The 576716-nt window shown below is 37.5% G+C and overlaps 10 protein-coding genes and 1 long non-coding RNA gene across 24 annotated transcripts; 5 read left to right on the top strand and 6 right to left on the bottom strand.

Annotated features, from left to right (window-relative positions):
• Positions 1-140412: 140412 nt before the first annotated feature.
• On the top strand, positions 140413-325555 carry unc5a (unc-5 netrin receptor A). 4 transcript variants are annotated; one of them, XM_079891978.1, is made up of 16 exons: positions 140413-140978; positions 236505-236726; positions 262186-262329; positions 265897-266000; positions 267268-267448; positions 271552-271719; positions 282686-282850; positions 296813-297034; positions 297760-298059; positions 299545-299632; positions 300161-300329; positions 303427-303660; positions 312783-312932; positions 316488-316652; positions 318614-318792; positions 320832-325555. In XM_079891978.1, exons 1-16 carry the CDS (start codon positions 140888-140890, stop codon positions 320995-320997), a joined length of 2748 nt encoding a protein of 915 aa, XP_079748104.1. In that variant the 5' UTR covers positions 140413-140887; the 3' UTR covers positions 320998-325555. The 4 variants fall into 4 exon arrangements, with proteins under 4 accessions (XP_079748104.1, XP_079748105.1, XP_079748106.1 ...); XM_079891979.1 differs by having other exon boundaries at positions 140414-140978; positions 296813-297001; XM_079891980.1 differs by lacking the exon at positions 271552-271719 and having other exon boundaries at positions 140414-140978.
• Positions 324886-369123, bottom strand: pdlim7 (PDZ and LIM domain 7). Of its 3 annotated transcripts, XM_079891985.1 has the most exons (14): positions 368962-369113; positions 366306-366404; positions 355124-355275; positions 348527-348557; positions 343470-343486; positions 342982-343020; positions 338907-339061; positions 337927-337963; positions 332990-333051; positions 332303-332540; positions 331715-331895; positions 330097-330217; positions 327703-327818; positions 324886-325941 (listed from the first exon to the last, which is right to left on the bottom strand). In XM_079891985.1, the coding sequence occupies exons 1-14, from the start codon at positions 368980-368982 to the stop codon at positions 325855-325857; spliced, it is 1356 nt and encodes a 451-aa protein (XP_079748111.1). In that variant the 5' UTR covers positions 368983-369113; the 3' UTR covers positions 324886-325854. The 3 variants fall into 3 exon arrangements, with proteins under 3 accessions (XP_079748111.1, XP_079748109.1, XP_079748110.1); XM_079891983.1 differs by lacking the exons at positions 337927-337963; positions 338907-339061; positions 342982-343020; positions 343470-343486 and adding an exon at positions 346799-346992 and having other exon boundaries at positions 368962-369123; XM_079891984.1 differs by lacking the exons at positions 337927-337963; positions 338907-339061; positions 342982-343020; positions 343470-343486; positions 368962-369113 and adding exons at positions 346799-346992; positions 367590-367769.
• Positions 369124-369717: 594 nt separating this feature from the next.
• cltb (clathrin, light chain B) lies at positions 369718-376762 on the top strand. Of its 4 annotated transcripts, XM_079891987.1 has the most exons (7): positions 369718-369841; positions 369944-370193; positions 371322-371371; positions 371503-371620; positions 372691-372802; positions 374142-374195; positions 375386-376762. In XM_079891987.1, exons 2-7 carry the CDS (start codon positions 370004-370006, stop codon positions 375555-375557), a joined length of 696 nt encoding a protein of 231 aa, XP_079748113.1. In that variant the 5' UTR covers positions 369718-369841; positions 369944-370003; the 3' UTR covers positions 375558-376762. The 4 variants fall into 4 exon arrangements, with proteins under 4 accessions (XP_079748113.1, XP_079748114.1, XP_079748115.1 ...); XM_079891989.1 differs by lacking the exon at positions 374142-374195 and having other exon boundaries at positions 369726-369841; XM_079891986.1 differs by having other exon boundaries at positions 369751-370193.
• On the bottom strand, positions 376059-382037 carry higd2a (HIG1 hypoxia inducible domain family, member 2A). Its single transcript, XM_079891990.1, has 2 exons — positions 381815-382037; positions 376059-377663 (listed from the first exon to the last, which is right to left on the bottom strand). Exons 1-2 carry the CDS (start codon positions 381996-381998, stop codon positions 377497-377499), a joined length of 351 nt encoding a protein of 116 aa, XP_079748116.1. The 5' UTR covers positions 381999-382037; the 3' UTR covers positions 376059-377496.
• Positions 382038-383318: 1281 nt separating this feature from the next.
• On the top strand, positions 383319-389663 carry faf2 (Fas associated factor family member 2). Its single transcript, XM_079892633.1, has 11 exons — positions 383319-383426; positions 384323-384391; positions 384501-384635; positions 384884-384960; positions 385066-385204; positions 385364-385449; positions 385541-385632; positions 386151-386328; positions 386464-386635; positions 388077-388220; positions 388454-389663. Exons 1-11 carry the CDS (start codon positions 383364-383366, stop codon positions 388634-388636), a joined length of 1338 nt encoding a protein of 445 aa, XP_079748759.1. The 5' UTR covers positions 383319-383363; the 3' UTR covers positions 388637-389663.
• A 3333-nt stretch (positions 389664-392996) lies between these two features.
• rnf44 (ring finger protein 44) lies at positions 392997-407935 on the bottom strand. Of its 4 annotated transcripts, none has more exons than XM_079892501.1 (11): positions 407618-407935; positions 401889-402089; positions 401545-401764; positions 399981-400148; positions 399019-399192; positions 397317-397478; positions 396744-396859; positions 396116-396203; positions 395627-395748; positions 395445-395544; positions 392997-394792 (listed from the first exon to the last, which is right to left on the bottom strand). In XM_079892501.1, the coding sequence occupies exons 2-11, from the start codon at positions 401993-401995 to the stop codon at positions 394730-394732; spliced, it is 1320 nt and encodes a 439-aa protein (XP_079748627.1). In that variant the 5' UTR covers positions 401996-402089; positions 407618-407935; the 3' UTR covers positions 392997-394729. The 4 variants fall into 4 exon arrangements, with proteins under 4 accessions (XP_079748627.1, XP_079748629.1, XP_079748626.1 ...); XM_079892503.1 differs by having other exon boundaries at positions 400029-400148; positions 407618-407861; XM_079892500.1 differs by lacking the exon at positions 407618-407935 and adding an exon at positions 405031-405442.
• A 3785-nt stretch (positions 407936-411720) lies between these two features.
• cdhr2 (cadherin related family member 2) lies at positions 411721-427458 on the top strand. Its single transcript, XM_079891977.1, has 31 exons — positions 411721-411959; positions 412450-412515; positions 412758-412823; positions 412937-413076; positions 413225-413278; positions 413358-413447; positions 414843-414932; positions 415018-415137; positions 415350-415493; positions 415926-416001; positions 416190-416302; positions 416492-416710; positions 416837-416992; positions 417642-417800; positions 417883-417944; positions 418130-418373; positions 418528-418767; positions 419022-419094; positions 419231-419815; positions 420313-420384; positions 420514-420563; positions 420734-420891; positions 421178-421271; positions 421358-421446; positions 421553-421621; positions 422249-422396; positions 422578-422699; positions 423169-423282; positions 423389-423472; positions 425910-425973; positions 426590-427458. Exons 2-31 carry the CDS (start codon positions 412464-412466, stop codon positions 426746-426748), a joined length of 3906 nt encoding a protein of 1301 aa, XP_079748103.1. The 5' UTR covers positions 411721-411959; positions 412450-412463; the 3' UTR covers positions 426749-427458.
• A 23-nt stretch (positions 427459-427481) lies between these two features.
• On the bottom strand, positions 427482-430550 carry gprin1 (G protein regulated inducer of neurite outgrowth 1). The gene is made up of 2 exons (XM_079891976.1): positions 430367-430550; positions 427482-429933 (listed from the first exon to the last, which is right to left on the bottom strand). The coding sequence occupies exon 2, from the start codon at positions 429847-429849 to the stop codon at positions 428248-428250; it is 1602 nt and encodes a 533-aa protein (XP_079748102.1). The 5' UTR covers positions 429850-429933; positions 430367-430550; the 3' UTR covers positions 427482-428247.
• Positions 430551-433658: 3108 nt separating this feature from the next.
• Positions 433659-435249, bottom strand: adirf (adipogenesis regulatory factor). Its single transcript, XM_079892260.1, has 3 exons — positions 435145-435249; positions 434053-434115; positions 433659-433765 (listed from the first exon to the last, which is right to left on the bottom strand). The coding sequence occupies exons 1-3, from the start codon at positions 435221-435223 to the stop codon at positions 433662-433664; spliced, it is 246 nt and encodes an 81-aa protein (XP_079748386.1). The 5' UTR covers positions 435224-435249; the 3' UTR covers positions 433659-433661.
• Positions 435250-436309: 1060 nt separating this feature from the next.
• Positions 436310-451340, bottom strand: sncb (synuclein, beta). The gene is made up of 6 exons (XM_079893233.1): positions 451040-451340; positions 450113-450243; positions 446428-446457; positions 444408-444526; positions 438782-438868; positions 436310-437074 (listed from the first exon to the last, which is right to left on the bottom strand). Exons 2-6 carry the CDS (start codon positions 450231-450233, stop codon positions 437045-437047), a joined length of 387 nt encoding a protein of 128 aa, XP_079749359.1. The 5' UTR covers positions 450234-450243; positions 451040-451340; the 3' UTR covers positions 436310-437044.
• A 91676-nt stretch (positions 451341-543016) lies between these two features.
• On the top strand, positions 543017-545735 carry LOC307171441. 3 transcript variants are annotated; one of them, XR_013823553.1, is made up of 5 exons: positions 543017-543093; positions 543750-543851; positions 544563-544683; positions 544838-544937; positions 545598-545735. It is a non-coding gene; the product is annotated as an uncharacterized lncRNA (long non-coding RNA). The 3 variants fall into 3 exon arrangements; XR_013823554.1 differs by lacking the exon at positions 545598-545735 and having other exon boundaries at positions 544841-544947; XR_013823555.1 differs by lacking the exon at positions 545598-545735 and having other exon boundaries at positions 544838-544947.
• The last annotated feature ends 30981 nt before the right edge of the window (positions 545736-576716 follow it).

Below are 576716 nucleotides of genomic sequence, written 5' to 3'. Positions count from 1 at the left end.
CAAATCTGCTTAGCGATTAAGACTCTTATCGTTTCCTAATTTCGATTCAAATAAGGTAAAAAAACAAAACAAATGTAGATATCATTCACATTTATTCTAAGTCTTATTTTTAAATCATTTCATTATAGCTGAATACCATGAAAAAAAAAAACAGTCTACAGAACACTTACACAAGGAACTATTGCCTATGGTTTAAAAATACCATAGCAAATACAACTGGCCTAACGAATATACATTTCAATTTATTCAGGAACAGAAACTAATCAAATGTAAAATAAAACTGCACTTCATAAATAAAATATACATTACAAATATAGTTATAAAAGTTATTCAGTCAAGAACAGCCAGTGAATTTTATCTTTTTCTTTTGTTGTTTAATGAACGTTATTATAGAGACGGCAGCAGGGATATTAGGCTGCTGTCACTTTAAGAGCTGCACGGATCCAATATACTGTTACACATGCGTTTTCTTTGTCAAATGTTTACATTCACTTAAGACAAAAACGACTGTGTTTACGAGGATATTTTGAGATTTTTGTGTGCAAAAAGAGAACTCATTTCAGTATTGCACTCTATACAGCTTTCTGTGCGCACGCTTTGGATGTGTCGATTTTCGATTTCCAACTCTACATATGATGAAGAGCAAAATATGCACATTGTGTATGTAAATTTTTTTTTTTTTTTTGTATGTGTATTTTATCTTGTGCAAACTTTGCTTCTGCCATAATTGAAATGATATTAGATGAACTAACTAATTAATTAATTCAATGAATTAAGTCAAAAAAGCTCATTCACAAAATGTTCTTGTATTCAGGCATTTTAATGACTGCCAGGGGAATTATGTTAAGACAATAGATTGCATATGAAAAATAATAGCACATCTCTCCTAAACAAACTGCATAATTTGTCTGCCTTTCTAAAGTAGTACATTTCTAGTATGCCAGAGAAGTGGAGTCATAAATATTGTGTGTGCTTTGTGTAAAGCAGAGAGTGTATTTGTGGTTCAGAAGAAGGTGTAAAAGACTGGAAGGTATGGACTGAAGTGTGAAGTTTGTGACAAAGTAGACAGTTTTTTGAAAACATCAGAACAGCAATTTTGAGATTAAAACAGGCGCGCCACACTGTTGTGTCCTGCGGGGGGAACTCAGCTTTGATGTGCTCAAAAGGAACCATTGTTGGCTGGGAACGCACCTTTTTTTTTGAGTGACAAATCAATCTTGATGATGTGAACCAATTCATGTTCTGCTGCCTTCAGCTTTTTAAAGGCTTTTCATTCCTTTTAATTGAGAATGATGTTCAGTGAGGGGAACTGAAGCGCTTTCAAAAGAGAGTGAGGGAGGTCATGGACAATTTCACTCAAATTTCTTGCAAAGAAAATGATCATGCATATACCTAATGAGAAAATCTATAGGAAGCATAGATAGTGTACCACAAAATGGCATACGTTTCAACACAAGAGATGCTTTCTTTAGAAAATACATAAACATTCATAAAAAGAGTCTTAACTTGTTTTTAGATGAACAAATATTGTGGTTAAGCTGGTTATTGTTGCTGGTACATGGTGCTTCAAGAAGTTTTGTCAGGTTTGACGTCAGTGATGGCTTTAAAAAAAAAAAAAAAATTCGCAGAAGAATGAAAGCCATAGATGTTTTGACATGAGGGGAAAGTACATAAAATTGGGCGAACTATCCCTTTAACTGGCTAGAATACTTTTTTTAGCAAGTAAAAAGTAAACAACCAATTTCAACAGATGCTCAAACATGCTTAAATATGAATGTATTCATTATTAAGGCTTACTTTGCATGTATATGTTCTTGAATGTTGCTTGTTGGCTGTGGTAAATGTGTTTGTATTCGATTGATGGTTAGTTGTGAGGGATTAGCTGACGGTTTGATCGGTGCTTGGAGAGAAGATCTGGCTCACCGGACACCAATTTTATTCTTCTGAGCTAAAACTGCGCCCTCAGCGCCAACCTCCATTTTCTCATCCACTCCATCATCTCTCACACTGTTCCCAGGTGTGCACACATACACACTACACACTACACACATACATTTTCATGCCTCTCAAACCTTTATTTTTTCCCCCCTCTTTTTCTCTCTCTCACACTATTTCAGTACAACATATTTCAATAGTTTATTGTAGCACATGGAACTAGGATAATTTCTATGGAGCAACAAACTGTATGCGTCTATATTCTGTAAATTGAAATAAACTACATAATTAATTGTCCATCAATCCATTGCTTTCAGTGTTGTTGGTTGTTGCTGCTGTGTTCCTCGTGAAGTTCCATCTTATGATTTAACATGAAGTCAACTTTTTTTTTTTTTTACCACTTACGACATATAACGAACAGCCAAAAATAAATAAATAAATAAATTCGGTGTGAATTTTATTTTCTTGATGTATTTTATCTAGTTCTGTCACAGAGAATTAGGGGGAATGTAGTTTGTTTACACCTCTATCTGCTCATAAATGAGTACCAGTAATATTTCTGGCAAACATCCTTTCTTTAGTTTGTAAGTTTTTCTTTCGGTTTAGTTAGTTTTACATTTCCTTCCTTCCTTCCTTCCTTCCTTCCTTCCTTCCTTCCTTCCTTCCTTCCTTCCTTCCTTCCTTCCTTCCTTCCTTCCTTCCCTCCCTCCATTCCTTCCTTCCCTCCCTCCATTCCTTCCTTCCCTCCCTTCTCTCCCTCCCTCCCTCCCTCCCTCCCTTCCTTCCTCCCTTCCTCCCTTCCTTCCTTCCTCCCTTCCTTCCTTCCTTCCTTCCTTCCTCCCTTCCTTCCTTCCTTCCTCCCTCCCTCCCTCCCTCCCTTCCTTCCTTCCTTCCTTCCTTCCTTCCTTCCTTCCTTCCTTCCTTCCTTCCTCCCTCCCTCCCTCCTCCCTCCCTCCCTCCCTCCTCCCTCCCTCCTCCCTCCCTCCCTTCCTCCCTTCCTTCCTTCCTTCCTCCCTCCCTCCCTCCTTCCTTCCTTCTTCCTTCCTTCCTTCCTTCCTTCCTTCCTTCCTTCCTTCCTCCTTCCTCCTTCCATCCTTCCTCCCTCCCTCCTTCCTTCCTTCCTTCCTTCCTTCCTTCCTTCCTTCCTTCCTTCCTTCCTTCCTTCCTTCCTCCCTCCCTCCCTCATTCCTCCCTCCCTCCTTCCTCCCTCCCTCCTTCCTTCCTTCCTTCCTTCCTTCCTTCCTTCCTTCCTTCCTTCCTTCCTTCCTTCCTTCCTTCCTTCCTTCCTTCCTTCCTTCATCTATCCATCATTACAGGCCTTAACTCAAAAAATCCCATTCCCAAAACTTTCTAGGCTTTTTTTGTTGTTGTTGTTGTTGCTTCCAGGTGAAAATCATAAGTCTCAAATTTACACTAATAAAAAACAAGCCACATTATTTGAAGTATCGTTAATGTCTGTAGCACAGTGGTGCAGTGAGTTACGTTCCAAAGCATAACACTTGGGGTTAAAATCCCTAATTCCAAGAGTGAGCATAAGCAAGCACCACTAATAAGAGAGTTAACTGGTTTGAACTAGAGCCAGATGTCTGTGTGGCAGCTCTCAGAAACACAGTAAAAACCACAGTGCTGAAAATGGACAAGGAGCTGGTTTTAAAAGGACATAAGGGACGGAAATACTGCTGGTCAGCAAAGACAGACACAGAAGGTTGTGTTTTTGTGTTGCAGTTCCTGACAGTCTTGCACCAGACGTGTACTTATCTTCGACTGGGACTGCTGCTGAGTTACAATATGGGATCGACTTGTTTGGCCTCTTTCTTCCTGAGCTGTAGACCCACAGAGACTCAGTCTGCAGTGCTATCAGTAACTTGTATAGTCGTGCTATCATCTCGAAAGTGACTGCCACAAATATCAGGCGATCCGGATGAAACAGTTTATCACATTTCATTGCTTTTCAGATGTATTTTAAGACAAGGACAATGCGATTTATTATTTATGTTTGCATGGCCATCCTATACCTCTCTTCCAACAGGCTAAAAATACACTATTTATTTAGGATCTGAAACACTAATGATGGTTCGCATGTGGTGAAACAACACATTAGTGTGAAATAAATTGGCTTTGAAGATTGTTTTCATTGATGCACAGCCAAGCTCATGGGAAATGCAGCATGCTTTTGGTTCCCTCTCCCAACCCGACTGTTTGTCTAGACACCTCATTTGTTCAAACTGCCATTATAAAGCTGAATGAGGAATATCTGCTCTGGAAAATCCTCTTATGTAATCACAGAGGGAGGAAGTTGCACCGAATCATCTTTTGTGAAATAGGTTAATCAGAGATTTGTGTGTCAGCTACATTAGCCAAGACTTCAAATGTCGAATGACACATCAAACATCAGGGATGTGAGATAAAACTCTTTCTTGATGGCTTAAAATAGCGATCATTCTTTTTTGGGCTTCTCAAACTTGAAATTGTCAGCCGAGGGCCATTGTACAGTGGGTTATCTTGTTTCACGTTTTATACTTGGACCTGTAAGATAGTGGTTGGTCTGGTTTCAAGATTTTACACTAACCTAGGGTTTATAAATGTGTAATGTTCTTATTAGCATATTTATGAGGTCAAGGCAATTGAATGAAAACTGCTTTTGACAAATGCTGGGTAAATTTTAGAATTGAAGAACTGTTTCTCTCTTATCTGTCTATAGTATTGTTTATATATTATGGTATTTAGTCATATTTTAAATTAGCTTTTGTTTTTATATTTTCATTTTAGTTTGTCATTTTGTGCTTTTGTCATTTTTATTACTTTTTTAAAATAAAATATTTATATATAGCTTAATTCTTTTTTCAGTTTTAGTAATTTTAGTGCTTCAACTAATTTCACTTATTTCAGTTATTTGCCAAGACAAAAGAGGGCAACATTTCTAATTTTTGTTTAGGTTTTTTGTCATCGTAATTTCTTTTTAATTTTATTTCAGCTTTATTTAAATGAACAAAATTATTTTTAATAGTTTTAATTTTACTTAAAAATAATAACACTCTTTGAATTTCAATTAACTTTAATTCTGCTTTCTTAAATTTGAATTGAAATTTAGCATCCTGTTTGCTACTTTAATTCAAATTCATGAATTGAAAAGGAATTTGAAAATAATCCACAATTCAGCTCTGGTGGACATGTGACATTTTCTGAACCGATTTTCTACTACTAAAAATAGAATGCCATCAAAATCTACTCTGGCTGTTTTAAGTTTAATTAATACTCTACTTCTCTATGTATTTGCTGCTAACTCATTCAGAATTGCAAGTTTGAATGTTACTTTGCCCAGGGTTAAAAGTGGACTTAAAGTTTGGGATTTTAAAAGACCCAGGGTTAAGCACAGTTTGAAGTTAAAGATCTATAAAAGCTAAAGCTAGTTTTTGTAGTGTCATGTAACTATTGTCTTTTCGTGGGGAACTGTGATTTATTTTCTGTACCTCTCATTTGGAAGCACAGCGGCTCTCAGAAGCCCGTAATAGCCTGGGTTACCGGACAAGGTTACCTTGCCAAGCTGCTTATCATGGAGAAAGTGGCCTGCTAGGACAAAGCATTTCAGAATTTTATTATCATTCAAATTAGAACATATAGAGGGCTTCTCTCTGATTGGTGAAATAATGGTGGTCATTTATCTAGCTAACACCGACCTTTCATTTTCCATTCATGTCTTATTAGGTGGGCATACATCATCATCTTGGCATAATTAAAAAAAAAAAAAGCACAATTGATTCATAGTAGAAATGAGGAAAGGTAGTGCTGTGCTCGGCAGGTGCTGCTGGCTGTCATTAGTTTCAGAGTCTGGCCTTTTGCTGTTGACTTTTCCCATCGTTGCTGTTAGCGGTGGGAAAACGTGAGCCCAAGGCGACATGTATCCTTATCAGCCTGCCGAGTCGTTTATAACCCGCAGGTTAAAACATAACCAGCCCATGCCACAATGCATTAATGTGATTTTTATGTCTTGTGTGTTTATCAGTTTTTATGATAGATTTGTAGTAGATTTTGTCTCCCATTGCTCATAAAATGTCTTATAAACCCAGTAAAGGTGTGCTGTTAGACTGGCGGGATTTTACATTGCTATATTACGCATTTAGAAATATTGAGTGCATTACTGCCCGCCCAGTGTTTCAGTTGCGTTGTTTCCTTGGTTCATTAATTTTTCCAATAGGGATTTCTAAAAAGTCTTCATTAAAGTATTACAAGCCATGCACCGAACCAACCAGCTACAAGCTGAATCAAAACATTGCACATTGTGTTTCGAAGCAAAAAAGTATTTAAAATTGTACAAAAAGACAAAGGTACAAGACTGTGTATTTAACGGCGTTAATGAGGGAAAGAGCAATAATCCGATCAAGCATGGCAAACAACATAATCATATTAAAAAATATGGAGAGATCTGAAACGAGGCCCTATTAATTTAAAGTTGTTGATTTATATCTAAAAACAATATGTTTTATTGCGGAATATGCATATACACAAATTTAAATATTTTGAGAGTGTAGGGAGGCGGACTCAGTTGTAATTCGCAGTGCTTTATGGGAGTGGGCGTTCCCTGCAAGCTCTTATGGCGCAATTTGACTTTACTTTGAGTTTAATTGGTCGAATTTTCTGTACAGCTACAGCATTGTAGTTTTTCATCTTGAATTCAGCTGTTAAAGTCAAGTCAAGTCAAGTCAAGTTTATTTATATAGCGCTTTTCACAACATAGGTTGTATCAAAGCAGCTTCACAGTAATAAATTAAAACAATACATCAATGTTTGTTTCTAGTGGAACGTCCACGTTTGGTAATGCTGATCAATGGTATCGTTGATTGATTAATTCAATTAAATATCCCCAAATATCCCCAACTGAGCAAGCCAAAGGCAACAGTGGCAAGGAACCGAAAAACTCCATCAGGTGACCTAATGGAGAAAAAAAAAACCTTGGGAGAACCCGGGCTCAGTCGGGGGCCAGTTCTCCTCTGGCGTTTATGAACTAGAGACCGGATTTAACTGTAAGATTAAAAGTATTATATAAATGCGTCTTTAATCTAGTTTTAAACTGGGAGAGCGAGTCTGAGCAACGAACAGTATCCGGAAGACTATTCCAGAGTTTTGGAGCTAAATGTGAAAATGCTCTCCCTCCTTTGGTGGATCTGGATATCCTAGGTATGACCAAAAGCCTCGAATTTAGTGATCTTAAAGAGCGCGATGGATTATAGGGCGATAGAAGATCGGTTAAATAGACTGGAGCTAAGCCGTTTAGGGCTTTATAAGTCAGTAGCAATACCTTGTAATTAATACGTGACTTTATAGGTAACCAATGTAGAGATGATAAAATTGGTGTTATATGATCATATTTTCTTGATCTAGTAAGAACTCTAGCGGCGGCGTTTTAGACTAACTGTAGCTTGTTTATTGAGGATGCAGGACAACCAGCTAATAAAGCATTACAGTAATCTAGTCTCGAGGTCATGAATGCATGAACTAACTTTTCTGCATCAGAAACAGATAGCATATTACGTAGCTTAGCAATGTTTCTAAGGTGGAAAAAGGCTGTTTTTGTAACATATGAAATATGATTTTCAAAAGACAGGTTGCAGTCTAGTATAACACCCAGGTCTTTTACTGTAGAGGATGAAGTAACAGGACATCCTACTATGTTAAAGTTGTATTGTGAGAGGTTTTGTGGGTGGTTTTTTGAACCGATAAGTATTACCTCTGTCTTGTCTGGATTCAATAAAAGGAAATTGCGCGTCATCCAATCTTTTATATCTTTAACACACTCTGTCAATTTGGATAATTTAGCGTTTTCATCCGGCCGTGATGAAATATATATTTGAGTGTCATCAGCATAACAATGGAAACTAATTCCATGTTTCCTTATAATATTTCCAAGTGGCAGCATATATATTGAGAATAATAGAGGGCCCAACACAGATCCCTGCGGCACTCCATAGTTTACTGGAGTTATGATCGATTTTTCTCCATTTAAATAAACAAAATGGTAGCGGTCAGATAAATATGATCTAAACCAGCTTAATGCTTGTCCTTGAACACCAGTATAATTTTGTAGTCGATCTAAGAGTATTGTATGATCTATAGTATCGAACGCAGCACTAAGATCAAGTAAAACTAGTATTGAGATACAGCCTTGGTCAGAAGCTAAAAGTAAATCATTTGTGATTTTAACGAGCGCAGTTTCAGTGCTATGATGCGGCCTGAACCCAGACTGAAACTTTTCATAGATGTCATTTTCTTGCAAGAAAGAGCCCAGTTGAGAGGACACAACTTTTTCTAGTATTTTAGACATACAAGGTAGATTTGAAATGGGTCTATAATTTGCTAGATTATGTGGATCTAATTGTGGTTTCTTAATGAGAGGTTTTATAACTGCCAGTTTAAATGTTCTTGGAACATAACCTAATGATAAAGATGAGTTAATAATATTGAGGAGAGGCTCTTCCACTACAGGTAACACTTCTTTCAATAGTTTAGTTGGTATAGGATCTAATAAACATGTTGTTGTTTTAGATGAAATGATAAGTTTATTTAACTCTTTTTGTTCTATAGTTGTAAAGCACTGTAATTGTTCTTGCGGGGTGATAATTGAGGCCGAATTATAAGGCGCGATTGAGGATTGAACGTTTACAATTGTGGTTCTGATGTTTTCTATTTTCTCAGTGAAGAACTTCATGAAATCATTACTACTAAACTGTAACAGAATATTTTGTTCAGGAGACATCTGTTTATTTGTTAGTCTAGCGACGGTGTTAAATAAGAACCTAGGATTGTTATGGTTGTTTTCTATTAGATTGCGGAGATGCTCAACCCTGGCCTCTTTTAGGGCCTTTTTATAACGTGACATACTGTCTTTCCATGCGATTCTAAAGACCTCTAAGTTAGTTTTTTTCCATTTACGCTCTAAATTACGGGTTTCTCTCTTTAGAACATGCGTAGTATTGTTGTACCATGGTGCTTTACTTTTCTCTCTGACCTTTTTTAGTCTAATGGGTGCAACAATATCCAATGTACCAGAGAGAATGGTGCTCATAGTGCTAGTTAATTCCTCAAGTTCATCTGTTTGTTTGGGTTCACTGAGCAGCTGAGACAAATCAGATAAGCTATTTGAAAAATGATCTATGGTGGATGGAAGGATTGTTCTGCCTAATCGATAACGCGGCGCAGCATGATATATTACAGGTGTACGTAATATGCAAGTTACCATGTAATGGTCAGTGACATCTTCACTTTGTGGAATGATATCTATATCGGTTGGATCGGTTCCATGTGATATAATTAAATCGAGTGTATGATTAAAACGATGAGTTGGTCCGGTAACGTTTTGCTTAATCCCAAAGGAATTTAATAAATCTGTAAACGCAGCCCCTAGCGCATCATTTGAATTATCTACGTGGATATTAAAGTCTCCAACAATTAATGCTTTATCGAAATTAACTAATAGGTCTGAGAGAAAATCTGCAAACTCTTTTAGGAAATCAGCGTAAGGCCCAGGCGGTCTATATACGGTAGCCAAGGCTAGAGATAATAGGGATGTTTTTCTAACATCTAAGAGCGTAACATTTAGTACAAGTACTTCAAACGAAATAAACTTATAGCCCGTTTTCTGAGTAACATTGAGAATATCTCTATAGATTGTTGCAACACCGCCGCCACGACCAATCAGACGGGGTTCGTGCTTATAGGAGTATCCTGATGGAGTAGACTTATTTAGACCGAAATAATCATTTGGTTTAAGCCAGGTTTCAGTAAGGCAAAGTACATCGAAGCTATTATCTGTGACTATTTCATTTACAATAACTGCCTTAGGTGTGAGTGATCTAATGTTTAGAAGACCTAGCTTTAGAAATTGTTTTTGATTACTAATAGCAACATTTTCTGTTTTAATAACAATTAGATTTTTTCTAGATCCTGCAGTAGATTTATTATTTGATCTCACTAAACGAGGAATAGACACAGATTTTATGCAATGTTCAACACTATTTATATCAGTTAAATTGGTGCAGCAGAGACTATGATTTGGACTTTTGGTTACTAGTCAAAAGGTATTTAACGTTTTGGAGATGTTATCTGACAGAAGATCCGATCCGAATCTGCTTGGGTGTAAGCCATCAGCACGGTAAAGCCTAGGACGCTCCCAAAACAGATTCCAATTATTTACAAAGAGCAGTTTCTGCTCAGTGCACCATGACATTAACCATTCATTTAGCGCGAATAATCTACTAAACTTTTCATGACCTAGTCGGTACGTGGGAAGCGGTCCTGACACAATGATCGTTATATCAGGCGATGTGCTGCGTACCGTATCGATCAGATTCCTGAAGTCTTTCTTCAGAACTTCCGTCTGGCGCAGCCTGATGTCGTTCACCCCCGCGTGCAGGACAACAGTTCCGACGCGCTCGTTCAGAATCTCGGGAACGCGAGCGGCGATTTCAGAGACACGAGCACCAGGAAAGCAGTGACTATGCACCTTACTTTTATTTAACGTAGCGTGTACGTGTCGAACGATGGAATCGCCGATGATCACAGCATCGCGTTCTGTTTCGCGAAGAGGGGAGAAGCGATTTTGTGTTGATATCTCGAAAACCGGGAGTGTCGGAGAGAGTTTTCTTGGTCTAGACCTGACTCGCGTCTTCCGCTGCGGAACTATCCAGGCTTCGTGGTGGCATGTTGGAGCCGGAGTGAACGAGACCATGGCTGATCGCGACCTCGACGCTCGGGACCGATGTTGAGAAACGCACGGAGTAGACGAGGTCGGAGTCAGCGGGTTAGTAACGTTAATCTCTGATTTGTGTGCATCGGCGCGTGATGTTTCAAGAGCCAAACGCCGGTCTATCAGCTCGGCTTGTCTCACTAAAAGGTCGTGGATCTGTTTCTCAACAGCTTCCAGCTCAGACTGCACAGCGTGCAGCTCAAATGTGTCCTCACCTGCACCAAAAGGTAGGCTACTTACATCTGATATATTTGCCATTTTAACAGATGGACAGTACATTAAGTTAGCAACGACGCTACCAGTGATGCTATCAATATTAATACTAATTTATGGCTTAAGTCTTGGAAATAATCCGTCTTTTTAGTGGTACGGGTGTAGAGTAGACGCACGATAGGCGAAAAAAAGATGTTTGTTTGTAAATGAATGCGGAGAAGACGCGTTCAGCCGTGATCCACGGACGTAACCTATAAGAGTATCCAGCGTTGGATCACTAGGCTTGAGACGCGTCTGCTCAACAGTCCGCGTTGTAACTATGAGGTGAGGAAAAGTAGAAAATGTTCGTTGTAAGTGAGTTTAAAGAGAAATCAAGAATTATAAATCAATCGATGGAGCTCCAAAGACAACAACGCGTTCAGACGCGACGCATGCGCATTCGAACAGGAAGTGACAATACTTTTTAAAAAAAGTTAAACACACTTTTAAAAACAAGTTAAAATAATGTGGGCTGATGGCTTCAACAGAAGCAAATTATGTTCAATTGATAACCTTGTTGCTCACAATAGGGCTGTCTGTAATGGTTTGAAAGTTGGGTAATGTATTGTTAACAATCAACTTCCCTTTTTGGTAGCAAAATGTATTTGGATTTAAACCTGCATTGTCCATATGAGTACCATGGCTGAACACTTTCAGGACATTTCTGCTCTTTACTGACAGGTATGAAAGTGACCCGTGGAGGAAGACCTCCTTCATTAAGTCTGAAGATAATGCACACCTGGGTGGGCTGATGGGTGGAAATGAATGAATGAGAATTCCCCCTAAAGCTTTCCCTAATGAGAATACTGCATGAAACCAGTTCTTTTCATGTGGACTGATGGAAGGAAGCCATTCTCCCCATAGCCCTTTAAAGACTAATTGAATAGTAAAGCATTGCCTGGGGCATTTTGTTGTCAGCTCATTTGGCTCCCCATTCATCTCAATCCGTCATAGTGTTTTCATTTTTTCTTGGCAAAATTCTCAAGGAACAGCCCACTGAATGTGACTCTAATCTGATGATGTTGAAATAACATAAATGCCTAAGCACCTTCCTCAACCCAACCCAAACACGTCTCACTTTAACCGTTTCTAATCAATGACAGGGACGTGTGTCCCCATGAGTTGTGGTGCCGTTAGGCCCAGATTGAGATTTTCTCTTTCGTTTGACATTACTCAAGTGGAGCAAATGGATTCCCTGAAAAGATAACAAAGTCTTATCTCACTGGCGCACTAATAAAAATGATGGATAATGCGGGCCGGAAACAATTGAATTTCATGTACGTCTCAGTCATTCAGATGGTCTGTGAGAATAGACAGGTTTCTTTTTAGCTGTCGAAATAATCAAATTATTATTATATAGAAGGGTGTTTCTTCAACTACGGGTAGTTTTCTGCCCCATCTTATCATAACTAACAGATTTAAACTTTTTTCACTGTTATGTGAAGATTGCATTAAAGATTGCACACCCCTGTGGTGAAAATCAAATTTGTAATGTTGTTTATATGTCTCTGTGGTGTTTTTAATATGCTTTAAGACAAACCATGTGCATATAGTGGTATAGTGGTATAGTGTCCGCCAAGGCAGCACTTTACGTGTCTTGTGTCAACAGGCCCCACGGAAGAGAGGGGTGGTGTGAGCAGTTGCTCATTATCATTTAAAGAGACATGCACCAAAACAGGTTGCTGTGAACAGAGCTGTTTTTGAGGAGGTAAAAAGGCTATTGTTTTACACAATCATTGAGGAATTTTAACCAAAGTATGTTACAAACTTTACATGAAGACCCTAAAGAATCATACCAACTTGTGGAAAATGGGCATCCGATGACCCCTTTAAAGGATACAATGATTTACTATAGGGGGACTTTAATACTTTAAAGCTCGGGACACACTGTGCTGCCAAAAAGCTGTGCTTGAACACACCAAAAGGACTAAAGGTGACTGTCAGCTAGCATGTGTGTTCTGCGCCGGCATTTAAGTAAATATCTGTCTATATCAGCAGGTATCAATAGTCTATTTTCGTCATTCAAAAAGGGAATCCGAAACTAGGACTGCAGATATACAAACCGTAAAAGAAGCAGCGCTTGCTTACCATTTTGAATATCAATCACGCCGATCACTTTCTTTATTCCAGTCGGCTCATGTTATTATGAAAATATGTGTGCATTCGAATGCTCAGGTAAAATGATGTAAAATTATACCAGTCTTCTGATACCGTCTGGACTTCTTTGCTTGCTTTCATCACTTTCACTTTTATTCTTGTGCACTGACTCATTCGCTAAGCTAAACAGCCAATCAGAGTTCTTTCTCTCACAGATGACTCTATGCCAATTCAACATGCTGAATCAGCCCAAAAAACCCAGGCGGTGTCCGACAAGAGCCAACTATGCGGAACACCCAGAAAAAACGAAGCCGACTAACGCTCAAAAACGGCCTGACATTGTCCAATGGCCGATGGTCGGCTTGGTGTGTCCCGGCGTAATATATACAGCCTCTCAGTCATTAAAAGATGATTGTAAGAGTAGTTCTACCAACATCTGATGTTGAGAGTGCAGTAGAGCGTTTCTGTTGCAAATAGCAGTTGTTTGACCTTTAATAAATCCTGACATTCTCGACATCCTCATTACAGTAATGCATTGCCAAAGGCAGTAATGTGGTATCTTTAAACTTTGCACTAGTTGCCTGTGTGTGTAATTAACCCTGCATCCTCATCAGGATTCATATACTACATTTCCAGGGGCGTCATGCACCTATTTTTCTTCAGGGGGCACCAGTGGCAGTTCTGGCTCACTTGGTGCCCTTGGCAAGAGAAGAACAAAGGGGAAAAAGTTCCTAGTTTAAATGTCAGTTTAAAATTTTTGTGTACAAGGGGACCCATAATAGCAGATTTGACATTACACTAGGGCTGAAACTAACGAGTATTTTTGAGATTAACCCCCCCGCAGCAAACATTCAACAGTTATTAATTTTCATGTATATGATCCAACTCTTCTTTGTTGGAACGGTGCAATGTTTGATGTCGGATTTAGCTGTGTGATATGGCTCTGAATTCAAGATTAGGAAATAGAAATGTGTGATACCCTTTGATTTTTGCATTTGTTTTTTTTTTTGTTTTTTTGAGATACCGGCTCTGTTCAGTGACCTCACCTGGGGATTGAATTTATCTGAGATGCAATGGAGTTTGACTGCTGTCTTTTTGGCCAGTGGTGATTTCCTTATCATGTGTAATTAAATAAACAAGATCTGTTTTTCCTAGTGATTCACTGGAAGGTCAAGTGAATGGGTGATCGAGCTGATTTCTTCCAATCTAATGTTCTCCTGTCTGCCTCTCTCTGGCACGCGATAGGTCTGGAGCAGCTGCGAGTGAGTGGACGTGTGTGTAATGTGGATGGCTTTGTAAACATTAGTCCCATAGGCACAAACCAAGAGAAAAAAAAAAGCCGTGTTCAATATGTCGCCATAGGCACACTTTGCATGGTTAATACGATAGCAGGATGTGGCATAAAATAGCTATGCAGACTTGACACACGTATAGATCAGAGGACGTCAAAGAGGCACTTCCCACCCCGTTACAAAGAGAGACTATAATTATAACAGCCGTATGTCTTAATCTGCGCATGACTGTTTGCTGGCTGGCATTATCAACCATCCACAGCAAGGCGTGTGGAAGCCGTGTTGGGGAAAAGCATCTCTGTATCTGCAAACTTCTCTGATATTCCTTCAGCATGAGCCCACTAAGGAGACAGTGGATGCCAGACACCCCCCCCCACCCCCTTAATCTTCATATGTCACTGTCACTCCTCTGCAAAAGCAGTATATCTGCTGCTTGCAGAGCTATTTGGCTGGAGATGGAGTCGCAGGCCTGCCTAAACGGGTTGGATTAACGGCACTTTCAGTCCCTGTCTGTCTCGCACCTTTGCAGCACTGTGACCGAGTAAATAGCCTCCTTTCAGACGACTGGAAGGAAGTCCCCCAGGGAGAGATGCACATCCAATCATATATCATCCCTCATCCTTGGCCTGCACTCAGGCCTGATTCTGCCTACATCACCCATGTGTTTCTCTCAACCGCGTACCAAAAAGGCACAGTAATAGAATGCGTGACCGGCTACTTTTTAAGTCACCTTGGCTCCGCAAGTAATTTACTGTACATTTTCATTCAATTTCTTACGTTTATTTATTAGGTATCATTAACTAATAAAAAACACTTGGGTAAATTAGTATTAACAAAAATGTATTAATCTAAGTTAATGTTAATTATTTTTAGAGTCATTGTTAATTCGTGTTCATTCATAATACAATAAGGTTAATTTATACAAATAAATTAAGTCTTAATGTATTAACCAATTAATAAACGCAATAAAAAAAATATTTTTAGTTAATAAAATCCATCTCTGTAAGATACTACTTAAAGATTATTACAAAATAATCTTCCTATATATTATATTATATTATATTATATTATATTATATTATATTATATTATATTATATTATATTATATTATATTAATGTTTTCATATTATATTATATTATACATTTTTAACACTGATAATAACAGTGTTCTCGAACAGCAAATCAGCATATTAGAAGAGTTTCTGAAGGATCATGTAACACTGAAAACTGGAGTAATGATGCTGAAAATTCAGCTTTCCATCACAGGAATAATTTCCATTTTTAAAATATTTTAAAATAGAAAACGGTAATATTATTTCACAATATTGTTGTTTTTAATGTAAATATTTGATCAAATAAATGCAGCTTTGGGCATAAGAGACTTCTTTCAAAATAATTAAGGAAATCTTGTTGACCACAAACATTTGAATTTTGTTTTCTTATATTTTTGTATTTATTTTATTTTATCTCTTTAATGTTTTGCAATAAATATTAAATCATATCTTACAGAGATGGAAACTTGGAGGCTCTGAGCACACGGTAGGTCTATCTCGAATGTTTTTTGCACATTATTGCTAAAAATCTATTTCTTTCTAAGCAGAAAAATAATGGTATTTTTTACTTCTGGAACCCTGCTGTGGTTTATTACAGTAACACTGTTTAGATGACACCATTATTGCATTGTGGTCTGCTCCGTTGTGATGAACTTCTGTTGAAGCTGCTCTTAAACAAGGACTGATTATGGTCCTGCGAGGCCCCAGGGCCCCAGGTTCTCTGGAGGCTCTTGTTGCAATTAATGTCCAAATAACAAGAAATAACACTGAACCCTGAATGGGAGTAATATACTGCAAAAGAGGTGACAATGTATCATGACTAGTATACAGCATTATTCGATTTTTTTTCTTTGTTTATTTCACATTGTGGCTCTGGCTATTTGTTTATATATCAATTTTAAACGTGCAGTGGCTTGTTCCCAGGCGTCCGCTAGCCTCTCAGATTGTCCATTGGCTGGCTCCATAGTCCCTCCTTGATCTTCAAATGCAGAATGGAGTGCATCAGAAATTTTTGCACATTTCAAATAGTGAAGGATCTTTATGACCACAGACCAGGTAATATGAATATGGACAATATTATTGCTTAAAAATGAAAAAGAGAGAGCATTGTAGATCACGTTGAGGTGGTAGCAAGAAATTGTTCTTCTCTAACCCCTCATAAAGTTTAATGGAGTGGGTTATTATGGGCTCACAACAGCATAACTCATGAGAATCAAAGCGAGGTGCGTTCGCCACGTCTTCGCCTGTTTCACACCCTCGTACACGCCTTTATCACATCTGGAGAAGGAATGAGTCGCACCATTGACACCGTTAATTCATAGTTATCTCGAGTGGTTTCGAGACTCTCTGACTTTATTACAGTCTAAAAATGAACATCAAATCTTTATAAAACAGTTCCGAAACTGTGAAAAATCGTTGTGCACACTTTTTATTATCAGAACGAGTTGCACACACTTTAGTCGGACAGATGTAATTATTTCTTTTACGTCACGTTTATGGAAAGATCTGATAGCGCGTGAATGACTTTCACGCAAGTTGTAGAAGGACTTGCTGAAGTGTTTTAGAGCCTGCAGAATTTGGGGTCAAGCCATTACCCTCCCTAATGTGCTGTGAGATTGCATGCTAATTGATGCTGCATGCTAATTGATATTAGCTCTCGCCATATCTGTTTTACACATTTGCGCACAATGCAAAGGTGTCTTTTACAGCCAAGTTTTGGGATGAATCTCTCGCTCACATCTTGGAATAATCTGCCGTATCTGTGCTACATTACCTGCTAGCGGGCGGCTTGCTAAAAAAGGAAAATTCAGCTGGAATGGCACAAAACAAAAGGAGCAGGTAACTAGCAGGGGAGCTTTCCAGTCAGAGGTGTTGTTGTGTGATGAAGTGAAGGTTGGTGCGGTGCCCTCTCTCCTCCCCGACTCCCCTGTAGCGTAGCGCCCCGCGTCCTGGGGGAAATCTCGGCAGGCTGTCTCCAATAAGAACGTGCTGAGGGAGAACTCCGATAAACAATCCAGATCCTCCCTTGCTCTGTGTTTTTGCTGCACTTTGGGCGCCAGGTAACCTTCTGCCAGGAGCTGAGTGGCAGGTAGAGATGTTTCTCTCTATTTTAAGCAGTGTCTAACAAGCCTTGTCAGACAGACTGCAGGGGCCTTATACTCACTGCTGGCATAACTCAAACAGAGAAGCCAGCAGACTCACCGTCAGCCAAGCACCACCTGCCACCCAGCAGAGCTCTGCAGAAACCCGCACATACTGTATGAACACACACACATGCACCCACCCCTCGAGAGTCCGCTGATCAATATGAACCCCCCAGACAGAGTGCGGCTCCGCGGGGAGGATTCTTTCTGAGATGAGAAGGTTAATTTGGGGCCGGCGGCCTCAATCACTGCAAACTCCAAGTAAATATGCTCCTCAGATGAATAATGCAGATTCGACCGCAGCTGAAATCTCTCAAGTGGAGGGATTTGTGATGTGCTCGGGGATGTAAGATTTGGCGGTCGATGAAGGGGAGATGAGTCTGCGGTTCAGGTTGTGCGTCGTTTTTGTCACGCCGCGACTCTGTGGCGTGGCAAATGGTGTCTGTGCTCCAGAGGATAACTCCGTAAATGAAGACACTGCTTGTGCTAGTGAGGGTTCCTGGAAAAGATCTGAGAATTTCTCTGAACTTCTCTGAAAACATTTGAGTGCATGATGAAAGAAGATACCAGAAATACGTTTTCACTACTGTATATGCAGCCTTTTTTTTCTGGTAGTAAACAAAATGTACATGTCGTCTTGAGTTAAGTAGAGACTATTTCTTCAGAAAACATTATTCTTTTGGGAGAGTTCCTGCAGTAGGTGGCGGTGTGGGCACTTGTTGAAAATGACAGCTGTACCTTTAAGAGGAGCTCAGGGGGTAAAGGGAGGGCCGGGTTGTCAAGCTGATGACTGCTGGAGACAATTCGAACTATGCCAGGCTTGTTATAAGACTACAACGCACAGGTACGAGCACAGCGCATCATGATAGAGATGTGTTGGAGGAGGAAAATCAAGGCAATAAATATGTTCAGATCTGTTACCTGCCAGTACAGCTGTGGGGGTGTACTTTAATTAGGGACTGATCCATGTGATGTTTGCGGTTCAGCGAACACTGAGCTATCTGTGATAAGTTGTAGACATGCTCTGGTTTATGGTATAATCATCCTTAGATGCTTAGAAAGGCTTGATCCTTAAGCTCAGGGATCAAAGAAGCTCGCTTAGCTAGCGCACTCTCTGAATCGATCTCTGCTTGTTTAATACCATGTTACTTGTGGTAAGTTATGCTGAAATTGATTAAAAAAGGCAAGAAATAAAAATAGGCCATATGCTGTAGGCAACTGTCCAAAAAAATTACAATAATAACAGCTTCTCTTTTTGTCGAGTAGCTTATGTAGGATTTGACTGCGCTAATACTCCAAATCTAGGTTGCATTTTTTACTGGCAGAGGTTGGAGCGAGTTCACATACGCAACGGGGAGCGTCAGAGGACAGGGAGCGAATGTTGCACTCTCGCATGACGCCAGGCAGCCAGGGCACCAGGGGCCGGAGAATTGTCAGTCGGTGTCTGGGAGGTGTGACACGTGTGACATTCACGTCCTCCGCAATTATCACTGCTATGATGTGTGAGCATTAATGATGTATGAACGTTCAGCGGGGGGTGGGGGGGAGGCAAGGAGTCTGGAATCTCAAGACCTCGTTATCTAAGGAAACGAATCGAGGTGTAAACCTAGCCAGCTTTGTTGTATTTGAGGATGCAACATGTTTAGCAAGTTTAAAGTTAACGTGAAATCAAAATGATTTCTTAATACACATTTCTGGCCCTAATGTTATTCCAAAGTAAATGTCTTTTGTAATCCTCAAATATAACAATTTGCTTTACCTCTGAATTAGGGATGGATGATATAACTTATTTTCATTTTGATCTGATACCAAGTATTATCAAAGCTAATATTGCTGAAACTAATGCAAATAATTAATGTAATTTCTGAGGATAAAATGGGTAATTATAGGCATTTAACATAAAAAAAACCCCCATGTTTTTAATGTTAAATAGGCCGCACTTGCTAATTATCAGACTTTTTTTATTAACAATAATTATACAACATGCTCAATCATTGAGCAGCTTCTATGGTTACTTCTGTTATTAACTAAAATAGCCATAATGAACAACAATTAGCTTGGTTATTTACAGAAATTAAATATTGAAATATTACACTGCTGTCTGTGACTGTGTTCAGCATTTCTGTTTGAGTTCAGAAGAGCAGAAGTAGAAATACCTCATCCTTTTGATAAAGTTCTTTTTTATACTTCAAAACTAATGTATTATTCAAAAGCATTAGTAAATGCTTTAAAAAAATTGCATCAATATTTTTATGTGAGGATCAATCCTCTCAATATAGCATCAGTATCGGAAAAATCCAATATTTCAAGATTGATCTGCTCATCCCTACTCTGGAACGATGTCCAGATGGATCTCTTGTCAGATGATGTCTCCGAGGTAGTGCAGATTACGTGAGGATCTTAAGGGCAAGTTCACTCACGCTCTTGTGATTCAAAGCATTTCTTTCTTTTGTGAAAAGCATACATTTTTCAAAAATATTTTCTTTTGTGTTCCATAGAAAAAAGTAAGTCATGCAACAACAGGAGGGTAAGTAAATGATGACAACATTTTTATTTTTGCGTGAACTATCCTTTTAACTGATAGCCAAATGGTTTTAGTTTTAGTGGTAGAAATAAAAAAAGCCATTATTATATTTATATCCTAATAAATTATTTTATTATTATATTTAGTTTCACAAACATTGCAAACTTTGGAAAAAATTAAGAATATTAAATATGAATTTTATTTCAGAAATTATGCATGTGTTTTTTACTATGTTTAAATTAAATAGTGTGATGATATATGTATCAGCGTTATATCGGTCATTGGCCACCCCGCTCTCTCAAAAGCTGGGCTCAGACTGCAGGAGTTTTTAAATCTTAACCGATTGTGAATTCTGGTTGCATCACGCACATAAGGAGAGTCTTCACAGATTTTCTTCTTTCAAATCTTCTTTCAAACCTGCACACACTACAAGATTTGAAAATCGTGGCGCATCACACACTTCAAGATAGTTCCTCCATCTCCATTGTCCAACAAACCCTCACAGCTGTTTGTTGTTTCATGGTCGCCATTTCAAAAGTTCCATCATTTCACCAGATTATCTAGGCCAAACATCAGAACCAACCGATGCCCTGGACGCAATTATTATTATTCTTTTTTTTTTCTTTCTCAGAATGTCGGGAGGGGTAAATCTTCCATAAATAAGCCCGTCTTAAGATGTCGGCATTGGCATTGGCCATCAAATTAATCATTATCACATAATAGTCTACCACTATTTAGTTTGGCTGCATTTTAACATTAAATATTCTAGGGCTGTCAAAATGGCTGAAAACCTAAATTCCAATTTTTATTTGAATATTACTAATATTCAACTAATATTCAGAAAAAAACGCTTTTTGCTTGCCTACTGAGGCCACAAGAGGGCGCAATGAGCAAAATATGAATGCACCGCATTAAATTGTTTATTCAAAGCAATAAAATGACTAGGGATGCACCGATATAGGGCTGTCGCGATAACCGCAATATTGTAGTACTGACAACCCAACCGCAGAGGGATGCAAGTAACCGCAACAACCGCGATATCCGCGTGTTTTCTTTTTTTCATAAGGCTATACTGTTTTGAACTTCGTGCATGTGTATTGAATGTTAAATAAGTTAATAATGATAACATTACTGTTTTTATCATGGTGATTTGTACAGAGGCTTCGTGGATTTGCACTCAAGCCTAAACAGACAGTGAATGAGAGAGATCGACTGAGCGCGTGCAATGACCTGCGTCTGTTTTTGAGGTCAAGTCGCATACATATTCGTGAAAAGGTTGGCGTGTCCAAAGAAAGCGAAATATTTGTCGTATCATCCTTTTAACGTTTAAGGGTATTTATCATGAATGGCGTCAGTGGGCAGTATTCCACAGCGCGAAGAAGCCGCGGGAAAAAAAATCAGTGAGTTACGCCTTGAATCAATGCCATTGGTCTCTATTAAGTGAGCATCAGCTTCAGCGCTACCCATGCGACACATTGCTGGTCAGCTGAGCCTTGAAAAGTGGAGCTCAAAGTTAAAAACAATTAATACCTTGTTTCATTACATTTATATTTTAATGAATCAGCGTTTTTGAACGTGTTCATTGAATTAACGGTTTAATGACTCAAAGACAGTCCGTTGCCGTAACAATGTAACTGCGCGCTGAGTGATAGCCTTTCAATGCGCAGAGACGCTGTTTAGTTTCGGTTACATTGGTTACTGAAAATGTCCTCGTTTTTGTGCATGCTGACCACATCGTAACACATTTATATAGCAACAAATAAATCTAAATAAGCAAATAAATGGCGATAATACCGCATATCGCGCTATTGAGCCACTCAAAATTACTGCAAGGGAAATTCCTTCACCGTGACAGCCACTACTTTAAAATATGAAAATTTTGGCCAATACCGATAATTCTTTATATTTAAAAAGCCATTAACCGATATATTAGCCGATAAATCTAAATCCAAATTTTTATATAATTTTTGAGAAACTGATTATAAAAACAAAAGTCTTACCATTTAAAATGTTTACCAAGTACACAATTATAATGTTCTCATTATAATTTTATGTAGTAGATATGACAGAGAGCGCTGCACATGTTGCACTTTACCATATTTTCCTTTTTTTTTAAGTGATTACAATCATATTTCAAGCAATTCAAAATCATCATGGTGAAAAGTGCGCATCTGAAGTGTCTCAGCTGAAGGAAATAATCCATTATTTATCGGCTTTAATATTTCGGCCACATTTTCTTATTGGGCCGATAATGATAACATTAAAAATGATAATATATCGGCCGATACCGATATGTTGGCCGATATATCGTGCATCACTAGAAATAACAAGAAAAAATTCATAACAACATTTTTAAATGAAATATAATTTTGTAAATTGCATGAACCTTTATTAACAAAACAGCAATGTATTTATGCATGGTTTAATACAAAGAGCCAAAGCTCCTATCACACAGTAGGCCTATTTTTATTTATCAGAAAACATTAGATGCAGTGGAATTGGAAAGAAAACCCCACAAAGTTTAGAGATGTGTTTTTTATAGAAGTTGAACTTTTTAACTTTACATGGCTTTTTAAACATGCGGCTCTTTTGCGAGATGTGAGTGCAACGATCAAAGATGTTCGTCTAGCGCATTTTTACATAATGGAAAATCAGCACAGAAAATGCGTTCTATGTGAGCGGCTTGGTTACGGCTTGGTTTTAATGTAACCAATCTTGTAAACTAATCTTCTGCGCATTGAGCTTCCCTTTAAAACGGATTTGTAAAATTTGCATTTCATGTTTGTTTTTTTGTTGTTTTATGCCATTCACACTTGCTAAATATGATCGGATTCCAGTCAGAATAAAAACTGGATTTGGATTGAACAAGGCTAAATTTTGCAAAGTTGTGAATGAATAACGCAGCAGCACTGTATCTAGTTCAACTGGATAGGCAAACAAAAACATTCAAGCAGAACAACGACTCTTACATCATCATCTCGTGCACCAATGATAAGGCTGCCTGACGCACACCTTCAATTCGATTGGCATCGTTTTTGGATTTTAATGTGGATTTTTATTTTAAATTCGATTAATATTCGAAATTCTAATTTTAATTGTACAGCCCTAAAATACTCACTTTTCATGAGCACATCAGTTCAATTTCCTCCATTTTTACATGTGTTATGCTGTTTTAACCTCTCCGGTTCTACTCGCACCACTCAGAGCGTGATTCAAACTAGCATTTTGGTGTGTGAGGTGGGCACGCTAACAAGGACGCTAAAGACTCTTGAGGACAGAGAAATGAAAGCGTTAGCGAAAGTTCTACCAGAAAGACTTCTCTGCCACGTCATTAATTCACAATTCCACGCTACCAATCACAGCCTGACATCAAATATAAAAGACTGATCTTACCGTCCCATTTTGTTGCCTGCAGGTGTCGTAGCAAAGTTTTCCCCCATCCTCCCCACCACCACCAGAATGGCTCCCGTCCACTCGTCAGGGGGTAGGCTCCGCCCCTGCCTCTATCATCAGGCAGGACCTACAAGCTAACTTTCAGACCCAGACGGAGGACGGGGCCTACGCCAAAGAACTCTGAGATGGAGCTTGTCGGGCATCTACTTTTATTTTTGTCTGTAAAATCCTTTCATAAAATAAATTATTTTATTCGAGAATCCTCCTGAGTCTTTTTGGTAGAAGTGAGATTTACTCGCACAGCTTTTACTAGCATTTTTTTTAAAGTAAGCTGAGGTGTTTGTCTTTGTTTATGCTGGCTTTACACGATTACAGCATTATCCAATGGTAAAATATTCACACTCTTTTCCAGAAACCAGATCAAATTAATCGCAATTAAGCCGTTTGAATAGAAACTTGACCTAACAAGCCTGGATTGCAGCCTCTTTACCGAAATAGACAAGATGTCTGATTATCACTAATTAAAAATGATTAAGCACCTACTTACCTGCGTCAATAACCATTGATTGAGAGGAATGCTGATGCGGGGAAGGTTCTGGAAGAATTCCAAAACACTTTTAAATTTCTATGCTCAAACCAGAGAGGATGCTCATTGACCCAAACAACCAATCATTAAAGTCCTTTGCTTCATTCTCTCCTTCAGAAAGCTTGCGGATCCATTTGCTTCCTCAGCCGCTCACAGGTTGCATGCCATTAATTGAAAGCAGAGGGAAGTGTGACTGTAGTCTATTTTAGTCTTTCAGCATGCTGAAAAAGTAATTTGTCATATTTTATAATGCACTGAGAGCAATACTGCAGCCCTTAGCATAAAATGCAAGAGATGTCTGGTTTATAACTTGGAAAGTTTCTGTTTAAGGCTGAATAGAAGCACTTCATTTATGTGCTGGGTGTTTGTGGGCTCTGAATTCAAGCTCAGCTCATGGTGGCTTTATTTTCCCACCACGATAACAGGTTCATGATGCAGCATTGCAAATTGTTGAAGAGATAGTTCACCCAAAAATGAAAATTCTGTTCTCATTTACTCACCCTCAGGTTGATCCAAAATTGTATACTGAAAGTGAACGACTGAAAGTCGTTTTACAAAAGGGGACATTTTGAGTAATGTCCTTTTTTTAAGATATTCATGATAATCTTTCACTAGGGTTTGCTCTTAACTTCTCTGACCGGATCGGAGTCAGCGAGTTGAACTTGAGCACTGGATTAGTGAATGAATCATTCACTACCCTTTGTGAACCAACTGATTCATTAAAAAACATGACTCAAAGACATTCTCTGACCGGATCTGAGTCAGTGAGATAAACTTGAGCACTGGATTAGTGACTGAATCATTCAGACCCCTTTATGAACCAACTAATTCTTTAAAAAACATGACTCGAACCTTCTTTGATTGGATTGATGTCAGCAAATTGAACTTGAGCACTGGATAAGTGAATTAATCTGACCCTTTTCTGAATCATTTGATTAATTAAAAAAAAACATGACTCGCGGACCTTCTCCAACCAGACTGAAGTCAGAGAGTGACTTTGAGCACTGGATTAGTGAATGAATCATTCAGACCCCTTTGTGATTCAACTGATTAATCAAAAAATATGATGCAAAATAATGATTTGTTCACCACTCATACATGACTACTACTATCATTAACTCAAGGAGAGCAAAGGTGGATGTCAAGATTTGTAATTTGTAAAAAAAAAAAAAAAGTAAAGTAATTACTTTGCTCACACAAACCTGTCATATGAATTCCGAGGACTTGCACTACTCCTTTAAACAAATCACATAAAACAAATGAAACTAAAAAACAGGTCAATACAAATGAAACATGATTTTAGGTGCTAGTTACAATTACTCCATTCATCTTCACCTCTGACACAGATGTTTAAAATATAAAAAACTTAATATTTTATAGATTTGCTTTCTAACATGCGCACTTCTGTGTACTTGCTCTATAAAGTGAATACAAGGCTGTAACAGAAGCTTCTGTCTAACGGCAACCTCTGCACTGAAGGGAATTGTTGTTTGTTTTGCATTGGGTTAAGAGTCCTTTCAAAAACTATTTCTTCCAGAACTCATATCTATAATTAATAAAGGTTGGAGGTAAAAGAGCGTTAGCATAGTGGGAGAGTCTTGGCTCAAGCATCAAATATTTGATCATTGCATCTGATTAATAACGGCCCTGATACATTTCTGCTTGGCACACATGTAGTAATTATGATGTGATGAAGACAGCACCCTCATGGAAATGTGCAAGGAATGTACTTGTGTCAATTAATTGGTCTTGTCAAATTAAGATTCTTCTCTGGAGGATGTGTTTATGGGAAACAGTGGAAATAGTCTGGGTAGACTAAAAGGTTAATTCAGCTGATCTACAGTATGAGTATACAGCCAATGTCTTCGTGATGTGTTCAAGCAGGTGCAGTAACCATGGTAACAACAGAAACCGGATGATGTGTACAGTGCATTAGAGATGATAGCTCAAGGTGCTGTGATTGTACAACTTACATCCACACGTGACTATCTGTCATGTACTATATCTATCATTCGATCATTCTATCTATTGTTCTGATTTTTTTTTTAAGTGTAAAGAATGTCATAGCCACATTGCAAAACTCTTTTATTAGACTGAACTTGCTTCTGTTATCTCTGTCTATTGTTTGTTATATTTACATTTATATTTATTCATTTAGCAGACGCTTTTATCCAAAGCGACTTACAAATGAGAACAATAGAAGCAGTTACACTAACAATAGGACAACAATATGCAAGTGCTATGACGCTTCCCAGTTGAATCTAACGCAGTACCTGTTTTTGTTTTTTGTTTTTAAGATAATAGATATAGAATAGAAGATTAAGTGTTTGTACTAATGGATCAAGTGTTGCCAAAAAAGATGCGTCTTCAGCCGTTTCTTGAAAATGGCTACGGACTCAGCAGCTCTGGTTGAGTTAGGCAGATCATTCCACCAGCAGGGAACAGACCAGGAAAAGGTCAGAGAAAGAGATTTTGTGCCTCTTTGTGATAGCACCACAAGACAGCGTTCACTTGCTGAGCGCAAGTTTCTGGATGGCACGTAAGTCTGAAGTAGTGAATTTAGGTAAAAAGGAGCAGAGCCAGTGGTTGTTCTGTATGCAAAAGTCAGTGACTTGAATTTGATGAAAGCAGTAACTGGCAACCAGTGCAGTTTTGTGAGGAGAGGAGTGACGTGTGCTCTCTTCGGCTTGTTAAAGACCACTCTAGCTGCAGAATTTTGGATCAGTTGCAGAGGTTTGATAGTGCAAGCTGGAAGGCCTGCCAGGAGAGCATTACAATAGTCCAGTCTGGATAGAACAAGTGCTTGGGCAAGGAGTTGTGTAGCATGCTCTGATAGGAAGGGCCTGATCCTCCTGATGTTGTATAAGGACCGGGCAGTTCTAACAATGTGGTCTGTAAAGTTCAATTGTCACACCAGATGTGCTGGATTTAGAGTGGGTTTCTTAAGCAGTGGGGTTACCCGAGCCTGCTTAAATGCTGTGGGTAAAGTACCTGTGTGAAGAGAGGTGTTTATGATGTGCGTGAGTGCGGGCACAATTGAGGAAGAAATGGCTTGAAGTAGATTAGTGGGAATAGGATCAAGCGGACAGGTAGTAGGAGATTGGAAAGGAGGAGTTTGGAGACTTCTGCCTCTGAAAGCAGAGAGAAGGAGGGTAGAATGTGTGTGTTAGCTGGTAAGATGTGTGTGTCAGTTTGTGGTTTGGTAAATTGGCCGCTGATGGTGGTGGTTTTATTTTTGAAGAATCTGGCAAAATTGTGAACAAAAATACTGTTAGCATCTAGTGTTGAGAGCTGATCAGACGAGAGGGTGAGAGTGAGCGTAGGTTTCGCCGAAAGGTGACCTGTGGAGAAGTGTGTGTTGTGTTGTGTTCTGAGGCAGGTTGGGGTTGAGAGCGAGGAGGAAGTGATCTGAGGTGTGCAGCGGAGTGACCAGCGTATGGTCAGTGGAGTAGTAGTGCGTGTAAATAAGGTCTAATTGGTTACCTGATTTGTGAGTAGCCGCAGTAGATACTCGTTTGAGGTCGAATGAGGCAAGCAGAGTGTGGAAATCAGCAGCATGAGGCTTTTCTAGCTGGATGTTGAAGTCTTCAAGAACTACGAGAGGAGTACCATCCTCAGGGAAGGATGAGAGTAGCACATCAAGCTCCAAGAAACTGCCAAGCTGACCTGGTGGACGATAAACAACTACAAAATGGATTTTAATAGGACTAGTGATGGTAAATGCGATTCAAATGATCTGTTGTCACACAGAGGTGGTAAAGGATTTCCAATCGTTAGAGATGAGAAGACCAGTACCTCCACCCGGTCCGGTCAGGCGAGGGGTGTGTGAGAAAGTGAAGTTAGTGGAGAGGGCAGTAGGTGTGGCAGTGTCCTCTGGTCTGATCCAAGTCTCAGTCAGGGCCAATAGGCTGAGACCTGAATGACAAGAAATAGATGTAATGAAATCAGCTTTGTTTACAACGGACTGGCAATTCCAGAGACCGATGGGAAAAGAGAATAAAGTACTAGAAGACACCGGAGAGGTACGCAGGTTGCTAGGATTGTGCTGCCTCCTACGTGTGACATTTGATTTACGCTAGTGATGTGTCGTTCATGAACGATTCGTTTATTTTGAACGAATCTTTAATATGACTCGGGACTACCGAGTTTTCTCAGAGAGTGATTCGTTCATTTTGTGTTGACCGCGCAACATCCCATAGGTTCTGTACATGAAACAGAAAATGATTTGTTCATCTCTCGAGTCTTCGGGTTCGGCCAGGTCCGAGTCTTTCGTTCTTCCTGTCAGTCCAATAGAGACTATGCTGTCAGTACCGGAAAGACAAATGATTAGTTCATCTTTCGAGTCTTTTGGGTCTGAGTCCTTCGTTCTTTTGTCACGTGACCGCTGGTATCTCGCTACAAATACAACATTAGATTCGTATTATTGACTGCGTCTGAATGTATATTGTTTTATATATAGGAATTAACATAATCCCTATATATTATGTTTAGTATCATTTATATATATATTATATAAAATTATATAAAATCATTTAGTATATAATCATTTAGTAACTAAACATAATTTTATTAGGTTTAGTGACAACATGTTACAATGACTGGTACAGTAAGCTACTGTTTTTATTATTGCTTGACACAAATTTCATGATTTCAATTCAATTCTTGTGATTTGATTGCGATCTTGATTTAATAGCCTATTGATTCATTTGGATAAAGATTCTCAAGAAAAAATATATATATCTCTCACTTAATGCTGTAAACATACAAACATCTCAGCTGGTAGTATTATTAAAGGTTAAATGTTTATATAACAATAATGTATAAATATAATGCGTTTTTTAGTATAATAACAACGTTATTTAATGATATAAGTAAAAATATAATAAATATGTAATATAGTGCACATATCAAAATACTCCTCTAGCTATTTTTTCTAGCCAACTAATGTGCTATGATCATTAAATGGCTTTCCTGAGGTAAATGTAGTGTTATGTGACATAATTGTTTTCCAGCTGTTTTAATGCCCTCTTTCTGCGGTTGAAAAACACTGATTGATCGATATTATGTATGAGGGATATACATTTCGGTAAGTTGTACTGTAGATCTTTCAACATACATGTTCATTCGATACGTGCAATCTGTCACGTCACATTTACAAGCGCCAAAACGGTATTTATTGTTTGAATTTTGTAATAAAATTGACAGAATTTGAGAGGTGAGAATTTGTTTCATATCAAAAGTAACCTGCTCTGTCTTTTCTGTCGATGTCAGTGTCCTCTTTGCTTCGTGATTTTTCTCTGTGTGAGAAAATGGATGTGTGGCGTGAGAGGGTGTGAAAAGACTAGTCAATTGCTGAATGCGTGAGAGTTGGCAGCCCTGTTATAGTTCTGCATATTGTTCTGTATAACATTCTATCTATCTGTCCCTTGTTCTATCTAGTTTTTTTAAGTTTTAAGAATGTGATAGTCACATTACAAAAACCTTTATTTAGATGTAGGCCCTGCCCCTGTTTACACCTGGTATTGGATGCGTTGTGGTTGATCGGATCACAAGTAAGCAATGCCCAATACAGGTGTAAACGGGGTCTAAAACATTTTGAACTTGTCCACTTTTGACAACTTCCAGAAGTAGCTGAAAACATCCGACCGGATTGCTTTCATAGTGTGCTCTCACGTGGTCAAATGTGTTCGAACAGCCATAAAATACGCTCTCCGCTTACTGATTTAATGTGTAAACATTATTGGAAGCACTCTAGCCAGACGGGATTTAAACTTTGTCGGCTAAAGACCCAAATTTGGTTTGAAGATGAAATGCGTACCAAGCGCAATGTTCTCTCATCATTCCTGATTTCTCACTGCGTTCGGCGTGATCTTCCATCTATCACATCAGAAACAAAAAGCTGCTGCTCTTCGTATGTTTTTCCTTCATCTCCAGTCACGTTCATATGTAAATTGCACAAGCTTATTTTGTTCATTAGATCGAAAGATCTGAAAAAGCCCATACATTTACCCGCCCATAGACCCTCCCTCGAAGAAATCAGGACAGAAGTGGTCGAAAGTAGAAAAAAGAGACTGATTAAAACACCAGGTGTAAATGGGTATGTTTCCCTCATCTACTTGTGATCTGATTGACCAAAACGCATCTTAATATCAAGTGTAAATAGTGCCTTGGATCTATTGTCCTGTCTATCTGTCTAGTCTTTCTATATATATTGCTATACTGTTTTATCTATCATTCTCTATATCACTCTATCATTCTATCTATCTACAGTTCTATATATCGTTCTGTCTGTTGTTCAAAATATCGTCTATCATTCTATCTGTTGTTCAATATATTGTTCTATTGCTCTGTCTTATCAGTCTGTATATCGTTCTATCATTCAATATATCTTCCTATATACTATATTATATGCATCTGTCTATATTGTTTATCTGTCGTTCTATATCTAATCATTCTTCTGAGGTATTTTTGTTTTCTAATATTTCTACAATAATAGCAAATATTTGTAACAAAAATAAGAAAAAAGAGATCCGCACATGAATATAGGCCAAAAAGCCCGCGGGATTTTATTGTCCAGAGGCCACAAATAAAGTGCAAAAGCGCAAAAAAGTGCAAGAGTGCTAAACGCTTTCGGGTTCAACCCTTCATCAGTGTCATGTGTTACCAAGCGTACACCTGCGGTCATTTAAACACTTATTACCGTAATCCATGTAACATACCAGAATCTGATTTTATCCCATATACAAATATTTACATCAATAGTCTACACGATTATATATTCATATCACAACAATCCTCTATTCAAAAAAAAATTTGTTTAACATTTTTTTTTTAAATCTGACCATCAATATGAACATAAATATACTCATTCCCATTATTGAATCTCGCAAAAGATTATTCTCATCATCCCTACACGTCACATGATTAGACACTGCAATGCATAATGAAACAGCATTTATAGAAAACAACTGATAGTATATTCCTCATTCATGCCCAAAGGATATAGACATTTTTAGGTCAAAAATCCATTTCCATTCCCTCTGCAAAAGTCTCCGCTCCAAATTACCACCCCAACGCGACTGTGTTATATGTTCTATAACAACGAAATTTAATTCCGAGATCGAATGGGAATGGTCAGGGTGAAAGGGTTAGGGTTAGGGGGGATCAATGGGATCTCATTAAAATGTGAGATGCAACCGGAGATTTTTGGGCTTTCCTTCTGTTAGCGCTCATATGTTCAATGATACGTGTCTTAATTTGTCTTTTTGTCTTACCTACGTATTGTTTGTCACATGGACAAGATAATAGGTAAATCACACTGGTAGAAGCGCATGTAACAAATTGTTTAATCTTATATGTACGGTTTGTTATGCTACTGCGTTAGGAAGAACATCTTCTACGGATGTGTCTACATGCCGTGCACTTAAAACAGAGAAAGAAACCATAGTCTCTAATGTTTCTCGCTCTATAATGTGAAAAAAGAGGCGGATCCGCAAAAAGACTCTCGCCCACTGGATCACACTTAAGTATATACCAATATTTTTTAATCACATTCTTGATCTCTGTGTGCAGAATAAGTAGTGGTACAAACTACAGAGTGGGTCTTCTTTTGTTTGTCCGATATATAGGACGATTCGCACTTTCTCCAAAGCGATATCCAGCCATTTTTTTTTGGATAACCTCTAAGAATAAAACGCTTATACATTATCACCAATTGTTGTTCAAAATCTGATTCTACACTGCATATACGCTTCAGTAAAAGAAATTGGGTATAGGGTAGCCCTTTTTTAAATAAGATGGATGAGCGCTTGCTGCATGGAGAATATTTGTAACAAAAAATTGTAAGTAGCCTATTTGTATGTTGCAAAATAAGTTTTGGAGATCAAATGCCTTCAAATACTCTGAGTACGAATGTAGAATTGAAGAAGTTAAACGATGTATTTAATTTGTGCAGAAAAATGCAGTTACGACACCAGCACTAAAAGAGAAAAATGCTTTTTAAGTATTTTGATTGATTTGGTTGATCAGTTTCTTTCTACACCTTTTCTCTGAATCTGAGCATGATGGAGGCAAACTTATCTGTCACAGGACAGTGTGTGGTTGCTGTGTTTTGCCTTTCTAGTGCTCATAACAATGTAAAAATTCTACTCCCAATGTCTGTTTTTGTTAAAAAAACAATTTTTTATATAAGTTTGATGAGGAGCCTGTGCTGTACTAATGAAAGACTGGAAACTCCCCTTCATATAATTGCACAACAGAAAGCAGTTTGCTATCTAACTCAAAGAACTGCTTTTTCAGAACTCTGTTTGTGAAGTGAAAATGTTGAGCCAATACATTCTAACTTGTGACATTATGGTAAATTCAGTTATGATTATTGTATTCAACATGTTTTAAGAGGATTACCAAAGTCTCTATGTGTTTGTGTTTGCTTAAGCTTTCTTTGTGCACCTCACAGTCGAAAGCAGAGGAACGAGCCGAGCCGAGTCTCTCTAATGCAAAGCGTAATTACTACAGTGATCCTCTTGCTTACAGCTTGAGGAAAATGGAGGAATGGATAGACAAATGGTGTAATTAGAGGATTAGGAGGTCTTGGGTAATAGGGCAATAGCAGTACCCACAGCTAATTATCCTCTTTCCAATTTCCTGTTTTATTAGTCCTGGTGTGTGTGTATGTGTGTACACACACTACACTATTTTTAGGACAAACAAAGCAAGTATAACACATCCCAGTGCTTGAGGTTTGGTTGTTTACTGTAATAAACACCCTATCAGAGGAAAATAATGCTTTCATTTTTGCCGTTGGCATGATGTGCATGGCTGGTAGCATTGCACGGAGAAACACTCATTACTATATAATGTCACAACAATTTGTTTGTACTGTCAGTGTTTTCATATGTCAACCGCTAAAATACAAGGAACTAATAACTTAGACCTGAGAGAGAAGAAAGAACCTAAATTAAGATGACAACTGATTTTAAAGCAAACATTTTGTCGTCATCTTTTTTTTTCTCTGTCATTTTCCCTCTCTATAGGATGTAAAAAAAAAAAAAAAAAATTGTGTATATATATATATATATATATACAGCCAGCTTAATATTGAGCATTGCCCCAAATCACAGTCCTCTCACCTTTTAATTTTTTCCAGTTAACTTTCTCACCTGGAGACAATCCCTCGGAGAGAGAAACCTCATTCTGTCTGTCATATTTACTCTTCTTTTTCTTGTAAGATGAGCTTCACACCACCATGGCTCAACTCTGCTGAACCGCGAGCAGCACTGATGTAGCTTTCCATCACCCGTCACAGCCCGTATAAAAAAAAAAAAAAGTGTGAGAGAGAGAGGAAAATTAATTAAATTGTGCGGGGACAAAGGCCCAGGACATAAAGGTCTGCTGTTAGCATTTTTCTAGCCCATTGATTCCTTGTTACAACTGCACATTATGGCTCCCAGAATCCTCATAAATCAATTTGTACACCATTGTCCTTCTGAGAGAGCTCTCCCTAACACAGCACACTGCACTGTGGAGGTGACCATAATCTATTGTTTGAGTTTAAGAACTCTCAGACGGCACAAGACCCCCGAGACTCCAGAGGATGGCTACATGAATCGCCGGGCCTGGAGATTTTTCTAAGTTTGGTCAGCTTCCTGTGACACATGGGAAGACAACAGCGGATCTCCGGGAATCCAAACATATGGGAGCTGTATATTCCGCTCTATCTACCTTGACCCAGATATCGGCGAGTGCATTGTCCGTGTTTGCTTGTTTATCTGATGCTTTGTTCTGCGCCAGATGTGCCCGCTGCGTAACTGTGGAAAAGAATTCAAATTAGAGTGTGATTATTTAGGTAACTTAATGTGTGCTATTGTGAGTGATGTCTAAGGGATAAAGTAACTTTAGCTCTGTTCCCAAACATGCACTGCCCAGCCCAAAAAAAGTTGCTGTTTGGATTTAAATATAGGCAAATGTTTAAGAGTCTATGATTGGATCATTATTGCAGTGATTATTATGTTTCTAGCATGTTATCTGTTTGGCAACAGTTCTTCTAACCCTAATTTCTTAAACAACCATGTAGGAAGACACTTGATGAACATATTCCAGGATGACAATGTCAAGATTCATCATGCTCAAATTGTGAGAGAATGGTTGTGAGGGAGCATGAAGAATCATTTTCACACATGAATATTGGCACCTCTGAGGTCAGACCTTGAATTCATTGAAAGTGCTGAGACTTTACAGAGTGCTCGACTCTTGCATTGTCAATACAAGATCTTTCCCAAAATGGAAATAACATCACAACATTTATTTCTATCAAGATATGCATACATCTTTGGTCTAGATCTTGTCTCATTCTTTCACAGTTTGAGCCTGATGAATCTTGACATTGTCATCCTGGAATATGGCCATGATGTGTCTTCCTACACGGTTGTTTAAGAAATAAAAAGCTACACACTCCATTGATTAGGGAAGAACTGTTGCCAAACTTATAAGATGCTAGTAGAAACATAGACTCTTAAACATTTGCCTATTTAAATCCAAACAGCAACTTTTTTTTGGCTGGTCAGTGTAGTTGGCTCCCTTGTTTACTTCCTATAAAACTTAAATGAATCTGGATTTTATTCAAATATTTTACAAAACATTTTCTTTCTCTTTTTGTCTGCCTTTCACATCTGCCCTAGCTTGTGTGCTAGTTTAGTTAATACTTTTAACTTGGCATTGTGTATTACGAATATTGTCAGCTCTTTCGCTCATGATGTTCCTCATTTGTAAGTTGCTTTGTATAAAAGCATCTGTTATATGAGTAAATGTTAATGTTAAAAGTGACTGTTTTGAAATGTTCTACATAGGCAGCAACTTCAGAAGTGCATGTGAGACTCACTCGACTCCCAATTGATTCCAGCAGTAGTTTTGTTTTTTATTTAGTTGGAGTATTTTTAATTATGCTTTTCAGTGCTTAATACAATTTTTTTTTTTTTTTTTTTTTATTTCCTTGTTCGCCAACTTAGATATGTTCACTGAGCTTGGTGTTATTTTATTATTTATTTATAGCCTATACTATTATCATATTATTTTTTGAGTTAGCTTTTATTTTATATTTATTAAATATTTGTTTTAACCATTTTTCAGTGCCTTTGTCATTTCAGTGTATTTTTTTATAATATTATAATTTATTTTTTATAAATATTTCTACACTGTAAACTTTGTTGTTGTTGTAATTTTAGCACTTCAACTTGAACCTAGTGGCCAAAAAGGCAAGTTTTTGATAAAAAATTTACATTTTATTTTATTTCAGCTTTTTTTCAATGAAGAAATTTTAATTGTTTTAGTTAACAATAACAACACTGGCTGTACTGCACTTTAAGATTGTCTTTTCCATGAAGGATACATGTTATGCTACTTTTGAAATTGGCTTAAACAAGGTATCTGACTTCCTCGGGAAATGCTGTCTTGGCAGATGTAGCTTAGATGTAGCTTGTTGCATTGTAATCACATCTTCGCATTCTCTTACTCTGCAGCTGAAGGGATTTTCCCCTCTATGGAAATTTCTTCTGTGATTCCTAACTAAACATGTCACTGATGGAATAGGCACTGTTGAAGGAATTCATCCACTGCTTTATCCACCTTTCTCTCTTCACTCTGTTCATCATCATCATCATCTTGTTGTCCCGTCCTCGCACCAGAAAACACGTCATCAGAGAAGACGCTGAAGAAGATGTCGCTGCAAGAGGGAGGGGAAGTTATTTTGATTAAAGTTTACGAGGGCATGTGAATTAAAACATAAATCATTCATAAATACTGCAATATTCCATTAAAAAAACTGAATTGTCAATTTTGATTTCATGGTGACTTGAAAAACTGTGAGTTTAATATTTGATCCGGTATATTAAGACACATTTGCTGGGGACATGAAAATGTGCTGCATAGCAGGAATGACCCAACCCTTACTTCCAAGTCCCCCGACTGCCTTCCTGAATTCCTGATCCAGAGGAATTAAATTTGCGCTCGTGCACAGCTGCATGTTCTGTCCCCGAATCACAGAGCGTGTCAACAAAAGGTCAATGTCTCTCAGGAGCGGGTCATTTGCAGATCGTGTTCCAAGTGCAGCGAATTGCACTGAGAGAAAGTAAACAGACACAATTATTTCACAAGAGTTATTGAGCTCTGTCTGTGAGAGCTGGATTTTAGGGGGTGTGAATTATGCAAGCATTTTGCCTGAAAAATGTAAAATTATTTTACTTTTTTTTGTCATTCTCAAAACTGAAGTAGGTAATTGGTGCAAAGCGTCTGAAGATGAACTTGGTTTATATATACACTACAGTTCAAAAGTTTGGGGTCAGTAAGATTTTTTAATGTTTTTAAAAGAAGTGTCTTCTGCTCACCAAGGCTGCATTTATTTGATAAAAAAAATATGGTGAAATATTATGACAATTTAAAATGACTGTTTTCTATTTTAATATATTTTAAACTGTAATTTATTCCTGTGATCAAAGCTGAATTTTCAGCATCATTACTCCAGTCTTCAGTGTCACATGATCCTTCAGAAATCATTCTAATATGATGATTTGATGCTCAAGAAACATTCATTATTATTATCAATGTTGAAAACAGTTGTGTACAATTTTTTTTCAAAATTCTTTGATAATTAGAAAGTTCAAAAGAACAGCATTTATTTAAAATAGAATATTTTCTAACATTATAAATGTCTTTACTGTAACTTTTGATCAGTTTAACTCATCCTTGATGAATAAAAGTATTGATTTATTTTATTTCTTTCCCCCAAAAATAAAATAAAATTTCTTACTGACCCCAAACTTTTGAACGGTAGTATGTGTATATATATAGAGTGAGCAGTGAATTGGTTTAAGGGTTTCTTCAACGTTTGGCCTTGTTGTGACCCTCACATTCTCACTAGTTTATTTGATTTGCCTACTTGCGGTGTACAAACAGGAATCAGAAAGTATTCTTTGACCCCTTAATAAAAACAAAGAGACAAAAAAGTGTTTGTCATGCATGATCTGAAGCCAGAAGGGAAATTAGTGCAAACATCAATATAAATTCACACTATAAATATTGATATGATTTGTTTATTTAACACTTTGTTTCCCATTTTTAAAAATCTAATATTTTTACGATTTATTTTCAGTGTTGCAGTGTAAAATTCCCAATGGACAATATCCAGTCCCATCCTATTTTTTTTTTTCCTTGTTCAAGAAGCTCTTTCACTCGAATACGACAGAATGAGGAAGTCTGGATTTGAATTTGAATCAATCCATGGCACAAAAATGTACCTGTAGTTGAAGAAAGAGTCATTATCTGATAATTTATCAGCTGTGTTGAGAAGTAAAACTCGAAGACCTCTGACTTTGTGTAACTGTTCATTGTTGTAGATGAAAAATTAGGGAACATTGTGCTGGTTTAGACAGTTTTTCTGTGTGTAGACCCTGGGGAACGCTCTCCAGCTGGCAGGGAAGCGGTTGATGTGTTCATATGTGACGGTGAGGTTACAGAAAAGGCTCACCTTCTCTCTCTCTTTCTCTCAACTGCCTCCTTTAGCACATCATCAGCACAACTCTGTGTGCTGCTGTTATATAAAGAACGGAAGAAATGAGTGTGGCTGTATCTCCCATCATTACCCAGTTTAGATTCTTGCCAAGCTTGTTCTCTTCAGCTTCATCATCACCATTATTCCCGAAAGCGGCAGTGAGCTCACCTGTTACCGCCCAGCTTTTCCTGCACACCGAAGAAGAGAGTGTCATGGAGAGAGAATTTCAATCGAGGACACGGTGGGGTGTCGGGCTAATTTAAACAGTGGGGGTGTTTAAAGCCAGGGATGGGAAAGGACACGAGGTTAACTCTGTAATACGCAGCTGATATTAAGTGAAGTCGCACCTCCCTCGCTTATGGTTCCTCGTCTTTTGGCTTTTGAAAGGGCCACTCGTTTTTTTATTCCCTGCACAGTTTTGGGACATCATCCTTGTCTTGAGGCCCCTCGCAATGTTCTAGCTGTCTGCCGCAGCGGCCGTGAGATCAGGAGCCAAGGGCAGCGGCGGTCGCACAGGCCCCCCTCCCGTCAGCGCTAATGTATTCAGGGCAGAACTTCACGCCTTTCAGGTGCCCAGCATCGTGCCTCGTCAGCACTATCTAATCAAATCCAATCTGTTATTAAAAGATGCTCTTGACATTTGGCTCCATCAAAAGAAAAACAAAAACTTTGTGTAATGCGATTGGAGAGGAAGCGAAGTCCCCGATGACCACGGTGCGCGGCGAGGCGATGTGAATATTGCATCTTCAGCGTTCGCTCGCCACAGTCTGTTTTGCCCCGGCGACCGGCCTCTTTTGTGCTGCCGGAGAATTGCTTGTTCGTTCTTCAATACGATTTGAATGGTTTCTATTAAAATGAGAGTAGCACTGTGAGACCAGGATCGAAAACATATTTTCTCCTCTTGAGTTTCACATTCAGGTACCGCTGTGCTCTCTCAGCTATAGAAACACCCTCTGCATTGTTTATATGTTAGATGAAAAGTGTTAATAGTTTTTCTTGTGATGCAATCTCTTTTTTTTCCCCTCTTGGTTCTCAGAGAAGTCTGATCTCAAAGGAGTGTGTGTTGTATTGAAGTGAAGTCTTGTCACCTGTAAAACTATGAACTTAGACACACTTTCACAGAGTGCAATGGCCTTCTTCTGCATCTAACGTGCTGCTCTATACATGTGCTGTTGAGGAATATTTCACACATAATGGACATTACACAACTTAACACATTTTATATAATATATTAAGTGTTTTATAATTATTATATGTTTTAAATATACAGTATAATACAATATTATTATACATAGTATACATATAAATGTATTTACATGTCATTTAATTACACTACAGTTGTACAGTGCTATGCATAAGTTTAGACACCCATGCTAAAGTTGACTAAAAAGAGGAATAAAAAATCATCTTTTGGAAATTGAACTTAATGCCTTAATTTAAAAAATGAGGAAAAATCCAACCTTTAAGGACACCAATTTTCTTTGTGAATGAATAATGTATCGTACATAAATAAATGTTCTTCCTTAAAATACAGGGTGCATAAGTTTGGACACCCCTATGTTAAATTCCCATAGAGGCAGGCAGATTTTTATTTTTAAGTATTTTTTTTTTTTATTATTTTTTTAGGATACTATGCATCCTGATAAAGTTCCCTTGGCCTTTGGAATTAAAATAGCCCCACATCATCACATAGCCTTCACCATACCTAGAGATTGGCATGGTTTTATTTCAGTTATGAACCATGATTTGGTACTTGTTTATTATCAATGATGGAAACAGTTTTGCTGCTTAATGTTTTTGGAGCCTGTAATACTTTTTTCAAGATTCATTGATGAATAAAATGTTAAAAAGAACAGCCTTAATTCAAAATATAAATCTTTTCTAACAATATAAATATTTACTATCATAATAAATAAATCAGTAAAGATAATAAATCAGTATATTAGAATGATTTCTGAAGGATTACGTGACACTGAAGACTAGAGTAATGGCTGATGAAAGTTCAGCTTTGCATCACAGAAATAAATTATATTTTAAAATGTATAAAAATAGAAAGCCATTATTTTAAATTGTAATAATATTTCACAATATTGCTGTTTTTTCTGCTGTATTTCTGATCAAATAAATTGACCATATATTAGTATGTTGTGACATATATTTGTTAATTAACTAAGATAACACACCAGTTGAGATAAAGTATTAAAGGTAAAGGTGAGTTAATGAAGTGATAAATCATCATGATCATAAGCAATACCTCACATGCATCCACATTGGCATTATGACTGTTGCCATAGAAACAAGTAATTTTTTAGTTTGAGGACATGAACAGCTCAGAGTAGAATCAGTGTTTCTCTCTTGCGCTGTTAATGATTGTTTGTTTGATTATTGATATTTTTTTCATCATGTTACTTTCACCTTTGTTCATGTTAAAACACTTCTTGTTTGCCTAAGAACACCCCTTATGTGGTAATGCCATGTGGCTATTATGCTGTGTAGTCTCAGGTAATGAGAAATCATTAAATATGCATGCATAATAATTATAAAAGAATTATAAAAATGCTTCAGATGGAGTATAGCGTGTCACAGCTTGTGAAACTCTGGGTTTCTTTTTCCAGTGACTTTTACATTAATCTTCCATTTCTTAACCAGCTTGCTTTGCAAGCCTGAAAGCACTTCCACAGCAATATGTGACACGGTGGTAATTTTTATCTGTATTTTTAAATCGCTGTCACAGTATCCCAATACTCGATTCATCATATTAACCCGAGAGTGGTATACATGCATGCATGAATGTACGTAGAAATTAAGAGTGAACCAGAAAGTTCCAGGACTTCTTTTCAAAATAATAAAATGCATAAATAAAAACATGAGTGAGTATAAAACAACGAAACGCACCAATGACAGGCTGGGTCGGACAGTATCATCGATACAACTCAGCACCTGTCTTTATTTATTCATTCGTTCGTTTATTTATTTATTCATTCCCGTCGGTGTGTCACCTTAAAGGGAGAAACTAAATTGGGAGGAAAATCAATATGATAAACTGCTACTTGTTTTGTGTCCAAATTGTTTCGGTTTGGAAATCGATACCTGTGCCATGGCCATTCATCACGGCGTGAGAGAAGTGGGCGGGCCACACGAGATAACATAAAGCTGCAATGTGTTTTTTTTTTTTAAAAGCCCCATGGAGGTAAGGGGCGAGAGGGAGTGGGAGCGAGGCAAGGCGAAAGGGTTAGAAATAGCAAGCGGGGAGTGACGGAGGGGAGGCGAGCGTGCGTGAGAGGGTGGTGGAAAATAGAAAGTGAGAGCTACGGCGCTGATAGATGGATGGCAGCGAGCAGGTTTATCAGCCCCTGACAGACACAATAAAAAATAACCTTCGCAGTAAGGGCCCTGCTCAAATTAATATGGAGCAGCCAGGCGATGCCAGTGGACCGCCATTAGGTGCCCATTGACAGCATCATTAAGACAATGGGCAGATTATAGAGGTTACTGATGACACATCAGCGACAGGACAGGCAACATGTTAGTCACTTGACCTCTAGAGAACACTCGGGCTGCTCAGGCAAACGGCTCCTCCCTGCGTCCCGTTCTCAGGATCCCCACTGATTAATTCCTCTCGGAAGTCAGGCGCCCCCCCAGACTCGTTATTCCGCCATTTGTCACTGCCGTGTTACAGAGGGTTCTTTGTGTCTTGGGCACGGCAGATCTTCTCCATCACTTCCTGTCGGAGGAGGCGATGGGAGATGAACTCTGACTTCTGTGTTTCTCACAGTGTGAGGGGATCTAGAAGGCCTCTGGAATAAATTGATCTGCGCTGAGCTCATTACCAATTCCATGTCTGACATCTGTTTCTTAGATACCCAACTGTTTTTAGTGCATTTGGCTCAATTGCTTGCTCACTGGTTTATTTGCTTTCGAACTCTGTTAACATTTGGGAGGAAATTCAGTCTGAATGCTGGGAGAATTCCCAAATGAAATTGGCCAGTGGTTGAAATTAGGTCCTTTGAGATTCTACTGAGTTGAAATATACAAATACACATGGAAGCTTTCCTCTTAGGATTTGTTTTTGACAATGCCTGATAATAGTACTAGTCTATAGTATATATATATATTAGAGGTGGGCATAGATTAATTTTTTTAATCTAGATTAATCTAGATTAATTTTGAAATTAATCTAGATTAATCTAGATTAAAATGGCTCATTTGAATTCTGCCGAAGGCATTCAGAATATGTGTGCTACCCAAATAATGACTATAAAAGTAAGTCTTTGTGAACGGGTTTCTCAAGCCAGGTGGCGCATTAGACCAGGGGCTCATCTCCTGTTTCCAAAATGCATCACAAACTGCTTGAGAAAGCTGTTCTACTCATAGACTGTAAAAGGTTACTACTGTACTGTTACCGTCCATAGGCAACATTAGGTAGGCCTATGTTATTATCAACTACTATAGGCTATCAATTAGGGATGGGCGATATGGCCTAAAATCTATATTGTGATATACATTGCAGCCTCTTGCGATAACGATATACAGTATATTATAATAAAACCATTTCAGAACAGGTTACACAGACCCTGCTAAACAACTGCTAAATGTATTTTTTTTAAAGGGTATATGTAGTTTTGAGAACATATATTGTGCAAAACTGTGAGTATACAACATAATTTTGCAGATAAATAAAATTTAAGTACACTAGCTGCAGAGACTTAAGTAGGTCTAATGTTTATTATAGCTTTGAGCTTATGAAACCCCAAATTTAAAGTGATAATATTGTCTAACTGATGTCTTTTCAGTTAAAAAGAAACACAACAACGATTCTTAAAATCGGGCGTAGACAGAGATTATGTGTTAACGTTACACCACTAAGATATATTGGAATGAGAATAATACGCGCGCGCTGGTATTCAATGATATCATGTTTCGTTTTGAATTTGAGGTGGTAGAACGGATTAGTCGTGTGTTAACTTACCGAACCGTTACCCCACACACTCTGTCTATAGTTTGCTGCTGTTTGTCGGACGGCTTAAATCCGAACCAAGTCCAAATAATGGATGTTGCAGCTTTCACTTTCAGCCGTGTTTACTTAAGATGACGACGAATATGCGTTGCAGCCGGGTTTACCTCGCGGCCACGGGTAGATTGCGTCATCATCTCCCAACCCAACCTGGGGAATAGATTAACGGCGATATTTTTTTTATCGCGCGATAAGAGTCTCGCGTTAACGCAGCGCGTTAACGCCGATAACGGCCCACCACTAATATATATATATATATTATAGACTAGTATATATATATATATATATATATGAAGAGTGCAAAAGCCTCTAAGTGCCATCTGAAATTTTCTTCTAGATTGATCATTTTTATCAAGCTCGTTTATTTAAGTTCTACCAGAAAGACTCGGGAGAATTATTTCAATAAACCATACAGGTGGTCCGAGGGTATCGGATCTGCAATTCCTGCCTGAAGATGAAGGCAGGGGCGCAGCCGACCCCCCGGGAGGTATGGACAGGACCATCCTGGTGGTGGTGGGGAGGATGGGGGTAATCGTCGCTTCAGTATCTGCGAACTCATACATGTGTAAGTCCCGAGCTTTTATACAATGATCCTACGAATATGATTGGATAGAAGTGAAGGCAATAGGTGACGTAGTAATTGAGTCTTCCCGGCAGAACTTATGCTAAAGCTTTCATTTCAGTAATTTCACTTAAATGACAATTCATGGGTAATTTTCATTGCCATTTAAGTGAAATTACTGAACTTAAATATACGAGCCTGATCAAAATGATCAATCTAGAAGAAAATTTCAGATGGCACTTAGAGGCTTTTGCATCTATAATATATAAGATAACGTATACATTCCTTATTCATGTTATATTAATAACAAAATATGTTTTTAATGTTACTATATGTGACACATGCTCTGAAGAGTTTTTGACTCTACAACAAGTTTCTAACTAGTTTGAAGTGGCAGCTTGCTGCTGACTCCGGTTATGGCATGTTTTTCATTTTCCTGTTCCTTCAAGTCAGTGCGAAATTGAGTGCAAGCTCATTCTCCATGTTATTTGTTGAAATGTTGTCAAAAATAAACTGTAGCTATGCTATGTGTATGCGTTTGTGTGAGAATATATTCCAGGTTCATCGTTTCAGTCGGGGAGGAGAACGACCTTTTAATTGGCACAACTAGTCTGCGATGATATCAACATGACGGAAAACCGTGAGTTTTTACACGTGTGCAGGATAATGAGCGTCTATCTTGGAATGTGTGTTTTACCTAAATCTTTGCAACCGCACTGAACGTAAAAGAAAAAAGTTATTTAAAGATGACATCTACTTGCACGGAGAAACTGGTGTAAAGAACACATGAATTCTTTACTTGCAAATAGATCGATTTGCATTCTTTTATTTAGGTGAAAAAAAAAAAAAAAATGCTGCATCCCTCCGTCACGATATTTACACCTGAGCTGTTTCTTCAATCACTGTTTAAATTGCACTCATGTCATCTGTCACTGAACTTCTTCCCTGATTGAGGAGAAATTGACATTTCACTCATTTATACTCGAGGAGAATGTGTTTTTTAGGTAACACCTGAGCACAGCAGCAGAAGTGCCTTCCTGTCAGTCAAACCCTCCGCGGTTCACCAAAAATCACCTGCATCCGTTTTCACTGATGACTTGTCAGGAAGCTGCGTAAGCGAGAGTGGCTTTGTCGTACTCGTTGTCCTCTTGAGTAAATTAATAAAGAGAACAAGACAGGGTGAACAGTAACAGCCCTCTGTGATAATAAGACGCAGTGTGTGAATCTGAAAGTGAAGAGTGATCTCACTCTTAAAGTGAAGTCTTGGCTTTGATGTGAGTTGGCTGTGGGCGCAGGGGCTGAAGACAGGTGGGCATGCGGGGGTGGGGGGTGGGGGGGATCAAAGTCAACACAAACATACCTCAGCCTTCAATATTTCATGGCGCTCCTGACCACCACTGAAAATCCAAGGCCACGCAATGGCTGAATCTCTTTTGGCACTTATCGCTGTGTGTTGTTGATTACTTCACAGTCAGATTTTATTGTGTGCCCTGGGCGTTAGAAGTGCCTCTTATCTTTCAGATGTCTCTCTTTTCTTTTCTCACCTCAAAGTCTGCAGTTTTTATGTCTTTTTCTGTTGCTCTCTCTTTTTTTGTTGAGGATCTAAACTGATGCAATAAATTCTTCTTTATATAGAGGGCAACGGTGTATCTCTTGCTTCCTTCGCAGCTTCTACAGTACATTATCTAATAGACTGTGAAACATTCTTGAGTGGAATTCAATTAATAATTACTGTAATAATTACAACTGTAATAATAACGGCAATAATTCTGCAGCTGATGATAATAATAATTAAATGTTTATTTATTTAATTTATTAAATATTTCAACTTTAGTTATTTAAACTATACGTAACTTATTTAATTGTGATAATAATAATAATCACCACCAATAAATAATGTTTAAAATTATTCATTTCAAATTTAATACGTTTAAATATTGAATAATAATAATAAATTAAACATTTGTTTAAATTATTATATTTTTTTTTTTAAATGTGGCTATTATATATAAATATACTGCCATTTTACAACATTTTAAAAAGTGTATTTAGAGACGTTCGAGACAACATATACTATTGACCATGAACTACAGTAGTAGTTCATCAAACAATGATCAAATGATTGAGAAGTGCGTTATATCCAGGCATATATCCAAATAGGCTGCAGTCAAGCACACTCTCAGCATTTAAAAGAGTTAATTCAGGTGCTTAGATTGCAGTGGTGGAGAGTGATGCCCTGCAGTTTCTGTAACGCATGCCATATTGTGATAGACTTTAATGGAACTGCAGCATGCAGACTGAATTCAGCACATTGTTGGGTTGTATTTGCATCATTGAGTATCTTCTGGATCCCCTCACACTGTGAGAAACACAGTTTATTATATATTTTTCTATTTAATGTGATGGTGCATGCACTTAACTTAGTGAATTATTTCATTTGTGCGAAATGAATGAGTTTGAGAGACTTTTCTCTCTCTCTGTTTCGCTTTCTCATCTAAGTCAGACATGGTATTCGGAGGCATGACTGGCATTTAGCACATTCTCCATGTCTCTGACACTTGCTAAGGTAAGCGCATATCATGAACTACCAAATTTGTCATTTTAATTTGAAATGAACCCTGTCATTGCAGGGCCATCTGTGCATCGGCTGTGCAGTGTTTTGCAGTGCCAGTGACAGAACAGCACGTGTCAAAGGATTTGGAGGTGGGTGCTTTTATAAGTAAGAGTGATTCTGTCCCTCAGCAAAGCATGGAGCACTTTGCCGGTGACCTTCTTCGTGAGTGGGGCTGAAATTGGATGATTGCGTGCTGTGTTACTGGACAAGTGACAGGTGGCCGTATCTCCGAGCTCGAAGGCAATCTTACCTGCCCAGTCCATGTGTTCTGCTCCCAGTTCTCAGGTATTGGATACCCAGCTGAGATCAAAAGCAGTTTGAAGCTTTACAGCAACATCATTATATATTTATGCCCTTATCAGCTTTCATTTCCACGGAATGCATAAAATTTGGTCGCATGAGTGTTGATAGCACAGGTGCAAGTGGGCTACGTGCAACATATGCGTTGCAGCAAATGCATGCTGATTTATGTTTGTGAGATCTCGGCACAGAAGAGCGCAGCACCGTATGTTATTTGGTTTGCGCGAGATCATAAGCATGACTTTGATGTCACACGTCTGGCGTCTGTTTTAGAAAAAGGTGCGAAAATTGTACAGAGACATAGTATTAAAGTATGCCGAACTTTTACTCAAAGTATCTCACAAAAACACTTCAGTGAAAATACGATTACATTGTACTTAAGAAAAAAAAAAAAAGTAAACTTTTGATTAGCTTTAGGCGCATGAAAACAAGAGACAATGGAGGTTTTCCTCATTAAAGTGATGTGATGTACAAACTTTGTAAAGCAGCCTGTTTAATAGGTTTTCAATGTCTTGACTATGCAAGTCACTAGGACTCAGGGAAATGTGTTAGGCTACGTTAAATTATTAAATGTAAATTTAAACCACAACTGATTATATTGTTGTTTTAGGTTGGAGAATAGTTCTTTATTGACTAATCAACAGTTTTTACCTTTTAGTGGAGATCATCCATCTTGGTAAGAATTTAAACTAATTTAAGAGGTGCAAAAACTCTGTTGTAATGGCTGTTGAGGTGTTTCTTTTCTAGTGCTTGTCTATTCCCAAAATTATCAATTCTTATATTTTGAGAGACTGGGAGTCGATTACACTCAGGGAAGTACTACTCCACGCTCCATAAGAGCATTACGGATTTTGATTCATCCCATTGACTTGATTCAGATCATCAAAATAATTCATTCACTGTCACTGATCAATTCAGTGACTCTTTCTGTATGTTACATCATTGCACCAGTAGATGGTGATGAGTGAGCATCTTGTTTAAGAAAATGGGTGATTGTTTCAATCATTCACTTAATAGATTCAATCGCTCTTGGAATTGATTCCTTTGTTCCAGAATCGAACAGCCCTACTAATTAGTTGTATTTTTTTCTACTTTTTCTTCTTGAATTTTATAGGGAAATGGTTTGACTTGTGATTAGCTCAGTAAGACAAATAATACTATATTTTCTTCTGTTTTATTATAGTTTTATTAATTATATTATATAATTGATATTCATGTGATGGCAAAGTTGAATTCTCAGTCGTTTTCAGTCACACGATCTTTCAGAAATCATTCTAATATGTTAATTTGATGCTCAAGAAACATTATTACCAGTTAAAAATGTTAATGTTAATTGTTATTTATTTTTAATTTTTTTTGTGGGAAACGGGATATATATATATTTTTTATTTTCTTTATATTTTTTTATAAATGGAAAGTTCAAAAGAATAGGATATAGTAATCTAAAGTTTTTTCCGTGTGTAGTAATAATGTACCTTGCACTGTACCTTACACCTCTGATTTCGCAAATGTATTAGGCAGTCAGTGAGTGCATTAATGGCAGCACAACTTTCTGATTGTTCATTCCCTCCTTTTTTGTTGTGTTATCGCCACCCACAACACCCTCATCCCTCCCCTTTAAAACCTGTGCATTGCTGGTGTCACATCATTAAAACGAAGCCCTCTTTATGGCTGTTTTGCTAAATAATTGGTTCCTCTGCTCCCCCTCGCAGTGGCAGGGGGCCAGCATTCGCGCAAGCTGTTTGATGTGTTGGCCAATAATAGTTTCCCCGAGTTACAGTGTTTGGCAAAGATGCTTCAGAGATGTTTCCCACTGCCCCCCCACAGTAATAACACCAGCTCTGAAACAGCTGCTGTTAGTCTACAGCAGGCCTCACTGTACACAGCTAGAGACAATAAGCATCTCAACCCACACATCACATTGAGTGGGGTTTCCCTCTCTGTTAGACTAATGAATACAGAAGTGTTTTTGCTGGCTCTATGCTGTGTTGCGTAAATTGCTTTAAAACTGTAGCTTGGCAAGTAGCACATATAATTTAAAGCTGAAGTATGACATTTTTTTGTTAAATACGTTCTCCTATCACCGCTGTGGAGATGACTAAGTAAGCCATTCGTTAGATGATTTGCTTGGAGGTGCTTTCAAATCATTGCTCTGTTTGTTTTTTGCATCCTGACCAGCCAGACACATTGACTCAACCAATGCACTATGATATTCAAAGCAACAGTGTAGTGTTTTGTCATGTTACACCTTTACATGTTGGTTAACGTAGCTTGTTTTACTAGAGTACCTTTTGTAAATGGCCACTTTTATGGTACTGAAATGCAGTTAGTTGTGTTGCTACATTTAGCTAGGTATTACCTAACACTGATTTACGGATGTGTGTGGAGTGTGGTGACAGTCAAGGTCATAACGCGTCATAGTATACTGTGTTTGACCTCTACACATAACCCGTGCATGCTCACTGTGAGTAAATTGGTCCAAGGTTGCACCGATTGTTGAGTGTCACCAAGTGTCATGGTGATATCACAAACAGAAGTGACCTCAGGCTTGTACGCATTTTTATTGTTTGATTGTTCTTATGAAGAGAGATAAAAATGTATATACACTGCCCAGCCAAAAAAAAGTTTCACCGTTTGGATTTAAATAGGCAAATGCTTAAGAGTTCATGATTGGATCATTGTGGCAACAGTTCTTCTAACCATTATTGATGGAGTGTGTAGCTTTTCATTTCTTAAACAACCATGTAGGAAGACATATTCCAGGTTGACAATGTTAAGATTCATCAGGCTCAAATTGTGAAAGAATGGTTATAGCCATCTTCAGTCACAAATAATGACATTATATATGTATATATGAGTGATTGAATGATACCTGAAATAAAAATTTCTCTTAGCTCTTTATTTTGTAAATATACTACATAAAAAATAGTGAATTAATTTGAGACACGTTTGTTCTAACAAAAACAAACTACTGCAAATTCGACCCCTAGTATTTGTGTAGCTTTTTTTCTCTTCTATAAATTTGAAATGAAATGATCTCAGAAACCTGACTGTTTTGTTTTGGGGGGGTTAACCCCTGGGGCAGTTATTTTGAGCTTACCCACATTAAAGCCCGAGGAGAGAGGTAAAGCTGGTGCCGTGTGCAACCACTCCAGACGGATTGGAGTAATTTCCATTGACAAAGCTGTCAGAGGAGCTACAACCTCCTGAGCCGAGATGGATGCTGAGCTGGGGGGGGGGGGGGGGTGTCAGCCTCCCATGATGCACTCTGCTCCTTCGCATCGTCAACTCACTTCATAAATGACCAAAGAAAAGACAAAGAGGAAGAGTCTGAACTTTACACTTAGCATGTATGTACTTTCAAGTCAACATTAATTCAAAACGAACCCTATTTACTTTTTTAATACATTCCTGGTTGCATTTTGAATGATTCTTTGTCTTTGTGATCGTGTCAAAATATTGCTCCTCCTCTAAAACAGCTTTCCTTTTCGAAAGACATCATCAAGTCCTTTGATTTTTCGACCCCTCTCCACCAACCACCTGTTGTGCTCGTGTGATGTTGCTTATAGCGGTGAAATTTTGTGGTGACGGGTCAGTTTTAGAGAGTCGGATGCATAGCAACCGCATTGCAGACAGGAAAACGCACTGCATTTGTTGCTTTGTTCTCAGTATTGATGAAGCAAACGATGAAATCTAGATACCCTTACAACGTTACTGCAAAATGCAATGTGAGACACTGACCATATACATTTTTTATGCCCCTGCCTTGAGGGTCTAGGGTGAGACGATGAACTGATGTAGGTGGAGGGGGCGGTGGGGTGAAGGGGTAGATAAAGAACAATGAGAGAGAGAGAAAGAAGGGAAGAAAAAGGGAAATGCTGCTGAAGCAGCATGTTGTGTGCTGCAGGTGTGGGATTGTGGCGCTTGTTCCCCTGGGCTCGGAGCTCCAGGCCTGTCACCTCTGTTCACTCTCCTCAAATCAAAACCACCCTCATCCCTGCGACCCACTCACTGCATGTCACCTGTCCAGAGGGGAATGCAAGGTGACTTTGTCTCCAGGATTTCGAAATGACAGCTGGAGGTTCTTATTTTGAGACACTTGCCGGGTCTTCATTCTTTTGTGGATGCCCCCGTTACAGGCCTGTCCACGCGCCGTGGGTTGAAGGGAGCAGGATGAGCTTCTCTCAGTAATAATGCATAACCAGTCCCTCTGTCAGACCCTGTGTTAGGGATCACGTCCGTTATGTTTCTAGTTGTCTGAAGGGAAGTGACAGCTGTATTTGTCGCCTGAATGGCGGTCGCAAATTTAACAAAATATACGATTCACTGTTATAAAGCTTTGTCAGGTCAACGTTAAACTGGCGTTTTACGTCCACAACGTGATCTAATTCTGTATTTAAAAAAAACGTTATACAATATTTAATGTTGAAAAACTTCAAATTCATATTACACATCAGCATACTTAAAGAAAGTACACTTCAGATTAAAAGGTTGGGGTCAGTAAGATTAAATAAATAGCAAGGATACATTCAATTGATCAAAATTGAATGTAAAGACCTTTATAATGTTACAAAAGATTTTTATTTCAAATAAATGCTGTTCTTTTGAACATACCATTTATCAAAGAATCTTGAAAAAAAAGTATCAGTTTCCACAAAAATATTATCAATGTTAAAAACAGTTGTGCTGCTTAATAAAAAATTATTTTTGAGCAGCAAATCAGCTTATTAGAAAGATTTCTGAAGGATCATGTGACGCTGAAGACTGGAGTAATTTTGCTGAAAATTCAGCTTTGCATCACAGGAATAAATAACATTTTAAAATAGAAAATAGTTCATTTAAACTATAATAATATTACACAGTATTACTGTATTTTTTATCAAATAATTGCAGTCTTGTTACAATTCTTGCAAAAAAAAAAGAAAAAAAAGAATGGACGTTATGAATTTGATTTAAAATTTTGAATTGAAGTGTACTTAATTTACAGCCAAGAAGTACTTTCTTCATTGAAAGCAGTATGACTGTACGCAAAATGATGGATCGTGCACAATAAGACCAGGAACATTTATTAAAGGGGTCATCGGATGCCCATTTTTCACAAGTTGGTATGATTCTTTAGGGTCTTTCCATGTAAAGTTTGTAACATAATTGGATAAAATTCCTCAATGGTTGTGTAAGACAATAGCCTTTTTACCTCCTCAAAAACAGCTCTGACCTGTTTCGGTGCATGTCTCTTTAAATGATAATGAGCAACTGCTCACACCACCCCTCTCTTCCGTGGGGCCTGTCGACACAAGACACGTAAAGTGCTGCCTTGGCGGACACTATACCAACGGCTGAGGGCAGAAATATGCTAATACAGGACGGTCCGTCAGTGGTCGTGGGCGGAGCATGAGCAATATGACTCATATTGCAATATGACTCATAAATCATATTGCTCGGAAAATCCAAACGGCTTGATTATTGAGAGTGTTTAGACTTTTTGAGGATTAAAAAAAGGAGTGAATGTATTTTTTTCATTGTATGGTGGTTGTGTCCAAACACTGCAAAGACACATTTAATGCAAACACCATATAAAAGTGAATTTTGCATCCGATGACCCGGCTTGAAAGAATGTTTGCAATTTAAAAGATTTTTTTTTGTATACACACACATATACTTGATGAAAACACAATAGGACTTTTGACTATTTTGCAGATAGAAACTTTGATATTACCTTGCTCCACAGGAGGGTTTTCAGTCAGGCTGAGCTACTTAAACTAAAAACTAATGAAACCGAACAGTCTGTCATGCACAGAAATATATAAATAACAGGCAGTAGGAGAGAGAGAGAGAGAGAGAGAGAGAGAGAGAGAGAGAGAGAGAGAGAGAGAGAGAGAGAGAGAGAGAGAGAGAGAGAGAGAGAGAGAGAGAGAGTAACGAAGAAGAAAGATGTTTGTGTTTTGCTCCCCTGGGGCTTTCATGCGATGCCTTGCTTTGGCGGCGTACTGAGATAAAATGAGAGTAACGAGATATCAAACTAAGCCGTCCACCTGTCTGTTCCTCGCTGCCTTTATCCTCAGCCAAGCCGCCCAGTTGCATGGCTCCTTCTTAGGACGGTTATCAATATGAAACCCTGCAGTATTTCCACTGCAACACGACATGGGCCACACTGACCAACGCTTTTGGCATTTCATGTCCCCATCGAATATATTTTGACACCAGTTCCTCGGCTTTGTTTTTTTTAACGTTTCCCTCGCATGTCAGCTTGAACGTGTAGGTGGTGTGAGAGAGATCTGTCTGCGAGTCTCACGTTGACTCATATTGACATCTGCCACAGTGTTAAAGTCAAGTCTTCGCAGGCTAGCGGGAGTGCTAACCCGCTAGGCTAGGCTAGGTTACCTCTTTTCGAATGTTTACAGCATCCCTGAACAATGAGAAGGGATGGTAAAGTGTGAATGAATAATCTCAATGATAGCTCAAGATGGACAAGGCCATGAGACTGCGCTCATGTCCATGCATAATTTCTCACCTACGAAGGGAACGACGTGGCTTAGCACCCCGCACACATCTGAGGGGGTGTTTGCATTGTTGATCCTGTCAGGTCCCGCAAATGCTTCCTGTTTACTGACTGACATTTCCGACAAAACAGTAGAGAGGCTGGGATTAAACCCTGTCCACTCCAGGGAAAAGAAAGGCAGGAGATGAGCATCCCTCATTTGCATAATACAATCAAGATATCACTCAACACACACTTTCAGCCCCTCTGACCCTTGAATAAAACATTTCAATTCTACGTTTGTAGATTCTCAGTTGAGATGCACGTGTGAAAATATGTGCTCAGAAGCATAGAAATGTTATTGACTTTGACTTGGTTACACTGTTAATTTATTGTCACAGAGATGATTTATTGGCATCTATCACTGTAAAAAAACTATAATAAAAGTTATGACAACATATGTTTTTACATTACTTTAACTCATTAATGGAAGTTAAGCAATTCTCAACTCTTTTTTATGTTATACAAGTTTAACCTTATTTTTTATATTGGAAAAATATTCTTTAGATTATTAAAATGCTCTTCAAGCTTTATATAAATATAGTGAGAGAGAGAGAGAGAGAGAGAGAGAGAGAGAGAGAGATTTAATTGAACAGGTTTAGTATATTGTTGTGTTTTTGTCATTTTTATTGGTTAATGTTTTCTATAGATTTTATTCATTTTTATTTCAGTTTTAATTATTTTAAGTACATCAAGGTAAACTTAATGAAAAACCAAGTTTAATTATCTTTTCATTTTTATTTCAATGAACTTTTATTTCAAGTAACAAAAATGTGTTGTTTTTTAACATTTCTTTGTCAACTATAATGACCTTGCTTGGCTATCTAATTTATTTGAAGATTAGTATAAGTGAGATAAAAATTCAGAAAAGTCAGATGAAATGATCTTTTCTTATATATCATATATCACAGTTTTTTTGTTCCTCTCCAAGCTCTCCAGCAAATGAATTCTGCTTCTGTGAAGATGGGTCATGTTTTGACAAAACACTGCTGCGGTATTCAGCCATCTTCGTGTCATTCCCGATTCACGGTGAGAGATTTGCCCAGATTGCCCACCAGCTGGGAAGAAATGGCATGGCATTATGTGTTTCTGCAGTGCCTCATATTGCTTCAGTGTTTCGAGTCGAGTTTTCTCGCAATCAAAGCAATCTGTGAAACTTCCTACTGCTTCTTTAAGGAGGACTCTATATCAGATCATCTACATTATGATGTTGGAACCAGGAACAAACAGGAAGAGTAACAGGGGGTGGAATCTTGTTGTTCATTTGGTTTGTTTTGCTTGTGAATTCTGGCCTGTGGCACCTTTGTGGTTGATTCGACGCTTGTTTAAACATGTTTGTCAGTTATTCTAGAACTGCAAATGAAGCCACCCTGGTTTGATTCAAGTGTTAATTGGCTCCACACACAGATTGGCTGCCTCTTGTTGCATCTCACGAAAGCGTCATCATTACACAAATGCTCTCCCGCAGGGGTGCTCGAAAAGCGCATTGCACTTTGAATGCAGGTTTTAAAATGAAACACAAGGGTAAGCAAATTCCTTGCTATGAAAGCGGGCTTGCTATTTCCTTAATCACACCAGGAAACTCATTTTTGATACGGGTGGCAATCTATTTGTAGCGTGTGTTTTGTAGACTGTCAGGTAAGATTTCTTTCCCTGCTCTCCGAAAATAGCGTGCTTTTGACTGTGAGCCCTTTGTAGATTAAGCAAAATTCAGTTTGCTTGCTCAACGATGCGGGGGGAAGATGGATTTTTTGCATTATTTCATTTTCTATCATCATCCTTGCCACCTCAAATCCAACAAATGGGAGCCAAGCAGCTGAGGCTCATATGTCCGAAACCACCGCCACCAATTCTCAAGCCAGTTTCAATATAACTGAGCTATCGGTGCGTGACAAACATCCGAGGAAATGGGTTATTAGTTGTGCATGGCTTACAGAGTTTATAAATACTAAGTGTTATTGTAAAGATAAACTGGCCTGGCTGAAGAGATGCATGCGGAATCCGACTGAAAAATCTTTGTATGATATTGAATGTGAAGTACGTTGATTATTCTGTTATTGCGCTACAAGTACCTCTATTAAAGCACCATTTGGACAATTGAATGGACCGTATTGTGTGTGTGGCGAAAAAAAAGCAATTTTCTAGTCTTTTCTCTGCAACAATTGTTTTCCATCTGATAAATTGAAAGTATTGTGGAAAAAGTGGTCCCCTGAATGGCCTTCTGTGATTAAACTGTGTTTCAGACATTTTTGTGTTCCAACTCCATAATGTATTAGTGAAGTTTTGCCCAGATTTTCCTTTAGAGGGAGCAGTTTTGCTGACTTGTGGCCTTTGGTTCTTCTGGTCAGGAGAAATGTCATTTTATGTTAACATTTTTCAAAGATTTGTCCCTACCACTGTTGCAGAAGCTACAATGATACTAAACTACAAGCTTCTCATAATTTAAAGTAGTTCAATAATAACAAACAGTATCTCCACTCAAGCCAGAAGTCAAATTCTTTGTAAATACAGGCTACTATAATAAAATATTTTTTTTCCTGGAACAAATGCATATGCTTTTGAATGAATTAACAGTTTTAATAGGATGATAGAAATAAACTTTAAATGAACTGATAAGAGCTAAAAACAGGAATGAACAGCAGGCATTCATTTTATGTTTTTATTTTTAATTAACTTTACATGTTGCTATAACGAAGAAGAGCTGAGAATTTAGTCAGTGAATCAGTTTTTGAATTGGTTCATGTGTTATAATCTGAACAAACAGATTCAGAACGAATCAGGAGTAAACACTACGTATGAGGATGTAGCTGTTTGCACAGTACATAATCGATATTAAAAAACAGTGGCATTTAGTCATTTAGTTTATTCCCCAGCCATGTTCAAATAAGAGGGTTAGTTCATCTAAAAATGAAAATTAAATTTTGAATGAAAAGTCATCATTTACTCAACTCTTTGACTTTGTGGAACACTAAGGAAGAAATTGCTACTTACTCATGAAAATGCCTGGTTTTCAGTGAGTCAATTTTGATTTGCTCCTTATATAAACTGTATAGTTTCAGAAGACTCATAATAGTATACTTTATTATAGTGCATGAGTCAGATTGGAGCACTTTTATGATTTAGTCATTCGAGTTTGTAATAAATAATGATAGAATATATATTTTTTGCCACAGCAACCAATCAGCTGCGCTATGTACTGTAGATATCGATGTGATCGCAAACAAATTGAGTTAAGGACCTAACAGCCTGTGCCACCTTAATGAGTTTCATGAAAAAACATTGTATTTTGTAGTTTAGCAAGCTAATGTTTTGAAGTATAGTTTTCCCGACACTGACAGAACAATGAACTGCAGGTGTCAGTGCTATGTAAATCACCATCTCTTCTTGCTAGTTTCTTCCCAGATCTGTTCTTTGAGCCTTTGTGAGGGACCCCTCTTTTCTCTCCAAGGCCACCGTCTCCTTCCTCCTTCCTCTCTTTGTGGTGAGTCACGAGCGGCTGGCAGTCATACGGAAACATCCCACAACAGACTGCATGGTAATTACACAAAGGAAACTAATCAGCTGGAACATTGTTCTTTAATTAGCTGACCAAAATGATTGGAGAATGCGCCCAAGGGGTCATGTTCTGAAGAAGTCCCACAGCTCTTGGTTCGAATCCTTCCAGACGTGGCTCTTTAGCTTCGGTGCTCTTAAACCCGTGTGCGCTGCCGGACCGGATGAGGCATGAAGGACCAGCCGAGGAAAGTTCCATTGGATCTGTGGCAATCCCATTAGGGAGATTGAGATATTTTAAGGTTGGCTGCCGGTATGGCCGGGCGAGCACTTGGTCTTTCCTCTCCGAATGCAAATGGAGATGAGGAGAGGTCAGCTAATCCATTCTAATCAACTTTGCTGCAGCACTTTAGGAATTCATTAGTAAACACCTGGAGGGAAAAAGGCCTCTCAACAATGGCAAAATAGCCTTGATTACCATTCACAGGGATTTGCTCTGGACACTCGTGTTAGGTGTGAGATAAGAGGTTGATTAACAAATAGCCAAAAGGGCTCCTCTGTTTAAAAAAAATCTGTTCAACGAAGGAAACAGGAATTTTGCTGATTTCAGACCCATCAATAAAAAAACGTGTTATGTTCACTGGTTCCATCATAAATGTGTTTGCTGGCAAAATATTTGTTTTATCATTTTAAATGTAATTTAATGAAATGTCAATATATTTTCTGACACTTAAATTATATATATATATATATGAAGCAATAAAACATTATGCAAATATTTTGCTAAATATTGGCCAGATCGGACCTTCTTTCTGTTGCTGTGGATCATGTGAATTTGTGTCTTGCATTTCCAGAACATTCATATCATATTCTTGCAGATCTTGTCATTTAGGGTCACAATAAATCTATCTGCACCATGAATTAAAATGATTCTAGTCATCGAAATAACACACTTGGGATTTGGCATCTTACAAATGCCAATAAACTCTGTGATTATTATTAATGATTTTTTCCACCACATTGATTCGTTGCCATCTTGTTGTTCCATATAAGGTCGGAGACAAGCCTTGTTATATGTGACCCTGGAGAGCAAGCAAACTTTTCAAAGTTAAAGTCACAAGACTTCGAAAATTGAATAGGATTACCTGGCTGCCACATGTTGACAGCTCGTTGGGCTTAGGTTAACAGTTTCAGGAGAGAACGTGCTGCAAGCTCATGTCAGTGTTTTGACGCTGACCATGACGATTTGAAAGCTGTGCAATGGCACTCACATAACATGACCTTGTGCCACAGAACTTGTGCACTGTGTGCAGAAAACTGCAGAAACAGTAAATGATTGTGCTTTATTAAACTACACTGTGTATAAAGCAGAATCATTTTTATTAAACACCTTTGGGATGGTGCATGGGCTCACTCTGAATATTAAATCCTGCCTTCCCAGTGAAGCGCTTGGATATATTTTTTTAGGAGTGGATTCGCACTGACTAGAATAAATAGTTATATTCGTTTCTGAGTTTGAACTCCTAGCACAACATTCTATCGCAGAAGTGCTATATAATGGTTTGCAGTGATGGTGTAAAATAGGATAGGCATGGCCTTGGCACATGAATAGCGTAAGGATGGTATATATCAAAGTACTTTATAAGTATACCACAGTTTTACCACGGAACATGTCCAAAACATTAATAACATGGTATTTTAATGTAAATGATGGCATTGAATGCTTTTACAAAAAGTACTTTATTGGTACCACACCCTTAAACTCTTAAAAATAAATGTTCCAAAAGGGTGTTTTCAAAGTGATGCCATAGAAGAATAATTTTGGATTCCCCAAAGAACCTTTTGACTACTGCCAAAAATTTTCTCAATAATCTGAAAACCCTTTTTCCACTAAAAAAATCTTTTGTGGAATTGAAAGGTTCCATGGAAGTTAAAGGCTCTTCATGGAACCACTGATGCCAATAAAGAACCTTTATTTTTAAGAGTACGTGCTGCAGTGATATTTTAAAACTACGTGGTGCTGAAGAATTAGCTTGGCATTTACATTGCACTCTATGGTAGCATGTAAAAAAAACAAATTTTTTTTTTTTCAAAGTATGATATGATGTGGCAGCATTGAAACAGGTGAGATTAGTGTCAAACTATCACATGATATCTTGTGACAAACATATTAAGCTGTAATCTGTCCCTGTTGAGTCTCTGAAGGTTAGCTGTCATCTGGAATGGTGTGAGTCCAGGAGAGCAGGACTGCATGATGTTTGAGGACAACATCTCAGAAGCTGCCTCCTTCCGCCGCGTCATTTCACCGGTGGATCTGATGCCATTTTGATATTTCAGGTTCTGTTTCGTGACATTTGGCTGACTGAGTGGAGATGGCGGGGACAGGTAGTGGCAGGTGAGGCTGAGGGAGAAAAAGACCTGTCATCTCCCCGGTTATCACAGCGGTGTGCAGTTTTCCAAATGCCCTCTTCTCAAACAGCAGAGTATGTATTAACTGTAATGGTGTGACATGGCAGTTTGGAGCTGCAGGAGAGCTACTTCCCAGTGCTGCAGGCTCCTCGGCTCTCTTGTTTCCAGTAAGATCTCAAACAGGCGACTTGAAAGACAAATGGAATCTGACATTTAACATGAGAAACATAGAATGGTGTCAGAATTTTCTCCCCTGGGTGGCCGATGGGGAGATGCATTGGACCAGATTTTTATAAGTGCGCTTGGACATGTTGGAAAATTTCATTTCAAATTTATTTCATTTATTTAAGTGACTATTTTTCCAACCTTTCTATGACTTTTAGAATAAAACATGCTATTTGTTTCCATATGAAAATTACTTCTGTCATCTATGCATAAGCCTTCATAGTAATATAGATTTGCTTACACAACAATGTGATATTACAATGATTATAAATAGCTTTTTATTTGGTCAGTGTTTCTTAGACAAAGATGTTTTAGCAGTGTCTCGGAATCCAAATTTAGATTCATTTCACTGGATGAGTGTTTCAGTCAGTTCCTTTTTCAAAACTCTGATTCAATGATTCATTGATAACCTTTATTATTTTAACTACATTTTACAGGGTGTATTGGGATATTTGTACCATTGGATTTTGGACAGATTTATCGGTTGATATATTTAATTGTAGCTATTTTGACATATAGATTATTTCCCCCATTTTCTAATGCTCAACTAAAATTAAATTATTTTTGTAAAACAAATACAAATTTAACTCTGGTAATTGTTATCTTTATCCAATCTCAAAATGCTTGTCCATTTTCATTCATTTTTTTATATTATAATGTAGTGAAGCCAAATGATTATAATTTTCAGACAGAGTTTTAACATTAATGTGTCTAGTTTTGTTTTGCGATTTTGAATAGTTATAGTTTAATTGCTGCATGTGTCACTCAGCCTCGGTAGACATTAACAATGTAGATTTTGCCTTTTATCTTCCATATATTTTCTGGACTTACTAGAAAGGGTGCTTTGTGTTTGTATTTAACTCTTTTATTTCAAAGTAGCACTGAAAATCCTGTTTTCCATGATGATGCAAATTTTTAATTGTGCATGGCAGGAGCTGACACACTCATAATTTAATTATTGTGAAAGGTCATACCCAAAGTTACTTCATTGTTGACTTCAGCTTGAGACCTTTGAAATGTAGTGGGTGGTACCGCAGTCATGTCGCCATTGAACATATGGTACTATTTGATCTGACTGTGGCAAATAACCTCCTGAAAGGCTTCCTAGTGGCCGCACAATATTTGGCCTCCATATAGCTGCCACGAGTCATGATTTATTGATTCATTTTTGCCATGAGTTATGGAAACCTGTGCAGTGGCACTGAAAATGAATAGTATAGGATTAGATTCCCTAGATGGCGCCTGAATATTAATCAGATGCCTTATAATTTATAACCGTCAGCGTTCAGCTCTTTAACACTGTAAATTTGCCCTATTGTGACACTCTTGCTTCAGGATGATGGCATGAGCTGTTGCATTCATTTTATCAATATTTAAAACGCATATGATGTAAAAAAAAAAAAGAAGAAGAAATATGATGGGAAAAAATAACATTACTCGCTTTAATTTTCACCCTGACGGCAGGCTGTTTTACGCCACAGCCGTCAGCGCACGCAGGAGCAAGAATGTGTGAAGAGTGCAAACTGTCATTTTTGTCCTGATGAAAAAGAATTTCAAACTCCACTCAGCATATAAATTGTCTGGGCTCTCGTATGAAGCTCGTGGAGGTTGTGGAGAGGGAAATAAGTAAAATTGAGAGCAAAAGGGAAATTTTGCCTGTCTGCATGCTTTCTGTAGTCATTTGCCAGCGATTACCATCCAAGAATAGCAGCTGCCATTAGCATCCACGTCATTTCCACTGCTCGTAATCTTTTTGAAAGCCTGTCCCGTTCCACGTAACGCATGAATTCCTACTTTATCAACAACCATACATGTTTTATGAAATCTTTAAGTGGTTTTATGAAGATGATGAATGTAATTTCACATGATATCGGAGTCCGTTCTGCTCTGCCTTTGACATCCGATGACCTTTTTTTGCCATGTATGCTAAAAGACTCTAGAGATGAGATTGTGCGGCGTCAGTAAACAGTAGAAGACATCCTGGATGATACACACGCATTGCGTGTGTAAATATTTCAGAGCTCTTAACATTTTACCAGCGGCTCACTCTGAGATCTCGGAGGTGAACGTGTTCCCGCAATGTTTCCGCATCGGTGCTCCGTGACGCCGAAAGCGGGTGACCCGAGTGTCTCGCCACCTGACATGCGATGCAGATCGGCCCGGGCAGGTGCACCGTGTCAGAACCGGCATAGAGTCAAGGTCAAGCACACCTTGCACTACTGACCCATCTCTTTCAAACACAGGGCCCGGAGATCCACCTGTCCAGATTGATTTCCGCAGTGTAAAGGATCTTCTAGGCCTCGACAGGCCATCAGAAGCCAAACAGAAACCGGCTACATAAGCAGTTTTGAAGAGGTTCTTCATGTGCATTCAGACTCCATTAGGATATGTTTGTCCTTCTGAAGCTGACCTCATTTTTAAGCTTTAATTAAATGCTGCGGACTAACATGGGCCTTAATGACTTGACTGTCTTAGAATTGCTTTGCAGGTGTGTGTGTGTGTAAGAGAAATGAGGCTGTGATGCTCTCTCTCTCTCTCACACACACACACACACACACACACACACACAATACTATAATCTCCACCTTATTGTATTAACCCATACATCTATAATTGCGTTTCAGACAAGTTAAGTCTTCTCGTATTGCTTTGAGTCACTTCCATTGCAAGGCAATGAACGAAGGGACCTTAGCGTGAGCAGTCGGCGAGATGCTACCTAATGAGAAATTTATTCTGCTAATTTAATAACTTATGTAAACAAGAAGAAGTATTTAAATCACTAGGGAGCAACTCAAATTTGCTCAGTGTCCTTATGTACACCAACAAATGCGCTCCTCCTTCCCACCTGGGAACGGAATAGGCATCGGTGCACTTTCCCCCCCGAAACGCATCCTCCATCGCATTTAATTTATCAGCCAGAGCAGCGTTTCTTTGAACATTCAAAACAGGCAGTACAAGGGCTGCAGCCTGATCAATTACTCCATCCTCTTCGCCTCCTGCCTCGCTTTGTCGTCTCTGGAGTCTGGCAAACAGCGTTCTCATGTGCTAATATTTACAGCGGAATTTCCAATATCACGCTTTCCTGCTTCATTCCCTTTCCTGTGTCGAAATTGCTTCCCTGTAGAACAAAACAATTATTTATGGTCAAATGCACTAGTGCATATTTTATCATGGCATTGCATAATTGTTTCTTTCTCCTCGCTTCTGTCGGGATCTTTGCACCCGTGCTGTTTTTCCCTCGCGCATTATTTATTTAGCTGTCACTGTGCGACTTTTGCTTTGATGGACTGTGAAACGGCGATCAGCGACGCTTTGCTACCGCTGGAGTTTTATGTGCAAAACTCAGTTAATTCCCGTGTCGTCCTACGTAGGCACAGTCTTGGTGACGTGGCCTTTCCTGTATTGTCTCTCTCTGGCCTACATAATAGGCAGTCCTCTGTTCAGAAGAATCCTGAGGGGCAGGTTTAATAACCCAGATAGATAGTGCTGTTAGATTTCTATCTGCAGGTACTCTGTCTCTGCCTGCAAACGACCAGGTGCCTCACTCTAAGCATTCACAACGCTTCCTCTCACCATGTAAATAACATTTTTCACCAGAGAAACCGGTATTGAGAGAGAGAAAGAGAAGAAAAGGGGAGTTTGTGTGAGAGAAAGAGGGGGGTGGGGGGTTGAAGAAAGCCAGGTGAGAAGTATCACACTGCTGGTTCTATTTTTGATGTTGAAAATGAGCAATGTTTTTGTTTTGTGTTAAGTTTTGATTGTGCAAATGAGAGAAACCGTTAGGAATTGTGGATTGAGAGAGTTCGCACCGGTGTGTGTTGATACTGAAGCTGTGGCGTTTTGTACTTTGTTCTCTAGGCAAGGGTAAATGAGGTGGAGGTAAAAATAACATGCCTAATTATATTTTAGGGTGTTGAAATGAAATTAGAAAACTAACCTTCACGTTAGGTGTAAGCTGTGTCATGTCAAGGGGTAAGTTGAATAATTGTGTAATACGATTTGCATTTCAAAGTATTTTTATTTATTTTTTTACTAATGCACTATTCCATTTTCAAGTCTTATTTTGCTGCATATTAACATTTGCAGTAACCATTTAGAAGAATTTTTCATATTCAGAATGTTTTAGTGAAACAATTTTCAGCATTTATAGTATCTAATAGTGTTTCATTTGAGTACAAAGCTCAGTGTCAAAGTATAACTATAATTTGAGCCACTGGCACAGCTTACACCTAAGTATGTGTGACACGTTACTTCACAGCTATACATTTTCCTATAGAAATACATACTAAATATTTCCCTAGGTTTATATACCCTACTTTGACATTAGCTGTAATTTGTAGTAAGGTGAATTCAAGGTGAAATCAAGCTGTTCTTTCGTCTTCCTAGCTGTCATTATTTATTTTAACCATCATTCAGCATGTCTTGTCATCTTCCCCTGGGCTTCACTTGTCCCGTTTCCAGTATAACCCGGAGTTAATTTTGCATTTTAATATTAATAAGGTTTGTCAATGTTAAACAGTCATGTGGATGCAAAAAAAAAAAGAGTTGAGAACTTATTCACCAGGGTTTCACCCCTGAGGAACTGGAAAATATGAATTATTACACCCATTTAATCTACTAATGCAGCCTCAATAAAAATCACATTACTGTAATTTAAATCCAGCTCATTAAACTTTTCCACAGACTCTGAGAGATTATTAAAACAACTGTCAGAAAAAAGCTATATTGAGAACATTCTAATAAAGTTTGCGGGTAAATGATAAAAAGAGCAGGTTGCAGGATTTTTGGTAATTAAAACAGTGTTTCAAAGGCTCTGTGAGTTTTGGCAGGTGACGCATGCTGACCTGATTAACCTACAAATTGATATTAAATCTCAAGATGTCTTTCTTGGCACTCCGTTAATACAATCCGAAGCCTAATTAAGCAGTTAATACACCAAATTAGATGTAGTGCCTGTGTAGCATGGATATAATGAGGATAGCGGTTGAAATCTTGATGATTTCAGTAGTCGTGCATAGCTGGACTTTGGACTGCTAGTCTATGCTACTTTGCTGCGTAAAGGAATTCAGGCTTGTCAAATAAAATTTTTGTGATGATAAAAGCTTGAGTTCTTTGCAGGATTTAGAACATTTTTTGGGGCTTTTTTATTCAACACCCTTACAAGTGATTCAGGTGTGCGAGGCACTATATTTTCTATATCTCACCATTTGACTTTATATCTCACAATATGTCTTTATATTTCACAGTGATATTTTATGTCAAAAAATGTGGCATTATATCCCATTATTTGACTTTATATCTCACAATATGTCTTTATATTTCATAGTGGTATTTTATGTCTCACATTTCGCCTTTTATATCTCGCAATGTGACTTCATATCTCATGGTTTGACTTAATATCTCACTATTTGATTTTTATATCTCACAATTTGACTTAAATTCTCACAACGTGACTTCATATCTTGTTTTCACGTTTTGACTTAATATCTCACAATGTGACTTTATATCTCACAGTTTGACTGTAAGAATAGTTCACTTAAAAAGTTAAATTCTGTCATCATTTACTCACCCTCAAATTATTCCAAACCTGTATAAATTTCTTTCTTCTGCTGAACACAAATGAAGATATTTTGAAGAATGTCGGTAACCAGACAGTTGATGGGCCCCATTGACTTCCATAGTAGGAAAAAAAAAATACCATGGAAGTCAATGGGGTCCATCAAATGTTTGAGACAGACAGTGTCAAATATTACTCTAGCCTGGTAATGTTTGTCATCTGTTAGCAGTTTAAGTGGCGTCTCTGAGCTGTTCGCACCATGCTATGACAGATGAGTCCACAGTAGAAATAGGACATTGTCCTCCGGTGTCATTAATTAGTGAGGTTCTACAGGCCGTGGCTGAGGGATATGGGCTGACTCAGAGGCTGTAGATCAGTCACACAGGGCAGTGGCAGTCATTCAGCCTGACCAGCGCTGCTCCTGGACACAAGATCTTATCCGTCTGGGAAGAGACGTAGATATATCAAGTGCTTTCTAACACACCAGATGATTCACTATAGCCTTGGATGTAAACCCTAGATCGGTTAGCAGAGCACTGTAGCAAACAAAAATGGCAACATTTCATTTTTAAGAATAAACAAATACGTTTTGAGGATCAGTTTGCCACCATGGGTTTCTTTGTTACCGATCAAGCCTGTCACAGGATCAAGGGGATGCATCCTCTCTTTGTTGAAGGGTTTAGAGTTCAAGTGAATGCGCTGCGGGCTTCTCCACAATGCATGAGTGATTTGAATTCAGTTTATCTACCCGTATCTGTCCCAACTGTCTGATTGAGTGAAATAGGGCGAATCATTCTGTCACCTACAAGGGGATTGTGCTAATGCATCCACCTGCCCATCTTGTAATGTCAACATGTTGCTGGGATTGTTTGTTTGAGTGTGTGTGTGCATGCAATTGAATTCAGCTTGCTGTCCACAACGAGTTCAGTTTTAGGTCATTCACATTTGGAAGCAAACATGTCCCTTGACAGAAACCCCATATATGAGATATTCTAAGTTATTTGAAATTGTGCACATGTTGGGCTATATATATAGTTATTTTTGAACAATACCAGCAACACTTGTGACGTCAAGGGGTCAGAACAAACAAAAAGTGGAGCTGTAAAAGTAATACTGTTTTTATTTTACCAACGCGTCTCGGCGCACAAGCCTTCATCAGGGCTAAAAGGTTACAGGTGTACATATGTTCCTTTAATACAAACATGGACAAAATTCAAACTTGCAAACAACCAATAATACTGTATATCATCCACCAATCACAAAACTCATCAAGCAAATGATCACACATCATGCTTCCACTCAACACTGGTAAAAAAAAGAATTATACATTGAAGCATTTATATTATATATATATATATATATATATATATATATATATATATATATATATATATATATATGTATATATATGTATGTATGTGTGTGTGTGTGTGTGTATGTATATACACTCACCTAAAGGATTATTAGGAACACCATACTAATACTGTGTTTGACCCCCTTTCGCCTTCAGAACTGCCTTAATTCTACGTGGCATTGATTCAACAAGGTGCTGAAAGCATTCTTTAGAAATGTTGGCCCATATTGATAGGATAGCATCTTGCAGTTGATGGAGATTTGTGGGATGCACATCCAGGGCACGAAGCTCCCGTTCCACCACATCCCAAAGATGCTCTATTGGGTTGAGATCTGGTGACTGTGGGGGCCATTTTAGTACAGTGAACTCATTGTCATGTTCAAGAAACCAATTTGAAATGATTCGAGCTTTGTGACATGGTGCATTATCCTGCTGGAAGTAGCCATCAGAGGATGGGTACATGGTGGTCATAAAGGGATGGACATGGTCAGAAACAATGCTCAGGTAGGCCGTGGCATTTAAACGATGCCCAATTGGCACTAAGGGGCCTAAAGTGTGCCAAGAAAACATCCCCCACACCATTACACCACCACCACCAGCCTGCACAGTGGTAACAAGGCATGATGGATCCATGTTCTCATTCTGTTTACGCCAAATTCTGACTCTACCATCTGAATGTCTCAACAGAAATCGAGACTCATCAGACCAGGCAACATTTTTCCAGTCTTCAACTGTCCAATTTTGGTGAGCTCGTGCAAATTGTAGCCTCTTTTTCCTATTTGTAGTGGAGATGAGTGGTACCCGGTGGGGTCTTCTGCTGTTGTAGCCCATCCGCCTCAAGGTTGTGCGTGTTGTGGCTTCACAAATGCTTTGCTGCATACCTCGGTTGTAACGAGTTGTTATTTCAGTCAAAGTTGCTCTTCTATCAGCTTGAATCAGTCGGCCCATTCTCCTCTGACCTCTAGCATCAACAAGGCATTTTGGCCCACAGGACTGCCGCATACTGGATGTTTTTCCCTTTTCACACCATTCTTTGTAAACCCTAGAAATGGTTGTGCGTGAAAATCCCAGTAACTGAGCAGATTGTGAAATACTCAGACCGGCCCGTCTGGCACCAACAACCATGCCACGCTCAAAATTGCTTAAATCACCTTTCTTTCCCATTCTGACATTCAGTTTGGAGTTCAGGAGATTGTCTTGACCAGGACCACACCCCTAAATGCATTGAAGCAACTGCCATGTGATTGGTTGATTAGATAATTGCATTAATGAGAAATTGAACAGGTGTTCCTAATAATCCTTTAGGTGAGTGTATATATATATATATACACACATACAGTATAACATTTGAAAGACCATTTGTGCCTTTATTTCATGTCAGGTGTTGTCAGTGTTAGGCTTGTATTTTGAAAATGCAAAATGTAGTGGGAAAGTACAGGGGGGGGGGGGGGGGGGGTTATAGTTTTGTCTGATCAGTGATTTGTGTTTTAAGAAGCTCTCGACACCAATTTTTTTTGTTATACTACTTTCATGTGCTGGAACATCCTACTTTCCATTTCTGAAGCAAAGTTTCTTTGGGGTTGGAGAGAATACAAAACATGGAGGAAGACAGGTTCATTCTTGTATACTTGGTTAAAGCTATGTAAAAGGGTACATATGTGTAAAACTGTATATAGATGTAGATATGTATAAATATATATATGAGAAAAACTGCAACAGCTAGCAAGATACATTTTTGAAAAAATGACTTAAAAAATGAATTACCTACTATTTACTATTGATATTGTCCTCTTCTCCACCATGTTGAAAGGTTATGGGTCATCCCAAATTGGTAACATGAGGTAACAAAAATATCTCTGAAGTTCCCAGCATGTGAAGTCAGCATAAAGCTTCTCCCGTGTGGATGTGCTCATAGGAAAGAAAAAGCTCCTTTCCAGTGATTTTTTTTTTTCGTGTTCAGACGTCATGGCTTCTGGAAAGGATCTTAATATTTTATTAGGCTGCATCTTTAATGCACAAATCCAGAAATCTGAGCATTTCTGCGTGTAAAACAATAAGCCAGGAATTTGTGATTACGTAGACCCAAAACCCAACACAGCAAAAATGTTCCTTGAAGCATTACGTAACAAAAAACATCCTACTCTCTCAAATTGACTGTTGATTATATTACCAAGTTATTTTCTTGCATTTCCTTCTACTTCTTGTTTGCTGTCAGTTCAAATTATAGAATTTTAAAGTCATTCTCTATTCAATTATACATTTCACCACAACCCTGTTGTTGAGATATAATTTAGCCACGTCTTTCAAAATGTATTGTTCATTAATGTTCCTGGCGTATCTATCATAGTTACTCTCCTCTGCTCTCTCATCTGTCTCTGCCTGTTTTGCATGAGAGCAGTACTTGTCTCATTGGCATGCATCTATTTACCTCCAGGCTCTTGGTTATTTTAATACAACAATAGTACAGTAAGCACTTTGGAGAGAAGCTACTGTGTCACCAACAGTCACTGATGGAAAGCCACAGTGACAGAAATTTATCAGCGTAGCTAAATTTATGGGGTGCCAAGTGCTACACTCGACAAAAACAATTCTGACAACGCCCGACACGTCACCTGTGCTGTGCCAAAAAAAGCAAAAGAAAAAAAAGCGCGCACACACACACACACTTTTACACAAACCTTGACAGGTCTTAACCTATTGGGTAACAAACTACAAGAAATGAGAGAAGGATAAAGTTTATGTTTGGCAATCCAAGCTTGTAGAACTCGAATACAACATTTAAAACCCTTTGTTTGTTTGTTTGTTTGTTTGTTTTTTGATGATCTGAGGGAAACAATATATACAGTGAGGGAAAAAAGTACACTGCAAAAAAATGCAACTTCCATTATGTCAGTGTTACAGTTATTGACTGTTATTTTCCTTCCTGACTGTTATTACTTCCATTTTCTTTTGTTCCTGTTTCCTTGAGCTGTGTCCGAAATCATACCCTCGTTTACTATTCCCTTCATCACCCCACTAATATAGTCCACTTGAAGGTGCAAGTGAAATCGAGTGAGTGAATTCGGACACAGTGTGTGCCTGAAGCCTGAAACTTAGCAAACTAACAGCTCCAGTAATAATGAAAAAAATTATCTTGAACTCTGTCATGGAAACTAGTATAAAGCTATTTAAACAAATTAATAATCAATTGAAAAGGGATTTATACCTGTATGGTATTACGCTGTAGCCACATTGGACTAGCGGTTTGGAAAATGGATGGATGATTCAGCTGTCGGCGGTATAAGGGTATAGGGGTGATTTCGGACACAGCCGTGATTTCTGATAATGTCTCTGTTTCTGTGATTATCATCAACTGTATTTTATTTAGTTCCTGATTATCCCCTGCATATATAGGCCCTGCCCCAAATGGCAAACTTCAAGTTCATATGCACTTACGTTCTTGTGGACTTACAATGGCTGCCGCGTGCGCGTGTGTCCGTTAAGTCCATGTTTCAGAAGGGTGCTTGCGATTTTTTTCTATTTCAATGAGTATATACAACTTGTTTTGGTGTATAAAAGTAACTCTACATACAATTTGCTAAACAAACTGCAACAAGTTAAGCAAATTCTTCATAAATAATGTTAATGCTCAGCTTAACTTAAAATGCAAGCTTATTGAACTTGAATCGATTCACCTGTAAATACATTAGTTTTGAGTTTGACATATTGGGCCCTATTGGGCCCGATCTGAAATGCAAGTATCAAGCGCGAAACGCAAGTAACTTTGTGGGCTGGTCTTGGGCGCTGTTGCTATTATACCGGATGAATGACTAGTAAATGACTCTTGCGCCCGACGCAAATCTAAAATGGGTTGGTCTGAAGTAGCTTCATTATTCATAGGTGTGGTTTGGGCGTAACTTGAAATAAAGCAATCAGAGCGACATCTCACATTCCCTTTAAGAGCAGGCGCGTTTGATACATGGCGGATTGATATTATAACAGCGGATTTGCCAGGCACGCGCCAGGAGCGGTTCACAGCCGAGGAGACCGACGTTCTCGTCAGGGCAGTAAAACACAGAGAAGATACATTGGGGATGGGAGAAACCCACCCAAATTAGGTTCGGTTAAACAGGCGTATAATAATTTGGGTAAATGTGTAAGCTAGATTTATGCCTATTTTTTCACATCTTCATGGACACAACAATGATTTCCCTCGTGTGTTAATATTTTTCCTTGTAATAATGTATGGTTATGAGAACTGCTGCGTCTGTGTGTAGATGAGATAAGCAAAGTGTATGCGTGTTGTGCACATGCTACATTGATTATGGCCAAGTATGCGCCCTTAAAATAGCATATGAATAACTGACTTTAGACTAGGTTTTTCCTGGTCAGTGGCGGAATTGTTTTCTAAACCTGCAAAATAGCACCAGGGAACGTTTGCGCCGGAACACGCCTCCTCTTTGCGCTGAACCGCCCCCGGGAGCGCAAATGCATTTGCTAGTTTACCGACGTGCGTCTGTGGAGGGAAAAGTCCGCTGTGCGCGGGTGCAAAATAGGAATGATACATGCGTCGGTGTACAAAGTAAATTGCGCTGGGTGCAAGATAGGGCCCATTATGTTTGATAAAAGCACATACCAATTTTAGTTAAGTTGATACAACATATTTTTTCAGTATTCTCAATAAAAGTTGTGAAGCTGGTTGCTTCAAGTTTTTGAGTTTTCTCGACTTCTGATTATTTACAGTGTAAAGACCCATTTTTTTTATCCATTAGGAATTGATTGAATCTTGTGTTATAAGTTGAAAAATAAGGAATTGGTGTCAGAAGACAAGAAATGTTGTCAATTTTAGTGATTTTAAAACTTAATTTAAAAAAAGTTGATGCTTCACTTGTCTGCAACAATGTCATTTCATTGAATTGTCTTCATTTAGGGAGTTTTCTCTGAAAATGTTAATATTTGTGAATTGATTATTCAGAATTATAATTGAATTTTTCCATGAATTGTGAGCACTACTTTTCCACGGCAGCATATTAAACACACTGGGATTGCATATTCAGAAGACCTTAAAATATAGTATTTGTTTCTTCTATTATTTTAGCCTCTCTTAGTTCCTCTTTTGTAAAATGCACAGTGGCTAATGAATTCCTCTGAGAAAGTCCTTGTTAGTTTTAAATAGTTAATGACAACAGAAATCTCTGAAATTGTGAATACCCAAGCATAATATAAAGTCTAAATGGTAAAATTAATGTGCAGCTGCCTGAAGTTCTGGTTTTGTTCTTAGGATTATAAAAGTGAGATATGGGCCCCTGGAAGCTGGATTGCTGTCTTGAAGTTTGGAGCTGGACGAGGAGGATAACTGTATTATTAATAGCTTCACGTCCTTATGCAAAATCCTGTGTCAATATATTTATTTAACACAAAATGAAGCTCTCATGAGCCTCATCTCTGCCAAGCATAAAGAGGGAAATTAATGTTGAATCACCCGTGTGAATAATTTCATACACCATGTCAGAATGAGCCTCAGTTTCCTATTCTGAATATTTTCTGGATATTTTTTCCCCATTTAGATGAGAACGGGCTATTATAGGCTCCACCAGTCCACCTCAAGGAGATGTAGAACACTTGAAGAAAGCTATCCGTTAGCATTCCCGTTAATCACAATGTAGGTTGCTTGATGGGTGCAGGACACTTAATCTACATACTGTCATCTTTGCCTCTGATCCATGCAGCTTCTTAAAGGATTGATTGGTACAGACACCCACCTTCCATCCCCAAATTACCTAACTACTGTACATGGTAAATCACAGGTTTTTAAAGTACAGTTTTAGCACCCATACATTTTCATATCTTTGCATAGACATAGAAACATGCATTATGAACATACTGACAGCATCTAAACTAAACATATAGAAATTTAAAACTAAAGCATTTAAAATGTAAACACTGTTGGAAATATTTGGAATAATGTGAGTACACAAGTCAACAAAATATATAACATTGTTTTAATGTTTTTAATCCCAAAACCTTACGTATTGTGTCCTCAATTGCAAAGTTACTTATCGTTAGTAGAATGTCTAAAGTTGACTATCAAAATAAATTGTAACCATTATGGTTAATAGACATTTATCAACCTATTACATTTTCTTTTACATTGTTAAAAAGTGGCTATAGGTTTATAGGGAAGGAATTAGGAGCTCAAAAATATCTATATCATTGTAAAATGTACCTAAATATTTTTATATTATAAAAGATCTAAAGATTTTACGTTTTTAAAGCTGTACATTCGATGTATTTTTTTAAAATACATACATTAGATATTTTTTATATGATATCAATACATCTATTTTGTTTATTTCAGTGAATATATCTGAATTCTTATCAGATCAGGCTGGATTAATCAATGCTTTATTATGCTGCATCATACTCACCAGAAATATTATTCTGTGGTTTGGGCAATATTTACAAAATATGCGCAATGATTTTTTCTTTAATTAACCTAAGTAATCACTAGGTTATTTTCACAATTTTCTCCTTGAGGGCAATACCGTGTACACCACATAGCGAAAAGCATTAGTTGGGAAGATTTCTATCATCTTTCAATCCACATTTATTTCCAGCAGATAAACTACTGTAACTACTTTCTTTGAATCCTAAGCAGCTTGATGTATTCGTTCCCCAGGTCCAATATCTGTCATGTGACAGTGGAAGATTCATTAGTGATTGGAAACGTGCCTTTGAATATCTCTCACGCAGGATATTGGTGATTAGCTTTGTTGATTAAAAACATAATTTAAAGCTTTCGTTTAATATCTTCATATGCGAGACCAATATTTTAATATCTCCATTGAATGATAACCTCTCAACCGCTTATGGAAATCTAAGTAGTCATTCATCACAAGTAAATCTAATGAGACCGTAAGGAGGCTCATGCTCAGAAATGATTTTCTTCGTTCTCTATGTATTGAAGACATCGTGTCTCCGGCATGGCTTCCTTGATTTTATCATTAGTAAGATGGAAACCTGCTGACTAATATAGGGGACCAGTTATGAGTTTCATGTATTGTTAATGGGGAAGGAAGACATTGAAGACCTCCTAAGGCTTTCGTACGTAAGCTGTCTGTAACCATAGTGACGGGGGATGGATTTAATGCTTTGAGAAATGTGAGATATTCATAGGCGTCCTCAGGAGTAAAGACTGTGAAAGAGAGGAGAAGCTTTGAAATCCAAATCTGAGGACAACTAAACATCAATCAAGAGCCATAAGAACCGCCCCGCAGGATTTCCACATGCCTGATCTGTAAAATGCTTCTATTCTGAGGTTCTGTTGTATTTCTGAGTCTACTTTGGTTATTGGGAAATGACCCATCTTCAAATGCTTAAATCATTTTGCATTACCAGTACTTAAATCACCGGGGATATGTTGAAAGGAAAACTCTGGAAAATGCAATATATGGCCGAAAGTGTGCACGCTGAACATTTCATTTCAAAATCATTGGCATTTAATGGGAGTTGGTCCTACCTAAGTGCTTCCATGCTTCTGGGAATGCTTTCTACTAGACATTGAGCAATAGGGCTTGACTTACAGTTAGCGTCCAAATTCAAACGAAAGGTGTGCAGGTCAGTCAACTTCTTCCACATCAGAGTTAGTAAGCCATTTATTTATGGTCTTTCTGGATGAATTTGTGAACAGGAGCATTGCCTCCTTAAAAAAAAAAAAAAAGATCCCTTCGTTTCCACAAAGCTGTAAGCACACTACTTTTTAGAAGGTGTTTGTGTGGTATATGTAACGTCTGTTTTGGGTTTTGTTTCATGTTTTTTATTTTGAAGCTTTGTTCCTGGCTTCTTGTCATTTGACTTCCTTGCCCTCATGGCTATCCGAAATTGCATACTTCCCTACTATATAGTACGTGAAAAAACAGTAGTATGTCTGAATTCACAGTACTCATAAACGAGTAGGCAAAAAGTACCCAGATGACCTACTATTTCTAGCGAGATTCTGAAGTGTGCATGGACACTTTACTATCCCATGAGGCCACGGGAGAGGATTTATGAATGGCAGTGAAGCGACGCAACTGAACCTGGTAGGTCACATGATAATGACAACATGGCGAATGTAGTTTGCAATGTAGAATTCGAATGTAATACTATAAAACATATTTTATTGTGAAGTAATTACTTATTCAATAGAAGTACCTACTCAAGAGAGTATGCGATGTCAGACGCTGCCCATGTCTTGTGCTTCTCTAGTCTCATGTGTAATGTTCTGATTGGTTCTTGCTTCATCAGTTCTGTTTTTTCATTGGTTCATTGTGTTCAGGTGTTTCTTGTTAAGTCTTTAGTTTTTGTGTTTAAATAGTCCTCATGTTACCATTATCTCTTGTCTAGCTTTGTTTCATGTAACCACTGTTGGTGAGTCTAGTTCACAGTCAAGTACGTCAAGTACGTCAAGTTTATGGTTATGTTATGTTTATTGTCAAGTTTAGTTGAAGTCGTCGTTTTGTTTTAATGGATGTTTCAATAAGCAGCACATGGGTTTGCATTCGACTCTGATTACAGTACAGCATTAAGATTAGGCTCTACTTAAAGCCTTTATGTATAATGCATTATAAAGGTATTTGTAATGTCTGTTATATTATATATTTTCATAATAGGTTGTTAGTCATGTGTTTTAACGCATTATACTTTCTGAAAGTGTGTTCAGTGATTAGATAACTATAAAAATGTATAATAAATGTGGTTTCAATTATTCATGAGACAATACAATACATTATAAGCTGCATTACCATGAATAAATAATGCATTAAAATGCATTTTATTTTAATGCATTAAATAATGCAATATATGGCTTTATGTAAAGTGTTAACAAATAGCCGAACCGTTCAATTTGAAGAGGGTGTTAACATACTTTTGGCTATAATTTTATTTTCTTCTGAGTGTTGACATTTTTCTCAAGTGCAGATTCACATGTCGCCAGTGGCTGGCAGTGAGGTTTCTAGTGGGTGTTCCCACTATTGGTTGCCTAGTAACGTTTGTGAATGACATTCCCGGATGTGAACTCCATGTTGTAATTAGTTTTCTTGCCTCTACAAACAAACCTTTTGGAAGGAAAAGACTAAATGTAAATGGAATCAGTACATGAGATGCTTAAGATTAAAGACGAACGAGAAACAGCAAGTGCTCTTTGTCATCGAGGCTATTTATCTTCGGAGAAAGTCTATGTGGGTTCACGAAAGCATTTAGCATTCGCATAAGCATTCAGACTCAGAGTCAGCACGGCGAGTGCTACTGTATGCACACAGAGATATGTATTATAAATTATAGGAAAGTTGCTGACTGCTAAAATGAACTTCTCCATAAAGAACAAATGGATTTGTGGTCACTTTGTTGTGTCAAGTGTAGACGGCCTCAAGCTGTTGTAGCATGACAAATTTTTGTAGATGCGGTGTTAGGTGCATTAGATTAAATAACAATATAAACTAGAAAAATGTAAATCCTGCACACTACTCAAGTTAGCAAAATTTGATTTTTTTTTTTTTTTTTTGGACGTTTAGGTCAATCGACCTTCCTCAAGCTTACAAACATACAGGCTCAGAGAACACATCATTTAGAGTGAGTATACAGTCAGCTTTTAGTAGTAATAATTGTTAAATGAACATGCTCACAATAAAACAGAAGTATAGACAGATCATTTTTTCCCACATTGTGATGTATATTCGATTGAAACTGATTAATAAAGTGGGGCGGGGCTTGTTTCAGTCCATCGTTTGTTGATTGGATGCAGGTAGATCTGAATGCGAGCTTGCAGACGATTGTAAGAAATGGCCTGGATTTAAGTGGACTTAAATGAAGTCTGATGAACCAGAAATGAATGAACCTCATTGGTTCTTGTGGAAGCTCAAAATGCTGCGTAACACGAGAATGAACCTCATTGGTTCTTGTGGAAGCTCAAACGTGCTGTGTAACACAAGATTGAACGTCATTGGTTCTTGCATGTCAAGCAAACATGCTTGAGCTTCCGTTTACCACAACTGATGTGTGCAATGATGAATGTATTGTATATGTGAATAAAAGTTGTTGAAAAGAGTTGTTTAGTATACTTCAGGGGTCTTCAAAAAAGAGATCCTTCGTGTTAGCGATCGCCCTCGCGATCGGAGGCATAATAAGACCAATGCAACAGGAAATCCCAGTTGTGGTGAATTTATTGTGCCAACAGTGCAAATCCAACAGCAAAAAACAAAAGAGAAAATAATATAATTATTTACAAGTTTTTGTGGGAACGTAGCGACAACAGCAGTTGTATTGTTTGGTTAACAAACTTTCTGGAACACAAGCTTCTATTGTTTTGCTTCCACCCTCTACTCACCATGTACTAACTCTGGCAGCCATTAATAGTCTAGGCCACACCCCTGGAGTGTACCATTCTACAGGTAAGTTTTACTTTCTTACATATGCACTTCTTATCACCTTATGCATATAAAACTACATCTATCCATGGTTAAATTACACAATAAAACAATGCAACTAATGAATTAACAAATATAAACCTTGTTTTACAGGAATATTGGAAACCCCCAGTTACGTCATACATACCCGACATGGTTTCTCCCAATCAGACAGCGCGTCCACCCTGTTTAAATACTCTGCTTTTAAAACAATACAGGTTTGGTCACTGGTGTTTTACAAGCAAGTTATATTATTATACTGTGTAACCCAATCTTCAATAAAGATTTCAAATCAAACATATGTGTATTGTGGTTATTTATAACAATGAATGAACAATGTTAGCGTCTAATGCAACGCATTCTCATCCTTGGACGTCACATACTGACCCTTGTGACATTTCGTCTACATCGAACGCACATGGCACCCTTTAGCGTCAATATGACACGCACAGGATATGGGTAGGTTTAGTTCTGGGGTAGGTTTAGGGTTAGACCGCTAGGAGGCGCCTTCTGGCTCATTTCTATCTGCGTCTCATATTGACGATAAAGGGTGCCATGTGCGTTTGATGCAGACGAAATGTCAACAGCGTCAGTATTATGACGCCTTGGGATGAGAACGGGCTGTCTAATGATACCCAAACTCATTGTACATATCCACTACACATAACGAGCAAATACACATCGTACCCTCACAAATCTTAAACACATTATACACAATACCTTCAAACATTCACAAACATTGCACAAGTCCGAGTATGCATGATATCAGACTGTGTTAATGCTGCAACAATATGTGTGTGTGTCTGTACGTGCATACAGTCCATTCATGATCATGGGGTTGCTCATATGTACATGAGGGTACATATATCTACATTAGTTTTTGATTCGTTGCATTGAATGTAGTATTATATTCATACTTTATGTCTACATTGTAAAGCTATTACAACTTTAGCTTTTGTTAAAGTTAATTTAATATTGTATTTTATTTAACACAAAAATCAGTTTGAGATCAAGAAATAATTGGCGGACCCCCTGGTGAAGACTCCTGGTATACACTGTAAGAATCTACAAGCTTTAAGAAGCTTTATGGGTGCATAATTATCTTTATCTCAATGGAAATGTTTAAAGTAGAAAAATAACTGTAAAGTTAGTAGTGGCCTACTGAGTGACAAAATGTACATCAGAATTTGCAGTTGTGACAGATTGCTTGTGATGTTCCTCATTTGTGTGTCGCAAGCGTCTGCTAAGTAAATGTAATGTGTAAACAACTCTTGATTATAATGAGAGCAGTCTAGTTTTCTCACAGCACTGTGTGCCACTAGCTTCCAGTGTAGACATGTTCTCTTATTTTCTTTCCTCATATGTTTGTTTAATTTATGAATTCACAGTCCGAATGAAACCAATTCAAGGTCCGGATCTGGACCACGATCGGCTAATTGACCTCAGATGTACATGCTTGAGAAAGAAAAAAAAATCAATGAAATGTGTACACACTTCTACTACAATTTAATATAGTTCCTTAACCTTCAATACCTCTATGAATGCACACTAGAAGATGTAATAGTTGCCAACTGGGTTGACAGGGTTGTGCATCTTATACGATCTCTCTTTATGAGCATGAATGGTGACTCTCATAGATCATGAGAGCTGAATAGCAGCATGCCTCAGTGCACATGTTGAATCCCCAGAAGGTTGAAGGAATCGACTTCTGTCCTGCATGTCAGACATGTCAGTTTTCTCTCTGCTTTATTGAAATCACAGTGTATGTGCAGCCTCTTTATTAATGTGCGATTCTCACCGTCTTTATCCGAGCATGTGGTTGCCATGGAGGTTGGACCAGTGCTCGCTGCTTCCATTCGGTGCTGTATAGATCCGTGATGATCCCTCTGACATTCGCTTTGAGCCCTGAACTCACTAACCCATAGCCTGGTCTGCCAAACAAGGATGCTATTTTTACTTGTCTTTTTTCATTTCTTACTTTACTTTTGTTTTATATCCTTCAGTAGCCACATTTAAAAAAAAAAGAAGTATTTTTCCTTTATATCACACGAGAAAGACTGCTTACATATACTGTTTCTTTGTGTCTGCAGTTTAATTAAACTGGTGGTGTTCAATAGCGACAACAGCAGGGCTGAGAGTGTGATATTGCTTTCATGCAAGTTATATTTACAAAGCATCAAGCTATACCACTGGCATAACTTCTTTTCTTTAGGGCTTACTTTGGACATCAAGTAAGACATCAACATTTTATTAATTATTAAATTATTTGTAACAATAATATTAATTACAACAATAATAAAAATAGTAATATTATTTTTACTGTTGTTATTATTATTGTAATTTTTTTATATTATTATATAAAATATATCATTAAATTATATAACCCAATAATATGATACATTTAGTGCTTTTAATTGCAGTGGTTTCTGAATTTTCTCCTTTTTAAAAGTTGAAAAGTGTATTTATTTTACTGTCATACCAATGTATGATTATAGTGAATTGTGTTTTAATGGTTGCATTTAGTATTGCTAACATGAGATATGACCCACCAGTTGAGATCCACTGACCTTTGTGGCTTGTTGAGGAACAGACTTATTGTTTGCCAAGATCTGTTGAAAATTAACTATCATATCTCATTGATTTATACTGGCAGTATTTGTCCTTCCACGATTCTACATATGATGTATGCAGTAATGGCCTAACATGAAGACAGACTGTGTTTGTTCATCTGCTCTGTGCAAGTCTTGCCTCTTGACCTTTAGATGTCAAATGCAATGACATTTTCAGCTGGAAAGAACTCGTCTTCTTTTGTCATTAGTACACATTTCATGTTATACTAAAGTCTTATTCTTTTCAAGAATGTTCATCTTGCCAGTTCTAGTTGTCGTTGCAACCAAACACTGAGCGTCTACTTGTATTCCAGGAGGGGAAGCGTAAACCAAACCTCGGAAGGCGATGACCTGAACAAACTTCAGCTGATATCGACTATCTGACAGAGGAGAGAAAAATACTCTCTATTCAGACTTGAGTAACACCAATAAAAAAATAGGGAAGCACCATAAAGCTTTAACAACTCTCTACTAGCATGGACTGTGTTGACTTGCCTGCTCCAGCACATTTTTATGTATTTTCAAATGTTCAGATGCCCGTTTAGCTGAGTAGATTAATTTACACATGGGTTGTTGTAAAAAAATGCTGAATGCAATGAAAACTATGTACGGGGACCTCATACGGCTGGAGGAGCCATTCCGTTTCATTAGGAACTGGAGCAATGCCTCATTACCTCCATTAATCTATTTAAAAAAGCATTTGAAAATACAATATGCTTTCTAATGATAACTTTTCACAGGTTTATTATGAACATGTTTGTTCATGGAAAACATATTGTGTTTTTAATTGCTATTACACTAGGGTGTTGCTGTGCGTCTGCTAAGGTGTTGTTTCCCGGCCAAAGTCAAAATAGGCTATATTGTGGTCTAAAGATATGGTGTCACTGTCAATGAAAGTCTATGACATTTTTTTTTTTTTTATGATTTTTTTTTATTGTTGACAAATTGCTAATTGTTAAAATGACAAATAAATGCATCCTCTGAGAGCGCTCCACAAGATATGTTTGATTATACCATTTGGATGCTCAAAATTGATCGTGTGAATGCACATTTTAAACAGTTTATTGTACACGTAAGTTAATCGCCGATATAAACTAATGCGCTGCTGCATTGTAACACACATATAGACAGTAGCTCGCACATCACTTGCAGATCATTGCCACAGAAACATTCAGTTGCGCAGAAATGTATTGTCAACATTTAGATAGCTTAAAATAGCTTAGAAAATGAAAAATTCAAGCATATTTCTTAGTAACTAAAACCCACAGCTTCACTATTAGTAGAGAGACGCTGCACAGGTAGAATTAATTCACACTCAATTGCTTTCTCATTAAGGCATTCATATAAATGTAATCTTTACGGTGCTACTTTTTTCTGTATCTGATTTAGAACGAGCAGAAATCTGTGAGAAATTTAACAACCCAAAGACAAAAGAACTGATAAAAATAAGCTGTTATGTAGGAGCAATAGCCTTGGCAGCGCTGTTATATGTAGCTGTGCACAAGGCAACCCGCGTTCGAGTCTAGGCTCGAGGTTCAGGCTTACTTGTTCATTAATGAAGTCATCAGTGACTAGTCGACGTCGACTTGACTGTAATCACATAAATGTCGACTTAAAAAAATCCGAAGTCACCCTCCTAGCGCATACAACACCCTCTGCATTTACTCCCGATTTCTCTCAACATAGGGACAGGTGGGGTGTGAGTCAATAAATGGGAAAACATAACTTCCGTTACTTATTTGAAAAAGTAACTTAGATATTTTGTTGTAAATTTTAAATTAATTTGGTACTTTACTAGTTGTAAAGAGTAATCTGATTTCGTAACTCACATTACTTGTAATCCGTTAACACTGACCACTGACCAGTGTCAACACTGACCATCACCGCAAGTTTCAACACACTACTAATGCAACTCAACCAGGCCTTGCCCCTTTTTTCGCATATCCCTTAAGTGGGAATTACTTAAATGAGAAATATTGAGACATATGTTCCCGGTAAGAAAACAAGACTACAATCAAGGAGTTTCAGGGAGTTCAGAAACAGTACTTTCTGATATACAGAACAACTACAGAACAACTGTGCTTTGTAATTTTGCAGACCTTTTTAATTGCTCAAACAGCAACACACTAGAGAAAGTTGAAAATGTAAAAAAGCATAATACAGTAGGTCATCTTTGAATCTTGGGGTTAAGGGTTTGTTTAGAGGTAGGAAAGGTGTCTTTTTGACTCATGTAAGTCTGAAGGGTTGTTTCAACCACTGCCACATCATCTTTTGACCCAATTGGAATGTTTTCTTGACCCAAATTTGCTCTCCATCCCACAGGGTTGCCCTTTAACTTCTTTTAACTCTCCTCATTGACATATTCCTTTGATGTGTCCACATTGACTACACTGATACAACAGTATAGGTTAACCTACTGCATTGATCCCAGAAAGACTTGCTTTTTCATTCACTGCACTCTCCTCTGGCTCCAACTGGACTGCTATTTAAAGCCTTGCTTTTATAACACGCTCATTAAATTAACCTTAATGCCAAAGTGCTGATACAATTGTTTTTTCGAAGAATTCAAGGGTAGAAGAAACAAAATGTTCTCATTAATTATTGCCCGAGTGATGTTCAGCTGATGAAATGGCATTTGTGTTTATTTTCGGACATGTCGTGTTTGGACGGTAGCTAATAGCCTGAAATGAAAAGTGCAAGGTATAGCTAAATTTATCATCATGTTGATTTGTGATGAGTGAAGAGTATTGTTTAAAACACAGCTGCATATTATGATGACTTAATTTAGAATATACAAGGTGTTTCCTTGACAACATGTTATTATCTCGCTAGTCTCCCTTCATATATAATGTTTATGTTGGTGATGCATACATCGGAAAAATATTTCTTTGTGTGCAAAACCACACTGAGTTCAAGAGTAATGTAAAAACAATCATTTAGTTGGGAATGTGCACATTCATTTGCAATAAAAGCTAGTTTCTGTATATCGAAATGCATCTTAACTCCAAGTGCAAGAACTAAAATCTTGCTATATCACTTTCTAAAACCTTGGCCTAGAGGGAAAGCTCCCACTGTGCAAAAACTTCGATTCAAGCTGAGCTTCTGCCTGCACAGAGAATTCTTAATTCGCACATATCACCGGGAATATCATTGCAGCTCACGAATGTCATCCCATTTAGAGATATTATGATTTTCTAGCACTGCATGGAGTAGTATGTGACATACAGATCTGATCTGATTTTAGAAAGGTCACCTGTCCATTTCAGGTAGCAAAGTAATGGAGTTGACATCCCTCCACTTTCTTCTGCCCTTACAGCCATGAGTAATGCCACACTAGCTCAAGAAAAGAAAAAAAAAAGACACAGAATCTGCACTCTTACAGTCTTAACCAGGTATTGATGGCTTTTTTCATGATTTTCACATCCTAGTTTCATTTTGGAGTCGTGTTTGGCAAGAGTTGTTGCCCTGGACGTGATGATTGCAGTAAGACACATGCAGGTTAAATACATCCGCAGTCATTTTCTGAAACAATTTAACATGCGGCGAGCAAATGGACGCTGAATCAAAGGCATGATGTGAAAGCCGAATCAAAGGCATAATGTGAAATCCTGCGATTTGAGTCTTTTAAATGCGGAAGTGTGGATTAGCTTTGTGATTATAAGAAGGAAAAATGACTGAGTGATTTGATTAATCTTCAGAAGCCCTGAGCGCTCGAAGCTGACCAGCGGGGCCGTCATTTTAGGATAAAATTAGTGCACGTTTCCTGCGTATAATAATGCAGGTCTCTCAGCTGGCTGTGCTTTGTTGATGTCCAGCAGGTTTAAATAACCAATTAAAGCTCATTTCCCTTTTTCCCTCTTGCTCTCTTTCTCTCTCTCGTGTTCCTTCTCTTTCCTTCCTGCCTGCGGTTCGATAATTGTTAAGCACACAGCATGTAAAATTCTTGGGCTAAGTCGGCCGATTTTATTGATGATGTTGTTGCTCGGGCTGGTAGATGCTCTGATCTGTGGTGGCTCAGATGTGACGTGTCCTCCATATGCAACATGCCTTAAGAGAGGAAAATTCAAGAATTTTTGGGTGTGAGTTTCTGCCTGCACTCAAATCCAAATGCAGTCTAATTATCCTGACTATGTCTCGGATTTTAGCTGAACAAAATGGGTGACTTTGACTCTACTATCTCATCTACATTCAAATGAAACAATAAGCCTAGAGAGGAGATTGTATATTGATTCTATAATGTGTACATTTATTAAGCAAATATATTAACTTGCGCCTTTCTGGTAAAAAAAAAAAAAAAAGTATCCTTTTAAAGTCCTAGACTTTTGCATGGTTGGGGTGCTGTATCGACCATTCAGCAGGACCCAGGTTTTTTTGAGCCTGTGGCATTATGTGAGTTGGAGTTCCTAAAATCACACTAATCGTGGTAAAATCACCATACAGCATGGCCTTGAGTAGCTTCCTACTACTATAAAATGCATGCAACAGCAAAATAATAAAATACATTAATTTTTAATGTATTATTAGTACTATTGTGAGCTGCATAGAACCAATGATATGCAAAACGAATAATGTGTTTTCTAAATGTATTTTGAATTTCAATGGTTTCATGAATTTTCTTGAGAAGCCTGTTTATTTTGCTATCCTACCAATGCATTTGTGGTTATTTAATCATAGTTAAATGGTTACTTCATTACTTCTAGTATTGAAAATGACGGCAACAACAATATAATTGTAACCGTTGTGTTCCTGTTTAGTCTTATTAGTCACATGTCTTTTGTTTTCCCGCCACTTATCCATTGCCATGTCTACCATCATTAGTTCATCATCATCACCTGTGTCTTGTCAATCACCTTCATCTGTGTCACCTGGTTTATGTTCATCAGTGTCTGTATTTAGTTCCCTCTGTTCAGTCAGTCTTGGTCCGTTCTCGTCTATGTAACGGCGTGTGTGCGGCCATTTTGTATCGCTTGAGTTATATTTGTAAGTAAACACTTTGTATTGGAGCCTTCTGCCTTCCTCGTCTTCTGCCTGCACGCACCCTGACAATAATAAGATGCACCTAATTTTAATTGTGTACATTTTAGTTGCTGTACAAGTTACAACTGCTAATATGATCAACATTTGTCTGCCATGTAATATGTAGACAATATACCTTCAGATGTTAATTATTGCTAAATAAACCTCTGACAGGATTTAACAAGACCCCAAAGTGCTAAGAAAGTGTTTATTTTGTGATGAAATGCAGAAATGAAATATTGATTTGAGTCCCGATCAACCGTTCAGTGCTTTTCTTTTTCAATAATGGCTGTCTGACTGAATTATTACACAACTACTTGAAGTATAAATACGTATTTGGACATGAAATATTGATTTTAATTATTTTATTATTGTACTTGTAGAGACTGTGGAGAGACAGAGCACAGCTATAGGAAACAAAGGTTTGAATGTTGTAATTGACCAATCAGAGTCAAATATTCCTGAGATCCATGCAATAACGTTCATTAGTCTGTCAGCTGTTTGCAAATCAGCGTAGCAACTTGAGCATTAATATGATGTGCAGTCAGTAGTGTGTTTATCAGCATGGCACTATGATTTTGAAAATGCCTCCATCAAATCTGAATGTGGACTCTGTTTTATTGTGACGATTTTGATACGGACACTAGGTGTGGTTTCATGACCATTTTTAAATGTCTGTAGAAGTACACCCAGATCCCACGGCCTCATTTGTGGACGGGCTTTCCATCAGAGCCCATCTGGATTCGGGATGACAGAGAGGAAAGGGCAGCATCACTAAGCTGATTCATTCTACAATAAGAGGTATAGCTACTTTGTATCCCGTGACCTTTCCAGCTGTCTCACTCTACTCTCACACCCCCAGAGTCTGTCAGTTTTACTGATCAGCTACATTATACCACAGTGTTCTGGTCAGGTTCCACAGCCAGCAGATATCACCGCTGAGTGGGTTTCTGGGCATCTCTCTCTCCTTTGATTGTATCATGAAACTCTGATAGGGTGAAACGCTAGATTTATAGTCTCTGTTGCATTTTAGTTTGTTTTTTAAATGCTCATCAAGGTCGACCTCTCACATGTCTGAAGAGCACAGATGCTAATTTCAGTATGTCTCTTACCTGTGAAATCGGATCCAATAAGTTGAGGATTTTCACTTTAGATTGCATTCACGTTGCATTCGATGAGCTGCACAGTATATGTGGAAACTCACAGATTTTATGATAGCTTTCCTCATCATCATCCAATGAGAATTGCCAAGGAAACAGCTCTCTGAAACAGGCAACAGCACTCAGACAGAGGTGCAGTGGCGTAGTCTAACTGCAGGGTGTTTATATGACCCCGACAGTGAGCTGATGCTCCCAAAATATCTCAAATAGCTCAATTTTTGAGGGCTTTTGAAATGCAAAGATTATGTACTTTGTGATGAGCATACTAACATAGTACTCTTGCTATTTCTCCAGAGTATTATTTTAGTGTATAGTATGTATATGGTGCACATATTATATGCATGGACTGAGAAATTACATATGTCAATCTGAGCAGTATTCATATTCTTGACTCAGGATTAAAACAGGATTAAAAATCCAAAATAGCTTTCATAATAGATAATTTCCTGAAATACTGAATTAAACATTCAACATGACAAAATGTAGAAAACTAGCATTTAAAACATGTATCACTGCACGTTTAATTTCACATAATAAATACTACACTGTAAAAAATGATTTTTTGGTGAAGTAAATACTACTGAAAAAAAAACAATGTAATTTACATGAAAAAGTTAGTTCAGGCAAGAATAAAAAAAACGAAGTAAATTCCATATCAGTACTTAATTCAAGCGAGTAGAAATGAAAGCTTAAATATCAACTCAATAAAATTAAGTAAAAATTACTCTGCTTTTCTGGTACTGGGGTTCCCATCATGCACTGGACCTTGAATAATTAATGAGGTTAATTTTCACTGGTTTCCAGCTGTATTTACACTGTTTTATCATTGCTTTTGTTGTCAGGATTAGTAACTTGCCATTTTGTGACATTTCGAGTTAAATTTCTGCTCAAAATGACACATTCAAACACAAAAACGATCCATCAAATGTTACCGTCATTGTGTATTGTCTACCAAGTACTGAGGTCTTTGCATTCACATGAAGCTTAACATCTGACATGCTGTAGTATAAATTACTTATATAATCTAAGTAAAGCACATATTAGACTGGTATAATTCAATATTATTGTTTGAGTGAAATGTAATGCAAAGGAAATTTCAACTAAATCGATATTAATCAATCTTTTACTAGCCAAGTTAAAATTACTTATTTTCTGTGTTACTTTCACTTAACTAGGTTAAGTAGGCTAATGTTTACTTAATTCCATATTCCAAGTAAATTTAACTTAAAGATTTCTAATTAAAGCTACTGATGGATATGTTTAGGTTTTTACTTGGCAAATCTTTGTAAATTTACTAGCATTTTCTGAGTGAAAAAAGTTGCCTAGCTTTTTTCAAGTAAATCCTACTCCAAATTTTTTTCAGTGTACTTACTGAGTATATACTGCACATTACCTAATAGTGAGTAGTAAGCTAGTATTCCATTTTGAATGTTCAAAATAGCAAACTACCATACTACTCATAGTATGTATAATGCACACATTATGCCTTTTTTTGTATGCATGGAATGGATGACCTGCTGCTTTTGTCAAAATGTGCCTTATTCTGAGCACCAAACTGTGAGCATACTGGAATACTATATCCCACAATGCAGTTTGCTCAACTTGACCTTCCATTTTCAGTGTATCCAATGAACCAGAAGTAAAATCAGCCACAAATGATAACATCTTTTATACTTTTTTTTTTTTTTTTTTTTGAAGAAGATAATATTGGCTTTATTCAGTTCAAGTCATTTCAGTGTTGATTCAGTTCAGTTCAATAATTTTACATAAAACTGAACTAAAATACACAATAACCATGTCTCTTCCAAGATGATATCTGGACATCACAACAACGTAGCATTCTCTACTACTGTTTGAAATGTTTTAGCATTGTGCCTACTGTTTCACTTAAAAATAGTAGGCAGAGTATATACTCAGTACTGTATGTAGTAATTCCATTCTGAATGTGTACAATGTGTACAATACATTTTTTCTATATGCAAAGAACACCCGGATTACCTAAATAAATTAGCCAGAATTTGACTTTATTCAGTATTCATAATAGTACTCCATTCCTAACACAGCCCAAATGAAACTTTTTTCAATTACACAGCACGAAAGCAATAGGCTTAACTTTTGCTGAATATCTGCTTAAGTCAACTTCATCTATCTGAAATGCATGTTTGCAGAACAATTGTATCTCTCTTGTTGACATATACATTGTTTGTCAAGATGTCTGCTCAAATATCCCTTTTGCGATATCATATTGAATCACTCAAGCACACTGTAGTTTAGTGAATTATGTAAGTTGTGAGTTTGAAGTATTGGCTGAGAATAAGAAGGGTAAGCGCACATGCGCGTGTGGGTGAGAGTTAATGCGATATGTGCGGTATATTCTTCCGTGCAGCTGATGTGCAGGTGGCCTTTAAAAACAGCCTGAGCGAAGCGGCGTCTGGAGTTTCTCCCACTGAAGTCAGTCTTCAGAGCAGAACAGTGTGAAAAATCCAAACCCATCAGCCCAGATGGAGACTGTGAAAGTTGGGTTCTGTAGGCTGGATATGTGGGAAACCACCTGCAGAAAGTCAATTAACACAGGCCTGACATCCAGCATCACAACACAGGCCTACAAACAGCAGATTCAAATTCAGCAGACCTGCATGCCTGCCGATAAAGCCACACACTTTAGAAGCCGCACAACAATTTGCCGCCTAATACAGAGCGTGAAAGTGAATCCATCAGCAATATCCATTTGCAGCATGCTTTTCTTTTAATTTTTTTCCCCTTCTCCCTTTTCAATTTTGCAAAGATGCAAGCAAGTATTTATTTCGAGTGAGAAATAATGAGATCGCTGATCTCAAAGTGTTAAAGTCAATGTTGGTTAGTCCCTTTAGGTTATCTAAATTGACATTTTGTAGATAATACTAATCATAAAGCCCCTCAGCAGATTTAAGGCAGCTATATGAGTAGAACACTGCATATTTTTGGCTTTCCATTATGTTAGTTGATACTATTTCATGCTACTTTTTTTTCTTGCTATAAATAAGTAAATAAATATACACTGCCATTCAAAAGTTTAGGATCGTAAGATTTTTTAATGTTTTTAAAAGAAGTCTCTTATGATCATCAAGGCTGCATTCATTTGATTAAAAAAAAAAAACCATTGAAATATTATTACAATTTTAAATAACTGTTTTCTATTAGAATATATGGTAACACTTTATTTTACGGTGCCCTTGATACAGAGTAGTTACTTAATTAGGTACTTAGTAATAGACTTTGTAATAATTTGTAACAAAATGTACTTAACATGTAACTAAGTTATGGAACAGCCTGTACTTACAGATTGTAATTACACACATGTAATAGGCAGCTACTGTTACACATGTGTAACAAGCCGAGTTGGATAAGGTTTATAGATACACATGAAGTACACTTAAGTACATTCTTGATACACTTTATTTTACGTAGCTTATCCCTGTGTAATATTATGTAATTACAATGTAATTAGGAAACTACTGCATGCATTTAAGCTGTGAACTAGTGAGTAAAATCAAACTAAGGTTGAGATGGATAAGGTATGTATACATAAAGTACACTTAAGTACATTCTTGATGCACTTTATTTTACGTAGCTTATACCTGTGTAATTGCAATGTAATTGCAATGTAATTAAGAAACTACTGCATGCATTTAAGCTGTGAACTAGTGAGTTAAATCAAAGTAAGGCAGAGATGGATAAGGTATGTATACACAAAGTACATTCTTGATACACTTTATTTTACGTAGCTTATACCTGTGTAATATTTTGTAATTGCAATGTAATTAGGAAGCTAATGCATGTATTTAAGCTATGAACTAGTGGGTTAATTCAGATGGATAACATATGTAGATACACAGGAAGTGCACTTAAGTACAATCTTGATACACTTTATTTTATGTTACATACAAGTTATGCTACAGAACATACACATTTACCATGTGTAACTGCAGACCTTAGTAGCCTAACATATTTAAGTACTTGTTGTTACATTGTGTTATACTAAGTACTTTCTTACATAATTACAGTGTACCAAGTCCGTAACACGTATGTAACAGACTCGGCTTGTTACACATGTGTAACAGTAGCTGCCTATTACATGTGCGTAATTACAATCTGTAAGTATAGGCTGTTCCATAACTTAGTTACATGTTAAGTACATTTTGTTACATGTTATTACAAAGTCTATTACCGAATAGGGTATAAAATGTATTTTATTCCCGTGATCAAAGCTGAATTTTCAGTATCATTACTCCAGTCTTCATGATCATTCAGAAATCATTCTAAAATGCTGATTTGCTGCTCAAGAAACATTTATTATTATCATCAATGTTGAAAACAATTGATTTATTCCATTATATTAAAATGGACTAAAAACAGTAATATTGTGAAATATTATTAACATTTATAATAACTATTTCTATCAAATAAATGCAGCCTTGGTGAGCAGAAGAGACTTCTTTTTAAAAACATAAACTTTTAGAGTAGCATGTACACATGCAGATTTTAAGTTTTGTAATCATTTACTTTTTTTTTCCAAAATAATCTTTATTTTGATTCATTATATGATTTGACTGTTTGTAGTTTTAGCACAGATTAATTTAATACCCATCACTGAACATCATGTGAGTAGTCCATGCAGTCTTCTGATGCCTTAGGATAGCTTTGTGTAAGGAACAGACAGAATTTGTGTCAGCTTCTTTTGTGTTCCACAGAAGAAAGTCAGACACACAGCATAAGGGTTTGGAATGACATGTGGGCGAATAAGTGATCCTAATTTTCATTTGTGGGTGAACTATTCCTTCACCCAACCGAAACGTCAACTAAGGCATATCTGAAGAAAGCCTGGGTTACGGATCCAACAAATAGTTGCTTGTACAAGGGTCTGCCCATCCTCCTGCTGCATGGCACCTATTATGTCATTTTAACACATTTCCTGTTTCTTTCAGAGAGCTCTAGAAAGCACTCAGAAGTCATTGTGTCACCAGGAGGCCCTTTGTGGCTCCACAGGAAATGAGTTATAATGTTAACTGTTCTCCGTCATTGGAGAGCCCGCCCGTAGACGGCTCTCGCTGGGCTGGAGAATAAACTGCCGAGGCTTTCATTGATTCCCCTGACTGTCAATAACAACAGAATGTTTTCAATGGAGATGCATTTTGACAGAAGAAAGGGAGGCTGGGATGGACAGAAGGAGATTTTCTGGGTGGTAATGATGTGTATTTGGTCTTCGAACTGCAGGATTCATCTCTTTTCTTCCTCCGAGCCCGGCTCCAATCCGAGAGTTGGGCAGACTGTCGCCTAGCACAATGGTTAATTGTAATGCTCTTCTGTGAGTGAGATTGGAGAGTGATCACTGGCGTTTTTGAATCATCTATCTTGCAATTCTGAGCAATTTATTGGCAAGCCTTACACGTTGTGCTTACCAAAACAAACCATAGTGTCCATTAATGGCTTGAGGAACACCCAGAGTCTTATATACAGCCTTTTGGTTAGTTTTGTAGATATATTTAATGTCACAATATAACAACTCCTAATTTGAATCTTAATTTTTTATTATAATGTTTTCTCATTTTAAAATACCTGATAATTAAGATCCTAAATGAATGTTTTGCCATACCTTTCAAAGGAAGAAAATGTACAGGCATATATGAAACTGCAATTTGCAGGATTTATGTATAAATACTGCAATTTCACCAACCCTGCCCCTGGAGGGCTACCAGATATCAGTTCCAATCCTACTAAGACACAATTGGCTGTTGTTTTAAACTCCTGATGACCTTAAAGGTGAAGTATGTAATAAAGCATATTTTCAATTAACATTGAGGCTGTAAACATTATAAATATTAGAAACTGGGGTGTGCATGATCATGCTGTATTGTCAAGTATATTTGTATAGCGCTTTTCACAATACATATTGTATCAAAGCAGCTTCACAGTATTAAATTAAAATAATACAACAAGGTTTGTTTCTAGTGAAATTTATTGATTGATAAAATTAAATTAAATATTCCCAAAATATCCCCAATATATTGTATTGAAGTGTCCATTGTAGCGCGTTGCATCGCAATACTTCATTCGCTTTGACCTGTTTAAACTTTGAAGGTCTAAATGCAGTGCACTTTGCACTTCGGTAACAGAAGCAGAATGTCTTTTCCCCCAAACACCGTCTGGCTCCGCCTGCTACAGCTGCCACGCCCCAAACTCACGCTATAGGTTGAGCTGGAAAGTTATTGACGGATCTTAGTAGACCACTCTCAATGTTTTGATTGTGCCTGGGAGGCTCAGTGTTTACACTTTTGGGGGAGATAGCCTATGAATGGAACGCTTATAGTATGCAATGAACAATAAACTGGGTTAAGAAAATGTACTGTATTTAAACATTAAGGCCTGGTTTCACAGACAGGGCTTAGATTAAGCCAGGATTAGGCCATATTTCAATTAGGACATTTAAGTATAGCTTTTATAAACATGCCTTAGAAGAAAACATTACTGGTGTGCATCTTGACATAAAACAATGGCACTGACATATTTTAAGATATATTTTAAGCTTTAAAACAGCTCAGACATGCATTTTAGTTTGAGACTAGGCTTTAAGCCTTGTTTGTGAAACCGGGGGTAAAAATCGTACATACTTCACCTTTAATTAGGTGGTTCAGGTGTGTCTGATTACGTTTGAAGCTAAACTTCAGGATGGTAGCCCTCTTGGAGCAGAGTTAGCTATCCATGCTATAGACTTTAAGTATGTATTTTATATACGTGTGTGTGTGTGTATATATATATGTATATGTATATGTATGTATTACTGTGCAAAAGTCTTAGCACTTTTTGTGTCAGTAAGAAATGTCAATTTACATTTCCAAACATTCCTTTTGCCGTTAATTGTAAAAATCCAGTGAGATTTTCGTATGCACAAGGAGTCTTACAATTAATGACAAAATAAATGTTTGTAAATGTAAACTGATATTTCTTACTGACACAAAAAGTGCTAAGACTTTTGCACAGTAATATATATATATTATATATATCTTCAACTGGCACACTACAGCAACATATATATATATATATATGGTTTGTATTTCCACTACATGAAGGTAAGATCTATATATATATATATGTGACGGGTCTACAGCAGGCAACATTTGTTCCAGTGAATGGCAATGGTGGAAGAGAAAACCCACTATAATTTTAATAATACTGTTGTTGTGTCATGGAATGTAGTATTAAGAGTATTTAATAATTGTCATAGCAGTTGTATTTTTCAAATTCTTTGTGTGTCATTTTCTCACTTTTTCTTATATTGCATCAGATGTTAAGGGTGAAACGGTGAAACAGACCTTGTACAAACACCTTTTAAAAAGTGCTGTTCTCCCATGAGCAACACGTTTCATCTTTAGATGTCTCCTAAGCAGTTTTGGCATGTGTCCATGTGGCCAATACAAGCTGCGGTGTGAAAAATGTCTGTGGCATTTGCCCCCAACTGAGTTCCTGTAAAGATGATCACAGTTTTTTAATTTATTTATTATCTGTGTCACAATAGCAGGCATGTGTGCCTGCCAAGATAGGACACATCTAGGGTCTTCACCAAAGTGCCAAGATTAACAAGACTTTCAATGTGGTCCCAGTTTACACTCCACTGTACTTTTAGTTTATTAGAAAAAAAACAAAAAAAAAAACTGTTTATTCACACTAAGTGCAAATAGCCCGCTTTGTTGGCAGAGGCTATTTACACAAACTACTATTTATTTTCAATAAAAGTGAAGAAAATATTCGAAAAGTGGAAATAGTGTCTAACGTGGGGTTAATTAGAATTAGGTGGCATCCATTTAATAATTTTTATAAATTGAATCATGTACACTGTGTTATTATTGCATAACGTTTAATGTACAACAACACCGAGGTGCAAATAGTATCTGCTTCTATTTATAAGTATAAATAGCATCTAACTACTGTTATTTTAACAGTGTTAATAGAATCAATCGCTATTTTCGCTTAGTGTAAATAGCATATCGCTAAGAAAATGCTGTTACTTTCACTTAGTGTAAATAGAATTAACTGCTACTTGCGCTTAGTTTAAATAGCATCTATCACCAAGAAAAAAATGCTATTTTCACTTAGCGTAACTAGCATCGCTTAGTGTAAATAGCATCTATCGCTAGTGCAAATGGCCACTGCCAAAAAAAAATATTACAAAAATCTAGGGAAAGGGACAGTTTTGACATTTTATGTTTGCGTAAACTGATGCCGTTCCACAAGACCATGTGCACCAAGTGTAGCTTGTATGTTAGTCGACACTCTGTTTTAAGATTAATTTGACCCCAGTGAAAAGCCAAGCCCCTCTTATGCATTAATCAACTGAGGGACTTGCAATTCATTAAAATACCCATGTACATGTTAATGGAAACCCATCTTCGAGTTGGTAATGCATGTGGTACATGGTGTTAGGACAGAGGGAGTGAGAGAAAGAGTGAAAAAGAGAGGTGACTTGAACCCAAAGAGGATGAATCTGAGCCCCTGAGGAGTAAACATCCTGTAAAAGCAGCGCAGCCTAGATCTGATGTTCTGGGAAGCGGAGTGGAGCATGTTCTTTCTTAACAGGGCCAAGGTACACTGCCAGGGGATGTGAACCTGTAATTCCTTTTCCCTGTTGCTCTAGTCAGCACCGCGCATATACAGACATCTTCTCAGGATACAGGAGACTGAAAAGATAGGTCACATTTAGAGTAGCTTTGTTCAAGAATATTTTTTATAATTCCTGCAGGCAGCAATGTTTTCTCTTGTTGAGTCCAGACGTTTATCTATATGAGTCATGCAAATTTTGCCCATAGGAACTCATTAACTTGTATACAAGCTGTTAGAGGTGAAGTGTGTAATGTTTTCAGTGCCTTAACTCACGTTAATATGCAGAAGTGTAAGCGAGCCATTTGTGGGTCGATTTCTCTGAAACGTGTAAACACTGACTCTGTGGCGTTATTAAAACATTGATCTGTTTGTTTGAGCATCTTGGTCAGCCAAAAATAGCAAAACTGACTCACCCAATGGCATGGGTTTGTTCTTCCAGTGTTCAACAGTTATTGTTTTGCAAAATAGTGTGAAAACACCATTGTGCTGCAAAAGAGTGTATTTTATTAACGGTCGATCAAATGCAGTCTTTGAAATTCTTGCAAGCAACATGTCAATTGTAATTTTTATAGTATAGTAGATGTTTTTAAAAGTGTGACTTGGAAATATTGTTGAGGTGAAGGGGAAAGTAATGGATTGCTTTCTCCAGCTATTATTGACCTTGTAATTGACAAATTTCACCTTTAAGCATGCATTGCATTTGAGGTGATTATTTCTTGCACTATATACAGTTGTAAATTATAGATTAGAGATTGGAGTGTTATCGTTTAAATTTGTAAAAAATAAAATAAAATAAAAAAGCAGTTCACTGCAGGTGGATCTCTGTTCCTTCATTTGATATGTCTTCTTGATAGATCATTTTAAGCAACCGGTGATTGAAAAATAATTTTCACTTACCTAGTTTTATGATCGTAACAGGATCCGCAGAACAACAGAAAATCACTCACCAGCAGAGTACAGGAACACAATGGCAGTCACATAAGATGAAAGGATGTTATTCAGAATCATTTTATATTGAACAGTAGTGTTTATACTTAAGACCAGAGCATACTCTATGCAAGTACGTAGGCTACATAAAAATGTTAATGCTTGGTCGATGCATAGAAAGTATGCACTTCAATGGTACATATACATTCTTGAGTTTCTGCAATGGTAAAAACTCTGTTGTCTTTTTAATTGTTTGTGCTGTTTCAAGTGGATAAGCAGGCTATCTTGATCAGGAAGATTTAGTTCAAACTTTTTCTCCTACAGCTGTCATTATCTGTGTTCTAGTGTGCGTATTATGAAAAGAGTGTGACTTGCACATGCTGAATAGTGTTTAACTTCATTTAAGTTCACTTGTGCAGATGTATGTTGTAATATTATGTTCATGTTGTGTCCGATTAATCTCATATAGGATGCATTTGAATGAGTTAATCAGCCCCGTAGAAAAGTGCTTCATCTTGCGGTATTGTTTCCGATATTAATCAAGTATGTTTTAATTAAAGAGAACCAATATTTATGTATTCATTAATTCAGTTTTCTTTAGTGTTTAATGTTGCTCCAAAGGGAGTTATTCTCTGTATCAGTAAGCACCGTCTCTGGACACGTCACAATATTCCCAAAATATTTCCCACCCAAAGCATCCAAAAAACTGGTTGAGTTACGCTACCAGTGTGTTAAAAATCGTGGTTATGGTAAACTTCTCAAAGCGGTTGACCAATTGCAACAGGCTGTTCCAGCCGATCAATCACGTTGCACATTGCGATTTGAACTATTTGGCATTTCCCTAAACCATAGTTCCAATTAACATTCGCAAACAGCATTGCAAACTTGTGTGGTTAGAGCTACAGCTCTCAAGAAGTGGTTAGAAGCATACAGTAGTTTCTTGTTAAAATGACATGTGGACTTAAATAGATAGTGCTCTTGGGAACAATAAGAAAGCTAACATTTGGTACATTCTATATATTTAATCCCAGGCAAATATATGTATATACACACACATACATTTTAATCTATATATTTTAGCATGCCAAAACATCAAATAAAGCAAAATGACAAAAAAATTAACTAAATAAGTACTCATCAGTTTCAAAAATACGTTGAGGAGAAAGCTGCTGACTGAATGAACGCATGGATACGGGAGTACTGCGTGATTAAATAATTAACGGCTTTCTGTTGTTTATAGAATTTAACTATAATCATATTAAATGTATTAATTACAATCTCAAATCGATCAACAATCTGAGATCTGCACACAAAAACAATTGGTTTCACCAACCACTCAAAACCAAAACAAATAGTGTTCCAACCAATCACCAACAGGGGGAGGGTGTTGTGAGGTTTTGAGCCAGCTTCTTCTTCAGCTCCGACTTCGCGTGCAGCCGTGCATGAGCACAAAACCTCACAAAACCCACCCCTGTCGGTGATTGGTTGGAACACTATTTGTTTTGGTTTTGAGTGGTTGGTGAAACCAATTGTTTTTGTGTGCAGATCTCAGAGCCTAGGCTGCCTACAGAGATGCGTTTTTTTGACGGCATGCTTATGGGGCGGGCAGCTAGCGGATCGTTAGGAAAGATTAGATGAATGTGATCTTTTTTTGGGGGGGGGGCCTGAAATCACTGATACAACCTTTAACAGTATAGCCCTATATTATTAAACTAATGTAAACTAGGTGCGACCGGTTTTTGTGAAACAGTTGTGACTAACTTAGTTTTTACAAGGATTCATCGTATATGGTGGCAAGTTGTTGTACGGGAAACACACCCCAGAGCGTTACTGACAGACTGTGAAGAGAGGTGCTGCATTAATGTTTGTGAAAAATAATGTTTTTAAACATTCAAGCATGAAAACCTATTTAGTAGACCCCCAAATGCAAAATCAAGACTTTGTAAAAGTGCATAATAGGTCCCCTTTAAAATCATTTCATTATCGTTATTTTTTTCCGATATGTCTTATTGTTGACATTCAAAACAAACTTTTTCCCCAGTAATTTTGTTTGCGAGATTAATGCTGCATTTACACAAACCAAAACCAATTTCTTATCAAATGTATGATGTTGCATTGTTTAAAACTCAAAACAGTATCACTTCACACTCTAGTCTATAGTATCATATTTTATCTATTTTCTTAGTTGTATTTTCTTTATTTTCTCAGCGCAGTCCTGTCCACTGATAGCCATGTGGAGACTATCACCGCTTAGTCCTACAATCACACAAACCTGCACACCATGGTAAACATCAGGTTGAGGAGGGAAAGTGGGGCAGGGGGTGTCTGTTAGTGGCCTTTGTCTTCCCTGAGGTCGTGGAGCGACGAGGCATCAGCGAATGGCATCCCGCTGTCGCTGCCTCCAGCACGAATATAGGACAAACTGTTCTCGGCTCCGTTGGTCCTCCTCTGTTTGCGGGCTTTGGTGTGTGAATCGCAATCAATGGCCAAAAGAGGCAAAGAAACAAGATGGTGGGTGTCAGTCTGGTAATTTTGTTTACCTATGAAGTTGAGCGTACCTTGCTGAGATGATTACAGGGTTATGATTGTTGTTATCAATTCAGTCATTGTACTCAACCTGCTGTCGCTTTCAATTATCACCGTTCGTGTCTCTTAATTCAAACTGAGCTGCGGCGGCCCCCTGAGAGTCGTATTACCTTTAAAAGAAAATCCATATGAATCTTTGTGTCTTCATGAGCCAAGAAAGCCATTGTTCCTTTGTCTAGCAGGTTTAGTATGGGTTTTCCTTGTAAATTGAAATGGCCTTTTCCAGGGGTCCTTTGTGTACCCCGATCAGGGGCATGTGGGATTAGAGTTCAAGGACAGCCGTGGAGGTTCAACAGGCTTTTTCTTGTGGTCCTCAGTCTAAAAAAAACGCAACTGATATAGGCTACATCCACAATGTGTTCGTAAATGTCCTCTGTTCTGTTTTTACCGCAGGGGGTAGAAATCAGTGGCGCATTGTAATGTCGGTTCTGTTAGCTCATATTTCACATCATTATGACTCGTTCTTCGGCATGCAAATGGTTCTAGCGCTAATGAAGTCATCTTTGACATGACTGATTCTGCTGTCAATGAGCGTGGGTGTCGCGACGCTTATATAAATGGCACGAATCAATGCAGTTGTTCTGATCAATGATTTCTCAGTATGTAAATGATGAGTTCATAACTCTTCAGGCTGGGTGCACATGACAAATATTGGTGAAATTAATTAAGCGTAACAAGTTAGTTGCCCACAGAGACTGCGTTCAATATGCATTTTCCCGTCTTGTGTTTTGTTCAAATTTCTTTCTTAGCTCGTAATTTTTTTTTAAACATCCTGTTTTTTTTTTAAGAAAACTTTTTTAATAATGCAATGCTGTTGTCAACAATATGTGTAATAAAATTGATATCCTGGGGTGGGCAGGGAACTTGTTACACTTTGAAAATGAGGGAAAAATTTCAATTCTGTGGATCCAATTAAATATGAGCAACCAAGTGGCTGCCGTCCCATAGTCAGCTGCTCTGGTATATCATTAAAGAGCTTCAATCCTGAAACCTAGCTGACAGAATGTACAAGACGGAGACAAAACTGTCAGGCTTCCTGCTTTGCAGATCCTCAAATGCCATGTCACGCCAGCTTGTTATGTGCAGCATAACTGTTCAAGCAACATTCTGCAATATTCCGCTAAAGTTGCATGTGATTGCAATTTAGGTAACTAGTGTGTGACAACACTTGTTGACGCTCATATCTGGCCTGTGTGGGTGTGCAGCAACTGTAGACTCTGTGAAACAACCAGGGCTGTCAATTTAACATGTTAATTTAGTACATCTATTTATATAAAAAAAATCCAATTAAAAATTGAATGCATTTAATCATGCACCTTCTGACCGTAGGCAATGTGCCTTGCCAAAAAAAAGGACACACTTTGTTTTGTTATGTCTATTCAATGTTTTCATGCACCATGATAATATAATGTCTTTGAATCTACCTGGGGCTTTTCTCAGTAAATATTGATATAATAATATCTATAATATATTAACCCATAATAGGGGCACTTTAATGTTGATTCATTTGATCAATTCATCAGAATACCATATCATTAATCTGATTTAAAACATTTTAATAGATCAACAGCCCTGGGGAAAGCCCCTGCATGCAGTATCTCTTATGTTACACTATAGTCAAATTATGAATAATTAGCTCATTTGTTAAAAAACAGGTAAAACATTAAAAAAATAGATATTTAATCTTGTCATTTTTTTCCTCTGTGATCAAAAGCAGTAGCCTATGGTTACAGTGCTGTTCAAATAAGTAAACAGCAATTAGTTATTGTTGTATTGTACAAACAAACAGAGTAATAAGCTGAACAAACATCCAGAGCTGTGCATTTTATTTTGACAGGTAATAAACAGCTACTGGCACTTTCCATAGATATACTGGACTTTGGTGTCCCGTGACTGTTTTATAAGCATTAGAGTCACAAATTCCATGTTTTATTGAGATATGTAGATGAGATATGTTAAACGCATGATCATTAAAGTTGCTTGAGGGGAATTGTTCAGTGTAGAAAACTACTGCTAACTACTGTTTGTGCTGGAATTCAAGTTTCTGCTGCACTTTTAGCGAGACTTCAGGGGGTTGAAACTTAAAATGCTTCAACCCTTTTGACCACCTCAGAACTGGTTTGACTGAGAGCTAAATCATGTCATTTGTCATCTTGACAGGCAGGCCTGTAATAAAAGCTGTGCACCTGGAAGAGAAATTTACATTTCTGTGTAATCTGCATTTTAAATGTGATTTTCATATGTACATGCACTTCAACAACGAAAGCCCCATCTATAGGCCTGTCCTGGCCCTAATGAAAAAAGGGATGGGGAATTTCTGAACTTTTCACTACAGATTACTGATTTAAAAAAAGAAAAGAAAAAAAAATAGGGCATGATTTCAGCCTTTAAGTAAAGGACAAATAAAAGAAAAAGTGAAAAACTTTATCTATTGTAATTCTCTCGTGAATCATTTCAGTTTTGAGCACTTACAATATTCTGTAATTTTGGTTTTATTTCAAGTTATAGTTAAAAAAAAAAGTTATCATTTCTTTCTCATCCTCATATCAAGTCAAACCTGAATGCTTTTATTTTTCAACAGAACACAACATTTCTTTAAAGAATCTTCATGCACCTGTCTCGAGCTCCTAAAAGAACAAAAATAACACCACACCAAAGTCTGTTGCCTTTTCATTCATTTATTTATTTGTGTGCTTTTTGGAGCTTGACAGCAGAGATGGAAACTCCAGGTGGAAATAAATTGACTTATTTGGATTATTTCGAACTCATGAACAACACAGTCCAGGTACACAAAGAGAAATGTCTTCTATAAATATAAAAAGATTTCTGAGCACTCTTTGCAAAATGATGCGTTCATTTGCTGTGTGCACAGCGGCTTCAACATGATGCCATCGACCTGTTACCATAGTTACCTGTTAATTTACTATAGGGGAATCAAAGAGGACGAGTGACATTTACAGGAGGAAAAAAATACCTTGCCTAAAAGTTGTCCAATTCATCCAATACATTTTTAGGTGCGCATCCCTTCCTTGCCAGCTAAAAAACAAATGAGACTATTACCAAAAAGAATTTGAGAATTGTCTTGGACTTGTGACAAAAAACCTTCAGCCTTGTCTTACGGTGCGCATAAATCAGAGGCAATTTCGGCAAACTGCACTGTTTCATTTGTGATATGGGTAGACAGTTGCTCACCGTCTGTGCATGCAATAATTCATGAGAGAGAGAAAGTTATTAATGAATAACTGTAAACACACTAAGATTCAGAGCAAATGAACCCCCGAATGAATAAATTGCCAAAACTGTTACGGAAAACTGACCTTAGCAAGGCCATGAAGGTCCATGGAGGCAGAAATAGAAACTAACTCTAATACAAAACATTGTTTTTCTGTAGATGTTGCCTTGAGAGAAAGATTTGCTCTTTTATTTTATTAAAAAAATTGATCTGAAGTCCCATTGTGGTTGTGTTTTCAAGGTTCTGTGTGTGTGCGATTTAGATCTGAATGCAATGCGATCATAATTTCTAAGCTTCTTTTATCAGATGTCATGTGTAGTATCTAAATGTATTACATGGCTTGGTTGAATTCTAATGTAGAATGCGGTCTGTTATTTCTTGATAACAGACCGCTGCAAAGTATAACACACTGTTGCCATGAAAAACAGAGCGTTGCTATGGACGCAGGATTCTAACCGTAGAGACAGAACGGACTATTTTCTTTATATTAGCGGAAGCAATACAATCGTTTTAAAATCAATAAACTCCTTTTCAAATCAATATTTTGTGTCAAATTATTGATTTATTTGGTAGGTAGCCATGTAATAAGCGGGATAATGTAGAGCGAGGCGGTTGTTATAGCGAATACAACCCCTTCAGGCTGATTCAAGATCCCTCCGCTTCGCGTCGGGGTCCCGATCAGCCTGTCGGGGTTGTATTCGCTATAACAACCGCCTCACTCTACATTATCCCTTACTTAACATTCAAAGCTTGCTTGTGATTTCATCTTATTTCTGAAATCAATTCCTGGAAAAAAAATCTAGCATTATGTGCAATTGCCAAAAAAGAATAAAAAAAACAACATTTGTAAATATATATTCAAAATATAGTATTTATATATTATAGTTTGGATATTTAGTAGCTTTAATAGGTGAAACAAGTAGCCTACCCTTCATACATTATATTTAAAAACAAAAATGTTCTATTTCCACCAGTAGAGTGCTATTGGCATCCTTGAGAAATGCTGATCTGATCATATTTCTCTTATAGAGCGCAATAGCAGGGTTCCAGAAGTAAAAATCCCATTCATTGTCTCCATAGAGAAATTGATTTTAGTGCTGAAATATAAACCTTTCAAGACAGACCTAGCATGACCTCTGAGGTTGTTAATTGTTGGTATATGCCTCTGTCAAAGACACAAGCCAGTGTGATTCAACCTAAGTGACGTAATCGAGTCTGTCTCTGCACTCTCAAAAAACATAAATGTTCATATGCATCTGATTATTTGCAGTATTTTGTAAATGATCCATACATTTATTAAATATAAAGAAGTATATATAAAATAAATGTGCAGGGGCCCCCTTAAAGGCCCCAATATACTTACAGCAAAGTTCTTTTTCGTTCTTCGTTTAGGGGTAAATAGAAGTTGGAAATACCTTTTCCGCGATATACCGTTAATGCCGTTTAGATGAATATGTAAATATGTGCTGCTCTCTTTCCTCTCAATAACAAAATAAACACATAACAAACCTGACATCGGTGAGAAAACTCTCGCACAAGCCCTGCAATTAGTCACTGCAGTCAAGTAAAGTCACATTACGTTTATTTATATAGCACTGTATACAATAGATTGCTTTAAACCAAACAGCTTTACAGTATTAAACATGAAAAAAACAGTGTCAGTGATGAATTACTCTTCAATTTCTACTATAAAGCCACTCTCCAGTGTTTGTTTTCACTCGTGGACGTCTGACCTCGACGGACTCAACAGAAGAAATTAACTGGAGAAGAGTTCCACGTCAAAGAGGGCGGAGCCTCAGAGCCACGCCTACCTATTATGAAATAGCCACGGACCAATGGGAGTTCGAAGGTGTTTACCAGCCGGAGCAAACTTTTCCGGAAAGTTTCCATGTCATAATTGATGAACTTTACACAGTAATGAAACTGAATTAACATTGAACTGACTTCAACTGAATAATGACATGACATGGTCAGAATTTGAAATGGTCTCATATTTGATGACGTTTGCGTCACTGATTGCTGTTTTCCTGTCTATCACCATGAAGCTGCTTTGAAACAATCAGTAATGTTTATTGTATATAAAGCACTATAGAAATAAAGGTGATTTGACATGTTTTTTTTTGTCTGTACATTATAAATTATATAAACATCATTATTTTATATAATGATTTATATCATTATATAAAACCAAAGTTAAAATGCATTATTATACTTGCAGATTCCTTGTTAGATGTTAAATTGGTTGTTTTTCATGTGTTTTAATTATGTATTATTATGTATTATAACTGTGGTTATGAGACCATACAATTCATTATAAGTTGCATTACAAGGCATACATATTGTATTAAAATACATTTATAATGCATTATATATAAAGGTTACCATTTTTTTATTTGATGACACTTTTTGTATATTACAATTTTACTTGAAATTCCATTAATTTATTTCAATGAATTTCATTTCAATTCAAATATGAAAAACAAAATTGCATCTTGTTTGTTACCTCAATTACATACCTTTGTATTGTTGTGTTTCAATAAGCTGGTTGGTGTGGTTGCAACAAACTAACCTGAGTTAGTGGTCTACATCCATAGCAAGTATAACATATCTTTGTAACTCCATCCAGTTGTTTCCGCACTCAAGCAGGTTGCACATATTTTCTGGACACCTGTCATTCAAACTCATCAGAACAAAGAGTGCTCTCTAGCTGACTCACTCTGGGAAACATCCAAATTCTGCCTCTGTTTTTTTTTTATTTTAATTAATTTTTGCAATGTGGCAAAGCAGCTGAACGTATCTGGGGGAGGCAGTGAAAACATCTGCCCTGAAGATTTGTCAGGCGTGTAATCAGTAACTGTGTGCTGCCACTCAGTTCCTCATCCACTGAACCTTCAGCTTACGGAGTTTGTGAAGTCTTTTGAGGGATTTGCCAGCTGTAGATTTGTTGAACGCTTCCATACCTGCTGTCAGACCAAGTGCGATCGGAATAAGCTATATTTTGGTCAAGTTTCCTGTGAGCTTGTGGTGTTCATATACAAATTATGGGCTGATTTTAACTGTTATTTTGCAAGGCTCTTGTAGAAATGAGCTGTCCGTGGTGCTGAAAGAAAAATGGTGCTGGATCAACATCTTTTTTTGGGTCTTGTCAGACAAACAGTGTATCCGTTCAATACATCTAAATTCAGGGGGTACGTTGAAACCTAAACCTGAAATCTGATTAGTTGACAGGAATGTTGTTCCAAGACCAACAAGAATGTTGATCCATGAAATTTACCTCCTTAGAAAGCTTCTCTTCTCCTCGCTTCTCATTTCTCATACAGTTTATCTATTTAACATGTTTCCAGTGCATTTGTTCTTTTTTTTTATTTTTTTTTTTTTTTTTATTGAATCCACCAAACAGCCTAAAGGGTCTTTGGTTTTGCCATTGTTTATCTCCGAAGGGAAGTATGAAGGATTGGGTATATTGAAGGGGTTATGTATGGATTTTGTTTTATTTTGAACACATTGGGGAGCTGAAATGTGGGAGAGTTTAGATGTAAGCGGAAAAGTTCTCATGTTAAAATTTTATCCTGACCTTTCTTTATTTTGCTTCTCTCTCTCTCTCTCTTGCTCTCTAATGACAACATGATTTCACTTTCTGGACTGGTATAAGGGTGAATCTCATGAAAACCTAATGAAGCCTATTTTTAGGACCATTAAGATTTTTTTGCATTGTGACATTATTTTCTTAACAATTAAACACACCCCAAACACAAGTCTCATTACCATAATGGGGGAAAAAAAATCTCATTCTCATTAGTTTAATGTAAAAATAAGATAATGATGTTTAAATGTAAAAGTATTTATACATAATTGAAGTATTTGTTGTATTAATCATGCTGAATTAAATAAATGCATTGTTTTAAATAGTGTACTTTAATACTGCATTTTGCTAATGGTAATTACAATCAAGCAAACATCTATATGCTTTAGGGTAATGATAATTTAGTTGGAAAATGTGCACAAATGTAATTAAAATAATGTCACAGCTAAAAATATGCTTCCTTTTTATGCAAAATACAAATTTGTTTTGTGAGAATTACCCCAAAAGTTCTTCTGAGAGACTTTCAGTGTTAGGAAACAATCGTTAATATTTAACAGGCCAAAGAAACATGCTTTTAATCCTCCTAAATAGTGAGCTGTAGAAGGGTTCCAGTTTACAAACAAATCTAATTAACATTTATCCTTGATGGGGCATTAGAGTGTTCAAAGGAATTCTAATGCCGGCGAGAAGACTCAGACAGAGAAAGTGAGAGAGATTCAGAACGGGAAAAAGAGAACGAGTAAGGCATTACTCTGATTGGAGGAATTTTTGCTATGACAAACAGGAGAGAGCGTGCATCTATGGCCATAATCTTTCTTTACTGCTGGTCATCAAGCAAGATCATTCTCTCTCCACCTCTTTGAGACTCCTTGTTAAAAAGATGTAAGCTAAGATATATGGTTGTAAATTAAATCCATATGTGTTTTAGTGGGTTTATGAGTCTGGTGCGTCAGAGCAGTGCACATTCCATTAAAGATGTTTCCTTGTGCTAACCGACCGACAGCAGTGACTAAACTGAGGCCAGCAGTGCTGTTTATGCATGCACATCTCCTTTCAGCCTCTGATGACCCCCTTTTTCTTTGCTGTAAAGCTCTCAATCTATCAGCACTTTGATTCTGCTGAGCTCCTCACTGTTAGCGTTTAGCGCAGAGTCATGTAGTCTATACTGCGTGATTCACGCCTCTGCATCAACTAAGCAATTCCGTTCTCCAGCTCTGTCAGAGGAAAGGTTACGCCGCTGTCCATGGAAACAACATTTCGTTCATTTTAGATGAAACTGCCAATTTATATTGTTCAATCTGTTTATTGTTCTCCATATACTTTGAGTAAATTGTGATATGTATGTCTACTGGATGTTCTGTGATGATTTTTTGATTGGTGACTATTTGTACAAAAAATCCCCTAGACCAGGACAATACTCTAGGGAGATTGTCCTTGTAGTAAACTGTACGTATAGTGTTCGTATAGGGCTTTCTGGGTGTTCTGAGTGGCTTTTAATGTGCTACTATTGGTTGCTAAGTTTGGTCTCTTAAACTGTCCTCCGTCATATTCAACATTTGAGTGTCTGATTTATTTTAGTCAGTCAATTTGTTTGGATAATTCACAAAGCGATTCACTGATTCGATTTAGTCAGTTTTTGTTGCAGGGCTTGTGGTTACATGGTTTTAACTCACTTATTGGCTGAAGTCAAAAGTGCCCATCATCTTTACAATATTCTGGTCTCTACATATAATTTAACTCCTGCCTTCAATGTAAGTCAAGTCAAGTCAAGTCAAGTTTATTTATATAGCGCTTTTCACAACATAGGTTGTATCAAAGCAGCTTCACAGTAATAAAACAATACATCAATGTTTGTTTCTAGTGGAACGTCCACGTTTGGTAATGCTGATCAATAGTATCGTTGATTGATTAATTAAATTAAATATTCCCAAATATCCCCAACTGAGCAAGCCAAAGGCAACAGTGGCAAGGAACCGAAAAACTCCATCAGGTGACCTAATGGAGAAAAAAAAACCTTGGGAGAACCCGGGCTCAGTGTATGGTTTTTTGTACATTTCTGTTCAAAATTTTGGGGTCGATACATTTTTTTTATGTTTTTGATAGAAGTTTCTTATGGTCAGCAAGGCTGCATTTATTTGATCAAAAATACAGTAAAAAATGGAATATTATGAAAATGTAATTTATTCCTGTGATGCAAAACTGAACTTTCAGCATCATTACTCCAGTCCTCAGTGTCACATGATCCATCAGAAATCATTCTAATATGCTGATCTGCAAGTTGTTGTCAAGTAATATTTTCTTTTTATTAATATATTATTTGATTAATAGAACATTCAAAAGAACAGCATTTATTTAAAATGCAATTTTTTTTTTGGTAACAATGTAAAAGTAATTTCTGTCACTTTTGGTAAATTGATTGCATCCATGCTGAATAAACGTATTAATTTCTTTTAAAAAATAATAAAAAATAATAAAAAGAGATATAATGTCTAAAGGCTGTCTCACGCTAAAATATTTTGTTATAAATCTCATCAGATTTTCAACATGTGAGACCACGCTACAGGATTTCTGATCGTAAATATTTAACATGTTGGAGCAGATTCAGTCACTCTTAACACACCTCACACCACAGGAACATCTGAGAAGGTAATCTGTAGAACCATCAAGATAATCAGGACTTTACTTGTCGAAATGGGAGAATTGGGCCCAATATCGGCCTGTAGTGTGTGGGTGCCTTCCCTCAAGTTAAATACCATACCCAAACATGCTTGACTTAAAACTAAAAATGAAAATATAATCATTGTGTTGGCTCGTTAACTACGTCTTCTGAGTCTTGAGTAATTTCTTCTCATGTCACCATGGTGATAATTTGGTAAGAAGATAAATATGGATTTTCAAAAACACCTATTATAGCTCCTGAATGTGGCATGCATTTGCAAACATGTTGCAGTCCTGAAGAAGCCAGGTACAGCCTGGTCTGTCTCGATGCGTACCACTGTTGACTTTCAGGGTGTCATTGATCCAGGCTATTGATTGGCAGGCAGCTGTGTATGTATGGAGAATAGAAGTCACAGTATAGAGTGTGACTCAGAACTGAACAAGAGTCCTGGAGAACTGCCTCTCTGCTTGCCTAAATGAGATCCATTACAGTAGAGTTAACTGAGTATATCTTGAAAATAGGAGTATACATAGTAATGAGGTGAAATAATGGTGCACAGTCCATTTGGAGGGAGTTCTTGTTGTTTTGCTGCTGCTCTTGAACGCTAAGCTGTTTAGATGACTAATTGTTCACACTAACAAACTGCAGATCTGAATGCATCATTTCAGACTTTCCCTTCATAGTTTTCCGTGGCCATCAACGGAGAATGGATAACGCAATTTGGTCGTATGAAATCACTGCAGGGTGAACGGCAATTTGGCTCGTTTCAGTAGTGCAGTCAGTTGATATATTTGAAATGTGCGGAAACAATTAAACATATGCACTGATGGGCCCGGCCAGGAGAACAGACTTCACCAATGAGAAGAGAAGCCCCTCAGCTGGTAAATCACAGATTTAGGGGTGACCGTGAAGCACCGGCCACTTTATCACTGGGACGACGTGGTTTGACCTACGTTGGGAGAAGATGAGGTGATATGCTAGTTGGGCTCAACTTAACTGTTTTTGGCACCGTCTGAGCTCATTTACCTTGCGTAGACAAGCTGTCTTCCACAGAAGGCTCAACGAATGTGGCATGAGTATGTGCTAAAATATTTTGTACCCAGTTGAGAAGTGCTAACCACCCAACAAGCTTGTTTACAGTGCACTGTATTTCTTGAGGCATTCAATAAAATGACATTGGCTGCAATTTAAAGAAAACTTATTAATACTTTAAGATGCACAGAAGAGACCTTGAGGTTCTTAGTAAAATCAGAATTATCTGTATAATGACAGACTGATTACTATTATTATCTTTCTCCCTGTCACGCGTCCCTCTAAAACCCCTCCCCATCGATCTCCGTCGCCAGCTGTAGTTTGCCAAAGACAATTACACATCTAATTGTAATCACTGTTTCTGATCTGTGCTACTAAAGGGCATTAACAGACAAAGATGTTCATTGATTCCTCGCTTTTAATTCATCTTGCAAGAGAATAGAGAATTTTTAGCCAAAGCTAATTATCTCGGAGGGACTACCCATAAGTCAAATTCTGTTTCATGTGCTTAATCTTAATTTGAGACCATTTTGTTTGAGAGTTTGACTCTTGGACCATTTGGGTTTCTTTTTTGATGCATTTACTCTGATCGATTTTTTTCCCTGATTTTCTGATGTAAGAACTAATTAAATAAAAGTAGCATCGTTATTAACTTCATTTTCTGGTTTGGCACTCATTTGAACAGCAACGAAAACTGTCTAAAATCCATCCATCCATCCATCCATCCATCCATCCATCCATCCATCCATCCATCCATCCATCCATCCATCCATCCATCCATCCATCCATCCATCCATCCATCCATCCATCCATCCATCCATCCATCCATCCATCCATCCATCCATCCATCCATCCATCCATCCATCCATCCAGGGTGGCTTGACTCTCATTCAGAAAACCTTGTTGGAGAATAATATATAATTAGTTATCTAACTTCAAGCTAATTAAGTGGGCAATGTTTTTGTAAATATTACATGTATTGCTATTTATTAAGAAGTTGACCAATTACTTTTTCTTAGTACAGTAGATTTTAGTGTAGCTAACTACTTCTAAAGGATGGCTTGACTAGTTTAACTTACTACTACGAGTAGCTTGTAGCATGGCAAGTTCTAGTTTCCAACTAGCTTTCGTAACAGTGGTAGTCATATGCTAACTTTACATGCACGTTCACACACAGGCCTTTCCACAAAAACAAATCACACACACCAGGCAAAAGGTCGCTTGTTTCACCCGGGGCGAGACACGCGTGTAGGTGACAAGGGCTGAAATGCCGTATACATTCCAAAAAAAGGATTGTGTTTGCACCCTCATGAATATTAATACGCATCATCCTCTTTCATGTAATACTATGAAGCAGTTACAGTCCACAAGCTGCAAGGAACTAACACAGATTTCCCATTATATCTGTAGTGTTAGATCACACAGGGAAAAAGAGGCCCTAATTACATCCTCGTCTTTAGCCAAGAAGGTTGAAATGCCTCCTTGAATCAAGCACACAGGAAACAGCTTGTCCAAGGACTTGGGAAGGATTACAGCGTATCAGTGCTGTATCAATGTCACCTTTATAATCTTTCTGTATGTAAATGATGCTTGCGCATTTGCATTTTTTTGTGTTTTTTCCCCTTCTATAAAAGCTTCTTAGCTCATCATAGCAGGAGTGACCATGAGATATGCCCTAGAGAGAGGAAGGCAGAGTCTCTTGAGGAAGTGCCCTGTCACTGCTGAAAGGTATCAGACCAGGGGGCTTCTCATTAATCTAGAACCCGAAACGGGGGCCGAGGAGCCGCGCTTCATCTGCTGCGGAACAACGTGGAGAAATCCTTTAGCCGCCTATTATCTCCCATTTTTGATCTCCGTCTTATGGGGGCAGGTTTGGGAAAATGCCTTTATTTTTCATAATCCTCTCCCTGCCTTATCCATATTTCATGAAGAACATTGATGCAGGGGGTATGAGAACGTCTAAAACTAATCCACTGCATGATATTTAGTCCCAGATTAAAATCTCTCACTCCACTGCACTGTAATTCTGTTCTTATTGATTGTCTGCCTGCCTCCACAAAATGCAAGTCAAAGATGAACCATACATTTTTATCTCTGAGACTGCATTAATGCGCTCCTTTAGTGGTCCCATACTAATGTGGTAAGAGTGCGGGAATGTTAACGGGAGTGAAATATGAAATTCAGAGAGAGTGATTGATTCTCAGATGAGATGGTATGCGTTTAGCAAGTTGTTTAAGGCGAGAAAAAAGACGAGAGGCTAAGACATTTATTTCCCACATCTCATAAACAACACTAAACATCTGCATAAATTATACAGTGAGGTCTGAGACCACATAGAAAATCTTGGATTTGAATTCTGATTCTGAAACTGATGTATTATATATAGCATACACTACAATTTAAAAGTTTGAGGTTGGTAAGATTTTATAATGTTTTTGTGAAAGTATTTTATGCTCACCAATGCTGTATTTATTTGATCCAAAATACAGTAAAATAGTACTGTGAAATATAATAACAATTCAAATGAACTGTTTTCTATTTGAATATCTTTTAAAATGTAGGCTAATTTATTCATGTTATGGCAAATTGTCATCAGCCATTACTCCAGTGATCCTTCAGAAATCATTCCAATATGATCATTCTAATATCTAATAAGTTTTAGGACAAGGAACATTTCTTAGTATTATGAATGTTTAAAAAAAATGTGCTGTTTAACTTTTTTGTCAAAACCATAATACTTTTTTTCAGGATTTTTTGATGAATAGATCATTCAAAAGAACACCATTTATTTGAAATAATAACGTTTTTTTTGCACTCATATTAAAGTCTTGTCACTTTGATTAATGGAGTGCATTCTTTATGAATAAAAGTATTAATTTCTACCCCTAAACTGACCCAAAATGTTCACACCTCAAACTTTTGAAAGGTAGTGTACACTGTTATATATTTAAAAGACAATACTAGTACTGCTTTTTGTTAGTTGCTGGTAGTGTAACTAGCACTAGAGTAACTAGTTAAACTATGAATAGCTTTGGCTTGACAAGCTACAGTTTCAGACTAGCTTTCCCTATACTGGTGCTCATTATGATATAAATTGAACAATATTTATATATATATATAAAGAAATCATCAGGTTTTGCACAGATTTGTTCATTAAGTGTGGCAAAAGAAATATATTTGTATCTTACTTATTACATTTTTAGGTTTAAATCAGATCACAAATCCAAGCTTTTCAAAGAGTTACAGACCAAATAAGACTAAAATATTCCAAAATATTTTCACTCAAATTGTTATGCTGGTAATTTGTTGTTATCAGTAACATTTTGCATTCAGTTAGAGTATAATGCAAAACAGAAGCATTTGCACTCCTCTTCTCAGGCTTTTGGACCCTGCCATTTTATGTATGTATATGTAAATGATAAGTTCAGTAAACCAGATAAATCATTCAGCTTATCAAATCTTCTCAGTCTGCTCAGAAGACTGCTGGGCTTCATTTGCACATCTTCACAGCTGTCAGTTACAGATGGTGGGGAAAGTGTTTGAGCGGCACAGATCTATGAATTTTTCCCTCCAGTGTGCGAGTCAAGACATTTTTATTTTAATGGGACATGTCCTGCCCACTTCCCTGCTAGTTGAGAAAAAAATCAAATGGAAACTAATTACAAGTCTCTTTTTTCTAAAGGTATCAGTTTATTCCACTAAGGAAATCCTTATATTAGAATATAGAAGGACAGGCATTCCTTTAGTATTGCCTTTGATAGTGTAAAAACTAGTCAAATATTCTGTTTTCTTTCAGCATGAATGCAATTTTGTCTATTTTGAGCCGCAGTGAGACTGAAGTTGGAATAATATGCCACATTTTGCGTGTCATTTTTTGAAAGCATTCAACGTCTGGAAATATTCTGTTGTATCTGTTCTGTTCACTTGAGAAATTAGGCCTATTTCATTTGAAGAAATCTGTAATCTTCTTAGAAATTGGTTCTGCCATGTCAAGCACCCCGCTTGCTCGCGCACACACGCTCTGCTGTGATCAGCGTGCGAATGTGCTGTGACATATCAAAGCATGTGAAGTGAGTGCTTGTTTCCAGCATGCCGCAGTAATCTGGGTACAGACCGCACTCTCTGGCCGCTGATGTTTCATGTCTGTTGCTGCAAATGACCCAATACGCTCGCTGCTGAAGATTATGTCATTTATGAAGAGCTTGGCATGCACACAAAGAAGCGGATTGTTGGCTTTCGTGGAAGGGAAGAGATAAACTTCCAGGATGCAGGATTATTTGCTTGTGTTCTCCTTTTCTGCGCGTCCGACATGATGCAATCCAGCACTTGTTATTCCTGATTGTCAGGGTTGTAAAATGCCTCGCCCTTTTCCCTGATGAATACATTTAATTGGTCATTATTGATTCCTGTCCCAGAGCGAATCCGAGTTGAAACGTACGTAATTGCATACCAACAGATGCGGAATCGGGCAATAACCTGTTTCGATGATTGAAATTTCTCATAGATAGCTTTCCTGCTCTGCCATCCCTCCTTTCCAGTGAAAGTGATCACATTGACATTTAATGCACTTTTATTGAATTTTGAGATGATGAGCTCAGTGACTCAAAATACAACTAGCATTTGCAACCCTCAGTTAGTTGGTGTTTTTTAGTTGGCTTTTTCACGACTCATTTTACTTCCTTCATGTGATGTATACTACATGTTTATAAAATGCTTAGTAGACGCTTCCACAGACTAGTGGATATTTTCATGGCAGCAATGGAAGGGATCAATGCAAATTATTTTGAAATGAAATGCTCAGTCAGCACATCTAAATGTGGTAATACATTGTCCAGGGTTGTGCAAGATTCAAAATTAAACAGTTGGCTTCCTTTCAGCCACAAGTGTGAATTTGAATCAGTATGAAAAGAATAGGAATATATTGAATTGCACTTTAAAGAAACCGAATACATGAATTGCATTCTAGGAAATTAAGAGTTATTTCACCATGGTCCACAAAAATCCATACATATACTCTCAGAAAAAAAGGTACAAAAGCTGTCACTGGGACAGTACCCTTCAAAAGGGTTCTAATATGTACCATTTAGGTACTAATATGTACACGTTTGGTACCAATATGTACCTTTGAGGGACTTAAATGCACTCTTTAGGTACAAAGGTGTACCTTTTGAAATGGTACCGCCACAGTGACAGCTTTTGTACCTTTTTTTTCTGAGAGTGCATACATAAAAAGTGTACAAACAATTTCATTCAGAAATGTAGTACATTTCATAGACTGTTTCAAAACAGCAAGTTCAATTAATTAAATGTGAAATTTTAATGTAGAAAAACTGAAATAGTATTTTTTTTTAGACAAAGTGTAGACAAACTTTGCTTTTGTTTTGTTTTGTTTTTTAAGTTGTATGAATTTCTTTGAATTTTACTTTTAATTCTACTTACAGTCAAAGACAATTTGCATCCTGTTTTCTGTTTTCTCAGTTACAATTCAGGAATTGAATTGGAATTTAAAGGGGACCTAGTATTGCCTTTTTCAAAGTCTTGATGACAAAGTTTTAATGCATGAATATTCAAAAAACACATTATTTTTCACATATTTTACATTGTTGTAGAACCTCTCTTCCCAAATGTCAAATGTCACAACACACTACTACGCAACTCAATCCTGGCTTGTCCCCTTTATTTTGCATATGCTTTGGCCGTGAATTATTTAAATGAGAAATATTGTGATGTACGTTCCGGGAAGAAAACTCACGACTACAATCAAAGCGTTTCAGGGAGTTCAGAAACACCGAGAACTGAGAACTCCCTTTAAATTGGACTTTGTGCTTTGTAACTTTGCAGACCCTTTTCTTGCTCAAACAGCACCATTACACACTAAAGAATGTTGAAAATTTAAAATAGCCTAATAGGTCCCATTCATTATTAAACTCTGAATGGTGCACAACCAACCCTATCTCACGACGAATTCCTAACAATTTAACAATACATACTTTACATATTTTACGAATTGCCGAATTCGTATGAATTCATATGAATGACCTACCCCTGACCCCGCCCCTAAACCTACCCATCACGTGGGTTTAGACAAATCGTACAAATTCGTACGAGTGAGGTCGTACGAATTCATACGAATTAGACAACTTTTTATCATTCCTACGAATTGTTACGAATTGGTCATGAGATAGTGTTGGCACAACTCTGGTAGTGACCACATTTTATGACAACAATATTATGACTACATTTATCATAACATATTGGACACATTTTTTTCTTTATTTGCAATAAAGTACACAGAAGGATTGTTCACAATGAGCCAGACCTTGCATTAAGAGAGTAAATAGGGTCAATTCTGATTTCATGTGGACGTTAAATGTCAATTGGTGGATGTTCTATATTTTTTGCTGGTTTTTGTTTCTGGTTCATTGCAACAGTCCAGCAATAAGTGTAGCTTATTCTCCTTTGGGCTCAAGTCCTGTAATTTCACTTTGAAAGAAAAGAACAAACTCCCCACTCTTATACTGCAGTGCACAGGACTGTTGATTCCTTTGTGGTGCAGTGTTTTAATGAGGCTTATGGTGCAGGCTCTCAGATTCAAGTACAGTTCAGTGGGACTTCTCGTTTTTTAAGGGCGAGCACTTGCCTGAATATACCTGGAAATTCCCTTGATAACTGCCTCTTATCGTGTTCCTGGAGAAGAGAGAAAAAAAATAGTGGAAGATCATGCCGGAGACAGCACAATTCCCACATGATACATTCCGTCTACAGCAATTAATTCACTGACACACTTACGTTACGCACTTATTTCGTTTTGCAATCCAAAGTTAGATGATTTCTGATGTTTTTAGGGTGAGCGGAGGCTGTTTGGAAAAGAAAACACATCATTTATTCAGGATGATGATAGACTCTTTTGGATACAAATCTAGTGCATGGGTCATTTCAGTTATGCAGTACATTATCATATTCCTGTTTGTTTCAATATATGGATAAAATGAAAGAACTCACACTTTTTAGAGTTGGTAATCACAGTCTTCTGTTTTCACTATCACAGTTAAGTGAACAGAGCTCAATTTTAAATAAGCAAATGCTCAAACCATTTTTGTCATTATCTTTCTTAGGATTGTTTATACAGTAGCTTTTCTTGTGTCCTCAATATCACTTTCCATTCTGTTCATCTTTTTAAATATCCCTTTAACAAACGTCAGTTCCTTCCTGACATCATTTTGGAGGGACAGCAACTGTACAAACATCTGTTCTGTGATGTTTTGCATCCAGTTTGATTAAATTAGAAATAGTGATTAAAAATAACCAATTTGACATCACTGCAAACTAACTGTCAATCCCTTCTTAATGAACAACTTTAGTTCTTTATTTCCATCCGGTTCATTTTCTTGTCATTTAAGTGCTTGAGCTTGACCAGAGCATCTTTCTGAAAGTCTACTATAAATTCGACATAATTTACAACAGAAACATATTCCTTCAAGTTACAGAGATGAAAAGGTACTGCATAAGAGGAGTGACCCGCAGAGCAGTGACATATTGGTGTTCAAACACCACATTTTCATTGTATCAAATGAGTTTTAGGCTTTCGATTGGCCATTTGAGGTCTTTTAAAAGCCTTCCTCTTCTTTGATCATTGACTCAGTGACATTTTGCATTACAGTGAGTAGCAAGTCTTCTTTTGTTTTGTGTCTGACAGCGCTGTTTGACGAACTACAGGACTGGTTCATTACGATTCAATCCCAGTGCCTCTCGAGCCCGGAACAGCTGTTCTTGCCTCAAACAAACTTAGAGGAGGGGAAGTGTGCTCTCTGCGATCTGTCCCTATTAGTTGTGTTCTAACGAAGCCTAAGCACACAACCATCCAACAAGAATTGAACGTGTCAGTGACTTGACATAGATCCAAGTGTTGCAGTATATTGTAGGCCACATATCTTGTAGGCAGTTTTCATGGACTGTATAGAATCAGAATCAGAAATCAGAATCAGAATCAGAATCAGAATCAGAATCAGAATCAGAAAGAGCTTTATTGCCAAGTATGCTTGCGCATACAAGGAATTTGTCTTGGTGACAGTAGCTTCCAGTACACATACAATATAAAGTGACAAGACAAGTGACAAGTAACATAGGTATAAATAAATAAATAAATAAAAAAATTAAAAAAAAAAGAGAGACAAAGATCATTTTTCTATAAGGGTCACTTTTCTTTCTCCTTGTATGATTTTAAAGATTTTTTTATTTTACAAAACTATGATTATTATTATTATCATGAGAATTTATTATAAATTGGGATGAATTAAATTACTTTAATTACACAACACTTTAACAGAGTTGAAATATTAAAACTTGTCCCCCACTCATTTTCTTTAAGATCTTAAAGGTAAAGCATTTCATTATTTGTGCCACTAGCATTACCAAACAGAATTGCAAAAATGTTGACTGCTTTCAATCACTCTCCCTGCTGCGATTGGTCAGACAAACTACTTATGAACTCATGCAATTGGTGTGCCAGTGTTATTATGTCCAGTTGAGTCTGGCCACTCAAACAAACAGATTGCATTTCTGTTTGATTTTGCTAGTGGTGGAGATATTACACATTTCAGCTTTAAAAAAAATAATTTGCCATTTTGTTGTACAATTTATCTTTATAGTATATTGTATATTTGATCACTGTCCCCATACTGTTGTAATTATCAGCAGTTTTATGTGTTTTTCCAAAAGCGTTTCTATTTGATTAAGATGGAAATGAGAAGTGCACATCTCTGCCAGAGCACCAGTGACAGTTTGAAGATCAGAAATGATTTTTAATGTTTGCGTTTTATTTGGGGTATCACTGCAAAATGGGCCAGCTGGTGGTAAACTTATTCATTTAAATCCAGAAACAACTGATTCAAAGTTCAAAGTTAATTGCTAACTGGTTGCTAGCTAATTTATTGAATTAACAAATCCAAAGCTTATCCAATTTTTTTTCCCCTCCAAAATCTAAAAAAAAAATGTCATTAACATCATACATAATATAAAAAATAGATGTCACATTTTTTTTTTTTTTTTTTTTTTTTTGATAGTCCAAAGACACTGTACGAACTATAACTTTGCAAGTACAGGTCAAATACACTGTAAAAAATTTCTAACCCTCCAAAATCAAAAATTTCAAGTGACCGATAACATCTACATTTTCTGTAAATTATAAAATTAAATTTACAGATTTTCACTTGGGCCAATTGAAATTTACAGAATTTCACTTGGGCCAATTGAAAAATGTAGATGTTATCGGTCACTTGATATTTTAAATTTGGGAGGGTTAGAAATTTTTTACAGTGTACCATTTGTCGACTGTATGCTTAATATCTGTTAATATATTTTTTTTTTATTGATCCTTTAACATACATTCTACTGACTATAAGTAACATTGCAAGTACATGTCCACTACTAGTCATTAGATTAATAATAGACTGTGTGCTTAATATATGCTAACATTTTATTTTGATGGTCGCCCAACAGACATTCTACTGACTATAAGTAACTTTGCAAGTAAAAACTTTGAATGTCAACTTATTCTACTAACCCTAAAAGTCTACTAATACTCTAATGAGAGTTAGTTGACTTGTAGTTGCAAATTAATGAGAGTTAATGGCATGTAGTTGCATAGTTACTTATAGTTAGTATAAAGAATAAAGTAAACTATCGGAATAAAGTGTAACCTCAGATATTCCAGGAGACATAAATATTTTAACATAGGAAACCATTTTAAGAAGTTTGCCACTAAATGAAAAAACACCAAAGTAAATTGTTTGTCAATAAAAAGCATGCATGTTTTCTTTTAGCAATACTGTCACTCAAATAATTCAAATAAGCATTGGGTGCAGATTCATTCTTTTAATCCTGCTAAGCTAAGCATAAGCTCTTTCTTATGAAATTCATGATTGACATCCACTAGTTCTGAATATTGGCCTTTTTCTGTTCATTAAGATGAAATTACAGAGCCTGATGAGGATATGTTTCTCTGCAGGTGTATTGGGGGTGTGTGTGTGCGTTTGTTTTTTAAGGTCAAGCACAGCAGGGAAGTTTGCACACGTAAGCGTATAGGTGTGAACCGATTTCGTTGTGGTGCTGTGGATGGTGTCCGCTGGGACACACTCAGCCAGATTGTGGTGCCGATGGGAAGTGCAGAGCGCATCCTTCACAAGCTGTTCCTAAGCTTACACTTCTGCCAAATACAGCACAGCACTACCCGTAGCTACTGGGGATGTTTGTTTTTGCTGAACACTGTTTATTTTTTTCTCTTCTAGATTTATATATATATATTAATAACAAAGACACTATGCCTTGCAGTGATGTAATTTACAATACTCTTCCCAACAGTGTAATTCATAAAAATAAAAGTAAAAACATTTGTTTGAATTGCCACCATGGCTCTCGCTGGTGGAACCGGGTGGAGCGTCTCATATCAGAAGATGAAGGGCCTTTTGTAAGGAGATCTCCAAAAAAAAAAAAAAAAAAAAAAAAATTGCACTCTTTGTAATGTAGGTGCTGTGAATGAAAGATATTGCTCTTCAATACTTTTCAATTCTATTATATACATTAAAGTTTTGTGCTGTGCACAATCTGTGTTGCTAGGATGTTGTGAGTGGTTTCCTTGGCATTGCTATGTGGTTGCTAGGATGTTTTGTTGGTTGCAAAATCTCTTTGATAATCTTGTCTCTAGATTTGACTCTGGTTACTCCTCTACGGGCCTGTGGGATTTTTCAACCTTTATAATTGTCTACCAGGCAAAACTTGGCAATAACTATAAATATTTATATTTCCATTTGGCAGAGGCTTTTATCCAAAGTGACTTGCATTGCATTCAAGGTATGCATTTTATTATTTCATGCATTCCCTGGAAATTTAAACTATGACCTTGATGTTGCTATTGCTTGTTCTGCTGTTTGAGCTCCAGCTATATAGCAAAAATTGTAAGTTTGATAACTTAGAAAAGTAACAGCATGCCTACATGTTTTGAAGTATTGTTTGTGTCTGTAGAAAAAGTTAAAAAGTCAAAAGATAAATTTAGTTCTTAAATGGTCAAAAGGAGAAACAAAACTGCCAGAAAGAGATTATGTGAGAAGTGGAGATAAGTTAGTGAACTTCCAGTCCATGGACTCTAAAGTCAGTCAGATTAGCCCTCAGATGTCTCCAAAATTACTTTAAAAGTCGTTCAAAAAGAGCTGACCAAACTGCAATGCCACTTTCCTTTGTTCATTAAAAAGTGACCAAGTCTTTCAGCATCTCAGGGAAAATCTGAGGATCCAAATCCAAACATATTCATTCTTAATTATAAAAATCCTCTTTTGTGTTTTTCACTCTGCTGTTTTCATCTAAAAAGAGCCACAAGAGCTGCAAATGTATGTAGAGCAAATAACGGATCTCATAAAGTACAAAGTATATTCGTTTAGTTCTTTGAGAGAGTTGAGTCAATATTACTCAAATTTATTTAGTTGTCTTCTTAAACTTCTGATAAATAGCATATAAGAACTTATCTCATCAAAATAATTTAAGCAATTTCAACTTTTTTGAAGTTAAGATTCAACTCGTTTTTTTAAATCAGTATATATACACTCACCTAAAGGATTATTAGGAACACCATACTAATACTGTGTTTGACCCCCTTTCGCCTTCAGAACTGCCTTAATTCTACGTGGCATTGATTCAACAAGGTGCTGAAAGCATTCTTTAGAAATGTTGGCCCATATTGAAAGGATAGCATCTTGCAGTTGATGGAGATTTGTGGGATGCACATCCAGGGCACGAAGCTCCCGTTCCACCACATCCCAAAGATGCTCTATTGGGTTGAGATCTGGTGACTGTGGGGGCCATTTTAGTACAGTGAACTCATTGTCATGTTCAAGAAACCAATTTGAAATGATTCGAGCTTTGTGACATGGTGCATTATTCTGCTGGAAGTAGCCATCAGAGGATGGGTACATGGTGGTCATAAAGGGATGGACATGGTCAGAAACAATGCTCAGGTAGGCCGTGGCATTTAAACGATGCCCAATTGGCACTAAGGGGCCTAAAGTGTGCCAAGAAAACATCCCCCACACCATTACACCACCACCAGCCTGCACAGTGGTAACAAGGCATGATGGATCCATGTTCTCATTCTGTTTACGCCAAATTCTGACTCTACCATCTGAATGTCTCAACAGAAATCGAGACTCATCAGACCAGGCAACATTTTTCCAGTCTTCAACTGTCCAATTTTGGTGAGCTCGTGCAAATTGTAGCCTCTTTTTCCTATTTGTAGTGGAGATGAGTGGTACCCGGTGGGGTCTTCTGCTGTTGTAGCCCATCCGCCTTAAGGTTGTGCGTATTGTGGCTTCACAAATGCTTTGCTGCATACCTCGGTTGTAACGAGTGGTTATTTCAGTCAAAGTTGCTCTTCTATCAGCTTGAATCAGTCGGCCCATTCTCCTCTGACCTCTAGCATCAACAAGGCATTTTCGCCCACAGGACTGCCGCATACTGGATGTTTTTCCCTTTTCACACCATTCTTTGTAAACCCTAGAAATGGTTGTGCGTGAAAATCCCAGTAACTGAGCAGATTGTGAAATACTCAGAAAGGCCCGTCTGGCACCGACAATCATGCCACGCTCAAAATTGCTTAAATCACCTTTCTTTCCCATTCTGACATTCAGTTTGGAGTTCAGGAGATTGTCTTGACCAGGACCACACCCCTAAATGCATTGAAGCAACTGCCATGTGATTGGTTGATTAGATAATTGCATTAATGAGAAATTGAATAGGTGTTCCTAATAATCCTTTAGGTAAGTGTATTACAGCCAATTTGATTATACTTAAAAATTTGAGCTTAAGCATCTGAGCTTAAGTTTTTAAGTTGAAATTGTTTACAGTGTATGGATGGTAAATAAGAGACGCATAATAAAGCCCATTTAGCCACATAATGGGTTCTTTGTCTTTCGCTGTACAAATAAATATTAACGATAATTGCACCCAGTTTAAACATTAAGTTTACATGTCTTTAAAATGGCCTTTTACAATACTGTTTAGCATATATTTGTACTTATAAAATTAAGCAATTTGTCAAATGCAGGCCAGAATCCGTACGGTAAGATAGCGCGTTCGAGCCGTTTGTTAGCTTCATGCTTCATTTAGCTTTTCTTTTGAAGCAGACACTCTGTGGACAGAGTTAAAGCAGTTGAGGGGATTTTTCCTACATTTATAATTATTTTGAATCCCTCTTCATCAGGTTAAATTGTTTGTCTGCAGAGCCCAGTGGTTTATTTGCACCTCCCAGCATTTGTAGAGCTGAAAAAGGCAATGTAGGGTTTATTTTAAAGTTGCATGAGAGCAGGTTAACTTGCATTTCAACAGAAAACACCCTGAAATTTAGACTGTTTGAAGGTGTGAATAACAGGGAAGAGGTTTGAAGCGCATGTTTTATTGAGAGATTTAATTCTACTGTGTTTTACAGAGGAATAAGTTCACCTCATAACACTGGAAGTGCCCGTGGCATTTTGTGTTTTATCTGTTTGTGAATTTAAGCCAACGAATTCAAATGTGTGTCAGAGAACAGCTGTCATAACAATAAATATTGCATAGTCTGTAGAAATATGTAGAGAGAAGGAACATAAGCTTGGTTTAAAAACCTAGTAGTGAGCTTCCTTGCTGTCTACGTTGGCAGCTACCTTCAAAGACAGCATCCTAACCAAACATGGAACCTCACAAGTCACTGATTTGATTTGAAACACTCTACATAAGCAGAAACTCTATTGTGAGCCCATGATGATGCACCCTTAGAATGCTGTCTAGGTAGGCATGCAGCTCACAACTAGTTGTCTATCCAGCCACTAGACCTCACACTAGTGACCTCCAATATGTCTCTTTTCTGGTTTAATTAGCCTACAAAAGTGTATCTTCGGGTCTTTCCCAAGATTTGCTTGGTGGTTAGTGACACGGTTATGTAAATTTAAAAGGGTTTACATTTTAAAGGTGTATCAGTGGCATGTAGAACTAACACTGTGATTTATTAGGGCCTGAAAAGGTGACAAAGCAAATGCTTCACAGATGGACTGTAAATTAAGAGCTAAGTGGATCGTATTAGCTGTAATAGACAGAGAACTGTCCTTTGGAGTTGAGTTTCTCATTTAAAAGGCACTGTTGTTTTGCTGCAGTCTCAGGTGTTGCTTTTCTGACAGCGGCGGATGGTGGAAATGAAGTAAGTTTTTATAACCTTCCTGCTGCACTATGTCTTTAGGAGTGCTGTCTTTATATCCCTCTACAATCGCAGCTGTGAATCGAACACTGTCTGTCGTTCTTTTACTTAATACTCCATAAAGTGTTCATAAAAGTCAGCGTTCAGCTAGTTTATGTAAGGATCGACTGAAGTGCTCTGCACACCTGCGATGGCTTCATACAGTATACGTATAAAAGAACGAGGACTATAGCTGAAAACATGCCCATGTCTGACTGTTTTTTCAAGGTGAGAGTCATTCAATATCTATTGTAAAGATTTTATTTCATTGGAGAGTGTGATATTATTCAGTTTTTGTTTTATATTTGCGGTGGCATAAACCGTGTTTGAATATATTCCGTATAGATTTTGTCTGGGCAGGCGTTCAAGTCAAGTCACTCAAACTGAGGGTAACTCGAGAAAGCTGCTGTCTTGATATCCATACTCCATCGATACATATCAATCTTTAAAGCGATGCAGTAGCAGGTCACGAGAGGCCACGGGTCAAATTTGTTTTGCAGCATCTTCACTAAATACTATAAAAGGACACGGAGGGGAGAAAAATGAACTCCGTCAGGAAGCTGTATAAAATTTCTCTGACACACTCAACCTTCGCGCTTGTGAGTGTATTGCTGTTTCCTGTTGATATTTGATTCTCCCAGAATCTATCTGTGATGCCTTCTCTCAGTCAAATCTGAGCAGATCTTTTCTATATACATCATTAATCAACTTCATACCGTACGTGGAATCTGAATACCGGTGAACTTGATGGATGCTTGACATTCAGCTCAGTCGTGCAGGTCCGCCATGAAATACAGCGGTTAGCAACATTTCTCCATGATTGTAATGCAGGTCTTGTGCATCTGAGAGTGTAGCTTTATTTACAAGATGATCCATAGATAATTTTCATGACAAGAGCCTGAACAAAAACGAAACACGTTGTAACTGCTATTACAGCAATAGTTACATTTAAAACATTGGACTAAAATGACAACGATGGTCAATAATATATGTATAGAAGGCTGTTCAATAACATTCTCACCTCAAAGACAAAACACAAGTGAACAATCAAAGTATTTGATTGAATTTAATCAAAGTGAATTCAAAATTCAATTAGTTTATTATTTGTTTTATGCTCACCAAAACAGCATATAAATATATATAGAAAAAACAGTATGTTGTGAAATAATTTTAGATTTGTTTTAAAAAAATATTTTTTTCATGTAATATATTTGAATGTATTCCTGTGCTGGCAAAGCTGAATTTTCAGCATCATCCTTCAGAAATCATTTTAATATGGTAATTTTGTGCACAACATTTTTTTTATTATTATCAATGTTGAAAACAGTTGTGCTGCTTAATAATCTTTTTTTTTTTTTTTTTTTTTTTTGTAGAAACCATGATACATTTTTTCAGGATTCTTTGATGAATAAAGTTTAAAAAATATATATTTATTTTAAATAGAAATCTTTTGTAAAAATGTCTTTTCTGTCACTTATGATAATTGTAATGCACCTTGCTAAATAAAAATATTAATTTAAAAAAAAAAAAAAAATCTTACTGACCCCAAACTTTTTAATACCTGTATATACATTGTATATCAAATGATGAAGAATATTGTGCATAATTAAAAATGTAGCAAAAAAATTTAATAAAAATTTCAAGAAAAAATAAATAAAAAAATCAAGATCACTTTTGATTTCATGTTGACCAAAGTTTGCTATAAAGAATTATATGCAAAATATTACAGGATAGCACAGGAGTCACGATCCAATCAGTGATGGATGAAATTTATGTCCTGTCCTACATTTCTTCCTGGTAATATTTCCTGATTTACTATGAAATATATCATAATATGAAAGTTAATTGGGTTGCAAGGTTTCAAAGGACTTCTATTTCATTGTTTTTTGTTTTATGTTGAAAGTCTGTGTTAAATTCCAAGTCATTTTCCGATCCCATTTCCTTTTAATTTCACCTTTTCACTGTCCTCTAAGTATCAAGCGGAAGTGTTGGGGTTTGTTCACTCATTCATATACTCCACTAGAGATTTCAGCTAGGTTTAAAGCGCATTTCCGTGATATTATAATTGCAAGGTTGTGGGCAATTGTTCCGTCCAATGGTTAATGTATTTCAGGGCCTCATTTCTGAGTGAAGACAGATTGGGCGGATGTTTTGCTGATGGAGAGCTTCAGAAGATGAAAGATGAAAGGAACCTCTGAGTACCACGGCAATGGCTCCTTGAACTATTTTTACTGACTTGTTTTCAACAATTGCTGCAAAAAAAGAACAACTTGAGGATGAACGCTCTTTTAAAAAAAAATGCTGGGGGATGCAGTTTCCCCCGTCTGTTGTCAAGGTTTGAATCTGATTACTGTGTGATACTGCAGCTTTTACTGTACCATATAAACCAGTGCAAATTTTAAGGAAATGTACTAAATCTATTTAGAAGTGAAAGAGAGCCAAAGGAAATAAATTGCATCACTGAAATGTAATAACATAACTGCTGAAACAGCTCCACTTGGGGCCTCTTTGTGTCTTTAAACTTATTATCGGAGTCATTATAATTTACTATTTACTGTTTAGCACCTGTGACTGCTGTAACAATGAAAGCACGCTCTAAGGTTTTAGAGAGCTCAGCCGCCTTTATTTCCTCTCTCAACAACTGATGTAATGTATCTCCTTTATAAGATTTATCCAGCATGTTCATTAAAGACCGGCTTTTGATTTATGTGACAGGCATCTGGATAGCGACTCCCTGTGGCATGACATGCTCTTGTTTATCTGGATTAGGATGACTTCAAATGATGAAAAAGAGTAATAGACTTTATAATGGTTGCCTTGAAGGGTTTAGAGGGGGACAATGGCACTAGCATTGGCAAACTAATATTGACACCACCACATTGGGGTGGCTGCATGGCGTGATGTTTTTAGCAGATAATTTGTTTAATTCTCATAGGATGCATTTGGGTGAGTCAATAAACCCCTTACATGTGGGCCTTAATTTAAGATTAATGTATCCGAATTGCATATAAAATTTCCATCCATTTGGACTGCACAGTTTTCAACTTAATGTGATGCATGGAAACCGGTAAGATTTCTGCACTAAAAAATAAATAAAAATAAAAATCATGGCATAGTTTATTATTATTATTATGAATTATTATTAACTATTTCATTTTATTTTATTTTAATAATCATATAGTCAAAATGCATTTATTACAATTTCTTTGAATCAGCATAAATCTGTTAATTGTGAACACAATAAAATTAAACTGTGTAAAGCAAAAGGATGTGGACATTTTATATGTGATTCAAATACATAAATCTTAAATTTAGGCCTAAATCTTTTTTTTTTTTTCTTTTTTTTTTCTTTTTTTTTGAATACAACAAAGCTTAATTCACTCTTTAGCTGTTTATCTATGATTCACGAGTTCACACTTACATATAATTTGAAGGAGTAAAGTTTAATGCGTATTTGGCGTGCTGTCCGGAGGGAGGGCTCCGAGCTCGGAGTTCGGCCCGAACCCAGAGTACTCCCCCCGTATGTAAGTGCTTAGGACTAGAAGCGTGGAGAAGGGGTGGTGGAGGGATGCTGCAAAAACTGTCAATGGAATGAGGTGAGACTGCTGAGTATATATACACCTCTTACCATTGATTGCTGAGTGCTCTCCACCTGTGTTAATTATCTGAACGTGCTCCTCCCGAACCTTGTTAATAAAACATCATTTAGATTATTTAAAACACATTTTTCTAGATTTTTCTTCTTTAAAAAAATTGTTGGAGCATTTATTTATCTAATTTCTAGATATTTTATAATATTTATTATTTTGGTAACACTTAAAGGTAGGGTAGGCAGTTTTGGAGAGGCTAGCAATAGCTAGCTTTTGAAAGCATAAGATCCCACTGTGACGAGGCATGTTGATAAGGGAAGAAGTAGGCGGGAACTGGGGTTACATTTAACACTTTAACATATAAATTAAACAAAACGAAAGTAAAGCAGCAGCCCCTCACGGATGACTGCCGCACACACATAAACATATCATAAAGTCCAGGCCTGGTCCTCTCTCATCCTTCACTGTCGTCGCTCCTCCGTTTATGCTTCCGAAGCTCCTCCATCAGAGAGATACGAGGTCATTCTCTCGGCCCCTTCCTGCTTGCCACACCCACCCTCCCTTCAGAGCGTCTCCAAAGGCACGCCTCCTCCGAAACACATGAGTCTGCAAAGCATCTGCTGCTGTTTGTTTGCGGTGCTTTGTGAGTGTGCGAGCAGGGTGCGCGGAGGTATGCAAACACATATGTTGACAGGCAGGTATAACATTCTATCATTGCATTCGGACCACCCATGCAATGACTAAATTACAATGACAGAATTTTTTTTTGTTCCTTAGACTTTCACAGAAGATTTATGTAAAAAAAAGTTTTTTTTATATTTAAACCACTTCTATTATTGATTGCTATCAGGATGTGAAGAGTTTCAACCAATATAACATATACGGTTAATGAAAAACATTGCCTACCATACCTTTACATTTTCAATAGGTAACACTTAAGGTATACAATAAGGTTTAATTTATCAACATTAGTTATTTTAGTTAAAATGATAATTAAATGAATTTTTTTTATCAACCTACATTAACAAAGGTTAATACTGTAAATGCTGTAAAAATATATTGTTCATTGTTAGTTCATGTTGCATTAACTACTGTTTACAAATGAGACCTTATTGTAAAGTCTTACCATCATTTTCTAATATTTTCTTTGATTTATCTTTTTAAATAATTTCTTGCAGTGTTTTGTGATATTTTGACAATAATAATTAAAATATTTACATTTTCATCATAATGCACCTTTTTATCTAGTTTTCATTAGTTTTGGTGAAATGAAAGAAAATACATTTGTTAAGAAACATTTTTGTAAGTTGACGAGATGCACCAGCACCACCACTGAGATATGTGGGAATAACAAATAGCTTTCTCCAGGTATTAATTTAACATAAATCTAATAAAGAATCAAAGCAAACATAATGATTTAGAGGACAAACAGAGTTAGAGCGTCCAAACAATCGCACACAGAGGAAACTAACTGTACGATCATTCTGGGTAGATATAGTGAGCGCATGAGTCCAACCAGACAGGCCAATAACCTTCCTGTCCAACAGCACGGTCTCATGAGTTTTGATTTAAGACAATGACAACGATAAGGAAGTTTGAAAATAACTAACTCTGTGTCTGAAATATGATTCAAACCTAAATGGAGCCATAACATAAAACAAAGAAGCAAGGAAGAATTATGACCTCTCTATTTTGTATAGTACATACACAACTGAGATTAGAGATGTCCGCCAATAAAAAAAAAAAATATTTTCGAAACAAAAGAGGAACAACAAAACTGCCATGACTTCGCAGTAGTCTTTTTTCGTGCCGTTTGGCTGGTAGACTTGTTTGCTGGAAATGTCACTTGGGACAAGGCGTGACAAAATAATGACAGGCTTTTTTCAAAGAGACCAATTTCCCAGAATTGAATGAGCAGGATGTGTGGAGCGTACAATATCTGCACTTGCCACTAGATTGGGCTGTCTGTCGATATCCATCTGACATGTCTCTGGAAATGTGGTCAGATAAATGGACAGGGTCCAAGAAAAGAAAAAAAAAGATGAAAACTGCAGAAAAGAGATCAAACCAAAGTAGAGAGAAAGATAGCAATGTACAGAAGGTCGCCTTACTTTTGGTCTAGCACTGATCTTGTAATTTGTACATGCTGGTTAATTATTCCCTTTAGTTAGGAGATCATTGGCCTGCCATATTCATACACATTTTGGAGATCTCTTGACAGTAAAGCAGTTTGATTTAGATTGGGAAGCGTTCTTTGTGTTTTTATGACATCTCTGTTTTCATTAGGAGGTGCTGATGTGACAAGCTTTGAGTGGATATGACAGAATCTTTGAGTTTTTAATTAGTGGTTACCTTGACAAGCTTTTTGCTCCACATACACACTGGCACAATTTTGAAATCTGTCTTAAGCCTTATTCGGATGGGACTAGTTTTCTCTACAACATTTGAGTTACAATTCTTATCACTCAACATCTGTCATTTCATGTACCTATTCGGACAGGACTTACATCTCCGTGTTTATTACAGAAGTGGGAGTGTGTGTGACTGTGTGCCGTTACAGAAGGTTATGTGCTGTGCGTGCGTCATGTATATGTCTTTTAATTTATTATTTGTTGATATGATTTTAAATTTATTATAAACAAAACCATTTAAGTAAACTTAACAAGTTTATACCCAGACAGCAACATAGTGTCGGCCCACATCTGGTACTCATGGATTTCACATGGCCCAGATGTGGGCCGACATGTTGCTGTCTGGGTAGCAGTGGCTGATTATAATAAATAAGTGAGCAGAGAAATCTAGACAAGTAACTTATCTTACACTTAGTCTTCGCAGTTTTAGCGATTTGGCTCAATTTATTAATTGTACATGTTATTTTTCTGTCGGATACCATCCATTTTGAAATTAAATTAAAGCATGCCGAAGATTGGTGCGCAAACGGTAGCTCAAAAACACTTAGAATAATACAACATCAGCAATCACAGACATTCGCATTCGGACGGGATTAGATTTCTCACAGGACCGTTGAGTTGGCCGAAAAAACAGTAGGTAATTTGCCCCGGAATTTTTACAGAGGTTGTGTGAGAAAAACATAGACCTGGCAGATTCGGACGGGATTAAAATTGCAAAGTACGTCTGTGAAACACAAATTTCTCTAACGACCCCCTGGAAACCTAGTCCCATCCGAATAGGGCTTTATTTGAGATAAAGGAATAGTTCATCTAAAAAGAGTATTCTGTCATCATTTACTCACCCTTATGCCATTCAAAACCTATATGACTTCCTTTTTTTTTCTTCTGTGGAACGCAAAAAAGAATGTTTGATGAACATCTTGTAACATCTAAAGAAAGTAAAAACAGTCCACACAACTTGTAAACAATATTTCAAGTCTTCTGTAAAGCCATTATTCACTGAAAATATATACAGAATTATGAGAGAATCAAAATACTGACTGAAGCAGTGATGCCCGATTCTTGAATGAATCATTCTTTTGGATTGGATCTGTTCAATGAGCTATTTGAACTGGGTTGAATGTTTTATTTATGAATCTGACTCTTCTGGTTTTTGAGTCAATCACTGATGATCTGTTAGCAGCAGGAGAGAAAGATTTTTAAGTGAATAACAAGCTATCGTATTGCTTCAGAAGACTTGAAATATATTGTATGAGTAGTATGGGCCACTTTTTGTCTCTTTTATGGTGATTTGTGTCCTTTTTGAAGCTTGAATGCAGCAATTCCCATTCATTGTATTGTATGGAACAAAATAGCCATTATGTTCTTCAAAATTCTCCTTTTGTGTTCCACAGAAGAAAGAATGTCATATGGCTTTGGAACGACATAAGAAAAGGACGTCAGAATGTTTCATTTTTGAGTGAACTATGCCTTTAAGATCACAGTTCAAGCAAGAGAACTAGCACTCGAGAAGCCATTAAAAAGTGATGAAGCATCATTCTTGTCTTCAACTTTTTGAGTCATCTCTAGGATTCCGACAGTCACTGTGGAATCAATCTGACAGCAACCAATGTGAATTTGCTTATTCAGGACAACAGCCCTGTTTTCTTTCCACCAATGCCTTTAGACCATCATGGCTGGCTGATAAACCAGAACGGGAACCAAACACAAGTCCCTCTTTCACAAAGCTGGCAGGGAACTCTAGAAACTGTTTTTGCACAAGCACACATAACCATGACACCAGCGCCAAGGACGAAGTAAACAAACTCACCAGTGTGCCAGTGATTTTACATAAGCTAAAAGCATTCGCACATGACTTTGTTCAAAGAATCGAGGGCCTGCTGCTAAACTAAATGCGTTACTGTCTATTATAAGTTGCTTTTGTTTTATTCTCTGTCTTTCAACACACTTTATCATGCCGGTTCCTAAAGCCTTTCCTTCCCCAGTCAGTGGATGTGAATGTTGCAAACTCATAAAACATTCAACATCACTCAAGGTCTATGCCCGCACTTACACAATAGGATTGTTTAGAAAACAAAGGAACACTGTCTTAGGAAGTATAGAGCAGGAAATACATATTTTTTCAACCGGTGAGAGAGAATAGAATACAGAAATAAAGAGAAACAAACCACAAGCTTTTTTTCCACTGGAAATTTCAGGAACGCAAGCAAACTGAAACACAACAGTCTTCAGTGGAGTTTTGCTTATTAAAGCATATTCAGTTGTTTGAGAAACCTCCAGAAATAAAATACATCTCTCCTTTTTTCTTTTTTTTTTTTGTTCTATGCTTGCTCAAGAATTTGACTATTCTGCTGGTATATCCTTCTAGTATAAATCCAATACCTCGACCTATACAGAAACACATGATGAATACTAAAATGTTCTGTGGACTTCTTTGGTTTCTCCACAGTCTGATAGGTGAGGATGGTCTGGCTCAGGGAGGTTGACACAAACACCATAAATTCAGTATCAACTCATAAAGGTGTTTATGCCATCCTCCAAAAGACACTGTGTGTCATTACTGTAATCATATTGCAAAAACTCTATGAAGCACAGCGACTAGGCTCACACACATACACGTGTGTGTCTTTACTCACTGATTCTGGCAAAGAACTGTCACAAAATGCTGTTCCTGCTTAAGCGTTGACACGTTGTGTTACATTTTCTATGCGTTTTGATGTCACCGCTTGGAGTGGGAAAGATCCCAATGAAGTTCTTGCAGGCAACATGTCTTGAGCACTTGGCATTTTTATTCCGTCTTCCTCAGAAGTTACTGTCACAAATGAGCGTACTGTATGTGTTTCTGAGAAAGGCACCTTTTTTTATAATCACAACCTCCCCGTCGTTCACAGGTGATGCTTCTGTCTGCAACTGCAGAAAAAAAAATCACCCAAATGTAGAGAAAAATAAAGAAAAAAACGGAGGCGTATTTTTCCGTATTCTGCCCCATAATTGAAAATCTGATTAATCGAGTGATTCTCAAGCAGGCACGTGTACCCCAGGGGGTACTTACACAGAATCCAGGGGGTACTTGGAGAGATATCAGTTTTACTTTGTTAAACCTATAAAACAGAAATTATGACCTACAGTAAAAAAGTAGGGCTGTAATTTATTTTAAATTATTTAAATAAATTTAGTGATTTTTATTGTTAATGCTGTAATGCATACCAGTATTATTTTAGTGTCATTGATATACACTGCCAAGTCGCTATTACACATATTCCAGGATGACGAGATTTTGACCAAAAATGTATGGACCTCTTGACTGAAATAGCAGCACAACATTTATTTCCATCAAGAGTGCAATGCAATGCAACAATGCAAGAGTCGAGCACCCTGTAAAGTCTCCTCCAGCACATCCCAAAGACTTTCAATGAATTCAAGGTCTGACCTCAGAGGTGCCAATATTCATGTGTGAAAATGATTCTTCATGCTCTCTCCCAACTATTCTCTCACAATTTGAGCCTGATGAATCTTGACATTCCTGGAATATGGCTATGATGTGTCTTCTTACATGGTTGTTTAAGAAATGAAAAGCTACACACTCCATCAATTAGGGTTAGAACAGGGTTTGTCAAACTCGGTCCTGGAGGGCCGCTGTCCTGCACAGTTTAGCTCCAACCCTAATCAAACACACCTGAGCAAGCTAATCAATGTCTTCAGGATCACTAGAAACTCACAGCTAGGTGTGTTTGATCAGGGTTGGAGCTAAACTGTGCAGGACAGTGGCCCTCCAGGACCGAGTTTGAGAAACCCTGGGTTAGAAGAACTGTTGCCAAACATGTAACATGCATTTCTGTCAAAAGAAAATTCTATATAGTTGTAAATCTTAGTAAATTTAAACTAAACTAAAATAAGAAATGTTGCCTTGGTAAGTAGTAAGTTTAATTTTTTTATATTTTATTTTATATTTGTATTATTTTTATTTTATATATACTGTAGATTCTCACATGTCTGCACAACAATTAAATTATCTTGTGTTTAAAGGGAATCATTGTAATAATATTAATGATTATGCTCAGTATATAAATAATCAGTGTACACATTTCTGGTTTGGTGTCCCTCTAGTCTTCATCATACTTGAGCTGTACATGTGGAGCTGTGGGGGTACACACAGTCACACGTCACAAAAAAGCTTGGGAAACACTGTATTAATCTGTTTGTTCTTTCTCTGTTGTACAGCAGCACTCATTTCTAATGTCATTACTTGATCACTTATGCACTATCGGATATGTTAGAGCTGGGAAGTAGGACTATAGGAACATCATGAGCCCCCTGATGAGGTAACCTCTTGCTGAACTACGGCATCAACAGCGAAGTTGATAAATTCAGAGGAATTGGTCCTTCATTCTTCTTGCATGCAAATTTATTTACAATACTGCAGACTGGAAGAAAATTAAATCAGCATATCTTCTAAAACGACCCTCTGGTGTGTAATATTAAAGAAATCCATTTTGTGATAGATGAACATTTGCTGAATGGATTGTTTGTCCCGTTGTTCAAATAATGTGAATGGAGTTTATTAAAAAGAAAGAGAGAGTCGCAAAGGAGGTTAGTTCTCTTGTTTTGACTCCTTGAAACAAATTCAGTGAACCCCTAAAACAGGAAGTGATGTCATAGGGCCCTCAAAACTGCAGGCAGGCTAAACACTCTCTGAAGGTCAATGGCCTGAAGATTAGATAAAGTGGAACCAATTTAATAAGGTTTGTAAATTGAATTTCTAGTTCAATGGTTTAGGAAACAAATCTAAACAAAAATACAACCTCTTTTATTTATAAAATGTATTTATGAAATATGTTTCTTTCTTGCTAACTCTGGTTTTTAAAAGTGAAAAAAGATTCTTAACACAATGCATTTAAGGAAGAATATGCACTGTGTCTTGAGTTTAAAGCATGAAAGAAAACTTGAAATTGCTGATTTTTATGTTTAATTTTTAGGCCTTGCAGCTATAGAATCTAATTATAACTTATATATGGAATTTAAACCGTAGGGAGAGGTGGTGCTAAATTGATTCTGAAAATATTTTGAAGCTTTTAGGATGTAACATGATGCTATGACTCATCATTATGTGAACAGGGTCCAAAATTAACACATGAGTGTTAGTGATAAACACATGATTAAAACATGAGTAAAAGTTTGCTTTGATGACTTGGCAAGTAACTTTATTAGGAACTGCAATATAATACAAGGTTGTTAGACTGGTAGATTGCTGCTGGTGTACGTGACATGCACAATTGTCAAGTAAACATCTTTATTTTTTTATTGTTTTTTAAATACAATTTTCAGTTTCACTTTATTTTGATGGTCCCATTATCACATTCTGTTGACGTTGCACCTTCATGTCTACTGTAGCAAGACTGCTGTCACATATAACAAAACACAACATAAATCCAGGCCTGGCCTCTCTCCATCTCCACTGTCGTCGCTCCTCCTTTATGCTTCCGCTCCTCCGTGAGAGATACGAGACCGGTGCGTCGCGCAGGTGTCGCTCATTATCAATCACGCCACCAGCGTCGCGCCATCCTCTCACGGCCATCGGCCTCGTCCTGCTCGCCACATCCACTAACTCTCATTAGATTGTTAGTAGAGTATTAGTAGATAGGTAGGGTTAGGGTTAAAATAAGTTGACAAGTACTTGCAAAGTTATATAGTCAGTAGAATGTCTGCTGGGGGAGCATCACAACAAAGAGTTTGTAGATATTAACCCTTGTGTGGTGTTCATATTTTTGTTATTCAGCCAGTGTTCGTGGGTCTGTTGGACCTGCTGCATTTTGGGGTTTTTAATTCAACACAATCAAAAATCTTATGTTAAAATACTCAACAGATGTTTACTTCATCCCAATTACAAGCAATATAAACAGCATATATGGTTAATATTTTCTCTTTACCTTTGTTAGATCACATTTAAGAATTGCAACCCTGTGCGGGAACGGCAGGGGTAGAAACACAAAACTCACTCTTGCACTCACTCTCTCACACTTACACACAATCTCTCTCTCACAGGCATGCACGCACACACGCACACGCACGCACGCACACACACACAATAACAGCAAGCCCTGTAAAGGTACACAGGACCTACAATTTCCACACTTTTATTAGCCCCGGGTCCAGTGGACCCGAACATCCTGTGTGTAATATAAATGTATAGGAGGGGTGTACAGTGTGGGGTCATGCAAAATGTGTTCAGATATATATTCTTCACAGAAAATGAGCCAAGGCCAATGAGTCTGAGTTTGAAAAAACCTACAGACCCGAACACCATACAAAGGTTAAACAGGCTGTCTATACTTTACTGACAGTTAGTTACCATCGCACACAGACCCTACCTGAATAACAAGTTGAGCACAAAAAGCAATATAATACAAATTAACTGCACATCGCAATGTAGACATTTACAAAAACAAAGTGTTGGCTAGGTCTATGAGATTAAGATGAGATTAAGATAGCAGGGGAAACTAAAAAAAAAACCTAAAAACTAAAACTAAACATCGGCATGCTGCTGTGTGCTACAGACATATAATGGTGCAGTGCAGGGATTCATTCCGTCAATGGAGACAGCATCCAGCTAATTAAACATGCTCTAAAATGGGAAAACAAATTTTCTAATTTCTTTTTTATTGGAACCACAAAGGGAGTGTTTAATTCTTTCTAGTTTAATGATGTTTAATGCCAGGGTAAATATTGGTTAATTTACTTTTAGACCAGTGCACTCTGTGGACTATTTTACATTGTATAACCCCATGGCAAATGCTATCAGATGACATGTGAAGGCGTTTCAGAACCGACTGCCAAGTCTCAGTCTCTATCTCCATGTTAAGATCCTCAGCCCAGGTAGAGCACAGATTGTCAGAGACCAAGGGGTTGCATACAAATAAGGAAAACAACTTTTCTTTTTTCTTTTTTACTACAGTGGAAGGCTTATACTTGAAGTCGCATTATATTGCAGTTACAAATAAAGTTAGAGTTATTTAGTAATTAATCCAGAACATAGTTCATTGGTGGGCAATATTTATGGCCTGTAAATTTACACTTTACACATCAATTCTGGACCCTGTGTGAGCACCTCAAGTGATGGAAAATGTCAAATATCAGTATTGATTCTTCTGTATGTTGATCAGACAGGATTAGGGAACCACATAGTGAGACAAGAACCCACAAACAACAACTGAATTGTAATTTAGTATATAAACAAATCATTTAGTAATTTCTTAGCATGATCTTCCATTGATTGTTGTACACAGGTTCTTCCCTTTTGTGTATGTATGTCAAATTCTTCCATGTATATATCTGTGAAAGTGAGAAATTGCTGAAGCAGAGAATGATGGGACATTGGAAAGTGGTCTCATCAGCAATCTCCAGACTTCAAAAGTACTCTAGAGCAGCCATGATCAAGGCAATGCATGTTGGAGCACCACCGATCTCTTAGAGGTCTTTTGTTATTGGATACTGGGAAATTGCATGCCCTCTGAGATGTAATGGTGTTGAAACTTCTTCATAATGACAGCAATGAAGAAAATATTTATAGAATTGTATATATTAGCGCTTTGTTATTACTCTATGCAGGGCCATGCACAGACATTCTGGGGAGCAGGTGCTCCTGCGAAAAAAGGGCACCCTTCTTATAGCCTAATTATTTATGAAAAGTAAAGTTACATATTGTTGATCATCTTTTAATTACATAACATTATTTAACACTATAGACTATAGGGCTGTTATACCAATTCAATGAAATCAGTAACAACAAAATCTATCCAACGATTTATAAAAATCCATCTACAATTGTCTAAATAATGTTATGAGATTAATGTTCTAAATATAACATTTTTAAATATGAAGTGTTGGGAAACAATGAACTTGGGAATACATTAAACTAAATCCGCCAGGTTGGTGGCGGCAAGTCGTAATAAGTGAATCATTGAATCATTAATTAAACCGATTGGTTCAAACCGGCTGATTCATTCATGAAAGAAGCAAGTGTCCACTGACTTTATGAATGGGTCATTGAATCATTGACTCACCCAATTCATTCAAAAATGGTGAATCATTCAAGAACGAAACACTGCTGTGTGTTGCTGGGAGATGCAACTTTTTTGCTTTGTTTGGAACTAATTTTGATGGCAAAATAGAGCAAAAACAGTCAAAATTGACAACTTTGTAATTAAAAAGGGCCAGTTTATATAATCAACTTATATTATTTATGGAACCGTTGTATAAAATGTATATCACATTTTACAACCGTGCTGATATTCGATAAAATAGCACTTTTGCTCATGTTATATTGCTTAACTATATTATGTTATCGACAAAATACAAGAACTCATTACAAGGAAAATTCATACCTTGAATTTTGGGGCATTTCTTTTTATTTTAGCTGCATTTCTGACCTTGCACAATGCTATTTTACGTTGTTAAAGCAACACCGAAGATTCTTTTGTACCTTAATGTTTCCAAAATCATTTCAGTGGTTCAACTCGTAACAGAGTGAACGGCACTTCTGCATTCGCTTTGCAACCCTCTATCGGCTATAACCACACTATGCAAGTTTGCCAGATCAAGTAGCGGATCTGTAGTTCGATTGAGACATAAGAAACTACAAATTTGACTTACTTTATGGCAAGCGTTACAATAGCAAAAAAATAGCAAGCAATGTCATTATTTTGTTTTTCTTCATTTCTGATGTCGCAATACATCATACTTTCATAAAATCATACAACATACTCTAACTTGTCTGTGGACATCGTTATTTCCAAAGCTGGTGCTGGATAAACAAGAGTGCGTGCGTGCGAGGCTGCAGTAGGCTAATTTTTTTACGACAGCGGTAATGGACAATTCCGCTTCCAACCTGTAGGGCGACCGAAGAGGAAAAGTGCTTTGGTGTTGCTTTAAGCTATTAACATTAGTGACTATGTTAGGCTGGCTGTATTGAGATGTTTTAATAGTTGTTTAATGTCACAGTGGTGACAAACAGTGCTGAAGTTTAGGGCAAACACAATCATTGGCTGGCTGTCACCAATGAAGGAGGGTCTGGGAGACGTGGATGTGTCTCCCAGAACTTATAGTCAGAGGCTAAAAGGACAGTTGTGGTCTATCTGTGCATGTGGCTGACTCTATGCAAATAATGCTAATGTCCATGCAGCAATAATCTGTGTCAGGCTGCATATAAATCTACTATCTGGTGGTTGTATTCGCATCTCTGCTGCGTTCTTTTTTTGTTTTTTTATCTTTTGGAATTTAATCTAACACTGATATGCCATTACGCATGCTATGCTAATGTGCAGTTACACATTACCCATGCTAATTTGAGGATGGCACACAACGAGAGTAAAAGGGAAGTATGCAAATTCAAACCCATCATTTTCCTGCAGTCTGGTTAAGTGACTTTCACTACAATATGAAATCCACTGACTAGCTATTATGATCGCACAGTCTCTCAGCCGCTGCATCGTGGCGCTGAAATCTAATTTGATAAAACACAAGTTCAAACTGAGAGGCTGTGAGCACAGTGGAAGATGATATGATGCAGCTAATTTGCTTAAAGGTTTACTCTGTGCGCGCGCGCGTGTGTGTGTGTGTGTGTGTGTGTGTGTGTGTGTGTGTGAGTGTGTTTCAGGTAAACCCTATGGGGACAAGATTTCCCCACCAAGATGGCAATATCCAAATACATTTGGGGGCATTTTTGGTCATCATGAGGAAAACAGCTTATAAATCATAATAAGTGATGTTTTAGTGAAAATCTAAAAAATGCAGAAAGTTTTCTATGATGAGTATGTTTAGGGTTAGGGGAGAATAAACAATTTGTACAGTATAAAACTCATAATGTCTATGGAAATTTCCCATTAAACATGGAAACCCCTGTGTGTGTTACTGTGGGTGTTCTTTTTTGTTGAATATATATTCCTGCTTTAGCAAGGAAATGTTACATAGGCCCAAAGCTGTGGGTGTTTTCCCCTGGTACAGTAGTCTTTTTAGTGTAATTAAAGATTTTTTTTTAAACAATTTGTAAAACACTTTTTCAAATGTACTGAGTGGAAAACAAACACAGCTTCTTTATTGTGCTAAGACACTCAAAAATGCACTGAGAAAATGTTTTTTTAAAAAAAAATTTATGTAATGTATTCTGGGTCGATTTTGACTTTTTTTTAAGATGATGAAGCTATAGCAAGTAAAATGTAAATTTTTCTATTTTGCTATGCTGTATGGCTTTATTTGACGCATACCTTTGGCGTCAATAAAGAAATATTTTTTCTTTCTTTTGAAAACTTGGTAAGCCTATTTGTTTTGCAATCCTAACTATGCATGATTACATAGTTAATGGTATTTTATTATTTGTATTTAGCATTGTTTTTGTTCCTGTTCTCTGTGACTCTCAGAATAAATTTATAAATGTGTATGTTGGCACTAAAGAATAAGAAACAAAGACAGAATAACACATTTTAGATGTTTCTTCAATTTAATTGGGTGAGCAATGGCATGTCTATTAAATAGAGTACTATATTTAAGCAATTATGTAATTTTGTTTATCGAATGCTGCCCTAGTTACCGCAATGAAATATCTTAGGCAGAGGTTGGGCGAAAATTGGATTTGCAGCCACTGAATAGAAAGAGTCATCCTGACCGCTTCGTACCTTACAGCTAATTGCTTTGGGGAGCAGATAAATAATGCTAATTCAGAGAAGCCTATCTTGAAAAATATTGAAAAGTACATCAAGGCTGAAGTAACTTTTACTTTGATACAAACATCGACTGAATGGATGCAAAACACCTTAAAGAACAGGCTGCTGGCAAAGCATTGAATGCTGTTATTGATCAATGGCTATAGCTTCTGCGGCATGTACGATTCATTATGAATGTGGTGTCTCTAAATCTTTAATCATACTCATCTCAAAAGACCCAGATGTAGAAGTACAGTATTTGCTGCATGTTTGCCAACTTAACACAAGTGTTGTTTTCATTTCAGTCAATGAGCATGAGATCAATATGCAAACAATTCAGAGGCCCTTATTGATAATTAGCTATTTTGCTCTGAAGTCTCTAATTTGACACAAATTGAACTTGATCCAGAGGCATTGGGATGATAGTAAGGGGCTGTTTATTCGACACAGTTTTCGTTTAAAAACTAAAAACTTTTTAAGCGTTTTGGCCGTTCATTCACACAACAATAGCGTTTTGGTGGCCTGAAAACGCAAACTTTTAAAAATGAGTTTCAAAGTATTGAATATAAGTTTTTGAAAACGATACCGTTATCGTCTCAGTATAAACTACCAAAACGTGAGGCGCGTAGTTTTTCTTTACAAAAATGACATCGCCAATTACTTGTCTGGCTATATATATATATATATATATGATTGTGTTTGGAAAGTAATTTTTGGGTGAACTAAACCTTTGACAAGGCCTGCTGGTTAAGACTGAATCTAATTATGACGTGCAATAGAATGAAATTATTACATTCAGTGTCATAGCACTTACAATGGCCTCTTTAATCTGGAGAAATATCTCAAATTCATGATCCAGATATATGGAATAGGATAATGGTTGGATGGGTGGAAAGCGCTAAGCTCTTTTTGATTTAAATTTCATGTGTAATCATACAAAACACATAGAATTGGGGGCTAGGGACATTAAAACCTGAAGCCTTCTTAATCTGACAATGCCTATAACTACTAGCCATTGGCAATAATAGACAGATAGCATATTTGTAAATCTAAAATGTCACCTATAATGCACTTGGTATAGCCTAAAAAAAACATTTCATGAAGTGATAAAAAGGAGTTATGTTTTTTCAATGATTGTTCATTTGATGGGATAATATACTGTAAATATGCACAGGGAAGTTATCACAAGGGCCGTATGTCAGTAACTATAAGGTTTGATGTCAAACAACTAAAAGTATACAATGTTTAAAATATGATAGGGCTATACATCTATAGCCAACAAATTATTATTTTGTGGGCTAAAACAATGATTTAACATTTGTGCAGATCCTTCTTAAATATTTACTGTTTTGTGTATTTTGTGTTTGATCATTTTTGAGCTGACAAGCCTAGAATAGTTTCATGCTACTATTCTATTAGTAAAATCACACACAGCAGTGTGACAACATGCGCTGTTAAAAGGTTAGTTCACCCAAACATTTAAATTCTGTCATCATTTACTCACTCCAAGTTGTTCCAAACCTGTATGCATTTCTTTCTTCTGCTGAACACAAACAAAGATATTTAGAAGAATATGGGCAACCAAACCAGTTGATGGGCCCCATTGACTTCCATAGTATTTTTGTATACTATGGAAGTCAATGGGGTCCATCAACTGTCTGGTTACCAACATTCTTCAAAATATATTCTTTTGTGTTCAGCAGAAGAAAGAAATGCATACAGGTTTGGAACAACTTGGAGTGAGTAAATGATGACAGAATTTTCTTTTTTGAGTGAACTATCCATTTAACACAAAATGGCAACGTGTTTAATGAACTTTATTTATTTGTTTTGGCTTTACCACGATTTTTTGCAGCCACGACTAAACGTTATAAAACTTTCGTAAAAGTGTGACAAATTGCCCCGCTCTCGTCTGTTTAAAACACTAAGCGGTTTAAATCTCTTGTTCACTTACATGACGCGTCGTATCCAAGGCTCTCCACACTCCGTTCCAGTGAAGGGGCCGGACTCCGCTCCGGGTTTTGCTCCCTCACTGCTCTATACATCGCGTCTCCTCACTCCTGCATTGCTGTAGCAGCAGATGTTCGCGCGCTGAAGCCAATATACACCGTTCTCTTTACCGGAGCAAGTATTCTGCAGCGGAGAGTGAGAAGACGAATAAGAGTGAGGACGTTTGCGCTCTCTCTCTCTCTTCACACGTCTGGAGTGTGTATGTGGGTGAGTGAGCTGAAGAAATTAGAGTGGCGTCTTTATTTACCACACCTGTGATGCGCTGCTGTCTCTGAGCAACGAAGACGCACTGATGGCCAAGGTACAGGAAGAGGATACGTGTTGAAAAAGGACTTATAAATGCGCTGATCGGTGTAATATTGCAAAAACTAAACCCAGCCATAAAGCAGATACTCCTCGCAGCTCATTCAGTTGATATTACTGACTTAAACTTGAACAAGAAGGTGATAAAGATGCCGTTACACCTGGGTCCCTTTGTCCGCTGGAGATCCGGGCTTGTACTCACATGGATCTGCTTGTTTTCGTCCGGATTTACCTTCATTGGTGAGTTGAATTAATGTTTAAACGTATTCAGTTGCGACTGATAAAGCCATGTGTAAGCAGGGCGTAATTGCTTTACACCCAGCAGCCGGCTCCTTTTGTGATGTGGTTTCACGAATAACAACAATATAATATTTCACGGTGTTCACTTGTATGCGAAATATGTCATTTGATCCAAGTTGCGTTATTATTGCTACTTTTAATAACCAGACCTCGAAGAAACAGACGTGAAGAACCTATTTAAGAACTTGAACGTGCAGTAAGTTTGATTGACATGTTTCTGCGAGCACGAGACTCACGGCGCGAGCAAGACACTGTTCCAACAAATATGAAGGCTACAGAAAACCAAGGGTTTGTGTAATTCAAAATGACCAGAAATGTAAGCCATAGGCTTTAAACTAATAAATAAGGTTGAATATTGCACCCTGTATCGCATGTTACATTTCCGTGAGCATCAGCTTGAATGAAGTAGACACGCGCACATTTCCACGCGGCGACATTCATCCGTTCTTGCTGCATTGGCAGTGTTTCTGACAGCTTTGCGAAGTACAGTGAGCTCTGGCGATCATTGAACGGTGCAGGGCATATTTGTTGTGTGCAGATATATAAAATGAGATAAATCATGTAGTCGTGGTCAGCTCAGTTGGAAAGAACGTGCACAAATAATCGTGTTCTCCTCCCATCACACATCTTGCACTTGTCTTGGCTACCCATTGTAGCCATACAAAGAAAGAAGTACAGCTTTACTTGACGTTTAAAGCTTTAATAATTATGAAACGTTCTACATTTATGTTCATAATGAACACTTGTTTTATATATATATTTACAAGCCAGCAAAATGCCACATTGTCAGGTTCTTAAATAATCACTCTTTGTTAGGCTACTTCTCCCACAACAAAAATGAAGTCTTGAGCATTTCTTAAATACCCAGCTTATGTGTTTCTACATAAGAATCAGTGTGGATATGCATATAAAGATTTATTTGTTGCATCTTTTTAATGGGGGAAATTTATTGCAAACCTTTGTTTACTGTGTTGTCATTGTTTTTGAGCACATTCATACTGAAAAAGGAATGAAACAAAGAATGTTGCATATTATAATAACATCAAATAGCACATTAACCTGTTGTCAATGCCTGGACATAATTACAGTTACAGAATCACAATCGTCTAGTGCAGTGTTTCCCAACCAGGGATGCGTGCAGCCCAGGGGAACTTGGATTTTTTCCTTTACTGAACCTATAAAACAGAAATTCAAGGATGTAAGCTTATAGGTTTAAAAATAATGCATAATTGATTTGATGTACACATGATTTTAATAACCATTTTAATAATATTAGTAATGATGATAAATTATGTCCAGTGTAATATCAGTTGAAATTAACTCATTTTGGGCTGCATTTGGTATGGATGACCATAAAACAAAAAAGATTGGGAAACACTGACCTAGTCTACCCACAACACGTTTGCATTGACCAGTTTGGGCTTGCCGAGATTTGTATTACATTGTGTCAAGAGAGTAAGAGAAGGAAGGTAGGTCTTGGCTGTGGGAAACATGACTGTGGGAAAGTTGGGTTGCGCTTCTGGAGGTCTTAGAGTAATCATCACCATAGAGCCCAGCTGGGGACCGCTGATGATATCCTGAGAGCACCGTAAAAAAAATTCTCACTTGGCTAATATTGTTTTCCCTCCTCTTCTCTGTGGACTGAGCAGAGGGCTAACTTGTTAAATGTTGTGTTTTTAGTCCTGCTTTAGGAAACACTATGTTAGCGAACTGAATTAAGAAGGTATTTTCTTGTGAATTCATTAGAGAAGGATTTCACACAAATTAAGATGAGGTAAAGTGACAGAAATACAGTTCCATTTATTCAAACGTCCCTTCAAATGAAGCATTTTTTTTTTTTTTTACATCATGGCGTCATGAAAAATGCCCTGCACCATCTTTGCATGCTCTGTTTAATTTGTCAAGGACACTTATCCAGCTTCGCTTCCGAGTGAAAAAAGATCAGACAAGAACTTTCTCATTCTCCAGACTTGTAAAGATGAGGAAATGTAAATTGGATGGAGGGGAAATTATGGAAGCACATGTGCTCACAGACATTGTTAGTCCGAAGATCACACAAGGTGCTCTCGCCAGGGAGAAACATGCTGACTGTGAATTTTCCTATATATATATATAAAAAGCCAACTTGTCTTTCCCCTGAAACATAATCCGGTCAAAAATAAAGGTCGCCCTGTCAGTCTTCATCAGAGAGAACACAAGAGACAGAATATAGCTCTTCCATGAACAATGTGCTGCCTTCAGGGAGATCAGCTACCGTTGACCCGACAGGAGGGTTTTCATCAGTCTGTAGACAAAAGGAATCAGCACATTATGTTTGTTGTGTGTGTGTGTGTGTGTGTGTGTGTGTGTGTGTGTGTTTTATACTTTAGCCTGTGTTAGTGGCTCTATTGGTCTTGTTTCAGGATTTTATGTTGACCCAATACAGTACCAAAATTATTTATTGTAGCAAAGTAAACCAAAATATTCTTATTCTAATACTGTTTTTTTTATTTTTTTTAACACAGAAATACATACCGTCATACATGCTGTTAATATGCAACATTATTAAAGGAATAGTTCACTTAAAAACGAATTGGGTCGATCAACTGTTTGGTTACCGATATTCTCCAAAATGTCATCTTTTGTGTTCAGCAGAAGATAGAAATTCATACAGGTTTGAAACAACTCGAGTAAATTCAACAACCAAAGACATGAAATTGGAAACGGTTTCTTTATTTTAAATGTTGATAAGCCCACATTGATTTTGCTGTCCTAACTAAGCACTGTTACATAGTTTATTGCATTTTCTTATGTGCATTTAGCTTTGATGGCAAAAAAACCCCAATGATTTTATCAGAACAGACCTGCAATCCTAAAGTTGTTTATTTGTGGTTAAATTGTACTTAACAACAATTGTGGATAGTATATACAGGAATGTATTCATGTTACATACAGCATACTTCAGCTTCATCAAATTCAGTGCACAATCTGAAAGTACAGTAACCCAGTCATGCAGTCAACTCGCAGTAAAGTATGGTTTCTTGTTTGTTCCCAGCTCTTTGGAAAAAGAGATATGTAATGGGTTTGCTGTTTTTTCTTTCTGTGTGAGAAAGAGGCAGGGGATTTTTGTGGTTGAATTTTGTGGTGGGCTTGTCTCTGAGATTTTTGGCACTGGTGTGAGTGTGCTTGGTTGTTCACTGGAAGGGTTGGGTTCTGGGGTGCAGTAAACTGAGGCTTTCTTATGTGGGTAAGAAGCTTTTCACAGGCCTCTCAGACCCCAGAGATGTGATTTTACTCAAATTCTTTGGATTATTGCAATTAGGATGAAGCTAGCATTTTGGTGGTCTTGTCTTTTGTTAGGTTTAAATCAATTCAACTTTAATATTTAAAGTTGAATGTTATTTAAGCCTTGAACTGCATACCAGATTGTCACTATACGGTATTTGGACTATTTTCATGGTGATGTGCTAAAAAGGAAAAAGAAATGTGGAAAACGATGTTTGCCCTTTTACTTGAAAGATATCAAGTCAAATGATGGATGTAAAGAGAGGTCTCTGTTATACTAACCAATGACTTTTCATGATGTACAAGAACCAAAAAAATCAAGCAATAGAAAATTTCAGAGAAAAATGAAAGATTAGAACAGATTAATGTCTGAGAGCAGTGTTATTTTGGAGTCGCAACAAGCGCTCTGAAGCAGAATGTAATTAAATCCATTTTTGTTGTTTCATTTCACTCTTTGCCGGCCACATTGCAATTTTTACAACAGCCTTATCCTGTTTTCTTTTTTTTTTTTTTTTTTTTAAATAGAGGGTATATTTCTACCACTCACACAGTTTCTACACATATACTGTATATAGTATACGTTGAGCCGTATTTGATTTTGATGAATGGAGAGGCATGAAATGGTGTAACAGAGATGAGGAAAAGGCAAACAGTGTAAGTCAACAGCAGCTGGCTTTCCATAATCCAAGAGCATGTTCCATTTGATGACAAATGTGGTCTTTTCTTATCTCGCGGTGCTATATATGTCTTCTCCATAAGTGTCAAATGCAAATAGGGAAAGAAAGGCGAGGCAGAGAAAATGAGAAAGTGTGACACGAACCTTTGGGGTGGGGGAAGTCTCCCATCAGACTGCATCAGATCTCGGAAATGTGCCCTTTCGCTTCACTTAAACACTTGTAGACTTCTGTTAAAGGGGTGACGTGGTGGTTTTTGGGGCAGGGGCTCAAATGTAAAAAAGGGACATATATATATATATATATATATAATATATAAATATGTGTGTGTATATATTATATGTGTACCAGCCAAAAGTTTGGACACTACTATTTTTAATGTTTTTGACAGAAGCCCTTTATGCTCATCAAGGCTGCATTTATTTGATCTAAAATACAGAAGAAAAAAAACTGTAATATTGTGAAATGTTACTACAATTTTAAATGATGGTTTTCTATTATAATATACTTATAACCTTTGATACTTTTTTCAGGATTCGAAGTTAAAAAAAAGAACATTATTTAAAATAGAAATATGTTGTACCAATATACACTAGTTCAAAAGTTTGGGGTCAGTAATATTCTTTCTTTTTTTTTTTTTTTTTAAAGAAATTAGGCTATTTTTAATCAGCAAGGATGTGCTGCTAAATTTATCAAAAGTGACAGTAAAGACTTATAAAAGAATTTCTATTTTAATTAAATACTGTTCTTTTTAACTTTTTATTCATCAATGAATCCTGAAAAAAGTATCACAGGTTAAAAAAAAGCTGTTTCTAACATTGATAATAAATCAGAATATTAGAATGATTTCTGAAAAATCATGTGACACTGAAGATTGGAGTTATGGCTGTTGAAAATCCAGCTTTGCATCATAGAAATAAATTATATTTTTTAAAGTATATTAAAATAGAAAACCATTATTTTAAATTGTAATAATATTTTTCTGTATTTTTTGATTAAATAAATGCAGGCTTGATGCACATAAGAGACTACTATTATAGTAGGCTACTGTACTATTATACTATTGCTGCCTAATTATCAAAAATGTTAAAGTCCTTTCAGGTCACCATTTCACATGTTGTTGTCTGCCTACACTTCACATAATAGGCCTGTAGGCCTGGGCTTCATTTAACCAACTATGATAGTTTGATCAAACGGTAAACGGTGTATCAATATGCATAGACTAAATAAAAAGTGACTTTAATAGCCATGTACTTACCAAAATAACTATATATTTGGTTTGAGAGCATCGGTTCCTGAGCAGACTGTGGAATACATACGTTTAGTGCATTTTCATTTTAAAACACATAACTTTTGCTATGGTCACGCCTGCCGTGTACACACACTACTCCGGAGTTTTAGACCCTCGTCCGAAGCAAGACGCACAACTTGACATAAGTGACGTGACCTATAGCAACGCGTTGTGGCAAAGACACCGACCTCAGATTGACAGAAACGTAAAAATAAACGTGAATTTAGGCTACTTTAGTTTTGTACATTGTCATGTTAAATATAATCAAATGCATTTTGTTTTATTGACCACAATATTATCTTTGATATTTGTTTGAGAAGGGCACTATTGATTAATTTTGAAAAAGGGCAGGGCCCCCCCCTGCACGTGCCTGATTTCATTATACTATAGTAGATGTTTATGAGTGCTGTATTTATTTTTGGAATGTCTTAAAAGATGTGAAATGGATTTTTCCCCCTGTCTGTTGTCTTTCATCACAGGGCAGGATAGCAAAGATTGGGACAGACTGGGATGATGTGTTTCCACAGTTCCAAGTTTTTTTTTTAAATATGAACATTTATTCCAATATACTTTGTGTTGTATTACCTTTGCATTAAATTACAGAAAACTAGTTAACACTGCTGCACAAGTGTTTCAAGGGTGCTTTCATACTAGGTTCGATTGCTCCCTCCTCCTGGATTGTGTTCACATTATATTATTTGGATCCAAACCACGGTGCATTTGCATAATCAAAGCAGCAGCAGCTTGTTGCTTGGTAACAACGACGCAGGAGAAGGCGACAAAATGCATAGCGTTGCTCACCTCATTTTTATATTTTGATTTTTGAACCTTTTGGTTTCATTTTCAAAGTGTCAGCACATAACGCCACTTGTGTCTATCTGCCACTAAAGTACTGCAAATGCTCTAAAGAATGCAGGAGTCCATTTCTGCTAATGGCCACATTCTCTCTGCTTGCAGTGTCAGTCACACTTGTCAGGAAAGCGAGTGAGAACGCAATCAAACACAGTTTTAACAAATTGTACGTCATCAATAACAGTTCTCTTTCGCGATTTAGAAGGATGGCATATTAGCAATGAACCATACTGGAGTTCATACCTCAGACAACCTTTTTTATTCAGACTCGGGTACGGTTTGCTGAACTCTGAAAACAGCATTCACATCATTCAAAAGAACCGAACTCTGACGCCAATGAAACCTGGATGCTAGTGTGAAAGCACCCTAATACAACAGCTGATCTTTCTCTGTTCTGATCAATGTAATCAGTGACTCTATTTTTAGAAATAGGATGGAAACTCTATTGTGAATGTTTTCTTTTGCTGTTGGGGCAAATGGGAATGCAAAAGTTATTTGTTGTAGTTTCCGTTAACAATTATAGAAGTTTTCTCAACTATGATGACTTCCACTTCTGAGAAACCCAGAAATGTTAAAAGAGCATTTTTGAAATGAACGTGAATGCTAACGGATGCCTTCTCCAGAGCCCTTTGGTCCTATCCTGGGCTCCAACACCTGCTCCTTCCTGCAAGCGTTGCGACGCCCTTCAGAAAGGATGCGGTCAGCAGGAGGAACCAAAGATCAGCGCTGTCACCAGAGAGACTAATCGTGTTCTTCCCTGAGGTGCTGTCAGTGGCCAGAGAAAGCTGGAGTACTGTTGACCTTGAGAGCAGATGCCTTTAATGTGCAGACACTGCTTCTCAGCACATTGTGAGCACTAGAGTCTATGAAAGCCTTGGGTGAATGCCCCTCCCCGAAGAGATAAGAGTGCATTTCCCAAGGTGCTTTTGGCTTGACTCGCAGACTGCAAGATCTAAGTAAGATCTGTCCGCTTTAATGATGAACCATTTGCTTGAATACTCAATAGACTCGAGCACTTTGCCTCATACCGCAATAGTAATGCAACAAAAGCGTATTTTTTTCTCCAACTATTATTACTCCATAGGGTTTATTCAGTGGCAACGGCGAACATAAACATGAAAAATTTCCTGTGTCGCTCTGCTTGCTCTCAGCCCATCTGTGGTTCATCAAGCAGCATATTTAAGGTTGTTTGGGGATGCTCTTCATTCTCCTGTGATCAATAACTCTCTAACTGTTTAATTGGCCATCAATCAACGACAGAGTAGAGTTAAACACGGAGGTGCTCAATCCCCGCCTTTTTAAGTCCTCCGGGGCCTTTTGTAGCCGTTAAGTTTGTCCAAGTTGCTTCCAGAGCTTTGTTATTTGTATGCGCCGTGCAGCAGCAGCAGCACACGAGACTTCCAGAGGGCTTCCACGAGGGAGCGTTGTCTTGACTACTACCGTGATGTAGATAGAACGCTCCGCCAGCCCATAATACAAGTAAGGGTGGAGCTTTCTTTTGAACTGCATAACTGGTCCAGCATCAAAAGAAATGACAGAGCATCATATTGATATTTTGCCCACTTCAAGGCTAATGAAACTCTCGAGTTCAGCCTGTCTCTTACACAAACGGCTAATCTGGATGAGTTTTGTGCAGCTTAATGTACTCTTGACCATTGAGTTCTCCTCTGAGTTCAAAATGCAAAATTGTCTTTGCTGTTCTTGGCTAATTATAATCATGAAGGCAAACATGTTTTACTGGGATTCAATGTATTAGACCTATGGGTATTAAGGCAAAGCTTTTTTGGCACTAAGAGATATTGATATTGGAGGTGATTGAAGTTTCTTTGTGAACTTTGATTTTTGCATTTGGAAGGAGAGGAGGTTCAAGAATGTTTAAACTCTTAACTTTATAACTTTTTTTGCTCAGGATAATGGATAAAGCTGCACGATTAATCGTTAAAAGATCGCAATGTCGATTCAAACACCCACGCAATCTTATTCCTAAATGACATCGATCCGCCTGTGTTCATTAAACCTTTGACAAATACGATCACAACAAAAATTCAAATCTGCGCTGACCCAGAGAGAGCAGTTGTCATGTATGAAACAGCTTCACCAGTCTTTTCAACTACACAGTATTGTTATATTTGTTACAAAATTTCATATCACAGAAGAACTTGGATAAAAGTTTATAGTTTGAATATAAAAACTAATGTCTATGGAAGTGATCAAAATAGAGTAAATCAACTTTTGAAAGTAGCAGGGTGCTTTATTGTTACACCACCAGGTGGTGACAAGGGACTGAATGATTCAATGACAAATAATTTTTTTTAACATTCAAGAGATTCGTTCAGAAACGCTGATTCATCCAGTAATGAAACAAGTGAAGTATTTAGCTGCATCCTTTGAAGGACGCATACTTCAAAGGCCACGAAGCTCGAACCAGTAGTATTAAATAGGACAGCCTAGCCTATGAAGGTTTGTTCTTGTCACCTAGCAACTGTGACAGCTGCCATTGAGTGATGGTATCATTTGATATGGATTTTTTTGAAAGTTATATTAAACTCTGAAAACAAAACAGGGTTCACAAACTTTCTGAATATGTTCACCATGAATATGTTCTCCATTTCTGTGTTTAATAAAGAGTATAAACTATATCTTTAACCGCTTTAAAGGTGGTTTTTTTTTTTTTTGTTTTTTTTTTTTTACATTTGTATCATTTGATATTTGAGTAAGTTGAAACCCAATACTTCTGTCTTCTCAAAAAATCCTGTCATCACTGGCGCAGTTTCACGGGATACGAAGGATACATTTGGAAGGCCGTATTGAAAGAAGCCTTCGAATTGGAACAGCCTTCGTCGTGCTGCTGTGATGCAGTCGGCCTTCGAAGGATGCAGCCTCTGAATTGGGAGGCAGCTTTTATGAGAGTCATTGAACCATTCTTTCAAACCGTTTTTTTTTTTTTTTTTTTTTTTTTTTTAAATGATTCATTCAGATTCATTAATCATTTTAAATAGACTGCAGCAATTAACATTTGTCAGAGTAAATTGCATTTTCTTTAGTTGTCTGTTCAGAATCGTGGAAGAATCTTGATCTGTATCAAACAAAAAAAATCGTGATTTTTTTTCAATCTATCCAGAATTGTGCAACTCTAGTTATGGATTTGAAAAACAAAATAGTATTAAACTTCAGTTTGCAATATGTTCCGGCATTAATAATACCTAAAATAGTGAGTTGCTCTTTAAAGAAATCCCAAATGTATGCTAAATTATTAAATGTCGGACATATTTAGTTTTAAGACTTTATAAACAAATATTTTTTTCTCCATATCATTTTTTTGTGGTTATATCTGTGACATAAACCTGTAATAAAGTGATACATAATGACAGTACTTGTGATAACTGTTGTTATGGTTATCATCATAAAGAGGGTGGGGTCTGTGATCAACTACTCGAGCAACCACATAGCAACAGTCTTTAGAAACACTCAGAATGCTTTAGGAACTGCATAGCAGCAAGCCATGCCATTTTTTGTAGTTCATTTCTTTGTTGTTCATTTCTCAAAAGTGGTTCATTTCTTTGTTGTGTACGAAAGATTTCCATGTGGCATATGTAACATAATATAAACAACAGTATGTTGGCATATGTGTTTTAGCATTAGCGTGTGATTGTTCGAGCCTGGCTCAAGTCAATACAAAGTACCTCAGGCAGGCTGGAGGTGGTATGAACTCTCTAATGGCAAGGATATTTGAGGTCGGGTTGGCTGAGAGGCGGCCAAAACGTGTCCTCTTGAAGTGATGATGTTGACAGGGAAGACGACCTATTGACCTTTCCTCATTACGTTCATATTCCATGCAGTTGCGCCTCAGGCTGGCAATTTTAACTGAGTCAACACTGGCTGTAGCTCAGCCTTCACTCATCAAGGGAACTCAAAACATCTGCTCACCCTTTTCAGAGACAAGAAGGATATTTAAAATCTGAATATTTGATTTTTACACTTTGCTGACTTCTGTAACCCCACTCTATATTTTAGTATTGACATTTTGTGGTTTTAAAATAACATTCTTAAGAAATAGCCTTTCTGGAGGCTGTACCCTTACTATATGGTAACCACAGTACTGTATCTACCACTTTATTGTTAGTTTGCAGTAAAATGATGGAAATGTGGTATTAGCCACCACTGTCATGAATAAACCGATAAATAAAACCGAATCTAAAAGCTTCTTGCGGAGTGTCTTTTGTGCCAGCTCCAGATACCGTGTAAAAATGCAATGTCGCATAAAATTGAAGTTTGTCGATTTCTTGACAATCAGTGCCGCGTTGTTTCCTGTCAGCTTACTGAGCTGTTTGCCAGAATCAACAAGCAATAGCCCAAACGAATAGTTTCATAGCTCTGTTTGTTTTGACAAATGTCTAGCAGTGGGGGAAACAATTTTCATACTGTAAAAAACAAAACAAAAAACTTGTTTATTCAGTGTTTATTACGGACACAATGTTCATATTAAACAATTTAAATATATCAGTACATCATAAGGAAGAATTCGGTCACAAATGTAACATTTCAGTATGTTATTTGACGTGTTCACTGAATATTAACTTATAATTTTGTTTTAATAGTTTTATATTTCTGTATGTCACGTATCGGATGAATATAAGACGAGGATTCAAATGCAGAGGAATTTATTGATGACATGCAGACAGGGTAACAAACTCAAAAAAACCACAGAGCTCCAGGAAACGCAACAAGGACAACGAACCAGCACAAGACTACAAACACAAGGAGACTAAATAGAGGAACAAACAAAGGAGGGAAACGAGAAGGACAGGTGGGACAAATTAACCAATAATTAGATAACAAGATGGGAGGGGCTAGACAATAGACAGGAGAGCACATGGCACAAAACAACAAACACCCATGTGCAGCACAAGACAGGACAGACATGTGACATTGTATTTATAGGCCTGGTTTCACAGACAGGGCTTAAATTAAGCAATTAAGGATTAGGCCTTTGTTAAATGAGGACATTTAAGTAACTTTTATAAACACGCCTCATAAAAAAACATTACTGGTGTTCATCTTGAGGCAAAACAATGGCACTGACATATATTTAAGATGCTTTCAGTTAAGACAGCTTAAACATGCATTTTAGTCTGGGACTAGCCTTAAACCTTGTCTGTGAAACCAGGTATTTATTTCATTGTTTCATATTTTATTGAGATGCTTGTTTACCAAGCTTAAGGCTTTCACAGAAATAAATGTGACTTCTTTGGATACATATTTTAGTGATATCTGGGACTTTTCATGCATGGTACAGTAGTCCAAAAAAATATTTATAAAAGCTTTAATTTATTATGTTTTATCAGTAGAAAAATAACAGTAGTAACTGGTATTTTGGCAGAAGCTACCATGGTAATTATTTTCTGAGGGTAGATGTCAGCATCACACCTTAGTATTTGTAATGATAGTATATTCATTTGGAAAACTAGCATGCTTACTACTTCCTTTGGCAACCATTTTTATTAGCAACCTCTTGCTTGAGAAAAGTGTGTGGGTAAAACATTTCATTTTCTTCCCTTTACTTTAACAGAGAATAATATGATGCCAGCCCTCGCGTTAGGCTCGGTTTGTGTGTGAAATGTGGTCGCAGCGGACGAGATTTCAGATTTCAGAAAGACAAGGAAGTAGCATTTCTTGGCAAGGACATTAGGAGCAGTGAAGCCGTTGAAATAGATTTAAGACTCCATGCTTGTATAATTAATCATGACAGAATTGCTCATTCTGGGACTTTGCACTGCCTATGGAATTGAATGAATACTGTAAATGTGTCATTTACTTTTTCATTTAAGCCTATACTTTTTTTTAATCCCTGAAAGCACAGGATTTCAGTATGTTTCAAAGACCTTTAAAGGTAGTCCTCTCGTCGCTTTCTTTTGTTTATAATAACCCAGGGGGCTCATTAGTCTTACAGTCGTTCTTTAGAGACCTGACTGTTCGTGCCTCTGTGAAATGGCATATGGAGACAGTCAGTCCGTGTATTTACTGTAAATGTGTGTGTGTGTGGTGGTCTAAAAGGACTTTGATTGTATTATTTCAGCCATAAACATGTTTCTGGTTCATTTACAAAAAAGGATGAACTCAGGTTTGCGTTTTGTACTCATGCATTTTGAATGAGCTGTAGTGAAGGATGTGTCTTTTAGCACTTAGAGGAAAACAGTGAGATTCTTACAAATTCAACTCTTGAGACTGGCTAAATGTAATTTGAGTGCTACAACCTTTCTTGACCTCTCCTAAACAAAGCCAAACATATCAAATACATTTTCAGTGTAGATCTCACACATTTTCAGAAATGGCCTGCTGAGGTACTGCATGTTCAGCAAGAGTCTCTTGGGGCAAAAGGATCTGAGAGCTGGATCATATAAATTAACAAGGCCTTCTGTTAATTTCTGCTCTCACTGCAGAAGTGAACCTCTTTCAAGCTTTATGTGAGGTGTCTGAAACCCTTGGATATGATGTCACCGCAATAAAAGGCTGTACAGTGCCAAACTCCTTATATTATGTCACATCCTGTCCTTAGAGGACAGCATGCCATCTTGCTCTTCAAGTGATTGTCATACATCTTTAGCACATTTTAAATTATAATATTTAAGTGCAGTGCAGAAATGCAGTGTTAATAATGATTAATGCATACTGGAGAAAGTGAGGAAGTTTGCCAATGTAAATGGATTTTTGCTGTTTTTAATAACTTCAAAGCCTTAAAGGAATATTCCTGGTTATTTACAACTTAATGTTTATTTTAATCGTTGATTCGTGCCACTGTCAGCTTGCCTGCTAGGCTTCCAGTAAGTGCATTACATTGAAATGATTGCTTTGGTAATTGACAGCATGCCACAAATGCTGTCCTTAGACATTAAGTTGAAGTTAACCCTGAATGTTCCTTTCAGCTTCAGTCATGGTCTATAAACAAGATGTTGCCAGGCGGTTTACAAAAGACAGTTCTAAACAATTCTCAATTTATTCATATTTTTTTTTAGGTCTGTGAAACTATTTTCAACAAACCTTAGCAGGGTCAATCTTTATCAAAATTGTCATTCCAAACTTTTTTTTTTCTTTTGTGGGAACGCAAAAAGGGAATTTTGACGTTTCATAGTGACCATGTCAAACACCAAAAATAACAAACAAAAACCATAAAAGCGCTTTGAAAGTGGTTCATTTGTTATACAGTACTCCTGTCTTCACTTTTGTGTCAAGAACATAATAAAACATTTTCAACTCAAATTTTATTTTTGGCAAGCCACAATTTTTTTTTTTTTAATTTAAAATCCAACTTCAGACTTTTGGAACCTCACTCTTGATTTTAATTCTGACATTATGTAATTTTTAAATGATAAAAGTTTTGGCAGGAATTCTTTTTTTGGAGATTCTACCATGAGTTTGTCATGGTATAGCCTGAATAGAGAATAACATTTCAGAGCTGTGGCAGAGATAACTGTTTTTAGTGAATAAATGATATTTGCACATTTGTTGTATGGTTTCAGACGACTTGGAACATATGCCTCAAAAGTCACATTGACTACTGTTTTGTACGGAGCCCCTAAAGGGACCTTTGCAAAAATAAAAATATACTGACTTGCACATGCTCACAAGAAACGTATCTCGTGCTGCTTCGTATCTCGTACAATTTGCGTCACTGCCATCTTACTATGAAAACAAGAGCATGGATGTGGATGTGCATGAATTAATCAATCTATTTTAAACTTCAATACAAAGAATGACGCTATAACGCAAACTGGAAATTGTAACACATGAGCATGCGATTAGTTTCTTGCCGCAAAAATTTCTTGTGAGCACTCGAAAGCCTGTATATTTTTATTTTTGCAAAGGTCCCTTTAGGGGCTCTCTCGCTTTTTGGGTCTCTAAAGGAGGATTTTTTTTTGTCCTGGTCAGAGTTTGACAGTAGTGATTACTATGAACCAGTAAGTAAAGTTTCTTTAAAATGTATCATTGTGTTCCGTGGCAAAAATAGCATAGAGGTTTAGAACAACATTAGGATAAATAATGTCAGGATGTTCATTTTTGGGTGAGCTATTTCTTTACATGTCTCTCTTTCTCTGAGATGTCTAAAAATATCTGTAGAGTCCACCATGACCTATGTAGGCAGCCTTTAGTTTGTGGTTTGCTGCTATTTTGAAAACAATTCAAGTTTCAGCCCCAGACATTCACAGCTTCTGGTGTAAGAAACATTTCTGTCTTGCATTCTACGAAGAAGCGTCTTCATTGAGAGCTCTATGAATCATCTCCTTTCTTCTTTCCCTGACTCACTGTGGTTGCTGAAGACTTCACCATGCTGGGAAAAGTAGAGGTGTCCTGGCACTGTCTCAGTCTCAACGCAGGCCACCTAATTACCCAGCCGAAAGCATGCTGCTTCACCCCTCTGAATCATTACATTAAATCTTGCACCGTTAAATGCATACACATTCGTTTCTCCCAGTAGTCAAACACTCTGGATAGGTGTTTTGATGCCAAATCAGGTTATGTATAGCTCAGGTGATAACAATCTCAGCCTCTCATTCATGAATTAACCCAGAGTACAAAGAGCTTTGAGATTCACTGGTGCTTCACAAATGTTCTCTATTGTAGCTGTTTAGCTGACTTAGACATATGGTGAAAAGCCTTTTATTCAGCCTTATTCAGAGATTGTGTTAAGGGTTTTAATGTAGTTTAAGTGTAGCCTAACCGTTTCAAAAGCATACTTGGATACTTTTTACTTTTACTTGTACTAGAAATCTTGGCACTCAATGAAAGTCCCACCTTTCAGTTAAAATAGCTGGTCACCTTTTTATAGAGAAATAGATCAAATCGTTTTTTGTGTCATTTCAGCTAGATGTATGATACCATTATCATAAGATTTTTATTTTTCAAGACTCGCCTCTGTGTTTCTGATTGGCTAGAATATGAGTGCTGCATTCAGAAACCGATGAGCCAATGAGCGCCAAGCATTTTTTTTTTTTTTTTTTTTTGCAAGAATGCAACACGTGTTAAGTACATTTAAGCTGAATATTAGCATAAGAAAGATGGAGTTTTTGAAATGTTATCAGAAATACAGTGATTAGAAATCCAAATATTTAGTGCATAAAAATGAATGATGGGTGGTATGGGGGAAATAACACATTGAACATTTGTGCTGGGTAGGCTAATCATTGCCACAACCACAGCTTCGAGAACAACAACAGCAAAAAAGTCTGTCCAGAAAACCAAATAAAGTGTTCTGTTAAAATGTAGAAATAAAATCTAAAGGTCAGTAATACCTACATCTACTTTTTTATAAAATATTTGAAATCATATCATTCTATCGATCATATAAGCTGTAAATTATAATCCGTGTGAAATTGATTTTAAAAGTTTAAAACATACTGGTAATGTCAATAAAACCTTTGTTTCATTTACATAATTATAGTGCAAGGTTTACCAAAATCAATGTTTTCTGTGGTATTATTTCTTATTATAGCCCAAGTTGCCCATTTTGTATTTATTTTTTGTTTAATACATCTTGCACCTGGAGGTTGATGGGCTACTATTTAAATACACACTAAAATAATTTTACAGTGGAGCACATTTGATTGACATGGATTGAACACGGAGCAAGGTTTTTTCAAGGGTGTGTTCGCTTGTAGTTCGGTTCGCTTGGTTTGTTTGGTCCGAACCAAAAAAAAACAAAAAAAACATTTAGGCTTGGTCTGTTTAGCGTTCATATTGACATTTTAACACAGAGCCTAAAGATACTGAACCTAAAGGCATAAATATGTTCACAACCTGATTAGTCTGCTTTTATTACATGTATTTCATTAGTTGTATGTGCGTAGCCTACATATGATGGTATTTTGACCAGCTGAGAACTTATGAAGTGCTTATTAAATGTGTAAAGGAGTCAAAACAGCAGCAGGAATCCCTCCATCACACACACAAACAATCCTGTGAGGAGACGCGGTTCTGATGACTGTACTGAACTATGACGAGAAAAAACAGGTATGCTTGAGCATTCTGTCCTTTTAGGGTCGCATCTTGTGACATCATGTCCCGGTTTTGGTTCATTTAGATGTCTTTGGTCCGAGTTGCGTTCATATTTCATTCGAACCGCACCAGAGTTCGTTTGGAAGTGGACCAAGACACATGTTTTCAGTGGTGCACACCATGGGTTTGGATCATTCAAATTAACCGCACTAACTAACAGTACAATCGCACCAGGGTTCGTTTTTCATCAAACCAAACATTCCAAGTGTGAACACACCCTTACTAGTGATAGGGTGGAGAGAGAAATGGCCATCCAGTAAACTGGAAAATAAATCAATTTAAGAACAATGTGTTCTGATTGGGACTATTAAGAACCATGTGTTCTACTGCGCACTCGAAATCTGGGACATTTTCATTCCTAAAAAAATCTCTGCACTTTAGTGTTACTATGACAATCATTTGGACGTGCGCTCTTATTACTTCTTATAACATTTTATAGACTGCCATCATTATTGGTTTTTGCTTCATTAAAAAGAGCCACAATTCCTATTTATGTGGAGAATCTAAATGACATTTTTGAGAGGTGTGGTATGACTGATTCAGATTTGCTTCAGGAGTTTTGATGTTGTTTGGCTAAACACCACACTGCCAGCGATGATAAATTACATTCTTGATTAATTCTGCTTCTTTTTTTCTTCTTTTTGTCATTTACATGGGCCACTTTGTACCCTCAACAACTCTACTTGGATATACTAGAAAGTAGTAAAGGATTTGTCTCAACCAAACATGAGAGATTTGTTCTGGGTTTAAAGGATATGGAATTAAAAATTGGACTCTGAAACGAACAGGAATGAAACACAAACCCTGTCAGTTTTATAAATGATTTACGATTTCCCATAGGCCTCTGTCTTACCTACAAGCTTCAGTCTAAGTCTAACAAGCACATCTTACCTTTCAGATTCTATTAAGTTAATCAATGCCATACATTAGCTATCCTTTCGCATTAGATGAGACAGTGTCTCATACGGTGGGAGATGGATGTAGGATAGTTTGCTTTATCCTTCTTTTCTTGAGCCACTCTGTGCTCTTTTAATGAAAGAAGCTGCTTACAAAACATATCAGTGATTTTTATCAAAGGTATACAGCATCACTGTATAATGTTGATCAACCATTAAGATTTTGGCTACAAAATAACATTTTGCCATCACAGTAAGATTTCAGACTATATTAGAGCCAACTCTTTGAATGTGTTAGATGGCACCGATATAAACATCTGACTGTCTTCAGTCCTGTTATCTCCTGCCTGGTAATCTTATCTAGATATAAAAATACTGAGCTAATCATCACATTTCTAAGTATTGTGTAACTAGTTAAAAAGTTTAGATTTGTATGTCTTTGACTAATGTTGGAATTGATTTTAATGAGATCAGATTTTTGTCTTTTCTCAGTTGTTCTTGCCATGCTTCAGGCTAGGGATGCTATCGGATGATAATACCATCACACTTTGATTGTATAATTTGGTACTGTGTTATTACCATGGTATTTTAAAGAATATCATTGTATGAGGTATACATTTGTGTTTTTAGTATTTATGTTCCTCATTGGAATCTGCAACGGAATTAGAACTCAAAATCAAATCAAAACTGCCTAATGTTACAAAATGAAATGTCGACCCAGGATGAGGTATAGGACTGTGCAAGCTTTAGAGGTGTCGATGGAAGCGATCTGTACCATCTATGTTTTTATTATCGTTCTGAATCCGATCCAGAAGAAGTCTTTAACAAAAACGGCATTTAAAAAAAAAATAATTTATGGAACTTTTTGTTTTTTAAAGCAGAGTCTTTTCTTTCTTTTTATAAATTGCATGTTCAGATTTTCATACATCAAAATGTTCTGGGGGCCATGAAAATGATAAAAAATGTTGACGCTGGCTGGCAACTTTGTTCAAAAACGCTGGCGGGGAAAGAGTTAATTATTTTGGGGATTTTGATTTTGATCTCAGATACAGAGTTCAGTACTCCTCTCCATTATTTTTTTTTTTTGATGATTTATTTATATTTTTTATTATACATTCAGGGTGAAAAAAAAAAGTAAGTAATCAAATAAATAAACAGGCATAAATAAGTAATAACAACAAAAATAAAAGACATGACTTAACACATTTTACAATGTTGAAATCCATTTAGCAGAATTCAGTTTTTTTCACAAAAAAATTAACACAAAAAACATCTGCAGATTGCATCTGGGCCTGCTCATACTAAAACAGATTTTGATCTGCAGTTTGTTGAAGATCTTCAGACACAATCTAATTAAAACCAATGTTCTGCTTTAATGTGGGTTTATAAGAAAGTATTTGATTATACCTTTTTTTTTTTTTGTTAAACAGTGATTTTTATGTTGAGACATGTCATATGATCATTTGATTAGCGAGTGTTCCTGGAAACTGCTAATCTACTACTAAGACAGCCGTTTTTGGCAGAGGCACAATCAGTCAAGATTCGTGATCGCTTGATATTGAGAAAACCTCTTAAGACAACAAAAGAATAGTATAGCATTGTTCTGCCGTTCATATGTCATGCCTGTCTGCCTGGTTGAACAAAAACCAGTCATATTCCACTCCATTTCCTCCCATGTTTCCCTCCAGATCTCAGGACAGCAGGAGTCAATGTGATTCTTTCCCCCTAAAGAGCTGCTAAAACATGTCTATGGTGCGATATCCCTCAAATGCTGAGATATGCCATTTTTTCCTCACCCTAGAATTTTTCATTCTTGCAGATCACTCTGTGAAAAGGTGTTATTTGACAAAACATTAATCAACTCAAAGGTGTGTGATATATGCTGAGTCTTTGCTATCACCTCTTACCAGGCCTTGTAGAAGCCGTCTTATCATATTAGCCAGCCACTAGACAAAATTGCCTATGTGTTCCTTTCACATGGCATTAATTTTCCCGACAAAGGCTGTGTACAGAAATAAATAAATAAATAAAAATCCTGTCAATACAGAGAAAGGGTGCATGTCTCTAATTTCGCCCAAATTCCCTCAGTGTGTTTAACAAGTGAAGTTAACATTAAGCAAACTATGGGTCGTCTAGACCGCAACCCCTCCTTCCTTCACCCATCTTCTGTCCTCGACTTTTGGTCACACAATTAGCTGTCCTGTTTGAAGGAGCTAGAACAAAGGTGATCCCTGCGAGCCAAAGTCAGAGGCAGTGACATGTGAGAAGGCTGGTGACACACTTATGGCTGCAGGCTGCTCTCTTGACCAGAGAAGTCGCTGGCTGTCAGTACCCATCACTGTCTGGCACCGCACTAATGGCATTTCCTAATAGTGTTGTGTGGAACAAAGGGCGGATTTACAGGGGCGAAATCACAAAGATCCTCTCTATTAGACCATCCGCCTTTGTTTGTGCTCCCACACAAAGGTGTGGCCTCAGACATGGAGACGTGGTGGTGACCGAGAAAGGGGACGAGAGAGAAAAGGGCAGAAAATAAGGAGCATAGGCTCAAGCTCTAATTTTCAGTGGCAGTTTGCTCTCAGGCTGAATGTCTTTAAAGGCACAAGTGCAGAGATGCAGGTGCAACCAAGCCAGTGGTGTGGGTGTGGAGAAGAAAGATAAAAAGGATCATAACATTTTCTAAGACAAAGAGTTTTCTCTAAGTCAGACTTTATAGGTGAAGTGAGTTCTGCACCAATAGCGGCCAGTTCCCGTTATTTTCAATTGTTTAGACACCTCCAAACTTTTGTTTGACATTGGTTGAGACAGTTGTAAAATAAACAGATTGCAATTCCATTTGGTGCCTCAAGTGGTGTTGAAACTGCATTTGCAATGCATGAAACTTAATTCATTCTGATCGAAGCGAACTGTATTATTGTTATAAAAAAAGCAAAGATTAATTTTCACAGAAAATTTTAAATGTAATTTCGTTAATCAAGAATTATAGGCTGTACCTTGAGTGTGTGTGTGTGTGTATATATGATCATATTACATTGCTCAACTTTTTTGTTTTAGACATTTAAAATCACTGTTCAACTATAAAAACAGTATCTAATATATGTATAGTATACACACACACAGGGACTTTTATGGAGACTTCCCATAGACATAGTGATTTTTATACTGTACAAACTTTATATTACATATTAATGCTATCCCTAAACACAACCCTCACAGAAAACCTTCTGCATTTTTACATTTTCAAAACCTAATTTAGTATGATTTATGAGCTGTTTTTCTCATGGGGACCAGAAATGACTGTTATTACTATCTTAGGGACCAAATCTTGTCCCCACAACGTAGGGTTTACTGGGACACACACACACGTCTGGTTTTATTTACATTTTTCTCATTTATACCTCATGTATTCGTTAAGTAATGAGATATTCAGCATTTGTTGATTGAATTTCAAATCTGTAATGGTCTCACATAGTAAACATTTAATGCCTCTGTAGTGGACAATCATGTGACGCTCGCTCTCCACTCTTTTAATGATACCCTTTATGTTGATCCACAATAGATGTCACACTCAGTGCTAATTGGATGAAAAGATGAGCTCATTTGCTCAACATGTTACTGTTCTTGCACATTAATGGCTCTGTGTATTAGTCTGTTACAACTGGGATAATGAATCTTAATGGCTGGGTAAATGGTCTAGTGTGAGCGCATGTTGTCCATTACATTCCAACACACATTGGATCTCATGGTCTGATCTGATGCTGTTGAGTCATACTTGGTATTATAGAGCTTGCGGTTATAGAGCATTAGACAACAGAGATTCTAATTATTGGACCAAAAATCTCAACACATAATAACCTAGAACACTTGATGGCTTCTGTCAAGTCTTCGTCATCAATTAGGAACCTGGGTGTGCTCTTTGATACCTATCTTTGATTTGAAAGCCACTTTCTAGCATCTGTAAATCCGCATTCTTCCATCTTAAAAATATATCCAAGTTGCGACATATGCTCTCAATAAAAAATGCAGAACAGTTAGTTATGCGTTCATGACCTCAAGGCTATATTATTGTAATGCTCGTATGGGTGGTTGCCCTTCTGTCATGGGAAGTCAAAAAGGTGAAGCGAGGAATCAAGTGCAAAAGGAAATTTTTAATAAATATAAACAAAACAGACTGAAAACCAAAACTCCCTCGTGGGGGAAAAACAAGGCAGACAAAACCTCAAGACATAACACAGGGGGAAACAGAGACAACGATCCACACAGACTGCAAACAAGAGGGAACTAATAAAGGGCAACTAATCAGGGGGAACAGGTGGGAGAACTCAAACAATAATCAGATAACAAGTAGGGCGGGGCTAACAATGACACAAACACATGGCACAACAAAACAGACACCCAAGTGCAGAACAAGACTGGACAGACATGTGACATAACCCCCTCCTAAAGGAGTGGCTTCCAGACACTCCACTAGAACGGGGGGGACAGACCAGGGCGGGACGGAGGGACAGGCCAGGGCGGGACGGGAGGGACAGAACAGGGCGGGGCTGGAGAAACCGACCAGGGCGGGACGGGAGGGACAGAACAGGGCGGAACGGAAGACACAAACAGTCCATCAGGCGGCCAGGGCGGAGACTTCCCCTCGGGTGGCCAGTGCGGAGACTTTCCCTCGGGCGACCAGGGTGGAGAAGACCCCTCGGGCGGCCACGGTGGTGAAGAGCCCTCGGGCGGCCACGGCGGTGAAGACCCCTCGGGCGGCCAGGGCGGTGAAGACCCCTCGGGCGGCCAGGGCGGTGAAGACCCCTCGGGTGGCCACGGCGGTGAAGACCCCTCGGGCGGCCACGGCGGTGAAGACCCCTCGGGTGGCCACGGCGGTGAAGACCCCTCGGGCGGCCACGGCGGTGAAGACCCCTCGGGCGGCCAGGGCGGTGAAAACCCCTCGGGCGGCCAGGGCGGAGAAGACCCCTCGGGCGGCCAAGGCGGTGAAGACCCCTCGGGCGGCCAGGGCGGTGAAGACCCCTCGGGCGGCCAGGGCGCAGGAACTGGAACCAACACCACCGGCTCAGGCACTGGAACAAACACCACCGGCTCAGGCACTGGGACTGGCACCACCGGCTCAGGCCCTGGAACTGGCACCACCGGCTCAGGCACTGGAATAGGCACCACCGGCTCAGGCACTGGAACAGACACTGGAACAGACACTGGAACAGACACTGGAACAGACACAGGAACAGACACTGGAACAGACACTGGAACAGACACTGGCTCCTGTTCAGGAACAGACACTGGCCCCGGCTCAGGGACCGACACGGCCTCCGGCTCAGGGACCGACACGGGCTCCGGCTCAGGGACCGACACGGGCTCCGGCTCAGGGACCGACACGGGCTCCGGCTCAGGAACCGACACGGGCTCCGGCTCAGGGACCGACACGGGCTCCGGCTCAGGGACAGACACGGGCTCCGGCTCAGGGACAGACACGGGCTCCGGCTCAGGGACAGACACGGGCTCCGGCTCAGGGACAGACACGGGCTCCGACTCAAGGACAGACACGGGCTCCGACTCAAGGACAGACACGGGCTCCGGGACATACACTGGCTCCGACTCAGGAACAGGAACGGACATCACCGGCTCAGGAACAGACACCACCGGCTCAGGAACAGACACCACCGGCTCAAGTGTGTGTGTAGCCCACACACACCACATGGCTGTGGCCATAATGGCCAGTGTCGTGGTCACTGAGGGCTCAGGCTCAGGAACAGACACGGGCTCCGACTCAGGGACAGACACGGGATCCGGGACATACACTGGCTCTGGCTCAGGAACAGACACTGGCTCCGACTCAGGAACAGGAACAGACATTACCGGCTCAGGAACAGACACCACCGGCTCAGACACAGGCTCGACGGCAGCCATCTTGTCCGAAGACCCAGTCTTGGTAGTGACCTTCTTGTCCGAAGACACAGGCTCGACAGGCGTAACGTGAACAGGTTCAGTGGTGGCCATCTTGTCCGAAGACATAGGCTTGACAGACGTGACGGGAACACTCTCGGCGGCGGCCATCTTGTCCGAAGACACAGGCTCGACAGGCGTAACGTGAACAGGTTCAACGGTGACCATCTTGTCCGAAGACACAGGCTCAGCAGATGTGACGGGAACACCCTCGGCGGCGGCCATCCTGTCCGAAGACACCGGCTCGGCAGACTTGACATGAATAGTCTCTGACTGGGCAGACGTGACTGGAACAGTCTCTGACTGGGCAGACGTGACGTGAACAGTCTCTGACTGGGCAGACGTGACGTGAACAGTCTCTGGCTGCTCCGCAACGGAATCCTCCGGGACATTGGGGAGGCCGGAGTTCCTCCTCCTCCTCCGCCGTCTTCGATGGTGAGGTGCCGGTTCAGGTCTGGACGGAGTTAATGGTGGATGGAACTCTGGGCTGGGCAGCAGCGATGCATTCTCTGGGCTGGGCAGCGGCGATGCATTCTCTGGGCTGGGCAGCGGCGATGCATTCTCTGGGCTGGGCAGCGGCGATGCATTCTCTGGGCTGGGCAGCGGCGATGCATTCTCTGGGCTGGGCAGCGGCGATGCATTCTCTGGGCTGGGCAGCGGCGATGCATTCTCTGGGCTGGGCAGCGGCGATGCATTCTCTGGGCTGGGCAGCGGCGATGCATTCTCTGGGCTGGGCAGCGGCGATGCATTCTCTGGGCTGGGCAGCGGCGATGCATTCTCTGGGCTGGGCAGCGGCGATGCATTCTCTGGGCTGGGCAGCGGCGATGCATTCTCTGGGCTGGGCAGCGGCGATGCATTCTCTGGGCTGGGCAGCGGCGATGCATTCTCTGGGCTGGGCAGCGGCGATGCATTCTCTGGGCTGGGCAGCGGCGATGCATTCTCTGGGCTGGGCAGCGGCGATGCATTCTCTGGGCTGGGCAGCGGCGATGCCTTCTCTGGGCTGGGCAGCGGCGATGCCTTCTCTGGGCTGGGCAGCGGGGATGCAGGCGGGTCCCATGTATCCCACCGAGCACGATGGTGGAGATACTTAGCGAAACCCGGGAAATCTAAAATCTCCAGCCCCTTCATCTCCCACTGAGGCAAGGGAACATCCAAACAAAGATTTAATATGTCTTTAAGGACTACATCCCCAAGCCCGAGTCCCTCTGCTGCCGCGCTGAATCTCTGGGCGAATTCCTTCACCCTGGTCCCCTGCTGCCGGAGGGAAACCAGACTGCTGAGTCCCATGATTCGCTCCAGGTGAGGGCAGGAATCCCTTTGCTGACTCCTCATCTTGGTGGATCGTTCTGTCATGGGAAGTCAAAAAGGTGAAGCGAGGAATCAAGTGCAAAAGGAAATTTTTAATGAATATAAACAAAACAGACTGAAAACCAAAACTCCCTCGTGGGGGAAAAACAAGGCAGACAAAACCTCAAGACATAACACAGGGGGAAACAGAGACAACGATCCACACAGACTGCAAACAAGAGGGAACTAATAAAGGGCAACTAATCAGGGGGAACAGGTGGGAGAACTCAAACAATAATCAGATAACAAGTAGGGCGGGGCTAACAATGACACAAACACATGGCACAACAAAACAGACACCCAAGTGCAGAACAAGACTGGACAGACATGTGACACCTGCATGCTTAATAAACAAACTCCAGCTGGTCCAAAATGGAGCAGCTAGAGTTCTTACTAGAACCAGGAAGTATGACCATATTAGCCCGGTTCTGTCAACATTGCATTGGCTCCCTATTAAACATTTTATACATTTTAAAATCTTGCTAATTACTTACAAAGCATTAAATGGTTTAGCTCCCCAGTACTTTAGCGAGCTCTTACCGCATTATAGTCCTTCACGTCCACTGCGATCTCAACATTCTGGCCAGTTGATAATACATCAAAATCGACTGCAGGCGGTAGATCCTTTTCCTATTTAGTACCTAAACTCTGGAACAGTTTTCCTAGCATTGTTTGGGAAGCAAACACATTCTGTCAGTTTAAATCTAGACTAAAAACACATCTCTTTAACCTGGCATACACATAACAAATTATCAATTTCTATTGTTCAAATCATGTAAAATGATTGTTAGGCTGCATAAATTAGGTCAGCCGAAACCGGGAATACCATAACACCTGATGTACTCGTTACATTTTAAGAATGGCATCTCCAATATTATTAATATTGGCAATAATAATAATAATAATAATAATAATTATTATTATTATTATTATTATCCAATAATATTATTCTATCTGCTTATCCTGAGGTTTACTGTAGTCAGCTGGATCTGGGCCATATCCAGATCATATGAAGCCAGACCTGTGCCTAGACACAACCACAACGCAGCCCTGAAGTGTCAGCAGAGACCAGTGTCAACTAGACTATTGAATCCCATTGACACAACAAAAGTTTCTTTCTTTTTTTTTCACAACAAATGTTTTTTTTCCTCTGTACAGATGAATGTTATAAAAATTATTCCCGTTCACACGGATCCGCAGAAACGACTAAAACGCTGTATTATGCATGCCAGACAAGTTATTGGTGATGTCACTTTGTAAAGAGAGACTATGTGCCTGCGCACATATGCATTCTAACTAAACACATATGCCTATAGACTAAACATGTAATACGCATGTGCATGCCGTCACCTTTTTAACAGATTCATGTTTTGAAGTGTTGTTTTCAAAAAGCCTATTTCAATGTTTGCATTCTCAGCCCACCAAAACGCTGCTGTAGTGTAAATGAATGGACAGAACGCAATAAAAGTTTTCTGTTTTCTGTTGAAAACAGTGTCGTGTAAATGGCCACTAAGTTAATAGCATTCCATTTTTACATTGGAAATAAATCAATCAAAAACTAACTTAAGCTGGACAGTGACTTTCCCCCCCCTTTTTATCAGCAGCTCAAAAAAAAAAAAATCTTAGTTGCTGTAATTTCCTATTATCACTGTAAAGCTGCTTTGAAAAAAATCTGCCTTGTCTAAAGCGCTATATAAATGAAGGTGACTTGACTTGCTCATTTTTTTTTTTTTCTTCAACATTTTTTCTATCTGCATTCTCAAAATAGATGCACAAAATCTCAGTCCTTTTATGAAAAAACATTCAGAAACGTTTTCTGCCGCTGTTTTTAAGGGTGATTGGAGAGAATCCAGAGAAATGGCATAATGTTTGTTGCTAATTGGCTTCCGAATAATGATTGCATAAAAAAAGAAGTCTCACAAAAGTAATGAATCAACTTGTCTCATTTGTTTCTTTCTCGCTTCTCTGCATGACAATGAGAGCTCTGAATATTGTCACATTAATGCAGGTTTGTAAATGAGTTATAAACGAACCCCATTTGCATTATCTGCTCGTCATTTGATTTCAGTATCTGAAAAAGTCGGTAATCTCCATTTACGTATGAGTGGCTGATGGGATGGTGATGCCTAAGAGGACTTAAACATTTCTATTAATTTAGATAAAGAAATAGTTCACCCAACTGTAAGAATTATACTATTATTTACTTACCTTCATGCTTTATCCTGTTTTTTTTTTTTTACTTTTGTTTTAGAAAAACACCATGAAAATATTTTTAAAGTAGTTTAAATGACTCTATATACTGTAGACTATAGGAGAGCAAGATTATCATATGACTTCAGAAGAGTTAAAGGGATACTTCAGGATTTAGCATTAAGCTTTGTAACGCACACAAGTCTGGTCACTATGAACGGAGTTTGCGTTTGCATTCTTCAAAAATTTCTACTTTTTTCCTACAGAAAATAAAGTTGGTGAGGAGTTAATAATGATGCAATGTGGGATGGACATTTAATTTTTCATCCTTGTCCTCATTACATTAAATCCCAGAAATCCCAGTAAATGTATGATAAAAAAAAAAAAATTATGGATTTGATCATCCTCAACTTCTGCCCGCATTTGACTGCAACTACTGGCAGCTTTTTAGTCATGAAAGAACATATTAAGATGACAGAAAATATTTGTACCCATCAGCATCAAAGATATGCACAGATGTTATCAATCTCATAAAAAGGCCTGAAGTCAGCTGGTTTCGTGTTTGAAATCTGCTCTCAGTTCTCATAACCGACTTACACTGTAAGCAGATGCTAAGATTATTCACGTATTCTGAATTAATGCAACTGCCAATTTTTTGTGTGCCATTTTTACAGTTCATACGAAAGCTTTTGCTTCATTTCATAGTTAAAGTGCAGAGTGAGTTGAGGCATGAGCGCTCTAGATAAGAAATTCCATTTCCAGACTTCTCCATATCTTGTTTAATCCCAAGAACTCTAGAAACATAAAGCAGGTTTAGAAGTAAGGAACTATGTTTGGAATGAATGAGTATGCATGGAAAGGAATTGTGTTTAGCAATGGCCTAAAACTTCAAACCTGCTTTACTGAAGCGACATGAGATCTGCCCTTTAGATGAGTGTTGAGATTGTCAACTGTCGAACGGCAGCACATAAGCTTTGCATTGTGAGCACTTTTCTGGGGTTATACGCTTATAGCTTTTGCCACTCGAGTCACATCACATCCAAGTCACAATGACAAAGTGTGTCGCCTCTGTTCTGCCGGGACTATCGAGGCTAGGAATTATCATCCTACATCTACGCACCTGAATCTCTGCACAACCCTTCATGGAGCCGCCAATTTGCTGACCATCTGATGCATTTTGGACACAATACTTGTACTTTCCCAGTTTGTGAACTTTCAAATAGGAAAAACCTTGTACTTTCCCAATGTGAAAGTTTAAAAGGTACCAGGTTGGTACAAACACTTTGGAGGATTAAATGATCACTTAATTTTGTCTGGTTGGTGGCATCAAACTGTTTAGTTTTGTTTGAGGCAACGAGTTAGTAGATATTAATGATCAGTATAGGGTTGTGCCGATAGACGATAGTATCATGTATCATAGTTATCGCTGATGGCAGATGCCTTTGACGATATCAATACGATAATTGGCTCGTTTTCCATGTACTAAATTATTATTGTTGTTATTATTATTATTATTATTATTATTATAAAGCTAGTATTGTTATTAAAGGAGAACTCCGGTCAATTTTAACATTGAACTAATTTTTTTGTAAATTTGGAGTGCTGTCAGTACAGAGAACAACGACAAAAATCGGTGTTGCCTACACCGTGTTATCCTCTTTTTAAAATTTGCACCCTGTTGACTTCAATGGGGCAAGTTTTAAACCTGCTTTTAGCCTCTTAACATCCTTGATGTGTCATTACAAGTGCCCAGCCCTCTGAGTGATTCCTTCAGAGTGAACACGGGTGAATCTGACTGCAGTAGATGTGAAAGATATTAATAAAAGTGATGTTAATTCAGCCAGCGCACATACCTGTGTTTTCTTCCTGTTTTCGGTCGAAGTCCACAGTAATTGATTGCCGAGTTCACGCGCGTGATCATAGGTAACTAAACCAATGCGCGTGAACTCGACAATCTCCTTTAAATTGATAAGGAACTACAATTAATTTGCCTTGCCTAAATTCATAGCGACATCACCGACACATTTCACATATCGAACCGTAAGACACTTACCGAAAAAACACGATATGAATTCCTGTGCCGCCACACCCCTAATATATACTAATTATGCCATTTTATTTTTTTCTATTTTTTGTATAGCCATTTTCTTAGACTGCAGTATCATTGTTTACCTGTTTTATTCCTTTTTATTATTTATGCTTTTTTAATATATATATTTTTAATGTGGTTCTGTTTTTGTGCTATAATCTGTTTCAGATAACCCTGCCGCTAAAACAACACAAAACAAAAACTGTGGTTGATCGCTTTAACATGATCTAAGGGGGTGGATTCTTGGCAAGAAGAACCTCAATGTGGACCATGTTTTGTTTTGTTTTTTGGTTTAGTCAAAGGTCTGGCTACATGAGACTGCACATGTGCCAGTTCATCCCATTCGTACTGGTTTATGTTTAATATCCGAGTAATACCCTCAATAGCTGGAACATATCGTGTTATTTCAGGCCAGTGTGGTCCTGCTGTGCTCCTATGTCTGTATCAGCGTCTGGACTGTCTTTGATCGGTGGTGTTTCAGCATGTTTCTGAAGAGTGTTGGTCACATTCTCCTCCTTTTGCCTTTGTGGTCCATATGTCTGTATGTGAATCTCGTTTTTCACATTTTTATTGTTTGTGAATAACATACTGTGAGGGGAATTGTACTCCGTGCTTTTGGTCATGCATTCCCGGCTGCATCCTTGTGCTTTTGTGTTGTATTTTAAGATTCCACCTCAAATTATGCAATTTTACCATATCAAACAGAGCAAAAGCAGTAAGAGTGATTGTTCTTGGGGTATATGGCACTTAGGAGATTAAAGTTCTTGATGTGACTGTTGTAGGTTCTTTAGGTTTTTGAGTTTGAGACCCCTTAAACTTTGTGCATATATGCTACACTCTAAAATACATTGTCACACTTTAGATTAGGGTCCAATTCTCACTATTAACTTACTATTATTTTTTTTTGCCTCAAACACCTAATTACTGCTTACAAATAGTTAGTAAGGTAGCTGTTAAGTTTAGGAATTGGGTAGGATTAAGGGATGTAGAATATGGTCATGCAGACTAAGGCATTAATTATGTGCTTTAGAAGTACTAATAAACAGCCAATATCATAATAATATGCATGCTAATAAGCAACTAGTCAATAGTGAGAATTGGACCCTAAACTGTTACAATAAATTCTACAGCATCGCCGAAAAAAAGAAAAAGAAAAATGTTTTTGGTGTAGTGAACTCCTAAAAAAGTTTGCAGCATTTTTAGTGATTTATGCATTTGAATTATATAGTATGTATTGTAATTATATATTTTAAAAAAATTCTAAAGATTGAGAATACGCTCCCTCATCTAATACCTACTTCTGACTAACAATAGCAAATAAGACTTCATAGTTGTAATGTAAACTAAAACCTATTAGCTATTTAAAAAAGTGTGACTAGCCCTTTGATATACCCCATCTCAACTTCCTGTTTGAATAGAACAGGATTCAGTAGAAAACTAGTATTCAATAGAAATATGTCAACATGGGAAAGAAAGGCCTTTTTTGGCTAATTTATAGGGCGTTGCAGTGATGACGTCAAAATCCGGAAGACTAATTCGTTACTGGTTCTCTCAAGATTTTCCTATGGGGTTTTAATGGGGGAGTAAAATAAGGCAAGTAAAAATAACTTGATACTTGGACGTTTTGTTCTACAATGTAAACTGCTCACACCCCAAACATTCTTATCTAGTAACTTATTAGAAACATAAAACTTTTTTTTTTTTAAATAAACATACCAGTTTCGAAATTCACGATTTCGATATGGCTGTGTAATTTACCTTGTAGAGCAAAACGTTCAGGAATAGTCAAGTAATGTTTACCATAGATCTTTTTTTACTCATAAATTGAAAAACCCCATTATAAAATCCATAGCAAAATCTTGAGTGAACCATTGGCGAATCTGACTTCCGAGTTTTGACGACATCCCTGCGCCACTCTATTGACTGCAGACGGAAGGGTGGAGAACAGGGAAGAACAACATTGTGAAATGACATGCATTTATTCATGTGAGCACCACAGCTCAAAGAATAAGTACATTTGTGAGATACTATGAAAAAAAATTATAAAAATAATTAATAAAAAATAATCGCATTAGAAAACAATGTTGCTATAAATCTGGATGTAATCTAACGGGAGTGAATTTTTGTTTGTTTTTACCTACGATATGCTTTTAGATAATAAGAGTTCCCCTAAATACTCCATGTCTGTGCACCAATACAGAAGTAACAATCCAAACGGAATCGCTGTTAATCGTAGAGCTTGGCAACGGTAATTCTGCTGCTGGAAACACAGGCTGATAAAATGAGGCTGAGCGCTGGTAATAATGGAACAGCATTGCAGGAACCCTTGACCCCATGATAGAGGCCAGATGGGCTGATATACTAACCCCCTCTCCATCTCTCATTACTCGGTCCGATCACAGGGTTTCAAACACTCTCCCACTGCTGCTATCTCAACATCTTTAATTTAAAAATGCAGCAGGACCGCAAGAGAGGGAGATAAATATCAGGACCGACCGTCCGTCTTGTCTCAACATACATGTTGCTCAGTCTTGTCGAATGCCCTTTCACTTCCAACCCCTCTGCTTGAAATCAGTTCCAGCTTCTCTGCTGTTCCCATCTGATTGACTTCTGCTCATCGTATAAATGAAGAAAAGATGAAGAGTAATTGTTGGTTTGCAGACTCATTTCGCTTTGGAGCACAACCTTGGGACTCTAAACACCAGAAATACCATGAAAAAAATATAACTGGATCAGCATGAGATGCTTCGAGAATTTGTTTTCAGGGCTGGAGTGGACTTATTTATGAGGCTACTCAGCTTTTGATGTTTTGGCATCAGGATGAAGGGGTGAGTCTTAGGGAAGTGAAGTGTTTTTTTTTTTCTGACGTCAACTGCCAAAAGATTAACTTTCTAATTTCTCTTCCAATAGGTTAATTATAATAGTTTCAGCATATTAAAGGGATAGTTCACCTGAAAATGAAATTTGTCATAAGTTACTCATCCACATGTCATGACTTTTGTTCTTCTATGGAACACAAAAGAAGATATTTTGCACCTCAGTGTCATTTCAATTTAGTTTGGACCCCATTTACTTTTTACTGTATGTACAAAAACAGTTGAAACATTCTTCAAATCATCTTTTTTTGTGTTCTGTTGAAGATAGAAATGCATACAGATAATGAGGGTGAGTAAATGATGCAGGATTTAAATTTTTGGGTGAACTATCCCTTTAAGTTGGAATAAAAAGTATTATTTAAAAACTTTTTTTTATCCATTGAGCTCACATTGTCTAGCTTATTTAATGAAAGTAAGCAACTTTTTCACATCAATTCGTTTACAGAGAACTGAATTTTGTATAATATTTTTAGTTCATGAATAGATTATCACAAAAATAAGCAAGAAACAAACACATTGTGTCCTACATTTTGTAACAAAGGACTTGTGCAAGAACATGAATTAATTAAAACCATAATAAATCTTACAATAAAAGCAGCACTGTGCCGTCCTTAGATAAAAATAAAAAGTTGATCTGTCATTGAATAGGAAGAGCTAATGTGACGAGCAGAATTGTTCGGTAACGCCCTGAAGGTCAGACCTTTTGTTGAGTGGTAAAACCGCATCTGTTTGCATTCAGTATTGCCACTTGTCATTGTTGACCGTCAGTAAAGCTATTTCTAGGCGATGCAACAAATTTTTCCCCTCTAACAGCCTGGAGCTCGGAGGCAGAGTGCAATTTATGTAAGCAGAATCGACTGGAATCAATAGGATTTTCATCAGCGTTATGTTTTCATACTTCACAAGAGGCCCAGGATGCCGTGAGGATAAATGATGCACTATAAGTTCCATTGCACTCCTCTCTTTCTATCCCCCTCTCTTCTCTTATCCATCCTTTCACTTTGTGTTCTAATGACAAGATGAGTTTCAGCACCGGGAAATAATCCACTTTACCGCTTTTCCCCATGTCGACTGCTGTCCAGTTTGTTAAAGAACATTTTAAAGGATTCTTTTGTCTTTCGTTGGGCTTTCATGCGTGTTATAGCCAGTGATCTAGAAACTGCTGCTCAAATTTATACTATGTATTTATATATTTTCCAGTAGAGCTACAGTATCAGAAGGATATTTTTTTAGGTTTATGAAGGTTTTATGAATAGGTTTATGATTGTCTTTCTTAGTCAGGGCAGTGTTAATTTTTTGGAGAATGTTAATTGATATCAAACAAAGTCAACATAGATTTTCAAACTCAACTATCTGGTGGGTTGCTTGAACAATTTGTCAGTTATTCTGTTTTAAAGAAGCTCTAAAAGGAATAATTTTCAGTACAAGTTAATTTTAGTATTTGGGAATGAATGAAGGAATAAATGACTTGTTAAAAAGCAGAAATGGAGGTTAAAAAGCAGAAATGGAGGTTAAAAAGCAGAAATGGAGGTTATGGGATTTAATTGCAAAAATGTAAAGCTTATAATTTTATAAAAACAACCTAAAACTGTTATTTGAGTTTTAAAGTTGTTTAAATCAGCGTTTTTCTAGTCATTTTAGGGTTTATTGCATTGTGTGTTTGTGGCATGAATGTTGTAAAATTTAATAAAAGCTTCTTTTTTTCACAAATCATGGCTATCTTGTAGCTATAAAACATTTTATTAGATTGGCCTCTTGAAGAAGTCACTTCAACTGTATGTGCCTCATTGTAACCCACATGATTTAAAAAAAAAAAAAAATTATCAGGTAATAAAATAATGTGGGGGAAGAAAATAAAAGTTGAAATAATTTTTGTCAACATTATGCCACAAATGTTGTCAATTAAGCTTATCTTGTTCTGAAGCTGGAATGTTCCTTTAATAATTAAAAGCTGTTGCTGGTGTTACTGCAGCCAACTTCATTAATCACATCATGACCCACCCATGATCCGGTTTTATGATTCTTGTTCCTCATACATTGTTTTATGTTCATTTCATTTGTATTTGTTTTTCGCCACAATCAGATATTCAATTGAATTTATTTGTAAATCGCTTTTCACAATACACATAATTTCAAAGCAGCTTTACAGGAAATGCATGTGCATACATTACAATTTAGAGTGATCTGTTATCAGCGCTATTAGCTAACAATGTATTAATTTAAACACTGTATTAATTTAAGGCAGAAACAATGAGCTCCTTGAAGTAATGCAAATGTAGCATAGGTGCATGTTGATTCAGAGTTTGCTTCATCTGAAGGCCTCGCAGGAGTTGGAGCCATCTCTTCACAGGTTTTGGTGCATCTTAAGTCCTCATAAGAAGCTGGATCTATTCTGGAGCTGACGTACTCTCAGAAAATCAAATGGAAATAATTAGCCTAGCTGCTGTTCATAACATTAAGCAAAGATAATCATGTGAATTTGATCTGATATAACTGGATTACAAGGTTATGCGATGCATTATGTGAATACTTGGCTAAAGAGATGTCTTTATTCTATATTTAAACTGGGAGAGTGAGTCTGAGCCCCGAACATTATCAGGAAGGTTATTCCAGAGTTTAGGAGCCAAATGCCAAAACGCTCTCCCTCCTTTAGTGGACTTAGATATACTACCAGAAGCCCAGAATTTTGTGACCTTAAAGAGCGAGATGGATTGTCGGGTGATAGAAGATCAGTTGAATACACAGGAGCTAAACCGTTTACACAGGATACACAGGAGCTAAACAACAAAACTGTCAATAGCTTAAATCAAGTGAAATATGATCCAAGTAAACCACCGACTCCTCTTGACATGGCCTCATCGTCTAGTTTGTCATACTGTGAGTGTGTTAATGACAAAAAAAAAAAAATAGGCTAACGTTACTTACTTGGTGATTCCACGAGATAGTGGTAGATGTCTGAATAATAGTCCATATTTGGCCACTGCGTGGGGTCATTAATCCAGTTTTCGACCATTTCAAAGGGACACCTCTGTAACTCCCTATCCAGTAGCTTCTTTAAATACCGCTCACGGTCCTCGGCCGGCAAAGAGAGTGTATGTTTGTGCGATTTTTGCTATCAAGAAACTTTGCAGGTCTAGAGCGAGCGAGTTCTGTTCTTAGGGGAATCCGTTTGTTTTCCCCCAAAAAGGGGCGTTACCCTTCGATGACGCAAAAGTAGCGTTGGTCTATTCATCACCAATATATCATAGAAACATTCATCACTAATAAGCTGTGCATATAGAGAAAAGCCTTCATACTCTCCATATATATATATATATATATATATATATCATATCATATCTTATCATATATACCATATATATATATATCATTTAAAAGTGTCTACATGCACTCATGGAAGTGTAGAGGACTTTCATTGGCATCATAATCATCAAATCTATCTCTCTTCATGATGTCATGCAATTAAACCCAGAAGATAAAGATGCATGTCTTGATGTAGTGTGGTTCTCCCATGCAGGGAATTTCAGTAAACTAACCGTACACCCCCCAACGTGACGGAAGAGAAATGCACATAATGTGGTCTGTCATTTTAACTGGCCGATATAATTGGCGGCAGCAGCTCTGTTAGCAATGCATCATAATCATCTTATTTTAGCTCATCCATTGCGCTTCCTGCCAGAACCTCATTGTCCTCTGGAAATAACCTGATGCATCTGGTCTGACCGAGAAAACCGTCCATTCCTATTTCAGAAATTTGCATGCTCTTTTAAAGGAGAAACGTGATGGATAATTGTTGAAGGCCATGTCCGTTATGCACAAAGATGTGGCAGGGCTTATTTTGGTATGCCTGTACTGACTTATGATGCTTTATTTATTGTCAATAAAGTTGGAGCGGTGATTCTCTGCTAGTGATGGCTGTACACCAGGGTGTATTTAAGCAATTTCCAGGTGGTACTTGGAAAGATTTCAGTTTTTAAAATACTGTGTATTCACTCATGGGTGCCTAAGTGACTTTTCTTGTGTTAATGTGAATTTCATTTATAAATAAATTCTCTGTTACCGTAGGTATTTCTCAGAGAAAGTTTTAATGATTGCCCCCAAAATGCTAAAATATTTTTGCCAGCAGTATGAATTTACTTTTTTAAGACTTAACAGGATTAATAATGTTAATGATAATGCTATATGACATCCCATATAATACTGTTCAAGTTAAAAGAAACAGTTGTTGTTGTTGTTGAAGGGGATCACTGCTTGCAGTTCCTTCAAAGAATATTTGGTGCTGATAAGCCCAACTAGTACTTTATGTTGTATTGCTTTCAGCAGTTATTTGTGGTCCTTCACCAAGATGATTTATTTTCACTGTAGAGGAGGTATGTGGCAATGGGAGTGGACCCCCAGCTGCACGGATCAGAGGCATTACTCATATTTTCATTATCTTTGATTTCCTTTTTTTCTGCTGGAGTCTTGTCAAATCGATTTTTTTTTTTTTTTTTTTTTTTTTAATAAATCAGGCATTTCTCACTTTTTTCCCTTTTTCCCATGCATGCTTTATTTGACTTCCAAAATCTTCTCATGCATCTTCAAGGTAGAATTGTTGTTTTTCCATGACATTTTGTTGCAATTTTATTCCAATAATTTCTTTTATTTGCATTGCGGACTATTCCGTATAATGGCATGTTGATTGTGTGCTTTGAAATAACAGAACAGGAACAAAATGACTAAACATCCTTAAAAAAATATGCATTTACTTAAGAATCATATAAGTAATGAAAAATGCAATTCAAAAAGTATTATGTTAAAGGCCCACTGAAGTGCCTTGAAATGCACAGCATTATTCAATGTGTTGACTCAATTTCCACTCAAACAGAAAGACAGGGCGGGACATATCGAACAGCTCCTTCCCTTTTTTTTTAAATAGCCAATAGTGTATTGTAGTTCATATCACAGCTCGGTAAAGCCGCAGATTCCTTCTAATCTCTAACTGTTTCTCCTCCATATCGCTTTAAATCCGTATCGCAACGATACGTTCTGTGGCCTGCGCCGACTGGCACATATGATCCTCTCTGTGCTATCGTGTCTCTGGACCGGAGCAGACTGTGTGTGTGTGCGCGTTGCGGTGGTTCGCGTGACACTAACGTGTAACCAGACTTCATTCGCCCCAATGGAAAGCATATTTACATTGTCTGTATCTTGCCCTATCCCCTATATAGTGCCTATGTGCCATCAAAAATTTGATGAGAAGCTGAAGTGCAGAATGATCTCATCAAAATCATTGATCCATATTGGCGGAAGTGAAGTGAAGCACTAAGGTTTGAATGAAAGGAGATAATTAAATGATATCCGGTTGGGTGAATTCAGTACAGTTGCGGTACCAATATATACTAATAAAACAATACAGAGCAATGTACCTCAACATTAATGTATGTTCATTAAAAAAATCTTAATAAATTATAAATGCCATGCAGGGATCATTTTTGACTGCACCTCAAAATAATTCTTTATTTATAATTTTTTTATTTGAATTTTCAATTTGTCTTAGCTATTTTTTATTGAGAAAAAGAGAAAAAAGAGAAAAACAGTAATTAAGAAAAGGTTTTTTTTTTATTTTTTTAGTGCAGTAAACCAAGAACCACACAGACCTGTGCCTTTGTCCAAATTCAAAAGAGCATAAGTTGGAAAATCTAATTTCAAAACTATCCTCTCCTTCTAGCTGAGTGTCAGCTTACCAGCAGTCGCCCACAGTTGATGGACATGTTCCTGTTTGGCAAATATAACATCATTTGGATTGGTGTGCTGTCTCAGCGGTGAGTGAAGAACATCAACCTCTGGCTGTGAGTTCCGTCAGAGTTATCTGCCGCTGAGGCATGGGACGGACAGATAAAACAGTCCTGGAGGGGAAATGATTCTGCTCCTAATCAGATTTATGTACGCAGACCACAGAGGGAGATTGATGTCTTATCTGACGCTGAAGATTTCAAGTCTCTATGCTACAACACAGATAAACAATCAGCCTTCTGTCTGGAAAGCATTTCTTTAATTGTCTCTGTGTGTGTTTCTCGGTTCATGTTTTGTCTGGGCTTTGCTTTATTGTATGTATTATGTGCATAAGAGCTTGGCGACAATGAAGCATTTCTGTATTTTCCTTTTTTTTCGAGTTGTTCAGTATCTCTTTACAAATTATTTCAACAAAACAGCCATTGGAGCCAATTAGATTCAAAATGTTGAATGTAAGAGCTAAAACACTGTAAACATCTAGTTAAAAAATAACCGAGGCATGTTTTCCACGCCATTTTATACCAAATGAACATAAGAGAGAAAAGAATTACCATTTTTATTTACACTGACTAATACAACAATACATAGCAACAAACCTCAACATTAACATGCATGTATGTATGTTTATTAAAACATCTTAATAAATGAAGAAAAAAAAAATCATACTTTGAGTGAATCTCAAATGTATAATAAAGTATCAGTATCAGAATGGTTTAATCGGTTCACTGAAATGGACAATTTGAAATGATTCTTGGAAATAAACCTATTCAAATGCATGTATTCATTCATTTTAGGAGTTTAAATGAGAAAAACTGTCTAAACAGTTTTATAATCACAAATCATTTGACAGTCTTCTTGAAAATATTGTCAATATTGGACATATCGCCCAGCCCTAATGTGTATACACATGAATACGTGTTTCCATGTGTATGAACATTTGCATGAATCTTTGCCTGAAATGCATCTATAATAACTGCAAACAGCTAGGTTCGAGATACTCACTGTCTGTTTCCTAAGCTTTTCGTGGATATTTTCCATGGTTCTTAAATTCCAAACATCTGTTTCTGTCTCCCTTGACTAACGTCTGAAGACAAGAGCTCAAATAGAGATCAAACCAAAGCTTGCATGTCCCTCCATGTTTACCATATTCTAATCAGCGCATGAAGTACTAGCCACCATTTTGTACGAGAGTCAGTTGAATGCTCACATTTAACCTTGAAATGCCCCCGCTCTAAAGCTCACACTTAAAGACCACTATCAGACTGATTATATACGGCAGCCCTCCATCAAGACTGATTGGATGACTTGACTGAGATATCTTTAAGTGACTGCATTAAACAAATTAAAAGAGAACAAGAGAGAGAGAGAGAGAGAGAGAGAGGAAGACGACAGAGGAGAGTGAAGGGTTTTCTCATTTTACCACTCACTTTAAATGGCCAATTAATCAAAGAACAGAGTATAAAATGACCACAAGATAATGGTAAACAAATCTCGACAGTTAGGGAGGAGTGCAGTCTGCGGTTTTGGTCTCTTGATGCTCTCCTGATGTATTTTGAACTTGGATTACAGGACAGTGGCGATACTGTGATGGAGCACTGCATTTGTAAACGCATGCATTAATTGGAGTAATGTGTAATATTCCATTTTTCTGTTTTGTTCACATTCTGTTTGGTTATGAAAAAGATGACAACCACATTCTGTAACAGGAGTGACTCCCTTTAGGTCTTGCAACCAAACTGAAAGTGAGATTGGTTAGCATGTGCTGAGTGAGTTCATTTCTTACCTTTGAAACTTATTTAAACTTCATATGAAATGTCAAAATGTGTGCAAAATATCACAAACAAAACAACTTGAATTATTCTGTTTATACGTTTACTCGAACTCTCTTACTTCTCAATTAACTTATTTATTTAATTATTAAACTTCTATAACCTTTGGCGTGTAACTTACACCATTTGTGATTGTTCAAATTGTGGCTTTTTGAGGAGATATGCTAATATTTTCTTTTTACTGGAAAATTACTAAATGGGTAAAGTCTGATTATTGCTGTAACGAAAACCGAATAGGCTTTAGTTATTTTGGCAGAAACAAACCCTTTGAAAAGCTGTAATCAGGGAGGTGTACAATGCTAGTGTAAAAACTGTTGAGGGAATAAAATGGTGATGTGTACCTGTCAAATGCAACTCCTGTTTCTAACAAATCATGCCAACCCTCTTTTGCTACTCTTTTTCTCTCAATCTCTGTCTCTATGAATACAAAGAACGATTTGACAGGCAGTTCACTTTTTTTTCTTTTTTTTTTATGGAAATCAAAAGCTTCTCTTACTACTTTTTACCTCCGCTCTTACAGAATCAAGGCTGTGCCAGTTTAAAGTGAAATGGAGAGCGAGACATGTTGAAGAGATCTAAAATGTCTTAAATCTGCCATCGCAGACAAAAACTCATCGTCTTATCTACCAAGACGTCAAATTTTCTTCTTACCACAGGGCCGTAACCCCATCCCCTCTCTCCAATGAAGCATGCAATGAAAAAGATCATCTAATTATTCACAAACGCAGGTTAAGAGCTTGCAGGAAATATTTAATGTGTGGCATTTTTACGCAGATAATGATGTGTTGGATTTTAGGATTGTGTCAAATCTGTGTGGGAGATATTAATTGCCTTTAGTGGACTCTGAGGCTTTAAGTTCCTCTGGCAATAATATAAAATTTATGAGGTAGACTTGTGCTGATCTTCCACTCTGAGCACAGAGCACCATTTCTTTGTTAGTCTGTACACGTTTAGCATATTCAACTCCTTTTTTTCCCCTTCTCCACCACCACCTATCCACCCATTCTCATACCTTGGTGCTGTTTCCTGTGTGAATGGCTCTCACACTCCATCTTGGCTTGATAATGATGCCCGGCTTTTTTTTTTTTTTTTTTTTTTTCAGAAATGAATAAAGCTAGAATGGTTATTTCTCCTTACAATGCAAATTGATTCACACATTTTGAATAGTCACTAATGGGTGAACATTATGGTCATTAATGATTGAGAACTGGTCCTCCTCCTACTACAAATTATATTCTCATTTTTTTTTCTTCTAAATGCTCTTCGGCTCATATCTTAGTCACACTTAAAGGCGAAGTGTGTAATTTCTTTTGTGCTGTTAAATACTCTTTCGCAGTTTCATGTGCTAAGAACATAAGACATTCAGAGATTGCCTTGTTAATAAATGATCCGTGGTGCTTCTAAAAAATTTCCAGAAAATGTGTTTGAGACAGTTCATCGTTTAATTAGGGCCTGAGCTCCGATGGTGTGAATTCCCTCTTGGAATTGCTCCGTTTATTCAGAATTGAATTGAGAATTCATTTTAAATTCCAATTAATTCCTGAATTTGAATTCAATTTGAGTTACCAAACAGGGTGCAGAATTGCTATAGAATTTGAATGTAAGGAAGTAGAATTAAAAGGAATTGAAATTCATAACTCTCATTCTAACTATAAAAGCAAAGTTTGCCGAGACAAACTCTTGCCAAGAAGACATTGTTTAAATGTTGTTAAGCCTGATGGATGGATATTTTTGTTTTTTTCAATTTCATTAAATGTCAGTCTATCATATTTTCAAATGAAATCAAATACAAGGGTTCTGCAAAATTATACCCAAATCTTATATTCTGAATTTTGCAGAACCCTTGTATTTTATTTCATTTGGAGAACAATAATTGGTGGGAGAAAATATGATAGACTGATATTTGATAGAGAGACCCAAGTCTATATCTAGTACAGTTGGGCTTCTTTGAACCATAAGTAGCCACTTAGCAAACACTGAAAAGATCTTAGAAAATCACATTGCAATATGTAGCAAAAGTTATGAAGTTATTTTTGTAATTCCATCTGGTGCAGGTACTGGTGCAAAAAAAGTACACTTCACATTTAATAACAAAAGCTTTACAGTCCCACGTTTACTTTCACAGCAAATCATGTTGAAATGCAGGCATGTCTGCATGAGTCAATAGAGCTACAGTAGTGAGGACAAAATGTGTTTGTGTCGAGCATCTGTTCTGGCTAAGCTGTTTTTGTGCTTTTCCCTGTTGTTACTCTTCAGTGTCGGCTGTATGCAAATCCAATGAGTGGATAAAGACTCAGCCCTAAAGTAAAACTCAACATTTATTCAGACAAACAAACGACTGAGGTAATCTGTCAGCCTATGTACTGTATGTCTCACATTTCTCTTGCTGCGTAATGCAAATAGATGAAATTAACCCATGCCCTATAGTCAGTCTGCTGTTTTGAATGGAGATCCTTCAGATATTTAAAGGAGTTGTGTGAACAATGGAGAGAAGGAGAGGAGCAGTCGCGTTGAACATTTTGCCTACCTTATGATTACGCAATCTCCTCTCTAGATGGTGTATATTTCCTGTGGAGCACGAACCGAATCGCAGATAGATTAGATTTAGAGCCAGTGGGAGTGATAAATCTCTCTCCCAAGCTTTCCGTTCAGGGACGCCCTCTTTTTCTCACACCCCTGCACCTCGTGAACTTGGTATGGCCTCTTTTTGAGGCTTTGTTTGTACACGCTCTTGCTCTGTGTAATTGCACTCAATAGGTAGCAAATGCATCGTCGTAAATCAGTGCTTTCCTAATGCAGGCGGGTCAGGATCGAGCTCGGCCTCTCTGCTCCAGCGAAGACAAACATTTACCCAGGTTCTCCAACCCAACCGCTCACCTGTCAGAACAGCTGAGGCTCTCAGATCGCGGACCCTTGCTGACGCTGCCCCACAGGCTACTGGAATGAATTCAAGGATTCTGAGCTTAATGTTATAATTGCTCCTGAGATTTCTTGATTAATATTTTTCTCAGGAAGCTTCTTTTAGTTACAGTAGACCAGTGGGGTCAGATGCGGTCATATAGTGGTTTTTTGCAGGGCTCTATGCCAGCACTGAGAGGCCAGGGAAACGAATAACCACAAATGACCTTGGAAACAAATGTTTTGTATTGGAGAGCTTCTGGAGACATTATTTACATTATCTGGATGTGCCTTTTCTCTGCTCTTCCTGAGGGAAATAGACCAGTTTAACTGTTCTCCTATGCTAACAATTGTGTGCGTTATCCAAGATTGACCAATGGAAGGTCGGTCAACACTTATTGAAATTGAAGTGCAATGTTGTGTGAAATGTTTTAAATTAGATTTAAACTAAAGAAATTTCAGAGACAGATTTCCACATGACCTGTAATGAAGTTAACACTTTCAATTAAACATTTAATTTAGAATAACAGCATATAGTACTTGTGAAAAATCAAGGAACCAAGGAATAGTGGAGTAAACTGCTAAATAAAGGGAAGCAAAATTATTTTTATTTTTTTTTGCCACACCATGACAGGAGTGAAATTGTAGGCCATAGACATTTTTTTTTTACCAGCCATGAAACTGTAATGTCTTTTTCTTTTTTTAATATAAATTCTGGCACATCAAAATTCACATCACATCAAATTGGTTTTGCACATCTGGGACAAACAGTGCAGGCCATTGTGTTACTCTCATGATGCACAATTTGCTTTTTGTTCCTTTTAATACTTGTAATATCTTTAGAAGACTTGCAGTTGTGGCAGATGTTTTCTTTTGTAGATGTTTGTGTGTCTTCAGCTTTCATTTTCTAATATTACATGGCATTATTATTTATTTATTCAAACCATGTATTGTTAACTTTCGTAATGCAGTTTCCTGCTAATTATTCGCTAAAGCAAATTTGAACAGCTTGTCGAGGGTTGATTTTGTACCCTGCATAGAGGTGTTCTGGCTTCTTTCTACAAGCATGCGTGACTCGTCTAAGATTTGGCAGCACATTTGCTTTAGTATGGAGAACAATATGCATTACCATCATGGTGTAAAGCAATCTTGTTAAAAAAACAAACCTTGTTGAACAATATTTCACGCCCATCTTTCAGCTCTGACGGCTCGCACTAAATTTATGAAGTGATATTCATATACTGACCCAACAAAGAATGAGCGTTACAGCTTTCAATCAAAGAAGTGAAGCAAAATTAACCTTTTCTAAGCAGGCAGAGAGAAACGAACCGCTAACTAATGATATAAGATACTTAATTACGGCTCAAACTATCCACCGGAGAGTTGCATGTGACACTTTAATTAATCTACCAACTTGTACTCGTCATTTTCCTCTGATGAATAATAGTCAGTGATGGCTGTTGTATTTAATCACATTGAACATTGGCAGGGGTAATTGGTTACTGCAAACACTCTAATATGGGCGATTCAACATGGGAATTGGGGTCACGCAACGTGCAGTCCTACATGTGGCGAGGAAGGAGCAGGAAACTGACACTTCATGTGGTGTGACATGCTATACACAATCTAAAATGACATTAAAGAGCATTTTTCAATTCACCAATGTTAATGCTTGCAGCTTTTATGACTGTTTATTTATTAAAAGACTACAAGGAATATTTGGATATAAAAAAAATCTATTTGGCACACAGCAGGACCATTTAAAATTAACTAGTGAAAGGGATTTTACAATAAATAAACATGGTGAAAACTAAGAAAAACCTAAGATACACGGGGGGAAGTGTGGACACCCACCAGCAGAAATATAAATTGGTGTGTGTGTTTCTTGAGTAAAGAAAACGCTGTACAAATTCTTTATTTGCATTTGTGTTGCAAACAAGCAGAGATGGTCTAAACTGCATCCAGCACCTGCCATGATAGAGGCAGGGTTGGAGAAATTAAGTTTTACAGGCAGTTTGAAGATCCAACAGTGTTACGAGGTTTAGTCACAAACCCTTTTTTAAATACTTTTCATTGGTTAAAGTTTTGCGATGTACCCACAGACAGATATAAAGGATGACCAATAGTAATGATTGATAAAAAAAAAAATAATAATAATAATTATGGAGATACAAGGTTTCTACCCTCAAGCCAATCAATACCAAATAATATAATAAATAGATTTATTCATTCAAAAGAAGCTACTCTGATTGTACGATGTGCTATTAACATCTCAAGACATAAGCTAGGCTGGACAGCAGCTTTGTGTTTCAGAGTCAAATACTGTGCGCCATTAGTTGAAGTTCTGTTTCACTGGAGCATTCTTCATTACCATCTGCTAGCAGCAGTAGTGGAACAACATTAACAGCAATGCTATAGGGACAACCTACCAAGAAATACCTTCAGAGAGGAATTTAACAGAGCTGTTTCATCACCTAGACTGCTATTTCTTTGCTATAATACTCCTAGTGTTGTTTCATAGGGTAAAGCTGTATGCACATGGGCTTTTTGCAGCCAATAGTCACTCTCACAGACAGCAATATGGCACTAATTTGTTGTTGATAGAATTGGTTGAGATGTTTCTCAATATGAAACTGTCCTCTTATGCTATCTCGTGCCTTATAATTGAGCCAAAATGAGAACAGTTGTCCGTTTCTGAAGTAAGCGTGTGTTTTCCCAATGATAATGTTCTTGGATAAAGGACTGTGGGAAGACAATCTGTTGGGCGTCTGCTGTTCTCCAAATAGAATATAATTCGGTGATGAGCAGAGGCAGTAATGGATCTGAATGCTGAATGAATGTTGCTTAAATGAATCACGGATTTGGAGTGCTAACCTTTTGGCTTAGTATAACTTTTTTTGTGTAGTATATTGACGCTATTAAGGCATAAAAATAAGGTATGTTGCTAATTAAATGCTAAATCTCCTGATTAACTGGTGTGGGACACTGATTCAGTCCATTTAATAGATTACTACCGTTTAGATAAGTTCTGAGCTGTAAGTCTCGTAGGATAGTAGTTTGGAGTAGCAGAAAAGCATTGGTCTGAAATAAGTTAAATAAATCAGACTGACACATGTAAGTCTAAGGCATTGTTGACAGATGGAGAGTATAAGCCTCAAATTGGCACACACTTTGTTGTTCAGCAGTGAAAATTGGTGGCCATTCAGAAAATACGATCTAAACATAAGCATAATGCAGCATCTCAAAGAATGTGATGAAATAACATAATTATATATGAAACATTTGCTGTCTCACACATATTTCTTTGATTCAGTGGTTGTTTGCAATGAGAATAGAGAGGTAGAAAATGCATGCAATTTTGTTTGATGTAGCCTAATCTGCTAGAGTTTTCCCACTAGAAATGATTTTTTTCCCCTTCTTCTTTTCACATGCATTTGCCATGTTTACCAGCTAAAGACATTTTGACCCAGACTTCACAGTATAACTTTTAATTGGTTATGGAGTTTTGTTGTGGGGGATATTTATGCATATGCTGCAATGTGCAGTCATTTGTAGTTGAAAGTTGAGGTCTTGTTGTTAGCGTACAGCTTCATTGGCTGTGTTTAAAGCATACTTCTCATACTATTTCTACATTTTATAGTGCGCATACTGTGCATGAGATGAATATTTTCTGTATGCATGGATTACATTTTGCAGTGTGCAGAATGCAACAGAGCACCCTGGGTTGTATCCCACAATGCAATGCACACAATGCAATGCACACAATTCCTTTTTCCTTGTGACGAATAAGCCAGAAGTTGTAGCTAAAGTTTTCAACATTTTTGTCTTTTTATATAATTGGACTGTGGAAAGTTTTGACTTGGGATGCATATATCAGTATGTAGTATTTATAAAAAAAATATTTAAAAAAATTCAGATTTCAACTTTTTACTGTTATTGGTCAATATTGAATATTCAATTGTGCATGCTTATTTTTCCCATTTTTTTCCCATTTTTACATTTAATTATTTTTTATTTTTTTACAAGATTAGCTTTAATTGAGTTTCAGATGATATCAAAGGCAATCTATAAGAAACACTAGTAATTACATAGTCAAATGTCTTCTTTAAAAGAAACATATTTTGAGATTTGCTGAATTTCCAAAATTCTATATATATATTTTTATATATTTTCACGTTTATTTTATTTTTTAAATTTGGACAAAATATGGGCAATTTATTGTCTATCGGTCTTAACATGAACATAAGGAATAATACATGAAAATATTAATTTGATTATTGTTATCGGCCAGAATTGTGGTAGCGATGCATCCCTATTTTTGATCCATGGATGCAAAAGACACCTCTCAATGAACTGAAGATTATATGCGAATTATATGCGATCATGTGTCAACAATGTAGCATATACAGTTTGAAACATTTACAGTATTATTGTGTAATGTTTACATTTCACATACCGCTTTTAAAAACACTAGGCAGTATATAGTACTGTGCAGTATTCCATTTGGAACATTCTCCCTTTGAATAGCATCACACTAACCTTGTAGGAATATGAATGCCTGCACAGAGACAGTGGCAGTAGACGTGTTCATCATTCCCAGTTTCAGTCAGTGGCTCTCAATCTGTGGTTCCACAGATGGCTGCCGTGGAGGTAAGAATGGGTGCATAGGCCAGGTGGACCCAATCAAGCTGCTAAATCAAATGTAAATGGCGGAGACAGTACGAGGCAGGGCAACATTTCCTGCTTTGTAAAGCATTGGCGGAGCGTGTAGTGTGCAGCTGCTCATCAAATGACACCCTTGTGCTGGGGCGACGGGTTGCGACATCTGTATGTGGAACCGAACAATTGAATTGGGCGAAGCCAGGGGAGACGGTAGAAAAGGAGCGATGGTTTACAGCATTCTGCTAGGTGAGGTTTAGCCAATCTCCTGTTTTTTTTCCCCCACTTCCAAACATGTTGATGAAAGGGCTGAACCTCACGCCGGAGCTTCGAGGTGTTGTGCAATTACCTTTTCCATCTGCATGCTGTTTGAGTGGATTGCTCCTGGAGTTTTGCCAGTACGGCTGTGTAAGACGCTCCTACATCAACCCTGAAGATGTTTCACTTTTTTTCATCTTCGAGCTTGATAATTTTGCCTTGCCGCTACACATACACACATGCTGTATCCATTCACATATAGGAGGTATTCAAATCAACAAACGGTGTGACAGCAGGCCGCTCTCACTTGCACTGTTTTGAATTGTGTGCGAATCTTGAGGACATTTCAAGGATAGATGTTTTCATTGTAACCGGCACTTGCTCTTGAGAAAGTAGCTTTCTCTGAATGCTTTTAAGTGACAGGAAGACCACTAATTGCCTATTAAGACATGCAACTTGGTCATAAAAAAAAGAGTATGACCAAGCATCTATGTAACACAAATAGTTTATTACCTAATGTTTCCTTGACTTTCCTCTTAATATTTGACTGAGAAATTACCAGTGCTTGACAGTTGCATTGTTTAGCATCCTCTGTGTTAGAATGTTTGCTAATATGTAAAATTGCTTTGACTGACAGATGAATTTATATTACATTTTGAGACAAACAAAAAGAACCCTATTCACTAAACACCCCTATCTCTGTCACTCTCACAAACGCAGCACATCCCACCTCAATAACAGATCAATCCAGGCGACATTTGGACATTTAGTCATTTTTTCCTCTCTCTCTATTATCGTCTTTTTCCACTCAAAGAATGAAAACAAAATTAAACATTGAGCAAAAGATAAATGGTTCCAACCACCAGCACAAAACAAAATGCTCTCAATGTTTATTCACACAACATGTATTTTCTTAAACAGTTTTTTTTGTCTTGTTTTCCAGTTAAAAAATCTAAAATCCATTTAAAACCAGTTCAATTTACTTGAGAAGCAAAAACTGTAAGATTATAAAAAAAAAAAAAATCCATTTCTTTTTTTCTTTTTTTTCCTCCCTATTGTTGTATCTATTGTTTTGTTTTATGGTAGTCGATATGTGTATATTGTACAATCTTTATGCATACCACTTGTTCTTGCAATATAACAAAGTAGAGCCCGACCGATATGGATTTTTGGGCGCCGATGCCGATACCGATATATCGGCCGATATTATTTATGTGTATATTATAATACAGTAGCAATATTATTTGTGTATTATAGTACAGTAAGTTTGGACACACTTTACAATTGGTGTGTACAAACTTTTGATGGGTACTAGAGCCCGACCGTTAAAGGATTTTGAAGGCCGATACCGGTACAAATATTTGTTGGTTTTAAAATCCGATATTCCGATATATCGGACGATATTTTTTCTTTTTTTTTCAGAAACGCGCAACAAAACATTAACAAATTTCCGTAACATTAGTTATTTGTAGTTATTTATGAGTTTTAACTAAAATAATATGATAATGCATTTTAAAAAGAAACTTGTTTCTTTTATTGTCACAACAGAACAGAAGAACATCAAAATATATTAAAGTTCTGATAAATAAAATGTATAAAAATACAAACTTAAGATTTTTTTTAAGACTAAACGTTTAGTCCTTTGAACAAAAACAACAATTTCACATTAAAATTGACAACAAATTCAAATAGTCATAATTTACTCTCTCAAGTTGTTTTTTTCTTCTGTTGAAAATAAGTTATTTGGATGAATGTGGGTAACCAAACAGTTGATGTACCCCAGTGACTTCCATAGTATATTTTTCTCCTTTGGAAGTCAATGGGGACCAGCTACTGTTTGGTTACCCACATTCTTCAAACTATTAATATTAGAAAAATATTAGAAGGAAATTAATACAGTTGGAACAACATTAGAGTGCCTGTAAATAATGAGATCATTTTTATTATTGGGTGAACTATCCCTTTAAGGACAAGAGGCAATGTGTTTACAATTGCTACTGTCTCTTTAAGAGCTGAGCACGACACGTCTAATGTACACGCATTTGACAAGCAGATTTTCTCTCAATTTTGCCTTCACTTTAGACAACCGACTTTGTTTATGTAAATCTTGTGTGTATTTAACAGTATTAGCACAATAATACTCGAAAGATAACTTAGTCCAGTATCCAGGCGCTGGTAGAAAGGCTTTTAGTGCATGTGAGCTTCACATGTACGCGCTGAGAAACGCACACGTTAGAACAGCGCATCAGCATTTAAAATTAAATGTTTAACCGACAAAGCATTAAAGCACATGCACATTATGAACTTTTGTGAACTGCAGTGTTAACATTTTATGTGAATATAGCCTACGTCGCGTTGTTCCGCTTCACTCTCGGCTTATTTAACCGCAGCAAAACTGGACATGAGTCACGAATTTTGTCATCCTTATTTGAGTTAAGAGAACTGATAGGGATGTTCTTTTAATTGTTATTCAAGCAATGTATGTCTCGTGAGTCGTGACCAACTCACCATGAACACACTTCACCGCTGATCTCACTCGCGGTTCTCTCTGCCCGACTCGGGCTGGATCAGCAGGTTGCAGAATGTGTGGCGCGTTATACACGAGTGTTGCCAACAGGGACGGTGTAGAGTGCCCTCTGGTGGACAAACTATACAACGCCAACACTCATAACATGGTTGAAGGGTGTTTCGTCCGTTTTTATTTTATTTTTGAAATATTTATTTATCGGCCGTTATAAATGCCGATACCGATAGTTTTGAAAATGCCTAATATCGGCCGATAATATCGGCCTGCCGATATATCGGTCGGGCTCTATAACAAAGATAATTATAATAAAATTAATAATACCAACTAGTAGTTCAGACTTTTATTTATTTAAACCTCCTTTAAAACACAAAAAAGTAGTCTAACACAACTTGGCTTACGAAAATATGGTTTTAAGGATTGTTTACATGTGTGTACTGGAAAACAAGTCAAAATACTACTTTTGTCAGTTAGAATGAGTGCTGCATTCTGCCTTTATAGATGCATTGCAACTTGCAAGTCATAAATGCAAATAGGTGAATATTGTCAATTATTATTCATAAAAACGTTTATACCCATGCATGCAGCCTTGCCCTGTTGTTGGGTAAGTACGTGGGTGCGTGTTCCAGAGGCGTTCATGTCAGATTCCTTGCTCTCCTCCTTACTCCAGCACTCCCACTGGCTTCTATTTGTAAACTCTGTTCTCTGGAGCCATGCTCCTAATAAACTGGCCTGATTTGATTTCCTGTAGAAGAAACCACACTCCTCCATGGGGTCTCTCTGCCTCTGCCTTTCTCTCACTTCACACTAAACCATCCCCCCGCGAGTCCCGGTCCCTCACAGGCTCTGCTCATTATGAATCGCTGTTGGCGTGTCAGCGTAGTGATGGAGTGTTGGGGCAACACTGCCCCTCTCTCAGCAGGACGGGAGATGTACCTAACAGGTTCTTCTGTAAAGTGCTTTCCTCGTCTGCTGCAACTGCAGTGTGGCCAGAGAGATGCAAAGCTCCTTGATGGAAGTGGTGGTGGTCGGGTCTGCACAGCTTATTTATTTATTTTTATATATATATATGTATATATATGTATATGTATGTGTGTGTGTGTGTGTGTGTATGTGTGTGTATATATATATATATATATGTATATTAAATGCATATAAATTTTTTCCTGTGTTGCAAAGCTGAATTGCTCCAGTCTTCAGTGTGACATGATACTTCAATGAACAACAAAAAATATATATAAAAAAATATTTAAAATCCAGCAGTGTCACCTATAGATGCACAAAATTATCATAGTCCTCTTCGACCTGTGGATTAAACTTAATAACATGAACACTATTCACTGCAGGTGATTTGAAGGTTTACAGTAATTATCTTGAAATGTCTTTAGATGGTACATTTTTCAAAAGTGCTGCTTTAAAGGCTCCAACGGCAGTGCTTTAGAGAAGATGTTTTAAAGACACAACTTCTCAGAGAGTTTGTGTGCTGACAGTCAAACAGCATGTTGAAGCACAACACGCTCAGCACACTAATACACTCTCTGAAAAGTTGTCTATTAATGTATTATTTAAATCACCACAGATGAAAACATCTAGACAAACTAGCTGACATCATGACTGGTTGAACATCCCGACCTTAGTTTGAAGGGAGAGGTTAGAGAGGGCACACGGCAGTCACTTTTTGTTAGATAAATAACACATGACTCGTGTCCTGAGGTGATAAGTAACCATCATTGATCTCCATCTACGGAGCTCTCTGAGCCATTTCAGGCTAATTCCTCACAGTTGTTTTTTCGGCAGATGCCATATGGCGAGGTTTTCATGCCACCTGCCTTTGGGCGGGTGTTGTTGTTGGATTTGGAGGTGAGGTAGAGTGGCAGGCTTTTTTTTTTTTCTTTTTTTTTTGGCAAAGATTGAGCAACATCACCTTGAACAACTAATGAGCAGAATGGAGCTTGTCTCTTTTACATCTGATCTACGCCGGCTTTCTTCAAGCACTCTCCTCAGAGGGTGGAGCAGGTGTAAGCCATGTAAAATTAGCGCAAACAGATTACATTTATGAGAAAGGCTATGCCATTTACACTCTTTTAATGTGATAGACGCACTTGGGGGAAACCTAAGACTTTCTGTTTTCCCGGGGAGCTGTTTGCATGCCTAGTTTATTAAAAGTATTTTTTTAATGTAATTTAATGGGAATATTAAGGGAATAACTCATTGAGGGAGACATTTGAAAAAAGGCCAACTCATCCTGTTTCTTTTGAGATGTTTGCATAATCTAATTTGCCAGATGCAAAACTTGGTGGAATGTAATGCTCCTACTTGAGAAATCTGTGTGAATTGCTACACAGATGAGCATGAATTCATAACTGATCGGAAATGTGTACTAATATAAATGTGCAATGGGCGAGCCTAAATATTTAGATGAATATTGCGAGTAAAAAGGAAAAGAAAAAAATGCTCAAACTCTTTCTTTTGTGCAGTATTTCACAATCTGAAAGGCGTTTTGCACTGGCATTCTCCACTGCAACTGAAACGCAATTATCTGCCTTTTTTCGACGAGAATTCAAGGAGAAATGTCTCGGAATGGCATTTGGATTTATAAAGCAATCTGTATACTAATCTTCTGAGCACTTAACCTTAGATGTCTTCTGTTAAGAGTTGTCAAATATTTGTTTGTTTGTTGCAGGGAAGATGGCAAACCTCAGTTTGTTTTCATGTCAGGTGATGAATCGAGATTCATAATTTTTCAAGCACTGCAGTTCAACTTTGTGGTGTTCTGGTAAGGTTAGATGTTAGCTGACAACTGCTGTGCATTTTCTTTGTGTTTGCAATTGTAAATCTAAATATATAGTCCGACATTAATGGAAATGTTGCTGCTGGCAGAGCATAGATTCTCACAGGCGTTTATCCTGACTCTCATTTTCTGTGTTTTGCGATGGTTCCCACATGCCTCTGTTTATATAACAAAATAAAAAAATAATAAAAAAATGCAACCCTTGATACTACAAGATATGCCTCCGTTACACTGCGGTTCAGTGCAGCACCCCTGTTTCTGTGCCTCTAGACCTGACAAACATCTCTGGAAGCTGAAAGTATTCGGTGCATGTGTTTATTCAAAACAGGGTGAGCGATACATGCATACCCTTATTTTTCGTTCGCTTTTCTTTTCTGCTTGGTGATATGTTTTTCTTTTCTTTTTTCAGAACAGCAATGTGCATATTTCCTTTCTTTGTAACATTGATTGCCATGAATTCAGTGAGGAGAACAGATGGGGTTAGTTACTTTGTCAGAGAAAAACAATGTGTTGTGTATTCAAGGTACCTAAAGGACTATTGAATGTTTTAACTAAATCTATTCATTGCGTGGGTAACGTGCTGTCTGTCAACCTCGCCACGCAGTTTATTAACCACAGCTTTGCAGAGATGCAATGATATTTTTGTTTTTGCAAGCGAAGTATGCTTTTTTTAGATTTCATATATCTGAAATAGGCATGAATTACGAAGTTGAAGCTTCCAAGGTACACCATTCAATGCCGAATTCATCATCTACAAAACCTTTCTGTGCATTTGCACTGCCCACAAAGGGTAGTTTTACTTTAAATATAACTTGCCTTTCTTTTAAAAGTGTTGTAAATGGAAAAGACAATTGTTCTATCAAATTAAACGCATTAATAACTGAATACATGGATATGTTTAAAGATGTAACTGCATAGTGTATGCACATTTCAAACCTTTTTTTTAATCACTTTTATGTAGTTCTGAACCATTTGGTTACCATTTGGAAAATTCAAGCTAAAATTATTACATTTTGGCATGTAACTCACCATACCAATTTGTGTTAAGACATAATGATACTTCAAATCATGTGGCTTGTTGAAGATATTATTTTTAATATATACAGTACTAGTTTCAAAATAGGTCAGAATGTTATTGAGAAGATTTTTCTATTTCAAATAATTGCTATTACTTTGAACTTAATATTCATCAAATAATCCTGAAAAATAATAGATCACAGTTTCCACAATAATATTAAGCAGCACAGCTGTTTAATAAACATTGATAAATGCAAGAAATATTTCTTGAGCAGCAAATCAGCATATTAGAATGATTTCTGAAGGATCATGTGACACTGAAGACTGGAGTAATGATGCTGAAAATTCGGCTTTGCCATCAGAGGAATAAATGACGTTTTAAAATATATTAAAATAGAAAACAATAATTTACATTATAATAAGCTTTCACGATATTACAATGCTTTTCTGAGCATTAAAGATTATTCCCATACATTTTCAGACATCACTATCATTCACATTGGATTTTAACTGAACTTTTTGTGGTGGATGGTGCTGGCATAATGATGCTATATCAATAGTTGGAGGTTTAATTCCAAGAATTGGACATGTACTGAAGCCACAGTCCTGCTCTTTAAACTGTGCCCATGAGCAAGTTATTCAGTCCCACAATGCTGCAGGGGGACTGTGCCTGTAATTAGTATGGCTGTGGATGAAAAATGGCAGCGTCAGCAAAATGGCAGGAGCCCTGCTGCGGTAAAGTGAGTATGGTTATCTGTACTGGAGGAACCTGTCTGTGAAAAAGATTGAAGCAGAGTATATTGGTCCTTATTCGGTGAATTAGAAACGTACAGAGCTTAAAAACTACATTTTGATGTCTCCTGCTCTGGAACTGTTTGCATTCAGATAGGATTAATGAAATAATTTACTTCAGATTCAATTATTAGTCTTAGTTTATAGACTTTCCCCTGACTGCTTAATACATTACTCACCCACCACCACAACCAAGCGAAGAGGAATGTTCCTTATTCAGCCTTAAATGACTTAAAGAGCGATTGATAGAAGTTTGATTCAGATGCAGGTACAATAAGGCTGGTTCTAATGAGCGTTATTGGAATCTGAAGGCTGCGGTGTAGACTTCAGGAGCTCTATAATAGAGCCGGCTGCTGCTGGTAATGAGATGCCTCTCCCAGTTCCCCTAATTGCCACCTAGCCCCTGGACTGCTCATCAGAGAGAGCCTAATTGGCCATCACTGCCCATGCAGGCACAAGACTAGGTGAGAACACCAGCCGTCCTTCTTCCAGACAGGAAAAGAGAATATTTAAAGTCATACATTAATTTTTGCTACAGCGTATAATTTACTGTTTGATTCCATGATGTGCTTGTGTGAGTGTGTGTGTTGTTTCGTGTGCATTCTTAGTTCACTGTATAGATTTGTGGAGCTAGCAATCTCAAGGTCAAGGATTTGATGCCCACACATATACATACTGTGTAGTGTGTAGTTTTCATACGGCAAACATTGTTACAATATTCCAATTCCAAACATACAGTACAGTAGCCTATGTGTGGGCATCAAATCCAAGGACACTGTAAAAAAAATAAAAAATTACATAAATAATTTTCTGGACTGCAAATTTTAGATTTTTTTTACATGTAGTTATTTCACAATTTTGTGTAAAAAAAAAATCAAAAATTTGCAGTCCAGAAAATTATTTATGTAATTTTTTTTTTTTTTTTTTTTTTTTTTTTTTACAGTGTCCTTGTTACAGTAAATTATGCACAATTACATGTAACTAACCCTAATCCTATCCTAACCCTATTGGAAGTATGTTGTTAATTAATATTACTCTGTACTTAAATATATAATTGCACTGTAACAATGACACCTTAAAATAGTGTAACCATGAATTTAAAATTCACAGTATAGTATTTCAGGTTCATTGGTCACAATGGCAATAGAAAGTCAAGTTGAGCACATTGGATTATGGAATATAGTAAATGCAATAAGCATACTGCAATAGTAGTATATGTATATACTGCATATTTTGTCAAATGTAGTAGGTCATGTGGGTGTTCTATGCATATAGAATATGTGCATACAGGGCTTGACATTAACACCTGCCAAACTGCTAAATGCAGGTGGATTTCAGAAGTGGCGTGCAACGCAGTTACTCCTACACCAGCCACTTTGATGGGTTGAATTTTATATATAATAGATACATTTTATTACATTCATATGTAATAAATACATAGCCTTTTATACATTCATATTGGTACTGAAATATCTGAAATATACTTCCAATAATTTTCCGCATAATAGACACGATACCAGCTGCCCAAATACCCAAAGTGCGTGCACATAAAGCCGCCTCTCAATACTAAATTGAGTTATTTTTTGCTGCTTATTGCGCTTAAACAGTCAAATGCACACATAATAATGTCAAAATTCCGGTCTTGGCGAGTCTTCACTTAAAAAATGTAAAATGTGTTTACGTGAATGTAAACGGTTGAGAAAGAAAACGCATGTGTAACAGTATAATGGATCCGTGCGTCAGGTCTTAAAGTGACAGCAGCCCATATACCTGCTGCCAAATTCTGAGATAATATTAACCTTTACACATACAAGTTTAAAATATTCTAGCTGACTCCCCAGCATGAGTTTAAGGTGACTGTTTAATGGCGACGCGTCATGCTTGTCATGTGACACACCACAATACTATTTAGTTTTTCATCTTTTTATTAAAAATATTCACAAATTTGTTAGCCATGTCATCAACTAACTGATATTCCGATTCCGAAACTCGTATTTACGATAATCCCGATAGCACTTGAAGGCAAATTAAGAACTTCAGAAGCACTTGATAATTACAGACAGGTAGGTAGATCTACAGGAATACACACTCCTCTACACTCCTGCTTTAAAGCATCTGCCAAAGAAATGAAGGCTGTTTTAAAGTTAATTTAGATGTTAATGTTCTGGGTTTGAGTTTATGCAAGTGTTTTTTTTTTTTTGGGACCAGAAGTACAAAATTTTAAAGTGCAGAAAACAAATTCCCAATGCAGGAACATGTAAATAAAATAAAATGCTTTGCAATTATGAGACTTTTACAGCGAGTCAAATATTCTGTAAACTATGCAGAAATTAATGCAGGGATCTTGTGGTTTCAGCGGCCTTCATGCGTTTCCATTAAATTACCTCTGTCTTATTTCGCTAATGCATACTTTGTACATGAACAGACCAATTAATTTGCGCTTGCCCTCACAAACATGCTTGCGTGTGTGTGTGTGTGTGTGTGTTTCTGCATTAGGTCAGCTGTAAGGACCAGTGAGTCCTTGGAAAAATTGCGTCAGCTCAGCGAGATAAAAAGAGGCCCGTAATGTGATATTGATTGATGCTTAAATCAGTTTGATAACAGCTTTGTCAAATCAGCTGTTTTAACAATCAGATTAGAGCTTTTAGCGTCATCGATTGGATAATTTCGAACCTGAAAGATGACAGTCCCAGAGTAACGTGCGTCATGTTAAAATCACCCATGCATCAAAATGGAAACGGTTGCGAGATCGCATTAGTCCCCTGTCATCATGTCTGAAAAAGTGTTTTTGAAAGACGATAAAATAGATTGTAATTGTAGTTCACGAGCAACAGATCACAATAAGAAAAATTTGCATTTTTAAAGAAAATGATATATGTTTTCAGAGATGGACCACATGAATTCACTCTTTGTAATTGCTAAATAATTCATATTGCAGAATTTGTCAAGGAGGCTCCTTAAATAAGCAGAATGGATTCTAGATAGCGTAGCATTTAATCTTGGGGTTGTGCTAACCGCATGTTTATGAATTGAGACTGAAGGTTCATGCTCAAGTAGAGGTGACCCAGGAACTGGAGAGCTACTGAGATTGCAGTCCTGCTCAATAAACATTGTGCCCTTCAGCCAGGCCCTTGCCCTGGGTCATTCTGGATGAAAAGCGTCTGCTATATGCCAAGTGACTGAATGACTAAGCTTCTATTCCATCAATCAGTGCAGCCTACAGAACCGCAGAGGGCTGAGGTGCTTAACCCTGCATGCATTTTGAGTTTTAACTTCCACTCTCCAAAAAGGACATTTCTCTTTATAGGTCGAGTGGGTATAGAGGTGAGCTGATGGCACCACTGTGCCTATGGCAAACCACTGTCCCCAGCATGCATCAAGAAAACTGTGCTTGCAGAAAATGTGCTGGAGAGGAGCAGGAGAGGGAATCATAAAGAAATGAATGATTCCGGTTTGATTGCGGTTTCGCTTAACATTACTGGTTATGTGACTTCATTTTAGGATTTTGAAATAATCTCCCGATAACTGATCCAAATTAATCAAAAATACTAATGGAACCCTGCGATTGTTACCTTAAAATTAGTTTTGTTGGTGTAATCTAGTGTATTTAGGCTGATTTGTTGATGTTAAATGTTTTTGGCTTGAATGAAATCAGTTAATGTAGATATTACCACATGAAGCACATTTTTAGGTTAACAAATCCAGTGAAGAACAATTCAGACCACAATCTCACTCTTTTGAGACCGATTTGTGCAGATAATTCCCTTTTTGCATGCAACTAAAAAATGCATTGTTTGTTGACTTTTTATATCACAGTCCTTCGTCTTTCTCGCTGCATTCAATTCAGCCTGCAAGCTTTGTTTTTGTTCTACTGTAGAGGTGCAGGAAACCCTGTCAGATTATTTTAACATAACCAAATGTCCTGGAAATAATTTGATTCTAATATTTTTGTATTGTTTTGCAATATGAGAAGGCACAAAAATAGACTGTTTAGGATTCTCTAACAGATTCATGTGCAATGAGATTTTACCACACCGCTGACTACTAATATGTAGTTAATGATAGCGTGGGATGAGATTAAAACCTAGATGGTGTGGGAAAGTCATATATGTATAAAGAACAGTGACTGAATTTAGAACCTCATCCTCATCTTAAGGGCTCCCAGCTGGAGAAGGTGACCGAACGTGGCTATTGCAGAGGCCGCTTTATGGCCCATCATGTTCTGACTGCCGCAGAGCCCAGCATGGGGCCCCTAACGCCATCGTCACTTCTTCTCTACTTCCCTGATCTCTTAGCAACACCACCTCCACCTCTCTCATCATTTGCTTGCGCTCTACTCACTCACTCTCGGAGGAACTCTGCGTTCTTGCCAAATCCATCTGTTCTGGATGAGGGCAGACTGGGTGAATCTGGAGAGTCCTACAGCGTGACCCAGGTTCAGATTCTTGTCCTCTCCTTTGGAGGGTAGGAGGAGTTCTATTGGCTGTTCTCCATACTCCTTTCATTAGACTCTGGGAAATATTGTCAAAGCACTTGATTGTTTTTTAAGGCTTCTATAAAGGTTGAGCCTAGCCAAAGCCTCTTTTAGGCAAGTCAGTTCACTTGGAGACCATCTTGGCAAGACCTCCAGGCAGCTCTTTTCTAGGCAATTGACGTACAAGTACAGCTCCTGTCTACTGAAATGGAGAAACACAGATCTTGTACTGGAATCTTCGATCAGAAATAAAATCTCAACACTGTGCTATTGTAAATAACTATGTTTCCAATCCAAGTGCGAAAATATATACAGTATATATAAGTGCGAAAATATATACAGTATATATATATATGTATTTATATAGTTAGTTAGTTAGTTAGTTAGTGCTGCTGTTGTTTTAGTTGTAGCTAATAGCAGGTTCCATCCAAGTTTCAAAATTTTATAAATCAAATATATTTTTATATAAAATTAATTTTTATTTAGTAATTTTATTATTGTTTTAATGATTTATTATATTACTTTTGTTGTTTTTTTAGTTAGAGTTAGTAATAGCTATGTTTCCAACCATGCTGCAAATCTATTAATAATAATAATAATAATAATATTGATAGCTATGTTGCTAATTGTTATTTTATATTATTTTCATTTGGTACATATTTAGATTGCACACAAGGTTATCCACCTCAAGCCAGAGTAGATGTTTTACTTGATGTGCATTTTGAAATATTATATTATAATATTATTTTAATTTTGGTGTTTCCATCAAGATTGTTTTAAAGCAATATCCCAAAATATGATGAACACATATAATATATTATATATAATAAATAAAGCAATACCTCTATCAAGAAGCCGTTTGGCTCTTTTAAGACCTTGACCCCAAGCCTGCGACCAAAGCTGACTGTGTTGTCGCCTCTCGTCGGCTGCGTCTCAGCCAAAAAGCTGTGCTTGACCACACCAAAAGGACTACAGGCGACTGCTAGCTCTCACATGTGTTCTGGGCCTGAATCTAAGGAAATAAGTCTATATCTGCAGGTATCAATATAGTCTACATTCGTTGTTTAAAAAGGAGGAATCTAAACTAGGACTGCAGATATCCAAACTGTAAGCAAAGTAGCGCTTGCTTACCATTTTGAAAATCAACCATGCTGATCACTTTCTTCATTCCAGGCGACTCATGTTGTTAAGAAAATATTTACATATTGAAATGCTCGGGTAAGATAACGTAAAATTAGAACAGCACACTGTCTGTACCATCTTTTGTCGGCTGACCTTTGGCTTGGTTTCACAGCCTTAGAGGCAGGACTTCCATTCCTATAGTCACTAAAGTGGTTTTATGTAACCTTTTCCTCTTCCTACACTCTCTCCGTAAAAAAAAAAAAAAGTATGTTTGAGGAGCTCACAACTAGATCTGATTATACAAAGGGTGTGATTTTAAGCACTGTGTTGCTATTTGTACCCCATTGAGATCACAATAAGCTGTAACATTCCTCTGTAATTTAAGCTATGAAGCAAAGCTATAATTATTTCTCTTGGTTTTTAATAGCTATTATCACTCATCAGGTATGCACTTATAAATGTGTAGTTTCGCCTGTTACTCACTTCACAAGTCAGCAAACTCTAAACCACCAATGAGACCCGATGTTTACAATTTATCCAATGGGGCCACGCTTGGGTGTGCAAATTTTGATTCCCAACCTAGCAGCCACCACACATCAATTATCACTGAGTGTTTGCGATTGGGTTGAAAAAAGGGACTGTGAAAGCTGGCACAGCCAGCACACCCTGGCTTCACGCCCATCGTACTGACCTATTTTCATGTTCAGATGTGATTTAGAACTATTGGAGAGGCCACAAGCTTTCTTTTGTCTTGATGTGCTAGAGTCCCACGTGCCATATGATACGTGGGTGAGAAACCATGCGTTGGAAAGCCGCGATGCGGAGGAATTCGATTTGTAAGCACATTTGCTCCGTTTTAAAAGTTACAGTCTATGCCACGTAACCTTCTCACACAGAAAGAGACGCTTCCCCTGGGCTCTCGACAGCCAGACTGCTCCCGTTTGAGTAAACAGCTTTGGGGTCCATCTGTGGAATTAAATTTGCAAATGAGTGTTGCGAAGATCCACTGTGTTCATTTTGACACAAATTCGATTTTGCTACATACAGTTGGGGAAAGCAAAGAGCTGTACCTTGTTACACAATTTGAAGTAGCTTTTTCTTAGCATGTGCAATTCCTTCAATAATAATTGACTAATTTGTCAGTGCACCAGATTATCTTCTGAGAGGATTCAGCTAATTCTGTATGAATTATTGAGTCTTTTCTTGCCAGAAATAATCCTGTTTATTTCCTCTAGCTTTAGCTCATAAATGCCCGACTAAAAAGCACGGACAAGAACTGCATAATTTCAGAAAGAGTGCTGGAAACCGGTGTGAGGTTATTGATGGCAGTTGTTGTGGTGTGTGTGTCTCTTTAAAACTCCCTTTGATGAGAACCATTAAAAAGTCTGGTGGTTTGGAAATACAAACAACATCAATTTCACAATATTGGACATGAATGTTATCCTATCGCTAATACGGATGACCGCCATCTGTAGATGATGAATACTCATAGATTGGACGTGAAAAGCCATCAGCTGGGTGCGAGCTTATTTAAAGACCTTTGTTTGCGGCAGATGCTACATCAAGAGCCGTAATGATGAATACGAACGTGAGCGACTCTCCGCTTCGGTTTATCCAATCAGTGTTAGGCAGAACTAGTTTAGCACATCATCTTGCTTTCAGAAATTTCTGTTTATCCGCAGAATGGAATCAGCCACTATTTTTCTGTGCTGGCGTCCGTGCAGGTGCTCTGAAAGCCAGTCGTTTTGACCGAATCAAGTATAATCGAGCTGTCGGAGAGGCCTGTGCTCTGTCACACATCATTCTGGGCACATTAGTTCTGAGTGCTGCGTGGTCTCCCATTAATGGAGTGGAAAGGAGAGCGTAATTGAATTTCTCCAATGTATGAAACCGTGAGCCACGCTAACGTTTAATTCATAGCTTGTGTCATTGTTTTAGAAGAAGAAGAAATCATAAAGCGCTCGGTATAACTCAGTATGTCCTTATCAGGTCTATTGTTAACAAAGTTTTAAGTGTAGCAATACCACCATTATAGTAGATCCCTGCTGAAAAACAAGCTTTTAATGTTGTTTATATGTCTATGTGGTGTTTTTAATATGCTTTAAGACAAGTCAACACCATTGCTGTGTATTTTCTCCTTAAAACTGTATATAAAAATATAAATTTAAAAAATATATATATAGGCCTATGTATTTTAGATATACATTTCAGTTTTGTCAGGCAAGTTTTTATTTATAAGTTAGTAAACATTTCTGCTTTTCACTTAAGTTTTTAATATATTTAGTTGAAGTATTTTTCTTTATTTCAGCTTTATTTCAATTAACAAAAACTATTTAAATTGTTTCAGCTTTAGTTAACAAAATAACAGTGTACAAGCCTTTTTCTTATCTTAGTTTGGGAGACTATCTTAATCCAGCTAAAACCAGACATTTGTTTTTTGTTCACCGGGTTTTAGTCACTAAATATGAGCCAGAGAGCTATAGAGCTGAATAAATGTTCATTGAGGTAATCCTTACAAGCCAACTGCATAAAAGTGAATGCACCTCACTGATATTAAGTGTTTTGTGACTACAAATCAATACGCACAGTCAGCAGGTGAATGATGTTCAGCTATTGAGGAGGACGAAGAGAACAAATCTAGACAGCAATTTGAAACTGTCAACTGTAGCGTTACTTAGGGCAGTCTATTTTTATTTTCTGCTCGTCTATGCTAAAGACATTGTCCAGCTGATAGGCCATTTACACAAGTGTTTTGTCAGTTTATCCAGACTTTAAGGAAAGATAATCCATGATGAGAGAGAATAAAACAATTGGGTTATGGCGTTATAATGTATTGTGGTTCAGATTTACATTTATGAATTTGGCACATGATTTTAATTCAAAGCAAATCACTTTACAATAGAAATCAGTAATTTAGTTTAAATTGCATTACTCACTATTATTTACTATATTTTTTAAGTAAATGCAGCTTTACCGAGACTAGTAGACTTCTTTTAAAAGCATGAACAAAATTTTACCAACCCCAATATTTTGAATGATAAAAAAAAAAAAAAAAAAAAAAAAAAAAATCAGGGCAATGATTTTAAATTAGTTTCTTTGTCTCAATAATATTTTTTTTCTTCACCCCCTATTACCACAGAATTATATAGACATCTGTTGGATTAATGGCCAGTTTGTGGGCACATCTACAAGAGAAATGGTCTTATTGGACACTATCAAAAAAGAACACTAACAGGAAATGGAGGACTATCATTCATTGTGGCAGATGGAGTTGGGACATGGCCGAATGTTCACTGGTATTTCCTAGAGTTATTTGGCCCTCACTCAAAATGTCAGCTGTAGACCATAGATTACCAGGGCCGTGACTCCAGAATGTGGAGATATTTGAGAGCATGATGAAAAGTGGTAAAAGACAAGAGCTGTGTAAACAAACACTGGTTCAGGGTTTCCTCAATGTCACTCTGATATAACACCACTGGAAGCATTTCTGTCAATTTAAAAGGGTTTTAGATTTTTTTTTTTTTTTTTTAAACGTGGGGAGGAAATGTCTTCCTTCTCATCAAGTGATATAAACCATTGTCATGAATAAATGAGAGGCTATTGCATTAGCTGTGGTGTTCAAGACATCAGGAGTTAAATATGTGAGTAAGTTTTACACAGAGGGAGGTTGTAATTGTCAGTTTAGTATAAATCAAGTTTGTTGTGCAAGTTTGCAGTCTAAATTTAATGTGATGAGATGAGACGAATAACAAGAATACATGTCTTTTTATTGAGTTGTCCTCACGTACAACAAGCAAAGATGCTTTTTGATTAAAAAAAATTATGAATCAAGAAACAAACAAAGAATAAGAAATTGACAAGCTCAGGACTTACTGGTTTGAATCAGTCTGGTGAATCTTTATTAAAGGGATAGTTCACCTAAAAATGAAAATTCTGTCATCTCTCACCCATTTGTGTACGAGTTTCTTTCTCCTGTTGAACACAAAATGAGATATTTTAAAGAATGTTGGTAATAAAACAGTTGATGGTCCCCATTGACTTCCATAATATATATTTTTTCTGACTATGGAAGTCAATGTTTACCATCAACTGTTTTGTTACAAACATTCTTCAAAATATCTTTTTTAGTTCAACAGAAGAAAGAAACTCATACAGGTTTAGAACAACATAAGGGTGAGTAAATGATAACAGAATTTTCATTTTTGGGTCAACTATCCCTTTAACTCACTGAATAAACTTTCATTTTTATTATGAACAGTAAAAAAAAAAAAAAAAATCATAATTAGATATGCACCGATAGCTGATTCATGTCTGAATGATATCTGCCGATACCGATAGTTTGACTTTCTCAAGGGAAAAAATCACACCCAATTAATGCTGTAAACTATACAGGGAAACCTCTCATTTGGTACATTAGAGGTTAAAATTAACAACAAATAACACTATAATATTCAACTGCTATTTTCAGATAATTACACTCAAATAAAAACTAAAATGTTTGCACATGAATGCTCTGTTGCACATATTTATTCAAATATGCATGTATAATAATACAGTAACTATGCTCATCTAGTGTTTTTTTATAGCCATCTAATGAACTGTGAACATTAGATAACTTTCCTGAGGTAAATGCAAGGTTAAGTGACATTGTTCATAAGTTGTTTTATCGACGTCTTTATGCTGTTGAAACACTGATTGAGCGATTACTTAAATTTCAGTAAGTTGTACTGTATCATTCAACATACCTTTTGATGTTCATGCATGTTTCCAATTATTAATCACCTTAGAGTACTAGCGTTCTTTCTTTTCCATTGTTCAGAGAGCATGTACTAGACTCTGTTCTATTTACCATTGGAAGTTGTCCTCAAAGTGAGCAAATTGCTAAAGTTCAGATTCGACTGAGTGTCTAGCATCAAACGGCAATGAAAGAAAATGGCTGCCAGGAGCAATGGAATCCAATGAAAGTCTGTCGTTTTTGAGAGCAGCGATTGCAGTTTCAATACAGAACATGCCTGGAGACCTGCGTTGTCGATATTGTCATGGGCAGGTAATAGATAAGCATTCACTGCAACAAACCAGTCTGCTCATCGGCTGCCATGTCCCCGGGTGGCTGCCTCTTTTCGGCAACGGGTGAGTAATGCACCACACTTGTTCTCATTGCGGTAGATTACTTACTTATTGATTGAAGCCCAGCATTTCACAGATGGATGCCCTTAGAGTGTGACAAACACTTTAAACACCATGGAGCCTAATGCACCTAAATGTGACTCGGGGTGGGCGTTAAATAATGTCCCATCTCTAATTCACCCAAATTCACCACTGCTCGGCCCTGTGCTGAGAAAGGGATCCATCTTGATTGGTTGTCTGAGGGTCAGAGATGTATGGCCGCAATTACACCCAGCCGCATGTTGTCTAGCTTTGGACATGTAACAAATAGTGTGAAGGGGTTTAAGTATCCTTTCCTGTTCTCCTACCGTCTTGACAGTTAAAAGGAGCAATGAATCCCCTCCTGATCAAGTTGAAGCAGTTGATGAAGAGATGAGTCTCTTCTCCTCCTGCTCATCACTGTCACTTAAGGAACTTTGAAGAAGGCGGCTTCCCACACACGAGGCAAGAAACCATGGGATACCGAGATGGGATTCTGTACAATTGCACAAATCATGGGCAACAATGTTTACTCAGTCCTTTTTCTTCTGTAGCGGAGAGGTGGTGTCCTGCATAATAAGCTCAGATTTGCATATCGCATTGATCCAGTGCTGTGTGAGAGCTTTATGTGCAGTGATAAACGCCAGATGTTTCTGAAATCCTCTAACAGAATTTGGCCCGGCTCCTTGCAAGCGCGCTAACAAGTTACCTTGGGCCAGCTAACTCAACAAGGTGTGAAATCTCAGAAAGGCCCAGCCTAAAGGAATGTCCACATGGCTCTCGCTTGACAGCTATTCTGTTTGTGGAGTTTCATTTCATTAAATTGTTATCCTGTGGGTAAGCTTTTAATTAACTTCACGGAAATTGTATTAGTCTGGGCTTATGTTTTAATAGTAGAGGTGCACGCTTGCCAAGATCTGCAAGGGTTTTTTTCCATGTTGTTGTGTGTATACATCTGAAGATCCTTCAAATTCTGTGGATAAATTAAAGATTAACCTCTCAGGTAAAACTCTCTGAATAAACAATATTTATTAATAACAACGATAATAACAATAATAGTTAATAATAGTTAATATTACTTTTTGCCACACCTGCCAATCGCTGGTGTTTTTGCAAAAACGGGCAGTAATTGCAGCCAAATTTTAGATACCAGAGAAAATTCACAATTCTCTATTCCAGTTTCGATTCCAAAGCTAAAACTACTAGCCTAACTAATATAAATTTAAAACATTATTAAAGACAAGTTAACAGTAAAAAAAAAAAAAAGAACAAATAATCAAATTACAAGCAAAAGTACAAATTCAGTACAACAAAGTTACAAATCAAATAAACACTGTTTTTAAGGTTGATCTAACAGTAATTTTCAAGTAATCAAATGTAAAATAACTCTGCATATAGTCTTCCCTGTATACATTAAATATAGTTTAATCCTTAATAAAGTTACCCATGTTTTTCAGTCAAGGGCAGTGAGAGATTTTTTTTTTTTCTGTCTTTTGAATTAACATTAACATTAAAAACGCAGACAGCAGCGGGAATACACTTTAAGACATAACGTAAAGATCACAAATAATCGTTGCATTAACTTAAGCCAAAACCAAATATGTTTACTTCTAGCATACTTGCCGAGACGGGCATTTTTTAAAATTAATTTATTTTTTGTGAATTTGTCCGTTCAAGCGCAAGACGTGAAAGAGAGCTCTATTCAGTATTCGCTCCCTGACGCCGCTTTCTGATTGCGCGCTTCAGATGTGCGCGCACAGAAAACGAATTGAATTGAGTTCCCTTTTGCATCTTCTTACGCTTGAATATATTGACAAGGCTTAAACTTAATTGACGATGCATCGCTGCCATCAAATGTCCTGAGTGTTACACGTATGTTCAAGTTCATGTTCTCACAACATTGCATTGTTAGGATTCATAAAAAATGTTACCAGCCAACTGGTGATTGAGACTGTTTCATTTTTAAACAATTGAAGCAATTTTTTTCACTCTCATTTGGTGCTTGCGAGTGTCAATTTTAGGCCTATATTAGGGGCACTTCTAATAGTTAATAATGTTTTTTTTGTGGGTGTGAAACCAGACATGTTTATTTTAGGTTTTTTTTTCTGCTTATGTATGCACATGTGTCACTACAGCCGGTCACTGGACACTTGTGTTGGCAGACTAGAGATGTCCTTTGGTTGTTGTCTTTTTAAGACAAGGATTAGCTGTACAGTCAAGCTGGATCTTGATGTCTTGTCTAAAGACCATCTCACAACCAAAATGCCCAGTTTGGTGGTACTTACACTTTCTGTACCTTACACTAGCGCTTAACTTAATAAATGCCATTCCTTTGCCACACTTTGACGCTGAGATCTCTTTGCTATTGATAGGATGGCTTAGACTTTAAACGGACAGACTCGTCGCTTTTGCTTCCATTTCACTTACAGTGACTTTGACGATAAACTCAATTGTGACTGAAACGAGAACATTCAGTTGGAAAGAAGCTGTCGGTTGCTTATACTATGCTTTCCACCCCCTTTGCACTTTCCTTATTTTCTTCTGGAATAAAAAAAGATAACAACGAATACTTGAGGGAATGAAGTAAAAGTGGAACAGAGATCAAAGAGCTCTCGCTGTCTCTCACGCGCGCAGCACGTCGACGGGAAAGTGCAACTGTGTTTTTGCTCGACTATGACAGTATTCTACAGTTTACCGTGTGTCAGATGTGCCCGTCACACACTAGTCATGAGTGCCAAAATAGTGGCAGAATTGTATTTATTTATTTCCAAATGTATTCTGTAATTGGATTATAGTTGCGATTCACCTGTGCTTATCCGTACATTTGAGACAAAGGCATGTTTATCGCAATCGCAATTAAAGGGCCATTCAAGCCATGAGAGACATTTTGTCTTAAACACAGAGGAAAGAATTTCCATAAGGCTATCATCACCTCACAAAGGAGTTTGTGTAAAGATGCAGTCTGGGGCCCCGCTTGAAAAAAAAAAAGCTGTATTTGAATGCTTAATTCCCAGGGCGGCCGGTCTCTCAGCACGTTCACAGATGCGTTTCAATTGTTAAAATATTTATGAGGTGTTCATTAAAGACGTCTTTACTGGAATCCGCATCCAAACACAAACATGCAAGCAGGTACCACAAGAATACTCAACAAAGCCAGCTTGAACTACAGCATCTGTGGGAGTATTTAGACGGGGTCTGCAAAACCAAACAACTATTATGTTCCACATCTTGCACCTTCATTTTCATTTCGACTTTGTACACGCATTCAATTTAAATAGCTGGGTTGATGACTTATCAGCATTTAACTTTACTTTTTAGAAGCTTTTCAAGGCTAAAAGTACTGTGATCTCAGTATCTCGACACCTACACACTGCTTCAGACGAATGTTATCACTGTGCAAGTTGTAAAAAATATGCCGATTTGGTTTTTAAAAGTTTGTTTGCATTTTACCATAGCAAACTTCCAATTCTGCTCATAGATTTTGTTTTGGTCCGTAATTTGCTTGTTAAATAGTGACCGGGTAGCTATTTCTGCCCTGTGCAACTGGGCTGAATGCACCGAAGCATCTTTTATTTTGTCTCCAATTTGCCTTGAAAATTCCCTGTGGAAAATGGACAATTCTCTTGCCTATGAAAAAGCGGTGCACTGGCTGGTGCAGAATCTTTTTTTTTTTTTTTCAAATAGCAGCTATTGGAAATAAGCATAGGTGGGTCACTCAGAATACCACACAGCACTCTGCTAAAGATTAAATAAATGAGTCATCTCTTTCGGGTCCAAATGGATCTGTGTTACCACCTCTTGCAGAAATGATTCTGGGCTTGTTTGTCCCACAGAGGTAATAGCTTAGTCAAACAAACAGGCTTCCTTATGGTGTAATTTGGCCCTCCTCAGACATTAAACAAAACCAAAAATTTTCATTGTGGCAAGTTAAAGTTGTCAAAAAACACCTCTCAGGCACAGTGATGACTTTATGGAGGTTATAAGACTGTTGCCTTTCTAACTTCATTAAGGCTGACTAATACACATGAATGTCAAATTTGCCTTTTCTATTGGTGTGAGGCTAGTTGTATCGGTTATTGACTGTTTTAAGATCAGATCAATTCAGGGCTTGAATTGACTTAAGTTGACGTCATATATGGGAGGGAATGCAAGTGACTTATTTTGCCTAGGGCAAGAATCGACGACTTGTAAAATGTACTCACAACTCTAGAACTCAGTTCAGATTTGTAGGAACCTTGAATGATGTATTGAACACGCTGATTTGTGAGAACGTACTAAATGTTTTAAATCCCAAGTCTTGCACTTTTTCAGTATCCGAATAATAATTTCATTTTGTTTAGCTTTCTCATAAATGTATATTTTTCTTGATTGACAGTTATGGCCCCAAACCTTTACTGCAGAGTGCTGATATCCAGGATGTATTTAGGTTCTTATTGATTACTAATGGCATGTGATTGAGAATGAATGTCAGTTATGATGTCATTTTGGACTTGCTATCTGACTTGAACGTATAAATGCCACTTAGTATTGACCGAGAGGCTGTTTTCCAGATAAAGGCTTTCATGTTATGGCACTTTAATCCAACCTCCCAGTTCATAGCTGGGGGATTTAGCTCAAGTTACATGGATGTAATCAAGAAAAATTATCTAAAATGACTGACACACCATGATGCTTTGGTAGTTACAACCACTTTTTAACGCAGAAGTGAATCCCCTGAGTTATCATTCCGTGTGTAAGGAATACAGGAATCACTACTGAGATTGTAATGTCTGACATGCTCATCACTTTAGCAACGTTTTGTCGTCTTGCAATTGAATAACAAACTGTTAGATGTTTTTCTATGAAATGAATTTTAGTGATCCGTCAATAAAAACAAACCATAATTCAGTGATGCTGTGCTTGATTTTATCAGTGTATGGATTAGGAGTGCATCATTTCATGACATAAACAGGCTTGGTGAGTAATATCTTATAATATCATAAGATCTTGGTGAGTAATATCTTAACAGACGTCAGCAACACATATTAATGTATACAAGAGTAAACAATGGCAGGTTGTTATCATATAAGTCTGTCAGACAAACAGCGCTACAGGGAACAGGCTGTACCAAAGATGCATAGATGCACACCAACCCCCCCAATTGTTTATCATTTTTATTCCCAAATTCTGTTTTCAGTTTTACTTTTTCTGATTTCCATTCATTAATTAAATTTTAATAATGAAATAGCATCAATTGTATTCATGAATTTTTTATATTTTAATGGTTTATTTATTAAAATATGAACAATAATAGGGCCCTGTGAAGGAATTTTGTTGTGTTTTATTTATGGATTCTGTGTTTAATACAAATTTATAAAAAAAAAAAAAAAAAAAATTATGGGAATCATTTAATGCATAAATCTTTAACAGCTTAATCAATCTTAGTTTTATCAAGTGAAATGCTCATGAACTATGAGACGGCAGATGCTGAAAACACCACTAGCATGTATAATAGACGAAACTGCGCCGTTCATTCACACAGAGAGAGACAGAACATGCAGACTTCATATTTAAATGGTAGTCTTTTTATGGTTTAATATTCACAGACACTAGTTCATATTGCAGCTTGATTAATTGTACAGTGCTACTTTTCATTTATTCATCCAAAATGCTGTGACATTACGCGTCGCATTATACAGTAAATTCCGTTTTATGACTTGATTCCACGATTCAGTCCATGTTTTTCTCATCGCAGAAATCATAAAGATGTAGATGCGGCACCTCTCCAATTTGTGCCAATTATGCATTGCAGTTCGGAAACACCATCCTGCTGAACCTCGTATTCCTTGTCTCTGCAGAAACGCAGTCTATGGCTCCACACCAGCTCCTTTAATTTCACCGCTGCCACAGAGCAGCCAGGTGGTCTATAATAAATATGACTCCATACATCATTTGCAGCACATTACAGATGAAGAATGAAAGCAGAATTCATTGCTCCAGGCAAGACCATGCCTTGACCTTTTCCCAGGGCAGAGGCAGGAACTTTTGAAAAGCATCGCCCCTCCATTGACTGCCTACACACACACAGAGGGGAATACGCAATACCATCATGATCTTCTACTAACCTCGACGCCCCCATCGGTTATTAAACTGCACATTTGTCTATGCTTCGATTATTTGCCTCTGGTAAACGGCCCATGGCCTGTGTACTGGCAAAATTATACATGTTTGTCTGGAGGAACCTATCTAGTTATCTACTAAGGATCGTAATTAGTGTATAATGGCTCAACCTTTTCCTGATGGGTCGTGCAACTCAATTAACAGACTGCTTTTACTTTAATTTAGATAAGAAAGCAAATTAGGCTTGCAGTGAGTTTGTGATACTAGATGCATTTAAAGGGCATGGGAAGGCTTGATGCCCAGGCTGTCAGTGGATATTGGGGATGTATGGAGAATGATTAGGCCATGCGGTTGAAGCTAATGCCTGCTGGATGCTATCAGCGAGGTTCAGTCAGACCGCATCAGCAGGGCCATACGTCAGCCAAGGAGAGCACTCTGCACTGCACTATTCACCCAGGTGTCGGACAAAGGCATCTGTAAAACAAATCGCCCATCTCGCCAAAGAAAGATGGAGGGAGAGGGAGAGGGAGAGAGAGAGAGCGCAGGAGAAAGCCATAAAGAAGTCCCTTATTCTCAAACGCTTCTTTAAATGATAGGCATTCCAAAAGCTTTCGCATACAGCCGTAAGACTCAGTCGTTCTCCGTGGACCGCTTAGTTTGTGGATTTTGATATATAAACAGACTCGGCAGTTGTGCTCAGAGTCTGTTTGTGCATCTGCGACAAAAGCTCGTGCAGAACTCGCTGGTGTATAAATCTTCATATTGCAGGCAGGCGATTATGCTGAATCTGCCCGGCTGACTCGCGTTACGCAAATCACTTGATGAATAAATCAATAAACGGGCTAATAAATAGCTGATGAAATAAATAAAAACAAAGCCTGTCACAATGTGGAAGATTCACAAACCATGCCTGTGTAAAGTTATGCATTGCTGCCCTAATGAATTGATTGAAAGAAATAATAATGAGGAAATAAACACTTAAAGGGCGTTCAATTCACTGCTAGTTTTCTATCCCGTTGTGCGCAGAATGGTCTGAATTATACTGGCAAAGAGCAACACAAAAATGCACAAGGAAATTAATCATTGTAATGTTGCCCTGAAAATCCAAATGATGCAATTTTGTGATTATCTCTAGAAAGGATAATTGTGGCATTCAGGACAGATGTGAATTTAATTACAGTTATGAAATGGGAACCTATAGTCTAAATCTGTTGTTCTTGGAGAATCGTAAACCACCCAACAGGAGGTGTATTATGGTTCACGTACTGAGATGTTTTGCACATACTTTAGCATTCTAATGAATTAGCATTCTGGGCATGTGTATGTTTATAGTGTATGCACTATAAATTCATGTAAGGGGATGTTTAACTTTTTGTGATTTAATTCCCCTAAACAATTGATTTGTATCTCTTTGTTTCACTTTTAAACCTTTTTGCAATGTAAAATTGAAGGAAAATTCTTTGTTCAAATCATGTTGCATCATTTTTCCCATGATAATGATATTTATGTTTTAATAAATATTTTACCTTTAAAAACAAAACAATCATTTAATTTCACAAGTAATGTCTTAATATTACACTGTATTAATGCATGTTTATTTATGCAAATATATTTCTGAATTTATTTTAAAGAAAGGAAAATATTCATTTTGGCATTAAACGTGCTCTGAGATCTGTGGTAAACTCCCAGGGAGTCGCTGTCACACTAGCGCACTGTAAATAGCTGTCAATGCTAGCATTAGGAGCTTCATATGTTCACGGGCTCCTGAAGGACCCAGATTTGTCACCGGTGGCACATTTCAGCACCGGCACCAGCCATTCTTTCTGAGAGCTCAGACCTTCACTCTCTCTGTGATGGATCTACCCATCTATGTTTGAAAGGAAAACGACCGCTGCTTTTGCTTTTACCGGGCTGCCATTAGCTCAGAGGCTAACAAATGACAGACACGCATTGAACGATGAGAAAGGCTGAGCATTTACTTTTGACAGATGCACTTTAAAAATAAGCTTTCCCTCAGTCAGTAAGCGAGCCTTGTTCAGTGTGCCAACACAAACTATTTGTATTCCTCCCATGTCCTCTGCTCCCCTCCACCAAATCTGTTTAGGGATTATGCCAAGGCGGTAGTTGCGTTTTTGTGCTCTCATAGGCCTCAAACCCTGGCAACCCACAATCAGAGGTTCTTCTCTCTTGTTTTAGAGTGCTTTTCAAATATTTAAATGGAGTAGCCTAGTGTTATGTTGCTGTTAAGACCCTTTGTTGACCAGTTCTTCAGCAGTGTACTATAATTCTTTTGTTTGCCTAGCCTGTTTGGACCACTCTTTTACCTTGTAATTGCTGTTTTTCTATAGTTTTTATGTTGCCCAACCCAGACCATCAGTTATTGCTGTAGAGTAAAGATAAATGGTTACAAGTCACTGTTTACATGCAACATTTTATGTGTACTTGCAGGCTCGCAATTGCTGCTGCATACATGTGAAGTCCACGAGACTGTAGAGTGTTTTTTGTTAGAGGTTTCAGAAAATTTAGATTGGAAAAAATACAATGTTATTGAGAATTATACAGTTGAAGGTATACGATCCTTTGGCCCTCTAGTGGTTAAAGAAAGGTTCCTTCCTTCCTTCCTTCCTTCCTTCCTTCCTTCCTTCCTTCCTTCCTTCCTTCCTTCCTTCCTTCCTTCCTTCCTTCCTTCCTTCCTTCCTTCCTTCCTTCCTTCCTTCCTTCCTTCCTTCCTTCCTTCCTTCCTTCCTCCCTCCCTCCCTCCCTCCCTCCCTCCCTCCCTCTCTCCCTCCCTCCCTCCCTCCCTCCCTCTGCCACTTTCACAACATTTCAAATGTCCACGAGACTGTAGAGTGTTTTTTGTTAGAGGTTTCAGAACATTTTGATTGGAAAATATACAATGTTATTGAGAATTATAAAGGTATACTATCCTTCGGCCCTCTAGTGGTTAAAGAAAGGTTCGTTCGTTCGTTCGTTCCTTCCTTCCTTCCTTCCTTCCATCCTTCCTTCCATCCTTCCTTCCATCCTTCCTTCCTTCCTTCCTTCCTTCCTTCCTTCCTTCCTTCCTTCCTTCCTTCCTTCCTTCCTTCCTTCCTTCCTTCCTTCCTTCCTTCCTTCCTTCCTTCCTTCCTTCCTTCCTTCCTTCCTTCCTCCCTCCCTCCCTCCCTCTGCCACTTTCACAACATTTCAAATGTCCACGAGACTGTAGAGTGTTTTTTGTTAGAGGTTTCAGAACATTTTGATTGGAAAATATACAATGTTATTGAGAATTATAAAGGTATACTATCCTTCGGCCCTCTAGTGGTTAAAGAAAGGTTCGTTCCTTCCTTCCTTCCTTCCTTCCTTCCTTCCTTCCTTCCTTCCTTCCTTCCTTCCTTCCTTCCTTCCTTCCTTCCTTCCTTCCTTCCTTCCTTCCTTCCTTCCTTCCTTCCTTCCTTCCTTCCTTCCTTCCTCCTCTCCCTCCCTGTGCCACTTTCACAACATTTCAAATCCCTCAGTTCTCACCATCTCCGAAAAGCCAAGCCAATGTTGATTCTCGGTTTATTACAAGCTCTGTCGCATTCTCTATTTGCCAGCAGACTGTCCTCTCTGCGTTTGTTTAAAATGAGATCAAAATTTCCATGTAAATCTTTTTTGCTCGTTGTGACACTAATCTATGCCACTCCTATACCATACACGCGTCAAAGTAGCCGAAGCAACTTTTCTCTATTTATGGATGTGACGAGACACACACGGCTGAGTGACGCATGTACAGAATTTTTCCACGAAAACAATTCGGCCTGGTCTAAAGTATAAACGTTTATAACAGACTTATCATAGTGAATCAGGGTAACACAGACAATTTTTGGAAGAAGGGTTGATGATGTATTGACTCAGTAAAATTTTGTTTGTTTTGAAAAAAAAAGTGTTACATAGCATGTGCCTTTAATTACCTAATTCAAATATTAATTCATTTAAGTTTTAGACTTTGTGTTCTTCATTGATGGACACAGAACGAAAGTCAATATTTTCTTTTGGCTTTTTTCTTCTTGTATGATTCCATTTTGCAATAGCTGAATTGGTCACAAGCCAGCAAGAATCTGAATTCCCAATCTGTGTCTGTGCTGTCTTGTGAGAAAACCGGCAGTTCTGTGTTATGTTCTGCTACATATTGAGGGTAGTCTTCCATGTGTTATTTTAAGCACGGTATTATGCAAGGGAACAAATTGTACTAAGCAGCAGTCATCTGGGATGTAGTGCAAAATTCAGATGTGGAAGAAATGAGGACAGTGTGTAAGTGGTACGTGCGAGGCCCCCTACTGTCCGGGATGGCAGTAAGAAGTCTGTGCTGCAGGCGGTGACACTGGGTGTTCGCCTGCACAACCACAGGAGGTCCGGTTTTAGTCACACTGGCAGCTTAGACTTCACAACACTCTCATGAAATGTGGAAAACATAGGGTGAAAAAGTTGGAGAAGAATTTAATAAGTTGATGAAACATTTTTTGAATGGTTTGTCACCCCCACTTGCCAAAGCATGGGACTTATTTAGTGATTTGCTCTTTGCATATTTATAATTGGAGAAATTTATCTTATTAAAATGTTATATTTTTAAGTAATTAAGTTTCATAAAACATTTCACTAATGGGAAGTATACAGACATGCATATAAACAGTATGTGTATAAATAAGTACCTTTTTGTTCGTTGTTCTCTGGATTGTCAAAATTATGGATTACTGTATGGCTACGGAATTAAATAGTTATATTGTGAGATATACCTTCACCGTGTTTTCAAAATGACTCATACATTAGTGTTCGATCTTGCTCATACTATCTGCCTCTAGGATCGACTAATAAATGTGAATTCATTCACTGTTATTGGCTCATTAATATTACAGACAAAGCGATATTGATTCCTTATCCGAAACATTTAGAGTGAACCCTTTTACAGAGAGCAACTCTGACCTCAAACACCATAGTAAACATGACTGTGACTTGAGACTTTCTGCACTTCAGGCATGAGCTTAATTCCACAATCCAAAGCGTAACCATCAGTCGTTTCAGCTGCACTTTGCTGCCCATATTCCCAAAGGGTGAAGCTGTTATTAATAATATTTTATTTTTGGTGAGAAATCTTCTTATTGCGTGAGTTAGCCTGCACAGTTGCCATAAATTACCCATCATTGACATGACCGCTGTGCAGTGGAAAAAATAAAAATAAATTGTGTTTCAGCACTAAGAAACGTCTTTTTCTGTGCTGAGCGGAGAGATAAGCTTGTCCCAAAGGGAGTGAATGTGTGAGAGAGGGATGGAGAGAGAGGAAGAAGGCATGAGACAGACAGAGAGAGTGAGAGAGGTAATATTGGGAGATAAAGAAAATTCCAGAGACATTCAGAGACCTGTTCCCTTGTTATCGGCCAGAGCTTGTCCTCTCTCTCCAATTTGTGGTAAGGTGTCATTAACGGCCTACACTGTCCCACCCCATCCTGATGCCTGTCAAAGGATCATCAGCCCCAGAAAGCAAATGAGATCTCTCTCTCTCTCTCTCTCATACACACACACTGCTTATTACAACACATCTGATTTAACTTTTTTTTTTTTTTAACCGAGCATCAGAATGGCGAAGAAAGGTGATTTAAGTGACTTTGAATGTGGCATGGTTGTTGGTGCCAGACGGGCTGGTCTGAGTATATCAGAAACTGCTGATCTACTGGGATTTTCACACACAACCATCTCTAGGGTTTACAGAGAAAACAGAAAATATATATTTTACAAGTTATACAATTATTTGCTTCATTTATGAATAGAGTTTTTTTTTGGTTGGACTTTATTTCGATGGCCAACTTTAGACAGTCTACTAACTACAAGTAACTTTTCAACTACTGTACATGTAAACTAACAGCCATTAGAGTATTAGTACACTGTATTAGACTCAGGTTAGGTGTTAGTGTTTGGGTATGTAGAATTATTTGACATGCAGTTGCAAAGATACTTTGTAGTCAGTAGTATGTCTGTTGGGGAACATCAAAATAAAGTGTTAGCACGCAGATATTAAGCAGACAGTCTTCTAATACTTTACTGACTGGCAGTTCAGTTAGTAGAATGTCTATAGTGGACCATCAAAATGGTTTTTTTTTTTGTTTGTTTGTTTTAAATATACAAAACTAAAGCATTACTGATTAAATTTGAATCAGGTATATGATACTGAGCCAGTGAATTGATGCACTGAATTTAACCAAGTCACTCAATTATTGAATCAGTCAGACTGAACCAATTTACCAGAAACCTGTCCAATTCTGAATGTTACAATGTTAATGTATAGTTCATGTAACTATGTGTTAAACATTGTTAAATAAAGTTGATGAACATTTTTAAATTATTTTTAAAGAACATGTGGTTTCCTCAAACGTACTAAAAGTCATTAATGAATCATTAAAAATCAGAATCTCTCTAAACAGGTTTGTTACTGTAAAAGCCTTGTTATTCCCATACCTACTTATGAATCATTTTTACATTTTAGAGGATGTCCCCATTGGGAAGTTTTGACAGATTTAGATAATTTCTGGGACAGTTTTGTTCCCAAAGTGTAGCTAGTTAAACCTACACTCGTTCAAGCTCACACACACATACTGTATATATTTTGCCATTATCTTGCCATTCACTATAACAACCACATTTGCTGTAAAAATCATTTGTTCTGAGGTTGTTTGAAAATCTGTCCACGTTTGGAGCAGGTATAGATTGTTTCTTCCCAGTATGTCTCTTAAGAAGTCTAATAATTAATGTTCCCTTTAAATGGCGTCCTTATGAATGAAAGTAGACATTATGTTTGACATGGTTACCGTTAAGAGAAAGGCTGCTGAACCACTTTATTAGTTTTAAGTACAGCATTTGAAAAGGGCGACTTGTGAAGTAACTTTTTGAAGTTACATGAAATGTCAGCAATAATCTCCAGAATTTATCGACTCTGGGGCTAGCAATTCATTATCCACAAGGAACTCTTGTCCTTCAATAACTTCATATTAATAATGGTGAAAAATAAATCACGCCGTACTGCCAGAGGTCACACGTGCTGGCAAACGGAGAACGAAATTTATAAGTGCGTAATAAATGGCAAAGAAAATACTTAGATAATACGTAATCGTATTAAACCCAGAGCCCATCCATCAGAGATGTGATGTTCACATACAGCAGAGATTTTTATGTGCATGGATTTCCTTTATGTGATTATTCACATCGTAACAAAGCAGCTTCACTGGGTACGACACACTCCGGTTTATCTTTGATCTCTGGCTTTGGACGGGATGCTCCAGAGGTGGTCTCCGCTCATAAAAGATGTGCTTTCTACATCATTTGTATTCATGCGTGGTCGGAGTCAGAGGACACGATATGTCTGTCGCTTGTGAAATCAGAGCAATCCGTCTGGAAGTTTGCAGGGGAAATGAATAGAATTGATCAGAACGGCATTTGAAGGGAGCTTGAGTTTCCTCAGCTGCCGAGGGCTGATATCCTAAACACGCGTGCAAGACTGATCCTTTCTGTTTGACTCAGAGGAAAACTCGGATCAGATTTCCTGCTTTGTCTTTCATTTCTTGACTGGTTTTACTCTTATCACATGAAGTCCCGTTTTGCATTTCACTTTCATGTGAGTATCCAGTCTCTCTCTTTCCGTCTTTCACCAGGACTCAGTCTCCAGATTAAAATGTTTAGGGGTGTGAGCTTTAATGTCACATTATGGCTCTATTAGGAATATTTGACAGTCTAGGACAGATGAGATTGAATATTGATTCTTCTGGAAACTAAATCAGCTAACTGCCCTCATTTCAAATGCATCTCTGAAGTTGGTCACATTAGATGTGCTGCCAATTAAAAATGTGTCATTTATAACAGAAGTCTGTCAATTAACACTTAGAAATGCGAGTTTCTCAAGCAGAGCGGTTGGTGCCTTAATTGCAGGCATACTGCAATATTTTCTTATTTACCTGTAAAGGGGAATAGTCTCAATCAATGGGAGCTTTCACATGCACAGTCTAACACCGTGTCCTAACCAGATGTGATGTGACGCACAATAAAAAGTATCTTTTCTATGTTAATCATTGGTTTTGTACGTGACAATTCTATTTCATAAACGGTTTCTATTTCTGCAACTTTGCGGCTGGAACAACAACATACAAATATGATAATGATAATCTCAGGTACTGATTATGTGCTTCGTTTAATGTTAAAGTAATTTAATGTGAGTTTTAATATCAATTTGCGTGATCTTTATACTCACACTGAAAGCAACAATGAATAATTCACCACAGCTGATGAAAATAAATTAAACAAGAATGTTCAAACTGTAAATAGGGCTGAAACGCTTGGTTGATGTTATCGACATTGGCAATAAAAATGTGTCTAAATATTTCTGTTAAGGGCCTGCAATGACACAGTTTGACCAGTGGGGAGCTTTAGCCACATACTAGAGAGAGATTAGAGAGATTCCTTTATTTGTCATTTTCATGGTGTACATAAAAACGAAATTGTGTTTCACACATCCACTACTCAGTAATTCAGTGCAATAGTAACTAATCAATAGAGCATATAAATATAAATATAAATATACTAAAATACACTAAAAAGAATAAAAGAATAAAATAAAATAAATAGTTCAAATCACGATCTCTGGTTAAGCAGTCTAATAGCTGTGGGGAAAAAGCTGTTTAGCAGCCTACTAGTTCTTGCCCTGATACTTCTGTATCTTTTACCAGACTGAAGGAGTATGAACATGTCACGTGAAAAATGAGTAAAGTCCTTAATAATGCTATTTGCTCTATGCACACAGCGCTCTGTGTAGATGTCCTGAATACGTGGCAGTGAGGCACCAATGATTTTTTCAGCAGTTCTCACAATCCTGTTCAGTTTATGTCTCTCCTCTGCCGTACTGTTTCCAAACCAGCAAGAGATGCAATATGTGAGAATGCTCTCAATGGTGCCTCTATAGAACATGGTCAATGCTGGAATAGGGAGATCCACCTTCTTCAGTCTACGAAGAGAATGAAGACGCTGTTGGGCCCTCTTGATTATAGCTGTTGTGTTGTCACTTGAGGTTAGCTCATTGGTCAGATGGACCCCCAGAAACTTGACACTGTGTACTATATCCACCTCAGAACCGCTGATGGTCAGTGGGAGATGGTGCCTATGACTAGTCCTCCTGAAGTCGACAACCATCTCCTTAGTTTTTTTGGTGTTAAGGACAAGGTTATGTGTTTTACACCATACTGTCAACTGTTCCACCTCCTCTCTGTAAGCCGACTCATCATTATCAGTGATGAGGCCAACAACTGTGGTGTCATCAGCGAACTTTAAAATATGATTGGTGGTAAAAAAAAAAAAACTACTGTAATGCAGTCCAGTAGAAGAAGTTATGGCGGTTTGGAGCGCAAACTACCAATAAAGCCGAACTAGCAGAGTGTGGGAAAGTTTAACATAACTACAAAAACAAGAACTGTCATATACTTTACACGTCCTTTTTCTCACGCAGTGAAAAATACATAGTGGACACCGAGAATAGGCACAGCTTTTGATATGAAACTCATATCTCAGCTTTTTAAAATTCTGTCAATTTTACTGCGAAATTAAAATAACATTTTTTTTCTGTATTTAAACACACAAAGTTGTGTTCGGTAGTCTGTTTTAGTGGCTGTATGTGTGCATGTCTCAAGGGAATAGTTCACCCAAATAATTATCTTCCAAACATACATGACTGTCTTTGATCTGTGGAACACAAATAAAATGTATTTTGAAAAATGCCTGTGTTGTTTTGCCCATACACAAAGTCATTGGCTTCCAAAACGAAATATAAAATATCTTTTAAAATATCTTCCTTTGTGTTCCACAGAAGAAAGTCACACAGGTTTGGAACGACAAGTAAATAATGACAGGATTTTCATTTGCGGGTGAACTATCCCTTTAAACGCACAGTATTGCCAACCAAGCATTGCATTTTGCCTGTAATGATATGGGAAGCCATCTCGTGGGAGTCATTAGCTCCAATCATTGCACTGTATGGCCCTGTAACGGCCAATAATGTGAGGTCATTTGACACCATCAAGTGCACCCTAGGGTTCAAACACTCTTCCTTAGCGCTCTTCCCATATTCCAGGATGATACTGTGGCGGCACGCTGCAAAATGTGTCCATGAAATTATCTGTGAATCTTAAGATTGAAGTCAAACACCTTTCATGGTTTTCCTAATGACCCGATGTGATCATTGAACTATTACAGACATTTTAGAGTGCCAAGTTTTCCATCTCTTATATACTGGAATAAAGACTTTTCTTCAAAAAGAAAACCTTCAGTGGATTTATCTTGATATTATTACTGCTGAGAAAGAGTCTTTGGGATGTTATCGGATAGCTTTTACTTGCATAAACCAGCTTGGAACATCATGGAAATTCAGCCTCAATAAATCACTGCAGCGCCCAAAATGACTCCAACACTTGAAGGTTCATTAACTTGTGTTAAAGAAAATTTCATGTGCGTTGTTAGGTTCAACGTTGTGGAATTGGTTAATATTTTGGGGGTTTTATATAAAAAAGTTCAATTACCTTTTTAATTCACTGTGCAAGCATAGGAAAAAGAGTACCGTGGCACTCTATTGTTTTGCATTAACATAGCTTGGCTATAATTAGGCCCGAGCAGGTGCTCAGGTGCTCCTTTGTCTTGTTCTTGTTAAGTATTATATTATGTGCCTTTTTAAAAGGAATCTCTGGTGTACTTGCCTTGCTTCTTTGTCACGCTAATTAAACTGCTGAAGTCAGACTCCTCAAAGCTCAGCCAGGCCTGCGTGTGGAGGAGGATGCGGATTTCAGGTGAACAAGTTGACAAGTCGTAAGAGGATCCCTCTGGTTTTCGTTTGGTGTAGTCGCAAAGAAATCATAATATGAAAAACATTCTCTAGATGTAATTAGCTAATTATTGTGATCGTTTTCTCACATTAACTCAAGCACATTTATATATAATAATTATAATTAATTAATTATAATAATAATCCGTTACATTTATATAGCGCTTTTTCTGAGACCTCAAAGCGCTTTACATAGATGGGGGAATCTCCTCAACTACCACCAATGTGCAGCATCCACTTGGATGATGCGACGGCAGCCATATTGCTCCAGAACGCCTACCACACACCAGCTTACTGGTGGAGAGGAGACAGTGATGAAGCCAATCAGTATATGGGGATGATTAGGAGGCCATGATGGACAGAGGCCAAGGGGCAAATTTGGCCAGGATGCCGGGGTTACACCCCTACTCTTTTTCGAAGGACATCCTGGGATTTTTAATGACCACAGAGAGTCAGGACCTCGGTTTACGGTCTCATCCGAAGGACAGATATAATATATAATTATTGTGATAGTTTTCTCTCATTAACTCAAGCTCATTTTTACATGGATGCTGCAAAAAGGACAAATTCAAAAGTCGCAATTAATGATTGTGATTTTAGAACATTTCTGCAAATGAATGTGTCATTCTGTCGCATTCTGCTGCTGGAATTTGAGAAACGCATTGGGCGGAAAAAAAATGGATGTGCGAGTTTGGCTAAATTCCTTTTTTATCTCTGGGGAAGCTGGGTAATTAGATAAGGGATTAAAATGTTAATCTAAATTGTTTCATGACTTTCCTCTTTTTCCACAGGGCCTTTTCTCTTTTTTTTTTTACCTCACGCATCCCTTTCACATCCATTCCAAAAGGTTCAAGGATTGCCTTTTCTTTTTTTTTCTTTTTTTAGAATTTGTGTGCGCTGTAGTCATTTTGAGGTACACTATATGGATTGAAACTCTTTAAAAATTATGCATATGGCATGTATAATATTGTCAAATTAGATTATTTTATATTCGTTTTATGAAGTTTGCAGTTTTGTGTTAAAATGTCTAAATAGTTTAAACCACCCTGATTTGTGTGCTTTTGTTACATTAATAATTAAAATTGAAATATATATATTTTTTTATAATATATGCTGTGACTCATTGGGAACTAGTTTTGATCCAAATGTCAGTTTTGTAGTTCATGTTTTTTTCTGCATTGAAAATATTTTGGTGGCCGCCAAAATAAATATGTGTCCCACCAAAATTGAATGCAACAATATCAATACCTGCCACATTTACTAGCCAATCACAAACAGTACTGTGTTCAAACACTCAACAGATATTTTTAAGATAGCCAGTATAAACAATAATCTCAATAAGAGATTCATTGTAAAGCGTAGACAGCTTCCTTGATTATAATGGGAGTTTTTGCAAGAGTGTAGCTTTGTTTACTTCGCATTGACCTGAAGTAATTATAATGGCAGCAATCTTTGCTTGCTTTCTGCATACTGTATAATATATATTTTACCTACACACACACACACCATATTTAAATGTGCGTTTGAATCGATTGAAGGCCCTTGCACACTGAGTCCGAAATTCGCGTCCGAAATTTTCGCACGTTAAAAAATAAATACGACCTCACGTTATGTCAATCACACTTGTACACTGCCTCCGAAACTTTCGTCCGTCAAAAAAAAAAAATCGAATCGGGTTCGATTTTCTGCGTTTTTCGCATCCGTAACAAGGGTTTGAATGGTGTTTTGACAGTTTAGAGCCACAGAATGACGGCTACGAAAAAACGCATGCGAAAATTTTGGATTCAGTGTGCAAGGACCTTGACAGTGATAACCATAGCAATGGACAGAACAAAACAATGTGATACTGTATGTCAAATGAGCTGTGCATTAAGTCTTGGAATGTAAATGCTAAATAATAGACCTGCTACTTTTTCTATGTAATGTGTAGTGTTACTTTGTTGTTCGTTTTATTACTAACTTTTCAAATCAGTCACCAAGTGACTTTTTACATATACATTTACAGATTTTTAAATATAAAATAATTCGAAGCGCTTTGTTAAATGGTCTGTTTGTACTTTTTTATTTCATAAATTGTCGTCATCCTTTGTTTATATAGCGCTTTTTTGTTTGCTTTGTTTTTTGTCTGTAGGTGAGATAATGGACTTGCTTAAGATGCTACACTTCCTATATTAAACATTTCCATTCAAGGGATGTTTCGCATGAACTTAAAGACCCAAGCTAAATGAAATGTCATGCTTTATTAGCCCTGTGTATCACACACTTTTCAACAGCTTTTTTTTCAGTAGTCCTTCAGTAGCACAAGGCTGGTCTTTCATTTGTGGTACCTTTAGAGGGCAGCCTGTGATCTTCTCTGTTGGGCAAATGACCCTGTATTGTTTCCCTGTCTCGTTTTTTAAAGTTATTCTAAAGGAAAGTTGGGCTGCTAATGACAACCATAATAAAAGGAATCATTTACATTCACAGCATGCACTTTTCTTGCAAAGCGCATATTGTACAAGTGGCAATTACCAGAGTGGTAGCTAACAATCACGATCATTTTCGCAACAAGCCCTTGTTTGAACGTCCATTACCACATATTCCAAGGTGGGGTTTAGACCATTTTTAGGGTTAACGTGGGGCGTTGAATCGATGGAAAATAAGCCCTTATTCCTTTCAAGGAACATTCGAGAGACCCTGGATATTGATTAGACACATCTGGACAAGAAACTAGATAAAACGTATTGGTTCCTGTCTGCGTGTGTAAGGAGAGGAGATAGTCTAGTCTTTTTATAGTGGCTCACTAATCTTTTCTTTAATATGTCTTCTATTTCTTGTGCATTTTTCTTCCTTTATCATGTATGTATGAGAAACTTTAAGCGAAAATAAAGTTTGTGTTAAACTTAAACTATCACTGTCTTTCAGTGTTTCTGAAACAAGGACTGCAGTGTCAACTATTTTAGGTAATAGAGGTTTGTTTGACTGGATTTGTTTGACACCTTGTGACCTCTTTGCAGGCCTTTTTCGCTGAGGAAAGAGACTGCAAATGAGATAAACGATAAAAAGCAAATGAAATCTGAAATTCGGAGACATCTGTTTCACAGCACAGGAATTCTCATTAAAGGCTTCACACGTTTACAGCGGCGCTCATTCCGACAGTTGGTGAACAAATGAACTGTCGTATACATTTAAGGCCGAGATCACTGCTGGCATGACTGTTTTGCATGTGCTATTTTAGATTCACAGTTCTTTTCAGTAGAAGGTTAGGGGTAAGTTGACCGATCATTCTTTAGAGGTATTAGATTAGTTTATATGAAGAGTGTGATGTTATTTTTGAATTTTTCACAGAGTGAATTAGTGTAAATGTGGTGTGAATATGTACTTAATGTTACAGTTAAAAGGTGTGAAGACTCCTTTTCATTGGACACTTAAAATAATTATTTATTTTTTGGCTTTTTATAGACTATATGAATCACTGTTAAATAATGCTTTTTTTTAAATGGGTCATGTAATAAAACAAAATCTACTTTTCCTTGATCTTTAAAAGTGTTTATTGAGCTATGAAAACACACTGTAACTCAATTTTGTAATTTTTTTTAAACTGAACTTGATATCAGGCAGGTCTGTCCACGTTTACACATCAGTGATGCTTATTGTGTTCGGAAAGAGGACATTTGCACATCCTTTCAAAAGATGTTAGGAGGGCTGAAGTTTACTTTGAGATCTCTGATAGTTTTAGTCTGACTGTAAGAGTGTGTGAGTATTTACGAGTAAAGCAGGATTTGCTGAAACACTGACCCTCGAATGCAATGAATGCAGTAGCATCTGCCATGAATGCAAATGTACATTAATTTTGTTATTTTAGGTCTACTTATTATGTATGACAACCTATTTATTGTGTTCTATTAAAAATAGTACAATAGATGCCTTCAATCGATTTACATTTACACATACAAGTGATACCACATTATACTGACCTCTTCCATTGTTTACAAATATCAGTTAATAGCTAATTTGTATGTTGAGCAGACCAATTACCACAGTGCTGTTTTGGTAATTGCAGATTGGACCTTTTAACAGATTCAAATGAGCTTAATGAGCGAATTAGTTTTGATGGGTAAATCAAAACCATTCCTCTACAATACATTATGGTTCAGAGAGAGAGAGAGAAAGACAGACCCGGCAACTACAAAAAAAAAAAGAAAAAAAAAAGAAAGAAAAGCAAACCCATTACTAGATTGCGTTTGTTCTCTCTTAATTTGCATATCTTGGCTATTTTAAGTCAGCCCTGCATGCAGCCAGCTGGTCATTTGTGGATGTATTTCTTTTGTATTCACCATATCCCAGAATACGCTGTGAAAGCTTGCAATGTAATTAATCCATCAAAATGTAATTACCTTTTTTCTGACACCACTACCACAAACATAAATAATAATATATTAACCATGGGATATAGCTGGAAATTATACACCTATATTACTGTCATTACCCATTCTAAAGGAGATTGTTTGTGTTTGTTTCTGAAGCATAAAAGTGCATACATGAGTGAAATGTAAGATACTGTAACACTGGCCCATGTACAAATTCTGTAAAGTGATCTACAATGCTCAGATACTGGCCTGGGCCCTTTACTATTGAGCCTGGCTAAGGTACTGGAAGTCCAGTCAATCTATAAGAATTCACTTTGCATACAGAAGCTCATATATCTGTGGTTTATCATTTGAAGCGTACAATCAGAACATTATACAATTCCAAACTGGTGACAGTTTATGCTCCCCTTGAGATTTAACTGTTTAATTTGACACAAACACTACCTTGTGCATGATGCAAAAATAGGATGTTGTCTGAATGTGTCACATATAGGCGAGGTGTATGTCGCCTGCGATGTGAGACGCAGTGTGTTCTTTTTTGGGAGAAGAGAGGCTGTGGATGGAAATATTTCCACTAAACCTGGACTCATGGTAGAGCAAATATTTGTTTTCTGGTGGTAAACAGGCATCAGTCAGGGCCTCGGACAACACCATTTCCTGTCTAGACTGTGCTGCCTATGTTCCAATATCTGTTATCAATCACTAGGACATTAAACAAAACAGCGTAGTTCTCACTCACCAGAATGCAACATTTTCAGGTGAAATTATATATATATGTATATAATGCGCTGCATTTACAAGGAGGTACATAAATTAATTGCAGATTCATTGATTTGAATTACTATTTCCAAGATTTGGGCTTGATCTAGATAAGTGGGTCAAGAAGTATAATTTGACTAAAATAATGTATAAAATAATGGAGTGTCCCCTTTGTTGGCAGAGGATATTTACACTAACTCTGCCCACCACTGTCTGATTGAGCCAGACAAAATTACAAAAGAAATCCTGCTGATAACATACTTCGTGGTGTGGAGAGTAAGGCGAGTGGCGCTAACGCTCTTTCCCATTGCATATCAGCTGGGAGAGGCATTTATTTTAAATACAAATTTAAGAGAATATTTGAAATGTATCTGCCGCTATTTTAAGTATAAGTATAAATCGCATCTAACAACTATTTACACCTAGTGCAAAGAAAATACTGTTATGTTTGAGCAATAAAGAAGACATTTAGCTTTTTTTGTGACACATTTGTCAAGTTTGGAGATTGTTGCGATCTGTTATGTTGGACAAATTAATTAAAATACTGAATAAAACAGTTTGAAACAGTTTTTGTTAAAGCCTATGTACTGCATACAGTATAGCTTCAGTTTAAACCATGGGAGTCGCTTTAAAATGGCTTTAGTTAAATTAATTAACTTTATTGCATAATGCCATGCTAATGAGATCATTAGAAACACAGTGCTGCTGAAAGCTTCTTGCTTGAAGAACCTGGAAGTGTAGATGCCTGTTTTGTGGCCCCATTGCTATGATAAATGGAATCGAGAAAATTAATTTCCTTCAAAATGTAGGCCCGTATCAACGCTTTGTATCCGCCACCGTCGCCATGGTTATGTTGTTAAGTTACTGGCACATGAAATGACTTAATAATCTGCATAGTAATTTTAATAAAATTAATTTCTGATGACATTGTAAAGAGGTGATGACATCATAAAATGCATTACAGCTGCCGTTCATCATTGTGATTTTAAATTATGCCGGGTGATTGCTCAACGGTTGCTTGAGGGACAAAGAACTGATAAAGGACTTTAATTGGCTTGGAAAGGGCAGGCGACGAAAGAGTGGCCGATGAAGAGAGACCTTACATGACCTTTTCTACCATTGCGTGCAGTGCTATACAACCAGACCATATTTACAGTCCGACGCAGTTTTATTCCAATTTAGCTGATAGAATCTTCATGTTTGGTCCTAGTTATCAGAAGATTTTGCCTGTGAAGTCAAATGCCAGCATGTCACACATCAGATCAGAGAAGGGGAATGGCGTTTATTTGGTTTACTCTGGGTCTTGCAGATGCGCTCTGATCATGGTTCTGATTGGTCTCATTGGTTCTTTGCAGTGTGGTTTTGATTGGTCAGATGCTCAGCATGGCAGTACTTTGAGAGATACATAACAAACAACTGTGCTTTTCATGCAGTATATTTAAATGAATTTGTTCAGTTAGATTCATTATTCATGGTCTGAGAACATTATGAATTGCATCTACTGCTGTCGGCGTTTGCATGAGAAAATGTAATTTTAGTAGTGTTTTTTTTTATTATTGAACTGACACATTTCTATGGCTGTGACAGAAATATCTCGCTTGTATAAATTTGTTTCTTTGCTGATATAATGTTCAGGGATGAGAAAGTGCATTATCAGATTTCGCACAAGATCGTATCCATTAGATATTATTTGTGTGTAATATCAGATTTCAAATTCAAATGTTAACCATTATGTAGTGTTTACTTCATTTGTGCATTGATCCATGAGGAGGCAGTTAAGCATGGACTGGCAGTTGTTATTCTTCTTTGTGTGTGTGTGTGTGTGTGTGCGTGTGTGTGCGCGTGCATGAATATGAAATAAGTGCAAAGAGAGTGATGAATATATTAAACTCTATAACAACATAAGCGTGGGAAGCTCATCAATCAGCCTAACAGAATGACTTTAATTTGAAGCTTTGCATGGCTAGAATATGCTCTCATGAATAAAGGATTTAACTTTATCATTAGCTGGAACGCGTGTTAACAGACGTGAAATCTTCCCACGCAGTTTTGTCCATTAAAGATGTAAAGGTGCCCTCCTCCGAGCCAGCTGTTTAAAAATACAACTTTGTAAGTCACACATGGGCAGTTGACATGACCTGTAATTTTACTGTCTTGAAAGAAAAAGACTATTTATTTTTTTCTTTTAATTGAGCTGGACTTTTTCTCATTCCAATTTTTCTTCTATAAATTTAAATTGAAAAACATTTCTGAGGTGTGACGGTTCTCATCAGTTGTTTTTTTTCTTTTCTCAAATGTGACCTTAATGGAACACGCTGACTTTTTGGGACTTTAGCTTATTCACCGTATCCCCCAGAGTTAGATAAGTCCATACATACCCTTTTCATCTCCGTGCGTGCCGTAACTCTGTCTGACGCACCCACCGCTAGCCTAGCTTAGCACAAAGACTGGAGGTAAACGGCTCCAGCTAGCATACTGCTCCCAATAAGTGACAAAATCACAACATGTAAATAGGAAAATGTTGGCGGTATTTTGTCACTTATTGGGAGCAGTATGCTTGCTGGAGCCATTTACCTCCAGTCTTTGTGCTAAGCTAGGCTAGCGGTGGGTGCGTCAGACAGAGTTACGGCACGCACAGAGATGAAAAGGGTATGTATGGACTTATCTAACTCTGGGGGATACAGTGAATAAGCTAGTCACAAAAAGTCAGTGTTTTCCTTTAATTTTAATACAGTTTTAAATACTGTATAAATACTGTATACTAAAAATAAAAAAGACAGAAGACAAAAGTCTGTATTGTTTTGTGATCAATTATTAGTCTTTGGAGTGACTTGAATTTAGATTTTAATTTTTTTATTTTTGATCAGGCAAATTCTTGAGGATTCTTGAACTTGGAGGATCAGGACCCCAAAAGAAGTAAAAACATTGGGCCTGTTCCAATTCCCACACGTGCAGTATTTGCTCTTGATCACTTGACACATTTCCCTATATTTGGCCCAACATGCAAGTAAAGGTGTTTTTACAGAGCTTTTACACATTTTGATTTTCAATACTTTGCATTTTAAAATAAACTTTTAAACGTCTGTTTAGTAGACTCTGTGTAACAAACAACACAATTTAATTGTGTTGCATCTAATTTGACATTTTATTACATGCACATCATCTCTGTGTAAGGAAAATGTGCAACACTTTACAGTTTACCACCAAATTATATGAAAGCTTTCCTCTAAAATCTCGCAATTTCAGGGCGCATGAGTCCCTGAACATGATGAATGATGGGATACGCTTAGCCTCAAATACCGCTCTGCAGTGTTATAAATAGTGTGGATATAGTGTGCATTAAGGGCACTGAGCTTTGGCATTTTTCAGACCTGGGACACACTTATTTCCTGTCACATGCACACATTCTCAAGTGGCCAAGATGGCAAGTGTGGGGATTGGTACAGGCTCATTTTCAAGCTTATGGGGAAGGTGGTTTTACCTCCTGCTATTAATTGTTTATGTAGAATTACAACCATGTTCATTTATTCAGTTTTGCGTTTTGACACATAAAACAGATCCTGTTGCATTAATACACAAAATAAATTACAGCTTTTCATATGTGGATACAGCATTTGGGAATATAACTGTTGGAAACTGTCAAAATAAAGTACATTTGCATTATACCATAAGTAATGCAACTTAAATTTCATTTTTATGTTTTTTCTTTTTATTAGATTTTTCTCACCACCAGTTTCCTGAGGCTTTCTTTTCTAGAATGGCTTTCTTAATTGATTTAATTATTTTTAATTCAAAGTAACTCTTGGAGTAAATTTCTTTCTCTGTTGATATGATATCCAGTTTCTTGTTTTGAGAGATCATTGTATTGCAATTAAAAAAGGTTTTACTTATATTTCTGATTGTGGAATAGAGCTGAATTTCCTGCTTTACTTTATATATTTACTTTAATATATTATGAGGAAAAAGATGGATTCTTGATGTGGGGATATTTCAGTATTGTGAGGATAAAATATAGCAATACTTTGAAATGTTGGGAAAAAAAAAACATCTCTATTTTGTCCAATACAGCCTAAAACCTTTGAGACTAATAGGAAAAACGGATGTGAACAGTTTGACACCTAATTTATGATAGTCATGCATCTCACCTCAGTCTTGATTTGGCCAGGTCTGCCTGCTGGTTTTCCAAGCTCGCATGTTGTTGAAAAGGTCACCAAGGAGTAGCTAATGGCCATCATCACAGTGCCAAATTAAGGCTCATCAGATGGACCACATCCCATGGGCGCCTGGTCTTACTGTACATCAGCAGAAAGAAAGCCATTTTGACCTGCCGTAATTGCCTTGATTGCACCATCCTCTGCTCGCAACAGAACGGCTTGAATTCCCGATTCATTTGAGCATGTTTTTAATAAATGAATGTCCCTGTAAGATAAATTACGTGTCTGTCGTAGCACAAAATGTAATGTAACAGAGGGGGGCGAAACTGGAAAGTGATGTATGTCCTTCATTGGACACACAACATTTAGTTTTTATTAAGAGTTTAACACGTACACGATACATTAGCAGAGGTTCAATAGCCGTAGCTTTGCTCTTCACTGTATTTCACCCTGATGAATTAGCAAGTCAGCACACCACGTAAAATGACAAAAGGAAATGAGCAGAGCAGCATTATTATGACGTGTTGCACCAGGCCTGGCGAGGCTGGGTAATGTCTTTGTGTGGAGGCTGACGTTTATTACTTGGGCTAATGCTACCTGCGTGACCTGGGTTGTGGTTTTCTGCAGGAGAGATGAGGAAGGTGCTGGAAAGGTCAGCTTTAGTCTTGGTGTTTCACTAGTAGAGATGTGCTTTTTGCTCTTAGTGCCCCAGGCCCGTTGTGATAGAAAATGTCATAAACCGCAGTCTTCCAGCTATTGATAATTATTTTGTGAATATCACAGTCCACAAAAATGTGCTTAATTATCTGAATGTGACCTTGTGACCACCTTTCTACGTAGTTTATGGTTGCTTAAAGGGATAGTTCCCTCAAAAATAAATTATTTCATCATTTACTCACCCTCATGTCATTCCAAGCCCCTAAGACTTTCGTTCATCTTCGAATCACAAATGATGATATTTTTGATGAAATCTGAGAGCTTTCTGTCCCTCCGTTGACAGCTACGCAACTGACACTTTGACGCTTTACAAAAAATTCTGAGGAGACACAATCACTTTATATAATGAACAGATTGGATTTAGGCTTTTATTCACATATAAACATTCATCAACTCGCACATCAGTTGTGGTAAACGGAAGCTCAAGCATTTTTGCTTGACGTGCGAGAACCAATGAGGTTCATTCTCGTGTTACGCAGCACGCTTGAGCTTCCACAAGAGGTTTGTTCTTACCAATCTAGCAGGTTCAGTTGAGCTTCTGTTTATGTTCGCTGATCAATGTTCAAATGTGAATACAAGCCTAAATTCAATCTGTTCATCATGTAAAGCGATCGAGTCTCCTCAGAATTCATATGGTTAGTATTACGATCTCTTAACGAACGTTTTGAAGCGTCAAAGTGGTAGTTGTGTAGCTGTCAATGGAGGGACAGAAATAAAAGTATCTTAATTTGTTTTCCGAAGATAAACAAAAGATGCTAAAGATGCTGTAGGTGATTTAAAAAAAATTGTTTGTGTGTGTGCAGGGTTTATACAAAGCTCCCAAAATTGAGTTTGCTAGGGGGGTTCAGGGGGATGCCCTCAAAACAATGCCATCTCACTCAACACAGTTTTGGCATCCTACAGTTAGTCAAACATTAGCTCTCCGAAAGGCTTAAACAAAACCTGCCTGTGAAATGTAAATCTATAACATTGTGCTACATTGATGCACCGTTCCATACTAATCCTCACCGCAAGCGTTCAAGCAATCTGTCATTGCTATGGTTATCACCTCAGCCGGACGCAACCTCTGTTTGTGTCGGTAGGTTAAAAAACACACTCTTAACTTGCAGTCTAATATAATTAAATATCATTCGCACCTGATCTAGCCCTTTTCCAAAAATGATGGTGATTTACTGCTGATATGCTCCTGGGCAAGCATTCCAAGGTTGTTAGTTTTCTTTTCTTTTCTTTTCTTTTTTTTTTTGCTCCCTTACCTCATGAAATCAAAATTGGAGTTTTGTTGATTTTGTGTATTTGCTTTGAATCTAATCTATATGCAAGCAATTTATTTGCACTAAACAAGCATTTCCATGGGGCCTAAAAACCAAAACACTGTAAAGAGAAAAATGCCGAGGGAATAACTCATTATTAAAAGTGATCACTTTAAAAATTGAGTTCAGTCCTGAAGGCTATCAGACATGTAGTGTGTATGTTTGTGTATGATGCACAATGGTGTGGGACCACCAGTATGAAGAGGGAATAAACAGCGAGCCGAGGCTGCTTGATTGCTCTGGATTGTGGGCGGAAAAGGATAAATTAGCAATTCATTCTTAATTACAAAGACCAGAAAAACATTGCAGCTAACAAATGAATCAACAAAATTACTGATAGGGTAGCGCTCCGTTTCCACGCCGCGTAAAAGAATCATTCTCCCGCACGTCGCAGGGCCAAGCTCTGATTAATGATGATTTCTCATTGAATATCTCCGCACATTTACGAATCCAACCGCCTCTGCGCTGCTTCCATAAATCCACACGGGGGAGAAACATTTCCACCCACAAAGTCAGGCAGATCTGTGATCCGTAAACAGCAGGACGCACTCCTCACCTGATCTCGTCGCGCTACCGAGGGCCGTCGGAATAAAGAGCCAGTTCGTATCACATTTAATGCGTCCAATTTGCAATGGGGGCCGTCAGTCAGTGAATGGCTGGCACTCACGTCACTGCATTCAGTCTGGGCGTAATAAAGAGTTGAGTTAAAGCTCTGGATACAGGGCCCGCCGAGCATGTTTTTGAAGTGCCGTGGTCATTCAGCAAGAGGGATTTATGGCCTGCAGTCCATCAGCTCTGATCTTAAAAGGCTGTGATTAACAGCAGAGAGAGGAGAGACGGGATTCAGCATCGCTGTAGGCAAACCCTGACAAGGCCATACTACTCAGAAGCTTTTTACTCAGCCTCTTAACAAGGGGGCTCGCTCTCTTACACACTATCACATTGTTTTTCTGTGTGGGGTGGAATGTAGCATGTCTCTTTCAAGAGAAAATAAGACACATTTAGGGGCTCTTGAACCTCTCTTTTTTAAGCCCATAACAACTGAAAATTGTTCTAAATCTGATCATTTAAACCTGTTATAAATAGACTGCAATACCTTTTTATTTTCTCAAAACAACGGTAGATAATGACATTTTTTATCTTGTAATGATTGATTGTAAAGTATTTCATCATGTGTCCTCCATAAAAAAAATGGAATTTTGAAGCGTTTAAATTAATGAATTTGTACATGCCGAAAATATCATTGATATTATTTTCTACAGCGTGTTTTTTTCTGTCAAACTGAAGCAAGCAGCAATGTTGCTGTTATCACATTTTTAAGATTTCATTTTAAATCCTAATTTTTCTGTTTATTTTATCTGCTCAGTATATTTTGCTGTTAATTTATTTATTTGTAGTATAATAGAGCATGTTCAGGTTTTTTTTTTTTTACCTAAAAAAAATTGTCTTGAATTGACTGATATTTAACTCTTATTTAAATCTATTATACATTTAAATGTATAGTTAATAGATATATATATTTTTTTATTTAACACTTTTTAATCTTGTGAGAATTGATTGCATCTATTTAACTAACTATTTAATCACATGTCATTCAAAAAAAGTATTTGGGGACTCCAGGTGTAAATCATTTATGATTAAATGTAATCTTTTACATGATCAATTTTGTTGATACTATTTTCTGCAGTGTGTTTTTGCTCGAGTCAAATTGAAGCAAACAGAAGCAATGTTAATGCTTTGAAATGAAATGAAATTTCAAATTGAAATCTACTTTGTGATTAAAATATAGTTTGAGTTTGAATGGGAACTAATAGGTTTCTTTTTCAAATTCCTGTTATGATTTGAAAATGAACTCACAAATGACTGTGCAAATAGACAATATTGTGCTTGCATTTATGTGTATTTAATTACAGTAAATTTGATATCGACAATGTTGTTTTTTGTTGCATTTATTCTCCATAATTTGATGTTAAATTATTGAAATAAAAATTTCAGATCAGTTCTTCTTTGTGATGTAAGTTGCTTACAATATTTATCAAACCTAGCCAGTCAGTGCAACTATTAATATTCATGAGTTAATTCTTCACCGTGTCATGACATCACAGCCCGCCCACATGAGCAGTCCATTCAAAACTACTTTGTCTTGAAATACAAACCCATGCCACTCAAGGAAAAGCAAGCCCTTTTAAGATCACGTCATTAGCATTATTTCTCAGACCTGCTTTAGCGGAGACGTTTTGTCAGCTGTGGTTGGCAGCATGTCTGTATTCTACTAAATACGGATGCACAGGATTAGCATTGCGCTCAGGTGCGTGTCAAAAGCAATCTGTCCGCTCACGGGGTTCGGAGTGTGAAATTAAATCAGATACACTCATTATCTCTTTGCACTACTAAAAGGTTTTAGGCATCTGAACAAGCACAACCTGTCTCTAAAGTTTTCTCTGGCTTGCTTTCACAGGTGGAGAGCATGCGGTCACTGTAACACATCCACTTCCTGCGGCCTTCTCCGACCTGCTGCCACACTTCCTGGTGGAGCCTGATGATGTTTATATCGTGAAGAACAAGCCCGTGACCCTCACCTGCCGCTCGACCCCTGCCACTCAGATCTACTTCAAGTGCAACGGGGAATGGGTTCACCAGGATCAGCACTTGATCGAGCGTGATGTGGACCCTGCCACAGGTAGACCCTCTCAATGCTCTTTTTGAGGTCGACAATAAAGCCGGCTGACCCGCAGCATTTATAAAATGACACTGGAGAACAGGAGTGTCTCTAAAAGATGCTTTCTAGATCTGATGCCCTTTCTTCTTTTTGTAGTATAGTACCAAAATACAAGGGCTTCCTTTAAGGCAATTTCGAAAATACCTTTTGCCCATATCATGAACAGAGTTGGCTTTCTGCTCCAGGATTGGTCTGTTGCTGAAGTGCACTGTGTGTCGTGAATGGCTGGCTTAGCTTTGATTTTTCTTTTTAGCTTTTGTAGCAGAAGTGGATATATTTAGGAGTCCATATTATGCCCCTTTTCTTTCAAAGAAGTCTTTCAAAGATTTTGTTTTTGGGGTCTACTAGTAAAGGTTTTCATGCTTTTACATTATTGCAGCATCTCCCTTCCCAGTCTGTCAGAAACACAGATGAAGCCCTTCCTTCCGAAAGCGCAGTGTGCTCTAATTGGTCGGCTGGACACGTGTGTTGTGATTGGTCAACCGATTTGTTTCACAAGTTTCAATACTGCTAACGCAACTGAATCAGGCCTTGCCCCTTTTTTATTTTTTATTATTATCTTTTTTTATTTTTATTTTTTTTTTGCAGTGTATGACTTGGGGCACGAATTATTTAAATGAGGAATATTGTGACATGCACTTTCATGGAAGAAAACTCAAGGCCACCTTCAAGGCGAATAACTCTCTTTGAAGTGGACTTTGTGCTTTGTAGCTTTGCAGACTTTTTTCCATGCTTAAACAGCAGCATTACACTAAAGAAGTTTGAAAATTGAAAAAAAAAAGGCCTCTTTTAATAATTGAACTTCAACAAATGTCAGTTTTAGAATCTAGTTAAATAATATTATTTAATAATAAAGCCAAAATCCTTTGCATTCCAGTGATTTAACCAGATGTTGCTATGCACAAAGTGAAAGCTTTTATAAAACTACAGAAATAGCTGCATTATACAAGGCTGTTATATTTATTTATAATAATAATTTAGATCAGCCGTAGGCTGCAAGCTACATAAAGGTCAAAGCTTATTCTATAAACTTGGCACACTAATTTATAAGTATTAGGCTTGCCATGGGACACAATGATTACAGTCATGTTATAAATAAATAAATGTGGCCTTAAATAATGGATTGTCACCCTATTAAAAAGGTGCGCCCCTGATAAATAAACGCATTGAAAGCTTAGCTTGTCTTGTTTATTTATATAGCACTGTTAAAAACAACCAAGGTTGACCAAAGTGCTTTACATAAAAGGAAAACATATAAAACATGCGTATTAACAAATCAAACATCACATACACCACATAGAGATTACCTGTTATAAGCTGCCAATGCTAAATGAGCTTTCAGCAAGTTCCTAAATGCTGGAAAGAATAGATGATCTAATAAATGGAAGCAGCTCGTTCCATAAGCTCAGCCCCAGAATTACACAGGCATCTTATCACGTGCAATGACCAAAGACATTACCTTTAATTTGGCAGGGCTGCGCGAAATGACCTGTACCGCTATAGTCTGATCATGGATACTGCACTGGTGTAGATAATTACATATTGGTGCAACATTTTTTTATTTAAATTTAAAACCTTTAGTTCATCGTTTTTTCCCCTTTTTTATCTGTTCAATTTATTGTGGTTGTGTTACTTTAATTGTAATAGTACCATTAATTTAAATGTTTGATGCTGTTAACACTGTAATTAGATTTCAAACAGCTGTTGCCAGATTTCTAACTTGGTTTCCACCAGTTCTGTTGTCAAGCAAGATTCTGTCCCCTGCAGAATCATATGACCCTTCCTGATCAAAGCCATTTCATTGGCTGAGACAACTTTTAATCGATTAAACAGCTACCGTGTAATTGTTATACATGAAAACATGTTCATGTATTTTGAATTTAATATAACATTGCATATCACGGTTTCTTTAATATGTGCGTGGTTCCTTTGTGTGTGTGTTTTCAGTAGCATTCGTGTATTGCTAATAGCTTAGCATAATGCTAACGCCGTATGGATAGGATTCTGTGACTGGATGGATTTTGATCATCTTTTGATGCTCACTGTTGTTTTACGATGTTTCAGTGCTTTAAACTATTTTAACGATAGAACTAAAAATGACTGACAACATACTTTTGTACTAGAGATGGATTGAGACAGCCTATATTAATGTGTTTAGATTCTGTTTTTCTTGGCAACTATAAGTGGTCCCTGTGGTCGTTCTAATGGCTTATAGTACTTGGCAGAAGAATTGTTTGTTGTTATTTATAAATGTAAGTTATTACTGAACATGGGTTTAATTTGTTTCTAACTGCGGCTTATTTTATGAAAGCAACAAGCCAATTGTGGCCGCGTTTCCGAGAACACCGTTTTTTTTTTTTATTGTTATAAAACAATGAAAGTGCCAATTCCCTCAAACAAGTCCAGCATGGTTTCTCTGCAGTTTCCTATTCGTTTCATGATTTTGAAGACCGTTTTATTTTGTAATTCCTCAGAGGTTTACTCACACTCTCCCCTCAGAGAGCGGTTTAAGCGATGTAGCCGGAGATGTGGCTGATTTGTTTTATTCAGCTTTACCTGTTATTTTGTGGACACAGTGTTTTCTGTTATTTTACTCATCTCATGATTGATTAGGATCTGCTGACAAGCACTCAGCTCAGCTTCCTACAAGTATTGTTCCTTGCGTCAATAGAATAAAAGAATTTCCTAAAGGGCTTTCCGTCTCTCCTGTTCAGCGTCTTCCCCTGGTTCTCTGCGGAGGAGGAGGCGGGTACGGCTCGGATGTTTGTGTGTTTGTTTGACGCTCCTTGGCAGAGGCAGTGTAGGGGCATAGGGATGCACGTCACGCGTGTGCTAGGATTCAGAAGTGATCTGTTACTTAAAACCTCCAATTCACAGCATGACAGCTGATTGGGAGAGCTGACGTGAGGATGACATGTTGCGGAGGAGCTGCAACAATTTTCAGAGGAATGTCGCATTTCTTAAGATGGAGGATGTGCCGCTAGGTATTAGAGCAGACAGGCATAAACTCCTGTCAACTGTCTATAACACATGCACACACACGCTAGACTATTAGCATTTCAGTTTCTTTTGTCAGACAGTACATTGTGTTTATTTATTTAGCGGTGAGTCTCATTGTGAATGCACACGCACATTCTTCATTCAGTCGGTTAGTCTGTTTGACTGTCACCTACATCACTTACTTAGTGTATGTTTTGCCCACTGGAAACTAAGATTATGACACTTCAGACCATGTTTACAAGATATTTACATGTTTACATATTAAAAGCAACAGAGTTCTGTCAGATTTTAATGGCCATTGCAATGTTTCTTTTCCCTGGACTGGCAAAAATATTATCAAGTTTGTTTGTGTTTTTCTGTAAAAAAATTAAATGTCATATTTTAATATAAGGAACTAAGATTGACACTTCAGACCATGTTTACGAGATCACAACATATTAAAAACAACGGAGAGTTTTGTCAGATTTGAATGTCCATTGCAATGTTGCTTTTCCCTGTACTGCCAAAAATACTGTATGATTGATTTTTTTTTTTTCTGTAATTTTTTTTTATATAATATTTTAATATCAGACAAGACAGTGAATAGGGTAAAAAAAAAAAAAACTAAATTAATTAAAAATAGATACTTTCCCCTTAATGTTGATAACATTAAGAATTGCCCAAAAAAAATAAAAAAATAAAAATAATTAATTAAAAGTTTTCTGAAATGTTATGTTTAAATATGCAAAATAGGCATTATCTAATTAAATATGCACTAATTTGCATATATTTCCAGAACAGAAATTTAAACATTGGGTAAAGCCAGGTTTAAAATTCTTGTTTCATTTTGTTGACATCTATAGAATTTTATTAGGTTTCATATTAGGTTTTTACAGAAGAAATCTTTGATAACTTCTTTATCATTACATAAATACAGAAAATACTGTTAACTGCCAACCCCAACTGTTTGGTTATATTAAACCGTTGAAACCTAGGTTTAAACCAATTTTTGGGTTTGTCCAAATTTGACTCAAACATGAAACAACCCAGCATTTTTTAGAGTGTAAAATCAGGCAGATTATATATAAACAAACCCCTCTGTAAAATGCTTTAGATAGAATATATAAAACTGTAAAAGTATTTCTGGCTCAGTGCATATGAAAAAAGATTTTGAGAAAACAGCCTTTAAAGATATTGTAATTGAAATCTAAAGAAGTAAAGAAGTGCAATGAAATAAACACTTAAAGGTAAATTGTGCATGTTTTCTTTTAGGAAAAGGGCCCAACACAGCCCAAAATCTCACAGTTGATATATTGATAATTCACATATCGCCCCGCCACTAAACCTACCCATCACTGAGGTTTAGACGAATCGCATGACTGAGGTCGTACGAATTTGTACGATTAGCCACCTCATACTCACTCATACGAATTCGTACGAATTGGTCGTGAGATAGCGTTGGAAATACTGAAGAAGAATATTTTGCAGTGTGTTAGCTGAAGCATTGCATGACTTCAGTAACTGTCATTCTGTTTGAATACAATCCGTTGTCAGCAGTGAGACAGTACAAGGTCTCAACATGACACCCCATTCCCCTTGCCTCTGTGTTGCTGATGAATGGCCAGTGTTTGGCCAGAGATGAAGGACAAACAGATGTCCAATGGTATAGGTTTCCGAAGGTACCCACATTGATCTCTTCCAACTTCCACATTGTGCTGTCAGCAGTGTTTTGAAAGGCGAGCAGCGGGAAGCATAGTCTCCTGTGTAGTTTCATAAAGTCTGGCTCAAAGTTAGAGCTGGGAACTAAGTAAAGAAGACTTCTGACTTTTCCTTTTGACTAGAAAAACAACTCAAACATATGTCAGCTCATTGAAGCGGAGAGCACAAAGTAGTTCCACTTGTCTTGCCTGCTCATGTGCAAAAGAAATCAGTGTTGTATGGATGTTGTGTCTTATGTAGTGTCATTGTGCTAATAATATATATCAATTTTATTCATGTATATCTATTCAGTTGTATATTGAGTAAAAACACATAAAACTAATCAAATAAAAGATATATTCTCTGGAATTAATTGCAGTTGTATTTTGTTTTAAGGGTGCTTTAATATTCTACAGGACAAAAATCAAGAAACCAAGTATGTGGTACAGGATATCTGTGGAATTTAATGGATTTTGTGTGGCAGTCAAAAATGACAGATTTTTTATTTTTATTTCAATGAAATGAATGTAATATTTTTTTAGTTTTCAATTTAATATTTTGTATTTTGAGGGGATTTTATGGTACTAAATTATATTTATGCAGTAGTTATAATCCATTTATTTACTTTTGAGCATAGAACTGAAAATGGAATTTCCAACTTAAACTGTCATAAATATTGAATGCTTTGGAGCACAGACTTCAGTTTGGTTTCTTTTAAAAGATGAGACTATTGGTGACATGAAAAAGGTTATAGAATTGAACTTTTATTGTTATAAAAAATGCACAAAAATACTATTTAAATAATTTTATATGAATCGTGTGTGTATGTTTGTTCGTTCGTTCGTTCACAAGTGTCAAAAGCTTTACCAAGTTTCGTACCATTCCGATGAAGCAAAAATAAATATGTATCTAAATATATATCTCTCAAAAATGACCAAAGAGCACCAGAGGGTACATTATAGATATTTATTTAAATTGTAAAATATTTGTCCATCATGGTAGTATTTATAATACAATATTTAAATTAATGCTGATTTAAATAAGAAATCATTGTGTCTGGACTAAATCATTTTTCTATTACTGCATTACGGTAATGAGCATGAGAGATATAATGTCTCAAAAAAAAAAAGTTTTGTTTTTGTCTTTTAATTTTGGGGTGAAAAATGACATGGACATTTCTTAATGAGAACCACCACACAAGATCAATATGTTACATATGCGATCAATACTTAAAATGTCACAGTCTTCATCATGTTTCTGCCCTCAGCATTAAGACTCAGACCGCTCAGAGTTCTTCATTCTTATCAGGGTTTCAGTCATCGGTTCCTTGAGGCAGTTTGATCTCACTGAAGGATGTTTTAGTTTGCAAATATCAAGTTATCGACAACTATTTGGTATCTGTCTGCTTGGTGCACGTCTCCCTTATATCTGCAGAGTTTTCTCGAATGAAGAATAATGTAGCGATCTGTCCTTCCTCTCCAGTGTATCAGTGTCCACAATCGATTCTTTCCTGGGAGTCTATTGGTTCTCATTACCTGTCTCCAGTAACTTATCTCAATTGTATTTCACTGGCCAGTTCAAAGCTTCTCCCCTCCTGTTTTAATACACACACACACACACAGGTTTCTCATCCTCTCGTGTGAGGAATATAAGCTAAGACGGGAGAGATGAGGACATATCCATTCAAAGAGAAATCAATGATGACAGTGGATTTGCATGGACTAGACCTGAATGCCGGCTGATCCATTATGGCAATATCCACTGTAGTCTCAGACATGGGTGAAAGATTGCAAATGCTTCGGATTGTGTGATTATATTTGATTTGTTGCCTTCACAAGGTTTTCATAAGGATCAATGTGGTACTGAACTTGATTGCTTTTATTTCACAAAATCCGTCATACCTGACAACATCTTATTTCCCTCTTACACTGTCATTTGTGGCAACACTTTGAGAGTAATTGTCAAAAAAAATGTTTTTGTCTCTTTAGAGAGAGTTCTTTTGATAAGACATCTCACTGACTAGTAGAGATGTATTATATTAATTTTCCCATTAGCCTCTTAGAGATCCTGGTTTTGATTATGCAAGACTTTTAATAGAGTTTAACATTCAATCAAGTTGGCTGCATGAATTTCTGTTAATATTTTCTTAATCAAATGAAAGTGAATTTGTTTAAGTTAAATAAGTTCCTTTGGAACTGATTCCCTTCTTTTATTTTGTTAAATGAGCAAAGTATGATTTTTCTCTGTGCCAACGTTTTGAGCTTGTTTTCACTGTTCTCTGGTAAAGCTCCTGGGTTCCTACAGACAAACTAAGATGATTAGCACATTCACTTTTAATTGATGAGGCAGGATTCTGCCAAGATCTCAGGTAGAAAAGGTGAAATTCAGTGGTCTTTTAACCTTCTGAATTATATGGGGAACATATATAAAAAAATAGATCTATAGTTTAACTTGTCGGAGAGGAGAGTGAGTGCATGTCCTAAGGTGAAATGAATTATGGGCAATTTTCAGAAACCTGTCAGAATTATTCCCACCCTTTGCACATACTCTCAGAACAGTGTAATTAAGTTCATGCAAACTCTAATGTCTTTGATTTAAATGAACCCATTCTTTGGCACGTTAAGATTTTTCTAAAACCTCAGGCCTCCTGGTCCTACATTTTCTGAATAACAGAAAAGAAGAAGAAAAAACAGGGTTCCAGTCAGAGAAATCCCATTATTATTCATTGTTATTTTTGAAACTACCTGGAAAAGGTGCTTATAGAGTTGATGTGCAGATAGTAAGAGAAATTTGATTATGTATAATTATCTATCTATCAGGGCTGTCAAACATGACTATGAATATGGCTGCATGATGATTTGAATGCTTTATTTAATAATGATTCATCATTCAAAAGTTTGGGATTGGTATAATATTTTGTTTTAGAAAGAGGTCTCGTATGCTCACCAAGGCTGCATTTGTTGGATCAAAAATACAGTAAAAATAGTAATATTGTAAAACATCATTACACGCATGCTCTTTTGAAATTTTTTATTAAACGAAGAATATATATATCACTTACCACAAACGTATTAAGAAGCACAACTGTTTTCGACATTGATAATTAAGACATTTTTCTTTATCAGCAAATCAGTATATCAGAATGATTTCTGAAGGATCATGTGACACTGAAGACTGGAGTAATTATGCTGAAAATTCAGCTTTGCCATCACAGGAGTAAATTACATTTTAAAATATATAAAAATAGAAAACAGTTACTTATAACTGTTTCAAATAATAATATTGTTTCACAATATTATCAGTCTAAAATACAATCTTAGCAACCCCAAACTTTGAACGGCAGTGTGTGTATGATTACGTATTATACAAACTTTTACAGCAGATATCATAGAGACAACAAATGAAGATTATCAGACATCTGAGAACATCTTGGTAACAGTGGAGAAATGCAAATATTAGACTCAACAGTGATAAAACCACATTTAATGGCCTATTAGAGGCCTGATTTAGTCAGTAGCTGATGTATCTATACGGCCTGGGCTGTAATGAGCATCAAACGAACGAGTAGGAGGCGAGGACATTCAGTGTACCTCTAAATGAACATAATCGCCTCGTGCCACCTGCTAGACATCAATCAATAGCAATGGGGCTAATTGATAAGGCATTATTAGCAACTTTCCCTTTAATGGGAATTGTATTTCATCCTGTCTGAATGGTAGACAGGGAGAGTGTTTGGCGTTGAGGCATCAGGAGCAGATGGCAAGGTCAACAGCTCCAGTAATCCAGAAGCAGACAGCCCCATTAACTGGCCTGGCCAGGTCAGCACCAGCCAGGGGATCTGCATTACTGCAAATGCTTCATAAAGAGACTGTTTATACATGGAGCACAGGCAAACAGTCTAAACTAAAGGTAATATCACTGCCTATAAATCAGGCTTCCTTAAGGGCATGCTCATACCAGTTTTTGTTGACATTGGCCTAAATTAATCTTAGGTTCAGATGTCATGTCACGGACCACAAACAAACCACTTACAATGAGTATCATGTAGATTGCTGACTGAAATGGTTAAGCTTTTTACAAAATGCTCACATTTGAAATCTGATTCCAGGCTTCTTTATAATTCTAGGAAATCAGGGTGTGCAGTTTCAATGCCTGCTCCCTGTTTACAAGTTACCAGGCTGCTTTACTTTACTTTAGATTAGGGTCCAGTTCTCACTATTAACTAGCTATTAATTTGCCTCAATAAACTCCCAATTACTGCTTATTAATAGTTAGTAAGGTAGCTGTTAAGTTTAGGTATTGGGTAGGATTAAGGGAGGTAGAATATGGCCATGCAGAATAAGGCATTAATATGTACCTTATAAGTACTAATAAACAGCCAATATCCTAGAAAAATGCATGCTAGTGTACGCAACTAGTTAATAGTGAGAATTGGACCCTAAACTGAAGTGTTACCGAACTTTCTATTCATTTAAGCAGAACAACCATTTTCAACATTGATAGAGATGTTACTTGAACACCAAATCAGCATATTAGAATGATTTTGAAGGATCATGTGACACTGAAGACTGGACCCATTACAGGAATAAATGACATTTTAAAAATAGAAAACTATTGTAAATTGTGATATTACAGTTTTCATTGTATTTTTGATCAAATAAATGCAGCCTTGGTAAGCATAAGAAACATGCCAACCCCAAACTTGTAGTGTACAGTACGTACTGTTAAATTAGTTTAAAAGAACTTTAGTTTAAAAGTTATTGTGTTCATTTACTGCAAAACTCTGGAAATTATTAGGTTTTATTTCACACCTTCTCATATAGAATTTGAATCAAATTATTTGTATAAAGAAAGTGTAGATGCTGTATTTTTAGCCTACACATTTTCTACATAACATTGTGTTGTTGAAATGGTTCAAAGAGGGCTGTTCTGATGTTAGAGTTGTTATTCAGGTCTGATTATGGCTGTCTTAATTCACTGATCCGACGTACCCCAAATCTTCTGCATTGAGAAGAAATGTGTGGCACAACAGAAAACCGCTCGTCTCAGTCAGTACACACACGGCCTGCTCTCCCACAATCCATTTCAGCTCAGTTCATAGCTTACAGCTAATAAGTAATTACTTTTTGATCAAGAGCTATGCCCTTGTTGTTGCACAGAATGCAATCTAGACTAACAACATGCCTGTGGTACTGATTCTAGCATTTATTTTTCTCACTGTGCACTGGGAGACCAATGGATTATCAATACTGTACCATTAAGATGTGTTGCTTTTTGTGGAAGGAAATGAAGATTGACACCGTAGAGAGGCTGCGAAGTGCCCCGGAGAGCTGTTTACTTCACAATTAAAATGGCAGTGATGGGAGCAAAAAGAGGAAATGCATTTCAGGATTGGGAAAATGTTCATGAAATGGCATAGAAAATGGGATGTGGTGTCCTCGGGCTGGTGTTGGAAATATTCATACATTGGGAGGTTTCCAATGGCACAAGTCATGGATGCTCGCTTGTCGTTTCGCAGTTCTTTAGCACTGTAAGGTACACAGAAGCACAATGATTGATGGAAGAAGCTTTTGCTTTCACATGTTATTCTTTAAGTTGAATCCAGATTCATGTCTTTAATTCAAAAATTCAGACCGGTGCTTGGTTAGATTAGTCTAATTTGAATTTAAAAAGTAAGACTGATTACCCATAGTGGCTCTGTTTATAACTGGCCCCAGATTTTATTTCACTCAATCCAATCACTTCTGTCTTCATATTTCTTAAAGCAGAATGAGTGCTACTAGGAATGCTTGACAGAGATGGCAACTGTAACTAAGGGCAACAGAGACTAATTTGATTGACATCTGTTGCTGCTCCGCCGCCTTCCTCTATCTCTGATTGAAATGCTAGTTTCCTTACCATGTGCTGGCAGATACAATTGTTAAAAACCGAAAACTCCATGAGAAATTTCTACTGTTTTTCTGTCTTTTCAACCGACATCTACCCCTAATACCTATCATTACAATGATGGTGTGGGTTAGAGATTTCATAGTTTTTTGTCAAATTCAGTGTATATATACGTACTGTAATACAGCATTTTTGTGTGTGAAGATGGGCGTTGATGCATTTATTCAGATATCCAAAAAAAGAGATGCTTTTGTGACGAGTTCTGCTTGTCACTCAAGCCTTACCAAACATAAACAATCCACCAAGACGGTTGCAGTTTTTAACTGTCACCAATCAAGGAAGATGATTTTTGATGCAGATCAACACCTGTTCAGCTCACGTTGCTTCATAAATAGATCAGTCGCTGGGAGAGGAGGGAGGGGACGTGACAGCTTAATAGTCCGTGAAGATTTTTGATAGGCAGAGAAACCGGGTGGATGACAGTTTGTGTTTTGTGTGCACTAGCCCTTAGGAAAGAATCAGTATAAACTCACTTAGCACTCAAAGAAATATCAAAACATATGGCTTCTCTTTTTGTCAACTTCAGCTCCAAACACGTGTAGGAGTATGACAGAGAAGGTAATTTGGGACAGGAAATGGTTTCTGAACGGATTTGGAGTAGGTCTGGATTGCCAAATGATACTTGGTACAGCAGCTGTGAAATCCTGTGGCAGTCAGTTTGTTGTTGAATTTCTGTCCTCTAAAGGCTGATGTTTTCCGAAATATCATTTGTTCATCAATCATGTTATCTAAATACACTTTTCAGCACAGTTACATCTGGTATTGACATCCCTCTTGGGCCTTCAGTATTGTGTGTGGCTTTTTAATGTTTTTGAAATAAGGCTGCATTTATTTGATCAAAAATACAGTAAAACAGTAATAGTTTTTTTTTTTTTTTTTTTTTTTTTTTGTGAAGTAATCTTATTATTAAACGGATAGGTCAACCAAAAAAAAAAAAAAAAAAAGGACTCACCCTCAAGTTGTTCCAAACCTGTATGAATGTCTGTCTTCTGCTGAACTCATAGGAAGTTGATGGGCCCCATTGACACACTGCGGGTTTCAGAGTGAAGCGCGGCACTTTTATTATTTACATGCGTTACATGTTTCTTCCAGTGTCTCAGAGCGGCTATGTTCACAGTAAATGCTGCTCCACACAAACTTTCCAATAACGTGCAGTTGGGAACTCATAAAGTCTAACGCACTTCTGTTTGATAGCGAAGTGTTGCGATGTTATCATTTACATGCGTGGAGCACGTCTCAGCACGTCTCAACTCCATCCATGCATATGCTTATAGAGTTGCTTATAACACTCATCTGGGAACGCAATATGTGAAATTTCACCAGATTTGTAACGTAAATCATTTATAAATCTACTCCAAAACAGGAGAATATATCAATATGTTTCTAAATATGTGAATTGTTGTTTGTGATTTCAAAATAAAAGTTTAAATCCTCACTGATTTGCATGTTTTTCCAGTCATATATTTCTTCATTGAAGATTTCTTAGTGTTAAAATATTGTATTGTCTCGTTCTCGTGAACCCAATATCGTGTATTGTCTCGTCTTGTGAGCTAAATGTATCATCACTCCCCAAATAAAATATAATTTCCCAACAACAAAATTGTGTCCAGTGAAAATGCTGAGTAGATAGTAACTTTTTTGGAAAACCATTAGCCACAGTGGCTGTTGAGCAAAAAAGTTAATGTCAAGCTCTGTATGTATATATACTTTTCTCCTTAATAGCTGACAAATAGCCGGCAAAGTTTGGTTGTTACCGTTTGAAGTTGTTACCAACTTTTTTCAAACTTTCTTTAGCTTTGTCAGTATGCTGTGTCATGCTGATGAGTTGAGTGATGTACTTAGTCACAAAGCCAGAGACCATCCCTTGAAAAAAATCCAATCACTTGCTCACAGGAGCCTCATTTGGTTGTCTTGTCATTTGGTTAATAAATCTCTTATTTTGCAGTGCTGTCAAACGTCTGTCTGCTAGGCAACACGTTTACAATATATAAACCCAAAAGATAGTGTGATGCCAGCTGGTTGTCATGGGTTGCGTTGGTAGGTCTTTAGCTTGGAGCTATTCAGAATATTTTGGCCATTCAGTCTTTAATTGGTTTACCTTAACCTGACAGAGATGCCTTCTGGTTATAAAGTCAGACAGAAATGGAAGTTTAATGAGGTTGATGTGATTTTTGTTAGCTCCATTGCTATCAGCTAGCAGATGGATGGTCTCACTGTTTATCTTTAGCTTTGATAATTTATTACCTGAGGTGTAAATTGTCAACAGAGGAATACCTTCTGTCAAAGCTGGATTTATTCTTGGTTATTGGCCTGCTACAACCAACCATGGCTCATGCGGCCAGTAAATGTTGCTGGAAGAGGAATGAACTAACAACTCGTACACACACACACACACACACACACACACACACACACACACACACACACACACACACACACACACACACACACACACACACACACACACACACACACACACACACACACACACACACACACACACACACACACACACACACACACACACACACACACACACACACTATGATTTAATTGTTTTTACAGTGCAAGCCTAATACACACACCTCTTGGTCAGTATATTAAAATGAGCTAAAGCAACATGAACATTATGACAGTAGCCTGATATATTTTTCATGATTTCTTCACTTTTATGCAAACAAGATGATTTTATGATTCTGCAAAAATCTGTATTCAAGCATCAGTTGGTTCATTGATTACTATTATGGGTTGTTTGTTAAACGGTTAGAAAACAATGTCTGTTTTTCACACTACACTGTAAAAAATTATATGATCAATATGTTATGACAAGATGTTTTTACATTGCTCATTAAACTCATTAAAATACAACCCCAAATCAGAAAAAGTTGGGACACTGTACAAATTGTGAGTAAAAAAGGAATGGAATAATTTACAAATCTCATAAACTTATATTTTATTCACAATAGAATATAGATAACATATCAAATGTTGAAAGTGAGACATTTTGAAATGTCATGCCAAATATTGGCTCATTTTGGATTTCATGAGAGCTATACATTCCAAAAAAGTTGGGACAGGTAGCAATAAGAGGCCGGAAAAGTTAAATGTACATATAAGGAACAGCTGGAGGACCAATTTGCAACTTAGTAGGTCAATTGGCAACATGATTGGGTATAAAAAGAGCCTCTCAGAGTGTCAGTGTCTCTCAGAAGTCAAGATGGGCAGAGGATCACCAATTCCCCCAATGCTGTGGCGAAAAATAGTGGAGCAATATCAGAAAGGAGTTTCTCAGAGAAAAATTGCAAAGAGTTTGAAGTTATCATCATCTACAGTGCATAATATCATCCAAAGATTCAGAGAATCTGGAACAATCTCTGTGCGTAAGGGTCAAGGCCGGAAAACCATACTGGATGCCCGTGATCTTCGGGCCCTTAGACGGCACTGCATCACATTACAGGAATGCTACTGTAATGGAAATCACAACATGGGCTCAGGAATACTTCCAGAAAACATTGTCGTTGAACACAATCCACCGTGCCATTTGCCGTTGCCAGCTAAAACTCTATAGGTCAAAAAAGAAGCCATATCTAAACAGGATCTAGAAGCACAGGCGTTCTCTGGGCCAAGGCTCATTAAAAATGGACTGTGGCAAAGTGGAAAACTGTTCTGTGGTCAGACGAATCAAAATTTGAAGTTCTTTTTGGAAAACTGGGACGCCATGTCATCCAGATTCCAGACTAAAGAGGACAAGGACAACCCAAGTTGTTATCAGCGCTCAGTTCAGAAGCCTGCATCTCTGATGGCATGGGGTTGCATGAGTGCGTGTGGCATGGGCAGCTTACACATCTGGAAAGGCACCATCAATGCTGAAAGGAATATATCCAAGTTCTAGAACAACATATGCTCCCATCCAGACGTCGTCTCTTTCAGGGAAGACCTTGCATTTTCCAACATGACAATGCCAGACCATATACTGGATCAATTACAATATCATGGCTGCGTAGAAGAAGGATCCGGGTACTGAAATGGCCAGCCTGCAGTCCAGATCTTTCACCCATAGAACACATTTGGTGCATCATAAAGAGGAAGATGCAACAAAGAAGACCTAAGACAGTTGAGCAACTAGAAGCCTGTATTAGACAAGAATGGGACAACATTCCTATTCCTAAACTTGAGCAACTTCTCCTCAGTCCCCAGACGTTTGCAGACTGTTATAAAAAGAAGAGGCGATGCCACACAGTGGTAAACATGGCCTTTGTCCCAACTTTTTTGAGATGTTGATGCCATGAAATTTAAAATCAACTTATTTTTCCCTTAAAATGATACATTTTCTCAGTTTAAACATTTGATATGTCATCTATGTTGTATTTTGAATAAAATATTGAAATTTTAAACTTCCACATCATTGCATTCTGTTTTTATGCACAATTTGTACAGTGTCCCAACTTTTTCTGATTTGGGGTTGTAAGTTAAGTTAAAATAAATCATTTGTAAGCCAGTTTAATGTAATTTAAATTGAATGACTTACATTCTGAAGTACAATCAACTTGGATGATTACTTTTTTAAAGTCGTTTTTTACGTTTACGTTTTTAAAGTTACCTTTATTTATATAGCACTTTTTACAATACAGATTGTATCAAAGCAGCTTCACAGTGATAACATGTCAACAATACAACAAAGTTTGTTTCTTGAAGAAAATTGTGTCATCGTCCACCTTAAGTAAGGCAGATCAATAATGCTGTTGAATGTTAAATGTCCCCAACTAAGCAAGCCAAAAGCCAAGGCAACAGTGGCAAGGAACCAAAAGTGTTTTCTTTACTTGACTTTCTAAAAATACTGGAGCAAATTAGCATTTCATCAGCTTTTGTAGATCTGTGAATTCCTGTCCTCTCTTCACTGAAGATGCATGTTAGAACACGGCCCCCTTCTGCCACAATACATGCTCATCGCATGCTGATCCTACATCATATCAAACAGACTCTCTCTAGAGGCAATTTAGCATCAAGCGTCCAATAAACCGCAATCAACACTGACATGCCAATATGGTGCTACTCACAGATCAGGGTGTTGATGCCATAAGATAAAAAAATCAATCAGCAGACAAATGACAAATTACACCTTGAGTAACCTTCACTGGCTGCCTGCTGAATTCATCTTACAAAAAGAAATCTTATATAAAGGGAAACTCAGTATTTTAAAGAAAGTGTTTTAAGGCAAGATTGGTGTGTTTACGTGTTCTGTTACGAAATCGGTTTCTAGATAAACCTGCGTATTCACTGTTGCCAGGGCTTTCTCAGGTTGCAGACACTTAGCATTTAATTTAATATCAGTCACATAAAAGTCGACATAAAATCATATCGTTGTCTTTCATGGCGCTTGTAATCGCTCTTTCCGCGTCACAGCCGATTTCAGGACTCTGTAGGCGTTAATATTGCTGTATTTTCCCTTTTTCAGGCTGCAGATTGACACATTAGCATGCGTGTCAGTGGTTTTTCTAACCTACCTGCAAGTCATTTCACCTTGATCTGGCATTGGCCTGAAGTAGACTGGATTGATTGGTGCCGCAGCCACATGCTGGGTCACCAGCCTTAAATAATCCATAATTGAACGCACGAGCGGGAGGCCTTGAATGTCGCATTGACAGTCGCAAATGGACAGTTCAATCAAATTAGAACTAGCAAAAATATTCCTGTAATAACTAGAATCCTTGAGCCAAGCCTTGACCTACAATGTGTGCTGGACAGACTGGTTAGGGGTTCCTGGATGTGCCTGCGTGGCACCTCCGTGGCTTATAGATTTAATGTGGACCCTGGAACAGTCTGTCTGTCTCTTCTTCATAGACTGCTGCTCGCTGGAGTGAGCCGGGGATTACAGCATCTTATGTGCAAGAGAAGAGACAGCCGTTCACTGAGTCATCCTGTCTGTTGGCCCACATGGGCCACGCATCCAGCTTCAGTGTGCCTGAGGAGGCGCCTGCCTTTTTTTATATACATATATGTTTGTTTGAATGTTTTACTTGGAGTTTGAGAGGTTTTGCAGGGATGGGATGGATTCTAGTTTTGATCCTTTGTCTATATGTGCAGCATTATTTGGGACTGTTTATTGTTAGAGGTGCTACCCAAGAGGTGTGTTCAAATCCCTAATCATACACGACACGCCATTTATTCTGTGATGGATACCTTAAATCATGCGGTTTGTTGAGGAGAGGTGCATTTGTAGTTTTCTAAGTTACATTTTTTTAACATGCTGGATGATAAAACCTGGAAAAAATCCTGTAGATTTACTGAAGGAGGGAACCCAAACCATATCTCGAGACTTAAAGTGGACTTTTATGGACTGTTAGCGACCACGTAGCTGTGTGATTAACACCTTAGCCTAATAGAAAAGAGTACTGTATTATTTTTACTTTATTTATTTTTTATTATTTTATTTTATTATTTAGTTTTTTTTTCTTAAATGTTTAGTATATAAATGTTATTATTGTATACATTTATTTATTATGACCGCCGCTAGCATAGCTAGTGAAAGCGGTCATATAGGGATTGTCAAAGTTTTTTTTTTTTTTTTTTTTCGTCATCTACTGAATTTTTCGTCAACGATACCAGGGACACCGAAACACCGGGGAACATGAAATTTGGTGGGCATGTAGCCCCACTAGACTTTTACGGAAAAATTTCGTTTGGTCCCCGGGGGCCACCCCCCCCCCCCCCCCCCCGCGCTGGGCCCCCCCAAACCCAAAAAATGCAGTTTTTCCTAAATAACTACCTGAACCGTGGCACCGAGGATGAAGAAATTTTTATGGTATGTTGGTCTTAAGGGCCCACATCAACCTAGCCCATAATCACTCATTTGTGATTTGCGCCCCTTCCCATAAAAAATGAAAATGCAATATTATTCTGCTTTAATCGCCCCTATCTTCAGTTGAGATGTTCAGAACTGCACCATATTTCATGTGTATGATTAACTTGACATCCTCTGGGGGTATGCTAAGTTTCGTAGAATTTCATCCATGGGGGGGTATAAAATAAATTCATTTATGTGCACATTTAGTGACTGTACACTCATCGGCCTGTAGATGGTGCTGTTGAGCGAAGGGTTGCTGGTTTAGGATGATACTGTCACACACACACATGCAGGAATACAAACAAACGCAAGCATGCACACACACTGACATCCACACGCACAGACACACACACACAAACACACACGCGCACACACATGTATGCATGTATACATACACGCACAGACACACACACACACACACACACAGACACACACATACACAAACACACACACATACACACACACACAGACAGACATGCATACTACTACTTTTTTTAGGTATCAGCCATATACCCGATTTACCAATACCCAATGTGTTATGCTTGGGCAGTATACTAATGAGGTGGGTGGGACATGTTTCATGCCATGTTAGATCACATCCTGAGAGTCTACGCTTTCAGAAAATATATAGTTTATATAGTTGAATCAGTTTTCTCTTCATGGTACAGACCAAAATCTATTATGTGTACACTTTCTTCACCTAAATCCATAAAATCCCATTAATTTCAATGGGACATTTACTTAAGTGTTCTACTAGGTACAGTGGGAATGAGTTTAATTTTGTTAACATTGTTTTTTTTAAACTCTGGGACCAGGGCTACAAGATAAAACCACTTTTTTGGGGAAAAAATGTTTTTTATTTAAGTAAAACACAACAAACCCATGCCAAAGTCAGATAACTGACTTTTACCATCAACAGGCACCTCAACCGTTTGGTAGAGGTTTGTAGAAATTGAATGGGAGGGTCCTTTGAAAAAAAAATCACAGATTTTTCATACTTAGTATGTATAAGTATAAGTATATATACTATTTTGATCCCGTGAGGGAAATTTGGTCTCTGCATTTATCCCAATCCGTGAATTAGTGAAACACACTCAGCACACAGTGAACACACAGTGAGGTGAAGCACACACTAATCTCGGCGCAGTGAGCTGCCTGCAACAACAGCGGCGCTCGGTGAGGGGTTAGGTGCCTTGCTCAAGGGCACTTCAGTCGCTTTTTACTGGGGTTCGAACCGGCAACCCTTTGGTTACAAATTTGAAGTGCTAGCCAGTAGGCCACGGCCTACTAGAGCAAGATAAAACCAAAAAATTTTTTTTTTCATCACTTTATCATGGTGTGCATGTGAAAGGGTTAATGATTGTGCACCCATCGGCCTGTATATGGTGGTGTTGAGTGAAGATTGGGTGATAGATGTGGAAAGCCAGTGCAGGCCTGAGCGGCGGTCATATTTTGTACCACCATGCGGTACATCTAGTTAATTTCTTTACTTGGTCTTATGTAAAAAATATATATGTATTTAAAATATTTCTATTATAATATTTTATATTTAATTGTTTAATGTAATAAATGTATGTAATATTTACTTTTCTTTTTATTTATTTATTTAGTTAGTTTTGGTCAGATTTGAACTTTAGCATTGTTTAGCAGAATGTTTATTTATTATTATTTTTTTTTAATATTTGTATTATTTTATTACATTTATTTACTTTTGATCTTTTTGTTTATACGAGTAATTGTAATTGATGCCCAAGGAAAAAGAATGATTGGGAAATGTTATGAGGCAGATTTGAACTCATGTTGACCTCATAAACATCATGGCTCAATGTGTCGGCACACAGCTCAGAATTTTGTCATTGTTTTAATGATGTTTTTCAAATTGCTCTGATTATTCATGTGTTTGTTTGCCTCTCTAGCTTTGGCCGCTGTTTCTGGGCTCAGACGTCCAGAAGCGATAACGGGTAATGAAAAGAGTATAATGCAATGAAAGAGAGTGATATATTTGTCAAACAACATGGTAAACATTACATTATTCAACACAGTTCAAAACACTAATGTGTTTTAAATGCGTATTTACCTCTCTAGTTCAACACTAATGATAAACATCATTATTGTCACTAGTGTGTCTATACAGCAGGGCCGTGCGGTCCATATAAGCTGCAAATGCTCTGCATACCCAAGCCATTCGCGGACTCGCTAATTAATATTAACACTAGAAATTACGTTGTTTGATGTGTACCATAAAGCTTACATGATAAAATTTTGGTAATATGTATGTAACTGTCTGTCAATTATTTATTTCCCAAACTATGGTAATTTTCTTCAAATAAAAAAAGACTACTGTGGCGTACTGCCAAATAAAAATAAAGAAAATAAAAGCAAATAATCAAACAACAGCACAAATAAATACGATAGAGCAAAGATACAAATAAAATAAACAGTGCTTTCCGGGTTTTTCAGGTAGGTCTAACAGTAGTTTTCAGGTACGCAAATTGAATAAAGTAATCAAATGTTAGGGATTAATCATTAATAAAGTTACAAGATCTATTCGGTCAGGAGCAGTGTGTGATTTCCTTGTCTTTTGTTGTTTGACTAGGCTGCTGTCACTTTAAGATTCAATGCACGGATCCAGTAGACTGATACTGATACACTTGTGTCGTCTTTCTCGAATGTTCACGTTCACTTAAGGCATAACCTATGTTTGCTAGGATACTGGCCAAGATGGTCATGTTGACATCATTTTTGTGTGAATTTGTCAAGATTTCAAGAACTCAATATGGCGGCTTTCCGTGCGCCCAAGTTCTCTTACGCGTCTTTTTGCACTTGAATGTTTACATTGGCAGGGCTTAAATAAGGTTAGTTTAAACACAGATAGCAACATGTGCTGTTTAGGTCTCACCTGCGCTCGCTCGCTATCAATACCCGGGTGATGACGACGTAAATGACTGGTCATGTTCGGGCATACAGCCCTTGCACTGAACAAAGTTTAGGGGAAGCCAGAATTGATATCCATCGACAGAAACATACATTAGCCTAACTCTGTCTGTCGGTTTTACGTGTTTCAACAAACTATATTATAGATGCGTATGCGTCATCAGATTTGAGATGAATGGCGGTGCAAATGCGATTTTTAAAAAAATTTTTTTTATTTTTTTACAAGGTGACAAAACGCACCACCCAGCACAGCCGGTTAAAAAAGTCACCACTCGCCACTGCTATACAGGTGATGGAAGCAATAATCTGTAAGATTCAGTGCATTGGAGAGTGATGCTTTATTCTAGCTGTATTCAGTGGGAAGTCAATGAAAAAAATAAATAAGTCCCTTGTGATGAGCACATGCTGACCTTCTGACTGATCGTCCTGTAAGTCAGTTCCCTCTTAATCCCAGCTCCCATTGATGAATCTTAGCTCCTCGCGCTCTAGATGCGGCCTAATTGAATTTCCTCAGTCACAATGAAAACTTACTCCAACCTGCCAGTTTCGGTCTGCGCCTTTGATAAGCAAATGACCCCCGTGGAATTGAGGTCACCGGCAGCAAAAACAAGAGTGAGCGAAAATAAAATCAAGTCTCTTCACCAGACAAGCCCCTGTATCGACTCACAAGGGAATAAGGGCAGCGATGTCATTGTGGGTCTGTGAGTCTTGTCTGTATTTCAAGACACACACGCTATTTGATTTAGCAGCCTACATAGTCTTCACAATAAGAGTCCTTTATAGCAGTAATGAGAACTGTTACTCACACATTTGGATAGATAACATCCTTGAATAATGAATCTCTTTGCCACATAGTCACTCCACTTGCAGTGTTTGCTGTACTTTGGGGAGCTGTTGGTGCAGACACAAACAGATGTTTGCTGCTGCAATAATATGTAGAGCAGTCATTGCAAAGTCACGCTGGGACTCAGATGAAGTTATGGTGTAGCGTGTCGGAACGGGATGTTATGATATCCCTGGATTCTACTGTAAATGCACCGTCGAATCCGACCAGGACCCTGTTAGTTCCCTAGAGGAATCATATTCAAGGCAGTGGTTCTCAACCTTTTTGACTGAAAGACCCCTCAACACAATATCAGAAGGCTTCCTGATATATGGATTTCTGCCATAGATATGACAAGACTGCTTGTTTTCAAACATGTTGAGTATTGTAGGAGTATTTTATTATCTGAAATAGAAACTAGGAGGAGTGTTTTATTAAATGAATTAACCAGTTTATTTTGTGATTGATGAAATTTAATGAGCAGTACATTTTTCAATAAACCCATAGTTTTTTAGAAAAATAAATATTTTTGTTTATTTGTTTATTATTTTCATCATATTATATAAGAAAAAAAATGTATTTTTTAATTTTATTTTTTAGCATTTTAATGTAGGGTTAGCTTGTTTTAAAATATGAATAATAATGTATTAATTTAATTTCCTTTTAGTCATTGAAATTTGCTGAGGCCCACTAGTGGACCCTGGCGTTCTCGTTGAGAACCACTGCTTTAAAGGGTTAATTAATTCACCCAAAAATAAAACTTCACAAGTTAAAGACTGATGTTTGCAAAACGTCTCAATTTTTTTCAGCGTCTCTCAGTGTCTTGCTTTTTTAAGACACTGGATCAAGTTTAAAATGCTTTACCATTGGGAGGAAAAAAAAACGTATTTCTTTTTCATTCACACTATTCCTCATGATGCATGCATGGAATTCTGGGAAATGCCTGGGAACTAGTGACCTTGCGGTCTGTTATGAAAAATGCACTGGGTTCAGCTAACCCCAGAATGGAAAGCGGCATCATTATTATTCTTTGTCTGAATTTTACATCTGTATTTAATAATTTGTTAGACGTCAATGTAGAAAAATGGGGACGGGTTATGAATTTTTAACAATTAATTTTGAAGGTGTGCCGCATGTATTGAGTATGCAGACGCACAACACGACAAAAGCATAAAGCAATAACTCAGAATTATGATTCAATCTCCGCAGGGCCTTTTTTCTTTCAGGGTCTAATAAATGTGTCTTCATTTCGGAATAATTTCCTCCATCTGTGGGGGTTTAACAGTATTGGAAGCGGGTGTGTGCTCGCATGTGACACTCGGTCTAAGAGTCAATTATTCTTTAACTGTGTGACCTCTCAGACCCCAAAGGGAGGGTTGCCACAGCGACCTCGCTCAAGGGCTCAGGGGTGAACATTTTAATGGTGTTCCTAGTCAAAGACTTCATACTCGGTTAATTACTAATTATACAAATCTGCGTTACAGTATTATCCTGGCCTATCATGCAGCTAAATCTGTCATGCAGGAAAAGTGAATTTTCATGCCTGAGTAACAGTGCAGGCCGTTTGGCATATTCACAAAAGTGAATGAAACCGAATGTGGCGGCCTCAGCGGTCCGTCGTGAAGCGCAGAGGGAGTGTGAGGTCAGAAATCCGGGTAATTGCTACTAAAAGAAACAAAAAGCAATTAATAAAACAATCAGTGTTTAAGATAGCTTTTCCTCTGACTATTTCAGGACTACGCCTATTTCCCTTAATTGTATTTTACGTTTTAATGCAAACGATAATTACATTCTCTAAGAAAAATCACCCCTTAAAAAATCAGCATGATATTAGTGGTCTAATATCATAACTGTTTCCGCTCCTATTGAATTGGTTACGCAATTTGAATTAAATGCAGTGCGAGTGGAGCAATTAATTGAAAGTGTTCTTTTCAATGCACTTATTTGAGTCTGGATTACAGAGATTTGTGCATTGTATCTCATATTTTAGACCCGTTGCAAAAGTGTTGAGAGCCATCAGCGAGGATTAAAGTCCAGACGTTGAGTCAGAGGAGAGCAAGATTGTCTGAGAGGTCCATTTTGATGTTTACGCCCTGAGTAACACTGGAGGGTGGTTTAAATCTAACAGTAATTGCATGTGCTCCTAATGTCTGCCAAGATAGTGAGACACAAGCTCTCTCTGCTGCCCTATTTCTCTCCTCCTAGAGACTCTCTGCCAAGTGGTGATGGATGTGATGTACATAGATTTGTGACAGACAGGTTGGAACAAGAACTCAACTGACCAGCAGGATTTGAGATGATGCATTTTTGTCTCAAAGCTGGAGCGTCTGACCACACCGTGGCAAATTTGCAGAATGTGGTTAGCACAGAGTTGTGTTGTGCTTATTATGGTCCATTGACATTAAATGCTTAACTGGTCATGCAGTGCAGTATGAGTTTCAGAACCTAGAGAGCGGTCTACCTTGACACCATATTTGGACATAATAGGGAAGTTCAAATGTTCAATTTAAGTCTATGCACACATGATGTGCAAAGATGTTTAAATATTCCATTGATGCCAACAAAATCAATTTGAGCATTGAAATGATGTCCAGAAATCAAGTTGAACATTTGAAGGCGGCTATATTTTGCCAAAAAATCTATTCAAACATTCAAACGATGCCAAAACAGTTCTAGTGTTTGAAAGAATCTAACAATATATTAAATTGTGCAGAAATATTGTTCAGAGCCTTTTTTAATTTATCTATGGAGCACAAAAATAGATTCAGACATTTGAAATGCAGAAATCGATTCAAGCGTTAAAGTAATTCCTTTGAACATTTTTATGATGCCCAAAAAGAGTGTTTGAATCTATCTATGATGCACTAACGTCCATTTAAATATTTCATGCCCCAAAATCATTTGAAATAATTTTAAATGTTTATATGATGCACCAGAAATCAATTTGAACTTTCAAACACAACTGCTGTATGATGCTCAACAGATCAAATTGTAAGTTCAATACAACTATGGTGCACAGAAACAGATTTGAAATACCCATGCAATTCAATTTTTTCAAATCTATTTGAACATAATGATATGCCTATAATGCCCCAAAATGCCCTAGGTTTTGAAACCTAGGTCTAGGTTCTAATGGAGAAAGCAAAACAAGAAAAAGGGAGAGGGGAAGAGGAAAGGATGAATAGGTTGGATGGAGAGATTATGGGAGAAATTAGGAGGAAGGGGGATGTGGACATCTTCAAGGTCATGCTTTCGTGTTGAGATGAGCGATAGCCATGGAGCAAAATATCAGAGGCTTATAAGGGGGTGAGGAGATGGTCCAGAGATAATGAAAAGAAAAATGCTTGTCTTTGTCTAACCCCATCCCTCCATCCTCAAAGAGAGCTTTATTATGCATTACACATGTTGTGTTGTTGGTGTTGGTTAACTCTGATAATGTTCATTTGTAATTGTCAGCTGAAAATGAGTCATTTTGTTGGATGACTTCACACCAGTTGTATAGACATTATTCATCTGACTGCGGTTGACAAATTATCACTTCATTCCCTTTTTTTTCTTGTCCTCTTTTACATTTTATTTTCAGAAAAGACCTCTGAGCTTTGGATAATCCTAGCCACTCATGTCTGAATGAAAACGCACATATTGAGTAACCACGAAAAATATCTCTCACTGGAAGCTCACATAAATATTAATATCTGTTTATGAATTCACCTCAAGAAACCACAGAAGAGTTTGGGATTTTCTATTTTGAGATGGTTTCGCATGTCATACACTTCCTGCAATTATTAAACAATGATCGTGACATTGCTCAACCATCTGTCAACATTCCCTGAATTAACCAAGCAACGAAAAATGTTTGTTTGCAAAAAACTTAATTTGTTTCCCTTTATTGCAAATGGTTGGCAGCTCTTCGCTGGACGTGATGGACCTCCAAAAAACCTTTGGAAACTGTGGACATTTTGCCATGTCTGTGAAAAGTTTGACAGCTGGGATAGATTTCGCATCGTTGCCAAAGTTTTGATCCACCACTGCCAGTGAAGTGCTGATCATTTCTGCCAGCCAAACTTGCCATATTAACCACAAGTTTGACACAAGTAAACTTTTGACAGGGGTCTGAAGGACTGTCTCTGTCAATGGCAATGGATATGTTTAGAGCGATGCGCTGAACGTGTTTGCTTTGTCTGGTTTGGTCCCAGGGCTGCCGGTGATGCAGGTGAAGATTGACATCTCCAGACAGCAGGTGGAGAAGATCTTTGGTCTGGAGGATTACTGGTGTCAGTGTGTGGCCTGGAGCACTACAGGAACCCAAAAGAGCCAAAAGGCATTTGTACGCATCGCATGTGAGTTCAGCTCTGCTATCTTATAGTGCAAACATTTTGACCAAATGCTACCTTATAATCTGATCATGTGATAAATGTCTAGCTCAGTGGTTCTCAGCTGGTGGGTCGCTCCCAAAAATGAGTCACAAGTCTGTATTGATCTGGACAGGAGGAAGAAAAACGACTGCAAAACCTAATTGCAAATAATAAATTGCAACTAACAATGCAGCAGAATGGTGCAGTTTAGATACAGTACCAAAATAAATGTATTATAGATTAATTGTAATTATTATAGATTAGATATGTAAATATTTTAGAATCTTTAGTCATTTTTTAGTCTCTTAAGCTCACCAAGGCTGCATTTTTAAATACAAATTACTGTAAAAATAGTAGTGAAATACTGGTTTATAGTTTAATATATTTTAAAATGTAATTTATTCCTGTGGTGGCAACGCTGAATTTGCAGCATCATTACTCCAGTCTTCAGTGTCATATTGTCTTTTAGAAATCATTCTAATTGATTTGGTGCTCAAGAAACATTTCTTATCAATGTTAAAAAACATTGTTATGCTTCATATTTAGAAGTATTTGATGAATAGAAAGTTCAAAAGAACATTTATTTGAAATTGAAATCTTTTATAACATTATAAATGTCTTTACTGCCACTTATGATTAATCAGTTTAATGCATCATTGCTGAATAAAAGTAATACATTTTTTCTTTAAAAAAAAAAAAAACTGACCCAAGTGGTTATCAGCTAGAAAAGAAAACACTTCCCATATCTTTTGTAGTTATTGTTGACTTCAAGGTTGTGCATTCAATCAGACTTCACAATACAAGAAACCAAACTTCATTTAAAATGGGTTCACCTTAAACAAGGTTTTAAATGACCACAATGGGTTTTGTGCAATTCATTATTGGCTTAATATAAAATACCAATAATACATTTCAATATTTATACATGCTTTTATGCATTTGTAAAATGTTATGTTATAGCAAAATTGTTCCTACTGGGTTGTCATCATTTGATCCCCAGTGTAAAATCTAGATCCCTAAGCAAAACCAATTGAGAACCACAGGCCTACCAGACTGTGTTTAAGCAGTTTAGTAGTTAATATATTATATACCATATACTTTATATTTAAAAGCTCACTAGCTACACGAACAGGTGTTTCCTGCCTTTGATGTTAACATTGTTTATTTGAATACTTCAATACACCTTTCAAATACTGTGTAAACAGTGTGTTCTGGTAAAAATCATGTTTAACAAAATTATTTTATCCCTAATGTTTTTAAAGTGCTCTACACAACACAGTAGCATTTGCTCTTTTTTTATCACTCCACAGTAAAGAGTGTTGATAGTGATGTACTTTCTATTAAAAGTTATTTCGAAATTCCATTTAGCCAATCAATCTAACCACTTATGCTCCGTTTTCTCCCCAAGGCTGATTGATTTAGTTGGTTTTATATGACTTATTTAATGTTTGATTGGAAAGTTTGATCAGGAAGAGCCCGTGGCAAGGAAATCTGCTAATCTGCAGTGTAACACTTTGTAATTGCCTCGAGAGGCCTGGTGGTTTTGATATCTCTGTGTGATTAAACACACGGAAACCGCACCACCGCACCGCCTCACTCAGAACAAACATCACAAAACATTCTTCCTTTAAAGGAAGATGATAGAGTCATTTTTTTGTGTGTCTAAAACAAGGATTAAAAGCATTGTGTGATTTTAAACTGGATTTGGATTTATCTCAGAGTGGTGCTTCTAAATATTCTGAATGGATATTTTATCTTGCCAAATGTATTCACCTCAAATTCTACTTTTGCATAATGAAAGGACTTTTAAAGGAAATTTCTCACCCAAGAACGCATACAGTGACCAGGAGCTCTGGAAAGGGCCTATAAGAGTGGTTCATTTGTTTTGTGAACTACATAAAGTTCTGTTCACACAAAGTACCATATGACTGAGCACTGCATATAACGCATGATTCAAATGAACCACTTTTATGTTGTTTGTATGGTGTTTGTTGGTTTTGAAGCTTGAAAGCCTCAGTTCCCATTCATTGTAATTGCGCTAGGGTGAACTATTCCTTTAACAAACTTGAGTTTTCCCTTCAAAGTCACGACAATGTCATCTCAGTGCTCGATGGCCATCTAATCCTTTGTGCCTCTCCTATTCCCATTAAATCCTATTTAATTAAATTGAATGTCAAAGACCCCTCTTCACCTCTTAATGTTTGCCAAGGCCTGATTGGTGAAGACAGGCATGACATCTGTTTTGAGGAAATGAAATGACTGGCAGTGTCGCTGTTATTGAGAGAGATTTTATTCCCCAGCATCGGAGCTGAAGACAAGTCCGCTGTCTCAATGGACACCTCCTTCCAAAAGCTTTTTCGTGTCATAACAGCTATAAACGTTTATGCAAATGTTGTTTTGAAATTTTGCCATCCATAGTCAGGAGGGCATGAAAGCCCTCCATCAAGAGTAATGCAATTTTGACAAGCAAATACAATTCGACTTGCATCAACACTTGTCCCAGGGGTTTTAGGTAAAGTGGGTGGTCGTGTGGATACCACAGCCTCTGTGCGGTATCGAGTAGAGGAGGAAGTTAATGCAATTCCTTTTTGTTGATGCTTTGCCTTGAGGCTGCAGACAGCCTTTCTCTGAAGCAACCAAGCAGGGTCTAACAAGCACTCGGGTCTGTGATATGGATCCTTCTTAGAGAGAAAGGCCGCTCAAGGCTCCTGTTGAACGTACACGGTGCAAACATATATATGGAGGAGCGTTGAACCCCAAAAACACTTTGCTAAATATGACACGGATAATGTTAGATTAAATGGCTTGGCAGTTTACCTTCCTGGTGATACATGTACAAGTTCTGATCCACTTTATGACTAAGGGAGGATTTTAGTCAATATCCTGGCTTGAGAGCCCATAGGAAAGGATAAAAGCAAACATGCAATCCATTTAAGAGTACATTTACAAGACAACGATGTACTAAAAACGGAAAAGTTTTTCCTTCGTGGTTTTCACGTACAGATGACAACATTGTCAAGAGTTCACACGGATCTGCGAAAACAACTAAAAACGCTGTATTCTGCTGCCATGCCACAGTCGTTGGTCGACGTCACTTTGTAAAGAAACACTATGCACCCATAGACTGAACACAAATCTCAGTTTCTTCTAGACTTTTGCTTAATGCCCTCTTCAAACTGACAAATCTTTATCAAATCTATACATGTGAAAAAAATGTATATATAAATATGTATTTTTTTTGTTGCCAAAATTTTTTTTATATAAATTGCAGCAGTGCATAATGCATATCATACACACATAAGCACCACTGCACAACATGTCAGTACACCCACCAGACTCACTCCAATAAATTCCAATATATTAACCCAATTTAGTAACCAAATTAATGTTACACTCATTTTTAAAAAATGTTTAATATTAAATATCCAGTACTGTGCACAAGAGCTGTCTATTTTTGCACATTGCACAGAATAGATACTGTATACTGTACATTTTATATATATATATAGCTAGCCCCCAATGACTAATAAATGAAATGATTTTGCACTACAGATCTAAGGAAGAACTTTGAGGAGGAACCGCTGGGTAAGGAAGTGGCACTTGATCAGGAAATTCTTCTGCGCTGTCATCCTCCTGAAGGTGTTCCTCCTGCAGAGGTGAGAGCAACAAGTAAACATGCTAACAACCAACGGCTCTGCTAATTACCCCCTCATTAATGTACTGGTACAAATATACCATCGAGCCAGATATCTGATGTCTTTCACCATATTCCATCTGTTTGATGAGCTGCTCTTGGATGAGGAACCATTCAGAGTGATTTGGCAGCTCTTGGTGTCCCATCAATAATACATGTATATTTGCACTGGTGCAGGACTAGACCAGCCTGCGACCAGCTGTTTCAACTCAAAATGTCCATCCAAACTTAACAACAAAAGTGCCGGATATATTTGAGTACACTCATTCTGTTTAAGGGTGGGACAAAATATCGATAGGGCAATATATCGTTGTCCTTCTCCATGTGATATGAGAATCGATATGCTGGCGCCAAATATCGATATTTTAATAAAATAAAAAAATAGGGCTCTCTAAATAGATTTTCCTGCTCCCACCGTCGCTACTTCATGAGTCCTCAAGGTGGTGCTCAACAAATGATTGAGGGAAACATGAACATAAGTTAACTAGCCTAAGAAAAATTTGTTTTGTTTTTTGTTTTTTACGGGAAAATAATAAATGGCCCAGCCTCTTTAAGTCCAAAGTCTGGAAAACCTGCACTTAATATTTTGTTTTCATAGTTAGACAGATATTGTGATGTATCATTAGAGGATTATCTATTGATTGTCGCTGAATTGCTGTATCATGATATTATCTGTATCGTGAGCTGTGTATTGTATCGTGAGGTGTCCTGTGATTCCCACCCCTAATTCTGTCTCTCTTTTTTTAAAGTACATTGCGTGTTCGATAAAATAAATGATATTACCATAAATGGTTTTGACTTATTCAGTTTATTATTATTATCATAATCATTAATCATAGTTACAGTAACAAAATATGATTTTATGTTGTTGTTTTTTTTGGTGACAATGAACATACCAAAACACAAAAAATTTAATCACATTTATTTATTTATTTTTTAAAATTCAAAAGTTAAATTTCTGATAAAGTGAGCAAGAAGTGTTCTAATTTTCTTTTTCTTTTTTTCAGTGTACAATAGAAAAACAATTGGAAAAAAAAAAATATGTTAATCCACTTTCCTACTGCCCCATGCTACCATGCAGTGTCTGCCAAACTTTAACATCCTCGGCCCTGGCTGTGGCCTTGGGATCTGCCCAGAATGGCAGCTGGATCCGAGAGCACACAGAGCGTTTTCCATCCATTTGAGCCAGATTGAAGCTGTGAAATGTTTTCTCTTGTGTACGTCTATAGGTGGAGTGGCAGAGAAACGAGGAGCTGATCGACCCCAAGACTGACCCCAATTTCTTCATCACCGTGGACCATAATCTCATCATCAAACAAGCCCGTCTGGCCGACACAGGCAACTACACCTGCGTGGCCAAGAACATTGTGGCTCGACGCAAGAGCTCCTCGGCTACTGTGATTGTCTATGGTGTGTTTCTTCTCATACTTTGTTCCTTTCTTAGATCACAGATAAATGGACTTCACCTTTCAAGAGTCTGACAAAAGTTTGGGATGGTTCTGACCCTGAGTCAGGGGTAATTTACTGAGAGAGTCAGGCTAGCTTTGATGGACAACTCTATTTTGATCAGACTTTGAGAACAAAATGTACTGACTGCTTTGCTTTGCCTATTGAAAATGTATCCGTGTTTTACTGTTTTACTATAATAACACTATAGCTGTAGTCTCCATTCATGATATTACATGTAGCTCTATGGTCCAATTCATTTTTAACATTATACGTTTTTATCAGGGTTCCCACAATCCTAGAAAAATCAGGGAATTTCAAGTGTTATTTCCATGCCTCAAAAGTCATGGGAATTAATGAAATCTTATGACAAGTGGGAATTTAGTATATTAAGAGCAACATTGAGTTTATTTAAGTTTTGTGAATAATTTTCTTGACATATGGAAATGTATATCTGGAAAAAAAAATTATAATTTGAGTCTTCAGTCACACTTAACAAATAACAAAAAAAAGTGTATAAACACTTTACAATAAGGTTACATTAGTTGACTACTTCAGTTAACATGAACTAAGACTGAAAAATACTTCTACAGCATTTATTAATCTTAGTTAATCTCAACATTTCAAATCAAAAGTTGTATTTGTTAACATTAGTTAATTCACTGTGAACTAACATGAACAAACTGTATTTTTATTAACTAGCATTACCAAAAGATTAATAAATACTGTAACAAAAATATTGCTCGCTGTTAGTCCATGGTAGTTAATACTTTAACTAATGTTTACAAATGAGACCTTATTGTAAAGTGTTACCGAACGTGCTCAAAAATTTTGTCAGAAATTGTGGGAACCCTGTCATTTGAGTAATTTTATTTAAAATAAATGCTCCTTGCTTGGATATTTTTTTATGTAATTTAAATATAAATATATTTCCATTACGTAATGTACATTTACATACAGAGTTTTACATACTAAAGGCCACTGTATTTCTTGTAGCCGCCTTAAACCTAAGCATTACAATTTGGGAACATTCTGTTTTTACTTCGAATTAGCTTTAGCTTAGTTCCTCTAAAACTGATCATGCTGTAAATGATTGCAGCTTCATTACAACATATCAATTTGGGAGCAAAGCAGCCAGCCAGTGTCTCAGAAATCTCCGCAGAGCTGACAAACACTCACACTGTAGTTGAGCTTGTTGAATTAATGGCAGAAAGTGGCTAATGAATAGGGTTTATAAGCTAGCTGACCTTTATTAAAATGCACAGCAGCAGAGCATCGCTAACCCCGGAGGGTTCCCAGGACAAGCAGTGTTCTAAAGGTAGCATGCATTACAACCCTGTACACGCTCTCTTCTGATCCCAGCCTAGTCAATCACACACGACACATAGTACAGTACTGGGACAGATCTACTGAGAATACTCCTAATGCACAGACAGACATGTTAACAATGGAAAATCGAAAGTCTTTGCCTCATTTCAGAGGTAATGTATCCGTTTTATTATCAAGCATAAAGACAATGAGTCAATGGACAGCTGCGTGATGTTTTGCATTAAACCGGAATAAATGCGGACGTGACTTTTAATGCAGAGACAATCAGTGTGTTGTATTTAATAGGGGAAAAATGGAGCTAAACTGACAATTATTTTTCAGATGAATGGAGATTAGATAAGTTGTTGAATTTTGTTTGAATTGCGTGATTTGGGGACATTTTGATGGAAGGCTCTGCAGAAGTGAGCAGAGAATATTTTCGCTCTATTGTTTGCTTTTTATGCTGTCAATCAATGAAGCCCTCACACAGGAAAAAAGAGAAATGGCACATGAATGCTAGGGTCGCGGTGCCTTACAATTTGGCGGTTTCAAGTTGTGCAATTTTCCCCAAGCAATTTGCTACCATTGTAGAAATTAATTAAAGAAAAAATCCCTGTGAATACCTTTTGATCAAAAGAACTATTAGGCTAGGTCCTTTATGCTATTCTTTTTTTCCCCATGGCTTCACATTAAAATGTCAGTTTACTAATTTGAAGTCTTGCAGGCTTGCTTATTGGCTGAACCATAGGTGGTGTGAGAGCTGTTATTAGTGCTTTTGGACAGAGGGCGAGATGAATTTTAAAAAGGCTGGACTTGACTTGACACAACGGTGTGCTAAGAGGTAATCACGACCCGAGTTGCTGCGCAATTTCCTTCTTCGTGGTGAGCAATCAGAGAGGCTAAAGAATTGATTTGGTCTGACCAGAGCAACATTTCGTGGAGAATTAGGTGCAGCTCCAGGCACAATATAGACTCTGACCTGTGATCGAGGCTTCTGGACAACAAATCGCTCGAGTTACCGGGGGAAGAAGAAATCAGATTTGCTCTGAATTCTCCCACCAAGAGAGAGGAGGCTGGGAACTTGATTAAAAACCCTGCGTGATCTTTGGACTCAGAATCATCCCGGAATCCTTGCAGGATTATGCATTTCACCAACCTGGATATTGGTGCCATAAAAACCATACTGTGTGTCGGTGTAAAGCAGAAAACCAATATACACCCCACATGAGATGAAATCTAGGCTGTTCCCTTAAAACATCCATCCCACCATGTATCCCATGTTTTGCTCCGTAGCTTTAACATTGACAGCGGTTAATATATAGCTTGTAAGAGAGATTGAGTGATAGTGTTGTGACTTGACAATGATTGGTTCTTTGGCTTCATCCAGATGTGGCCATCTTTTCAGACTTTTTTTTTTTTCAGATGAAGTGAGAAATTTGGATGAGAAAATATTTGACATCACAAAATTTAAAGAAATACTTAAAAACAGGAGATTACATACTGTAACCCCATGACGTTTCAGGAATGCAGATGAAGTGCCTCTTCAGGCTTTCATTAAGCTCCAACCGTGCCGACAATGTGAGGGGGGAAATTACCAAATGCTGGCAAAAATGTCACTCCACGGTGATAGGCTGATTATTATGTCACTGTTAATTTGATAATGCCTGCCGACCATGTGCAATGATGATGTATTTTTGTAAGTTAGCATCACCCTGGTTCCTTCGACAAAAACCCAATAGATTTTTTCCTTTGGCTTTTGGATTACTGCAGAAAATAAACTCTGTGGCAAACAAAAAGTGTATTCTTACACCTTTAGTCCATTATGTTAATCTTCACAAATGATCTTTGAATTTTGAAGCCTAAATACAATCGGCAGAAATAAAAATGTAAACATAGGCAGTAAACGAACTACACCACGGTCACATGACTTCAACGCCACCAGCATTAAGCTTTCAACAACTATATTTTATTTAAAAACATTTTCCCTGAAAGTTTGAGTTAGAATAGTTTTCAAGAGTGCGATTTATAAACGCAACGAGGCTGTGAAAGCATACTAGCGAGTAGATGAGTTTACCTGTTCGATGAGATGACATTTAATGTCCCTGATGTAGTCCCATTGTTAGTAACTACCTTTTCAAGACAAGTAAACACAGTAATAAGAGAAGTGTGAAAATCCTAACTCTTTTCTGGGGTTTGGCAAAAATACGTCATCCCTGCAGCCCTCTATTGGTCAGCAAATCAGCCTAAACGAGTCAAACTGCAGTAGATATGTTATTTATTGAAAAAATAACCCACCAACTTGGAAACGTTGAATGTTAAAGCTACACTATGGTATTCTGGGCTCTCTAGTGCCATCTGTGGTTGAAATTACAATTGTGGTAGATTAACAATAAATCCATTTCTGCATCATGTCTGCTGCTTCAATTCAAATTCGGGAATTTAATTCAATCCTCTGTGGCGTACCTCCAATATCAACAGTATTATAGAATCAGTTGCTTGTTGATAGTGTTGTTCTATGAACACAGAAACTGTGTAAACATCAAATTGCCACGAATTTAGATTGAGATGGCAATCAAGAGTATATTGTAGGATTGACAACTGTTGACGTTAACATAGCTTTCGTTTGTTGCCGTTGTCCCTGTGGCCTGCCTTTAAGTTCAGAGCTCATGTTTGTGGCTGTTCTTATCCTCGTGCTTGTCGGGTAATCCTGACTCGCTGTGTTCGTTTCCCCCTCTCCTTTGCACTGGGCGCACGAGCAGTGAACGGTGGCTGGTCCACGTGGGCCACATGGTCGGCCTGCAGTGCTGTCTGTGGTCGGGGGTGGCAGAAGAGGAGCCGGAGTTGCACCAACCCCACTCCCCTGAACGGCGGGACGTCCTGCGAGGGCCAGAGCGTCCAGAAAAGTGCCTGCACTGCCACCTGTCCAGGTAACGTCCACCGGGCGTCGCTCACCGCAGAGTAGAGCTAGTTTAGCATTAGCGCACAGACCCTTGCACGGTCCCCTTGCTCTAATGGCACCAATAGCTCCCTCTCTGTAGGACGGCTAGCTTGATTGGCATTAGCTTTTTTGTGCTTAAGCAAAACATTCTCATGTTGTTGTGTTTTTTTGTTTTTTTTGCTTTTGAAATCCATTGAATTATTCATAGCTAAAGCAGTGCTCGTGTCTCCATTCTGGCCATCATGTTTCTTTCAGATTTTTTCGTGCTCTTTGCTGCTTTCGCTTTTGCTGCATGAGGTCCTTTTTTTATTGTTCGGTTGTAAACAGGGTCCAAAATTAACTTGCCTGCCAGTGGTCAAAATATATATTTTGTCCCTATAATGATATTTAGCTGTTTTTCCACTTGTATTTACATTGTGATGTACAGTTGGTAGTTGAATGTAAAGATTATTCAGCCTTTTAAATTCCAATTAAATTCCTAAATTTGAATTAAGGCAGAAAACAGGATGCAGAATTTTTTACTTTGTTTTTAATGCATTCCAGAATTTCCAGGATCATTAATCCAGTCTTCAGTGTCACGTGATCCTTCAGACATTATTCTAATATGTTGATTTGGATTCTTTGAGTAGAGAGTTCATAACAATGTAAATGCCATTTTTGATCAATTTATTGCATCCTTACTGAATAAAAGTATTAATTGCTTCCAAAAAAATCATACAATTTTAAAGAAAAAAAGCTGAGGATTGTAACAGATGATTATATATTTAATAAATTTACTTTTCAGATTATTTTGTTTTAACAAATTACAAACCAACTTCCTGTGGGAGGTTGCAAATTCATTAAGCTAATGATATATATATTGTATATAAGATATATATATATATATATATATATATATATATATATATATATATATATATAATATTGTATATAAGATATATATATATATATATATATATATATATATATATATATATATATATATATATAAAGAGTGTTAATTTTAGACCCTGGTTCTAAGCTCAAAGAAAAGAAAGAAAACATTACTTTTACACAGAGTCAGACAGTGATATTTACTCTTCTGCGCATCTCATAAAAACAAGGATTTGCAAATTATTTGATGCTAGTGAGCTACGTTAGTGCTCAAGAAGTTTCCCTGACCTCCACTATTGCTACTAGAACTTTCAAGGGTTGAGAGTGAACAGATTGAAAGGAAGAGGAAGCAGGGAAGCAACACGGCTGCTTTTCCTCAGTGTTTATCGATCGCTTGCAGTTTGAAATGAAAGTCAGGCCGCTTCATTTACAGGCTGACATTAGACTCAGGTAGATGGGGGAAGGGGTTCTCTTGATTACTGCGATAGGCCCGTGAGTGGATTTCAGCAGGGACAGAAATGGCATTATGCAGGCGCTGCAGACTAGCGGAAAATATCCACGCTTGGTAAACAGGAGAGGAAATCGAAGCTTTTGTCAGCTGCAGCTCGTCTCCCTCGCTCACCCCCTCTCTTCCTCCACTCCTCCTGTGAGAGGGTTTATCTACTTAAACCAATCTCCTGTTTCATTACAAAGCAACCAGTGAAATTGAATAAGACGCCACCTTTACGCTGCTCTGTAAGTAACGTGCTCTCAAAATATGGTGTTTTGATGAGCAGAAACTCAAAGCGTGTGGGAATGCTTCTGACGGAGCTCTGTAGGGATGGATTTCACATGATTACGACCCAAATAATATTTCTGTGAGGAAGACAAGAGACAGAGAAGGAAATAAAGCTATGAACACTGTTAAAGAGAAAAACTGAAAGTAGAATTTTGTTTTTTATGGGAAACCAGTGAGAGTAACAGCTATTCGGAAAATTATTCAGATATTTCACATTTTCATTCAAACAATATATACATAGAGGCTTATAATACAGATAGTTCAGAAACTAAATTCTGATTGGATGAGCCACATTTGAAGCCATTGTAAAATTACATTGAATTAATGCACCAAGTTCCTGTCATTCCTGCGTCACACATCAGTCTTTCGTGTTCAGTTGCTTGTCGCTGTAAACTTAGTACAGAGAGAGGGAGGAAGAAAAAAAGTAGGGAAAAATAAATAAATAAAAATAGCAAGAAATGAGGTTCACAGTTGCAAGGTTTTTTTGATAAGAGTCATGCTGAGCGAGCGAGTTGGACGTTGTTCCTGTGGTGGCTTTATTCCCCTCCTGTTTCTCGCACTCCGACCGATTAATCCTGACATGGGTCGCAGCGAGGGAGCCACGGTGTCCTAGCCAAAGATGACTTAGTTGTGTTCCCAATCAAAAACGGCACTTGCTTGCTTTAGCATGCTCACCAGAGGACCCCAAATCCTGTCAGCGAGAGAAAAGAAGGAGAGAGAATGACCATCCCGTTCCATTTATCACCATACAAAGACACGCACGGACAACTGCAGGCCCTAAAAATTACATCTGAGACTTCATCCCGATTTATCAAAACGTGACTTCTGACTGCAGGAGGTATAAATCATCATTTACTGACTAGCTGCAGGTAGAGGCACAGTGTTCCCAGAGCACAGTCAGACAGCAGGTGACAAAAAGAGAAACAGCAGAGCTTTGATAAACGACTCTGTATGTGAACATAGTCCATCGCCGCTGTTCCACTGATCCTCAGGACAGGGCGACTTTAAAGGACGTGACGAGATTCTTTGTGTAATGCGGCGAGCATGCGATGCCATGTGAATGCTGATGAAGCTGAATTCTTTTTGTAATGCGAATAGGTTGGAATAATATTTCCAAGGCACTCAGAATGCTATCCTCAGTCACAAGGCTGCAGAACCAATCGAAATAAAATAATCTGATTATTAACCACACACACACATATGTATATATATATATATATATATATATATATGTATGTATGTGTGTGTGTGTGTGTATATATATATATATATATATATATATATATATATGCTATATACTCTTATTATGAGTGACTGTAATCTACCAAAAATACTCTAAACACACATAGTACTCACAGTGTTTAGATACAGACAGTGTTTTCAGTCTCAGAGGAGTTATTATTATTATATTAAAATGTCATATAATGATAATAATAATATATTGAATTATATCATTTTACTATACACAACATTTTTATGCATAATTTATTAACCCATTTAACTTTAATTATATTATTGTAATATGCTGAATTATTATTATTATTATTATTATTATTATTATTATTATATTTTAGTATTGTTATATTATATAATAGTACATTACAATAGTATAATATAATAAAATGAACTAGGTTTTTGAAATTAAATAATAATAATAATTTGTTACATGTTTATAGCGCTTTTCTGGGTACTCAAAGCGCTGTACATAGAAGAAGGGGAATCTACTCAACAACCACCAATGTGCAGCATCCACCTGGATGATGCGACGGTAGCCATATTGCTCCAGAACGCCCACCACACACCAGCTTACTGGTGGAGAGGAGACAGTGATGAAGACAATCAGTTTATATGGGGATGATAATGAGGCCATGATGGACAGGGGCCAATGGGCAAATTTGGCTTATACCCCTACTTTTTCGAAGGACAACCTGGGATTTTTAATGACCACAGAGAGTCAGGACCTCGGTTTAACGTCTCATCCGAAGAAGGGTGCTTTTTTTGACAGTATAGTGTCCCCTATCACTTTACTGGGGCGTTGGGACGCACACAAACCACAGGTGAGCGCCCCCTGCTGGCCTCATTAACACCTCTTCCAGCAGCAACCTGGTTTTCCCAGGAGGTCTCCCATCCAGGCACTGACCAGGCTCAACCCTGCTTAGCTTCAGTGGGCAACCATTCTTGGGCTACAGGGTGATATGGCTGCTGGCTCAATGATGCATACATTACAATAGAAAATGAAGTGTATAGTCAAATTAAATCATTAAATGTATTATTATTAGTAGTAGTAGTAGTTGTATAATCTCTTTACTCTTTGGGTAAATAACAGTACACAGTCTTTCTATTGCCAGCAAAGCATGGGCAAAACATGACTTAATTGGACATTTTAGTGTTTCGCACGCCATATTCAGCATGTTAGCAAAAATATAAAATGTTATACATTTATCATATTTATTCCAGCTTAAATATGTACATATACTCCGATTTCCACACCAAAACCAAATGGTACAGCCCTTCTGAGTCCAGTTCTGAACCTGAGGACTAATCCGCATGATGTGCTGGCTTACCATTTCTTCCTTTCTCTCTCCTTCCTTTCTCTCATGGAAAATTATTACCATAGTCTCAAAAATCAATAGTACTTGGGTTTTTTTTTTCTTCCTTCAAATCTTTTCAAAAGGAACACATCAGTAACTTAACACAATTGGCCAATCAACTGGATGAGTTCAGCTGTGAAGAGTCTAATGTAATAAGTGGGCTTTAAAGGGCTAATTGACCCTGATGAGCCTCTTTTACTGGCTCTTGTTGAATCATTGGCTGGTTAGACCTTTAGCACGGTGAAGAGGCTGCTTCATCTAATCCCGACACGTCAGAGACGTCATACGACATCAACCAGCACACAAAGACAACCCTCACCTATGACTGGAGAGCTTCGTGAATTGAATGGTCTCTGAGGAGAGACATCTTCCCTTTTCAGTAACTCTTTTCTGTTTCAAGTTCTTTTAAATATCAAAGCAAGTGCTGATTAATTTGGATTTGGAACAAAACAAAAGTTAACATCACACAAACCATTTTTCAATCTTTCACTGATGCGTTATCATTAGTCTGATGCATTCAGCGTGGAACCATGGCAGTGTCTTAACTGATGGAGAACAAACAGATCTTCCAGCTTACGTTGCAGTACTGTATGTTTTCAGTACTCGGAGCAAATGTTTTCCTCTTCCCTGGATGCTAGCCTATTCTGCTGAACTTTATCTCTTAGCATTTCCTTCCCTCTTGAAGTTTTTTAACAGATAAAATGTTGGCCTATATAAATATGAATTAGGTTTGGATAAAGGCTCAGTGCCAGGAAATAAAAAATCTCGTTTCCCCACCCGTTATGTGCTAGTCTTTGCTCCTGTTGGTTCGTTTGCTGCTTCCTCTGGTTTCTAAGTAATATTATATATGTAAACATTTTGTAGAATTAATGTCCCCATGAAATCAAAATTTAAGGCTTTTAGTATGAATATGTTAGCCTTGCTTACTGTTACCTAAAAGCTAGTGTGCTCCAAAACAATGATACAATTTGCATTTAGAAGATATAAGCTTTCAAAACTTAGTCTCTCACTTCCACCAATATGGATCAATGATTTTGATGAGATCACTCTACACTTCAGCTTCTCATCAGATTTTCTGTTCAATCAAATGCTCTCTAGAATCTAAAGCGTCCCGCCCCTACATTATAAATAGATGCTGAAGCTGCTGCTAAAATCAGTCACTTGTTCACACATTTACTATTTTCTACATGGTGAATAGCACATAGTGCACTATAGGGGATAAGGAAAGATTCAGACAGTGTAAATATGTTTCCAGAGACACGATAGCCAGTCGGCACAGACCACAAAACGTATCGGACCCATTTGAATTCTGCACAGAATTCTATATTTTAAAGTGATATGGAAGACATTAGGAGAAACAGTTGGAGATTAGGAGGAAACTGCAGCTTTATCGAGCTCAAAGGCTCTGGTCATGCTGTGATAAACTGAACACTATTGTCTATTTTAAAAAAAGGGAAAGAGCTGTTCGATATGTCCCGCCCTGTCTTCCTGTTTCATTGGAAATTATGTCAACACATTGAGTTTCAAGGCACTTTAGGACTTTAAACTTCCATTGCTAACTTGAATACAGTACACCAGGGCTGTATTTGGGAAGTTAAAGGAGAACTCTGGTCAATTTTAACATTGAACTCATTTTTTTGTAAATTTGGAGTGCTGTCAATACAGAGAACAACGACAAAAATAGGTGTTGCCTACACCGTGTTATCCTCTTTTTAAAATTTGCACCCTGTTGACTTAAATGGGGCAAGTTTTAAACCTGCTTTTAGCCTCTTAACATCCTTGATGTGTCATTACAAGTGCACAGCCAATGTGAGTTATTCCTTCAGAGTGAACACGGTGAATCTGACTGCAGTAGATGTGAAAGATATGAATAAAAATGATGTCTATTCAGCCAGCGCACATACCTGTATTTACATCCTGTTTTCGGTCGAAGTCCACAGTAGTCGATTGTCGAGTTCACGCGCGTGATCATAGGTACTAAACCTATGCGCGTGAACTCGACAATCGACTACTGCAACACCGATTTTTGTCGTTGTTCTCTGTACTGACAGCACTCCAAATTTACAAAAAAATGAGCTCAATGTTAAAATTGACCGGAGTTCTCCTTTAATGAAGTAACAAGAAGGCTGTAATAGTCAACCTCAAAGTGGTAAGCTGTCAGTCTAGGAGGTCTTTATGAAACATAAACATAAACATAATAAACATATATATAAGGTGCTCTGAAATCTTTGCGATGACACGTTGCATCAACGTAAATATAACTATTATAGTAGTTTTGATATATTGCCCAGTCCTACTTAAAACTTGATGTTTGCATAGCAGTTTATTGTCATGAAGCTGTAAATCCAGGACATTTAAATATTGTGCCTGACTCTTACAAAGGTGCAAGACTGCTAATTTTATTTTCTGAAGATGTTTTGCTTAACTTGTTTTTGGTGTGAAAATACCCTAAGCCATTTTTTTTGGCAAGCTTCAACCAAGAAATATGTTCCATGAAGTAAGCTTCTCAATAACATGCTTTCCTGAATTCCAAAACCCTTTTAGAACCCTGTATTCAAAGACCTAATTTCGTCTTGTGTTTGTTGCATGATGCACTTGAATCCAAGATAGGCAGCAGATTATGACGACATCATTCTGACCCTGCCCACTCTGGCTCAGAGCCCATGAATCACCTGTAATCTTGTTGTCTCAGTTTTATTGAACATGGAATGTTTAGGTCCAGGTGAGATTACAGATGTGAGTGTTGTTGATTCTGTCTCATCCCCGCTGATCTGAAAGGTAATTGTGTGACTCTCCCGCTCGGTTCCTCCTTCCTGCTCAAGGACGAGGCAGCTGGAGGTGTCCAGCATTGGCCATTGTGATTTTGAGCAATGGCGAGTTGAAATGGGGCTTCCTGCAGGCCTTTTAAAGAGCAGTTTGACGCCTTTTAGATGTGCCCTTGACAAGATGTCCAAATAGACCTGCCACTGCGTTATTGTGTTACAGGCACCCTGGCACAACACACACACACACACACACACACACACACACACAAAAAGATATTATCTTTGGAAATCAAAGATAATATCTTAATGGCAGGGAGTCTGGAATGGACAATTATTTGTCTGGCTTCGGTTCCTTATTAGTGCATACTTCACTCATGTTAAGCAGGTTTAAGATATGATTTTTGCATATTTTGAAGGGGAATTCTTCAAAAACTTCATTACTTGTTTAAAGTCGACATGAATAAACTTAATAGACGTTCCTTGTCTTATTTTACACAAACGGTGCATGTTATTACGAAGAAAAAAATGTTTGTCATCAATAACTTGCAGTGCCTCTAAAATTTATTTATTTTTAGGCTGATGTGACTTATGGAAGGCTCGTTAATGTTAACTACTTTTCAAAAAGCTATTTAAGCAGTGTTCAAGACTACTGTTGGAGGTCTACACAACAATTTAAAGGGTTAGTTTACCCAAAAATAAAAGACCTTTTAATACAATTCGATGCAATAAAGTTCACTGGTTTGGTTGATGTTCAAAGGTGAACTTTGACCTTTAGCTTCAACACCACTCTCCCTGCCAAATGTTTGATCAGAGTACCCTTAAAAGAAACCCAGGCTCGTTGGAAAAGCGTGCCTCTAGCTACATTTTTGCAAAAGTACATATGCATGGAATTGACTGATGTTTCCATCTGAAATGAACACTAGAGACAGTAAAACAACTTTTACAAACAAACTTTTATTCCTGCATGGTTCCTTGGGCAATATGTTATGACCTCAAAATACTTTTTCCAAAACGTATCCATTTTGACTTTTGTATCACATTACCAGCTTCATGTGTATGGCTTTTCTGATGTAGTAAATTGTCTCAGTAGCTCACCTGGTACAACCTAATACTTGCAATGCGGAGCGATCAGGTATCCAGTAGTCCAGTGAAACGCGAATCATGATAAAAAAGCTCAAAGACTTGTAGAAGCAAGCTACATAAAATGCCATAGCTGCTTCAGCAAGTGCGTTTTTCTCTCACGTTTGCTATAGATTAGGTTTAGGCAATTATTTTTTTATTTTTTTATTTTCAAACATGATAGAGCGTTACCTTTTAGCGGCACTCACCAGATATTTCATTTCCAAACTGCTGAGATTTGTATAGCAACCAACATAATACTTTGCCAGGATAGAACTGAACGAACTTTTAGCGACACTCACTGGACATTTCACTTTGAAAGTATCGCGAAACATGCTAGAAGCAACCTAATATTATGTATGTCACCACATGAAATGATGCCCCAAACACAAGAAAAATACAAGTGGAAGTATTCCTTCACAACTGACTACAGACTTAAATGGTACAGAATGTCCACTTTTCATGATCCAATCAATTCCCAAGGGATTAAATGAAGTCCCACTTATCTTTTACGAATCCTTTTTATTTCAAAATGTAACGTTATCAAAGTCAAATGGGTTGAGAATGGCGTTTCATGTTGACTCTGTCTATATTGCTGCTAGTGATTTATCTGCAATTCATTTCTTCTCAAATAAGTCAAGAGAGTTCCTCTCAGTCGCTTTGTGCAGTTTTTCAGAGAGAAGAAAGAGTCTTTTCTCCATCACATAGCTGTTGATCTCTCATCACCTGTCTTTTAAAATGAATGCAGAGAATCAGAGACAGGATCACAATTCTTATTGTAATGTATTCATTAGCATTAATTCCCTGTTCAGGCTAGTGTGATTATATAAGCCTGTCTTGCTCGCAAATGAGTCCACTCAATGGCAAACAAGGACAGTTATTTTGTTTCTTCGCCACTCTCCCTGACAAATGTTTGATCAAAAGCTGTGTCAGCATCTCTTTTAGATGCGCTCCACACGTTCTTTGTTAGTACAAATATCATTCGCCATTGCTTACTAATATCATTCGCCATTGCTTACTAATCTCACTGCATATTTAAATATGAAAAACCCACTCTCGTCTGGCAGGCTACGACTAACTGTCGTTTTTATTCACAGCCATTTATGATGGCTGACTTTTCATATTTCTAATCACCAAGGCACGCAAGTGCTTTATTAGCTGGTTGTTTGGCCATGCGGTGACCCAGGGTCTGGTTAGTAGAGCAAAACTGCACAGTGAATATGCTATAAAGCCAGGGGTGAATGAACAGCCCAGCGTGTCTGATCTTGGGTCTGTCAAATGGAGTCATCAGTAACTCTGTATCTGTATCCAACTGTATCCAAGTACCATAATTCACCCCCTGCTCTTGGTCCTGTGAGGGCACAGCTCAGCGTCCCTAGAGAGCTCATTACCAGAGCTGCTCACATTAGCCCTGTAGTAACCTTCCCAAACCTGGCACAACGTCAGCCCGAATAAGACTTCCAAAATGGCCTCCGGTCCAGCTGACGAATAACGCCTGTGAGAATGAGAAATGGAAATAAAATGCGTCTTCCGTGGCTTGGGAGGAAATAGGACATTTGAGTGTTGTTTCACTAGGCACAAACACATACAGAATTTTCCACCTGCCTTTTATCCTTGTATGGGCTTTTCACACTTGAAATTGTAATCGGGATATTGTAAACATACTCTAACACTGTGGATGCTAAGCTCCTTTTTCATTCCACCCAGGCCATTTATGGAAGCCAAGTTGCACAAACGTGTTATGCATAGTTTTGAAGTCACAACCATGAGAACATTTTTATATTGCTGCTCACATTGATATACAACCGTTCAGTATTCAGCAACTTGGCCAACCCAGATTAAGACCTTTTTGATTCAGGAAGGATGCATTAAATTGATCAAAAGTGGCAGTAAAGACATTTATAATGTTAATATAGTATAATATTAAGCAGCACAACTATTTTCAACATTGATGATCATGAGAGATGCTGATGATGCTGATAATTCAGCTATGCCATTTAAAATGCAATAAATTGCATTTTAAAATATAGTAAATTAGAAAACAGTTATTTTAAATTGTAGTAATATTTCACATTCTGGTTTTACTGTATTTAAAACAAATAACTGCATCCTTGGTAAGCACAACATTAATAAATCTGACCCCAAATTTGTGAACGGGAGTGTATATTCTTAAGGGCACAGCAGTAGAATAATCTTTAATCCCATAATGAAACTAAATTGCTTGCTACTGTACCTTTAAGACATCTATCCTTAGAGAGAGGGTAGAGAATGGTCATGTAAAACAGAATTATGACTTCAGGGGAAAAAAATAAAATGCTACAAAAGTGTTGAAAAATGCATAGCTAAAAGGCTAAGAATAGTGTTTTCAAATGTGGTGGTTGATGTGCGTGCATATGTAAAATCTTGCAGCTCCAGAGACAGCGCATCTGTATGTAGTTGAGTGTATCATGGAGAAAGGCGTTGCATACATCAGTATAACAGCACTCGTATTGCATAAACCACATTATTTAATACACCTCAATATCAAAAACTCTGTATGTGTGTGATTGACATGAGCATAGGGCAGGAATGTGGAGTTTGTGCATGCATGATAAAGCAAATGGGTGTTGCTGAGATAAGTGAGTAAGCTAATTTAGAGATATTTATAGCTAGCTATACCTAAATATCAAGGTGACTCTATCACCCTCTTGAGTAGTGAGTTAGTTACTGCACATTATGTATGTACAACAGTACTTTGTGCTGCTGCTATGAGTTTAGTACATAAACATTCATTCTGCCATAATGTATGATGGATTGCTAATTCTGTCTTCTGTGTGCGTGTGTGTTCAGTGGATGGCGGTTGGAGTGAATGGAGTAAATGGTCGCCATGCGGAGCCGACTGCAGCATGTGGAGGAGTAGAGAATGTACCCAACCTACGCCTGGCACCGGTGGGAAGGAATGCCAGGGCCTGGATCTTCAGTCCCTCAACTGTACCAGCGAGCAATGCCCTCAGAGTGAGTACCACCACCTCAGTCCCTTGATTAATCCATCGATTAAATGACAGACTTCCTTTATTGATCACACTAAATGTGATGTGAAGCCTGGGGTGCATCAGTGAGAGACCATTTACCGCTGGAAAACGTGGGAAGAACGAAGAAAGGGCACCTTGGAGGTTGGCATTAACACATTTTGTTTAGTGTAGTGCAGGCAGGGTTTGTGTATCGTAGGTTGGTGTTTTTTTGCAGGAAGGTCACTTTTCCAGATCAGAGAATCTCGAGTTGTCCAAGGTCTTGATGGTCCCCTGGGTTCCGTTCTCTGTTTGTTTTCTAGCTCTTCTTCCCTCTCACAACCTTTCCCTTTCCTGTTGTTCTTCTGTTCTTTTAATGATGTTAAACCTCCCAGTCCTGCAGCCTCCGTTGCCATGGCACCACAGAAGCATCGACATCGGCATCCTCGGTAGCAGCGACGATATAGCTGTTCTTCTGATGATCGTTTTTGATAATAGAGCATCTGGTGGCCGTTATCAACTGTTTCTGCAAGAAACGATTGGTTGAAACTAATGCCAGAGGGTAGATGGTGGAGAAGTTAATGCTTTCTGTTCTGTGTGGGTAGAAGAGCTTCTCGAGCAAAGGGTTTAATGTGCTTTCACAGCTCCAAAGTCTTTGTGCTAAATGAATACTAGAAAGCGAAGTGTTGCAACTAGAAAACTCCTGCTTGAAATATGACTTCTTTAAATCGTGAATTGTTCTTTCTGGCCACTAAGTGATTTAAAATGCTAATTTGGAATTAATTGATTTATTAATGCACTATAATTGTAATACACCATCGTTCAAAAGTTTAGGGTTGGTAAGATTTTTTTGTTTTTGTAAGTCTCTTGTGCTCACCAATACTGCATTTATATGGTCAACAATGCAGTAAAAAGAATGTGAAATATTACTAGAAGTAGAAGTGGTGATTGTAGTAGAAGTAGAAGTGGTAGTAGTAGTAGTAGTAGAAGTAGAAGTAGTGGTGGTGGTTGTAGTAGAAGTGGTGGTAGTAGTAGTAGTAGTAGTAGTAGTAGTAGTAGTAGTAGTAGTAGTAGTAGTAATAGTAGTAGTGGTGGTGGTTGTAGTGAAGAGGTGGTGGTTGTAGTAGTAGTGGTAGTAGTGGTGGTTGTAGTAGAAGTAGTAGTAGTAGTGGTTATAGTAGAAGTAGAAGTGGTTGTTGTTGTAGTAGTAGTAGTAGTAGTAGTAGTAGTAGTAGTAGTAGTAGTAGTGGTTGTAGTAGAAGTAGAAGTGGTAGTAGTAGTAATAGTAGTAGTGGTGGTGGTTGTAGTAGAAGAGGTGGTGGTTGTAGTAGTAGTGGTAGTAGTGGTGGTTGTAGTAGAAGTAGTAGTAGTAGTGGTTATAGTAGAAGTAGAAGTGGTGGTTGTAGTAGTAGTAGTAGTAGTAGTAGTAGTAGTAGTAGTAGTAGTAGTAGTAGTGGTTATAGTAGAAGTAGAAGTGGTTGTAGTAGTAGTAGTAGTAGTAGTAGTAGTAGTAGTAGTAGTAGTAGTAGTGGTTATAGTAGAAGTAGAAGTGGTGGTTGTGGTAGTAGTAGTAGTAGTAGTAGTAGTAGTAGTAGTAAGTAGTAGTGGTTATAGTAGAAGTGGTGGTTGTAGTAGTAGTAGTAGTAGTAGTAGTAGTAGTAGTAGTAGTGGTAAGTAGTAGTGGTTATAGTAGAAGTAGAAGTGGTGGTTGTAGTAGTAGTAGTGGTGGTTGTAGTAGATGTGGTAGTAGTATTAGTAGTGGTTATAGTAGAAGTGGTGGTTGTAGTAGAAGTAGAAGTGGTGGTTGTAGTAGAAGTAGAAGTGGTAGTAGTAGTAGTAGTGGTTGTAGTAGAAGTGGTAGTGGTAGTAGTAGTAGTAGTAGTGGTTATAGTAGAAGTAGAACTGGTGGTTGTAGTAGTAGTAGAAGTAGTAGTAGTGGGGGTTGTAGTAGAAGTAGTAGTAGTTGTAGCAGTGGTTATGGTTGAAGTAGTAGTAGTAGTTAGGCTTGTTGCGATAGTCGGTGTTACCGGTGATACACGGTGTTTAACCCACCTACCGGTCATAGCACTTGACCACCGGCACCGTCCCCATCGTGTTGAAGTTTTAGCCTATAGTAATAAAGCACTTAATTCAGTTAGTGACTACGTGCCTTCGTAATTTAAGCGGAACGAGCGCCGCAGTAAAGCAGCAGGTGTCCGATTTCATTTATCATTTGAGGAGAGTGAGGCGAGCTAACTGGCAAAGCATGGCGGAAGATCTGGTTTCAAAGAGAAATGCAAACGTGAGTTTAATTTTTATATTAGTTTTTTTTGCACTTAAGTGTCCAGTGATTATTCGGTTAGGCTAGGCTACCTTATTTAACGAAGTTTTTGATGTTCGTTCGTTATTCGTTTCATATTCGATGGTTGTGCGGTGTTTTTTTTTGTTTGTTTTTTGTTTTTTTGCTGAAAAAGGCAGGCACTTTATTTAACGAATAGTGATTTTTTTTTATATAATTTCTTGTTTGATACTTGCACGATGTGTGCAGTGGTTCGTTTTGTTAATAAATGCACTTTAAAGGTGTTTCATAAGTGCTTTTGTTTAGTTTTTACATGGTGTGTTAAGTTATTATTCATTTTGCAATAAAGATGTGTGTAATACAAGCGAGTATCTTATTGTTTTGTGTATTTTTATTAAGAATAAAATAAATTAACCCATGATTAATTCAAAGAAATGCTACTGAATTGCCGCTAATTAAAGTGAAAGTAAATTGAGACGTGTGCACGTCCGCATTTTCGGCCACCCGAAATCCCCGACACGCAACCCCGGTGACACCGGGATTACCGGTTTTTTTACACGTCGATTAACCGGTGGAAAAAATCCGTCACCGCAACATCCCTAGTAGTAGTGGTGGTTGTAGCAGAAGTGGTATTAGTAGTAGTAGTAGTGGTTATAGTAGAAGTAGAAGTGGTGGTTGTAGTTGTAGTTGTAGTAGTAGTGGTGGTTGTAGTAGAAGTGGTAGTAGTAGTAGTAGTGGTTATAGTAGAAGTAGAAGTGGTGGTTGTAGTTGTAGTAGTAGTATAGTGGTGGTTGTAGTAGAAGTAGAAGTGGTGGTGGTAGTAGTAGTAGTAGTGGTTATAGTAGAAGTAGAAGTGGTAGTAGTAGTAGTAGTAGTAGTAGTAGTAGTAGTAGTAGTAGTAGTAGTAGTAGTAGTAGTAGTAGTAGTAGTAGTAGTGGTGGTGGTTGTAGTAGTAGTAGTAGTAGTAGTAGTAGTAGTAGTATAGTGGTGGTTGTAGTAGAAGTAGAAGTGGTGGTGGTAGTAGTAGTAGTAGTAGTAGTAGTAGTAGTAGTAGTAGTAGTAGTAGTAGTAGTAGTAGTAGTAGAAGTGGTAGTAGTAGTAGCAGTAGTAGTAGTAGTAGTAGTAGTAGTAGTAGTAGTAGTAGTAGTAGAAGTGGTAGTAGTAGTAGTAGTAGTAGTAGTATAGTGGTGGTTGTAGTAGAAGTAGAAGTGGTGGTGGTAGTAGTAGTAGTAGTAGTAGTAGTAGTAGTAGTAGTAGTAGTAGTAGAAGTGGTAGTAGTAGTAGCAGTAGCAGTAGTAGTAGTAGTAGTAGTAGTAGTAGAAGTGGTAGTAGTAGTAGCAGTAGCAGTAGTAGTAGTAGTAGTAGTAGTAGTAGAAGTGGTAGTAGTAGTAGCAGTAGTAGTAGTAGTAGTAGTAGTGGTTATAGTAGAAGTAGAAGTAGTAGTAATAATAATACTAGTCTGGGGCCGTATTCACAAAGCATTTTATCTTACCACTAGGAGTACTCCTAAATCGCACTAAAAGATTTTAGCTAGGAGTTTTCTCTTAAAAGTTATTCTTAGTAAAGAAAAATGACAACTCCTAAACTAAGAGTGAGTCTTCGTTGCTATGGATGACGTCATTACTCATGCACGAGCTTGACTGAAGTTGATTAGCTGATGATTGTAACGCGGGAATGATTCCAAACACCTCCCCTACGATGATGAGTGACAGGTGACAGGTCTGAGAATGCGTGCGCTACACAAATAGTGCAAAGGACGGAAGATGATGAATAACTGAATAAATAGCCTAAATGAATAAAGAGTAAGGCAAAACAAATAGCCTAGTAGCCTAATGAAACATATGGATTGATGCAATATCTTTGCAACATTATTGAATTAATCTGTCACTATATGCCTCTGCCTACGTTTGCAAAGAGAAGAACATTTTAATTTGATTCACAATGAAACGTTACAATTAGTTTACATGCAATGAGTAGCCTAGTTTTGGTTGTTGTTGGTGGCGTTATTGCATCCCTAGTTATGCCTATAATGCAAAATTGTTCCCTCGCGATTGGAAGCTCCTGTAGCCGCCGCATACGCATTTCAAAACATTGCGACGTGAAATGCCACAAAAAGCGGTTTGTGAATAGGTCTTAGTGAGTTAGGAGTCCTCTTGACTTCTTTTAAGCTGTCCCAGGCTTAGGTGCTACTTTTAGGGCTAAAATGCTTCGTGAATTACTCTTAGTCAAAAAAATTAGGAGTCCTAAAGTTACGAGTGACACGCCCATTATTTTTAGGAGTTGCTCCTAAATTCGCCAGTTAGGAGCTACTTTTAGCTACTTTAAAATTCTTTGTGAATATGGCCCCTGGTGGATTTTTTTTTTGGCAGGTTAAGACCGGATTTAGATTTTTTAAATGTACTGTAAAGGAATGCCAGTCCTTTGTTTAATAAATATATAAGAATAATAATTGCATGAATATTTAAATCTGTTGCATTTCACAGGTGATTTTTTTTAAATGTACTATAAGGGAATACTAATATTTTTTGTTTTAAAAACTGTGACAATTATGCAAATATGACATGTTTTTGGTGAGTTTATTATGTAATACATTTCTCATAATGTAAAAATTATTACATTATGAGCTCAAGATTTTATGTTGTGAGAAAATGATTACATTATGAACATTTTATTACAATAATATATAATTATATTATGGGCAGTTTTTACATTATGAGTTGCTTCAATGCAAATCTTACTTAAGCTAATTTGATTATGAACATAATTAATAATGTTAAGTAACTTGAAGTGCTCGCGCTGACTTACACTGAATTATTATTATTTATTTTTTTCACGTCACAGTTGAATTATTCACCCTGTCTGTCATTCAAAGCTCTTTGTGCAATATTAGCTGTGAAGAAAAGATCTCCCATAGAGAGAGCAGAACAACAGAAACGAGCTGCTCTTTTAATGTCTCGCCCTGTAATTTACCCACTGGTTATCATGAAACGCGGTGAGCCGAACATTTGTTGTTTATTAACAGTTGATTTGGGGCTGTTTCACTCGCAGCAGAAATCTGGGACTCGTCTTCACATACGATTCCGTTTGATCTCGCTACGGCCACGACTGTTGCTGATACGAATCTTCAGGAGAGATAAAGGGAGGCAGAATGTGTGCAAACACTCCCATTAGTATGTGCAGAAGTACAAGGCAAGAGTAAAGAGTTTGTATTCCTCATGCTGAGAGTCGATACAGTTCTAGAATCCTTAGCTTTTCAACCAAGGCCCACATGGTGGCATGTCCAATCATAGCATCATCTCAAACCACTCCAGCATATTTTGCAGCGTTGAGATCTTACGTGCAAAAATTGTCAATCGCAATCGGCTACAACAAAAGAATGAAAATACTGAATATTGCAACCTTGCAGCCAAGCCCAAGGCCTGGTTGTCATCATTAGATGTTTACGTTTCTCTGTTCTGGGAGGTTGCGCTGCAGTCGGGATGTTATTAATTGGCCCATATTGCTCAAATTAAAAGCACAGAAGCTGGTACGATGGCAGCCACGGGAAAATTTGCTCAGTGGGGGGTCCGGCCAAGCAGATGGGCTTTTATTCGCATCCTCTCGGATCAAAGTGTTGGGATTGGCATCTTAATTCGGGTATGCTGTGAGTGTCCTGTTAACATAGTCCCCCTCTAGGACACTTTTGCGTTGGGGTCAAAGGGGGGTGGGACAACATCAGCCGGGTGAGTCCCTCCCCTCGTTCTTTAAGCTTTTGCACATTTCAAATTTTAATCTGAGCCCTCCCACACGCCATTTACACACGCACTAGCTCAAACTCTTAAGCCCACATATACAGGCACACTGAATAGGCAAAAATCCCTGAAAATTGGAATGCAGGCCACAGAAAAATTCTTGTCCCAATCTTTTCTCAGCAGATGTCTCTCACCAGACAATAGACCTGTTTTAAACTGTAATGAGCAGAAAATCCTGCCTGCTTTGGCTACTCTGCTGCACAGGAAATGTTTTCTTCTTCTTCTTCTTCTTCTTCTTCTTCGGAGGGTTTAATTAGTTGTTAGAGGAAACTCATTGAAATAAAAGTTGCATTTAGTGTCCTCATAATTCAAGGGAAGATTAGCCCTAGAGCACCTGCTATGGGTTAAATGCAAGTTGAAAAGCACATAAATCCAAAGCAGCTGTGTGAAATGAAGAGCTTCAGAATGACTGTTTACTCTGCACAGTGGATGTGGTCGAGTAGGACAGGTTGAAACACTGTTAAGGTTCCATCATGCGTGTGAAATAAGCTTTTTTGTAAAGTTGGACACATTTTAGTTGGTCCTAAAATGACATTCACATCCAAAGTACTGTTGGATGGGATTAGCTTTCCAAACAATGCTTGAGTTCTAATTATTAACGTAATAATTATCTGTGATTTCATGTACTGATTTGGATGGAATTTGCAAAAAAACGTTTTTAATTTTTTAACGATTTTAAAAAAACATTTGCTCAGTTTTTAATTATAAATCTCATAGGTCTCCATAAATATAATTAACTTCTGACCATTACACCAAATCCTGCTGTGATGTTTCTGGACTTTTTTCTAACTGTATGTAAAGAGCACTTTATAATGACTTTATAAGAATATTAATTATGTAACTATCTTTATATTTGTTATATTTAAAAAAAATTAAATAGTAAGAAATATTTTTATATCATAGCATATCATTTTATATATTTTAGATTTAGATTTTTGATACATTTTGAACCATATGTTTACACAGTTATAGCAGTACTGACTTAATAATATGTTTATGTAATTATATTTTAAATATAGTAAATATTAATAAATATTGTTATATTTTTATATTATCATTTTTAAACCAATGCTTTATTAATACAAGTAATATAGACCAAGTATTTCCAGTTAAGATAAAGTTGGATGCATAATTATTCATCTATTTTGATGCATCTAAAGCCTATCATTGAGATTACAGCCGATTGGTTGATAGGGATATTGTTCCAGGATGGACAAGGGTGTTGATCCAAAATCACAGTCATCAAACAGTATTTTATTGCAGGTGTCTATTGTTTGATTTTCATGAATCGGTGGAAAGTTACAGTGTGGATGCTGCATAACGCCTCATAACCTACATTCATCTAGTCAGGATAATTAACAGTTTGGCGCATCACCACCTGGCGAAATTACACCCAGGTGTTGCTGGGTAAAAAGCGATGATGGGAAGGAAAACTCATGTTGCTGAATTAATGCAGCCTGCACTGATAATCAGGCTAATTTGTGGAATAGAGCAAATTAAGACTTTTTAAAGCACCATATTTGTAGCCATTTAGCAATAATGAAAATAATGTTGTAACCTTTATAAGCAAAGTCTTTCATGCTGAGGGACTAATTTAGTAATACCTACTGCAAGGATGATAAATTATTCCCATTTTGTATTTTTACCTGTTACAAGATACAGATGATTCAATTGTAGACTTTTTGATTACCTTAAAGATTGATACACCCAAAGATTGCAATTCTGTCATCAATTACTCACCATTATGTTGTCACAAATCCATAAGACTTTTGTTCATCTTTGGAACACAAATTAAGTTATTTGAATGAAATCCCTCCATTGAAAGTCTATTAAATCAAACCTCTGATGCTTCAAAACATACATAAGGAGATCGTAAAATAAACCCATATGAATTTGTGAGGTTTAATCCAAGGCTTCTGAAGAGACATGATCGCTTTAAATTATGAACTCATTTAATTTAGGCTTTTATTCACATATTTTTTAGGTAAAGTAACCATTTAAGACCTCCACATTACTTATCTTCTCATAAATAACCACAAATAACGTGGTTCAAATTCAAATTTCCACCTTTTGGTGATAAATGCTTGCCGATAACAGTGCATGCTAGTGTTTTATCAATACAGGCCTCGTTTACACCTGGTATTATGATGCGATTTATTCGATCGGATCACTACGCAAAATACAGGTTTTGAGCTTGTCCCGGATTGCTTTCTTAGTGTAGACGCTCATGTGGTTGAATGTGTTCGAACAGCCACAAATAACTGCCTACTCTCCGCCTACTGACCTAATGCGTAAACATTATTGGAAGCACGCTAGCCAGACGGGATTTAAACTTTGTCGGCTGAAGACCCAAGTTTGGTTTGAAGATAAAAAATGTACCAAGCACAATGTTCTCTCACCATTCCTGATTGCTGATGCTCTTCATATTTTTTTTCCGTCTTCAGTCACGTTCATATGTAAATTGCGTGAGCTTATTTTGTCTATTTGATCAAAGGAATTTGATCTGAAAAAAAAAACATATATACATATATTTACCCGCCTATAGACCTTCCCCTCAAAGAAATCAGGACAGAAGTGGTTGAAAGTGACAGATTAAAATGCCAGTTGTAAACAGGAATGTGTTTCCCTCATCTACTTGTGATCTAATCAACCAAAACGCATCTTAATATCAGGTGTAAACAAGGCCGCAGACCTAGCATAAACTTCAACTCTGAATCTTCCTGACAGAATCGCTACTGTCTCCTTAAATGTCAACCCGTTTATGCCAATCATGATAGGAAAATTGCAGGTTGTAGGTTGTATCCCACCATGAGAGGAGGGGAAGGCACTCTCTGAGATTTACCCACAGGCTGAGTTTGGTCCCCTCAGGCCAGGCCTGACACCCCACTGTCAGACAGCACAAGATGTTCAGTGCCCACTGTTACACCTCCAGAAACCTGTGTTTCGACACACCTTACATCAGCCTCAGGAACAGCAGGAACATCGCTCGCTCTGTTTTGTGTTGATTACAGCAAAAAGGGAGCAAGGGTGTGGGAATCTGATGGCGAAAGCAGATCGACTGCCTCTCTCCCCACCGCCTCCGTGTCAAGGCGAGAGAGAGAATACTGCTGCGTGGAATCAGGCAGAATCCATTCAATTATAAAACTGATTAACTGTGTCAATTAAAGTGTGATGGATGTCTGTTCATTTATTGAGCAGGGCAGAGGGAATGCTAGCCCAGTCTATAGGCAACTTCAGTGATTGGCTCTTCAGAACATCTGTTAGACATGATAAAAAGTTGCACTAGGGAGGCTCTGATAAGTCCAAGGAGGTTAGCTGGTGAAAGAAAAGCAGGATGAGCAGGGGAGAGAAACGTACTAATAGAATGAAACACATCCTGCATTTTGTTGGAGCCGTGGACAGTGGTTGGCACATTAAGTGGACAATACAATAAAATATTCTAATATACTTTGTCTGCATATTGCTTTAAATATAACAGTATCTTATCACTGTAGAAAAAGACCAGTTCTGATAATAACACACTGTTTTCCATTAAAACAGTAATGTACTGTAGAAAACAATGCATTCCAGGCAATCATTTTAATTTAAATACGTTTTTTTTATTACTGTAATTAACTGAAAACACAAAGAAAAGCATGTGTATCTGGTTATATTAAATGATATAAAACATTAATTGATCCATTTTTACTTGATTTTTATTTTTAGCATGGTGTTTCAGTGAACACTACATACAGCTTAATGTGTTGTTTCATTTTATGTACAATTTTATAATGCATATTTTCTTATTTATTTTTTATTCTTAATTATTTATCATTTTTATTTATATTTAAATTGTATTTATTATTATTTTTCTACTATTATTATTATTAATATCACTATTATTTTTCCCTATTGTTGTTACATGCATGCATGCATGGTTAAATTAAGTTATTATGAATTTATTATATTAATTATATTATTTATTATTTTATTTGTAAGAATAATAATAATAATAATAAAAGAAAAATTTTTAATAAAATATTTATTTATTTATTACTTTTTTTCTCACAGAAACTGCGTTTCTTGATTCAGTAGAGAGTAAACTCTGTAGAGTTTTACAGATTTACAGACACTTCATTCTGTTAATCTTTTTTTTATTTTATTTGTATGCTATTTTCAGCACCTGGAGCGCACATGCTACAGACACAAACCCAGCCCCCATCATCTGTCGGTGCGACGACTTTCAGTTTATGATATCATAAGTCCTTTTTAACCATGACAAAGTCACTTCCCGCAGTCATACTTAATGCATCGTCGATACCAAGACGCAGGAGCGATTCCTGTTTGCATGCGCTCAGTCATTCACGATTGACCAGCTGTCATAAAACATGCCCTGATGAAATGCTACTTCCTGCTTGCTCCGTATCATGTCGTATTGACAGAGTCATCAGTCAGGAGCGTTCACACAAAACATGTCAAGACATGTTGCCGATGACTCCTGAGCGCCATTAGCAGTACTCTAAAGTCACATCAGAATAATGGAGCTATATTTGGATGAAATTAACTGGACCGGGCACCTGTAGGCCTGAGAAGTGTAGATTGTCTTCAGTAACATCTCCGCTGATACCAATGAGAGTGTTTATTGCAACTCTGGTGATTAAGAGTGTGATGAACAATTAGAGGACAGCTTAATTAGAGTGACGCAGGCTGGCATAATGGTAATTGACAGCCCTGTTTTAATTGTCTGTGTGATTTTAGGCTTGGGGATGATTCTAATTTAACAATTTCCTTTGACAATCTCACTCTCGTTTAGACCAAACAAACCAAACAGAGAGTGTGAGGATGTGAGTGTGATCGTGATTGAGTCAAGGAGACTCAAACTTCCTGGGCTAAAAATAATAATTAAAAAATAACAACAACAACCAAGAACTTTGTTGCTGTCAAAGTGAAACAAAGGTGTGAGGAGAAGAAGAAAAAAAAAATGCTTCAGAAGTAAATTGCCACTTTAAATGCAACAATTCACACAAGAATGATATTATGAACTATTAACCGTAACACAGATTTGTTATTAACTTACCTATGTTCCTTGTAGCATCTTTTTTCAATGCGTTGACTTAAATATAAACACAAAAGCTCCTATTGTTAATTAAAAATTTCACTAGTAACCACACAAGGGAATTTTTCACTCTTAGAATATATTAGAATATATATATATATATACTGCCGTTGAAGAGTTTGGGATCGGTATTTAAAAAAAAAAAAAAAAAAATGTTTTTAAAAGAAGTCTCTTATGCTTGCCAAGGCTGCATTTATTTGCAAAAAAAAACAAAACAAAAAAACAGTAATAGTATGGAATATTATTCGAATTTAAAATAACTGTTATTTATTAGTTCTGTTTGAATATGATTTAAAATGTCATTTATTCCTGTGATGGCAAAGCTGAATTTTTAGTGTCACATGATCCTTCAGAAATCATTCTATGTTGATTTTGCTGCTCAAGAAATTCTGTATATTATTATCAATGTTGAAAACAGTTCTGTACTATTGTTTCAGGATTCTTTGTTGAATAGAAAGTTCAAATGAACAGCATGTATTTGAAATATTAATCTTTTGTAACATTAGAAATGTCTTGATCAATTTAATGCATCCTTGCAGAACAAAAGTATTAAGTATTTAATTTCTTTCAAAAATATATATATAAACTGACCCCAAACTTTTGAACGGTAGTGTGTAATGTTACAAAAGCTTTCTATTACAGATCAATGCTGTTCCTTTGAATTTTCTATTCGTCATAGAATCCAGAAAAAAACTGTTTTCAACATCGATAATAATAAATGTTTCTTGAGCAGCAAATCAGCATATATCAGCAATTTCTTCACTAAGGTTTTAGACTATTAAAAACGTACACCTTTATTTTTGAATTGCCCTTCCGTTGACCCCACTTCGTGTGTTATGCTCAGTGATATGGCCCATATGCACATCTTTGAGTTCAGTAGCTTTGGCTGAGCGATTCCTCATAGCTTTTAGCTGTCAGTCCACAGAGCGTCTAAACAATGTCTCAGTCTCTCTTCACAATGTAGAGCCACTGGGTCTCTCCCAGCAGTGAGCGCAGACACCTCTACCACCCAAAAATCAGCACGCCACAGAGATCCCTTCTCAAATCCCATTACCCACCGAAACAATTGATTAGAATAATTTTGGATGTGATTGTCTCTGGGTACTCAGCCATAAAGCTGCAGGCCACAACGAGAGAGAGCACACGAAATGTGGATTCATAAGAAAATCTGCTTTTTGTCAGAAACAGAAACAGACACATACAAACACACACTGCCTCCCTCTCTCTCTCTCTCTCTCTCTCTCTCTCTCTCTCTCTCTCTCTCTCTCTCTCTCTCTCTCTCTCTCTCTCTCTCTCTCTCTCTCTCTCTCTCTCTCAAAATCATGGCCATAAATCCAGCAGCTTGAAGAATGCTGATGTTGCAGGCTGCCAGCAAACCCTCCCATCTTTCCAACTGCAGAACAACCCACTGAAGCACAGATATGATTACCTTTTTAAGGAGGCGGCAGTGGGGAAGCTGCACAACTACTGAAATGTTTTCCCAGCAGTTAATTCCCGTACGCACAATGCAAGCCAACTCAGGTTTAGGTAATTCTGTTTGCTAATAATTTTATGCTTAAAAAAAACTGGCATCTGGCAAAATTTGGTTAACGTCAGATTACAAAGCAATGCACGGGAAGAACAGGTATTTCATTTTAAAATTGACATTGATTGTCATTTTAAGTAGTTTTTAACCAGCGATTCAGGCTATGTTTGGAATGGAATACTTACTGCATGCATTGCACAGTTTACAGTGCTATTTTTCTTTTTTTTTTGCTGTGTTGTCTTTTGTTTACTGCACATTTTTTAAAGAAATTAAAACTTTTATTCAGCAAGGACAGATTAAATTGATCAAAAGTGACATTTATATAATATTTCTTTCAAATAAATGTGTGGGATTTTTTTTCTTCAAAATATATATCTGTTTCCAGAAAAACATTAAGCAGCACAACTGTGATCAACATTTTTAATAATCAGAAATCAGCATGAATGATTTCTGACAGATCATGTGACTGGAGTAATGATGCTGAAAATTCTAAGGAATTAGACTTTAAAATATCTTCAAATAAAAAAATGATTTAAATTGTAATAATATTACTGTTATAGTGTATTTTTGATTAAATAAATGCAGCCTTGGTGAGTATAAGAGACTGTAGTTGTCAGCTCTTTGTGGTCTGTGGAGAAGATACATAAACCTTTTTAACTGTTTGAACGAATGTATAATAATCTATTTAGCATTGTGTAACATAATTATGTTAATGGTCTTAATAAAAAATAATTATTTGAAAGTGTTACAGAGGAAATCTAGCTTTTTCATATTTCTGTTTTAACCAGTATACTTGCTGATATTCTAAATGTAAACTTTTTTTTGCAGCTGACATGCTTCAAGTAAAACGAGGCATCAAAACATTATAGTTACAGCTTTTAATATCAGCCTAATCCGCTCATTGTTGACTAATAAATAAATTCAATTCACATTTATTTATATAGCGCTTTTCACAATACACATCGTTTCAAAGCAGCTTTACGGAAAATGCCACATTACGATTTAGAGTGATCTGTTATCAGAGGTAACCGTCTAAGTTATGCATTTCAGAAATGTACACATACAAAATCACAGTTAGCTAAAAAATTTATTAATTTAAACAGTGTAATAATTTAAGGCAGAAACAATGAGCTCATTGAAGTAATGAATACTTGTTTGTTAACAAATGATTATGACATTTAGAAAAATGAAGCATTTGTGCATGTTGAATAAATGTGAATATTGACAACATGGTGACCCAAATTAGTAATGCATATGTGTCTGTTTCTGTCCCTGTGCAGCGGCATCAGGTGCTGAGGACGTGGCTCTGTACGTGGGGATCGTGGTGGTGGCTCTGTGTCTGACTCTTCTGCTGATCATCCTGGTGCTGGTGTACCGCAGGAAGAAGGAAGGTCTCGATGCAGATGTGGCAGACTCCTCCATCCTCACCACTGGCTTCCAGCCCATGGGCATCAAGCCCACCAAGCCAGGTGTGTGGGCACCGCGCAGGGCAGCCCGCAGCAGTAGGCTATTGTTTCTCTACACTATCCACCCTTCGTCACGGTGTTTCACGCTCATCCTTTCATCAGTGCCCGTGTTCCCGTACCACCTGTGGCCGTAGCGGCCCACAGTCTCGCAAATGTGTCCGTGTGTGTGCATTGTTTGCGTTAAACCGAGGTAGTCATAGTTTTGTGTCATCTTCACAGTTGCAAATGATTGTGATTTTGGATTAACTTGGATCCTCTTTGAAGCTGCATGTGAGAGGAGACCTTCACTCGTTCGCCTGCTACCGTGGGAAGTGATTTGGTAATAGTAGCATTAAGCTGATTTCTATTGATCCTCCCACGAAACAAATCTGCCTACTGCTGTGCACTTTTATTTTTACATATGTAAAGTGTTTAATGTGGAAAAACATGAGAACGGCTCTGAAATCATAAAATATGAAGTTGGATTTTGGGGATTTGAACCTGCATGGAGCCACACAGTAAGCTTTATTTAAAGTGTAAGAAATTTAAACCGTGACTGCCAGGCTTTCTTTAAACGCTGTATGGAATTGATTGTGGCTGCTAAAGAGGAGGAGGAGGAGGAGGCATTGATTTATTTACGAGTGAATCTCTCTCAGCGCGAAGGCCTGGCTACATCCATGGATTTGTTCGTTTGCACTGAATTTCAATTTGTGCTGTGTACTTTTAGCCAGCGTGACCTTTCGAAGGGTTTTTCACTCGTTTCATTCTCTTTGTTTCCACAGAAAACTCTCATTTGCTCACCATCCAGCCTGATTTGACCACCACCACCACTAGCTACCAGGGAACTCTACGTTCTCGACAGGAAGTCACCGGGAAGTTCTCCATGAGCAACGGCCCCCTCCTGGAGCCCCTTCCAAACGGCTCCCACACGCTGCACAACGGCAAACTGCCAAGCGACCCCAACGACTTCATGAACCGCCTTTCCTCTCAGACATATTTCAAAACGCTACCGAGAGACAACGTCAACACCTCCTACGGCACTTTCAATTTCCTGGGTGGCCGCCTAACCCTCCCCAACACTGGTAAGATTATACGACTGCAAACTGTGCAAAATGTTTTATGTGTTTAGTCAGGAGTGTTGTGAAAGAACTCCTGAGCTTTGTTAACTGCAATGTTATTATACTGACATGGCCCAAAATGGAAGGGTGAAGTGATCCAATTACACGGTAATCCAAGCAGTTTTATGTAAATTGGGGAACGAGCGAATGCGAACATCTTCTAAAGACGTTTTTCAAGGAACAAGGCAGAGGGGGCAAAGAAGTGCTTCCATTTATACACTGATTGTGTTATGACAATGACAACCATTTTCTTTTTTCGACGGAAATAGCTGTAATTGGTGGAGCGTCTTTTTTATTTTCCCTTTCTTTTTTTGAAGGATACCTCGCTGCATCTTCTGCGAGCCGAAACAGTGGCTTAGTTGTCAGCCGTGGCACTGTAAGCCGATAGGCAGTGTGCACATTCATAGTGCCTGCAACTCTATCCACTCCAAGGACACCACCAGAGTATATTCAAACCAATTAGTCTCCTTAATCACAGACAGAGGGTTCATCAGGCTGTCACATTATGAATCACTCTCGGTCAAAGAGACAGCTCACGAGGCAGTGGAAATGAAATAACCAGGGCTCCCTTGGCTAAGAACATTGTCCTTCAAAATACAATGGCCAAATTTAGATACCTGTAATCCGCTGCTGTTTTGAGAATGAAGGCAGCATAATTGCATCCCCTATACCAGTGGTGACCAAACAGTTTCTCTTCTTAACTGAAGTAATTATAAGCATAGCAGCAGTGAGCAACTTTTTATTTCATTTTATTATTTCATTTTATTTCATAAATTGTTTATTTTTTATTTTATTATTTTATTTCATTTTATGCGGGGTACACACTATAGTTTAATATTTAGGGAAAAGGGTTTGTTCAAATCACTAACCCAAATTATGTGCAATAGTAATATTTTTTAGACTCCATAATAATCTAGTTTGGATGCAGGGGGATTTATTATAGTATATAATAATATTTTAGTCACACAAAATTATTTTATACACATTTTATTTTTTCCTTTTTTTTGGTCAATTTCCAGGGTGGACCATCCATCCATCCAAATTACATTTCAATTAATTATTTGAGATTTTTTTTTACTAGAAAAATACAGACGTTTGACTATGTAGGCGGGTGTATTATTTCTTATTATTTTGCTGCCAATGTGAAATGTATGATACCTTTTCTAAAAGTGCACGTTATGCATTTAATTTCATATACAGAAGTAATTATGTCAGGACAGACAGCAGGGGCTGTAGGCACTTCCCGTCTCTGTTCTGATCTCCAGGACAGAAAGTGAAAGTGAGTTTTTCAAGGTAAACCTGGTAGATGACATCTTTGACCTTGACTGTGGACTAGTGTTAACCACATTTTCTTTTGTCACATAAAGGCCCACTGTGAGCTGTGACAAAAGCGGCGTTCAGATTGAACAAATGATCCTACTTTGTCTCTTTTGTTCCTATTTACATTAGGAATCAGCCTGCTCATCCCGCCAGAGGCCATTCCCAGAGGGAAGATTTATGAGATTTATCTCACCATTCAGACGAAGGAAGACATGAGGTAGGTCCCTGGAACCCGTCTGAGGATCTGCCTCACAAAGAAAGAATGCACAGTTTGAATCAGATTTTAAAAAGCCCAGTCACAGAGCGTCAAATATAATTGAAGTTAATCTCCACATGCTGGCGTGTGTGTGTGTGTGTGTGTGTTTGAGCCGTTTGCTCAGATTTATGACTAATGCTAGCTTGAGATATCAAAAGCTTGTGTGTATGTGTTGTGTGCCTTGTCTGTTATATGCAAATGAGCCATGGGCCGCAGCGAGGGAAATGTTCTCCTGTTTTAGATTTTCCTGTCGGAGTGAAGCACCAGGTAACGGTCTGGCTATTTTTTGCTCATGCATTCATGCGGTGTTCAAGACCAGCTCCCTACTGTGCTTGAATGCAGAGTGTGAAAAGTCAGATCAGAGCACCAGAGCCCTGATTAATAGTGGAAGCTCGTCTTGTTAAAGGGTCTGCTCTGTGCTTGACATTGGCCATCCATCCAGACCTCTTTGGTTGAATCCTGACCATGTTCTCCTCTCCTTCCCTCCAGATTGCCCCTGGCTGGGTGTCAGACATTGCTGAGCCCCGTGGTGAGCTGCGGACCGCCCGGTGTGGTGCTCACCCGGCCGGTCATCCTCAGTATGGACCATTGCTCTGATGCGTGCCTGGAGAACTGGGCCATCCGTCTCAAGAAGCAGTCATATGAGGGAACGTGGGAGGTCAGTGTTCGTTTGCGTTTGTTTGCATTTATGTTTAGCTTTAGTGGTAAGGATATGCGCTGATAACTGAAAGGATGCAGGTTTGAACCCTGCAGGTTTGCCTTGAGTAGAAATGTCCGGGTATTTTTTCACACCCAAATCACAGGAAAAATCAAATTTCCCCTCTCAATTGCTATTTCCATAATGTGAGAAAAATCTATGTGATATATTATTTTATAATTTAATTTATTTATTATATTTCTATTAAAATATTTAAAAATCAATACAATTAATCAATCTCTTAATTACTGTTATAATGTATACTTGTATAAATATTCAAAAATGTATTTATTTTGCATTACATTAATGACTTTTCTATAGATTACATTACAGTAGACTATTGAGATTTGTAGTTTGGGAAAGAAAATGTACTTGGGAATAAAACAACTCTATGCCAAAAGCAAAATATAGTTTAATTTATTTTAATATGCAGGGGGTGCTGAAAATTACATTTGACATTCTTGTGCAGATTTACCCGCTTTCGCAGAAGTTTCTCCTGTGAAACCAACCCCACACGGTGACACCATGTGAAGTTACAGGAACAAATTCCATCAGCTCCAGGAGATAAATAAATACGTTAGTTTTGAACTGTATGTAGGAGGAACTCATGCTTTACGTTCACCTTTCTTGCCCTTTCCCATCTCTTTCTCTCTCATCATCCTGCTGCTGAATTGAATATCTTATGGAGGCAAATGGGCTGTATCGTCATAATCATTTCAAATAGCCTCTCAGACAATAAAGCCCTGAAGTGTCTCCATCAGCGCACTCCTCATTTCACCTATCTCTCATACCTTCACATTTAATCTCCATTTAATTGTATGGATCTCTACCTCATTCCATCCCATGGTCATCAGCACCCACCTTTAAACTGAGCCGGGGTGAGTCCTTCATTATGCTTGATGGCTTTTCCAAATCTGCACTGAACCGCGCCGGGTCGTTGCGAGTTACATCAGGCACACAGACAAGGAAGAGGAGGAACCTAGGAAGGAAGGGCGGAGGAAGAGAGTGAAGGTCTTCTTTCATGTTTGATACTGTGCATAAATAATTCAGGCTCCTTGGTGTGGCAGCAATGGGGCGGCAGTAGAATGAATAGGCCTGTCTTAGACAGAGGGTAGAGCAGCACTTTTAATCATCCCCTGCCCCAAATATAGCCCATCGGCGGCAGGTCGCCGTTCTTGGCCAGGTACAGCAGACAAAAGAGGAAAAAAAACACAGGGAAGTTTGTCCTGGTAGGAGCCTTGGCAGACAGACTCGCAGCAATTAATTTCTCCAGAGGACGCAGATCAGCAAAACGCGAGCAGAAGAGAATGAAATATAGTCTGTGTCGTTATCGAACCGCAGGATGATTTTTTTGAGTCATTTGAAAAAAAAAAAAAAATTATAATGGGAAAAAAAATTAGACTTCATTGTGGTCAAATAGAAAACGGCTTGTGCCAATACTAATTTCACTGATGAAGATAGTGGTTTATTTTATTGATTGCCTGATGTAATTTCCTGGCCCAGATCCCGAGGTGCATGACAGTAGGGCCGCCTCTCTGTATTTGATTAGATAATGGTGTGAGTGAGAGAAAAAGAGAGAGACGGTGTGTGAGGAATCTTTCTGATGAGCTTCCTGCAGAAGGTTCTGTCGCCACATATCCCACTTGCCTTTTCTCTAATTAAAGCCACTCTGGGGAGCCATTATGTGATTGCATCTGACCGGAGACTGTGAGGAAAACGGCATGTTCCCTCCACAATAGTGTTGGCCTTTGCTAGAGTCACGTTTTCTGACAAGAATGCCTTTTCTTGTGATTTTAATACATTTTCTTTACATTAGTCTATACAAGGCACACTTGAAGACATCTCTGATGTCAGTCAGGATTCGTACATCCAATTAAAGGAATTATCTTGCCATGCCCTGACGAGCTCCATATTGCACATGGCAACCTGTTAATTAGTTTATTCTCCTGGTTATTAGTAGAGAAGCACTTCAAACTGTCAAAGTCACTAATTGATTAACACAAAACAATGGGGTTTCAAAATGAAGTAGGATTGGTTTTGGTTTTGGCTTTGCAATGGATGAAGTAATTTAACATTTATCTTCAAATAAATTGAACCAGGAATAAATCATGCAGTTATAGATTAATCAACCCCCCCCCCATTCTATACCATTCAAAGTTTGGGGTAAAAAAATGTTTTAACGACATTCTTTTTAAAGACGTTATTCAGCAAGGGTGTATTTAATTGATCAAAAGTAACAGTAATTGCATTTATAATGTTACAAAAGATTTCTATTTCAAATAATTGCTGTTCTTTTGAACTTTCTATTCATAAATAAAAAAGATTATCTTGGTTTCCACAAAAATATTAAGCAGTACAGTATAATAAAGGTATAATAAATGTTTCTTGTGCATCAAATCATCATTAGAATGATTTCTGAAGGATCATGTGATACTGGAGTAATGATGAAAATTCAGCTTTGCCATCGCAGGAATAAATTACATTTAAAAATATATTCAAATGGAAAACAGTCATTTTAAATTATAATAATATTTCACAATGTTGCTGTATTTCTGATCAAATAAATACAGCCTTAGTGAGTAGTATGTACATTCTAAGGCTGAATTTATTTGAACATTGTGAAATATTATTACAATTTAAAATGACTAGATTAACCAGCAAATGTAGTAAAAATCTTATTTTCTCTTTACAAACCAGAAATGGTAAAATAAATGCATTCTTTATTTTAATTGCTGCTTTTTTCCTTTACATGAGAATCTGAGCTGTAGATTCCCCCCCGCTTGTAAGGAAAAGAAAGGGAAGCTCTGATCTCTTAGTAGGCACTACCATGTGTGAAGATTCACGATGAACTCCTGCTATTAGTGTCTCATTAGAGCACAGAACACAGTTCATTATGCAGATCTTTCAGTTTCTTCTCACCCTAGTCACTTCATTGTATTTACAATCTGACACTGAATATCCTCAGGGCAAGAGTTGGCCATCTCTCCAATAACTTCACTGACACAGTTGCTCTCTGCCCTCCCCTCTGACCCCTGTCATTTTCTCATTGGCTCCTCAGGATGTACTTCAGCTGGGTGAGGAAGTGGTGTCGGAGCCGTACTACTGCCAGCTGGAGGCGGAGACGTGCCGGGTGTTCACTGAGCAGCTGGGCCGCTTTGCTCTGGTCGGGGAGTCCCTCAGCATGGCGGCCGCTAAACGCCTAAAACTGCTGCTGTTTGGTCCCGCCTACTGCTCCACGCTGGAGTACAACATCCGCATCTACTGCATGGATGACACACAGGACCTACTAAAGGTGAATTCAAAATGTACTTGTAATTATGCCAATTGTATAGTTTAAGGGGATTTACAGTCAAAGACCCAGAACGAGATATGGTGAATGAAGACCCAGAGTCAGAATTATAATACATTGAAGAAAAGTTTTACTGAAGATAGTTTGCAGTTTCATCAGCAGAAGTCAGCTTCAATACTCACAAGGAGTGTGTAGGCTGCCCAGTTACAAAGATCACAGCAGTTATACCCTACACCAAGGTCTAAGCTACGTCCTTGCTTCAATTTGCAGTTTCTGATTGGCTAAGAAATAGATAAACAGTCATTTTCCACACATATACAGTTAGGCACGTTGTGACCGTGCAGGTCGCAGATTTGGGTTGCTGGGCGCCAGCCTGTCCAGAACAACAAGTCAGTCAATCTCCAATAATGCAGTTGTTCCTTATCCTGTAACCAAAACGACTAACACACACACCGACACACAGCTTCTTCAAGGTTGGATTTGGCAAGGCTCTAACTATAAAGAGGAGAGTATTCTCAAAACATCAAGATAATATGTTCTTTCTCTCAAGGAGAGGACACTTTAGTCTAACTGGAAAGTAAGGCTTTGACAAAGAAAGGGTCCCTCAAACTATAGACTTCCATGACCCCTGTGACCATAGCTGTCAGAGCGCCCTAGAAAAGCAGATGGATGTATTGACACGTTAAAGAAGTCCATAATTCATTTCTGGAAGCCGGGTTTATTTTATATATTTGCTATAATATTTGAAAAAATATTTAATATATTTTCAGATATCAAATACAGACAGTAGAGAATACATGAAAAGAACATTTCAGTAATCACACTGGCAAATTCTATAACAAAGTAAAATCTCATAAGCTTAGAGAAGTCATTCAACTTTTGATATTTAGAAGGAAAAATATTGATTATTCATTAATAACTTGATTGTCAACCATATATGTAAATCACTCATCAAATCACTCAAAAAGATATAGATATACTGAAGAGACAAGGAATTCCAGATTTTCCCCTTCAATAGTTTACCTAAATTTGTCTTCTGTCTCTTAATCGCAGTCCCTTTTTACCCTGCTGAAAGGACCAACTGCATAGTAGGAATAGTTCACCTAATGTACTCATTTACTCACCCTCATTGTTTCCCTTTTTTTTTTTTTTTGTGGAACACAGAAAAAAGAAAATTGGAGGATGATTCAATGCCAATTTAATGTAAATTAATGGAAAAGAGCATGAAAATGTTTTGTTTTCTACGAAAGAAATTCTTTTTTAGCGTTTTTAAGAAAAAGTTTTAATGAAATGTATGCACATTCAACCAGGGCTCACCAGAATTTAGTACTGTCCTGAATAAGATATTTTACATAAAAGATGTTTACATATAGTCCACAAGACAAAAAAAAAATAGCTGCATTTATAAAAAATAACTCTTAATTCTTAATACTGTGTCGTTACCTGGATGATCCACGTTTTTTTTTTTTTTTGGGTTTGTTCGTGAGTCCCTTTTTGTTCTGAGTAGTTAAACTGCCCAATGTTCTTCAGAAAAATCCTTCAGGTCCTGCAAATTCTTTGGTTTCCAGCATCTTTTGCATATTTTAACCCAGTTTATCTGCTCATGGTCCCTCTTATTTTGTTAAAATAATGAACATTTTGCAGATTCTGCAAGGTGTATGTAAACTTTTGACCATATATATATATATATATATATATATATATATATATATACAGTAGTATAAAAATATACATATTTCTTTTTCTTTTCATCAGCGCATTAAAAAAAAAAAAGTCTTTCTTTTTTGCTCCCCTCCTAACAGATCAGGAATAATCAAGAGCTAATGCCAAAGCAGCCTCCCTCGAGGAGCACGTCTGAGCAGACTGTTAAGATTTCATTTGCATCCTTAATTAGCAAATGAAAAGGAGAGACACTCTGGCCGTGGCCCCTGAGCTCCGCTCGGCTCTCACTGTCAAAGTAAGAGGGCCCGTTCCCTGTTCTGCCCACTCCAGCCTCTGAGAGCCTGCCAGAAAGAATGACCTGCCTTACCCAAAGCTGCCCGCTGGGCCCCGCTAGGGTGGGCTGACAGGGGAAAGAGATTGCGAAAGAGATGCCAGGAATTTGCCCAGTTTGTTTAAAATGAGCTCTTAGCCATGCAGAGATGAGAAGTGCTCCAGCCTATGATGGATGTGAGCACCTCCTCTCCAATTCTCTCCGAAGGGTTCACGAGAACGCTGACTGTTCTGTCATTTTAAAGTGAAGTGTTGAAGTGGTGATTTGTTGGCCCCCCCAAAAAAGCCCTTTTTATATTTTTTGTATTTCTTTATTTCACACCAGTTGCTGTTGTTTAATGATTGCAGGTGTGGATGAGGGATGTGCTTTTATCTATAGCCAGGGTGTTGAGGTGCCAATATAGATGCTTTTTCAACCCATGACCTCCTTTCATACTAACCTTGCCTTTGATCAGGTGTGGGCCGCTCCAGGGGAACCTCCATACGTGGACAGACTCAGTCATGCAGTGCTCTCGTGTAGAGCTGCTTTCCATGAATCCACCCCATTTGCATTTTCAGTCCCCTCAAATGCACAGACCGTTGTGGTAAGCCACAGTGTCCTCATAGGACAGGGAGTTTTTTACAGGGGGGTTTAGCGGGGAGTCGATTGGACTGTATGCTGATCTTTGTCAGTATGAAAAGTTCCTTTTGTTCCTAAGGCCAGATGCAAACTCTATGCAAGTATGTGAATGCAAACGCTTCATGCTAAACCTTGATATATCGATTTTTAAATTTGGTAAAAATGCCTGTAGTGTGTTCTGTAATTGCAGCACTACTGAACCATTTTTTTTTTTTTATGTGTGTCTTTGCTTTGCTAAATGAATTAATGTAGAACCATTTTTCTTGTTTTACTCTGCTTTTAAATGTTTAATTGGCTAGATATTTTTCTTGCATATAGTTCATTTAGTTGAATCAGTTCTTTGGCAAATCACAACAAAATTATTTCTTAAACTCCTCATACAGGAATCACTAACAACTGGAAGGTTCATGAAAAAAATCATGGGTCAAAAAGTTTGGGAACAAAAATGCAGAAAGTCTTTCTACGTCACATGTCATTTTATTTAAAAATGTTTTAAACAAACGTAAAATTTAGCGTATAAAGTCTACGGATAGTTTTCTCTTTCACATCAACTGCTTTAATTACTGAGGGTTTTTATCCGCCACATTGATGCAAGAATGCATGTAAATCAATGTGTTTACAATCTTGCAATGCATTGGCCAAGCATTTGTGAACTCATGTAGAGTGTGTTTGTGGTCTAACAGGTGCTTCACCCCCTGAGAACTACATCCGAGTCCATGATTGACTTTCCTTCAAAGATGTGAGGCTGATTTATTGTGATGGAATTATTATGCTAATCGTTGCTGATAACAGAAGAGGATTTCGGAATTAGCATAGTATTAGAAGAGTTGTTCATGACAAAGATGAATTGTTTTTGTGTGTGTGTGTGTCTTTCTCCACCATCATCTTGGGTGAATATTAATTGCATTTTGATTGCCGCTGGGCTACTATGTTACTTTTGAAACACAGTAATGCGCCACCAATGAATAAGAGACCGCTATTTCCGATGGTTGTCACACTTCCATTAATCTAAGAAATTGTCGCTCTATACAAATACTTTTTCCTTTCTCTAACACTCTATTTCTTTCCTGTTCATTCTTTCTTTCTCAGTCATGAGTTTTGCTTGTGCCTAAATCAACAGCAATCTTTAATCTCCCAATTAAACCACATTAAAATAATGTCATTGTCTTTAATCACAAATATGACATTTGGGAGTCAGTGACATTTCAGCAGAGATGCGTTCAATATGTTTGTGAATATTTAATGTACAACGGTCTGTCACAGAAGTGCCTCCACTGCTGGCTTTACTGTAGCTGGACATGTCATAGCCAACCTTCCTAAAGCTCTACTACAGGACCTGTTTGAGACACTTCCTTTAATGTGGTTAGTTATTGACCTCCAACTGTAAACCTGACCTTATTATGCCAGGCTGAGCAACAAACCACTACACCACTGCTCTGCTCCCTTTCATTCTTAACGTGATCTCACCATAGCACTTGACCTTTCAACAAATCACCATTGGCAGTGTTTCTGATGCAGTGGCAGTGATGGCAGTGCTGATTCTGCAACCACTGCAGAAAGATCCACATTATAGCATCAACATGTTCCGAAGCAAGTTTGAAGCTCCAGCAGAGGAACGTTTTGGGTTCACTGGTTTATCAGGCTTGTCACCAGACAGTGGATTGTAAAATATCCTCTCGTTTCAGAGATGGATGAGGGATGACCTTTGTTGCCTCTTTCCAAATGATGTTCACATTTAATCAAGAGCTGTGTGATGTTCTGTTGTCCCTCCAGACCTTCCAGACAAGTAGCCAAATGTCTGAGGAGCCACGTCTGGTGTTTTCTATCTGCTGACTGGGCTAGAAACAAATAGAGAGAGAGAGGGAGAGCGAGCGTTCTCATCTTTGACCTTTCGTCTAACGTCTGAGCATAATTTGTGCATATGGCTTTGCGTGCATGCTACAGGGGAGAAACCAAAATGGTGCACGGCTTTGATCACTGACATAACATTTAACAAGACATTTCACTTGACAATGCGAGAGGAGACGACGAAAGAAAGCCTCTGTGTTACTTACTGTTGCTCTGATTTGTCAAATTTGTTTCTCTGGCATGCTTGTTTGGAAAGCAGCTCGCATTTTTAGTTTTTAATCAGAGAGAGGAGGCAAGGGAGGAAATGTTTGAGGTGTTGGGTGGGAGAGAGAGCAAGAGAAAAAGAGAAAAATAGCCTCGTCACCAGCTGGAGAAAACTCACAGACATATGTCTGGATGATTTACATCTGTGAAATGTTTGCCTCCATCATTCAGATCTCTGTTCTGACTTTTCTGACTTACTCATCAGCTCAGAAAGTGCAAGGTCTGTTTTCTCACGGCTGAGAAGTCGTGGAAGATACCAGGTGGAAATTAGTCAATGTCAGTCACTCTGTTAAGCTATCATATCTTTATGCTCCGTGAGACAGTTGAGATTAAGTTGTTAAAGACTGAAAGAAATCTTCTATTACAACGGATCTATACTGTCATTAAAATCAAAGCCCTTTTATTTAGTTCACTGATTTAAGATGTTGCGTAACAAACTTGTCTCAGTGGTTGTTAATTTATGGCGTGCTCATTTTAATTTTATACGGTATGATGGGTTATTTCTTGTATCCTATTACTGGCAAGCCAATGGAGACCAAATGGATAGACCACACTCTGCATTCATGTTTAATATCTTTTTATTTTAATAGCTCTGTGATAGATTTACTTGAAGGAATTTATTAGTGTGCAAGGGAAGCATCATTATTACTTTTGCTCATAACGACCCGTATCAGCAACGACCCATACAAACCTGTAAATGGTAAACTCGGCTATAGAACTTCTTTTTTTAACTGCACATTCACCTTAGCAACCACAAAAATCACCATAACAAAAACTTTGCAAAAAAACAGAACCCTAGAGCAACGTCTTAGCAACTATCCAAAGCACACTAGCAAAAAATAAAATACAAATTGAACTTTTGACCATTATGGTTCAATCTTCTGAGAGTTGCATTTAGTGATTTATCTTAATGGAAGTTTGGGTTACCGTGAACTTTGGTAACACATTGCCCTTTTGCCTGAATTGCTTTTAAATGTTCTGTTTGTGTGTGTTTGGCAGAGGAGCGTTTGTAGCATGTGAGTTGTGGCTGAGCATCTAACCTCCTTCTGTCAAAGACGGCGAGGGGAGATAAACTATATAAGAGTCTCTTGTATTCCCAAATGGAGTGCAGCACTAGTCCGTCAGAGCCCGGCTCAGCACACCACAGGAGCTGTCCAGGCCTGCGAGGATGAAGGGTTTGTGGGCTCGTGAGGACTGTGGCCATGCTTCCCGTAATCCTGTTATCTGTCTCTCTAAAGCTTACCACTCTTCTGACCCGAAGACACCAGTGTTAAGCTGCCTCTGTCTCCTCTCCATTCCTTTTTTTGTATTATATCGCTCCCTCACGCTCTTTTTCACCCTCTCTTGCTCCGGCTCTCGGTTTTCTAGTAAGTAAGAAAAAGTCAGAGGGTGGTCTTCATCCTACTTTTTCTAAAGTCTAATATCTAAAGACACTGTCAAAAAAATAGAGAGTCTTTTTATTCTGAAGTATTTTATATGGCTAAGTCATCACCATCTTGTCTTCATCCATGAGAAATTCACTTTGTCTCCCCAATGTATAAACTTTAAACGTCTCCTTACTAAAAACCACTATGGTGACCAGTTTCTGCCGAAAAGGAATGTCCTGCACTTATTTATTTGTTTGTTTGTTTGTTTGTTTGTTTGTATTTATTTTATTTTATTGAAGGGGAACTCGTGGCATTTCTGGCTATCCATTTAGTAAATTTAGTATCAACAAAACAATTTAGTAGTTATTTTTGTTTCTTTGGCCATTCTGATTATTCATTTGTTTAATTTGTTTGTTTAAAAATACATACATTTATTTTACATGTATTTTACATGTATAAATACATCACATATTATGTATTAAGTAAAATAAATAAATAAATATATATATATATATATATATATATATATATATATATATATATATATATATATATATATATATATTAGTGCTGGGAAAAAAATTATCGCATCCAAAATAAAAGTTTGTGTTTGCATAAAATATGTGTGTGTACTGTGTATAATTATTTTGTATATATAAATACACACATATGCATGTATTTATTTAAGAAATATTTGCATGTATATACTGTATATATATTTATACATAATTTATATTATATATAAATATAAATCATTTATATATAAATAAATAAAAATCGTAAATGTATACCGGTACATGCATATGTGTGTATTTATATATATATATATATACAAAATAATTATACACAGTACACACATACATATTATGCAAACACAAACTTTTATTTTGGATGTGATTAATCGCGATTGATTTTTTCCCAGCATATATATACTTTTTTTACTTTAGTACAAATACAGGATCTATGGTGTATTGTTTCTAGGGTACATTTATATATATATATATATATATATATATATATATATATATATATATATATATATATAAGGGTCTGCTTAACTTCTGTGCGGTCTATGCAGTCAAGTGCTTTTTGCAATGAAGGAAAGAATTGTTTGGTTGTTTTAATGAAATTCTGTGACAATTTATTAACAAGACAATGGGGTGTAAACAAGGCCAGTATTCCCTCAGCCTGAGACATATGTTGAAAGCAAACACACAAATGGCAAGCTCAGTTCTTGGCTGGGATGCAGCAGCGGCGGGCCAAGACTGACATGTTTCTGCTCATCATTTTGAGCTGGCCTTGTTAATATACGTAGGGTGGACACAGGCTGGACTGTGTCTGCATTGGTATGCATGCTCTTAGTTCTTCATAATGGGATAATTGGCAAGCTCTTCTGTGTCTCCCAGTACTAGGCAGCTAGATGTGCTGATAGGTCAGAATCAGGATCAAAGTCTGCAAGTGGTAATTTGCAATGCTAATTTCTGCCCATAGAGTGATTGTGTTTAAGACAAGAACATAAAATGAGATGCTTGTAGTCTAAATAAAGTGTCTTTTGTCGTGAAGGAGAGATTATATTCCTCTTCAGATTCTAGTGCACTTAGGGCCATTGACTGACGTACGACCTAATGGAATGAGATAAACATTGACCTCTAATCTTTTGGGTTAAAATTCACCTCTGTGGCTGGGCCGCTTAACCATGAAAGACGACAACGTCTCTATCTTTACTGTGCTTATAGAGAGAGACTGTAGCTTAACTTTCTGGCTCTAATAATAAAAATGGTTTAAACTACTTTCATTGTCTCCAATGAAAGCACTTGTGGTCTGTAAAAAGATAAAATGGTGTTTTGCACTGGGACAGGAGATAAAGCTTGTGTCTAGAATTTTTAGTTTTAGCTTTTTTGTAATAACTTTTTGTAAGATACTTTGTTCTGGACAAATTCTAAGGCAGACATAATGCATTGTGACAAGCTCAACAACGTGAGCGAAATTTGAGATAGATAGATAGATAGATAGATAGATAGATAGATAGATAGATAGATAGATAGATAGATAGATAGATAGATAGATAGATAGATAGATAGATAGATAGATAGATAGATAGATAGATAGATAATATGGTACTTGTACAGCAAGTATTGTAAATGAATAATTAACAGGTTCTATACCATTTTAATTGAAACTGGGCCTGCCGATACTTGGTAAAGAGTGCAGAAAATTGAATCGTTCATGTGCAGATAAAAATCACTGAGATTCTCCATCTTAATTAGAAGCGCTCTCAAACACAATTCATGTGCATCCACAATCACACAGAAAAGAATCAAACATATGGTAATTACCGCACCCCCCATCTCTCTCCTTCATTCGTTGTCTGTTCGTTCAAGTACCTTTCTTTTATAGACACCGCAGCTCGCTCCTCAGGAACGCTTCACCTGTTTCGTGTTCCTTTAGTCCTTACACTTGTGCTGTTGTTTTGTTAGCAAGTTTGAGTGTTATGAAAGATTGCTATCTTGATTGGGAAGGTCTGCATGCAGTCCTCTAACCTCGGCGTCCAATTCATCATATTGTTTGAGCTGTAGTTCCTCTGTGCGAGCAGAGGTCTTTGATGGGAGTCTTTCGGCTTTCAGAGACCTCTGCTCTGCGCACTGCTTTAGCATGAGAGATGTGCCCTGAAAAAGAATTGATAGATCAGCCAGGATGTGCGCGGATATTATTACCTAATTCCAGATGGCTGTTCTGATGGCAACAAATGGCCTTGCCGTACCAACCCCACTGAGACGAAAACATTAGACGTGCGAGTACAAATTTCTCCTGGCACAGCCGCAGAAATGAAATTAAGCGAATCTTTGATGCACGAACAATGAGCGCTTGACGAATAGCTCAGCCCAGACCTTCATTACTGCAGCACCCTTGGATTTGTAGTGCATTTGCCAGAGTTGCCTTGACCTTGGCGTGACATTAAAGGAGCGTAGGGGGAAAGTAACGGGGTTATGAGGGCCGTAGCCTGACCGACTGTGCTGTGCCGTGTTGCTCCACAGGAGGTGATGCAGATGGAAAGACAGCTGGGAGGTCGACTGATTGACGAGCCTCACGTCCTGCTCTTCAAAGACAGCTACCACAACCTCCGCCTCTCAATTCACGACATGCCACAGGCGCACTGGAGGAGCAAACTGCTCGCCGGCTATCAGGTGGGTTTCTATACAACACCTTCTCTCTCTTGAAATGCAGGGATGGTTCGTTCAAACATGAAAAATGTGGGATCAATTACTCACTCAAAGACAAATAAAGATATTTTTAATGAAACCTGATTGGTTTCTGTCTGTCCATTTGAAAGTCCAGGTAATTAAAACAGAACTAAGAAGGTCCTGTTTACACCTGGTATTACGATGCGTTTTGGTCGATCGGATCACAAGTGGGCGACGCTAAATACAGGTGTAAACGGGGTCTAAAAACTTTTGAACTCTTGAACATTTGACCGGATTGCTTTCATAGTGTAGACCAGGATTCACCAATCTCGGTCCTGGAGGGCCGCTGTCCTGCAGAGTTTAGCTCCAACCCCAATTAAACACACCTGAACCAACTAATCAAGGTCTCACTATAGGCATACTATGAACTTTCAAACAGGTGTGTTTGAGCTGGTTGGAGCTAAACTCTGCAGGACAGCGGCCCTCCAGGACCGAGATTGGTGAACCCTGGTGTAGACGCTCATGTGGTCAAATGTGTTCTGACAGCCATAAAAGACGCCTACTCTCCGCCTACTGACTTAATGCGTAAACATTATTGGAAGCACTCTAGCCAGACGGGATTTAAGCTTTGTCGGCTGAAGACCCAAATTTGAAGATGAAAAATGTACCAAGCGCAATGTTCTCTCGCCATTCCTGATTTCTAACACACACTCAACACACAAGCTGCTGCTCTGTATGTTTTTCCTTCGTCTTTTGAAGATCTTATGGGTTTTGAACGACATGAAGGTGAGTTGATGCTGACAGAATTTTCATTTTTGAGAAAACTCTCCCTTAAATGGTGTTTTATGGGGTGAGTGTATTTATTGCTATCGCTCGTACTTGGGGTTAGTGGTGGCCTTGAACACGATAAATAGGCAAATAAATTGAATACATATTTAAGAATCAATCATTCCTAGTCCTAGCAACCTGCTAACATCCATGCAGAACACTTCAGACACCACGTAGCAACCACCTAAATTGTTCTGGCATTATTCTGCCACTCTGCTTTGTGCAGTTTTCCCTCTATTTTTGTCTGTTTGCATCTGTAACATGTACTGCAAATGTTATGTTTTTTTTTTTTTTGTTCTCTGTTGTCAAAGTCTTTTCAAACTTAATTGAGTGAGTTAGAGTTAGCTAGCCAAGTTATTTTTCTTGGGGGCGAATTTTAAGGGCTTGTGTGCTCTGTGGCCGCTCTGAGCTTTCTAACAGGGTGTGTGATCTGGTATGTCCTTCGGATTGCTGTAATTGGAAATTTCTTTGGTTTCGCCTCATTAGAGTATTTCTGAACGTGCGGGGATGCTAAAGAAGCCCATTATAGGGTGAATTGGCGAGCAGGGACCCTAGAACGTCTGCTCTTAATAACATGCACGGCCTTGGCTGCGAGTTAACGGCTTCCTGGGTAAAGAAGGATTGAGAGCAGTGCAGTTTTCTCATATGTCTTCCTCAACACTCTGCCCATCTCAGGACTCTCTCCCAGTGGAGGAAATTAAATATAGACCAATATGTAAATTCTCAAGGCTGCAGCACCTGATATTTCTTGTGTTTCCCTTCCTGGATCCATGCATGGGCCTCGGAGGAGCGTCTCTGGATTTTGGAGGAATCTTGGCGTAAAAAGCTCCTCCGAGGATTTAAAGATGCCAGCTAACTGTGGTACAGCACAAATGTGCATAGAGGAAACATTTTCTCACCTGAACATCCCCTATTTTTTATATAAGTGTTTTGCTTGGCTTGGTTTCCCCACAGACTTTTGAGTCTGTATAACAGCTCCCCCATTAGAGTAAACTGAGGTACTGCATATTCTCTGATAACAGGCTTTTATTGATTTGCTGTTTGATTGGTTCATGATTGATGTGCAGTCTTAAATAGCATGTGCTTATCTTTGTTTTTGTGTCGCTCTGCACAATTAATAAGACAATATGAGACGAGCGTATTATAAAGCTAAATATTTAGTTAAATCAGACTGACGCTCTGAACGTGTTTTGTTTGACAGGCAATGTATTGTTTTAATACATGTTCTTATTTTATTTGACTGTGGATATGCAAGCATATCTGTTGTAGCTACTGAATTGTGCTCGTTCATAAATTAAATCCAAATCCCCTGTTGTGAACAATTCACTTTTAAGGACGTTGTCAGAGACAAAGAAACAATTTTTTTTTTCTGCTTTGTTTGAAAATGTCGACTACAATAGATTTAGAAAAGCTTTCATAGACTTGCACCGGCAGCCACTGCATCATAAATCACCAGGTGTTTTTTCTTTTGTCTGTGTCTTTGACTGACCGTCAAATTCAGCTGGATCTATTGTTTGCGAGTGCAGAACTTTTAATGCAACGGAAGCTGTGTATTATCTACCGAGTGACAGAATTGTTCTTGTAAGTTAATGTCAGATGCAAAGTTTGCCAAAGGTTGCCAAAATCAGGCAACTTTTGCATACTTCTTGTGTTGAAAATCTAATGGTATCTTATCTCAAAAAAAAAAAAAAAAAAAAAAATTTATACAAACAGAGATGATATAAAATTGATATAACATATATATATACACACACACATATATATACACACACATATATATATATATATATATATATATATATATATATATATATATATATATATATATATATATATATATATATATATATATATGAAGAGTTCAGATGCAAAAGCCTCTTAGTGCCATCTGAAATTTTCTTCTAGAATGAAAATTTTTATCAAGCTTGTATATTTAAGTTCAGTAATTTCACTTAAATGACAATTAATAGGTAATTTTCATTGCCATTTAAATGAAATTACTGAACTTAAATATTCGAGCTGGATAAAAATAATAAATATAGAAGAAAATTTCAGATGGCACTTTGTGAGGTAAGAAACGAGAACTCTTCATATATATAGTGTATATAAATATAGTTATATAAATAAATATATAGTATATATGTTATATAAATAAAATATACAGTATATATAATTTATATATATATATATATATATATATGTACATGTATGTGTATGTGTGTGTGTGTGTGTGTGTGTGAAACAACAAAAATTCCCAGGCACAGTGGTTAGGCATAAAAATCCTTTAATATACTGTGCTAAAACATTCAAAGTGTTGGTCAACGCGTTTCGGCTTGACACAGCAACGATGCACACGCATGCAAATTTTAATGGTTTGGCCTGGTTTATTAAAGGCTTTTCATGCCTAACCATGCGAGTGCCTTGGAATATTTGTTGTTTCATCTGATATTTACCTCTCATGTATTCAATGACCACTAGTGGCTATGTGTTTACACCCCTATAGATAGAGAGATAGAGAGATAGATATAGATGGAGAGAGAGAAAGAGAGAGAGAGTACACTAAAACATTTTTAAACATAACTTGAGCTAAATAATCAAAATTGATGATACCATTATTGTTAGATTTTTAATGATTTTTAAAATTATTTTGACAGTTTTAACGATACTGAGAGTAGATTTCCGAACTGATACATTATTATGAACAATATGATTGTTTTATTTTTCCTTTAGGAGATCCCATTCTACCACATCTGGAGCGGGTCTCAGCGGACCCTGCACTGCACCTTCACACTGGAGAGACAGAGCCTGAGCACCTGTGATCTCAGCTGCACGCTGTGTGTGTGGCAGGTCGAAGGAGAGGGGCAGAGCTTCACACTGGACTTCAACATCTCAAAGGTGACTGATATACCAGGACAGACTGTAGTATTACCACACTATAAAGCTGCTAGATGAGATGTATTGTGATTTTTGAATGTAGTTTAAAATGAGAAGTGTATATTTGGATTTAAATGAATTGGCGCTGTATTATGCGCACACCAACAATTATTTTTAATCATTCTCCAAAAGCTAGCTCAACTACCTTAGTAGCCAAAAGTGAATTCCGGCCTAGAAAAATTCACGACATCACCCTTTATACAAATATTATAAAAAATGTGTTTGTTGTGTATTTTGTTAGCATATTGTATAGCTGTGCTTGGAGTCCTTTTTTTTTTTTTTTTTGGTGTTAATGCAATGAAACAGGCCACATTATGTGGACATCATTTTTGGCCAGGCTGTCAAACATAGAAATGCCAATATGAGAGAACAAATGAAATATTAATAACTATGTCGAACTTTTGTCAGATAAATACCTTACCCAAGTTTAATGTTTTGTTATTCCCTCATATTTAAAAACAAATAAATATATATATATATATATATATATATATATATATATATATATATATATATATATATATATATATATATATATATATATATATAGTACAGGCCAAAAGTTTGGACACATTACTATTTTTAATGTTTTTGAAAGAAGTTTCTTCTGCTCATCAAGCCTGCATTTATTTGATAAAAAATACAGAAAAAAATGTAATATTGTGATATATTATTACAATTTAAAATAATTGGTTTTCAATTTATTATACTTTAAATTATCATTTATTTCGGTGATGCAAAGCTGAATTTTCAGGATCATTACTTTACATGATCCTTTAGAAATCATTCTAATATGATGATTCATTATCAAAGTTAGAAACAGTTCTGCTGCTTAATATTTTTTCATAACCTGTGATACTTTTTTAGGATACTTTGATGAATAAAAAAAAGAAAAAGAAAAAAGAAAAGAAAAAAAAGAAGCAAATGTTTTCAAGATAGAAATCTTTTATAACAATATACACTACTGGTCAGTAATTTGGGGTCAGTAATTCTTTTCTTAATTTTTTTTTTAATAAATCAATAATTTTATTCAGCAAGGATGTGTTAAATTGATAAAAAGTGATAATAAAGAAGATTTATATATATAAAAAAAAAAATTTATTTTGAATAAATGCAGTTCTTTTTAACCTTTTATTCATCAAATATATTAGGCAGCAGAACTGTTTCCAACATTCATAATAAATCAGAATATTAGAATGATTTCTAAAGGATCATGTGATAGACTGGATGTCACATGTGACACTGAAGACTGGAGTAATGATCCTGAAAATTCAGCTTTGCATCACCGAAATAAATGATAATTTAAAGTATAATAAATTGAAAACCAATTATTTTAAATTGTAATAATATATCACAATATTAATTTTTTTTCTGTATTTTTGATCAAATAAATGCAGGCTTGATGAGCAGAAGAAACTTCTTTCAAAAACATTAAAAATAGTAATGTGTCCAAACTTTATATATATATATATATATTTAATTATTATTATTATTATTATTATTATTATTATTTTTATTTATTTTATTTTTTTCATAAAGTTTTGATGGTTTATTCAAACTTTTGCCCACCGCTGTAGTTTGGATTTAGAATTGAATAGAACTTAAATAAACTGTGCTGTGGTCTGCACATGCCTAAGATTATTGAATTCTAAATAGAATGTAGAATATAATGCGAACTGAATTGAACTGAGTAACACTTTATTTTGATTCATATTCTGTTGACTATAAGTAATGTTGCACCTACATGTCAACTAACTCTCAGTAGAGTATTAGTAGACTAGTCTGCTTAATATCTGATAACATCAATTGAACTGTCTGATTTTATTAAACGATTCTCCTGCAAAAGACCATAGATCTTCAGATAAAAATCCCTGTACACTTAGAATGAGTAACACATGAGGTTGAACTGTTCTTGACTCCAGGACATCAGACCACTGGACTCTGATTTCCTGTTAATGGACAACTGCACCCCTGCCCTGGCTGGTCCGAGCGCATTCCAGATCCCTTATCTCATCCGACAGAAGATCTGCAGCAGTCTGGACACCCCCTGTCCCAACGGAGCAGACTGGAGACTACTGGCCCAGAGACTGAAGCTTGACAGGTACATCTTGGGATCCTGTTTAACAAAATCTGAGGATTCTGGTCATGGAAATATTATGGAAATATTACGATATAGCAGATTGTCTCGGTGCGGTTCTTTACTTGCATGTTAAACACAGACTTCTACAGGAAATTGCAAGGCAGTGATTGAATTACTGTCCCATTGAACTTCCTCCAGGTAATGGAACATAATGGGCAGACTTCATTTACCCAATAATGTTTACTTGCTCCAATTAATTACAATTTGAAGTGTTGTGGTGTGTGTTTAATTAGCACACTAGCCCAACACGATCAATTTTCATTTACTTAGTTAAGGAAAAGCACAGTATCCTACTAATAGCTATACTAATAAGTAGAAAAGCACTACTAGAGAATATAAGAGTGTGTAAACCTTTTCTCGCTGAGAATAGAGCGCATACAGAAAACAACACTTAAAGCCCCAGGCATTTGAGGTCCAGAAAAAGGCTGTTAGATCGAACAACCCACTTCAGCTTCCTTCGGGAGATGCATCTCGCAACATCTAATACGCTGCAAAAAGGGGTTGCTTTGTTCTTATTGATTAGCTTTGATCCGAAAGGTTCAGCCTGGTCAATGGAAAAGGTCACATGCAACCTGGGTTTTACCCTTTTAGAGGACTGAGACCCACAGAAGATAATTCATCAAATGAAAATACAGGGCTGCTTTAGTTCAGGAGTTAACAAAGCATGTGTTCTGATGAACTGAGCATTCGCTCATTGGTTTAGTATATTGGAATGGAGAAGAGGAGGAAAATATTGTTTTATATTCCTCTGTGGAGTAACTATGTCCAGCTAATGTGTCTCCCTGGACCAGTGCACATAGATTTTCTACTCTCGCTTGGAGAATGGAGTGACAGTGAGGTTGATATATTAGTTTACAATGCAAGAGAAGCTTTTTATGTTATTTCAGGGAATAATAACTTATGACTCCCCGTCAATCCTGATTAGCTTTTTACAATGAAACATAAACGATGAATTTTGAAGCAAATTCATTGTATTTCTAATTTAGTTTCTATTATATCTGGTTATAAAGGAAAAACAGAAGGCTATCTCACAAAGAAATGTCCAGGTCATTGAATGAACTAATTTCAGGTATTGACAAAATGTCCCCACAATTTTGGTCCCCATGAGGAAAACCCTTCATAAATCATACTAAATTATGTTTTTTGAAAATGTAAAAGTGCAGAAAGTTTTCTGTGAAGGGTAGGTTTAGTGATAGAACATACACAATTTTACAGTTTAGAATACACAGCCTATTATTAACAATGGTTTTCATTGGTGTGTTTAATTTGGATATTCAGTTTAGTACAACAAAATGCTATCCTGCTTACAGTTGTACTTTACAATTTAAATAATATTAATATTTGGACCATTCCAATGAGTTTTTTTTTTTTTTTAATGCATGAACTAACATGAATTAACAATGAGCAATACATTTGTTATAGTGTTTATTAATCTTTGTTAAAATTAGTTAATAAAAATACAACTGTTCAACATGCCTGAAGTCTATAGAATAATATTACCAGATACATTTGAATTGAATAATGTATTATTAAATGTTGAAATTAACACTAACCAATATTAATTAATGCTTTAGAAGAATTGTCATTGTTAGTTCATGTTAACTAATGCAGTTAACTAATGGAACCTTATTGTGAAGTGTTACCTTTTCCCCCAATTATTGTTTGGTCTCAAACTAATTTTGATGAAGAAAAAAGTTCAACAAATCCTATATTAACTTTAATTAAAGTTAAAGTTCAGCCAAATGTTTCAATTAAAATGTATAAAGGAAAAGACTTAAGGCTTGCCGCTTTTTTATAAGTCGCTTTGGATAAAAGTGTCTGCTAAATGCTTAAATGTAATGCAATGTAAGACTCTGTGTTTTACAATATAATAATCTTAACAAAGAATATAAAAATAATAACATGCACATGGAAGTGGAAAATAAACTGCAACACGTGTTATACAACACCTATCTGCAGTGAGATTCGACAATTTCCTTTCCTCTGTTTTCCGTCCCCAGGCACATGAGTTTCTTCGCGTCCAAAGCGAGCCCCACATCAGTGATTCTGGACTTATGGGAGACCCAGCACTTCCACAGCGGAAATCTCAATCAGCTCGCCGCTGTGATGGCTGAGATTGGCAAGCAGGAGGCCATGATATTCCTGGTGTCAGACGGGGAGTGCTGACACATTAAAACTGGAGCAGAGCAGCCGTCTCTGAGTGATGGGGTGGGGGGAAGGACGCAACCCTCTGCCCGCCCCACCAGAGATGAGAAACAAATCAAAGAACAGGGTTTACCCAACTATATGAGGCCACTTCCCCAGTGAATAGGGAATAAAATGAAAAAAAACAAAACAAATAAAAAAAAAAAAAACAAGACCAGGCTCTGGAGGAACCTGGCAGGGCTTTTTAGATGTACTGTGACTGAGACAAATTCCCCTTTCTCAGAACAAAAATCCATTTGTTTTGAAAATAATGGTGTATAGAAACTCCCAGATGCTATGATTCTGGTCCTGCCCTCAATCACTGACCAATATGTACTTTCTAACCACATTTGTGTTAGGCACATTGATATATTAATATCAGACTGGGAACTAAAACGAATCGTTTTGAAAGATATCAAGTGGAAAATATTGGCAAGGTGAATATTTCGCGGACTAATTCAGATTTGTGTCATGCATTTTGTAAATGTGAACCATTTAGCAATATGCAAACACACATATCGAAGACAATTTCCTTTGGCCGACTCGTTTCTTACCTCACAAAGCATTTAAAAATTTTGAGCGTTTGCTAAATTTCAGGTCAAAAACATTAACGAAGCGAAGCGTTTTTGGTAAGAGCCATCACTTGTTCCTCTGCCCGTGTGCACTTAACATGTCTGTTCGACTTCATGAAGCCATAAAGTCCAAAATTCACCTCAACGAAACGATACATGTTCCGATCCGGGTGGATAATCCGTAAATAAGCACAGGATTCTGTGGATGTTTAGCTGCTGAAGAAAAGACATCTGGGATTGGGTGATCAGGGACCTCAAACGTTCATAACGGTTTTGAAAAACTTCACGTTTGTTGTTGTTTTTCAACAGACTTTTGAGATCAGATCTTCTGCAAAGCATTTTTCATGTCAATGAAACCCCTTCAAGTCTAGAATGATGAAATCTTTTGAATTTATATTCTTCGTTTATAAAGGAGGAAGAACAAAAGTTTCCCGTTGAAAATGTTTTCTTCTTTTATAAACAGCAAATGCAATACTACCAAATGTTTCATTGCTACTCTCCTTCATATTTAATGAGTCAGTGTCTCTCAGAAAGCCATTTTGGCTTCAGGGCAAATTCTTATTCGTAGGAGAAAGAATATTTTCATCAACCCTTAAAAAGCAAATGTTCCATCCAAGAAAACTTCATCGACACTCAGCAGCTTTCGTGTTTTTCTAAATTCCTGTAGAACGGCAACACGTCTCAGCCCCGCGTTTGGCGCCATGAATGTGCATTACACAGTTTGAAGATTGTCCGATTATTCTTTTTTTGAATGTGAGAGTATTTCATTCCAAATGAAGGAGGATTTGTGAGTAACTGTGGATCACAAATTGTCCGCTTTCATCTTGAGCAGTAATGACGGCCACGTCTGAAGAGATGATTGGAGGAGCCCGGCACATTCTCTCCACAGCAAGGCCTGTTTCACTCAGCTAACAGAGAACTCAAGTTAAATGCCATATTGTGCACATTATGGGTTTTTGTTTCATGTTGTTTGTACCTTGTGTTTCCTTAAGGTTTCCCTTGGTGGTTTTCGTAAATCAATTAACCAGTCAGCTATTTCTCTCCTTTTTTTTTTTTTTTTTTATCTATGAAAGTCTTGTAGATAAGTAGCCTACTTTTCATATGACGCATCTCTGCGCAACCAAAGTGTACGAGCCATCTGGAACATTTCTTTCATATCTATGCCGATTGTGTTTTTTGTTTTTCGAGTACAAGTAACATTCCTATATTCAACACTCTTATCTATTTTTCTTTCAAGAACTTTTCATTTTGAGCATTTCACTGGTAAAACGATTTAAATATGTAATACAGCACTTTGTAAAGTAATTGTAAATGATATTTTAATAACAAGCCAAAAAAGACAAGACAACTGACGTAACATTTGTCAAAGTATAACCTGTGAAGTGTTTGCCTACTGTTCATTGGTTATATAGCACTGAGTTCATTCTTTCTGCAGTGTTTGAGGTTTAGACTGTTTTCGCCACAAGTTTGTTCACCGCCGCTTTGTTTCGTCCTGAGGCTGTTGGTTTATGGGTAATCAATTCTTAGATTCCCTACGAAATCTCAACTCTACGTCATGAGAAAACAGATGTACCGGTAAATTAGACTTCTGTCAGTGTATTTAGACAAGGATTTGGTGTAAAAATGGTCAGATTCCTAACACTCAGGTTTACAAACAGTTCAGTTGAAACGGACATGTTGCGCATTTCTAAACATTCTTTACAGAGTGCGCAACAAAATGAGTTTCTCATTGATGTCGATACTTCTCACTGACATAAAAATCATTCCAGCAGTCACAAAGCAGAAGTCAGCGACTAACACTGAATAAAGCAGATGCCGTGATATTCACTAAAAGAACCACCGATCTCTTTTCATGACTGTACATTTTGTCAGCCTCATTCATAGCTTTTTCTGTGTAAATGAATGTGTGAGTGTGCTATTTCTTTCCACTGAGTTTCTTTTTGAACTGAGAAACGTAGAATTGTGTACCTGTGAATGTTCTTCAATTCGATTTCTTAATTCAATGTTCCTTGCCTTTCTGCAAGTCAGAATGCTGTATTTATTACATGCCACAGCGCTTATGCAATTGTACAATTCTTTTCTATTATTCTTCTTCTTTTTTTTTTTTTTTTTTTTGGTAAAGTTACTTTTCATTTTTCTTGTCGATGTAAATTGTCGTCGATGATTTTGTGGTAACAGGAAGCCCTCTTCTGCAGAAGGTTTCCTGTACTTTTTGGACAATGATATGGATTTGTGGGTAGAATTTTGGAAATTCGTTTCTAAGTGCTTTCAAGTATTTACTTGGCCTTATGTATATATCTCTCTATGAAATTTCAGAAAAGGTATGTATAGTAATTGAACCTAAAATGGATGTAAATAAATTATATATTGTTAAAAGTGGAGTCGATTGATTTCTGCTAGGCACTCTCTTCAGTTTAACACTTGCAGAAGGATTCAATGCGTAGCCTTCAGAATTCAAATACATGCAGAAAACCCAATGACACTGCCATTCATATGAGTAAGCCAGCACACCGCAACATGAATGCAGGTGATTTATTGACTAAGTGTCTCTAGCACAATTTCTTTATAAATGATTTGCACCATCTGACATATAAACCTCTGCACAGAATACAGCAGTTTGACACACAATAGTTAAAGGCTGCAAAGCAATAAAAAAAAAAAAGGCACTTGATAGTTGATACATAACACATTGTCAATACAACAAAAGTATAAAAATTGAGCTGTTGCCTCAAATATCTATAGCGTTCTAAGAGCAGGATGTTGGAGGGTTGCATTTCTTCCGATTAGAGCGCAGGAGACCGTGATAAGGGAATGATGTTCTGGGCAGCATCTCTAAAAAAGAGCCATTATGTTTGGATGAGTTACTGCCCAAATGGCATAATATTATGCACATATTGGTGATATCTAAAATCAGGAAACCACTGGCCAAAGCTTTAAATAACACACTATAAGTGACTCAGTTACCATACAAAATTGCAGGATCCATTTACGCCAATGCAAACCGTTTTTATGGCATCACGGGCCTTTCCTTAATTCAAACTACCTGTCTGATTAGAACAGATGAATGTAGGGTATTTAGTATTGAAGACATGTAAAGACCATGGTTGGGTCAGGATGGAACTCATGCAATCAGTGCTAATGTATTTCAGCGTAGCTGCCAGGGGCGTTTTATTCCTCTGTGGTTTGCCATTACCTTAAGTACCCTGGCAGAGCAAATCAGGCAGAGCAAAAAAGTAGGCTGCACAGCATCTAGAGGATTGAGGGGCCACTTTAAGATCCTGTCTGAGTAGATCACATGCTCAATGCTTTAGCCTACAAAATGGATTGTATGGAGTACGACTAGATTGCTTTACTCATTGCATGGAAAATGCTTTGTCCTTATTTGTGACAAAAGAGAGGACAGAACTTTGGATAATAAATATACATCAAAGTGCAGAAGAGATGGATGAATCTCATAAAAAAAAACGTTGCGTTTTACACCAAAATCAAAAGAAAAATACTTTTCATGATGATCACATTCCCTTTATTTTTAATGGTGATTGACTTTTTTTGCTGTATTAAAATAAGCATAAAAGGCATAAATCATGATGTATAAATACTTTCAATTTTTTTTTATTTTATTGCATTACAGTAATTAGAAAGACACAAGTAGGGAAAATGTGCACAACTGTCATGGAAATGAAGTCATAAAAAATGTTAATATTCTTACAAATGGCTTAATTTTCATTATGCAATATAAAAAGGGGTGACATATGACCTCACAAGTATTGAAATACTGAAACGAACCAAATCCATCTAAAATGTGAAAGTAAAGTGAGCCGTATAAGTAAGAACGTGTAATATCTTTGGATTTACGAAGCATCATGAATACTGCAGGTGTACTTTTGGAGGTGGAGGTGGATGAGGAGGGACATCCAAAATGCCTTGTTATCCATTCTGACATCTGCCATTGTTGGTTCTAACAGTTCATAAGCCGTTTTTCCAGTTGAATGACTGGCATCGTAACAGCAAAACTGTGGCCAGTCTGTCGGCTTACTGTAGCAAGCTACCGAAAATTCAGATCCGTGCTTTGCTGAATGATACATTCTTAGTGAATGCTGATCGAAGCGGGCTATAACAGCCGGTGAAAGCCAGCGGAGCTGCTGTATCCATCACTCTGTCAGTCAGCCATATGTTACAGGCTTCAAGTAAAGTAGTTGGTCTTGTTTGGCATAGCTATAGACCCCCCAGTCTCCGCTCCGGCCCCTCCTTGAAGAACAGCAGAGCCTCACAGCGGAGAGAAAGCGTGGCTTTTACACAGTGGCTTGTCCTTCTTTGAATAGAACGTCTTCCCCTCTAGATTGATTTGACAGATCTGAGGAGATGAAAAATGAGGATTAAACAGTGGAAATCAAACTCTTATTCAGTCATGGAGCCAATGCAACAGGGCTATTCAATAGCTGCGATTCATCATTTGCTACTTGCTAGAGGCCAATAATATTAGTGGGCGAAATGTTTGAATTCTAGAGAGCATTTGGGTCAGTAAGATTTTTTTTTAAAGAAATCAACTCTTTCCCCACCGGCGTTTATGAAAAAATGTTTCCATTCACCGCCAGCATTTTTGATCATCTTCACAAAAGTTTCAAGGCCCCCAGAATATTTTATTGTATGAATATCTGAACATGCAATATGTCAAAAGAAAGGACAGAGCCTCTGCTTTTAGACAAACAAAACAAAAAACTTTTATTTTAGCTTCATGCATTTTTTTTTTTAATTGACATTTGAATAGGAGTGTTTCATAAAAAAAAAAGCTGGAAAAAAATCACGTTTTTGTCAAAGACTACATCTGGATCGGATTCAGAACGATGATCAAAAAACCAAAGGGAGTAGAGTGAGTTCATCAACACCAATAAACTGTGAAAGGTTACGTTTTCTAATACATTTAATGCATGGATAGCCTCTGACGGTGCTGCCATCTCCGGGACACTAGTAACATGTTAGCCAGGGTTCAAAGCTCCACATGCGAGCCGCTGTTGAAACGGTGTTACTCGCCAGGTAACTCGCTGGTAACTTTATGAATTTTTACAATCCATGGTTATGAGAATGATATATGGCTTAGTGTAATCATGAAATCGTTATGGTCGTGATGTAATAATAATATAAAGTAAAGCACAGCACTGGGTTCATTTTCAGTTTCGATTCACAGTAAATGCGACTTAAACACACAGCAACGTGCGCCAACCATCTTCCCAAATTCGTAAAGAGAATCATTATAAATCTGTTGTTGTCAACAAAGAGAAACGTTAAGATCTCTCTGCGGTTTACCGCCAAAAATAAAAGCTCAATGGTTTAATGTTTGAAAGCAAATAAATTTTTTGTATTAATTTAAATTGTTCTGTAAAATCAAATAAAATACAATTTTAATTATAAAAATAAAAAGTAAATGTTATTATTGGTATTAATAATAATAATAATAATAATAATAATAATAATAATAACAAAAACAATAATAATAGCAATTCTATTAATACTTTTATTATAACACGTATTATAAGACAATATATTATTATTATGATATATATTGTAATATACATCATAATATATGTATACGTTATAATATAACAGTAAAAAAAGTTAAGTATATAAAAGTATATTAAGTATAAAAAAGTTGTTTAAATATTTGATTTTTTTTTTTTTTTCATTTTACAGTACAATAGAATGTATTAATGCAATAGTAAGATATGTATTATTAATTTAATACAATAATACAAATATTAAATTGCAGGTCAGGTTTTCCTTCTTTTTTGTCTTTAGCTGATCACATGCCTGCAATGTTCCTCACAAATGTTTGCTATTTATTGTGCTCTTGTGTGCAGCAATGACGGATACAAATAAAAATGAATGAACAGATTATATTCCGAAAAAAGCTCAATAAATAGCAAGAGCACCTCCAGTACTTCCAGAAGAGAATATAAAGTTCATGTCTTTGTTTATCTGGAATATTTTTAAAAGCTGTGAAACACTTAAACTTATGAATTATCTGGGTTCACAGTGGCTATTTCTTGATAGTGTTGCGTGGTGCAGAAAGTTTAAGATGGAGTTTCGGGACAGGTCCCAATGCATCAAAATGACTTACGGCACAGACAAAGCAAGTGTCATGCCAGCTGTAGCCCAGCGCCTCAAGGAAACGGTCCCCTGCATCAATCTTGAAGTCACAGCCATGGCATTTGGTACCAAACATCTTTTCATAGTCTGCAGAGAAAAACAAACCAACCAAAAAGGGCCTATTAATCCAGCGAGGAGGAAATGCTTGGTCAGACACAGAGAGAACAAGACAAGAAAGAAAGAAACGTCTTATCGAAAGGAAAAAGAAAAGGGATTACATTTTCTCAGGCCTCACATGCTCAGTGTGTGATAACACACTGGTCCAGATTCCTATTTGGATTGCCCCAGTTTTACCCATTACGGAAAACTTAAAAGTTGCAGGCTTTACGTCTCGTACGCAAGGTAAGTGGTTTAAAGCACAATCCTTTTAAGGTGCTGAGACTGCAGCTATTTTATCAACACTAGCTCTTTATTTCTGACAGAAGCAGCTGCCCACTTGCTGCTGACACAAGACCGAAACTCTTCAAAGCTGTAAAGCACCGGAACTGCAATGCAAGCCTATTTACATAATAAAGACACGCACTCCCTTCAGATCGCTTAATGTCTGTTTATGTAAGATTAGGTGCCCAACAAATGTGACAATGTGATTAACTACAATACATAAATATAAATTAAACATGGAAGGTGGCTGAGTTTAGCAACTTTCCATCGCTCAGGAAACAAAATGAATGAACAAGCACAGTTTAGCATGACAGATTTCACTACTGAATTCAAAACTATTTAAACCGTGGTTCTCATGTGGGAATGTAAGTTCGAATCTGATCCGCAACATTCCCGAGCTCCTCCATGCTACTTCTCATGGTTCCGATAAATAAAAGTGTCAAAAGGTCCAAAATAAAACAACAGCCGCCACACAATCTCTAAACACTGTGGCTAACATGTTTGATTTTAATGTCTCCTGCTCCTTCCAATAATGTCCTGTTTTAACTGTCACTAGTCATATAAATTAGAGACGTCCCGGTCAAGTTTTTTTTGTGCCCCTGATCCAATCCGAGTCATTTAATAGAGCGATACCTAGTCCTGATCCAATACTTGTATTTTCCCTGTGCTTGGTGCACACTTCAAATACATAAAAGTTATTCAAGTCAATCCAATGCATACAGGGACGTACAGAGAGTTCCTCAGGGGCAGGGGCTCAAATGTAAAAAATGGGCATCTATCACTACAGAGTAAAAATAATATGTTTACACGTAGCATTGCACTTCTTTTACTTTTAATGGTGGTTGAAAACCCAATTGAAGGTCCATTTTCTGCCACTTACTGCATGACAACTGATGTAAAATAAAGGATCGGGCTCAGGATAGCGGATTCAACCAGTTAAAAATGCCTAATTGGCACCATTACTGATCCTTGAGATTGATTGGGACATCCCTAATATACATTTTTTTTTCACTGAACCTAAAGATACTGAACCTAAAGGCATAGGGAAATGTCGGCTTTTATTACACGTATTTCACGACGGAACTTACCGAACATCGCTGTGTGCTGGGATAAAAGCGCTTGTTGTATGTGCGTAATATGATGGAGCTGTCAACTCGTGAAGTGCTTATTAAATGTGTAAAGGAGTCAAAACAGCGGAAGGAATCCCTCCGTCACACACACAAACAATCTGCTGCGAGGAGACGCGGTTCTGACGCCTGTACTGAACTGTGATGGGCAACATCACGACTATGATGAGAAAAAACAGTGCTTGAGCATTCTGTCCTTTTTAAGTTCTTGTGACATGGTCCGTGATGCATTTATATTTCATTCGAACCGCAACAGAGTTCGTTTGGAAGCGGACCGAGACGCATCTTTTCAGCGGTCGTTTGGACACATATTCAAATTAACCACACTAACAGTGCATTTGCATCGAAGTTCGTTTTAACCGAACCAAACATGCCAAGTGTGAACACACCCTCAGTCATAATTCTCCCTAGTCCTAAAAATTAAAGTGTCAAAACAAAACAAAAATTCCTGATGCCTTGTTGCATCATAAATGCAAGCATCAAAAAAAGGTGCATAAAAAATGGCTACTACAGCACATGCTGACACTTTCAGCTGGTTGCTCATGTGGTCAGCATGAGTTTGAATCTGTCTTGTGATTCGAATAAACAAAAAAAACTTCAAAAAAACCCTGAACTAACAGTATTAATGGTTTCATTGAGCAGCAAAGCACTTTCTACTAATTGCATATTTAAAGTAGATTCTCAAGCATAAAAGTTCTCAGCAAAGCTCCTAATCAATGTTCAGGGCCGGTATGGAGCAGATTTGAAGTCTGAAGTGAAGTGGCAGCATTTGAATGATTAAACACCGCAGGAGCCCGCGCTCGGCTCTCGGCAGGGGCTGTCGATAAGATGTGCGGCCGGGCGTGCGAGTCGCTCACCTCTCTCGCAGTAGGGCTCTCCCTCCTCCATGTAGAAGGCCTGGTTCCTGATGGGCATTTTGCAGGCGGCGCACAGGAAGCACTGTACGTGGTAGGTCATCTTCAGGGCGTGCATGATTTCCTGTGGAGAGGACAGAGGGGTGTGAGGGAGCTGTTTTTGAGGTCATAGTATTATATTGTCATATTATAACATTAACTTACATCGTTTTTTTTCTACAATTTGCATGATTCAATTCTAGTAACGCTTAATCATTTCTGTTAAGCCATATTAAATAATGCTTTACAGATCAGTGAATATACATTTGTAGAAGAATAAACAAATTTAGCAAATTCGAAAACAGCTGTTTGCAGCTCATTTTTTAACGCTTGGAATAATAAATAAATAAATAACCTACTAATGTATTGTGCACAAAAAGACAAGAAATGTGTGTAAATATGTTAAGATGATCAGAAAGTAAATGGGGTAAAATGATGTTGACTTCTGACATTTTTATCTAATAGAATGTATATTACATAATGTAATGCTCTGTATATTACATATATACTCTACATATTATTAAATACCACCGTTCAAAAGTTTGGGGTCTGTTAGATTTTTTTGTTGTTGTTGTAATTATTATATTGTTTTAAATGTCTCTTATGCTGCATTATTTGTTTAAAATACATTATTGTAAAATTTTACAATATCATAAAAAAGTATTATAATTTACAATAACCGTCTGTTTATTTTAATATAAGTGACCCTGGATCACAAAACCAGTCACAAGTAGCACGAGTATATCTGTGGCAATAGCCAACAATTATAGATTTTTCTTTTATGCCAAAAATCATTAGGATATTAAGTAAAGATCATGTTCCATGAAGATATTTTGTACATTTCCTACTGTAAATATATAAAACATTTATTTTTGTGAGTGAATGCAGCACAATCGCGAATTTTCTCAATATTTCGATTTTTTTGCACCCTCAGATTCCAGATTTTCAAATAGTTGTATCTCAGACAAATATTGTCCTATCCTAACAAACAATACATCAATCGAACATTTATTTATTCAGCTGATGCATAAATCTGAATTTAAAAAAATTGACCCTTGTGACTGGTTTTGTGAAAGTTATCATGATGATTGTAATGTTTAAAGCAGATGTCTTAACAAATGCCAGTAGACCGGGAAGATTTTTAGCATCATTACTTCAGTCTTCAGTGTCACATGATCCTTCAGAAATCATTATAATATGCCGATTTGCTTTTCAATAAACATTTATCAATGTTGAAACCAGGTCTGCTGCTTAACATTGTTGGAAAAACAGTAACATTATTTCTCAGGATTATATGATGATTTGATTTTTTTTTTTTTTATTAACAATAAAAATAAATTTGAAAAAAGTCACATTTTACATCCTTACTGTATAAAAGTATTGATTTCTTTACAAAAAAAAATCTTGCTGACCCCAAACTTCAGAAGAGTATGGTATAATAATTTATTTTTACCAGTATCCTTAACGATTTAACAAACTATTCCACAACTCAGTTTGAATGGATCAGTGTATATTCCTGTGAAACTACTCAAAAGAACTGCATTGTGTGTTTGTGTTGCAGAACGGTAGGAAATGCGCTCACCCCAGTTATTTTCTTCTTGCATTTGGCACAGTTGGGTGAGTAACGGTTGTCATAACACTTGGTGCAGTAAATGGACCCCTTTTCCTCAAAGAAGCCCCCCTCGTCCAACACCTTTTTACACTGACAGCACATGAACTCCTCGGGGTGCCAGGAACGACCGAGCGCCACCACGTAACGTCCCCTAGAACACAGGCACACGAACACAAAGTCTTACAACTAAAGCCTTTTGCACTGAAGTGAAAGGGTCAGCTCAAGCATCAGCAGCTGGGTTTAGCACTCTTAAGTGTTCAGTGTGCAAAAGCCATTCTAATGGAAATAGTAGGTCAGACGCAGAAACCCACTGCATTCCGTATTGATTCTCCACAGCAGAAAGCCCAAGGACATGCCGCTATTTCTGCGCTCAGCGTATTTTAAGAAATATTCCTGCCTTACAAAGTTTGACAACCTTTTATCCCTCCCCATGTCTTGAAGTAATGACATTTAGCACACAGTCATCATTGATTTGGAGGTATTTTGGGCTGCCTGCAGCAGTCAGCTTTGGGATTTTACTACATTTTTGGCAGTCCTGAAGTATGACTCCAGCCGTACCTGATGATCTTGTTGCAGGCGGCGCAGAGCGGCGTACAGCCACTAGTGTCGGCAGGGCTCTGCTGTGCTGCCTGAAGGATGGAGCTGCGGTTCTGCATGGGAGTGGGTTGGACCGGCTGCTTGTGCTGGGTCACCACCGTGCTGGTCTTGTCTGGGTGGTAGCGGTCTGCAAAACCGGGGTCCGTCACCCATGGTGGCCTGCAGGACGGGCCGGAACTCACTGGCGCTTTAGCTGGTGCTAAACAAAAAAGACAATGAAACATCTATTTTTTCAGCACTTCCTCATTATGGTCCAACAGAGACCTGTTAGCAGTGTGTACATTTATGGGCTGCTATTAAAACGAGTGCAATGGTAGTCGAAAATGGCTTGCTTTTATCCAGAGATATCATTATCATTGAGATGCTGCAAACAGCGTGAGAGGAGAGCAATAGGATCAGGTTTAATTCAGCTTATATAAAGCGCATCTCGGGAGAGTGATAATTGAGTCATATTATCATCTTTGACTATAAACACATCAGTGCCCCTTATGTCTTACTTTTCCCATTAACATCAGGCCTGTCTGAGCCAGCCGGACCGCTCCGTGAACAAGTCAGCAAGTTAAGTCCTCCCCGTGGGAGCGACTTCGGGCCGTGAGTCAGTGCGTAATGTGAGAGTCAATCTATTCTGTCAGTTCTGAGAGTACTTACCTTGAACTTCATCAGGTTTGTCTGCTGGCTTGGACTTGGCAGGACAGGGAGTTACTCCGTGACTGTAGAAAGAAAATTTCCTTTCAGAACACAGGCCATAATAAAACGCCGTTAACCAGAGCCAATGAAAATGTTATTAAGCTATGCGACCTCTGACATTTACATCCTGGATGGAAAGTACACTCCTGAACAAAGCGAAGAGATTAAAACATCATGACCTGGCATTTTATGCAAATTAAAGTACAGAATGGGTGTTTTCTGCTTTAACTGTGAATAAAAATCAAACATTTCATCTTTATTTTTTTGTACTTTCTTCAACAAAAGTAAGTATCAAAATTACACTAGTTTCTACCCTTGCTTTGGCCAAAGTCTAAGCTAGAATCGCCAATCCCAGAGTGCACTGCACTGAATTTTATCCATAAGGCTATAGAATTTGATCAAGATAAAACAATTATATCTATTTAAATGCAGTATTTTATGTAATGCCCAAGTCAAGTCACCTTTATTTATACAGAACTTTATACAAAACAGATTGTTCAAAGCAGCTTTACAGTGATAACGGGAAAATTATGCATTCAGCTGATGTTCAACTGAAGTCAGTTCCGTGTTGTAAAGATCATCAATTATTAAATTAGTTCATTTCATCTATAAAGCAGTTCTGCAAAAAAGTTATGTCATCGTCCAGTTCAGTTCAGATCTCACACAACAGCACCAGTACAGTCAGATCAATAATATAACCAAGTCAGATCAAAGACTTTAGAAATAAAAAAGACGATGCACTCATTCATTCCGCCATATAGAGTGGTGCAGGTATGACGTCACTTTGTAGGCCAACCGGCAGTTAGCATCACGCTGGTTCCCTCGACAAAAACCCAATAGGATTTTCCCATAGGCTTTTGGATTATGACTAAAAACAAGCTTTGTGATCAACAAAAGTTTATGATACTTGCACGTTTTGTCCATCAAGATAATTATCACAGATGAACACAACTTATGTGAATTTTGAAGCCAAAATTAGTCGCCCGAAGTAAAAAGCTAAAAGTAGGCTATAAACAAACTAGCGTTACTCCACGGTCCCACAAATTCAATGTCACCGTCACTAAGCTTCCGAAAACTCTTTCAGACTTTATCTGATAAACATTTTCCCAGAACGTTTGAGTTCGAATAGTTTATAAGAGCGCAATTATAACCATAACCATGCTGTAAAAGCGGACTGAGCTTACCTTTTTGGCGTGATGACGTTTAATCTCCTCGACAACCTCTGTAGTCCCATTTAACCACTTGTTAGCATCCGCCTTTTTAGAGACATGTAACAGCTTCAAAAAAATCACGAGTTGGGTAATATCGATGTATTTTATGTCGTAGAATAAAACGTGAAAGTGTCTTGAGCTTGTGTTCACCACAGACCTTATTTCAGCCATTTAACCAAAACCCCATTCAAAAAACCCATTGACTTCGGGACGATGGAACCGGAAGTGCTAAAATGGTGTGGGGTGGTGTGGCGCAGTGGATAAGACACATGCCTTTGGTGTGAGAGACCCGGGTTCGAATCCACTGTGAGACACCAATGTGTCCCTGAGCAAGACACTTAACCCCTAGTTGCTCCAGAGGCGTGCAACCTCTGACATATATAGCAATTGTAAGTCGCTTTGGATAAAAGCGTCAGCTAAATGAATAAATGTAAATGTAAATGTAAAATGCTAACTCGCTTCCGCGTTTTGGCCTACAAAGTGATGTCATATCTGCACCACTCGATAGACCTAATGTAGCCCCGCCCCTTTTCAGCGCTGCGCTTGTTGTCTTTTGTCTTCTGGTCTGTATTTTCACAATGATCTTACGTATTTATGAATGAGCGGCTCGTTTTATAATCTTCCCAGTCTACTGGCATTTAAGACATCTGCTTTAAACATTACAATCCTCATGATAACTTTCGTTAACTTTACAATAAGTAAATCCACTTCACGAGCTAATTACTCCTCCACAGCGATGCCATAGAAATATACAGAGCGACTGCAAAAACGGTAGTTCAAAGATGGCTGTGTGCTTGTTTCTCTGGCGCATAAGGTCTATTGCGCGTTGCACTTTCTCCCATTCATTGTAAAATAAGTCCAGCCTTCTAAATGAAAGAGCCAATCGGCATTTGGTAAAGTCATTGCATCACTGCAGCTGCCATTAGAAGCTCCGGTTGCTATAGAAAGAGTCAGAGTTCTGAGAGGCGCACTTATGACCTCACATGCGCATTGGCTAGTCCAGCCTGAAAAATGCAGATTTCAATCGTAAGCTTGGTGAACAGGTTTGGAGAATTAGCCCATTCAAAGAGATTGGAACTGTACTTGCATGACTGAAAAAGCTGCCGAAAGACGTTTCAAAGATGGCCGCCAAGTGAAATGACTTGCCTTAAAGGTGCAGTAAGCAATTTCTGAGAAACGCTGTTGATATTTGAAATCACCAAAACAAACATGTCCCTACCCAAAAGGATCACACCCCTATCTTGATAGCTCCACCCCCATATTCACAAACAGACGATGCAACACAGGCACCTTCCCCATCATGAGTGTATATGCCCCTTGCTGCTGACAACAAGTGTGTTTTGGTGCTCTGTCCGATCCACTTTTCAACAGTGTTTCTCAGATTTCTCCGATTTTCTTTGGTAATACTTGGGCTAAGTAATGCTTAGAATATAAAGTTGTTAGCTTAACTAGCCAGCAAAGCTAACATTTCAATGTTTGAATCTTTTTGGCCCTGCTGAAAAAAGCACATTAAACCAGCCTAAGTTGGTCTGCGGTGATTTAAATAACAATTAAACACAAGAGGGAAGTTATTTATTCCCTCACTTCTTTAAAATACTAAGGAACAGACATGTATAAAAAGCAGAAAATGTTGAAATGAAGAAGAGGGAACAAACAGAGGCTGAAGAAAATAGAGGAGGACAGCAGAAAGTTTCACAATGTTTTATGTACTCATAGACATGAGTCAACAGATTATTTTATCTTATTGGAGACAGAACCAGAAGAAGAGCGATCAGATGACATCATAATAGTGAATTATGCTAAATTACAGACAGAAAAAAAGAATGAAATATAAAGGAGAAAGAAAGAAAAAAATCCCAAGGGGGGCTACACAACAATCAGAAAGACGGAAAGGGCAATACGAACAGTACTGTGATGGATAACTCCTCTGAACAACCACAAAAATCATAATAACAATAAATTAACATGATTATCAGTTTGTAGAAACGATACCACTTTAAAGAGACTATGTCACACCAACAGCATTCAGATATTCCTAATGGGAACTTGAATGTAGGGCTCAATTTGTGTGGTTTTTCCGACTATGCCTGCGTTTCTTCTCACGTTTGTTTTTGCTATTTTCAACTTGCATTGTTTTTTTATTATTTTTTTTTTACATTTTTTCATTAACTTGACAACCCCCCCCCCAAACCCCAATTTTTTTGTCCTGGTATAGCTGGGGTTGGTGTTCACCCATAGCTGGCACGCGGTATCGAGGTGATGCGTTTGTATCTAGTGCGGCCGTATCTCAGCCACCTCGGCCTTCTGATGCCCGGGAGACAGAGCGTTCAGGACTTGATGTTGAGGGCACGGGCAGATCTCTCGTGATGCCAGTCTCTCAGCCTGGCATAGCGGGGACTCTGAATCTCAGTGAGGAACTTTTCCCTGCATTCATTGCACGACAGAGAACAGGAAATTAGGAGAGCAGTGAGAACAAAACAGAGGGAGAGAAAGACATGCCAGCACATATAGAAAGTGAAAAGAAGGGAATGAAAATAAGGTGGAGAGCAGCAGAACAGAAAGTCAAATCAGAAGGGATTGAAGAAAGATTAAAAGTTGCAACATATGCAAGCAGTGAAGAATTCAGAAAAAAAAAAAAAAAAAAACTCAGTGTATCTGTAGATAACCAGGCCCAGACAGAATCTGCAGCCTTTTTCCTACATTTCCTGTTTTGATTTTAATGGAAAACTTGCTAAATGGATTTGGAACTACACGCTTTTTTTAAAGACAACAATTAAATAAGCCAAACGTTTTAAGGGCATTTAAACACAAGAGAGAGTGTTCTGATGGATAGCAATGCACAAGATGCTTTTTTAAGGGTATGGAAAACATTTGGTTTGAAATCAAGTAGGAAAATAGGAAAGGCTATTTCTGAAAGCAGAACTGGGTTGCGTCCAAATTCCCATATTTCATAGAAGTGCATTCTTGTAGGTATTAGGGCGGTCGAAATCTAATTTGCCCAAGTAATGGTTTTAATTATTATCGATGCTAAAAACAGTTGTGGTACTTAATATTTTTGTGGAACCAGTGAATCATTTTTCTCAGGATTCTTCAAAAAGTACCACATTCATTTGAAATAGAAATGTTTTGAAGTATTATAAATGTCTTTACTGTCACTTTCGACCAATTTAATGCATCCCTCCTGAGCCTAGAAGTATTCATTTCCTTCAAAAAAACAAAAGCACTCCAAACTGTTGAAGGGTAGTGCACTTGAAAAAACGTTTCAAATCTACCGGCGACTCCGCTCCCGTGGCCTTATGGGATAGCAAAGTTTCTATTGTATAATGGAATAATTTCATAAACCCTTGCATTTTTTCCTCTGCATAATCCACCCATCAAAAATCAATGAATTGAAAACGGCGTAAACTAGATCTATAAAACTGTATTTTATACATGACAGGCATTTATATTCTGCAGAAATCTGTGGGCGCGATTCTGTGTGGGTCTGATTATAAGGCACACAGCACTCTGTGTATGAATTTATACTGCAAATGCACAGATCAGACAAGGGCTCATAATGCGGATCAAAGCATATTTTCAACATTTCTCCGCAGAGAGCTGATCTCTTAATGAGGGTACAAAAAGGTCAGAGCTAGCGATTTAATGCTTCAAACTGCACTTCATTAGCAAGTTCACACAGTTCTTTACCTGGACCTTTTCATGTTCTCATCATCCGGGTCCTGCACTGAGGGAAGCAGGAGAGATACCAATCAGACCAACCATTAGACACACACACAAAAAGAAAATTCCACGGCCAAGGTCTGCACAATGCTACAAAACACTTGAGGATTGCTGCTTTTAAAGGAACTACCTATCACCTTTCACACGAGAGTCAATCCCGTGAGATGTACAGGAACGGTACGGCAACAATGGTTGACTGAACACATCTTTCCTACCACTTACACAAGAGCAAATCACAGCCACTCAGGCTCTAGATCGCATAAAGGAGAAAATCTCAGCCATAACCCTTTAAGCTATGGATAGACGACATTTCCCACTTCTTTATGATCTCAATCTCAATATCAGATCAGCAGCTGGGTCCTCTAGGACATGCTTTCTTACCCTCCTACACTAAGATTAGTCCCTGGCACCAAGTAAAAAAGGGATTTAGGAGGGGAGTTTTTATTTATTTATTTATTTATTTTTTACTTAGGAACAGGGCTGGGAGATACAACTGTATATAGAGTACCGCAGTAAATACACCGTGCAATTAAAAACAAAAAAAATTACAAAAAGTAGAAAATACTACTTTACTTTAACAGCTTCAATATTTTATAATTGGAGTTGTATGCATGTACGTACGGAGATAGAATGATGGATGGATGGATGGAATTGGATGGGATGGGTATGAATTGGACTTGAATTTCTGGAGCAAACCATCTCGTGATATACCACAGTATAAATAGTTTTAATTCACGTTTAAAGATTTTGTTCATAACTCCTGTCCCTACTTAGGAATGTCTTTTTCCACATTACTTCACAAAATACTGACTCCCTGAGAAATGATCTTTCCAAAGAAACCCATTGACACTAATGAGCTTAGATGCTGAAAAGCCCAAATGAGAAGCAACTGCTCTGAGAGGAGTATACGGCGATGACAGGCTGTGGTCTGCATGTGTCTGACTTACTGAAGTCAGTGCCTGTGAGCTGGGCCAGGATTCGGAAAGAGCGAGACTGGGTGGTGCCGGTGCGCGGCTGCCAATCCTCCGTATCCTGGATCAGTCTCTTCTTACTGCGATCGTTGGGGATGAAGCAAGCCATGTTTTCCACCCGCAGACCGTGCCTGGAGACATGAGCCCTTCGTGACCTCTCTCATTCACCACAGCAGCACAGCACACCACCAAAAACACACAAATGGCTTCACATAATGCGTGCAGCACAAGAAGAGACGACTACACCAAACACAGCGAGGGAACGTGCTGTACATGAGGATCCAAAAAAAATCTGTTTTTGTTCTGGGGTGCATACATTCCTTTACAAAAACTCATCATGGTAACCAAAGTTTCTGACAAAATAGAGTAGTTACATTTGCTACAACACAAAGTTACCACAGATCTATTAGAGTAACTATATTATTATGGTGCAGAAATTAGCATTGTAAAATTTAGTAAGGTGATGTTTTAGTGCCAGGTTTTTCAACTAGGGGTGCCTTAAAGGGATAGTTACCCCAAAAAATAAAATTCTATCATCAAATACTCACTCTCATGTCGTTCAGAACCCATAAGACTTTCGTTCATATTCCAAACTAGGGTTGTGCCGATAGACGATAGTATCGTGTATCGACGATAGACAGAGATATCGCCGATGGCAGATGCCTTTGACGATATCAATACGATAATTGGCTCGTTTTCCTATTAATGTATTAAATCATTATTATTATTATGAAGCTAGTATAGTTACAATTATATTTGCCTTGCCTAAATTCATAACGACATCTCACCACATAACCACACTTGCGACATCACATAACCACACATGCAACGTCACCGACGCGCGCGTATGAGGACTCCTCAAAGAAAATATTTTTAAAACAGAAAAAAATTACATCCCACAACGAAATTGAATTGCAAGGTGATCCATTCACAAATTGCCAAGAGTGCTTGTTTTAACAGACGCATCATTCTTATACAGAGCCAAGATGAAGACGCGGCATCGTTGTTCGTCAGTATTTTGTTTCCATAGCACATTAACAAAATATTTAATGACAGTAAAAACACTAAAAACAGTACAATTACAAAATATTCATTATAATAATAATATCAATAAAATTATATAGGCCGCCTAGGCCTAATAAAGTCTTTAGTAGGCTACACAAAGCATCTGTGAAACTGCCTGTGAAAATCACAAGCAACTTCAAACTTGTTTAACAAGAAATATTCTTCTATTTTTTTCACTGTCAATAATGTAAGTCCACAAGAGAAATATTAAGCCAGTAAATTAAGATGCTGTAGCCTACCGTTATATCCACCGTCGTCTCTGAGAGAACGCGCAGTTAATGCAGTGAAAGCTCAGTCCGTTTCTGCTTTCGTTTTCAGGGTATGATCGCGTTTACATGCACGTTATTAACTCGATTATGCTGAATAAACTGACAATGCATGTGGTCATGTAAACGGATTAACCCATTTTCCTTTATCAGAGTCAAGTCATAAGTAAGTAGGGTAGACTGGGTACAGTTGAGACACTTTTTGCGTTTTGATTTTTCACACAAAAAATAGATACTGAAAAGAAGTGAATTTCCACATGGCATGCCACATGACATTTCATTAGCTTGTAGACAAAGATATTATCAATCAATAATACCCACAAGTAGTTTATATTTTCCACAATTACCTAATAAAAATAAGGTGCTTTTTGTCTCAACCTTGTCTCAACTGTACCCATATGTGGTACAGTTGAGACAGTGCATGGTACAGTTGAGACACCCATTTTTAATGATGTAAAGATAACTTACCATTCATTGTAAATATAAAAAATAAAGACAAATAAAGAAAATAACAATTGGGCAACATTTTTGTTTATTCAACCATTTATATTCATTCATTTTATTTAAATTAGCACTGGTTAAAATTTATAAAGCAGGAACAAGATATTAAACAATATTTATTAATAATACACAGTTTAAATATCACAAATATCAAATTTTATTTTCATTTGCGTCCTATGCTGGCTAATTACGACCTTTAACCTGTTATCATAACACTGAACAATTAAACAGTGTGTTTCCTAATAGAGCTCTATCGGGGGTACAGTTGGTACACGTGTGTCTCAACTATACCCCGCTGGCCACCTCGCACATTTCTCTAGATTTTGCAATTACCTTGCATGACACAATACCATGAAATATGCCAGTTTTTAGGGCACAGAATAAAGTTTGTGGTGATACCAGTTACGTTTAACAGTCATATAGGGATAATAAGCTATTCATTGTGGAGAGTGCATGGTGAAGTGAACGTCCTACTTTAGAAAAAAAACTTTACCCGATATTTTCGGATCGGAGATGCGTCCACTGTTCAAATTTCCCACAAACAAAGAGGACACTAATACGCATGTGCACAGCAAAAATCACAACTTGTGCTTGCTGCGAACGCAAGTTATTAAAGGTGTCTCAACTGTACCTATGTCTCAACTGTACCCAGTCTACCCTACCGATCGACTTTTAGATTTTTGCCTCTGATTTCTCCCGGCATTTAAAACCCGCGTTATTTCGGCTTATTGAAGTGCGGTGCGCATAAGTGAAGTGCATCCAGACAGAGAGAGCACTGGTAGGAGGACATATCGCAGACTCCGACTCTTTCTTGACCCAATAAATTAAAACGTGTTCTCATGATCTCGTGCAGAAGCAGCCTACAGTCAAAATGCTGCATCAGTAACGGCATGAGGGGATCATGTGTGTCCGTAAATTTCCCGCTGACATGTTGAAATATACAAGAATGGTCAGATACAAGAATGATTAGGATCTTTTTTTTTACCTCACTATACCAGTAAATAACCTGATTTAGCCTATTAATAAACACTCCACCTTTGCTAGCAAAATAGAAAAAGATTCTCATTTAAAACGAAGTAATAAAACAAGCAAATTGATGAGTAAATAAGCAAGTTAATAATCAAATAAGTAAGCCCCGCCCCCCTCACGATAATATCGTGTATCGCCGATCTCACAGGCTGACGATAGGACGATATGAAAATGGAGCATATCGCGCAACCCTATTCCAAACACAATGTTTATATTTTGAATAAAAGCCTAAATAAAATCTGTTCATCATATAAAGAGATTGTGTCTCTTCAGAAGTCTTGGATTCATATGGATTTATTTTACAATCTCTTAATGAACATTTTGAAGCATCAGATTTTTAGGTACATAGAATTTTAGTTTGTGTTTCAAAGATGAACAAAAGTCTTATGGATTTGGAACAACGTAAGGGTGAGAAATGATGACAATTTCCATTTTTTGGGGTGCACTATCCTAAGTGTATACTAAGTAAGTAAATACTAAGGTATTTGATGGGGTCCATGGAGAAGAGGGGCTATAGATGTTTTAAAAATGTATTTATTTCATTTAACAATTAAATGTTCCTTATTTAAGCCAACCATTATTTTTAATAGTAATTAATATTCATATTTTATTTGTGTAATGTTAATAGTGCTTCAGCTTGTTTCCCAGTGCAGCTTTATTAAACCTGGCATTTACTTTGAATATTGTTGGCTCTGTGACAAAAAATCGTCTGCTAAATGCAAGAGTCTTAAATCAAAGTTATTATTCAAAATAGTATTAATCAGTTTAAATAATGTAGTAAAAATATATCAGACAAAATCTTTTTTTTTTTACGTACTGGCGTCTGTGGGTTGGCTGAGAGTCTGGTGGGAGGGTCTATAATGATTGAAAACCCTGTTTTTCACACATCAGAGTCATAACTACATGCACACAAAATAATCAATCAAAACACCCACGAAATGTGATTTCTATTCAGGCTCCACATCATTGCTCCATGCTCTAATGAAGTCGCTCAAAGTGCACGACTACATTTGCTAATAGTTTCAAACGACCCAGCTAAAGTGCCATGTTTCAATACAGTTCAACTCCTGAGTGAAAAAGCAATGAAACATGGTCTGATGTCGTCAAAAGCAAGAGTTTATTAGTGAGGTCAGCGGCAGGTCTAAGTTCTTTTAGCTAGTGCATTAGAGCCACAAGCATTCAGCACTTACTTCCCCTCAGGGTACAACTCCTCATAGAAGGCTTCTCCTCTAATGAACGGGAGAGTGAAGGAAGACAGAAAAAAACAGGATGGAGAAAAAAGGAAAAGGAGCACAAATAACAATAGCGAAGAAGAGTGGGAGGAGTACAACAAAGAACACAACAGTGTCCATTAAAGCAGCCTGACTTCACACCGAGTGAATGGAGACTGTCCACTGCGCTCTGAAATATCAACGCTGGAATAAAGCTGTACATTTACAATCCCAGAGTGAATAATTACAGATTGAGACGGCAGTTTAGATGTGAGAAATCTGCCGTCTCCTAAAGCCAATACTGCAACAATGCAGGCTTGGGAAAAAGGAAAGATAAATTAAATTTAGGGAAACAAATATATGAAAACGGATAGAGGCTGAGCCACAGGGCTGGGATTTGATGGCCAAAAACAATAATTGCACACATTTTTCAGAGCAGGAGGGAAATAAGGAAAGGCATTACTAACTTGTCAAGAACTTCCATCTGTGGAATGACAAAGGAGATTAAAAAAAGAGAGGAGAAGAGAAAATCGTTTAGAAATAAATCACACAGAGCATTTAGAAAGACATGATGCAGAGACAAACAAAGCAAATTGTGGGTTTCTAGTGGTGAAAAGCATCACAGTGTGCGTTAAGTAACACAACAGAAAACGTGGAAACATGAGCTGTGCCTCCTGTTAAATAAGTTAAATGATTCTGTTCCTTTCAACTTTTAATGTGCTTTTATTATTAAAGATATCCCTGCAACTTTTGCCAAACATGACAAGCACTAGATCAAACTGACACTGAATCTGGCTTTACGCCATTAAACCAACATCTCCCTAAATACATGGTTACAAAAAGATTTATGTGTTTTCCAGTCGTTTGTGACAACTGAATAAAATCATTTCAATTTCTAGCCAGTGAATCATTAAGTATTTTAAAGTTGAGCAAGTAGAAAATATCCAATCAAAACTATATTTTATTCATTTACTAGGGGAATTTTTAAAAACATATCCAGAAAAATGCATATATATATATACACACTATAACTTTTTAGAAAGACATCTCTAACAAAGCTACATTTATTTGATCATAAATACAGTGAAAACGGTAATATTGTGAATTTAAAATAACTGTTTTTTGTTTGAATATATTTTAAAATAGTCATTTATTCCTGTCATGATAAAGCTGAAATTTCAGCATCATTACTCCAGTCTTCAGTGTCACATGATCCTTCAGAAATCATTCTGATTTGATCATTTGCTGCTGAATAAACATATCTTAATATTATCAATATTGAAAACAGCTGTGCTGCTTAATATTTTTGTGGAAACTGTGATATATTTCGATACAGGATTCTTCATAAGAACAGCATTTATTTCAAATAGAAATATTTTGTGATATTATAAGTGTCTTTACTGTTACTTTCAATCAATTTAGTATGTTTTTGGTCAATACAAGTATGAATTTCTTTCTTTTTAAAAAAATGAATAAATAAATCAATCTTATACTGACCCCAAACTTTTGAACAGTGGTGTATACTATGAAACACATAATAAAATATAATACTTTTGATTTGAAAATTTCAGGCATTTTTCAAATCTCAAAAGTTGGTACCATTCCACAAACACTGCAAGCAATAGTGCCCCTTAGAGTGAAGAGCTGTAAAAACAAGCTTGTAGGCGTGCGGTGCAGTAAACATGCTCAGAATGCTGACGTGACTGTGTGATCTCCAGAGAACACGGAGACCTCAGTGCTGGATCGCACAAAAAAAAAAAAAAACACTCCAGCAGCCGAGCTCGGATTCAGACTCCTTCCCTCCACTACACTCCAGAAAATGTTCCCAAAATCCAACTTAAGTTCAAGGCTTCTGAATAAAACAATGAGGACATCTATTTAAATAAAACATCAGCTTCATGCAATTTGTTTGTGAGGAAACTTGTGTTAAGGTGGATTACAGTACAGGAGCTTTTCCGAGTAAGGCCGTTAAGTAATTCAGCACCGGGGCCGTAACGGCATTTTGAGGGCTCAGCAGATTTTATGGGAGGGTCTGGACTCTATAAACAGCAACAGACAACATCAAGCCCCGGCCTAAAGACAGACTTCAACCTTCTCAACCTGGCCAGATCAACACCTTAGACCTTCACAAACTCCTTCATGTGTTTATGTTAAATAAAAAATAAAAAACACCACAACTTTACTGTCTTTAACTCCACCGGACTTGACGGCAAACATCTGTTGTTTTGATCAGCTTAAATAAAAGTGCTCGTTAAAATGCTGGACCCTGGCGGAAAAGAGGAGCAGAATGTCCCTGCAAAGGGATGATAAAGAGGTGGAGAGGAAAACAGATGAAGACGGCGTGTTCGAGCGGGTCCCAGAACAGTCTGGTCACCGGGGTGGCGATGCAACCGCCCGTTCCAACAAGGAAAACAGACACAGCTGCTTAACGCCACATCGTTTATTACAAGCACGCACAATAAATCCGGAAAAACACTAAAGAGCAGACTCTTGAACTCACTGACCCCAAACCTCACTGCAGAAACGCAACACAGTGTCGACTTAAAACTGTCAGACTAGAAGCGAAATGTCAAATCGTGCAGACTGCATTTTAATTAAATAAATATATGCGCAACCATCACCAGAATATACTATAAATTGTATTATTTTTATTAAATACACGATTTATTATTTTACAGTACAACAGTTACAATATTTCTTATTTTGTTTAATGTGTTGTGTTTACATAATATATGTGTGTGTACTGTGTATAATTATTTTGTATATATAAATACACACATATGCATGTATATATTTAAGAAATATTTGCATACATATACTGTATATATATTTATATAGTTTATATTCTATATAAATATATATTTTTTTATATATAAATAACACATTTTTCTACATGCATGTGTGTGTATTTATATATACAAATTTAATTATACACAGTACACACACATATATTATTAAAAACAAACTTTTATTTTGGATGCGATTAATCGCGATTAATCTTTTGACAGCCCTAATATATATATAATTTATATATTAGTTACTGTTAATTTAGTTCATTTAAATATATATATATATATATATATTAATTTTTAAAATTGTGTTATTGAATAAATCACAATAATAAAAAAACATACATTATATATACATTATATATAAATAAATAAATAAATAAATAAATAAATAAATAAATAAATATATACATATATATATATATATATATATATATATATATTAAATTAAACCATAATTTTAGGGCCTCATATATATATATATATATATATATATATATATATATATATATATATATATATATATATATATATATATATATATATATATATAGAGGCCCTAAAATTATGGTTTAATTTATTTGTTATTCATTTATTTTTCCAGCTGCTTACAAGAAAATAACCCCACTCATTTTAGAATTATTAATTCTTTCCAATTATAGCTATTTAAGTCCTCTGGTAAACATTCCTGTATTTCTTTATATCGCAATATATATGTCAGAAAAGTAAACATCACAATGTCAGTTTTATTTTTCCAATATCGTGCAGCCCAATTTCAGAGCTAGCATCCAGACAGCTCACGCTCACCGTGAATTCTGGGAGCTGCGGGCGTTCTTACCCATCACTGAGGTATTGCTGCATCATTAGAAACATGCAGCCTTGGGTATGATGAGGCTCATTATTGTGGACTAAGCTCATCAAACAGGTCCCGTGGCGATCAAAGCCCGCATTAAAGACAGATTATGAGCCTGAGTCTCGGTTGGAGACCTGGCTGACTGGTCACCTACCCATTGTGAGGCTGCGGCGTGCTGCTGGGCACCTGCGAGTTGAAGTTAGGCTTGGGGGCGTACGACACTGGCTTGATGACAGGCCCCTTGCTGCCATTGCCAAAAGCTGCGGAGAACGGCCGCGCCATCTTGTTTATGGCTGTGCTCGGTGCAAACGAGTACTTGGGCTGACTGGATGCAGGTGCGAGTGAATCCTGAGTGTGGAGAAAGAAAGTGCAATGCAACACCATGCATGTCAGATCATGCACACACACACACACACTATTTCATAAACTCCAGTGGCACCACAGGTGAATGCACAGTCCCAGATACGGTTTAATAGTTAATCCTCTGCAAATGAGAGGATTAACTGGTGGGAAAAAAGGTGAGAATTGTCTTCATGTCTTTTCACAGCAAATTATGGAGCACGGAGAAAGTGGAGGGGGATTGTTTGAGAAGTGTGAACACACCCTGGGCACAAATATTTATCTTGAGATCAGGCCAAGGTCCAGCTTAAAGGACCTACTTCATTTTAGCTGTACTTTGTACCTGAATGGGTCGAAAGGAAAAGTATAACTGTCTGATATGACTAGAATTATAACAGGCACTGTTGCAGATACCCATGCTATGATCTATTGCAGCCACACGAGGGCGTGATTTCTCCCATTCAGATTCAGAGTTTTATTTTGCATTTGCATTGTGGAAGGAGATACAATCTGATTAATTATTAATGCTACATTTTCTTTTTATCTGCCCAGCCAACACTTTCACTGACCCAACAATAAAATAACAAATATAATTTTTTTTTAACATGTTAATAATTTTTAATAAACATTTCTTTCGAAAGTTTTAAATATAGTTGTCATATGTGTGTATGTCAAATATTAAACAAACAAATATAAAAAATATATAAATATAAGTAATATAAAATTATATGAAAATACAAATATAAAATAGTTTATTAAGCTTTTAATTTGCAATTCTAGCTATAATGTATCCAGCTATAAAATCCATAAAGGCTAAATTAATTTACAGCATGTGCAAATGGCGTACTGGGAAAATGTACATTTAGTCTGGATTTGTGCATTCTGTGGCAATGCAAATTCAATCAAACCAAAAACTGCTTAGGGGAAGTTTTAAGCAAGACGTTTAACATTAGAATCAGACAGGCAAATAGACAAACCACCCAAACTTCCGCAATATAGTGCAACCAGCCCACAAAGCTAACAGAACCATGAAACTTACATGAGAATGAGTTATGAATGAATTATGAAGCATTGTGTATTTGAGATACAAGTATGTGTGTGGGGGTTAACTTAGATATGCTTTGGGGACAAAGTAGTGCCAAGAAATGAGCGAAATCTGACACAAAAAAAATAAAAATAATAATCCTTTGGGAAGTACAAGGATGAACTTAAAGACAAAAATTATTCATAAATAGCAAATGTTTGCAAAAGTTCTTCCAGGGTCTAGTTGTAGTTACATACATGCATATATATAAATATATATATAAATCATTTTATATTTAAAGTAATATATTTTATATTATATGGTATGCTCATATGATATTTAGCTAGCAAGGTGTACATGTGAGTGTGTGTGTGAGTGTGTGTGCTCAGTCCTGAAGTATTCAAAGCAGCTGAGAACTTGAGAACAGATCTAAATATCAGATATCAGGAGCTGGTTGAGTGTTCTTGCGAAAGCTTTGCAGTTCTGTCAGACAGAAGAGAAAAAGGATAACCCTCTTACCTTCTGCTCTCCTCCGGCAGGATGAAAAGCTCTGCAGAGAGACAATTAGAGAATTAATTCACTTACGCTCGTTCGTAAAATGACTCATTTCACTGCAATGTTTAAAATGTTAACTAAAGAGAGTCTAATGGAAGAACACATTTGTGTTTAATTCAACAAGTCTCATGATGAACTCATTTGTGCCAAATTCAACAAGTCTCATGATGGGAATTCAATTGGTTCTTTCTGGCTCCCAAATCCCATTTTATCAGTCTGAATGGAATGTTGCAGCTGTATCTGTGGATAAATACCTGATGTCTGTCCAAATGTTTTTGAATAGACACGTGACTCAAACATGTGGAATAGCAACGAATCAGATGTGGATAAGAAAAAATCTAGTTGTTAAAGTCACAAACACTTAAAGTTGGCATTAAAACACCTTTTCAAACTGTTTTTTTTTTTTTTTTTTCTTGTGCTCATTCTCTTAAAGGAGAACTCCGGTCAATTTTAACATTGAGCTAATTTTTTTTGTACATTTGGAGTGCTGTCAATACAGAGAACAACGACAAAAATCGGTGTTGCCAACACCGTGTTATCCTCTTTTTAAAATTTGCACCCTGTTGACTTCAATGGGGCAAGTTTTAAACCTGCTTTTAGCCTCTTAACATCCTTGATGTGTCATTACAAGTGCACAGGTCATGTGAGTGATTCCTTCAGAGTGAACACGGTGAATCTGACTGCAGTAGATGTGAAAGATATGAATAAAAATGATATTTATTTAGCCAGCGCTCATACCTGTATTTACATCCTGTTTTCGGACAAAGTCCATAGTAATCGATTGTCGAGTTCACACGCATGATCATAGGTACTAAACCAATGCGCGTGAACTCGACAATCGATTACTGTGGACTTTGACCGAAAACAGGATGTAAATACAGGTATGAGCGCTGGCTAAATAAATATAATTTTTATTCATATCTTGCACATCTACTGCAGTCAGATTCACCGTGTTCACTCTGAAGGAATCACTCACATGACCTGTGCACTTGTAATGACACATCAAGGATGTTAAGAGGCTAAAAGCAGGTTTAAAACTTGCCCCATTGAAGTCAACAGGGTGCAAATTTTAAAAAGAGGATAACACGGTGTAGGCAACACCGATTTTTGTCGTTGTTCTCTGTACTGACAGCACTCCAAATTTACAAAAAAATGAGCTCAATGTTAAAATTGACCGGAGTCCTCCTTTAAAGGGATAGTTTTTAAAAAAATGAAAAATGAAAAACCCAAAAATGAAAATCCTGTCAGTAATTACTCACCCTCATGTTGTTCCAACCCCGTAAGGCTTTCGTTCATATTTGGAACACAAATTAAGATATTTTTGATGAAATCTGAGGGCTGGATCACCTCTCTATAGGCTTCTATGGGATCGAGACTTGCCGGCCCAGAAAAGTTAGTAAAGACCTTGTTAAAATAGTCCAAGTGACTACAGTGGCTCAACCACAAGTTTATCAAGCGACGAGAATACTTTTTGTATAAACTTTTCTGGGCTGGTAAGTTTCGATCCCTTACAAGCCTATGGAGGAGTGATCCAGCTCTCAGATTTCATCAATAATATCTTAATTTGTGTTCCGGTGTTGGAACAACATGAGGGTGAGTAATTACTGACAGAATTTTCATTTTTGGGTGAACTAACCCTTTAACAATTAACAAAAAAAATGACCAAAGACCAGTCTATAGTACCCCAAAGTACAATGGTATTACCACTCAAAACCATCACTGTACTCAAGCTAGTCACTGTATTCTGTCCTAAACTGCATTGTCTAGGTTAGATTGACTGGGCTGGAAAAAATGTTGCATTCCATCATCGGCCTCCCTATGAGTCTGGATTTCCTGTGCCTATACACCACTTCCTGTGACAGTGATGGTGTCCTTTTGCACAGTGGCCTGCTTACAGATAACAGCTCAGAGAAAAAAAAGTAGAAGAAAACAGCACAACAAGGCTGTTTTACAAAAGTGATACGGTCCAGGAAATGAACATCGTCCATTGCAACTGACAATTTTGTAAATGCAATATATTTTCCCACAAGCAAAATAAATCAACAAATCAATTAATTATTAATCTTTTTTTTTTTAAACTTGCAATGTTTTCCTAAAATGTATTATACCCGCTTTCCTTCAATTTAAGATGGAATGAAAACTAATGACAATTAAAAAATAAATATGCAGAAAATCAACATGAAATTGAATTTGCAAGTCGTATTACATCCAATACACAACATATATTCAGATAACCTGTATTACACAACCTAAAACAGTAGTTTAAGGAAAACAGCTGGCTTTTGGTTAATAGTCTGTGTGGCTGTTCCACACAGCTGTTCAGCTGACATTACATGTAACCCTGTTTCAGTGGCAACTGGCAAGAGCAAGCTATTGTACTTCAACAAAAGATTAAGACGACAAACGTTGAGACAAATCAAATCGGATTTCACATTGAACTTAATGCTTTAAACAAACACTTCACTAACCAAAACACACAGGAAGGGCGAACTAGGACAATGATCTAAAGCAATGCCTCTAAAAAGAGACTTTATGTGTTAAAGAACCCTTGCAAACCACAACTGAAGAGGTTGCCCAAACGGCTATGTAAACCAAAAACGACACCACCCTCTGTAATAAAAGCATATCCCAGAGTAAATACAGACATGTTCAGACATTTGTCTTCCAGTATGTCTTTCCATGGGATGCAAACACTGTAATTTATCTGTGATTCACAACAACAGACAGATACACTGACATGTCTGACAACCAAAGCACCCAAAACAATAGTCAAGATACTAGACATCTATCGGCAAACTGGGCAAAGGGGTAATTATGAACACTGATAAACAGATGTTTTCACAGTTACGTCAAAACAAACTCCACAAAAATGTCAAGAAATGACATCATTTAACCATCAGCAAAATGACTCATAAGGGCACGCCCACTTTCATTCACACCTCCAATCAGCTCACTCCGTCCCCCAGCATTCAAACAAATTGGGGCCTGTGACAAAGAGCTGTCTGGAGAATCGGCTAGTCTCTGCATCGGCAACATTTTATGACAGAATCGAACTCATTCATTTATGTCCTCCTTCATGCCATACCAGCTTTCATAGGTGAATCTCACTAAGAAATGTATGCATCATATTTCACCACAAAATGGAGAACAAGAGACGAAATTATAGTAGTTTACATAAAGAAAATGATGCCTACTTTAGGACCATTAAGACCATCATTCTCACAAATTTGCATTACTATAATTTTAAGGGGGGACTAATTCTTCTGATTACAAAATAATAATTTTTTTGTCTTCATTTCATTACTACAATGATGTATACTAGCAAATATACTTAAAAAAACATGTGAAATATGTAATATGTATTTAGTTACTAAAGAAAGGAATGTCTGTGCAGTGTATATATATATATATATATATATATATATATATTATATATATATATATATATTAATAGCTTAATTAATAGGGTGCATTTTGTTTATGCAAAATTACATAAATAATAATATAACACATATAAATACAAAATAAATACAAGCTACTTAAAAAGGTACACTGTGATTTTGTTAAAAATCTACAAAATCAATATAATGAGCGAGTATATCATGAATCCATCTTCCAAACTTTTTTTTTTTTGTGTGTCTTTTCCTATCTCACTACGGTACACCTATAATAAGTGCTTATATTTGGAGTATTTTAGACAGAGCAGGATAACCGCTGCGGTGTAGCCCAGTATCTGCGTGACTCGTCATGGACATAAACAGAGAGAAGTAACTCTGGCTACAATGTTCTTCCACAAGACTCATGCCGTTTTGTTTATTAACCGCTAGAGCATCGAAAGTTACATAGTGTACCTTTAATTACTATATAAAATATACTATACACAAATTTCTGGGTGAAATATGACCCCGACTGTGTCCGAAATCAAATCCTTCCCTACTATATAGTATGCGAAAAACATTACGCCACAAGAGTAGTACGTCAGAATACATAGTATTCGAAAAACAGTAGGCAAAAAGTCCCAGGAGATTCTGAAGTGCGCATTCGATGGACACTTTACTATCCCATGAGGCCACGGGAGAGGATTTGTAAATGCCAGTGAAGCGATGCAACTGATGCTGGTAGGTCACATGACATTAACAATATAGTACATCCGATTTTCATTCATACTAAATAAAACATAATTTTTTCACGGTCACAAAGTAAATTGAAATTCAGATGCAACCTACTCTGTGCATGCCTGTCTTGACAGTTTTCATGAGATTTGCCAGTGAAAAGAGACAAACAGTTTTACATATAAATATAGTCATGCAAATACTGTTTGAGCTAAGCCATGTATTATCGAGGGGATGCAATTCTAATAACTCAAGTGCAAGTTTGTATCCGTCTTCTCTCAAACAGGCCATTACTAACCGCTACAAGCGCTTACCTATGTGATGACATTTAAATGATTCTCGCACACCTAAAAAAGGAAGAAAACCACATTCATAACTGCGGTTTGGCCCATTAAACAGGCTCTTCGTCATCTTGTGTTGATCACAGGGACGGCTTAATGACAGAGCAGGAAGGAGTGCATCTGTCACTCTGCAGCTAGACTCCTCTTTTCCCATTACTCATCTCTTAACCACATACACTAGACTCTTTCCACCAGTAGCTCCTGTTCTGTCTGAGTAAGGTCCATTAGCTTTCCTTTTTTGGGCCTTTTCTGCAGCTTCCCAAAAGGAGTGCAATATAAGCAATTTGAGAATTGTATCCCGAGGCATTGGAGTTTTCCCATCTCCAAGCTGAAAAGGGCGTAAAGGGCAACTCAAGTCACAGAGTTAGCACTCTGTCTCCAGCTTATCTGCTCTACCTTTAGCCCAGGGTCATCCGAGCCACCGGACAGTTTTATTACACAGCATGACAGTGAATTTATAAGATTTGTTCTATGTATTTAATACCTGCCTTAAAATCTATTTGCACAACACAAGAGGCCTGAAGATCTAGAGGCCATTTAATTCAGCTTAAATGCCACACAAGCTCCCACGCAACACAACTGCTATGGAAACAGGGAAAAGACCTTTTCATTTGGTATATTTGAAATTTGAAATGTATTGTTAGGAGGATAACCCCTTGAGATGAGGCATCTCATTTTGAATCTCAAAATATCTTTATAGATCTGCACTCTAGACACAATTTTGGGCCAAATTAGACTGAATTAGGAACCATTTAAAAGTCACATTGACATTCTCAAAACGACAGACCAAAATTAGATGCTAAATATCACAAGAGCACAAGAGTGACTGCGCAGTTTTATGTGGCCTTGGTTTTGAAGTATTTTTCCCATTGACTTTACATTAATGCATCTGGAAGAGGTTTTATCCACAGCGAATTTACAGCGCATCAGTTTGTGTATTTCCTGTGATTCAAGCCTACGACCTTGGCGTTGCGTACCATGATTTTCAAACTGAGCTACACATTTTCCATATTAAAACACACACACACACACTTTAATAAAGCGTTCTAAGATCCACACTACCAGCTCCAAGATAAATCATAATATTTGAAGAAAAAAACAAAAAAACAATATTAATAGTTATATATTAATATTTTGTATTATTTTTCAAATTTTTAATTAGAAATTATTTTAAGTTAAGTTTCAGTAATTTGGTTATATGCTTTTTTTATATATTTCGATTTAGCTTTCATTTATTTTTATTTCTGTTTTAGTTTTAGTAATTGTAAGTACTTCATCTTAAACTTATTTATTTCAGTTTTGAATTATTTTTCTAATTTCAGTTTAGTGTTAGAAATTTGGTTACTAGGTGCTTTTGTGTGTTTTATTAGCTTTTTTTTTTTTTTCTATTTTAGCTTTAAATTTATTTTGAATCCGTTATTAGTAATTTGAAGTACTTCATCTTTAAACTTATTTTATTTCAGTAAGGCAACATTGTGCAAAAATTGTGAAAAAATTTCATCTAATATTTACATTATTTTTTTATCACAGCTTTATTTCAATAAAGAAATGATTGGTTAACAATAACAACACTTCTTTTGTACAGCATGTTAAGCTATTTGTTAAATAAAAATCCACAGAAACAGTGCTAGACCAACCTTAGACCTTGTGGCAAGTTTATCTTAAAAGTGGTCATCAATATAAATACATTTTTCTATGAAGAAAATTAATTGGATACAATACATTTTTTACATCTGGCGTCCTGTTGTTGCACCCTATAGGCACCCTAATGGTAAACCCATATAAACAGATAATTACATTAAATGGAAGGGTAGTACTCTTTACAAGTATCTATTAACTAAAGCAAATGGTGTCCGACTAGTCTTTTTCTCAAAGCCCCTCAAAGCTCTTTGAAAGTTGTAGCCATCTGAATACATTTGTTTAGTTGTTTCTAATGCAACACATGTTGTAAAATTCACACTCTATCTTTCAAGACTGTAATAAAAGGGGTTTTGAGTGATGCATTAACCAGAGATCTCAGTTTCCTGTTAAGTCATCCTCTCCCCCGTCATGTGATACTGAAACTCAAAGACAGTGATGAAAGACGCTGAGTAAGTGTGTGTGTGTACCTGCTCAGAGTGAGTGTGAGGGAGTCGGTTGCGGCTCTGATCTTGTTCTGTGCCTCCACATGGGTCATCTCTTCTGCGTTGGCCTCAGAGATGGACACCACCCAATCTCCAACACCCACTCCGGCCTGGGCCGCCTTGCCGCCTGGGGTCAGCTGAAACAGCCATAGAGAACAAACATTAGTCACACTCTGTCTAAAGAAGTGTCAGGAGATGACTTTCAGCTAACCCAAAACATTTCAAATCTAAACCAGATTTTCCCATTTTTTGAAGCAAGTGAGTGGTGCTGAAAACAAACACAATACAGGGGTGTTGTAAGTAAGTCGTAGCCAGGGTGCCAGGTTTCTAAGTACATTTTTATGTGGTTGCTAGGGTATTCTGGGTAATTACTAGGCAGTTGATTAATAACCAAAGCCATAAGTGCCCACCCCCAAGTCTCTATGACTTTTCTGGTCTAAACATATGGCTATTCTCACACGTTCTACAGTATGTAAATTTATAAGAGTTTTAGCTTGTTTTCTTGTCCGTCAAGAGGAAATCATAAGTCTCATAACGCGCGCACACACACACACACACACACACACACACACACACACACACACACACACACACACATATATACACATACACACACCTCCTCAATAAGCAGCATAATGTTTGGTATAATTTCCATCTGTAGCATGCAGTGTTTTATTGATAACTAAACCTATTAAAAACTATTTTAATAGCTGAAATAAAATAAATATAAATATTAGATGAAAAAATATGAAAGGTTGCCTTGGCATGGCAACTAGCTGAAATAAGTTCAAGTACTAAAATGACTGAATTAAAACTAAAACTGAGAATAAATAAATAAATAAATTAATTTTAAATAATTAAATACTATTTAAAATGTTTTTAAAACAAAAAAAAAACTAATAAACTGAGAAAGGACATAACAAAATGACTCAAATTTAATTAAAATGAAAACTGAAAATATAAAACTAGCATGATGCAGGACAAGCTTTCTGTTTAAGTTTAATACTTAAGGTTAGCTTATTTAAGTCCCTAACTCCTAGTATGAACCATAGCAATATCAATACCCGCCTTAACACCACTACTATGAATCTCCAAAGGAATAAACTCGTTTATTTAATATGTAAAGGCTGATGAATGTATTATAATTTGACCCAGATTCTGAAGATGCCTAAATGCAGGGCTCTGTAGGCCACCAGCAGTTGAGAAGATTAAAATGAGGACATTTCTCTGAACCTGCAAACCTGACCGGTTTTATCAAAAATAAATGGATATTAGCCAACCACACACCTCATGCTGAACTATTCAAAACCACGTCAACTCTAACACCACATCAGTGAAAGAAACAGCACACCTAACTTCCAATCAATCAAACCCTACCGCACAAGAACAAACACACCTGAGAGGAAGTGAAGTCTACAGACAAACAGACAGACAAAGAACTCACAATGTAATATTGTTGATAAATCCATCATAACACAAAAGCGAGTCTAAAATAATCCAGCACTTTAACGCAGCATTGACTTTTACAGTCTCACTGTGCAGCGCTTTCAGATAAGGCCGTCTTGGCAATGAAGCGAGCCACAGCATATAAATCACTCAGAAAAAGGCCAGAGGCGTCGCCCAAAAGGGAAAGTGAATAGAATGTAGGGAAATATACAAATGCCGGTGTTACATGGAAAAGAATATTCAAATTTTAGAACAAGGAAAATGTTCTACTGCTGTCTGACTCTGTGTACAATATGAATGGGGAAATTATGTTCTGCCATGTCTAGAAACATATGAGTCACGTTCATGTGTATATCAATGACTTATGCTAAAGAAGAACATATGTCCCAGATTTAAGCGTATACCTTGTTCACCACTGGAATAGCACAACCACATTGTGAAACTATAAGGCTTAGGTCAACCTGTGTCTGATGCCTTCTAGAAAAATAAGACCAGCAACAGTTTCAGATAACTACTGAGCAAAGTGTGAACAACTTGAACGTCACACACTGATGACAAAGCACACAACCTAGAACCCGCCAAACTGATCCGCCATATAACATTTCTGAACATTCATTCCAAACAATGCGTGCTCTGACAAGCTTTGAAGGAATTTCTCTGACCTATTGTTGATCTGGCAAGCAGTTCAGCTAGATTTCCACTGAAGATGAACATTTATGAGGAAACTTTGTTCAAAAATCCCACAGAAACGGTGAATAGGAAAGATTCAAGTACCAGCTTAAAGCTAAAAGGTACACTCAAACAGAGAAGTCTGGAGAATATCTGTTAGCATTCCCATTCATTTCGATCATAGTTGCTCTGCTTTTCAATGGCCAGGCATCAATGAAGAAAGATGCTTTTTGAGCCAGATGGTGTAACCGGATCATGAGAAACCTTAACCCTGTGGACCCAAACAGCACCACCACATTTGGCCACAAATAAAAGCAATTCAAAATGCAAAATGCTGCGCATCATTAAGAGCACTTAGTCTGTGTAATAAGAAAATAAGACATTTGGTGGTAGCACCCTAATGAGAACCAGGTTTTGCTATTGGCATGTTTTTGAATGCAATGCACATGGTCTGTCCTCATGTCTATATAAAGCTGTACCCAAAGATTTACCATCTGCTCTGGACATTTCAGGCTCCCTATCCCTCCATTCTCCAAATTCTACCACGTTTCCGGTTTCGACCGCCTCCTATTCACTTCAACAAACATTTACAAGTCTTCTCTGCTGAGCTCTGAATCGGAATCCGGAGTTAGACAGCACTGGGGGAAGAGAACAAAAGTTATTGTCCTCGGACCTCAGCCTCAACAGCCTGTTTGAGAGACCATTCAAATATTTATGAAACATAAGAAGCATTGTGACGGCATCAGGACATCATGAGGAAATGGCTGCGGTTTGAAAAACAATCCTGCAGAAAGTCCTCCCTCAGGTGTAGCGCTTTGGCAAGCGTACAGGAAACAGATCAGACCAGGAGAGGTCTTAAAAGAGTTCATCCAAAAGACAATGAACATTCTATCGACTCTTACTCACCCTCATGTTAGGGCACTAAAAATTGTGATTTAAAAAAAGTCTGCTGTCCCTGTTGGTCTGCACAATTTGGCCAAAATTTTTAAGTATTTGACTATATAATAATAATAAAAAATAATAATAATTATAATTATTATTAAAAATGCTGTTGTAATATTTCATGGCAAAATAAGAGTATTTAAGAAAAATATAATAATTGTTATTATTTATAATTTTTTTAACAAATACAAATTTATTACTATTGTAATATTTGAATGTAAAAAATAAGAGCATTTAGTAATAATATAAGCAGTGTTGCCACTGGTTCCTTCAAGATTTTTCTGATGTTTTTTTCAAATGAAATTTTTCAATTTATGAGTAAAATAAAGCCTGTCGTGAACATCTGACATTTTGTTCCACAACATAAAATGAAACGCTCTCAACCCAAAACTGTTTTTTCTTGTTACTTAATAAAAACATACGCTTTCAAAAATAAACATAACTTATTCAAATTTCGCGTTTTCGGTATGGGTGTGTGTAGTTTTGTAAAACTCCATAGAGGAACCAGCGACGAATTAGTCCTCTGGGTTAAGGTGTCATCCCTGCACTACTCTATATTGCGTTATTCTATGAAAAAGTAACTAATTGTGTTACATAGTTACTTTTTATAGAAAGTACTAGAGCGTTACGTACAGCTGGGCTTGCTTGCTTGGATGAAATAAATTAAATTTCTATTTTATATGTAAAGGTCCTTTCACCCTCTTACTTCAGCAATAAAAACAAAAAAGTAAACACAAATGTGATGATTTTCTATAGTCATTTTTGCTTAGTATGGTTGGATTGCATCATCGAAGGGTCAGCAGCAAAGACATTGGTTAATAAAGTTAGATTAAATATATAAATTATATAGGTTTAATTTAATATATTCAATTATTTCAGGTTTGCATAATATTCGGAGTTTGCATTTTACTGTTTTTTATTCATATTGGGGAATATTGAATTGTGAACTGTGCATGCTCAAATTTAGTCTAGAACAGAGGTGTCCAAACTCGGTCCTGAAGAGCCACACCTGCAGAGTTTAGCTCCAACTTGCCTCAACACACCTGCCTGGACGTTTCTAGTAAGACCTTGATTAGCTAGTTCAAGTGTGTTTAAATGAGGTTTGGGCTTAAACTTTGCAGAACAGTGGCAAGATTGCAGGAGCAAGATTGGACAGCTTAAATGGAAACCAACTTGCGTTACTTATTTGAAACTAAGAATTTTTTTTTTTTTTTTTTACTATAAAAGCGTTACTTTACTAATTACTTAGTAAATCTGATTATGTAACTCGTGTTACTTGCAATGCATTACTCTCAACACTGAATATAAAAATTGTAATTTTAAAATACTAGTAATTAAAATACTAATGTTTATATCTGTCTTAATTTATTCATTTTCAAAAGTTAAAATACATTTTAATAAAAAATAAATAAAAAATAAATCAAAGAGAGCCAAAAAAGCCTTTCTTTTGTTGAGAGAAGCACTTATAAAATGCCTGTTGACATTACAAGTTGGGGAATGTTTGGTATAACATTTTCTTTCATGTTATAAGCAAACTTAAGAAACCCAAACTGAGTTTGTGATGAGCAGCATTTACTGTAAATCGAGCCACTCTGAGAAACTAAAAACACTGGATCATAAGCTGCTTGCGTGTAAAAAGCCTTTGCGATTTGATAATCACACTAAGCCATTTCCTGATTTTGTTAAGCAGAATGTTGACACTGCTCTTCTACATTCAATGGAAGTGAATAATGACCAGAGGCCGTTAAGCTCCAAAAATGTCAAAGTGCTATAAAAGTAGTCCGACTTCAGTGATTTATTCTAAGTCAACAATACTTTTATGGTGCTTTTAGTTATTTTAGATCTTCCCTGGTCACTATTCACTTTCAAAGGGAAAGAGCAGTGCAAACCTCCTGCCAAACATCTATTTGTGGTCTGTGGATGGGGGGAACAAAATCGTGAAAGGATTTGTTTTGTTTTTGTTTGTTTTTTTCATTTTTGGGTGTACTATCCCTTTAAAACTAAACGTATAGGAAAATGGGCACACACACACACAAATAAAAGGTTGAGAGACAAAAGAGAAAGAAAGAAGACAGGGGAACGTGGACGAATGAGTATGCAGATAGAGCTGATGGACACGGCCACCTGTGATCCTGGCTCAAGTTCAGAACCCAGCTGTTCCTAGACTTGAGTCTGGTGGCAGTTAAGTGCTGCGCTAAGACCTTTTACAAGTCAAAGGGGGAAGAGTAGAGAAACCTTAAACCCTCTGACATCAATGTGCAGGACTACACAAGAAAATACACTCGTATAAACAGCTACAAACGAGGACGGCAGCCATATTAGATGTTCATTGGAGGATGATTTGGGTCACAATCAACAAGAAGAATGGAGTCTTTGACATATCCCATGTATGTCCTGGATATCTGATGCTTTAAAATCATGGCCCATTTACAATTTTCTACCCCAGACACGCAGTGGCCTATCCTTTTGTCCATGATGGTGCTGAAAGTTTATGCGGCGACCCTAAAGACCACCCCATTAAAATCCTTGCTGCATTTCACTTTCCATTTCCTTTTGGGGGGCTGTAAGACTGTGGGCCTCAGAGCAATTGCGTCAGCTGATACGAGTGAGCCATAAATATCTTGGATGTGAGAGCCAAGCTTTAAACCAAACTGTCTTCAGAGGTCTCTTAGAACAGCCACTGCCATGCTGGCTAACAATCCCTCCAAAAGCAAACAAACATATTGACAAACTTGTTAAAATGACTGTGACAAACTCAGATGATTAGGTCCACAGGCCAGAGACACTGGGAATACGATCAGTAAACCATGAACTAAATGTTCCTCATGATGAACGTCGAAGGCATGCCTCTCTTTTATTTTGTTGAAGTAATAATTCAGCCAAAAGGGAAATGCTGTCATTGTTCACTCACTCATGTTGTTACAAAACCATAATGACCTGCTCTTTTTTTTTTTTTTTTTCCCAGAGCAACACAAAACTAAATTTTTAAATAATCTTTAGACAGTTCTTGGTGACAAGAGCTATGAAGCCCAACACAAATAACACAAATATATTATGACAGTCATCTACTTGTGTGCTTTACTCTCAGAGGAACAGACCAAAATGTAGGTAGGTATGTATTCACTGAAAACCCCAAACTCCGCTGTAGCTCGGCCTTTTTAAAAAATCGGGTTCTGAATACGAACGTGAAAGATTATCAGTGAATAATAATAACATTTTCTTTCATTGTCTTGACAACCATGGGAACCCTGAACTGTACTAGTACAGAAAAGAGCCGTGTAAATATCCTTTCAAATGACTATTTTTGAGTTCCACTGAAATAAGACCATAAAGGATTCTAAGGGCATAGAACATTTCATTTTATAAAAATGTTAACATAAATATAAAACTATAAACATTATTAGCCAATAGAGGAACTTTCTCATTCTAGAGAACATATGGCTGCTGAACAAAATAAGTGAGCGCAGATTTAGTCAACAATATTTTAGGTCTGTTTTCCTGAAAGAGAAAAAAGGACTGTTAACTTGAAATCCTTATATCTGATATAAATTGGATTATGTCAACTTTTAAAAGCACACTAGCATGTAGATGGCCTAAAGGCTTACAGTCATTGACTAAAAGCCACAAAATCCCATTTTGATTTCATGGGGTCTCTAACCTCCAGAGTAATATGCACAAAGTAATAAATGTCTTCATCAAGGGAGCAGACCAGCTTCAGTTCGGGTTAACGTCACAGAGCTGGAACCCCAGGGAACAAAATTGCAAAAAGAAAACTCAGACTGTTCTCTTAATCTTCTAAAGATTACATCATACATAATTTTCGTTTAATTTCTTGAATGGCATTTTGCCTGCTAATCCAATCCAGATGGACATCCACTGAAGCAAATACAAATCATAACATTTGTACACTGTAATCATTATGGATTTCACAGCTAGTACACACAGATCCAACTGTTAGTGTGTGTCATCTCATCTGTAGGTTTCACTTGCATTTATTTCACTAGGAAAGTATTCCTTTGAGGTCCAAGAACCATGTCATCTGGTTTTGGGAATGATGACTGGAGACATTAATGGATAGTGGGTACAAAGGGCTGCTCTGTTGCCAGAAAAAGTAAAGCAGTGTTAAAATCCCAGGAATGCTGAAGAAATGTGCCGAGGTGTCCAATGGAAAGCGAACAGGAGAAGGAGGAGGTGGTGAAGGAAAGGAGGAAAGAAAGGGAAATGCTCGGAGAAATATTAAGGCCATTCCAGTTTCCAAATACCATCAGCTGATGAACTCAATCCATATTTATGACATGGGGAAAATACAGTCGCTAATACTGCTAGACTGTAATAGTAATGTGGGACTGGGGTGGTTTTTAGCTAATTATATGGTTGCTAGGGTGTTACTAGGTGGATACTTAATGCCCCAAGTCAAAAGAAAGCAAACAAAAGACATTCTGGTGCCTAAATATAGCTTGGATCCCTCATTTAATGGAAGTCTCTGGGATTTCTGCGCATGTTTATCATCCAACTGGTGAAAACTGTAAACTAGATTGCTTAGAAAAGCACCTTTCCTCAAAGACTATCATTAGTTTATATAGCACAAGCGGTGCAGAATGAGTTAGATGCCAAAGTTTAAAACACGGGATTAGTGGTTTGTTCAAATCAAGTACCACTAATTATTGTGTATAACAGCAAATGTTTAAGCAGTCCTCTATAAATAAGCCACTATGTTCCATTTCATCATTCTCCTGTTTGAATGGCCAGCCTTGTGTGCATCAGCACATAATACCTCACTCTTTAACCTCTTTGTTCTCCCATTGAGGAGAAGGGGGGAAACAGACCACCCATCTTCAGATTACTCCCCTTTAAAACCTGTGGACAGAGCATATCTTCATTAACTCACGATATGCTTCAACCCAGCGTGATTTAACACTGCATAACTCAACAGTACGGCAATGTGGAAGGGTGTAGCCTTCTGTCAAGATGAATGAATCACCGTCCTTCATATCAGACTAACAAATCACCTTTAAAAGCATAGTGTAATCTCAAACGACAGAACAAACACACCTAATGAGTCACCTCCTGTCACAGTAATGACTGGCTGATGTCAACCTGAACATAGGAAGCTGTCCGACTGTAACATTCCTTTGAAAATTCATTTTCACATCTGTCAAGAGGCGAGGACGACTGAGATATGAAATGTTTGCTTTACTGCGATGTGTTAAACATACGGCACGTTCCAGGTCATGTGATTAGCATTGAGGTAGTAAATGGTGATCACTTGCCAATTTAGGGCTTTAATTTAGAATAGTCTTTATGAGGCCTAGAGAGCCACTGAAATATAAAGTAAATAACTGATCCATCTGGATGGACTTATCTCTTATCTCAGGACACTTATCTTTTATCAAGTTTCCATTTCTTCGAATTAACGTTGAAGCGGTTCCTGCAGTTTAACTCAAAAAGAAGAAGATATCCTTCATTTCCAAAATGATAGTCATCATTTTTGCTATGTTAGCTCTAGCGTGAAGGAGATGCCGGTGTCTGTTCAGTCCTGTAATGAAATCATTCTTCCTAAACCAAAGACCCTGCAATGCACTTTATGAGAAGTTAAATCAGGTTACGAATGACACGCACAGACACGCTCCTGCTATTGCATAACATCTGGCAACAGCAGGCGGCTTTATGGCCGGCTCGCACACTGACGGATGAAGTCACCATTTTGACTGAAGCAGACATTTAACATTTAAGTGTCAATGCAAGTCATCAATGCTGACAGACGTCTGAGGGCTAAACAGATGTACACGGCTGCAGGTTATGCTACCACGTCAGAAAAAGAAAGGGAAATCTGAAAACATAGAAAGTCCAGTTATTGTTCCTCAATATTTAGATTTAGAAGCCGATATTAACATGAAATAATTTAAAAAGTAAATGAAAACTGGCCAGGAAATTTTGGAACTTTTGCACAAGTGAAATGCTACTTTTGGTAACTTCTTTAGCCAAGTGGTAAGTCATTACTAGAGATGCACCGATTACAATTTTCTGGGCCGATTCCGATTTCCGATTTTTCATTAAGTTTGACCTGCCGATACCGATTTTAGCCGATTCCGATTTCATTTTTTCTAACCACTTTACAGCACACACAAATATTTATTTTATATCTTTTCTGTAATAGAACATTTTACAATTTGCATAGTTCACACACATCTAAAGTGCAGTGTTGTGGAAGAACCATTTCCTTTTCACATTCAATATCCAATAATTTTATATATGTATTTAGCAAACGAAACGCCTGTATGAAAACAGGGAATGGCAATAAAATTATAAATAAACAATAAAATAAATATAGCCTTGCAGTATAAAGACATTTCTCAAAGCACACACACACAGGCCTATTGCAATCACTTGTACAAACTGAATAGTAAAACAAGTTTAAATGGGTACAAAATGTCAGTCTTTGTTTTCTTTTCTGACATAGCCTACTCCAGTTCTTGTTAAAACACACAAATTCTGTGCATTTAGGGCACTTTTTTTGTGAAACCCTATTTAGGCTACTTTCCATCAAAAGTGTGCTTTCCCTTTAATTGAGCGTGAGCAGTGCAGCAAATAGACTCGCCGCCGAAACACGCGCTTCACTGCTCGCGACGCTCCTACTTGAAGCTCACGCGCTGCTCCTGCTCCCGTTGTAAAAGCACTCATTGATTAACATGCACGCCGAAAAAAAATACGCGCTTGCGGTCTGAACGGACGTAATTCACGAGGTTTTCTACATGTGCTCCGTGTGCACGTGTGATGCTGATGTTGCGCGATGTTAATCATGTGGCGCCCGAGTGCATTTGTCCGGCATAAAATCGGCATTTGTCAGACTGACCGGCCGGTCGCCGGTTACGGCCGATCACGTGAAAATCGGCCAATTCCGGTCACCAGCCGATCAATCGGTGCATCTCTAGTCATTACTAAAAAAAAGGCCAATAAATCAATATCAATCATTAAGAAGTACATGCAGATGTAGACAAGAAAAGCTATGAAGAACAAGACACATTACTTAATGCAATAAAACAAGACGACAAGACTTGTGCACTAGCATAACTTATAGAAATTACTTTTCAAACTCATCTATCATTGGTTGAGCAAACAGACAGTCTTGCCCCAAGCTAATCCAGTGTTCCAGTCTTGTGCTGGGGTGTTTCACAAACAATGACGTAACTCGCTGCTTAACCACCGCACTACAGTTCATCGTTGGAGAAATTAACTAGGTATTTCACAACGGTTTCTGTTAAAATGCTGAATCGTTGAACCACGATGTAATGATGGAACATGCAACCATAGTTGGCTAACAATACTTTTGGGAAACGCATTGCTAGTTAGGATGCTCAACAAACTGAGTCACAATATTTAATGTTTTTTTTTGTGGAATCAACCTACGTACACGCATCGCCTTTATCAAAACTAAGGCCTCAATCGTCCCTATGGTATTCGTATACATACGAAATGACTTTTTAGGTTCACAACAGCAATAGCTACCAGAGCTGACATTGTGTGTATACTACAAACAACACTGCTCATATAAGGAATGGAAATTCTGCGTCTGGACCTGATCTGTTCAATATGCTCCATTGGAGGTGCCATTAAGCCAAGATTCAATGACCTTAAAGAGAGAACAACGCATGCTGGAAACTAAACAAAGCATAACATATCCTTGTGAGGAGACATCTGAATGGAGTTCTGAAGCAGCCCTTTTCTTATGGGGTTGATATCAAGCGGTGACATGTTTCTGAAGGAATGCAAGTGTTGAAATAGACCTCATGAAGCACTGAGCACACTGTTCTCATTAACTCGATTGCATTTCCTTTTGAGTTTGTGTTTGATGTCTTTCTGCACGCACAGACGGGACCGTAAACTAACACAGAATTGGAGCAAAACCTCATTAGGGGGATGAAAACACCTTGAGTGAGTGATGGATGCACGCTATCTAAATGGAGTCTGCGAAACACCTTGTTCATTTGTCAAACTGAAATGTTAAAGGGAACAAATGGGATGAATACATCATTAATATACAGCTGACAGCTTAAGCTGATAACAAAACATGTCTATTACCCATCGCTACATCCAAGATGAGGTCACTTACCCTGGACACGGTCAGGGGCATGTTGAAGTCCTTGCCTCCCTGAAGCCGAAAGCCCCAGGGAGCAGGTCCGTTGAGTGTTACAGAATATATATTCATGGCCTGAAAAGAAAACAAGCAGAAGAGAGATTATGGTTTCATTCCATCATGTAGTAATAATATTACAAGTGATTCTGAGCTCCTAACAAGGTTATTTACCAAACATTCCAGAGCCACATACGTGAACAGTGTCTGGTATGCTGTTGATGTCTGGCTGTGCGTGAATTAAACCCAACAACCAAGAAATCTCGAACAATTATATAGTACAATTTTGAACAATATAACCAAATTTACTCGCATACATAGAGTACACTCTCGTAAAGCTATGTATACTAATACACTCTTAAAAAGGTTCTTTTGGGAACGCAAAATGGTTACGGCATCACCCTCTTTTAGAACCTTTCAAAAGCTTATATCATAAGTATATTGTCGAACAGCTCTTTAAAAAAAGTTGGATATAGAAGTATGTCCAACTTTATTTGCATACATACAGCATACTCACATAAAGCAATATAAATGTAGGCTATCGCCCAGCTCTAAGATAATAAAATGTCTGTAAAGCTGGTTTAAAACCATGTGTATTGTGAAAAACACTACACACACATAAAAAAAAAATGACTTGACAACTAAACAAAAGTATAAATATAAGGTTTTAAGATTGGCTTGAGGTTAACAGCACTGAAACCATTTGAAAACACTTTTATTCCTGTGAGTTCAATTGTTCACGGCAGCGTTCATGGAGACATTTGAGATTCGGCTTATTTAAATTAATTATCAGGTAGGTGACAGAAATAAGCACCTATATGGTTAACTGCAAATTACTGGTCAGTGATCCACAATGAAAGTGCACATTATCTACACTCTAGCAAATCCATGAGTGAAAATGCTATATATTATGACAACCCAGCACATTTAAGAAGCTCGGCATAGATTCATAGCACTCAATGGCTGTTTGAATAAAGCATGAGCACATGACACGCTTATGCATGATGATAGCAGATTAATGTAATAACTACTGCATATTATTCCTCAAACACTAAATAATCCACGGGTGGCACCTCCAGCAAATCATAGCATCACTGTTGATTGTGTTACAATAGCAAATAGTAACATGACATAAAACTAAAAGCCGAGTCCCCAAAATCATGACATTTCCCCCCTCCCTGTGACTTATAGTCTCCAAACTCCAGAGGCTATCCTATCCCACACAGAGTTTACCTGTTACAATGTGGCACGGCGCACACATACCTTATGCCACGGACCAAACTTGTCACCCAAACCTCCAGAAAACCAAGTGGAAATCTGGCACTGCAAGACAGCCTGACTTTCTCACTGCTGGCAAAGCTCAACTCCCTCCCCTCCTTCTTTGTGACACGGGTTCGCTCCACGTCTCTCTTACTCCACAGGCTATATAAGGAATGTAAAACTACACCAAACTATTTCAGCCCAACACCCACGAGTCACGGAGAGGGGGAAAGAGAGAGGGAGGGAGGGAGTGAAGGAAGAGAAAACATCTACTACCTCAGATTCTCTGGCTCTAGATGTAACATTTAAACCCATGAACTACCAGAAAAAGACATCAGAAGGCAGGTTGGATGGGTGGGAAGCCAAATGAACATTCCTCTCAATGTGGATAACATATGTTTCATGGTTGCACCCACAGTTGGGTATGTGACAGCAATTTGAGAATGCAACAGCGCTGTGTTTGCCCTGTGGTAAAACTCCAATTGCGAAACCATTATGAATTCTGAATGGTCTTCTCGCACTGTGCGAATAACATATGTTTTAGACGGCAAAGCTGTGCCACCCTAAGCAGGTTATGTCAGACTGAATACAATTTGAGAGAACAAAACTGCAGCTGTTGTCAAACCCTGTGGCAAAACTGTAATTGAGAGGGCATTGTACGTTCTGAAAGGTCCTCTTTTTCTGAGTGCATTTCAATTTTCCACTAACTACCTCCAATTTCATTCAGTCCTTTGTGATCAAAATTACTTTTAAAATAATATTCATTCATAAGCCTGACATTTCATCCCCTAGGGCGAATTAAAAATGAAATAATGTTTCATAGCTTTAATGTTTTAGAGCTAAAAGCACATAACTATGCATAAACACCGGCAAGTGATCAAGCTATCTGAACTCATTTCTATCTAATTCTATCAATATTATACAGGGTTCATGTGAGTGCAAGCATACATCTTGTACTTTGAAAACTGCAAACTATACATGAACTTTGCATAATTTTACTTTTTTTCTCAATATGTGAAAATAAAACCAATGCCGTTGCCTTCAATCAATGAAGCAATTTTTTTACTTTGTAATCATTACAACTAAAGGATCACTAAAAAGGAATATTTCCTACAAAGAAGAAAACATTTAGCTCTTTAGAGACTCCAGATTAGCTGCCAAGCCACATTATAATGTAAACGAATTGCAATGTTAGGAAAAGTCCCAAAGTATCCTAAAGCTGATGCATAATTTTGCCATCATTACCGTTAATAGCCTTCAGCAGTACTTATACTATGAGAGTCTATGCATGTAACCTAGAAACGTAATACACTCTCTTTTAAAGCCCAGTTGCTGCCGGTACATCCAAAAAGAAGTTGGGAAGCAGAGCATTTACCTCCTTGTGATCGACAGACATCGCAGCCTTCCGTTTTCTGATCTGATGAGCTGTTATAAATAGAGATCAAGTAAACTTCACAACTTTCTAGATTTGGGCGTCAGGTCGCGCACAGAAGCCGCAGGTTTTCCCTGTTGGATTTTCTTTTAGTAGGACTTTGATAATACGTCATGCGTCACGTGGTGGCCTGACGCACGAGCCTCGGTGGGCGCGCCCCCGTGGCCAGACTCTTATGTTCAAGTTTGTGTAAATTCATTGAGTCTATTGAGGTTCTCAATTGTTTGTAGAATACAGATTTGATGTTTTGTAAACGTGGGCTCATCTTTCTTATTTTTATTTTATTTATTTATTTACCCATACTAATTCATAGTTTATTCAAGTATTTTACCTGTGTATAATACAGAAAACTATGTTCAACATAGGTCAATCTATACTGTTCTTGACTTTACTACATTTTCAGGTACTTCATTGAGGTGTAGGAAAATCTCAAGATCATGAAACTTTAGAACTTTAGAGGACTGTTCCGGCATAAATACATCCAAATTTCAACCTAGCTTGCTGGAAATTGTCTTCAAGAAAGTCTCAAAAAGTCAAAGCATGTGCTGCTTAAAAAAAACCTGAAAGCTCAGCATTGCAATTCGTCAAGTTTTCCAAATATGCTAAACAAAAAATAACCAAAATCATTATGATCAACGGAACGGCGCGAGTACCTATAGCTTGCTGTAGGGTTGCTGTGCGTACTCTCTCCACTAGATGGAGACACAACACCACAATCAACTGTGTGTTCAACATTGTTCCTGTCATTTTTGTTCCTGTCAACACTCCCAACAACCAGAGCTGCGCGTCATTCAACTCATAGCCAACCTGCTGCCATTAAAAAGTAAAAATTACTTTATATACTTTTTATATACAAATCTGTCTTCGTTTGACCTTTAACAACCACGTTTATTGTTCCTTTCAAACACTACCAACTCGCTCGAAGAACAAAACAGCTGGAGGGTTTTAGTGCAGCTTTACGGAAACTGGTGTTACTTTGTTAAACATGGCTGACGACTTTGGGTTTGTCGCCTCCGACAACGGCGTTCATGCAGAAGAAGACCCGGCCGCGGCGTTTCTGGCCCAGCAGGAGAATGAGATCGCCGTGATCGAGAACGACAGCGCCGGCTTCGGCTTCGGTGCGATGGAGGACGACGACGGACCTCCGCCCGCGGACACGTACACGTTCATCGGAGGTGTGTGTGTCACGCCGGCCTGTTTGCTTTTGCTTAATCAAATGAATATTCAAGTTTATTTATTTATTTATTTAACGTTACTGTAAAAACTAATGTAAAAATATACTACAGTATCCTTAGTACATAAGTACTAGTGGTACCCTGTTTTTGGACATCTACCGTGGTATTCTTAAAAGTACCGTGAAGTGCCTTACAATACCATGGTACCATGGTTTTTGACCATCCCTTACTAAATGTACAGAAATTCTTGTACCTTGGTATTTACAGGTACTTGCTTTTAAGAATCCCATAGTACATGTCCAAAAAAGTATGGTTACGCCTTATTTTAGGTGTCTTTGTTACACTGTTATTATACATGTAAGTACTGAGTAATATTAAGTAACAACATGTACTTACTATATGGTTAGGGTTAGGGTTTGGTTTAGTTGCATGTAATTATGCATAATTAATAGTTACTATAGTAACTGTATGTAACATATGATATTACATTATATACCAGTACTATAGAAGTACCATGGTATTACCACTGGATACCCCCACTGTACCATAGTACTGCCGCAGTACTTTTTAGTAAAGCATTGCAAATAAATTAAATGAATTATAGCAAAAAACAACCAAGATTACAAAATCATTACACTGTACTTGTTGATTGCTAGAATTAATCGTCATTACAATACATATAGCAAAAATATAGCAAAGGTGCTCTGAATCTAATCTACTTCATCATCAACAACCATGAAGACTCTGATATATAATTGAATGGTTTACTGTGTAACTGAACTAAAAACTAATTTTACAAATTTTCTAGTCAATGTTTTTTAGTAGTCTAGCATCACATCATCAGCTTTAATGCTGGAGTTAAAGTCACACCTGTACCTTTCAGGGTAAGACAAGCAAGCAAACCACTGGAAAAGCACACTAGTAAAAGCAATTGAGTATAATAAAAGAGAACAGCCCAGCCCATGCTGACTAGATCCAGAAATTGTGAGAGAGGACTTTTACGTACTCAGAGTCCAACAAGGTGTGCTGCATTCCGGTGATGCCTGTAATGTTTCCATGAATCAACACAGTGTAGAAACTGTTGCCTAACAAGTGCTGAAACACGCTGTTTCTTCTATTTAAATGCAGGTGATTTTGGAGAAGCACCAGCTACTGCTGTAAACGGAGATATGTTTCAGGTGAGTGTGGTTAAAAAACAACTAATATTGTCACATTAAATGTTCTTGTTTGTTATTATGTACTACAACACAATTGCCAGTTGTGCCAGGAAAGGACGTTGTTAACATTACATCATCATTTGTAACATTAGGACGCCAACGGCACAACTGATGGCTACTCAGCCATTGCTCAGGTCGACATGCAGAGACAAGAACCTGAAAGTCTGCGCCAATGGAGGGAGGAACAAAAGTCTCGGCTGGAGGAATTAGGTATTGAATTATTTCCTGTAGAATTAGAAATAACCGTCAATAAGAATGTGTTTGTGTGTTACTAACTGGATAGCCTGCCAAGTTCAATTAAGACAATTATTTGGCATGTCATGATATGAGATGCTGGAAATTTAACTTAAGCTTGGTTTAAGTTTTTTTAATATATGCTCGGTTTCACAGACAAGCCTTAAGCCTAGTCCCAGACTAAAATGCATGTTTGAGCTGTTTTAATTGAAAGCAACTTGCACTGACATATCTTAAAACAAGTCAGTACCGTTGTTTTTCCTCAAGATGCACACCAGTAATGCTTTTTTCTAAGACACGTTACTTAAATGTCCTAATTAAAGGCTTACTCCTGGCTTAATCTAAGCCCTGTCTGTGAAACCAGGCCTTAAAATCAGTTAGTTAATAGTACTTTTGACAAATATGTCTATTCCAGTTTTTTTCCACATAAGACTGGTCCATTCTTACGGTGGCCAGCATGTTTAGATCACATGACCAGCTGAATACTAAGCACTTCATCCCTGAAACCCCTTTATTATTCCACGGAATAAAAAATAAAAACGGTAATTGCGACTTTTTATCTCACAATTCTGAATCAGAATTAGAAGAAATAAACTTGCAATTGCAAGATATCTCAGAATCGTAAGATATAAACTTGCAGTTGTGAATTATAAAGCCAGAATTGTGAGATATAAACTTTTAAAGTTTTTATTTTTTCATTCCATGGTGGAAACAAGTTTCCATGATTATCAGATATTTTCGGTTGTAAAATAAATGAATCATGAGTGACAAAACCTAATAGGGTATTTCTAACAATAGCAGTAATCAAAAAGTTTCACTTTTAAGTTATGTTACATCCACATAATAGGTACCAGTTTGTAATACTGGCCAGCAAAACATAGTTAGAAACTTGATAAATGCTTTTATTTAAGCAGCAGATTCATTTTTCAAGGAATTTGTATTTTAAAAACATAAACAGGCAGCCAAACGTATTATTATCTTGCAAACAAAGACAAATGAAATAAGCAGCTTTGTATATGAACTTTCTCTTGGTTTCCGATGTGCAGATTCCGCCTCTAAAGCAGCCGAGGCTGTGTGGAGGGACAAGGCCCGGAAAGAACTGGAGGACTGGCATGTACACCAGAATGAACAGATGGAGAAAAATAAAGCCAACAACAAGTATTTCACCCTAACATCTTTAATATATGTTTTTGTTAGTGAAAATTAGGATGCAAACGGTTGTGAACCACCAGTCCATACAAGAAAACACTTGAAATGAAGAATGTCTTATAAAATGATTGCTAGAACTGAGTTTTATTGTTATTTACTATTGTCAGTATTATTTTACTTGATTTAAAGACATTTTATTTTTTAATATGAATTCTATGTTTTAGAGGAGCTTTCATTTTACTCATACTCAAAAGTAAACGTAATTAATTGTGAGTCTTACTGCTGGCTTTTAATGTCAGCAACCTCTCACACCTCTTAACAGACTTTTGCATGGTATCTGATTCCCTTTGTTTTACTGTAGTTTTGCCATGTGTACAGAGAAGACTGTTCATAAAGTTGTCTGCGTGCTTTTTATTATTGATAGAAATGACATGAACTTTGACTTATGCCAGGGATGGGCAACGTCGGCCCTTGAGTGCCGCTGTCCTGCAGAGTTAAGCTCCAGCCATAATCAAACACACCTGAACAAGCTAATCAATGTCTGGGCTGTGTCTGTGAATAGTGAATACCCTCATTCACTATTCCATACATTACTCCACTAATATAGTTCACTTGAGAGGGTGTGAATTCAGACACTGAGTGCGCCGGAAGGGCTGCCGCTGTTACATAGTTTGTGCTTGCTGTTTAATAATTATTTGAAATCAGCAACCTGGCAGCTCCAGTAGTAAGATGAAAAAATGTATCTTGAACTCTGTCATGGAAACTAACATGTGTAAACCATATTTGAACATTTTTATAATCAATTAAAAAGGGGTTTATACCTGTATGATATTACATACTGTATGACAGCCTTTTTTTGAGCAGGGTTGGAGCTAAACTCAGCAGGACAGCAGCAATCATATTACAATTTTTGATTTGCCGTACCATCCCTTTCATTCACGTTACAATATTGTGTGTTTGTAAACTAATAGCAGAGAGAGAAACAAAGGCACGTCAAGTAAAATAATCAATAAAGGAATATTCCGGGTTCAATGAGGGCTAAGCTTTAAGAAAATGTAGACCTGTTCCTTAGAAGCAAAAATCTTATTTGCAGTAATGCACTTACAATTTGTGCTGAGGGGATGATCAAACTTTGTCTTTGTTAATGAACAGCAAACCGCACCACATATGCTGTTGATTAATATGAACTTTTATCTTCAGTCTTCTTAGTATCACGAAAAAGGATTTGATGCACTTTAACACTTCTGTTGATGTTCTTCTTATGTATCCCTCTCTCCCTATTTTTCTCTTCCTCTCCTTTATCTTGTTTTCATTTCCTCTTTTGCTTTCCTGCCTGTTTGTGCACTAGGATCGCTGATAAGGCTTTCTACAAACAGCCCAACTCTGATGCCATAGGTTTTGTGTATGTTTAATGCAAATCAGTGAAATAACATAAATGCACAGTTCCTTGCTTGCATCACATGAACAAAGATACGACACTGCCGTTCAAAAGTTCGGGGTCATTGAGGATTTGTAATGTTTTTGAAAGAAGGCTCTTCTGCTCACCAATGCTGCATTTTATCAAAAATACAGTAAAAACTGAAATTATTATTACGCATTTAAATAACTGTTTTTTATTTGAATATATTTTAAAATGTAATTTATTCCTGTGATTTTCAGCATCATTACTCACATCATTACTTTCAGAAATCATTCTAATATGCTGATTTAGTGCTCAAAAAACATTTATTATTATTATCAATGTTGAAAACAGTTGTGCTGCTTAATATTTTTGTGGAAACTGTGATGCATTTCTTTCGGGATTTTTTGATAAATAGTAAGTTAAAAAAAAAAAAGCATTTATTTGAAATAGAAATCTTTTGTCCCATTATAAATGTCTTTACTGTCACTTTTGATCAATATAGTGTGCCCTTGCTGAATACAATTTCTATAATTTCTTTCAAAACAAATCTTACCTACCCCAAACTTTTGAATGATAATCACATTCATGCTTTGTTTCTCGTTTCATTTAGAGATCTGATTAATTTGTTCAACCAATATTTGACAGATATTCATGTTTTTTTAGTTTTTTTAATAGGTTTAAAAGTTTCCCCTTTCATTCTCAATTGAGAAACAGAAGTTTAGGCAAAACAGCTGGATATACTCATAACAAATATCTTCTGATTGGCTGTGATTGTCACATTGTGTGACTTTCACATTCAGTGTGACCATAGACTGTAAAAAAAAGTCATGGTTCAGACATGGTTAGGACAGAAAATAATTACAATAGGTGATCGGACATAGAAAATAATGTTGGTCGATCTCTCATTTCTTTTGGGCTCGGTTTCACAGACAGGGCTTAGACCATAGTTCAATTAGGGAGTTTACGTGGCTTTCATAAAAGTGCCTTAGAAGAAAACATTACTAGTGTGCATCTTGAGACAAAACAATGGCACTGACATATTTTAAGATAAGTCAGTACAAGTAGCTTTCAGATTTCAAATATGTATTTTAGTCTGGGACTAGGCTTAAGCCTTGTCTGTGAAACAGGGTTGATGTCGAGGCATGACATGACCTCTGGTGCTCATGATTCTCTCCTGTCTGTTCTTCTAGAGCATCAGAGGAGGCCTTCCTCAAGGAGTGTGATGATGACAGTCCTGGAACAGAATGGGAGAAAGTGGCCCGTCTATGCGACTTCAACCCCAAGACCAGCCGCATGACTAAAGACGTGTCTCGGATGCGCTCCGTTCTTATTTCTCTAAAACAGACGCCTCTGGTTCGCTAACATAACTCCCTCTTGTATTTCCTAGGCTTTCTTTTCTTGTTCCCTCTTGCACTCTATTTTAGTGAGGCTGAACACTTAAACAGATTTAAGTTTTTATGTTTTAATGGGGTCATTGAATGTGTACACTTTACTGTATTTAAACTTCCTATTTATGTACCCTGGTGTTTTGCAATGGCAGAGGATTTCAGCTATTCCGTAAGTTGTGGTCAAACGAATTCATGGTTTCTCTCTTAATCCCCATGGCCATGAAAGGCAGCAGTTCTATCTGAATGCCAAAAGTTTGGTGGTGCATCTTACAAGTTTCTTTGTGATTGTTGTGACATTTGCAGTGCCTACAAACCATTAGACAGCATGAATTCACTGGAACCAAAAGTGTCTTTGTTGCCTTGTTACAAAGGAAATAGAAGTATTTGTTTACATTCTATACTTGGATACAGTTTAGTTACCATCTCTCACCCTATGTAGTATTTTTTTGTCATTTATCTGTCTTCATAAGTTGAATGCTGTGGTGTAATCAGTATCTGGGTTTGGCATCATCTGCTTTTTTGTATTTCTGTTCACTGCCAAGAGGGACGTTATATTTCTGAGCTTGCTAAGGTTATTGACCCATTATTATTTTCACATTACCACTTTTCAATATTCAAATAATTATTAGTTACGAGCAGTTTTTAATTTCCCATGCATGTTGCTCATAACAGCTTCTTAATTACTTAAATTAACAGAATATTTTTACAAATGAAGAAGTTACTGCACAGCAATCCTTCATTGCACATATAGTGCTTAATATTTTCCACTGTTACTACATTCATATGGGACTAATAATACAGTTTAAAGCATATACTTTGTCAAGTGTACAGTTCCTGATTCTCATTCTACAGCAATGAATCCTGTGCCTAAACCTTTTCTCACTGTGAGACTTACTATCTGTAGGCCTTTATCAGTCGAGTGTCTAAAAGCACTTGAAATAAAGCGTAGCACAGTGAAATAATGAAGATAGTTCTTTTACAAAAAATGCTGGAAGTTAAATAATACTGCTTTTTACAGTCCAGATGTTGACTTTGTTGTCCTGCTTGTTACTTAATGGCAGGTGTATAAATGCTAGTTTGTTTGTACAAGTTAGGAGGCCTTGTTTCCATTGAAAACTGAATTTTGGTTGGAAATGTATTTGCATATTACAACTAACAAAGATTAATAGCCAAAGAAAACGATCTGTATGTTTTTTGACTAAGTGAAGCAATCTAGTAATTTGTCATTTAAAATTGGTTAAATTTCTTTTTTCTCCCTTTTCTAGATCTCTTAGCCCTCACCCTGACTCCAAATAAATGTGTGCATCAATGCAGAACATGCAATAATTGTGTATTCAATAACACGTTCAATACATAAATAAAATTAATTCAATAAAAAACTTCTGAATTCACACGTTCATTGTAACTTTTCTAAACAAGTAAGTCTTACATTTATTACACGTGGAGAGTTTAGATATCAAGAATCCCCATTTTCTTTGATTACTCTGCAGCTTGACTAGTCTACATACATATACATAATAGAAAACTGAGGTAAGCAATGTAATGTTTCAAGAAATGGTCATCAACATGGAAAAACAGGTACTATGCCTGTCAACCAGACGCTTTACCCACAAAACAGTGGCTACTGTGACACTCTTTAAATTAAATACTGGGTATTAAATGAGTGTATAAGTGTGGCAGTTTGATACACTTTTATAAATAGTGCCACTTGTCGATCTATAATATGAGATCTTACACTGGGCTTATTTTGATTTTGCCCAGTGGGAAAACTTCAGGTCTGAAGGGGTTAAAGAAAATAAAAATGCTAACAATTGGCATTTAATGTTCAGATCACTCCACATTCATATCACATTTCACCCATCGACCATATAAGGCGCTTGTCAATGTGGTCAAACAGGGTCTCTGTCTTCTCTTCAGGGCTTGGGTTTCAGTGCTGTCACAGCCACACCCACTATAATAGCAACGACCGTGAAGCCTTGGGCGAAGATACGGGCTCTCATTAGCAGTTGGGACTGTCGGGTCTTGCCCCGTCTGAAGGCGCTGAGGCCATAGATCAATGCTCCGGCTGTTCCCAAACAACCTGAGGAGGAAGACCACAGAAAAATTGAAGCTATTCCATTTGATTGTATATAACATAAAATAAGAATAATTACCATGCAATACACATTTAATGCCAAATTTGTTTATACTATCATCCATTTCTGTTTTCTTTAGCTTGTATTTTGAGTAGCCTCCAGCTGGACAGCTGCATAGGTCACATTCAAACCCCACAGCTGGAGAGAAGGGTGTGTTTAGTGGAAAATCTACCATGCCCTGGGATTCTCGTTGATGTTTACAACTTCACTCAGCCAGAGATCAGCGGATACAAAGAAAATAATGTGATTTAAAGATTTCAAGGATCACTTACTCCCAGCCAAAAGTACTATATACGGTACAATTTGGGGTCCCATTGAAAATGATCAAAGCTTCCACAAAAACAAAGTAGCTAACTGTTTTCAACACTGATATTGATAATATGAAATATTTCTCAAGCCCCAAATCAGCATATTATAGGGTCATTCCCTGTCTGTCAACTCAACCAGAGGTCCCCGCCTCAAATTTTTGATTCTGTTAATATTTTTTCAGTGCAAAAACGAACATAAATAGTGATGAAAGCCAAATATTAAATGTCACACAGGTGTATATTTACTGTGTAATCCACTATTTTGTAGAGAGGGGTCCAAATGACAATTTTTGATTTGGAGCCAATTTACAGGGGTGTAAAAATGACTTTAGAAAGATGACAGCATCATTATTTTATTTTTACACAGAGATTGGTTGGTCTATTAGTAAAATATGTTGACTTTAGCAATCTTTGTTTCATTATATGCCAACGGTGACAGTTCAAAAATGGCAAAAAGCACTTCTTGTGGGTTTTTTTTGCCACACGTTTACATGCCTGTAACTCAAGAAGTATTAAAGATATCTGAATATCCTTTTAGATTCTGGTTCTTAAACTTTTCTTTTGGTATCTTCATCTGAAAGCCCCTCGATGGTTCAATCCCAGAGATATGGACATGTTAATGTGGCTCCATGAGTAAATTGGTAAATAAATTGTACACATTTTCAGTGGTCAAAAACCAAACGTGGGTCACTTTGAATACAACTGATACCTTTTTTCTTTTAAAGAGGAATATATAAAGAACAATAATGTTAAAACTAGAAACATATCTATCTATATCTATTTAGAACATACCTGTCTGAGCCATAAATATGCTTTTTCTAAAGTTGTCATGCCTGTAACTCTAAAAGTATTCAAGATATCTTAATATCCTTCTAGATTCTCATTCTTAATTAACTTTTCTTTTGGAATCTTAATTTTTAAGGTCCTATAAAATTCAGTCCCACAAATATGGGGAACTCAAAGCAGCTCCATGCTCATATTGTTGAATTTTAAGCGTTTTCAATGGTCAAGAACCAAATTTAGGTAACTTTTTAAACAGCTGATGATTATTGTGTATAAGAATGCCTAAAGAACAAATAACACTGAAACTAGAAATGTATCTTGTTTCCAGTTATCAAAACAGTTGAATACAATACATCTCTCTGAGTCCCGAAAACAAAACAATTTCCGAAGTTTTCATGTCTTTATTTCTATGCTAAGATCATTTCTATACTATATAAGTTTACTAATACTTTAATTCGAGTATTAAAGATATTTTAATGTCATTTCTTGTAATGCTGATTCTTGTTCTTATGAAACTTTTCTTTTGGAATCTTAATTTTTAAAACCCTATATGGTTCAATCCCAGAGATATTGGGATGTCAATGCGATAACCAGTTACGATACTGCGTATTTGAACTCTTGGTAGCTTCAGAAGCTGTTAAAATGAACAAAATCCCATCTTCCAAATATCCCTAAAACTGATTCAAATATAGATATAAATACATGTTTGAGAGCAAGTTAATGTGCCCCAACCATTTTCAGTGGATTTTTGGTACTCAGAGAGTTATGTTTAATGCAATTCTTTTGATAGAGGGAAACAAGATACATTTCCAGTTTAAATTTCTAGTTTATTCTTCAGAAATTCCTCTTTTAATGCAATAAGTATCAGCTGTGTGCTAAGTGAAACACATTTTGTTTTGAACATGGAGCTGCTTTGAGATCCACATATGGGACTGAACTTTATAGGACCTTGAAAATGAAGATTTCAAAAGGAAAGTTTAGTAAGAATGAGAATCTAGAAGGATTTTAAGATATCTTTTAGAGTTACAAGCATGACAAAGTTGGAAAAGGAATATTTTTGGCTCTCACACAGACAGGTATGTTCTATGCAATTGTGTTGATAGAAAAACACGATACACATTTCTAGTTTCAACATTATTTGTTCTTCAGATATTCCTCTTTAAAAGAAAAAATATGTATGCAAAGTGACCCACATTTGGTTTTTGCCCACTGAAAATGTTTACAATTTACTCATGGAGCCACATTAACATGTCCATATCTCTGGGATTGAACCATTGAGGGGCTTTAAAAGGAAGATACCAAAAGAAAAGTTTAAGAACCAGAATCTAAAAGGATATTCAGATATCTTTAATACTTCTTGAGTTACAGGCATGTAAACGTGTGGCAAAAAAAACCCACAAGAAGTGCTTTTTGCCATTTTTGAACTGTCACCGTTGGCATATAATGAAACAAAGATTGCTAAAGTCAACATATTTTACTAATAGACCAACCAATCTCTGTGTAAAAATAAAATAATGATGCTGTCATCTTTCGAAAGTCATTTTACACCCCTGTAAATTGGCTTCAAATCTCAGGTGAAAATTGTAATTTTGACCCCTCTCTACAAAATAGTGGATTGCACAGTAAATATACATCTGTGACATTTAATATTTTGGTTTTCATCACTATTTATGTTTGTCTTTCTACAGAAAAAATATGAACAAAATAAAACATTTGAGCTGGGGAAGTTTCTGAAATTTGGTTGATTTGATGGAATGATCCTATAAATAATTTCTGAAGGAATAAATTACATTGTAAAATATATGAATATAGCAAAAAGTTATTTTAAATGTAAAAAATATGTAATAATATAACAAATTAAAACTATATTTTTTAATCAAATAAATGCTGTCTTGGTGCACATAAAATGCTTTTTTCAGAAACATTAAAAAATCTTCACAACCCCAAGCTTTTGAACAATAGTATGTTTGGAAAATAATATATAATGTTACAACAGTCATTGTTAATACTAGAAAACTTTTTTAACTTGGTAGGCTATCTACCAGGTAGCCATCAAAAATAATATATACACATATATATATATATATATTTTAGGGCTGTCAAACGATTAATCGCATCCAAAATAAAAGTTTGTGTTTACATAATTTATGTCTGTGTATGGACTGGAGTATAATTATTTTCTATATATAAATACACACACATGCATATATATATTTAAGAAAATGTGTTATTTACATATAAAATATTTATATATAATATAAATATATATACACAGTATATACATGCAAATATTTCTTAAATATATACATGCATGTGTGTGTATTTATATATAGAAAATAATTATACACCGTACACACACATGTATTATGTAAAAACAAACTTTTATTTTGGATGCAATTAATCGCGATTAATCGTTTGACAGCCCTATATATATATATATATAAGAAATACGTTGTTGTTGTTATTATTATTATTATTATTATTATTATTATTATTATTAACTCAAACATTCAGCCTTGGTCTCAAACATTCAGCCTTGACCAAGCTTCAACACCAACAAAGCCAACAATGCCCCTGTTTTTGTTTATTGTATTTTATCCTGGTTATCCTTTTATTCTGGCTTTGACAAAGCAAAGAATTTGCACAGCAGCACTTCCATAACACAGAAGAGGGAACTCTGTTTAAAATGCTGGTGTTACTTTGACGGGGAGATGAAAGTCAAACTATGAGTGCAAAAGTTAAATGTCAGCTGTATGGTAGAACCCCTGTAGAGTGATTCAGAATATGCCATATCATGCCAAAGATCACCTTGAATGCATGACAAGAGACGTTTCCATGCTGTGGCATTGCATGTATACATTAAGCCCATTCAAAACTCTTTGCATTTTATGTTTAACGGTGTTTAACTGTTGGTAAACAAGATCATATGAAGCTCTATGGTGGTTGTATCATATAATGTATGTTGTGCTGCTTGTGTAAGTCTGTCACTGCTTTATGTAACTCACCTATAGGAACGAAGGGATTCTCTTTCGTCTTCCTGATGAATTTGTCTTTAAAGTTCTCTTCCCTCGCCCTGGACAGCGGGGTGAATCCCTCGATGACCGGAGGCTGAGACAAATCAAACACGACCGGTGGAGAAGCTGTTTTGTTCGGTTGATCTTGGCCAACCGGGGTCGTAGCAGTTGCCATGATTAGACAGGAAGTGGAATAAACACGGCGTTTCCGCCAGCTGTGTATCACATGACACATGAAGAAATTTGCAATAAAATATTCCTTAATTATATTAATATATGAATTCATTAAAACAACAAATTCAAAACACTCTTACATATTCAAATGCGTTTGTTAAATTGTCCGAGTTGAAGAGTGTGCGATAAGAAGTGCAATAACAAAGTAATAGGAAAGCAAATTATTCCACGATTTCAACACACCAGCAAAAGTTCATTTTTTTTGATAATGAAACATTTAGAAACAAATACTGTTATTGTCTTAAATGGCCAATTAAACGAAGGACATTCAGTTTAAAATCATCAATGATTGTTATACTGGTGCTGACATTTTATGGAAAAGATTCAGTTTTGAAGTAGAATTTTGTGGATTCTGCTTAGAAGAGCATATCATTTAACTTTATTTTATTTATTTATTTATTTATTTTTCTAGCCCGGTCACATTGCAGTTCTGACAGGATCTTTACAGCTGGCTAAATATTGGTAGGCCTACTGAAATTCCTTCTCTTAAATTATTTAAGGTTTTGGTTTATGGTCTCTCAAAAAAAGATGACACTGATGTTATTAGTATTACTATGGGTAAATATCATATACATAAAAGCAAGTGGAATAACAGTAAACCTTCTTTAACTTATTTAAAAAATGAATGTAAGAATTAGCCTATCATCCATAAAATAGTCTACTTATCCAAAAATAATCAAATCCCTTAGTGAATTCTTGTATAAAGTCATGTATGAGTCTCTTTCCTTCTAAGATTTTACATGCTTCAATTTTATTTGTTTGTTTGTTTATTTTTATTTGTTTACTTATTTTTCCTTGCAACCCACCTTAAGTGTCTGAAGATTATGCTTTTGTTTATTGTACCGAATATGTTATTGTTTCTTTTATACACATGAATCTGCTTATATTCACAAAACGATACGAATGGAGACTTAATTAGCCTACATGCATATTTGTTCTATCTATCTATCTATCTATCTATCTATCTATCTATCTATCTATCTATCTATCTATCTATCTATCTATCTATCTATCTATCTATCTATCTATCTATCTATCTATCTATCTATCTATCTATCTATCTATTTTAAATAGATTAATTATGATTACTAGCTGCACTATTTTTTTAATTGTTCAAATAAAAATAAAGAACACTGTTTATTGTACACTGTTCTTGGTGAAAACAATAAAACAAACCATGCGCCACACGACTCCTGCGCAGCAGGTGGCGCAAAAAAGAAAGAGTTGTTTGTGCAACGTTTAACGTATTCGTCATGTCAGCACGCTTTATACGTCATCACGTTTTATTAGGGCTCGGCGAGGTAAGATGGCGGCGCCAGAAGAACAGGAATTATCTCAGGCTCAAACTGAAAAACTCCTCCAGTTTCAGGTACCAATGACTTTGTCTTGTTAACACGTATTGATTGAATATTTTATACGCTAAAGTATCAGAAAAATAGTGTTCGTGGTATCCAGCTCAGCCGCTTTAAGTATAAATGACCAGTCAGCGAGCTAACTCCCATTAAGATCGTTAGTTTTTACTCAACCGAGACCAGCTTCAGTGCACCTAATAAATACAGAATTAATCTGAATAATAACCTTTTTATTTGTGTCCACATAAAGATTTTCTCGTGTTTACAAGTGTCTTTTGTTTTAGTTGAAATGGCAGCTGTCAGTTAGGCAGCGAGTCATTTATTGTGTATCAAAACCTAGAGAGCTACCTAACTTACCTAGACAGTGGATTTGATCAAAGTAAAGTCATTAAGCGAAATGGCCAAAATGTTGTCTAATTTGGCTGCAGTGTTTTTATTTTTATTCATAAATAAACAGAGGGAGAACCGGCAGTCGTACGGGTGCGTAAATATCAAAATGCTATCTAGATAGACAGCTCGCTAGGTTTCGAGACGCAGCCCTAATCTTCTCCCAGTCTGGCATTACTTAAACTTTTAACCTGCTGAATTTAAGGACGATTTTATTTGTCTTGTTTTAAACTGGTTGCAAGTTACCATCATTGGAGAAGTTTCCGTTACTTCTTCCACAACTAACGTTACTACTGAGTTCGAGTAATATAAAAGAAATACGCCCTTGAATAGTGACTGATCTCGAAAACACTCGCGTAATCTATATCGCTACCCAACTGTTTCATTCAGTAGCAGAACATTTGGCACACATTTTATAAACATGCCAGGCAACTGGATATTTATTTTCTATTTTATTGTGACAATACATTCCAGCTCTTTTTTTTAACCTAAAGACTTTTGTTTGCAAATGGCACATATTATTCAGGACCTGACAGGCTTGGAGTCAATGGACCAATGTCGGCGCACATTAGAACAACACAATTGGAACATTGAGGTGAGAGATGGTAAACCAGATGAATTGATCCTGTCATTTTAGTTTTGTTTATCATTTTGTATTAGGAACCATATAATTATGATTCATTGGGAATCTCTCTTTGTTGCAGGCTGCAGTACAAGACAGACTAAATGAGCAAGAAGGAGTTCCGAGTGTCTTCAACCCGCCACCCGCCAGACCGTTACAGGTCAACACCACAGACCACAGAGTGTATAGCTATATTGTCTCAAGACCACAGCCCAGAGTAAGAGGGTCTATTTGGTTTTCTTTTGTACTAATGTTTTCAAAAATGACACATGCCAAAAATACATTTGTACAGCTGTGGTAAATATAAAAATGTCAAGTGGTAATATGCTGGTTTCGGCCTGGTGTGACATACAGTTCAGGGTAATACCGTTTAACACATGAATATTTTGACAAAACAAGATGTCGCAACATGATATCTATACATATTAAACAAAGTGCTTATATAAACGTTTACTTTTTTTACAGGGCTTATTAGGATGGAGTTACTACTTGATAATGCTTCCCTTCAGGTTTACGTATTATACACTTCTGGATGTATTCAGGTATTAAAGCAATTAAACTTAGAAATGTTCACATAGACCTGTATTATATTACACTAATGCTACTAGTCTTTCCACTGATGTTTCTTCCTTTCCTAAATTTTTCAGGTTTGCCCTGAGATTCATTCGGCCAGATCCAAGGGGTCGTGTCACAGATCCTGTTGGAGATGTCATGTCCTTTATTCATAGTTTTGAGGAGAAATATGGTAGATCGCATCCTGTTTTCTACCAGGGAACATATAGTCAGGTATGTTGATGTATAACTGATGTATTTGGTCTTAATCTTGTAAGAATGTTAAGATATTTAACTTTTCAAATATTGACCTATTAATCAGGCAGACTGAAATGACTTGCATGAAGTAAATAAAAAAAAGTGTATCAAATTAACTTTTTTTTTTTTTTCTAGGCTCTGAATGATGCCAAGCGAGAACTTCGCTACTTGTTAGTTTATCTTCATGGAGATGATCACCAGGACACAGATGAGTTCTGCCGGTAGGTTGAAAGTTATGATGTTTATTCATGTGTTACATCTGGTGAGCTTCTGATTTCATAACTAGAGCTCCTGTCTGTCTGTCTCTCTCAGAGCCACATTATGTTCAGAAGAGGTACTGACCTTCATTAACACGAGGATGCTGTTTTGGGCATGTTCCACCAGCAAGCCGGAGGGTTACCGAGGTAACCAACTTCACTTCCACATCTCTGATTAATCTCTTTCTGAAAATTGTTATGGTGTCATCATAAGGGGCTTTCGCACCGGAGGAACCTTTTCAGTCCCTAGACTATTGGGGGAAGTTCCTGGATTTTGGTGTGTTCGCACCGCAGGAACTAGGAATGATTTTAATTCTAGGAACTCCTTTTGGAGGAACTAATTTAGCTCCTGCTTCAGAGTAGGGTCTAAGCCAGCACTATAGGAACTATCTGTGACTTTAGTGTACGCTGATTGGCCGAACGCACACTAAACACCAGCACCCACCATTTTTTAAAAAGCTGTGTACTCTGGCGTTCTCAGTCACAACAACAAGCACAGCTTACGTCACTTCAGAGTTCCTACTTGCAACCAGGAATATGTTCCTAAGGAACCATTAGTTCTCGGGCAACCACCCTGGTGGCTAGTTCCTAGAACTACCTGGTGTGAAAGCCCCTATTATCTCACGAGATGTGGTTTGAGCTTGTTTCCTGTGTTGTGTGTTCAGTCTCTCAGGCCCTTCGTGAGAACACCTATCCCTTCCTGGCTATGATAATGCTGAAGGACCGCAAAATGACAGTTGTTGGGAGACTGGAGGGGCTGATCCAACCTGAGGATCTTATCAACCAGCTGAACTTCATCATGGAGGCAAACCAGACATATCTCATGTCAGAGCAACTAGAGAGGTAAGGTTACATACATAGTTGGCTTCCTGAAGAATTTAAAGTCTTGCACCTACACATGACCAACCAGGATATTTAATTGTAACAGATATTATTACCACACACACACACACAGAATTTTCTGTTTTGTAACTACAGGGAGGAGAGGAATCAGACGCAGGTACTGAGGCAACAGCAGGATGAAGCTTACCTGGCGTCCCTCCGTGCGGACCAGGAAAAAGACAGAAAGAAAAGAGAAGAACAAGAGCAGAAACGCCAAGAGGAGGAGAAGGCACGCCAGAGCATCCTCGCCGAGGAGAGGAGACTGAGAGTGAGTGATTTGCTATTATATAAAGAAAAATAAATTCTTTTAGAAATACATTTGTTGTCAATTGTTTAAATTAAGAAATTATAGGATACACCAAATAATTAAATCTTTTTTTAGGGTGCTTTCACACTAGCACTTTTAGTGCGCACCAAGGTTCTATTGACATCAGAGTTCGGTGCGTTTGGATGATGTTAATGCTCTTTTCTGAGCTCGGGTGAACTCGGCTCGCAAAACCATACAATGTCTGAATAAAAAAAGATTGTGTGGGGTACGGCTCATCTCAATCATACTAAATCGCGGAAGTGAACCGCTATTGATGTATGATTCAATAAAACTGTTCTCACTCACTTTCCTGACACACTGCAAGCAAAAAATATATACACATCACATTTCTGCTGGACTCCCGTGTTCTTTAGAACATTTCCAGTACATTAGAAGCAGATAGACGCAAGTGCCATTATGTGCTGAAAACAAAACCAAAACATAAAGTGAGGTGAGCAACGCTATGCATTTTGCTGCCTTCTGCGTTGTTACCTTGCAACAGGGGTAAACAGCTGCTGCTTTGATGTAATTGCACCGCGGTTCAGACCCAAATCAATGACGTGAAAAGCACCCTTAAATTGATCACGGTAAAATAACTAATCTGTCCATGGTAGGGCTGACTGTTGACTCAAATTTCACAATTTGATTCGATATAGATTCATTGGGGCTTATAAGATTCACAGTTATAATATTAAAGGTTAAAAGTAACTGATTTGTAGGCTACTTACATTCCACATAAGGAAGCTTTTATAATAACGGTATAATAATGGCTGACATAAAATCATTAAGGATTTATTCAAACATACATTAAATATTGAAGAACAGGTTAAGTAAAATTGCAATATAGTTCATATATTTAGTGAAATGCTCCTCTTTAGAGTTGATTTTTCTAGTCGACAAACAAGTTTTTGGACATTTAAATGGCTTTTCTGAGGTAAATGTAACATTACATGATATTGTTTACTAGCTGTTTTATTGAGTCTTTCTGCGGTTGAAACATTGATTGACCGATTGATTACATGTGAGATATGGATTTGGTAAATTGTACTGTATCTTTCAACATACCTTCTATTGTTAATTCATATTTATTTATTCATGCTGTGACTAGTAGTAAAGAGGAAGATCAAGATGATCACTTCACATGTGCGCCACAAGATAGATATTGGATTTTCATTGAGAATCGATTAAAATCAAGAATTTTTTTTTTTTTTTTTTTTTTTTTTTTTTTTTTAACCCAGCCCTAGTCCATGGATAAAGTTGCAATTCCAAAAACTTGTGAACAGTTACGTTTGTCTTTAACCTAAAGAGAAAAGCCTGCACATCATGAATAACTGTTCACGATGACTGTTTAGTCGGTTGACAAATTTCACTTAATGACTTCCTAATGATTGTCTAATGACAGACACTGGAAGAAGAGAAGGAGCGCAAGTCTGAGTGTCTTCCCCCTGAGCCGCCCTCGGACGACCCTGACAGTGTCAAAATAGTGTTCAAATTGCCCAACGACACTCGCGTGGAACGGAGATTCCTCTTCAGCCAGTCTTTGACGGTAAACACCCTTCAGATGCTCTTTTGCATCGCTTATATACACAGTGTTGAGAACCATAACAGCATGATATCAGCGTCTACAGCATCTGTGGTTGAAGAAAAGGAGAACAGGCTCATGAGACGCTTTTTGAAGTTGATGTTTTCATCAAAAGCTCAGTCTTTTTTGTATTACGTTATACCACCTAATATTTAAAAATTCATTTTGGGCTAAAACGTATTTTTTCCCCTTTTTAGGTAATACACGACTTCCTGTTTTCATTGAAAGAGACCCCTGAGAAATTCCAAATAGTAACGAATTTCCCACGCCGGGTCCTGCCTTGCCTGCCGACGGAAGAGCAGCCCAATCCCCCCACTCTGAAGGAAGCCGGTCTGAGCCGGTCAGAAGTCCTCTTTGTGCAGGACCTCACAGACGATTGACATTTAGCTAACCCTCTGCTCACGAGTCAAGTCCCGCCTCCCCTCCAGTTTGTTCTTCTGTTCGATGGCCTGGACGAGGGATCACTGAAATAAACCTTTTACTGAATTTAAAAAAAAAAAATAACCCATCCTTCCCTGCAGTGAAGTTTTGTTCTGTAAAATGAGTGCAAGGTGAACAGCCCTGTAAATATATGACTTAGATATTTAAGGACAAGCCTGGAAGCCACAACAGAGTTATCTTTTTCTTTCCTTTTTTTAATGCAAATCAAAGTCGACCATATAATGTATCTCATCTAACGACCAAAAGAGGGGTTGTCAGCAAAGGATCCGATGGGCTGCTTGTGGTTCAAGTGAGTTCGGATAAGAAAACTAAAGGCCACATCATTTCCATGTGGCTTTTGTCTGTATAGAGTTTAGTGCAAGTCTGCCCATAGTGTGCCTGTGGTAATTCATAGATGCCTATGTTGCCTGTCGTCCATCTGATGGGTCTGGTCATGTAAAGATGTCATTTTCCAATTCTAAATTAAACATTTTAAAATGTTGTTGTGGTTTGACTAACAATGTTCCGGTTCAAGCTTGTTCAACGTTAACGTTGCAGCCTGCTGCACAAACCTGAAGCCATGGCGATTTTAATATTTTTGTAGGCATGTGGAAATAAAATATGGTGCTGAATAATGGCTTAAAACATTCATTGTACGATTTTATAAAGTAATTGGAGAGGTAGTAACTCAGATTACCTTGTTTTATAGCAGTAAGTCTGTACTATTAGCGTGAATCTCACAAAGTTGGTCAAAAGATGGGTCACATTTAACCCCCAAATCAAAAAAAGAGTCCATTGAGACCATTAAGATTTTCTTTTTGCATTGTGACACTTTTAATTGTAGACATTTTCTCCATTAATCATTAATGCCTGTTCTATAGAAGTCATCCACTCAAAAAGGTAGTATAGGTGGTATTTCTTGTGCTGCCTTTATTCTGATTTGAATCAACAAATTATGTACAGACTGAAGATCACAGTAATGATGTGCTCAACATTGAGAATGTAAATTGCCCATGTCTCAATGCAAAAAAAACAAAAACAAAAAACAGGATGAACTGATATTTTAGCCAATACGATAATCAAATTCGTTTCATGTTATAGTGGTGGTTCTAAATCTATACTTTAATTTTTTATTTTATTTTTTGTATGCTAGAAGTGAATTTAGGCAACATTATAATGATACTATTGTAAAAATGTTGATTTTTAAATCTGCTATAGATACACATACTGTTTGAATTAAAAAAAGTGATTATAATATTAAAGAGATCTATGGGATGCTGGTTAGATAATAGAGTGCATGGAGCCATAACCAATACATTTAAGTCATTACTTGAGTATTAATCAAGAAAGTTTGTGTGTGTGTGAGAGTAACTTTAATAAAGGTAATTTTTCCAAGAATGAACAATCATTTTTATTCACCAGTGCACAGAAATTCACCAACAGCTGCTCTTGAAGGGATGCTCTCTTATATTAAAGGGTTAAATCTTTGCTAGATTAAAGAAAAAATGGGTGGAAACAATCACTGGCTAAAACAAGTTATTCAGCAGGTATTGACCCATCACCGATATAATGCCAATATATTGTGCTTCCCTAGGTCTAAATATTTATAGCGCCGAATAATGTTTTTCATGCATATTCCTTTTGATTCTATGGGCAAATATGACCAGGGCATTCTTTATGAGATTCACCTTTTAACTGTTTTGAGAGACAGAAACCCTCAGACAAGTAACTGAACCGCAACACATCTATATTGTGCAAAACGTTTAAAGCATTGATTACTTTAGTCAGTGTAGTATGAGTATACATCACACATTTATTAGTGAACAACCCTCTCCAATCAGCCACAATTAAAAAAAATATGATTGCACTACTCGGTAAAGCAGAACTAGCAACTTTCATTTAAAAAAAGTACAAATCTTAAAAATTTCAATCAGTATACAGATGTATTTATAATACACTATAACTAGTTATGTTAAATGCTACAAACAATGATTCCAATGGAATGAAAAAAATTATAGCATTAAGAACCATTTCCTATATATAATATATATATATATTTATATATATATTAGCTTTTTTATTTCATTTTTTTTTTATTGTTTTTTTCTTCCAAATACAAACATGGCAAAAATGAGGTAACTGTAAATGTGCAAGTACCAAAGCAAAATATCTTCCTAACACAGAACACATGCCCCTGGCCCTGTTGTTGGCTGGGTAGTCTGGAGTTCAGGCAATGACTGACCCCTAAAGGCCAGGAGGAGAATAGAACAGTAAACAATCCACTATCCCACCACAGCAAGAAATCATTGGTAAACAATCAGTGGCGTCTATGGAGCAATCAACAAATCACAAATCCTAAAGTATTTAGCTGCTTATTGGAACACAATTTTCCACCACACAAGCTGTGAGATTATTTATTAGTTGAATCACAGAAAGACTACAAGATTCTATTTATCATCATAACTCATAGGTTGTTGTTTTTTTCCTTTTTTTTTCTTTTTAGTAATTCAGTACAGGTAACACTGAGGTTCTTAAGGAATCTTGGTTATTGTGAAAAATTCCTTTATAAATCTAAATAAGGATATAATAGAAATAGCCCACAGCCGGTTACCCCAAGCAAAAGTGCTTGCGTGTACATCAACAACTTATTTTTAAACCATAACAGTTACAGATGCTCAAGGTAGAGAGAACCGTACAACAGGTACATATATTTCTGACCATTTTAGTGAATGAGTGATAGCGCCGTGTTGTTTTAACCCACACAAAACCTCCTACTACTTCCATTTAAGGCAGATGTATTGAAACGGATCACTCGGGCGGTAAAATAATGTTATCCTTTAAAAAGGTCACTGTCTACCAGCACATACAAGTAAAGCTAAATAGTTTTTCTTTCTTTTTTTCTTAATTGAAACCCCTGTTGATAATGTTATTAACTGTTGCTGACCTCCGTGAGGGTACTAGTAGTAGCACTGCATGCTGTATGAATAGAGACCCATTACAAACTATTGCATTCTCTTATGTGAATGTAGCATTACACCTAAATATAGAATATCTAGCACCTTTTTACTATATGGCTTTCCATTATCTAGATTCCAGGCAAGTGTGTCAGTAACTGAGGCAACAATAGAAGCACAAATGTGGTGAGGAGCCAATCACATTTCCCATCTCAAAAAGTCTTCCCACTGGCATCAAGCTTAACATCCTATATTATTATTTTTGATTTTTTTTTTTTTTTTCTCTTTTCTCTTCTTCTTTTGCAAGTACAAGCACAATAAAATCTTGTAGTCATTCGGTTCTATTACAAATGTGTGCAGTACAGTGCATGGCAGTTATCAGCTGAGCAGAAAGTCCCCTACACCCAGAACCCAAAGCCAACTAGATCTACCTAAAAACCAGTTGGGACCTGGTAAGACATGCATGCATATTGCGCACAATTAAATACTTGCCCACCCCTGATATCTTTCACTGAAAATACAGATTAAATTTTTTATTAGTCTTTTGTTTTCTTCTTTTTTTCTTTTTAATCCTTAAATCATGCAAACACTGTAAGAATAGTCTTGGAAGTGGTCTAGTTAGAACAGTGTGCACCGTGGCACCTTTTTCAACGGGATTACAACCTTTGTGTGTGGTTTAAGTACAAGAACACGGAAAAACGCAACGGCTGGAAAACAGGTTTGAGTAACATACGCTAATGGTCGGCTGCATTGACGAAAAGCCTATTCTCACTCGATACAACATGTCACTTCATCTTTTTTTTTCTTTGCATGCCAGTCTTATAATGGAATAATATTCACCACTATTTAAAAAAAGGAATATTAGTTAAGTTGATTACATTTAAAATATGCATGGCCTGAGGAAAACAACCCAGAATACCCAAATATATCTCCATGGCATCAATCCAATTTGAAATGGACTGTTTTCCTATATTTTTCAATTACAGAGAGGCCCTGAGTGAATTTTTTTTTTGTTTTTTTTGTTATACTCAAAATATATGCCAGTGAACAGATATGTATACATAGATTAATTATCAAAAGTGTGGATTAAATTCATGACAATGGCTTTTTTTTTTTTTTTTTAACCTGGCACGCAAACGCAAGATACTCACATTCTCATGAGAGAGTCCCTTTACCCGAGAAAGCCAGTGTGTCTATTGAGTTACAATGACTATTCAGTGGACAAACGACTCAGGAATATATATATATATATTATATATATATATATATATATATTTAAAAGTCCTACAATTAAAGTACTTAGGGAAAGAAAAGTATACCCAAATAGTTCATAGTTTTCGCCCGAACAACGTTCAGGTTTGTTTTTGGAATCGAGTGAACCACAAGTTGAGCGTTATACAGTGCATCTTTTTTTTTCTTTAAACGACCCTAACGCTCCGTCTCTGCCGTTTCGAATCCTGCCTGGGATCTTCGTGGAACGACTACAGTCAACTGGCACACAGGAGAGGGCGTAGCTAAAAATACAGAGGGTTTCAACATTCTTTTGTCTTAAAAACAAGACGATAATTTGCAACCTTTCACACCAAGGCTATGCATACAATGTTTTTTTTTTTCTTTCACATCACTTGACACTGTGAACATGGCCTGAGACCTGACAACGGGAGGCAAACTAAAACGCGCTAAAGATGCTTTAGTATTCCGACCGAATCCTTCAAAAACGCTCTCGAGAGAAGAAATAAATAACACCACTTTAAAAAAAAACGTATACTTTTAAAAGAGGAACTGAAGATTAGTAACAGGTTTGTGCTTGTCAAGGTCTTGAGAAGGCAGAGCTAAAATCTTGTAGAGTATATTGATTATTTGGCTCACGAATGAGGAAAAACAAAAGGCCTAGTCCTCCAAAATCAGGTCAAAACGTTGCGTTCACCTCTCACACTCATTGCACGTATTGCTTTCCGCAAAGTCTTCCACCCTTTCCCAAAAAGTCATTCCAGAAAGGCAAATGCGACCTCCCCATGGCCTTCGTCCGACGTTCCTCTTGTGGTTGAAATGCGGTGGATCCCGTCGATTCAAATATTGCTAGTCTAAAAGAACAGTCCGCGCGTGGCCCGTGAGATGTTCTCCTGGATCTAGCCGAGAAAGAGTTACACAGCTGAGTGTGAGGGAGTGGGATGAAGAGGGCCAGTCCAGAATGGATGTGGGTTGTGCAGTGCAGCCAGGTGGGAGCTGGCAGAGGCAGTGTGCTGTCCTCGTCCCTGTGTTCCCATAGGCCAGTCAGATTGGCCTTGCCAGCAAACAGCAAAAGCCAAAACCCCACAGCTTCCTCAATGTCTCTACGACTGTGGTGAAATCCCAGCGGGAGTTTCACGCTCGTCGTTTCCCAGTCCTTTTTGTCTACGTTTCCCTCTTTAACCTCAGGCCTTGGAACTTTGAACCACTGAAAGTCACACCTTCACAACAGCATTCGCAGATAAAAGAGAATCGGGATTAAGATATTCAAATGATCAATACATTATTGCAAAACATAGATTATTAACAAGTCCCTCAGCCCATCATCACTTGTAGAGACATGCATCTATGATGGTCGTTCACCGGCGGAGCAGCCGCGTCTTACCGACTCGTCTGATTGCACAGTAAAACCAAAGACCACCGTCATCTTGGCCCGCTCCCGCAGTCCCTAACGATACTAAAGCACGATTTTAATCATCTGTGATCAAACAACTAGAGAATATTCAATTGTGTAAACAAATATGCCAACACAACACGTATTACAGGTTATCTTTGGAATCTGCGAAAAACAAGGGCAGGGAAATGAAAAAGAAAGATGAAAAAGAACCCCCCCCAAAAAAAATAAAAAATGGTCACAATTCCAGAACTCGGAAGTTGCTATAGGCGGCAGTAGCTTTCATGAAACTCACACAATGACGCACAGCAGAGGTCAAACAGGTTCCTTACAAATTCCAAGATTGCTTATTGTAGAGGTGGGGTTGGGAGCGGGGTGGGGGGTAGATTTGCGTTTGGCTGGAGATCAGGTGTCCCCACTCACAGAACACACTCAAGGATTTGTGCTGCTTTCCAGTGAAGGACAAAAACCTGAACTCATTCCACATCGCGGTGAACCTCAGACGCGTCGGCTCGACAGATTGGACAGGTGCGATTGGTCTGCAAGACATGTCATGGATTAATTTCTACAAGCCAGTGATGTTTCTATACACCATTACCTGATCTATGCATCAGCTAATAACTGTGCCTGCTTAAATCAACATTTACTAAATATGAAATAACAAAATTCATTTCAGCAACTATTATGAAATTATAAATATTTTCTACCATTCAAAAGTTTGGGGCCAGTAGGGAAAAAAAATATTAATACTTTTATTCAGCAAGGATGCATTAATGAGTGTTAAGAAAAAGCGTTAAAATTTCTATTTCAAATAATTGCTGTTCCTTTGAACTTTCTTTAAATCAAAGAATCCTGTTTGAATAAAATATTAAGCAGCACAACTGTTCTCAGATGGATAACAATAATAAATGTTACCTGAGCACCAAATCAGCATGCCAATTTAAACAGTTTTAAATTGTAATAATATTTCACTATATTACCATATTTCGGATCAAATAAATGCAGCCTTGGTGAGCATGAGAGACAAAAATCACACCAACCCCAAACATCTGAACGGTTGTGTACATAAGCAATTTACAAGCCATCAGCCACTTAAAAACCTATATTCGTTGACCACCATTACTATTTACATCGTCTTAGCGCTTTGCTGTTAGTTAATGCAGATATTGTGCATTAAGATGTTCTTCTTACCTTTAACCACTTGTCTACACATTTCGCATGAAATTCGTGGTTGCAGGGTAATACTCGAAGTAGCTGTCTTGACTCAAAATCACTAAAGCATACAACACACCTGTAAGAAAAGTCAATACCAAGTCACAAACCAAAACTTCAACATTATATAACAGAGGGCATATATAACAGAAAACACTTACAGAGTTTGCTCAGATTGGTGGTTTTCTAAATTGAACCTGTAGGACGGAAGTTGCTCTATATCAGCTTTCGTTAGTCCTCGAGGTTTCGCTTCTCCGAGTCTCTCAGCAAGGTTTAATAACGCCTGAGAGAAAAATCACAAGTGTTCAAAACTCTCCACACAAACTGTGATAAGATAACGATGTTATCTCTGTTCCAAAATTAGCTTTAATTCTATAACGTAACTCACTAATTCTATAAAGTTAACCTTTTCTCAACTTTGTTGCATCACTGCACATGCCCACAGAGTCACTCTTATTGAAAATGAGTAAGTCGTTGCAAATGAGTACGTATAAACTTTTGGAAGCTAGCGAGCTGCTTATACAATCAGTAGAGAGCGAGGCAGTTCACTAGGCCTTACATAAAAACCATCAGTGGCTTAATTTTGACAAGCCAGGTTATACAAACAGTGGAGCAACTACATCACCCAGCATGTGAGGATTCTCATTTACCTCATAGTTTTCCATCTCCACATCATCTACATCCAAGTCCAAACTGATAGCAGGACCCACAGCAGTTGGAGGCACAGGTAGCATCGAGCTGTTTCATAGGTCACAAACACATAAGCATCACAAATCATTAGCATACACTCATTGGCCTTTCTTTCACTCTAGCAAAGAAATATCACAAAGGCTTCATAGAATTATAAGCAGCATTGAGGGTAACGCATTCCAAGAAACGTGCATTAAGTAATCAGATTACTTTTTCGATATAACGTAAAGTAACTCGTTACTTAATAAATGTACACATTAACATCCAAGTTATGTTTTAATAAGAAAGAAATGTAAATTACTTTTCAGTTTAATTAACTTGCTCACTTCCTGTCTCTCCTTGACTGTCTTATCCAATAAAATATAACTAAACAAAAAAACCTTAATTAAAATTCTCTCTCTTTTCTATAACTTATAGACATGCACACTCTTGTGTGCGAGGGAACAGACAAAATTAATGCAATATTGTAAGGACAAGTAACTTTCCCCAACACTGATTATAAGCTTACAATGTCCATTATTTGAATATGAAACAATTTATATGGCAAAATGTGTTTGATTTGTATTATAAATAGTAGAAGACCCTCACAGGAAGTATGGTAAGAAGCCGGGGTAGTAGGGCGGTGGAGGAGGCGGGGGAGGCAGAGGCTGCTGTAATCGGTACCTCTGTCCAGTTATACGCCTCGGCAGCATGTGCGGATATGGCTGAGGAAACAGAGACATGAGGAAAACCATTCAAATAATTAGATTTCATTTACCAACTCTTATCCAAAGCTACTTTGGCAGCATTTCTACTATATCATATGATATAAATGTGAGACAAAAAATCATACAGGGGCATTTTTGCCCTAATATCTTGAATTTTAGAGCCATTCTAACTGCATTCTATAGGCTCTATCACAGTGAGCTGTTGCCCTGCTTCATGTTCGTCACCAATCAACTGTATGAAATGTCAGATGACCTACGTAGGTCTGGGGCAGGGCGGGTGCGTCAAATGTGTTTTTTTCCCATGACTAATTAATTAAATTAAATCCACAGCCCTAGTTTTTGCATAATGTCATTACTTGTTTATGCAAATGCTCCTCATTGAAATCAGTATTTCATTTTGACTTGTTTACTGCGATTCATGCTTTGTTGACATACAGAAGCAAAGACATCTCACCACTCCGTAGGGTAGCTCTTGATGGAGGGGCTCCTGGGGGAGGTACTGAAGGGGGACAGAGGGGGTCATTGCTGGTGGATGGTGGGCTGGAGGATAAGAGAATGTTCCTAACGGATGCTGGTCTCCTCGCAGATCCACTTCATTCTCCACCCTCTGCAGAGGCTGAATACACACATATAAAAGACATTGCACAACCAGAAAGAAAAAAAAAACATACCTGTAGCATAAGATTATGACAATTAATACCATAAAACTATATGCTATTTTATAAAGGATACATTTTGTCACACCAACATTCAGCATTGTTTTTATATAATTTGTAAGGGTACAATCCATTATGGGGGCTTATCTGTTACCAATGACTAACTGTTTTCTCTAGATTGTAATGGGTTTGCTTTACTAATTACACTGTAACAGTAATCACATTACACACTAGATTACTGTAATGCATTACACTCAACATTGGGAACAACATGGCAACCTTCAAACATGGCTCATCCAATCACATTTATAATCACATTTACAGTTTTGAGGTAACTCTCAGGTGTAACATAATGTAAAGATGTTTTTGCACTAAAGGCAGATTAAAAATAAGCTCATTAAAAGTAAGCGTATCTTTTAGTTTGTATTCATCAAGAGGCTAACTCCTCAAATTATATTAATTGCATTTTTATATAAAATAAATAGCACTAATACTACTCCATGAATATGTAACAAAACATTTAGTGTTGAATTACCAGCAAATATAACTGCATTACTACATTTACAGTAACAGTAATATTAAATTACTGACACCATGAAGATTTTGGTCATGTTGTCAATGTAACTTATTTGAAATGCACAAAATTTCAGTTCTATTTCTCTCCTTTTTGAGCTTGAACGGACAAATGAACGCAAAATTAAGTCTGACAAATGTCAAAATGTCTGTCTCAGGGAGTATCCTCATAAACACAATCGGTTATGTTGTAAACAATTGAGAAAGAAACCCAATGTGTATCATTATATTGGATCTGTGCATTCGTCTTAAAGTGACAGCAGCCTAATATGCCCGCAGATGTTTGTGTCACCAATGTAAATCAAACAACAAAAGAGAAAATCACTTTTGTAGCTTTAAAAAATATAACATTTATTAATTATATTTAATTTATACAGCGAAGACTACGCAGTGTTATTTTACATTTGATTATTCAATTTCTGTCCCTGAATACTGTTAGGTTTAGGCCTACAAAACACTGAAAAACAAAGCACTGCTTATTTCATTTGTATCTTTGTTCTATTTATCTATACTTGTAATTTGTTTATTGTTTTCTATGCAGATGCAATACCCTACAAATCAACCCAATCATCCTAGAATTATTAATTCTTTAAAAATACAGCTATTCAAATCTGGTGAAATTGTTTTCATGTTGCAGAAAAACAAAATATTGCACTTTTTTTTCAAATATCGTGCAGCCCTAACTTATCCTGCAGGTGTTATTTACTATCATTACATCTATCACACACTATATTACTATTGCATATAGCTTTATATCAGCCAACGGCCACCCTGCTGTCCAAGATACCAGCAATCAAAAAATACATATCGGTCGATCCCTAAAAATAATTTGTAAAAACTTCTTACACTATAATTTGCATAAAAAGGACATTAATAATAGTTCTCTTCCATTTAGTAGCATTCATAGATGTTGTGATCTGCACTCACCATGCGCGGGTGCTGGGGCTGTATGGGAACAAACTGGTTGAGTGGAGGCAGATGAGGCGGCTGGTGAGGCGGCACTGGCGGACTAGGGTGAAGGATAAAATGCTCACTGGAGATCATTGGTGGAAATGCCTGATAGGACACTGGCAGGTGCTGCATGGTGCAGGCCTGAATGAGCTGCAGACAGACAGACAGAGAAATACCAGACAACAAAAGGGTCACTCACACCATAGATACACTCATGAAGAAAGTGAGGATGGGCAATTGAATACTGCATTGCTATATTCAACATGCTAACATACTCTGGACTAAAGCATATCTAACACTTTCCCTACTCTGTACTATTTAGAAATCCGCTAAATCATTTCAAAAGCATTAGGGTTAATAATAATATATAAGCCTATAGTTTTTTAGTTTCTATAATTTCATTAAGCATACATAATGTAAAGAGGACTGAAAAACAATTGTCCTCTGCACAATATAAGAGACTTTCAACTGTACATCACTATAGCCACATAAAAAGTAGTACAGAGGTGGGTATGTTGACACAAATGCAATGACTTGAGAAGATGGTAAAATTAGCAGAAAGTACACCTTTGTCATTAAAGATCAAATACCCCAAAGACATTTGCAGTGACAATGCAAACAAAAACTAAGGGGGTTGCACATTGTCCCTTGAAAGTTGCATCATAAAAAGGTCATTAATCATTCTAGAGACACAGGAAAAGCCTACAGGAAAATCAAAACGTGAAATGCAGCTTTATACCAATGTCTAATGTGTAAGCATGAGTGGGACGTACAGAACAACACTCATAATCGAATATCTTTGGCTAGCAGGACAGGTGGGCATAATGGCTGCCTGGGACACACATACATCGGCTAAAGTAAAGCTGGAGCGATGGGACATGTTAGGTGTGCTCTACACAAACTTCACTAACATTCCAGCTCTTCCTTTTCAAACTCACTGGAGGAGGAAGGCAGCAGAGCAGAGAGAGCTGTCCGCTGAACATTACCGAGCATGCTGGGAGCTGCTGAGCATTGCAGGCTGGGATAGGTTGCCCGGTGTGGATGGGAAAACCGTGGGTCGTCACCGTGGTAACTGTGTAAGATATCGGAACTGATCCTTGATGCATCTTGAAGGACAACACAAAAAGTTCAGGTTACTTGTTAAAAAACAACCACTACCTCTGATTTTCATTATCACAGCAATCATCTGATATCAGCAATATCACAGCAATCTGATTGATTTCACATCAAAGTCAGAGTAAATACACTTTCACAGACAAGGCTTGGATTAAGCCAGGATTAGACCTTAGTTCAATTAGGATTGTAAATAGGTGATTTTATAAACGTGCCTTAAACATTACTGGTGTGAATCTTGAAACAAAACAATGGCACTGACATATTTTTAGATAAGTCAGAGCAAGTTACTTTCAGTTAAAACAGCTTAAGCATCCATTTTAGTCTGGGACTAGGCTTAAGCCTTGTCTGTGAAACTGAGGGATAATGTCTATATTAAGGATCTCAAACTACCAGTTTATCTCAAATTTGGCTCGCAAATCAGTTTTCATTCAATGAATTTTGGTTTAGCGTCCAAATAGCTCTCCCATAGTTCTCTTAAGGATTATTAAGCTGCCAAATATTTAATTGTTTTTACACTTTTATACATTTAAATTGGTATTTATTAATACTTTTTTCACATTTATTTATTTTTATATTTAAAGGCCTGAAAAAGTCAACCAGAAAAAGTTTGCTTATGCACTGCAGAGTCCCAAAATCACTCACTCAATTCCCTGTATAGTGAACGTCAAATAGTGTGTTATATATCGCTAAAAGATCGCAATCTCGATTCAAACACCCACACCCACTGATTTTATTCCTAAATGACAATGATTCGGCTCTGTCCTTTTTATCATTGAACCTTTGACAAGTACGATCACCGCGAACATTCAAATCTGCATTGATCCTGCCGCTGACCCAGAAAGAGCAGTTGTCATGTATAGGTATGAAACAGCTTCAGTCTTTTTGACCACACAGTATCATTATTTCTGTTTTACAAACATTCAAATGATCACAGAAGTACTGGGATAAAAGTGTATAGTTGTAAAGACGTAAAGACTGATGTTTACTGTAGCGATCAGAATAGTGTACAGTAGATCACTTTTGAACATAACTTGATGTTTCAAATGAAGATTGTAACAATTACATTGTTACACCAGTAAGTGGCGACAAGTGACTTAAAAATGTTTTTGTCATTGAAACATTCATTCAAGCGATTTGTTCAAAAACACTGATTCCTCCAGTAAAGAAACAAGAAATTATGAGTCGTTGAATCATTCATTCAAATAATTTCTTTTAAAATAATTGATTGAAATTAATAGTTTTATAGTTTAATAAGAAGAGTTTAAATTTTCGAGAGTAATCACTAATATTTTACTCAAATGGAGAACAACACCTGGATAGTGGCTTCCAGAAAATTAGAGTTTGACACCCATGGTCTAAATGAATAACTGTCGTTTGAACTAATACCTGTTCGTGAAGATCCACCATGATGGAGTTCTGTTGGGGGGGCTGTGTGGCAGTATGCAGCATGCGTGGAGGTGCACTGGTGTGGCTATATTGCCTGGACTCATCTAAAGGAATCTGCTGATGCTGGGAGAAGACAGGGTGGAGGAAGTTCTCATCCTGATGTAGGGAAGTGTGCACAGCAGGTCTATCTCTCTGCCCCCACTGACGTCGTACTGGAGGACTAGGACATGAACGTGCACATAACGTACGTAAGTAGTCGCTCTGCAGATGTTTGTTTTTTTTAAATAAAATGTACAACTCAAAAGCTAATTTCATCAAACTCAATATGACACTGTCTGACCCACCTTCTCCTGAGGTGCAGAGGGGTGATGCAAGGCTCCCCGACGACCCTCCTCTGGTTTAAGGGGGCTGTTGATGGCCGCCTACTCACTGCTACTTCCCATGGTCGCATTTGTGACGTCGTACGAACGAGTCACACCTGCCTGGGGTGGGGAACCAGTAGTGCAAGAGGCACTTGTGTCTAACAGCTTCAGATTGTCGGAACTCTGTTTGAAACACAAGAAATATTGGTTTTGTGAATTGAATAATGATGTACAGAAAAAACTTTTGTTGTCATTTACTGTGCATTTCAACTGAAGTTAATTAAAGAGGATCTATTATGGTCAGCAATGTTATGAAGCGCTCCAACTAAAATCCAGTCCAACCTCGATATCCCTCATTTAAATAATTCCCGCCCAAGGTATAAGCAAATAAAGGGCAAGGCCTGATTGAGTTGTTTTAGTAGCATGTCGAAACTCATGGTTATAGTAATGGTGGCGTGACATTTCAAAAACATGCTCAAAGTGGTTGACCAATCACAACACACTGGTCCAGGGAACTGATGAGAGCAGAGAAGGAGGGGCTTCATAAAAACAGAAGTGAACAGAGGTGCGTCTTAAAATGACAGCAGCCTAATAAACCTGCAGCCGTCTGTCGTTAATGTTAATAAAACAACAAAAGACAAAGAGAATATCACTCACTCCTCCTGAGTCACTTTTCTAACTTTAATAAGAATACATGTTGGCTATATTTAATTCACACAGTAAAGACTATGCACTATATTTAATTAATTTATACAATTTATGTAACATTTCTTATTTAGTGCTTGATAATTTTCAGGCAGGTCTAATTCATTTGTTTTATTGTAGTTTTGTCCTTATGCTTGTAAATAGTTTCTTTGCTCTTTTTTTTCCTTCAGTAAGCTTGAGAGTTTTTGTCTTAGGCTAGTAGCCTATTAGTTTTTTTGTGAGTCAATTGAGTTTTTTCAATGATGAAATTTCAATAGTATCAAACATTTTATTATCATAAAAACCTTGTTTAAAGAAAAAATAACTTTATTGTGATATATATATGGTCATATCCCCCACCCCTACTTGCTGCTTAACTTGCATAGTACAATGCATTGTTGAAGAAATCAACTAGCTAGTCACTACTGTTTCCAAAAAACGTAGTGTCCCAAATCTGTCATTCAACTATGCTGGTTAATGTCACGCAGGTGGAGTAATAACTTATTTGAATTAATCAGTTTATGATCAAATTAATGCCAGATCTGTCTGCAATAAATTACTAATTCTATTTTCTTCTCATTTATTTTGCTTAATTTCCAGATTCAATCATAGGCTCCTTCTTATGTAGACTACTACAGCACGTACACACGAGCGCTCTTCAAAAACTGTGCTTTAAATCTGTTGACAAACTAAAAGATGTAAATGAAATTTGCATATATTCAAAATGAAAGATATAGATTGTCCTGAATGTCAGCTTGCTTATTTTACTCAAGATAAGGACTAAGTCATGCAAACAAGAAACTATGCTTTTAACAACTCGAAAGCTGCTGTTCCAACCATTCAACTTTGCAATGCTATTTGCGAATGTTCGTTGGAACTATGGTTTCGGGAAACACCGACTCATTGAAATATGCTGATAACGACAGAACTTGTTGGCTAACAATGCTTTTGGGAAGCGCACCCCAGAGTGTTACTGACAGACTGAGAAGAGAGGTGCTGTAATAACATGCCTTTCAAAACATGAGGCAAATTAGTCTTGTGATACACTTATTGTTCAGCATGCAGGGAACCCAGTTTAAGTCCCATTTGCATGATGTTGCATTTATATTTTGTTCACAGATCCTTTTGTTCGCAGGGCACAAACATGAAGGACAATGACATTTGAGAACAAATTTTCAGTAAAAATTATTTTCAGTCTATTGTAGTCAGCTGTGGTCGATCTGTTGTATGGAAAACAGAAGCATTTACATTATTCAAAATGTCTCCTTTCATATAAAAAACAGCATACAAGCTAACAACAATTTTTAGGTTAATTATTCCTTTAAAAAATTACCCTGGACTTAAAATGTGAAGACCATATAGCCAAAACAGCATGAATAGCTTTAAACTAAAAAGGTCATTTTCCATTTGAAACCAAGAATAGTGAAATACTAATTGAATTAAAATATGCTTGTATTTGCCTCAAAAAAGCTGTATTGTATTTTTTTATGGATTGTGACATTTCATTGTGTAAATCTTTGAAGTAAACCAGAAGACGGTGGGATTAGAAATGATATAAAACCAGCCTTTTCAGGCAAGTAGACATCACACTTCACTGAAAGGCATCAGAATGAATAATTAAAATATTATTTATATACACATTTCAAATCATTTGTATTACTTTTCTCTTAACAAAATCAGTGAAGTGTGCATGGTTCACGCAAGCAAAACTTCTCATCACACTACATGACATTTAAATGTTCAATGCCATGTGTAAAATAAGAAAACAAGTAACAGCAAATATTTACAAACAGTGTTTAATGGAAAGACGGGGCTGATTTGCCACAAAGAGGGGGAGCTGTAACTTCAACAACAAAAGCGTGGATGGCCATGTGCTCCCACATAGACAAAGCAATAACAAAGGAGCGCCAGCAAACCTCGCGTGCCTCGCTTTATCAGAAATAATCATTTGAATGGGCTTGTGGATATGATTAAAACATGGTCCGTGCTTCACATAAGGATAGTGCACATTTCCTATGAATAAAACAAATAAAATTGTCACCGGGGCCCAGCAGTAGATCAACAATAGCACAAAGAGTCGCAAGGCCGAAGTTTTACAGGCGCGCGCGGAGCTCGTGCAAACATCCGCAGATGTCCTCGTGCTTTTAAAACATGTTCTCAACACTACACGGAGTTTGTGCATTACATTAAATGAATTAAATCAATCGCATGCACTTCCCATGCCCTAACTGCTATCACTAGCATATAGCCCGAGCAGATGAAGCCCTAAACAGGAAATGCAGGGATGCACCCCTGACAAAAGAAACATGGTTTGGCTTGAACGCCTCATTTACACAGTCTGCAATGTTTGAATATCAAGAGTGTTTTCGGTTTGAATTTAGCTGATACATGACAGCTTTGTGTCCAATAACCAAAGTATGATCACACCAACCGAGCTTACTTGTTTTCAATGGCGCGCGAGTTTCCGACTCGTCCACGCGCTGCTTGTTGGCGACTAAAACGATGCAGTTTGTCTTGTTTGATGAATTTGCAGACTAATCCAAAAGAAATCGCCAAGGTACATTAGCAAACAGTCATGGTTAAAATGAGGTATCGTCCGTTTCCTAGTTCACGTCCGCGAGCTTGATCTCGTTGTTGAGCTTCAGCATAGAAAGAGAAAATACATATTCTTCCGCAGCCTAACATCCGTTAACTTATATCCAACAAACTTGTAATAGCGTGCAGTTGTTGTTGTTTCCTTTATTATTACATCCGATGCATTCAAACTGGGTATAATCTGTGACATGGGTGCTGTTCAGTATTGTTGTGGTGGTTGGTTGTGTGCTACTGTGCTTGTATATAGTCACGCCTTCTTCCTCTAAAAACTACCACGCAATAGACAGACAGCCAGTCACTTTTTAGATGCTGCTGTTTGGTCGAATTGCTCCAGCCTGATACCAACCTTACGGGTGTTTTCACACTTCCTCTTTACTAAAAACAAACTCAAACCACTTTAAGTGGTCCAAAAAAGTTAATCGAATTAAAAAGGGACCCAGTTGCATTCACACTGTCCGTGGACACTAGTTTTTGGTCCAGTTTAGCTGCAGTCCATTTTACAATTCACATGGTGTTTTTCAAGAGAACAAGCTAACTTCAATACTGTATTTTAATATTTAGAATGATTATTATTGAGAATAATTAGATATCATGATAGATTATTTATTGCTGGTGTAAATATTAACTTTAATTCTAAAGTGAATATGGAGTGTTTTTTGTTCACAATGGTTCACTTTGAAGTTATTTTGGAGCATCCATAAGTCAAACCAAGAAGCAGCTCCCAAAATTGTTTTGCAATCCAACAGATGGAGTCAGTTGATTTGTGTTGTGCAGAAGTCAAAACATTAACCATAAGCATGGCAGCAGTGCATGTTATCGGTGATGATTTATTATGCCACTGACATTCATTTTGAGGTAGCATGGGTAGTCCCAGATAAAGGGGATGTTGTTTGTCACAAGGGATTTGTTGCAGTGATCAAACAACAGTGATGCAACACAGTCGTGTTGTATATTACAATTCAGTGAGACAGCATCTAATGAATTCCTTTAAAACAGTACAATGCACAAGGTACTTAATAATCTTAAAGCAGTTCAAACAGCATGTCAAGGGATCAAAATGGTGCTTTAAATATAATGTCAAATAAACATCACCAAACAAACCATTATTGCAAGTGGAAGTCCTTTTCTCCACTCGTTGAACCATCTCATGGTTCTCTAAAATGTTTCCTTGAATTGAAACTGACCGTCTCCTATAGGCAATGTTCAAAACAAAATCAAGAAAAATTTGAAATGGAATTCATAGTTTCTATAGAAATGTTTGAATATTTCACTAAACCACTGCAACATAATAAATGCAATATTAGCCTATATATTTTCATTCATTTGTATTAATAAAATACTATAATTTATGCAGCAAAAATATAATAAAATATTAATTTATGTGTCAGAAATGTAAGTGTTTAACATTTCTTTTAAAAATGCAATATTATTTTACAATATAAATACTGAGTTTATAACTAGTATTATATAAAAAGAGCAGAAAAGTATAGAAATCAGAGTAGAATAGAAATCCTTTACATTCAGCAGTTTTCAGGTTTAAGTTGCTTTTATGATTTTATTACATAAGCTCATTTACGATGAAGGTATAAACTACCATTGCAAAACATTTTAAGCATTGTTTTAAATTATGGTATAATAATAATAATAACACAATGTTTATTATTAGTGTTGATATCACTGTGTGTGTACTAAATGAAAAGCAGGGGGAAAAAACATCATGTTGGGGAGTCTAACTGTGTTCTCTCTAGTTCTCATCCGTCTCTCCATCAGAGACAGTGTGACACAGCCCAGTCTGTTACATAAGCCTTGCGCCAAATGGCGAGCCAGCGGACAGAAACACATGCAAGCGTCTCAAAGCGGTCAGGGTAACGTCTTGTTTATTCAATGCACTTTAAAGTTCATAAACTGACACCAAAAATATGGACTTAAGTTGATCTAGAAAATGCACCATTCAATGCATTAATGAGTCTGTAGAAGAACTAGGAAGGCAAAGTGCCCCATTTTTTTTTTCTTCTAATAATGTTTGAGTTTAATTCGTCTGAGCACGCATAGGTCAGAATGATTTTTGCAGCATTTTCTCTCGTGTGGCTTCACTGCAGAGAAAACGCCGCAATGTAACCTTCCTTCCTAATCTTTAACTCACGAGAAAATAGCGAAAATAATTCCGATTCCAGTGAAACCTGCGCTGCGCGTGCACACAATCACGCACATCGGAGACAAGCGCGAGACAAGCAAACCCGCGTCCAATCCATCCGTGCACTTCCAATCCAATGTAAACATTACAGCATTACAGCAACAAAACAAGGAGGGGCTCAAGGCTTTAGGGGGACAAGATATAAAAACACGCTGATACCTATGTGCGATGCATTCAAGACCGTGAAAACCCACGGAAATCCACGCCATCAACACGAAGACGCGGGCGCGTGCGTTACCTGATTGTTAATTTGTGAGCATCGCAATCGCTGACATTTCTCCTTGTAATTCTTCACATCTCTCCCATATTCGGTGCGGCATGATCCTCAGCTGTTCCTGTTAATGGAACATTCCGTGGATTTCACCACCGATTTGTGAAAAAGGTACAAACTGGAGCTCGCACGAAGAATAAAGGCAGAATGTGTCATTACTCTTCGCATCTCGCGCAAAACAACCACTCTCTGAATGCATCAGACTTTGGAGAAACCAATGCACTCGGTTGAACCCAGTATCATCCGCCGCCTATTTGCGTGCTTTTGTGACATACCCCTATGTGGGGCATTTAGAGGCCGCTTGCTTATGGCAAGCAGTTTGAGCATTATTCCTCATGAAATAAATTTGTTTAAAAATAACCGTAAAAATGATATGATCAGTCATGAGCCAATCATGAGTCATAAGCCATAACTTATGTTTTTACATCAACTCATCAAAATAATTTAGCAATTTCAACTTTCTACAAGTTATACACGAGTTAACTCGATTTATAAGTCAGTTTAACATATTTAAAGTTGTACAACCAAGTTGATTATACATAAAAATTGTTTTAAAATTTAAATAGATGTTTTTTTTTTACAATGATATAGTGATACCTCTATTTTATTTGTAAATAATCCAGTTGTCCGGAATCTTTTTCAGTGTCACTGACTATTCATTATACTGATTACATTCTATTGACAAATACTGAATTTGTCATTATTACTTATTCATTAACTTATATTGTTAGTCACTTTCATATAGTTGCAAATACAAACAAGTAAATTCCACATGTTGAATCCTACATAGTTATACTTTAGTAGATAATTATGAACTAGAATATAACAAATAAATACTATAGTAAAAGTGGAATAGATAGGCTACTAATAGGATTGTTCATATTAATTGGAAAAAAGCACTAGTCTTCATTCCTCTATGTTGAATCTCTTCCTCTTGTATGTGTGAATTTCACTTTCATTTAGGTATATTGAATGAACAATCAATGCAAGTGGATGTTTATACCAATCATACCATGGATTGAAAATATAAGAAACTAAATAGATACGCTAAGGAATACATGTTCAAGTGGCTTGCCACAGTTGTCTTGCTCTACCGTAAACACTGTACAAGTTTGTCCTCATGAACTCCCAATGTCAAGTCTCGGTTAACAAGATCGCAGGGCTACAGTTAGGTCATTGCATAGACTGTGCCATTATCCTATTCTCCACATTGAATACAAATTAATAAAAGCTCAAATCCTCGTCGAGCATCCTCTATGACAAAAAATAGACAGCTGACTGGGATATTTTTTTTTTACTTCGTAACGATAATGATGACATTACCTGTGCTCTATTTTCTTATTAAAGCTGTTTGCATCATGAGGGAGGCATATGTCATCATCAATTTGATTCCTTGCATCCATTATGGAAAAACTAATCAGGGTCACATTACGTAATTGCCAGTCTATGATTAGAATGTGCTTTGCTTTGTCTCCCTCTACTAGCCAGACGAGGAACAGCAGACACTACCTGAGATGATTGACACACCATACACCATCATGTAATTCTCCCATTGTTTCTTCATAAAACAAGATGTTACAAAGTTATTTGATGTGTGTTTACACAGTCTATATTATATTATAGTGAGGGTCTATCTCTTCTATGAATCCATTGTATAGGCTACTGAAGTCTAATATGTTTTTTTGAGCCTGGGTTATTTTATTTTTGTGTATATTCTTAAACATTAAGGTCTAATAATAGGGCGTTAGTATACTTTTCATAACCGTTGCTTAGTGAGATGGCTGCCTTGTTGTCAGCAATAAATGAGCAAAACACTTTATTGTTATGGAAAGCTATTCAATCTATAAATGATTAACTAAAAAGTGTTCATGTGTATAACAGACAAACCAACTTATCGCACATACTTATTGTTATTACAGTGAAAATTATGACATGATGCCTGTAAACACTATTTCTTTTCCCAGCATAATTACACAATATGCATATCATTAAATACTTGTGTCTTAGGATGAGATGATCACTGGGCCTCACCTATTTCTCGTCATTGCGCGAGGTCATAAACCAAAGTCTAATATGATAAGATTAGGATGGCATATTACTGCAACACATGTGGCATGAACAGGTCACATTTTACAAAATGAGGACCAGTAAACAGATTGATGAGATTTTTGTGTTTTTATGTACTATTCTAACACACCCACATTCTTTAAAGTCATAGGCCACACAAATTTGCCACAGAATAACTGTGAAAAAGAAAAATCGCTAGAACAAAATTAAATAACCTGTTAAACATGAAAGTATTATGCAATCATTTAAGACATGTTTTCATATATAGAACCTTTTCACATAAAGGGTTCTTTAAAATTGAGTCAAGAACCCAGAAACCAACTGAACCTGTTTTATGAGTGTATACACAGACATACATACGCTTAGTGGTCCAGGTAAACCCTACGTTATGAGGACAAAATGTCCCCACAAAAAGGCAAATATCCAAAATCCTTGTTTGTGTGGGACATTTTTTTGGTCCACGTGAGGAAAACTGCCTATAAATACACTAAATAATAAACTAAATAATGTGTTTTTTTTATTTTTTTTATGTAAAAGTGCAGAAAGTGATGGGAAGGTTTAGGGGTAGGGGATCGAATATACAGTTTGTACAGTACAAAAATCATTTTGTCTATGGAAAGTCCCAAAACATGAAAACACAACATTGTGTGTGTGTGTGCGTGTGTGCGTGTGTGTGTGTGTGTGTGTGTGTGTGTGTGTGTGTGTGTGTGTGTGAGTGTGTGAGCGTGTGTGTGTGTGTGTGTGTGTGTGGGTGTGGTGGGTGTGGGGGGTGTGTGTGGGGGGGGGGGGGGGTCCAGGTAAACCCTACGTTATGAGGACAAAATGTCCCCACAAAAAGGCAAATATCCAAAATCCTTGTCTGTGTGGGACATTTTTTGGTCCCAATGAGGAAAACAGCCTATAAATCAGACTAAATTATGTTGTTTTTTTTAATGTAAAAGTGCAGAAAGTTTTCTGTGATGGGAAGGTTTAGGGGTAGGGGATAGAATATACAGTTTGTACAGTACAAAAATCATTTTGTCTATGTAAAGTCCCCATAAAACATGAAAACACAACATTGTGTGTGAATATGTGTGTGTGTGTGTGTGTGTGTGTGTGTGTGTGTGTGTGTGTGTGTGTGTGTGTGTGTGTGTGTGTGTGTGTGTGTGTGTGTGTGTGTGTGCGTGCGTGCGTGTGTGTGTGTGTGTGCGTGTAAGTGGAGAAATAAATAATATTTTCATACTAAGTATAATATTTTATTCAATGATACAGATATACTATTGTATAAAGCACTGATCTATTTAAATTATTTGTATATAAGTGGTATAAAGTTCTGATGCTCAATAGAATTAATTTACTATAGGATTAGTTGATCTTCAGGGCTCGAGTGGGTTTAGTCTGATCCCTCATTCCACAGCATGTCCAGTATGTAAAACACCAAACAATTAGAGACAAACAAACACAAGTTTTTCCGTCAGTCCCAGGAGAAAGTTCCTCCATTGTTTTTGTTTGGTAGGCCTAGTGTGGTAAAGATTCTCCCAAGGGAGAGTTATCTTTTGTCTTTCTCTCGTTAATTATGAAGGCCCACGAGGGAAGTGGGCTCATTAGAGCCGGGCAGAGAGTAGGGAGGTTCTTGAATAGCTAATGAACTCATTTGCTCCCTGGAATCTCTCACACCACATTTATGTCCAGCTCACTGGGGTGATGCCAAGAAAGAGGCAGAAAATAAAACCTGTATGGTTCAGTAGTTGGCTTAGGAAGCAGATGCTCTATAACACTTCACTAGAAATGGTGTTGTTGTCCTCTGGTTTCTTATACACTTTTTATGATCTCATCTAATCAAGTATAATAAAAAGGTTCCACTTATTTTCTATTCCATGCAGCCTTCATTAATCTTGTGTCTTTGAGTTTGCTCAGGAGTTGCTGAATTAATGTGTGAATGGACTGGATTATTCTAGACATAATCTGTTGTGACATTTGCTTGCCTACCCAGACTTGCTGCTCCGCTAAAGCATTCTCTGAACACTGTTTTAGGATCTGATACTGGTGCCACTGAGCAGCTTTATCATCTGTCTACAGGGTGCGAAGACCGAATTAAGCACGCAGGCTTTTCTCCCCAGCGTTGTTAATGATTAATGTTTACAACTGAAGGACAGTAATAGCCAGTGATGCACTAGACAAAGGTCTCATATATCATATATTGTTCCCTCATTTGAAGAACGCCACTTGTCGGAATAGCACTTATAAGAGCAGATTGGGCACGGTAAGTCTTCATCAACCATATCATTTTTCTCTTATTATATCTATTTATATTCAGTTACTGCCATTTAGAACAATAGCCTATATCCGGAATAAACTTTAACTCGCATAGATTACTTTTTCATGGTTTGTACTGAGATTTAATTCAATTTTGATTGCAGACTGATGATGTCTTGACAAGTCTAATTTACTGGTATTCTAAATGAAAAATTGCTGCAAGTATGTTATTTATGATATTCAACCATTCCAGGGCTTGAAATGTAAGAAGTCCCAAAAAATTTAAAAAAGACACATTTTGTTACTATTAATTACTTAGTTATTACAGTTTTGTTACTATTAATAAGTATTAGGTCTTGTGCTTTCTTTTTGTTCCATAACATTTGAAAAATAAACCATTATAGCAAAATAATCAAAGTTCTATCTTCTATCATTTTGAAGGTGGAAATGTTTTGCATTCAGTGGTGATTTTGTGTTTCGTTTCTTTGATATTACAGCTTTATAGACAGACATGGGGAGGATGGGGACACCTTTACTTCTCCTTTTCAGTTTTTTAGCTTCTGGTGAGTATCTGAGAATTAGTCAGTGTCCATTTCATATCAATAAGATGTGACTTGTTATACTGCACTAGCTCAAAGTCCAAATCTAACAATGATAGTCTTGAGTGGAGAGAAGCCAATGTGATTAAGTTTCACTGTCATTTACAGAGAAGAACTCGAAAACTTGGTTCTTTAAAATAAGATTTGTTTTCTTACAATTGCTTTCTTATGACTCACATGCTGGTTTATATTTGTGTTTTCTGCAGCGTATTGTAATTCTGTTCCTGTGATTAACATGGCTCTGGTAGAGCTGAGAGAAGATCTTGAAGTAGGTCTGTACATCAGCCCTATAGTTTCAGTCTCAACTCTTAACCTCAATCCCATTTTGCATTACTTTTTCTATGCCTGAATGTAACATTTTCCCAATGATCTATTAACCTGACAGGCGAAGTGGCATTTCAAATTATTGCATCTGATCCGGATAATGACCCTCTAAAATATGGCATCACTGGAACCGACGCTAGTTATTTTGACGCCAACAAAGACACTGGTGAAGTCAAGATCAAGAGTCTGCTGGACAGAGAGGTAGGTAGCTAGTTAAGAAGGTCTGCCTTCTATTTCTGAATTGAGATGAAGGACAACAATTGGGAATAATTTCCTAAACAATTTTATAATAATTACTCTTTATGAAAGACAATCAGTTACGTTTATGAATGTCTGTGTTTTCTTTCAGACAAAAGACCTCTTACTCATAGAGGTTGTGGTGAATGATGGCGTTTATGCGGATGTAAGTTGGGAATATGAAAGTATTACAATGGTCAGAAAATTCACTTTCCTGTATCCTAATATGATCTCTGCCCTTTTAGGTGACAAAAAGCGTTTATATTCCTGTGATAGATGCTAATGATAACAAACCTGTATTCAATGGTCTGCCCTACAACGTAGAGGTCCTAGAGGTGAGTTTATGAGCCCGTTATCCTGTGGTGTAATATATGGATGTAAAAATGTAACTGCTTACTTCTTTGAAGCTTCCTTCAATGTAACAACTTTTGTCATTTACTCACCCTCATGTCTTCCACAACAGGTTCGTTGCTTGGGTTGGAAAAGTTTATACAATGAAATTATATATTACTGAAATGTATATTTAATTTCTCCAAAAATATGTAGGCCCTACGCTAAATTTACATGTTCAAGTTGTAAACTCTGCAGTTATTATTAGCATAGACGGTTTGTTGAAATCTTACGATTGACAACAGCCCCATCTACTGGCCAGAACAGGTACTGTTTAAAATGTGTTTTAAAAACGCGGAGCTCATGATGCTAGGCAAAAAGCGAGTATAATAAAAGCAGCCAATATTATGTGAGTACTATATTTCACCAGTATTCTGTAGTCATTGCTCATTGCATAGCTTAAATTTATTTTTTAGCAAATCGCTCTAGCTGCAGATTACTGCTACAGCTTAGGCCTATATCATTATTAGGCATACACAGCAGTCATAAATCAGTACAGTTCAATTCTAATTTAATTGTTGAAACCTGGAAGCCTTCGAGATTACACATCTTTTTTTTTTTTTTTTTTTTTTTTCATTAAACAATATTTATAGCCTAATTAAATTATTCATTTTCTCGTTATTCATTAAAATGCATTATCAGCATCATAGTGCATAACAGTCATTGCCATTCAAGTCTTATTATAACTGGTAAAACCTGAAAGCCAAAGAAACAAAATATCAATATTGTTTATTTTCTAGACAGTATACAATATTATATCACCCAATATTACACACCGCCTAAATACTACTGCCACTGGGTTTGAACAAATCATTATTTTGTGAACTAGATCTGGTTGATCCGTGATTCATTCACAAATCCTCCTATTCTAGACTTGCATTTAGAAGTAAACAACTCACTTTATCCAAATATTATGAGTCTAAAACGTCAAATTTAAGTCTGAATGACAGAAGACTCATATCGTATAGACTCATATAGCCTACTCATATAGACCTTTATGATATTTTTATGGTGCAGTTGAGTCCACTTTGAAGCTTGAAAGTTTCAGTCAACATAATTTAACTGAATGAGTGACAAGTATATTATTCTGCATCTTCTGTGGAAGAAAGTCAAACGAGTTTAGGACAACATGAGTGTGAGTAAATGCTGACGGAATCTAATCGTTTAAGAGGAGTTGAGGTTTACGAGCTGTGATGGTGTTGATCTTGTGTGAATGTGAGCTGGGCTAATTCTGTAATCTACTCCAATTTAACTTTACTCTTTGTCTCTGAGCAAAGAGTAATCTCCAAGAATTGACTATGTGTGTCAGTTTTATTTTGTTTTCCTATTCCCTCCTTCAGAATGTAACTACGGGCAGTGAACTGTTCAGAGTCAACGCCACAGATGAGGATTTTGGCCAAGCTTCTATAGTGTCTTACAAAATTGATGAAGTATGTTTCCTTCCATGGCATAAATTGCATTTTCACTCTCACATCTCACATTAATTGTATTCATAACACAGTATGTTTGTCTTAGGTGGTACCGAATGATGCTAGCCTGTTTTCAATTTCTGCAACCTCTGGAACTGTTGTCCTGGTGGGAACTTTAAACTACACTGAGAAAAGCCCTTTCTATCAGATACGAATCAATGCATCTGTGAGTATTTATTTGTGAAGTAATCGTATTTAGATAAGTGAATCGGCTGTTTTTAGAAAATGATTGAGGGAAGATATCTGTGTATGGAATGCACAATCAAGTAGTAAAAAAAAGTAATCAAATAATTCTTACAAGCAAAACAAGCAAAAAGCAATCTGAAAATCTACATACATTGACTGTGTCATGTGCTAAGTGTTCATTGGTTTTGTCAGGATGGTGGTGGAATATTGCATGGTAAAGACGTGGTTCAGTCCACAGCAGCATTTGCATTCATTACGGTTAAAGATGTGGCGGATATCAACCCACAGTTTCTGAATCTACCTAACTTTGCTACTATTGCCGAGAATTCGGATGTGGTGAGTGGTGTATTTTTTGTTTTAAAATTAATTTTGTCATGCTGTATTTTACTACTTGTACATCACAATGCAAAAAAGTCAATGGTAAATGCAAATAATAAAATAAAATATAAAATTAAATTAAATTAAATTAAAAAAAGAAAAAAAACACTTGCAAAATAAAGACAGACCCACAAGTGTTTCATTGATTTGTACAGGCTGTATTGTTTTTTGCTTTGGTTTTTACAAAATTTGTTTTAAATTTTCAACCTTAATCGACTATGCAGTTCATATTAATACATTTCAATATTTATTTCAGTGTTACTTTGTAAGCTAAACAGTTTTGGTACTGTGTTTGGGTACCGCTTGATGTTGTCTAATGTAAAATCTGGTGTAATATATATAAATGACCTATCACCTTTGACCCTCTCACCATATGCTGTTCCATCTCAGGGTGAGCCAGTCTTTACTGTGAGAGCCAGAGATCCAGACACTGGGATCAACGACGCGATCCGCTACAGCATTGAAAGTGAGTCAGCTGGAAAATTTATTTTAAAGATGCACTTGAACTTTGAAATATGAACTTTATATTTTGTCTCTAAAATTGTAAAAACACTCCATTCACTGTGTTACCCATCATTAGTACCCTTAATAAAACAGCTTTTTCTTGGCCAATTAAATGGCCTTTTGTCTCTATTATTTTGTCATTTTACACAGGTACTAATGCACCAGACCTGTTCCAAATCAAGGAGGAGACTGGTGAAATATCTGTCAAAACTAAATTTGACCGTGAGGAGTTACTGGATGCTACTGTAGTACTGCGCGTAAAGGTGAGTTTACTGACTACTGAATTTGATGGTATCCTGTTATCATGATATCAGAGTGATTACTATTTGACGGCAACCCAATAGCACTGTATACTTTTAACTTTAAAATTTAAGTACCTATCATATTCTTTGATTTCTATGAACTGCACTTTTTTTTATTTTTTGCTCATTTGTTTTCTTCCTGTACTTTAGGCAAGTGAGACACACCTTAATGTGGATGGAGTTATTGCGAGCACAGTATCAGATTTAGAGATTTCTATTGGCGACATCAATGACAACGGCCCTGAATTTTATGAGTGTGAGGATGAAACCTGCACGCAGAAAAACAGCTTCACAGGCAAGGTTGATGAGCATTCATCTGCAGGACTGGCAGTAAATGATCTGAATATAAGAGTCAAAGATCCAGACCAGGTTTGTAGTAACAACACTTGGATGGTTTATTCTGAGAAGATTCTGTGTTGTTGTTTTTTTAGTTTTATTGAAATGATGACTGTTATGTTGTTTTATTTGTTGATGTTTAACTTATTTATGATCCAGGGGCAAAACAGCATGTTTAATCTCGAACTTGCTGGACCCGATAAGGATGCGTTCCATGTCAGTCCCAGCTCTGGCTTGGGAGACAGTGTTGTACAAGTGACAATAAAAGATTCTAATGCTGTTGATTATGAGAAGAAGACAGTAATGTATGTTCAGGTATGTATTTGAAGGTGTGTCTCTGGAGATTAACCAATTAAGATAACCAGTCTGTTACTTTGGAAGATGCCAGAATTATCCCAGCTTAGTGAAAAGGACTTTGCCTACTTAAGATCAATTACTTTTAGAGTGATTACAGATATTGAAGAGCATGCCAGGAACAAATATTGGAGACTTTACTGTTTTAAGTTAATCGCATCTACTTGGAAACTAGGAAATGTTTGATTATTTTAAACTGCATGGCAATTATGTCTGTAACTAGCCATAAAACAACAACAATTAACTTTATGCAAGTAGTATAATGTATAATTATGATGTTTTAGTCTTTGTGTTCACTACTTTGAATTTCACTTCTATGGTTCACAACATTTTAACTGAACTATTTTCATTGGTGAAGTCAATATGATAACAAAAAAAAAAAAAATAGCTGTCCATATTTTGTCAAAAATGTTAGTTACTCTAAATTAACTTCAACCAATGCTGCAAGTTTAGGATGAGACTATCTATTTTCCTAAACATAGTCAAACAGGGGTAGTGTTCAGGAAACCTCTTTGTAGTAGAAAAACGATGAACTTCACCAATCAAAAAACAACTGTTGAATCAAAATTCTGATAAAATGCACTTTTTATGCTTTATTATATCTTCCTAGATTATTGCTAAAGATGACAGTGCAGACTTCACCTCTACAGCCTCTGTCACCATTAACATCAATGATATAAATGACAACTCGCCTACATTTAAGGAGGAGGTTTATAATGCAGAAGTTTTTGAACACTGTGAAGATGGAACTTTTGTGGCTACCATTACTGTAAGTGCACTTGCTTTTTACCTTTATCTTGTCGTGGTGAGTAAAATTGTACCTTGCACTCACTAATGTTCTGCTTTGACAGGCAACAGATGCCGATGCCTTGGATGATGGCAAAATCACTTACAGATTGATGCCAGAAAGCATGTATGCTGAATATTCAGTCTGATATCATTCGGTTAAGCCAAAATTATTTACTTAGTCAGTGCAAGTTTCTAGCTAAATATGTGACTGTTCAGGGTTAAATGTATTTAAATCATACTGGAGCATAAAAAAGATGAAGATGACTTCAAATGTTTTTTTCAATTTTTTCCTTCTCAAATTGACTTTAGGCGGTCGTTATTTGATGTCTATGGAAATAATGGAACTATCTATGTAAAAAATGGAGCACGTCTTGACTGGGAAGGCACCAATTCCTACTCACCCACCCTGCAGGCCTTAGATTCAAACAACCAGACTGGTAGCATTGTTGTGATGATCGACATTATGGATATTAATGATCAGACACCAGAAATGAACAGAGAAGTTTATGAGGCCTATGTAAAAGAGAACAACAATTTTGAGCTTCAAATTAAGGTGACTTTATGGATGTAACTGTGATTGAAAAAGCAGCGTAGACATCTCAAATGATGAAAACAAATTGTGTGAATGTTCTGTATGACACTTTTATCCATGTACCTACCATGTAATAGAAGTCTCCTTATTTTCTATTATTTTGAATTTTTTATAGGCTATAGACGGAGATAAGCCAAATACGCCAAACAGCAAAATCCAGTATCACATTGTGGACAGCTTTTTCAGTAGTAACTTCACCATAGACCCAGACACTGGTCTGCTTAAAAACAATGGTCAGTTGGACCGTGAAGCCATGGACCCTCTTCTAAAGGGTTTGATTGATTTGACGGTGCTCGCTTCAGACATGGGCACACCATCCCGGTCCTCATCAGCCAATGTGACCATCAACATTGAGGTGAGAATCGGCATGTATAGAGTTAGAGATGTAACTGTGGTACTTCATGCAAGTGCCCCCGCAAAGCAAATTTAGTTAAGCTGAATTTGACCATTTATTGATGTGACTTCACAATTATACATATAAATTTGAAATGTGTATACCTTTGCATATATTTATAATTTATTTATATGCAGTTTTTAAAATAGATTTAGAAATATATATTTGAATATAATTCAATAATATAATGAATTAACTTTTGACTTTTTTCCCAGGATGAAAATGACAATCCTCCACAGTTCCTGGATCCTACTCCCAAACCCTTTCATGTAAAGGAAAGTGAAAGAGGCAAGTAGATTGTTGTGCTTTTTCTGAACAAATTTCATTACGATTTTAAGTAATTATTTTTATAAAATTATTTTCAATACCTACATAATTTGCAAAATATCTTGTGAAAACCGACACTTCTTATTGTCCCTTTTAGGCATATTGGTTGGCTCTCTGCTGGCTAGCGACGCCGACCAAACGGACTTTAATAACCGCATCATTTTCAGCATCACTGATGGAAGTTTTGGGAGTTTCATAATATTTTCTGAGTCCCTCGGTGAAGGTTACAGAGGCAACATCACGGTGGATCCTGCAGTTGAGCTGGACTACGAAAGTGATCGCAAGACTTTCAATCTGAAGGTGGAGGCCTCAGACTTGGGTCAAAACAAGGCTACAATTGAAGTGCAAGTGATAGTGGATGATGTTAACGACACTCCGCCTGTATTCCCATCCGGCATGATCCTGAATGTAAATGAGAACAGCAGCTTGCCAGAGCCTCTGATAACAATCGAAGGCAAAGATGTGGACACCAAACACCATCTAGAATATGAGCTTATTTCTACTGAATGCCGGTGCAATGGCACCACAGGGCCGTGTCCAGAGGAGTGGTTCAAAGTTGAGCGTAACGGCGATGTAAAAGCGATTAGTAGTTATGATATTGACTATGAGAAATGTGATAAAGTGTTCTTGACTGCCATGGTGGTGGATCTTCTAACTGAGAAGGGGAAGAACAGTACTGAAGGTGTGTTCTGTTGCTTCTTACTGTCTTAAAAATGTCTTTCTTTCCAGCATTGTTTTTTTTTTTTTTTCCATAGTATGTTTTGTTGTTAAAGGAATAGCTCATCTCCAAAATGTTCTAGTTTGTATAATTTTCTTTATTCCATGGAGCACAACAGGTGTTGTCCATAGAAAAAAATGGGATGATAATTTCCATTTTCCAATGTTTGCTCCATTTTGCTTTTAAATTCAATTTCTAACTTGCCATATCATGATTGGTCATGTGACACTCCTTTGTCATCAGTGATTTCAAACTTTGAACCCTAAAAATGAAGAAAAATACAGGACTCAAACAACATGAGGATGAATTATTATTTTTTTAGGTGCACTATTCCTTCAAGTTTAACATATCACATTTTAATTTTTTTTATATATATTTTCCCATCTCCTCTCTCATACTGACCAGTACCTTTACTATTGAGTGCATTAAATATTAATAAAATATTGTTCACCTGCTTATAGGGGTCGTGACTATTAATATTGTGGATATCAACGACAACGCCCCAGAGTTTATTGCCTCGCAGGATTTCTTTGGTAAAAAAAATATTACATTTTAAAAAATTGCACCGTGACCATGTTTTGATGTGAATTAAAGCATAAATGTATACTAAGTAAATGTATATTATGCTTTCAAAAAGTTTTAACATATTTCTGCTTCTCCAGTTGTAGTCATTGAAAAAGTAGACACGGGCACATCTGTCGCCAGAGTTTATGTAAGTGTGATAGTTTACTCATTGACAATTTGAGGTCTCTTTATATCTGTCACTCTTTGTACTGTAATATACATTTATCCACTGTTATGTAATTGTTTAAGTCAGAATGCAATGTCTCTACGTCTCCATAAAGTATGTTCCCTGTGTTTATTTCCTCTTACCCTATTAAGGCCAAAGACAGAGACACGGATGAAAAGAACAGGAAAATCAACTTTAAAGTTATCGAAGTGCTCTTTATTGGCAGTGAAGGGAATGAAACAGACAATTTTCTTGCTGCTGACTCTCCCGCTCAGGAAGATGCTGAAGGAATCTTCACTACACATTTAAGGTGAGAACTTAACATTTGGAACCTGTTTGTAATTCCTTTATGTAAGTCCTTATGTGATGCGATGCAACAAGTTTTCAACATCAAATTATTTGTCTGTCCACGTTGAAGGAAGTCAAAACAGAATCAGAAAATAGAAATTGTCACATGTGCGACAGTCAAAATGACGATGTGCCTGGTTAGGGAATAACTGATTTATTGCTTTACGCGTCACTGAGAACAAGTGATTGTAAACGCACAAAGAAACTAACTCAAGATAAACAAGCAAATGCCTCTTTATAATGTCCAGGTCCCTGCAGGCAATGACAAATAATAGAAAAGGGAAATACATGGTGGAGGTGGAGGCATCTGACGGTGTTTTCAGTTCCACCTCTGTGGTTGAGGTAGAGAATTTCCCCCCTTATAATTCATTCATTCATTCAGTCAGTCTTGTTTGTTTTGGTCAATTTCTAATTGCATTGTTTTGCAGCTTCTCACAGTTGACAGCTCCTACAGAGTCAGTCTCAGATTTAATGCGCCTGTGTCTGATGTCAATGAGAATTTGGGTAAAATCAGAAAGTAAGGAAATATGAATCATGATTATAGTTTGTTTATTTATTTAATACTTTTTTTTAAACAAAGATTCAGGCCAAAAAAGTAAATGTGTGTGATGTATCTCTTACAGTATTCTGACAAGTGCTACAAAAGCAACGGTGGAATTCTTTACTGTATATCGTGAGGATGGTGCTCAACGGTAATAATCCACCACCCACATCCCCATTTATACATATATACATACAGTAAACTAAATTGAATCTCACTAAACACATGTACGGCAGAAATATCTGAATTTTTCATTTCCTTCCGATGTTGGGATTTGTAAGATCCAGCAGGTGGCGTGTACATCATAGAATAATGAATCCAAGTCGGTTTGTATTCATTTATAGATTATAGACTGAGAAATTGTCATCCTTCACTCACTCTCATGTCTTTCCAAACCTGTATGACTTTCTTTCTTCTGTGGAACAAAAAAGGAAACTTTTTTTAAAGAATCTTCACTCTGTTGACTTAAACTATTAAAGTAGTTTTTGTTGACTGAAATAAAATATAAATATTAACTGAAAAAAAAAAACATACTAAAAACTTAATTACTATAAAGCTGAAATAAAAATAAAGCTAAATAGGAATATATATAAAAAAATGAAATTAACATGACATAAGGAAATATCAGAATTACTCAAACTAAAAGTACTGTGAAAGCTTAAAAAAGATTTCTATGTGAATTAAAAATATGAATAAACACTATAATAGTATATAAATTATACCAATAATAACTGTGGTTTCCATACAGTGAAAGCAGAATTTGTTATGTCCTTTGCAGAGCTGATGTGACGACTGTTGTGGAGGCATATTTTGTGTTCAGAAATGGCACGGCTCTTGACTATGATGCAGTGACCTCAATCCTGAATTCAGAGGAGGTCTATAGGGAATTTGGATACCAACTAACTGAGCTTGGATTTACTGGCATTGTAAGTAATTAAAAATAATAGGTTAATAAAAATAAAAATAATTGGTTAATAATTCCCCTTTTCAAAACACATGATGAATTGTGATATTCCAAAGGTTAAGCATGAAGGCCAACATTGTTGTTCAAAACATTAAGCATTACATTTTTTTTAAATACATTTTTTTTTTTTATTCCCTTAACAGTCGACAACCATTACTGAGTCTGGAGGAGTCAACACAGAGGTATTCATCATGATTGGTTTGATGGCTGCACTGGCGATCGTTCTTGTTGTAACAACCACCTCACTCGTGTGTATCAGAAGAAAGTAAGAACTGCTGAATTACCACCCATTATAGTTTAATGATGTTAAAGAAACACTCACTGTTGTGTTTGCATGATGCTTTTGGCTCAACTTATCAGTCTCTGATGTATACCATTTGTTCATATTTCACCTTTTGAGAAACTTTAAAGCCAGATTATAAAATATATGATGCTAAAATTAGCAGTCATGCCTCTGAAGTTGGACAGGAAGACATTGAAGCTCATGTAGGGTGAATGTAATATGCAGAGAACTTGAATGATCCCGTATGTTTCCAACATTATGCATGGAGCCAACATTATACAATACCCTCTGACCTCAGTCTGGGTCACAGACAGTACAAATCTGCTAACTAGTTTCAACAGATTCTAAAATAGCTCTTCTGATGTGCAGTGCACCCACACACACACACCCACGAACACGCAGGAGTTACTCCATCTACAACTTTACGGTACTGGTCTCTTTTACCCTTCAGCTACAAGAGGAAACTGAAGGCAGCCAAAGCCATGAACTCAGCAGCCACTGTGGTCATACAGAATCAGAAGACCGGGCCTGTTGTTCCTGGAACCAACAAATACACCAAAGAAGGGTGAGACAGAAATAACAAGCTACCTAAAATGCTGGCCCAGTGTAATATCATTTTGAACTGGCATTCAGCAGCAGGCTGGTGTATGAGATTGTCTGATATTCCACAGAGCAAACCCAGTGCTGAATATGAATATTGACACGGCCACAGACCTTGGCTTTGATGAAGATGGCTCCAGCGCAGACAGAGAGAGGTACCGTGAAAGTACACTATACACATCAAGCTGGGGATTCACAGTGTAAAAAAATGACATTTTGCATAGGAAAAAAAGTATCTTATGCTCACCAAGGCTGCATTTATTTGTTCAAAAATACAGTAAAAGTAATATTGTAAAATATTTTTACTTCATATAAAATGTCTTCCAAATAGAAAATAACTTTTCTATTTGAATATATTTTTAAATGTAATTTATACCTGTGATGCAAAGCTGAAATTTCAGTGTCACATGATCCTTCAGAAATGATTCTAATATGCTGATTTGGTGCACAATAAACTTTTTTTATTTATTATTATCAACATTGAAAAAGGTTGTGCTGCTTAATTTTTATTTTATTTTATTTTATGGATTTTTTGATGAATAAAAGATCAGCATTTATTTTTAAATAGAAATCTTTCGTAACATTATAATTGTATTCACTGTCACTTTTGATCAAATTAATACAGCCTTGTTCGGATGCGTACCACATTACTTCTGTTATGTAGATATGTTGTCTACACAATATATACTGTATTATTTACTTGTTCTAAGTAAAGCATACACTTTAAAAGCATGGCTTAATTCGGTGTTATATTGTTTGAGAAAGAATTTTTCAAACAGAATATTGCAAAGTAAACTTCAACTAAGTAGAAAATTACTTTATCTGGTCAAGTTAAAGTTACTTATTTTCTTTGATAATTTTATTTAACAAAGTATTCCATATGTGAAATTTACTTAAAAAATATGCGTGCAAAAACTTTTAGTAAATTACGTAAATTTTACTTATTGTTTTTTTAGTGTATTAGTTACATAATATATCATATTTGTCTGGTCTCTCAGGCAGTTTGTGATTGCAAATATTTATATTGGACAGTAAGAGGTAAAATATGATCTTATGCATATGCACGTCTGCTCTGAAATTATCTGGGCTGCATTTCCAGATAACGATGGATCTTAGCACTTACGAGCATTTTCTACGAGCGACTTTCACATGCGTTTCATAAAAACACACTTAGCATGATCGCACGGCGCTTGGCTTTAAGTGCTACTTAAGAGTCGCTGTCCACATGTCAAGTGCTGAAATGTCACCTTGTAGAATGGCTCGTAATTGTAGCACACGCTTGTATTTTGAAATGTTTAGCCTAATTGTTTTCATATGATGTGCATTTTCTATGAGGCCAATAATTCATAAAAGCACAAACCTAGCTGGTGGAGACACCAGCAAAATGGCTGAACCAAAAAAAAAGAAAAAAGAAAATACATTTTTAAAAAAGAGGAGATTCATGTTATTTTAGTGGAGGTGGAGCTATACAAACATATTATTTTCAGCAGGTTTAAGGGAAGTCATACAAATAAACCAAAACAAAACTTCTGGGAGGATATTGCTACAAAACTGACTGCAACTAGGGGCATTAAAAGATCAGGGAAGGAGGTCAGGAAGAAGTGGCATAACTTTGCCAGCCTTGCTAAAAGGAAAAGGGCACTGCAGAGGACAACATTTAATAAAACAGGTGGTGGGACCAATGATTCCCCCCGCCTCACAGCAGAGGAAGAAAAGGCCTTGTCACCACTTGGCGCAAGTGCTTCAGATGGCATTTGTGGTGGTATTGGCATACATGGAGGAGTAGGGGTAACTCAATCTGAGTCTGAGTCAGGTCCTTCATGGTCAGAGGATCTATCAGTTTCATCTGCCATCTCCCAGCACCTACCATCTCCTAGTCCTCCAAACAACCCTCCCAGGCCTCAGCCTCCATCTTCAGTTGTCCAGACTGCAGCCACAACACCTCAGCAGTTTGAGAATGTTTGTTGTTGTTGTAGTCAGGACATATGAGAGTCTCCTTACTTAACAGGGAGGAAGATGAAGAGGTGGTGGAGGAGGAGGAGAAGGACAAAGATGGCATGGGACCACATGATGGCCAGCCAAGAAATAGGCGACATGGCTGTTTTTCGTGCACGTCACCAAGTCATTGACAAATTTTTTTAGTTCATCCCTATATTTCCCCAGTCTTTGAAGCATATTGCATATTTTACTACACTGGAAGTGTTTGCATGCATATTTATCTTGTCATGGAAGCCCACATTATACTGTATCTACAAAAACCTTTTTACAATTGTTTTGACTACAAACAATACTGTGGTCCTCCATGACAGATGAACATCTGCTTGTATTGATATGTGGGCAATAGTAGATTATTAGTTTTACTAGCTATAGTTTTAGTTTGATGATGTGGTGATATTGGTGACCCCATATTTCTCAGAATCACACTGAATCACACAATGAAGCATGCTTTTGATTTTCTTTCAAGCTACATAACTGGTCCAAAATGTCTCTACTGGTAACTTGTTCCCCCATAATGTCACTTATGACTTCATACAGAAGATTTGCTTTGTGAGATTCTGATTATGTGTGTATGTTGTGTCTGTTCTGTTTTAGCCTTAACTCCCTGGACTACAACATTGATATGGCCATGACAGAGAAAGACACTATGCCAATGATGGTAAATGTAATATTAAAATTAATATTATATACAGTGGGGTGCAAAAGTCTGAGGCCACTGGTGAAAAACAACATAAATTTAAGTGAAGCAATGAATTAACATTAATGATGAATGAATTTGTGTTAGTATTTATATTGTTTATATATTTATTTATTTATTTATTTATTGCTTTAATACCAGCAGAACTCAAACTCCATGAACTCCTCAAATCATGCTGGAGAACATGATCATCAGGTTTTACATAAACTTGTGAATATCCAAAGAGCATCTTGTGCTTCAGTGGAAGCAAAAACATCTGATCATCTGACATCAGACCAATGGCTTTCACATTGTCATTAATTTAATTAGAAATTATAGAAATAGTGTAGCATTTAAAATATTTCTTATTCTTTTTACTTTGTTTTTTTTTTACCCTAAAAGTTTACAAAACCCTGAAGATATTTAGATCCGATTTTCAGTGTGATTGCATTCAGACTTTTGGATTCCACAGTATTTCAAGCATATTTACTGATGGTGCAAGGGTATAAATGCTGGGGACACAAGTGCATTTAAAGTCTTTATAAGCTGTTTGGTTATGTATGTTTTTTGAGTGCTTATGTTTTCTGTTGTGCGATAGGTAATTGAGGAAGAAGAAGAGGAGGAGGATGACGACAGGAGTGATTCTCCATACATTGAGCCTTTGGGCGCTGCATTGGCCCAGCGAGAGAAGAAGAGAGGTGCAGACAGCCCTGGTCTCACTTTTGCAAACCCTTCCATAAACACCACTGATCTCTAAAAAATCAACCTCTGACCTCCACCTGTCTGCCATTTTATATGTGGTTCTGCCAAAAAGGAGAAAATACTCAATTTCACACTATATATTGTATGTTTGGCCAAACTCTAACTCTAAACAAGACCTTTAAAGTTAAGCCATGACTTTGAATGCTGAATCAACAATGCACTTTGAAATGTTGAGTTGGTCGGGGGGGGGAAATTAAATGTTTGGAAAAGAACCATTCTCAATGCACTAAAAACAAGTGGTAATTCAAACAGACTTTGAAGCCTAATTTTACCTTTCATTATTTTTGTCATCATTTTCTATTCTTTTTTCATATTGAAGTCTCATCTCCAATATGTAATACCTAATCCTTCATACTGTTTAAAGTTTTGTTTTACAGAAGAATGGAACTCTTTCAAATTTTTACAATCCTTTTTGTATTATTTTTCTGTCTTTGAACAAACACATAAACTTATAAAGTATAAAACTGTTTGTGTTCTCTGCCAAATATTACCTGGCACTAGCCTGCTTAGTTTAGGTCTGATCAAAACAAGCAAAAAAAAAAAAAAAAAAAAATCATATCTTGCTGAGCCAGATTGGTGTCCAGGGTGTATATATCGTAAACTGTCTATATTTGGTGTATTGTTATATGTTCAAAAATGATTTTTATTATTATTATTTTGCTATTTTACTCAAATAAAATTGATCATGTTATCAAAATGAGAGACAAAATCAAGTGTTTGCTTTTCCCTTGTAAAGATTATTTATTTTCAAAACTATTCACTTCACAGCTCTCACAACATTCACAAAACATCACACAGAATGTAAGGCTTGAAGGTGTGTTTGTTACGAGTGTGCTGAGCTGAACTGCAAAAACAAGACAAATCCATTTAATATTACAGGGTTATACAAAAGCCAATAGAAAAAGAAGAATCTGAAACCCATAAAGAACACCAAACATTTGTCACGGTCAAAAAATCAGAGACGTCATCTATTACACGTTGCCAGAAACACCAAGAATTTCTAGGGTCGTTTTTGTCTAACACACAGTACTTGGTACTGTCACTCTATAAATGTATTCTACCACTCCTTAAATATACATGGTGAATTCATATACATGTTTGAAATATAGAAATTTTAAAGGTAAAATTATTTGTGTAAAATATTGTAAAAGGGCACTTTAAAAGTGATCCTCACTGACCACAACAACATCAGGGTGGCATGGTCTTGACAGAAGCAAGCAAATATACACTCATAGCAACATAAACTGGAAGGAGCCATTTTAAAGTCAAAGTGCGAGGAGAAATCAAGACGACTGTAATTGTTTGCAGTGAATACAAACTAAACCAAAAATGTTGATTATCCATACAGGGACCTGTTGTGGCGCAGTGTCATTTTTAAATGTCTTAAGAATGTTAAAGGGGTGTATTATCGAACAAAACCCAATCCTGTGCACGGCCAAAGTGCACAAAGCTGGGAGAGATTGTCTCAAGATGATTTCGACTTTCATGCCTCTCTTAGTTTTCCTCATCTTGACGTGGTCTTGAACAACAACTTGGTCGCCGGATGTTCCTGAACCACTGGCGAAAATGATTCTGTCGACGCCCGCCGCTCTGCACCGTCTTTTCCTCCTTTTGTTCTTTGGCCGGGCTGCTTTCACCGGGGTCTGGGATGGGGGGAGGACTGGAAGGCATCGTTGCGGATGTTTCAGTCAGATCCGCTGGCAGATCATCTGTCAGGGCAGGCAAGGCCGGAGGTTGTTTATTTTGCTTCTTTACCTGTTTCTCCAGGTGTTTCTGGATAGCCGTACCCAGCACTGCCACCTCCACCACTGCACCATACACCTCCCAAGTCATTCCCTTTTCGTCCCAGCTCACCTCCTGCACGGGTTCTGGAGCTTCCTCTGGCACCACCACCCCGATCCGTGGTTCCGGCTCTGGGATAACCTCAGGTGCGGTCAGAGTAATCGGGCTCATGGGAGCTGTGGCAACTGAACGTACTTCCACCTGCAAGCCCACCTGTAACTCTGCATCTTTTCTCTGGGCCACCTCTGTACTACACTTGTTGGCGAGTTTTCCAAAGGTGCTCGGAAAAATGAAAGCTGCAGAGCCCTCGGGAGGAGTCATGGGGCTGGTGGCCACTGATTGGTACATCACTTCCAGACTGACCTGGGTTTGCACATGCTGTGCGCGTCCAGGTGACCGAGTCACGCCAAGCGTCTCTTGCGCTGGCCGTACGGCATTCCTGGAGTCAGTCGATTCGATTTTCTGCAGTTTTACTTCTACGTCTTTAGGCTGTGTGGACTCATCTGTCAGACTGCAGACATTCACTTCCACAGAGGAGCTTGTGTTAGCATGTGTGCTACTTGCGTCTGTTTTCTGAGGGGTGCTTGAACCTTTTCTCCCAGAGTTTGTCTCATTGCTACTATCCCCAGGATCTCCAGGCAATCTTGGTTCTTCATTGGTGGTATTCTGCTCAGTTGATGCGTTGCTTATCACGCTGGTCTTCTGAACTTGACTGACCTCAATCATGTTCACCACCACGATGGAACCATCGAGACTCTCTTCCTCAGTCGCTCCTCCACCCTCAACGGAAGAGACAGTCTGGGGTTCAGTAGGGCAGCTGGAAGTCTTCTGCTCCCCAAACTCTTCCTCCTCCTCATCCTCCAATATACAGTCATGATTGGTCACCAGTATGGTGATCTCCTGGTTAATCTCCTGGTCAAGGTTTTGTCGGCCAAGCGCCAAGCATATCTTATCTGCTTGTTCCTCTGCTCGGTTGACACACCTCTCTTGTTTGCACGCTGACTCAGGTGGCTTATTGCTCTCTACTGCTGTTTGAGTGGAAGGTAAATCTTCTTCTAATCGCTGCTCATGTGGAATTACTGACTTGATCTGATCTGATGTAACCTCTGGGTCGGGTTGTTCCTGGATGCTGTCGCAGATCTCCTCTTGGATTGAGATCCCTGGGTTTTCAGATGCTTTTGACAGGCTTTCGTCAGTTACGGTGTCAATCATATGGGGCGAATAGTCAATACTTCTGTCATCTGTGTTTAAACTTGAGCTGGTCCCTGAGCCAACTTTCCAAACTTCACTTTCTGTCAGAACAGGACCCTCCATGGGATTAGAGATGAGTTCGTGTTGATCCGAGAGAGGGGCAGGAAATTGTCTGAGCTTCACGGTCTCACACCACTGATGGTTTAGCTGGAAAACATTTACATAAATGCATTAGTGCATTAATGTTGGTGCAATTATTAAAAAAATGGCACTTGACATGCATTAATGATAGCATACTCATTTTATTTGAAAACATATTACATTAGATAGAATTCATATCAAATCGTATTGTTTATTAATGATCTCAGACACTGACAAAAATCATAATTTCTGTTCTTGAAATTATTATTACATAAAATTGCATATAAACTTCAGCCTTATAATACTTAAGAAAGGAAGAATAGTGTCAGTTGTCAATAAGTCGATTCCTTTTTTATTCCTAAAAAAGAGAGATCCAATAATGTCATAGCTGTCTGATTCGGTTCATCCACACAGAGAACTTGCTCGGTAACAGTATAAAACCAAAACTACGACGACACACAATGAGACAGTTATTGAAAAACACCCCAACGACACATACCTCAACTGCACGACAGATCAAAAGCAGTATCCATGTTTTGAAAGATTTCACAGCCAAAGCATGTCTTCACACTCCAAGCTCCTCTTTTAGGTGCTCGAAATCAGAGGCAGGCTGTAGATGGTTTGTTTTCCAGAAGAATCTCAGTGGATGGTGGTCCTTGGATTTCACTTTGGCTGCGAGTACTGAAAGCTTCTGATTTTTAGTTTCCCTGGAAACCAGACTCAACCTGGCAGTGAGTGGTAATGAAATGACAGAGTATCCCTAGCTTTATGATCAGAAGCAAATCATGATTAAAATAGTTTTTTTTTTTTTTTTTTTTAAAGAGGGGGGGGGGGGGGGGGAGTCACGCATGGCTCTTATGTAATAAAAAATCAAATGAAACAAATTTACTTTGGAAGACAAGACACTAAAAGGGAGCACCTGTAATGGTTTTGTGATCTCTGGAACTTTTTCTTTTGAAATATATAGAATGAACTCATATTTTCAACATGTCACAGGAGACAAATCACTGTGTAAAGTGCTGGACAATCAATGTAGGTCACTATGCTAATGCAATGATAATATTCTTTCAATTTTATTGAACAACATGCAAGTTTAAGGCTGAATGGTAACTATAAAATGGCTTTTCCCAGGTTTTTTTGGATTCATGTATGTGGTTGCATACATTGCACCTCACCATGAGGTGGATTGTGTTCTGGAGATCTCTATTCTATCGCCTATGTTCTCACCATAGAAATCGAGGGCTTTTGCCAATTGCACGCACCCGCAGAATATTTGTTGCCTAGCAACCAGCCATGTACATGCAGGGGGGAGGGGGGTGTCTGTGCTCATGGTAATGGGGGGGGGGGGGGTTCAAAAAACACATGCCATCTTTTGATAACAACAGGATGCAGGCAAATGATGAGGAGGAGGAGGAGGTGGATAGGGATGTAAAAATGATGGGGGGTGTGGAGGTGGAGATTATGCCACAAGTTGTGGAGATCAACTGTAAAATAAGTCGCGGTGAGAAACCTTTCCTCAGGATGAAACTGTTTGACATTTGCGTCTACCACAGATATGAACACTAATGGGTACATCTTGTCTGCTTACATCTTCAGGGAATATCCATTAATAAACAGTTCAGGATATTTGTTTCATGTAGCTTTTATAGACACCTACACAATCTGGCTTTTTTGATTTTTCATGCCATTAATGCAAAATAAACATTCTTTGTTATATTTGTTTTTTAAAGGAACTGAACTGAAAATAACCAAAAAGAATCTATAGATTATTCTTCCTTGCAGCTGCATGAAATCGTACCAAGTCTGTTCTACACCATATAAGGTATAATGGGCTCAGTGGCTGGCAGGTTTCACATAAAGTGCCTGACACAAAGCATATCTGCTCTTGAACTTTGCAAGAAATAGGCCTATTCTACTCATACATTTTAAGGGTAAGAGAGGTTCAATTTATAAGCAGTTTCCTATGGAATATATAGGCTGCGTTTACTCACGTCTGATTACAAATCGAAATTTGTTGCATGCATGTAAACACAAAAATCCGCACAAGAGGCGATTTTTCGCATCCATTTTGAGCCACTTCCAAATGTGTTTTAAATCAGATACATATTAGGAATTGCACAGACTAGTCGACTTTAAGCTTGATATCGACTAGTCACTGATCATGGCCTATGGAGGGCGCAACAGGATAAGAAATCTTTGCTGTCCACTTTTACGCTCCCTTTCCAACAGTTAAAATGACAAATAAATGCATACTTCGAGAGTGCTCCACGAGATATGTTTGATTATACTATCTGGATGCTCAAAATAGATGGATGAATGCACATTTTAAACAGTTTATTGTACACGTAAGTTAATCGCAGATATAAACTAATGCGCTGCTGCATTGTAACACATATAGACAGTAGCTCGCACATCACATGAAGATCGTGCGCACACAGAAACATTCAGTTGCGCAGAAATGTATTGTCAACATTGCTTAAAAACTGAAAAGTTCTAGCATATTTTTCTTAGTAAGTAACCCACAGATTCACTATTAGTAGAGAGACGCTGCACAGGTAGAATTAATTCACACTCAATCGCTTTCTCATTAATGCATTCATATAAATGTGTTTATACTCTATTATACTAAATGTGTTATATAAAACATCATAAATATATCTTTACTGTGCTACTTTATTAGTGTCTGATTTAGAACTAGCAGAAATCTGTGAGAAATATAATGGCCCAAAGACAAAAGAACTGATAAAAATAAGCGCTTATGTAGGAGGAATAGCCTTGTGGGCAGCACTGTATGAGTTGCAATTTGCAAAGAGTTTAATAAAAAGTTAATGTTATATATTTTGGTTACATTTGTGAGTTAATAAAAATATAAACTTGGCACATAATATAAATATCGATAAATCAATCAATATGGCCCTGAATCCAATCAAATCGTATCGCATAATTTTTTTTGAGGTATATCGTCATCGTATCGCTGGTTGAGAGAATCGATATCATATCGTATCATGATGAACTGTCCGATTTACACCCTATAAAGTGAATGTAAACAGGGTGGACAAACAGGGCAAATACATAATGAAGATGTTTCTTTTTAACTAAATGAGTTTTTAAAAAGCATCCATACTTTATTGCAGTTTCACTGAACTGATAAAGACTGATTTTAAGCTGTGCAACACATTTGAAACAGGATGCGTAAGTAGGTGAGTAACGTTAGCAGCCAACACGTTGCACGTTGTTTGGGGTTATTGTTCGTAATCAAAAACATCATCTCTTGACATCCACAGGAATACTGAATAGCAGGAACTGCCCTAAGGCACTTTTGAATGGAAGTTCTTTCACTGTGGTCTATCTGTGTTATGTTGCCATAGCAACAGTTCACCACCCCCTCCTCTGATCCCCCCCCCCCCCCTCCTCCCCCCGTGACGTGGGAGCTGAGAAAAATAATAGAAGGTTTTACTAAGAAAGTGAACGTGTTCTTGCATACTCTATAATCACATCTTATTGCACTAGAATATAAATGCAGGATGGATATAAAGAGACACTGCAGCAGTTGAACGGAATGTATCGTGTATTTTGAAAGCTGCATCTTTGAACAGAAAATAGGAGGATCAACAACTAAACTCAAATTAAATCTTTATGCATAGTCCGCATTGCAAATGCAGATGAAATTAAGCCAGTACATTTGCAAAGTTGCTACTTATTATTATTATTATTATTATTATACAATTTAATTCACAAGTTTAAATTGAATCTATTCTGATAAGAAGGAATGTCAAATTGGTTGGGCAGTGCATTTATTTAGAACTCATTTTTTGTCCAAACTCCTTTATGGTGTCTGATGCTTTCCCTGCAGCGGTGCCTATAGCAGACTGTGTTTGTCTGGACGCCTCCTCAGCAGCTGTTTGTACACACACACGCACAGAGAGAGATCCGTTAGGGATGCATTTACATATTCTTCATGGTGCAACATACAAATAAATTGATAGAGATAAGCAAAACAATACAATACAATTTTAGATTGAAGACATTATGGCAATGGCATGACACAATTATGCAATACGATTGTAGATGATTTGCATACACTGACAGTACACAAGCTGTAATATCAAGCACATCCGCACTTAAGTGCATCTTTATCTCTGTACAGATGTATAGCAGACTCGTGAGCTGACAGCTTTCTCTTACCTATACTGGTGGTTTCTTTGGCGGACTCTGCCACCTGGTGCACGACATCTTGCGATGCCTGAACTGAAATAACATTATCAAATATGCTGGATGTTTTTCATGCGCACTGGGGAAAAAGTCTCTCAAAAAGCAGTATCTAAAAATTACATTAACGCATGGTGAAATGGACTAGGCCTACAATAAATAGAATAATAATAATTCTAAAATTACATAAAAAATGTTGGTTTCACTTTATTTTCATGGTCCCTTTAACACATTCTGTTGACTATAAGTAACGTTGCACCTACATGTCTACTAACTCTCATTAGAGTGTTAGTATTAGTAGACTGGTAGGGATAGGGTTAAATAGGTTGACATGTACTTGCAAAATAACTTATAGTCAGTAGAATGTCTGTTGGGGAGCATCAAAATAAAGTGTTGTCAGATATTAAGCAGACAGTCTACTAATACTCTATTGAGAGTTAGTTGACATGTAGTTGCAAAGTTACTTATAGTCAACAGAATGTTCAAAAAGGACCATCACAATAAACTGTTACCTAATTTTTAAACACATTTTTTAAATTTGAATTATTTGAATATGCTTAACTTTGCTAACTTTGTATTAAATTAGTTAAATTAATGCCAAAGCAAATAGTTTTTTTCTGCCATTAATCAGTGTGTATTATTTAAAACTCACAAATTCCAAGCTTTACAAATTCAAAAAAAATAATTTATTCTGAAATTCACAATATCTTAAACTACTCAAGTAGTTTTATTTTACTCAATTATTTAATTTCATTTGATGTAATCCTCTCACTATTTTATGAAATCTTGTAAAACAAATGTAAAACATGTTCAGATCAAATGATTAAAATTATAGTTCAAATAAATAAATAAATAATAAAATAATACATGAAAACATAAATCAGCAATAAAAAGTTAAATAATGAAATGTTTAAATAAAACATCCTGATGGTCAAAGTTCTTTAAAATCTATGTGTGGCACAATAAAACACAAATGGTTTAAATTAGACAGCTGTTCTTTCTTTAAACTAAAAATGAACGTTACCAAGCATAATCAATGACAGATGAGCAGTGTGCATCCATTAGTACCTGCACTGTCAGTGACGCCTTTAGTGGCTGACTGTGTTGTGTTCTTCAGGCCCTCCAGAGACTTCTTAAAGGAAGCCATGATGCTGAGCACATACACTCACAGTCCTACCGGCTCGGCGTAAGAGGGATGCTGCCAACAGGCCCTTAAATACCCTCTGCTGCCGGAGGGCACCACATTCTCTTGTAATAACACGTGCTAATCCATCAATGGTGCCCGGCTTATACAGGTATGCCAGCTATTCAGCTATTGCACCGTCCTGATTCTGCTGGGCTCAGCATGTCTGTATAGAGCACTACATTCTGAGACACGGCCAGACTTCCTGTTGATGAGAGACAGGGGGATAGGGCTCTCTGGATGTAATATATTATTCTGGAAGCCAATAGATGGACACACTTATACAAGTGCCTTTGCATTGTGCTGTATAAGATAATAGCAAACTAAGTGGTAGTAGATCATTATTACAAGTACTTTTAACATTCATGTGTGACCTAAGTGTCCAAAAATGCTGTGGTGCTGTAAATCAAAATACTGTTGCATATTTTCACTCTTAAATAGAAACTTAAAGGGTTCTGTCAGGAACTTCATATATAGAACCTTTAGGGGTTCCCTAAATGGAATCATTTTATGGATTTAGTTTTAATTCATTCATTTTGTTTTGATTCATTTGAAATTTTATGAATGAAACAGCATGTAAAAATATCACAATAGAAAAAACAAAATAACATGTTCAACAGGAATATAAGCACTATGCAATAATTTAAGACGTTTCTCCTTATATAGGCCTAGAACTTTTTTGGCATAAAGGTTTCTTATTGAGTCAATGGCGTTTTGGGGGCCTGAAAATGCAAACTTTCAAAGTGTACGTTTTTGAAACCGATACCGTTATCGTATCGCGAATTTACGGAAACAGCTGCGTCATGCGCATGCGCTTTACGCGTTCAGTCTGTAGGCGCGTGGTGTTTCTTTACAAAGCGACATCGCCAACTACTGGCCTGGCAGCTTAATACAACGTTTTTAATCGTTTTTGCGGATCCATGTGAACGGAAATAATTTAAAAAATGCAAAACACAAAGGAAAACATTTCTGTTTTTAGCACATCATTGTCGTATAAACGTACCCTTTCGGGAAAAGAAAGAGAAAAGATTTCTTTTGTTTGTTTTCTTTATATACAGAGGATTCACTGTCTTGAATGACACAGAAACCTTAATATTGACATTTCCAGCATTGTAAAGCACATATTGACCTGACATCCATGAACATCTCAAGACACTTTACACTAACTTTAAAATCTCAAGTACACAAACGCATACACACAGATACAAATTGCCCAATTCTAACAAATAATCCACTGGAATGATATCACAAGCAACTATAAAGTTACAACGTATAAAACTCTTACTTCAGAAACATTAAATAAATAACTTGCTTCAATATTAAATAAAAAATAAAAGTAGAATCCCACAAACAGGCATTGCACACAGCTATATATAATATCATATTTACCCAAAGATATTTGAACCCCCAATATGCTATTGGAAGATCTGAAACATCTATTACACGTATAGAAATGCAGTACAAGTACAAAGAGTCACAATGGGAGGGCAGGTCTCGTTTCATTGGGAGGGAGTCAAGGAAACGAGACAGAGCGCCCTCCGGCAGTCAGCGTAGAGCTACATCCAACACGTTACCGTCAGAACATGACATTTACAATAGATCATAATAAAAGTATATATCTGATAGGAAGAACATTTCTCGGCAGGATTAACTGGAATATATATTTATGTTTTTGTATTTTTTTTTCTCTTTTTTGCAACAGGGTTTATTGTGTTTAGAATGTGTACTTGTTATTAATAGAAACTTTTTGTGCTGCTGGCTGGACTTGGACTTGGAATGTGTAGTTTATGCCTCTGGCTCATAATCTTGGTTGTCCTGTGAGAAGAAACAGAAAAATGACATTTCTTAAAAATGAGAAGAATAGCAAAAATAGCCAAAAGGCCGTGGAACTTGATTTCAACAAGGAAAGGAGCTCGCATATATAATGGTGGAAGATTTCTTACAAAAATACTTTGTTTTAATGCATTGTTTTAATGAACCTTACTGTAAAGTGCTACCAGCTTCATTTTTATTCGACTGTTTGATTTGTTTTTTAATTGTTCTACAATATACTTTTGAATTGAACGCAAACAGAAACAATACTACTATATATTACAATATTACTAAAAATCACCTTTCTTTAATAATATCTAACATGTAGGTTTTGATTAGCCCAAAGGAACATATTTAGACATATTAGAACACTTTTTTTTTTTAAATGACTATTATTTTTTTACACATTGGGTTCTCTAGGATCCTACACAAAGTAAATTTCAATAGAATATGATGGTTAACTACATCTCATCATGATGCTTTTCCTATGGCATTGATTGTTTAAAGGGATAGTTCACTCAAAAAATTTAATTCTGCCATCATTTACTCACCCTCATGTTGTTCCAAACCTGTATGAGTTTCTTTCTACTGTTGAAAACGATATTTTGAAGAATGTTAGTAACTAAACAGTTGACGGGCCCCATAGTAGGGAAAAAAATACTATGGAAGTCAACGGCTACCATCAACTGTCTGGTTGCAGACATTCTTCAGAATATCTCTTTTGTGTTCAACTGAAGAAAGAGATTCATACAGGTTTAGAACAACTTGAGGGTGAGTAAATGATGACAGAATTTTCATTTTTGGATGAACTATCCCTTTAAGGTCTGTTGCATTGCCTTACTTCCCCCAGCAGGTGGCAGCTACAGCTTTCAGATCATAAGCATCTGATTTATTTAATTAATATACTGTAAGTACACACATCATGCTGGAGTTATATTAGTAAGGTCTGAAGATCTGACATCTGAAGTACATCTTAAATGTCATTATCATTTTCTGATGGCCCTGGCTGCCTGTGTGTGAGAGAGGATCTACTAGAAGAGCCCATCTCCTCAACAGGGCAGGGGGAGCCTCATTTGCTACCCACAATGCAACAGGGCTTTTGATGTCACCGCCACTCCCATACAGGCACATTCAGCATGGCAATGACAGAAGGAAGGGGGGAGGAATAGAAGAAGGGGAGGAAGCAAAAAGATGACGAAGACACGTTTGAGAAAAATGTCTGGGATTAAATTACATATTATAATTCTGTGAAGGATGGAATGAGTGTGTGTGTGTGTGTGTGTGTATAGTTTTATTAGTGTTATTTATTGTATTAATGTTAAATAGAAGGGTGATTATTAATACTGTTTTTACATGAGTCCTTTAACAAAGAAAAAGTGTACATGAAATTATTCATTATTTTATTTAAAATAATTCATGTGAGAAGAAATAGACTGTGGACTACTAAGAGACTAACTTCTTAAAATGTAGTATATAATATATTATTTTTATTTTATCATTAATATAATTAATGATATTTTATATTATATATAAATACATTTCATAAATAATATCAATTTTACAGTATCTTTTTGAATTTTATTAAATCAAATTTAACCTGGGTTCATTTATAAGCATATAGAAAACAATTTGTGAAAGTGATTTGAGATTTGACTTGTGATTTGTGTGTCTGGTAAATGTGTGTGCTACTGTGAGTGCTGATGTTTTTACCTGCTGAGTCTGGTCGTATGTCTGTCCCTCAGGGTCCACGAGACCTTCTCCCATTGGCTCCTCGGTGGCTTCCTGACCAAACTCAGGCTGTGAATACACATGTGAAACCAAATAAATGAAATCCAATTTGCCCTGATCTTTTGACATATAAGAGGTCTTTGTACCATTAAAACATTTAAAAACATTAAAACTGTCCTCTTCTTTATAAACAAAGCATTTATGTAACCAAACTTCAAAAACTGCTTGATTGGATGTTGTGGGATTTGTGACATCAAATAGGCAAATACATTTGCATATGACTTCCTCCAGAACATGACATCATCGCACCATAGGCCCCGTTCCCAGGTATTCAGTCGCTTAACGGCTGACATTTGCCTCCAATGGATACAGTATAAAGTACAGTACAGTCAAAAGCAAATACAACCCATTATAATCACTGACGCTGTCTACACTGGATACAGCATACAGATGCGCGTTCAGTTTCTGACATACTCCACGCACAAGCCTTAAATGAGCCGCCTCTTAAAACAGATCATTTCAGACAGAGGGTCAGAATGAGGGTTGAAAATAATTGTTTTTCCACATATATACAGTATATCGATAAAAGGATCGATTTCTTTTAAAAGCACTATCACAAGAGGTTAAATATAAGCACTTGTCTCGTGTGCTGTTTACTGTATGTACAATATATATCAGTGGTCTATCTGCTACTGTGCTTTAATATGCATGCTACATCTTCATATGTACCTAATAAATGTTTGATCAAACTCCATTTATGTCTTGCCAGAGAGAAAGAGAGACCCTCATTACCTACATACAGTAAGTAGTTAAGATTTTCTTTACAGTTCTGGGTCAATGGAAGGTTTATTTTTAAACTGAGCTATCACAGTCAATTAGGTCATATATCAGCGATCTACAGTCCTAATATCACAACACAGCCTGTCAAACCCTTCACGTCAATCAAGAAACGATGCTATTTGTGCTAAAACATTTTAGGATATTTTAGGAAACTTGTTTTATCCATTCATTACTAGAACACTCGTAAGAATGAAATATATATATAATATATATATATATATATATATATATAAAAACTCAGCAAAAAAAGAAACCTCCCTTTTTCAGGATACTGTATTTTAAATATAATTTGGTAAAATCCAAATAAGCTTAACAGATCTTTATTGGAAAGTGTTTAAACAATGTTTTTCATGCTTGTTCAGTGAACCATAAACAATTGCACATGCAGCTGTTTATAACGGTTTGTAATTTATTTATAAATTAGATTTAAATTTTAGTTGAAAAGTTCTTTGAATCAGTATTAAGTCATGTGGACACTAAAATACACAAGTGACACTGTTTCCTGAGAACGACCCACAATCAGACTGGACTGTGCTATTTGTGTGTGTGTGTGTGTGTGTGGCACAAATGGCACTGTGAGTGTGTCTGTGTACAAGATCAGTCTAGTCTACACACACACACACACACACACACACACACACACACACACACACACACACACACACACACACACACACACACACACACACACACACACACACACACACACACACACACACACACACACACACACACACACACACAAATGGCACAGTCCAGTACAGCAACACAGTTATCACTGACCACCCACACACTTTCGCAAGTTTCAAAACCGCTAAACTACACACTTAAACCGGCCATCAAACACTTTTCTTATGACAATAACTGTCCTCCAAATGAATAGGGATGATGGCTTAACTGAATCACTTGAACACTCAGAACACACAAAATCAATGACAGCGACATAGTGTTTGTTTCTTTGTCTCCAGCAGGCTTCATGCACACACACACACACACACACACACACACACACACACACACACACACACACACACACACACTGTAAAATGTAAACACTGAAAGCACATAGGCTGCAAGCTTCTTATGCTGCTTTTGCCTCTAAGTGATTTAAGAGATTACTGAGTCACCATAAAGGACAAGACTAATTTTTAAGCCGGGTGGGGAAAATCCGGGGAAGACCACACATTTGTTGCTACTACCGCAACTGTTCAAAATCCAGCGAGCTCTGATATCAACAGTTTGTTTAAACGGAAACAGATCTACCTAAGTTTGAAGATTGGCCAACTTCTCCTCCCATTGTGCATTTTTAAGTAACATTCAAAGTGCTAAGTGACCTTGGGCAAGGTCGAGAAAGAGAGAGAGAGAGACGAGGGGGAGGGGAGAGCAGAGGGAGCTCAGCAGGACAGAAAGACAAAGTAAGACACAATATTCCCTGTGGGATAAGCGGTGATCCATTATGTGTCATGTGTTATGATGTGAAGGTGAGTGTGTAGGGTGTACAGCCCACTGATAGACAGTGTAGTGGCATGTATTTCTCATGGAATAACCCACAACTATGTCTGATGGACACACAGAAGATCTGCATGTGCATCTACTAGCGTTCACACATTTTCTAGTCTATGAATTCAAATAAAATTGAGTAGGGTATACCTGCACAACCGGAGGGTGCAGTTTCAGAACCGCACTTCTAGGACCCTAGTTTTTTGTATGTACTCTCCTGGATGAAATAAAAATGGGCCAAGCCAAAAATGGCACAATAATTAGTGGTCTTTTAATGGTCTTAACCATTTAAATCACAAATCACTGGTCAGGAAATTAGCAAGAATGGCACAAATACTGTAGATAAAGTAACTTAGTACGGAATAGCCTTCCCAAACTTGCAGACAGCTTTTTACAGGAAGAGTCTGTGTTGTTCCACGTAATGTTAACGGCTTCAAACAGTTCATGGGTAGTTGAAAAATGCCTCCCAGTTGGTTTGAGTTTAATGTGAGACCAAATATTCACTATAGGGTTCAAATCTAGACTCTGACCAGGCCAAAACATGAGCCTGATGGACTTGTTCTCTTGGTTGACTTTGCAGTTTGAGCACGAGCATTGTCTTGTTGAAAAATAATATCTGATCATTCTTCTTTTCATTTGTGGGAAGCAAGCTATTCTGCAATATTCTCCAGAAGCATTAAATGACTTTTCACAAGTGAAGTATCTCACCAATATCAGCAGCTAAAAGGAGCTCTTCCTCCATGCTTCACTGTGGTAGAGATGCTTTTATTATCATATTTCTCACCAGATGTTCGAAGACACCGTTCTGGAGCATCACAATATGATACTCGTGTTTCATTGTGATTCATCACTTCACACACAACTTCCCATTTTCTGCCAAAAACTTAATTCTGTCTTTGATGTTTTTCTGAGACAGCAGTGTTTTTTTTTAAGTAGTGCATCTGCTTAAGTTTAGCTAATTTCCTGACCAATAATTTGTGGTTAAAACAATTAAACACTTAGGGCCCTATTTTAACGATCTGAGCGCGGTCTAAACTAATGGTGTGTCCGAATCCACTTTTGCTGATCCACTTTGGAAAAATGGTTGCACGCCCGGCGCATGGTCTAAAAGGGTTCTCCCGATTCTATTAATGAGTAATGTGTGTGTTCTGGGTGTAACGTGCAATAAACCAATCAGTCTCATCTCCCATTCCCTTTAAAAGCCAGTTGCGCTCGAGCCATGGTGGATTCGTTATTTACATGGCGGAATTTGCTAGCGGAAAATCTGAATGCTTCTCTAGCGAGGAAACGGATCTGCTCGTGAGCGAGGTTAAAACGCGCGAGCAGGCCATCTACGGGACAAAGTGGATCCGCCTCCCAGTTCGTTTGAGGCGCATATTACTAACGCGGTCTTTAAATAACAAAACAAAAAATTGTCTTTAGACCAGGTCTTAGTTGGTCAATGGCGCAGTCTATTTCAGTTAAAAAAGTCTCAGTCTCAAAAATGCACCTGCCCTGCACACAACTCGTTTTCAGACCAGCACGCCCATGGGCGCACAAATGGCCACAAATGCATTTGCTATTTAAACAACGTGGCGCAGGACGTGAAAATTATAACTGCGTCGGGCTGAAACTAGCAAAAAACACGCACCTGGCGCCACTTTGCGCCACATTGCGCCAGGTGTATGATAGGCCCTTAGTGTTTAGCCATTTTATGCTTGGCCCATATATTTTTTTTCCAAAGTACGTAATATGTAATTTGTCTAGTATGTAATATTACCCCCCCCCCCCACACCCCCCTAACACACACACACACACACACACACACACACACACACACAACACAGTAGGATGAAGAATATAAAATTGCAAAATAAATAAACATTCATGATTCAGTACTTTTACTTTTAAAACTTAAGTATTGACACAAATTTCACAATTCGATTCGATTTCGATTCACAAGGTTGCAATTCGATTCGATTCGATTCGATTACAATTCGATTCGATTCAATATTGATTACTTTGGATATCAGGTACAATACATTGCAAATTTTCTCAAGGAAAACAAATCTCTTAACTATTATTGTAAACTATGGGAGTCAGTTGTAGCCTATAGGCTTCATTAGCCTACTATAATATTGAAGGTAAAAATGAACTGATTTGTATACAAACACTTAAATTACACTTTTATGTATTTTTATAATAATAAAGTTATATGAAATTATATAAACATTTAAATGGTGGCTGTCATAAAAAAACTTTCCAAATTTATTCAAACATGCATTAAATATTGAAGAACATTAAAAAAAATTATGAATATGTAATATGCATATATTTAACAAAATGCTCCTCTATAGAGTTAATTTTTCTAGCTGACTAACGAGCTTATGGTCACTGGATATGTTTTTTCTGAGGTAAATGTGACGTTACATGACATTGTTTACTAACGCCTTTCCACGGTTGAAACACTGATTGAGCAATTCCATGTGACATGATACGGACTTCGATAAGTTGTACTCTATCTTTTAACACACTTACAGATGCTCATTCATGTTTATTTTGCGCTGTAACTGGTGTTATTAAGGCGGAAGAGAAGATCACGTGCGCGCTGCTGCTTCTCTAGAGCTGAGCTGCGCCAGAGCGATCTCACGCCACAGCGCCAAAATGGTAATTATGTTTTTGAATTTCGAAAGAAAATAGACGTAATTTGAAATCTGAGACTTTGTTTCATATCAATAGTAACAAAGCACAAAGATTATTGCGATTTATTGGATGGGATGGCATGTGCGCAACAATGTTCCATTCATTCATCAACTGAAAACAGGATGACTAATCGATTCTTGGGATTTAAGAATCGGTATCGTAAAAATGAGAATCGATTAAAATCGAGAAATCGATATTTTTTACCCAGCCCTAAAAAGAAGTACTTAATACTTTTTCTGGAGTATTTTTTTTAGGGTATTTGTACTTGTACTTTTTAAGAACTTGATTTGTGTACTTCGCCCACCACTGATTGCAGGAATATAGTATTGCAGAAATGTGACAAATCTTCAGTGTTAAAAATGTTTTGTCAGGTAACCTAAAATGTCAAGTAAAAAAAAAAAAAAGTATTATGATAGCCAAACTGACTACATTTCATTACACCAACAAAATATTTTTTTTTAGAGTTTGATCAGGTAGAAATAGCTCCTTAAGGTAACCACTGAACATTTTTACAGTGATATTTTTGAAAAAATTAAAATAAAATGATAGATAAGAATAATCAATAATGATATATAAAAGAACATACGTTTAAGTCACTGGGGAACTCATCCTTCTTCACCAGGCCTGTGGCGGCGGCGATGTTTCCGGCGCCGCGCATCACAGCTCCTCCCAGCTGAGAGCCCTGCTCCTTCGTCTTCTCAGCCACTAACCGGAGATGAAACACAGACAACCCATTTTCAACACAAACACATCACTCAGAGATTCAATATTTATTTGGTGACACAAGAAATAAAATTGGTCAATTATTTAACAAAGCAACTGTTCTACACTATGTCAATGCTATGTGGTAATATGAAAAGAAATGGATTTTATTCAATAAAATAAAATCCTTTACAATTTTATATGACGGTAGCACTTTACAATAAGGTTTATTATTTAACATTAGTTAACTACCTAATGAACAATACTTCTACAGCATTTATTAATCTTTGTTAATATTAATTTCAACATTTACTAATACATTATTAAAATCAAAGGTTGTATTTGTTAACATTAGTTAATGCGCTAACTTAATGCGCTAACTTAATGTGAACTAACTTAAACAAAGATTAATAAATACTGTAACAAATGTATTGCTCATTGTTAGTTCATGTAAATTAATACATTAATTAATGTTAACTAATGAACCTTATTGTAAAGTGTAACCAATATGACTTAATGAACCTGCTTAAATTGGATTATAACAAAAGTCACTTTAAATAATCAAACCAGGTAGATATATATCTCTAACACAATAATTGTACAAATATATTTTTTCACTGTGCATTTAAAACAACAATGTTTTTTAAAGACAGTGAAAGAATTGAATGTACTGCTGTCTTTGAAAAAGAAACACTTAGGAATTTAATGCATTGTTATGTAACGTTAATGCAATGCAATATTATTATGGATGTTTTTCATTCTTTCCCTGTCAGCGTTTTTGAAAAAATGTTCCAGTCACTTTTGCCAGCATTTTTGACCATTTTTTTTACCATTTTCGTAAAAATGTCATGGTTCCCATAACTTTTTGTTGTATGAATACCTGAATATGCAATACATCAAAAGAAATAACAAACAAACTCGGCTTTGAAACAAACAAACAAAAATCTTATTTTATTCTAGCTTCATGCAATCTTTTTTTTATCAACATTTGAATGTGGGTAAGTTTCATAAAAAAGAAGAAGCAATTCTTGCATTTTTGTCAAAAACTACGTCTGGATCGGATACAAAACGATGATCAAAACATAGATGGAGTAGATCGAGTCCATCAACACCCCCAAACCTTGCACAGTCCCACAGCTCGTCCTGGGTCGACATTTCATTCGGTAACGTTAGGCAGTTTTGATTTATATGCTGTTTAATGTTGATAATTGCGTTATTTTAAACATATGCATCTGCTTGCTATCACTTGTTTCTCCTTCTTTTTGGCCTGTTCTTTTTCAGTGCTCTTTCAGAAGATGTATAATCTTCTACTGTATAACAGTGAAAACACGGAAAGCCGGAAAATTCCATCAATGGTGGGGAAAGAGTTAATTTCATAAATAATTAGAATCATGAATAATATATGATAAATAATGATTATGATATTATTACTGAGTCTTTATAACACAAATAATAATAGTAATAATTATTATTATTATTGATATTTATGATATTGTATTCATGAAATTGATAGTTGATAAAGTGTTTTATATTATAACAATATAACTGTGCTTAAAATGACTTACAAGAACATACTGATTAGTAGGCATTATGTGCATTATGCATACATAATACATTATGGACCGTCTATACAGACTTTAAGTGACATTGAATTATTTTAAATGTGTGTCAGGTATTGTGGTTTAGAGACTTTGTGCTCACAGTAAATCATACGGAAAAACACTATGGCTTTTCTAGTTGTCCGTCTGTCCTAGACAATAACCTTCTGAAATATCACCTAGTCACAGAGCTATTTGTCTCGGTTCCACTTACTGGCTGCAAGCCATGCCCTTTGAACACAATAAATGAGACGTATCCATTATTTACAAGACAAGACTAAAGAACAGTTTGCAGAATAACCTTACCTGTTGCAACGCTGTCTTTGGTCTTGTTGCCTGCAAGCACACAAAAAAATATTGTAAAATCACTTATACCCAGCCCATTACTATATAGAAACACACATTAAATAAGCCCTCTGAAGGAACTGTGATAAGGTTGAAAGTACATGATACAGACAGGAAAGACAATGTGAAATACAAGCCTGGAACTCTCAGAGCAGCTTCATTTAAAGGTTCACTGAGAAATCATTAGAGCTAATAGAACCTGTATCTCAGACCTGTCACCTTAACCAGCCAGCACGAGCAATACAGCTCAGGAGCACTTGGTAGGAAGGAAGTTACTACACACTGTAATGGCAAATACTACTCTGTGTCTCGGTTTGAGCATGTTTCTTACAAGTGAGAGAAGAAGAGAAATGACTCTTGAGCTAATAGATGTTTAAACCAGAGTCATTCAACCATGACTCATTAAAGCTGATATGTTTCATCTACAGCACTTGAGTCATTATAACACAAAGTTGCTTCTTAAAAGGGGAAAGACTTGGACATGAATGCACAGAAGTGTAACAGAAGTATCTTTTTAGATAAAAAGGGCAGATAATTAAAAGTGCTTTATTAGGTTTAATCTATCACTGACAGAAATGTCTGTAAAGTACATCATTTTAATAACTTTTTTTTTAATGTGTTTGGAATGCAGAATATACACAGTATATCATTCATAAGTTGTAGTCAGTAATATATATACAGTAAATAGTTTTGCATTGTTACAAAATATTTATTTTTCAAATAAATGCTGTTCTTTTGAACTTTCTATTGTATTAGTTTCCACAAAAAAAACTATATATATATATATATATATATATATATATATATATATATATATATATATATATATTGCATTCTATTTGCATTCTAACAGCAAATAATATATATATATATAAGACGCTTCTCTTTCGACAGCACTTGATCCAGTAATACTAACACTTTCTCTTCTCTTCTATTCTATTCTATATAAAACTTTTTTTTTTTAAATGAAAAATAAAAAATAAAAATAATAATTAACATGTACAGAGTTAGATTAAACTGAGAAGGGTCATAGCACTTGCATATTGTTGTCCTACTGTTATTTTAACTGCTTCTATTGTTCTCATTTGTAAGTTGCTTTGGATAAAAGCGTCTGCTAAATGAATATATATATATATATATATATACTGTATATATATATATATATATATATATATATTTTTTTTTTTTTTTGCATTCCTATTTGCATTTGCATAAAACATTTAACACATAAAACAAAGTATATTGTTATTGTTTAGCAGAACATTAATTTAAAATCTAAAACATTGTTTAGTTTTTTAAAGTAATAACACATCTCTTCCCAGCAAGCCACACAATCATGTATGGAGAACAAACAGTGTGGGGGGCAAAAATAAACCTCAAATATACTACTAAATATACAACAGGGAATATACAGCTCGATATGAGGATGAGGAACCACGGACAGGAAATTAATATCAGTGGGACAAAACGAGCCAGTGTGAGATTAACAGAGGCCACTTCCTCTTCAATCTCTCCTCAGATGGGATGGTGGCACATGTGCATGAAGGAGTGTGAGTGTGCAACTGCTGTCCAAGGTGGAACAAGAACCTATCAGATAACCGTCATCCCTCCTCCATGCGCGAACACACACTCTCATAAGGCCATTCAAGCATGGCATCCCAGGTCACCTTGCAAGCTTGTGTTCACCGCAAAGGAAACGACAGCAAGAACCCGTACAGGACGATCTGCTATATGTGCTCGCAAAGCAACCGCAAATGGACTTGAGATATCTGGCCTAATTGTCTCTCCCTGGGACACTGGTGGCACAGATGTGAGTTTTTTTTTATGTGAAGGGATTCTATTATTCATTCATCTCAACATCAAAACAGAGGAGTATGAATGAGTGCTGTTGCTGGGCATGAACGCGTACACTTAAACACAAATGCCCTCTGAGTCTCCAATTACAGCAACGTCTCATCTTACTGATCAAAGCACACGGAATCAAGAAGAGCAGGCTGGAATAATTTCAGACAAGCTTGGAGAGATATATTTCCTTTTTTTCAACTCTATATAAGAATTTGGACTGTCACTCTTGACAGTGTATATAGAGCTCTCTGTCACGGGCGCTGTGCATATAGAGGGCTATGAGATCATGGAATTGTGTGACATGTGGCCCGTACGGCTTTTTTCCAACCCGATAGGAGATCAGAGAGCTGCTGGATCAGATCCAGAAGTCAACCATCTCACGCGGTGTTATTTCACTCTCAAATTAGCGTGTACATTAAAGATCACCTTATAAGATCAGGTTCCATAAAATGGATTTTCTCCGTTTACAGTTCATGTTATACTAGAATCAATATCAGTCCAATATTTTGAGAGCTTTTAATTTTCCAGATGTAAAATCCATTGTTGATTAAACAGGCCATGTGCACTAGAGAGTGATGACAACCTCAGAAATGATATGCAAACAAGACTGTCACAGCATTTGTTGTTAGGGAAACATACTGCAGTAGGACAGCTATGATCATATTTACATAAGTATTCTACTGTGAGAAATATTGGAGAGATGAGTGATCTAGTGTCACACCACAAACTACGTGCACTGGAAAACTGAGCCGAGTAAGCGACCCTTAATATAAAAAGATAGATTATCCTGACAATACTTTACATTATCATTGTCTATAATAATGCTTGACATATCACGACTTAATTTGCTGCTGTATATTTTGAAATAAATATACTTTTCTAAATATATTTTTTAAAGAAAATCCCTAATGTATTATATATATATATATCAATATACTATTTCCTGCAGGACCTTTGCGGACCTTTGCGGAGTTAGCCGAGGGCTTAACAATTGCTTCTAAAATGGAAAATAACTTTTTTTTCAACGGCAAGAGTTTAGTTAAAAATAAATATAAAGTAATGAGGGAAAGAGCATATTTTCCCCGATACATTTCTGATGCCAAGGAGCCCAAATATACTCTTGCGATGGACCACCTTCCAAAAATATAAAGGCAGCTATATATTTTAATGCATAACAACCCATTCATATTGTTTGTGAAATGTGTTATGTTAAAAAAAGAGTATATTTGAACAAAATGAAATAATTGGCAATAATTTATATTGTCAATGTATTAAGATATTCTTAAAATATTTAAAATATTTCAATTAAATTCCACATTTATTTGTAGAGTGCTTTTCACAATAAATGTACAAATGTTCTGAGTAGTCTTAATCATTACTGTAGTATATTAATCATCATCATTCATTAGAAAATGTTCTTTTTAAATCATTTTAAGAACTAAATGTCCTCAGTGTTAAGAGACTAAACAGAGACATGAACATGCTCAAAATGCCCACAAAGTACACAAGAAATGTGGCTCTATATGGCTGTTTAAGAAAAAAAGCTCTATTAATATTAATAAGATGTGGTACATGTAAGAGGCCTGGAAAACCCCACCCAATATCCCAGCCAATCACAAAATTACACAATAGTGCCTGAACCTATAGTGATGCTCTGAGAAGAGGCAGTGAAACAGATAGCAACCCCCTCCTGGCCCTCAGGCTCTGAGCTTCATGGTCCCTCCCACTCCAACCAAGCTCACGCTTGATTCGTGATATGAATGCATTAAAAAAAAAGAGCATTATATGCTCCATGTCTTACCCACAAACATCACGCCTTCCTTGGTCTTCTCTGCAGCCACCGCAACACCTTCCTTGGTTTTCTCTGCGGCCACTGCCATACCTTCTTTAGCTTTAGAAAGCCCCTTCATAAAAACATCCATCTTGGCCCCTCTGCATCCAAGAGAGCAAGTTATGTGGCAGCGCACAATGAAAAACAGGGTTTGTGTTGCACTGTATATGACAAATGTGGGTTAATTTGGAATTGAGAGCAAGTGTGTGTGTGTAATAGCAGCCTGTCAGTCGAACAAAAAGGAGTCTAATTTCCCTGAAGATAAAACGCCCAAACATGCTCACACAATGAGATGAGAACATTCACACCATCAGCTGACGTTATTATTCAGCTTTAACAGCAGGAGATGCCATCGAGATGTTCACAAACACATTACTGTTTTTACTCAAAGCTCCTAAAGCGCGTATTTTACACTGAACATCCATATGGGTCCTGAGAGACATATTTTAGTGCTTGTGTGAAATTAAAATGGCACATTGCTTTATATAGTGATGTTTAAAAAGTCATTTTACAGACCGAATGCACTGCTATAGTGGAGAAATGTGTGCAGACACATTATTGACAGTGTTTCAGACAGGATATTTGAATTTAAACGCAAAAAGAAGATGGATCTAGTACTTCTCATTTACAATATGGTGTCACCTCTCCAAGAAGAAGTGCTGGACACGACACGGGAGAAACAAAACAATTGCCCGTTTAATCATCAGGTTGCATACAAAATTCAACATGCAATGTTTTAATTTTCATACAAGCGCGCGAATACTCGTTTCCATCGATGTGCACGGGGTTTTGTGTCCTTACGAGCGCACCTTCAGTATTTTCACACGATCTCGGTTCATTTTAACACGAACAACTGCGATTCAGCCTCGTAGACGTGAAATCAAAATTAAAACGTACCTTTTAAAGCACCTTCTTCGTCCTTATTCTTCAATTGCGTAGTAGATTGAAATATCGTGGAAGGAAATTTTACTCTACGATCTTGAGGTGGGCCTTCCTTTGGATGTGCTCAGCCAATGAGGACGAGAGGATGAGACGATCGACGTAGCTCATGGTATTGATCATGGGGGGTGTCAGTCCCCGGCTGTAATGGCCTGTGACACAGTGAGACTAATGCTGCGTCCCTATCATATAAAAAGGTGACTGAGATCGTCAGGAGATGAGGCACGCGCGCTCAAACTGCGCATCTGCTTCATACTGTACTGTCAGGAGTTATTTCATCATCATTTGCACTTACTCACAGAGGACGTGTGATAGTCTTTGCTTCATATCGTGTTGCATATAACACTGTACTATCAGGAGAGAAGTATCTATCTATCTATCTATCTATCTATCTATCTATCTATCTATCTATCAATCTATCTATCTATCTAGTTCATATATGCAGTAGTGTGTAATATTGAGAAACTACATATGCATTGACCAAACAGAAGTGGAGGGGGAAAGACAAGTCCATCCATATGTTTTTGTGATCGCGTGCCGTCTTCTTTTTCTGTGGCTAAATATCGAGCTGGATGTTAAAATCAAGCTGAATGTCTAACCGTTAATTGTATAGTAAATTCAAGTCAAAATTCTGTCGATCCTGAAGGGAGGGAGTGGCCATTAGTCTTGCTCTCATGCATGTCTTATCGTGATTTTCTGCAAGCGATGAGTGTCGTGTCCACTGTCCATCTGCCTGAAGTGGGCGCATCGTGACTTCTGCCTCTGAAAGGCAATCGAATGGCTCGACTGGCCAATTGATTTTGTCCAAACCTGTCAAAAAAGTCTTGTAAAGATCAGTACCAGCTGGTGATTCAAAAGTTTTTGAACGATCTGTCTAGAATACGGATTTTCGTCTAGGCCTAATGATCTATAGGCTAATCAAGTACAATTAGATTTCACACATTAAAACATCACGGGAATCGTCGATTTCTTTTTAGTGACGTAGCTCTCACACATATGACGTCAGCCGTTAACACACAAACCCTGTTTTTATGCCTATTGTGCCATCTGCTGTTTTATACTAGTATAACATTGGTTATTCAGGAGTTTTCGCTAATTCGTTGAGATTGTTGACTAGCACTAGCTGTAGACGGAAAGGCAGAATTTCAGCACCGCGGACAGCAGCCTCCAAAACACAATAGTAAACACCGGGGAGTAAAAACTCACGATATTTGGCTTTTCACACTTCACAATAAGTTAATTAAACAGCACTATGTCTTCCTTTTGACGAAGCCGACGCAATCTTCCCAGGCTGACAAAGGGATTTCTCTTTTTGGTTGTTTATTTTTTTCCTACTTTATTCGACACAACACATTTTATAGTACACGGTTAACCTCACTAGTACAAATAAAAGTTATTTATTTTTTTCTTTATGTTTATGTTCTTTATTCTTTATAGCTATGCATTTACTGAATGAGCACTGTGCCACTGTTCGTCCGACTGTTTGTACTGTAGACCTACTGTATTTTATTTTATTTTTCTAAACTGTTTTAATTATTCTTATCTCTTTTTATTATTTTAATTTCTTCTATGTAAAGCACTTTGAATTGCCATTGTGTATGAAATGTGCTATATAAATAAACTTGCCTTGCCTTGCCTTGCCTATTTGCATCTATGGTTACATGGAGAACATTTAACATCCGTGGAACCTTTCCATTCCACATATGGTTAGTGGTTAGTTCTTTGGGGAAACAAAATTGTTTCTTATGGCATCGATGCCACAACATCTAAACATTTAATATTTATAATTCAATAGAAAAATAAATACATCAATTATCGCTCCTTCAAAGTTTTGTCTCTCTCTCTCTCTCTCTCTTCAAAAAACATCACTTAGTATGATTTATAAGCTGCTTTCCCATAACTTAAGGTTTTCTTGACCTCTTGGCGCACATCATTATGAGGACATACAGTAGGCGTGACTGTTTTTCTCCCTACACTAAACCTCTCTAAACCTACCCATCAACTTTCTGCATTTGAACATTTTTTAATAAAAGTTTAGTATGTTTTTTTAAAGCCATTTTAATTAGGAGGCCTCAGGAAATGTCCTTATAAACCATATTTACGTTACCAGTGTAATAGCCATGTCATTATACAAATTTGTGCCCTCATAAATAATATAAACAAAGCACACACACACATCCAACTCCCCCCCCCCCCCCCCCCCCCCCCCACACACACACACTGTACAAACTTTATATTTTATCCTCTAAACACAAGCCTCACAGAAAACATCCTGCATTATTACATGTTCGAAAAACATAATTTAGTCTGATTTATAAGCTGTTTTCCTCATGGGGACCAAAAATATAGAGTTTATAAATACATTGCATAATATATTGTTACATCCCAGGACGCGTGTCATTTATTGTTGTTCATTTTGTGAATATTGTGTTTCCCTGCTGCCCAACAGCCTGCTGGGAAGTGTAGTATTTTCCTGTGTTTCCTCGGTTCCTCCCTGTCCTCTAGTTTGTGGAGAGGAACTTGCATTTTAACAAAGGGAACTGGGTGGGTGCCACTTTTGTTTTTACTAACACTTGCTTTTCTCCTGTTTTTGGTATAGTAAGGTAGTCAGGGAAGAGATGTTGTTTCTTTAATTTTTAGTTTGATAGGTTAACTAGATTCCCTTACTCCCAGATCACCCTTTTGTTGGTTATTTTGGCTTTAACCCCCTCCTGAAGCTTGAAGTCTTGCTGTAAAAGAGACTTTACTTTGTAAATAAAACCTTGAAGAGTTTCTCTGTGAGTGCCAGGATTGCAGACAGAACCAACTCGCTCTTATTTTTGTCTTATTTCAAGGATATATGTTTTCTTTCCTTTTAATAATATATGTTTCTCCCCTGCAGCCTCTAGACAAAAAGGGGACGTGCATATAATTATTCACATCATAGTTTTTTTCATTACACATTTTACAACTTCTATTTACTAACCCTAAACCTACCCATCACAGAAAACTTTCTGCATTTTTAGACTTTCAAAAAACCCCATAATGTAGGGTTTACTTGAATGCAGAACTGACGTCCTGCAAATATCCATTTATAGAAGAAAAATGAAGGAAATTGTAATGCATTGTTTCTTCGAGTAAAATGTTGACAGAAGCAGACTTGATCCCACAGAGACATCATGTTTGACAATAACTATTTACCTACTGCTCCGTGGTTCCTGCAATGAACGTGTTGTTCAGAATTTGGAAGATAAGCCCCGAAGCCCCTTGATAGAAGTGCAATATCTGGGAACAGGAAATGACAACAGTCCCCTATCAGTCAGTGTTATTTGACGAAAGCTGTATATTGAAGTCTCTCTCCACAAATGCATTTCGAATGAACCTTGGCCATTGCAATTTTACATCACTCCCTTTTCTTTCCTTTCTTTATCTGTTGTTTTAGTGCATTATTTTTTCTTTTCTTTTTTGCCTTTGCAGGCTCTTGCTTGAGTACTGGTCTTTCAATACCTCCAGACTGAGCTTACATTCTTAACAATCCTCCTCACAGACTCCCACTGAGTAAACAGATTTAACACTGTGCTCCAAACATTTTTTATAAGGTCCTTTCTATTTCCCAGAGATCCAAAACAAATCAGGAGACATTTGGCTTTGTTTTGCTGCATGATCTTGTTTGAGGTCCAGCCTTCACGACATGAAACGTTTCGAGTCAAAGGCCAAAAGCAAGACAAGTCTATGAAACTGTCTAAGTGTGGTGAAATACTTCACAGAAAAACTCTTCTCATGGTTCTGGTCTGCACTGAAGTTAACCTTATAAAGCCTGCCCTATGGTATCATATTTGATATATTTGATATATTTATATTTTTAGCAAGTAAAAGGTTTCATTATAAAAAAGAACAATGCTCTTCTGGCTGGACTTCCATCATGTGCAACTAAACCTCTACAAATGATTCAGAACGCTGCAGCCCGTCTTGTCTTCAACGAGCCCAAAAGGGCCCACGTCACTCCTCTGTTCATCTCTCTGCACTGGCTACCTCTCGCTGCTCGCATCAAGTTCAAGGCATTGACGCTTGCTTACAGATCTACCACAGGCTCAGCTCCCTCCTACTTTCACTCGCTCCTACGACTCTACATCCCTACCAGAAGCCTATGATCGGCCAATGAGCGACGGCTCGTGGTTCCATCACAGAGAGCCACAAAATCACTCTCCAGAACATTCTCATTCACGGTTCCATGCTGGTGGAATGATCTCCCCACCCTCATCCGGAATGCAGAATCCCTGACAACATTCAAAAGACAACTAAAAACCCTTCTCGTAAGTGAGCACTTAACCAAAAAATGTTTCCTTTTCCTTTAATCCTCCCTTGTCTGGCTTATGCTACTCTGAGCAATGCCTGAACTTTGTAAGCAATGACTCGCTTAATTTAGTCCTCATTTGTGAGTCGCTTTGGACAAAGGCGTCTGCTAAATGAATAAATGTAAATGTAAATGTAAGTACCCCTTCAGGTTATGGTACATCAGTCTTTTTGCTGTGAATCAGGCCAGCAGCCCACTTTTATGGATTTGCATACAAATAGGCCTATATATTACAAATGCAAATATATCGGCATTAGCATAAACTGATAAATCCAGTCATTTTTAATTAAAAAACTTTTGAACACTGAAATAAATTGAATTGTTACTCTTTAGGCCAAAACCAGCAGTTCAGCATCATCACCGCTGGAAGGCGACAAAGACCATGTTTTAGCACAGCACAAATATTCTCCTCAGCTGTTGCAAAACCGAAACTATTCACATAAATACATTTCATAAAACTGAAAAAAATGAGAAAAGATTTTCAGAAATGTAATTCCAGTGAGGTCCGTATTCAAGTATTTATTGCCACAAGGATAATTAATATCTGACAACATTAGTGACATCAAAATGTGCTTTATTTAACTAATCTCGCCAGTTATGTAAACCCATTAATTTGGCTGCCTGCCAGCACAATTGGCTGCTATTAAATGTTAAAATGTTAATCTACAATTATGTTACATAAAATGCTTATGAAAAACATTAAAAACTGATAACGGCAGGGAGGGGGGAGGCAGATACAATATGAGTGGACGCTGTCTTCCTGCGCAAAACCTCTCTCTCTCTCTCTCTCTCTCTCTCTCTCTCTCTCTCTCTCTCGCCTTTTAAAATAGGCTACAAGTTGTAGCCTACAACTACTACCTGGCATGGCATCCCATTATCTCTTTCACTATAAATATAGGTAAATACCGAGCAGCTGCCGTATATCTGGAGACTTTGGATGGAAGTCAACTGAAAAAGCTATAAACCGCCATCAGTCAGACAGAAGCGCGTGACTATTAATGTGCAAATGTTAAGCGTACGTGCTCGATCGAGTGCTCTGCATCGTTGAAGCACTTCACATGAACTTGGGACACATCAAGAGACGAGCTTCCCAAGGGTTTCGGCAGACCGCGGTTGCCAAAGTGAAGCTACTTAAGACATCTGCTCGCTGTGATTGGAACCTCAACTCTGTGTTCAGAAACAAGGCTGCATAATGAATGCAAACTCAGGACTACTGGAGAGATAGTGTTAGCTCTTTGTGAATGCTATTACCATGCTAATAACAAACCGACTTCCACCCCCGGGGGAAAATTACCGTAACAAAAATGACTGCATTGGTTTATGAAATTACTGGGAGCTCTTCTCAACCCTGGAAGTACCACCAGGGGGCAGTTTAACTACGTGATGCAAGATCAAGTATTAATGCAGAATCTATGGTTTTATCTGTAGGAAGCATCTCTCTCGGGTACGCTTTGTTTTCACTATTGCATTTTAAATCAACTCCTCAACCGATATCTGAGAGAGAAATGGCGGAAGAAAAGAGTTAAAGAGACAATAAATAGACACATTTGGGTGTACGAACGAACACAGGCAGCATTTGTCAGTCCAGTAATAAAAAGCAAATATTTACCAATTTTCATCTATAGATTATACTCCCTCTCTGCGCGGTCACAGACGAGTTTGTAGACTAGCAAAAGTGCACTGGGGTGAAGTAAGGGAACAATCTGTTCTACTGTGATAAGTCAAAAGGAAATTTGTGAACAAGGGCATAATTTGCACTACAAAGAATATGTTTTCCCCAGAGAGCATGCAAGCGTAAGTCACTTTGTAGTAATAGGTCTTCAAATTTGTTGCTCAGGGTTTTTTTTTTCCCCTGGAGTGATCAAAAGCGTATTGGGCTTATTTCCGGCGACACGTCTTGCTGTTCTGAAACATCTTCCTGTCGTTTGTCATTCTGAAAAGATGATGAACAGGTCTTTTGGTTCATTCCGGGCCCTCCTCGAAATAGAGCAGGGTGCAAGTGCTCATGCACTTGTTTTGGTGAGTTGAGCCACAATTCATGATTTGCGGTGGAAGGAGTATGTTAAACAACCTATTTCTCAACTCATTCCCCACACAGCCAGCAGGACACTGAAATCAGAATGACTTCTGGAGACAGCTTTTGCTTTGAAGTACGACAAATAAGTGTTATCAGGCAACCGGCGAGCAGAGAATTGCTCACCATATTATGTTCTTCGACTGGGGGCCGCTAAGCTAATGAGTTTGCTCGTCTATCTTCTTAGGTTTGTTACTGCTTTTGTGTCCAGGCCTTTGAGGATCTAGTGTGCAAAGCATTGTAATGCTGTTCCCATTGTCACCGCCTCAATCCCCATTTCTTCTGGAATTTAGGGAATCTTGACGCAAAAATTTTCACATGGGAAAGACAGTCCTTAGAAAGTACAGAATTATGAATAGGCTACTTCTGCAGACAATTAAAAAAGTGTTAAAAATACAATTTACCATCAGAAATGAGGCACAATTGGATACATTGGATACAAGCATACATACGTGCGCTGTATACAAGAATATATACAGTAAGTTCCTCTGAAACACTCCACCTTCCCCAGCTCCACCTGTATAGATCTGCTATGGATAATTTATATACATGCTATTTGTGAAGCAGCAGTATGTCTTACATACTCACAGCAGCGTATCGGCGTATGTATTGGCAGTACCAAGTTCATGTACTTACTCTGCAGCAGCAGCAATTCAGCAGCAGCAGCGTAGCAGATCGATTCCGTCGAGACCAAAATAAATTGCCATGCTAAAAATCTTCCGATAGTTGTCATGATAGAACTGTGGTTCAGACTTGCATAATGATTCAGGTGGAACCATTTTTTACACCATTGCTCTTTAAAAAAATGTTTCAGTTCAGCAATATTCTCGGGATGTCTGGTGTGAATCGCTCTCTTGAGATCATGCCAAAGTATCTCAATAGGTCAGGACTCAGACTGGTCTCTTCCAGAGGATGTATTTTCTGTTGAAGCCATTCTGTTAATGGGGGGTTCACATACTTCTGCTTATAACTGTAATTTAGGAGGTCTATGGGTCTTAAAATACATCATCTACCTGGATGATGCGACGGCAGCCATAGTGCGCCAGAATGTCCACCACACACCCAGCTTACTGGTGGAGAGGAGACAGAGTGATGAAGCCAATCAGTATATACTGTATATGGGGATGATTAGGAGTCCATGGATAGAGGCCAGTGGGTAAATTTGGCCAGGATGCACTCCTACTCTTTTTTGAAGGACATACTGGGATTTTTTATGACCAGAATCAGGACCTCAATTTAACGTCTCATCCTAAGGATGATGTTTTTTTTGACAGTACAGTGTCCCCATCCCTACACTGGGGTGTTATGACCCACACAGACCACAGGGTGAGCACCCCCCGCTGGCCTCACTAAAACTAACAAGGTGTAGCATTCAACTCATGAAATATGCACAGAAAATAAGCAAGAAAAACACTTTTCTCACTAAGCTTTTCTTCCTTATTTGCTGCGTCACACTGAAAACACCTTTCACACCTTCTTCTGAGCTCCTTTATGAGAATATTGTGCCTTTCACCAACCATGACCATCAAGTCTGGAATTCTGCACTTCTCAAACCAGGAGACGCCAGCTATTTTCAAAGCTCCTTTGCTAAAGCAGTGGACTTAGAACCACTTGATGTGATCAGATACACAAAAAGAGCTTGAAGTGGAGGGATTTAGGATGGATCACAGAATGTTGAAGTACTCAAGAGGAGATCTTCTGGCAGCTTGCACCTTCAGGCACAATGGTAACATTGATTCAGCTTTCACAAATGAGAAATGAAGTGTGCTTTTCTCTTTAGGAGAGCACGGGTATCTCCTTTAATGTGTGTTTACGTCTGTGCTTGTTTATATGAGACCACATTAATTCTTTATTAAATTATAAATAAACTAAAATGAAAAAGAAATATTTAAATATTCTGGTTTCTAATCTAAGCAAATTTGTGACGATCATCTAACTTGTCATGTTTTTGCTTTCATTGAAACACAAAATTCTCTGGATCATTCTAAAATGATGCAGCTCGAGTTTTGCTGTTATTAAAGCAAGTGGGGGACAAACAAGATACTAAGACATCCTTAAATGCATGTTCAACACTTTTTCAATCACATTTATACTCAAAAGGTTATTTTTAAAAATATAATTGGTTAAATTCTGTTAAGTTTAAAAAAAGAACAATTTTTACTAGACTGTGCATGTGCACAATTGCTTGTGTTGGCATCTATTTTCAATGTGTGGACATGTTTCTTTTCCTAGCATGCAGTGGGCTCATTTGACGAGTCTGTGGTTGATGTAAGAGGGTATCACACTTACAGCTGCAATTAAGCTTTTACCACTGTGCATCAGCAAAAGCAGAGTCGGACAATATTAGCAAGGGTGTCTGCCATGCTATGCTTGGGGCTGCACTCTTATTTAGACTTCAGCCTTGTCCATTCCTATTTATTCAACCATTAATGCCTGGGAAAAGCACACAGGGAAATCAAATAAACACTTCTCGCCGCTTCGCAGTGGTGGGGCTCCTTGCATCTCTTTGCTGCACTCATCCGCCCCTTTTGCACATTCTCGACTGTCCTGCGGCCAGACCATCCAAAAACAAATAAGCTTGTTTCCCTCTACTTTAGCTCATGTATCACTGACACTTTAAAGGCTCTTGAGACTATACTTCTACCTTTGGTGCTACTAGTAGAGGGCTTTTTTGCCATACTATTGTGACAGCCTAATATTAGATGTTTTACAGATGCTTTTTTTATTTATTTTTATTTAAACATCACTTTAGTTTAATTGGAAAAGTATATATGCATGATCCGGACACAAGCTTACGACCTAGTGAGGACAAACACACTGACACACACACCACTCCATACATTATGCAATCAAGGCTCAAGGTGGCAGTCCTTATCAAACGTATCAAGTTAACCACTGATGTCATTGATCAAAAAGCCAATTCAAGTTCTATTATTGTGTCAGAGGAGAGAACAATTGCAAAATGACTTTGTGAGGTGTTCCCACTTGGTAAACATTCCTAGGATCCATTAGAGCGAGAGGAGATTATCAAGACTGAATGCAACAATTTGCGGAGATTATTCTAGCCGACCTTGGTCTGCACTTGAAAAGGAAACATGGCAATGAGCAATTATGCTCACCTTCACTTTGATTATGGCTCAAACATGCTGGCACAACGTTGCCAATGTGCCCGTGTCTAAAAAAAACATTTACCCTTATCGATATCCCTGGTCGTCTGATAAAGTTCAGCTGTACTAATGGCACAACACTAATGGCCCCTTAGACATCGCTCTTGGCTCTTAATCACGCCATCTTCACTCCATTAAAGAGATGCAACATCATGCCCCGTCCTCATCAATAATACAGGGAAAGATTTGACAAAGTTCCCTTATTCCTTCTGTCTGAGCTAGCCTCTGGAGGACCGGTGACCTCTGTTGAAATATTCACTGATTTTTCAATGTTCTTCCAAAAGCCCACAGCATATTGGTTAATGAGCTTCCCTCTGTGATTCAAATATTAATGTTGTTTAGTGACAAGATATTTGGTGTTAATTATGACTTTGGTAACAAAAAAAGGCTATTACTTAACATGTTTACAGTTTACACAATTTAATGAAAGGTTTGTTTAATTCAGCAGACATGAACAATAAAAAATGATTTATTATTTCTTGAGATAGTCTAACTTCCTTTCAAAGTTCACGTTAGCACTTCCAATAACAGACAAAGCTAACTGTAAATGTTTCTTTGTATCTTAAATGTATCTTTAATTGCAGGTTGTCACGTGAACAACCAGTCAGTAAATAGACGGATTTAACTCTCCTGGTGGCGGTTTCTGGTTTGTTTCAAATCAGGCATAAACAAAAAATGACTTGTGGTTCTTTGAGGAAATCAGTTGTGAACTCTCTTTACTGAGTGAATCAGATTCAAACCATTGAATCATTTGCAAGTCCAGTTTCAAAAGGGGTGAATCTTTTTGACTGATTCATTAAAATTTGTAGATTTTTTACGTATTACGTACCAAAAACACTGGCACGTGCTTTGACGAGGCGGACCAATTTTCTGATGGCTACTAGATTTTAAAGTAGGAAATTCTTTCTTTTTTTTGTCACATCTGCAATCAGAATACGACACAGGCCGTGTATTATAACAAAACATGACTGCTTTATCTACAGCATTCATTTCTTCTATACTGTAAATCATATAAAGGTCAAGTTCTGCTGCTTAATTATAAAACTATGTGTTAATGGCTGTATAGTAACATTATTCTACTTTGGACATGGTGTTGATAATTGGTGCTTATTTAATCATCACACTTTTAATAATGTGTCTTATCTCATCTTGGCTTTATGTTTATCTTTAATTATTTGGCAGTTGAGTTTTTTTAGGGCCATGTTAATCAATATAGAAATGCATTAGCATTGTCCCTTATGATGCATCTCATATGTAAGTCTGTTTTGACCAGTGAGTTATGCTTCTGGGTTGTTAGATTAATTCTCTGTCTGACCAGAGCTCTCCTCTTCGACACACACACACACACACACAGACCGCCTGCTCTTGAGTGACTTGCCAAACACTGCAAACTTGGTTTAATAATAATCCTGTCCTAAACCTGGCTTTGCATAAAGATGAGGAGGCCTCCAGTGCCATGTTTCTTCATTTTTATCAGATCTCTGGCAGTCCCTGAGAAGTTGGACTGCAGGAGAGTCACACACTGACTATCCTGGTGTCTTCAGCTCAGGCAGCGATCCAGGGATGCGTTCTTGAAGAACACCCCCAGCTCTCTGCCTCTGAATCTGGCAGCACTGCTGCTGAAGGTTGAAGCTTCTCTGATGTCTGCTGTATGTCAACCAAAACCACACAGCAGTGCTGGAGCAAGAGAAGCAGGGAGCTTGTTTGTGGAGATGCTTTATTTGGGGAATATTTATAAGGTGCTGCTACAAGAAACAAGCATTAGCATTTTCCTTTCAGTTTGAGTTGCATTCAGAGTAATATGGTGCCTTGAGACTCTTACGAAATGCACTGAATAACGAGCAATTCATTAAACTCTTACTATCCTGCATTTCCCTCGCAGACGATCATAAAATCAATGCGCTCATCTAATGAGCAAAGAGCCACTGCTGTGAAAAGAAACCAAGCTTCAGATGGCTGAAAAAGTCAGTAATTTAGAGCGTTTCGCTTTTAAACTAATAATTATGTTATTAGGGTGCATTTTGTGTTATATAATGCACTAAACCTGTTTTATCTTTTAAGATTAAAGTCAGAATATGCTCTCACTGTGGCACAAATGTAACATTTAGCTGTACACATGTAAACATTCACAGTTTTTTTAAACCAAATACTTGATTATGCATGTTGCCTTAATCTTAAGAAGTCAATATCTAAAAACGGCAAATATATATCACAGTGCTTTGTACTCAAGCTCTATTTTCCACTAAAATCAAGTCAGAGTTCTGCCTTATAAGCTTTGTTTGTCAGCCTGAGGCACATTTAAAGTTGGATGACTTTCTCCAGCTAAATGGTAATTGTAAAGTAAAGCTAATTGGTATTAGTCACCACTGTCAAACAATAAATGAAATTACACATTCTAAAAGCATTTTACAAGGCCCCTTTTACATAGCTGATGTAAAGCTGCACGAAGCGGCTCCAGAGGCTGTGTAAAGATGAAGCTGTGCATAAAAGTGGTGCTAAAACATGCAGCTTTGACCTACCGAAATGAAAGGCAATGCAGTAAACTTTGTCGTTGTCATGACAATCAGTGCTGCTTTGTTTCCTGTCAGCTCACTGGGCTGTGTGCCAGAATCAACAAGCGTTTGCCAGAACGAAAAGTCTAATAGCTTTGTTTGTTTTGAGAAAATGTCTAGCAGTAAGAGAAACAATGATTGTAATACTTTAAAATCCAATTTTTTTTAAGTGTTTGTTTCAGGAAAAAATATAATACAAAAAAAAGAAGAAAAACATCAGGACCACAGAAGGCCACAGTCTGTCAGATTTAACATTTTGTTTCTGTATTGATAATTGTATTATTTCATATTTATTCCATTATTTTCAATATAATAAGATTTAAAGCTGAATTTCCGTGCCTGTATCACTGGGGCGACCAAACTGAAGTGCAAAAACTATGATGGTTTTCAAACAGGTTTCCCAACCCCCCTCACCTCTAATCCTAACCCTGTGATGATGCAATAGTAATAGCAATAGTATGCAAATAGTAAATGTTTTTATATTTTCTTTTTATTTTATTTTATAATTTTATGTAAATGTTTAACCCTATATGGTTACACTTTATTTTGATGGTCCATTTTGACATTCTACTAACTATGAGTAACTTTGCAACTAGGGTTAGGGTTAAGTGTTAGGGTTCGGGTTAGTAGAAAAAGTTGACATGTAGATGTAAAGTTACAAGTAGATGTAGTTAATAAAATGTCTTTTTGGAGGAGCATCAAAATTAAATTTTAGTAGATATAAAGCAGACAGTCGAATACTCTACTGACTTGCTTGACATGTAGTTGCAAAGTTACTAGTATTAGTAAAATGTCTGTTGGAGGAGCTTCAAAATAAATTGATAGCAGATATAAAGCAGACAGTCTACTAATACTCTACTGACTGGTACTTGACATGTAGTTGTAAAGTTACTAGCAGTTAGTAAAATGTCTAAAGTGGGCCATCAAAATAAAGTGTTACCCACTATACTTTTCTTAACTTGGCATTAAGAAAAATAGCTAACAGATGAGTGATTCTACAATGGCTGAGGGAGTTATGGCAATCTCTCTTTTTCCTCTTTTGGAAAGTCATATAAAAGCTATTGTGCATTATTTATTTTGCTATTGGGGCAAATGGGAATTATAATTGGTGTAGTATACGTTCACCTCTACAGAAGTTTCCCCAACTATAATCACTTTTGAGACGCTTTCAGAGAACCCCGGAAATGTGAAAAGGGTCCATGGCTTGCTTAGAGTTGTCTCTGCATATTAAGCTGGGAAAGGAAAGAGTATTTTGATAATAAAATACCACATATCAGCTTTAAACATCAACAATATAATGTAATAATAATAATAATAATAATAATAATAAAGAAATCAATATAAAACATGAAATTTTAATTTTTTTTAAATCATGAAATTCTAAATTAATGTCAAGGATGTGCTACACAAATGCCTTCATTTAATCCAGACCTGATTTATTAAAAACTGCAACCAGGCTTGGCACCAGCATTACATTTCTGATGTTCATCTACGGTCATGAACTAGCCTATTTCTATCTGTTCCCAGGTCCCTTTTAAAATTTTACGGAGACTGTGCCTTCTTTAGTTGCGGTACCATGCCTCTGGAACAGTTTGCTTCTGCACATGAAATCCTTTCCAAATATTAATGATTTAATGGTTTAAATCTCATCTTAAAGTAAAGCGAATTGCAGTTCACAACCCCTTTTATCCGACTGATTGGATAATGAAAAGTGATGCATTGCATACTGGAATAAAGCAAGACCAAGTGCCTAAATAGCTATTTGGTAATTGGTTAACATTACAAAATAGCCTATGTGATGTAAAAGAAAATGGAAGGTCATTTCAGAGTCTACAAGTATATTTTTTGTGGATGGAAGTGCACCTGATTTCAATTCTCAACGTAATGATGCAACTTTGTTTTGTGCAATTTTGTTTTGAGGTTGCCTTCAAAGCCACTTAGCTGTGAAATCTCAGTGTGAATGGGAATCGCACGCCTGCAAGTAGCTGCTAGTTTCAGCATCATGATAACAATCTGTTAAGTGTCCTTGTCTCTCTGTGCCAGAGCTCAACATCCTCTTAGTGATGAAGGGTTAGAGGGGAATTGACACTCTTCTGTTGAACACTATCATGGGAGTCTATCGTTCACGCTGTGCGCTTCACCAGGAGACTTCACAAACTCTGTCCCTGTGATGTTTTGAAGCATCTTCGTCTCACTGTGGTCTTTGTATGGACCTGTCATGATAAAAGAACCTACATTTCAGTTGGAAACTTGTTGAAGCCGCAGAGTCTTTGTAGTGCACCCTACATGACACAGCAAATGAGCAGTTCTCAAAGGAGACGCAAAGCTGTTTGTCGAAACACAGCGTATTTATCTGTCTGATTTGCTTCCTTGTTTTGGTTGTTTCTATAGCGGTTGTGGTTTGTTGTTATCTTTGTCTGTTTGAAATAACGAGTGAGCGCAAACAAGCATGCGGTTTGAAGTTGATCTTCTCTGTTGACCCGCGGTAAATTTCAGCCGTCTGGAAAAAGGGCGTCTGCGTCATCGCTCTCAACCTTTTCTTTTCTGTCGAGGCATGATTGACAGGTGGAATATGCGCATCATTATGATCTGCATTGCAGTGATGGGCTCCCAGTGGAGGTGCGATGTCACCTCGCCTGACTTCTCCTCTGACCTTTGCTTCATTCTCTGATCAGACTCTGGCTGAGTCTTTCAAGAATGACGGCTCCATGTACAAAGGATAAGCAAAAAAGGGAACTAGTTTTCCTTCAAAAGGATCAGGTAAATTCATGTTTCAGAGACATATTTTGTGATTCAAATCCCGTCGGAATCAAACAACTCTGTTTTTCCACCTACAAACCTCTGTAAAGCAAATTACCAATGAGGATCTGAGCAAAAAAAAAAAAAAAAAGTATTTTTGTCTTGTTTTCCAAATTTACTTGAGAAACAAAATGATAAGATATCAAGGGCCCTATTTTAACGATCTGAAACGCAAGTATCAAACGCAGTATCTTACTAACTTTGTGGGTGGATCTCGATAAATCTTGCGCCCGACGCAAATCTAAAATGGGCTGGTCTGAAGTAGCTACATTACTCATAGGTGTGGTTTGGGCATAACGTGAAATAAACCAATCAGAGCGTCATCTCACATTCCCTTTAAAAGCAGGCGTGCTTGTTCCATGGTGGATTGCTATTATAACGGCGGATTTGCCAGGCGCGCGCCAGGAGCGGTTCACAGCCGAGGAGACTGACGCTCTCGTCAGGGCCGTAAAAGACAGAGAAGTGACAGTGTTTGGGGATGGGAGAAACCCACCCAAATTAGCTTCGGTTAAACAGGCGTATAATAATTTGAGTAAATGTGTAAGCTAGATTAATGCCTTTTTTTTCACATCTTCATGAACACCACAATGATTTCCCTCGTGTGGAATATTTTTCCTTGTAATTATGTATGGTTTGCAAAAATAACAACTGCTGCATCTGTGCTAAGCAAAGATAAGCAAAGTGTATGCGCATTTTGCACACGCTACATTATGGCCAAGCATGCACCCTTAAAATAGCATCTGAATAACGCGCCATTGACTTTAGACTAGGTTTTTCCTGGTCTGTGGCGGAATTGTTTTCTGAAACTGCAAAATAGCACCAGGGAACGTTTGCGCCGGAACACACCTCCTCTTTTCGCTGAACCGCCCCCGGGAGTGCAATTTTTTCATTCCCTAATTTACCGACGTGCGTCTGTGGAGGGAAAAGTCCGCTGTGCGTCGGGTGCAAAATAGGAGTGATATATGCGTCGTGTAAAAAGTCAATTGCGCTGGGTGCAAGATAGGGCCCTAAATCTTGTTTTCTGAAAATGTATCAATAAAGTGAGTTTATGCTTAATACAAGAAAAAAATATCTGCCAGTGGGGTCAGAAAAATAAACTTGTTTTCCTTTTGAATTAAGTTTTCCTGTTTAAGTTTTCCTGTTTTCCTGTCCAAACTTTGAAATTTAAGAGAACAAGACTTAAAGAAAACAAGACTTACAGTAATATCTTAAGTAATTTTGCTTCTCAAGTAAATTTTGATTTAAGAATGCTTAGATATTTGTACTGGAAAACAAGATAAATATACTAAAATTGTACTTACCTGCAGAATTAGGAAATTCAATCTTTACTCCTACTGTAAATTCATTGTTCAATTAACAGCATATCTTTACAACCTCGTGTGAAATCAGAACAACTTGCATCAAGTCTAGAGAGAGAGAGAGAGAGAGAGAGTTTATCACTCTTTTCAGATCCATAGACAGGATCTCTATATAAAGGCCTATATCACACTGACTGTGTATGGAAGGCAAGATGAGAAAGATCGTAATTCTTTTGACATTTATTACATTTATTTACATATTTTTTCATGGCTGGAGTTCATATTAAAGCAGCAGGACTGAATATAGTTATTTTGACGATTAGTGCATCAGCAAAAGACACAAATTCACTTTGTGTTTCACTTCAAGGCTAGATTTGAGGAAAAGAAAATCAGTGTGTTCTTGTTAAAAGTGTATATTTCAAAATGTTATGTCTGGCATTAATTTTTACAAACTAAGTAAGGAAGTACTGAAATACTGAGTGATTTGTCAGGTATACCTGTGTTTGGAGGCGGGATCAGAGCTTTTTGTGATATTGCAGACCAGAAATAACATCTTCAATTAGTTTTTAGCAGGTACAGCCAACAGATACAGAGATCTGAAAACAAAAGGTGTAATATGAGTTTTTGTGAGGACAAATCATTGGTCATCTTGGACAAGTACCAGGCTTTTTACACACTGGGAGTACAATGTGTGATCTGGGAGCTTTTGGCCGGAAGGAAAAGAAGCTCTCAAGTTGAGTTTGAGATTATCAAATGTAGGACATCTTCTCTTTGATTTTATATAGAGGGTTCATTCCTACAGGTAGGTGGATTTTGGACTGAGCAAGGTTTTTTTTTTTTTTTTTTTTTTTTGTCAGAGGGAGAAAATGTCTGCCTATCATATAAATAGGACATTTGTCCACCCTGTGACATGACATTTTTACAATGCAGTTTGTAAATGTAGTGATTCTACTGCAGGCAAGTTGATAGAACCCAAGTGCAGCTTAATTTCCCAAACATGAGCAAACATAAAACAAACAAAGGCTTGGCTAACATGGCTTGAGAAATATAGACTTACCAAACAGCGGTTACACGGACAAAGCTAGACAAAGGAACAATGGAAACATGAGGGCTAGAGACAAATGACAAAGCCACTATGCCAAGCCTGCAACCTTTAGCCAAAAAAGTGCAACGGCTAATGCTAATGGAAGCAGAGGCCGTTTTTTATGAATGTATGTCAATGGAAAGGAGGCTTCACTACACCGAATAAACCACTTTTGTGAGGAAACACCTTATAATTTAAGTAATCGACACCCTGTATGCTAATCTTCAACATGTTTTACACTAAACAATACTTTTGTTGGGGACGATATATAGATTTTACTATGATAAAAAGGTTATTTTTATAAGGGAAGGCAGAGAAGGTAATGTCGCGACAGACAGGACTCATTTACGGCATTATCATAGTATTTAATAGTAAATATTGAGTTATCTTGTATATTGCCTAAAGAAAGTAAAAAATACCGATGTTTTCTTTCTTTGGCATTCAGGTTTCACCAGTTATGATAAGGCTTGAATTTTTATTTCTGTTTTTTATAGAACTATTATAACTGCACGTATGCATATAAAGCTGATATTATGCACTTTAATGAATAATGACAAAATGATTAATTTAATTATAAATACTGTGTTATATTGTATGTTGTTTAATTAAAATAAAACATGAAGGGTTGTGTCAACTACCGTGAGCCTAATGATGATGATGATATAACGCTTTTTAATGAATGATGGAAATTTCCAAATTTTGATCTGCGTGCACTGACGTCACTGCCATTACACGATCGGCTGAGGTGCCTCATGTGATCCAAGTTTGCTGTTACGCTTTCTCCAATGGTATAAGACTAAGGCCCTGTTTACATGAGAACGCTCGCGGGTGAAAACGTAAAAATATTTTATCAGATGTGCCTTTCGTTTAGACGGCGACGGCGTTTTTGGGGCTTAAAAACACAAAATAGTGAAACCACCCTCCAGAGTGGAAATCTTAAAAACGCTCCACCGTCGCGTTCCCGTCTAAAGGGTAAAAACGCAAAAGTCTGCTAGACAGTGAAGGCACCGATCTGCTCGCGGTGGCTCTCGTCGCGTACGCGTTTACGTCACAGGCATGCGCCAGTACAGGAAAATAACAACAAATTGTCAGCTTTTGCTGTTCGCTTCGCCATGTTGTGTTTTGATTTCACGCTAGGGAGAGAAGTAGAAGGAAGGTTGTACGCAGGCGCGCGGACTTGGTGTTGTAGTGTGGCAGTGCTTCACATTGCCACCTAGCCGCCTGGAGTGCATACTACATCGAATTTCACACACTTTTGCGTCACCATATGCATGCAGATTTCCCCCCATAACGCTCGTCTAAACGCAGAATAAAAAGTGATAACGCAACGCCATTTTTGCGTTTTCTCTTCAGATCGTTTCCGTGTAAACATAGCCTAATATAAGACTATCTCTGCTAATGACTAACACTGAACACCTGTGCACAATCAAACAATGAACCAATGAGAACATAGGAAACATGACTAGACCAACCAATAAGAACATGACACATTCACAAGGGGAGCACATGGCAAGATCATATGAGGGCAAGGGAATGACATGATAAAACTAGGAACCTAGGCTGAATCCGAAATCGCCCACTAAACCCTCATTCACTATTCCCTACGTTAGTCCACTACTGTTCACTAGAAGGGGTGAATGAAAACGAGCTAGTGAATTTGGACAGCCGTTGAGCGTATGTCAGTTGTACACTCAGTATTATGGTGCATTGTGAAATTGAATGAGTGCACTCAATAATGTCCACTATGGTTTCGGACACCACTACAAATGGCTGTCCCCTCAAATAGTTCCCTATAGGGGGCGATTTCAGATTCAGGCCTACCAAGCCAAATTTAAAAATAAAAGACATGAAACATAAATGTGAACCAAAACCCAAAACCAAATGTGACAGTAACAGGGTGGATGTTTTAAGATAAAGGCCATTACTAGCTGGGAGAGGACAACATGTTAGCAGAATTTTAATAGATATATAAAATCTATTTAAGAAATAAACAAATATTTTCACGTCCAGTATAAATTGACACAACGGAGTGGACATGCCAACGCTATCTCACGACCAATTCGCACAAATTCGTACGAGTGAGTAAATGTGACTGATTCGTATGAATTCGTGCGACCTCACTTGTACGAATTCGTATGATTTGTCTAAACCCCAGTGACGGTTTAGGGGTGGGGTCAAGGGTAGGTTTTTCGTACGAATTCATAAGAATCGGGCAACTCGTACGATTTAGCAAAAATCGTACAAATTTTTACGAGTGAGGTCATATGAATTCGTACGAATTAGCCACCTCGTAAAACTTGTACGAATTGCTGTGAGATCGGGTTGGTCATGCTATGTTTTACACTCTTATATAAGTCTAATGAGGAAAAGAGACTAAAGCTTATGAATGATACTTTGTTCTTGCTTTCCCTACTAGGAAATTATGTCACTTCTAGCAAGTCATGTGTTTTAGGACATTTGCTTAAGATTTTAAATGGCAAGTAGCACCAATGTAACAGGGTGGAGTAGAGTTTGAGAGACATAAACTAATGTAATGGTTTTACATATATATATATAAAAAAAAGTATGTATCACAATAAATTCGTAACAATGAATTTGTAAATGCATATAATGCTAAAAATAGCTAATTTAGAAGTAACCTTTTTTTCAAAGTGAAGATGATTGGGGACATGGGAATTTGCCTGTTAATGTTTCAAAAAGTATTTTTTCTATTATTATTCTTAGGTACTAATCATTATGAATGTGTGTTAATTGAGGTACATCTGCATGAAAAACCATGTGGCATAATAGTTTATTATTATATTTTTCTTTCTTTTTTGTAAAATATGCAGTATTGTTTCATAGCGGCATAAAATCCACATAATTCTAGGAATGACTCAGAGTTTGGTTTTAACATAGACAATGTTACAGTTGCATGTAAACAGAAACATGATTCATACTCTTTTACTAAACTTATTAGACCTTGGGGCAAAAGAAGGTTACATAAACTTGAGATAAAACAATAGCGCCTTGGAGTTTCTACAGACAGCAATCTAACACCAATATCCAAACTGATATTTCTACAACTCTTGTAAGAAACCTGGCATCACTGCCTGCCACCTAACATCTCCCTATCCATCGTGGCCCCAGGCAGACCCAAAGAGCCAGCGTTCTTTTCCTGCGGAAAGACAGCTTTCGCAATATTAAACACAACTGTGTGTAAGTACGTGGAGAGATAGAGTAGCAAGTGTTTCTGTGGACGTCTAAAGCACCTGCACTGCTTTAAGATGTCACACTAACAGAGCATATGGGAAACTGCTTTACGGTTATGGAGAAAAACATTTGCTCTCAATGAATAAGTGATGAAAGGAAAAGTGGCATGCAGCATTCATTTTAAAAAGGAATTTCACACTTTTTTCTCTTTCTCTCTCTCACTGTGAAACAAGTTTTTACTCAATCTTATTCCTGGGCAGGACGTTACGGCTCCAAATAAAGCAACACTTTGAGGGAAATGGTGTGGAACACTTTATGTGCTGCATTGGCCCATATTTGCTCATATTTTTCTAATCTCTCTTTGGGAAGGTGCTTCAAATCATACAGGGTGTTTTAAAATAACGTTTTGTAATGCCATATAAAGACATGCAAATTAGATTTTCATGACACATGCAGATGATTTAATTCGACATGACAAATATGCACTTAGTTTTAATGGATGAAGTCTATAAAGGAACAGTTCGCCATTCACTGACTCATGTCTTTCCAAACCTGCATGTGAGACTTACTTTGAAGAATGCAATTCGTTTTTCTTCTCCATGCAAGGGTAGGGTTACAATGGGGACTGAAGCTTTCAAGCTTCAAATAGGATACAAAAGCTCCATCAAATATCATAATAGTGGTTCACAGGACTTTATTCCAAATCTTTAAAAGTCTTTAAGCTGTTATTGACTGAAAATCTTGAAGTCCATTCAAGATCTTATTGGAGCAAATTAAAGTTCCTGAGAGATTTTAGGGGTGACTAATTTGTGAATGAATCATTTGTTTGAGTCAGATCTTTTTAATGAATCAGTTTATTCTGTTTATATAGCACATACTGAAATATAACAACCTCAACTAGAAGTTGATGACTTCAAAAAGTGTGGAATATAGTGCATGAGTCATATGAATAATTTCATTGTGCTTTATTTGTCCCTGAAATTTTAAATCTCTTGTTCATTTAATTGCATGGAAATTAGTGATTTAAGTCATTTTCTTATAAAGAAACTTGGATGGATTTGGAACAGGATTTGAATATTGATTTGGAACTACATGAGCATGTTATATAAGAATAATGACAGATAATGACATATGGACATACCTTTGATGTAATTTTCATATATATTTTAAAAAATCATCAGATATTTTTTAAAGGAAAAATGTGTGTGTGTGTGTGTGTGTGTGTGTGTGTGTGTGTGTTTGTATATGCTTTCAAATAAACCATTGAGGAAAGTGTCCCAAAAAATTAATTACAAGACACCTGTGAAGCCTGGTGTTTATCATTTGAGATCTATTCGATGTTTAGTTCTTCTGATAGCATCACAATATAAGCTGGGCGTACCATGCAGCCAAAGGTACAACCCTCACAGGTTAATGCGACTAACCAAATACATACAGCTTATCAGTCTATTTAATTTTCTCCCCAGTGATAATTTCCGATGAATCATTTAGAGCAGTGTGTGAAAACTGAAGCTTGAAGGGCTTTGATTTGTAAGGGCATGGGTAAGCATACAACATCTCCCCCTGGCAAAAGCTATATTAAATCATAAATATAATGCATTTCCACTGTTGTCTTGAATTTAATAACTACAGAAAAACAATAAGCATCAGATCACTTTAGAACTGGTTATCATAAATATAGTCTCGGACTGGAAGATTCCAGTGGCTTGCTAAGCACAGATATAGGCTATACAACATGCATCAAATTTGATATAAAATACTCATTCACTGTAACCTCATCTGATCAATGAAAGAAAATCAGCAAGGAAGAGATCTCGTCATATAGGACCATCCAAGCTGAAACGTCAATGAAAACCTGCAAGGAGAAAGTGAGACAAGGAAAAAAACATGCAGATGCTTTCTGTGCAGAGTAGTAACAGCTTTCTGAAGTGTGAATGCTAGAAGCAGAGAAACGTTGAAAATGTCAAAGGAATAGTTCATCCAAAAATTAAACCTTCTCCTCGCCCTCATGTCATTCCAAACCTAATTTTCTGTGCAACACAAAAAGTGGATAGCCATTGACTTTCATAGTATTTTTTTCCTACTATGGAAGTCAATGGCTACCGTCAACTGTCTGGTTACCAATATTCTTCAAAAGATCTTATTTTGTATTCAACAGAGGAAAGAAACTCATTCAGGTTTGGAACAACTTGAGAGTGAGTAAATGATGACAGAATTAAAATTTTCAGGTGAACTATCCCTTTAAGTCACTGATGCTGTTATTAAATCAATGAGTTGAACTTAAGAATCGTATCAGTCTTATTCGTGAATGAATCATTCAGACCGGTTTTGTGAACTCGATCAACTTATTCACAGATTTGACCCAAAAGAACAATTTGCTCACAAATCTGTGCTTTTCTCATGAACACACCAAGATCTCACGATTTTCGGAACAGCGACTCACACGTGTAGTAGTAGTTTTATCCACAACAACAACAAAAAAAACATTTAGTCCTGGTTAGCTAGCGTTCACAATGTCATTTTTAACACCAAACCTAAAGAAAGAAAAAATTACTTTTATAACGAATATCTTGCCTTAGAACTTTCCGAACATCCAACACAATGCTGTGTGCTGCGCATCTTGTGACATCTTGTGGGTCTCGGTCCAGAGTTTGGATGGCAGCGTTCACACTTGTTCAATTGAACCGCACTAAGAGAGCAATCGCATGAGTTTGTTTTAATCTAACCAAACCTGCTAAGTGTGAACACACCTTTAAATTTCAATCTGTTCCTCACATAAAGCTATCGTTTGAAATTTGATTGAAATCAAGCGTAACGTCAGTTCTGGCAGTTCTTAGTCAAGCTTGCATCAGCTGACTCTCAGCTGATCCACGTCTACCTATAGGAATCCGACGCCTATCACTGTATACAAACTCCTTCAGTATTATCAGCAGCTATCACATTTCTCAGGAGCAAATTACCCTCCTCCATCCCCAGCTCCTCCTCTCGTCAGTCAGGATTTGGCATTCTGATTACCCCTGAATCGGACTAAAATTCTCTAATTATGTTGAACATTAAAATGAATTAATGATATCTGCAATACATTCAGTTGGATCTGTTCTGTTTACCCTAAGGGGGGTTATTGCTGCTCTTATCCATGCTAGGCTGAGTGGATGCGCAGGGAGTTCTTGCCCATAACAGAACCATACTGCCAATTCTAACTGTATGCTAATTGTCAATCGTATTTGACGATAGTGGTCCTGACAGAAGTTCTGTGGACCACTGTTATGACACTTTAATGGTGATTTTGCATCCCTTTTGAAGCTTGAAAGCCTCAGTCCGCATTCACTGTAATTGCATGGAAAATACACATTCAGATGCTTTTGGTGCAGAGTAGTAAAATATGCTTTTTAAAGTGTGAATTGTGTGAAGTGTGAGTAGCAGAAGAACGCTAAATGTTAAGTGGATGGAAAGCAAACTAAAGCTTCTAGAAATCTGACTCACTCATTTTGAAGTCACGGCCGGTCGGTCTGCTTTGAGAGCTCCTAATCACACAGAACGTCACAGTGTATCAGCAGAGTGTTGGCAGGAGGAGGCGGCACAGCGATGAATGTGTTATTTACAGCAGAGAGGCTGCATGTACTCAGGCAGAAACAGCAACCTGGCCACAGCTCCACAGCTGCTGTCTCCTCAGACCTGAACGATTGCATTGAGGAACCTCCCAGATTTAACACAATCTAATGCTTAATGATACCAGAAATGGACAGGTTACTTGAAGGTACAGCAGGGAAAAGAAATACCTTTCAAGAAATAAAGAGGCAGCCAAACTGTTTGCCACATTCCACATTTATGCATTTGTAATAGCCATGTCAGATTTGTTTTCTTTTTTGTGCCTGTCCCTAGCTCAAACACCCCATTTTGCTCTTCAATACATCATAAAGCATTGAAGTAATTTGTATTCTGAAGTTATTCTATTAACATGCGCTGCTCAGAAGCATTCAAATGTCAAGCTGATGATTTATGCATTCCAAATGCTTCTACGCTCCAAGGTCTGGTGCGACGTTCTTTGCATATGAACAGGAATGACAAAAAACAGGTATCATGTAATAGAATGTCATCATAAAATTGAGTGTAAGACAAATGCATTCTGGTTACTTATCCAGAGGTTTTCCAACTTTTCAAATCCATCAAATACAGTATAACGATCTCCTTGCGACAAACCCCTTTCCTAATATACAAAAGACCTCTTTATTATATTTAAAATTAGAAATATTATTATATGTGTGAAATATACCCTGGAAATGATGTTTTTTTAAGCAACATTAGAGTAAATAAACCAAAGAGAAATTAAGGCTATACCAATAAATTAAAATAACCTTGATTTAATCTCATGATTTCTGATGAGTCATTAGAAAGCAAATTGTTAGTCAATTTTAAAGTATTTATATTATTATTATTTATTATTTGGTAACACTTTATTTTACAGTGTCCTTGTTACACAGTACATGTAGTTACTGTAGTAATAACAATAAATTATGTATGTATACTTACATGCAACTAACCCTAAACCAACCCATATTCCTAACCCTAACCCTATAAGTACATGTAGTTATTATTATTACTCAGTACTTAAATGTATAATTACACTGCAACACAGACACCTAAAAATAAAGTGTAACCATTATTTTCTATTTCAGTAACTCCTTTGCATTGTCTATGTTACACATATTACATTTCCTTGTTATAGTAATAACAGTAAATTATGCATAATTACATGCATCTAATCCTAAACCAACCCATATCCCTAACCCTAACCCAATAATAAGTACATGTAGTAAATTAATATTACTCAGTACTTAAATGAGCAATTACACTGTAACAAGGACACCTTGTTTATGCATTTATGACACTATCTCACATCTGATTGCATATCTGTATGAAATAATTGATATATCCAGTCCCACTTTATGTTTTAACTATGTACTAACATTTAAATTAATCATTTGATACAATGCACTTATATGTTTTTACATTGTTCTTGTTGTAACAATAGTGGTAAGCACGCTTGAAGACAGAGTAGGTTCAAGAACACAGTCTTTATTAATATCTAAACACTTAGGAGAACATTGGAGAAATACTACAACAACTAAATACAAATGAGAACCGACAAGGCACTGAACATAACAGAGAGTATAAATACAAGACGACCATAATGAGAGACAGGTGCAAATCATATGTAACCATAAGAACAAACAAGGCCATAATCAATAACCAAGGACCCAAAACTAAACAGAGCAGGGTAACAAGAATCAAACAGAATATAATAATATAATATCAAAATCAGAGCCCATAACCATGACACATATCATTATAATTACCTTTATATAATCACATCTGTAATTAATATCTGTAATTGCAGCTATAATTACACTGTTGACCCTTCCCTTCCCTTTTAACCCACCCTTAAATCTATCCACAACACTAACCTTACCCATATCCAACCTCAAAGTTTTACAATACAACATGTAAGAACGTAATAGTTAAAGACACCTAATATAAAGTGTGACCACATTTCCTACTAAGGTAAAGGATTTGCTCATGACAATAAGCTCCTGGAAGATAAACGTCTGCACAACCCAATTAATAATCACGTGTTATGCCTTGATTTCTCGTCGTATTACAGAGTAGCAAAATATGGCGCAACGCCTCCCATTATAATCAGCGAAGTGGTCCACACTGTGATTGCGACGCGCCATGGCAGATTGAATAGTTGATTGAATTTGGCAGTGTGCACAAATAATTAGCCATATTTCCTTCTTTCAACTTTTTACCTCTTTCTCTAACATTACTCCTGGAGCTCCGGCATGCTTCCAACAGATGGCAATATTGTGTCTTTGGAATCTCCTCTTGCCACGACTCACCTCGGCGTGAGAGAGCAGCTCTGTAAACCCCAAACAAATGAAGGCTGAGTTAATCTCCTTCGAGCGGGGTGGTAATGATTACGGCTAATTGTGAGGGAGTGGGCAGCACTATTAGAGCAGGACCCACAGCTCTGGCATGCCTGTAATCTGCACAGGCAGGGGGGAGAGAGATATGGGGGCTTATCTCTCTTCCCTCCTGCCTGTGGAGTGAGGAAGTGTGCGGCGTGCAGCTGAGACTGATACTCTTATATGGGCCGCACAGGTCCATCTGCCTTCCATCATTCACATCATCCTCCTGCTCTTTTCCTAGAATCAGATCGATCGATCTTGGTCTGGGTTTTTTTTTTAGTTTTGGCTTACAAAAGTCGAGCCTTGTTTACATGCTGAGAGAGGAAGAATTGGGACGTTATTGTTGCATCAGCTCACTCTGGCTCACTCTCCCCCTCTTAAGAGGCCAATTACACATCAGAGAAACACTCACAGATAATCTCTATCCTTCTGTCTCTTTCTTTCTCAACTTCCAATATCATCCTTCTTTCAGATCAGATCATTCTTCTTTATTTAAAGGGGAAGGGGTTAATTTCTCTGTCATTAGGGTAACCAGATGGAATTGCAAAAATAATGACTCCCTGTTCTGCTATGTTTTAGATCCCCTGGCCTCAAGAGGCGCGCTAGTGACTAACGCTATAGAGGCTGCTGTCTTTAGCGTCCTTGTAAGTGTTCCCGCCTCCCATGGCGGAAACCATCGTTCGAATCCCACTCAGAGCGGGTCGAATAACTTAAATTTGGTGTAGCTGGCAATTAAGGGTTGCAATCGTTTTTAAAGATTCAGCCCAGTTAATTAAAGGCTTTTTACTTCACCACGTGAGTGCCTTAGAGTATTTCATCTTCATAATTTGATGGCTACCTCCAGTTCATCCAATGAGCACCAGTGGCTACGTAAAGACACCCGTGCAGCACTCTCTGCTTCTGTTGTTTTGTGAGAAAATAAAATGTTCAGGGAAATCAACCTACAACTGATTTACACTATAGTTCACAGTGAAATAGGTGTCAACTAAATCTATTAAAGTTCAGCCGTGAAAGCAATTCCATTGACTTGATTGAAGCCATGACGACCTTTAAAAAAGTGTACGTCACTTGAAGTAGTTTCATTTTTACCTTGGAATGTTAGTGAGAAAGAGCACACAGTTTCAATAGCACTAAAGTGCAAGTTCCCCAAATGATACTTAAGTATAGTAATGAAGTACAATTACTCAAGTAGCTTATACAGCTGCCTACAGCCGCGCTCCAACATCGACTGGAATGGATTGCCTACCTGGAAGAGTGGAAGAAACTCAAGGGGTGTATTAATGCTTACATTTAAAAAATACACACATCACCTTTAAATAAGAAAGAACAAATCAGCTAATCTCAGGCTTCATCTCAGCCAAGGTCATGACTTCATAAAGTCTGCAGTGCAGATATGGATCATTGGATGGAATATACTTTCTTTCTCCTGCATATTATCATTGCTGTCATGCATTATCACTCGAGGAGAACTGTGTGAAATGTGTTGTGTCAACACGCAAACCCGCTTTCATTGCCCACACTGAAGATGATAAGGGGGCAAAATGCTTCTGTGAACAAACAGACACATGTACATATCCCACATACAGAGCAATCAGAAGCATGCTCATTGTTTATGTTAGAGGAAAGGAAAACACACTGTCAGACATTATCAAGAGTTTAATTCTTACCACAGGAGGTACAGGTGAGTCAATGAAGCACTATGCTGGATGTCTGCAGACATTCATAAACAGCAGTGATTCATCACAGATCTTGGACTTCTGACTAGCTGCATAAAGTCTAAATCACAGCTTATTCTGGCCAAGAACCACCTACTTCAACAGGAAGAGACTGTCTGACCAACATGTAAAGCAACAAATCACAGTTTTTTTTTTTTTTTTTGTGCCGTTGAGGGGTGTGATTATCTGAAGTAGTTGACGCCACAATAACAGACCAGCGAAAAACTCATTGAAATAATTGCACAGCAGTGTCGGTCAGCAATCAGTTGTACACACAACACTGAGGAAATTAGAAGAAATGCGCTTAGGGTTAGTAATCATATCCAGAAAGTTATAAGTTATAATACTTTTGAAAAGTTTGTTCCGTAAGATTTTATAACGTAAATGAAAGCAGTCTCTTATGCTCACCAAGCCTGCATTTATTGGATCACAAATTGTAAAACAGTATTACGTAATTATTTTGTAAATATGTAGTTTATACCAGTGGCAAAAGCTGTCTTTTCACTAGATCTGTTGAGAATGAAATTTGTGGATTTTAAAATTGTGGTTTTACAAAGAAACTACTTATTGGTGCAATAGTAATGTCACTGTTAATGATTGTGGCCATTTGGTTCAAAGACTGAAGATTTGATTTGATTTGAAGGCTGTAATTTTACTGAATAGTATTTAATAAATAATGCATTCACTCATGTTGGATTGACCCTTCTTTGTTTGTTGAACTTATTAATGGAGGTTGGTGAGTAAACTCTAAAAAGTCCTGAAGCGGGTTGCCTTAAACCTTTAGGTTTTGTGAACATAAATTTCTATGTTAGGAAAACTCAATATATATTGTCAACTAAACTTAAAAATCTTCTTCTCTTCTCCCTTGTCATTGTTTGTTTGGACAAGGTAGTCCCACACCACACCTGAACTCACACCATTAATTGGGCCGGAAGCTGAAAAGTCAGATCACGCAAAAAAGAGAAATGTTTTGCAAGGCCTTACAGAGCCACAGAGCTGCAGGAAGTTAATCTATGATTGGCTGACTCTGACATTAAACTATAATCCGAGAAAGTTTTTTTTATACTGAAGCTATTACACTCTTTGCCTTTAAATTAACTGAATATTTTTACACCAATAATTTTCTTTATAAACATGCATTTTTTAATAACAATAAAAAGCCTGGGATTCTTCTACTGTGTAGCCACCAGATGGTATGAATCCCACTGAAAGAAAAAAGGAATGCAAAGCAATTCAAAAATTGAATCAATTCTATTCGGTCATACTGATTTCTTTCTGCTTTGGATATATCGCAGTTGTACGAGGTTCATTGATTGTTAACCTCGGAAGAGATGTTTGTGATTGGTGTCAGGGTGTCACGCAGCAGAATTCACCTAATCTCACCCTGTTCAGCGCTGCCTGATCTGCTTTTATAATGTGCATCTGTGCAGCTACTTGAAGGCACCATGACAGTGGATGTGTCTAGAATCTTCCAAGTCAAAACTGAATGTGAATAACTGAGTTATTCACCTACCGTCAGAGCTGTGGAACAATGGGCAGTGCATCATGTGTCTGTCCAATTTCCCTCCATGTTCACTGTCCTGTACATTAAAAGAAAAAAGACTGTAAATAATAAAAGTTAAAAAATCATGATTTAATAATGCTCATAGGGGCAGCTTATGGATTTTGTGAACCCCAAACCCTGAGTATTAACTTTGCAACACTGTTGCTTTTTGTGCTTTGGACATGAATGAGACTTCAAATCACCCCACTTGTTGAGAGGTGTGATATAAATTTTTAAGCAACCAGACTTACATATTTCACCCGGCAGGCAAAAAAAAAAAAAAAAAGAGAGAGAGAGAGAGAAAGAAATGTGTAAAAAATCTCTTGGACTTTCTTTCCAAATAAAGTTGAGAAGTTATAATAAATAAATAATGAAAGAAGCATTTTTAAATATATTAATACAACTAGCCTATTTAGTTCAGCATTAAATTGATCAAAATGAGTAAAAATATTTATAATATTACAAAAGTATTATAATATTATAAATATTATTATTTATAATTTGTTCTTTGATCTATCTATCTATCTATCTATCTATCTATCTATCTATCTATCTATCTATCTATCTATCTATCTATCTATCTATCTATCTATCTATCTATCTATCTATCTGCTAATCTACAGCTCTAATATTTATAGTGTCATTTTTTTTTTTTTTTTATCATATGACTTAAATTCAATCTGGGTTTATAAGAAATTTACTCAACCCTAACCTAGATGATAGTATAAAATTATTGCACATATTTTACAGACGACCTGCTACTTGCAGGTTTTACGCAGTGCAGATCTGTCAGACACAACTAGAGCAGTCAAGCATCCTCTTGTTGTTCTGGCACAGTTTGGTGCCAAAACACCTGAATCTACTTACCAGACACTTCTCCAAGCCTTCATTAGCAGAGTCAGGTGTGTTAGTGTCAGATGGGGCACTCAGTAAGTCTGAATATGCTGTCACTCCATGCGGGGAAGATCACTGGCCCCTGGTGCTCGAGGTGTAGGCCTCTGTAGTGATTTGTGAGAGGTAAGTACAAGATTTCTGTTGTTTGACTGGAGGAACTGTCTATGCGACTGAATGTAGCACATCCACATGAGACCTGGCTGTGTTTCAGTGGGCCTGGTGAGTGTTTGTTTTTCATGACAGAGTGAGGCTAATGAGACAGTTGGTAGAGAGCCAAAACACGTCTCGCTCTTCTTTCCTCCCTTGTTTACTTGCCGTTGAATAATGTATGTATGACAGTTAGCATCATATGATAGTCCTGCACACTTCTCATTTGTTGCTGCTCTTGCAGAAGCTGCGTTTTCCTTTGATCCGGCAGTGGACGTTCTTGTGGAACAGATGTACGCTGTTTTAGTCCAATGGATGATGCACTTGTTTTAGTTTAATCCCTGTCAATGAAACACAAAGACATAGATAGAGGCCTTTTGAGGAGAATCTGTGACGTTCAGATCTGAAACTTTAAAGAGGACTTCAACAGAACTGTGTTTAGCTCCGAATAAGGACATTATTATGCAGTTTCACCTTGTGTGACTCCATTCTGAAAAGGCTCCTCTCTGAGTAACTATCAATAGGATTGAAAAGAACTAACAAAACTAGTTGAGAAAGCCATTAACTGTACATTAATAGGGTTTTGACCTTCAAAACATTGGGGAGGTGAATTGTGCGCAACCGTTTCCTGTTAATCTGGCAATAAACGATTGAGCCACGCAACAGCAGAGCGCCGACTTCATGAAGCGTTTGAAATGAGCTTGATCTGAGTGGACAAGGGTCTGACCTCCAGGCACTGGCACTTCACTCAACACTTTGGATAAAAGGTGACATATTGTAAGACTTAAGTGCTGCCCAGGATGGAGAAAATAATTGGTTTCAAAGGGAAGACTGCAGCCAGATTCATGCCCCTCATTTTTCTCTGCTAACAGGCCTTTGGAGAGGTACCCTCATCAGTTTAGCTGATGACAGATTGTTGAAGTATTCCTTTTTGCTGTCTGTATTCAAATAACAGCTGTCATTGTAAGGATGCTTCAGAGTGTTGTTAATGGAAACTCATCAGTCTTTCAAACATTGGGTCCCAGGCCAAGTTCCCATTTCAGAACAGTTCAGGGTGCGGGCTCTTGTTTTCAATGGAAAAGAAGAGATTTTCCTAATTCTGAAGTCTTCATAGGCTGTTTTCTTTTTGTTTGCTTTTTGAGGTTGCCCTGTTGGCCTTTTGTATATTGAGAGGCAGAGGGTTCTCTCTGTTTTACATCTCTGTAATCTTTCCCTCACAGTCTCATTAAGCTGTTATTTTTCAGCCAAATTGTTTTTTGTTGTTTTTTTGCTAATTGCTTTCTGCAGTTTCGATTTTTGAGATGTGGTTTATGGAACTACTTTGCAAGGCCTTAATTAGTAAAAAAAAAAAAAAACTTCTTTGAGGATCTGCAGCATACATGTACATAAACTTTATTCTGCTTGTGCTAAACACTTATGAAATGCTATTGTGGCGAGTAGGACGAGGTCGAGGGCCGTGGGAGGACAGCGCAAGGCTGGTGCCGTGACACCTGCACATCACACCGGTCTCGTATCTCTCACGGAGGGAAGCATAAAATGAGGAGCGACGACAGTGGAGATGGAGAGAGGACAGGCCTGGTTTTATGTTGTGGTTTTCATGTTTTATTATGTGACAGTCCTGAAACAGTCATGAACCATTTAGAAAAACCAAACTGGATTTACCCACCTGTCCAGCAAAAACCGGAATGTTGGATTGGAAGCCCTTCTGCCGGCGGAGATCTCGCCACCTTTTGAACGCTTTTCCGATGTAAATTCGGGACTTTGCGCGTTCCTTCTCCTTTTCCCTATTCTTTGTTATTTGTTCATTGGAACGACGTCTCTTTGGTCGTGTGTCGGCCATATCAACATTCTCAAGAATATAAAATTTTAGCGTTAGTCGATGTCTAGGACATCTCTCCTCTAGCTAACTTCCCTCTTCATGCTTCTCTCTCCTCCACTCCCCACACCCCCCTTCATGTGCACGCACACTAACCCCCCACCCCCACCATCAGCACCAGGTCCTTCAGCTCCACCTACTCATTCACAATCACTGGAATATTATTATATACCTGTCACACCCTCATCAATCCCCATTCAAAAGCACACAGCACACTCACCTGTTGTCTGGTCTCGTCATTCTCTGCAAGAGAATGTACCTACTCGACTACCTACCTGTGATTACTTACCTTCTTCCTCCATCCATCGATCCTTCAGACTGTTCATCATCTGTGTGCTCATCTATTCTGCAAAGAAACAAAGACTCCTTAGTTAAGCGTGTGTGCTTGTTGAACTGCTTATGTTCATCTCCTGTTTTATGACAGTCAGGCTATTATCTGACTTTTGTACCAGATGCTGTTGTTCTTGTATAATTATATTGCAAACCCATTTGTTTTACTCCGACATGAGTAATTATTCCTCTTTTCTCAATGCTGATTTTATTCTTTTGAACCTCACCACTCGCTTGATGTTTCATGGCTTTGGATGGCTGAATCTTTTTCAATGATTTTCAAAAGCGTTAGGCTTACATTCTTCTCTTTTGTAAGCTCTGATATCCGGTGTCCTTGTTTTAGCATTGTTTCAGACGAGCTGTCGGAATCGAGGAGTGGATCAGTCAAAGACATTAGAGCAAGCATTCATCAGCCACTTAATTTACACCTGTTTCTGCTGCGTAAGACCGACAGTCCAGAAACACAGTGTCACATCAATCTTCCTGCTGGCTGACTTAAGTGTCCCTGTGAGCCAGAGGAACATCTCCTCTCCTCTCTTCCCTGCCCTCCCTCCAGCAGAGTCTCTCCTGAAAATCCCACTTCGCCCAAAACGAAGCCCTGCTGTTATTGACGAACTCTCTAACATTCAAGCTGCATCTGAAGTGGAGAAAATGTTAAGTGGATTACTGTGGTGAACGGGAAGGCCTGTTACCTCGACAAAATGATCTTGTGGCCACAACATATCACGACACGTTCCCATGAGTTAATATGAGAACCTAAACTGAACTTAAGATGTTCCTTCCTGGTCACCGTATATTACCCCAGTTTTCATTGTGTGTTTAAGGTCCAACTTTGTTCTGCTTGTGCTAAACACTTAAGAAATGCTATTTAGATTGATCTTGGTCTCTATATACAATATTATAATAGTACTTCCATTATAGGGAAAACCTGCCAGAACATGTCTGGGTCATATTTTGCCCCAAAAATAAAAGTTAGCAGCCCGCGTCACCATTTTCACACGACTTTCATGGCACTCAGAATATTTTGTTGTATGAATATGTGAACATACAATATATCAATAGAAAGAACAGAACCTCTGCTTTTAAACGCACGCACGCACGCACGCACGCACACACACACACACACACACAAATTCATTTGTTTTTAATCAAAAATTTTATGTAATTCATTTTGGTTAATGGGATTATGTATTTATTTATTTTTTTAAAGTAACATTTTGAATAAAAAGAAAAAAATCGCATTTTTATCAAAGACTTCATCATACAGAATGATGATCAAAAGATAAATGAAGTAGATCGAGTTCATCAATGCCCCCAAAGCTTGTACAATTGTGCACTTTTTCCGTGGTTTTGGCATTTGATTTAGTTATATTAGGCAGTTGTGATTTTTGTGCTGTTGAACATTTGATGATCACATTAGCTTACTTGAACATAAACCACTTTTATCAGCTCCTTGGTTTACGCCAATAGTACAAATGCTGTACTATTTCAGAAGATGCATAGCAGCGCATAACAGTGTATAACAGTGAAACGCGTTGGGATTGCTGTAAAAACTCAATGGCGGGGAAATTCTGAATTCTGAATTCTTAGGCCTCAAATATGTTATTACATCAGTGTAATCAGGGCACTAATTGCATGTAATATCACAGGGCTGGTACTAGGGCTGGGCAGTATATCGAGTTTGTACAATATCGAGGCAATCCCGTTTATATCGAAAAACAGTAGCCAAGTTTGATACGAGCGCATCTGAAAAATAGCGGAGGACACAGTGAGCTGCTGCAGGGAAAGTGCATCATCCAATTTGTCCTGAGGATGAGCCATGCTTTATTTTAAGGGCTTCAATTGGTAAGATATAACACATAATTTTGCTGTCAGAAGTGAATCTCCGCTAAACTTCACAGACTTCCGTGAACGCAATAATTTCTGACTAAAATATACATATTGCTAAAATATTTGCTGTTGGACAATAAATGTGCCATATGTAAAATTTTAAACCTGCAATTAGGCCTAAGTGTATTTTTATTATAGCAGTAACTTTAAACTGACTTATAACGGGGTAATCAAATGTAGGCTAAGTCTGTGCTTTTGTTTGTATTTATTTACGTTTAGTTTAGTTTAGTGAATTTAAAAATAAAATTATTCTTTTTGTTTTTAGATTATGTTACAATGTTAGAATATAATGTGATTTTAACCCTTTTTTGCACATAATATATTGCACAGCCAACATAGTTACATTCACTTTATTTGTTTTCATAGCCTTCAATATGAACATTGTTTGTAGGACAACATTGGGCAGGATGTCAAATAAAAAAATAAAAAATTTTTTTATCCAAGTAAAAACGTAGAATATGCCAAGATATATATTGAATATCGTCATTCAACTAAACAATACAGAGATATATATTTTTTGCCCATATAGCCCAGCACTTGCTGGTACCCCAGCAGCATCATCCCCTCAGTGGCCATATGGACCCCCTTTCGGGGGGCATCATACTTGATGGGCCAACTTAGCCTTGATGGATCTTTTCACTGGAAACGGGCCACCTGAAGCACTGGTGTCTGCTACATTCCCAGTGCAGCTTCGTCTCAGGTGAGAATGCGAAAGTGTGTAGGAGGGAAGTAGTCTGGCAATCTGTATGAAGGACTGCCTGAAGAATGGAATCGGGGAGGGCACAGTCTACCTTCATTTCACGTGTATTCTGCTCGGTTATCGATTTTTATAAACTTACGTAACTGAAGAAAAGACTTTTTTTTCCCCATCTGCTCTGAGACACCTGGTCTGAGGTTGCTAGGTAACACATTGTACCGGGATGTTTGATGTGTGTGCTCTTTGCAAATTACTTTGATCCCCTAGACACTGACAGTCTCATCCTCAGAATTGCCTTCCCTTGGTGCATTTGGCACTTCATCATTCCGTGGACGTAACTACATTTGAAAGCTGAAAGTGTGATAAAATAACTACCTTGTTAGGCTGTGAAAGAAGGGAAAAGTGTGTATGAAAATAAGAAAAGTTGGGCTGTGAACAACATGGCTACTCATTAATGAAGCACATGGACAAAGTTGATTCGCTAGTCATTGATTGGCTGTGCCACACGTTTCCTTCCTACGAAACTTTCATCTGCCATCAGAAAACATGCACATCTGTCATGTCAGTGCAACTTGAATGCAAATCAATGCATAAACATTGTGGCCTGATCAAACAGAAAAGATTCTTTGAAACTGCGAGAGCTTTGGATATTATCTCACTCAATGCTTCTTTCTCTCTCTCTCTCTCTCTCTCTCTCTCTCTCTCTCTCTCTCTCTCTCTCTCAATCTGTCTCTTTCTCGCATCCCATTTTGTACACCAGGTTTGTTGTGCTCAACAAAAAAACACATGTGAAATAATTTTGTCTCCTTTCCACAGCTTTTATCTGGCTCTCACTCCTGAAAACATGTTATTATAAATTCTTTTTTCTTTTTTTTTTTTTTTTTTTTTGCTAATGGAGTCTGGATTCATTGAGTGTTTTTAGAACAGCCCTTCCTTAGATGCATCATCTTTGTGTGGGCTATGCTGCCTGCTGTGGGCATCATGCAGGTTCTAACAGGTTTTTTTAAATGCAAAATTATTGAGCATTCTTAAACTGCTTCCCTGCCGATAACCCGGAGATAAACAATCTTTGAGATTGTTTCAAGTTAGTGGGGTCTCTGCTAAAAAGCATATTGTTATTCATTGCTGATTAGGCTGATCTCAAATGCAATACTAATTAAGGCAATTAATTCATGGATTGGTGTTTACAGGTACATTGTATTTTCTATTTTCTGCTGTGGCTTTGTTTGGAACTTCATAGATATGCCAGAAGATAAAAACAAGTGACTGCCTTTAAGAGCTAGTCACTGAATTGTTTATAAACTATTACTTCAAATCGTTTGAAATCGCTGAATCATAAAGGCACTGATTCATTCAGGGACTGAGTCTAGTGAGTCATTGAATAATTCACTCATCTAGGCTGCGTTTAAGTCCATTTTTATGCCCTTCCCTTGCTAACGTCTCATTCACATGGAGGTATGTCACTGCTTGCGTTGCACAAGTGCCCACTACTCTTCATCACTAGTGGGTAAAAATAAGTGCGAGAACTGCGAGTTGCATTTGTGATATTACAGTTGTTTTGTCTTTGTGGTCTATGGATCTGCCTGAAGTGTACATATGAGCAGACTCACTCCCTCAGTCAAAGGGGTCGGGTGTCTGTCCAAAGAAACCTCCCTCGTCCACTTGAAGTTGAACACACTTCAAAATGGCGGCGGGGATTCCCTCGAGTGGAAGTGCTTAGGGAAATGCACGAGTGTATGTCTAAAAGTGGAGTCAAACGCAGCCCTATTTTGTTTAAAACAACAGATTCATTTAGGAATGAAACAACTTGAACTGATGATCCTTCAAATAACAGATTCATCTGGGAACACCACTACTGTGTTGCTTAGAGAAGGACAAAAGAGGCCTGTTGCATGAAGTTAGTTGAACAAACTCTGAGTTTAGATCCAACCTGGTTTAGATCAGGATCAGCGGGCTCGGCAAAAATGCTCAGCAAAAACGTTCTCTGTCAACTCAGGGTTTGATCCAGAGTTTGTGATTAACTCTGAAAGCGTGTGCATCTGAAAGAGTGACACGTGCAGCGAACAGCCAATCAGTGCAATTCACTTCTCTGCTGGAGGTTAAGACACCATTATGAAAAATAGCATGAATTTGAATAGAATATATATTGCAAAATTATATTATTTAAATATTAAAGTATTTATTTGTAATATTTTTGTGCTGCTTTTAATGCTGATTTAAATGTAATCATTTTTTATTTAAAAAAAAAAATACTGTATATTTACAGCCTTTATGCTGGTTCAAATTACAATATTTTAGATTTTTCATGTCCAATTTCATGAAAATAATCTCCCATTATAAACAAATGTATTTAAAAATATATATATATATAACATATTTATGAGATTCAGCTATGATTCCTGATGTCCATGATGCAAGATGTCCAGACTACCGTCATGCTCTTTGTAGATTCATATGAGCTCAGCTCATACTAACTCAGCACTTACTATCAAGATCCTGTGAGCAGAAGTTTAAAATGAAGGATTCTGACATAGCCTACTCTAATGCCAGAAGCTGGAGTCAACATAAGCACCTAAAAGACAAATTAAGTGCATTTAATTTATCCAGGTATCAAGGGATGTGCAGGAGGATTAACAACAAACCTAATGAAATGCTGATTAAAATAATTTGCTGCCACTATGGAAAATGCCTGGGAAGTTTAACAATTCAAACTGTTTTGCCATCATTTAGTTCTACTAGAAAGACTCCGAAGGCAAAATGACGTAACAAAGCATACATTTATTAACAGCCCAGCAAGCAAGTATTGTGATCTAAAGTTCTTTGGCGTAGGCCCCGTCCGTAACTCGCAATCTGAGGGTAACGGATTCTGCATTTCCTGACTGAAGACGAAGGCAGGGGTGCAGCCGACCCCCCGGGAGATATGGGAAGGAACCATCCTGGTGGTGGTGGGGAGGATGGAGGTGAATGTTGGCGTCAGCATCTGCAAACTCAGACATGTGTATGTACCGATCTTTTATACTACGAGTATTAGAACACGATTGGTTAGATGAGAAAGTAACAAGTGATGTAACAATTGAGTCTTCCTGGCAGAACTTACGCTAAAGCTTCCATTTCAGACCTATTTCTGCATATGCTTTGCTTAACCAGTGTTGGCAGATGGGACTCCAAAGCAGTTGGAAACCATTTTTAATAAAAAAGGCTTCAAATAAGGATGAAAGAGAGGTTATTAAATCAATTATGCACTACCGTTCCCAAGCACAACAGTAAAACTTAGGTGCTGCAAAATTATCACAAACTTGCAGATCTGGCTATTTTATTAAAAAGATAATAGAGATGACAGGAAATTATGGGTTGATAGAGGGGGAATGGGATCAGAAAAAAATTCACAAACTGTATTTGTGCTTTCCACATGAGCACCACAGGTCTAGGATGCTTTAACCACTGAGCATGTAGCTAATAATGAAACTTTACAGATTTCATAATCCTCAATATCACCACAAACCTACTAACTTCAATCGACAACACTTATATGTATATCCAACTTACACATACACTATTATGTTTCTGAATTAAAACATTATTCTCATTAGTCTCTTATGCTCACCAAGGCAGTATTTATTTGATTAAAAATACAGTATACAGTAATATTGTGAAATATTATTACAATTTAAAATATTTTATTTGTATATATTCTAAAAATGTAATTTATTCCTTTGATACCAAAGCTGAATTTTTAGCATCATTACTTCAGTCTTCAGTTACATGCTCCAAATCATTGTAATGTACTAATTTGGAGCTCAAGAAACATTTATTATTACTGTATTATCATGTTTGTTTGTTTTTTTCTTGGAAATCATGACAATTTTTTAAATGTTTTTTTATAATATTGTACACATTGTCTTGACTGTCACTTCTGATAAATTGTATGCATCCTTACTAGTCAAAGTAACAAGCTAAACTAAGGATGCATTCCATTCAAGGGTAAAAGTCAAAATTTATAAATTCCCACTTGGAAAATTGCAATGGAATACTGCTTAAATTCAGATCTACAACTTTGAGTCAAACAACCATTTGGTTGTGTGCAAATAAAATTATTCAAGTCACTGATTATAAAACCAGTTTAGCACACTTTAGATCCTCTCTGTTGATAATCGTAAACCTTAAAGGAATAGTTCACTTTAAAATGAAAATTCTGTCATCATATACTCACCCTCATGTTGTTTCAAACCTGTATGAATTTCTTTCTTCTGCTGAACAGAAAGGAAGATATTTAGAAGAATGTCAGTTACCAGACAGTTTCTGGGTCCCATTGACTTCCATAGTATATTTTTTTCCTACTATGGAAGTCAATGGGACCCAGAAACTGTCTGGTTACTGACATTCTTCTAAATATCTTCCTTCAGAAGAAAGAAATTCATACAGGTTTGAAACAACATGAGGGTGAGTATATGATGACACAATTTTCATTTTAAAGTGAACTATTCCTTTAAGAACAAAATATGATTGCTATAGGAGACGTCTTTGTTGACAATCAAACACATACAAAACTAATGTTTTCATTTTGTTTCTTAAAATGTCATTTTCTGAAGATCAGGCAACAGAAAGTCTTTATGGTTTAAAGTCTTAGATATCAAGTGAGACTATCCCACATCCGACTTTGAATGTAACAATGTATAAAAAACCTACAGCTTTTTAGTGCATTAAGAAGAAAAGGCTTGAACACAATTGTCTAGGGCTTGATAGAGTCTTTTGGGGTGACGTTGCTGTCTTATTAAGATATTACCTGCCTAAAACAATATAAATGTCTGAACGGATGCTCTGATCATTAGCTTGCCGCTGACAGTGAGGCTGATGCCGTTTGTAGTATGACAGCACAAAAAAAATCTCCCCAGTCGGGAAAAACATGATTGACAAGTGGTGGAATTGCACACAAACTCACAACACTAACAGCTGTCATCAATAATTTGCCCAAACTAACACAGACTAATCATCAACGTGGGGGATAAGGCACATCCACTGTTTGCTTGATTTCGGGATGGGTCTGAAAGACAAATTGGCAGCAGACTCCATTGCTGAATCAGTGCTGAGGGTAAGAAAAAGAAAAAGAAAAAAGAGGAATGGCTTGCAAGGTTGTTTCTATGCCATATTAATTCACATCTGAGAATACAGCAGCTTCAAGTTGTTTTAGATCAAAAGCTTTTTTTCTTGAGCATCAGGGGAGAGTGTGTTTGAGTGTGGAGGAGGACTGTGCAGGCAGCTGTCTGTCTTTGATATTTCGGCTCATATCAGATGCCAGCCGTGTAGACTGTGCTTTGCATATACTCTCATGCATGATCTGTCTCCTGCTCAGAGAATTTTGCCTCTGTCAGCTACCTGGGGGTGTGGTACAGTATTACAGTGTGCTTGAATCCAATTTTCATGTCACCCAAAGTGCTTTGTGTATTGTACATTGGCAACAGCACAAACATGCTTTACACGTAGCCTCTGTCATTCTTCACTTTCTTTTCCTCTGCACTTACATAATCACGTAAGGTTTGTGCTGTCTCGACTCCCTATTTTAACTCAATTTATAATTAAATAATCTCTAAGCAATCTTTTATCTTCCACGGATCAAGTAAAATGCTGTTTGCTTACGTTCTTACCGACAAGCATCAAAATAATAGTTTCCTCATATGCAGGGAGTAGATTGTTTTCCTTCTAATTTTCAAAGCTCCTTCATGTAGGGTGAGCACCTACTGCCGACACATTAATTTTCCAACTGTGACAGAGACAGGCAACGCGAATGGCACATCCTCTGCATGCTGAGACAAAATGAGACAGACACAATGGCACTGACGTACATTTTATTCTCCGACTATCCTTGAATGCATCATGATTTGGATATCAGATTGGAAAACCCTAACCCTAATTCGAAACCTAACGCACATGTGTAAGAAATGAACTGTTCCATTACAAGCCAAAATTTCCCTCCAGAAATACATTTTCAGGTGCATTTTTTGAGGGAGAAGCAGGCTATGTAGTTTCTGCAACACTAGTAGCACCTTGTGGCAGAATTACAAAAATAAAACATATGTTCAAATAATCTTGAAACACCCCTTTCATGCCTCCCCCAACTCAAACGTCACAAATACAACTCTTATGGGTGTAGACATTAACAGGTAAATGTAGGTTACTTTCAATTAAAGGTCCAAAATATTAGGAATACTTTTAGCTGTGTTGCTATGTGTCATGAGAAAGCAGTTGAGTACACTGTTATTATTATACACCGTTGCAACATTTTTGCAAAATGCGCACAGCAGGAAGCGCCCGCGCCCTCAGATCACTTGGACGTGGCTGTGTTACAAGAGGTAAAAACGATATAAATACTGTTCGTTTTCTCACACGAACCGCTCGTTTCGTGTCTTAGGCCATCAATGTGTACTTACGATGGGGAATTGTTTTAATTTGGACTCTGTGCATACTCTTTGAGACAGTGACCATAGACCTGCATTATATCACTGTCAGACAAGAACGGTTTGACCTAAAAATATCAAAATTGAAACTACTGCGGAAAAAAAGACACCTACCTCTTGGATGCCCTTGAGGTAAGCTAAAACATACCAAAATTTAATTTCAAAGTGAACTATCCCTTTAACGAGAATATGGCAACGCTTTATTACGTTGGACTTTGTACGTATCACCGCAGTTCTGAATTGAAATGTCCGATGAGTGGCACTAAAAGCTTAATACTCCATTTTAAAATAACGTACACCTACACTAAACCTACCCGACATAAAACGCAATTGTAACCATGGCATTTTAGCCTGTTTTTAAACTCTTGCCTTTGAACTGATAGCGTGACTCATCTTTGACAGGATTCGTACCAAAGCAGTCCGCATCACAAGAACAAGTCTGTACCAGCTGAGCTACTGAGCAAGCTTAGTACATAAGTAAAACTGAACAAACATATGGAGCTGGTTAAGAAATGCAAACTCCAAAATATATTCGTTTACAAATCATGCACTATGGTAAAAAGTGTTTTGAGGTCATAACATAATTGTGCAAGGAGCCTCGTGAAAACATGTCTTTTATTAATCCATAATCTGCCCGTTATCAAAATTGTGTGTGAAAACAGTTATTGTGTGTGTGCTTGCTGTTTTACTGTTTCTATTTCTGTTAGAAACTGCAGTGATATGTACATATTGGTATTTTGCATTTTGCAAAAAAATGTTGCCACAGGTACGTTTTTCCAATGAGCTTGTGTTGCAGCCAACCCATTTAACTTATCTGCACAGAGTGCACTTTTTTTTACAAGATGTCCCAAACTGTTGGAGGCTGTCTACATTAGACACATTAAAGTAAACATTAGACACATCAAAGTAAACATTATAAACTGCACATTTGTCTTTCTGAACGGGTGCATGATGATGCTATATGGTACTGAAGCGTCCATTGTAGACCACTGCATCGCAATACCCCATTCGATTTTACGTGTTCATAACTTGTTTAAACTTTTGGGTAACTTCTGTAATTAAAGCTGGATGTATTTTCCCATGTATGTCAGATATGGTCCTAACACCATCTGGCTCCATCTGCTACAGTAGCCACGCTATTGAGAGATTGACAGATCCCACAACTCATTAACACTAAAAATGGAATATTAAACAGTAAACTAAACAGTTACCAAAAAAAAAAAGAGGCATTTTTAAGGTGCCCAGTGAGGCAAAGTGATTTTGTAGGTGAAAATGTAACCCCTTTAAAAGTCCTCATGTTCTCTCTTCACTAGAATTTCTCTTTCTGATATTGCAAATCATAATTTATTTGAAAGTTTTCATAACAGACATGCAAATTCTGCCGTAACCCCTTGTGTGGTGTTGTTTTTAATTAAAGTGTTGCGAGACTTGTTGAAATAATGTTAAGGGGAGAAGTGTTAAAGAAAACTCCCAAGATGTAAGATCATATTTCTGCAGGGTTACATACTTAATGAAGTTATTTTACGTCTTACTGAATGTTTTTCCAAATGAAAAGATTCATACGCTTCAAGCCTGCTTTAGCCAAGATCCTATGGTGATTTTGTAAACACACTGCATTTCATATTTGATTTATGCATCCCACTTGGAGTTCATTTCTTGCATCAAAGGAAAATGTTTTTTTCTTCGTCTTCTGGGTGGTAAATGCAAATATTATACTTCTATGTACATAATCTAACTCTACCATGAAGTCAAGAACATGTCCACCTTCAGTACCAGTGTTGTCTGAAGGAGTGTCTTGCAAAACTACACTTTTAGCAATTGGTTTAAATAAGCCAGGTAGGGAAGCCAGTTTACAGAAAAACACTTACCATCTAATGGAAAATATTGATATTATTTCTTACAAATCTAAAAACATATGGCTAAAAAAGTTGAGCCGTGCTACATATCTCATTGAATGCTCATTGCTACTCTTTTCTTTATTTTCTCTTTAAAGCTACACTGTGTAGGATTTTCTCCCATCTAGCGGTGAAATTGTTTATGACTACCACCTGAATATTACTTTCTAGCCCCTCCCATTCCGAGGGCTTTTTAACTCCTACGGTGGCCGTATTATTTCAAATCTGCCGGCAGTCGCGAGTAATCTCCCCCTCGCATTCGTCACGGTGCCACTGAGTGTCAAAACACGAAAGGCGAAGCTGCCGCCATTAGAGCGACTCGCTCGTATGTATTCTAAATGGCAGATTCTACGCTTACGAGAATACTTGATTAGTTGGTAGAACATCATTTTGAAAGAACAATGTGTTTTTTGCTAAGAATCAACTTAAAAAATTGCACAGTGTAGCTTTAAAGTCATGATAAACTAAGTGTAGTGACAGATCTTTTATTTTGTGTTGTGACGTACATCCAAGTGAAACAGATTATCGAAAAAGAAGAAAATGTAGGGTGGGGATTTGTTTCTATCCACTGGTTGCTGATTGGATAGAGGCAGATCTGAATGCAAGCTTGCAGCGGATTGTAAGGAATGGATGAGATTTAAGTGGACTAAAGATTAGAGAAGTCTGGCATACATCACTGGGTAACATTTTATTTTGATGGTCCTCTTTAGACATTCTATTGACTAAAGTAACGTTGCACCTACATGTCAATTAACTCTCATTAGATTATGTTAGTAGACTGTTAGGTTCAGGTTATGTGTTAGGTTTCGGGTTAATAGAATAAGTTGACATCTAGTTGCAAATTTAATGATAGTCAGTAGAATGTCTAGTAGCATCAAAATAAAATGTTAGCACATATTAAGCAGACTTATACTCTAAAGAGTTAGTTGACGTGAAGTTGCAATGTTATTTAGTTATTAGAATGTCTAAAGTGGACCATCGTGCAGTGATGATGAGTAATGTCTATCCTTCAACCGTGTGTATGCCTGTACAGATGACGTCAGTCTGAGAATAAAGACGCCTTGCTGCTTCACTTTGTGAGTAATCTCAGAGTGGAGTCTCTTCTCCAAAACAACAGTATGACATTTGATAGCATTGTCTTCACTAACTCCTTATAGTGTATTATTTATAATTGTATCACCCGCCTTCTGACTCAGTTCCTCTGTTTCTCTTGGGTGCTGCTTTCCGGTCCCAGGCAGTCCTTATCTGACCCACCACTGCAGTGAAAAGTTAATTCCAGCCTTTTCACACACAATCCATCCTCTCTTGGCAAATTCTCATCTCCCCTGAGTGCTATTAAAGTCTCCTATCTGCACCTACATTTTTAAAACATCTTAGCCGAGGTTTGCGCAGTTGTCAACATTTGACCCGTCCTAGTGAGCTCATGTTCCTGCCCAAGAGTCATGCGGTTCCTGTGTTGTAAAGGCCTGAGGAAAGATAAACTGGAATTGAAGCCATGACCATTAATGAAATCTCAGTCAAACTGTGATAATATAGAGAAGGATTTTGTTGAATTTAAACACTACTACTCCTCATGCCCTACAAGTCGAACTTTAGGAAGATTAAATATTGATAGGATGTCTTAGTCTTCAACAAGAAACTCAGTCTGTTTGAGTCGGACACACAGCCATGCTATAAGATAAGCTCTCTTGATAATCCTGGAACTCAGGGTTCAATACACTTGACAGATTAACATCTGGATAAACCTTTAGGAGGTGGTACATAATTTATTTGTTTATTTTATTTATTTTCCCCTGCATGAGTGTTCATTTATGAGAGAGTTAAAACGAAAACTCTGGCGTTCCAACCCAGGCAGTGCAGCATAGTAAATGTCCAAAGTTTTATAGCCTCTTTGTGGAATCAATTTGTATTATTCATGGAGGGTTCATGTGCCAGCAGGGTCTACAGTTTGCACAGTTTGCAAAATTAATTCAACTAAAGGGTGAAGTAAGGCTGGTGGTTCTTCACAGAACATAATGAGGATGTCTGAAGGGTGCTTTGATCAGACTACTATAAAGAATATTAAAATGATTGTCTAACCTAAAAATGAGAATACAGTGATGATTTTCTAACGTCATGTCATTCCAAACCTGTACAACTTTCTTACTTCCATTGAACACAGAAGATACATTACCCTCCAAAAAGCTTGAAAACGCCCTAGGCAAGGTGGAGATTTGGACAATATCAGCATAAATCTTCATTATATATTAATGTAAATGCATTTAAGGAACTTTTTGTAGTTTTCAGTGAACAGCAGAAATAATGATTTACTTTTTGATTAATATAAAATGTGCAAATGTACACAAACACTCTGATTATTCGATTACAGACCGAATAAAACAGTTTAGTATTTAATAAAATGTTTTCACAGTTTATTTTGTCTTCTATCCATATAAAATCGTCTTAGAATGTTGTATGCTGACGTTGTCTAAAACCCCACGTTGCCAACATATTTTGTAGAACGACCTGGCTGCTGTATCCAAAAACTGGAAGCGATGGTGACTTTTACTGCCAAGCTCCAAAAATGCACCATATATCACCATAAATTACTCTTTTCATTAGACACATCTCTCAAACCTCATTTGCAGTCATATATGCTTTAAATTTCACGCCTTATTTGATGTCAGTGATGCTGAATGTCATTGCTTCTTTTATGTCATAGCATCAATCCTGTTGACCAGATGTTGTGTTTTCAGCAGATAAGGATTACATGTTGGTCTGTCCATCACACAATGGCTTCAGAAGACTTGGAATAGTCATCTCAACTACTTTGGTATTTTTTACCTTTCAAAAAAATTCGAAAAAATCACGTGTGTAACAGACGTAGACCAGTAAGAGCTATGCGTATAAACCTCACTCCCTGGCCTCAAGAGGCGCTCGGCCCGGTTACACTTTTCACACTCATTGTATGGAAAAAAGCAGAGTCTGCAAAACATTAGTGTTAATTCGTATGGGGTTAAGAATGGCAGAGTAAATAATGGCAGAATTTCATTTGTGGCTGAACCACTCCATTAACATGATAACCTAACACCCAGGATAACCGAAGTAGGCATTTACAAATATGCCATTATATCAGTTCCACCAATTTTGCATTTGACTACGGCAAATTGTCACATTAAATTGCCTTAGCTTACATGTGTCCTTACAGGCTTTGTACGGGGTACTAGGAAAAAAAAGTGGAACATAGAGAGAGAAAAAGAGAGAAAAGGAAAGAAAGCAACTGAGCAAGCATAAATCCTCAGGCTGAATCATGGGACAAAAATGCCATCAGTGGCCAAAGAGCAGTGCAGTAGGGGGCATAAATGTTTCTTTCCACAGCCTCACAATGACCTGGATATGTATGACATGTATGGATGACAGCTCCTGCCTGACAGAACATTCCCTTTGCTTAATTTGTTTGATTTTAGCCGCTGGACGTTGTCGGCAGAGCTTCTAATAAGCTATATAGGCATTTATGACAAGCTTCTGTTCTTTATTTACTGCAGGCTGTTAAGTGGAGTGAGAGACACTGCTTTTGACAGACGGAGAGGAAAAAATAATGCTGAGGAACTTCTCGCAGGGCTGACTGCGGGCCTTTATTTTAACATTGTCCACACTGCAGCATGCTGCCATGTGATGTGGGAATAAAATAAAAAAACGCAATCATGTATGACACAGATGTCATTGTGAAGTGACATGAAATACTTTGGGAAAGTTGACATGCAGTGTGTCATACTTCATAATACTTTTTCTACTTGCTTGCTTAAACATTATTTTGAATGCACCTTTTATGACCGCATATGAATAATTAATTAAGAGTTCACGATTCATACTTTTGAGATACGATTGTCACACAGCTGGACAATTTAAAATAAATGAGCGAAGGAAATAAGGTGATTATAAATGGTGAAAAAGTGAAAATTGACACTTCTCTTACTAATTAATGTTTGACCCAAAATCTTGATATTAATAAAAAACAAGACATGTTATGTGTCAACTAACCCACTGCTCCATGACACGACTTCGCCCACGACTCCTTTCCTTTCTTGTCCTTTCTGAACTTGCAGAATAATGATCTTCCACTGCAGCACATTTGTTAGATTTCAAAGCTTTTTTGCTTATGCCAAGCAGATACTTCTAGACGTGACGCCTTGCACACAGATCCACATTTTCTAGTTTTCTGTCATGCTGGTGTTCGCTTTACACAACCAATCACAAGATAATGCTCTTATCCGACTGTACCTACAATACCAAAAATTAAATCTTTAAATAAGGATTTATAATATATATTTGACAGATTTTACTGCACTCACAAAGAGCAATTTCTAGGTAACAATTTATAATAAAGTCTAATTTGCTAACATTAGTTAGGGCATTAACTATAACATTAACTATGAGCAATATATTTTGGCAGCATTTAGTTAATACACTTTGTTAATGTTAGTTAATGAAAATGTTCTTGTTAATTTTAGTTCACAGTGCATTAAAGTTAACAAATGCAACTTTTTACATCTTAAAAATGTATCAGTAAATGTTGAATTTTACATTAACTAAGATTAATAAATGCTGTTGAAGTATTGTTCATTGTTAGTTCAAGTTACTATAGTTAACTAATGTTCACAAATGAAATCTTATTGTAAAGTGTTACCAATATTGGTCACTGTGATTTTGCCAAGTAAGACATGTTCCTGGATCAAAATAGTTTGTTGATCCTGGAACAACAGTTCTGTCTGAAAATTTTGTCCTATCCCTAAATCTAACCCTACCCATAAGTTACCCCAAAAATCAGAGGGAAATGATTGGTGAATAACACTGATGTAGAAGCAGCTAACCCTGGTTGTAAGCCTAAACTTGTCCCTCAAATCTGATTGGTTGACTTGTCCCTCAAATCTGATTGGTTGATTGGAATGTTGTTCCAGGACCAACACAGATGTTGATTCAGGAACATGTTGCACTTGATGAATTATTGTAAAAAAAAAAAAAAAAAAAACTTTTGTTGTTGTTGTTTTACATTTTGTACCTTTACTTTTTTAGGTCAGGGAATCTTAAAAAACTTCCTGATAATTAATTTTATTTTTAAATACTGTAAAACGGTTAATTGACAAAATGCAAGCAAACAATATGGAGGATATTTTTGCATTGATTTGCACACAGAATGTAAACATTTGAAGAAAAAGTAGAAAATGGAAACGACAGTGGTCAATCTGATTTTAAATTAGTTTGAAATTTATTAAAGCATCTGCAACTACTACAATCATCAGTGTTAGGATTTGGGACCATTTGTCGCAAACTGTTCACACATTTCAAACCTTAAAGTGTGACATGCGTACTTGGCGTGTGTACTTGGCTCATTCTGTTTTCAAGCCACAAGTAATTGTAAACATTGTTCTTTGCAAGCTTCCATTTTGGCCATAAATCTACCTGTTGACCCCAGATATATTCTTTACTGCCCTGTCAGAGACAAGAGGTGTATGAGAAGGAAACCAAAGCCCTTGGTCCTGGCTGTAGCATGTGGGCTGTAGGAACTTCAGTCCAGGGTGACACAGTGAGTCAAAAGGTGAACGATAGGAGATGCACAATGTGTGAGGCAGATTTCAAGATCAACAACACTCCAGCGAGACCCTTAAGAAATACCTGAGCATAAGACTATACTTTGCCTATCAGCCATGTTTATCTTCACAGCATATGGTTTGCATAAATCTGATTTCGGCATCGTGCTCTGACAGCTCAAGTGTTTGTACAAAGCACTACTGCAAATGATAACGGACAGATGGGGGGATTTTTTCACTTATGTAAAAATGTCCCATTATTCTTTTTTCCTGTTGCGTTTTTTTTGTGTAATTACTTTAATAAAACAAGATTGACAATAGAATGTATATAAATTCTGGCGGTGAGAATGGAGGTATAAATACATTTAAATGCACCAAGGTGTGCCTCACCACCTGAATGAATTAGCAGCGGTTAGCCATGGAAAAGAACCATAATTGTAACGTGTGAGAAGTGAAATTTATCTCATTATTATGGAAATTTTTTAATCTAAATTAGCAGAGTTCAACCGAACATGTTCTCTCGGCTCCCCACCCTCACTTATTTAGGTTCTTCAACACGCTGCATCTCTTTCTTTTATTACCCCCCCCCCCCCTCTCTCTCTCTCTCTCTCTCTCTCTCTCACGCTCCTTTTCTGATTTCCCTACAGGAAACCTGGCCTGGCAGCCTTGGCCTTCTTAAAAGCATCATTTCTTTGGAGAGGTATCCTTCTGTGTTGACCTCTGAGATATCTGGCTGACTGCCATTTCCTCTCAACGAGCTCATCAATCCATCTCGGCTCTTGAACGGCCTTGATTTTATTGTCTTATGCAGCCCACTGTCATCCATTCATCCGTCGACCCCCAAACCCCCACCCCCTCTTAAAAAAATTGTCTTTAAGCCTGGTGCATGTTGTACGGTTTTGGCCACGATTATGATGTATGAGAAAAAAACTGTTGATTGTAAATAATTTATTTTATCATAGTTTGATCGCTTAGTCTGCCGCTTAGGCCAGAGGTTATACAATGTACCAGGAGTTGGTATTTATTACAGAACTAATGGACTTATACCTTTTTATTTTTGTTATTTGAAAGTCACGTTAAAACTTTCTTGGGAACATTTTATCTTGCTTTCGTCATTGTTATTTTTCAAATGCATTTTATATACAGATTTTATTGTTTAAATTTATACAAAAATGCATTTGAGAAAATTATCAAAACTAAACAAAGACATGGTAAAAAGTCCATCCATCCATCCATCCATCCATCCATCCATCCATCCATCCATCCATCCATCCATCCATCCATCCATCCATCCATCCATCCATCCATCCATCCATCCATCCATCCATCCATCCATCCATCCATCCATCCATCCATCCATCCATCCATCCATCCATCTTTGTAAAACTTTTTAATAAACAAAAAGAAAATGAATGAATGCACCACTTTTTAATAAAGAAAAGAAAATGAATGAATGCACCTTTAATCTTCATGCACTGGTTGCTGTCATGCACTATGCCAGCAAGGGAAGATGAAAATGAATGTAATTCTTTTGACAAAAACAACAAAAACACACTCTGCCCATTTAATTTCCATCTGCATTCATCATTCTTGACTCAGAAAACAAAGCAAACAGATATTAGCAATAACATTCTGGTAGTATTTTTATCTGGACCAATAATTCCACCAGCCGTCATTTATAAATGGATAGCCCTGGAGCTGTTGCGTTGGGTTATCTGCATTCCATGCGATCATCAACGGTGATTTTCATCGCTCATGAGCGGGATTGTCATACGTATGAATAAATGCATGTGTTTAGACTTCACCTCTTCTTCTCAAGGAAACGGATTTACTAGGCAATAGCTGATCAATAAATAGCCTCCCCTGCCGCGAATTACTTCATTATAGAATTTAGAAATAGAGTTTAAAGGCATTGCTTGAAGTTGGTTATATATAGACAATTTAAATGTCAGTCATGCCTTCAAAGCCTTGCAAAGCCATTACCAACAACTCATATCTACTGTGTGTCTGAATAGAAGCCCTGTGCATATTTAGTTACAGAACACGTGACACATGACCTTCTTCAACCGAACTTCACTTTTAAATGAATTGATTTCCTTTATTTTTTAGGTCTGCCATTAGATACAAGGTTATTGAACTGGGAGGGCTTATCTCTATGATATATGACCCCTGTTTGTAAGGTATACACACACATAGAGTGCTGCTTACCTTGCAGAAGATGAAAAAATGGTCTGCTTCACCCCCTCATTCCCCCCCCCACCCCCCCCCCCATGTTCACACCACTCAATCCCCTGCCAGACTGAGACCCAGACAAGAGTGCTTGCTTTTGCATTCCTTCAAATATTTTTTTTTCTGCAGACCAACTAAGAAATCCCTGTTGTGTTTTGTCTCGGCATGGGGTCGAGACCACAAAGAATAATTGTGTTTGTACCTCAGCGTGTATGGCTGAAAGTCTCAGCCCATCCATATGAAAGACAGCTTGGATTTGTATGCCGAGCGACAGCGTGACTCTGCACCAACTTAGCAAAACAAATGCCATGTTTTAATGGAAGGGAAATGGGCGATATGAGTTGAAACAAATGTCAGGGAACGCTCTCGGCAGGAACTTCTGGTCTGAAAACATGTTTGGGAATTATTCATTGCGCATCTAATCTCTTCTTCCCATATCAAACAAGTCTTTTTTTAGAATATTATGTTATCAACATGTTGGCAACAGATGTATGTCAAAAGCGTTTCAGCCCACAGGAACTCCAAATGTCACATTAGTCTATATCGTATGTGGGGAGCGCAGCTGTAAACCTGTGGAATATCCCAATAGGTTTCACTAAAGGCTGGCCATATTCACACTGACAGAGCTTCATCTAACTCTTCCTATCCATATGGAGAACATGGGTTGAGCTGGAACAGCTGATGTTGAAGGAACGATTAGGGTTCAGTGCAAGTTAGGCTCCATCGAGTTTGATATGATGTTGTTTAGCACATAAAATAATTTTGACTCATACTTTAGTTAAAAAAAAAAGTGTTATAGTAACTTACAAAAATAAAATTAAGGACATTAATGCTTGTTCACACCAGCGATGATAACTATAATAATAAAGATATAGATTTATTGGTTTTGTAAAATAATAGTAAGTCTACATCGCAACAATGATACAGAGTTTTTTCAGTTTCAGTTTTTTTCAGTTGATGAACGATAAAAATATTGACAGCTCGAGGATTTTAAAGCGTCAGACGACAGCACAGCAGCAAGTGCTTATAGTAAACCAAATGATATTATGCGTTGATGTGGACGCTATAGTTATCGTATATTTATACGTTTTGATATTGAGACTAGAGAGATTACTTCATGACCTAGACCAGCTATTCTCAACCAGGGGGCTGCGGGGTGACTTAAAGTAGCCTACTTAATTAAAAGATTATTATTAATATATTAAAATAATCAGACTCTAATCTAAATTACCATGCCAAAAAGCATACAGTATGAAATCAATTTATGTTGTAAAGCAATATCATAATATATATATCATAACATACAGTTCTTGAAAAACGATGAATGAAATATATATATGTTTTTATCTGGTTAATTTCACTGATTTTAATGTGTTATTTAATCCTACTTATTTTGTATTATTAATTTTCAAATTCACTGCCCTTGTTTAAAACAAGTCAATTTCATTCAATTAAAAGTAATTAGAAAAAAAATAAGTTTAATTTAATTTCCATATACACTGTAAAATGAATACGCTATATCTACTTAATAAAATTGCGCAGATTACAAGCAATATTATTAATTAAATTTAACACATTAGAATTGAGTAATAATTAATCAAATTAATTCCTTAAAAGTTAACCATTTAAAAAAATTTAAACAAAAATATCTGAATAACAGACAGATGTCAAAGATGAATTTTTTTTTGTATTGCCAGCATTGAAGACACCTGATGTTAACAAGCAGAATCACTGAAGGAGAAAACCGTAATGTTAAAACTGTAATTTTAAGTTACCATCATGGGGATCAGTGTGTGTTTTAGATGGGCTCTTTACCCTTAAACTGTTAACTTTAGATTTTGTTTGGCTGCTGTACCTGAGTTATAACAGCCAGATGAACAAATAGAAAAGGTGATCTGATGGTGTTGGTTGTGATTTAACATTATCATTATTTCACAATCATTTGACCTGAATCATTGAATTCATATAGAGCCCAATTTCCGAGTTAGGTTTACTTTATTAATTATAGCAGCACTGGCCTTGTACAGCATAATATTTTTTGCCTTTTCAATGAAATCCATATGATCAAATCAATAAAATAAAAAAAACTTAAAAAAAAGTTTTTATGTATAGGCACACACAGACATCAAGAATTTGCGTATAATCTCAGCAATGGTGACAAACAGATCACCTCTGATCATAAGCTCATTATTTATTCATGCAGCAATGCATGATGGGAGGCATGAACGAGATTTGATTGGTGGCACCCAGAATGCACTGCAACATGCTTTATAATTATCACCATTGTTGAGATTCACAGGCTGATTCTTGAAAAAATTTAGTAAATTCAACTCAAAATAGTTTAGCTAAAATTATGAATATAATTCATCTGAAATTACTTATAAAATATAAGTACAACCAATTTACAAAATATAAGTACACTCAAATTAAAAAATATATCTGGATTTAGATAAATTTATTTCGTGCAACCCCTTGACATAATAAAATTAAGTAAAGTCAACATAACATTTTTTTCAGTGTGTGTGAATCTGCGTTGTATTGTTTAAAGTGCTATATAAATAAATGTGACTTGACTTTACTTCCACAAAATATGTGCAAGGATATCATGGGAATATAAAAAATAAAAAAAACACATTTGTAAAAGCATATTAGCAGTGTTAGCATACTCAACCCATTGGAATTATGTCAGTAATGCATAAACTGAAGTTCATCCACCTAAAAAAGTGGCCCCACATCAAACAAGGATGTTTTAAACCACTTTATAGCTCAAAAAAAATTCTGTAGTTTTGCTTAATATTTTATTAAACGGTTTTAATAAAAATATTGCTTTACAGTTTTTGCTTTTAAACCCTCTTGAACACTGACCTGGTCTACTTTCATTGTAAACCGGTGTGGATGCAATTTTTTTTATAAAAAAAAAAAAAAAAAGGCATAATTATTTAATGGTAATCAAATGGCAATGTCCATCATTCTATCAAGCTATTCCGTCCGTCCGTCCATCCATCCATCTGTTTATTTCATTATATAATTTTGTATAAATATGTATATGTTGCTTGAAAAAATATATTGACTTGTCCACCCATCCAAGAATAATTCCTGTTTGGCTGACAAATGGAAGACAGCTAGGGAAGTGTTTTGGAAATCTGTTCGCAATTGTTTTTGCAATTCGGTTTGGTGCCTCTAATAAATTACACACTCTACCTTTACATTTGTTGTTGTTGTTGTTGTTTAATTGTACTTGGGAAATCTACAAATCTTGCACTATTTGCAAGCATCTTCTGAAGACTTTTATTGTTCTTTGTCTGTAATACAGTTTGTGCATAGTGAATTAAGGAGGTGTGTGATGGATTAAACACCTTCCTTGTGTTTACATGTTATCTCAAAATCTTTGATTTGGATAATTTGCATCTTTTACTTTGAAGCACCCACTTCCTCCAAACATATCTATCAAGAGAGAAGGCAGACAGCAAAGCAGAAATATAGAGCATCCAAGAGGTAAATCATGACAAATGACGACAACAAACTGGACGTGGTCTAAAAACTTCTCTATCTGTCCTTCACAATGCACAAAATCATTTTCATTATCTGCATTTTTTTTGTCTTGCTTTCCAGTAAAAACATATAATCATCCTTAAGACATGATACAGTTAGCTTATTTATCTTACCCTTTGAGAAATAAAATAGGCTTTTTGTCCTTGTTTTAAGCATAGATAAAATTTTGATTAAAACTATAAAATACAAAACAGTTTGCTAATTGAGTAGGAAAAATAATTTTCATTCAAATTGTATTTTCTCAAAACAAATGTTAATACTATATGCAATTTTGATAAAAGTTAATCTTGTTTTAAAGATTTTTTAGATATTCTTACTGGAAAACAAGACAAATATTTTTTATATATATTGCTGTTTATATATATATGGTTTACTTTCATTGTAAACCGGTGTGGATGCAATGTTTTTTTATAAAAAAAAAAAAAAAAAAAAAAAAAAAACTTTAATGGTAATCAAATGGCAATGTCAAAATGCTGTTGAACTTGCATAGCTTCTCTAAATGCTAAAATGTGGTAAGTAACAGTTTTTTTTTTATATTTCAGAAAACCAAAACGTTAAAATACAAGAGTCAACAATATGAAATAATGTTTTCTTATACATGACTATTCAATGACTATAATGCTGTCCTTACATACAAGTAACTATGCTAAGAACATTTGAATCCTGTTCCTAACAAAATAGTGAGTGAAAAACAAGACGAGTTTTGGACATTAAAGCTTCTGTCTGAAAACCACCACAGAGACACAGAGAAAGAACGAAGCCATGCTTTCAAAGTGATACCAGCCGAGAATCTTTGTTTGAACAGAAGAAAGGCTGGAAGGCTCAACCGAGAAGTGGGCCCATTGTTAACATCTGAATAGAAACACATTTACATTTGTTTTCTTGGCAGAAGCTTTCGTATGAAAATGACTTGCAACAACATCCATATTGTGAGGTGTTGTGTTGATTACTTCAGCAGGTAGTGAAAGATACAAATTAAGCAATGGGAGAAGAACTGCCAATAAAAACAGATGCAAAATGAACATCATGCTGTGTGTAGAGCATGTTTAAGGTTAGAGTTACTGTGTAGGTGTATTCATGCTGGGGTTTAGTGATATTTCACATAGTTTAAGGTAATTTGCCATCTTTACCCTCAAGTGAACTCAGCGTGAGAACAAAAGTTCCACCAGTTTCAAACATCACTGCACCACAGCATTGAGAAAAAAAAAAAAAAAAAAAATATATATATATATATATATATATATATATATATATATATATATATATAAAAAATATATATATATAAAAAATATTTGTCTTGTTTTCCAGTAAGAATATCTAAAAATATTTAAAACAAGATTAACTTTTATCAAAATTGCATATAGTATTACCATTTGTTTTGAGAAAATACAATTTGAATGAAAATTATTTTTCCTACTCAATTAGCAAACTGTTTTGTATTTTATAGTTTTAATCAAAATTTTATCTATGCTTAAAACAAGGACAAAAAGCCTATTTTATTTCTCAAAGGGTAAGAGAAATAAGCTAACTGTATCATGTCTTAAGGATGATTATATGTTTTTACTGGAAAGCAAGACAAAAAAAAAATGCAGATAATGAAAATGATTTTGTGCATTGTGAAGGACAGATAGAGAAGTTTTTAGACCACGTCCAGTTTGTTGTCGTCATTTGTCATGATTTACCTCTTGGATGCTCTATATTTCTGCTTTGCTGTCTGCCTTCTCTCTTGATAGATATGTTTGGAGGAAGTGGGTGCTTCAAAGTAAAAGATGCAAATTATCCAAATCAAAGATTTTGAGATAACATGTAAACACAAGGAAGGTGTTTAATCCATCACACACCTCCTTAATTCACTATGCACAAACTGTATTACAGACAAAGAACAATAAAAGTCTTCAGAAGATGCTTGCAAATAGTGCAAGATTTGTAGATTTCCCAAGTACAATTAAACAACAACAACAAAAACAAATGTAAAGGTAGAGTGTGTAATTTATTAGAGGCACCAAACCGAATTGCAAAAACAATTGCGAACAGATTTCCAAAACACTTCCCTAGCTGTCTTCCATTTGTCAGCCAAACAGGAATTATACTTGGATGGGTGGGCAAGTCAATATATTTTTTCAAGCAATATATATATATATTTATGCAAAATTATGTAATGAAATAAACAGATGGATGGATGGACGGACGGAATAGCATGATAGAATGATGGATGGATATAGCACAATGGATGAATGGATAAAACCATAGTTGGTTGGATGGATGGATGGATGGATGGATGGATGGATGGATGGATGGATGGATGGGTGGATGGATGGGTGGATGGATGGATGGATGGATGGATGGATGGATGGATGGATGGATGGATGGATGGATGGAGGGATTCTCATTCATATCAATGGAAGTTGGAACCAGATATATTCCATACCAACTTCTATTGATATGAATGCGAATGCTAACAGATTCTCCTAGATCTCCTTGGCTCAAACAGAGCAATGTTTTGATAGTGCTATATACAATACAAGCTAAGATGGATGACAGTATTCATGATAAAAATAAGACAAAAATATTCTAACATTTGAAAAAAGACATATCTCACCTTTAAACAACATTAAAGCCATCGCTACCAGCGTCACAACAATCTCTTCCTTATGATCTGGAAATAGATACAGTTTTAAGCTGGATTATTCTGCTCAATTGTTTGATATTATTAATGCATGGAAAACCTGAGGAGAGAAGAACCTTTGCTCAGCGATATTCTGTTTGCATTGTGAAAGCTCCGTACTGCAGGTAGACAGAGTGGACAAGGTCAAACATTACCAGAGACTGATGCAACCCTCCTTTACATTGTCAGCATTAACAAATGCCTTGTTAAAGGAATGTAGACGGAACAAGGTGGCGTGTGCTTCATGCTAAGTATTCGAAATGAGCTGACCAGCCAGCAATCGATGTGTTGATGGATTTTGAAAGTGTTGTACTTCAACGGTGTACCTTGCTAGCACACCCCCGCGTGTCACAGGTTCAGTTAGCAGCTTCTGCCTCGCACCACATCTATAGTACAAGAGGATAAATCTTTACAGCGGTGCTTTCCTGATTAGATGCAGTTAGCTGGGAAAAAGGCATGAAGGCTCCACACATGACTAATCAGATCAATAGACTGCTGTGTGGCGGTCGGCCTTTGGGTGGCACTGTAGCACTTTTGAGCAGTTCCTGATCAGTCTACCTCACTCCTGTCTCTATTTGCTTTCACTCTCTGGTTTTCTTTCACCTGGTCTCTCCATTTTGTTTTTCTTCTTATCGCTCCTCTCCTCTTTCTTTCCTCAACTTTCTGCCTCTCTTTCTCTCTCTCTCGCTCTCCCCATTGTCAGCCTTTCTTTCTTATATACAGACTCTGTAAAGAAAAAAACCCAGAGGACAAAGCACCAATAGACTCACCTCTTTACTGGCAACAATTTTAATATGCTTTTTTTTTTTTTTTTTTCTTGAGCATTCAGTTTTACAATCCACATAGCCTTGCCCGCATCCTCAGGAATAAGTACATGTGGGTGTTCAGCCAAACATAGTAGCGATCCTGCCAATCGGGTGGGCAGTCTCTAATGTGTTACAGCTCTAGACCATTTCATCATCCTCTTTGCGTTCAAAAGCTTTGGCCCTGGTGCTGAATCCATGGTGCACAGCACTGCAATCCAGATACTCACTCACATATTACCCTGTGATTTTCATAAGAGCTATTTGCACTGAGAGGCATTATTCTGCCACTTGATAATTTTTGTTTTGTGTATACATGGAAAAACAACAAATGACAACAACAAACACCTGTGTACAAGTGGGCCTACATGCCTTGAGCCCATGTCTGTGGGTGTTGCGAATGTTTTCCCTCATTTAGACTCGGCACAAGAAGTGAAATATTAATTAACCTGAGAATTTTCGAAGGCTGCAGAAATTACACACATTTAATAACCGGTAACTCGCCTGTGCCAGTCAACAATTAATGCTGAAAATCTTTAACCCCACAAAAGTCCATTGAAAATTATTTTCAATGTATAATATATTTTAAAGGTGCAGTTTGTAATATTGACAGCAAGCGGTTGAAATGTAGCCTGGCAAGCCAGACCCACATCAAGATTGGTTAGGTCTGGCAACTCACCATAGACACGGCTCAATCCGAGGGGCGGGATAAATGGCTGTCTTTCAAATTCCCTCTGCACACAATAGGACAGCGCTTCAACCAACCAGAGCGTTTTCCCACCAGCGGAGCTAACGTTAGTTGATGGATTCAACTTTTGAATCTGGCCGGAAAAACTGCGAACACATCTTTCTTTTTTAAGAATGACTTAAGTGAAGTTCTTTGCTCTTTTCTCAAAGAAAAACTTAACTCCAAGTCCTCCAGAGTCGCGGCCAAAGCCGATTCGAAAGACTGTTCTGCAACAGCAGCAGCCATTCTTTGTTTTCAAGTAGCAGGGAACCGTCGCAACTCTGTCGTCATTATGTTAAGCCCGCCCCGCCTACTCTATACACAACGTGATTGGCCTGACCCAATTTAGGTTTTTCCAGCACAAAAGTCAATGGAGAGTTGCTAGACTACCCTGGCTGCAAAATAAATTTTGCTGCCGCTAGAGTGTGTCTAGATTTCTAGGCTAGTTGAAATGTGTACTGCAGACCAAATTCAAAGTATTGAAGAGAGTTGTTTTCCCCGTCTCCCCTCCTCAGACTCGACGCTCAAGTGGGTTGCCAGATTGAAGGCACGCAACAAGAAACAGCGCAACTGACAATGGAAAGCGACCAGCCTTACAATGTATGCTGATCAGCTAATGTATATATTTGCAATGCTTTTATTATCACACATTTTTATGTTGGATAGAATCTGTGATCTCTGTCCCAGTTCGTTTGATGGCTTCCATGGCTACAATTGTAACCGGTCAAACCGCCCCGAGCGGGATTCGAACCGGAGTCTCTGGTGTTGGAGACGCACAATCAAACAGTCAAAAAAATTACATACAGCACCTTTAAAAATATATAAAAATATGTTTAACTATACTTTTATAATTTAAACAAAAGATTGAAGGAAGAGGTTCATTTTAAATAATATACTTTTCTATATGTTTTCACAGCTGTCTTCATATGTTTTGTCTACATCATCAGATATTGCTAACAATTGAGCACATATACCCCAGTTTCACAGACAAGGCTTAAGCCTAGTCCCAGGCTAAAATGCATGTGTTAGTTGTTTTAACTGAAAACATATCTTAAAATATGTCAGTGCCATTGTTTTGTTTCAAAATGCACACCAGTAATGTTTTTTTTTTTTTTCTAAAGCACATTTATAAATGCCACTTAAATGCCACAATTGAAGTAATGCCGAATCCTGGCTTAGTCCAAGCCTTGTCTGTGAAACCGGGCCATAGTAGATTAGCCAATATTTATTAAAAATATTTGATATGATAGTACATGGCGCTGACACCTAAAGTTACAGGAAATTACTTATTAATACTGAAACTAATATGGCTAATTGGACCTACTTATAATCACAAGGAGAACAACACTAACATGCTAAAAACCCACGATCGTAAGGTATTAGATCGGATCATTACATTTATTTATGTTTCAAGAAATATTTGATGAATAAGAAAGGAGTTACAAGCCCTCTGGACACTGGATCACTTAGTTTGAATTACATGATTTCTGTGTCTCTGCGGCTTGTAAAGGACTTGTAAAGGATCCCATTTTCCCCCTAATCGAATATTTTCTTGAAACCATTTGCACACCCAGGAACATTAAAACACATAGATAATCTCTTCTAGCCTTATGGCTCAAAACTGTCTCTCTCTTTGAACAGATACTTATCTCAGAAATGTTGCAGTGCCAAGAGTGCTCACTCATGGTTTGAGCTGTAATCGAGTTGACAACATTCGCACTCTAGGGATTAAGTGTAAGAACACAGAAGTATGCCAAAACAAATCAAATTCAATCACCTTGTCAGGTGGAAAAATGAAACCACTTAAAAGTTTGGATGAGGATTTCCTTTTGTATAAATGCACACTGCCAGCTTTAGGGTAAGATGGGGCAAGAAACCTTCTAGGGTAAGATGTCTCCCCACCTATAATTTTGCACTTAATTATAGATGGCAGTCAATCTCATTTCAGCACATTTATTATATGTTTTAAAGTTAACTTTAGGGCAGGATGATGGAGAAAAATATATCACGACAGAAAATAACCTCATAGGGTGCAGTCGAATTTTATATCTAGCCCATAAGGTTCAAAAGTTATTAGCATAAACATGAGTGCAAATTTGGACAGTTGGTGGCGCTAGAGGGATTGAGTTAGAGTCTCCAAATTTGCCATGGTTAATGATGAGACTGTCCTCTATCCATGTGCCAAATTTCATAACTTTCCCGCAAGCGAAAAATTTCCTGCCATAGACTCAAGGGCGAAAAAGAAGAAGAAGAAAGAAAAATAAGAACACTGACAATAACAAAAGATGCCTACAGACTTTTGGTGCTTGGCCCATAATAATAATAATAATAATAATAAATATATCAATATTTGAAATAGAACCCCTGATTTAGCATTCTGCATTTAGTGCATTACCTAAATAAAAAAAAAAAATTCAATCACAAAAATTATTAAACACATTAGATGCATTTTATACATTCTGTAAAAATAGATACAAATAAAAACACATCTGGGACAAGCTTATCCCGAGGGGATTCTGGCTTCAGGTAAGGCTTCATCTTACCCTGTAACAAATATATTAGCAAATGTTTCCAACTATTTCCCCCTAATAATACTGGATGATGCATAGTGATTCTGCATGCTAAATCTCTGTTTTTCAGTAAATCCTCAATGGTTTTTGAGGGAGCCATCATCCCATATGTCCGCCCTCCACTTTACTCCCTTTAAATGATTTATTTCATTACAATAATATTGATTCCCTCTTTGTAATAAATTACAACTAACAAGGTCTCATGTCAGGCGATATTAATAATTAATGATTAAATGGCATATATATTAAGTAGTCATGATGGGGGAGAAAGACACTTTGATGGCTGTCATTGTTAACCTTGACAATAAGACAGCATGAAATAAAGAGGGAAGTATATTTAGTGTATGTTCTTTCAACAGTGTATCCCTTTGTGGTAAGGGCTAAATTATGACATGACGCAGACAGAAGTGTTATACCTTCTCGTCTCTCATTTTAGTTTTTAGAGTTTGTTTATTCAGTTTATAAAGTTCCATTAAAACACACAAGGCTTTACAGATAAGAGATTTTCATAAACTGCAAAATTTTTGCATGCAGTTACTATTTCAGTAATGAAACTGTTGGGATGCTTAATCTTTTTACGAGAAACCTAATATTTCAAAGGTGAATAAATTGGAACTCTTTTGCACACATGGTCTGTCACTTTAATGGATTTGAATCCCGATGAGTTAGTAAATTGGGAATTTCATACTTGACCCCATAAGACAATCATCATGTCATCCATTCATAAATAGATGGTGCGGTTAGGGGGTGAGAAATTAATTGCGTAACACAATGACCCAGTAACCTAAAAGGTGCTCGGCATACAGGTGAGATGGAAAAAGATGGAGAAAGATAAAAAGGGAGAGAACATGGATCAAGTTAGTCCCCCTGTGATTTTCATAATTAAGGGCACAGTATTTTCTGTGTACGGTCTCCATCTCCGCCAGAGGCAAGGCTCCAGAGAAGCGTTCGAGCAGGGAGCTGAAGTCCAGTCTATTCTCTAGTGATCTGGCCTATACTTGAGCAACAAATGTGCTGTGAAGGTCCGGCCAGAGACCACCGTCTGCAGGGGGACCCTCAGGCCTATACCAGAGTGCAATTATAATGGAATGGAGCAGCAGCGATTTGCCCGATGCATGTCCACTGGTACTGCTGCGTGTTCTGCTTTTCATTTCTGTCTCTCCAACTCCCTTTCCTCTCTGTCTCTCAATCTAACCACCCACCCATATCACCATGCACAAAACGCACCAAAACATTGTCCATCACGCAACAAGCCACTTCATCTCGCCCCCTCTCTGATTCATAACTCACTACTAATGGAATTAATGATTTGTAAGTAAACAAATCTACTCTCCAGGGTAATATCCAGCTTCTTTTAATCAGCCTTTGATTTAAGCAGCAGATTTCAATAAAACATGTAGGACTGGGCTAAATAATAATAACACGTGTACACTATTGTTTTTTGTTTCTTATGCTCATCAAGGCTGCATGTATTTGATCAAAAATAATGTTAAAACGGCAACATTGTGTAATATTATTACAATTAAGTTTTATTAACATTACTATTTAAATTTTCATTTAAAGGTATTCCTGTAATGCCAAAGCTGAAATTTTAGCTGTCATTATGCCAGTCTCTAGTGTCATATGTTCCTTAAGAAAGTTACTTTTGATCAAATTAATGCATCTTTGCTGAATAAAAGTATTGCTTTTGCTGTTTTCTTCTACACCATTCTGACCATTCTTATGCTTCTATCACCTATTATTTCCCTCTGATTTTATAGAAAAGTAATGGGCATTTTACGAACAGGAATGTTGTTCCAGGATCAACAAAATATGTTGATCCAGGAACATGTCTTACATGGCAAAATCATGGTGACTGTAGCGTTTGCACCTGTATAGATCTGCTATGGGTAATTCATGTGTTCTAATATACAGCAGCAGCATGTTATACTTGCTCACAGGTAAACTTGTAAAGTCAAGTCACATTTATATAGCGCTTTTTACAAATCAGATTGTTTCAAGGCAGCTTTACAGTGATAATAGGAAATTAATGCGACAAAGATTGGTTTGGCTGTACAGCAGCTCTAGAAGAAAGTCATTGTCCAGCTTAAGTAAGTTTTTGATTGATTCAAACATTGTCATAATATCCATTACCGTGCCAAATACTCTGATAGTTTATATGACACAAGTGGTGCATACTTTGCTTGTGATATATATCACACACAAAGTATGCTCCACTGTTAGTGTTTCATCATCATGTCTTGGGAACATGTTGCTTGCTTCATCATTAACCTGTTTGTGGATTTTTGCACTGCAACAGTCAGTGTTTTGCTGATGTCCACACCGCTGAGCTGAAACGAGGCAAGATACACAAGCTTTTGGTGCTGTGCACGTCCCTGAAAGGCATCAGTTACGCCTTGTGTTCAGGCTACGTGACAGTCATTCTATAGTTATATTTGCAGAGTGCCTAAGTTAAACCATAGCCTGAGTGTTTTCCGTACCCTTATTGGAACCAAATGTTGATGCAGAGCCTCTGAAAGATCGGAAATGTTTTATTTTTACACGTATCTGACGGCAGCCTTCTCTGTGCATGTTAAACATTGTGTATTTTCATCCTGTGCTGTCCTGAATATTCTGCTTCTGTCACAGACAGATCGTGATGGCAAACCAACCCACTGCCTTTGCAGTCTCAGAACACTTTAAAACAAAAGTAAACAGCAAATTGTAGCACCTCCATGGCATGGGCTCATGGATCTCAAACATCCACAGATATCAACTCTTGCTGTTTCACTGTAACATGGTTTTGTCATTTTGTATTGAGAGAGGTCATCCATGTGGTTCCACTGGTAAAGGAAACAAGGGGGGTTTGTGACTCAAAATCAACAGCTTATGGAAGAAAAATTACAACTGAGATCTCTTTAATAACTAAATTCTGTCTCCTGGATAGAAATGACACCTCTACTCTAGAGTTTCAGAGAACTAAACAATGTCCCAAACTATAATACCAAAGTCTGCAATCAAAACTTTGATTTAAATATTATTTCAACTCAATATCATTAAATCAACTTATTAAATTCCCCCAAGACCAAATTATCCGTGCTATGTTTTTCAAAGGCAGCAAACTCCGCTGCTGAATTTGTAGCCCCACAGCAAAAGAAGTCATATTTTATCTAAGTTTGAATTGAGTGTATTTAGATAAAAAGGGTGTATGCTGTAAAATAATGGCAAAAAGCCCTAGGGCTGCATATAACATAGCATGACGTGAAGTAGACCTACAATTCATGAACCAGTGACTCTTAAAAGCAGGTTTCATTCAAGAAGACAGACTCGCATAAATCACATGATGAACTCACTGAATTGGTTATAGCAGTTACTGAATCAACATCAAGTTATCATTACATGTTCAAAAATACTGAGAAATATTATTGCAATTTAAAATAATTAAATATAATAATTTATTTAAAAAATATATAAAATATTACTGACCACAAACCTTTGAACAGTAGTACACAGTATATCTGCGTAGACCTGGTCAAAAATTGTCTTCTTACCGGTAATTTATTTTTCCATACCTAAGGACTTTTAGGAGAAACATTTAAGATAAAGTTAAAACTTAAAATAAGTAAGATCTCCAATAAGTCACCTGAGCTTTGAAAGAGAAATATCTGAGCAATAAAAATTCCCTCTAGAATCTTATGTATTATAGACATGACATGCTCAAAGACATGCCATCAACATTTACCATGTGTTTTTTTTACCCTCAGCCCTCGGTCTGTTGCAAACTCCATAGCACACCAAGGGAATCCGTCTAATAATGGCATATACACTTAAATAAACAGTAATTGGACAGAACCCGGCTGAAGTGTAAGAATGTGTCACACACAAAAAAGAGTGTTTGCTTTGTGACTATCCATGCTCTCGGGGAATAAAAACTGTTTCCACATGACAGAAAAGATCTGTCATTGTGACCTGTAGTACTTGAGGTATAATCTCTAGGGGTATATTTGTAATACTCTTACTAATCTCTCTTTGACTTTCTAAAGTAAGCCTTTATATCTAAATTATGGTTTCTCTTTTGTTTTTTTGCTGGTAAAAAAATAAAAGGTTGTTAAGAGAAGATCTGGCTGCTACACAGATCTAGCTCTGCAGTGGATTTTCAGCTTTCCCCTTTTCATTTTATTATAGTCGAACAGGCTTTAGGGTCCAAGTGAATCCCGGCAGGGGTTTTCCCAAGGTTTAATCTTGGTGAATTGGGCAGGGGGGGTCATCAGTTTAATCTGAGTAAATGTTGGGACCAGTGTGGGGGCGGGTCAGGTCTTTGTGTTGAGGGATCGGGGTTACTGTGTTGGCTGCGGGGTCCTCCGTTGAAAGTGACCCTCTCCGGCAGATGGACAGGTATCTAACACCTGCTCCTAATGAGCTCATTAGCTAAACTCACCTCTTTAGTGGGAGCCAAGTTGCCGAGCCGGTGCCAAGCAGCTTAGAGAAATTATGCAATGGCATTTGGCTGGCATGGGGCATCACTGAGCCTTTTTTCCCCCCGCAAATTGTGATAAGGGAAGACTGTGACAGGGTCTTTGTGTCTAATCACCAGCCTGTGAACTTAATCTTGAATGGACAAAGCAGAGAGATATTTAGTATAATATGTTCCTGAACAGAGCTTAGACTGAACATTAGCTGATTATCTGGTTATTGTGTCAGAATCTTCCTCGGGGACTTGAGCAGTGGCTAAGTGTTATTTTAATTCAAGTAATTCTCAAGCAACACATGTTTTTGTGTTTCTTTCCATATAGTATGAAGTCCTGGTCAAGTATTAAAGACAATTCTGATGTTAGACATACCGATTACATTTGCAATGTGTAAAAAAAAAAAAAAAAAAACATTAAAAATGTACAGACATACATACTGTACATCTCTTCCAGTAGCTCAGCTAATGCCAAGATTAAACACTCATGTGAACATACAAACTGATAAAACACATAAAAACAATGTTGCATTAGATAACGTTTGCCAAGTGAGTAGACGTACATTTTCTTAATCAATTTTGATTGCTAAAAGTCACTCCTACAACATTATAAAATTGTGGGTGGTTGCTTGAGAGTTGCTATGTAGCTATGGTGTTCTATAGTCGTTTTTAAGGAGTTATAAGTTAAAATCATAAAAGCCAGGTCAACGAGACAAGCCACATAATTTGAGTTCATCATTCATGTTTGGAGCACAATGTAACGATGCATGCAGGGAAGCTGAAGACAGAAGACTCAGGTTCTCACAAAAAAATAATAAGTTTAATTCTTACTCAAAAAGCAAGCAAACAGGCAGTGCAAACACATCTCAACATAACAGAATGGAAAAAGAGTGAAGGCAAGGGTGAGGTTTAAAGGGGTGGTTAGTGACATCACCATCCCTAGGATTTACATAAACCCCGCCCCCGAACACTATTTACAGATTATCAAGAGAGAATATGCTAATCAATGACTAGAAGATAACTACGCATAAGCTACATAAATTCATCAACTAACCATTCAGATATGTCCTGTTGCTTCTACATGTTGTCACCTCTTCTTGAGTCTCTCCATCATTGTCTGAATCTGGTTTGAACATAAAAAGCTAAAAGTTTTTAAAAATTTTCAGAGCATGTCTGTGTGAGTGCAAGCTGTTGAAGCTCCACCCTCTGTGCCGGGAGCAGCAGCTCATTTGCATTTAAAGGAACAGACACAAAACAGTGCGTTTTTGCTCACCCTCAAAAATTGGCAAATTTAACATTCTGTATAAAAATACCTGTGGGGTATTTTGAGCTAAAACTTCACATACACACTCTGGGGACATCAGAGACTTATTTTACATCTTGTGAAAAGTGGATTATACCACCCCTTTAAATAACAAACTGAAATGAGCTAATAAATGACACACAGCTGAAACCAATGAACTAATAATGACGGTAACCATGGAAACTGAACAAAGGCGGAAACTGAACAAAGGCGGGAACTGAACAAAGGAACATGTGAAACTCAGACATGAACAAAACAGGGAAACAGATCAAAAACAAACATAACCCTGACACACAAATGGTGCAAGGCAAGTTACATGCTGACAATTAATTCTTACAGGTTAGTTTCAAATTCCTAATCCCAAATTAAAAACAAGAGTAACAGTGATGTACGCCTTCCAGAAAGTAGAAATTTAATGTTTAAAGTTGGCATTAAAGGGAAATTGCAATGATCTTTTCTTCCCTATTGTAACGGCTTTTCAAACAAGAAAATGTGAGGTTGGACTTGATTTTGGCCGATGGGAATTGATTGAATCATTGGATCATTGTCGTTTGCTAATTGCTGCGATCGTTTCATGTGAGTAACAGGTTGCTGTAGGGGAAGGATTGAAACTTGTCTGGCTATTGGACAACCTTATTGTGTTAAACCTTAAAGAAGAAAAAGAAGAAGAACAACCTTATTGCCCCGCCCTCAGGCCAGTGTACACATCATCAGAGAAGAGACATTTTTTGTGAGGTGCACTTTATCTGCTATGAAGTTTACAAAATGTGCTTGATAAAGGCATAGCCCAATCAAAAAATGAAAATTCTGTCATCATGTAACTCCCCCTCATGTTATTCCAAAAACCTGTATTTCTTTCTTCAGCGGAACTTTTCTTTTTTGTCTTCCACAGAAGAAAGTAAGTAGATACAGGTTTGGAATGACATAAAAGTGAGTAAATGATGAAAAAATGTTCAACTATCCTTTTAAGCTGGCTCATCCTGTGTTCCTAGTGTTTCTTTTGTCTAGAATGTACTTTCAGGGCAATTAGAACACAGCACTTGAGCAAACAGAGGTTGTACTATTGGCTGTTTTTAGGCTGCTGGAATAATGAATAGTCAGCAGCCTAATTTGCCTTGACCCATAATGTTATACAAATGAGTTTAATGCGTAAGCTAAGAGTCGGCATGTTCACTCTAATGAACATCAACAGACATCAACAATGGAGACATTCATGTTTGTTTCTAGTGTCTCTGATTAATTAATCATTAATATCAGAGGTGACTGGAAACGTTTGTGGAAAATCAATAAAAGGGATGGCTCAGTGGAGTAATTTCAGGTAACAGAACATCTCTGATCAACTAAAACAACCTCACATTTGATCAAAATTTATCAGAGAAAATCGAATGCAAAAAGTCCAGCGAAAAACTCAGTGTTGTCATACAGTAGTTCCTGCTGTTTGCCTTTATAGGGCTGGTCATTTGTTAAGCAGTCAGATATCTTCTATATTTAGCATTTATATTGTTCCCTTCATGGTCTAAACCAGGGTTCCTTAAATCTGGCCCTGGAGGGCCCCTTTAGTTCAGAACCTGATCAAACTCAACTATCTGCAATTTTCTAGTAACTCTGAAGACCTTGATTAGCTTGTTCGGGTGTGTTTGATCAGGGTTGGAACTAAACTCTGCAGGGCAGTGGCCCTCCTGGACCGGGTTTGAGGAACCCTGGTCTAAACTGTGTTGCACTGAAGGGAAGAAGATCTATGGAAAATATGTTTGTGTTCAGCTGACTGATGGGTTATATGTTTCTCACTGCAGTCTCATTAAATGAGTGCGGCCCAACTGTGTTTGACACTTCTCTGACTAATTTCCACACTCTGAAACATTCTCGAGCTAGAGCTGTCCAATCTGCAGCAACACCAGACCTGTAACAAGAACTGATGTGCTGTACTGTGAGAGAATTATCACAGAAACCCGCACGCCCTGAATGTCATTATCAAATTGGATCCACTTCCTCGTTCCCCGACAGAACGGAATGAGAATGTCAGAATTCTCGATGAGCTTCCAGCGCGTCAGCAGACTTTGGATTAACCGCAAGCTTTCTCAGGCATATGCTGGTTCTGAAAGGGTCTCCAATCTCTAATGTGGGCTGCCAGCAGGCTGAATAGACCATCCCATTTCATTCGCAGGACAAAAGGCACAGCACATACCTGAAGAGAAGCATCCAAGCCTCATAGCAACAGAGGTTCCAAAGGCCTGAGTCTGTCTCATCACCCACCTGTCCGTGCCAGACAGGGTCATGGCTGTTTAAGCAGGGTGAGATTGGTGACTCTTGGCGGATATGCCTGGTTAACACAATGTGTTTCTGCTACTGCCAGGACAAAACCAGATTGAGAAATAAAGCAAACAAAGCACATTTTTTTATACAAACATGTCAAAATTGGCCATCTCAGAATAATTAATGTGCAGCGGGGAAAGGTTGCCAGGGTGCCAACATGGAGTAGAGAAAATGGGCGGACATAGGTTTGTTTTACAGTCAGGGCTGGTTAACACAGAATGCATTTTTGCTTTGAAGTCTTACACTTAACCTTACCCTTTAGCCTTATAGATGGTATAATACATAGTGATGTATTCATAAAATATTTACAGTCAAGTAAAACAATTTGCTATACCACAGTGCTAGGTACTAGGGGCAGTACCAATGTGGCAGTACCAGTATCATGCTGCACAGGTGTAAAAATTATGATATCCCGACTAGTAGATGCTAAGTAAGCTGTCAAACAGATATACGTTTGAGATAAATGTATAGTCTAAATAAAATATTAAAATAAAATAGTAGCTAGTGTGATATAGTGGATTTTATGTTTATTAATTTTTTTTCAAATGCATTATAGAATTGGTAAATGTTATTTTCCTAATATTGCTAATATTGTTTAAATGCTTATTTGTGCTTTATGTGTAAAAAAAAAGAAAGAGTGTTATGTGCATTTATTTATTATTTTCGCTGTGGTCAGTCACTTGGCATACCAGCGTGATGACGTCATCGCACACTTCGGTAGGTGGTGCGCGCCCGTGATGCACTTCATTCAGAGTGAATACACTGTCAAGGAGGCAATTACTGCAGCGCTCTCTTTTATTTAATTCCTCTTTAATCTTCTTATACTTCTTTTCAGGGGTATTACAATTTTGGAGGCACCACTGGGATTGATGTTTGGCGGAGTGACTCCCTGACCGGTAGAGCCCATTTAGCAACATCGTCCCCTTCTTAGTGATCCAGATGAGCAGTAGCGTAAGGCATTCAGGATGGGTGGTGGAAAAGACTGATTGAGCAGTGTGTGCACTTGGAGTTGTCACCAGTAGTCACAAGGTCAAGTCAGTAAGGTAAACACCACCCTCAACAGCCTGTCTACACGGCAGTCAAAAATGGATGAGGTTAAATGTCTTCAGGATGAAATTGGTGAGAAATTATGCACACTTTCATCAGTGTCTCTCTTCACCTAACACGAGGGGATGAGACAAATGTGACTCGTTTGTCCCTGTTGAGCTGCCTTAGTAACTATCTTCTGAGAACTGAGCTAGATGAGTTAGAAGATGGTGGCATGGCTGAACTTTTGACAATTAATGACAAACTGAGTCAGTTCCTGGGAATTACAGTTATTGCTTCTGAACCAGGAGCACAGAGAGAGGAAAATAAACCTGGAGATGTTAACACAGTACAGAGAGAAATGCGAGAAAGTGGAAAAAGTGCAGCTGAATTGTTTTCTGCCATGCACATTAGTCCCGCCGCACTACAGAATGCAGGAAACCGACAGACATATGCAGACCATGGCCCAGTTTATTCTCCACACACATTACATGGACAAGTTAACTCAGCATGGCAGAAAGACTTCAAAATTTCTGGTCTAATACGAGACCCAGGACTGAAGGATCGTCTCTCATTTTCCAGTCTGGCACGGCAGATAGAAAGTGGACTCAATAAGGGCTATCCAGAAATAAGGGCTATCAATAAGGGCTATCCTTTAGCTGTGGAGCTATCTTGAGGGAAAGGCAGGGCTGACACTCCCAATGCTGAGACGGATACTTCGGTCTCATTATCAGGAGAAAAATGCTACTGAACTATATAAGCAGCTCACCACCAAAGCTCAGCGCACTAGAGAAATGCCACAAAGCTTCCTAATATGAGCCCTTGATCTTAAACAGAAAATTCTGTTTGCTTCTCAGGAGGATGACTCAGGCTTAAAATATGATCCTACCTTAGTTCAGAATATGTTTTTGCACACAGTCTTGACCGGATTGCAAAATGATCGCATCCAAAGTGACCTTCAACCATGCCTGTCAGATCCCACTGAAGATTCCTGAAGTGTTGCTGGAAAAACTCAATATCGCTTGTTCCAATGAATTTGAAAGACAAAACAAGAAAATATGAAAAGAGTGGTACTGTTCACGCTGTGCAGCTAAGCGAGCCTGTCCCTGAACAAAAATTCCATTCCAAACCGTCTAAGCTTGATTTAATGTCACAACTGAAAAGACTAAGTGATATCATACAGATTAAAGAGACAATGCAACAACCCTTATCTGTTCCTCAGCAGTGTTTTGCAGTATATAACAAAGAACCAACAGCAGCAGTGTCCCCACAGCATCAGATCTCATCTCAGGGTTCTCCACAGACATCAGGATGGACCCCAGTCCAAGAGCATCAGACCTGGAAACCAGATACAGCTACATGTTCAAAGCAGGCAGGTCCATATATGCCTCCACACCAGTTCTCAGAAAGTCAAAAACAGGTGAGGGAACAGAACATAGCGCTTACACCTGCAAATCCAGCTCAGTGTTCCTCTGTTCTACAAGAACATTATCTCCAGTTGAGTCAGCATTATACAGTACCAGAGACTCACAATGGACAGCCATATGTGTATCCTTCTCCTCAGCAGCATCCCATGTCCATTAATAATGCAACTCCTTCTTCAAGTTTTGCAGCATCACAGTATTATCCCCAGCAATATATGGTGCCACCACAACAGCACCCTTATCAGTTCCACCAGCCCCGTCCTTCACGAGCCAGACAATGTTTCCATTGCCAGCAGCGTAAAGCAGAGGAACCTTGCCCCCATTGTTACCACTGTGGCAGCGGTGAGCAATTCTCAGCTGGCTGTAGGAGTAAAGGCACCAGGCCTCAGCCAGGAGCTCCTTTAAAGCGGAGCAGGTTGCCCCCAAGGGACAGGGTGTGATCCGAGCGGTAGAGAAATCCCAAGAGACGCAGCATGAGCCATCAGAGACAGCTTGAGTTCCAGTCCCTTGATAGTATTTTAACAGCCCCTTGTCAAGTTAACCATCAATCTACAGTCACGTCTTTAGTGGGCAAACAATGTCTTGTGACCTGTTATTTACAGGGGCAAAAGACAGAAGCATTATGGGACACAGGCTCTCAAGTATGCATTATAGATGAGCAGTGGAAAGCCAAATACGCACCTGAAGTGACACTGAGAAACATTTCAGAGGCAACAGAAGCACCGGACAGTCTGCGTCTGGTGGCAGCCAATGGAACAAACATGCCATACAGCGGATGGGTGGAGATGACCTTTAAGCTAGCATCCCCTATAATGAATGTGAAACAGTTAATCATTCCTGTGCTTGTCTTGAAGGACCAAGAATTGTCCAGACCTATCATCGGTATAACGTGATAGAACAAATAATGAGACGGAGTGAAACAAATGGATGCGACTAATGCATATTTGTACAGAACTGTCAGGAATGCTTTCCCTGGCATAAAGAAAAATAGAGTACATACCTTCATCAATTTAGTGACTGCAGAGGGCCTCAGCGAGTACACAGTAAGAGCAATGAAGGAGCCTGTGAACATACGGAAGCACACTGTTATGCAGATTCAGTGCCAGGTAAAAGTGCCTCATGTGAAACAAGATAGTGTGCTACTGTTTGAACCACATATCAACCCACCATATCCTGATGGCTTTGAACTTTTTGATACCCTCCTCACTCTGAAAAGGGGAGGTTGCCCAGTGGTTACTATCAGTGTGCAGAATGGAACAGACCATGACATCACACTCAGCGGCAGAACAGAGCTAGGAACATTGCAGCTGGTTAAGTCTTTCTTACCAACGGCAAACCCACCATGTGCAGCCACAGCCTCTGTTGTTCAGGTTTCACCAGAAACAACTGGTGGAGATGGCAACCAGGATTCATGGGACCCTCTAGTTGATGTGAGCCATTTAACTCTGCTCCAACAACAACAAGCGAAGCAGATGTTGTGTGAGGAATGCCATACCTTCTCAAAGTCAGATGATGATATTGGCTGTGTTCCTGGTTTACAATTGAGCATTTCTTTAAACGATAGCACCCCTGTTGCCCACACATACACATCAGTCCCTAAACCATTATACCAAGAAATGAAAGACTACTTTCACAACCTGATTGCTCTAGGATGGGTGACCAAGTCTCATTCCCCTTACTCGTCCCCATTTATTTGCGTCCGAAAAAAAGATGTCAATCTCAGGCTGTGTATTGACTATAGGGGCCTGAACAGCATAACAATCCCTGATCGCCAGCCAATACCCAGGGTGCAGGATATCCTAGATGGCTTGGGGGGCAATGCGTGGTTCTCTCTGCTGGACCAGGGAAAAGCGTACCACCAAGGCTTCATGTCCCCAGTGAGCAGGTATCTGACTGGATTCACAACACCATGGGGCCTCTACGGACGGATTTGTGTCCCCTTCGGCCTTATGAATGCGCCCGCAGCGTTCAAACGGTTTATGGAGGAATGCCTGGAAGGATTGAGAGATAAAATTTGCATACCCTATTTAGAATCATCCTGGTCTTCACTGAGTCCTTCGACGAACAGGTGGAAACGGTACGGAGAGTGCTGAAAAGGTTGCAATCAAGTTAACCCCCTGGGGTCGGCGGTATCGCCGGCGATACCAGCTCGCTTTTTTTCTTATCAGTTCAAAAGAAATTAATTTTGCTCTGTTGACTTTGATATTACAAACAAGTTTCATACATCAATCGATTCTGTTAAATGTGTATTATTGTTGTGTATACTCACAATAAAAACAAAGTGTTGTGCTTTTTGCCAAATAAAGAAAAATAAACGTGATGCGAGTTCTGCCTTCTCTCTGTCAGTTAAGTCCATTCAACAGACATACAGACGCACAGGCATGAAGCTTGAATTCTCTTCTTTTAAATGAAGTAATTTATATAAAAAACAAATATTCTCATCTTGTGAAATCTGTATTAAAAGAGAGCGATTCCAGTCGAGCTCATTAGAGCTCATTCAAATGTAATGTGACCACGCCCCGGAGAGCACGCGCTATTCAAACGCAAATTCTGAGAACCATTTCAGACCTGTGAAACGCCCACATCAGCTGTAAACACAGCGCGCCGCGAGTGAGGCATAATATAGCCTACCTAATTATCCTGGAGAAAAGTTTCCTCAGAACAGTGCTGATATGAGGAGCAATAGATCCCGCTGAGGAGTGAGGTAGGCTAAGTTATCTTTTCTCAAGTGTTAATGTGGAATAACGTTATGGAACAACGTTAGTGTAGGCCTATGTAAACCGCAAAAAGATGAATCGCGTTTCTATAATATGAATCGCGTTTCTATAATATGAATCGCGTTTCTGTGAGATGAATGAAGGGTACATATTTGTAAAGACTGTTTAGCCTAAATATGAATCGCGTGTCTGTGTGTGAAAGAATAAACCGCTTTAATCAACTAAAATGCTTTGCTATACTGAGATGAGTAAAAATCGACTGAAATATGTTGAAATAAAATGAATTTGTATAAGCAACGTATTAAACTGCAAATTAACATTTATATGCCCTAATATTTCATAAAAACAACGTTACAGTCAGGCGAAATATGAAAGACAACATTTTGTTGACTAGATTTGGGTACAGTTTTTACTGTAGAATATACTGCCACATCAAATAAGCTTTTGTTTAGCAATTTCTGCTCATATGTTCTATATATATATATATATATATATATATACTATTTTTGTCAAAAATAAAGTCATAAACTAAGATGTTAGATGTTCCAATGTTGGCTATATTCAAACTAATGAATACATATGATAAAATGTAGGCCTATAATCATTTTTTTACAAAGAAAGAGTACACTTGAAATATTGTTGAAATTGTAATTATTGTTGTAATTGTAACCTTTTTAATAAAATAGCAAAACATATTTACAAGATAGATGTAAGCAAAATCTTAAATGGTCAGTATAAGTCTTCTTCTAAATATATCTTTTGTCCTTGCATTCATTCTTGGCTCAGTCAGTGTCACACCTGAATGAATGGCTCATTATACAGAGTCATTACGCATAATGGGTGGGACATTGTATCCTCAGGTGTAAACTACTCCTCCTTTACGCCCCCCCTCGCATATTGGCTTTCCAAGCAAAACCTGTTTTACACAATTTAAATCAATGTATTGTTTTACGTGAACGATAAAGCAAGACTATTTTCACATAATTTTGAAGCCAGAACTCGAAGCGACAACATCCATTAGTCAAAAGTCTTGTGGACACATATTTAGTATGGGTTTTGTGGTCTTATTTCAGCAACTTTCATTTTTATTTTTTTCAATAACCACGCATAAACATTATTCTCTTAAAAATACAAACATCTACATACATGTTGCTCGCATATTATGGTTGCCCTGTTTGTGCTATATAGAGTGAATTTACACCTTTGCCATTATCATGTTTATAAATAACTGAAAAAAGCACAAATGTCAGGGCATGTCAAAACATCCCAAGGGCCCCAAAAACACCTTAGACCCCAGAGGGTTAAAACCAAGAAAATGGGCTGTCCATTGTGAGTCTCTGGTACTGTATAATGCTGACTCAACTGGAGATAATGTTCCTACCTGGGAAGAATTGTCTCAGCTAAAGGCAGTAGTATGGATCCCGCGGACACAGTCGCTGTAACGGCGCTTAAGGAACAGAAACCGAGCACAGTGGGAGAGCTGCGCAAGATTCTTGGCCTGCTCAGCTATTATCGACAATACCTCAAAGACTTCTCCCGGATCGCCAGTCCCCTCTACGACTTGTTAAAAGCTAACACTGACAGTGAACCACAGAGGAAAGGAAAGCACAACGTAAGAAACAACAAACAGAATCATGTGATGCCATCAAGTAAATCGATTGAGTGCACAGAACAACATCAGGAGATACTTGAGAAGTTGATTGATTGCCTGGTTCAGCCTTTTTAGGGTTTCCAGATTTCTCCCAACCATTCATACTCCATACGGACGCATCCAACCAAGGGTTGGGAGCAATTTTATATCGGAATCAGAAGGGCAAGCTGAGAGTAATTGCCTATGGTTCCCGAACTTTGACAGCAGCAGAGAAAAATTACCACCTGCACGGTGGGAAATTGGAATTTTTAGCTCTGAAATGAGCTGTAACAGAAAAATTCAGAGACTATCTGTATTACGCACCAACTTTTACAATGTTCTGGCAACAATAACCCATTGACCTATGTCCTGACCTCGGCAAAGTTGAATGCCACCAGGTGTAGCTCACAGACTTCCACTTTCCCATCCGCTACCGTCCCGGTAAGGAAAACATAGATGCAGACTCACTCTCTAGGATGCCAGTCGACCCGGAAACGACAGTAAGAGAATGTACTGAGGAGTTCTCATCTGACTGTGTGGGAGCTGTAGTACAAGCAGTGGAGATCCAGCGTAATCCAGATGTGTCCCTTGCTGTAGCCTGTCAGAGTGTACCAGTCTGTGTGGAGGAAAATGATGGACTCCTCAAACCCCTTTCAAAAGAGGAAATTAGACAAGCACAAAAGGATGACAAGGACATAAGAGTAATCATTGAACACTTACAAACATGATCTATGCCTCCACAGCAGCGGTGGTTGGTCAACTTGCCATCCAAAGTTCTTCTGAGAGAATGGGATAAGCTGAAGCTGGATGAACATGGCTTTCTGTTACGCCAAACATCTCACAGGACACAGCTGGTATTACCAACTCAGTTCAAAACAACTGTTCTAAGGGAACTGCACAATGAGATGGGTCATCAGGGTCTCGACCGCACCACAAGCCTCATCAGGGATCGGTTCTTCTGGCCCTACATGCAGAAAGACATTGAAAACTATGTCCTGAGAACCTGCTCCTGCATCAAAAAAAAAAAAAAAAAAAACCATGCCGTGAGGCAAGAGCACCACTTAAAAGTATCAAAATGATCCACCCATTCGAATTAGTGTCTATTGACCTTCTTCATTTGGATAAATGCAAGGGGGGCTATGAGTACATTTTGGTTATCATTGATCACTTCACCCGGTTTGCACAGGCCTGTGCCACAACCTCAAAATCAGCAAAAACAGTGGCTGACCGTTTATTCAATGATTTCACCCTCAAGTTTGGGTTTCCGTCCAGAATTCACCACAACCAAGGAGGGGAATTTGAAAATCAGCTGCTCACCCAACTCAAAAAGTATAGTGGTGTCACCGGCTCAAGGACCACCCCCTACCACCCCCAAGGAAATGGGCAGGTGGAAAGATTTAACTGGACATTACTGCAGATGCTGAAAACCCTGACTGAAAGACAAAAATCGAATTGCAAGGATGCATTCAACAAATTAATCTTTTCCTACAACTGTACTAGATGTGACGTAACTGGCTTTTCACCTTTCTATCTGCTGTTCGGCCGTTCGCCAAGGCTGCCCATCGACGCTCTTTTCGGACTCAACTCCGAGAAAAACTCGCAGAGTTACAGTGAGTACATGGAACGATGGACGAAAGGGATGAAATAAGCTTGTGAGATAGCGAGAGAACAGGTAAACAAGTGTGCTGAAAGGAACAAAAGGAATTACGACCAAAAATTAAGGTTTACTGATCTGTTCGCAGGAAGCAAGAGGTGGGACCGGGAAACTGCAGAATTACTGGGAGGATGAAGTTCACGTTGTCAAACGCCAGGTGGCAGATGATGCAACAAATCTACAAAGTAAAACCTGTAAAGGTAGATCAAGAGTTTTACATCGCAATCTTCTCCTTCCATGTGACCATCTACCTCTTAACATCACACCAACTCAAAATATCAAACCAAAGCAAGGACATCAACCAAGAAACAGCGGGATTTAGCCCACCAGGGAGAGAGAATGTGAGCCAGAGTGTGATAATGAAAGTGAAGAGGATGAGTACTACTTCAGAGTGGAGCCTTATAAGATAAGACCACAAGAAAGCAGTGATCTCCTAGGAAACAGGGATCTGTTACCACCACAGTCAGTACCTTGTGAGCCGCTATCTAGATCTCCAGTGTCGGAACCAAGGCCACAGTGTATTCATCCGAGCCAGAGATAAATCTTCCAGAGCCAGCCCCTGCACCTGTAATAAGACAAGAATGTCATGAAAACGAACCAACTGTTGACCCAATGGAATGAGACTTACCTGTTGACGAAACAACTGAAGCGCTTGGGTCCAGGTACAGGACCTCAGGCCTCGTTTACACTGTCAGTGAAATGTGACCAAATTCCATTTTTTCGCTCATCTATGACAGTGTAAACAGGAAAAAAACGCATGCATTCGGATATTTCCAGATCTGTTTCAGGCCTCATTCATATGTGGAAATAAATCAGATATAAATCATATATGTGCCAATGCGACTGTCATGTAAACAGGCAGATCGGATTTTCTGAGGCATTAGGCTACGTCTCCGCGGTTTAATGACGAGAGCAACCCCGATGCACATCTGCAAAGGGACGGATGGCCCGACGAAACATGGACAAACGTTTACACAACATATCAAAGGAATGTGGACAAACGTTGACACAACATATCAAAGGTTGGCTTGCTCATCCTAAAATTTCGGACCCACTGCTCTTAAAGCCCACCACAATATGCTCCCACCAGTCCTGAGATCTCTCTCACACACAATAACTGAAGCATATGCGCAATGATGATGGCCCTTTTCATCCTCCTCCGCCTCAAAATTATGGTGATGTTTGGTGAACAAGACCCCCTTTAAGCATGTGCGATGTTTCAGATAGTATGGCAAGTGTAAACACATGAATCGGATATGGGTCACAATTGAAAGAACGTGTAAATGGATGATCGAAAAAATCAGATAAAAGTAACAAATCAGAATTGGTCATCAAGACCTGCAGTGTAAACAAGCCCCTACTTAATTCTTCTTTAATCTTCTTATACTTCTTTTTAGGGGTATTACACTAGCTGTCTTCATGATTAATTTGTCAGTATACAAACATACATACATAGGCTATGTAGCCCATTATATTAAGGGCTGTCAACTTTAACACGTTAACGTATGCGATCAATTCAAAACCATAATTTAACGCAAATAATGCAAATAAATTACTGAAGCACGTGTAATTGCGTCATTAATGTAGGTATTACGTCACGCAGTTAGATGATCTTCTAAGTCGGGAGTTTATCAAAATGAGCATCTACAATAGTGCAAGTGGCTACCTAGTAGTTGATGGAAATTTTTATTCTAACCCTTTAGCCCGATTTCGCTTCTTTTCGGTGTGGTGTCTAAGACCCAACATCTAGCTACTGGAGTGCCTCAGGGCTAAGTGCTTGGACCACTTCTCTTCTCCATCTACATGACATCACTAGGATCTGTGATTCAGAAACATGTTTTTTCCTATCACTGCTACGCCGATGACACACAACTCTACCTCTCATTCCAGCCTGACGATCCAATGGTAGCTGACCGTATCTCAGTCTGCCTGACAGACATTTCTGGCTGGATGAAGGACCACCACCTTCAACTACAACCTTGTGAAGACAGAGCTACTTGTGGTCCCGGCCAACCCAACACTTCATTACAACTTCACCATTCAGCTAGGCTTGTCATCCATAACTCCATCAAGGTCAGCCAGGAACCATGGAGTTGTAGTTGATGATCAATTGAGCTTCACAGACCACATTGCTAGCACTGCCCGGTCATGTAGATTTGCCTTGCACAACATTAGGAGGATCAGGCCCTTCCTATCAGAGCATGCTACACAACTCCTAGTCCAAGCGCTTGTTCTATCCAGACTGAACTATTGTAATGCTCTCCTGGCTGGTCTCCCAGCTTGCTCTGTCAAATCTCTGCAACTGATCCAGAACGCTGCAGCCAGAGTGGTCTTTAATGAGCCAAAGAGAGCACATGTCACTCCTCTCCTCACAAAATTCCACTGGTTGCCAGTTGCCGCTCACATCAAATTCAAGTCACTGACGTTTGCCTATAGAACAACCACTGGCTCTGCTCCCTTTTACCTAAACTCATTACTTCAGACTTGTGTGCCATCCAGAAACTTGCGCTCTGCAAGCGGAAGACATCTTGTGGTACCATCTCAAAGAGGCACAAAATCTCTTTCTCGGACCTTTACCATGACTGTTCCCTGCTGGTGGAATGATCTGCCTAACTCAACCAGAGCTGCTGAGTCCATAGCCACTTTCAAGAAACGGCTGAAAACGCATATTTTTCGGCAGCACTTTATCCAGTCATACTAAACACTTTCTCTTCCATTCTATGTTTTTATTATAATTCTTTTTAAAACATTAAAAAACTACATGCACTGCGTTGGATTCAACTGAGAAGGGTCATAGCACTTGCAAATTGTCGTCCTACTGTTAGTGAAACTGCTTCTATTGTTCTCATTTGTAAGTCGCTTTGGATAAAAGCGTCTGCTAAATGAATAAATGTAAATGTAAATTTCAAGCCGCTAAACTCCAGGAAAGTTTCCAGTCCGATGATCCAGTAAAGGGCACTCATTCCAACAATCAGTCCAAAACAGCTCTAATGTAAAAAAAAAACAAAAAAACAGGCTGATTACATCAGAGATGGCAGGGAATAAAGACTCGCGTTGCGTTTTCAGTGAATTAATCACTGTGTGTGTTTTGCTCATATTCGGTGATTGTTTTGAGAAGAGTGCGAACCTTCACGCATCGCGCTGTGTGAAATACAAACGGCGCCAGATAGCCTACAGATACAGATACACAAACTACGTTTCTTGGCTGGATAAAGCAAACCAGCGTTTCTCTAGTGAAGTTTTGATGGATGAGGATTACAATAGAGATAGATGCGATAGCGGTGATGTAAAGGAGCCGTACAGTGTTATATTGATGCGCAAACAAACCGTGTAGCATGTGCGCTCTCGATGCACTGATCGCACATTGAATTTATGCACCGACACGTTTCTCTACATTCACGTTGTTTCCACACATCAGAATAATGTTAAAAATGATCTCCATGCGGTCCTGTTCATCATCGCAACTTGTCTGAAGTGTAGGCTAAAGCAAAGCACTTTGACAAACACATTTAACTCCAATCAACATCTCTCAGATTAAGTTTATTATTATATGTTGATATAGACACCTTGTCTACAACAACAACAACAAAAAGAATATCATAATTCCATTAAATTAAAACTAACATACAAACCAATTAGAACATTGCTTTGGCCAAACAATGCTGTAAATAATTGTGTAACATTACAAGATTTAATATTTGACCCCTGCCTTGACCTGGCATTTATGAAAAATACCCTTGTTTTAAACTTTCAGTTAAATCCTGACTTTGAATAACTCTTGCCTTATTGTATCCCATCCCAGTGTGGGTTTATTGTATTAATTTGTTTACCTAACAACTACTGAAAAAAATCTGATGATTTTGGAGTTTGGAAGAGAGAATCATATGAACATATTTTAATTTAAAACAGTTTTGTGCTATGTTTGAAACCAACATACAAACTGCTGTAGAGAAAACAATCTTTTGACTTTTGACTAAAAATCTTCTTTCTGTTACAGAGATATGAAAACTTCCTTGTGTGAAAACAAGCCTTGGCCACCTCTATATTGACAGTATACAAGTATATGGCATAGCCTTGAGGTTGAAATTATTTCTGTATTCACATTTTATAACATGCCATCCTTCAAATAGAAGCTGAAACGCCAATCAATATTGGGAGGTTTTAGCCCAAGATCTCATTTTGTAATGACTTACTTTTATTGACTAAACGTAATTATGGTCTGGTGGTCTGAAGTAGATTCAGAACGTAGCAGGACTGCATTAGCCAGGAAGCTGAAAGGTTTGAGTGGAAAAAAAGAGAAATGGAGTGAAAGAAAAAAGGAAGCGGGAGAGAAATAGATGGAGTGAGTGAAGGAGCAATGCAGATGGAAAGTTTGTAGGCTGAGAGGTGATTTATGGCCTGTAGGAACAAAATCAACAAGTTGAACTTTAATTGTATTCGTTGTGATTGGGGGGGAGGGGGTAGTTAATACTGCCTCATGATCGATGGCACGGGGCAACCGCTTTGGCTGCGCACTTTGTCTTTTCAGCTCTGGCACGGATATAAAACCGGCTGATAAAAGCAATTAATTGCTGTGAAAGTTCTGTGCTAATGCTAGAAATGAATTCTTGGCTCAGATTTAGAGACATTTTTACTGATGAAAATATGTCCATGAATCCGAGGCAGCATGTTTAAATAAGCGATTAGGATTTAAGTGATAAGCCCTATCTGGCCTTATTTCATCTAATCGGGCGACAAATGAGCCACGTCCTAATAGATTAGAACTTTTTGTGAGAAAAAAATAATGAAGGTAGTTGGACAGAATATAAAGTACCCTGAACTCAGTCAGCAGCATAATTATCTCTGATATCTAAGTACATATGCATCAAATTGTTCCCAAAAATGAAAACAAATCAGAAACACAAGATACAAAGGGAAATCATGCACCACAAAATATGCAATATCAACATGCAACTGAGCTTTTGCAAATAGGCTTCTACACATAACATAAAGCATGTTTTTCCCCTTTATATTGTTATGCTTTATTGACTCCTGAAGCAGTGAAGTGGAGATGATTTACTTCCATCAATTGTTGAATTATGACAAAAAAGTCTTGCTAAGTTTTAATTAAACATGAAAAAAAAAAAAAAACGGCTGTGAGTTGATTCATTAAAATGACCTTCATTGTGAATTACCTTAATGAAAATGGAAAGTGAGGGTGGGTTTAAATCGGAATATGAAGGATAGCGTGGGCTTAAAGAGGCATAAAGAGAGAATTTCATGGTGCTATCTGCCATTATATTCTATTTCAGCTGTCTTTATTGCTTTTCTTGATCTGAAGAACAAAATATTGGATATCTAGAAGGTTCTAGCCTTTTGAACAAGGTCAATTGATTGACATGCCATTATGAAATATACACTGACAACCAATCACAATTAACCATGATCAATGGTGATAATTACACTTAAAGATCAAACGACTGCGCCGTGTAACTGGCCCTTACAACAGCACTGTTTGGCACACAGAGCTATTTTTGGCTTGTGGTCTATTATTCTTTAGGGCTGAGTCAGTGTTTCAGGAGAGAACGAAATGCGTTTTTCGACGTTCTAGACAGTTTAGGGCTCTGTGTAGGTGCCACACCATTCAACAAATTATTTCAGAAAAAGAATGCACAAGCAGCAAAACAAAAAAAGTGCAGTTTAGGATGAATAAATTGCAGCTTGTGACAAGGTGGGGCAGGGGCGACTCAACAGCATATCAGAGGTGCGTGTGATTCCCATAGTGCAACAGTTTGACTGTCAGGTTGGTAGTTAGGAAGGGAGAAGTCTGTTATATCTGGCCATCAAATCACTGTTAAGAGGTATATTATGTAACATTTTAACAATTTTAAAATGATGAGAAATGATGAGAATTGAACTAAGCTGATGACATCACTGTTTTCTGTTTTACAGCTGAATTGAACTCATTTCACATTTAATGATCTTCACAAAGTTATTAAACTTAACTGAATCAACACTAAACTAACTTCAGCTGAACAATGACAGTATTTTTCTTTTTAGAGCTGCTTCACAGCAGAATTGAGCTCTGTTTGCATCATTGAATCATTTCCTGTTTATCCATGCAAAGTCTGTTTTGTATAAAGCTTTATATAAATAAAGGTGACTTGACTTGACACTTTTCTGTAGCAGTTCAGTATGAAAACATATTCAGTAACCACCCTCAATCTAGTTTAACCAGACGCTAAATGGGTTAAAATGGTGCCGTAAAGTCCTTACAGTGCCTTAAATAGCTTGAATGCAACTCTTCACCCTTGCTTCACTTAAAATACACGGCTCCATGATCATGCTAATTAGCCCCGCCTCCACTCACGCCAGCTCACAGATTCACTCGGCCAACTTACTGAGGTAAACGCTGCACAATGATATCGCTCTTTACAATGTCGGACACATAACGGTAATTCTTAAGATTAGCCTTTTGCTTGACTTACTATGTTATCAAACATCTAATTATTTATTGCTAATGTTACACAAACTATGTTCCCGTTTCTGACAATCATCAGAAACGCTTTGAACAACTCAGAACATCAGTGGAGAAAGGCATATAGTTCATCATAACATCGTAATATACATCACACCTGCTATTTGCTAAATGTCCCTGATTTTCCATATCAACAAAAAATATATACTTAGATAACCTGCCATCTCTCGAGACTGCTAGTTCATGTTAATGATATGCTAAAGCCCGCCAGCACTATGATGTGATTGGTTACAAGGTAGTTAGTGACGTCAGAAACACCAGCGATTTCAAACCGCATTTTTGAGCAATTTTTTAACTGCAGTTTTAAGGAGACAATACTCAGTGGTGTTGGCTTATGAATTTATGGTTTGTCTTAAAGCATATTAAAAACACCACATAGACATATAAACAACATTAAAAACTTGATTGTCACCACAGGGGGACTTTAAATATTTAAATGAAGTCATTATTTTCAGCGCAAACATGCATACAAACATGAGGATTATTATAGACTCAGGGCCCCAGACTGTGACAAAAGATTTTTTTTAAAAAAATGCAACAGTAATTTAAAAATCTAGATGCCATTTACAACAGTTGGGAAAATGTTGTGTGTGTGTGTATTATGCAGTTACAGCACATAAAACTGTTCACAAACAACTGACCGGTTCTTTTCAATAGGTCAGACAAACAATTCACAAAAATAGACACACACACACACACACACACACACACACACACACACATACTCATAAAATATTCATGGTCAAAATACTCAAATTGTTAAGACAGAGAATAACTGCACACTCACTTAAGTATTTTTATTATACTCTGTCTTTACAAAGTTAATTTCATTAACATGTGCTTCAAAAGGTGTGCGTTCGCTTCAGCTATTGCTCTACTTAAGGAGCAAAATACTAAAATATCTATTTGGCAGACAGCAATAACTGTTGACAAAACTCATCTGTGTAACATTGGCAGTCTGTTTTAATTTCTATTCTTGTTGGTGTCTGGTTATCTGTTTATTAGTTCAGTTTAGTCTTACTCCGCCCCTGTTTTTTTCTATGGTTACATATTGATTAGTTCTGTTCAGCTGTGTCTCGTCTTATCTTGTTAGCTCTCCGGTTTGTTTGTGTATAAGCCCTGTGTCTAGTTCAGTCTTTGTCATTTCTTAAAGTTGTACTGTTGGTTGTTCTTGAGTCTGAATTTGAGAAGTTTGGAGTTTATTTAAAAGACTGCTGCACATGTATTCTGCTTCCTCCTCTGCTTCACCAATGTGACAATCTGCATCCTCTACGACCTAGCACTTTAAACCTGACCTGCAAGATTGTGCCATGCAAATTGCACTCAGGACAGATTTTGTGTGCACGTTTACACTGTTACCTGATTTGCATATTTCCCTTAGTGAATTGGACACAAAAACAACACAGACCGCGTGTGCAAACAAACGGCGCTATCACCGGCCGCATTTCATTCCCAGAGCATTCCCCTTGAGTCTGAACTGTTATTTTACAATCAGCAAATGAAGAAGTGGGGATTTGCAGCAGGAATGAACTGGACTCATTCTGTGGCTAAAACCAGAGTAGCTTGTAGTCTATGAAATATGCAGGGAATTCACTGCTGCATGCATTTAATATGCATAGGTTTTTTTATGGGGGGGGGGGTTGGCAACCACAGCAGTGTTAGTCAATCGCAGATTCACATGCCCAGAACCTTGGTGTTAAAATGAACTTTTCAAGAAGTTGTAACAGCAAATAAAAATTACAAGTCAAACTGGGCAACATTTTCTGTGACTCTCCTGCTTGCTCTTTCATTTTTCCTCTTCGCCAATAGGTTTTGAGAGTGTTTAATGACAAGAGCATCTGCAGGGCCCGTAGTTAGTAAAGAACACTCATGCATCGGGATATTAGTGATATATCCTGCATAGCGGGAAACACCCCTTTTCTTCACCTTTCCACAAACTCCATTTCTGATACTGAGAAAATGTATACATAAAACCTACACGGAGGAGAAACCAATTACGCCAGCCTAGAACCCATCCCTCTACACAACAAACTCTTTTATTGATCAGGTAATAATTACCACAGTCACATCATAAAGTACCTGGAACAGATTGGTCGTTCAGGTTATCGATTCTCCCGGGCTCCCCTTCACTTCTCATTGTATGACTTTTGTACAGGGCTTGATGAGATGGGCTCTGCTCCGCACTCCTTTCGGGGTTGTGTCGGCATGCTTGGATGAGGTTTATTCATTTTGTTTTTTGTTTTTCCAGCTTGTGTCAAAGTGATTTTCACCAAGTATATTCAAAGTCATTGTTTTCTCCGAGTGCACTTTTGGCCTGTGCAATGTATACTCTACCCCATTCTCTTTTGCTCTTGTCATGAACGGAAATATCTATCTTTATTATCCTCTAAACTGCAGTTATTTTTTCTTTTCCTGTCCCTCTTTTTGTCGGATTAATTTCCTCAAAGCAGAACCATTGTTTCTCGCTCTTAGATTTTCCGCCTCTCCCTCTCTCTCTTGCTCTTTTCTCTTTCTAACGCTGACCTTTCCTCTTTCAATGGTGTAACTCCAGGGATGCCTGAGAATGCACCAGCTGTGTGAAACGCTTCATTACCCAGCTATCTGCAGGCCCGTGACCCTAACTCCTGCTGCCCACAGCAACTCTCACCACAGGACACCCACCCTGACCCCACCAAACCCTGCGCAAACTCATTTGCCCTGCTCCAATTGAACCTGCCAATCTCTAATTTTTACAAGCATAAAAAGTCCTGCATGGCTGGCTGAGTTTCCAAATTCATCCCAAACTGAGTGACGGCAGATGTGCATAATTGAGAACCAAAAACAAAATAGTTTTGCTTCCACTGGAGATGTCAAGGGTGAGCAGTTCATTCGCTTTGGGAAAATGACTTGCACTTGAATAAAACTTCAGGGAATTTACTACACAATTAGTGCATGCTGGAAATAAAGCCAATGTTTTTTTTTAAAGGGTTTGTTAATGTTATGGGTCACCAGGTTGTAAAACTGAATCTGAAACAAATGTAATGCTGCTGTTATAGAGTGTAAATGGTTCCATATTCTTTCATCTTCATTGTGTAGATTCCATGAAAATACACCACATATATATATATGAAGATTTCAGATGCAAAAGCCTCTAAGTGCCATCTGAAATTTTCTTCTAGATTGATCATTTTTATCAAGCTCGTATATTTAAGTTCAATAATGTCACTTAAATGGCATTGCAAATGACCTATTAATTGTCATTTAAGTGAAATAATTTAACTTAAATATACAAGCTTGATAAAAATGATCATTCTAGAAGAAAAATTCAGATGGCACTTAGAGGCTTTTGCATCTGAACTCATCACATATATATATATATATATATATATATATATATATTTATATATATATATATATATATATATACACGTTTCGTTGCAGGTTTTAAGCATACAAATGAGTCTTTGTTCGGTGTCTGCAGGAGGGTGTGATTGCTAATCAGAGTCTATATAGAAACTTGTTATTTCACAAGTACTTGAATACTGTGCACAGACAAATCTCACACAAAAAGTGAACAGGGACACAGTGTGACTGGCCACGCAGTCGTGTTTGTTAAGATGTCTAAAGAAAGACTCAAGCTCCATAATGATCAGTAAGGATGAGTGATTTCTACTGTTGGATGCAGAGTGTGTTAATTGAATGCTGTGAAATAAACATCTTGCAATTAGCACTGTATTAATGTTCATGGATAATCATGCTAATTAAAGTGTTGAGTGTGGAAATCATCATGGGATGGAAAACTTCACACCCAAGCACAACACTTTCCCTGCCTCTTCCTCCTCCGTTTGCCTTATGGAGCGTATAATGTTACAAGAGAAGTATGGCATTTGAAATGAAAGAAATTCACATAGAAAACCAAATTAATATGCAGTCATAAGTGCATGAACAGTGCATACATTGTTATATTACATGCATGAACACACAACGCAGCTATAGGCCGAGTTCATTTAATATCCTGTTGATATTCTGAGTATCATGAATGAAATCTGAATACATTTCATTATGAGTTGTAAGAAATTCACGACATGCAGTAGCAATTCTATTAAAACACAACACTGCTTCTAGACATGGCAGGTCCACAAGAAAGACAGTCCATGTTTGGAATGAATTAAATTATTTGTATAAAAATATTCCAACTTTAGAAATATAAATTATGGGTTATGAAGAAAATGTGTAAAATCCCTTTCTGTTCACTCATCACTCTGGGAATGGAAAGTCAAGTGCATTGCAATGTGGGATATGGTATTCCACACAATGTGCTCTGTTGTACACTACACATTTTGGCAAATGTTGTATAGGTCATCATGGCATTCCGAGAATAGAAATAATTTTGCATACATGCACATGGTATGCCTATTGCAAAAATAGTGAGAACAAAACTGTATTATGCCATTCCGAACATAGCCATAGAGAGTGAGAGAGATGGAGATTGAGTGAGAAAATGAGAAAAGGATTTAGATTGAAAGACAAAAGATTCACCTCAGCCATCTGCAGTGAACCTGATGGGGCAGGTGTTCAGGTGTCAAACAGAGGCAGGTGGAAACCAGATGAGACTTTGTTCATATCTGCCTACTTTTGACTGTATCTGCTATTTTGCAGTAATGGGGAATCTACTTTGAAACTCCTGTTTTTAAATTGTTCAACTGCACCAAAAAAAAAAAAAAAAAAAAGTACTCGGTTGATAAAAAAAATAGATTAACATAAAGTAGATAAAAAAACAGGTATTAACAGGTATACATTACATATAAACCTTTAGTTATCTCACCAGTACATTATCTGTATACATTACATTTATATACATATACTTCCTAATACAATCCCATAAGAGACATTTTTATACATGTACATTATAAAACTTTTTATCATTTTACATAGAGTGCCATTCAAAAGTTTGGGGTCAGTAAGAAATAAATACTTTTATTCAGCAAGGGCGCATTAAATTGATCAAAAGTGAGAGTAAAGACATGTATACTGTTACAAAAATTATTCCTTTCTATTCCTCAAAACAATTCTGTTTTCAGCAATGATATTAATAAGAAATGTTTTATGTTTCGCACTTCAGAACTTCCGTTAAAGGAGAACTCTGGTCAATTTTAACACTGAGCTAATTTTTTTGTACATTTGGAGTGCTGTCAGTACAGAGAACAATGACAAAAATCGGTGTTGCCAACACCGTGTTATCCTCTTTTTAAAATTTGCACCCTGTTGACTTAAATGGGGCAAGTTTTAAACCTGCTTTTAGCCTCTTAACATCCTTGATGTGTCATTACAAGTGCACAGCCAATGTGAGTGATTCCTTCAGAGTGAACACGGTGAGTTTGACTGCAGTAAATGTGAAAGATATGAATAAAAATGAAGTTAATTCGGCCAGCGCTCATACCTGTATTTATTTCCTGTTTTCGGTCGAAGTCCACAGTAGTCGATTGTCGAGTTCTCCACTGTTGCTTAGCTACCTATGATCACGCGCGTGAACTCGACAATCGACTACTATGGACTTCGACCGAAAACACAACCTGGTCTCACAGGATTCCGTGAAATGTCCACGGGCCCTTAACTCAAAATCCGTGCAGCCATCACGGAATTGCCCCAAATTCCGTGATGCGGCCACGGATATTACTCCAACGCAAGTCAATGACACTGACCTTCCGTGGTCCACACACGGATACCCGTTTCAATGACGGAGTACAGATCTCACTCAATCGACGTGCTTTCTCATTTGGAAATGCAACATTTGAAGTATTTGTGACCTTTTCCAACATCAAATGCCATAATGATGTTAACCTGACTGTTATTGAAGCTATTGCATTGTCCTGTCATCATAAAATTTCGGTTTGTTTCAGTTAGCCTAACCAAAGTCCCGTGATGGCACCACGGACCTCAACAACCTGACCTCACTCATGGACGTTGTAATGTTGCTGGCTTGTTTAGGAACTTATAAGCTTTAGGTCGACTGTGTTGCAATGGCATGTAATTAACTTGACATTTTGTCTCGTCCTGTCATCATAAAATCCAGTTTGATGGTGTTTTACACCTATTGCTCGCTTGGCTATAGTCAGATCTAAAATCTGTGATAGGAGCACGGAGTGAGTCTGTGTTGAGACCACGGATAACTCCAACGCGCAAGTCAATGACACTCATCTTCCGTGGTCCACACACGGATACCCGTTTCAATGACAGAGAACAGATCTCACTCAATGGACGTGCTTTCTCATTTGGAAACACAACATTTTAAGTATTTATTTATTTTCCAACACCAAATACCATAAAGACTTTAACCTCTCTGTTATTGTAGCTATTGCATTGTCCAGCCATCATAAAAATTCAGTCTGATTCTGTTAGCCTAACTGAAGTCCCGTGATGGCACCACGGACCTCAACAACCTGACCTCACTCACTGGATGGTGTGATGTTGCTCACTTGTTTAGACACTTGAAAGCTTTATGTCGACTGTGTTGCAATTTTGTCTTGTCCTGTCATCATAAAATCCAGTTTGATGGCGTTTTACACCTATTGCTCGCTTGGCTATAGTCAGATCTAAAATCTGTGATAGGAGCACGGATTGAGTCTGTGGTGAGACCACGGATAACTCCAACGTTCGTGATATGGTCACGTAATTTAATCTATTGATTCGTGGCACAGACACGTTTATTTCGTTATTTTTCGTCTTTCGTGATCACAGCTCGATTATTTCTGCCTGTCGGCTGCAGCAGAGAAGCTGTTTAATCAACATTTATTCACGAGATCTTATCATGGTTTATGTATTTTTTTAATGTTATTATTTCGGTCTTATTGCCAGGGAAGCTGGATTGCTTTGCTGTTTATTGATATTTTTAAAATGATATTTTATTAGTAGGAAATCGCGCTGAAGAAGTCTCGTTCCGAACACATCGCGATATTTGGCATCAGTTCACGTGTGTCAGCTGTTGGTAAGTAGCCTAGTAAATAAATACCTAAATACGCTGTCTAATAATGTGTGATATAATGTCTTTTCTGTTTGTCGATATTAATCTGCCATTATATCTTGTTGTTTCATTGCTTTCTAATTCAAAATATATGATTAAACACCGCCTGTCACGTGACGTGCTATAGGCTTAGATATTCATATCAGATTAAAAATAGTACAATTAGTTCCAAAGTTGTATTTGTAGTAGAAGCACAGTAAAAACAACACTTACCATGCTTTTACCACAGTAACATTAGTTTTACTGTGATAAGTGTAGTAAAAAGACAGTAATCACAAAACTTACTATGCTTTTACCACAATATTGGTAGTTTTAATGTGATACTTATTGTAAATGCACAGTAACCACAACACTTACCATGCTTTTACCACAATAACCCTAGTTTTACTGTGATAGGGTGTGGTAAAAGGACAGTAACCACAAAACTTACCATGCTTTTACCTCTGTATTGATAGTTTTAAAGTGATATTTGTTGTAAATGCATATTAACCACAACACTTGCCATGCTTTTAATGCTTTATAATGTAACATCCAACATTTGTAGGGTAAATCAGTACATTTTTTCCTTTAAATAATCCTATATATTATACATAATGATATTTTCTTTTCTCTTTTTTCAGCTGAAAAGACCAAAAGGGCCTTTCGGACTCAGTCAGCCCATTATTGTTTGAGGAGAAGTAAACGGAGGAGACGGACAGCTGCAAAGGCAAATATTCACAATGGTATGTATGCGTTGGTTTTAACCCTAAATCAAACATTTTATCAAGCATTTGTTGTTTCTTAAAACTTTTCTCACAAAACCCATAGCCCAATCAGTACAAACATAGTCTGAAAGTCTTAATAATTCACAAGATTTAACAAGTTGTCAAATTCGTATGATACTCGTACATATTTGTATACTCGTACACAATCTTGCAGCTTTTACTCCTAGTGCTGTCACTGGCTACTGCCTCAATTCCTGTACATATTTATCGCCATATTTGTAAATCAGTTGCGCCACTTCTTGGAAAGTTGACGGATGTCACACACACTGTCAGAAAGTTTATATTAATTGCAAATTGGTACCCGTCTGTTTATGTTCCAGTGATACATGATGTCTCTCCACACCTCATAACCTACCTCTGTTTGCAAGAGTGGAAAAGCTTATGTGACTTGTCACATGACATCAGATACTTGATTATTTTGTCATAATCAGATCAGTTACACTGCTGATAACTGTCCCGTTTGCATGTAAATCATTTTCATATGATTATTGCTTGCTATTAAAGACATACTTTTATTCATAGAAATGCCCACATATCAGTGAACTTATAAAATAAAAATGCTTTTAACATTTAATTATGCAACACTCTTTACAGAAAACATATCCTACAGTTATAAACTGACTATTTGCAAGTAATGTATTAAAAATTACCTTCCTTTCTGTTTTGCAGGATTACTTAGTCCTTTTTTTAAAGCTCTACAATATCAAACTCAACAGCTCTTTTAAGAGCCAACCATTACAAGAGCTACTAGTGAGTCGCAGCGAATCTTGCCGTGATCAGCCCTTCCCAGGTGAAGTTTCTAGAATATTGCAATCAGTATTTACTCATCAAATGTTCTCTCCTGAATCATATGGTAAATTAACTTATTTAATACTGTCTTAATTTATGTTTCAGGAACAATAGTAATTGCACATAGAGTAAGTCGAGACTTTCTTGTTTTACAGCAGAGAAGGAAGACCAGTCCTTATATCAACGCAAGCTAATCAAATAAGTCCTTTGTTTCGGGTGAGGAAGGAACATCTGGTGCCCAAAGAAGACAGAAAAGTGCGCGAGTCCATTGGTATGTCTTGAATTGAAACAATGCTGTAAAATGTAGTACATAATTTGATGTTGACAATTTTACATTGTACAGGTTTTCACTTGGTTTTTGATCATGTGAAGCTCTTGAAACAAGTGACAGAAGAGTATGTTGTCTGGAAAGAAATCAAGCATCACTGGCATAGGCTCAAAAGAGACAATGCCTTTCTTAAAGATCTTTTAAAATAGGTTGCTGTTGAGATGGGTAAAACAGTTTTTGTTCAGTACTTAGCTTATATTATGTGCTCCAATATATATATATATATATATATATATATATATATATATAATACTTCAATGTGTATATTATATAATGTACTGACTGCTGCTTTGTAAATTTATGTAAGGAACAGGCAACTCTGGCCCTTTGCATTCTACTTTTTGAGGTTAATTAAGAGTTAACCTCCAACCCTAATCGAGCACATCTGAAAATTTTAACCAAAGTCTTCAGGTTTACTTCTAGACAATAGGCAGGAGGGTTTGAGTTCGGAGCTAAATCTGCAGGACAGTGGACGCTGAGGGCCAGAGTAAACCATCACTGCTTTAAATCATGCAGAACATAAGCTGACCCGACTGTCCATTAAACAACTTCATTTGAATGGTTTGTGTTTTCTGTTTTACTTTCAGACCAGGACTGGAGAACGCCTGACAGTGGGATGTTGAGACTTCTTCTTCTGGTTGAGAAAAAGCTACACCACATCAGTGATCGCATCTTCTGTTCTTCTGTTCTTCAACTGAACAAACTGTTTAGACGAGGAAGAAGAACACGATTCTTTTACTTGGGACATAAAAAAATGTAGATCTGGTTAATGATATTTGGGACAACAATGCAACAAAAGTTGCACATACTTGCATGTATGCCAGTTTGCAGTGAAATAAAAGGAAGCTATGTGAATAACAAGAGGCTGCAGTGGCTATCTTGCTATAAATACTTAAAGCTTAATTGAAGATGATCCATGTTGATCATTCTAGTACATCTACAACTGCTTTTCGAATGAAAGCATATATCACTGATGTCAGGCATATACTGTAAGCAGCAATCAGAGGGGGTGAAAAGGAAATGTTGGCACTGTTTTTTTGTTGTTTTACTGAATGGTGCATTACCCTTGTGTAATAGTAATAGTGTGTGTAGATCTGTGTAGATTGTATGGCCCAGCAATGGCCCCCAGAAGAGCAAACAAATGCACATTTCAAATGGCTGTAACTCGAAGTCCGGTTAGTGTATCAAAGAGAAAATCGGCAGGACGACTGCTTATGCTATGTATAATAAATAATGTTGGCCACAGTTTTCAGATATATATGGAAAGCTGGCATAAAGGTTATTTTTAAAGTGCTCACAGTAAAATATCAAATGTCAGCCTGTCCCTCATATATGTCATAAAGGTTTGCATAATGAACAAATTTAGATATCCAGTTGTCCATTAAATATATAATTTATTTAACATTTATTGTTTTATTACTAAACGTTTTATACTACATTACCCACACATCTCTGTCATTCTATCAGTGGAACAGGAAGCATTGTTCTGTAGTTCATTGAAATGTGCAGACATGCTTAGGGTTAGGGTTAGGATCTCGGTAAAGGAGTAATTTCTCACATTATAGAGACACTTTATAGTTAGCTTAATGTATAACTAATGTAATAACAACACCAAACCATACTTTGTAACATGAAGCGCCAGTTTATATGGGTTAAACGATTGTCCAATCACAGCGAGTTCTGCGATAAAGTCACAGCCAATAAAAACCCAGCTGAACAAATGCGTCACACTTACATGCCCATTTATGGCAAATGATGACAGATCTCTTCTGGTTCCGGCTGCAGGGATAGATACCTTAAATATTTAATATTTAGGCTGTTAAACATGTATTATTTCTAATTAAATTATAAAACTCATATTTAAAAACAAAAGACTCTTTGTGTGGTTACCGTCCAAAAACGAGTTCACACGATCAATGACACAAATTTGCTCATTTGATTAGACTGATGCATGAATGCATTTGAAAGAGAAACTTTTTTTCTAAGCAATGTCCTACAGCAGGAGTAGTTTTGCAGTATTTTAATTAAAGATAATTGCATGTAGGCCTACTAAAGTGCTTCTAACATTTACAGTGTATGTATAGTCAAAGATATATCAATTATATTCAAATAAATGTAACAAAAGCACAATGAATGGACACAATTTTGAAAGCTTATTCCAATATTTAATGTAAAACTGTTTAAAGACAAATGTAGCGCCAAAACTACTGCACAACAGTATACAAATCAGTTAATTTAAAATATCCAGATACAGGGGCAATCTATTATAGTGACACATACATTAACGTTAAAAAAATTGCTATGATGAAGTTATATATTTACAAACCAAAAGATGAGATTCAACTTTGTTATGTGAAAATACATTTGTTTCGTCGCTTTAAAGAACAAATAAGCAAAAACATAAGCACAACATTTTACATTCTCAACTTTCATTCTATATCCTTGTGATTATTGGTCACTTTTATTGTAACTATGCAATGATTATGTCCTTTAGCAAAACACCTGATGAGCACTGACCCTTTTTTATAAAGGCATTAGGCAGAAATCAAGTACAGTTTATGAAGCTGAAAAGAGAAAACAAAATGCTTTAACAATATGGAAAAAGATAAATCACTATTTTCAATATTGGTTCTGCATATATCAAAGAGATCCTGAGGAGGAGTGGGACTCCACATGAAGACTTTCAGAAACTGTGACAGAGTAAAGGGTGCACCTCGCTGGACACATCCTACGCATGCCCAAACAACAACACCCAAACACAGTGATGAAGTGGACACCACCAGGAGGATGCAGGAGACAGGGAAGACCAAGGAAGACACAGAGACAGATGTTTCACGAAGACCTGAAGAATGTCAGTGTCCCATGGGAAGATGTGAAGAACTTGGCCACGGATTGAATACGTTGGAGGACACTTGTTGACCAGTGTGCCCAGCACAGCACTTGATGATGACGTTGTGAGTTTATCCATAACCGTGGGATATGTTTTCTGTAAAGAGTGTTGCATAATTAAATGTTAAAAGCATTTTTATGTTATAAGTTCACTGATATGTGGGCATTTCTATGAATAAAAGTATGTCTTTAATAGCAAGCAATAATCATATGAAAATGATTTACATGCAAACGGGACAGTTATCAGCAGTGTAACTGATCTGATTATGACAAAATAATCAAGTATCTGATGTCATGTGACAAGTCACATAAGCTTTTCCACTCTTGCAAACAGAGGTAGGTTATGAGGTGTGGAGAGACATCATGTATCACTGGAACATGAACAGACGGGGACCAATTTGCAATTAATATAAACTTTCTGACAGTGTGTGTGACATCCGTCAACTTTCCAAGAAGTGGCGCAACTGATTTACAAATATGGCGATAAATATGTACAGGAATTGAGGCAGTAGCCAGTGACAGCACTAGGAGTAAAAGCTGCAAGATTGTGTACGAGTATACAAATATGTACGAGTATCGTACGAATTTGACAACTTGTTAAATCTTGTGAATTATTAAGACTTTCAGACTATGTTTGTACTGATTGGGCTATGGGTTTTGTGAGAAAAGTTTTAAGAAACAACAAATGCTTGATAAAATGTTTGATTTAGGGTTAAAACCAACACATACATACCATTGTGAATATTTGCCTTTGCAGCTGTCCGTCTCCTCCGTTTACTTCTCCTCAAACAATAATGGGCTGACTGAGTCCGAAAGGCCCTTTTGGTCTTTTCAGCTGAAAAAAGAGAAAAGAAAATATCATTATGTATAATATATAGGATTATTTAAAGGAAAAAATGTACTGATTTACCTTACAAATATTGGATGTTACATTATAAAGCGTTAAAAGCATGGCAAGTGTTGTGGTTAATATGCATTTACAACAAATATCACTTTAAAACTATCAATACAGAGGTAAAAGCATGGTAAGTTTTGTGGTTACTGTCCTTTTACCACACCCTATCACAGTAAAACTAGGGTTACTGTGGTAAAAGCATGGTAAGTGTTGTGGTTACTGTGCATTTACAATAAGTATCACATTAAAACTACCAATAGTGTGGTAAAAGCATAGTAAGTTTTGTGATTACTGTCTTTTTACTACACTTATCACAGTAAAACTAATGTTACTGTGGTAAAAGCATGGTAAGTGTTGTTTTTACTGTGCTTCTACTACAAATACAACTTTGGAACTAATTGTACTATTTTTAATCTGATATGAATATCTAAGCCTATAGCACGTCACGTGACAGGCGGTGTTTAATCATATATTTTGAATTAGAAAGCAATGAAACAACAAGATATAATGGCAGATTAATATCGACAAACAGAAAAGACATTATATCACACATTATTAGGACAGCGTATTTAGGTATTTATTTACTAGGCTACTTACCAACAGCTGACACACGTGAACTGATGCCAAATATCGCGATGTGTTCGGAACGAGACTTCTTCAGCGCGATTTCCTACTAATAAAATATCATTTTAAAAATATCAATAAACAGCAAAGCAATCCAGCTTCCCTGGCAATAAGACCGAAATAATAACATTAAAAAAATACATAAACCATGATAAGATCTCGTGAATAAATGTTGATTAAACAGCTTCTCTGCTGCAGCCGACAGGCAGAAATAATCGAGCTGTGATCACGAAAGACGAAAAATTACGAAATAAACGTGTCCGTGGCACGAATCAATAGATTAAATTACGTGACCATATCACGAACATTGGAGTTATCCGTGGTCTCACCACAGACTCAATCCGTGCTCCTATCACAGATTTTAGATCTGACTATAGCCAAGCGAGCAATAGGTGTAAAACGCCATCAAACTGGATTTTATGATGACAGGACAAGACAAAATTGCAACACAGTCGACATAAAGCTTTCAAGTGTCTAAACAAGTGAGCAACATCACACCATCCAGTGAGTGAGGTCAGGTTGTTGAGGTCCGTGGTGCCATCACGGGACTTCAGTTAGGCTAACAGAATCAGACTGAATTTTTATGATGGCTGGACAATGCAATAGCTACAATAACAGAGAGGTTAAAGTCTTTATGGTATTTGGTGTTGGAAAATAAATAAATACTTAAAATGTTGTGTTTCCAAATGAGAAAGCACGTCCATTGAGTGAGATCTGTTCTCTGTCATTGAAACGGGTATCCGTGTGTGGACCACGGAAGATGAGTGTCATTGACTTGCGCGTTGTAGTTATCCGTGGTCTCAACACAGACTCACTCCGTGCTCCTATCACAGATTTTAGATCTGACTATAGCCAAGCGAGCAATAGGTGTAAAACACCATCAAACTGGATTTTATGATGACAGGACGAGACAAAATGTCAAGTTAATTACATGCCATTGCAACACAGTCGACCTAAAGCTTATAAGTTCCTAAACAAGCCAGCAACATTACAACGTCCATGAGTGAGGTCAGGTTGTTGAGGTCCGTGGTGCCATCACGGGACTTTGGTTAGGCTAACTGAAACAAACCGAAATTTTATGATGACAGGACAATGCAATAGCTTCAATAACAGTCAGGTTAACATCATTATGGCATTTGATGTTGGAAAAGTTCACAAATACTTCAAATGTTGCATTTCCAAATGAGAAAGCACGTCGATTGAGTGAGATCTGTACTCCGTCATTGAAACGGGTATCCGTGTGTGGACCACGGAAGGTCAGTGTCATTGACTTGCGTTGGAGTAATATCCGTGGCTGCATCACGGAATTTGGGGCGATTCCGTGATGGCTGCACGGATTTTGAGTTAAGGGCCCGTGGACATTTCACGGAATCCTGTGAGACCAGGTTGGAAAACAGGATGTAAATACAGGTATGTGCGCTGGCCGAATTAACTTCATTTTTATTCATATCTTTCACATCTACTGCAGTCAGATTCACCGTGTTCACTCTGAAGGAATAACTCACATTGGCTGTGCACTTGTAATGACACATCAAGGATGTTAAGAGGCTAAAAGCAGGTTTAAAACTTGCCCCATTGAAGTCAACAGGGTGCAAATGTTAAAAAGAGGATAACACGGTGTTGGCAACACCGATTTTTGTCATTGTTCTCTGTACTGACAGCACTCCAAATTTACCCAAAAAATTAGCTCAGTGTTAAAATTGACCGGAGTTCTCCTTTAAGGGAACATAGTGAGTATCGATGCTGCCTGGTTTTCATGGTGAATTCAAGGACTTTTTAAAGAGTGAACATTTCAGCGCACTGGAAGGATTTTGGGATTGAGACAGCCCTTAAAGCAGGGTTCACCAATCTCGGTCCTGCAGAGTTTAGCTCCAACCCCAATTAAACACACCTGAACCAGCTAATCATGGTCTCACTATAGGCATACTAGAAACTTTCAAACAGGTGTGTTGGAGCTGGTTGGAGCTAAACTCTGCAGGACAGCGGCCCTCCAGGACCGAGATTGGTGAACCCTGCCTTAAAGGGTTAGTTCACTCAAAAATGAAAATTCTGTCATTACACACCCTCATGGATTCATACAACAAAATATTCTGGGGGCCAAAAAACTTTTGTGAAAATGATAAAAAATGCTGGTGGTGACTGGCAACTTTTTTCAAAAACACTGGCGGGGAAAGATAAACAGAGGCTCAACCAAACCTGCTTGACACATGAGAACAAACCTTTCGTGGAAGCTCAAGCGTAACACACAAGAATGAATCTCATTGGTTCTTGCGGAAGCTCAAACGTGCTGCGTAACACAAGAATGAACCTCATTTGTTCTTGCTGAAGCTCAAACATGCTGAGTAACACGAGAATGAACCTCATTGGTTCTTGTGGAAGCTTGAGCAACACGAGAATGAACCTCATTGGTTCTTGTGAAGCTCAAACGTGCTGTGTAACACGAGAATGAACCTCATTGGTTCTTGTGGAAGCTCAAACGTGCTGTGTAACACGAGAATGAACCTCACTGGTTCTTGCTGAAGCTCAAACATGCGGTGTAACACGAGAATGAACCTCATTGGTTCTTGTGGAAGCTCAAACGTGCTGTGTAACACGAGAATGAACCTCACTGGTTCTTGCTGAAACTCAAACATGCTGAGTAACACGAGAATGAACCTCATTGGTTCTTGTGGAAGCTTGAGCAACACGAGAATGAACCTCATTGGTTCTTGTGAAGCTCAAACGTGCTGTGTAACACGAGAATGAACCTCATTGGTTCTTGTGGAAGCTCAAACGTGCTGTGTAACACGAGAATGAACCTCACTGGTTCTTGCTGAAACTCAAACATGCGGTGTAACACGAGAATGAACCTCATTGGTTCTTGTGAAGCTCAAACGTGCTGCGTAACATGAGAATGAACCTCATTGGTTCTTGTGAAGCTCAAATGTGCTGCGTAACATGAGAATGAACCTCATTTGTTCTTGCTGAAGATCAAACGTGCTGCGTTTCACAAGAATGAACCTCATTGGTTCTTGTGGAAGCTCACACGTATGGAGGCAGATTTGTCTCAAATATTATTCACGCAAAAAACATGATTCATACATGCGTAGACAATTTCACATGCATGAAACCTAATTCACGTACACAAAAAAAATTTCACGTGCGTGAAAAGAAAATATATTCACAAAAAGCAATTCACAGGCGCAAAATAAAATTATATATTCGTAAAATATATTTCACAAATGCAAAACACAATTCGTAGATATACAACTGTGCACAAAAACCTTTGAATGTTTAAAATGTACGAGTTTATCCTTGAATGTGAATGTGCAAATCGTCATTCACGTGTGTGAATCGCCTTGGATGTGTGTGTGTATTTTTGAGACTTTCCTGGCAGCGCAATCCTCCTACACATATGAGTCGTACTCTTTAGCCAATCAGATTTTAAGCTTTAATCGACCAATCAGTATCACGTGAGGGCGGGCCTACCTGCATGTTATGTCATCAGCTTTCGACCAGTTCATGGCTGAGCAGAGGTATGTGCAGTTGAACGGTTAATTTATGTGTTTACTGAAGTTAAAGAAGTTCGAGATCAGTTGAAGCTATAGTTTATGAACTATTAACTGATGTAAGCAAGTGCTGTGGTACTTAAATTATTAAACACTTGTTTCCCTGCATTTTTCAGGATTACTCACCTTTGGCATGACATCTGGATAGCAGTCACAAACATCTTAATTCATGTTGTTTCTTTATTCTCTTTTCTCTTTAGACTTTTTATTTTTATTTTTATTAATGTCTTGGTAACACTTTACAATAATGTTTCATCAATTAACATTAGTTAACGTGAACTAATAATGAACTGCATGTATACAGTATTTATTATTTTTTGTTAATGTTAATTTCAACATTTACTAATACTTTGTTAACATCTTGTTAACATTGGTTAATGCACTGTGAACTAACAATGAACGGCTGTATTTTTAACTAACATTAACAAAGATTAACAAACACAGCAGCAAATGTATTGCTCATGGTTAGTTAATACATTAACTAATGTTAACTAATGAACCTTATTGTAAAGTGTTACCAATATATTCAACTCCTTATGTTTTGTGCTGTATTGTCATCTCAAGATTTTGTGTCACAGGACAATTTTGTGAAGCATTCATTTTACTTTGCCTAGTAAAATAGGCGAATCTGATTTTATGATGATCAGACAAAGGTATACTTATCATAGAGAGGCAATTAAGATTATGAAACTAAGATTAACCAGTAAACTCTATTCAAATACCATCTCTTAATCTCCCACGTCCTCTGTCTGTGTCACGTTTTGATGTGTTGAGTTCTGTTCTGTGGTCTTGTTTTCCCCTGTCTTTGTGATTTTGGTTTAATCCTGTTAGTTTTTCCCTGTCTGTTTAATTAGAAATTCCCATCACCTGTGTCTTGTTAATTATCCCGTTAGCTCCAGTACATTTAAACCCTGTGTTTTCCCTCAGTGTTTGTTGGTCATTGTCCATGTATGGTTGTGTACTGAATTCCTGGAGTTTTTTTTTTTCCTTTGTTCCTGTATGATTCTGGAAGCTTAGTTTGTAAATACTTCAACTACATTGAAGTTCCTGTGTTCTCATCTTCAGCATCCTGCAACAACCCTGACAGAACGACCAACCATTAAAAAACAAATATGAGCAAGGTGAGGAATAAAAAGAAGAAAAAGGTGAACCCCATGGAAACACCTATCCTTTTTCAATATGAGCGCTCACTTGAGGAATATGCGGGGCTTTACCTGGATCTTTATGATGACGTGACATTTTTGGGGTGGATTGAAAGACCCTCTTGCCCAAATACTTCTGGTAAAATATCTCGATCTGACTTTCCTGGAGTTCGTGGATCACACGCTATGGGTGTGTGGATCCAACTTCGTGGTGGAAGATCTTCCACTCCAGCCAGTTCCGAGTCCAGTATGTCCTGAGCCCGTCGCCTGTCCGCCAGAATCAGAGCCAATCGCCTGCCCACCAGAGCCTGAGCCCGTCGCCTGCCCACCATAGACTGAGCACGCCTCACTTGAATCTGCTCATGAAGACACAGTGCTGATTATAGTGTCTACGGCTATTCTCTGTGTGTGGGCAACACACACATCGATTATGGCCCATGAGTCCAGCCCCGAGTTTCCTGATATGCTGGTTCCGTTCAGCCCCAAGTTTCCTGATATGCTGGTCCCGTCCAGCCCCGAGTTTCCTGATATGCTGGTCCCGTCCAGCCCCGAGTTTCCTGATATGCTGGTCCCGTCCAGCCCCGAGTTCTCCAATCCGCTGGTCCTGCCCAGCTCAGAGTCCTCTTCGCCGCTGGTCCTGCCCAGCCCAGAGCCCGCTGATCCGGCACCAGAGCCCGCTGATCCGGCGCCAGTCCTGCCTAGTCCGGAGTACAAGGAGTCCAGTCCCGAACGCCAAGAGCCAATCTTTGTGACTGTCAAGTTCCCCATTAAAATTTTGGGGGGCGCAGTACGTCCTCTAAGGGGACCATGGAGGTCGTGCCGACAGGGTCCTCACCGCCATGGCCACCCGAAGGGTCCTCACCGCCCTGGACGCCCGAGGGTCCGACAGCTCCGCCGTGGCCACACCCACAGCCTGCTCCGTCGTGGCCACACCCGCAGCCTGTTCCGCCCTGGTTCCCCGAGCTGCCTGCTCCGCCCTGGTTCCCCGAGCTACCTGCTCCGCCCTGGAGGCTTCCCGTCCTTTGCAACCACGCCTTCGTCAGCCTCCAGGGCGCCCACCCTCCCACCCCTTTGGATGTTATACCTTCGGGGAGGGGGAGGGGGAGGGGGGTTTTGTCACGTTTTGATGTGTTGAGTTCTGTTCTGTGGTCTTGTTTTCCCCTGTCTTTGTGATTTTGGTTTAATCCTGTTAGTTTTTCCCTGTCTGTTTAATTAGAAATTCCCATCACCTGTGTCTTGTTAATTATCCCGTTAGCTCCAGTACATTTAAACCCTGTGTTTTCCCTCAGTGTTTGTTGGTCGTCGTCCATGTATGGTTGTGTACTGAATTCCTGGAGTTTTTTCCTTTGTTCCTGTATGTTTCTGGAAGCTTAGTTTGTAAATCAACTACATTGAAGTTCCTGTGTTCTCGTCTTCAGCATCCTGCAACAACCCTGACAGTCTGCACCTCTTGTAATATAGGTTTATACTATTTTAAATATGAGACCAAAATCTGATATGTCCTAACAGAGAGGTCTATTGATGACTGGATTGAACACAATTCATTTGTTAACTTTTCACTTGATGTATTGCACATATTTATATTCTTTAAAAGCAAAGAAGACTCTGACTGGATCTCACAACTCTGGAAGAGACGTATATTTCTCTGTACTAAGTGTTGTTCTTCATACTCAGTTCATGATATTCATATGTAACAGGAACATTAATCATGATCAAGTCATTTTATATATATTTTATTCCCAAAGGATTCGGAAACTTTCTAATTAATAAAATGTGTACATCAAATGTAACTATGTCTTTGAATCTTTTAATTCTGACAAGAACATTTAATAATGCAGGGATTTATTCCTAAAGTGTGTATAGATAGTCCACAGGAGACAAATGAATACAGTAACAATGCATCACATTCAACCTCTTGTTGAAACAACTGTTAAAATGGATGGCTTGCAACATGACGTAACATGTAGGTAGGCCTGCCCTACCCGATACTGATTGGTCGATTGATAAGCTTAAATCTGATTGGCTAAAGAGTACGACTCATCTGTGTAGGAGGATTGCGCTGCCAGGAAATTCTCAAAAACCAGGGGGGTAATCCAGCATCCAGAAAGCGTACCACCCCTGAGGGCCGCAATTGGCTAACAAGCCATCACCTGCTGTTAGCATTCCATTGACTCCATTTCATTTTGGCGTCAAGCGAATAACTTTTCATCTGAGGCATTTAAAGACTCTATTTGTCCATTGTTTATTTCTAAAGAAACACGACAATGTATAAAAGGCTCCATTTCCTTGTATCTTACGTTATGGCCCCGTAGAAGCAGTTTTTGTAAAAATAGGCTAACAATTGCGTCATAACCACGCGACTCTCTGGAAATTACCGTATAGACAGGAAGAGAAGCTTGCAGTCAATCAGGGGGACATGGAGGCATAAAGTCCGATAAAGTCAAGGGAGAAGCCCATAGAGAGTCATAAAGTTGCTCCTGCTCCTAGCTCATGGACAGCTCCTACTCACGCTCTCCGTCTCTGCAAGTTTCGGAAGGGAATGATTCAGATTTCTCTTGGCACAGCTACTAGAAGACTTACAACTGTCAGACAGGTTGCTCACGTCACATCTACGTCGTCAAGCTCAGTTTGAGTCAGTACGCTCAGCCATCAGGAAGTGAGTGCTTCTAATTTGCTTCACTTTTCTCCGTTGAAATCTATGGGGTCGCTGTGTCCATTTCTTTTACTGTCTATGTCAAAAACACACACACACATCCAAGGCGATTCACACACATTCACATTCAAGGATAAACTCGTACATTTTAAACATTCAAAGGTTTTTGTACACAGTTGTATATATGCGAATTGTGTTTTGCATTTGTGAAATATATTTTACGAATATATCATTTTATTTTGCGCATCTGAATTGCTTTTTGTGAATATATTTTTTTTTCATGCACGTGAATTTTTTTTGTCTACGTGAAACTGTCTACGCATGTATGAATCATGTTTTTTGCGTGAATAATATTTGAGACAAATCTGCCTCCATACAAACGTGCTGCGTAACACACGAGAATGAACCTCACTGGTTCTCGCACGTCAAACGAACATGCTTGAGCTTCCGTTTACCACAACTGATGTGTGCGTTGAAAGAGAATGTCTAATAAGGGGAGAACTTCCACTCTCAGTAAACTTCCGGCTTCTGAACTGGTTGCAGTTCCACTTTTCCACTTTTGCTTTTCTCAGGATATAATTTTTTTGTCTAGTAATTTGAATGTTGTATTCGAAAGGAGATGCAAAGAAATTACACATTGCTGGGTGTTAGATTTTTTAGACTCACTTATTTGCTTTAAAAAGTCTTTTAAAATGTTAATGACGTCATACACATCATACGACCAGAGATACTGCTTTACGGCAATCCTTCAGTCACTTTGGTGCTTTCGCACTCTGCACTTTCTTTTCTCTCGAGGCATCGACGACAACACAGCTGACACAGGTAAATACACGTGCTAGAAGAGTTTTTGTTACGAAAATACACACACACACACACACAATGCCATCAAACGGTATCTCTGGTCGTAATCAGTCCTTCACTGACCAATCAGCGTTCATTAGCAGAATGCTAGCGTGTTATGGGCAACAACAACTCAACCTGTAAGAAATCGAAAGGACATAAGTACTCGTTCATTCAACTTTCAACCTATAACCCATGTTGACCTTGCAAAACCTACAATCAAATCTGAGATTTCTCAACGGCAATCGGGTGAAAGAGACAGATTTAGCCGTCTAGCTCCATAGACTCCCATTCATTTTGCACTCATGGGCGATCGCCCCCAGTGGAACTCTGGTGGAACTACAACCAAAATTCGGTACAATAGGACTTAATAGGGAGTGGCCAGGCTTTCCGTAGATGGGCTCTGGCGTTGATAAATGTTTATACGTGAATAAAAGGTAGTGAAACTAGGGAGCTGATTGAGACGTAGGCTACCCTAGGTCATTATGATTATATAAAAAAAGAGCACATAAGGATGTTAGTTAGGTTAGTAAACAGCAGTTTTGAACTAAATATTTCACTACAAAAACGGCATTCCAGGAACATGATTCACATTAATAGACAAATCATTTGGATGAATTCAAATTAACCGTTGAACCTGAATGAAATGACTTGCAAACTCGTTTGAAAAGAGAGATGCTCAACTAGAGTGCATTCAGCAGTGTGTGACATGAAACAGCTATGTAAAATTATTTGTTACTGAAAAAGATACATTACTTTGAAACAGCTGAGCTTGTAGCTTCAGTCACTCTACTGAAACATGTAGTCATTTATTGCTGAAACTTTTAGTTAGTTTAGCTCTTACACACTGTTTTGTCACTGCACAACATTTGTTCATTCAGGACTGTTGCTAGACATGAGTAACTTTGGAGGCAGAGTTTCATTTCATTTCAATTTAGGCAATTAAAGGAAAGGTCAGGTGGAGAAACAGATGGTTTGCTTACAGCACCGCACCCAGCCCAAAGACACAAAAATACAGTTGACATTTATCCACAGTCTCCAGTGGACCCCGTTAAGTGTGTCAGGCAATGAGAGAGAAATTAGATGACTGATAAAAAGCTACACTTGGAAACATGTCTTATACTGTGCCGCCGTGTTAGATGTCTATCATGTTCATTCAAGGAGGAAAGCGTGAGATTCAAAGTAATAATTTTTCACAGGGTTGGCAGAAATGACTTCGGGTTAACAAGAATACGGTTGGGAGAAAAAGCAACAGATCATGAAAAAGCTTCTTTTTTTTTTTAAGTAAGGAAAGAAAATTAGAAAATTACGATTATGCAAATGCCAAATTTAAATTTCAAATCTAAATGTTAAGGCAGAGTTCCTGCAGTAAGGGCAGCAGGTAATGATGCCATTGGCAGAAGAAAGTGTGAGCCACAGGGGGGTGGAAAGGGGGGCGCTGGATTGAGAAGAGGAATAAATTTCTCCTCGTTAGGCGATGGATAATTAAAACAAAAGGGAAGCTGCTCAGAGGCAGAGGCAGGACAGAAAGGCTCCCCCGAGGCGGGGAGGACGGAGTGTGTCTTAGCGTAAGCTAGACAGCAAGCAGAATGTTGTCTCCGCAGAGCAGCAGGAAAAAGACATAGAGCTGTTCGTCAGAATGCTGCCTGAGGGCTCGCGGCTGTTTTTTTTTCCTCCCGCCTTTCCTCTCTCTCTCTCTCTCTCTCTCTCTCTCTCTCTCTCTCTCTCTCTCTCTCTCTCCATCCTTCCTTTTCTCTATTTCACCATTTCACCTGCATGCTCTCGTTTCCCTTGCTTGTGCTTAGCTTTATATAGCTGGTCCTGATGAGCTAATTTAGCACAGTGAGATGGGATAATTCTTTTCCTGTGAACCGGTACTTTGTGTGCCTCGGCATCCAGGGGCTCTGAATATGCAGTGGGAGTTGTGCCACCTCCTCTCTCCATGGTAACCCCAGCCTGGTCCAGCCAGCCAGATGAGGACAGAGTCTGTGTGTGGGTCCCTGGCTTTCATCCAGTCATTTTAGCACCGCAGTGACTACATCCTCTTTTAAAATATATTACGTGCCTGAAAGATCTGATGCGTGTGAAAATAGCCAGTTATTTATATAGCTCTGTACAATACAGATTGTTTCCAAACTGCTTTACAGTGAACGCCTGATTCTGATTGGTCGGTCACAACATTCCAAGGAGACTTATTCCCCGATAATGACCATCGTCAATAGCAATACTGCATAATGACCACTCATCCGGGTATTTGAGACTGGCACTCCCTTCATGTTTCTCATACCACACTGTGGATGTTCTCTCTCTCTGTCTTGTTTTAGACATAACTGGTGTACCTCAGTTATCGACTGTATTTACTGTAAAATTAAGTCACATTTATTTATATAGCGCTTTATACAATACAGATTGTTTCAAACATCTTCACAGTAATAAACATGAAAACAGTATGAATCATTTTTTATTTCAGTCACTGCAAAGAATTATTTATTTTCCTCAGTATTTTTGTCTTGTTTTACAAATATCGGCAACATTTCAGTTTTGGGTCCATTTATGCATTTGGCAGACACTTTTATCCAAAGCGACTTACATTGCATTTCAAGGTACACATTCACATTCTTATCAGTTCTTGCTTCACCTGGGAATCAAACCCATGACCTTGGTGTTGCAAGCGCCAACACTCTACTGTTTGAGCAACAGGAAAGCTACAGGAAAGCTACAGAAAGCTATTAGCATGCATATTACTAGGATATTGGCTTTTTATTATTTTTAAAGCATATATTATTGCCTTATTCTGCATGACCTTATTCTACATCCCTAATCCCACCCAATTCCTAAACGTAATAACTACATCTCTAACTATTAATAAGCAGTAACTAGGAGTTATTGAGGCAAAAGTCATAGTTAATAGTTAGTTAATTGTGAGAATTGGACCCTTATCTAAAGTGTGGCCCAAATATCTAAACATTCTTAAATCAAGATACATTTACTCGACAAGAAAAACGACTTAAGTCTTGTTTTCTTGAAAAACTGATTAAAATGAAGTGCGTTTGTGGTTAAAAGAAGAAAAAATACCTGCTTATGTGGAAAGAAAAATAAATTTAATTTAAAAAGGTGAAACAAGATTATTTTTTCTTAGCCTGCAGATATTTTTTCTTTTTTAAGCAGGAACTCACTTAATTTTGATGCTTTTCTTTAAGCAAATGACATGCTTCTCAAGTAAATGTATCTTGATTTAAGAATGCTTAGATATTCTACTGAAAAACGAGACAAAATCTAAAAAGACAATGGTGTCATTATTCAGCTCAATTTAGTTAATAATAACAACAGTGTCAACGTTATATAAAGCAGTTCTATGGGAGACAATAGTGTCATTACTCAAGTCAGTGCAGTGTTCAAATCGATAATATTTCGAAATAATAAATGTATTTTAAAGCAATTGTAAGCATGGTAAATAATGTTAAAATGTTAGTATGGGAAATAATATTAAAACCAGCTACCATACTTCTTTTTTTTTTTTTTTTTTTTTTTTTTTTTTGTAAAGCACATCCCAACATTTCAGAACAGTTGTCTCAGTGAATTCCAGAGTTGTGGGGGCTGAGGTAACATAGCCGCATGATTTCCAGAGCTTTCACCACACAAACAGAGTCTGTCATATTCCTTCCCTGTTTAGAAGTCATCAGGGAGACGGGTGGCCTCCAGGTTCACTGAAATATGGAAACTTGAGCTTTAAGCCACTGTAACCTGGACCGGACTGGATATAAACCAAGACAGTGAGGGCTGTAAAGAATATTTCAATATTGTGTGGACATTACTTTTATTATTGAGAAAAGCCATTTGGAAAACATTTTATTAACCAACTGCCCCTTAATCCCTGAGACCAAAAAACCAGCTTCACTCAATATGTTACTCAACACCTTCTGGGCTAATTCAGCTAAGACCTAAATGCATGCACACTCATATACACAAACGTGCATGGCCACTTTATGTCTGGAATCCAAATACCCCCCTCAAATCATATGCACCATAAAATTTTATGGCATACAGTCAGATAGGAAGTATACAGCTGTCTAAAGTAGTGTGCTTGTCTATATAAAATTATGAGCTAACTATTATTTTAGAGGGAGGTGCAACTCTGTTCGGAGCATTACAAACTACACAATTAGCTAAAACAGTGCAAGCCAATGTGGAACATCAATATCTGTACAGTAGTTAGCCGAAAGACTGCTTGGTTCAGCTGAAGTAAGTAAATTATGTCTGTACATGCAGAATAGTACTTCATACTGACGACAGAATAGTAGTCATCATAAAACAGGATTCTCAAACCATTTTACTTAAATAATATGATGCACTTCAGAGTTAAAAAGGTCATTCTCTGTGAAAAAAAAAATGGTAACACGTCAATAAGTTAATGCATTTATTAATCTAGGTTCAAGTTCATTTATAAATATACACTGTTTCATTGTTAATTGATGCTTTTAAAATGTTTAAAAATATAATATGCAAAAAAAAAAGAACATTAACCTAGATTACAAAAAAATGTTGTAAGATTATAGGTACTTCATGTTTGTGATTGAATTAACTAAAAACTTGTATAATGTTACCCAAAAAACATAAGATGGTCTTGATTTTATCTGGAATTGATCATCAAACAAGCAAGTTATCACAGTTTAATGAAATATTACGAAGAACAACATGTTTTTTTCTTCTTTGGAGTAATGTGCAACGATGAATTGCCTTATTTAAGAAAAAGACTATTTATTTGTATGTATTATGAAAATAAAAAGTGTCCTTTTTAAATTTACATTGACTTGTGCTAAGCTATTTTTGCTTTTGATCAAGTTTTGATGTTCAGATACAGATAGAAGTATCTAGACCTCATTCTCACTCCTAGGTCAAAGCTTGGCGTAACCACTCTTAGCCATGCACTGAAGTCTCAGCTGTTATTATGCATCTTGAACTCTGGATGGACAAATCGTGTCCTCCACAATCCATTTTTATTCATCCTCACTGAACGAGATACACCATCTATCACAGAGGGATCACAGGCTTTGTGTGATGTCCTTATTTCATGGTCGTGCTCTCAAATTTCCCATCATGCCCTCCATCTGGCCTGCACCCCCAGCAGGTGCCATGGGCAGGCAGATGTGTTTATTCCGCCACCAATTCAGGCTGAGGAGGAGTAAAGTTCTGTTTTTGGAACAAGTTTTTAACATCGACGCATGTGAAATGGTGGTTAATCTGGTATATCTTTTAATATTTAACTTATCCTACATCGGGCCGAATTCTTATTTTCTAGATTTCTAGGTCTAATTATTCGATTTAGTTTTTAGATAAGCAGCTCAGATTGTATCTGTTTCTGTGATAAAGGAAATATTAAGTCCATATTCATGAGGTTGAGTAGGAGGGTCTAAATATAGGCCGCGTTCTCACTCTTACCTCAGCATCTTATGCTCTTGCTTTAGTGCGTAAGCTAAGGGAAGTTCTGTTAGCCAGAGCGGATTTATCCATCATCAAATGACACTGAATAACTGGCATTATCCAGAAGTTCCATTCATTAGAGGCACTAATCACAGATAATAATTAAGCAGATAATGACACTTTGCAGTCTGCAAAATTAAAACGGCCTCTTATCTTTGAAACCGGGAAGCGTTTTAATGAAACTATGCATTCATTTTATTTCAAACCTGGATTGTATTATATACAAATGCTACATCAATGTCTAGATGCATTACCTCGATATCAGTTATAATTACTACAGTCTTCAAAACAACACCCTTGTCTTTAACAACACTTTTACCTTACCTTTTTTTCATCATATGCAAGTCCCATTGACTTCCATAGTATATACATTTTTTGTATGGAAGTCAGTGGGGTCCATCATGTGTTTGGTTAAATCGACAACATGTATGTTAGACCCTATACCGACTAAGCTACTGAAAGAAATGCTTCCAGAGGTCATAGATCCTCTTCTTAATAATTCATCTTTGTCAGCAGGATATGTACCGAAAACTTTTAAGCTGGCTATTATTAAACCTCTTCTTAAAAAAACGCAACTTGATCCTAGAGAATTAGTCAATTACAGGCCAATCTCAAATCTACCCTTTTTGTCAAAGATACTAGAAAAAGCAGTATCCTCACAACTATGTTACTTTAAGTCCTTCGGATGAGACGTTAAACCGAGGTCCTGACTCTCTGTGGTCATTAAAAATCCCAGGATGTCCTTCGAAAAAGAGTAGGGGTGTAACCCCGACATCCTGGCCAAATTTGCCCCTTGGCCCCTGTCCATCATGGCCTCCTAATCATCCCCATATACTGATTGGCTTCATCACTGTCTCCTCTCCACCAGTAAGCTGGTGTGTTCTGGCGCAATATGGCTGCCGTCGCATGATCCGCATCATCCAAGTGGATGCTGCACATTGGTGGTGGTTGAGGAGATTCCCCCATCTATGTAAAGCGCTTTGAGGTCTCAGAAAAAGCGCTATATAAATGTAACGAATTATTATTACTTTTTAGAAAGAAATGATATCTGCGAGGATTTTTCAATCAGGATTTAGACGGTACCATAGTACTGAGACTGCTCTCATTAGAGTTACAAATGATTTGCTCTTATCATCCGATCGTGGTTGTATCTCTCTATTAGTGTTACTTGATCTTAGTGCTGCATTTGATATTGACCACAACATTCTTTTATATAGACTCGAAAATTATGCTGGGATAAGTGGAATTGCATTAGCATGGTTTAAATCATATCACACACACATTTTTTTGAGCTTGAACATAAGCTCAAAAAAATCTAAAAGAGATGACAAAATAAGAGTTGTTTTTCACATTGACTCACATTTTGAGTCAGGCACTTCTTGCGGCTTTCGACCTTAATTTGATGCTCCTTCTAGGAAAGGATGTGATCATACGCTCATGTATTTATGTTTGGATATAGCATAGATCTTGTGAATTAGAATTTAAACACTGGAAGATGTCCCTCGTGGTACAGCATGTCTCATTTGCTTGTGCGCCATGTTTATTGGCTCCCTGTTGTCAATCTTAACTTTCCTGACTTCAATATTGACTTCCACAAAGACCATTTGCCCCTTTTGTGTGGCCATCACATCCTAGCTGGCTGCTAAACTCCCATGACACATCTATCATAGTATACAGCTGTATGAGTGCACATTAATTATCTCATCACTCTCTGTAGTGGAGGGAAATTATGACGGCGTCCAATGAAAAGTGGTTGAGTGATGCACAGATGGAGGCCCGATACTCCCACCAACGTCTTGAAAGGTTTCTTTAATTAACAGTCAGCTCGTGATGAAGAGATTCTGCTCTGGCAAAAACTGTAGCCCACAGCTGCCCAAAACTAATTTTACAGTGTAGTTGCTTCCCAGAAATAATTAATTTCCCTACATGAATCCAATTGGAAAGCCGCAGTAACCTTTCAGCATGACTAGAAGGCCATGCATGGGCAGTGATGATCCTCTGTGCCGAAGTATGAGAAGAAGAGCGTCCAAATTTGGTTAATTTACATGTCATCCACACGGACAAAGTACTCTGGGGCACAAAAATGTATTTATGCAAATAAAATGGATTAAATTGTGCTTGCTCCAAAAAAAAAAAAAAAAAAAAAAACTCCTAAAAAAGCTTATAGCTGTTGCCACAATATCAACACTGAAAAGTTAACTTATGCGTCTCACGTCTGAGATGTATTCAGATGCTTTTGTATTGTTATTCAGAATGAGTCAGCTTGACAGGTACGGAGGGAAAATGTACAGTTTGGCCCTGCTAATTTAAACAAGCTGACTAATATTCGCTTTTATTCCTCAGAGCAGGAAAATGATTACAGTCAGCAGAAATTTTAAACCTGAGCTACCCACTTTTTTCCCATGTATCTGCTACCTTTTGTACATTTATAATGTACAATAACAACGTCCAAAAAATACACTTGAGTTTGATGGGTCATTTGGTGCTTTCGGTGTCCTTAATTAGCATATGCATAAACAATGGCTGCGTTTACGTCCAATTTTTTGCTATTCCCAATTCCCTCGCTGACTTCCCTCCATCTCGTTCACTCGGATGTAGTGCTGAGTTTTAGTGCTGGAAGTTTGCGAGTATATGTCTAAAAGTGGAGTTAAACGCAGACAATGAATACCTGATAGTACCAACTATTACTATGTGCTGTTCCTGACGTTTTTCAAAACTACACCATCTGGCTGAAAAGAGCATCTTTCTCCATTAACAATCCCCCCCGTCTGGACATCCATGATATTTCTAGAGTTTTATTTTTTTATGTAGGTGAAAGGCTTGTGTGGGTTACATAATTAAACAACAAAACCTGCTGAATCAGACCAGTTCTATGATTTCATTTAATTGCAAATCAAATTATAAACCATATATAATATAATATAATATAATATATACTTTTATTTCGGTCCAGACTGCCATTTTTTCTTAAATTCTGAAATCATTTAGGAATAATGCAAATAATTGTAATTTATATATATATATATATATATATATATATATATATATATATATATATATATATATATATATATATATATATATATATATACATACAGGGTGCGATTTGCCGGGGGGGATGCGTGGGATTTCCCCCTTTCTGGTCAATGTATCCCTGCCTCTGCTTAATTATTTTTATCCCCTGTGGGATATAACTGAAGCGGGAATAAACATCACAATCTGATTATCTGTTTCTATGATGACAAGCAGAGTTAGTGCCCCAGTCACACCACTGAGAATGGCCGAAGTTACACACGGTGTTTTACTCAATTGAGGCTTAAAGCAAAGGTTTTTTGATTACTCACTCACTCTTGAGTGTCTGGCGCGAGTGATTTCAATGTTAAGTCAATGTAAAGACGCGTTTACGCGCGTCTAGAGGTCCTGCGGCGCGAAGGCGTTTCGCGCGGCGCGGTAGACGCAAAGCCCGAATGAGGCGAATTGACTTTGTCGGCCCGGCCCTATGAGCCCGAGCCCGATTTAAACCAGACCATTTTTAATACGTGGGCCGTTATAACCAGGGGTGGCGCCAGGGAAGGAGAGATGAAGCAAAGATGAAGTTGACGATCACCATCTCCGTAGTGAATGCGCATGGAGAAATGCATGGATTACATCAGAGTGTTGCCTATTTTTTTTTCGTTTAAAGACATTTCAAGCTTTCTTTAGATATAGCCTATTTCTTAATATTCTCTGTTAATTTATGATGAGATGCGCTCCAGTTAACGTGCAGTGCAAGTGACCGCGGCGCGCCTCCATGATTATAGCCTATTGTCTGCTATATTTGCTTCTTATTTATTAAATACATGCAATTCGTTGATGAAACATGTATTAAAATTAAGATACAATTTATACTAAACGAAATTCACTTTAAAGAAAGGCTTTCTACAAAACAAAACTTAATGAAGTGGTCAAAATCATGTCTGACCCACTACAAGTCTCCCCATATACTGCACATCCTATCTTACTCGTGCTGTTCACTTTTCATAAATCAACATAGATGGAAAAAAAATAACATTATAATATTTTAACAAATATGAAACTAAATTAGCTTATTTAATGGCTACAACACATATAGTATGCTTACAGAATCTCTGTACAAATTTCTGCACATTAATTTACTGCTTCTGAATTTTGCACATAAGTTGAAAGGCATTTGTGCATAGTAAAACATATCTGAAACATTTATCAAGTTCACGGATAATTGTGCATGGATTTATTAATTATTATCTTAATTAATAATGCAACAAGGACAAATCATGTAAACTGCCTTGTTTGTTTATTCAGAATGAAACGGATTGCAAATGGGTCTGAATGAAGAAAGTAAAAAATAAAAAATAAAAAAACGTGAACAATGATGAACACAAAAAATGAACAAGAATGAACTTTGGATGGCCTAGGCTACAACTCTAATTTAATTCAACAAGGTTTTAGAATATAGAATATTTAAAAATATATATATATATTTTTAAAGTTTATTATCCCGGGCCGGTGTGATGCTTGCGAGTGGAGGAGACGCTGAGCATGACACGTGACGTGTTGCATTTTGTAACACAAGTGCTCGATCAAGGGCCCGGCCCGGGTCGAGTTCGGGCTCGGGCAGAGAATCTAAGCTCTGATTTATCTGATCCTGTCCATTAGCTTTGATCCATGTACGGCTTTTCAGAATGTCACCAAGTACAAATAGGCAATTTATGTATTTTTTCAGCGCGAAAACTCTAGTTATAGCTAGCTGGGAACAATGAAAAGGGTCCAGAGCAGCAAATGCAGTGAATGAAGTTCATGTTCTCATGATTTATTTTTATGAATAAAAATGTTTCAAAATATCCTCCCCTCTGTTTTTTTCACAAATCGCACCCTGTATACATATATATATATATATATATATATATATATATATATATATATATATATATATAATATTAATATATTTTAGAAATTATACCATAATTTCTTATAAATAATACTTTCTTGGAGTTTGATTATGTTCTAAAGCATGTTTTTGTGTGTCCATCATTAACATATATAAATAACAATAAATAGCTGATACCAAATGTTACTATTTGTTATTGTCATTTGTTTAAATGTAAGTGAAAAGCTTCTCTAATCATCTAATTCAGATGAGACCAGTTCTGTCATTTAATATGACATGAAATTACTTTATTACAACGAAAGTGTTTTCTTTTTCCTTTTTTTCTCCTGTTAATCATTTATATATTTACACAGCCTTACAACTTCTACTATTATCTCAGGATGTTGGTGCTTATGTATGAAAATGATTTCATCCCTGTACTTCATTACTAATTGGCTGAACTGATGTCGTTACAACTTCACCCCATGTTACAACATGTCTCGCAGTCTCCTCTGCTAATAATATGTTCAGTCACATGCATTGGCTAGGAATTATTCAGTCTCTTTCTTCACTTTAATAGGGTCTCTACCACACATACTGTACCTACACCTATGCCTCTCTCTTCCCTTTCTCCCAAATTGTTGTTCCTTACTTCTAAAACAGAGTAGATATAGCATCTGCCATATTTCTGTCATGTGCAAGATGTGATGTTCTGTTGACTAATTATGTAAAGTAATCAGCAGGGGGACGGGGAACTGAGCTTGGCTTGCGGACAGCTGAGCCAAATGGTTCTTTGTCAAGGCCGGCTGGGAGGTGTGGAGAAAAAAAGAAGAAGAAAAAAAAAAAACGAGAGAGGAGGCTGTCAGATTGGTATGTGACTCACCGGATGTCGTTTCAGTCTGAGGCTGGAGCATGACCTTTTGAGAGCCCTGTCCACCCACAGCAATCCAGCAATACTTTCCTCAGATAATAATTTCTCACTGTGTCTGCCTGTCGTTCACGCACAGAAACACAGGATCATAAATAAGTTCACCCTGGAAGGACTGCCATAGAGGGAGAGAGGGAGAGAGGGAGAGAGAGAGAGAGAGAGAGAGAGAGAGAGAGAGAGAGAGAGAGAGAGAGAGAGAGAGAGAGAGAGAGAGAGAGAGAAAGGGAGAAAAACGAACAAGCTATAGCAGCAATCTGAATTTCTGTGAAGATCATTCCATCTTGTTCATTATAATATCTGGGGAGGAAGATGAATCTGATGAAATAATTAATTTCTAAAAGCTATAGCTGGAATGAGACCACAGAACAGGCCAATTTTTCTCGATAATACAATTGAAATAATGTATCTGTAAAATTGTAAATCAAAATGTGTGTAACAGACTTAGAGATGTGAGTGTAAACCTTAGTCTCTTGGCCTCAAGAGGTGCGTTAGCAACTGACACTGGTCTTTAGCCTCCTTGTTAGAGCGCACACCGGAGACCACAGTTTGAATCCCGCTCGGAGCGGGTCGAGTAGGATCAGTTACATGTGCACTACAACAAAAGTCGTCAAAACAGTATAATAAAGATTTCACATGAAAAAAAAAAAAAAAAAAAGCTGCCGGTCTTTTGTTGATGTGTTCAAAAAAATGCCTATGATAACATAAAAGTAATATTTTTGTTGTTAACATATTTGTTTACACATGTTGATACAAAAGCCACCCTTTTTTCGTGGAATGACCCTGTAACACCTGGAGCACATCATCGCTATGTTTAAAGTCACTGTATTGCATGCTCATTAAACTGAGGCAATAATAAAACTTCCAAAACTGCCTTCTTAGTTTGTGTTCTCTGTCATATGAAAAATTACTTCAATTAACAAAAAATATTTTTTGTTTTTGTTTTTCAAATAGGGGGATATTTAGTTAAATGCTACTATTGGGACAAAGCAACATTTAGACCTCATTGACTTTCATACAGACAAAAACAGACTGAGAAATTGTTTAAACCTATTCACTTTTATTTCACAGAAATTCATAAAGGTTTGAATTTACATGACAGAATTTTACATTTTTGGGTGAACTGTCAGCTTCAAACAGTCAGCTTCAATCAAATCTAACAACTTGTAAGCAGCCTGTGATGTTTCTAATGTTGAATATTTCAAATATGTAGCTTGACTCTCTTACTACTTTCAGTACTACTGTAACGTTTGGGGTTGGTATGTTTTTGAAGTCTGTTATGCTAGCAAAGGCTGCATTTGTTGCATATATTTGATAAAAAATACATTAAAGACAGCAATATTGTGAACTATTATTACAATTTAAATAACTGTTATTGTTTTTTTTTTTAAATATTCCTTATTTTTTGCAGCATTTTCTTCAGTCTTCAGTGTCACATGATGAGGTTTTATTAGTTAACTATTTTAGATAACAAGAACTAAGAATGAACAATCATTCAACAGCCTTTATACATCTTAATTAATGTTAATTTCATCATTTACTAATACATTAAAATCTAAAGTTGTATTTGTTAACGTTAAAGCACTGTGAACTAACATGGACAAACAATGAATGACTGTATTTTGATTAACTAACATAAACAAAGATTAATAAATACTGTAATAAATGTATTTCTCATTGTTAGTTCATGTTCGTTAATACATTACAGTTTTTCTCAGTCGCTTTGGTGCATTTCTCACATCACTATACATTTGCACAACAGTTAGTTCAACCTCCACAACATTTAGTCATTTGTGCACATCATAGTAGCAGTTTCTCATTCCTTCCAACAAATTGCAAATGCTTTTGGACATGCATCCATTGCTTTCATACAACTCTCTGCTGTTTTATAACATTATTATTTGCTTATGTCATGTCAGTCAAAATTAACTATACTTGTGAATGATGAATAGTCATTCCATATAAAACTAATAGTCCTCATTTCATTGCTTGAGTCATTACATACAAAAATGTTGAACTAGTTGTCAAAATCTGTCATTTAAAAAAACAACAACAAAAAAAAAAAACCTGAAAAAGTCTCCTAAATTGAACAATTTGCAATTGAGAGATGATATTCGCTGGGATGTAGATGAAATTATGTGACCAGACAGAGAGGGACGTCTGGATGTGCATGAATGATTAGAGTCCTATGTATGTTGTATGTTCAGTTCCAATACAGTATATAGGCCTACTGCAATATTGTTTACAGTTGTGCACAGCTCTACCCAAAGGGGGTTTATGTTTGTTGTAAATAAGGGTGTATTTTTTCTTTTGCACAATGCTGTGAACAAATTAGAATTGCAAAGAGCATATGCAGTAAAAATGTGAAACATACATATTCAGTGTCTTGTACTCCGTTACCTCATACATACAGTAATGTGTAACTTTACTGTATTTTTCAAATGGCTGTGCAAATAGTATTTAGTGCTGTATTGAGCATTTTCAGGTAGTGTCACCAAGATCTGACTTTTATCATTGGAAAACATTTACAGAGTAAACTGTCATAATGAAAACATGACAAAGCCATTTGACTATCTTGTTCATAAACGATGGTGTCAGGACTTTTCATTTTGATGACACTGACACATTCATTGACATAAATACTTGCTTTTGAGGAATGAGCTATCCATTTTGAGCAAGTGACACGCTTTTGCAGGTTATCAACTAGGTTTTGCAGTTTGTACTAATTGTTTTGAGAACTGCATTAACTGTTGTGCAAATGTAAATAGTGTTATGAGAAATGCACCAAAGCGACTGAGAAAAACTGTAACTAGTGTTAACAAATAAGACCTTATTGTAAAGTTTTACCAATCATTCTAATATGTGGATTTGCTGCTTAAAAGAGACATATCATGCTTTTAAATCGTTCCTTTTTACATATAAATCATACATTTGTGATCTATATAAAGCGGAACTGCAATGCTTGGGTCTGAATTCCTCATTATTATAGCTCCACAGGCCCCTATACCCCTTTTCTGATGTGCGTCTGAGAGCAACTCGTTTTGGTGCAGTCTTTTTAAATGCAAATAAGACATGTCATACCCCGCCCCCTCTCCAGGTTGTAGAGGTGACACTCGGTTCAACTCCACCCCGTTCGGCCATTTTTGTAGTTTGATAGCAGAGATACGATTATCTAGCCGCACAGAAACTTTTGGACATCCAAGATTTGTGTCAACACAGAAAACATTTCATCATTGGATAGTTTTTTCGTTTTATTAAAGTGTTGTTTTATGTCAGCTTAATGCCCGGAACGCTTTTCAGAAAAGATAAGGCAACTTATTTAGCACAATTCACACGGTAATTCAGGAAAATAAATATCTCCGAATGCTCCACATGAAACTTTGGTCTTCCGATCTTTTACCACCGTGTCGATTTATTTTGATTAATATGTGCGAGGGAGAGAGAGCAAGACAGCGCCTAGTTTGGAGACGGTGAAGTCTTGTTTACACTTTCGCCTGGCTCGGAAGAGAGAGAGAGCGCGCGCGCGACCGGGTCTCTCTCTCTCTGCTCGTTCTTTCAGTTGAACATGCGCCCTGTCACAAGCGCGGCAGTTCATCTAGCAGTACATTACTCACCGATCAAATAAGACTTTGGCAGGACAAAAAAATCGCTTTGGCGGGCGCTAAAACAAGTTCAATGCAGGAAAAACCCTGTTGTTGCTGAAGTAGTTATCCTTGAAGTGCTTCGCGTTTGCGCACACAAAAATGACTTTATGGGTACATTTCCGTTAAAAATAAAACTCAACCAGGCACTTCGAAGAGGTTCTGATGCTGGGAGACGGTGTAATGAAGCGTCTTCTAAACACTAAAAATATACAACAAAATGCATTTAAGGGCTAAAAAAGTGGATTTAGCATGATATGTCCCCTTTAAGTAACAAATGCTATTGTTTAAAACAGTTGTCCTGTTTGTTATTTTTGTGGAAAGTGTGATACATTTTTCCAGAATAGAAAATACAATCTTTTGTAAAATTAGATGTTCACTGACACTTTTGATCAAGTTAATGTGTCATCTCTGAATAAAAGTATTAAATCGTACTGATCCCAAACTTATGAAATGTAGTGTATGCTTAAAGGCAGGGTAGGTAGGATTTTTCTAAAAAAAAACATTCCAAATTTGTTTAAATTGTCTTTATATACCAATACATAATTCAAATGTAAGTACTCTGAAAAAGAGAGTATAACAATCGAGTGTCTGTAGACCTCTCACGACAGTTGTAAACACAGCTAATTATTTCCATTCACTCCACCCCCTCCCTTCTGAGCTCCTTCCAAAGCCACGCCCCCAAAACACATGAGCACGCAACGCCAAACGCTCAGGCTCAGCTGGAAGACGCATTTATTTACCTGAGACGAATGGAGAGCAAGGAGCGCAGTGCATGCAGCGACATCATGTCAGAATCACATGTAATAAAATACCTAACTTTATCACTATAAATATAAACAAATAAGATTTCTTTTAGTACTCACTATCAAGCTAGCATATCGATCCTGGTAAAGTTTAAATTATACTTTTTTGATTCGGTAACAAGCTATATTTATAGGTAACGAGCTATATTTATAAGGCAAAGCTAAAAACAGGTTGCATTGATACACGTTTTTCCATTACCATCAGTTACACTGTGATGAAGGTGAATTTCGTGTAAGATTCATAACATATACGGTGTTTTGCGAGTTTCCATGATGAAAACATTGTTGACTCTAATGAAGACTACACTCCGGAGACAAGTACCGCTTCGTCGGTTCGAGGACAGGTCTGGGGTCGAGGGCGAAGCAGAGGAGGTCGTTCAAGAGTGCAGGCAACCAGGGTCCGAGGAAGTAGTTTTTGCCTTGTTTGCCTTCGCTGACTGAATATGCAGGTGCTTTGAATTTTGAATGCTCTTTCTCTGCCATAATTTTACTCTTCGTAGGTTCCGCGCCTCTCTTGCACTCAAATCAAACGGGTGCGTGCGCATATGGGCAGATCTAGCAACAGGGGTGGTAGCCATGGTTGCGAGAGTGAGTGACAGTCGCCCAAACCAATCAATTGTTTCATCCCGAATGGAAATAATGAGCTGTTTATAGCAGATTAAAAGGTCTACAGTCACTCAATTTTTATACTCTCTTTTTCAGAGCACTTACATTTTAATTATGTATTGGTATATAAAGACAGTTTAAACAAATTTGAAAAAAAGTTTTTTATAAAAATCCTACCTACCCTACCTTTAATGGATCACCTGCAAATGCTTAATGGTGCTATAGCAAAGCATTTTGAGATAACTAGAGCCGGAACATAGCAGGAATCTGTGTAACCAGGTGGTTGACTAGATGTTGCATCTTGTGTTGAATACTTCACCAAGACTCCTGGCTGCCTCTATTGTTGTTGAGAATGTACATCACAAAAGCAGCAGCTCTGTATGGTGACTCAATGTGAATTACAACTCATTTGCTTTCTATTTCACTATTCCAAAGAAACAGCGCTTGCAATATTAGCACTACAGCTATGTCAATATAAAAAGTCACTTGAATTACAGTCAAAGAAATGTAGGAAAACCAGTATGTAAGTGTCTTACAAAACAAACTTCAATGCAATTATTTTAATAATACCGAATGTCAACAAATCTCCCAGCAATGTAATCTTTCAGAAAGGCTGTCTAATAAAAAGTGCTGCCCCGGTCAAGCGAAGCAGTGAATTACCACTGAAGAGTAACAACACACTAATGATACAATTATCAACGTTACTTTCCATTTCGCCAAAGAAAAAAAAAAGGCTTCCTTTGTTAGCTTTGAAACCCTTTGTAAGCCTTTAAATTGGAGTAAGAGGATTGTCAACATTGACATCAATGTGGCAGAGTTTCCTCTAGTGGGTAAAGTGAATCTGGGTTTCAGCTTTTATGCATGTCCCACACACACATAGTACTGACTTTAAAGGCAAGCTGCCATGCATGTTTTATCAGAAGCAAAAAAAAAAAAAAAAAAAAAACACATCACACAAGACCAGGATATATCCACAGCCTGGCATGCTTTGATAGGGAGCAGGCCTCCATCAAGATGGAGCTTTGAAGCAGTCAGCATGATTTGGGTGTTGAACGTGAGCAGCTTGGATGTGTCTGATAACTGGCTAATGAACCAATCGGTAATCTTATTGTGGGTTCTGAATGTGTCTGACATTTTGTCTCCTGTCTACACACCGGCGGTCAACTTTATGGCTGAATCGGAGTTTGGTCCACAGTAAATTTCCGCAGTCATACTCTTACAGGAGCAAGTGAATTTTTCCTATTTGTAAGAATATGGAGGTCCAATCTTAAGCAACAAAGACTGCAGGCCGAATGACTGGAACTCGTAAAAAAGCACTATGTATGTAAATCTGTTTTATTGCACCAATCTTGAACTTATCTTTGAATATAAATAAGAGGGGGTGAAGTGTATATACATGCATTACATATACGTCTATACATCTAGATCTGCATTCATAGGGGATACCGATCTGAGAGGAAGCCTTGGATTGAAATTTACATCTCAACCGAACATCCCTGAACTTCAGAGGACCCAATGACACGCTCATTGTTTACCCGTGTTCACTATTCTTTATAATGTGGCCCCAAACACATATTTCTCACAGCACATCAGCTGTGGGCATTCAAGCCCAGACCAGATGAACAGTGAAATCTAATGTAATACCAGTTCAGTGACAGCAGTAATGGGTCATAAATTCCAAGTTCAGGTAGGGTTTGATTGTAAATCAAAGGCCCAGACTACCGGGCTGATTTAAATCTATCAAGGCCCAGTGCAAGGTTTTAAAGGTTTTTAAAGAGAGGCAGGATACTTTATTGCCTGGGAAATGGTCTGTCCTTAGTTCAGCACCTCAGCAAAATGTGGGAAGAGCATATGGCACAGTGCAGACATGTGAAGCTTTTAAATCATGTGTGCTAATCTGATAGCGTCAGGGTCGAGTTTTGAATGGCATTTCTCGTTCAGGCCGATCTCTGTGACCACTTGTTGAGAGATGGCATTTGAAAATTAATACTCACTGTCAATGACAGTCCGGCTTAGTGCTTTGAGGTGAGGTCCTCACTACCGTGGCATTTGGCGGTTCGCTTCTTTTCACAGCAAGGTCACGATAAAGATAAAAATAATCTCCTGTGACAAATTTGTTTTCAAAAGGCCTTACTCTACTGCTCTATCATCTTTTTTGAAAAATTGTTACAGATAATGCTGACTCAAAGAGAATTCTTTGATCGGACTGATGAATTGTGTTGTCTGTGTAATTTAAATGGCTATAACATGCATTTAAGGAGGAAAATAACTGTGTGAAACAGTCTTGCGAGATCCCTGTTAAAGCGGCGCTATGCAGTTTTGGCAATTTCTTCGCTGTTTTCTCGCTTTTTGCTTGCAGGTTTCTCTATAGAGCTCCCCCTACAGCTTCGGAATAGATATTTGACAACACTGTCCTAAAAACTCATTGGCGGCTCTCCCCCCTCCCATCTTCTCCCTCTGGTCATGTGCATTTGTTTTCAAAGAAGCCGGCGAACGCACAGAGCCATGTCCACTGAGGTATGTCTGATACACAGGCTAGCATATATGTCATGATTCACGTCTGTGTTCCCCTGTCTTGTCCCATGTTAGCGGTTCCCCGTTATGTTGATTAGTCTCCTCAGGTGTTTCTTATTAGCCACGCCTCCTTGTTATCTTGTTTAGCTTGTTTGCCTGTGTATTTAAACCTCTGTGCTTCAGTTGTTGTTTGTTGGTCGTTGTAGCTGTTTCTATGTTCCATGTTCCTGTCCTGAGTTCCGTCTTCCGTTGTTTGC

Source organism: Squalius cephalus, assembly GCF_949319135.1.
Source record: "Squalius cephalus genome assembly, chromosome: 14".
NCBI lineage: Eukaryota > Metazoa > Chordata > Actinopteri > Cypriniformes > Leuciscidae > Squalius > Squalius cephalus.
Note: the sequence above shows the minus strand (reverse complement) of the source record. Positions and strands in the feature narration are given on the sequence as shown.

Coding starts and splice junctions, on each gene's coding strand:
- faf2 (XM_079892633.1), top strand. CDS start 383,364: ATGGCGGCGCCAGAAGAACAGGAATTATCTCAGGCTCAAACTGAAAAA. Junction 384,392..384,500: donor AACACAATTGGAACATTGAG/GTGAGAGATGGT, acceptor TCTTTGTTGCAG/GCTGCAGTACAAGACAGACT. Junction 388,221..388,453: donor TCTTCAGCCAGTCTTTGACG/GTAAACACCCTT, acceptor TCCCCTTTTTAG/GTAATACACGACTTCCTGTT.
- rnf44 (XM_079892501.1), bottom strand. CDS start 401,995: ATGCGACCATGGGAAGTAGCAGTGAGTAGGCGGCCATCAACAGCCCCC. Junction 397,479..399,018: donor AGCCCCAGCACCCGCGCATG/GTGAGTGCAGAT, acceptor GTGTGTATTCAG/CCTCTGCAGAGGGTGGAGAA. Junction 396,204..396,743: donor GGCTTCTTACCATACTTCCT/GTGAGGGTCTTC, acceptor CCTATGAAACAG/CTCGATGCTACCTGTGCCTC.
- cltb (XM_079891987.1), top strand. CDS start 370,004: ATGGCTGACGACTTTGGGTTTGTCGCCTCCGACAACGGCGTTCATGCA. Junction 370,194..371,321: donor CACGTACACGTTCATCGGAG/GTGTGTGTGTCA, acceptor ATTTAAATGCAG/GTGATTTTGGAGAAGCACCA. Junction 371,621..372,690: donor GTCTCGGCTGGAGGAATTAG/GTATTGAATTAT, acceptor TCCGATGTGCAG/ATTCCGCCTCTAAAGCAGCC.
- adirf (XM_079892260.1), bottom strand. CDS start 435,223: ATGGCTTCCTTTAAGAAGTCTCTGGAGGGCCTGAAGAACACAACACAG. Junction 434,116..435,144: donor AGGCGTCACTGACAGTGCAG/GTACTAATGGAT, acceptor ATGTTATTTCAG/TTCAGGCATCGCAAGATGTC. Junction 433,766..434,052: donor CAAAGAAACCACCAGTATAG/GTAAGAGAAAGC, acceptor GTGTACAAACAG/CTGCTGAGGAGGCGTCCAGA.
- unc5a (XM_079891978.1), top strand. CDS start 140,888: ATGCCGTTACACCTGGGTCCCTTTGTCCGCTGGAGATCCGGGCTTGTA. Junction 267,449..271,551: donor GGCTACTGTGATTGTCTATG/GTGTGTTTCTTC, acceptor GCGCACGAGCAG/TGAACGGTGGCTGGTCCACG. Junction 271,720..282,685: donor CTGCACTGCCACCTGTCCAG/GTAACGTCCACC, acceptor GTGTGTGTTCAG/TGGATGGCGGTTGGAGTGAA.
- sncb (XM_079893233.1), bottom strand. CDS start 450,233: ATGGATGTTTTTATGAAGGGGCTTTCTAAAGCTAAAGAAGGTATGGCA. Junction 446,458..450,112: donor GGAAGGCGTGATGTTTGTGG/GTAAGACATGGA, acceptor GTGTGCTTGCAG/GCAACAAGACCAAAGACAGC. Junction 437,075..438,781: donor CATACGACCAGACTCAGCAG/GTAAAAACATCA, acceptor TTCTTCTCACAG/GACAACCAAGATTATGAGCC.
- pdlim7 (XM_079891985.1), bottom strand. CDS start 368,982: ATGTCTGTCGATCACAAGGAG. Junction 333,052..337,926: donor GAGAACATGAAAAGGTCCAG/GTAAAGAACTGT, acceptor TTCTTTCTACAG/TCACGGAGTAACTCCCTGTC. Junction 325,942..327,702: donor ACACTTGCTTTGTCTGTGCC/GTAAGTCATTTT, acceptor TCATCTCCTCAG/ATCTGTCAAATCAATCTAGA.
- cdhr2 (XM_079891977.1), top strand. CDS start 412,464: ATGGGGAGGATGGGGACACCTTTACTTCTCCTTTTCAGTTTTTTAGCT. Junction 412,516..412,757: donor TTTCAGTTTTTTAGCTTCTG/GTGAGTATCTGA, acceptor TGTTTTCTGCAG/CGTATTGTAATTCTGTTCCT. Junction 421,622..422,248: donor CGTGAGGATGGTGCTCAACG/GTAATAATCCAC, acceptor TGTCCTTTGCAG/AGCTGATGTGACGACTGTTG.
- gprin1 (XM_079891976.1), bottom strand. CDS start 429,849: ATGGAGGGTCCTGTTCTGACAGAAAGTGAAGTTTGGAAAGTTGGCTCA.
- higd2a (XM_079891990.1), bottom strand. CDS start 381,998: ATGGCAACTGCTACGACCCCGGTTGGCCAAGATCAACCGAACAAAACA. Junction 377,664..381,814: donor GAATCCCTTCGTTCCTATAG/GTGAGTTACATA, acceptor CTTCCTCCTCAG/GTTGTTTGGGAACAGCCGGA.